This window comes from Manis pentadactyla, chromosome 9 (genome assembly GCF_030020395.1).
Source record: "Manis pentadactyla isolate mManPen7 chromosome 9, mManPen7.hap1, whole genome shotgun sequence".
In the NCBI taxonomy this organism is placed as follows: domain Eukaryota; kingdom Metazoa; phylum Chordata; class Mammalia; order Pholidota; family Manidae; genus Manis; species Manis pentadactyla.
In genome coordinates, this window is record NC_080027.1 from 75,340,664 (window position 1) to 75,811,095 (window position 470,432).

General features: G+C 43.1%; 4 protein-coding genes and 1 non-coding gene across 28 annotated transcripts; 2 read left to right on the forward strand and 3 right to left on the reverse strand.

Moving 5' to 3' along the window:
- Positions 1-530: 530 nt before the first annotated feature.
- On the forward strand, positions 531-81,682 carry CD44 (CD44 molecule (Indian blood group)). 16 transcript variants are annotated; one of them, XM_057507546.1, is made up of 19 exons: positions 558-913; positions 34,720-34,885; positions 38,408-38,541; positions 44,426-44,494; positions 45,224-45,457; positions 49,394-49,510; positions 51,570-51,701; positions 52,956-53,081; positions 55,571-55,684; positions 56,142-56,258; positions 58,938-59,066; positions 60,525-60,653; positions 63,664-63,765; positions 65,624-65,713; positions 66,550-66,756; positions 69,297-69,362; positions 73,094-73,165; positions 74,671-74,749; positions 80,742-81,682. In XM_057507546.1, the coding sequence occupies exons 1-19, from the start codon at positions 847-849 to the stop codon at positions 80,944-80,946; spliced, it is 2,355 nt and encodes a 784-aa protein (XP_057363529.1). In that variant the 5' UTR covers positions 558-846; the 3' UTR covers positions 80,947-81,682. The 16 variants fall into 16 exon arrangements, with proteins under 16 accessions (XP_036747805.1, XP_057363529.1, XP_057363530.1 ...); XM_057507545.1 differs by having other exon boundaries at positions 562-913; positions 65,624-65,722; XM_057507547.1 differs by lacking the exon at positions 65,624-65,713 and having other exon boundaries at positions 559-913.
- Positions 81,683-98,807: 17,125 nt separating this feature from the next.
- Positions 98,808-239,658, reverse strand: SLC1A2 (solute carrier family 1 member 2). 5 transcript variants are annotated; one of them, XM_036891762.2, is made up of 12 exons: positions 239,500-239,658; positions 154,187-154,323; positions 152,162-152,314; positions 150,073-150,323; positions 145,163-145,331; positions 140,769-140,895; positions 132,740-132,973; positions 127,809-128,003; positions 124,159-124,293; positions 112,000-112,231; positions 108,779-108,849; positions 98,808-108,058 (listed from the first exon to the last, which is right to left on the reverse strand). In XM_036891762.2, the coding sequence occupies exons 1-11, from the start codon at positions 239,514-239,516 to the stop codon at positions 108,814-108,816; spliced, it is 1,686 nt and encodes a 561-aa protein (XP_036747657.1). In that variant the 5' UTR covers positions 239,517-239,658; the 3' UTR covers positions 98,808-108,058; positions 108,779-108,813. The 5 variants fall into 5 exon arrangements, with proteins under 5 accessions (XP_036747657.1, XP_036747654.1, XP_057363542.1 ...); XM_036891759.2 differs by lacking the exon at positions 108,779-108,849 and having other exon boundaries at positions 239,500-239,655; XM_057507559.1 differs by lacking the exons at positions 108,779-108,849; positions 239,500-239,658 and adding an exon at positions 223,969-223,991.
- Positions 168,342-168,532, reverse strand: LOC118915782 (U2 spliceosomal RNA). The gene has a single exon (XR_005026189.1). It is a non-coding gene; the product is annotated as a U2 spliceosomal RNA (small nuclear RNA).
- A 15,145-nt stretch (positions 239,659-254,803) lies between the features above and the next one.
- Positions 254,804-412,854, reverse strand: PAMR1 (peptidase domain containing associated with muscle regeneration 1). Of its 5 annotated transcripts, none has more exons than XM_057507555.1 (11): positions 412,714-412,854; positions 313,261-313,437; positions 302,969-303,097; positions 290,873-290,987; positions 287,150-287,367; positions 283,730-283,837; positions 263,550-263,762; positions 261,721-261,787; positions 258,399-258,631; positions 257,164-257,456; positions 254,804-255,900 (listed from the first exon to the last, which is right to left on the reverse strand). In XM_057507555.1, exons 2-11 carry the CDS (start codon positions 313,388-313,390, stop codon positions 255,364-255,366), a joined length of 2,043 nt encoding a protein of 680 aa, XP_057363538.1. In that variant the 5' UTR covers positions 313,391-313,437; positions 412,714-412,854; the 3' UTR covers positions 254,804-255,363. The 5 variants fall into 5 exon arrangements, with proteins under 5 accessions (XP_057363538.1, XP_057363541.1, XP_057363540.1 ...); XM_057507558.1 differs by lacking the exon at positions 412,714-412,854 and adding an exon at positions 364,480-364,495; XM_057507557.1 differs by lacking the exon at positions 412,714-412,854 and adding an exon at positions 363,781-363,933.
- On the forward strand, positions 411,605-414,550 carry FJX1 (four-jointed box kinase 1). The gene has a single exon (XM_036891872.2). The coding sequence runs from the start codon at positions 412,460-412,462 to the stop codon at positions 413,771-413,773; it is 1,314 nt and encodes a 437-aa protein (XP_036747767.2). The 5' UTR covers positions 411,605-412,459; the 3' UTR covers positions 413,774-414,550.
- The last annotated feature ends 55,882 nt before the right edge of the window (positions 414,551-470,432 follow it).

Sequence of the window (470,432 nt, forward strand, 5' to 3'; positions counted from 1 at the left end):
GTGTGTTGATGGATGAATGGGTGGATGGATCCAGGTGCCAGGCTGGGACAGGAGGATGACACACCTGGTTAGTGGAACCAAATACCAGCCTCATAACTGGCCATCCTAAGCTTTCTCTGAGCAGTCCTGGGGAGTGAAACGCCACCTGAGCATGTGGATTTCGCTTCTAGTTCAAGGGAAGAACAGTGAGTGCTTCCTCTTTTTGCGGGGGAGAATCAGAAGCTCCTCCGCCCCCGCCCGCCCCCACCACTTCCCAGGGCAAGACCTCCCAGTATTCTAGCTCCTCTCCCGGAATATCCAGCTGCCTGTGAGTCCGGAATCATTCCCCAGACAGATTCAAAGAGAAACAGCAGAGAAGAGAGGCCAGAGGCTGAACCCAGTGGGGCAAGGAATCAGGACTGCCATCTCCCTTCCGCCCTTAGCCGCTCTCCGGGCCGGCGGGATGAGGGGCCGGAGAAGAGAGCCGGCGGGTTCCGGGGCGCACTGGCGGCCCACTGCTCTGCCTACGCCCGCGCAGGTGGCCAGGAGTTGCCATCTGGATAAAGAGCGCGGCGGGGGTGGAAGGGCCGGCACAAAGGCGGGCTGGTATGTCTTTAAACCTCTGCCGGCGGCTTAGTCACAGCCCCCTCGCTTGGGTGTGTCTTTGCTCGCTCCCTCCCTCCCTCTTAGGTCACTCTTTCAGCCCTCGAATAAAAACTGCACCCAACTTCCGAGGCGCCCTCATTGCCCAGCCGGACCCCAGCCTCTGGCAGGTTCGGGCCACCCTCCTTGCCCCGTCCTCCGCCGGCCCCCAGCGCCGGGACCCTCCAGCTCCACTCGCTTGTTCTCTCGGTTCGCTCCGACACCATGGACAAGTCTTGGTGGCGCGCAGCCTGGGGACTCTGCCTCGTGCAGCTGAGCCTGGCGCAGATCGGTGAGTGCCGCGGGAGGGAGTGGCAGGAGTACCCAGGGGAGACCCAGCAGCCGCTCAGGCTGAGTTGGCCCTGGGCACCGGAGTCAAGTGGGCAGCCAGCGGCTGGGAGTTGGTTAGGGAGAGCAGGGCTAGGATTTGCGCTAAGCTGTTGGGAGAGGGTGCTGGTGGGAAACACCGTTTTGTTGAAAGGAAAAGAGAAGAAAGTTTGCTGGGCTGGCTGCCGACGCGCAGTTTTGGGTGAGGTCGCTAGAGCCAGGGAGCACTAGGCAGAAAGGTATGGTACTCCTGGATGCGCGCAGCCAGTGTCTGGCCGAACAGGCTCCTGTGCCCAAGGCTGCTGGAAGCACCGCTGGGCTGTGGCTGGGAAGGGGAGGGCAGAGCTAAGCAGGGCAGGAGCAGGGGCAGGGCCGTTCGGGAGGTGGCCAGAGAGGTGGGCACGGTTCCGTGTGTGAGGGTGTGGTGACAAAGAGCTTTCCAAAGGGACCCTGGGTTTCCGTGGCTCCCCACGGCGCCTGGGTTCCAAAGCTCTTAGAGTTGGCTCCAGTCACTGTCTATGTCAGCACTTGTAGGAACTTGAACCGGCTCGGTGGTGAGGCTGTGGGTCTCCTGGAGGCACCAGCCTAGGGCAGGGAGTGTGAGTAGGAGAGGCAATGACTGGGCCAGCTGCTCAATCCTTGCAACCTCCTGTTTCTGCCAATCAGTTAGGGGAAATCCAGACAGTAATGTGGCTCGTATTCCCTGCCTGGCGACCTCAGAGCAGGGAGGGGAGTCTGGGCACCTCGGTCACATTAGGGACCTTGGAAGCTGGGGCTGCCAACATCCCACCCAAACAGGGTCTGTGCTTCTTGGTGGCTGTGGAGCAGGTGGCTCCCCGTGAGGTATTCTGGTGAGAAAGTAAAAGACACTGTCCCACCAGGGTGCTTTTGACTGAGGATAAATGAGGATCTAGGATTTAGATTCCTGAAATGGAAATAATGATAATAGTAGGAATGATAGTACTAGTCACCATTTTGTGCACATTTTGGCTGTGCCAGGCACTGTGCTTAATTCTTTCATGTGTTATTCCATTTTACCTTCTTGATTGACCAGTGAGAAGTATCCTGTTACTAGCCCTGCTTTACAGGAGAAACAAACTACAGCTCAGAGAGGTTAAGTGACTTGCCAGTATTCACACAGCCAGAAAGATTAGGGCTCATGTGAAACCAGGCCCATTAGCCTGTGTTTATGCTAGGCTATATATAAAGCATGGACAAACTTGGAAAGGATTTCAGGGAAGGAGGGCTGTGGTGGAGCAGAAGACTTAGAGGAGGCTTCCAGAGGGAACCAGAGCCCCAGCGAGCCCTTGAAAGGCAGAAATACTTGGGATGGGAGAGATGCGGGAAGCTTGAGTGCAGGGAGAGCCCTGGGCCTGCCTGGGAGAAGAGGGGCTGTGCCAGCTTCTCTGTTTATTTGTATTGTTACCTTCCTTCTGGAGATATCTTCTGCTCTTTTTCTGAGGATTCTGACTCCTGACTCCTTTCAGCCTGCCTGCCCGATTCTTCTAAAGGGCCCCATTCCCAAACATTTATCACTGTCTAGACCCTTGAGGTTCTCCCGGGACCAGCAGGCTCAGCCTGCTTTGCATTTCCGTGGTCCCTTTGAGTAGCGTCATTTGGAGGAAACACAAAAAGTGCCAGTAGCAATGACTGCTGGGCCCTGGCTTTCCTGTGCTTGTAAAGTTGTTTGGAAGGAACTGAGACTTGGAAAAGAGATAGGACTTAACCATAGGCTTGGGCTGGGCAGGCAGAGTAGGGAAGATGAGAGAATATGGGGGAAGAAAGCTGCTGTTGTTCCTTCAGCCTGTGCTCAGGAAGACAGTGAGGAAGCTTTGGAAAGGGGCAAGGGTTTAGGGAGCAAGAAAGGGCCCAGTTTTCATATGGGAGAGCAAAAAAGTAGAGAAATAGCTAAATGTAGTTAAGCAACATTGGCCCCCGAAACTCTAAATTGGAGAACAGACACCTTGAACTAGATGTCATGTATGGAAGAAGGCGGCCCTGGTAAGGGGGTGGGTGGGATGGGTCCCCCTGTGCACCCATCTCCTCCTCCTTTCCTCTGTGGGAGAGAGGACATTGCTAGGGCATTGTGCCCCAACTGTTGAGCAAGAGGGGTGTGTCTTAGAGCTCTGGGGCTTGGAGGTGACATGCACCATTCTGCTCCCTCTGAGCATTAGAGACCCCTCTTGCTGGGAGTTAGAGCTTTGGCTGTGTTTTTCTGGCTGAAAAACAAGGAAGCAAAACTCCATCACTGCTGAGGTTAGTATCAATTAATTCAGTTATTTCCCAGATACCCATTGGACATCTTACTTCCTACAGACATGGTGCAAGGAGGTGTGTTTGAGGCTGACGGCCAGAAAGGAAGGGGTCCACTTTCTTCCAAATTACCCCCACGCAGGAGGGGATGCTGGGCAGCATGAAATTCTTAGTTCATGACAGATCCCCTTCCATTCATTCAAGAAATATTTCTTGACTCACCGTTATAGACTCAGACATGGGGAATCCACGGATCACTTAGAAAAAGCCCTTCATTTTCCCAAGGAGGAAAGACCTGCAAAAGAGGGAGAAATAACTTTCCTTCTCTTGGACAGTGTGTTCAGCTGGACACTTTCCATACACTGGGTCTCAGGGACTGTAACAAGCCCCTCCTCTACCCCTGCAGTGGGTGGGGAGGGTGTGCCCACTGGTGAAAGGACAGTTGTCTCACTGCTTAAACACTATCTTTAACTCATCAGAATTTGTCTTTTTTATTCTGCAATACACCCAGTTTGAGTTTAATATAAGAATGATGACATATATTTCTTGCCACAAAGCAAAGTTCCTGCTTAAGGATGAGTTTCTGTTCTGGGTGGGCCTTCCAGGGCCTGGAGTGTTGCTGGATCCCTCAGTCGGGAGCGTCCAGGTTGTAGAAGCCTGATACTCTGCTACTGCACCGTGTGCTCCTGTGCAAAGTGGAGTTCCAGCTCCCCAGGAAATACCATTTACTGAGCACCAACTCCATGCTAGACATTCAGCCAGGGGGTTAGGATAGGCTGTTACATGAGCTTCACAGTAGCCTGGTATGTTTAGCATTCTCTTAACTCCATTTTCTAGACAAAGAAATGGAGACTCAGGGAGATGGCCTGACTTGCCCAAGAACACAGAGCTAGTAAGTGGTGGAGTTAGAGCCCCCATTTGCCCAACACCTGCCCCTCAACCCAACACCCAAGGTTAGACTTCAGTGCCTATGCTCTTTTGATTCATTACTTTGCTTCTGGAGGAACTTGGAGATTGTGTGTGGTTCTCCTGCCCTCCTGCCCTCCTGCCCTCCTGCCCTCTTGTCCCATCTGGCCAGCTAATGTAAAGCCTGGTATAATGGCTCTCTCTCTCCCTCTGGCAGGCTGTGGGCTCTTGGCTGCCCTTCTTTGCCCTAACCCGGCCTGACTCTCCCCAGGCTTGGTCACAGCTGTCAAGAGATGCCAAACTAGTTGTTACTAAAATAAGTCATTCCCTTATCAGAGTCCAGCCGCCCTTCTAGACATACTTCCATTTGCAGATTTGGAAAAAAGGGAGAGGCTGTTCCTTGTCTGAGACAAGTTAGGGCAATGTCCTCTGCCTGAAAGTTAAGAAAGAGACCCTCTCACGCTGACCCTGCAAGCATTTGAGATGCACTGGCCCAGAGAGCCCCCTTGTCCCACACTCATCAGAAAGCTTCAGCCTTTAGCAGGTTGTGTGTGCCACACTGAGGGGAAGTCCTGAGAACTGGGGCAGTGGGCTGACGTGGTGCCCTACACAAGCCAAGGATCTTGAACTGAAAGCTAATGTGGAGCTCCTGGTGACATGTGGCCACTCGAGTGAGATTTCAGATCAGCCTGCGATGTCACATGGTTCTGGACTGAGGTCCGCTGGCAGAAAGTGGAGGTGGTGAGAGGTAGGCTGGGCCTCCGGCGGTCTGTGCTGACTGGGGCTGGAGCTGGGCATGAGATACGGGCAGTTATGTCTCCCCAGTACCTCCATTTCAGCCAACTCCACCCAGAGCCTGAAAGGGAAGTGGCTCTTGTGAAAGAATGAGCTGAAGCAGGTGGCTCACACTACCACGCAAGCACAGTTCTCAAAGGGGATCTTTTCTGCCTCAGAGAGAAATTCTGGGGGTTTGCACAGTGAGAAGCTGGTGACTCAATTTCCTTTGTGTCTTTTGTGTGCTTGAATGGGAAGCACACAAGTGTCCTTTAGAATTATCAGGGTAAGCTGTGCCTCTTACCTTAAATTTAAATGCTGCTTTTCACTCACTTAGCAAGTTGAAATTTTTCCTAAAGAGTGTACTCCTCCAAACTGTCTAATGAGGGTGTGGGAAGCCAGCCTCAATTGCCAGTGTCAGGAAGGAGTGTTTTCTAAAGTTTGTGGTTGTGGGGTTTGGCTTGGCAGGAAGACAGTGATGAGCATTCCAGATTTTCCAGAAGAGTCAGGATTTCAAATATGCAAATATTCTACCAGTTGACATGTACTATATATTTTGACTAAATATTTATATATTTTTCTACAAATAAGTGGATGGCTTTGTGTGATTAGAAGTCCAAAACTTTCCGAGGCTTTTTGCATAAATGAATTCACATCTTTACAACCAACTCCTAGATCAGAAGAGAATCTGATCAACTTGAAGCTTGGTTCAGAAAATGTATGCTTTGGGGACAAATATTTAATATGCCTTTGCTCTCCATTTCTTGGGCGCCCCAGTATATGAAGTACCAAGGAAAGCTCCAGCTGTATATTTTATTTTTGCTTGCTAAATGTGGACATATACACATTGCAGATGAGCTTGTAAGCATATTATATGCATCTGAACACATGTATCTACACATAATGTGGGTATTGCTGGTTGGTCATCTTCTGTGGCCCACACATGCAGTGCTGGGTACTACAGGGAAATTTAAAGTGTAGATTTAGGACTTACATCGAAGAATCTCCTGGTTCTACATGCGTAATACAATGCAACTGATGGACAGCCTGACCATTTTAAACTATGAGGCTAACAGCATTGCCAAGCTTAGGCACAACAAGGAGAGCTGGAGGAATCAGTGAGGCATAGCAGGTGGTAATGTGGACAAGATAGAATTTGAATATATGAAGAAGAATGAATGAGTAAGGGTTGTGCCTATTTCTGTTACTCTGCTATGAATTTACCCACTTTGGGATAAGTTAATTAACTAGGCAATATATTTAACAAACACTTAAGCACTATCTACTCAGTGCCCCAGGTAGTTAGGTACTGAAGAGCTCATTGTCAGAAGACACAGTCCTTGCCCCTGTGTGGCTCACAGTATATATAGCACAGGGTTTCCTAGATAATGGCTGACTGTGCATCTCCGGCTTCCACATACTAGATTGTGGTAGTGCACTCCCCCTCCCAGTTCTGACAACCCAAAATGCCTCCAGACATTGCCGAATTGGTAGTGCAGGTGGGGGTCACATCACCACCAGTTGAGAATCTCCGGAATAATAGGATGGTTGTCATTCCAGGGACCTTCATCTCTGACAGTGTGGTATGTGGTCCCCATAATCCCCAATTAGCCTAAAAGCTGCGCAGTAAAATCATGCACGGGGGCCTTTTTATCTTTTGAGGCCAAGTGGTGCTAATGACTCTCACACTCCTCAAAGGGGGAAAACCCCAAACCTGACATATCTTCTCTTATCTGTTTTCTGCAATGCTGTGGCAGTCCTCGGACATCAGATCATACTGCATTCATTTTTGTGTTCCCATATCCCAGTCCTAGCCCATAGTTGTTACCAGTAACTGCAAACTGAAATGAATGTCTAGAATATAGAAATGGCTAGTCCATATATATGGAAGCATGCTGGACAATGTGCCTAAGGGGCCAATACATTTATGTGTATGTGATAACAGTGGTGATGGCTGTCTTGATCAGTATGGGGCTGAGAGGGACCCTTGGCTGGCCAGCTGCCCACCACAGGGCTCATATTTGGTCTTCCCTAGCAGCAAGGCCACTCTTCTGTTGTGGTTTTGGTGGCTGCTTGCTGTGGCTGGGGACGTCTGCTTAAGGACAGGCTTACTGCATTCTTGGGCCGAGAAGGGAGTGAGACCTAGGTAGGATGAGGACACCAGCCTCCATATTTAAGCCTCAAAATAAAATACCCGCAGCACAGCCTGCTGGAGGTCTGGTTGTTTTGGGAGATGCTGATCCAAGGCTGGACTCTGGGACACCTGTGAACGCCCTCATGCCTGCTTCCGGAAGGTGGTGGTGGCTGGGAGAGAAGCAGAAATGCTCTGTAGAAGATTCTTGCCTTCCCCATGGGTCTCCTGCAGCTACTTCAGGGGCAAGTCTCCAGGAAGCCTGACATCTGACAGGAAGCCACACTGGCCACAGCAAACTGTGCCTCCTCTCCAAAGAGCTTGCCAAGTTTAAAGTTGCCCACAACTGGTGCAGGTCCTGCCTACCCATGGGTCATCTGCTCAGTGAGACTTGGAGACAGGGCATCAAACACAGAATGAGGGGACAGGTGTTGTGGGGAATAACCTCATGAAGCCAGATGTTTCCGAGTTTGGGGTCCACTGCCTACCTGGGTGTGACCTCCTGAGGGAAATGTCCTCCCAAGTGCAAGTGTGAGCAGACAGATCCAGGAGGGTGGGAGGGGCTGAGTCACTAAGGAGGTGATTTGCAAATCTCAGCCCCCAAAATCTTGTCCTTGTCCTGAAGTTTTACGTGCCAGCCAACCCAGGGAAAGATTAGAGCTCATCAGGTTTTGTCCAGTAGAAAAAGAATCTTGGTTTCTTACACGTCTGTGTGCCTCTATGCCTCAGACATTTCCTTCCAAATCCAATTCATGTATAAACCCCCCCAAACCCTAGGTCTCACTCCCTTCTCAGCCCAAGAATACAGTAAAGGTTAATTGCAAAATTCCTAGGAGTGGGGAGAGGGATCATCCCCACAGACCAGTAACTGAGCATTTGCTATGGTGTTGCAAGTCTCCTTTGGTAGTGCCTAAAAATACATCTCTCTTTCCCACCACCTTTCTTGAAAGTTAGAGCCCTCATACCTTCTGCCCTTGTTTCTTTGTAGCTAGCTGTAGTGTTCGAGATACCATCACCACTGTTAGAATAGCTGACCTATTTATAAAGGGCCAACCACCTGCCAGCACCATTCTAATTGTTTCATAGACACTAACTTTTTAATCCATATACCAACCATATGAAGAAGTGCTATTCTTAGCCCTCTTTAACACATGAGAAAATTGAGGCATAGAGAATTTAAGTAGCTTGCCTGAGGCCACAGACCTGTTAAATGATGGAGCTGGGTTTCAAACCCAAGTGGTCTGGCTGCTAGGTTCCTGCTCTCAGTCACCGAATTACTGTTCTTCTCTTAGATATCAAGATGTCAGGGTACCCCAGAAATTTGAATGAAGGTACCTGGTAGTACTCTGATGTTTCCATAAACTCCCTTTGGGAATCAGGTTTGGGTAGGATCAGAACATCAACAGGACTAGTTTGCCTTCCCTTTTTATAATGATGCCAGTGAAGGGCCTGGAATCACAAATAAAAAGGAGAAAGAAGTTAAAACAGAAACTTCTCCCCCTTCATATTTGAAGTGGTTCATTTACTGCAATTCCTTGATAGAAGTTCTGTTTTCTTCTATCTGGGGGGAAGTTGGAGAAGGGGTAGGATTGAAAGGGATGGTGAATTGAGATGTTTGTTCATTATCTCTTCGTTAATTGTCATCTGTTGAAAGATGGAGCTTGCTGATTGGTATTTCTCGGCCATCTAGGACTTTGGCTCATGATTGGACAATGCTGGAGAAGGAGCCAATCACACAGCAGCAGAATGTTTGCCCTAGGCTTAACGGTGCTTGGTACCTGGGCCTTCTCTCTACTAGTTAGAACTGGTGAGGGAAGGAGGGAAACTCTGGGAACTGTCAGGAATCACCCTGGGAGTAAGAAATTGAGCAATGGGCCAGAAGTGGGTTGCAGCCCTTCTTCCCAGCTCTGGTGCAAACCAGATGGCCCAGTTTCTGTTTGGCTCAGCAGGTGACCTTTGCATGGGGAGATGGGGGAGGTGGGAGCATTTCCTCTGGGTGCCCTGACTGAGGAACAAGCCACCCAGGAAGGGAGGAGGCAAAGCCCCTTGGGGACATCTGACTCAGTCTGTAGGAAGGGACCTAGGTCTTTGGTCTGGGGCAGAGATTCATCACAGAATCTGCATCTATTTCAATTTCAGTGCATGTCTCTGCACTTGAGCTGATCTGCAGGACCTTCTGGAAGAACTCATATATCAGCCATGGGTCCGGGCAGCAACCTTTTGTACTTTCTTGCCCAAGGAGAAAAGCTCATGCTCTATGTACTCTTAAATACATTATATACAATATGTGTATTTTTGTATCTCTATAGCTCCCCGCTGTCAGTCACCACTATAGTAGATGCTCAATAAATAGTGGATGGTTGACTGAATGAATGAAATTTCTAGATTTAGCTAGCAAAGCCATCTTTATGATTTACCTTTGGTGATTTTTATAGGTTCTGGCTAATTCTTCTTCATCTTTTTTTTCCTTTCTGGTCAATAGAAACCTTTAAATTGCTTTTCTCTGCATTCTCTCTAATTGAAGTGCCTTTTTCCTGAAGTTTTACATGCCAGCCAACCCAGGGAAAGATTAGAGCTCATCAGGTTTTGTCCAGTAGAAAAAGAATCTTGATTTCTTATAGGTCCGTGTGCCTCTATGCCTCAGACATTTCCTTCCAAATCCGATTCATATATAAAACCCCCCAAACCCTAAGTCTCAAAACCATGCTCTCATGACATCCAGAGAAAAGGTGTTGGCTTCCGGTCACTATGTAAAAAGTAAAAAAGGGGGAGTTGTTTCTTTTAGTGGTTTAAAACCTTCTATACCAAAGGCCACCTGTGCCAAACCATGTGTTTAATGTGGTGTAATGGGAATGAGGAGGTTTGGCTTTGGAGAAGGGCTGTGTAGAAGGAGTAAGGGCTGTGAAACAAGACAGACCTCAGTTGATTCTCCTCTCTGCCACTAAAGGCAGTGTGAGCTTGGGCCCTTGCACATGGCAAGTGTCTAGAACAATGTTTAGCACATGGTGTCTAGAGCTGAGTGTCTAGCACATAGAAGGTGCCTCAAGAATAGACATGACTATTATATTTTAGTTCCCCTTTATTATTGATTCACTTCATGATGCTGAACAAAACATTTCACCAGTTTTCCATGTCTAAAATAAGAGGGTTGGATTCTATTTGGTCTGTAGAACCTTTCCAGATCTCAAGTTCCAGGCCCACACATCCAACATTCTGTGGGCCCACAAACACCAAAGCCTCATGAAACTTAATGGAAAGAATAATACAACAATAATCTAGTGCCAAAAGAAAAAAAAAAGAAAGACCAAGGGATGCCTGGTTTGTATTAAATGTCAGAAGTTAATTATTAATCCACACCCACAACAAACATATGGATTCAGTTACACTGTAAACTCTGATGGGCAAAAATGACGCCTAGGGACAAGGTGATTTGCTCAGAGGACTCCTCTTGATATTCTCAACCACTTGGGTGTGGGCAGATAAAGAAGCTTGGGCCAGAGAAGTTAGCAACATGTCTCAGCCACACAATTAAAACTACAGGAAGCTGGTCCTGGAATTACCTGCAGGATCTGAATGCAGTGCCCTCTACTGTGAACTGTACTTTAGGAAACATCGCTTCAAATAGCCAGAAAAGCCAGCCACTGAAGACAAAAGAGTGTGTCCTTTGCTCCCAAAGCTCTGTTGGGCATCTTGGAATTCTCAGCTTTCCTCAGGATACACTGCAACATGTTGGTACAAAATGGACCAAAATATTCAGTCTAAGCAGTGCTTAGAGGGTGAGGTCTAGTACCCTGTGGAAAGCAACTAGGCTGTCCCTGGGAATCTAAAGAAAATAATGCAAAATAAATGAATATATATAATACACACATATATGTATATGTATCTGTATTTATTTATTTACCAAGGCACTGGGCAAGGCAGAGCTTTGAGATGTTGAGTTGCTGCTTCCACTAAGAACCTTCAAGACTCTCCTAAGATATTTCCCTCTTTTTCATGAAACCAGAGAAGGTCTTCTTTCTCAAAAAAAAAGGAAGTCATAAAGATTGCACTACTTAGGAGTTTGCCCAAGTGAGTCAGGGAGCAAATGCCCTGTCAGAGTTCTGACCTTCTATCAGGCACCAAAAGCCCTTACTCAGATCACAGCCCATCCTGGGTATGCCCATTTCATATCCTTTGGGAATATGCCAACCAGAAGTTGATATAAAATACCAGATGGCAGTTCTGTCATATGCAATGCCCTCGATTTTTACTGAATATAGTCTGTCAACTGTATCTCCAACCAGTCCTATAGATAGAGCATCCTAGAAGTGGAAACCACATGCAGCCAGCGGAGGTTTAACATTTCTCTTCCTCCATCACAGGATGACTGTGGGCAAGATTCTTTTTTTTACTGGTTGCCCCTGTTGCACCAGGTGTAAAATGGTGATAAACTCACCAGTTCAATTCACTAAAAAGTATTGTGTGGTTACCACTGTGGAAAGAAGCAAGGGAAGTAGAAAATCTAGTTTCTGTTCTCAGAAAGCTTGCAGTTTGGTGGGAGAAAAGTTAAACAGGTGAAAGAATTACCCAAGATTATACATCATCAGGTGCCAGAAGACTGGGAAAAGCATATATCTCCAGGAGTGGCAGTTGTGTAAAAAAAACCAGGAAGGCTTCACGGAAGGAGTAGAATTTGAGTATGATATGAGTGTGGGGAATAAGATGGAAAAAGAGAGGAAAGAAGAGAGCAACCCACAGAATTGTAAAGCTTGAGTTGAAAACTTCAAGTGGAGGAAATAAGTATGGCTTGATTGGGGTCAGGAGAGGGCTCAGGCTCCCTGAATAAGAGAGGCTATGCTGATGAATGGTGAGGGATGAGGTTGGACAAATTCCAGGCAATCAAGTAGCAGCACACTGATTACAAGATCCAATTTTTGCCCTAGAGAAGTTCTTATGACACCCTCCTCAGACAGTGCTAGACAGAGTTCAGACACAGGCTAGTTCCAATATAGGTTGAGATAAAATTTTGGCAACTTTACCTGAGTTGGAGAGTGGAATTTAAGAGAATCCCAAACAAGCCCTACAACAACACTAGCAAATAGATCCCAGTCCATGTACCATTTCCCAGTGATTACTGAAGGCTGCCTGGAGGACTGTGCTAAGAAGTCAAACCCTCATTTAGCTAGATCCATTAGTGAGGTGATCCATTAGTGATGTCTGCCACAGCACAGAATGGAGGATTTGATGACAGTGTCTCACCACAATAGAGCAGCTGGCTTTTCAAGTTTGTTTCTGACAGTTGTGTGTAACTCTGGGAGTTTAGCCGCTTGAGTCTAGCCAGTTAACCATACCATAGACTCCACTTCCTTCCAGAACAGTATAAATGTAGTCACTTACCCAGAGGAGTTTATTCTCTTGAGCCGTTTCTTATGATTCATTCATACTCTGTTTTCTCATCACCCCACGTGAAGTTAGATGCTGGGAGCCAGGAATCTCCTCTGTTTTGAACCAGGGCCAGACTTCCTGGCAAAGGGCCCCTTCTCCACATCAGCTTCTCCATCGGCAAACTGAGAAGACAAAAGTGATGCCTCACCCATGGTGGTGATAGGAGGAATAACTAGCTAATGTGAGTAAAGCCTCTGAAGATGAAAGGGTTGTATGCACACGTTAATTACAACTTTTATCAGCCCTGGAGCCTCTGCATTCTCAGCTGCCTTTGGGGGAGTCTTCTGTGCCTCCCAAATGCACGATAGCAGCATTCTATAGTCTGGCCCTGGCTGAGTTCTGCTTGTAGCATCCAAGTCAAGAAGGCTGCATTCTGAACTCAGGTGGCCAGCCCACACTCTGGGACACTCAAGTTTCCCACTACTCATCCCCACCAGGGAAAAAGAAAGCTCACTACCTGGGCAGGTAAGATAAGGTGGAACCAAGGTATAAACAACAGGCTCCATCGAAAGTCTACTAGAAATAGCCCCTGGGTGAGATTAGGACACTCTGCTCTAATTCCCACCAAGTCAAAGCCTAATTGTGTGACCTTGGGCTACTGGCTTTATCTGACTAATGCTTCAATACACTGTGTGAATTACCTGGGGATAGTTATCTCTCTGCCTCTCCTAGACCTCTCCACCTTTGCCTGCTGGTGTGAAAGTATTTTTTGCTGGTAGGAAGAAGCACGTGATGTAGAATTACAAGGTCCTATTATTACCTGAAGTAACTTTCACCTTTATCTCTGTCTCCTGTTGCTGGTTGACACTGATCATTGAAATTTTATTCTTTGGAATGTTCACCCATCTCCTCTGAACTGCCATCCCCTCCTGGGCAGTGCTTATCTAGGAAGACCTGGTATGTGCTCAGACTTCTTGGTTGTGCCATTTCTTGAGGCATACAGATGCAGTCAAGCTGGCAAGGGACTGGAGTGCCCTGCCAAGTTAAGTCAAAATGCCCTTGCTGGGGTAGATCAGTAGAAGTGCTGGAGGCAGGGGTGGGAAGGTTTTCAGATGCTTTGTTAGGACTTAGAAGGTGCCGGCTGAGCTGGGCCCTTACAGAAACACCAAAGTATGGATCCAAAGAGGGAGAAGAGGAGAAAGGGAGAAAGGACCCTAAGTGAGATATTACCATGGGCTGGTGACAAAAATCCAAAGACGATGGCATGTTGGAATGGGAAGGCATGCTAGAAATTAGGTAGCCTACTTGTTTCATTGGAGAGATTAAGAGAAGGACATCTCAAAGATTGCCAAGTGATGTGCCCAAGGCCATGCAACTTGTTAGAGTCAAAACCCTGGTCTTCTGCCTCAGTCCAGTGCCCTTTCCATTTCATCCTTTGAGATGATAGAGGAAAGGGCACTAAACAAGAAGACAGTGGCTAACCAAGGCAAGAAGTCTTAGAGTGACAAAAAGAAGGTAAAAGGGTCCTGGGTCTTTGTGGCACAAAGGCTCCACTGGAGCCTTCACTGTACTTGGACCTGGTTTCCTGTGCAGTACCTTATATATCCATATTTGGTATTCATCTCTTGATACTTTTGACTTAATGAGCATTTGGGAACCAGAAGGCCCAGCACAACCTGGCCTGGCTTTTCCAAGCCTCTCAGAGCAATTCTGTGAGCTGAGTCAACAATCAGTAACTTTCAGATGATTCATTTGTATACTTGGTACATATTCATTGAACACCAATATGTGCCCAGTGCTCTGCCCGCACTAGGGATACAACTTTAAACAAGAGAGGCATAGTTCTACCCTCATGGAACTGATAGTCTATTTAATAAGAGAGAGAGTAAACAAATAATTGTGCCCTTATTGAATTATACTTGTGGTAAGTGTTATAAAGGAGAAGCACTGGATCTTTGAGAACATGTAGCAGGGAGACCTCATCTGATCTAGAGCATCATAGAAGGCCTCTTAAGACCCACAGGATGCATAGCAGTAACTATGCTTGCAGGATGCCCATAGTTCCTTAGAAGCCCTACTTGTTGAATTTCTTGGCTCTCAGGACCAAGGAACAACAGCCTGTGGTGGTGGGGTCAATGCTCCTCATAACAACTCTAGATAAGGCAGCCCCTGTTTTAACCCTTGGGTCATCTGAAGAAGAGAGCAATAAAATAAAGCTCTACTCCTCAAAATTCTTAAAGCATCTGGGCTTATCATGTCTGCCTGTGACAGACAGTGATGGGAAGAGAACCATGGAAACCTCCAAGCTGACTCAGACTTTTATAAGTACATGTTGGGGGAACAAAGAAACCCAAACTCTGGAAAACAAAATGTGTCAGATGAAATAGGAGTTATTTTAAGGCATAGGCAAGAATTCATAGTTTACTTAGAAATTTCGAGCATTAAGCCTTTGTTCTGGATCCAATCACATCCATTTCACTGGAAGTTTCTTGGTCTTGTTTTGAGCACTTTGGTGGCTGGAGCTGGGCCCAGGGTCTGACTGGGGGGTGTGCAGGGGTGTTTTGCAGGATGACTTCCAGTGGTCATGCAGGTGCATGTACTGGGTCCAGGTAGGAGGAACAGGCAGGAATGCTGGGATATTGATGTCTAATCATTTGGCTACAAGGGCCTATCTCTTCTATCTCTCCTTTGTTCCTTGCTCATAGCTGCTTGGAGATAATCAGAGTGAACTCCTATCAGGAGAGTGAGACAGATGTGGCAATAAAAGAAAACGTCACTTTAGAGGCTTTCAGATGAAAGCACAGGTAATAATACTATCTAGCAGTTGGTAGAATATAGGTACCAGCTAATCCAAATAGTCAGTTATAAACAGCTGGGTCTTGTAAACAAGAAGAGATTCAAGGTTTTCCCCCCAGTGAGGATCATATCCTTTTCCTTTTACTCAGGTGTGCTTTCCAGGGTAGAAGAGATAGGGATGGAGTTACAGCTCTCATGACTGAACATAAGTTACAACCGAGCTGTGCATCAAACTGTAACATGTCCCCTGTGTAACTGTTACGCATCCCACATTTCTTGGTATACACATATCAGTGAATGCCTGCTGAGTATCTCTGTAAGTAACAGAACAATCAGCTGTCATAAAATGACAAGAGCTAGGATGATTCTAGGAGCTCAGTGATGTTACCAAAGACCCAGTTTTCCTTTACCTCCCACTCTGCCACTCCCAGCCTCTTCCTACAGTTTAGGCCCTTTCATGCTTTCACGGTCCCAAACTGACTCCCACAGTTCTAGGCAGCCTTTGAAAAAAAAAAAAATGTGTATCGAGAAGCAAAAGAGAGAATGCTTATTCACCAGCATCTCTTCTAAAAAATAGAGGAATGTCTTTTCTAGCAGTTCTTCATTGAATCGCCTCTATTTCTCATTGGAAGAATAGGACCACATCCTGGGGAATGCCCACACCAAATGAGTCACTGGCTAGGAGGAACTCTGACCCTTGTGCTTGACTTGAACAGTCATGACTCACCCACTAGAGCTGCAACCTGGGGTCTCATCTCCCCTGAAGCACAAGTTGGGGATTGTGAATGAATTCAGGGCTCAACCAGAGAACTTTGTTGCATGGGTAACAGTGCCTGTTACAATAAGTAAGGCCTAAAGGGCATCTGCTCTTCTGGTAGAGCAGTGGTTGGCGACTACATATATAGGCTAAAGAAAGAAGGCCAAAGCTAAGTTCTTGTGTTCCTAGGCCTCACCCTCAGCCTTGTCCTGAGAAGACACACTTAATGGATAGAGTTCATGGGAGGGGCACACTACGGTTGGAGGCTTAGATGTTCTGTGCCTTATACTCAATCATAATAGGTATAACTTTATCCTTTTCTCTCCCCAAGAAAAGTATATCAGGAAATGACCTTAAATCTGTTATAATTTATAAGAAATAGTCAATCTTTTCACACTTGAACACTTCATTATTAGAAATTCATTACTGCAACCCATCTCAGCACTGCTGGAGCTGCGTCATGTATGAGGACCACTAATCTGCAGTGATCCATCTAAAAAGAGTTAGTATGACCTTGGATGAGCATCTCATCCTGTAAATTATGAGATGACCCCCCAGAGAGGCAGCTGGCTCCTTTTTCTGTAGCTATACTCCCAATGTATATGTGTGTGAGTTGCTTTTAGCTCCAGTATCTAATCCACCACTCACATTAACTTCATGGTGGGCATTATTATCCTCCTCTATAGGAGAGAAATTTAACGACATTCCCAAGGTCATACAGATGATTAGTGCAGATTCAGGATTTGAACCCTAGTTTTCCACCCCCAAGAGCTGATGTCCATGTCATCACAGTGTTGGTACTATTAGATCTGACTTGTTTTCAAGGATTCTGGAATTGACCATTGAATTTTATATTAATAATTGCTTTTTCATAAGCAGGAAAACTCCTTCCTGCTTTGAGTTTGAGTTGCTTTGAGTCTGATGTTCAAGGGTCCAACAGCTAACATTTTAATAAGCTCAAAGATGAGCAGGAGGGTTTTCTGGGCCAGTCCCCTGCCTCCATGCAGTTGGCTCATGAGTATAACAGCATGGGGGAAATTGTCAGGATTTTTTTGATGTTGTTTATTTGCTTTCCATTCCTTTTTTCACCTAAATATCTTTAAAGGATTTATGATGACTGCATCCAGGGAAAAGAAGCCCAGGGGATAGTTAATGTAGACTCAAGGATACGATGATTTCTTACACAGGGACGGGCTGCTGCTCCTTTTGCTATCAAATGGTAAGCAAGCTAGAGGAAATGGAGTCTATTAAACCAAAATGATTTATGGTTTATTTTGAGGATAAATTTCCTGACCACGAGGCTTGCAACATTAGGCTGGCCTGCTAATTCCCAGTCAGTCCTTCAGTTCTCAGCTGAAATGGTATTTCCTCAGGAAGGCATCCCTGGGGGATAGCAGAGGCCTAGGGGAGGAAGGGCTTCTCTTTAGACTAAGCACTCAGCACCTTGTACTTCTGTTACACCATTTACTGTTCTGTGTTGTTGACTTGTTTAATGTCTGTCTTCTCCCCTGGACCATAACCTCCACTGTTACAGTGACCTTGTTTACATTGTTCAGTGTCCCGGTCCCACTGTCCATCATGGTGCCCAGCACATGGGGGCCACTGAATGAAACCTCACTGAATGAATGAAGTTGGGATTGGGGTCCTCTTTTCTGAAGGCTTGGCTTGTGACTGCTTCAGTGTCAGGATTGTTTGGTGGGATTGTGGTTTATCATAGCAGATTCAGCTTGTGATTTCCAAACTCAATTCTAAAAACGAACTTTTCTAGCTATCTGTCTACATATGGTTGGATGGATATTTGTGTGTATGTATGTATCTATCTGTCATCTATCTGTCATCTTCCTATTGGAATAAGAGACAAGTGTTCAAAAAGCAAAGGACAGTCACCTGCAGGCCACTTCTTCTTTCATTCTTCTTCCTTTTTATGGCTGTGCACCACCCCAATTCCCACCCCCTTCCTTGGCTGGCATCATTTAAGAAATGGTTTCTTTCATGGTTTCCTGCAAGGGCACTGAAGAGAAGCTGCATATGTGCAATGTCTGGCTACTCAGGATGGATGTGAAAGATAAGCAGGAAATATCTTCTGTTTTGGAGAGTAAGCTTTGGATAGTCGGGACTCTTCTTGCTGGGGACAGAGGGAGGGGCTCTGGGCGGCTCCTTTCTGGGACATGTTTGGGGCCGCTCTCCCTCCTTCAAATACGCATCAGCAGCTAATTGCCAGGCTTGCTCAGGGACTGTTTCCCAGGTACAGGGAAGGTACTGTATCATCCATCTGAGCTTCCTGTTCTTTATATTAGTAGGGAAACTAAAGTGAACAGCCATTTTTGAATTCTGCATTTGTTAAAAACTTTGGAAAAAATCATTTGATTTCTTTTCCAAATGAGCTTCCCAGGCCCCCTGGAAGACATTCAGAAAGAGGCCTCATTTCAAATAGGCCAGCAGGGAATTGTCTCTCTCAGAGCCAGGTTTCCTAACTGCTTCTAAAGGCTAGATTTGAGAATGTTTACTCCAGTCCACGTGGTTCAGTCTCTGGGCCAAGCACAGGCTGTAAGGGCTGCACAAAAGGGCTTGAGTCTGGTAGTCTGGCTCTCAGGAAGCAGTGTGGGTCCTAGAGTTAGACCTGGGTTCAAGGCCTACCTCTCATTAGTTATGTGGCTTTATGCAATTTACTAAAACATCTCTGAGCCTCAATTTTCTCATCTTTAAAAAGTAGTAATACCTACTTGCAGGGATGGGTAAGGACTATACCCCTGGTTGGCATTCATCAGGAATCATTGAGAGCACTATGTTTATGAGACCTGGGACCTTCCCCATTCAGCCCTAACTTCACTCCTGCTGTACTTGAGAAATGCTTCCAGCTGCTTTTGAAAGGTTTTCAGTTCATTTCTAGGTAAAACATTAGCCAATGAAATCTCACTTAACTTGGTGAGGAGGGCACACCAGAGGGCTGACACCCACGTGTTGCTTACTGGAACAAGCGTGGCCGAGCCGCTCAAGCAGGATGGGATGTTCTGGGAACCTCGGTACTGCAGCAGCTGCGGACACCGAATGGGGAAGAGCACTCCAGGTCCTGTCATTACTTGCACAATGACAGTCAGTCTCCTAGGCTGCTTGTCTCAGCAGGATCAGCCCCTTCTTGCCCTCTATCCTGGCAGTCATGGTGGGGCTGGAGGAGGACATGGTGTTTTCCTCCTTCTCGGGGAAAAGTGTTTCTTTACTGCGCTGTTCCCTGGCCTCTGAGTAGGCAAGGGCCCTTAGGGGCAGTTTAATGCAGTAGCTTCCTTCTCAGTCTGGAAGTTTGGGAGTTTCCTGGTGCCCACTTGCTCCTCAGAAACCCAAGCTTGGAATTCCCTGCTTGTGGATGGGAGACCAGCTTCTAAGGGCATGAAGTGCCCACCCATCAATGATGGGGGTGTTCGATTCTCTCATCTCCAAAAATACCTTTAATTGCCTTTAACTGCTTAGTTCTGCTCTTCTCTGAAGAAAGGAAGACCTGGCCACTCCCAGCCACACCTCAGGGGTGACTAAGGCTGTTGCACCTTTTAATAAGAGTGTTTACACTTGTGTTGGGTTCTCACTTTGCTTTTAATTTCATGAGAGTGTGTGTGGCTGCAGACTGTTGTTTGAGCTGAAATGGAAGATTAGCAAAGCACAAATGGTTCTTCATGGTGTGAAATGATTGTAAATTAGAGCCCAGGGTTCACATGGCATCAGGGAGAGCTGCAGCCAGGTGTCTAAGGTGTTATTGTCCAGTGGGAAGAGGGAAAAGACTGAGATTTACTAAGCACCTCTTATGACCCAAACTCAGTGTTGCTGCTTGACATATATTTATTATCCAACTCTCATAAATTTCTTTTTGAGGTATGCACACAGCAAACATCCACTGAATAAGTGAATGACTGAATTTCAGCAGAGCCATTGTACAGGCTGAGAAACTGCAGTGAAGTAACTTGCCTAAGATGGCTCAGCTCTTATGCGCTGGAGCTGGAATTCAGTTCAGAGTTCCCTTCTCCCTTTACTAGTGCACCAGGAGCTCCCATTCAGCTTTCTGGGGTTCATCTTGTCCCTCCATCTCCAGAACTGGAGGCCTTGAAAATTCAAGGCATCTTCTTTTCCTAAGAATCTGGATTCTGCTGGCTCCTGGAAAATCAAAGACCTTGAAACAAGTTAGAACTGCTGAGAGTTATCTTCAGGAAAGGAGGTGGGGGGAGCTTCTCTCTTCCCACTCGTCACAGCGGCAGTGGAACCTCCAAGACCACCAAAGATCAGGGAGCCCGCTGGGGGTGAGCCGCCTGATTCACAATTGTGCAAGTGGGGGCTGCTGGGCAGCACCTCGCCTGAAGATTGTCTCACGACTGAAGAATGGTTTGATTTGGCCTGTGATGCCAAAATCCACTGCAGGGAGCACTAGGGCTGTTTGTAATAACTTAGGAGGAGTCTCTCTAAGGAAATCAGTTAATTCTGCCATGTTTCTCTTAATTGAAACCATTCTTTCCCTCCATCTTTGAGGGGGCACTTGCTAGTCTCTGTGTGTTGGAAGGTGCTTATTTGGTGTAATCTGAGCGCAGGATGCTGGTAACACTCTCTTGTTTTGTCTATTGTTCCTTTTTCTGGCCAGTCCCCCCTGCCTGACACATTCATCACACCACTGCAGCTTTGATTCCGGAGTTAGGCACCACAATCCTGCAGGCAAGAGGGAGCCCTTCAGGCTCGTGCAGTGTTTGGAGAGCAAGAGAGAAATGTGAACTTCTGGAGGCAGAGGGTTGGGCTGGCCGGGGACCTAGAGATCATCAAATCCAGCTTCTTTCTGGCGACAAACAAATTGAGGCCTAGGGAGGTAAAGTGACTTCTCCAAGGACTGAGAGCTTCTCAGTAAGAAGTCCATCACTAGACCCCAGGTTGCTCGACTCTTAACCTGAAGTTGCTCCTACTAAACCAAATAAACTTATCTTGGGCACCATACTATATATATCACACACTGGGGGTATAGAGATGAGTTAGGCATGGTCCCAGCAGAACCCACTGTGTATGGACTAGTACCACTCGAGGCAGGCTTCTTCCTAGGATGGGTGTTTTATAGATGGACTCTATCTACCAATCTGTATTTCTATCTGTCTATCTATTTATTTATCTGGATAATTAGGCTTCCAGCTCCTCATTAACTGGAGGTCTTAAGTAGCTGTTACCAAGGACACAGTGACTGGCTGACCAGTTAATCAAGAATTGAGTCAGAGTTAGAGGCACTTTATATTTAAGCTGCCTTAAATACACTTTGGTCTTTGAGATGACTGGTTAATGTTTATTGAATACAAGGCACTTTACTAGGCGTCATGTACTTTGATAAGTGTTTTGGATACATTGCCTCATTTAATCCTTTAAAACACTCCATGAGGCAGGAATCGCCTTGACTTTACTAATGAAGAAACTGAGTCTTCAAGGTTAAGAAAACGTGGCGTGCTTAACATTCCATATGAGTCTGATATGAAAGTCTGTGTGCATGGCCACTGTGCCATCTTACAATACCACAGGATAAATCACACCAGTCACTAGTTACCAGTAACTGTAAAATAAGGGATGCTGAAGATGCCAGGGAGCCAGGAGATTCTTATATGCCTGAAGAGGGCCTGTGAGTGGACATCTCATGGTTGCACCCTGATGGGATCCTCTGTCATACTGCTCAGTTTGCCCCCTTGAAGTTCAGACTAAGACCCAGAAGGGGCAGATGTACCCCGCTTTCACCAACTTGGTACCCAGCTCATGATCCAAATGGAACTCTTATCCCATGAACCAGTTCATTCAGTGGTCATAGCTTTTGCCCTCTGAAAGGAGGCAGGGACCTTGTATGTGTCCCCAGCACCCAGGGGAGATATGTCATATCTTGTGCATAACACTTGTATCTTTTAGAAGGTACTTTGAATAGATACCTTATGCCATGCCCTAGTGGGGCTAATAACAATTTGGGAGACACCTCTATATGGACCTTAGATGGCAAAGATGAATTCCAAATCTGATTGGATCTGTATATGATGGGGAGGGCATTTCCTTTTGCTGGTTATCTGATCTATCAGAAGCCCCATAATAAATATGTGAAATACATCTATAATTTTATAGAAGAGTGAGTGTCAGACCACATAGATAGCCTGACAGAGCAGCCCTCTGTCCTTCTGTATTGCCGAATTCCCTCTTATTTTCTGTGTAGCACTGTCAGTCCTTGAAACTGCTTTATTTATGCTTTAATTATTTACCTATATACTATCTGTCATCCCACACTAGAAGGTAAGCTCTCTGATGGCAGGCACCTTGTACGCCTCCCCAGCACCCAGGGTCATATCTGGTACACAACACTTGTGTCGTCTAGAGGTTTGAATTGACTCCTTGCACTGGGCTCTGGGGGACAAATGGTGATGTGGAGGCACAGACTTCATCAGAAGAGGCTCGGTTGTCCTCACCCTGTTCTAGAGCACCTTTCCAGTGTCTGCTGTGAGAGGAGTTTAGGCCTTCACCAGGTGTAACCTCTTGCCATGTTCAATGACCATTTACTTTAAAGAAAATCAAGGCCTTATTGTCTTTGGCAAACTCACAGAAGGGTCATTTGTAACTGCCTCCATTTCCCAGCCTCCTGGATCTTTGCTTGGGCTGTGTCCCTTATAAGGGGGAAGAGTTGTGTTTGGCCCACTCCAGCTGAATATGAAATGGTAAAGATTTGGGTCCAAACCCTGTGGCTCGAGTCGGATTTGAAAGCTTGTCAGAAATGAGTTCTCTGGAGCCTGGCATCTGAGACTGGCATCTGTTGTTACAGCTGAGATTTCACAGACTGAAAGCTCAGGAAGAGGTGTGAATTATAAGCTCTTAGCTCATGGGGCAATTGGAACTTTACTGATTCTGGAATCTTTTGGCCCAGATTTTAAAAAATATCCCCACAATCCAACCTCTCTCTTTGTAGGGCTTCTGCTTTGAAATGTCTGTGTTACTCTTAAGAGCATCCAAAGAATGAATAGTCTTGGACTGGGAAGGAGACCCTGCCTTTTGCATGTGCGTGTGTACACACACACACACACACACACACACACCCCTCTTTACCTTAGCACTGTATGTATGTATGTGTATACATACACACAGAGAATGAGAAAAGAGAAATTGAGTTATTAAAATGTGACCCAATGATTTCTGAGCCCTCTGAATTCAGATTCAATAGAAATCTGTAACTCTCCTTAGTCACTTGGCAATACTTATTGCAAATAAATACTTTTACAGCCACATCATTTCACTGCTGATATACCTGAAGAGGAAAGGGGAACCTAAACACGTGATTCTTTTTCTGTCTCAACCCACTTGTAGGTCAGGATTGATTGTATGTGCATTTAAGTACAGGGCTACTGGCAACTAAAAGCCAATGAATGACTTTCTTTTCTTATAAACTACAGCAAACTCAGTTCCTAGAAAAACTTACATGCTCACTCACTTGCATTTGGATATGACTTTTTTTTATTAAGGTATCATTGATATACACTCTCTCACACCACCACCTTTAATCCAGTATCCCTGGATATTATTTTTTTGAGTGACAGAGGAAGAGTCTACTGAGTATTGCAAGGCACCTGGTGCCCATCCAAGTATGACTAGCATAGTACCTCCTGTGAATTGAAGTGCTGAGGAGGAAAGAGGTTAAAAGCTATCAGCATAAGGCGTGTCTGATCCAGATGCCATCCATCATGGGAAGAGCAGAGGTAGTGACCTACTGTCACAGCGAGGCAGAAAACCAATCCACTCATCAAGCTTTTCCTCTGACTGTGGTTCTGAAATGGTAAGCCCTGTTTAGAACACAGGCTTCCCAAGTCCCAGTGCAGGACTGATTTTTCTGTGAAATTTTCCCCATCTCACTTGGCCTGTTAGTTACTCCTTGGAGGAGACAGTAGTGACCAGCTCCCATCCACCAGCTCTATTTGCATGGCACTAGCAAACATGAACCCAGTGATGCTCAAACTAAGAGGCATATCTACAGTTCACTTGGAATCTCTTTCAAGTCAAGCAAGGAGTGAGGCATTTGTGTGTAGCAGCTAAGAGAGAAGGGGTCAAGCTGACTTTCTAAAGGTACATTTTGGACAGTTTTCTAAGCTTTCTAAACCTCAACTTCTTTACTTGTAATAAGGTTTGATGCCATTAATAACACGTCTCAGGTGCTTATTGTGGGGCTTCAATGAGATAATTAGTGTTAGGCAGCTAGCGCTGACCCCTGTCTACATCAGGTGCTGTGTTAGTGTTCTTTTTGCTGGGGAACTAGGCGGAGGCTCTGCAGTGGGATCTGTAGGAGCTGTGCATGGCTCAGTGCACTTGTATTCAGCTCCCATGGTAAGAATCCTCATACTGCAAGCAGAGAGCTGTGGCTTTGGGAAACCGTCTGGCTAACTCATGGCAGAGACCAGGTATCATCCCAGGGTTTGACTCCTGGCTCTGCCACTCTTACAGTGGGATGTCAAGTCAGATGTACTCTGAACCTTGCTTCTTTGCTCTGCAAAATGGGGATGATAATTTGACCTCTTAATACTATTCTGTGGATCACATAGTGTAACATCTGTTATAGCACCTAGACTAATGTCCGACACAGAATGGCGGCTCCATAAATTCTAAAATATTTTCCTTATCACTTGAGAAGATGCTGAAAGAGAAAGGCAAGAGGAAATGGAATCAAAGATGGGGATGTCCTGGACTCTGGTCCTGCTGGCCCTGAGGAAATTGGTGGTGAACTTTGCTTCCCTCCATCTGGATGATTCCATCTTGTAGGACAACATCTCCCCTGAGTTTCTGATTCTGTACCTCCTGCCAAGTCCACTGTTCCCCAATCCCAGTCCCTAAGAATAGGATTGGAAGTTCAGACTTTGCTACCTCCTCTCCACTGGGTGAACTAGGGGCAATCTTTTAGAGAACTTTGCATTATGGTGTGTTTTTATTCTTGACACTGAGGGTACAAAATTGAAAAATAATAATCCTAAGCTTCTGTCAGTTGTAAAGCATTTTTACACATTGCATTTCATTTGGGCTGCAGCCTTTGAGCTGCAGAGCCCTGTGCTAATTACTTAATGCTCTGACCCTCTGTTTCCATAGCTATCACGTGGAGTGACTAACCCTCTTAGGGCTCCAAATGCTGTGGAGCCCCTGGCACATCTCAGGCCTTGCTAAGAGGTGATTATCATTGCTATGCTTGGCCTGTATGCCAGTGGTTTCCAGAGGGTTCCCCTGAGCCGCCTAGAGCACTTTGGAAGGTGAAAGGACCATTGGTGAGGTGGGGTGAGGGCTGGGCAAGAATGAGTAGCTGGCAGATTTAGGGCTTGGGGTTTGCCGCTCTACTTTCACTCCAGCGCCTGCTGGGGCAGCTTTGGTTTTTATCCATCCTAAATATTGTGGTTCTGCCTAAGCCACCAGGGGGCGGGGGTGGGGGAGGAAAGCCTGGAAACCTTTGAAAACCATCACTCTTTGAGTGCTGCTGCTTTTCCCCTTTGCCTGATTACAACCCACGACAGAGTGGGCAGCACCACAGGTAACGGGGACAGCCAGAAGACCTTGAAAATCTGAACTGAGGTCTGGGTTTTGTTCAAACTCTCTCAGACTTTAAGTCTCCGCATCTCTTGTTCCTTATCTGTAAAATGGGTCTGTGGTGTCCACCTGATGGGCCCTCCCAGGGCTGCTTTTGAATGTGGAAGTGCTTCGTAACTACAGAAGGACACTTCCTCTGCTGCAAGGTGACTGCAGTTTGCTTGGACTTTGATCCACCTCTTCTGCAGGGCTTGGAGTCCAAATTCACCTTAACTGATGGATTTTTGCATAGCTTTCTGAGATTTTAATACTACCCCAGGTGTGTAGATCCTCCTCCTCCTTCTGTCCCACAGGCTCCAAGCCTTTCCTAACTCCTTATTTCATCCCTTATTTCATAGGCAGGCTAGGTACAAACTGGGAGGTAGAGTGAGTTATTCAAGGTCACATAGCTTATAAGGAACAGGATTTAGGCTGGAGCCAGTTCACCTTCCTCCTGGAAGGGGCATGTCAGTGACCCACTAACCATCCCAAAGGGCGGCTAAGCTGCTACTTAGGAGTGACAGTCTTGGCCTCTGTCGTGAAATACTTCCCTCAAACTAAAGTCAGCCAGTTCTCCTCCAAGTGTGGTGGCACAGCTGAGCGAAAGCTATACACGGATGAGGTGAGGTAGCTGTAATTCTAAGTACCCTAGAAAAAATATCTAGTTGCAAAACAAAGAAGGACACCTTTTCTTTTTTCCTACTTGCAGTAGGAAAAACCCCTTATGGGCCCTCTGAGATGCTGTTTCATTTCGTTTACCACATCCTGGGTTTGTGCTAGTCAATCTGCTAAACCAAGAAGCTCCAAATAAGAAGCAAACAAAGGTAGCAAGGACAGAGTTGAGCATTTTCTGGTCGCCATGGCAGCATGCAGGTGTTTACACTGTGGTCTCTCTCCCTTAGCCAGCTTCCCAGAGACTCACCCACTAAAGACCACTTGACGTTAAAGAATTGTGTACTGAGGTGACAGCTCTGGGGCACACTCTCCTGGCCAGAAAGATCCTGTTAGATCCAGGGTCAGGAGTGGGGCCTGAACAGGCTCTCCTCGCCGTCTCCCCTCCCCTAGTTCCCATCGCCCCACTGGGAGTTGGGGGTGGGGTCTTCCCTGAGACTCTGTGAAAACAACCCAAGAGCTTCTTTGGGTTGGCCCTTTGGAGGCTTTGACTGAAAGGTCAGGGCTGTGGCTGAGAGGACCCTTCGGACTCTGACAGCGTGGCTGTGATGGGCTTCTGTTGGTTCAGCTGCCATGATAGGTTCCATGCTCCACAGACAAGGAGCCGAGAGGTCAGTGGGTATAGCCAGGCACCAAGAATTGGGGGACATTTCCTGTCTAAGTTGCAAGAAACGAATAGCTCAGTTGAAAGCAGCCAGCACCCACTCTGGAGGAACTTCTCTGGGTATGATGGTATATGAATGTTTCCTCTGCTCACTAAACCCTCACCGCCTCTGGGCAATTCCGGGAGAGACTGAGTCACTCAAGATTCATGGTCTGCACTGGGCTGCCAAAGGTGATTCGGCCACTGAGTGTGATTCTGGCCTCATTCAGAAGTAGATGCTGAACAATGGGCCCTTTCACCAAGCACCCATCACATGGGCGTCAGGGGGTGGGGGCAAGTGATGTGGGGCAGCAGGAAGGCTGCCAGCCCTCGGAACTGGCAGGCCTGGATGGCAGCAGGGGCTGTATTAGCTAGGAGGACTCCCAGATGGAAACTTGTGGGCTTTGAAGGCATCAAACAATCAAAGAAATGAAGAATAGCCTAACTTCTTCATGTCCCATTAAACAGTGGATTGTGGCTTTATTGAGAACAGCTTGCTCAGGCCTCTTACAAAAGCAGTTCAGTACTGAAAGCCCTGGACTAGGAGTCAGAAATCTTAACAATTACGGACCCCCGAGGTCTTGCTCTTCTCATAACTGCCTGGGGGAACATTCTGGATTTCTTGTTTGTCTTCTGTTGTATCTCAAGAGAATTTGGTTAGAAGCTTTCTGTTGTCCTTCCTGGCTTTAAAAACATATGATCCAATTAGCAATAATGCTTAAAAAAAATTGGCTTTTTCTCTCCCTACCTCTGATCACAATCAATTCGGTTAGGCTTGTGAGTTGCACAATCTTCTTCAGACATGAGCTCAGCAAATCAGAAGATAAAAACAGAATCCTGGCTATTTTATGATAAACACTATAAAAATAAAAACTGTGGCAAGCTCACCAGTACTCTTGGCTGCTACTGCCCTAGAAGCTTGTGTGTGATTGACTCGCGGGTGCTTCATGGAGTCAGATGCGCTCATCCTGCAGTGCCATGCTCCACTGGCCTGCTGTCTTAGTGTGGTTTGTTGAGACTTTCTGGTTGGGCAGTAGACATCTCAAAATGTCACAAGGACAGCTTGTGGTCTGCTGTCCTCAGCCCCTGAGTCCTGAGGTAGTTTCTCTCTTTTTTTGCCCAGCCTGGCCTCCGCCATAGCCCTCAAACTATCAAGGGCAGAGGAGGCCTTAGGCTCCCCTGGGGTTGGATTTTAAATTTCCAAGGGGACCATGGGACAAGCACTGGTGGAATCAGACAGAGGGAGCAGTCTACTGCTGGGGAAAGCCAGTGAACCTCAGAACCTTCAGGAGGTGGAAGTTCCACTAGACAGGGTTTTCCACCGAGGTCTCACCATGTTCTTGAGCAAAGGGTCTTTCTTGCCCTTTCAAGCTTTACAATTCAGAATCAAGGGACCTCTGATCTTAAAATAATATTCAGTACGCTCAAATTCCTCTCTCCAGAGCTTTTTTTTAATCCCCCCAGAGCTTTTTTTAATGCTCACCTCTTTGCACTTTAAACGCTCAGGGAGAATAAGTGGGTTTCTTGTGGTTTTTAGCATCTGTCCCAAACACAAGGTGCAATTTAATAGTGAAACATGATCAGTCGGACTTCCCAGCCTGAAACCTGTTCCCTAGTCACAGGTCAGATTACTCAACAAATCAGTTACCTCCTGCAGAAAATGGGGATCATAATAATGCCTATCCCATAGGATTCTTGTGAGAGTTAAATGAATTCTTAGGTGGAAAGTGTTGAAACCATCATATGGCCCAGAGTAGGCTCTGGGTGACCATGAGCTCACAGTTGTTGTTACCTTGGCTGTGGGAACTACACAAGCTATTGAGTCACAGGAACTGACCTGAGTCCCATCTTCAAGAAAAAGCAGCTTTCCCACACATGCAGCCAATTCTGGAACCAAATCAGTAGAGAAAATCTAACTCTGCCTTATGTCTCCTGAGGAGCTGACATATAGGGACCAGGCATATCTGGGTGTCTCATGGTAGAAATTAAATTAATTCATTTTGGACCATCTGGATAAGTCTGGTTGGGAGAACTGAGAGTCTGTGGATTCCATGTGATTGTAGATTGTCTTCTGATGGTCTTCACATGGGACACACTATGTCTGGCATCCTCTCTCAGGACATCTGACTTTGGAAATGGCTCAGTTTTGGGATGTGAAAAGGCCATGCCCACTGCTGAGATGGCAGCTCCCAGGTTCAGACAGACAAAGCCAATTAGAAAATGGAAAGCTGGTCTCTGAAACCTATGCTTTCAGGGAAAATGGCAGAAGTTCTCAGAAGCAAATGCTTCATGTTAAAGACATTTTAAGTGTCCAATAGGGAATTCTCAACAGGCTCAGCTGGTAGATCTTTAGACCTGATGGGGGGAATAGACCTGAGAGGTAAAATTTTTGCACCCACAAGTCTGCTTCTGGGGGAGAGAAAGAGAATATTTGCTCATTCATTCACACCTTCATTTATTCATTCATTTGTTCAGCATGTGCCTCCTCTGTGCAGTACTGTCCTGAGATACAGTCGCTGCTGTCATGAGGCCCACAGGGAAGTTCCAAAATTCCAGAATCCTGGAATTCCTAATTACTGGAGAGACCTTGGAAATAGTAATTTCTTATAATTCTTTTCCTGTTCATGTCACACTTCTTTGAGAAACTAGTGAAACCAGGGGTTGCTTGTCCCCATCAAAATACCTACACACCTACACACACACACAAGCATGCATGCACACACATAGTTTTGCATACAATGTCACAGGTTTACAGAGTCCCCTGAAGACTTGTGGATTCCAAGTTGAAAACCACCTATCACTCAGCAACATCTCTAGTCAAGTTGTGTGACCATGCCCAACCCCCCACCCCCAAATTGACCTCTCAGGAAAGTCTGGAAACATGTAGATAATGGCACATTGGGTAAAAATTACGCAGTGCTCTACTCTCAGCAGGATGTTGTGATTTCTACCACTTGGGAAATGACTTAGGCAAACCAAGAAGCTATTCTTCTCAGGCCCTACAACCTAGAGAAGGTTTTGAAACGTTCTGGGCTGATTTTATTAAAGAGCTCTATTTTCCTTGATCTGAGGCTTAGTGGCAAATACAGGTAAGGTTAATAGTGTTATGGGTCAGCTATGGTTTATCCACATAAGAATGAATGTACCCAGAACTCAGCATAACTGGAAGCATAGCACAGTGGTTGGAGCCCTGAGTCTCCCACTTGGATGATTTTGGCCAAGTTACTTACCTTCTTTGTGCCTCAGTTTCCTTGTCTCTAAAATGGACTTGGTAATAGTGCCTACTTCATAGCATTTTTGTGAGAATTACATTAGCTGAACTATATAAGCCACCAAACAAGTATGCAACACCTATTGGCTCTACTTCAGTGCCAAACTCTGTATCAAGTTTTTTATGTACCTCAGCTCACTTAATAGTCCCACAAACCCTGACAGGTTGGCATCGTCACCCTCCAAGGAGAAGATTGGCAGAGAGGTTGAGGAACTCACTAGCTGTATAACCTGGAGCAAGTGACAATGTCAGGATTTGAACTCAGTTTTGGGAGGGTCCAAACTAAGCTGAACTACCAACCCTCATTTGAACCTGGTGCCAGAGAGTGGGTGGACACTAAGGACACTGTCTTGGAGAGCTCCTTTCTCTAGTCTTCCTGACAGGTCATGGAAGACTTCTTCCTGTGTGGGCAAAGAGATCCTTTGGTGCAGTGCCCATGACCCCGTTGTCCTCCTGACAGCCCTACAGTAGGGAGCACCCTAAGGACCTGGCTGGCATTTCTCCCTGAGAGACTCCTCCCTGAATGCAAGTGGCTTCAGTTAATGTTGCCCATTGGGTCTCTGAGAGAGAGGGACATGGGACAGTTCATTTATTACATGATACAGGAGATTTATTGGAGACTAGAGGGCTCAATGGAAAACACTCTTGATTTATTTTCAGTTGGAAAGGTTTGCTTGAGAGATTCAATTGGCCATCTAATATTAGCCTTTTGATTCACAGCAGATCCTGAATAGTGGAGGTCTCTGTTTCTCAGGAGAGACATACTGACATCTGTATGTCTTCTCAGCAAGGGACTGCAGTGTGGCAAATGCCATGGCCACAGACCCTGGTGCCCTCCCTTCCAGAGATCTGTGGCCCATGGCTTCTCACGCCTCAATCTTACTCTAAACTTTCCCTAAGCCTTGGGAAAGTTCACCTATCCTTTGGGGAAGATGAGATGTGTTAAGAAGTCACTGAAATTGGGGTTAGGAGTAGTAACTTAGTGGTTAAGCCTGTGGACTTATGGTGTCAGTCTGGCTGGATTTGAATCCTGGCCCCATTATTACTAGCTCTGTGAACTGGGCATGTTTTTTCCTCTCTGTGTACCTCAGTTTCCATATCTGAAAACTGGCAATAGTAATATATCCTATCTCATACAGTTGCTTTAAGGATAAAATGAATTAGTACTTGCTTAGAATGGTGACCAGCATATACATAATAAGTACACAATATGCATTAGCTGTTACCTTGTTGTTGGTATTATTTGTATCCCTTGGAGTCATACTCTGAGTTTGCATAAGTGTTAAGGAAGCCTGTTGAAAAGTCTTGATAAATTATCAAGACTTAATGGATACACAGCTCTGAAGTTTTATTCCCTTTTAAGAACTGTTAACATTCATGCAGATAGTTGGCCTGAAATGAAGATTTTGGCACCATCTTTGCAATCTTTAGGTGGCGAATTCTATCAGGGTTGGGAGTTGGACCTTTCTCATGAGATTAAGATAAATGGAAGCTGTGAAATTCTCACTTTGCTTAAAATTTCTTCATTCATTCAACAGCTCTTTGCTGATACTACCATATGTTAGGCTCTGTTTAAGCCATGAAATCTAATAAGGCGGATGTTCAGTTTATCTGTTTCTTCCTGTTTTGGCAAACCACAGCACACACAGTCACGCATTTACTACCTGCGTGCACAAGTATACACAAACTCACACAACGCATGTGTGAATTGTCTATAAAATGATGTGGCTGCTGCAGTATGGGACTTAACGGATTTTACTCAAAAGTCTCAGTCTGAATCAGTTCCTTTTGCATTTGCATATTCTGTGCCAGGTGGCAAAGTGGAACTAATTTTAATAAGACAGAAACTGCCATTCAGCTCCCAACTACTGTCCATGCTTCAGACTTTATTTTTAACCTAGGAGTGACAGCAGCCACCTGGCCCAGCAGTGACAGGCAGCTCTCCTCTCTGGCATCTGCTCAAGTCCCCTCTCAGCCTCACCTCCCAGAAGCTGATTGGGAGGCTCTGTTTCCCTTTGTATGTGAGACAAGGGGAGCTCCCGGAAGGGCTGTCACCCAGTGTGACAGTTTTCCCTCTGCTAAGATTGGCCAACCGAGGCCGAAGCTGAAAATGTCAGCAAAAACAAACAGTATTTCAAAAGGACCCTGTGTGCTTCCCTCCCTGTGCTCCCTTGTCTCATCAGCCAAGTGTTGTGTGAGTAGCCTGAGAAGGACTCCATTAAACCCAATGAGAGTTTAATTGCACAAAAGCACATTTTCTCCATCTCACCTAGTTCTGATGCTTTCTAAAAGCAGCTACATGCTAGCAATACAAAGAGAAGAAACCCAATTGATAATTGGCTTATGTATTTTCTAAGTTCTACTTCTGTTTCTTTTTTTATTAATTTCAAAGTCAAGAAAGATAATACATAAGTTCAACAGTCCTCTTATCATTTCATTTTGCATTTGTCAGACAGTATTTGCTAGTAGTTGGAAGCTGCTGCCTCCTCAGGAAGAAGAAAGCAGTTGCTGCCTGTATATCTCAGTATTACTGACCCTGTCCTTGCCATTAGGGAACAATTGTTTAGGTGCACCTCTCCCCGATAGAGCAAAGACTTGTTTTAATGACATGAAAGGATCGTAAGGCACAGGGCAAAGTGGTTTGGAGCATAGGCTTTGGCATTAAACAGACATGAGATGGATTTCCAGCTTTGTCATTTAATAGCTGGGAGACTTTGAGAAGTCATTAAATTTTTCTGAGATTCAGTTTCCTTGTCTGTAAATAATATGCACATACATACATAAATCTCACCTCTCAGAGTTCTTGGAAGGTGATACAATACAGAACCCCAAAGGTGCAGGAACACTGCAGTAGCAGGCCTCCCCTCCCCCAGCTGTCAGCTCAGAAATGTAGAACCAGACAACTGGGATTCAAGAAGGCAACTACAGGCTCTGGACAGAGATTCTCACTTCCTTGAGCTGCTCACGTCTCCGAGCCTCAGTTTTCTTGTTGATAAGCAAAATCTGCCTGACTACCTCCAGACTTGCTCAAGTGAGAAAGTCTGAGTTAAAGCCCGTTCTGTCTGAATATAGACCTGCCTCATAACTAACACAGTGGTGCCCAGCCTGGCACGTGGGCTGCAGGTGGTCAGCCCAGAGGACAGGCCAGTAAGCTTCCTTAGAGAAGGACTGCTTTGGGGGCTCAGGGTGCTCAGGAGGAATCACACTTCACCAGGACGGTTTTACCTAACCTTTTGGTGTTGACATTTACTCACGTGCAAATGGGGAAAATACAGTTCCAGAAAAATATTGAGTTTCCAATTAAAGTCTTTTGAGATTGTTACACAGGATCCGAGAGAACCAAATGGTTTTTCAGCTCCTAATTTTCATATTAATGAAGGCAAAACTCACAGAAGTCCTTGGGTTAAATCCTTCTTGATCCACTTGATAGGCTTCATTTTGAATGCCACTAACCCTTGGGAGCAGGCAACAGGTCTTGGATCTAACTGTCAATATGTTAAAAGTATGTTTTTGAGGAAATTGCAATGAGTTATTCATTCATTTCACAAATATTTGTTGAGCATCTACTGTTTATCAGCCATTCTTGTGAGTATTAGAGAATCAGCTGTAAACAAGTTAGAGACGCTTGACATTTTGGAGATTTCATCACAAAAAGGGCAGATGGACAATAACTAAATGCACAGATAAATGAACAAGTTGCTGTGAAGACACAAGAGCAGAGTGGGGTGAGAGGGACACTGTATTTGGGTAAGGGTGTCCCGGGAAGGACTCTAGCACAAGGTGATGTGGAATTGAAAAACAAAAATATGATGGTCTGAAGACAGAACATTCCAGACAGATATATAAATGTTCTAAGGTGGGTAAGGGCTCAGAATGTCCAAAGGAACTGAAGGAGATATTTGTGCTGGAGCAGAGTGAGCTACTTAAAGGTTAAACAGGGAGATAGGAGCCAGATCCTGTAGGTCTTATCAGTCATGATAAGGAAATTTACTCTGAGTGCAGTCTGAAGCCATCGGAGGGAGCGACACCACACGATTGTGGGAAAATGCTCATAATATCAGATCAAGTGGGGAAAAAAGACTCCCAAATCTAAAACTGTATATTTAGTACTATTTTTACAATGCAAGTATATATATATATATATATATATATATATATATATATATGTTCTATGTGTCTATGTATCATATATATAACTATGCAAGCATACATATATTTTCACATTCACACACATATTCAGAAACACTGAAGAAGAGATAGCAAAATGTCTAAAATGTTCAGTAGCTTTCTTAGTGGTGGGCCTGCTTTTCCTTTGTTACTTACCTGAATTTTGTCCCTTTTCCCCAAGTTTGTATTGCTTTAATAATCAGAATAAATCACATGATGTTTTAAAACTTTGTTGTGGAGAAATCAATGGAGAGAATGTAAGCGTGCTGCAACTTTACTGTCTTATGTCAGCCTTCCAGCCTAATGTAATGGTGCTTTGGGACGCTGGAGTGAATGTTGAAGGCTCTGGCCAGTAGAGAGGGTTTTTTTTTAAAATATGAATTTTTAATGAATCTATCCTAAAGTGAACTTCTTACACTTCCCAAATTATTTATGCCAAAGAATCTAACATCTGTTTCATCCCGCAGACTTGAATATAACCTGCCGATACGCAGGTATATACCACGTGGAGAAAAATGGTCGCTACAGCATCTCACGGACGGAGGCTGCTGACCTCTGCAAAGCTTTCAATAGCACCCTGCCCACCATGGCCCAGATGGAGAAGGCTCTGAGCATCGGGTTTGAAACCTGCAGGTAGGAGACCAGCACCTGCCGGTTGCGAAAGGTGGAGGCCCAGGGCCAGGGGGCGGGGCTTCCAACTGGGCGGACTCCCCCCTGACAGCTGAAAGATCGTATGATGGCCTGAAGGGTTGGCCCCACCTATTAATTTGTCAAGTCAATCTGGAACCTGCGTGACTGCTGGAATTGAAGGCCCACTAAAGACACCTTTGTGAATCATAATGGGATTGCCCAGAGGAGGCCATTAAGGGTCAATAGTTGGAATCCTCTTGCTTAAAGTGCTGCAACAGCTACTCTCCCAGCTTTGAAGAAGCATGCAAGATCATTGTCAGAATCACAAGGAAGCAGAAACCAAGTACAAGTGTTTAAAATAAATGTGTACCTGGTGGAGTCTTGGCCCTGCACACTTGGCTCAAAGCAGATTTTGCAAACAGCTCTCTCTTCTTGTTTCTCTTCTGTGTTGCTCTGGTTTGAGAGGATAAATAAAAAACAAAAGGCCATGAAACTTATGCAGATATGTTATTACAGTGATTAGGATGCAGTTGGAGAGACTGCGGAAGGACCCATCACAATGCTCCCTGAGTCCCCCGCACGCCGTTCTGCTCCAGACAATCACAGCACACGGCAGCCTTGTTTTTCTGAATTCTGACGGCCCCGTGGTCAATGGTGCATATTAAGAGTGAGCAGTGCGGATGACCATGGTGCGGTGTTTTGATTGGGTTCGTTTTCACTAGAAGAGCTCTGGGCAGTCTGAGCAACTGCTCTGTGGTCTCCACGCCCGCCTACAGCTACCCCGTCTGTTTTTGCAGTGCAATGTCATTAGGCAGCCTTGTTCCCCTTTCTCTTCAGTGTATACACACTGCTTTTTAAAAGTCAAGCTGCAGAACTCTTTATGGAAACCGTTAAATTTAAGTTGAATATATTTATCCCCTGTCTTTGGTTACAGAGTAATGCACTCCCATTATAAGTTGGTAGCTGAGAGTCTTGCTGAAAAGGACAAGGGAAATCTTTATACTGAAATTGCACTGTCTAGTATGGTAGACACTAGCCACAGTTTACCCTTAATAAAGTGGCAGTTAACTCTTAAATAAAATTAAAACTTTGGTTCTCCAGAGGCACTAGCTGATTCAAGTGCTCAGTTGACCACAAATGGCTAGTGACTGCTGTATTGGACAACTTAGATTACAGGATATTCCACTGTTGCAGAGAGTACACTTGGAGCAGCACTAGCTCCAAGACAAAGAGCAGATGTACAGAGACATGCGTGTGGTCAGAGCTAGGTCTGGGGGAACGCAAAGGGGGCAGAGAAAGGGAGACAGCTACTGAACCTGAGCAGTAGGCTGCCATGAAGGAGGACCAATTAGTAGATCCATTTATTCTACTCCCAAGACTAATTATTTAAATACGGCCCTGACTAGGCCAGTAGCCTAAGAAAATGGATTTAGTAAAATGAATTTTGATTGTGAAATACGGACAAGGCATATTTACAAAATACAGAAATGTTCCTATATGTGGAAAGCGAGAAATGTTCTTACTATTTCCACTGGCCTGCCTTCAAGCACGTGGGTGCTGGGCGCCCTCCTGCCCACCTGCCCATGTCTGCTCACCTGGTCCTCAGACTGCACCATGGTTGATCATTATTGCTTCACTTTATGGATAAACTGACTGAGGTTTAGAGAAGTTCCGTGGCTTTACAGGGGCCACATAGCCCTTGAAAAGGAGGGGAGTCAGGATTCTGGTCTGAGCCCCTGGCAAGATTTTAATGACCAAACTCTCCTGAAGGACTGAGAGCAAAGGGAGATGGAGGTATGCCACACCGCACCGTTGGCTGAGTATTCTTACTTCCCTGTGAACAGCAACCGGCCCCCACAGTATACGCACATGTAAATTTCATTATCGCAACTCACCAGTGCGACACATAAAACTGGCAGTCGGCATGATGTGGCAAAAACTCAGGAATAACTTTAAAAGGGAATGTAGATTTGAGAACGTCCATGTTACATAGACTTGCCAAATGTGATGGGGTGGGGTGGGGAGCAGGCTCACCAAAACGTATTCTTATTTTAAAAAGGAAGGGAGAAAGAAAAGGAAACTGTGCCAAAAAAATCTATCGTTCCACCCATAGCTGGGAATAAGTGTTGCAAAACTCATTTCCATAATTTCACTCAGGTAGCTATGAATCAGGTACCGGCAATAGGACGATGACAGTCTCACAGACTGCAAGAAGACTGCGAGAAAACCTTACAGCTCCTCTCTTTTGTCTGCCCCACCCTGATTAGTAGCAATTCTGGGATAGATGGAAACTTATTAACATTTAATTGTGTCCCCTCCCCCCACCAAGCTAAGAAGTTTTTGGAAAAACCAGTCTGTCTTTTCAGAAGAGGAATTAGTCATGTGGTCTACAATTGCAACATAAGCCTAATGAGTTCTATGTGCTTAGAAATGTCAAGCTCAGAGCCATTTCCGTGGGCTTTGCAGGGCGATGCACTGTGTAGAGTTTCCCTTTGGCAGGAAAGATGAGAAGGATCTATGCTGTGCATTTAGCTAGCGATGCAGTTTCAAAAACTTGCTAGATTTGGCTTTCCCGCTCTGCCTTATCCCTGTCACCACCTTTCCTTGCAAATGTTATTTTCTCAGCCTCCCTCTCATTTTTGGAGGGATTTTATATTAGGAGAAATTGTGCAGTGAGTGAGTGCTTTAGCTACCATGGTGCAGATAGAAGGGGCCGGGTGCTATATGTTGTATTTGAAAGGGCTTCCGAGGCTCCAACATGCATCCAGAAACACCCTGGTGGGGCAGAGGGGCTTAAGAGCTTCTCTGGCTGCTGCCTCTGGGACATGCCTGACCCACACGAGGCATTGCTATCTATCTACTGACTTAATCACTGTTCCCCCATTTCAATGACAGTCTATTTACTTCCACTGGCAATGAAATGATGCCTAGGATGGTCATGAGGCAAAATGTGCTGTGCATCTGGCATATGAGCAAGGCTTCATGTTTACAGTAATGGAGTCTGGACTAAGAAAGTTTGCAGGAAAAAGACAGGCCAGGATAGAAGAGTAGGGGATGGGAAGTTTGGCAGGTTTGACATTTGTGGATGGAAATGAAGAGCCCTCTAGTCCTATCTTGTGGGAGCTGGTCATTCATTGTATTTTCTGGAAAATATGAAGTTAATGGAGAGTGGATTTCACATAGTAAAGTGGGCATTCTTCTCTCTTCCGTGGCTCAGGCTTCCCTCTGCTTGTTCAAACTGACTTGACACTGCTGCCCTTGAGTTTTATTTGAAACTAATTCTCTCTTTCATGGGTCTATTTTTTAAAACTTGCCCTTTAAGAGCTCTAAATAAAATTGCTTTGTCTCTATCAGTTTTGCTGATCCTTTTCACTCTCCCTCTGCTATTGTTATTGGATTTCACAAGCTCAGTTATTGAAAACTCTAGCGTACCTAGGGGTGGATTGAATGAAGCATTCACTGCATGAGGTGTCATTTGATGTGAAATCCCTCGTATGTGCATAACCTCTGGTTTTTCCTTTGCAGGTATGGCTTCATAGAAGGACATGTGGTGATCCCCCGGATCCACCCCAACTCCATCTGTGCAGCAAACAACACAGGGGTGTACATCCTCACATCCAACACCTCCCACTACGACACCTATTGCTTCAATGCTTCAGGTTGGTTCCAAGTGGATTGTCTTTGTGTTTCGGGTTGCTTGGTGACCCAAACTTTGGCAGCCAGGCTGATAGTAATTCATTCTTGGCTTAAGTGGGGATTCATGCAGCTCCCATTCACATAACTGATGCTCACTGAATAGCTGTTCAGCAGAGACAAGATTCCTGCCATGAGGGTGCTTACCTGCTAAGTTGGGGAGGCCAACAGTAAACAAACAAATATTAAATAGCATCTAAGAAGTCAGAGGGTGACAAGACCTATAAAAAAGAGAGTAGAGCAAGAGGCTTAAGAATACTAGGGATGCCTTTGTCTGAGAAGGTGGTCAGGGAAAGTGCCTCCTCTGGAGAGGCCATTCAGGAGAGCCATGATTGCAGTGAGGCAGAAAAGTCATGGGTAGAGGGGACAGCCAGAGCAAAGCCAGGCCTGCGGGAGCCTCGTGGCCCATTCTGAGGACAGCAGCAATGCCAGGATGATAAAGCCCAGTGATTAGAGGGGCAAATGCCAAGGAGTGAAATTAGAGAGGTCAGTAGGGGCCAGATCACGCAGGACCTTGTAGGCTGTGGCAGGGTTTGTATTTTATTCCCAGTATGATGGGAAGTCATTGCAGGGTTTTGAATAGGGGAGAGACATGAATCTAATGATAGTATTGGGGCTCAACCAAATGGTTTAACTTAGAGGTGTTTATTATATATTGGGGTAGACTGGAGAGAAGGCTGGGAGGATACATAGTAGGCCTTTGACTTTGAGTGTCTTTTCTCAACAATTAAGAGCTCCAGAGGTAGAAAATAAGAAAGCCAAGTTAACATGTGCCTACTGACCTGCTGGCCAGGTCCCCTCTCTGCCTAAGGGAGTTGTGCCCAACCACTTAGCCTAAAAACTCATGCTTACAAGTCTAATTCAGACCCCAGAAAAATTCAAGAATCCTATGCATCATTTGGTCTTTTGAAAATGGTCAGAATTATAAATATCAAATCTTTGAATCCCAGCAAGCAAATGTTGATTGACTATTTACTTTTCAAACTGGGCCTTCTGTTCCCTCTAAAGGTTTGAGATTGTGTGAAGGCAAGATTGAAGCCACAAGGTAATCTGGACAAGTTTTCCTGGAATGTCAGTTTTCCTTAAAGATGGGAAGGGGTTGTTAGTTAGAAAGTGACTTAACATTATCTGTATGAGAAAAACACAGGTATTATTAGATGATGACTTCAGGCATTGTTTTTATGAAACAAACAGATATTGTATATGATATTAGAATATATCATAGAAAATTTGCATGGATTTTTAAACTAATGTAGGAGCACCAAAGAAATTGGGAGGTTACATCAGTCGTGCTAGGCTACTCTGCCCACTTGTTGTTTTAGGAGTGGGGAGCAGAGTGGAAATTCAAGAAAGGAAATCGAGAGTTTAGGAGGAAGAGAAAATAGGAGAAAGCTTAGGAGAAAGAGAAAGGCTGATTAGTTGAAATGGAGCATGTGAAGTCACAGTGTCAAATATATAAAGCTCACTAAACCTCTGGAGGGACACTTCAAAGAAGGAGGAGAAAACTGTAGAGTGTTTTTTTCTTCCCTATTGTATGAACAAAGAAGACAAATGGAGTATGACCTGAAGGAGGAGAGTCCAACAAGGCTAAACAGGACATGGTCCATACCCGTACCCAGACTGTCCATTCTGATAGCATGATAATGAGAAGGACCACATGCAAATAAGTAGGAAATAGACACAGAGTACCATATGGTCCAGCTAGTTTATCTTAGTGTCCCAGGTCAGAAGACTTTGGGAAGACTTTGAGCATTAGATGGACGGGTTGGGCCTGTGGGAAAGGCTTCCTCTCGCCAGTCTCTGGGTATCACATTTTGCTTCTCCCACTGAGTCTTGTCAGGTGAGTGTATGCAATAAACTATGTTGTTGTGTATTCACACTGTCTCACTGTTTTACAAATTGGTATCACTTTTTGGAAAGAACCTTAACTTGAAAAACTTTTATTGCCTAGAATTGAAGCCATCTAGCAAGTTACTACTGAAACTTTCCCCTGCCCTCATTTTTGCCTATAATGTTGGGCCTATCCTGAAAGAAGGGAGTGAACAGTACTGACTGACTTTTTTTGGAGGAGCAGGGGAGGTTAGTTCAGTTGAAAAGTTGGAGAAGTCCTGGGAGTGTATTACATACCAAAACAGCTGTATTAAAGTAGTAAAGCTTGAAAGGGGTATGTTTCCTTTTCTCTTATCCAAATTGGCACAATGTGGATAGGCTGCTTTTATAAGTTTTTCTTTAAGTTTAAAAAAAGATTATTTATTGATCAACTGTATACATTCAGTACAGTGCTGGGCAGAGTTTGGTGAGAAAGTATGGAGGCTGTGTTTTTTGTCTTGGGAGTTAATCTTGTTGAAGCAACAAGAAAAAATAAAGGAGCTGGAGAATGTTTATCTAAGGATAAATAAATTCTGACTGTCTTGGTTTAGAAGATGGGGGTGTTAAGTGAGATACAGATCTTGATAACCTTCTGCTCTGTGCAAGAGCTCATTGGAAAGATCCTTGAATCCGACAGCCCAAGACATGCAAGGAGGTGGTCAGGACCCCGTGATATGACCCCTCACAAGGGGCTACAGGGACCGAAGCCAGCTCTATCTCAGCAGACAGCTTCTGGGTGCTTGTAATTTCAATAGCACTTTTATAAAACATGGCCTGTGGTTTGCAAAAGGAAAATAAGGCAGACCCTGAAAAGGCTTTGTGATTTTTATTGCCTCCTCTCTCAGTGATAAGGCTCAGCTTGAGCCTGGTGACTTCTGTGTCATCAACACAGAGAAATGACTTGAATTAGTTCATTTTTTAAGTTTGCTTTCAGTAAAATGCCCTATGCTCTTTTGAAAGAAGAGCTGAGGGGAAGAGTCTACATTCATTTGTTTATTCATTCACTCACCTATTCAACAAATACATTGGATGCCTAGATTGTATCAGGCATTGAGGAAGGTGTCTTTTTGTCACTGAGTGGTTGGCTGGCTTCAATAATTAACATTTCTCTTGGCTGTTGTGATGTGGCAGAGGCAAGATTTCTGAGGAGCAGCCCACCAGGAAGCCCACCTCAGTCTTTCCAACAAGCTCTTGGGTTCAGGAAAACCTCCCAGGCCTGATTCTCCCAGCAGTGCAGTGCTGATTAAGCAATATGAAAGGCTGCCTAATGAGGTCCCGCTACCTGGCATGGGAGCTTGATCATATTAATTGCACATTTGGGTCACCATCCATCTTAGTATGCTCGCCAGATTTCATGTTCTTTATAAATGGTGAAGTGAACTGGAGCATGAAGTGGGAGGCGGGGTGGGGGGGAACTCCATTCAAACAAATGCCCTAATCATTTACAAAACTGTCCTAGTGTCTTTAACATCATGCCCCATTCTGTAACAACTTAACTCCTAGAAGTCCCCAGTGCATTGCTGTTACCTGTAGTTGTGTTTGAATTTCAGAAGGTTGTTCCAGCCCTGCCATTAAGAACTCATAATCCAAGGCCCATTTCTGGGTCTGTGCAACATAACAATTCAGAGGCATTTCACAGGTTAGGCCAGATTTCAGTGGTGTCCCCAAAACAGGGTGACACTCCTCAGGATTTCCCATCCTGAGGTTGGCTATATTTGCCCTGATTTTCCAGTTAGGGAATCATTGGGAAAATATTTTGAAAACTATAAAAATCTAGAGAAATATTAATTATTATTGCCCCCCATGACTTTATGAATTCCTTAAAGTGGGGACAGGAACATGTTCATCTTTTTACTCCTTTTTTATTATGTGATGTGTCATGTATGTTGGGTAAATGCTTAAAATGAATAAATGGACTGATGTATCTGAAACTTCCTTTAATTATTTCTATGGTGTTGCCTTTCAGAGTTGCTTAAATGTGTCCTCATCTGTTTATATCTGCAGAAAGCTTTGGGGGTTAACATCTTAACTATGTTTACTAGAAGAATGGAACCTAGGGAAATTATATTGGTACTTTTTCCCCCCTTTTTCATGCAGTTAACAAATATTTATTGAGTGCCTTTCTGTCCCCATCACGCATAAATGTTCTGGCCCAGACAGATAAGGTTACTACTCATCTTGTAGAGCTTACATATTTCTATGGAGGTGGGTGAACAGCCATGGAAAGGCATCGGGAGATGTACTGTGAACAGCCCTCAAGTAAAATGAACCAGATAATTTTAGATAGCAGTAAGCCTGAAGAAGAAATGAAAGCAGATGACATGTGCTGATGATGGGTGTTGGGGGTGGTGAGGGGCTGGTTTCGATCAGATGGTGAAGAATGGCCTTACCAGGGCCCTGACAGTCTGAAGAGTTCCTCTTCTGAAAACTTTTTTAAATCAGACCTTGCAAGAATGACTTTTCCTAAAATCTTTTTTCCAGTGGAATGTATAAAGCTGCCAGTTAGTTTCATTCTGAGGCCAAAGAAATAGGCAGGTAAAAGGCATTCCCTTTGTCTGTAGAAAAAGCTGCTCCTAGGAACTGGGAAGCAACCAAACCCCATTTTTTTTGATGTTGTGAGTACTCAGTGATTTATGGCAGGACACTTAAAATACTTGTGATAACAGCCTTCCTAGTGATAGCAGCTTGCCTGCCTGCCTCCCTTTAACCATCCACCCAACCACCCATCCATCTATCCCTTTCTTCCTTCCTTTTTGTCAAGAAGCAACTCTGGGAGAAACCAACCTATCAAATAGGTTGTCGTTGTATATTAAAGCATGCACACACGTGCACACACACACACACACACACACACACACACACACAGTATAAAAGCTATAATGAACAAATGGATCAAGCCTTACTGTAACAACAAAGCCGATTTAAAGCTTTCTGGGGTTTTAGAGCTCAGCACAAAGTCTAGCTACTGAACACAGCATTTAGGCATGAATGCAACAGTTGATTAAAGCATTGTGCAGCCTCTTTTTAGGACACAATGGGTGGCATGCAGGGTGGAACTTTAAGTACCTGTTTGCAAAGGGCTACTAGTAATGTTGGTGGTCAGCCCACACTGCAGTCAGAAATCTTTATTCCCAAAGAAAGAGGAAAAGTAGAAGATAAATGGAGGAAAAATGAAAAGAAGCCAGAGGGGCCCATGGTGAGGCACACCAAACACTGCCTCAGAAATATTCTGGGCATCTAGCCCAAAGGTAGACAACCTCAGAAACGACATGTGGAGAGGCAGTCTATACAGTAGGTGCTTAAGGAGATTAGTTAAATTAATAAAGAAATTAATGCATTAATAAAAAGACTAGAGATTAGTTTGTTCCTAAATGTTTCTATCAAGTAAATTCTTTGATTGTTATAATCTTCAGATTCTCATGCTGTTCATGTTGATAAACACTTGATTGTATTTGTCTGCCCCAGTTTTCCATCATTTCTGTGGTTTATTGGGATTACACATGATTTTTCTCATTATAGTTCATACATTTCTTTATAGTTTTTAAATAAACAAAAACTTAAATTTTTAAATTTAAGTTAAAATTGTTTAAAATTTTTTTAAACGTTCCCATGTTGCTTTTATAATAACAAACTACAAAAATTAATTCTAATGCATGCTTCCTCAGAGAAGGACTATGTCATTTGCCATGTACCCCAGCGTTCCACAATGATTGATATAGAACATGTATCTTTGTTAATGAATGAATTCATTGGGGTGGGAAGGTAAACACTTAAGCTTCCAAATAATGTATGAAGCTAAACACAAATAAAAAAAAATGCATCACAAAGGTCAGAGACGTTCCGAGGAGACTTCAACAAGTTTCAGGAAAAGAAAATTATTCAGGGTAAATTATAATAAAACATCTTAACTAATGAAATGAACATCAGTTTTGCTCATATTTTGTAGAGTTCTCATGCCTTTTTTTCTTTTCTACCCTATAGCTCCACCTGAAGAAGATTGCACATCAGTCACAGACCTGCCCAATGCCTGGGAAGGACCAGTTACCATAAGTAGGTGCCTCTTCTAACCTTGGTTGAGTTTCCTCATTCTTGCACTTTTTGTTTTATGTTTGAATAGAATCAGTCATTTCCCTAAGGCTGGGGACACTGGCTACGATTCACTGTCTCTTCCTCTTTTCCTGTGACGGCTTGAAACTGCTCTCTGGTTTACCCTAATACACTGTTCCTCAAACTTCAGTTATTCGAAAACCACTTTCACGTATTTTTCTTTTGCATCTCTATGTACACAGCAGTATCACTTTACATTTTCCATTTCATTGACCCATTTGTTTCTCCTTAGAATACATTTATTTGGGAAAAAAATAACTACAAATGGAAAACAAGCATCCCTAGTCATAAGTAGAAAGTAACCTTAAAAATAAGTTAAATGTAGGAAAAATTAAATGATGTTCTCAAACTCTAGCTTCTAAAGCCTGAACTGAGTCTGAGCTAGGTTCTCTCGCATAAAGGAGAATTAATAAGCATTAGGATTAGAGACATTGCAGCCCCCCAAATTTTCTGTTTGGTATAGCTGGAGTATTGAAAAGTAATTACAAAGGGTATAAACTTCCTATATGTATTTAATTAGGGGTTGTTTTGCTTAATAAAAAGGAAAAATAGCTTTGAAGTCACCCTTAAATGATAAACCACAATCTTTCCCATACTCAGAAAATGTGTATTTCCTATGCTCAGGACTCGACTCAGCTGTCACGTTCTGAACGTGCCTTCTCTCTCTCCCAGCTATAGTTAACCGTGATGGCACCCGCTACACCAAGAAGGGTGAATACAGAACAAACCCTGAGGACATCAACCCTAGCAACCCTACTGATGATGACGTGAGCAGCGGGTCCCCTGGCGAGAGAAGCACATCAGGGGGTTACAGCATCTTCCACACCCTCCTTCCGACTGCACACCCGACCCACGACCAAGACAGCCCCTCCGTGTCCAGCCACCCAGAGAACACCTACACGACCAGTAAGGAGAATGGATCACTGTGCTGCCCAGTAGCCCTTCTTTTGCAAACACACCTCTGATCTTCCAAGCGAAAGGCACTCATGTGTCGGTTGTCCATTGTCTCTGGGATTTGGTGACATCCTCTGGGGAGGTGGCTGTTGTAGTATTTAGTGTCCTGTGTGCACTGACTGCTACTGCCTACAGTTTTTTTTTTTCCCCCACCTACACCTGTTTTTCTTACCTTGTGATAAGAGGTGCCATACTGGAAGTTTTTTAGAACTTCCTGTGTCCTCTTGTCCCAGGGCCATGATGACAATTGCAGCCTGCTAGAGAAGCTCTTTTCATTTTTGCACGTTTCCCTCTTATTCTTTTGTTTTCATCAAGTTGGGATCATCAGGTATGCAGACTATTTCATCCAGCTTCTTTTTTCAGCTAAACTTTATATTTTTATGTTGTAACCTGATTTACACTCATATTATTGATTGTATAATATTCAGTCTTATTCATCACCCATGGTTTCCTAAACAATTCCTTTGTGTTTGGTCTGAGGAAGCATATTGGAAGGGGTTATCTTATCAAATTAAATCTGCTTAATAGTTTTATACCTCAGCCTCTAGGGGAAGGCTCTTAATTCTTGCATGGACATGTGGGTAATTCACTACTTTCGGCCTGCAGGGGGGAAGCATGTAAACATCGTTTAAATTTCTTGTGCCTTGCTGACATTGGAGTGTTTGCATCTCCCTCTTGTCTTCCCCTTCACTTCCCTCTTTGCTTTTTTTCCTATGGTTTGTTTTAAAACAGGTTTCCAGATCCACCGCATTCCTGCTGCAGAGGATTATTCAAACTCAAATAGGGCATCTGCCTCCTGAGTAACTTGCCTAGTATGGTGTGGATTTTCTCTTTTCCTGGCTGTGGCTCTTGAGGGATGGGACTCTGATCTCCAAGGAGTGTGGCCAGAATTTACTGGCTCGTGAATGCTCAAGACAGAGCCCTTGTCACCCAGGAGCCAGGGTGACCTCCAGAACACTATGATTTAATGGGAGGTTACTTGCTCAATAGTATTTTAAATTTCTGTTTGCTTTCTGAGGGGGTGGTACCCATAGACTGGGGTTCCGGTCAGTCTCTGCAGATTCTTGGAAGCTTTTCAAAAGGCAGATATGCTTTCCCAGATGAGTGGCTCTCTGGAGACTGTCACTTCATGGTCTATGACCCTGTGGACAGCCCTTGAGAGAAGCTTCTGTACACCAGGCAGGCAGTGCTCCCAGCTGTTTGCTGCTTTTCGAGTTCCTGCCTTTGTGAAGTAGCTTGCCATCAGGGTGTGCAATTTTGTTAAATGTTGACAAACAACAATTAGTGGTCTCAGCAAGAAACAGATCAGGTCTCCCACAGAGTACCAAAATTTTCCACCAAAGAACAAAACCATGACCAAAGCTATCTTGCGGGAACTAGATAAAGTTAACATTCAAGCCAGTTATAGCCTATATAAAATGATATTTCACATGTGCTTTAGAAACAGTCACAAAGACATTTTGTGAATATTCATGGCACATCTTTTAAGGACTGAATCTTTCCTGCCTGAGTGAGTTAGTCAGCAAGTGCATTAGGAGGACCAACTATGTACCAAGTGTATTCTAATGTTTGGGACCCAGGGGTAAGCACCATTAGAAAGTAATACTGAAGAGAGGTAAGGATTAGGAAACTAGTCATTCATTTAACCAATATTTGAAGTTGATGTTGCTCTAATTACCTTCATGGAGCCTATACACTGTTCAGAAATCAAGAATATTTTTGCTTTAAGACTTAATGAAAACATAGCTCACGATTTGGGCTGAGAAAGGAGTTGTGCTTTCCTCCTTTCAGAGCACTTGGCTGAGTTTCTTTTAGTAGATTCAGAAGGGAGAGACTCGAGTCCAAAGCTAACGAGAGTGAATGAAGAGCTCTAGGATCCATTGAGGCCACTGGCAACTCTGTGTAAATCAGTTCATGCAAAGAAAGGTGTTGAAGAAAACAATCAGGTGGAAACTTGAACATAGCATATGGCATGCTAGAGCAAATTAGCACTGATAAATTCCTAAATGGCCCACATTTCCTAAGCCCCTGTGAGGAGATTCTCCAAACCTTATAACTGTTGGACTGAGACCTGGGACGTAGTGAGAGGGAGTGATTGCAAATCCTCCCTAATGCATACAGGAGGGCGGAGGTCAAGAGGAGGCCCAGCTGAGTATAAAGAAGCGCTGTCTTTGGCTTGGCTGGCTCATTCCTTCCTCGAGGTCCTCAGTGGGTGGCAATAGGGAAAACCAGTAAGAACAACCATCTGGGTAGGTTTTGACTCCCAGCAGGCTTTTTGTTATAAATGTTATATTTGGAAGAACCTTTACGGAGGCATGTTGTCTGCCTCTTTTTTATTGGTAATCCAGAATTCTTTGGAATCCAGGAACCTAAACTAATCCGGGAAGTAGATTGCTGCCTTAGAATTCTCTATTTCTTTATCTTCTGGGTGTCAGAGAAACATATATATATATATATATATATATATATGTATGTGTGTGTGTATGTATGTGTATGTATGTATACATACACACATACAGTCTGGCATGGCTTTCTTGAGTGGGGAAAAATTGGAAACTCTGCTGGCTAAGCAGTAACTTTTTCGGTTTTTCCCAAATCTCGTACAACTCCTTTCAGGAAGGCAGGACTAATGCCTATTCCTATCTTGCTCTTGTATGTGTTCTTTCTGTTGGGTCTCTTCCTTGTGGACTATAGGGTGAGAGTGGCAGCAGTTTGGCATCTTTAAAGTTTCTGAAGTAAGAATGGGGCATCTGCAGATTTTCAGGCAGATGCTCAGGTTTATCTGAAGGTGTCACTAGTGAAATTGGCTCCCATTTCTCTACTCTCTACTCTCTGTTATGTGCAAATATGTCCTTTTTTGTATAGAAATATATTGTGCAGGTTGTTGACTTTTGGTGTATATAGAGTCAAAAATTTTAATCTGGAGTTCATGGACTTCTAGTAGGTTCAGTGATTTTCTATAATGTATTCAAGAGAAACTTGGAATAACCTGCAGAATTTTGAGAAGTGTATGTGTAAGGATCATCTTTTTGAGGACAAAGCCATAATTTATATCAGACTTTCAAGGGGGTGTATGACTCAAAATGGTTTTTAAAAATCTCAACTTCTTTAGATGTTTATCCTAATGATCTTTGCCATTCTTCTTCTACAGGGGAACATTGGAACTTGAGAGTCAAATGGGAAATTGCAAATTGCAAAATTATTACTGATTACCTTTTCTTTAATTTGAATAACATCCAGAATTTCTCTGATTTGGATAGTTTTGTTTCTTTCCTAGAAATATATTCTGAATTAGAATTAAGAATGATAGAGAGTGATAGATGGATACTTGAGAAAACTTTATCTAATTTCAACAGTTTGAACACACACCCTTTGCAAAGTTCCTACTCAAATATAAGACTTAACTTAAAGTTAATGAGTATGGGTGGAGCTTTGAAATGCCAGTTGTCATCACAAGCTACCTTGGTAAAATGATGGCAGACCCAAAAGATACAAGCAAGCACCTCTAAAGCTACTCTAAAAATACATGAATGAAAACAACTTTATGAAATGTGCATCAAAGACCTTCAGTTCATGGCTGGGTCACTCAGTCATAAAATCTCTTTTCCATCACAGGTTATTAAGTTCCTACTTGATCATTCTTCGAGCCTGTATTCAAGGGTTACAATTTGAAGAATGGGTACCACTGAATTGATACCCATAGAGAATTTGCATCTCTGATGCTACCCTAAGATTTTAAGAGATTTCAGGAACCTGGAAGATAAAACTGGGCCTCAAGCTTTCTTTTCTTATCTTCGCTCTATAATAGATACAGACATTAGATACAGAGCTGAGAGTAAAGGCTTTGTAGAAAGATCTTACTAAATGATATTTTCATAATTGATCCAGTTACTTCAACTGTGCACTCAAACAGCCATACAGCAACTCAGGAGAAAAATAACTGGATATGGTCCTGGTTTGGTAATTCACAGCCTAAGACTCAGGATCAGACAACAGCGACAACAGGTAAACTGTTCTGACTTTTGCTTCTCCGTTGTCCTGATGCCCAGCCTTTCAGTATTAAGCAGAAGGACATCCATTATTATGCCGGAGTTCCCTACTGATGCTCCGTCACCATCCTTACTGAGAATAGGGTCTGGTACCGTTTCAATTATCAGAGAGGCCTGGGATATTACTGGATACCCCTAAACATCCTACTTGTTTTTCCTTTGGCTGTGTGCATATAGCATTAGAATTATTTTTCCTTCAAAGGCTTTGATTAGGAGATTCCTTCAGAAAATGTCCTCTTGGAAGAAGTCTATTAGACAATGAATGCTCCTATTTTGTGCTGATATAATTATCATAATCAATAATAATAGAGGGAAATACTGATTTATGGATGGCAAGTGTAGGCCCTGGACTTTTGTTGGACATCTAAAACTTTAACTGTAAAGTGCAAGAAGTGCCCTGTTGCTTTATATCAGCATCTAAGCCTCTAACAAGCTCCCTGGATGTTTGACTGTTAAATCTAAATCTCTATAAAGTGTTTGACTTGAAAGCTTTCGTGAGAAAAGATTCCAAGTCTATAACAATGGGATATTATGAGTGTATCTTCACTTATTAACTTAAGTTGGTGGAGGATATGGCCATATTTCAAAATAATTAGGAATTCTTTCTGCAAAAGAAAAGTAATAAAAATGGTCATCAACATTTGTTAAGTGTATATATACTTATAGTGTTATGCTATGATTGCATATCCTAGTGATTAAGATAATGCTGGAGAGAAAGGGGGGAGAAAGATTAAAGAATAAAGAATATTCTTTTTAAATGTTTACAATGTTTATCTTCATAGGACAAACATTGTGAAGAAAAGCTCTTCTCATCAGTGCTTCATGTTGAGTCATTTCTGGGCTTTCTTGAGAGCTGAAAAAACGAAATCAAACTCACCTTCCTTTTGTATTTGGGAATTTAATGATGGTTTCTGCCTCAGTTGGAAATTTTGCTGTTTTTCATCTACGGTTATCTAATATTTTTCTGATGCACATTATGGTTACAGAAATGGCAGTCTTTGGAAGTTTTTGAATCAGGACTTCTGCTTCTGGTCTTAGGAATGAGGTCACTGGGTCACTTCATCTCTGTCTCTCTTTCATTATTGATCATCCTATTTTCAAATACTGGGACTCAGCACATGCCGTCTGCTTCCCAAAATATGGTGTTGATATAAAATGTGACCATGGGCAAAGTTGCCAGAGAATCTGGACACTGAATGAAGAAAAGTGGAAAGGCATCTCCTTCAATCTTCTGCTTCATATGTTGTTCTTCCATGTGTCTGGGATGCTGGGGTTGTGTGTCTGGGATTGCTGGCAGAAATATCATACCCTAAATTCTTGGAGAATGATATTGATTAGCCAAGATAGAATGTGTAGAAGATGAAAGGCTATGGCTCTTAAGAGCTGGTTTTTAGAATCGTAGACTCTCAGATTTGGAGAGCATCTTAAATGGCATTAGTTCAATGAACACTTCTAATCATTTAATCTCTATGCAATTTTCCTGCTAAGTGATCTTTCTGATGGTGGAGAACATAATACTGTATGAACAAGCTCATTGTTGGATAGCTCAGATTATTATCTTTTCAAATCCAACATTTGGAAAAATATTCATCTCCCTGAAATTCTCACCACAGGTCCTGATTGGCTTTTGGGAACACAAACAAAAATTAAATGCCTCTTCTACATTATAGCCTTTCAAAATTCAAAGACAGCTTCTCAGGTCCTCCTTGAGATCTCTCTATTGTTTAGCCTTTTTGACTTCAGTAAAGTCGAGGTCTACCCAGCACAGTTTTCCATCTTTAAGATGAACAGCATGAACCAGATGATATTTAAGTTCCTTCCATCTCTGACATTCTATGAATTCCAGTTTGGGCCTCTGAAAGAATTGGAACTTCTGTGCTTTTTCCCTTTCTCTCTGCCATCTATATCAAGTATAGATGACTTTCTTGGGTAGTAGAAGAGTAAGAGCATATACAGTGCTATTTGTTAGGACCTGATAATTAACCTTTCAACAATCAATCCGATTATGGTTACAGCAGCTTTGCTGAGCACTAGCGGTACAACTCCCAAAACAACAACCAAGAGGCAAGGAGCCCAGGACTGGTTTTCATGGTGGTTTCAACCATCAGAGCCCAAGAATCATCCTCACACAACAACAGTAATGGCTGGTAATGAGTTCTTATTATCTCATTTGTATGCTTTCTTGGCAATCTTCAATAATTCTCATTGACCTCAGAGATAGTGTCAAAGTCTAAAAGTCCATTCTGGCTTCACAAATGTTTTTGATGACTTTAGAAGGCTCATGAGCTCAGAAATCTATATTTGATTTATAGTTCTAATAAGCAGATTTCTTCCTTCTACTCTGGAATTAATATAACCCAGTAAGAGGCTAACTAGGGAACTGTGGTAAGGGCCAGGTCTTTCTTGATGACTGAACAAAATTTTAACTCTGAAAGATATCCTAAAATAACCCTATATCGTAAAAAGTTCTTCATTTTTCATGAGAAAATAAAATAGCATAGCTAAAGCTAACAAATTATAGAAAATCTCCATCAGTGGACTTATTCGTGGGGTTGGCACTAATAGTATGCAAAGAATGGCCATTCCAAAAGATAACATGAATTTCAAAATGTAGGAAACCCTTTTTCATCAGAGAGACATCTTCTCTGGTAACCACTGAAAAGAGGTGGAGGGTATCCATCTCCTTTCCTATGATTGCATCCAAGAGTAAGAATTTCTCAAATCTTGGCTACAGTCCACTTTAGCCAACACTTTTGATTAACCAGTAAATGTCAGACATGATTTCTTTGTTAACTGACTTTTTTTTTTGCTGTATGCTGAAGTACTGTTGGGAACTGCAATGTAGATTTCATTCGCATTCAGAGCTACAGTGATCTGATACTAGAGAAGATCAAAAGCAAATTAGCAAATTGTGAATACATCTATGGGATTTTAGGAGTGATTTAGAAAGAGAAGAACTAGGGTTTTCTGATAGTGGCTTGACAAAGCAAATAGGCACAGATGAAACCTTTCCATCCTAGCTACACATCCTAGCTTCACATCCTAGCTTTAGTGGCATATGCTTAATAAGTTAATAATAAATGCATCTGAAAGCATAGGGGAGTGTTTATTGGCCTGTTTTTTCTTTTTCTTTTTCTTCTTTGGTGGGGTTATGTCTGTATTTATTCTTTTAACTTCCTTAAAGAGAATGTTCAGTTGTAAAGACCAGAGCCAGTTATTTTTAGATCTATATATTAGCATCAGAGACCAGGCTATAAGAATTCGGGGTATACAAGTCAAATGTCTCAGTTCCTTCTTACAGTCTTGGGAATTCTGTTATATATTCTGTGCCTTATTTTCTTCCTTTGTCAAATGGGTTATTTGGCATCCAGCTCAGCCACTAACACAAGTCACCACAACAGGTACGGATTCAAATATCATCTCAGCAGGCTGGGAGCCAACTGAAGAAAATGAAGATGAAAGAGACAAACACCCCAGTTATTCTGGATCAGGCATTGATGATGATGAAGATTTTATCTCCAGCACCAGTAAGAATAATCAATTATGGTAGAACCATTTATGCAAGGCTTACCAATTAATCTGAGTGATGCCCGAAAATATCTGTCTTGGGAAATAGTTAATATGAAAAATGAGCATAAGCCTATGATCACACTTTCATTATACCTTGATGAGATTATGAAGGAAACAATAGATTTTTTTATAAATGGAAGCCAGAACATATTTGGATAGTATTACAGCTCTGAAAGGAGTTAAAGGGGAAAAATACTTTTTATAAAATTCCTAATGCCTCATATTCTTTTTGTTTTGTTTATTTATGCATTCTGTGCTACAGATTCTCTTTGACTTACTGAGCCTTCTCAGAGAATGGCTTAGTAAAACATTACAACAAATACTCATTGTGTACCTGCCGGGCCAGGTGCTAGGAACAGAAAGATGAGAAAAGCCAGAGCTCTTGCCTTCAAGGAGCTCATGGTCTATTGAAGCAATGGACTGGGAGAATATGAATGCGAGGGTATTAAAAGGTATAGATGATCTTAAACTGGAGACTTACAAGGTGCTAGAAAGGTTTAAAAGATGGGAACCAGAACTCAGGAGTTGTTTTAATCAAAATCTGGTTGAGGTCAAGAGCACAAATTCAGAGCCCTAACAAATGAACTGGGCACCAATATAATGGAAATGTCTTTTGAAAAGAAGGGCAAATGTTAGCTGAGTTTTAACAAAACAATGCTAATTATGAAAAATAAATAGTGAAACCACTGCATAATGGTTTCCAAATTTACAATTATAAATGGAAATTGAGTTGAAAATATCCTTTTTAAAAAGGCGTGCAAAAATATTCTGCCAGAATGACTGAGGTTCCTCTATGTACCTGTAATAATCTAAGACACTGCTGCATAGAGAGGACAGTCCTGAACCTGGCTCTATCACAGCTCTGCTTTTGCTCAGAGAAGGTGTTCCTTTGGGGTGCTACATGAGCTCTCTCAGGTCACTGAAGTTCTGTCTGTCCTACTGACACCTGAGAGTAGCATTCCCAAATAGTAGGGTCCGAAAATCACTTAGGCCTTAAAGGCATATGAGTATATGGCACTGATACAACAAATACTCAGGATGAACTGGATGCTTTATACTGAAGCTTTGAAGTGCTGTATTCCTTAGCCTGGACCCCTCTGCAGAGCTTAGTCTGTGGAACAAGGAAACTCTTTTTAGTAATTTCAGAAGAAAACCAGAGAACCCCAAACACTGGAGCTTTACTATTAACACTGTCTCCTGGGTTCAGGATGTAGACCTGATCCTTGATGTGTGATGAACAGTACAAATATGGTCTTAACACTTATGAAGCTAAACTGTCCTGGGTGGCAATCCAAACAGATCAACCTGAAAATAAAATGCATGATCAAGCTCCAGGGGAACACTTCCTGTGGTATTTTTCATCTCTGTGGCATATTTCCCAATTTCAGCAGGATGCCTCCTTTCTTCTGTAGGGATATGATAACTGACATTTTTTCATGCCTATTGAGAATGTACCTAAGAATTCTAAAGCTGATTTTCTTGTGAAATAGAGCTGATAGTATTACAGTTCTGAAAGGAGTTTTGCATTACTTGGGTATCAAAATAAAGTTTGAAAGCATTGGGATGGATTTGCAAATAACCTTTTCTCAAAAGTTACTGATCTTGATGTTGTCATGATCCTTCTGTTGGGTGCATCTCCTATTCCAGCCCTATCATTTGGGGTGACTGTATCAAGGCTTGGGGATAGATGCCTCTTTTTTTTTTTTTCTGGGGAGCTGCTGTGATGGTGGTTGGTTACCTGCAGTGTTTCTCTACAAAACGTATGCATCTTGTTTCTCTTTCATTGGCTATGAATGGCTTGCTCATGAAATGCTTTTTATCTGAAGAGAATGCCATAGGTGCTTGATAAACACTTGGAAATGTATAGCTAAATCATATGGCTGTTAAAGGTAGATAGTCTCTTTCTTAGAATCAATCATCCACTGGGAAACTCTGGCTGTTCACGGTGTTTCTTTTCCTACCAAAACGACTAACGAAATAAAGTGATCATCATGGTATAACTTTCAGGTATCCTCTTAGGCCGAGGATCTACATGTAGCACACTTGGCGGTGATGCAAATGACTGGGGCTGTCAGGTGCAGAGGGCCGTTACAGACTGCATGGATGCGCAAAGCTCTGACATCTGTGGTTCTCCTTGGTGGAGGGCTGGTGTTTTCAAAGCTTTTCTTCCATCTGCTGCAGCTTCTTTGGCTCCTTTGTCCGGAAGATCTCATGTTCTGACCCCAGCATTTTCTATGACAGAATGCCAAGGACACTGAGGTGCTTCACAGTGTGGCTGAATCAAGCTGAAGGCCCTCTCTGCTTTCCCTTCATTTCCACTCAACCATCTATAGAACCGGGTATAGATGATTCACTGTATAGACTAAAGAAGGGAGAAATTTGCAAACAAGTGGTGAAGGCTCAAGAAATAACTTTTTCCTAATTACTTCAATCATCATTATCACAGTTTCAACTACATCATGGGTTTTTAACCACCCAATACAGAACCAGGATTGGATGCAATGGAGCACAGGCCATTCGAGTCCAGAAGTATTACCTCAGACAACTACAAGGATGACTGGTAATGGGTTATGCATACTTAAAGATTTTTGTCTTCAAAGTCTATGATGTTGCAAAGTTCAATCATTGGGACACAGTGGGAAGTTTAGGTAATGTCTCATTACAAATTCCTAGTGAACTTCCATGAGAATCTTTAGTTCGATTTAGGAGTCATTTATCAATCATACCATTTGGGCACAAGATATTTTCTGTTACTTAATTATAAAAATGAATATGTTATGGTGCTTTCCTTGACAAAGTGGTTATAGTGGAATAACAGGTACTTATTAAGCAGTTCCATGCCTGTTGGTTTTCTCTTGGGAGAGGTTAGTGAAGTCACTCAAAAGTAGTGAGAGAAGATGCTCAGAGGTACTATTTAGGCATTGAAACATTAAATAGCATGTACTTTAATGGAAGAACAGAACCATCAAAGGTTGGTTGCTAAGAAGTCACAGTATATATAACCATCATCACGACAGATGTGGACAGAAGTGGCACCAGTGATTATGGAGAAAACTGGACCCAGGACCCACACTCTCCTCTCATTCACCATGAGCATCATGAGGAAGAGGAGACCCAGCCTTCTGCAAGCACAAGTAAGAAGGATGGCAGTCAGCAGTTCTGGCTTAGATGGGTTAGTGAGGTCATTCTAAAGAAGAGGAGGGCTTATTTTAGACATTGGCACATCTTCTATTTCCGCATTGTAATTTCTTTATCCCCAGAGCATGAAAAGCTGCCATATCTGCACACAATCTTGAGAAATTGGAAGAAAAAGCCTAACTTGTTAGGCTGCACAAGAGGCCAAAATGTTTTTAAAAAGTTAAAATGTTTTAAAAAGATCTGAAGTATGGTTTTTTAATCAAAGATTCCTAGAGGTTCCATTTGGGTGATTTGTATGTTCATGGTATATGATGTATTAACATATGATGAAAAGTGTGTTCTTTTGGTTCTTGGCAGTGGGGTCTGGAAGGAAAGCTTGACAAGTGCAATAATCTTTGGAATCCTTACTTGCTGTGAAGATCCTTGACGCAGCCGTTTTTTTTTTTCACATTCTGTTCCGCACTGCATTGTAGATAAGCATCCTTTGTACTCTGGAGGAAAGCCAATAGCCCAGATGACCTGTATTTGAATTCTGTGGCTGTTCTTCCTGTTTTTAAGCCCAGGGTAAATTTAGGAAGGTTTTGTTGCTGCTATTTCTACTTACATGCAAACATCTCAGGTTTTCTAAAATGATCTCAAGTCTCACGACTGGATTATGAAGATAGGATCAAAAAAAGTAAGAAGTATATACTCCTCTTCATTCGTCTGTCTCTCAGAGAGATGACTATCATATTTGGAATAAAAGAAGCTTTAGTTTAGGATAACATCTTGTAGCATTTTTAAAACTATGGTTCAACCATCATTTGCAGAACTTTGGGTACTCCTAAAGCAAAAGTAATGTAAGAAACAGCCACTTAGAAGCCAAAGAGAGAATCTAAAGGGACTTGGGAAGCCATGGTTTGAGAGATGTCTGCAGACAAGAAAAGAAATATTTTAGACATCGGCTAGGACATATGTCAAGTCCTGGGCATTGTCCTAAATTTGATATATGCATGAATATTATGAGCTAACAAAAGAGTCTTCTCATAGAAGAAGGAAATAAAAAAGCAAAAGTCTCTTCAGAGTGTGATTCTCACAGTGTATCTTAGAATTACTGAAGACAGTTTGTACTTAAAAGTCAGAAAACTATCCAAGAAGCTCAGAATTAAAAAGCATCATTACTGAGGGGAGTCACATAGCCCATTATCACACACACTGAAAATGAAGCACCCATGAATTTGCCTAATATGAAAGATGGGATCATCACTGGTGGACAGTTGGAAACTGACATAACAGCCCCTAACAGAGGGAAAGCAGGAGCTGCCGCAGCCAGTCTCTTATCAGTACTTGCAAAGCATAGAGATTCTGGTTGGTGACCTCTGGGCTTAACCAAAAGAGCATGAAAACTGCAGAAAAGAGCCAATCTTCATATTTTACAATGGAAATCATATACTCTGTTAGCTCATCTGTTGAAAATAACAGGGAGTTTCTGGGTGTTTAAAGGATTATTGTGCTTATAAACAGATATAGAAAGTGTGTGGTGTACATGCATTTCTATTTTTATTTATCTTTTCAAAAATTTCTGAATAGGCAGCCTCTGTCTGCATTAATTTTTCTTATTTTGTAATTACACTAGGTGGTTTTTCTAGCTTCATTATGTGGTAGTGTTTTAGTCAGTGGGAGGTAAAACTTAAGATTTGAGGGTTTCCTCCCTCTGGATAACCAGTTAACCCCAGGAACATTTTGGCCACTGCAAGGGTAAAGCAAGGACAATAAGTTTTAGTTTTTAAATCTCTTTGCTATTACCAAACTACAGGTATCATTTTCTAAAATAATGACATACAATCAGTTTTACAAGTTGCAAAATACCCTTTGGCTTGGCAAGTTTGCAAGCTCTCATTTTCTTGATGAGTTAAGAATTTACTCTTAGTTGCTAGAGATGAAAATTTCAGTGGCTTTCTGATTTTTCCCAAAGGCACCCGATACAATTTTATCCCACTCATTTGTTTCTTTTACAACTGGACAATTACAACACTGAGTGGTTGAACTTCTAAGCCTGTCACACATTCCTATTATTTATATAATGCCAAACACTGGCTAGGATAGTTTTCTTCTACTGAATTAGTTTTGTGAAAAAGTTATTTTGGCAACTTTAGATGCCACATTGACATAACCTCATAATGTGTCAGTGGAACAGCATCAAAGTCATTCCCAACATCTTTCATAGTAGGCAAATCCATGGGTGCTTCATTTCCAGTGTGTGTGATTATGGGCTACATGACTACGATCAGAGAAGATCTCCTAATTGGCTTCAATTGTCACATATTTCTCTTCCTAAAATCACTGGAGCAAAGTCCATTCTTTGAACAAACAGCTCTCTCAGACAGGATATATGAATCCATAGTCTCAGTAAAATAAGAATAATACTGGGAATTCTTAGACTGTGGTCTAGTCCTAACTTTGTATTAATCTGGCTATGGGATTTTGAACACATCAAAACTTCTTTCCGTCCCAGTTTTCCCCAAAAAAGATTGGGCTCTTTGATTTCTTACATCCCTTTCCGAATATCAATGATCTCTCTCCTTGGTGCCTTTCTTTCTTATATTCCCTTTCAAGTGTATAGCCCTTAAAGTAGAAGATATGTGTTGGTAAAGAAATCAAACAATAATGGCTCACAACTGATATTCTTCTCACAGCTCAGGCAACCCCTAGTAGTGCAACAGAAGAAACAGCCACCGAGAAAGAGCAGTGGTTTGAGAACGGATGGCCTGGGGAATATCCCCAAATGCCAGAAGATGACTCTCATTCAACAGCAGGGACAGCTGGTAATGGATGGTTTAACAGGCAAATGTGGGTGGAAACTTCTTTTGGGTTAAATATTGAGCACTGAGGACACTGAACAAAAAGACCTTGAAGGAATTGTCCCGAGATGTCAAAGTTCCTTAATAAATGATGATGTGGTCAACACAGAGCCAACCCTTAAATGCTTATATCAAATCACCTAAACAGGAATGCATATGAGCACATGAAGGACACACAGAGAATAAAATACGCCCTTGCGTTGGTCACCTTCAGAACTAGTTTTGGGCAGCCCCTAGTGAGACTGTAGCCTAGACTCTGATCTCAAAATACTTCGCATGTTCAGAATGACATGGGAATGCAGCACTCTGTGATGCAAATCCAGGCTTTACAACATGGTTCTATGAAACAGTGGGCTCGTTAGAAAGCATTTGGTCAGAACCCCAATGTTTGAAGAGATGGATCCTGCCATTTTGAGAAAAATACCTATCTAATGTCATTTAGCCCTTTTTGTCAGGTCTCTTTGGAGATTTGTCCTTGAATGTACAATGATTTCTTAGGAATACAAAAAACACACCTTCTCTATTCTTAAATTGTGCAGTTGTGGAAATTAGACTCGTCATCATCTCTGTGATGCCAGATAACTTGGCTCTGCAAGCTCCTATGCATGATTCTTATGTCTGTGTGACAGATATATATATAAGGCATCTTGCCTTATAAGAGAATGTGAATTCCATATTCTCACTTGGGTATCAGTGAGGAATATTCCATGTCTCCCTTTGCAATATAGACTATAATGCATAATATCCTTCCAGTGTGTGGCAACTTCTGAATGCATACCTGGCAAAGCGATGAATTCAGTGACTGGCTATGTGGTGCAGTTATTGCTAAGGGTCTACTATTAACCTTTTCTATCTATACTTTTCCATTGGCTCAGAATGAAGCAAAAGCATGTGCTACATTCTTATATGTCAGTTATGCCATAAATCCCATTGTTAGAAGGTAATGCTTCTAATGGATTCCATTCATGCTTTTCAGATGATTGGCATTTACTTTCACATTTATCTCATGGGAAGTTGTTATCTGGTTCCTTCTCTAAATCACTACCAGCCTAATGTGCATTTCACTGGGTTTTGGTTGTCCCAGAATGATGTGTGTGTGGACAGTTCCTCCTTTAGGGGTTGGTGGCAACATGGCACGGGTCAAGAACTACTTCTTCATCTTCCCTTGATGTCTATAACTCATCCTCTATCTACTGAAGGAGGCATTAATGCTTTTGTGTCCTGATTGCTGAGACAATGAGCATTAATGAACCCATACCTGCTGAAACATTCTGTGTCTATGTGACTTCCTGGCCCTCTATACCAGGAAGACGGTTTCATTATCTTGTCTAGAGAGTCAACTCTTTTTAAAAATATCACTGTATCCCTTGCCAAGTGTCAACTAACACTTTGACAATTGCTTGAACTGCATGCTCACAACAGCCTCAGCCCATGACAGCCATCCAAATCAAAGAATGACAACACAGCATCAAGACGACAGTTCCTGGACTTACTTCTTCGACCCAATCTCACATCCAATGGGACACGGTCATCAAACAGAAAGATGGATGGGTAATAACCCCTGAGCTTTTTTATATATTGTGATTTTGAAAGCCACCAAATAACTATTTTCTTAGAAATATGCCCTTAGTTTTAGATCAGTCTACTTTCCTAAAGAATTTGAAGTTTTTGCAAAAATTAATTTTCCTGGTAGGAATGATAAGCACATTCATCTGAATATGAAACCCTGTGGGATGAGAGGGAAGAATTTGGCAGCAGTGTTAAAGAATTAGTTCTAAAATGGTGGGAATGGAAGTTGTTTTCTCTGAAGAAAGAACAGTGATTTATTTTCTTTTTATTTCTAAGTTCAGGGTTTTTAAAAGAATGAACTGATTGACTCCATTTCCATTGCAGACCATTGCAGATCACAGAAATGTAACATTCCAAAGGATATAACTTGTCTATGGTAGCCAAATCTTAGAGGCCAAAAACATGAGTTCTCAGTCCAAACGAGTAACTAAGAAGCTCAGAAAACTTTATTATTTACTCTTACTACGTTTAGAGATAAAACCCTGTGCTTAGGGTTTAGACCACTCTTAGCCCTTAATAAATATTTGCAAATTTAGGGAAAAGACAAATTTACATAGGATGGAATCCCTGTTTTCTTAAATACCATTCTTATTCACCCATAAGCAATTAAAAAAAAACAGAATTAAATGAGAGAGAGAGTAAAGAAGATTCTAGTTCTATAAGAATGGAAGATTGTGATTTTATCTGACCGATTTTTATATTTAAAAGAAATTGTTTCTTTATCAGAACAGATGACAGCTTTCCTGAGAGAATCTGCAAGAGTTGGCAGCAGGTGGTGCCCCGTTTTCTCACTCTTTACTAAGTTGAAGAATCTATGTTCCTTACTATGCCCATGAATAGAGTTACTCAAGTTGTTTGTTTGTTTGTTGACAAGATGTGTTGATCACAGAAATGTAACATTCCAAAGAGACAAGCCAAATGAGCCAATAGAGAGATATGAATTTTCAGTCATAGCATTGAATGTATTAGTTAGATCCAAATTGCCAAGGGTATGCACAACACAAAACTCACTGAAATGAGTTCCAAGAGCACAATGACGATGTCTCTTGGTATCAAATTGAACAATGTTATCTCCAAAATGAATTTCATTTCCTTAGAACACCTGAACCATTATCACACCCAAATGTTAATGATCAGAAATCCCTTAAACTACCATCGTATGAAATACCTGCTAATGTGCAATGCATTATGGAGTCATGATGTACAATTCATGATCCGTGATGTTAAATAACTTAAAAGTTAGCTAAGAAAATAAAACATTTGGCATCAAAATATACCTAACAATACAAAACAGTAAGTAATAGATGCCAAACGAATGCTGCCAATAGGAAACACAGAAGAAATTCACAGGACCTTCCAGAGAGCAGCAGAGAAAGGTGGATTGGATTTAGCTTTTGAAAATTGGGTAAAAAAACCTGGGTAGTCAGAGAAAGGAAGTCAGGGAAAGTTTTTTTTAGGAAGGAGACTCATGTAAGGAGAGGCATAAAGGGAGGAGTTCTCAGTCCAAACAAGTAACTAAGTGGTAATTATTAGAAATTACATTTATGAACATTTCAGTGAAATGTCTGTACCACTCAACACGGTACATGTTAAATCCCAAGGAATGGATTTGCCAGACAGTGTGGATCCATCTGCCACACAGGAAGATGAGTCTGAATGGCTAGGTGGTGGCCATTATGTTGAGTGGCTAACGTGCAGCATGTAGACCCAGCACACATGTTTACAAACATGGCTGCTGGCAGCTCTGCTGATATCCATGGTGAAAAACCAAGCCAGTAAAAGAACTTCAGAATCAATATTAAGTCTCCATAAAATGAACAGAAAGAGATTCCATTAAATTGATAAACACATCAAAGACAATACTGTTGGTTTCAAGTGTAGAATGGCATGGTGGCTCTTGAACGATGCTACTTCTAAAATGGAAAATGAACAAGAATTCCTAGAGACCATAAACAGGACTTTTTCTAGGGGAATACCCAGTTGGGGTTTTGATTTGGGTTAGCCTGCCTTTCCTCTTTTTTGAAACCTGGGATAATAGGGTCGACCATTTGTTACCTTACAAAGATCTTGATTCTCTTTTCTTTTTGTACGTAAGGTCTGCAGTGTAGCTGTGCCCAGTATTCCAGCATTTCCTGCTGGAGTCATCTGGAACTGCTTAAATCTCTCCAGAGGCAGCAGTGTGGGTGGACTTTGAATGGGAAAGCCAGCAATAGTGATGGTGGTTATGGATTGTTTGACTTTTTTTCACTCAGAACTTATTTCCACAGCATTGATTTGTGGTAATTATTAGAAATTACATTTATGAACATTTCAGTGAAATGTCTGTACCACTCAACACGGTACATGTTAAATCCCAAAGACACCACATACTTAGCTAAGTTTACAGGAATAATGATTCCCTGACACCACTGTTTCTTGTATCTTGCCCCTAAATATTCCCCATACCCTCTGTTGAGGTAGTTTTGAACGATGATTTTATGTTTTATTTGCATGTTGACGTAGTAAAGCCAAAGAGAGCCAAATGAGGGAAGAGATCTATAAAATAAGTTCTTTTGCCAAGTAAGAGGCTGTGGCCAAATGGTGCCCGAACCAGTGCACCTTGTCTTTTCTCTATGCGCCAGATCTTATGTGTCTGTAAAAAAGGAACTGTGCATGGATGGGACAAGTGACACTTGGATTGTGTTCCTGTCTCTCTGCAACGCTTAGGAGGCCTATCATATATGTGCTCATTTTGAATCCCTCCATTCTAAGCAAAAAAACAAAAAAAAAAGTGCCTTTCATACAACTGAGCCCTTGAATGAAAGCTGGTTATTTCTCATGATGCTCTTTTGAAGAAACAATAATCTATACCAGTTCTGGAGACATGTATCAATATGTGTTTTCTTTCCTCTTATCCAGGTTTGAATATAAAAAATAGTTTGGGTATAGACCTTAAACCACCCTGGGTCGCGGTTTAAGAAATTGAGCAATAACACTGGTTTAATTTCTTCAGATACAGACCCCAGTCATAGTACAACACCTCAGTCTTCTGCAGATCCAAACACAGATTTGGTAGAAGACTTGGACAGGACAGGACCTCTTTCGATGACAACTCGTAAGGATACGACTCTCAGTCCCTTTGTTGGCCTGTATTCCTGCTTCAGCTCTTGCTCACACTGGCCCCAAGGCACAGCTTGGTGGTGGAATGGCACAGTCGGTGTGGCTCAGCTCAGCCCAGGGTGCAGGAGCTGTCTTCATTGTCTAATATTTTCTTGGTGGGGCTCTTTACATCTGATTTTGTGTTCATTCTTGGTGTTTTCCTTGTCTAATATTTTCTTGGTGGGGCTCTTTACATCTGATTTTGTGTTCATTCTTGGTGTTTTCCAGATTCGATGACTTTATGTTAAGTAAGTAAAAAAAAGGAATGTGGAACTCCACTCAACTTGATTTTCCTTCCCTAAGTGGTCATGTTAGTGAAACCCAAGGCCACACTACAACAGTGGTTTTTCTGTTTTAACTAACTGTCTCCTTTGATTCCCATCTTTCCTCCAGCCAAGATAAAGGAGAGATAGGGCTGCTTTAATGGTTGTGAAAAGATATTTTGGGACCAAAGTATCATAGAGAACACCCCACATCAGCCCACAGAAGAGGGACAAGGCATGTTGCTGACAGCTGACAGAGGTGGAAAGGCCCAGGAACAAAAGAGGAACATTTGCTAATATCTCTTCCTGTCACTAAACATTTGGTAGAAGTAATGCTAACCTTCTAGCAGCCTTGATTTCTACTCTATGTATAGGGCTATCTTAGAGATCAGCTTAAAGTCATTCATAATTTCTTGACAGAATATGAAAGAAATCCAGAGCTGAGAGGGCCTCATTTCATTGCTCACTACACATAATGGACAGAGTCCTTTCAGGGTGAGCACTTTTAGGCAAAGGAAAGTATCAGCAAACATGGGTTGACCATCAAGAATGTAAATAGCATAGTGTTAAACATCAAAGGAGATGCAGATAAGCCTAAGAATGTGTCTCTGGCAAATGGAGGGTCTTGTATTTCCACTTCATGTCCCTGTTGACTTTTGTTCGATGTTGGGTTGGGATATAGTGCATATCTCTCTCCCAGTTGTAATGTTTACTTGGTGGTGGACATGGCTTATGGATGTGCTTTATGAAGTGCTTGCACCTGTAACTCAGAGGTCAGTACCTCTCTTAGAGGAACACCAGAGAAATCAACTCAAAACAGTCAAAGTGATTTCAAATACGGGCAATGGTTCAGCCTCAAATTGATATATGTCAGTGAGGGCCCTGTGTTTGCCCAGGCAAGCGTTTCCTGACATTTCAGTGCAGTGATGAGAATCCTCATCCACAGATAGGAGCAAAAACCTACTAAAAGATTAAGTCAGTAACTTTAATTGAATATGCTTTAGAAGGGACTTAGTTATCCTTGTATAAATTTGATCTGAGTTACTTGAGCAGCTTATTCTGTATGAGCTTCTCTTTCTTTTATGGTTACAAGTATGCTGCCTGCTATCATGATATCTATTTCCCTACAGTTACACTTTTTGCCCCACAGCTAAATGCTCTTGATTATTGTTGGAACACTGGGATTCCTTGTTTTCTGTCTCTATGTTCTCTGGTGTTCCTGAGTAACTGGGAGCACTGCTACAATTGAGGTGTATATAGGGCCAGGGTGCTCCTAGGTGAACAAAGTTTGGCTCAGGCTTCACCTTGGGGCTTTACTTTTGTTAATTGTACTGAAGAAAGGTCCTTGTAGAAGCTGATTGGTGATGAAACAGAATTCTGTTGTACGTTTCCACCAGAGGAGAATGAGATGAATCAACCTCAGTATTCCTCAGTCTACCCATCTGGTGCTCCTATCACTAGATCTTCCCTATCTGCAGGAAAGAGAGGATTCTTTCATTTGTTTCGAAGGAAGCTCCAAATTAATGCTGGATTCATCCCTCATTGAAACAGAGCAGAGTCATACTCAGATCTTCTCTACATCACATGGCGGCTTGGCAGAAGATAAAGACTATGCAGTGACTCCCACTTCAGCATCTAGCCGTGAGGACGGTAAAGCCTAGTTGGCTTCAGCTATTGATAAAAAAAAATCAATAAATTTTGGATGTTTTTGCAGTGTCTTTGGTGGAGGTACATCAGTCGGCTGTCATTATTCAATTACTTCTGATCTGAAGGTGCAGTTGGTGATGGTTCTCTGATTTTTCTGTTTTGCAGACCTCTTAGAAGCTGTTGTACATTAAGTGCAAACTCAATTTCTTAATCTTAAAGGCTGGGTTTCTTAAACTCTAGTGTTAGTGCTTGGTTTAAAGATAACAGATCACTTATACATGACTTATAATTGGCACACAGGTTTAAATTATATCACTCTCTATTTTCCTTTTATTAATAATATTTTTCCATTGATCCTCTGGACCATAAATCCATGGTGCTATGACTTTCCTTCTGGCAAAGGAAAGAATAACCCAAACCCCAGGTCTCTGAAAACTTGCATTTGCTCTTGCAATTGCAGACAGTATAATTTTGCCTTTCAATTCAATGCTGTGTTTCCTCCACTTCATTAAAGATGGGTCCAAATGAGTGAAAACTCAAGATTATCTAGTACCTGAGTTCACTTCAAGGTCACAGTTGTCATAGCATACACCTAACTTTAATAGCCCAAATGCCTCCTTTGGGTATTAGGATCACGAAAATCCCTTCCGTTGAGTGATGTCCAGTGGTGTCAATTGCAAAATATTGATTCTGTTCAATAGTGTAACTGCAGTCTTTTGCTCCATGTTCGTGAATAACAAGTGGGAAGCTTTTGCATGCTCTGAAGGTGAGCACATGATGGGTAGTGGTCTTATAAATGTGGGTTTACCCTTGATCCCACCTCCACACAGATAGGAATCATGGCAGAGGTGGAAGAAGAGGTGGAAATCTTCCTGAAGACTCAACTGCTTCAGTGGAAGGTTATACTTCTCAATCCCCAGACACAAAGGAGCTCAGCACTCTCATCCTAGTGACCCCAACTTTGACTGGGTCCCCCCGAGTTACTGAAGTTACTGTTGTTGGAGATTCCAATGTTAATCTTGACCGTTCCTTCTCAGGTAACCTAGCCACTTGTTATCTGGTTTGCTTTCTCTGTGGAAACAATACATATTTTCATATTACAGGGAACATTTCCTGTGATTAGACTGACTTGTGATATGGGAATGGCTTTCATCACAGTCATCATTCTAGTGCACGTCAACTTAGATTTGGGCTAGACAAATTATGCTTTAATTTGCCAGTGAGGTTTCCATTTATTTTTGTGACTTAGTTGTTACGGTAGAATTTCCTTGTCTTCTTCCTGATTTTGTGATATATTCAGTTGAACCATATGAAATTGATATTCTTACAGGTCAAATAAATAATAACAATTTCATTTCATTCCACTAATATATATTGTCTGTTTAGTAAGGTTTTACCCAACATGTGACTAATTTCCATATCTTAATATCTTTGTTCTGATGATCTGAAATCATTATCTTTTATTGGTGGTGAACTGGTGAATTTTACTTCTGGTGAAGGGCTCCTGGATATACCTCTTCTAGTTAGGCACACTTAAAACTTTATGATTTAATCTATTGTTAATGAAAAATCCACTAATAATGAATTTCCCTTGTAATGGCAAAGGATGACTGGAGATGATTTATTCAGTTACACTGGACATGGACCTCAGATGAGAATGAAACTTCTTTTCTCAAATAAACAGTCCTCCCTACTTCTGTTTTTCTTTGCTACTCAATTTGCATTAAGAAACTAGCATTAAAGAAAAGGGAACTGGTAAATACCCACTCTGGCTAAGAAACTCAATCGAATTCTCTTCTCCTGGTGCCAGTTATTCAAATGCTTTTTACCACTCAGTCACTAAGGCAGATTAAAGGTTAGTGATTGTACATTTATATAAAGCCAATGACAGCTATGATGCTTTGACTGACAGTGGGCTACAGAACATGAATGCCTCATGCTCAGCCTCTTTCCTCTGGGTTGCCCACCGCATGGCAGAAAACAGTTTTTTCAAGACAAAGCTACTTACACCCTTTGGCTCTTCATTCAGCGTGGTCTGCACTCTAAGTAGCATTGTCAGTGTTCTGGAGAAATTAATCTTGGAGCACTGCCTAGTTTCTCTTGGCAAAATAAGGCCTGCAATGCAGTCTAATGAATTTACATTTTAAATGGCAATTTTAAGTTATAATATCTTACTAAAGACCATTCATTAGTAAATAAAATACCTTCTACAAAACTGATATTCACATATGATTGCTTTCTTCTACATTCCTCAGTGAAACAGAGAGATTTTCCATGGTTCTCCGCGGATTAAATGATTTGTTAGTGATCCGACTGTCATCCTTGGTTTTCTTCCAAAACACTGAGATAAGGCTCCCTTCTTCCTTGCATTTTTCTCAGTCTTTATGCTTAATGTTAAGAACTGAAACATTTGGAATGGTGGTGGTGGTGGTGGTGGTGGTGATGCCAGTGGTGGTGGTGATGGTGGTGGTACTGGGGATATTGGTTCTAGCATTTCAGCAGATGCTGTTTTCAGTTACTCTAACTGTCAGCCAAGGAACAAAGCCGTCTGTCTTCTCTGTACAATTACATAAGGGATTACAGGTCACGCACCTCCACCTTCTGTAATCAAAGAAATGGTGATGCTCAGACTATTGTATATTCCTTACAGGTACCTGCATAATGGGTGACTCTAACCATTTTATGAAACCGTTGTCCTGTTTTTGTTGTTGTTGTTGTTTGTTTTTTAAGATTCTAGTATAGTGCTGGAAAATGTATGGGGAGGAGGGAGAAGAGGAGTTTCTACATTCTAATCCAAGATCTGACTTGTGAATCCAGAATTTAGCAATTCATGAATTTATCTCTATCTAAAGCCTTCTGATGATGGATGTTTGAGAAGATGGGATTGTATTAACTCTTGGTTGAAAATACAGATTTAATGTCTGAAAAATATTTTTTGAAATGTATCCTAATAATCAGAAACACATTATTCATGTTAGTTATCATCTCCCCATTTCTTTTTCACATCTTTACAGACTTTTTCTCTAAGTAGGCAGTTGAATTTTCTCTTTGAATATTTATATAATTCAACCCACAAGATCTTTTATTACACACCAAAACCTTTCCCTATTTCCTGCCTCAGAGGAATCTCTTTAAATGGCCTGCCCTAAGCCACAGAATATACCCATTCCTAATTTGTCATAATTCCCAATTTGTCAAAATTCCCACATCTGTCATAATCCAAAGTAGACACTTTTTATTCCAAGAAACAGTATCAAGTCCCCACCTCAGACCTTCAGGGACCTCATAGTATTTTTGTTAGAGTGTTATGGTTATTGGATTTCTACCAAAACCACACTTCACATGGTAATCTTTGATGGTCTGTACTGTCCCAGTTTCCTTAATTTTGATTAAAGCTATAGCCCACTTACCCAGTGGATTAGCAATGGACAGTAATTAATACCATGGACCCACTCAAGGTTACCTTTAAAAGACTGAACTTTGTGATAGGCTGAATGAAAGTACAAACATGAGGAAATGCAGATGGCGCTGTAACTGGAACACACAGTACTGAACCTTTCCTGGTTGCTTCTTACAGAAGATCAAGACTCATCCCCGGACCACAGTGGGAGGTCCCACACCACTCATGGATCAGAATCAGCTGGTGAGTTTGAGCTGCTTTGTCATTTACTATTATCATCTTTGAACCTGCTGTTTATTGATGCAGTATGTGTCAGTGCCTCTAGAAAAGTGGTTCTCAAATGTTCTTAGCGTACATCATGATCACAGCGATGGCTTATTAAATCACGTTGCCGGACACCGTCCTTAGTTTCTGACTTAGTAGGTCTGGGGTGGAGCCCGAGCATGTGTCTCTCTACTAAGTTCCCTGGTGACGCTGATACTGCTCAGGGACAGCTGAACCATCTGAATCACTGATATTTGACTATTCAATTTGATGGTTTAGGGACAGAGGCTACCCTTTGGGAACCACTGCTTTGGAGAAATGTCTTCCATCTGAAAGGATCAGGAAGAACTAAAGCACAGTTTCCGTTTAATATTGCACTACACCTGAGTGCTTAAGAACATGGGTTTTGGAATAAGAATGGCTTGGGTTTGATCTCAGCTCCTCCACATACTAACTGGGGATGTTGCTTAAAGGATCTGAGACTCAGTTTCTTAACCAATAAAATTAGGATAATAATAATTGTGGCAGGGCATTGTTTTAAAGACTAAATAAGAGAATATATGAAAAGCATTTAGCATAAACCTCAGTACATGGTTTAACAGCTACTGCTTACCTACTGTGTGCTAGTGGCATTGTTCTAAGCACCTTACATTAGGTTGAACTGTATGAAACTACCATTTCTGTAGGTCAACAGTCAAATATCAGTGATTTCGGGTGGTTCATATAATGTTTACTTAATTGTCTTATAAGCTCAGAGACCTATATAATTACTATTATTGTCCCCATATTGCAGATGAGGAAATGAAGGCTCAGAGAGAGTAAGTCACTTGGCTGAGTTGACATGACTAGTGAGTTGAGTGGCAGAACCAGGTTGCAAGTCCAGGGGCCTCATATTGCCTCTCATAAGCACAGTCTGGAGAAGGCATTCCGTAACGACCACAGTTACTGCCGAGCATGCATTACTAAATGGATTCCTGTTTGTCGTGACTCAGATCACACCCCTGGAAGTATTACTCCAGGCAGCAAAAGTTTGACATGGGTCAGGTTTACCTGTGACCCCTAACACTGGGGCTGCTGAAAGGTTCTGCCAGTGTTGTCTTCCCACGGTCTCCTGAGCATTGCCAGTCCAGGTGACCCCATGCAAACCAGGTAGTCCCTCTGAACTGTGGTCCTCCCATCCATGCTGAAGTTGGGGCTAGGCTTAAGCTACAGGCTTAAAGGCTCACACACTTAAAACAAACATGAAAATGGACATTTACATAATGGCTTCAGTGACAGCCTTTTCTATGAGAGTACAGGGATATCGATGCTCATTAGAAATGCTTCTAAAATAAAGACAGAAATCCCAAGTTCTTGGGGACCTTGGGTGTGGTATTTAGCCTTTCCCAACCTCAATTTCCTTATTAGTAGAAAGACGATCAGAACACCTGCCTTGGTTACTTCCTAGAGTTCTTGTGAAGAAGTATCAGGAACATGAAAGTATTTTGGAAATGAGAGGAACATATTACTAACTCTCTGACTTATTGTACACACACACACAGAATCTTTCCATGCTCTCTAAAATCAAGAGACCCTCCCTACTCCTTGCACCAGCTGCAGGAATATTACCTAGGAACTGGCCGGAAATGCAGAAATCCAGCCATCTCAGGCCTGCTGAATCAAGATTTGCATTTTAACCACACCAACTTCCCCACCCCACCCCCAACCCCACCATCTTCCCTCATAGGTGGTTTGCTGTGCATTAAAATCTGAAAAGCACTGTCCTAGACTGTTTTTCTCCCAGTTGAAGCCAGTTGAATTACCTCTGAGTACACATCTCAGATTGGATCTGATTTCCCAGGTGCAGCGTCAGGTGTCTTCCTTTGCAGAACTTGCATTCCCCACCAGCCCTGCTCTGGCTGCATTTGCAGACCTCTAGGGCTCAGGGTGAGGCTTGCTGTGGCTCGTCCATCCTCGGCTTTTGCTTGAAGTGAGAATCAAGTGGGCGGGAGTGGTCTCTTTTGTTTGACGCCTGTGCAGGTGTCTATTGTTCAAACAAGAGGTTTCATCTCCTACACACACCCAGATCTTTCCTCACTGGGGCAGCTTTTTTTGAAAATCAAAATAAAGAGATTATGATCCATTAATGGTCTCCCTTTCAAATATCAAAGACTACTGTGAGTCAGAGAAAGACCAGCAAGAGTCGCTGTACCGCTAATTAGATGGTTTTCAAGACCAAAGAGCTCCAGTTAGATGGCCAATATCCCATGACTTGTGCCGATGAAAACCTGCCAGTGACCAAGGACTCTTGGGAGGCAGTTAGAAAAAGCACCTTGGACATCTTCTGAGGTTTGTGAAGTAAAAGGCCACTGTCAAAATAGCACAAAGTATGTTGAAATGGCCAGACGTCTGGTTAGAATTTGTTTTGTTCCATTTTGAGTTAAATAAAAACATCAAGGTGCATAAACAGGAGCCATCCTATGCAAAATAAACCACCATGATCAAGATTTCAGTGTCCTCTGTGCACAGTCGAAAGTCTGACATTCTGAGGAAAGCTTTTCATTGGAAGCCCAGCCATCTTCATCCATTGGTTAGCCAAACAGACTGTCCTGAGTTTTGTTTTCTTGTTTTTTCTTTTCTTGGAGGCCTTTAGGATTCAGCAGTGGGTTCCCAGTTGGTAGGGAAAAGAAGCTCATTTTAGGGGGCTGTTTTCAAATTTTGTTTTGAAGCAGTGAAGGAAGAGTAAAAAACAAAAAAAAAACAACAAAGCTATCATTTGAATGAGTCTCTTCACAAGATGCCTTAGAAGTCTCTTTTGATACAGGTGCCTCCCTCGTTCTGATGGGCTCCTATTCTGGCTGTGGACCCTTTGTCTTGCATTGCTTCCTTCCTGTTTGAGGTTTTTTGTTTTTTCCCCTAGTTTGTTTTATAGCAGGAGAAAATGTTCATTCTCCTAAAAACATGTTCATTTTTCTAAAGGGGTGTTTCAGGACTATGTTAGCAGGGACTCGAGTAGGGTGATTTTTCATAGAAACGTCCATTGCCCCCACCCCGACCAAACCTTTGTTTTTGAATATTTATGTTTGTGTCTATGAAGACCCTGGATATGTTAGATTCGCTTTTTCTGGAGCATATCAGTCACCTAGGGATCTTGTTAGAAATGAAGATTCTGACTCGGTAGGTTTGGGGTGAAGCCTGAGATTCTGTATTCCTAGCAAACTCTCATGATGTGATGCCTGTGCTGCTGGTCCAGGGGCCACACTTGAATTAACAAGGTCCTAAATGAAAAATAAAATACAACAACTACAATTACCATTCCTGGGTACTTGTTTAGGCCTTGGTGAACTTATGATGAAATGGATTTTATTATTATTACCATTTTACGAATAAGAAAACTGACACTTGGAGAGGGTAACTTGACCCAGCAGATGTTGCTAGCAAGAAGACTTGAATCCAGGGGTGTCCTGCCCTAGTGCCCAAGGTCTTTACCACTGCACAGGATTCCTGGAGAGAATTCTCATATTCTTGATGAAAAATAATACTGCCAAATCTTAGTCTTAATCAAACTGAGCTTTTCTGGGGAGATATCTTTCATGTAATACCTGTGGCTTGAGTCTATAAGTAGCTTCACAGTGATGTAGAGCATGGAGGTTGGCCCTGTGTGCTGTTTGGTAAGGCACTTGTGCTTATGTGTTCCAAACGTTGATTAAGAGGTATTGTTTTCCCCTTAGGACACTCAAGTGGAAGTCAAGATGGTGGGGCAAACACAACCTCGGGTCCTATACGGAAACCTCAAATTCCAGGTAAGTTTGGAGCTGTGGAGCCAAAAACGTTGCTAAAAGCAGGTCTCTCTGAATGTCTCAGAAAGGAAGAGACCAGTTTGAAGCCTGTTCTCCTAAATGTCTCATGGTTGAACCTGATGGCTCCTCTTTGCAAGTTAAAGGATGAATGAGAGCACAGCAAACTCTCAGTGGTAGTAGGAAAGGATGCAATATGCTCTGTTTCCTGGGTCCCATACCCTGAATGAGCTCATATTCCCACCAACCCTGGCCTGTCCCAGAGAAGTGCCATGATAGTTACTAAAGCTTCCTTCCCAAGGGAATGATCACCAGGGGACTCCACATCATAGCCAGGTCCTTCCTATCCCAGTCTAGTCTTCCCTTTATTACTGTGGTCAGGGTGGAGCATATAACTTGCCTTTCACATTGCAGACAGTGAGCAGATAGAAAGGCCATGTGTGTTGAGTGCAGTGAAAACATTCTTTTGGTCCCCACGCTGTTTTCTTAAGTGATGATCTTCACTGATCCAGACAGAAGAAAGTTTCAAAATGTGTTACATGGGCAGTGAGAGGGCTGGGCCACTTGGCTCTCCTGAACATCAAGATTCAGGCATTTGAGGCCAATTCTTTATTTGACTTGGGCTCACAACTGAGCATTTGTACAAGGGGATTACACAAAAGGAAGGCTTTCCTTAGGGTTGTAAATTATCCTTTTAAGTCTCCCCTTTTCAGAGGTCTCCAAACTGATCCCCACCTTGGGGAAAGGGAAGAACGTAGGGTGCACCTACCTACCCTCTTGTTTAGTAAACTACTATTCCCAACTGGTTGACTACAGCTTTCCAATGTCATTAAATATTCATCCCCTGTATCATAGTATATAATACAATGGATATACTTTTATTTATTTAGTCACTCCCTTACTGTTGGACATTAGGTTGTTTCTAAGTTTTACTATTATAACTAGCACAGTAACGAACATTTTCATAGCTAATTCTGAGGTCCTATAAATTCTTATAAGTATAATTGCTGGACCAAAAGCATGAACATTTTGAAGGTTTCGCCAAATGACCCTCCCAGTGAATGTGCTTAAGTATAGCCCTCTACAATAGTGTCCTTTCCCCACTCACTAGGCTGTGGTCTCCAGTTTTGTTTCTTAACCAAATAGAAGATGCTCTTATTTAGGAAAGGAATGTTTTTTTTTTCAAGAGACATATACATTTCCTTTAGTCTCTTTAATAATATTGCACCAAAGGTACCTATAAGTTTCAACATGTCATTCTATGCTTTTTTAAAAATTTGTTTCTCTTGGAGGGACTTGAAAATGCTAGCTGATGATAAGAGGCCTGTAGGACAAACACCTGGAGCAAAATCATCTTCTAGTCTTACCTGCGTACTGGTGGGGCCATTCTGTCAGACTCACCAATAATGCTGACTATGGTTCTTTTGGCCAGGTCAACTTATAAAGTGAGTTTTATCTTTATAAAGTGCATTTCCCAAGCTCATGGGTGTCTTTTGGTTTACTCACACCAGAATGGCTGATCATCTTGGCCTCCCTCCTGGCTCTGGCTTTGATTCTTGCAGTTTGCATCGCTGTCAACAGTCGAAGAAGGTAAGGAGATGTGCCTTGGGCCTTCAAGTGTGAAAGGGCATCATTTAAGCCTGTGCTCCAAGTCCTTACTACTCAGAGGATAGTCTCTGGAACCAGCAGCCTCAGCATCCTGGCAGCTTACTAGAAACACAGAATCTCAGGCCCTACCCAGACCACTTTAGATCAGAGTCTGTGTCTTGAGAAGAACAGGGATTCCTGTGCACGGTACAGTTTAAACAGCCCTGTTCAGGCACATTCCTTAGAGAAAGGAACCACTGATTATTTGGACTATCACTTTTAAATAGTGGTTGACTCTTTTGTGGTTCTTCATTTTTTTTGGTGTTAAACCCGTGAGGACTCTATCTGGTGAAAGTTATAAAATATCTCAACAGGAAAGCATAAAAGTGTATACTCATTCATAGATTCATGAAACAAATATTTATTAAATGCATTCACAATGCACATAAACATTATATAAAGACTCAAGAGATTGGTCATCCCATTTAGCCTAGGCCTATGGAATCTTCTAGAACCCTTACCTAAAGTAGGCATTGTGTTTGTGCCTTTGTTTGTTGTTTGTTTCTTATAATGACACTATTTTCTATATTCTGCTTGTCTGGGAATTACTATTTTCTATATTCTGGAAACTGCAGTTTTAAGGATTCAGCTCCCTGACAGTGAGGTCTATGAAATGATGAACTTTCCTTAGGAAAGTCTCAATAAAGACAGTCAACTTCCCTAGAACTAGCATGTGGGCTGTTCTCATATCTTCATAGATTTCTCTCTCTCCCTACCACAACCAAAGGCTATCATTTTGGAAGTTATTTAACAATGCATATACCTAGCTGATCTGTAATCAGGTAGGCTCTAAAGTGAAGTGAAGGAAAATAGTAATTCTTAGCAATGCAGGAAATGAAATTTGATAGGGGTATCTAGAAGTTTAAGTCTAAATTTCCTGTTCAAGACACTTTAAAGATGCCTTATTTTTCTCTGAGCATATGCAGAGGAACACTAAACCCTTTGTAAATATCCCTTGAGATCTCTTCTTGCAAAGTAAAAGAATCTTATTTCCGAGTAGGGCCACTTTTATTGTATCTCTAGATCACCTAATAAACCAGAAAGTATCCATCCATTTATGAGAAGACCTGGAGAAACTTTTTATTGGCTTTTGGAAAGCAACAAATAGCTCATTTCATTACCATGTGCAACCCATGTAGTCTCTCTAATTATCTGAGGGAATCAAATAATGCTGTTTTACGCTGGTGCAAGTTAATGAAAGTGTTACATTAAGGTCAAATAGCCATGTTGCTATCTGTACCTTTGAGGGCATAATTTAAAAAAATTAATGATAATTTCATGATAGCTAATTGTATAAGAAAGATAAACTAGGAAAAGAAATCTGAAAGACCTCCCAGAAGGCTCCTATGACCAAATGGAAAAGACATTTTGTTTAGTTGAATGTAAATAAAGCCACGTCAGGGAGCCCTTACAAAGAGCCTTTATGCTTCCCCTCAGCCTCCTTGCTTTCGCTTAGTTTACTTTTGCTCAATTAAATATGTGTTTCCTATTGGGAAATCAGTCCTTTTGTTCCAAGCCCTAGAATGTACCACTTCTGCTCACATGCACAGTCATAACCCTTGCATATGTCCCCATGGAAACGTTGGCCCCAGACACTGCCAGCATCAGGGAGACCTCGGAGAAGCATCTCAGCTGTCCCTGAGAGCAGCTGGAGTCCGTACAGTTAGCTCGCACGTCAGTCCCCATCATGTCAGCAGCAGAACGGGCCCCTTGCTGCCCTCTCCCTCATCTCAAGACCAGCAGTCACCCTAGCAACAGGCAAACAGGGACACGTGAGATCCGGCACAGCGAGGATCTCACTGAGAAAGTAGCTGTTTGGATGCCGTAAATTACTACCTCCTGATTCAATAATCAAAAACAGATTTGCCACGCAGCTAAAGGATGGTTAATGGCTGCACAGGCCCTTTCATGGATGCTGCATCTCTAAAGCTGCCAGCCCATTTCTAATCCTCTCAAGAGGCTGGTGCTTTTCTGCTTTGAGCATTTCATTTTATAAAGATCCAGAATCCTGTTTTCATCAAACAAAGTTTGGTTGAAAACAGGGACCTACAACGGGCATTCCTTTATTCAGCAAAACTCTTTGAAGCAGCTCCTGTGACTGTCAGCACCGGAGAAAAGGAAGAGAGGATTGGAAATGAAGAGGGGACCATTCCAACCCTAAAAGACCCTTGAGGTTTATTGGCAATATTGGCTCGTTGGATTTGAGTCTGCTAATATTTATTGAGAACATTCTCTGTGCCAGGCACTATTGTATGAATTACGGTTAAAAGATACAAGTGGAAAAACGGTCACTGAAGTCGATGTTCAAAAGTTGACCACAGGCTTCCATGACAAAGGGATCCATGGGTTGCATCATGTCACAGACCCTGGTGTAGGGGTCCTATTATTACTTTAGCTTCCCCTCCCTCTTATCAACCCACATCATCTTTCCTTGCTGTTCTTCATCTCAGGCTGAGTCCTTGAATTGCAGTTTTCTGATGGAAATTGAAGCTTATTCACTATCTTTAAGAGCAAATGATTGTTTTAAGAGTCAGTTGAGTTGGTAGATACTGGATGAGGCCCCAGTGAAGTTAAGATGCCTTTCCTTTAAATAATTTATCTGATTTGTATGAAAAAGAAAAAAAATGTGAGAACCTTACCAGAGAAGGTTTCACAAAACAAGAATGATTAAAACATGTTTCTACACCCATCATGTGGAAAAGGCCTCCACCAGCGTTACTCTCACGGAAATAATCATGTTTCCTGTAAACCCAGTGGGCAGTAGTCATCCACTCTCTGCTTGGTGGGCCGCCTCCCCAAAGCTCCATGGCTTAGAAATGTCTTGCTTCCCTTAAGCTGCAGCCTAGCTCACTGTAATCTGTGCTCACGCCACCTTGTTCTGCCCTCTCTCTAGAACAGAGCTGTCCAACCAAACCTTTGGCAATGATGGAAATGTTCACGTCTGTACTGGCTACAATACAACCGCTAACCACTTATAGCTACTGAGCACCCGAAACAAGGCTAGTTTGATTTAAGGAGTGAAATTTTAACTTCACCTGATTGGTTTAAATTTAAATAGCCACATGTGGCTACCATATTGAATGGCACAGCTTAACACATTACCGAGTAAATCTGTAAATATCCATAAAGATTGTCAGGTAGAAGAAATATAAGATCAGCTGTTAAGTTGCCCCTCTAAGTCTTTCAACATAAATTCCTCCACACCTAAATGTTACATTACCTGACTTCTAAACCCTAGCCAGCCTGCCCACCCTCTCCTAATGAGGCTCCAGTCTAGTTTTTTCCACATTGTTGTCACTGTACACTTAGCTAGTGTTGATATTTAAGGGGGAAGGAGATACAGGCCAGATGCAGTTGGAGAGAGATCTCTGACCTTCAGAGCCAGAAATACAAGTTGCAGGTTCTATGTAGTTACTGCCATGACTCGTGGTGTAGTTTCAGACAATATCCTTGACTTCTTAGTCCCTGTCTCCAGTTTACAAAAGGAAGAGGTTGGGCTGGATGACCTCTGAAGTCCCTTCAGCTCTAATATTCCTTTTGAAATTCCAATAACTAAGAAGAATGGAACACTTAGAACGTGTCTTTTAAAAGTGCTTAAAAAATGCCTGAAGCACCAAATATTGGACTGAGTTATTTATGAGAATCATCCTGCCCTCTTGAAAGAACTCAGACAGGTTACAAAGACACATAAAACCCAAAGGGAAATGGGTGCAGGGCAAAACGCAAGGGCAATATTCCTAAACCGTACAGGTGGAATGTTACTCACTGGTAAAGCCAGCTTCGTTTAGGCTAAAAACATGAGTCCTCTCCTCCCCCAATGCAAAAACATTTTTGATGATTATAGATCACATGTACAAACATTTTTTATTACTATAGATCACTTTCCACAATATTTCATTCAGTTTCTCAGTCACTCATTAGGTAGGCCGATGGGAATTACTTAATAGGACACCTTTCCTCCAAAGAACGCCTGAGCCAACAGCTGAGAATTTGAAAGAATATGAGCAGCATTCCACCTTCAGCCTGTTCAGTCACCGTCATAGTAAACATAACAAGTAGGTGGAGGCAGCCAGAAGCAGCAAGCAAAACCCATTTCATGTGGCTCTGGTTATATTAGCAATTACAACCAGCACGTTTTGAACATTCGCTGCATTCCAGAATCTATTCTGGGCTTATCCAAAGCCTTGGCTTCCTCACCCTGCATAGGGGGAACAACAGATAATAGCCGAGATAGACTCATGTATCCAGTGCCAGGCTCTATTTCAAGGCCTTGCCACAGTCCTATGAGATTGGTCCTCTTAACAACTTGGTGTTATAGCAAGAAAACTGAGGCTCAGAGAGATTAAGTGAGTTGCCCAGGGTCACACAGCAGTAAGGTCTCAAAACCAGGCCTTCTAAGCCCCTGCTCTTGTCTCTGAGCTGCACCCATACTGCTAGCCCCTTGGATTGCTCCAAGATTCAAGTACCTTTCCCTCCACCCCTCATCAAGCATGCTGCCAGAAGAGACAGGATCTACCTCCTGTTGAGGAGGTATGCTTTCCATTTCACCAAATAAGAGATTAAAGTTTATGGCCTTGGCAGTACTAGAAGGAAGGGCCCAGAATCATGAATAATAGAGGCTTTGTCTCTACCACTCCAAATATCCAGCGGCAAAGTGAACAATTCCGACTTCATACTGTTTCCAAATCTTCAGATGGTTGGCAGCATGAATAGAGTTGGGCAGAGCCCAGGCTTTTGGTCATAGGGCCTAGATGTGAGCATTGACTCTGTCCATTTTACTAGCTATGCGACCTCAAGCTAGTTATTAAGCCTTCCTCAACCTCAGTTTCCACTGCTAATGGGAATAATAGCTGCTTTGTGGGTTTATTGTGAGGATGACATAAAATCATATGTAAAGTGCCTGGCCTTCAGGAGGTAGCCAGTAAATGGTAGTCCATTTCCCCTCTTTTCACCCCACTTGTAGCTGTAAGGCTCTGAGACTTTGCTCACATCAAGCATAATCTGACTTCCAGTGTGTAGCAGTGGCCATGTTACAGGAAAGAGAGAGCATTACATCAGGCTGGGGGGTGAGGTGGTGCTGTGACCCAGGGACAAGATCAAGGTCACACCCTTCCACAGAAGACCTTCTGCACTGGAATCTTAAATAATGTTCTAAGAAACCTTAGACTAACAGTGAACAATTTGCCTCATATGGTTAAACCTCCTATATCCAGGGTTATATTAAAGTTAGCCCGTGGTAGGGAAAAGTCAATAGGGCCTTATGCTTCTGTAAAAATGTTTCATTATTCTCGGTACACACAGTAAGAACCCTGACGAGGCCAATGGGTGTTGAGTGGAAGAGGAAGTAATGAGTGTATCTTGAATACACAAATCAGAATGGTTTGCGTCACCACGGCTGCAACTCATCTAAGTCTGCGGAAACTGCTGAAGTGCTTAAAAGAGGCAGATACTTCCACTGTGTAGTGCGGTGGGAGGAGAACCAGAACTTGGGAGTCAGACACACCAGGGTTTGAATCCTGACTCTTTTATTACTTGTCAAGTAATGTGGGGCAAGATACTGAATTTTCTGAGTCCCAGGGTTACCTGTAATGGGGGGATGATACAGCACTGACTTCCCAAAGTTCTGACCACTAATTCTCCACCTCAATCGTGCATCAGAAACCTCTGAGGGCATCTTAAACCACAGATCCTGGCCCGCCTTCTATAGTGTTCTGCCTCAGTATGGCTGGCATGGGGATGAGAATCTACATTTTGCTGACTGAGGCTTTTGCTGCTGGTTCAAGGGGCCTCACTCTGAGACGTGCCAGTTGTTAAGAGTCAGCAAGATGAAACATACTAAGACCATCCAAAAGCGTACTGGTAGTGATGGTGGTGACTACAATGATGAAGTTGGAGTCGTTGCACCCCTTTCTCATACGATCTTCTAAATTATTAGGTGTGGGCAGAAGAAAAAGCTGGTGATCAACAATGGCAATGGAGCCGTGGAAGAGAGAAAGCCAAGCGGACTCAATGGAGACGCCAGCAAGTCTCAGGAGATGGTGCATTTGGTGAACAAGGAATCGTCAGAGACCCCAGACCAGTTTATGACAGCTGATGAGACACGGAACCTGCAGAATGTAGACATGAAGATTGGGGTGTAACACCTGCACCACGGCCTGGGAAAGAAACAACGGTCGGAGACACAACCTTACAGGGAGCTGGGACACTTCGCAGATGCAATGTGCTACTGATTGTTTCATTGGGGATCTTTTTTAGCATAAAATTTTCTACTCCTTTTTGTTTTTTGTGTTTTGTTTTTTAAAGTCAGTTCCAATTTATAAAAACAGCATTGCTTTCTGAAATGAGGGCCCAATTCATACTTGGCAAGAATTTGGCTGTTCCAGTTCCCACCTAGGAGCCTCTCACCTGCTGAGGTGTGCTATGGATAACTTCTAACAAAAGCCACAAATACATCTTCCTGATCCCCAACCTTTCCTCCACTCCACCTCCCAGCTAATAGCCATCTGCTGAGGACATCCCCCAGGGCTGGGAGGGATTGGTCCCAGCCAAGAAATCTGAATGGGTCCGTATTGCCCCTCCCCTTCCAGCCCAGCCTAATCCCTGGGCATTTCTTTCCAGTGGGTTAGGGAATCAGGGTGTACTGGTTACACATTGCCTTCTACAGACCCCATGGAAATTTTTCACATGCTTCTGGGAAATACCCAAAGGGTGAAGCTATTTATCTGTAGTAAGCTATTTATCTGGTTTTTTTTTTTTGAAATATTAAACCCTGGAGGTCCTTTGATCAGTATGATTTTTTTTTTATGGTTACTTTGTCAGAGGCATAAGAGGGTTTAAGCTGATTCATAATAAATACCTGTACTTCTTCCACCTTAACCCTTTGTGCTGTGTTCCTTCAGTTTCTGAGTCCCAACAGCTCATCAGGAAGATGTGAGAAGGTCCTCCTTGAAAGTCTTCATCTCAGAGCCACTAAGCCCCCAGTCAGGGCATTCAACTCTCAGAGATCAAGGGAAGATAGCGTATTTTATTTCCAAGTCTCCACAAGCTTTGTGTCCTGTCCTAGAACCAGAGGTGGGGAGGAGAGGAGGAGGAGGAGCCTCAGCTGCCTTTAGTTCTTACAGTTACCTGCTCTCATCTCTGAGAGGCTATGAAAAGTCACATTGTATTTGCATGACCTACTATTTGTGGCCTCCCATTTCATAGATGATGACTCTATTAGTGATGCCCCAAAACAGTATAGAAGTGCCTCTTGACTTCTTGTAATAAAGGGAGAAGCCAGTGGAAATGAAAGAAAGCTTAGGCAGTAGCCAAATGATTGCGACTGGTTGGGGAAATGGTGGGGAGGGAGCAATGGAGATCTTGCTTGAGTATTTTTATGGCTGTATTTGTTGATACTTTAACAAGCTGGTTGTCTGTCTCCAGTGCAGCTGCTACACAGGTAAGTTAAGTACCTGGGAAATCCCCTAGAAGGCTACAGGACTTCCCACCATTGGAATCTTATCATTAGATAAGCAGGTTTATGGTCAGACAAGAGAATTAGTGGCTTTATCTCTGGCCTGGCAAGTCCTTTGTAGTTCTTATTGGTCCCTTTGGTCCTGGAACTTCCAAAGGCCACTTGTAATGAAGAAATTGAATCTATAAAATAACGGCCCCTATAAAATGGGACTTACTTCCTTAGACACCTATAAAAAGTCATCGGTTGCCTAAGCTAATATGTTTAACTGGTAGTGTTTCTCAGATCCCCCCTTCCCCATCAAGAAAAAAGAAGGAAAAAAATCTCCCATGTTGTAAAGCAGGGTTGGGCTTATACAAAGAAGTGGTTTGCAAGGATATATTTGAAGGAGGGATGCCTGCTTTCTGTACCCATTCCCTACCTCTGCTCTCCCCTATCCACCTTTAAAACCCCCTCTCCTATCATAGCTTTTGAAAGCTTCCTTTCTTTTCTGTGAACATCATTGGCTAGTTCCATATTCAGGCATCTGGCTTTCTTTTTATTGAAAGGAAATGGACATCCAGTGGTTACTGTGGACTCTGTGGTTACTGCCACTAGTGTCCAAATGCTCCCTGCGTTCCAAGAGCTTTCCTGGGTCTGCTGCAGACTCACACAGGCTCGCTCAGTCTCTTTCTGAATGCGGCAAGCCATGCTGGGGTCAGATTCAGGAGTGCTACACCAGGCTCTACCTGTCCTTCAGATTCTCTTTGGGGCCAAGGATAGAAATACAAGTCTCAAAGCGCCGGGTGGTTTTCCTTTTAGACATTCCCAACAGATAGACTGAGATAGGGGAGTAGGAGGAAGGAAACCTCTCACTTCTTTAGAAGAGTAAAATATACTTAAGATACTTAAGAATAAGCTTAATGTGGCCCATTCATCTTTATGTCATAGGAATGACTGTCAATCAGTTGCCTTGAGTTTTCAAAGAATAGCTCCTTGTTCATGCATGTACTCTGAGCATTGTTACTTCAGTTTTTTACAGCACACCCTTCCTCTGATTTTTTGTATATTTATTGATGGACCACTAATAAAGAGGAAAGTGTGAAATGTGTATTGCACAGTTGAAAGCATTTACTGGAAAATATTAAAAGGCGACTATTAAAAGGCTAAAGGAAATGGACTCAGGAGTCTTTTGTTTATGGGTGGGGTTGTGGGAGTTTGGGAGGGGCAGAGCTGGGATTATCTGGTCATCTGTGCAATTGAGAGGCACAAACTTAAAAGTACATGAGGTGGCTGAAGCTTTACACTTATTTTTTTCTAAAAGGAAAAAGTACATAGATTTCTATTCCTTGGGATTCTTCTATTGGAGAAAGTTGAATATTCTATAGCAAGCATGTGGCCCACATGTTTCAAAGTCAATGAGATACCAAAAAATATTAGTTCTTAAAAGCCAGTAACTACTCTTGGACTTCCAGGTAAAGAGAGGAGACTGGACATAATTACTTCCATTCCCTCATGAAACCTCTAAAAAATATAAGAGATATTCCAAAAAGGTAAAAACCAATGAGTCAAAGAGAATGGTAGAAAAGACAATAGCAACAAAAATTTGAAGCTGAAAAGTGATGGTTCATTGGTAACCGACTAAGCAAATTTGGGAAAGTTAAATCCTAAGCCATTAGTGGGAAAAGCAATAAGAAGCTACCAGATGTGTGTAGCAAAACCCCCCAAAAGTTTCAGGAATTGGCAGCATTAGCTACATCTGGATGTGGAGAGAGCAAGGCTCAAACCAAAAGGATAGGATTACAGCCTATCTAAGAGGCAATCGGAACCCCAGACCTCCTTTCCAGCTCCAGCGGCCGAGTGACTGTTCTTTCCCAATCCCAGAAAGTGGCTAGAAGTTTATTCTCTGATGAGGCCTGAATAGATAGTATCTATCTGAGGGGCAAGAAGGCATGCAGAGTTGACATTAGAAATACTATACTGGAAAGTGAAGCCATATACAGTAGAAATGTTGAGACTCCTTAGCCCTCTCCTTTAACTTGGCTTCCAGAGTGCCAGCCACCATCATGTACTCTCCAGGTAGAAGATGAGTCTTTCTGGGAAATCTGATAAGCCTGAGAGAAAATTCAAAAGATACTAACATATTAGTCCCATAAGGAAATGGCCAGCAAAGCAATCTACATTGAAGATCACATCTCCAACCCCACCACTCACACTGTTTTCTGTGGCTCACTGACACACATGTGAAGCAAGAGATGATATCAGAGAAGAAAACCTAACAAAAAAAAGAACAAGATCAGTAATAACCTCAGTAAGATAAGAGGAAATAGTGTGTCTATGAAACAAGAATACAGTGATAGGGTAAAAAGGAACACTAAGAGAACACCTAAAAGAAAAAAAAGGAGCTCTGTAAAATTTAAACACAAAAGTACAAATTAAAAAATAAACTTATTAGAAGGTTTGGAAAATAAAGTTGAACAAATATCCCAGAAATAGAGCAAATACAAAACAATGGAAACAGAGAAGAAAAGTAGAGCACCATTCTAGGAAATCTTAGATGCCAATAATAAAAGTTGAAAAAGGAAAAAGAGAAAATGAAGATGAAAAAATTATCCAAGAAATGTTAAGAAAATTTTCCAGAATTGAAGACGTGAATATCTAGACTTAATATTCTAGAGAGTGACCATGTGAGTGTTTAGCACAATAGATGAAAACAGAACCACACTAAAGCACATCATCTTAAACATTCATAAAAATTGGAGCAAAAAGATTATTCTATAGGCATCTAAAGAGGCAAAATTGATTATATAGAGGATTAAGAACAAAATAGAAACAGACTTCTCAACAACCACATGGAGGACCATGAAACAGTGCCTTAAGAACTATTAGGGAAATTCTAGAAATGAAAGGTAGAATGAAGATGTTTCAAATGCTGAGTGTCTCCAAAACTATTCATCCATTCTCACACAACTCCCAAAGGATGTACTCCATCGAAACAAGGGAGTTACTAAGAAAAAGCAAGGCATGAGAGTCAGAAAGCAAAGTAAAGGGAATTCCTAAGATGATGGTAAAGGGAGACCCCAGGACAGCTGTATGGCAGATGTGGGGGACCATCACTCCAAACTGGATTAATGACTAATACATGAAATAATAAATGTCTTGGCTTCACTGACCTCTAATTAAAAAGAAAATTACTTTTTGATCATATCGGTTAACTATTGATGTATTAAAAACTACTTCAAAATTAGTAGCTAAAAACAATAAACATTAATTTGCATGACTTCACCCATTTGACTGGGTGTTTCTGCTGATCTGCACAGGGCTTGTAGGAGCATGACTGGACTCACGCATGTGTCTGTTGCTGACAAACAGGGCAGCTAGGATCTACGATATCTTCATCTGGGATGGTTAGGGAGCCTGGAATCTCTTTCTTTGTGTCCTTCACAGGCCTCCTGCTGCCTAATTCAGGCCTGGCTAGGATCCAAGTAACAGTGGATGCCCACAAATCTTCTTGAGGCCCAGGCCCAGAACTGCACTATATCCCTCCATCATATACTATTGGCCAAACTAGTCATAAGAACAACTCCAATTTAAGGGATGGGAATCAGGTCCTACTTCTTAATGGGAGGAGTGGCAAAGTCTCATTGCAAAGTGTGGCTACAAGGAAGCCAATGATCAGGGCCATTTGTGCAATCAACCTCTGACAGATGTCTTGAAAGATTGCTGTGTTCAAGGGCACCTCTCATATTTATGCTTAAGATATACACACCATTTTGGCCATGTTGGCAATAACAATAATTTAGGAAACCATAAACAATGTCATGAATGTCATGTTTATTGGAAAGGAAGGCACAGGATCCTGTGTTTAAATATATGTTCCTGATATTACCTGGTACAATAGAAAAGGTGTGAGCTTCGGAATCAGACAAACCTGGGTTTTAATACTGACTCTACCACTTTATTGTGCAATCCTGCTCACGAAACATCTCCAGTACTCTGAATCTTAGTTTTCTCATCTGTAAAAGAAGGACAATAAAAATTTCATAGGGTCATATGAGGATTAAATGAGGTAATAAGTGCCTGGAATATATCAAGTCCTTAAAAATGTTAAAGCCTACCAGAATATTCATTTCTCTCTCACATGACAGTATGTACTTAATTCCTCCCTGCACCATCTCCTCCAGTTTCCAGAACTCTAACCAGCTTTTAAGCTGTTAGGTGTCTGGAACCAGTATATTTCAGAATCCAAGGCTCCTTGTGAGGGAAGCCCTTTGATTCTTAACAGAAAGGCTTTTTGCTTTTTAAAGAGCAAGGGGCCCAGGAAGCAGATTAGCTGGCATCCCTTGATGATATCTGGGCCAGTCAAGCTGTGGCTGCTGAGTAACCAGTTTGGGCTCCACCCATGGCTTTGATCATGACCTACAGGAGGTTGTCTCACTTCACTCCTTCCCAGGCTGAGCGCATTTCTCCTCTCAGCCACCTCTTTACCTTGTCTGCATGTCACTGAGGCAGACTTTCTTCTGCTTTTCATTAACTGGCCCAGGGGCCTGCTTCTTCCAGGAGACTGTGAACCTCTGGAGGGCAGGATTTGCATTTCCCACACACGACAGAAGCCAAGACCCACAGGAGCTTCAAAAGTCACCACTGACTGAGCATGTGTGGCTACATGGTTTTATCACTCAGTCTTACCTGCAAGCCATAAAGGAGAAGTTTTGTTTTTAACAGGGGAGGCACTCACAGGTGCAGAGAAGTTACTTCTGGTCTCCAAGTCACACAGGTAGAAAGTGGTGGAACCTGCAATGGAGCTTAGCTCTGACCAAAGTCTGACTTAACATGCTTTGTGGCCTGTCGGTAGAAGTCTGGTGAATCTGAATTTGTCAAAGCCAAGAAATCATCTCCAAATGCTGCAAACCAGGTCAGCATGTCCTCACTCTCTCTGTGCTGCTAGGGCCAAAGGAGGATTCCAGGAACCACAGGAAGAGTTTGGGGATGAGTAAGTGAAGATACTCTCACCATTTAGGCCACATTGGTGACAGAATTAATTTAGGACACCGTAAACAACCTCAGATTCTGTGTTTACTGGAAAGGGAAGGAGCAGGCCGTGTATAAAATACGATTTTTGTCATGATGCCCAGGTAAAGGGTCAGGGGAGCAGAAAGTCAGGCTGGGCCATCCTTCTTTCCTAATAACCACCACCTGGCCTCCAGCCCCACTCCTTCCCTGTGTTGACATCTGGTGCTCAACACCAGTAGTTTTTCCGTTAGGGCTCCCCATAACCCGCCTCCCCAATCTCACTCCCACAGGCTTCCAGACTGCTTGCCTCATCATGTGATGACTACTGCTTTCCAGAAGTCTCGTCCAAACCACTTCCTCTTTCTTCACTCCCTAAAGAGGAGTGACAAAATCTCAGGGAAGGCAGCTGAAGTTTAGTTAGAAAATGGTGGTCTTTATAAGAAGACTTAGTCCAAATCCAACCTTACCACTTACTCCCTAGATGACCTTACAGAAGTTATTGGACAGCTCTGTGCCTCAGTTTCCTCATCTGTAGAACAGGACTAGTAATCACTACCAGAAAGACTGCTGGGGGATTAAATGAGGTAATATATGTAAACTGCCTGGAATATAGTAGATGCACATAGGCTTCTTCCTTCCATCCATCCACCTTCAATGTTTATCTTGTGAGAATACACAGAAGAACCTAGACAGAATATGAACCATGATGCAGGGGAAGTCAGAGGTATTCCAAGAATTTCTGAGCCCCTCCTAAACTCTCCAAGACTTGGGGTCCTAAAAAATCCTCCCAGCCTGAGATTTCACTATTAGCCATCAGAAAGGAAAAGAGGTTCCCCCTCCTCTTTTGTGAGGAAGGGTGGGACATGCAGGCTTATTATTACAAACATCTTACTACACAAAGACCCCGCCAGAGCCAAGCTTCAGGAGGGCTCCTAGATGGGGAGGGAGAGGAGGTGGGGCTGGAATTCCCGGGGCCTGGCTCCGGAGACCCCAGCCACACACCGTGGGAACCCATCCATGCAGCAGGGGAGAGACAAAGTTTTCAGCACTCAGGGCTTAGGGCAGTTCAAACTCCAGGAAAGGTTACAGGAGGGCAGGATACCCCTCCTGGTATTATTTGAATCTCATTAAGAAATGAAGAAAGAAATGCCTGGAAAAGCTGTCAGAAAGATAAAAGTAGAGTTGGAGGAATGCAAAGAAGAGCAAGACTTGAAAACCTGTTATGAAAGAAATAAAGTTAGCACTTATGTGTTAAGGACCTTTGATGCATATAGCAGATACAGAAATCATGATAGGTATAAAATAATCCCCAAAGAGCCTCATTAAGGGTAGTCTCCCCCGCTGGTTCCCAGTGAAGTGTGTTGGCTATCCTTCCAGGGCAGGTTGGACTGTCCACGCTGGGCATCTCTTCTCTTCCGCCCTCTGAAGCCACTCCCACTGGGTCCGGACACACAGCACCTCCAGAAGCACAAGGTCTGGGCTGCGGTGCAGGGTCGCCAGCAGCGCTGGGCTCTGTCTCAGGGCCATCCCGGGCTGAGACCTCCTCAGCAGGCAGACTCCCTCATCCCCCATTTTAGATCACTTTCTCCTCTGGAAAAATTGAGAGCCTTGTGCAAAAACTAACTGAGGAAAGTCCTATGTGTTCGTTCCCCTGGCAAGCCAAGGATGAGATCAATGGGAATTTTTCCTATCTAGGTCCGTGCGTGTCCTTTCAGGATATCTTCCCTGTAATTTCCACCATTTGTTGGCCTGTTTGGTGCGACCCCTGGTGGAAGCTTCAGAACATCCCCCTGGTTCATGTGAAAATTGAGTCCTGTGCTCCGATTTCAGAACTAAAACCCTCAAAACCAGAGAGAAGGTGAAGGTGGGTGTCGTGGCACTGAAGGGTTTGTGTGGCGTGGGAATGGAACTAGGTTGCCCTACAGTGAGACAAAGGGTCAGGATACAACTGATGGTCCACATTTTCTTTTTAATCAGTATCTTGTGTTTTGAAAAGGATTCAAAGATGAGGAGGAGGAAATCTTAATTAGTTGCCATTTAATCATAATTCTGAATGCCTCCTATATTCTGGACACGTGCTGTGGATGGAGCTGCACATCTCTGAGGGACACAGACAATCGCAGCAGAGCACCTGCCCTGAGAGGGATGTATCCATGACACATGTGATAAAAGGTCTCTGTCGATGATGATTGAAACTGACTGGGTGCGCCAAACAGTTTCAAACATGCTGTATATAATAACTCAGTTAAGTTATTTATCCTCTCTGTACTTAAATGGATCATCAAGCATAGTTTAGAGACCTATCGGAAGTAAACAAATTAGTATCTTAGAGGCCTTAGAACAGTGTCTGGCACAGAGCACTACATACGTGTGTGCTGAAGTTAGAAAATTGAAATAAGTTTCCAAACAACCATGTGAGATAACATACATTATTATCTTCATTTTACAGATGGGGAAACTAAGGCACAGGGAGGATAGTCACTCAGCTAATAAGTGGCAGAGCCAGGATGCCAACGTGAACAGCCTAGAGCCAGGACCTTCTCTCTTAACCCCCGCACCATATTGCTTCTGTCTGAACATACTGATCCTTTTAACAGGAATGGTTTTCATTACAGCTCCTAATGAGGGCTGGCGTCAGCAATGACTAGCGATTAAGGGAGTTTCACAATCATCTGGAACTCTAAAACAGTTTATGCCTAGTAGTTGGTTCTAAATGCAACACACATTACTTGTCTTCTGGTGTTCGGGGAAAAATTCACTTCGGTACCAAATGTTGGCTCTCAGTTTTGGTTTAGAATTGTTCTTTTGGCCAAATGGGTGTGATAAAATAATCTAGGGCTACTCACAGAAAAGACTGGCTTATTTACTGTCTTTTATTTTTCCTTAAAAAGAATTTAACATTAAAAATACAAAATTAATGGTCCACTGCATTTCTCAAGAAAGGTAAATAGACAAATATTAACATCTCTTTTCTGGAAAATTCTTTATTCCTGGAAGTTTTATGCTGGAAATGTTTTCTGTTCCAAAAGGTATCCTCTAAGTTTATTAGCAAGTTACACAAATGAATTAAATTTCAAATAACATTCGTGAGACTGGTTGAACTGAGATTTCCTCCTACCTCCAGGTTTTAGGGAATCATGATTTGGATAAAATATTCTTTATTGACCAATAATAATAAGGTGTCTGATAAATTACCTCAGAGGTAAGGCATGTGTGAATGCTCTCTTAGCACATTAAGTCCAGGGTATTAATTCTGCTAGGAGTGTCAAGATGAGTGGAAAGAAAATCATATTAGTTATTTAGGCCAGGACAGGGGGTTTCTGGAAGAAATCAATCCAAAGGGGAAAAGATATGTTTGATTTTAGGTAATCCAGGGGAAACCCAGCCACCACCCCATGCGGCACTCTCTCGCCAAGTTTTCTTTCTAGCCTTCATTTCCCAGAGAAAAGGACTCACCAGTGGGGAATCCTGAGGACACAGAGAGAGAGAGCCAGCCATTCTCTGGGAGCCATGGTAACTTGAAGGAATGGAGAAGTAATTGATATCCAGCATGGAAATCTGGGAAAGCTGAGGGATGTAGCAAGAGCTGCAATGGGCAGAGGTTTGAGTATTTCTGTGGGAAGGGCAGGTGGGTACCAGGAGAAAAGGAGGGCTAAGGGGACAGCAGAGATAGATGGGGCTAATGGAGGAGAGATGAAGGACGGGAATTAAGAGGAGATGAAGGGTAAATCTTGTAAAGGTGCATCTCACATTGTCCCCTCCAGGAAGACACACACACACACACACACACACACACACACACACACACACACACACACACACAAATACACACATGTATGTACTCACTCACCAGCTTGTGGGGTTTCGGGATAAGGATGTTTGATCAGGTCCACAGTGCCTGGCCTGCCTCTCCCACTCCATTCTTACAATTGCGTAAGGCTTTCAAATACTCTGTAGCTGGATGTATAACCTTCATAGTAAACTTCATGTTCCCTTCAATGTCCTCTGTACCTAGAATATTGCCTGGCACATAGTAAGTGTTCAATCATTTATGTTGAATAAATACACAGGTAATACATAACAAAAGACACATCTTATGTGGCAGGAAAAAAAGGAACCTAATTCACTGGTTCCATTTTGGAGGTTTTTCCAGGGTATTTGAATGGGGACTATGATGCCTGGTTGCTTCTAATCCAAGTCATAACTGAAATTAAGCTGGGAATATATTACCCAGGCCAGTTGCTAAACAGTTAACCGAATGTCACCAAGACAGCAAAGTGGACCTAGCTAGCTAGCAGAGCAATGGTCTATATAAGAGTTTCTTATGCAGTGGTGTGCATAAGCAAGGGATGTATGGCAGGCGCTAAATATTGGCCTGGCACTGCCAGCTGGGAAGGGGCACACCATGCACTATTACTCCCATTTGAGAATGGATATTCCATCTTAGGTCTCTGGTTAAAGTCAACAGACTGAATATATGCATTTGTGTATTTTCCTTCATAAAAATTCCTCAAATGATAATAAATGTATTAGAAGAATATAGACCCTCAAATACAAAAAGAAGGGAAGAGGACACTTTAGCAGAAAAAGAGATTTTAAAAGACAGAAACTAAATGGTAGTGAGGTTAGTGGTTTAGCTGGTAGCAAGTTAGAACTCAAAGTGGGGCAGAGCAAGTATCTCTAAGAGGTCCAGCAGAACCCTGGAGATGCCTATGTCTTGAGGCACCAAGTGGACAGAAAGTGTCAGCTGGGAACACAAAAGCATGACTTAAGCTTGAGCTAGACAATCTTGGCCAAAAGGACCCTCCTGCCCGAGACTTTGAATCTTGAGCAAGTGACACACAGACAAGTGAGACATGAACAGAGATGCAGTTATAGGAATGTGGTAGCTGTGACACCAGGTGTACAGAAGCTGTGGTGCATCCTTGCAACATTTATCTGCCACCCAGCCTGCAAATATCCAAAAGAAAATTAGAGGAAAGTCTGTTGTCCTCCCTGATTATTACTTACGGAGTAGACACTATGCCTGAGCACATCATACTTAACATATTTGGGCCTCATTTTCTTCATCTGTGAGATGGGGTTAATAAAGATACCTACTCCATAGAGTTGTTGTGAGGGTATAGATAAAGCTATACATAGACCACTGTCTGGCACCTGATATATGATCAGTAAATGTGGAACAATAGCACTCTCTATGTGCTCACGAGGCAACAGGACCTTTTCTCCAGCTGGAGAATCCAGCTGGAGAAAGGGCAAAGTCCATCTTCCTGACTTCCATCTCTTTAGAGGATAGCTAGAGACCCACACCCTGAGAGGCCCACAGAAATGAAGGTATGATATTCGTTTTTGGTCATTTTTTATCAACCAATTCATTACCTTATCTTCCAATATTGCAGCTGTTTGAAAAAAAATCTCACTTCTAATTTAGAAATTGGTGCAGAACAAAATAATTTTTTTGTGATTCCAAAACCCTCTAGCATCAGTCTCAGCAAAACAACTCACATATCAGCCAAGGCTACCCTGATCTGTGCTGGATTTTTCTCTACTCTCCCTTTGGAAGCCTTCTTCTTTGGCGATTGAGTTCCACTTTCTTCAGGACTGTTAAACATGTATCATTTCCACAGGTGTCACTGGATAGTTACTGGCTCCTAAGGAGTGTTTAATTTTGCTTTCAAATGAGGTTACAACAGAGAAGAACTATCTAAGCTGAAACCCCAGTGCAAGAGATAAATTTGCCTAGCATATCAGGCGGTGGTTTGCAGTACAAACAACTGCAAATTCCCTATAACCCAAAATAACAAATGTTTATTGCTCACTCATATTATACCCCCATCACAAGACCCAGACAGGCTCTGTCATCAGAGCTATTCAGAGACCTTGACTAATGTAGTCATCATCTCAAATATTTTCATTACCTGCCAGAGGGAAAGAGAGATTCTAGAAATGTGAACACTTGCAGGCTGAAAGAGACAACCACTTCTCAACCCCAAACAATAACAGGTAAAATAGAGAGCTGTTTTATGCACTAAAAGTCAACTTAGCCTCAGAAGCAAAAGCAATTAATTACATGGTCATCAATCTACTGTTAAATCTCTGCAGAAACTAATGTGGCATCCAGCATATTCTTTCATTAAAAAAAAATGGCACAGGGAAAAATAAATCTGAGGACTTGGTTCTCTGCTTTAGGTCTAAGGGGCTCAAGGTACTGTGGGTGTGGCAACTGTCATATGAAACTGATTAAAGTCACACAGGTGAAAGCTAAACAGATGCTGAGAGTTATGATGCCAAAGAAACCAAGGGCCTCAACTAGAAAACTGTAACTGATCAAAACTTAAAGGGAGCCCTGAACTCTTTCTAGGAACAGAAAGCAGAGGATATTGTTACAGAAGAGATTACTACCAAATGCTCTTTTTATATGCTGCAAGGGAGTATAATGGAAAAGACTTCCTAGGAGGTGGAATTAAGGGCTATAGGGGCCAAGGAAGTCCTCCCAGGAAGCCAGACCAGGATCTGATCAAGAGATTTCCCTTATCCATAGCAGAGGGGACCTATAATGACAGTCCACCAGGATTTCTAACATGTTATGGCTCCGTGACTTGTAAGTCTTCCCATTTGTCCCCTTTTCAGATGGGAGTATTTATGGTGATTAAACTGTCCCTATTCTGCCATTGGAGCATGTTTATGTGGGCATGGGTGGAAGGGTGGAAGCCACAGAAAACCTATATTTCCTATTTGTTGATTTCTGGGTCAACAAAACCACACTTAGCCATATGTAGGAATTTCCATGCATCATCTTGAGATCCTGGACTTTGAGTTTGATGCCATGACTGGATGAGACCCTCAAGTGGTCTCCCTTGGGGAAGAGGTAAGTACATTTTGCATTTGGGAAACAGAATGTACCAAATACTAGATGATCAGAGAAGTGGACTGGGATCATTTTTTTTATTAAGGTATTATTGATATACACTCTTATGAAGGTTTCACATGAAAAAACAATGTGGTTACTACATGCACCCATATTATCGAGTCCCCCTCCATACCCCATTGCAGTCACTGTCCATCAGTGTTGGACTGGGATACTTTATTAACACTGTTTAACAAACATTTCTGGATCTCCTCCATTCTGAGAACATGGCTGGGTTGCATTTCATTCTTACTTGAAGCTGGGCGGGCCATGTGTTGTGTAGTTCTGGCCCATGAGTTGTGAGCTGAGGTGACATTCACCTGCTCCTCAGATAATTCTCTTCCCTAAAGCACTAGCTAAGTCAATAGGACAATGAGAGTCATCTTGAGTGTCAACTCTGATCAATTGTGAGGGAGATTCTCAGGCGCTATTTGTACTCACTAGGAAAGACAACTGATTGTCAATGACCAGAGAGGAAGAGGGAAGGGGGAATGAGGACCTTTCTAGAGCTCTTTTTCCCTCTGGCATGGCAACAGACCTGTTCAAGATAATTAGCTGGTTTCTCATCTAGTTATTATCTTATCTAGTTGTTTCTAAGTAGCTACAATGAGCAGAATGACCTGTGGTAGAACCATGTCGTGAGTCAATAATAAACTTTTCTTATTGAGGCCACTACAGTACAACTCATCCTCACTGATACAATTAAGGATAGCAGATTCTGCCAAGTACTGTGCTAACTATTTTATGGATGTTCTCTCATCAGATCCCCTACAGCACAGGCATGATTATCCCCCTTCCAGAGATGAGGGAAGTGAAGCTACATAAATAGCATATCCAACAGCCCATAGCAGGAAAAGCACAGAACCAGGATTTAACCTTGGTTTGTCACTGTTTTACCTCTAATTTATTTAAATTGGGGTATCCATTTCCTTATCTGCAAAAAGGCATGGCTAAACTTCAGATATTCGCCCTCTGAGGTCCTCTCTGGCTGTACAGTCTGGAACTATCTCTGTCCTCTTCACCAACAGAAGAAAGTTGGAGATTCAGAGGGCAAACAACTAGAGAAGAGACCTTGTGTTTCAGCTGAACTTTTCACTCAGATGAAGGCAATTTGGAATTTCCATGCCCCCCCACCCACCGCCCCTCATGAGCAGTATGCTATCCAGACCTGGAAAATATCTGAGAAGTCACAGAAGCCGTTGGAGAATTCCAGGCGAGCCAGGTCATGCAACGAAAGGAGTGTACTACAGATGACTGCAACTCTATATTTGCCTTTTTTTTCCCTTAACTGGAGATCACTAGATTTTTCCAGACAATACTTGGAAGGCTGGAATCTGATTACCTCAAATCAGGGACAAAAATAGATCTTAAGCTTTTGCATATTCATTCTGATCTGGTAAAGAGAGGGGAGTGCAAAATTATGTTTTATTTGTCTGCCTTATGGAATTCATAGGTTTAAAGGTATTGCTTTTAAATATTTGAAAGTAAGAACAGTATTTACATTGGATGGCCTTATTCTCTTTATACGAGGTCAGCAGGCATATGTGTCAGAATATATAGCTATATTTTTTTGGGGGATGAACAGCCTGGACCCAACTAACACTTCTGAATTTAAGCCTGACTCTGAGGCTCGCTTTTTCTTACAATAACCTCGGGTTAAATATGGTCTCTCACTGCCTCAGTGGAAGGACGAATTCACTGAATTATGAAACCACCAGGAAAAAATGTTTTAGGCTCAAAACATGTGCATGTTTGCCAGGGACTCCACAATCTCCTGTCCCTGCACGGTCCATGTCAGACGTGTGGGAATCTGCACCCATGCCTTCCTGTCTGGGCTGAGAGGCGACAAGTGGGGAGTGCCCCTCATGAAAGCTTCCTGGGAGGTGACTGAACTTTCTGTCACCCAAAGTTCTTTAAAGAACAGATCCAGGCTTCCTGTTTCTGTCACTGTGCCTGGAAGGAGTGGCCAGATGGTTCAGCGCCTCAGGGGGCAGCCACACAGCTCATCCTTTTCAGACACTGCACTTTGCAGTTCTACAATCCTCCCTTGTGGGGCAAGGGGTGGGTTGCTGAATGGGCCACTAGTGGTCCTTGGGGTAAGTGGAGAGAATTGTGACTTTCTGTAACTTGTCTGTCAAGCAGCTGTTGGCATCATAGCAACAGCCAGCTGAAGCCGGGTGGAGCTTGCTGGGCCTAGCACATTACTGCCCAAAAAAGAGATCAAAGTCTCAGTGGGCCTGACTAGCTACCATCAGAGCTGGGCTCAAAGGCTGTACCACAGAGGCCTAAGGAAAGAGCTTCAGCTTTAACCTTAAATTCCCCTCCTAAAAATGCTCTGTTTTCATTTTTTTATTTTATGCCTGTCTCATTAATCCCACTAGAGAGATGGACACTAGTCAGCAGTCTATGGATTATACCGTTTGGCACAGAAAAACAACTGAAAATGAGGCAAATGTCCATTACCAGGAAAATGAATGGTCCAAGTGTGGCATAGCTCACATTCTATATATTATTACACAGCGGTAAAAATGAATAAAACCACAACTACTATAACAATATGAATGAACTGAGACAATGTGAAGTAGAAAAGAGACGTGTTCAAAAAGACAACATGCAGTGTGATGCACTTTTCCTAAAGCTCAAAATTAGCGAAGCTTGTTTCAGCAGGCATACGTGTCAGGTAAAACTATTTTTTAAAAGAAAGGGGATGATAAACAAAAACGTTCCCTTGTAATGGTTTTCTCTAGGCAGTAAAACAGGTGAATGGGATAAGGAAGGAGCAAGGTCAAGGGAAATCATTGATGATGCTCTCATTCTTGCACTGGGGAATGGGTTGTGCACTTCTGTATCACGTGGCTTTATAGCTTAGATACAGGTTACATATATTCTTTCATGTGTATAAAATACTAAGACTAAAAAAATAAAAACCATCTGTAGTCATGATGACTTAACTGGCTGATAGAACTCAAATTTCAGAGTTCAAAAGTTTAGAAACTATCTAAACCAAACTCCTAATTTCATATATGCTGAAATGACTTCCCAATTGCAAAGGGACTTGGCCACGTTTAAACAACTGTTTGGTGACAGTAGGGAAATCAGAATTCCCGTCTCATAACTCCTAGTCGACAATTCCTCTTTCCATTTTCATCCCACAAATTATTATTGTTCTCCCTCCTCCCCCCTCCTCCCCCCTCTCCTCCTTTTCCTCCTCCTCCTCCTCCTCCTTCTCTGCAGTGGTAAGTAAAAGCAACATTTAACTGACCTTCATGGTGGTGATGGATGGATTAAACACCTCTGTTCCAGAAGAAAGAGTAAGAAATCAGAGAATGGGAATCAAATCCTGAGCAAGCAAAGTCACGTTTCTCTCTGGCTGTGTCCTCTTGAAGGAGTGATTGATATTGACCAAACTGTATCCATATTAAAATTTTAATTGAGAATAGTGGCTTGTGGCTCTTTGCTATCTTTGATCTATGGAAATCCTTTTCACCATCTTAAAATGATGGCTCAGAAATTTACTGATGAGCCTATTTTCTGTAAATAACATTTTAGTAACATTTTGAATATAGATGGGAAGTAGACATGACTCCAAGAAGTCAAATTCATTCTTTTCAAATGAAGTGCCCATTTTTCACCAACAATTTAAATAAATTGATGGCTTTGGTGAAAACTGTGATATGCTACATCCATGTATTTTACTTAATTAAAATAAAATATTTGCCTTTTTTCACCCCAAAAAAAAGAAAAAGAGAGAAAAAATTCAACTAACCCAAGCCATTCTATTCAATATGTGTACACCCTGGGGTCTGAAAAGAGAACCTGCTCTTCTCTGAGTGGGTCTCCGTTCCTGTATATGTACCTTAATATATATGTGGGAGAATCTTGTTTTTCTCAGTGTGGTTCTACTTTTGAAGATATGAACTTTATTTCTATCACATGACTGTTAAATGATTTCCACTTACTTCCATAGCAATGATTTTTCCAATGCTAGAGAAAAATTTATTGAAGGACTATGTTTGTACATTATCCTTTATGAATGATTTAAAGAATTTTTATGGCCTGATAGTCATTAGAGCTATTGACCAACTATTTCCCGTTTTCTTTCTGGGCATCTGGTAAAGCTGCACGTCTTGCCCCCTTGAAGTAGGTAGAACCATGTGGCTTGCTCTGGCCATTGAAATATGTGCAGAAGTGAGATATGTAACAATTTGGCGGAAGCTTTAAGAGTTAGTGTAAGATTTGCTGTGTCCCATTTTTCTGCACTTGGCAACTGCAAAAGTGTGAAGATGAACTCTCTCTCCGACTCCCTCTATGAGGAAGACAGGGAGCAGAGCCCCCCCCAGTCGACTTGTGATGGATATGTCACAGAAGTAAGAGATGCCCTTGGTTGTTTTAAACCCCCAAGATTTGGGGGATAGCCCATACTAGTATAAATCAAAAGTATAATTTTGATCATGTACTATTTTTGTCCAATTCACTAACTTTAGATCCTAAGAGGTGACTCTACCATATATCTAAGCTTCCTAGAAAATATTCATTTGGACACAGTAGTTTTCAATTCACAAATTTTTCCAAAAGGAACACTAAAGATTTTAACTATGTAAACAAAACTACTCTAAAATGGGAATTGAAGGAGAAGCAACAACCAAGAGAATTGGAATCCACATTTATTGATGAGAGATATATACAAAAATGTTAAAACACTTAGTGAAATATTGGATTCACAGATTATTTCCAGTATATAAAGAATATCCAGTTATTTTATGCATGAAATGTTACAGTAATTAGTCCACAATATAAGAAAGCTTATAAAGCTAATGGTGGGGGGAGGGAGGGAAGACCTCAACTACTCAAAATATGCTTTGCCAAAAAGGCATTTCCTAGTACCATATATAAGAAACAACCTCAAAATTCATTGAAGCTTTTATCTTTCTTTCATTTCATTAGTCTTTAAACACTATGTGCTATAGATGCTCTATGCTACATGACTTTAGACCAGTGGGGATTGTGAATGTGAGGGAAGCAATTATGCTTATCTTTCATTCTGGACACACAAGAATCTTCAAAGAGAATCCTACCCAAAGGCTAGATTTTTTTCAGTAAGTTCCACCCTGAATTTGACAGGAGTTGAAGAAGGCACATCTTCAAGGGAAAATGTGCCTGCCCACCATATATATCCCCTCACTCCAACAATTGGAGAAGCCACTGAAAATGAATGGCTTTGTGCTCTCACAGGATCTCTTAGGTTTCACTTCTCATGTGAAAAGAGAGTGGTTACTCAGCTTTCCCAAATGCACATGGCCATTCTTCTCTGTCCTTGCAGAGGAGAAAGGGGTTATAGGAACTATAGATAACACAGTGTCCCACTTAGTGATAATTAGACAGAATGTGTGTTTAAGGAGGCAAGTGTATAATTGCATTAGTTAATCTCATCTTCAATCACTCAAAACATGCACACAGAGCCTATTAGGTAGAGGTCACATTCCCTTCACATATATGGGATATGCTTCATCAGTTGCCTTTCTGCAACCCCAAAGCTGTACACTGATCCTTCCTGTGCTTCTAATACTCTATCTGTACAGACAAATGTGCAATTTGCTACCAAAACTGTGCTTCTGTGAGGTTTTGCCTGCATGGAAGTTAGTCAATGAATATCTTTCCTGTACCTTGACTCTAGAAACAAAAGAAGACAAGGCTCTTCAGAACCTTTAAGTCTTGAGTATCATGTACTTGGCAAAAAGGTCATGATGCTGACATGCACAGAAGCAGACTAACCTTTTGTTTCTCTGAGTCCAATCCACCAAAACAAAGGAAGGTTGCAGAAAAATGTCCTCATTCTAAACCTACCTAAGCCTAAATAATTAAAAGTTCCACAGTTGCATTCGCCATGAATTACACAGATGTCAGATGGCCTTTCATGAAGAATCATGACATACATCCAACCCTCTCTTGCTCTGAATTGCATATTTACAAAGATGTTGGGCACACACAGACTTTTAAACAATCATCAGTACAAAGGATTCTAGGTTTTTCACTGATACACATTCCCAAATCACATTAAGAAAGAGGTTAAATGATTCACTACCAGGTCTCTAAGATGGAAAAGAAGGGTTTCCAAAACACCAATCAACATGTCTACTGCATTTAGATGAATAGCCAAAAATAACACTTAAATTAAATTACAACACATTTATACACCATTTCACTGAAATTACACATAGATACCTACATTATAGCTACACAAAGTGCATAGGCACTGTTCTTCATGCGTGAACCAAGTGTTACTGTGTACACACAAGAACTTCATGCTTTGACAGCTATCTGTACTTGAAAATCACAAATACAGTCATTGCCAGTTGAGCGCATATCTAATGTTTGCTTAATGAGAAGCAGGTTCAAATACATACCAGTATATTTTCTATGCAATTATTTTTTTAAAAAACATGGCAAAAATACTAGCCCTACAACCATATCAGAAAGGTTTGGTGGAAGGAAGACCCTCTTGTCTTTGCTGTGGCTATTGGTTTGCCTTCTGGGGAAACTACATAGATTGTTATTCACCTGAGGACAGAATCTACCTGGGCTGCGTCTAAACAATTTCAGTGTGACTTTAAGTCCCCACTGCCAGTCCCAGTGACAGAGTATTGCTTCATAGCTGGTAGGAGTACTACTTTTTCTTAAAAATATGTGCTCAATTCACATAACAATGTGATAGTTTACTACCAATTGGCAAGAAGGAGCTGGAACAAATCCATTCTGATTTGTTTCCTAGCACTCACCCTCAATCTCTGCTATTCAAAGTTCTCCTAAGCCAATTTTCACAAAAATCATTAGGAAGGCATGGGAGGTTCTGATATAGAAGTGATACCACTATTATCACCATATTTTCCTTCTTTTTGCTAAATGCAAATTAAGAATGCTTAACTGGAAAAACAAGGCCTAGTGTCAAAAATACGGAATCAGCACCATTCCTCAAGTTAAAAAGACTAATTGTTTAAATGCACATCCTAACAAGCTAAGGGATTTAAGTGATTCCTTATTCTTTATGGTCTTTTTTTCATTGCATCATGGAGGACAGGATTCTTAAATTTTTCAAATGTGGCTTTATGTTCAGGAAACAATTGATAGCTCTAAATTGCTGTAGAAACTTCTTGTGCTCTAATCAGTTACAATTCTACATATGTGGTTATATAGAAAATACCATAAGAAAATATCTGTCTGCAAAATTACAGATACTAAGTAGATTAATTCAGTCTGCACTGAGTTCTTAAAGATTTATGAAGAATAGATACAAACCTATAACATTATTAAAGTTTAAATCAATATTAAACATGTAATATTCAGGACTATAAATACATTTTCTCATGTTTATAAATAATAGCAAAGAAGCCTAGAGATTTGTTTTAAAGAGAATGTAAGATTAGACTGGAGGAATTTATGAGTTTGGGGTGCAATACTGATCAGAGGGCAATATATTGTCCCTGGTAACAGATTCTTACCAGGAAGCCAAAATATATCTGCTGGCAGCAAGATCAGATTAGATTCACAGTTTGCCAGCTCTCCCCTCAAGCCATAGAAAACAAATAGAAAAACAATATACAAAAATCCTCACAAAAGTAGTTTTCTATATACAAATCTCTATAGTGACCAGATAACCTGATCTGTTTTGTGCAATGTGGAGATGTAATGCTGAGGTTTCCCAGAGGAGGGAGGGAGAGGGAGAGTTAAGGTGATTTATGGAAAGGTCTGTATGCCAAAGGTTGACTTCCTAGTAAGGAAAATTACTCTCCTGAAGTATTATGCAACCCGAGTGCCAGCTTTCTAATCATACATCTCCAAGAATTCACTTTACGGGGGAGAAACTTCAGAGATGTGCTACACCAACTTCCTTGGCTAGTGTGTGCATTTCTCTCCTACCAAAGGTAGCAGACCATTTCCAGGAATGCTAATGGTTGCCATGAAAAGAAACAGAGCCCAGAAGGAGCAAGGTTCCGACTGCATCATCCCCATCTCCACAGGGGGGTGATGACAAGACTAACAGTTAGCTCTTATGTTCTAACAGGTACCCAGGGACTGAGGATGTCTCCACAGCAACCAGAGCCCTGTCGCTATGCATGCTCTAGGTCCAATGCTGACTCTGCAAAGCAGCGGGGTCTGCTCCTGTAGCAGGGTGTATTTTCAGCAAGAAAGGGCTTTTTTAAATCTGAAAGACTTTTTTAAATACAAAAATGAATACTTGGTCTGAAGGTAGGGAGGTGAAGTAAGGCTGGACATAGAAAAATCTGATCAGCAGTTATTCAGGATATTATTTAGAATGAACAAAATAAGAACTTGGGGGCTTCTCTTACTTTTCTGTAGGTTCTTATATGGGTCATTTGAGAGTTAGTCTTTTTCCTGCTGCTCTTGCATCAGTTCTGCACTAAAAATTAAAAAAACAACAAGTAACTCAATCCTATTAGTCCTGCGTTTCTATCTTGCTCTCCCAAGTCTAAACCTGAAGTCTTCTCTGGCAATAAAGTTGTCACTATGCAAAAAATATCAGCCTACTCCATATTTAGCAGACGCAAAGGGCAAGGATGTAAGTGGCGGCCCATTGCAGCCATACCAGAAAGTGCAAGAAGTTGCTCAAAGGCCATGGGTTGGTAGGGTGCCCATTGCGGATGGACCATGCGTTTTACCCAGCCTAAATACTCCTCAGGCATTGAAGAGGGCAGTGATAGCCAGCACAACTCCATTCTTATAAGACAGAGCTTCTCTACCTGTGGTGTGATGCAAACCTAGAACAATGTGTGTAAATGAATGCAATGAAGTATCCCTGCATCTCTCTCCAGAGAAAGGGCTTGGCCCAGGTTCACGCATGCATGGATGTCTGTTTACAGGCAGAGAGGGAAGGTATTTACAGACAGTTTCTGCTATTGTGTAAGTCTTGCACTATATTTCATAAGAATGTTCAAGTTTATTTGCTGAAAGCTCCCAAATCCCCACACTGGGTCGGCAGTAAGGACTGTGTGGGTAACACCGTGTTGTGGGTATTCAGAGTGAGCTCTGTTGCTATAGCAGGGATGATGCAAAACCTTGAGTGGGGTTGGGGACTTATCCAGACCATCCTGGTGACTCTGGTAGCATTTTTCTCTTGAAGTTGAATTGCTACTTCTACTAGGACAGTAAGTTAGGCAAAGGGCAGTTTTATAATAGGATGTCTGTTTTTATCCCAAAACACCAAACTGTGGATTAACGTGGTTATCTTCCAAGCCTGTTGTAAAATACCAAGTGGAGAGAGGCTTGCATTTAACTTTCCCCAAAGGGGATGAGAAAAATGAAAATTGATTATTGATTACTGTGGGCCCCTCTGACTTAAAATATAGGTAAGATAATAATTTGTATTAGTAAGCATCTTATAAAAGAAGAAATTAAGCAGAGATTGTATCATGGATTCTTGGGGCTGGAAGGGGATTTTTAATCCAATCCCCTCATTTTGCATATGGAAAGGAATAAGGCTTGGCATAAAATGACTTGAATAAGTTATTCAGGTAAAAATTGGCAGGGTCTAAGTCAAATGTTTCCTTTATCCAATTGTGTTAGTTCTCATCATTTATACATCATTACCTGAATTAGCTCTGTTACACTATGAAATGAAATACTATTCAATTAAGATTCCCTGCCATCTATTCTAAGACCAACCCTTGTCCTAACTCCTATGGTTGTTTACTAAATTTTCTCTTAAGCAGCAACAATGATAAGTGGCATAAGAAGAAAGGAGGGGAAGAATATGAAGCTGGGTTTTCCTTTGGGGAAAATCAGAAGCAACTGTTGCATGAGCAGTTCTGACTTCACTTCACCCAAGGAGAACAATCTGCCTAGAGCGTAACCTGTCTGGGTTGGCCCTCAGTGGCCCTCTAGATTGTAGCCAGAATCACCACGGATACTGAGGCCATTAATCTTCTCCAATAACCAGATGTCTGACTCTCTCTTCAGAATTCCTTCAGGCCCTTTGCTTAAACTTAATCTTTTGAGGTTCCCAAGCTCTAATATTCTTATCCAAAGAGCAAGTGTTATAATAACTGAAAAATTCCATTTGGTCCTTTTCCTTGGTTTGGAATGAATTCAGTTAAGAATAAGCAAAACAAAACCAGCAACCCAGACAACTTTATGGCCCCAAGAGGGAAAGAGCAGCAGAGTGGGAAAGCCACTGGGTGTGACTGCTGAGCACTTTTAGTCATCAGACCAGGCAAGGGCTGCTGAGACTTGTTCATCAACAGTCCAAACTATGGAGAATTCTCACTGAGTGCGTGCATACATATTTACTGCTGTATTTCATGGGAAAATATAGTACAGAAAAAAAACCTTGATTCTAACAAAAGTGAAATATGATACCATAACTTTTGCTATTGCAAGCAGTGGTATTTGCAAAACCATGGCAGGATTGGGTTTACTTTTAGGGATGCAGTAGACGAGTTACCCAACTCCACAGGGCTTCTTGACTAGACATACTTGCAAAGGACATACATCTCAATGCATGAGTGGAAATGACCTGAGACCCTCTGTTCAAAGTGTCATTGGGATTCCTGAGATTATCTACCAGGAGTACATCCCTCATAAACTGAATTTCCCCTGAGCCTTTCTCAGCGTCCATGGATCTAAGTCCAGGAGGTAGGCATTTTGGCACTCTCTGTCGGCTGATCAGTAGTTGAAGTATTTGTCTCTTAAGGAACATGGTAACTTCTGTAAGCAATAAGACTGTGTTTCCACACCCAGTAGGAAGTAGAGAATTAAATCTGACATCTACTTGGTTCAGATCTCAGCACCAGAAGTCCTATATTGAGAATCTGTGTGATCTAGATGGTTGCCTTGATTCACTGATGCTCACTGCATGGGGGGCACGTCCTCAAAGATCTAAGGCAAAGTCTTGCATTGGGAGATGAACCTTTTTCTCATTGATAGGATTTGAGTAATTGGATTACAGTAGGTAATCAAATGATGATTCCACTTGGGTTTCCAAGGACAAAAATGAGAAAGGGAAGGATTAAAGTCTACTTGGTTGGTTTTCTCTTGAAATGATTCTGATTCTTAAAAAAAAGTGAATGAGGCTACAAAATGGTCTTGCCAAAGCCCTGACTTATAGATTTTACATGATGCAGTAGTGTATCCGGCCTGCTGTGTCTGTATATAAATGTGACATTTATGGATCATCAAATATTAATGAGCTTTTATAAGCATTCATATCTGTCTTGGATCTATCAATATAAATCTATGCATATAACTGACAGGTTACACATACCCTACTTAGAAAAAGGTTGTTAGAAGTATACTCAGCATCTATTTGTTCTGTTTATGGCACATATTCTGGGTGAGAAAAACCCCAATGGACATGGCATGAGAAGCATAAATGAGGCCTAAAAGAAACAGAGGACACAGTCATATGCCAGCTCTACATACATCCTGGATTTTTGGGTTAATCCTGAATTTGAGAAATTGTTTATTTTTAATATGACTTGTTGAATTTCAGAAAAATGTGATTTCCTGAGTATATTCTCCTGAAACTTCTTGCATCCAGTCTCAAACCAGAAAAACCTGCTTTGTTAAGCTGTGCACCTTGTTTCTTATGAACACTTTGTCCCCTGGTATGTTTATAGGCTAACTGAATAACTAAGAAAAAGCAAAGTCAAAGCAAGCCAGGAAGACATTTAGGCAGACTCTTGGGAAGACAATTCTGAGACCAGTCCTTGGAGAAACATGTTAGTGTGCACACATGCTAAACTGGATTTAAACAGCAAAACCCACAAGCTCCTATATGCCTTGCCTAGATCCTTCTCCTCATGAAAAAAAAGCTCTTGGGAGCACCACTTAAAGATAATCCTTAACAGTTTCACAGCTAAATCTGAAAACTTGCCCCTTGACCCACAACATCTGCTGTAAAGGATGCATTTTCCGCTATTACATTCCAGCACATCCTTGGCCATCCTGTTAATTGTCTATCTGATGAAAATGAAGACCAATGACATTTTTAAAAAAGCAAAAGTTTGCTTAATACTGCTCAATAGTAATCCTTATACAAAATATCTAGGGTTTAAAAGAAAAACAGTCAAAACCTCATGTCTCTTGTATGTTCCAAAGGTGTCTGATTTGAAAGCAGAAAGTCATCAGGAGTAGGTAATAAAGTGTATGTGATGTCCATAAAACCCTCTCTCTAGAGAATTTGGACCCAATGACTATTCATGAATATCTCAGCCTCCATCAGTTGGCCTCAGATGGCCACTGTACTCCCACGCCACGGGCTAAGATTCTGCATACTCCTTAGGGTCAAATATGCTTATTTCTCAATGATTCATGTTCAAGTCCTCAGCAAATTCCCAAAGCCAGCAATCCTAGGAAAATGCTGTGGGTTATTCAAGAGAAAATGTTAGTAGAGACATATGAAAAATTTAGCTTGTTGAAAAATTCAGGATCCGTTGGGTGCCTGCAACATACATGGCACTGTGCTATGCCGGTTCCATTATTTATTCCCTTAGACTTTCATAGCCTTGAAAAGACTCCATCTGTGATGTTGTGTAGAGCCATCCTTGTTCCCATGTCATGGCTCAAGGCTGCCCTGATTTTACCTTTATAGGGTTTTCCACCTTTATAGGGTTTTGCACTTTGTTTTCTGTTCCGTTCCACAGAGAAGACTGGGGAGGAAGATTGGCTCTGCTTCCAACTGTAGCTGCCTTTATGTGCTTTGATATAATATAACAAAAAGCTTTCTACATGTTAGATAAATGACAGTGTTTTGTTTATATCAAGAGATGACATTCAAAGAGGCACAGCCAACACAACTGTTCTCCACATATGAGGAGAATGTAATGATTAGTTTTTCTAGTTTGATGAGAATATGATTGAAATAATTTGGGGATTAAAATTGTCTTTTTCACTAGAAACCTAAACAAGAATTTTATGGGTGAAACAAAGAAAGTGAAGCATAGATCAAATAGTCTCTGTTGGTTTCACTATGTTGGGTGAATACAAACCAAACATAAAAGACTTTGTATTTGAATCTGGTTAAAATTTATGTTGACTGTGCTTCCCGACTATTGTCAGTATATACAGTGGTTATATGCAAATTACATCTTAATCCATTATCACATTTAGAGCAAATTATGAAACACACTTTGCAACTTCAATAATTTTTCCTCCATCTAGATTGGGTAGAGCAGACACTCAGTGGCTTCCATAATCAGTGGCCTTTAAGAGTATGGCTCCCAGTGCAACTCTCTTGGAAACACTGAGCTTATGGAGTAGACAGAACACAAATTGTCTAAGTTCCCTAAGACAGTTACTTGCTTTTAATCAACACATGGGCAAACTCTATAAGACATCTAAAGATAATTACTTCTAGAGGCTTCTAACAGAATCTCTTGTGCATAACAAGGCAAAGCATGGAGAACACTTGAAGGCCTAACACACTGCACATCTGCTCATCATGCCCAGGCCCTGGAGTGTACCACACTGCATTCGTCCTGTCCTCTGGGAAAAGAGCATTCACGGTTCTGCACTTTGAGAGAAAAGGGAAGCTGGCAAGAAGGTGTCTTCGATTCAAGCTGGTTCCTCCAACAGCATCCATTCAAACAATAATACAAGTGAGAAAATTACATGGTTACACAGCATTATTTGGCAAAAACAGAGCACTGTGCCTATCACTGGCTTACAACAGATCCTCTAAGCCTCAGCTAACAGATTAGGTAAATATAGAAATATATGTATTTTTTTTTCCTGTTTAAAGAAAGCTTGCTTATATCCTCTTTTACCATAAGATATGCTGGGGGCTTTATTCAAGAATTTGCTGAGAGTCAGATCCTTATTTTTCACGTTTCCAAGGTTCATCCTCAACACTGCAGTCAGCTGACTTTCCATTGGCTGCCAGAGTTACCTGAAAATAATTATCATCAACATCCAGCTTACAGGCCATGAACCAGAAAACCACCCCATGGGTTATGTGGAGGAGTAAGCACCATATCCAGGAATACCATATGACTTAAATACTAGTTTTAAATGTTGTTCCTTCCAAATTGATTCTGAGCCAGTCTTGGTTTTCAACACTAATTTATGAACATTAAAAAAATACATTATTTGCCTTGGGGAGGTATCGAGGGACTACTTAGACATACTTTGCAATTTGGGGAATAACCTCTACTATGTTTTTAGGGTTGTGAGGGCATTTAACTACCCATAGACCCATCACACAATAACGCAGTCCTTAAAAAATAGTGCCTTGTGCTACTCCACACAACCACACAGAAAGGAAATCCAGAAGTAGGCAGCTAGTTCTACTCATGCATGTGAAAGGTTCAGTTGCAGTGAGGCCAGGTGGACTTTATTCATGTCCAATTTTAAAATCAGAAATCAGGATGTTCTGGATGCCAAATAAACTATCCAGGCTTTAAAAGTTAAAAGGAAAAGGGGAGATTAAGTGCCTGAGATCACTGACGTATCTATCTAAGTTATTTCAATGCATACATTTAATAATCAAGTACATAATCACCAGACTGTCTATACTATGCTTGGGGCTATCTCTGGCGCTAAGTGAACTGAACCCTTACACAGAATGGGAGGCTTCCCCCTCCACTTCTACATAGTTTTCCTAGCTTACCTTCCATCTGTCTGTCCTCAAGGTCATGTGCAAACTTAAACCCACGACTGATATTCCACATAATGGAGAGACTGGATTTATGGAAGCATTAGGATATGGAGACATGACAAACGCAGCAATGTTTGAAAGAAATCTGACCTTCTTACCCAAGTGGAAGTGAAACGCATGCATTATGAACACACACAACATGCTAGGGACAAAAAATTGAGCGTCCTTCAAGAACCAAGCAGATGAAAATAAGAACTCTTCATTCCTCCAATCCCACTGGGCTCCCACATTGTTTCAGGAAGACCATGCAATAAGCAAAGACCATCCCACATGCAGTTTTTCTAAGTAAAACCTAAAAGCTATTGCATAACTTCAAAGTACTATTACAAGGCAAGAATTTGAAAATCAAGAGACCAATGTGACATAAAAATGCTTGAAGCCATTAAAGTTTTGACCAGAGCTGAAGCAAATTTGTTTCCCCTTCAGTGATCTGTCAGGAAGGACCGCCAGGAATAAACTGTCTGCCTGAAGAAAGCTGCCTGTTCACTCTGACTGTGATGTGCCTCTTTGGCTTTCAGTGATAAACCAGATCAATCACTGTGCAAAATCCTAAACCATGGTGTAATGCCTTTGTAACATGAGGCAGTGATCAGGGGTGGTGTTTTTGTTACTACTGCTGTTTTTGTTTAAATACCTGGGCCTGTGTTTCAAAAGTAGCAGGGCCAGCAACTTTTTGGCATTTTCTTTTCTGTCTGGGTTGAAGGAAGCCAGAACTCTACTCCCCAACCCACTCCACTCCTCTCTGCTCCAACCACCTGGGAAATGGAAATGCAAAGGAAGGGACTGGCCGTAAGCACTGATGTCTCGCATCTCAATTTTAAACAGTGAGACTGAGAATGGACTCAAAGGAAGTTGAAAGTCATGAATAAATATGACTCAGATATTCAGGGAAAGTGCGCAAATTTGTCTCCATAGTTCTGGCTGCCTCCTGTACACATCACTGTCGACTTAGTTAATTGGTCAAGAGTGAAAAGAGTCATTTGCCTCATCTAGCAAACAGTGAGGACCAACTAACCTTCAGCCTACTGAACTCAATCACCTCACTAAAAAATGCAAACAGCCAGAAGAGTTATTAAACCAATATGGCCATTTCATCATCTCCATGACCTACTCAGTTTCGCCATTTCACCGTCTAATCCACTAATGAGTTTGCAGGTGGTTGGCTAGGCTTTGCTTATAGAAAGAGACTGAGCCACTATCTCTGTGGAACTGTCCAGCAAAAAAGGTTATCCAAAATAAAGCATTGGGTCAACATGCTAAAAGATACATATAACAAATATTTAGAGCTTGTACTGCATGCTGGGTACTGCTTTAGGTGCTAGGACTAGCAGTGATAAATGGGGACACAGTGACTCTACTCTCTTCATGGGCTTATATTCAAGTGATAAGGCAGTTCACAAACATTTTCCTTTGGAGCTTGAACTGTTTTGTTTAAAAAATGTAGCAAATTTCTCCCGATGTGCTCGATGTCCTTTAAGAGAAAAAAAAATCCATGAAGTCTGAAATCTAAAGATGTTTTTCCATGCCTATGTATCTTCTTCAAATATGTTAAGATTTAACAATATTGTAAAGAAGCCTCTTGAGAATACCTAAAAGGGCCATACCAGAGGCAGGTAACTACTATATGTCACTGAAAATTTAAAAATATATGTGGTGATTTCATTTTGTTTCATACTACTATTTTTCCTTGTATGGATGTGATTTGGGATCAAGCCTTATCTCCAGTACAAAACTGGAAACTCACATTGCTGTCCTTTGCCTATTCAGGATTTGCAGATAATGGGAATGCAAACAACCCTTGGTATAGGAGGTCATAGGAAGGAGATGGGTGCTCAGCTAAACCCCACAAGGCACAAAGTAAATACTTCTTAAATGTAATAAAGTATAAAGTCTTTCCACAGGAATGAATGTTGACCCTTCTTGACCCAAACAAATATTTTGATGGGGAATCTAGAATATTCATGTAGATGTAGGAAACACTAACTTTCCAGGAGAATGGAGTATATACCCTTTAGGTACATCTGATTTTCTAGTAATTTGATCATTTTCCCTGAGTTAACTAATTCATGTAATGGTCTCTTGATGGGTGGGGTCCGTCCTTAATTTGTATCAGAGATTGTTTCACTCACGTGTGTACCTCACATGGAGGGGAGGAGCCAAAGACTGTGGCTGGTCCATTAGACTTCCAGACCTATTTTACAGTTCAGGAAGAGAATTGCTCCTGTGTCATCCTTAGTTGCCTGGCAGAAGCCATGGTATATATTTGGAATGTCACAAAAGTAATAAAGGAACAAATGAACTATTAAATAAGACCTTGTCAATAGGAACCAAAAAGGTATCAGAATCTGTGTTGAGTTCAGATTGTCCTCAGTGGCTGCCTAGAATCATTTTAGTAACCAAACCCCAGGAACTGACTGCTCACTTGCCAGGGTTTCTCCAAGTTTGCTTCACTCTGTCTTTGACAATGTCAGATTAGTTACAGTGAAGGCTAGACAGAGCCCATCACGCTTGAAGACTTAGCACCCAGCAGCTTGGAAGAGTCCAGAGCATCCATGCTTCAGGAAAGATGGTGCTGCCAGGCAGTGTGTGAAATGTAGTGATTTTTTAAAAACCTCTATGGGTAATTGTCCTGAAGTATAGTTATCCTTTACTTGAAATTGCTTCCCCATTCTTGAAGCAAAGAGACTGCAGGTAAAAACTCACCTTCTCACAAAAATAATTAAGAGAAAGACAGCTGTGTGAAATTAGGTGGGCACATTTTGACCAATATGTGATATACAGCAGGAGGGAATACTTGTACCATGTAAATCAAATGATTCTGGGTAATTTCTCTTGGTGTTTCACCTGAAGAATAGAATATCTGAAAGCCGGCAAAGTCCTAGAAACCACAAAGTCTTGGGGAAAATACTCAAGAAAGCCAACAAAATTTGTGATTGTTTTACATCACATGGACAAAACAAGCAACTGATTGGCTCTTTCATGGTTAAACCTGTTGATTTCCCGCTATGTTAGACATGGAGTTAGATGATCTGGGACTCACAGAAGCTTGGGTTACATGATTCTTTAGAAAAATAAATGTGACGATAATACATGCAGAGCTTTTGTGTTTGTGTTAAGAAATCAAGCATGCACTGTTATATACAGGTCTCGATATCCATGAATGGGAAAGGTACCTTGCACTCATCTACTATGACAGAGTTGTGGGCAGCATAGACACACTGGTTAGAGTTGCTTTCCCTATGGTTCTTCATGTCATCATAAATGGACTGAGTCTTGGTCATTTCAATATCTTCTTGCACTCGGTGCTGGGAGTCAATGGTATCCAGCTCAGACTTGGAGAGGTGATAGACAATCCCAGCCCCAAAAGAGTCACCCACAACATTGACTGATGTTCTCATCCTGTCCCTGGGGACAAAGAACAGAAAACATTTAGTGAGGAAGCAATATGGCATGGTGATTTAGCGGTTAAGGTCTAGAACCAGAGAGATATGAGGCTGAGTTCTGGCTCAACCTTTCCCTCTGCCTGCGCTGGGGCAAGTTACTTAATCTTTATGGGCTTTGATTTCCTTATTTGTCAATTGGAGATAACAATCATACTTCTATAAGCTTGTGTGAAAATTAAATGAGGCAATGTATGTAAATTGCTTAGCATAACGTCTGATGAATGATAAGCACACAATAAGCAATAGCAAAGAAAAAAGAGAAGGGAAGGAAGAATTAGAGGGAAATAATGTGTCTGGATCTCAGAATTAGTACCCAGGCTCCAGATACTCCCAAATGTAGCCAGCAATTCCTCTTCATTTAAACTGTTTTTTGAAGATCCCAGCTTACCTTCACTTATTTTATTGATTAATTCTACAGGAAAGAGTAACCACCTGTGAATTCTCCCATAATAGAAAACTCATCTTTTTGTAAGGCTCAAGATTAACACTGTCTTTTCCCCTGCACTCCAGTCTCCTCCAACCCCCCAAACACACAAATACACAGACACAGGTGTTAGGTGGGAAACTCCCACACAGTTTTCTCCCTGACCAATTTGTGTAGTGACTGTGTATCCTGGAAAAACCAAAATACTTTGCCTTGCCCTGTCATTTAACCTAAAAAAATTAGATTTTCCAGAATGCCTCTTGAACCAGGAAATGTTAATAAAAAGCTTTCCTCAAATCTTGCTTCTCAAGTTCTGATTTGAAAAAATGGGATGCTTGATCATGCTTCCTCTTAGGTCATCACCAGGAAAACAAATTAAGTTTTTAGGAGTAAGTTATCATCTCTTATTCATAAGTTCCAATCAGTGTGGAGAGACCAGTTGACCATGTTTACAAGATACCAAAAGTCTTATAGAGAAGGATGCTAAAAAAATCACACACACACACACACACACACGAAGGTATTTAGGTAAAGATACTGCTGAGATAGCTTAATCCAGAACACTCCAGCCTTCAATTACAAATATATAAAGATACTAGAATTAGTTCAAGGCAAAATGGAAACCTTAATTGGCTCTTGGAACAAAGACCCAAAATAAATTCTAGTTGCTATGATCAAATCTGTTTCTCATTAGAAAATAATAATAATGAAGCTGCACTAGGAGGAGTCTGGCTTGGCTCCCTTGCAAGAAGCTTGTAAGCCAGCTACCCTGGTTTCAAGCAGGAAGATGTTGCCCATGAAAATATAAAGATCAGAGCCTGAATTCAACTCTCAGGGGCATCTCTCCATCTGAGCATGTTCTTCTCTGCCCTTCCACTTTGGAGAATCTGCCTCAGGATGATAGAGTCTGTACATCAATGAACACTGGGTCTTGAGGTCATCCACAAAATCAGGCACTTGAAGTAGAGGTTGCTAAGAAGCCCCAAAGTAAGGGTATAAGAAGGAATCACAGTTAAGAAAAAGCATGGACTCTGGAGATAGCCTGACTTGGGTTCAAATGCCAGTTTCCCCTTATCTGTTAGAGAATCCTGATCATACTTAACATTTGCAGGCCTTAGTTGCATCATGTATAAAATGGAAATAATAAAAATGTCTACTATATAAAGGCCATTGTGAGGACTAAATAGGATAACAGTGTTTAGCATAGTTCCAGACGTTTAGTAAGAACTCACAAAACATTAATTATTACATGATGTGTACTTCTAACATTAGTATTAATCATATTACGTCAATTCAAATGTATTTTTGGCAGCTCCTAGATAGAACATCCAAACATGCCTAGTTAGGATACCTCCACCTGAAAACATTTAACCCTATTTATAGGACAATTCCTATGGCAGCACTCCCAACTAGCCAGCTGAGTTATTTAGCCATCATACATTTGTGGTCTACTTTGTTACTTCTCAACACTACTTTTGGTCCCCCCTGGTATTTGTTCTGAATCATGCACCCAATACCCCTAACCAATTATTAAATTTCAAAGAGTGGCAAAGTCTTCAAGAGACCCATTTATCTCATGGCCCAGAAGAATCTGCCTTATTGGCAAGTAGAGGGGCCAAAGGTGGTGGTGGTGGTGATGATGATGATAATGATGGTAGCTAGCATTTATATCACAGCTAATATGTGTAGGTATATACTTTGTAGATATTACCTTATTTAATCCTCCCCACAACTTTATAGGAAGTACTATTATCCATATTTAAGAGATGAAGCCATAGGCTCAGAGAGATCATGTGACTTCCCAAAGTCAAACACCCTAGTGAAGTCATAGATCCAAACTGAACACAGGCAGTGTGACTCCAGAACCCACTGTCTTGACACATGATGCAAAATCAGCTCTGATTTTGAATTGAGTTCAGCCACTTACTAACTGTGTGATCTGGGTGACTTCTTCAACCAGAATTTTTCTTATGCAGCCAAAATACCGATTAGGATTTAGAGAAGATAAAACCAATTCCTGACCCATAATTGATACTCATTATATGCTGGTTCTTTCCTCTTCTGGGGATTACCATTTCTCATAATCCACCATGGGGGCAAAAACACAAAATACTATGTTCAAAGGTTAATGACTTTTTCAGTTGGAAAAGTCCTCAAATGGGTGATACAAATTTATGAACTTCTGTTTCCTCAACATTTGACTTTCTTTGACACTAAATCTCTACTCTCCTGAGCAGCCATGGAACCAAGTTTTTGGAATAGGATTTTTGAGTGAGCTTTCCCCAGATTTGTTCATGCTCATATCTCTCCCATACTCTCAGATCTCCTTGAATTCGAAAGGAAATCTGGCCAAAGGAAGAAGCCTTCAGGACTGGAATGGAAGACAGACTTGGATAGAATGAAAGTCTACTGATATTTGATACCAAAATCAAGGAGGAAGGGGCCTGGACTTAGGGCTAGAACACTAACCCAAGAGTTGTGACTCTCATACTTCAAGCAAATTAATTCTCACCTGAGCGTGAAATATGGAATGGGGTTAACCCCAACTTCACAGGAGGATGTGAGGGTAAATGAAATGGGGAAACATTCAGTATGCCTTAAGTACTCATTAAAGATTGCAGAGCACATACATGAACATGAAAATGGCTAAGTGAAACAAGAAGAGACCAGACTCTAATCCTTGCTGAGTTCTTTGTTAGTCTATTTATTTAATCAATGGATGTGTATTGAGCACCCAGTATGTGTTGGGCACTATGCCAGGTGTCTAGGCAGCAAAGAACAAAAAGAAAGGCCTTTCCTGTGTTCCCTTCTCCCCAAGGACCTACACTCTGTCTACTCTGGTCTGTGTCCCCCAGTCAAGTGAGATAAATGTTCAAATAGGAATAAGTAGGGGTGCTATGGGGCTTTGTAGGTAGGACATTTTGTCCACACTTGGGCCCCAGGAAAGGCTTGAATAGAAGTGTCTCAAGTTGGATCCTAAAGATAAGTGAGTCAATGAGCTAAGAGAAGAGAAAAATAATATGTATGAAATCTAGAAGGAAGAAACACTCAGGAGCATCCAGGATAGCTAATGAGTCCAGTGGGGGGCAGAAAGTAAGAACTGCCGAACCCCATATGGCCTCATCAGCCACATTTGGGAGGTAGGACTTTATTCCAAGTGTAATGAGGAGCTACTGACGAGAAAGATCACACCTCTTCCATTAGGAAGAACAGACTTAAGAAGGACAAGGCTGGAAGACTTAAAGTCCACTTAGTGAAGATGTGGTGGTATGGAGAAAGATGGATTTAGGAGACAGAATTACAGGACTTGAGGACTGGTTGGTTATAGAGAAAAAAAGAGAAAAGAGTCAAGGATTCCTCTCAGGTTTCTGCTCTGGGTGGCCATATGCTACCATATGGATGGGACACACCTGGTTGGGGTAGAAGCAATTGTGGTGTCAGCTTGAACATCCTGAGTGTGAGGGCTAAGACCCAGCAAAGGGGAGATGTCCCATGAGTGGTTGGCAATACAGACTAAAGATCAGAAGAGACATCTGAGCTGCAGGTAGTAAATTAGGAGTCAACACCTAGAAGGCCATGGGCAGATGCCCCAGGTGTGTCTAGCTCATCCTTGGAGAGAAGGTGGAGTAAGAAGAGCACTCCATCCAGTCTAGAACCCTGAGGGGCACCGACATTTAATAATGGACAATGGAAGAAGAGTCGGTGAAGGTAGAAGGAAACTAAAAGTGTTTGGGGGAAGCATTCAAAAATCAGGGTATGGTGGACAATGCCAATCACTACCTAGAGGTAATATATGATAAGGAAAAGAAGTTTCTCTTGGTTTTAGCAACACAGGCAATTATTGACCTTGCAAGGATAGTTTCAGTACAGAGGTAGAGATGGAAGCTAGCTTACCATAGGTAGAAAACTGAATGAGAAGGGAGGAAGTGGAGACATTACATTTAAACTTATTCAAGAAAATTGACTGAGTAGGTGAGGAGAGGGAATGGTAGATGGAGGGAGACAGAAGATAGAAGACTTTTTGGTTTGCTTTTTAGGCCACCAGGGGAATGTCTGACCAACTCTGGGAAAGTCCAACTCTGGCCAAAAGCAGGATATGGGAGTTTGTGGTTCACACGTGGAAAATTTCTCCACAAGCAAATACTTTCATTTTCTCTCACAACCAACCCTGACCATTCGTTCTAGAAACCCTGCTGACTTCAGGAACTTTTAGGCTACTTGTTAAAAAGAATTTCAGAGTGCCTCGTGCTATCATTGGGACTGGACATGTGTCAGGACTGTGAGAAAGCAACAAAAGGGAACAAAGCAGAATCTTTAATTGAATGAGATTCTCTACAGATGGCATACGTGTGGGGGCCACCAGGAACCAAAAATGAGAGAGGGGCTGGTTCACACTGAGGCACCAGGTCTGGTTCCCTGAAAGGAAAGCAGCCGCCAAGGTGTTCACTCTCGTTTCTCTCTCTTGTCTAAAGTGTCTGACAGGAAGATGGTGGGATCGTCTGAAAGCCCTAATTCTCACAGTGGAACAGTGCCAAGGCTTCAGGGTCACCCAGAATTCATCTGATGCCTTGCATTGGGGAGAACCACAGGAAACTGCCATTTCTGTAAGTCCTGAAAGGTCAAATAGTAGCAATTTCATACGATTCAACTTAACATTCATAGAAATAAACCATCGTGTGTGTTTCTCAGAATGCAGGATGCACAGTGTGGCAGAGGGGTCCCCTGAGGCCTCAGGCCTGAGAAGGCTGGCACAGTTCTGGGCATCCAGTGGGTAAAACGACACTGGGTTGGGAAGTGAAGGAGGGCCCACCAAAGCAATGGTTAAGAGTGCAAATTTAGGGTTAGAGCCTGGATTGCAAATGGCTCCAGCAGGGTGAGTTACTTAGCTGCTCCTGCTCTGCTTTCTCCTATGTAAAATGGGGAAAGCAGCGCCCTCCTCCAGGTGTGTTGAGAAGACTGTAACTGCAACCGTACTGAGTGGCCGTCCCCTGAAGGTCCTTTGGCAAACTGCACACAAACTCAGTGCCTAGAGCTAACTGCTCATTATCTTTAGCCAAAGAAGAAGGAGGAAGATCTCTTCCTCTTCTATTCCTCCACCAAGTCTGAATACAGTCCTCTTTTTGCATCTTGCACACTCTGTTGGGATTTTTTGACCACATCTGTCCCAATTACTGGACTACAGATTCTGTTGAAAAGAAAACCACAAGCCCAAAATAGAGTCACTTCTGCTAGAGCAAGTCACCAAACCTCGCTCAACGGCTAACCTAACTGCCCTCTGAACCTTGCCCAGCAATGAGGTCTGCCATGAATTTTCTGGTCAGCACTCTTTCCACCCTGCAAAACAAAGATGAGGTCATCTGTATGACAAGACCCCCTGGGTTTCACCTTTAGGGTAGGTGACCAGGCCTAAAACAAATCTCTTTTTTCTCTTGCTAATAACTTCTTGCCCCATCCTCCTGCTTATAAAAACCTTCTCACTACTTTCTAGATGGGATGCTGCCTGATTCATGAATCCCTTAATAAACCCAATCAGATCTGCAAATTTACTTGGTTGAATTTTGTTTTTAACAGCTCTTTGAGGGCTGATACCCTGTTTCATTTGCTTATGGCACAGGCAGGGCAGGGAAGAGGGTGAGCAGGTATGTGAATGGAGTGTTGGTTTTAGAAGCACATTAACTCTAGAAAGAACTGTCTTTTGTTTAGCAAACATCTGGTTGGATGTTGTAATGTTGAAACATTAGGACATGAGACAAGATCTAGGAGGAGAAGAAGGGAGACCCAGAGAGCCCAAATTTCCTTGTGTATGAAAACAGCAGAGGAGTCCTGACAGCAGGGGGAAGATAGACATGAAAGGCAAGGAGACCTGGTCAGGGAAGGAAGCAGAGGGACTGAAGGAGGAACAGTGCAGGGAGAGACGCCAGAGGTGGAAAACACGAAAGGATCTTTTTTTTTTTTTTAAAGAAACTGGATGCCTAATATTAAATTGTTTTCTGTGCTCCCTGAACTTATTAACAGTAATTACTTCAGAGAAACAAGACAAGATTAACTTGTAGGTGAAGAGAGGTTTTCTCTTTTTCATCTTACAATTCTCCTGAGCTTTGCCCCACCCCATGTTTTGCCATGAGCAATATTTCCTTTGCAATACATTAAAAAATGATTTTGGTTTGCAGAACTATAGCCTCGCCCACACTGAGCTGCAATTACAGTGCCTTGACTTGGACACTCTGGCAGGAGAGGGAAGGACTTAGTAGAAAAGGGTCACATTCCTTGCTGAGGTTGACAAAGACTGGAGATAAGGAAAGATGTAGAAAAGAATTCAGTGGAAGTGGGACATCAAAGCAAAGGACTTAAACATAAGCCCCTAGAATCTTTAGAAGTATGGTGGATGTAGGAATAGGTTTTCTTTTCCACCAGACATTGAGTAGGGGTTAAATCATTTTTGTGTGTGTATATGCATGCATATATCTTAATAAGGGAATGAGAATCCAGACTGTGGGGCATGGAACCCCCAAAGATGAGCCAAATAGTCTCAGTTTGAATCCCAGGTGAGTCATTTCATATCCACGAACTTAGGATCCAAGTTTTTTCTCTTTGAGCCTCGGTTTCCTCAACTGTAAAATGGGGATAATACTGTTAGCTGGCTATAATCGGCTGCAACTTTTTAAAAAGTCCATGCAAAGTGTTAGGACGATGTCTAGCAATTAAGGAGTACTCACTAAGTATCAACTATTAGAATCCTGAGTCCTTCCGATCTATTTTCATTGAATTAATGCATGAACTATCAACTGGTGCTCAAAAAAGAGTAGAGGTGGTCATAGGCCCACAGACAGCATCTCCTGCTCCCCCTTCCCTATCCCTCATCCATTGTATCTGGAATTGAGGTCCCTGGATGGCATCGTCATCACCTGGGACCTGGTTAGAAGTCAATCCTCAGTTCCCACCCCAGACCTCCTGAATCTCCAGGAGATTTTGGAGTTCACTTAAGTCTGAGAATCCTTGCCCTATTCTCTCCAGACAGGGGTGCAAGTGGGGGAACCTTCAGAGACCCACCTGCAGGGTAGAGGCACTCTAAGGCCTTCCTTCTAAGGCCATCTATCTCCCAACCAGTAAATAGGTTCCCAGAAATTATCTTGCCAGGAGCCTTTTGTGATAAATGGGTCAAAGAGCCCCTTGGGTTTTATTTTATTTTGGCTTTCCTTTTTCCACCTGTGGCCAGACCCAGTTAATAATCACCTCTCCCTGATACTGGCTCCCAGTTCCCACTCTATCCTGCTTCCTTCAGAGGGAGAGGGGTGTCAGCAAGTTGTCTTCAGAACGTCTGCCAGGGATTCCTGACACAAAGGGCTTCTTCGACCCTGGAAAGGTTCTGGTCTTACCAGCCCTGCCCATCAGGGCCCCGAATCTTGGTTTTCACCATGACATTTGCAGAGCAGCTCAGCCTGCCTGTTGAAAAGCTTCCAGGGCTTGGCAGACAGTAATGAGGCTGGCTGGTCTCCAGTGGCTGGCAAGCACTAGGGCACATTAAATGTCACTGCAGGCTTTGTTTGGTTTGAAATTGAAAAATTGCTAGAGTTATGAAAGCTTACAAACCTGGCTGGGAGAGGGAAAAAAAAATCTCCCCCTTTTCTTTTTCTCTGCTTTTCCTCCACAGACTACATTACAAGGGCACACCCAGCCTCCCCCTACACCCCACCTCAGCTCATCTCCCACCCCACTCACACACTAATGGGCACCCAACAGCGACAGAGCGCACGACCAAGAGCCCAAGAGCGAGTTTCCAGAACTCCTCTTGCTGGTGAGAAAGAATGTGGCACCATTAGTAATTCAAAGCAGACCTGACCTAGCTACAGACCCCTACGCACATTTCCCAGGATCCCCCACCCTACCCTTTTCTTCTCTTCTTAAAAGGAGTGTTCATGCTTATTTATACACAAACATCCATCACCAGCAGAATCTTAGTCTGGGTCTCAAAACTAGGAGGGCACTCAAGGGCACTGGGTCTCGACTCTGTTTTCAAGCTGACAAGTTATTATCCCCACTGTAAACATGACACACTGATGTCCAGGGTGTAAGTGACTTGCCCAGAGTCCTACAGACAGTGAGTGCAGAGCTCAGACCCAGGGCTCCTGCCTCTTTGCCTCTCTTCCCTTGGCCACACGGCTCCCCCATCTGAGACCCAACCCCAGAACTAGAGAAGAGCACCTCATTTGCTCCTTTTTTTCTAGCGCCAGCCTGGGATTGAGCTTTCTCATACACACTTTCATCAATATGGTTAATCTAAATGTATCATCATGTTTTTTGTTGTTGTTCAGCCAACTCCCTTCTGCCAGCACATTTCAGCCCCGGAGTTAGGACACCCTGCTCTCCATGCAAGTATGAGCATGTGAGCGCCTCTGTGTGGTGACGGGAGAGCACCCAGCCCTCCTATTCCATTCACTGGCATTTAGGTCAGAGTTAGGCAGGATCTTGGATGTTTCATAGAATGATTCTCATCCCACAGGTCTGAGAGCAAATGACTGCCAAGAGGCCAAAGCCCGTAATGGCTGACCTCCTGAGGCAGGGGGCTTGAATCCTAAGAGTGGCTGAGACCTTCATGGAAGACCATTTGTATTCATTTTTCTTTTATTTTGTTTTAATCCTGAAAGAGGGGGGAAAAAAGAGGTCAAACAAAAAATTCTCTGGTTAGTATGTAGAACTATGATAACCCTAATAGGCCTGTCTTCCCTAACCTGTCTGACTCAGGACCTCCCCGCTCCCCCTCCCCACTGGTAGATGGCTTGGAACTAACTAAGAAGTTGTGTAGGCTGAGGGGAAGGGCTCTGATAGGGTCACACAAGCTCTGCTCTGCCTTGGGCAAGAGACTTGACCCTTCTGATTCCTGGTTTCCTCATCTGTGAAACACTATAGGGCTCTTTAGAGATTCACTATTAACAGGTGTAAAGAACACTGTGATACCCACCAAATGTCAGCTTGTTTCATCATTCCAGATAACATTCATGCATTTTTTCCTACTCAAAGGCATTTGCATTGTAATGGGGAGAGGCAGATTCTACAACAGTTATTTTTAGGTGAATCTCTAATGGTGGATTTCAGGCCTCAGAAAGAAGCCCAAGAAGAGGCTAGGCAAGGTAGTCACAGCAGGCAAGGGATGCTCAATGGCAACATAGGTCTGGATGCTCACGGGGCAAAGCAGCAGAGGACTCAGTAAGCAAAAGTCACAGGAGAAGCAGGTGGACTTTGGGCAGATTCCTCTGTCTTCTTGCATGGAAAATCCCCTGGTCATCACCCAGCAATTCTGTGGTTAACTTTAGCATGCATTTATTGAGCTCCTACTATGTGCTCATAGGGCACAGAGAACAACCCAGATAGCTCAGAGGACCCCACCAACACCAGCTGAGATTAGCAGATGGATAAGAGATTATTTCATCTGCTCTTCACCTTCCCACTAAAGGCTTTTCCAGAGCATTTCCTTGGTCATGAAAGAATCAGTCAGGAAGATCCAGGACCTTTCTGGAAGCCCTTCTGAGTCAAACAGATTATGTCAGGGGAGCCACCTCTCATTTCTAACCTAAACCTTAATAGGCAAGTTTCATGAAGAGGCCAGGCTTCCTTCAGGCCTCTCCACAGGCTCTTCCCTTCAGCCACTCACACTGTGTGGAAGGGTGAACGTGGGGGAAGAACTGCTGCCTCAGCGTGGGGGGAACGCAAGTCCGTTAGATGGGGCTTCTGGCTCTTCAATGCTCTGCCAATAAATGTCAGAGAAATTGCCACTGGTATATAGAATGGTTTAAAGAATGTATGGGCTTCTTCATCCACTTCACCTATTTAACTCAAACCCCACTCCCTCCATATGGCAATTTCCAGTTACAAAATAAATGAGCCACAGGGTTGAAAAGTACTACATAGACAATATAGTCAGTAATATTGTAATAACTTTACATGGTGTCAGATGGTAACTACAGTTATTGTGGTGAGCATTTCATAATGTATGTAACTGTCAAGTCACCATCTTGTACAAGTAAAACTAATGTAATATTGTATGTCAACTATTTTTCAATAAAAAATGTAATGAGAAAAATGTTGGCCTTGGGCCTCTGCAACAGCGTTTTTCACTCTGCACCTCTGACACTGAAGCCAACGGCATCCTCTAGCCCCTGTCATCTGGGTCCAAGACTAACAGGAAACATCAGCCTACATCCCACAGAATATCAGAGGCCAGATGCGCCCTTATCAGGGATAGAGTCCAACCACGCGAAAGAGGACTTGTCCACCTTTGTGAATGGGTGGTGTCCTAACATTGCCCTACATTAGGAAAATGCCTTCACTGGGAGCACTAACTGGGCTGGTTGTACAGTCAATTTCAAGCTTCTCTTCATGGCCTGGAGGATGTTCATCCAGCCCGACCTTTTGCCACTCCACAACTCATGGTTTGTGCCCCAACAATATGAACCCACTTGTGGGTTCCCACACTGCCGCCCCACACTGTGTGGCTGGCCTCAGACTTGACTGGAATGCCCTAGTTCCCCCTTTGCTTACATATACCTGGGTAACGTCCACCTATGAGTGACAATGCAGCTCAGCAATCACTGCCTTTGAAGTGGAACATGACCATGATTAAGAAGGTGGTGCTCCCCAAAACCTAGACCTAGAATCAAATTTCTGTTGATTCTCAAGTCTCTTTACCTTCCTAAACCTCAGTTTCTTCAACTATAAAATGCAAGTAATAACCAAACTTTCAGGGTTGTAAGAGGAAGACATAAATTGCTTGCTGTAGTGGCTGATACCTAGTGAGCACTCAGATTTAGTGGCCATTTGCAGGGTTTCCTGATTCCTCCTCTCTGCCCTTCTGTCCTAGACCGGGAACGGATGCCTCTTTCCATCACTGTCCTTTGAGGTATGTGCTATTTTGTAATCTACTTTACTGAAGTGTAATTTATGTATGATCAAATATACCCATTTTAAGTGCATGGTTTGATGAGTTTGACAAATGCAGACACCTGTGCATATGGAACATGTCTATCATTCCTAAAGATTCTCGTGCCCCTACCCAGTTCATCTTCAGGCCCCTACTGCTGGGCCTAGGCAACCACTGATCTCTTTCTATTACTAGAAATTATATTGTCTTTCCTAGTGCTTCATATAAATGGAATCATATATTTGTGTTTCATTTACTCAACATAATGTACTGAGCTCTCTTGCATGCATTAGTAGTTGATTTCTTATTGCTGTGCTCTTTTCAAATTATGGTTTATCTGATTGCCACTAGACTGTGAGGCCCTCAAGAATTCCTTTTCTTCTTTGGTTCCCAAGAAGGCATTCAGTAATTGTTAGAGGGAAGAGGGAAGGGAGGAAGAGAGGGAGTTGCCCTGGCGACTGGCTTCGATCTTGGCTGTAATCTTGCTCCTTGTACACCCCTAGGAGGCAGTCCTCACATCCCAAGCAGAACCCCTTCCACAAGCACTTACAGCAGCCAGTCCACAGCCACCAGCAGACTGATGTCCTCCGTTGGCAGGCCCACAGCCGTCAGAATGAGGAGCATGGTGACTAGGCCGGCACTGGGGATACTGGCTGCACCTACGCTCGCCAGCGTGGCCGTGAGGCTGTGAGAACAAAGAAGGCCAGGTCACAGGAAGAGAAAGAGGCCTTAGCAAAAACCATCCCTGGCTGGCAACTTCAAGCTCTAATCTTCCCAGCAGTCATAAAATCCCTCTCCTTCCAAGGAATAGAGAAATCTGGAGTACTAGACCCAGGAATTAGGGCCTGTTTGATTCCACTCAACTATGCTGGAAGCTTATAAACTCATGGATTGGAGCCTTCTCCTTATCATGACATCCAGTTAGCCTAATATATCACAGGGCTCAAATAAGGTAAGCGTGGCTCTGAAAGCAGGCAAGAAAATATTAAAGAAGAAAAACAAATCACCCTTAGTCTTCCCACAGGAACACCACTGCATTCATTTCTGATTACGCCTTTACATCTCTGTGAGCACCAGAGGCTTTTGGACTATGTGGTAAGAATCTGAGGAGGCCATTGCCAATGTTAACATGAGAACTCAGAATAGTAAATATCCAGACCCAAATGAGTGGACAGTGAGGGAACAAATCAACAGATTCAAAATGGCATTAAGCTTCAGATGCCTGGACATTTCACCATGGGCTGGAAAATGCATTATTCAAAAAGAGGGGGCCAAGAAACAATAATGAAACGATGGGAAGCTTTCTTTCTGAAGCATCTCATCATTTGCTTTCAAGCAACACCAAGGGCAAACGCAGCACCACTGTGAAGTTGTCCCTGGAAGGAGTTTTTGACACCAGGTTCGGTGGGCAGTTCATATCAGGCACAGTGCTCTCAAGCCCCTAGCCATTCTGGTCTCTGTGGTCCAGCAAAAGGCCATGACTTTTTCTCCTTTTTTCTCCATATCATTTATAAAAGCTGTCCTTTCTAAGTGCAGGGATGCTTCTGAAAATACTGATTCCCAACTTGCTTTTGTGGGTGCTGAAAAGAAAAGAGGGGTGCTTTCTTTGCATTTATACAATCCTAGTGTTTCTAGAGTAGGTTCTCCAGCTCCAAACTACGAATCAGGCTCCCAAACTGGTATAACCAAGCCCAGACTGTCAGTGTGCCCAAGCGCAGACTCCTGGGTCTTTCAGGGAGGGGCCTGGAGTTCCCTAATCTCACATCTGAGGGAAGAAAGGCCCCAGGAGGCTTTGTGTTTTGCGCTTTTTCACACCACCATCCTTGCAGATTTGGGCCTGTCACGTTACAGACACCTCCTCTAGGCAGGATCTATGGAACCCAGCTGTGCTCCTGCCCTGCCCCATCAATGTGCAACTGGTGTGAGGGCTTGGACAACTCCATTTCCCTTGGGCCCACCTGGGTCATAGGAGGCAGTAATGTGTAGTATGTGCAGTGAAGGTTCTGGAGTGAACAACCTGGATTCAAATCCCAGCTCTGCCACTCATTAACCACATGACTCTGCGAAACTTACTTAACCTCTTTGTGCTTTGATTTCTTTATCTATAAAGAAGGAGTTACTGATAGTTTCTTGCTCATGAGGTCATCGGGAGCTAATAAATAAAAGGCACCAAGAAGAGCCTGGGCACATTGCAACCCTCCAATATGTGTGAATTGTCAGTCTTATCAGGAAATCTGGACAAGGTGAGGCTGCTTTGCAATGAAAACTTCCCTAAAGCCCCAAGAGCTGGTAGGTGGGAATTCTCAGCCATTTCCTGACACAAATAGAACACCAGGAAAGGGGAACTTCCCAGGTTCCAATGATCTTGGCCTAGGCTGTTTTACTTATAACCTCAGTCGATTCTATTATGAGTCATTTCTACACATCCCTTTGCACTGTGGCCATATTGTCTAGTTTACCTTTTGGTTGTGTGAGAGACAAACTCCTATAAAAAGAATTCTTTCTGACAGTTAGTTCCCCCTCTGTTCCTCCATCCCTGTAACAGCCTCCCCCTCCCCTGGACAAAGGGTCTGTATAGTTAGAAGTCCAGCAATACCCCTGTCCTTTTGTTCTTCCTGTACTTTCACTCCCTGGCGCGCTTCTCTAGGGCTGGTTCTTAGATGCTGTACAAGGTACTACACACACATTACCACAGCAGAACCTCACAGCAACCCTGCAAGGTACATATGGTAGTAGCTGCTTCTCACATGGGGAAACATGGGTTGGAAGGATCCAGAAACTTAGAGCCACACAGCTTGAACATGGTCCACTGGGATTTGAACACTTGTCTGCTTGATTATAATACCATGGTGGCTCCTGATGTCCCTTGATCCTGCCCCACAATGAAAACTATGAATTACTGAGTCCCAACCCCTTGGTCACTGTTCCATTCTTCCATCTCTAAGTTCTCACCTAATGATGTGAACTGGGTGGGAAGTGTGGTTGCCACCAAGACCAAGAATTCAGGGACTAGAAGTCGCCTTTGCTTGGCTTCAAAAGAAGGGGCTGCATTAAGGAGCCCTGTCTGTCTTTGAGTCTTTAAACAAGGGATGTTGGCAGCCACACATGCAGTCTGTAGGGCATGATCAGAAGGCTTGATGCTCTTGCCTAAAACATGTTTTCCATTGAGTAACATCATGGCACTCACTACATTACTGTCATTTTTACCTTTCATATTCTGTAAGTATTGTATTTTATTGAGCATCAATAACAGCAATAATACTAGTAGCTATCATTTATTGAGAGGTGACTATGTATCAGGCACAATGCTCTCAAGCCCCTAGAATATTGTCCCCATTATATAGATGAGGAAACTGAAGTTCAGCTATAGTACTGCTATGAGCTGAGTTGTGCCCCACCAAAACCCATTTGTTGAAGCCCTAATCTCCAATATGGTGGTCAGCTGGGCCCTTCGGGAAGTAATTAGTGGAGCCTTCATGATGGGATTAGTGCCCTTACAAGAGGAGACGATGATAGCTCGCTCTGCCCATGCCCCAGGAAAAGGCCATGCCAGCAAACAGCAAGAAGGCGGTCATATACAGCCAGGAAGAGGACATTCACCAGGAGCTGAATCTGCTGGCACCTTGATCTTGGACTTTCCAGCCTCCAGGACTGTGTGAGAAATAAATGCCTGTTGTTTGAGCCACCCAGTCTATGATATTTTGTTATAGCAGACTAAATGGGCTAAAACATGTACATACCTCAAAGAGTGGTTACAAGGGTTAGATAAATCACATAGGTGGGATCTCTTAAGTTTATTGGAGAAGCAATGGGTTTTTAATGGCCTCCTGAGAAAGTATTCTTTCTGAATTGACACACTACCATGTCCCTTAAAGTCTGCGCTTCCACATCTGTTAAATGGGCATAGAAATAACTGCCATGTGACAGACATCACCGGATTATTAAAAATAGAATAATATCAAATTTCTGAAGGAATTTCACATGTGCAATACAAACTGAAGGCATTAGTATGAGCCTGCTTCTTTCCTGTCACAATATTTTCCCTTGGAGACTGCCAATAATTCATCATCTCTGTTATTTCCTTCATCATTCTTCTGCCAGGAGAACTGAAATTCAAGTGGCCCTTGTTAAATGGCATTAGCATGGCTGGGGAGAGGGCGAAAGGCTGTTTCTGTGCTTCACCCCGCCCGCGTCACTCACCTCACAGTCACAATCTGGCCTCCATCCAGGACAACACCGTTCATTTGGGCAATAAAGATGGCGGCCACCGCTTCGTAAAGGGCCGTCCCATCCATGTTAATGGTTGCACCGACTGGGAGGACAAATCTGGTCACACGCTTATCAATCCCCAGATTTTCTTCCAGGCAACGAAAGGTGACAGGCAAAGTTCCAGCACTGAGGGATAAAAAGAGAAAGAAAAAGACATGGATTATGTCCATTGTTCGAGAAACAGGACAGAGCACAAACCATAATACTACCACCAAGTCTTTATTCTTTTGTTCCAGCCAAGCCACGTGACATGGGAAAAAGCAGTGTCTGGGGCCAAATGGAAAATGAATAATTTGGAGATTCAGATTCAGTCTTATTAAGATGCTAATTGGCAGCAAAATATTTTTACTGGTTCTCAGCTTTGAGATCTACTCAGAGCTTCAAGTTCTTTTTCCTTTGATCACTGTTTCCATCTTGGATTAAATTTGAAGACCATCTGATTGCCCAAATTAATTGGGCTGCAAGAAAAAGAGAAAGTGTCAGAAAAAGAATCAACTGTCAACAGTGAAACAGAATGAGGAATTTCTGAATGACCATAACTTCACACTGTTTCCAACTAAATGACTACATACATTGCATCCTACCCCTGGGAACTGTCTGAAGTAGGTCTACTGATTTTGAGAAGGCTGGACAAACATGTTCAACACCATTTAGTCTGAAACTGAGCTTCTAGCAATTCACCGGGGACCCTCACGAACAGTCCAACTCCCTAATAAATGGTCATTGGCCAATTATACAATCAGTCTCTCTCTAACGACATAGGGCAGAAAAGCATGGGCCTTGTAACTCATCAAAGACCCAACACAGAGTGACTTCACCTCTACTCCTCCCAGGCGTGGGATAGAAATTCATGACCACATGACTCAGCCTGACACATTCATGTGTCCTCTAACATAGGAGACCTGCAAGGATAAGGGTTGCTGAAGGTCAGAATATTATTTCCATGTGGATAGAGGTGTGGGAAGGTAGGTGGATTTGCTTCAAAGTTTAAGAACTTGAAAACTATGGAAAGCAATACAGAGCACTCAAAATACCACGAGAGGGATTTGTGATCCATTTTTTGTTGTTTCCTTTTTTCTGTTCATTTTTTGTTTCATTTTGTTTCTATTCAAACCTTTGCAAAGTGAACATTTTTCTTTCTTGCCTTTACAGCCTCCTCCTAGTCGGAATTAGGGCTCCAGTCAAGCTGGACACAGACCCTTGCAGAAGTCTTGGTTTCTCACAAGGTGGGAGAGCACCATCAACTTTAGGGAAGCTAAACGAAATGCAGATTCCAGTACCTACTCCGAACCAATGAAGCAGAATCTCTAAAATTAGGGTCACCTAAATTTGCATCTTATCAAACCATTGACTGACAAGCTCCTAATAATAACCTTAGAGAAGCCAGAGTCATCTTACCAGAACATTCTTTGTGATTTCAGGTCAGGGGTCTGTCTCATACCTCCTCCTTGGTCTTAGATAGGGAGAAGAAATCAATGTTTGGAGACTTCTCATTACTAAAACCTCAAAGACCCAGGGAGAAAAGTTAGGATCTGAATGCCATTATACTGGCTTACTGCTCCAACCGTTTTAATGATAAGTTAGTGTCCCTTTAATCATCTCTGCTGCATGCCTCCCCATCTCTCCCTTTCCTAGAACCTTTGAAGGGTTGCCAGGGCACCATGACCAGTCTGAATGGCTACTCAACCATGGTTGGCAGCTGAGATTCTTAATGGTATGAAACTGAGGACACTTTTGAGAAGACTGGAATACAATAATTTTTATTATTGCATTCATTTTCCCAAAATGCCATCAAGGGTCTTTAGACAATTAAATCAATCGGAGGAAATAATTGGCAAGGCATGAAAATATTCTGTTTCTTTACTGGACAGGCTTTGTACCTTAAAAATCCATATAAACCCAACCAACCCAAACTGGGACCTCAGAATTTTAACTCTTTCCTGACCTTCTGACATTCTGACATTGGTTTTGTTTTGTTTTGTTTTGTTTTTTGACCCCTCAATGACCATATAACAGTCTTCAAATGTCGCTGATAGTAACTATTAGACACTTGAGATTCTTCTCTCTCTTTTTTTTCCAGATTAGTTCTAACAACATGCACTGAAGTCGGAGGGATGCAGAGGGCTGTGTCCCAGCCTCTTCCCCCACCCCCATCTGTCCTCCGGGACACCAGTCTCTGGGCTGTTGGAGAAAACAGAGCTGAGCTCCCAGCACATCCCCATTCAGTCCAAGGTCCAGGTGGGTGGGAAGGATATTTAGCTGGGAGGGGGGCTTTGTGCCTTTTCCCCTCTGGTCATAATGACAAAGTTAACTCTTAGTACACATTAACTTTTTTAAAGTTTATGTTTGTTTGTTTGTTTAAAAAAAGAAACTCCACATCCAGGCAAAGCCACATTTTAACTGAAGATTAAAACCACATTTTTTTTTTCAAATGAACTACAAAGTAAGAAGGAAAAATGGATCTAACCTTTGTGGCTTTGGCCAGATAACCCAGGCATTTGCCTGATGTAAGTATGAATTTGGGCCATCCATATGCTTTTAAGGTTTACCTTGTTTTATAAAAGTACTGGAATAATTGTCCAGTCATTCAAAGAAAAGACAATAATAATATTTTTGAACTAGCATAAACATCAAATCCATAAAGGTATTGGAAGAAAACATAAAGTAATATTTTATAATCTTCAGTGGAGATGTTCCTAAACAAAACAGAAATTTTAAATACTAAAGGAAAATATTGACAGCTTCAACAACAACATACAAATTAAAATTTTCTACTGGCAAAAAGCACTACAAATTTTTAAGACAGGTAAGGAGGGACATTAATGGCAACATGTGACACATAGTTTATATTTTTATACATGCGGAGAGTTGAAAAACAGTTAAGAAAGGATGAATACCCCAACAGGAAAAAAAGATCACCAACAATTCACAGGATGGGGCAGAGAAGGGAGAACAATCAATAAGCACACAAAGATGTTTCCTTTTGCTAGTGCTCAAAGAAATGCAAATTAAATGAGATCACTTTTCACCAAAAAGATCAGAAAGCATGAGAGGAGTGATAACACCCAGTGCTGGTGAGCAGGCGGGGAGAGGCACACTCTCACACCCAGCTAGGGGCGACATAAACAAAAGTGCTTTCTGAACAGCAAGCTGGTGATTTGTTTTAAAACTGTCAACGTGCTTACTGGACTCAGAAATGCTACTCTAGAAATTTATCCTAAGGAGATCATCAGACCACCTTACAAAGATATATTTACAATGATACTGGTCAGAGCCTTGTTTAACAGACATGCCTTAAATGCACATCACAGGGTGAGAGTGGGTTGTATTATAGTACAGACAGTGTATTATTATGCGATTTAAAAAATAGTAGGTCTGTATTAATAGATATAACTTTCATGATATGTTGACCAGTAAAAAATAGCAGTTTATAATAACTATACATAGTAAGAATTAGAAAGGTATATAATAGTGCAGATTAACTAAAAGGTCACTACCAATTATCCCTGGGTGATAGAATAACTGGTTTATTTTCTTCCTCATAATATTTTATTCACTGGCCCTTTTTCACACTAAGCAAATACCACAATAAGCTCATAGCCAGAAAACAAAAATGAAACTAAACATAATTGTTTTTATGTTTGTATAAAAAAGTTACTTTTTTCTCCAAAGACAGATGGTCTCCCTTGTTAGAGATACTTAACCATGGGAAATTTCTAGAACCAAGAAGGAAACAAGGAAATTGTGAAGTATTTCCCTTCATCTTGGGAACCTGGCAGTAGGTTCAGTTTATTTTCAAAACCCCACATTCTGTAGTAACAAGTTCCCATTGACTTGCCGGATGAACATGTAATTTGGCTTTTAGGTTGGTTGCCACTATTGGCCTGTTAGGTCACATAAAGAAATCCTGACTGTCTGTTCAATAGCCTTGGAACTGGCCCTGCAGGGCAGAGACTCTGCAACGAGGTCCTGATGACCTGTGGCTCCAGGGACAATGCTGAGCGGTGGGTTACAGAGTCCGCTTGCCTCCCTGCCACCTCCTTTATGACTTCAGTCTTACTTTGGTGACCCAAGAATATATGCACAGAAATGCGAATAACTATTGCAGGCTGAGAGGAGAAAACTCTTCCAGTCATTGAAATTCTAAATTGCCATACATTGCTTATGTATTTGTTTGTATTTGTTTGTTTTTGCTAAATTCAGTCCAAGATAATATCCCAAAATTTCTTTTTTCACTGCGTATCTCTGGAGTCCTCACTGGCCTCTGAACCACTAGGAATCGGAGCTGGGTAGTGAAGAAGGACCTGACTCTCAGTCAAGGTCCAGTCAAATCAGTGCCAGTTTGATTTTCTCAAAACCAATAGGACAGAGGTTCACACAAAGGTCAGAGACTTCTGGTTTGTTTGTAATATCTCACCTAATAAACCATTTACTGTTCAAAAGCTCATCCTACTTTTGAAAAATTATACCAATGAGTGATATTTTGTGATAGCATTTTTCAAATCACATATGGGAGAATTTCTTAAACAGAATAACATCCTGTCACATCTCTTTGGAAAATATTTAAAACTAAACTAATGCTATACATGGCATGCAGATTAATAGCATTCATTCATCTGGGAAATTTCATATGAGATCATATTGCCAACACAGTTGCAAACCAGCAAAAATATTCATCAGAAAGCTAAAAAGTTCCTAGAAGAAGCCAAAAATTTGAAGTTTGCATCTTTTTCGAAAGTATTTTAATATGTGAAGAGTGTTCTCATTGACCTTTGTGATGGGAGGGTTTTGAAAAGATGAAGTGATGAAGAGGGTAAGGGAGTGAGCAGAGAGAAAGGAAGGTGTTTTCTTGTATTCTCTACCTGGAAGCGGTACCCAGGGCAGTGATCCATGCTTGGAAAATGCCAGCAAAAAAGGAGAAAGGGTTTTTCCTGGTCACTAGAAAGTAAATCAAGGGGAGAAAGATGCCCCCATGGATGATGAGGCCCACAATCACCGTGATCATGTACATCCCCAGTTGCCTAGCAACCACTTCTAAGTCCTTGATGGCAATGATCTTCCCACAAATTAGGCAGGCAATACCCAGGGGAGAGTACCTGCAAAACATAAAAGAAAAAAAAGAAAAGGCATTGAAGAGGACTTTTTGGGATTTAGAACTTAAATCTGGGCCCTCCTCTGTACCGTACTCTGAGGAAAAACACATTTCTGCACAAAAGTTTTGCTAAAAGAGGACCATGAAATTCAATAGATGCTATGTTTTACTTCAGACTCTGCATTATCTGAAATCTGTTCTATGGATTTGGTGTCTTCTGCTCTGATGGGAAATCCAAAGGCAAACTGTGTTGCTCAAGTGATTGTTAGACAGAGCACAGACGAGCTCTACCACCCATTAGGGATGCACCAAGCTAAATGTTGAGAGACACACAGGCTATGAATTTGCGAACCTTGTTTGATTTCTCTGTTCCACAGTTCCTTCCTTGAAAATTGGGAATACATTTTGAACTTCTGAAAGTTCATCAGTTTCACCAAGCTATAAACTGGTGTTTGTAAATTGGAAGATAGGAAATACATTAAAATGAGAGAGAGGAGTCCTGCCAAAATAAGAAAACTGTCTGAGGCAAAGAGAACACTTAGAGAAATGTTTTATGACTTCTAAGTCAGAAAGTATTTCTTCCCATATTTACTCTAACAATAATGTTGGATATTTCTCATGTTTCAAGCAATACAGTGAGAGCCCCACACACATTGCCTCACTTAATTCTTACCACAACCTAACACCAAGGTATCATTATTCCTGTTTGGCAAATGAGGAAATTGAGGTTTGAAATAGTTAAATAAACAGCTCAAGACCACTAAACCAGGAAGTAGGAGGAGAACACTCTCAGATCTGTGGAACTCCATGACTGGGTTTCTTTCCCCTACCAAGCCAGACCACTTCCTTTTAATGAGCAATCGTAGCTCTTTGTAGACAAGCAGACAGTGTACCATATACCAGTTTATCCTATATAAACTTATTTTCTGTTTCTACAGTATTACTGTTTTATAGAGAGCTTGGAAACAATTTACTCTTGCCCTCGCCCTCACTTTTGAGCAAGCTCCACATATTCTCTCTCAGTGTATTTTTTTGCATATTTGGCAACATCCTCTTTTTATGGCCCAATCTGGTGTTGTTGGAGCATGAACTTGTTCAGCCTGTGATACTTTCTGACTGAAATGAAAATGTCTGTGGGAAGGTTGACACCTTATTGAGAATTATGAACATATCTGAGAGACTGTGGGGAAAATGATGTGAGCCAGCCAGGTACGGGAGTCAGGAAAGAGAACAGGACACCTCAGATGGATTTGGTACTTTTTTGTAATTGTGCCAGGAGCAAGTCCTTTCCTGGGTAAAGAAAATCTGTGAGGAGTAAGTACATGAGAGTCATTTACACAATTACCTAAGACACAGAACTTTCCAGCTACTTACCGGCTATGTGATCTTGGTTAGAACATGCATATGTACTCACTGTCAAAAATCCCTTCCCCATGCCTGTTAGCCCCATTAGTTCTCTGACTCCTGACAAAGTAAGTCATCCCTTGAATGTTCCATTTTTTCACATATGTGCATGGCTCATCACCACCCTTGCTGAATGAGTCAAACCTGAGTTAATGAGACTTTCTGAGACATCTCACAGGCTACTGCCACCCCATGGTGGATGCTCTCATGAGCAAAATATTTTCTCAAGAGGAACCTCCTCCTGAAAGAGCAGGTTTGTAACTGATAGCAGTTAATTGAGACATTAGCATAGCTGCTCTCTTCGTGATGAGCATCTATCATCTCCACTTCTCCTTTCCTGGGGTGAAGGCTGTGAAGTTTGAGGATTTCTTCTGCAGGTATTAGGAGGTCATGTTGGTAAACTGTTGGCTTTCCTGCCATTTTACATTCTCCTAGTGTGCCCACAGTCACATCTCATAGACCACCTGGCTAGTCTCAGGAGCCAGCTTTTTATTCCCTGGTATTGTAAATAACTGAGCAAAGTGCACTATCCAATAAAGCTAACAAGAATTTATCACCATAAACCAAGAAATTAATTCTTTCCCAAGCTCCAATCATCCTTTAGAGATGTCCAGAAAAATACAAATATGAGCTGCTTTGGGTGCTATTTAATTTCCTATTTTTGTGGGACAAGCAATCTGTAGAATGGAGAGAAAATGTTTTCTAGGATCTTTGCCAAGCAAGACCAGCTATGGAGCTCCTCTGGAGCACCCATTTGAGCCAGAGCTAAATGTGTTAGAGAGAGCTAGCAGGTTATCTCCGGGGCACTCAGCTCTCTGGGAGAAACTTGAGTTCCCAGTATAAACGGAAAGTGTTATTCAAAGGCCAGAAGGTAGAGCATTAGGGTAAAAAAAATATGACAGAGGTCCAGGTTAACCCAAACACCTTGGTCTCTGGAACTAGGTTAACATTAACAGAATGAGGAACGAGCCTTTATTCTATGACGTCTTTGAGGGCCATTATTTCTTTGCACTAGTTTCAAAACAAATAGTGTAACCTCTAGCTTCTGAGTTTCTGGTTTCCATATTAATGAATTATCTTACTGAAAATGACACTCCATGGAAAATAAAGGGCAGATGCCCAGGGCCCAAGGTCACCATTCGAAATTTCTAATATGAAAGAAATAATCAAAACCATAAACCTAAGAGCATAAAGAGGCTGAGGGCTCCAGTAAGCATTGTGAAGCCAAATGATGCCCAGTTACTATTGGACCAGTTTCTAAATTAGAAGGACATGACTATAGAACTAGGGGAGGGAATGGCTTCCGTGCTGCTCTTACAGACTGGTTGTAGCCTCAGCTCCGGGCATGGTTCTCAAAGCTGCTGATTCATCCAGGACTGGCTTGTCAAGTCTTTTTCTTACTGTTGCATCATCAGCTCTTGCCTCTGCCCAGGCTGTACCTCAATCCTTGTCACCCTAAGTTTCCCACAGAAGGCTCCTCCTAGGGCTGCTCTCTCCTTTACAAACACAAACTTGTACGCAGCACTTAACATACCCAGAATTCAGTCAGTGTCTCTGTGCACTGATAGACACCTTTTTCAGAACCACCTGCCTGTAATAACATGGATTCCCTGGGTCCACCACATACCTACTGAGTTAGAATTTCCTGGAGCTAGGGGCATTTGTATTTTAAACAAGTTCCCCAAGTAATTCTGGTGTGTTTGGAAGCCAGTGTTTCAAGGAATAAAATCTGATATGAAACTGATGAAATGCAGATATTAATTGGTTAGCCTTTGAAAACCATTTACTTTAGCTCCAATTTATGCAGGGCTTTTGGTCTTAATCCACTGAAGTAATTAATTTGGGACTTTCAGGCACAGTACAGATGGTGGGCCAGAAATTTGGAATGGAGGTCAGTGGAGGAAATTTCTTAGTCTTGCCATAAAGCCACTTTGGTTCTGACCCATATGTTTCCAATAGCAACACTAGTCTGTCAGTCTTGGAATGGATTCCAAGAACTCATAATTGGAAGTGCCTGTCAATTAAGAGTTAAACATACATTCAAGAGTTACCTAAAAGGTCCTATTGTACTAAGGCTCAGGAAGTAACACAAATCTCCTTTTTTTCTCAACCCACTTAGGGAGAGATACTCTGGCTATCCAAGGAGTGACTACAGCTGAGAGTTACCATATGTGAATTAGGGCTTTTCATCAGGATAGAAGGAAAAAGTTCATAGACTCCCCAGGCTTGTAACCCTCCATATCCTTCCTTTTACAAGTAAATAAAACCCCAACTCATCATGGTGGCTGGCAGAGCCCTGTGGAATCTGCTTCCTGTCCACTTCTCAAAGTTCACCATCTTCCACCTGTCTCTCACCAACCAACCACACTCCAGACACTCCAGACCTTCATTCTGACCCTCAAAACCTTTCACTTGCTGGCCCCTCTTCCTGGAAAATTCTCCTCTTGGTTCTTCACATAGCTTTCCCCCTCTCATTCTTCAGGTGTTCACCAAAAGTCACTTTCCTAGCCCACTCTGGCCCCTCCTGATGGGGTTCACACCCTACTTCCATCCCGCCTTCACTCTCTATCCCACTACCCTGTTATTGACTTTGTTGCACTGATTACTGTCTGGATCCTTAATTGCTTCCTTTTTGTCCCCTCTCTCCTTTTAATAGAATGCAAGCCCCATAAGGGCAGGAATCTTCCTCTGTCTTATTCACCATTATATCACCAGTGTCTAAAACTGTTATTGGCATAGAAGAGGTGCTCAAAAAGTATTTATGAAGCAAAAGAATGGATGGATGGATGATGGATGGATGGAAGAATAGATAAATAGATGGATGGGAAGGCAGATTAATGGACAGACGGATGGATGGATGGATGGAAGAATAGATGGAGGGATGGATGGATGGATGGATGGATGGATAGATGGAAGATGGTGGTTGTGTGTTAACTAGGAGGGAGAATTGAAAGAATGGACAGAGATTTCACTTCTCACTTTATGTTTTTATGCTAGTGAGATTATGAAAAGTTTCACTTTCTGTTTAAGGTTTTCAAATTATGAAAAACATAAAGAATTTTGCAAAAATAAGGATATGAAAATTACACCAAAATTCAGGGTTTTTCTTTCTATTTTTTTGATGAATCAGAGGGCCTTGCAGGCTTCTTAAAGAATTGATAAACACAGAGAAGCAAAGAATATGGATTGACTCTATGATAGTAATGTTAATAACAAAATTAAAATAATACTAATACTAATTCATATAAAGTGTTTACACAGGTCCCAGCTCATAGGAAATGCTCCATGACTGTTGGTCACAATTTCACTTAATTCTCATAGCAACCATGTGATGTAGAATCTATCTATGATCAGTTGATTTTTCAGATTAGGCTGTGGGATTTAGAGTGTGTCTAACTTGCCTGAAGTCACACAGCTAGTTCTAGGAAGATCCTGGTTCCAAACCACTCTGAAGTCAGACAGAAGTTGAGTTAGGTACCATTTCCCGTACAACACTGGGCAAGTTAACCTCTGTATTTAGTTTTCTTATCTGGACAGTGGGGCTAACAAAAGTACCTATTTTTGCTGGCATTATTGTGAAAAATAAATGAGTTAATGCTTATAAAGTAACTGGAATAGTATTTAGCATATAGCAGGAATCTGATAAATCTTAGTTATGATTTAATAATGACTATCATAATAATAATTATGTCCTCAAAAATAAATAGGTTCAGTACAGTAACTGAAACAGTACTGATCATATAACAAGAATTTTTAACTGTTATAATTTAATAATTATTATTAGAATAATAGTAATCTTCCCTATGTTATATTTTCCTTTTATTACTATGCTTACTAACACATGAAAAAGCCTAGGAAAAAAACTGATTATTTAAGCGTTAATGGGGTCAGAGTGGTTGACTGTTTTACCCAGAACCTTCTCACACACACCATTATCAAATGCTGACATGGCAGCTCAAGAATGAAAGAAACGTGTAAATTGGCATCTCATGTCCTATAACACCCTCCTGACGGTTTGCCTAGATGAGGTAACTGAACAGCTGTCAGAAATCATTCCACAGGTCTTATTCCTGACTTGCAAATGCTCTTCATCTCCTGAAATAGGATGCTAAGTCTTTAGGGGTTTTGGCTTCAATGAGTTAGAAACTTCTTGAACCACACCACCCTCCATCCCTGGGGAGAAGGGAGGCTACACTTTATCCCATGACTCATCTGATTGCCTTGAAGATTCCCTTTCCTTCAAGGACTCAGTGGAAATAATACTGGTATGGATAAAGGAAGGAACTTTCATAAATTGACCACATCATCGGTATCATAATACAGAAATACAAACTGGTTTTTAGAGCAAGGCTGATCACTCTGCTAGAAATTCTAGGAAACAAGGGCAGATCCTAATGTTCAATAGCTACAGGCCTATTCTGCTGTTGTTTTATCATTTATTAAATTCTCAGCATGCTTGGAAGAGCTCTAAGTTTCTAAAATATTTTTATGGTATCATATTGTGTGACTTTAAATCTTCACACAAAAGAAATATGAAGAAATCTAACATCACCTACAAGGTTGAACAACCAGTACAGTAAACAGAAAGAACACTATTTTACCAGCATCCTTTCCATGTTTAAAAGCACAATAAATCAATGATCTGAGCAAGCCAAGTCTATTAAATATGGTTCATGAAGTCATAACATCACTGGGATCTGAGACCCTGGGGTCTTCAGCTACGCCACTCATTTCTGAACTTTTAGTAAGAATTTACTACATCACTGTGTTTGGTTCTTCTGAGGTAAAAAAATAAGTCAAAAACAGGTTTTGCTCTTCTAAGATGGAAGTAGGGGCCAAGGAAAGAAAGAAGAGAGAAGGAAGGTAGAATTTCAGTGGAAGGCACCATATGGAAGTAGAAAAGGATCAGAGGAGGATTGGGGAAGAAGGTGGGTAGGACTGGAGCATGCAGAGAGAATTTGAAATCCAGAATTCCTGTGGCAAATAGATGTGGTGTAGTCTGATAATGGTTTTATTTTTCTAGACAGGCAAACAGGACCATCATAGGGGTTTAAAACAAATGCATGTAAAAACCTTTCTGTCTAATTGATATGGGGCATTGCAAGTTTCCAGTGACTGATGGTGGCACAACTCTCTTGATGAAGGAGTGGACACTCATGCTGTGCTAGGCTACCCAGATTTCAGAGCCACTGACATAAACACCCATGAAATGAAATGGAGATAATATCACTTAGATGATTCAAAGAAACAAACCTCCCCCACCCCATCCCCACCACTTACACACGAAGGATTTTGAAATCAGTATGAACTCAAGCTCTTCCTCTACCCAGCTATATAATCTTAGGTAAGTTAATTCACCTCAATGTAAATGCACCTCAAGTTTCCATTTCTGTAAAATGGGAATAATAATACTATCTTTACAGAGTTGTTGGGATTACATTTGATAGATATTAAGGGTCCATTGTGGTTCTTGGCAGATGAGAAGAAATCAATACATGGTAGCTTTTATTGTTGTAACGGTCATGATGATATTTAAGAATCAAGATGTAGTGTCTCTGGACCAGTTTTCTCCGCTGTAAAACTGGAGGATTGGATCAGATTTCCAAGCGCACGTACAGTTCTAGGTCTAGCGTATGCTTTGTGATTTCACTTTTGTTTGCATGGCCTGAGAGCTGCCTGTTTTCCTCCCGTGTAAGGCACGAGCAACCCCACTCTAAGACGCACTGCTTCTGCAGCTGCTCTTCCACACACCCTGGGTCCCGCCATGCCATGACACCCCTGGTATCTTAGGCTCATCTCAGTGGTTGCAGGTACTGCGCAGCTTCAGTATTACTAATTGGTTTTTCCCATTGGTCTCTCTTTTTTGTTGTTGTTTTTTCTTCCAGGGCAGGGATCGGCCAACTTTTTATGTAAAGGACAAAATATTAAATGTTTTAGGCTTTGCTGCTTACAGAGTATTGAGCAGAACTACTCAGCTCTTCCATTTAGCACAAAAACAACCTAGATAATGTGTGAACAAGTGGTGTGGCTGTTTCAATAAAAATTTATTTATGGGCACAGAATGAATTGCATCTAATGTTCATGTGCTGTGGAATATTATTACTCCATTGATTTTTCTTCGACAAAGTGAAAACAGAAAACCCATTCTTAACTCACAGGCCTTACAAAACAAGAGCAGGCAGGATTAGGCCACAGGCCATAGTTTTCTGACCCATTTTCTAGAGGAAGAAAGCTCCAAAAAAAGAAATTTTCATTCCATTCTTAAAGTCTTTCTGTAGAGCCCTTTGCTTGGTCCATGCCTACCCACTCTTTCCTGCTGGGGATCCATTATTCCCTGGGAACCCCAAGACCGTCTCATACCCCCACCACACTGAGGTAAGAACAAGCCCACTTACCACATGATCATGATCACTAACTTCATTACGATCTCATTCAAAATGTTGAAGAACTCCACCATCAGCTTGGCCTGCTCACCCATCTTCCCCATGGCGATGCCAAAGGCGATGAAAAACCCTATCAGACCTGTTGGCGAATCACATCACACAGGACAAGTTATCAAGTATGTGTTTCTTCTCCTGGTTCTTTACCATTCCCAACACAGGAGCCACATTCTCGCCGCATGTTACTCTGTGAGTTAGGCATTAGAAGACAACAGCACTGTACTTCACACTGAAAATCCCTTTTCCCTAGAAAAATACGGCTTTCCTTAACATGTTCCACAAGAGTAAGTTGAACTGTAGGGCAGTTCCTTGAAGAAATGAATTCATTTTTGTTCCAAACTAAAAAGTTCTCCCTTCTCTCTCCTCCTCACTTATGAAATCCTTTGTAAGCAGATTCCATTAGTACAGAGATATATGAAGGCAGGCTTGCTGGGACTTGGGGATTATCAAGCAAACTTTGGAGCCAACAGTAGATGCGCAGAAACCAATTAGCCAATAAAGCTCTGCCGGGGTTATGTTGATACTAGTTTGGTGTTATCCCGAATTAGAGCATGACTGGTATGTTTCACTCTAGGAACATCCTAACCATAAAATTATTTTTTCTCTTCCTGCATGCTTAATGTGAGAAGGAGGAAGAATGTCAAAGAATCAAATGGAAAGCAATGAGAAATCCAAAACACTTGGGAAACTCCAATTGACTAAGTTTGCTTGGGTTTAACCTGTTATTTATTAATTCATTATAATTCTTTTCATAGTCAAAACAGGTAGACTGCTTCCTTTCTTACTGTGTTTTCCCTAGTCCCTCAGTCCTCTTCTCCCTTCACTTGACATCACTTCACTTACATCTAAATCCAGCCCCACCCTAGCCTCATGGGTCAACTCTAACCCCAGGCCAGAAGGATTTGAGGAGTTCTGCCCTGAGCTGTTAACATAAGAACCAAACTGCAGATCCTGGACCATCTCCAACATGCAACCTTGAGTCTTATTTCTGTGTTGGCTTTTGCCTCATTCCCTGTGCCTGAGTATCTGTCCTGGGAACCTGTCCTATACTTTAGTTCTTCATAGAAAAGCCAGGCCTAGAGAGCTATTCTCTCCCTAGAAGATTCTCTCCCCAACCACTCCATTCCACCCTCCCCCTCACTGTCTCATTCCCAGGCCTGGAGTCTCACCCAGAACCACATGGGGACTGGGGGTCACTACATGGCCGACAGACATCACCACTACTGCCTGGGGGCTGTCTGGATTTCTGATAGCCAGATACCACATGACCCCACTCCTGTCCCATTCTTACCAATCTTAAGGCTCCAACTGCATGGACTGTAAATCAATGTTGATGACCCTTTCACAATAGGACACTGCTTGCCCATCTTACTTTTTCTCTGAACTGTATAGTATGGCCCATCCTCTCTCTCTCCCTCCTCTTCCCCACACCAACCCTGTCCCAGTTTGGCAGGCCTAATTTTCAGTCCCTCCCTATGACATCCAGTTTCCTATTGTGTCCAGTTATGCCTGCAGGTAAATTATAGCTTTGTAATTTTATTCTCTTAAAGCAGAATTCTTTCTCTCTGGCTTCTGGGTTTAGCTTTTCCCTAGTCGCCAAAATCACTCACGTCTCCACACCAAGCACATATCAGTCCAGAGTGTTCAACTACCCTTGGCTGTGTTCTCTCTCTTCAGCAAAAAGAATTCAGCACTTGAATTTGGGATTGTTAATCCTTGGTATTTAATATTTTCCCTTTTCAGCTTGGCCAGAAAGACTGACAAGTGAGTTTCAAGTGAGTTATTGGCCATAAAGACAAAGGCTTAGGGTCAGTTACAGTGACCAAGAGAGAGTCATCTAGTTTTGCCATATTGTATGAGATTAGATTCAGGCTATTCCCAAACCCATGAAGAGGAGCTTGCTAGGTGTGTGGTGAGAATTAATCTGTAAACATTCTGGCTGAGAACAACTAGATTTGCTTGGTAATTCCACTTGGATATTTCAAGAGAAAATGGAGAAAATGCACAAGGTCTCAAGGTCCCAAAGAACTAGGATGAAAAAGCTCCCTTCACAGGATCAGCAGAAACTGGCCATCTTTATGAGTCCATGAGAGACATATTTAAAGCAGCAAGCTCTCCCAGGAGTTGATTTAAGCAGTTGGGGTTAAGTGGAGCCTAGAAGTGGTCTGGAGTTTTTGAGGAGAGAAATGAACTCCTAATGAACTCCAGGGTTTTATCTTCATTCATTGCAAAGCTTGGTCCTTGGGACTTTCCAAAGTCAAAAGAAAAACTAAACTAAAAAACAAAAAAAAAAGCCATCGTCTCTGCCCCTGGAAGACCATGGAAAGAACCTTATTTCAGCCATGATTTGTAAATGGGAAGCTTCTCAACAATCTAACTTTCCTCATCTTTCCAGAGCTTCAGTCCTCACTTGGAATTGCTGTAAACACTGCCTCTTGGAACTCTTTCATTGGAACAGGGTGTTTCATTTGAACAAAGCCCTCTTAGACTTGGTCGCTGGGGTTGAAAGAGTGGTGAGTTGTGTTGAAACTCCCCTATGTAGCCAAAGGCCACGTGACTTCCCTGAATCCACTGAGATTCTGGATATGACCATGAAAATCTGAACGATTCACCCCAAAGCTTTGACCCCACTACTCATGGCCTCAGCCTCCTTCAGAGTGTGTAGAAGATTGTGGATGCACTTTGACCACAGGGTTTGGGGAACCAAGAGGAGTTGGGAAGGTCCTGGAAGGGTCACAGGTATCTAGGCAGTGGAAGAGAAGGGGTGGATGCTGAGTTTGCAAACCCTCCTCAGAGGAGCCCTTTCCCTTTCTCTCTCCTTCCTCCTCTCACCTCACACTAACTGTCCATAATGTTTACATATCTTTCATTGCCTTCCAACACAGTCAGCTTGTCTCCTCCCTCCCTCTCACTTACCCACCTGCTTCCTGCCAGGCCAAACAGAAAAGGTCCTTCACTGAAGCTTCCCCTTTTCAGTGGCAGGGCAATCCTCCCCCTCTACCTCTTTCTCTCAGCTGTTCAGGATGAGTTAGAAGTAAGGTTATCACATTTAAAACAAACATACAAGCAGTTAAAATTTGAACTTCAGATAAACAGTTAGTAAATATTTTTAGTATAAGTATGTCCCATGAAATATTTGGGACATACTTACACTAAAACATTTGGCGTTGTTTATCTGAAATCCACATCTACCTGACATCTTGTATTTTATCTGACAGCCCTACTAAAGAGACAAGTGCATTTGATCTCCTAATGGCAAAGTGGGGGGGGACCACTGAGCTCATCCCTTGCAGAACAGCTCTCACACAAATCCTTAGAAATCTTGCTACATGGAACCTACTTCTTCCTCCCATATCCCCCATTTCTCCCAGCTGATGGCCAAATACCTCTCTCTCCTCTTTAGGGGATACTATTCTAATAGTAGATTGGGATTATAGTGGGAGTGGACCCAGGGGGTAAACAGGGAGGCACCTGAGCAAACACTCACATGACAGGAGTCTCTATCCTCTGTGAGGGGGGTTTTCTGATTGAGCTCCTCAGATTCCCACCCACCAATAATAACAGGAATAACTCACATGATAAAGCACATGGCATACACTGTTGTGTTCTACATGTGTAATCTCCTTTAATCCTCATAATGATCTACAAGAGAAATGCCAATCCCATCCCCACTTTACAAATGAAGCTTGAGAAGCAGAGCAATCTGCCCATGCTCAGATAACCAGTGAATGGTCCATATGGGGTCTAGACCCAATCTGTCCAACTGCAGAGCCAAAGAACCCCTGGGATGGCATGTTAAGAAGGTTCCAGGACAGGGGAAAGGTCTCACAGGAATCCCAGAAAGCTAAACAAGAGAATCCCCAGTGCCAACACTTTACACTCCTGATAGCACAGCATTTGTTTACAGACTCTAAGAGTCAGGATGGGCCATCCTCTGTGTCTCACACAGCACTGGCACGCAAGGCAGCTCAAAAAGGAAAATGCTTAAAAAAATGAAAAAATTGGATGTGGTACTTGATGAAAAACAGCCAGAGAACGTGACTTGCCAACACCGCACGGAAGTCAGGGAATGTGCTCAGTGAATGTGAGTCCCCTCTCTTTTCCCATAATCAACCTCTAGTTGCCATATCCCCTCACAGTCTTGCCCATCTCCCTCTTCCTTAATCTCTCAGCTTCCTTAGTGAGTCTCAGCGGCCCTCAGTCAATCCCCAGAGAGAGTCTCCTGCTCCACCTAGAGGACAGCAGAGTGATTGCTTTCCTGAGAAGGAAGTGAGGGATGCCAAGGGGCTGAGATGCAGGAAAGGCTAACCATTGTGAGGAGGCAAAGGCGGCTCCCCCGGGTTGCCTACCTAAGACATTCATGCCGTCCTTGAACTCCAGGCCTTTCTTGATAACCACGTTCATTTCCTCAGGTGCCTCTGTCACAGTCTCATTCAACAGGGACATGACAACATTGGTGGCATTGCCCTCCTCGTCTGACTGAGGTTCCACCAGGACTTTCTTCGTTACAGTTTGAATCTAATGGAGTGAGGGGAAAAGACATAAAAAGAAGAGGTTTAATATAGACATTGACCAAAATCCTTGCCACTTATGTATTTTAAAGTTCCAAGTATGTTAAAAATAATTAAGAAATGCCAAAACAAGGTAATGAAAATAGGGGAATATTTTGTTTGTGTTTACCAAAGTGATGGTTTATGCCACAAACACAGTGGGAAACCACTGTTCTCATCACATGATAATTATAGGATTAATAACATTCATTTGTAATGTGGCATAAACAGTGCAATCCAGTAATGGACACAAGCTTCAAGTTGGGGGATGGATACCTACTTCTTTCATTCCCATGATTGCGGCCTATACCTCATAGATAATATCTCACATCCAACATAGGTGCTCTCCATAATTGTGAGATCCAGTTGGATGACCTTTCTGGCCCTTGTGATGGGCCCAGGATCTGGTCAAGAATAGGAGAGTGAGGGTCTTGGCAGGGGTCAAATCAGCACCTCATGATTCAGCTTTTTGCTCCTTCCTTCCTGGTTCCTATTGGAAAGAGTCTTCACAGACTATCATTTGGCCTCCTTCTAGAGCCGGGCTCTGTTGGGAATTTCCATCTGGGCGCCAGATGTGCCAGCCACCAGTAGCTGCCAGGGCAGATTGGCTGACATTTCAGATGCAAATGTAAGGTGGGAAGACACCCACTCTGCCTGAGCAGTGATGCCAACCCTTGCTCTATGTTCCTCAAGCATCTCTGTGAAAATGTCCTCCCAAGAACCTCTCATGTTGTTCCTCGATTCCTCAACACCTGTGGCAGCCATCCTAATTTTAAAGGTGCCAGGCGCACTGCATACACAATGCTGTGAAAACTCACATCAGAGCCCAGAGAAACACTACCTCCGAGGGTACTGAAATAGAACTCAGGCAGAGTCCTAGAATGTCAGACTGGTACACAGTAGGCAACAGATGGCTGAAGCCTGAATAGATATGGAAGAGGAAGCATGGAAAAGTCAAGTGACTTGTCAGACTTTGTAGAGTTATTGGCAGAGCTGCAACTTCAGCTCAGATAGCCTGACCATCACTGAGTTCTTTGCACACCTGAGACGCATGATAAATGATATGGATTGAATCCTACCATAGCTGGGCCCATGCATAAGCAATGCTGAGCTGCCCAGCTATCTGACACGGGGGAGATGGGAATGCAGGGTGCTCTCTGTTCTAGCCTAGCCATGCATGCTTTTTCAGGGAGGGAGGAAGCCCAGGCTGAGAGGAGAGAAACAGGGAGCTTATGGACCCCATGGTCTGGGCAATGTTGGCATGAAGAGAGAATGTAGGAGTGATCAGAAGAGAAGCTTCTGTGAGCAACAGGGTCGTGTTCCCAGGAAAAAAGGAGGGTTGGGCAGAAGCCAACTACATACCTGCCCTGGGAATGCTAAAGAAGCCAAGGCTTGAGTTCAAAGGAGTAATGGTCATGGACCTAAACAAATGGTGGCTTCCAGGATCACGTGGGTGGCCAGGTGTTCCATGTTTGACACCTATTATTTATTATGTCTCAAGGCTCACAGGCCTAAGTAACTAACTTGAGGGAAAATAGCTGGTTAGCACTGTAGCAGGACTGAAAATGAGTTGTTTGACTCCAGAATCCAGCTTCCAAATAGCAAAGGCCAGTGGCTTAAGTTGGAAGTGAAGAGATAGGGATACTGAAATACAGACCTGGTTCTCACGTGAGACCACATTCAAGCCTGTTTGGGTTGGACAACCCCATCTGGGTGCCAACTCCAGTCTACCTGAGTCCAAACACCATTGTTTCTCACCTTAAAACCTGCAAACACCGGTCACTGACCCTGCTACGTCTCTTCTTGTCTATGTGCAATCCCCAAATAAGTGTAGCTACCCAGAGCTCTGTCTGTATCCAAAGGTACCAGATGATTTTCTAAAATTGGAAAACTAGTCATCTCTCTGCCTTAAACTGTCTTAGAATAAGAACTTAAGTCTGACCCTGGCCTACCAGATCGGGCCTGAGCTGGGATTTACTATCTCCACTCACTCCACTTTCCACAGATAGGCCTCCCTTGTGTTCTCTGATCACAGCAAATTTCCAACCTCTGCAAGCCTGTGCCTCTACTTAGCAGGCTCTTGTCCCAGTTCTCCTCAGCCTGGCCCGTTCTGGTCCTTTATTGTCTCATCTCAGACATGTCCCCCAGTTCCTGCCCAACCCATCATCCTGCCTCCAGCCATCTGAGGACACTTGCTTAATTTTTAAATATCTTGCATGTTTACCTGACTTTTTGTTTGTTCTGGTCTATTTCCCCCCACCTACTGAATGTGAATAAGCTCTACTGGGCAGGGAGCCCCCACTGTCTCATTCCCTGTGGCATCCTGTGCCCGGCAGAGAATCTAGCACCCAGGAACTACTCACAAGTAGCAGATGAATGAGCAAACACAGATTACCAAGTCCTGAGGAAGGAAAGACCTCATGAGGTGCCTGTCACTGGGCTTGATTGAACCTAAACTGGCCACACCTGCAGCCTGTTGCTCTCGGAAACCTCAGCTTAGTTCAGAGTCAGCCCTAAGCAGTAAGCAGTAACCTCACTGCTCTCAAAGACACTGTCCTGTCACCTTGCGTAAGGCAGCCTTCACTCGCACCACCCTCTTTACATCTCTACTGGTCAGGAAGGTCCCTCCACCCGAGAAAGGCTACTTAAAATCATTTCCAGCTGTACTCAGGGCACAGAAGGCATCCCTCCAGCACCCGTCCTCTCTGGTAATGTGATGTCACCCTGCAGGAGTTCCTTTCTTTGAGCCTCCGTCAAGGCCCTTCTAAGCCCATGGGATTGCACCTAGTTTAAGATCCCTCTCCTCTGGGCTGCCTGAAGTCTGGTTTAAGAAATCTGTACCTCTTTCCCCATGAGGTAAATAAAAGTTTCTACGTAATTTTTCCTCTGATTGTCCTAACCCAAAGGGACAGTGACCCTGGGCTTTGCTTAGGGACTAAGGGCTCATTTTCTAGTGAATTTTGCCAGTGGAGGGGTAGACCCAGGGAGGAAGGTGGGGCAGGCAGTGGCTCAGGGCTCTATTCTAGTGTCACAGAGTGCCCTCATCAACCAAACAGGTCTCCAAGTGTGAGTATTGCTGACACCACAAAACTCAGCCCAAGACCAGCACAATAGCTCCAAGTGTCTGCTTGCCTCTCAGTCCTGCCTTACGGACTGAGATGAAGGGGTCTCCTTGCATGGAGCATGGTTGTGACCAGGCACAGGTAAGAGACCCAATTCTGTCCCTCCACCATCCCTCTCATGCTACCCCCACCCCATTCTTCTACCAGCCCAGCTTCCAGCAGCTGGAGTTTCAGAGAGCACTTTCCAAAATGCTAAGAATAGACTTGGCACCCAACTACGTCTATTGCCCCACCCCAAAGCAAGCAGTTTCATCTTTCTAAGCAGGTGGCTGAGGGGCAAGCACATGCTACAGAGGGAGCGCCAGTAAGAAGCCCTCCCCAGACTGTTTCTGTGCACTCCCCACCCAACTTCCCCTGCTGGGATGGTTTCCTCTTGTGCAGCTCCATGCTACACGTGTCAGGAGTGGCCTTGAAAATCAGAGAACACATCCAGCGCAGAGTGATCTGGGCTCAGCAGTGGTTGGCAACTGCATTTGGGGGGCTGCTGGGAATACAGACTTTTCCACTATGCAACCTAAGTTTATTCTTCTGTGAGTCCCTGGAAATGGCTGAAGGAGCTTCCTTGCTTCTAATTTATTTCCAACTGGACTAATGGGAACTGAGGTGTATTATAACCTAAACTGGCCTCAGGCTAGACAGCAGGCTGGGAAGTGGGGCCTAGGCAGCTATCTGATTGGTTCTACCCAGCAGAATGATCTGTTTTTAAAAATCACAAGTTTTAAAAAGTAGATATGCCTGTAAGCAATTGATAAGAATACACATTGTTACAAACTTTTGTAGGGCCATTTTTCTAACTCCCAGCAAACTGAAAATATAAAACCCTTTGGCAGAACATTTTAACTTCTAAGAATCTATCCTTTAGAAATATTCTGCAATTATGAAAAAAAAAAGAGAGAAAGAGGAGGGTACCTTAAAACTTTTCAGTGAAAAAGCAAGATACAAAACACAGTATGTGTAATGCAGTATCACTTGGGTTGAATTTTTAAAGATTATGCATGCATACCTAATATGAATATGGAAGGAAACAAAATTCTCAACACAAGTAGCTCTAGGGAAGAGAAATGGGACTTGACTTTTACTTTACGTGCATCTATACTATTTAAACTTTTTATAATCCTTGTGCATTACTTCCATAATGTGAAAATACCCAATTACTGGACCCACACTGGAGATTCTGATTCTGTAGGGCATATGTATTTTTTAAACATACAACATGTGGTTTTGCTATGCTGCCAAGATTGAGAATCACTGGGTTCTCAAGGGGCATGGGTGAGGGTGAAAAAAACTGTGCCCCTGGGTGATGCAGAGACAGGAATCAAAGAGCAAGGAAGAGCTAACATCAAAAAAGGAGAAGGGTCCCAGAGCAAAGAGATACTGAGAGGGCTGGATAAAAGGAAGGTTCAAATAAACAACAACATGACTTCAATCCCAAAATTCTGCCCCAAATCACCTCACACAAAACCCAAGAATGGAGATAATTCAGTAGTGAGAAAATTGTTTCCCAGAGCTGGTTTGTTGAAACAGTCTCTCAGTTATCTTGATAATTTACAAAGCTGGAGAGGTGAGAACATCAGAATTTGGGGTTACCTGTTGAAAACAGGCTTGGACAAGGTTTTCAGGGAAGAGATTTCGAACAAGGTCCAGGAAGGCATCCAGGCTGGACACTTCATCATTCTTCTTCCCAGGCCCCAGCTGCTTCTTGAGTTTGGGGTTCCCTGGGTGGATAGCCAAGACCAGGATGACCCCCAGCACGGCGGCAATGATGGTCGTGGACATGTAATACACCATGGCCCTGGTGCCTAAGCGCCCACTGGCTTTAGCATCCAGGCCTGACAACCCTGGATTGAAAAGAAATCCAGAAGAATTAACTCTATGTTTCTGTTAATTACCCATCTCTGCATACTTACAACTTGGCTTCATATCACTCAGAAGAACTAATGGTTAATTTAACCTCCTTCTACTGAATATTTGGTCTATCCTACAGTTACAATGCTGTTTTTAAAGGATGTTTCTAAGAGCCTAGAGAACTGGGGGAAATTGGCAATCTCTAGTTCAGAGTTAATAATCTGGTCGGTGACTGCTCTTGTTAGTCTTTTATAGTGAATTAAAGTAGAATATAGTCAATTTTTAATTCTGAGATTGTATCCTTCCCATTTATTTGGTGTTAAGATATCCATTCTTAATGGAATGGCAGTGCTAATACATGCTAGATTTTACTTATTATTGTTATTATTTTTTAATATTCTCAGTAGAGAAAATTTAAATTTGGTATGTAAAAAAGTCCTATTTATTCAAAACACTTTTCAAATGCATTACTGGCCATTAAAATCGAAAGCCTAGCAGAGAGATGTCTCACAGTCCTCTCATTCCTCCAAAGTGAAGCATGATGGAGCACACATTTCCCCACCTCATGTAGGGATTTGGGAGCACAGAGATCAGAGAAGGCAAAGGTGGGTGCTTCATCTACACCGCTTGAGGTTCTGTAATTGTTAGAGGAAATTCCAAGCAAGTCACAAAAACTCCAGCCTTCATTGGGTTTTTTCCCAGTTGTTTCTTCAGTTTTTCTACTTCCTGGTTTCATTTCCTGCTTTTACTAAACAGAGAGCTTGCCTTCCTTTCTGGGGATCAGCCTCTTTTTGCTGTAGGGAGGATGTCACTGATGCTATCTTTTCTGAATTTGACTGACCTATATATGACCTACTTCTTACAACCTGAAGTCTGATTCCAGTCAGCAGAAGCTAGGTTTCCTTATCAAGTTGACCAATGTGCAATATGTTAGACCAGCATGGAGAACATTTTCTCTGGTTTGAAAGGAGCATTTTAAGGTGAAAGCACACTTTCACTCAACCTAGGACTGAAGGAGACCTTCCTGACACCAAGTCCCAGCCCCTCTCCTCACTAGGCTTAGTGGTCCACCAGGTACAAGACTGTGGAATAATGTGGTCTAGCATCTGAATCTCTAGGAGTCACCAGAGCCTCACCTCCTTCCTGACGTGGACAGTCCAGAGGAACACCATCCTCAAAGTGACCCTGCTTATTGGCATTCAATATAAACCAAAGCCCAGCTTCTCACCTTAACTCAGAGCTTAGTCTAAAATATACTAAACATCGCTGTTCAAGCAATATTATTTGTTAAGGAGAAAAGTACCAGTATAAGCCCATTAAGGGAAAAACAAATTCTTTCAAATAAAACAATTCTTTCAAGCAAAAACAAGAAAATGTTTTTGAAGGGTACCTTTTTTCTGAAAAACTCAAAGAGTTTCATATCTAGTTTTTCAATTTATTTTCAATACCCACTTCCCTCCACACCCAATAATAAAGAGGGACATTTTCTTTTCTATTTATTACCTTTATTTATCAGTTTCTGAACAAAATACAATTTAGAAAATGAGAAAAGCATGTATCAAAAATGAACATCACCACAGATAGCATCACTTAACACACAGCTATTTCATTTTCATCTTATGTTGCTAGACAGACAGATGGACTAAACAATAGATGGCAAACTTTTTTTAGGGTTGATCATCCCCATTTTAGAGATGGGAAAAGGAAGGCTCTGAAGTGAAATGATACAATCACACTCTTTCATTCAACCAAATTGAGATTCTATTGTTAATCCAAAAGCCAGAGCAGGAGTATGACTCCCTTAGACCAGACACCAGAGAGGAGGTCTTACCTGTGATTAAACTGGAGATGATTAGAGGAAGAATGAGCATTTTTAGCATCCTCATGAGTATATCCCCTGGGAAGGCTATTAACATAACCACATCAGGGTGGATAGGAGATGCCAAGCGAAGAAGCCCTCCACATACTGCCCCCAGGATAACGCCTATAAGGAAGGGGAGAAATCTGAATTTATTTTTTGCCCTGGTCAAACACATAGCTTAAGACTTATTTCAGTGATGTTGACCTTTTTTCATACTTCTCCATTATCAGAAGATGAATAACATGCAACACAATTACCAAGATATAAGTGAAGTTGGTTTTAATTACTTGTGAGAAAATATTTTGTACTTCCAACTCCTAAAAGGCACTACTGGGAGAATCAAGGGGAGCCTTATCAGGCTTTACAGCAAGTATGACATGGTAACTTGACTCCTGCGTATTTGAGGGTATCGCCCATTTGTAGAGTCAGAGAAGATCCATAGAAATAAGCCAAAGAGCCAGATTGTTTCTCCTTCCAGCCCAGGCCTAGCCACTGGCCTGGTGTTTATAGTATTTACTCTCTTTTCAACTGATTACCAGATAAAGGGAACATTTGATGATCGAGCTGGTATGAGCTTCCGTTTTTCTTCTATCTTCTTTAGCTTCTGATAATCTCCCCATGGCTCACTCTCAGGAAGTTTTGTCCTTGACCTCCATGTCATCTTTGATATGTATTAGACTTGCTGATCTTACAGGACATCAAGGAGGGTCTCTAAAAAATATACCCTTTGGGAGGAAACAATTTGAGCAGAGATGCTGGCAGGAGCCTTTCACTTTGCATGCTCGGGGATTCCGCAAGACAAACTCCGTATCTCTCCAAACAGGGGCCAACATAAACAATCCTCGCAGAAACCACAAATCAGGTCACAGCACCACTGGCTGTAAGAGGGGAGTGGGCTCTTGGGTACATGGGTTGTGGTGTCGGCTCCAGGGAGGCGAGTGGAGTAATGTGGCCTAAAGCCCGATCTGTTTTACTTCCTACAACAGGTGAAAACATACCTCTTCAAGACCTATGATGAAAGAAGTTTGCTTACATGGAGGGTGACCCTTGGGAAACCCCACCACACCTGTGCTGTCTTTCATTAAGTGAGCTAGAGAACTGAGCTATGGTAAGCCCCCCGCTCTGACCCTGGTCCCCTGACATCCAAGAGGACTGACTGGAAGAAGCAGCTATGGAATGGAGGGTGTGGGGGTAGCAGTGGGTGGGGCTGGGGGCAGAGGGTGGGTAGATTTTGTGTGTAGCCTAAGTGACAGCTGAAGGACTGGGAGTGACCAAGAAAGGAATGGTGTGGTTGTCATGCACCAAGGAATGTGGGTGTTCTACAATTTGCCCCATTTTCATTAAACCCTGGGTGGAAGCCTAAGACCAAGGTTGTATTAACAGTCACACAAAAGGGCAACCATCGCCTGGCTGTGGCTTGAAGCAAGGGAGTAAGACTTTCCAGGTGGAGCTGGAGCAGATCAAGGCTTTGGGACAAGCCTTGGCCACCCTGACCTCATCAGCTAATGTGCTAAAGCAACCTGAGCTAATGAGGTGCTTAGGGAAGGTCAGACCTTGGGAGCCTCTTCGTGGGGTTTTCAGCAACTGTTGCCTTTCTCTTGATGCAAGTATTTCTCTAAATGTGGTTCACAGACCATCTGCTTGGGAATCACCAGAAAGGGTTGGTAAGATGCAAATTAAAGAGCCTCATTCCAGCTGGCCCAAAGCTAAGTCTCTGAGAGTAGGGCCTGGGAATCTGCATGCTAACACACTCATGAGAAATCCACAGGCACATGGAAATTTGAGAACCAGCAAAATCCCAATGAAGAAAACAAATGGCTAGGGCAGGGAGAGCAAAAACTATACCACTGAGGCAGCATGCCTGGGCAGCGGAGGCCTGAGGGCAGAGCGTGGGCTTTCTTGCCAGTGGGAGGGCTGGCTGGCCAAACTGGCTTCCCCGCAGAGCCAGGAGGGACCCAGAGAAGGGGTCCGGGTGGGGCAGTGCTGGTCACCTACCAAACACGGTCAGCGTGAGCAGCAGGTTCTTCCCCAGCTTATCACACAGGCGCAGCCCCAGATGCCGTGGCTTCGGCTCCTCGGAGCTGAGGTGGCTGTCGTGCATCCGCACTTCCACCTGCTTGGGCATGTTGGCACTAAAACAGAAATGAAGGCAGAGTTTAGAGCCTGCTGGGTGACTCCCCTGTACAATTTGAGGGGCTCAAGCAGTCAGAGGCAAAACAGGCACGGTTGGGAAACTGGGACCCTAGGAAGGAAAATAAAGACCAGAGCACCTCAGGGTACCCTTAGCCCAGCTCACCACTAAGCAGGACCTAAGGACACATGGACCACCAGCAGGCCAGGGGCTATTTGCCCCGTTATCTTGCATCACCACCGTAAAGAACAGTGCACCACAGGCAGTGGTGAGGTTCTTCCAAGTTACACATCTGTTATCTCAGCCAGTGTCCCTGCCCATTTTATAGAAGGTAACTTGCTCAGGGTCACAAGGAAGAAAGAAAGGGAGAGCCAAACCCAGATATGCCTGGCTCTAACACCCGAGCTCTTGTATTCTTCTGTCAACAGCAAAAAGGTGACTTTTGAATAATCTACGGTCAGAAGAGTCGTGGCCTACATCATGCTAAATTAAAATGTCTGTGAGCTCCAGCCTTCCCCATCCTGGTCACTGAAAAGCAGTACATGCTCGTAGTCCAAGTTTTACCTCTCTTTTGGAAAAGATGGCTTGTCTAGTTTTTAAAACATCAATCCATTGTGGTTTTTAAAGCTCACTTGCATTATCAGGACTCTTGAGCTGCCCGGGTCATGTACTCAGCGTCAAAGCAGTATGGCTTTCACAATCCTGCGATCGCCTCCCTCCACGGATGCAGCCCAGCCCTTTCCCAGATAAACCTCACGTGAACCCAAGCCGTGCTCAGTGTGCCAATGAGACCCTTGACGGGGCAATGAGAACACTACCTCTTTTTACAGCTTTGTCATTTCCCAGGCCAAAAAGATTCCAAGTTTAAGCTTGGGGATTTACATAGGGAAGCCAATTTTTTACTTTGATAACTTAGGACACCTTTTTGTTAGCTGCCATTTACAATCACCACTATATGATTTGGAAAAAAAATCTAGGTATTTGATTTTTAATACCTAGAAAATCAGGTCACAGTCTCTAAATAAATAACATTGCCTTCCAAGATAGGGGGGTGTTAGCCTTACCCAGATAGTCTCTCCACAGCCTGGAGAAACCTTCCTCTGGACCAACACCAATCTGCAAATCAGAGGTTTGGAATCACTGGTTATCATAGAAATAGAGTTGGTTTTGGACCCAGAGAACCTGGGATTCAAATTATGACTCCATCACTTAACACCTGGTGTGTAGTAAGAAGGGCTTGATACCTACCTTGCAGAAATTAAACAGTGTAATGTACACTAGAGGCCTGACATGGCACCTGGTTCCTTTCCCCAGAGAACACGGAGACACACGACACTTGTCATGTTCAAGACAAGGATAACATTTATCTCAAGGGTCCCCCCACCCCCACCACCTGCTCCAGCATTCCAACAGACACCAAGCTTAGCTTCCAGAGTCTCAGATTTAAAACCAGGGGCCCAAACACAGCTCTTTACTTTTTCATAACAGGCTGCCTAATATACTTGTTACTAAAATGTTTTAAAACTGGCAGTAACATTGCATGGTCTGGTGGAATACCCAAATGAAAATATTAAAAATATTTTAAATATTTTTTTATTAAAAATGTCAAATCTGTCAAAATGTAAGTTTCTTAGTCTTACCTGAATGGTCTAATTTTCTACTCATCTAGTTAGTTTTGGGGCAACCACCAACTATTTGACATTTGTGCTTAGTAATGGTCATTCATACTGTCTGAAAAGGAGCATAGGGTATGACCCCTCACAGCAAGAAGACAAGGGCCTTTCAGGTCAGTGAGCAACAAATGCCACTTTCTCCCAACACCAAGTGAGGCAGACAGAAAAATTCTTTTTACAACATGGCAGGGGAAATGGTCCAAACAATCTTTTTAACATAGATAGGTCATATTTTTATTTTCACATTGGGACCTTTTTATAATTTTAAACATTTCTCCAGTCAGTAACCTGAAGCTCTAAAGCAGGAAATGGCCAAAAAAGAAAAGAATGGAGGTCTAGGTATCCTGAAATGGTGAATATATTCATTAGCCATCCCTTGGCCTTACTCTGTGATCCCCTTGAAACTGTAATCCCCTGCCTTCTGCTTCATTTAAATCCCTCCTACCACAGCAGTTAGAATTGGACACATGATTGGTGTTTAAGTGAGACTAAAAAGTATTTAAACCAAACATTCTGCCAAGATCCTTGATGTAATGACAGTATTGTGCATCAAAACAGTCATGCCAAAGTGAAAACCCACAAATATTAGGTTAACATACACACCCAACCTGGTAATGTGGTTGGAGGCCTGTTGCATATGCTTCTTAGTTGCAAAAATATTGCTGCATGTTTAATGGTCTGCTTTTTAGGTCATGACAGAATGTCTCTGAAGCCCTGAATCAAAACAGCCACATCAAAGAGGCAGCATCAGAACACATGAACCCACATGTATTTATTGAGAGAATTCCTGTGACTTCTCCAGCCCTCTTAGAATTAAACAAATGTTTCAGGCTCATAGGTGTTCCAGACATCTGCATATAGAAAATAATTTTTAAAGTATATGAGGGGACATCTTGTATCTGGGGACACAGGGGGTCCCCTAAGAACTCTTCATAAAGATTCTATACTGGTCTGATTGATCTCTGCATCACCAGAACACAGAGAAGGCCTGAAATGGGTAATATTATAGAACACAGCATCTATAATATTGTATAATTATACATGAGGCTGCTTCTAAGCCTTATATATCTTCAGAATAACAGACACGGTTTTTTAAATGAGATTAGACACATACACAGCTATATAAACGCAGGTTACTGGATGTGCATAGTAACAGAGGCAACAACAAGGATAACTTGTATTTATTGAGTGCTCCACATGTCAGACACTACACTCAGTGGTAATCAAGGTGTAATTCTTGTTCTTAAGGAGCTCTTTAGGGGAAACAGGAAGCATGTCGCACAGTATCTGTCTGTTTTCCATATGGGCCATGAGAAAGCTCTGCACAGGAGGGAGGGAAATGGTGAGAGTGGCACCCAGCCTAGCTTTGAGGAAGAAGGGTGTTCAAAAAAGTCTCCCAGATGGGGCTGATTCTAGAGTTGTATCTTACAGAATGGAATTAATTTACATGTTTCCATCCTCCGTCAATCTATAAACTCTGGGAGAGCAGACTGGGGTCCTTAATACCTGGTGCCACATGCTTTGTAAATGTTTGCTCAAAGAAAACTTAAGAATTAGAAAGGAGCTACAAAGGGCACCTTGCTTTCTCCTGGGAATGAGGCCCTTCTGTGGACAGACTGGCAGCGCTCTACCTCAGCAAGGCTCATATCATCTTTGTTTTTATTCTACAAATTTCTACTGGGCACATATTAGAGGCCCCACACTATTCTAGGTGCTGAAGATGCCACTGTAAAGAAAACAGACAAAGCCCTTGTTCACATGGAATGAACATCATAGCGTGGAGAACAAATAAAGAGACAAATATATCTCACAGAGGAAGAATATATCACTAAGAGGAAGGTGACATGTGGGAAGGAGGTGTGCTATTTTGCCTCAGGTGGCAGGGAAGGCTTCTGTGATAAGGGGTCACTTGAACAGAAACCTGGAGGAAACAAGGGGTCTCCTAAATTAACTGTGCAATTTGTCTAGAGCTTAGCAATAAATGGAGGAGACACAGTTTCACAGTTTGGAAATCTGTATGTGCAAACTAGAGCCTGAAGCTCCCACCCGATGCAACTCCTGGTGTACACTTGTTGGGTTTTATCACAAGCACTGATTAGAATGAATGTCAAGTCAGTTATGCTCTGCCCTGTTCCCACCACGAATATGACAGCATTTCAACGACTGCCCTAGTTCCCAGCAAGAGAAACAGATACCAGGGAGAGTTGAGCCGGACACAGGAGGAAGGCCTGAGGTCACAACAGCTTGTAGATTCGCTTCCCTGGTAATGAACAGAAAGGGCAAGACCTGGTCTGGGCAAGTCCCCTGGACAATCACAGTAAGTGATTTCAAGTGTGCACACTTCTCCCCTTGTTAATACCCCCTTCCTACAACCTGTGGCTGTGCAGATGGAACTCAGCAGTAAGGAATTTGAAAGCCCAGGCATGGCATGGTAATACCAAATCCATCAAGCCTGGTGCCCTTCCACACTGTTGACCACCTCTACTTCTACTAGAGTGCCTTCTTGATGGAGGATTTAGCAATTCCTTAATAATTGGAAGTTTCTGTCAGCCACCTCTGCCAGATCTCTCTCCGTTGCCCACCAAAGTGAGGCCCTATGGCAAAACAGCTGTTTGGATCATTTAAAACTTTAACAATGAGCCCATCATTTCCTCCAGCCTTAACTTCTCCACTGAGCTATTTAAAACGCTATTAATTTTGAGGTTGTTGCCCTGTTCTTTTTCACGCAAATCCGCAAGTCTTGTTAAAAAGGTAAGATCCGTTTTATTGTGAAAACCTCCTCTGTGACTCAAAAGGGAACATGTAATGGGGCTGCAGCTAAGTTTTAAACTGTTCTCAGAACCTGCTTTTCATTAGCATTTGATCTTCCTCGCTCTGCCAAGAGCCTCTAATAATAGGCTCATTAGATGTGGCTGGTGTTGGATTCAGATTTCCTGCCTGCACACTTTAGTGTCATCTTACCTGGCACCCAGTTCTTTTTTCCTCTTTCACGGGTTCAATGAGGTGGCAACAGAACATTCTCCAGGGAACCTAAAAGCAACTGGTGTGTTTCTGCCTAGAGAATGTGAGGTTTGCAACAAGCATTACCCGTGCAGCCTTCTGCTGACAGTCCAAGGACCTGGGGACACAAGGTCCAGAAATTGCCCTAATAAGAGAAACTAGGTCAGACCCTCAAATACAAAAATAATGTTTGCTGAGGGGACTTTCCCCTGAGGTGGCTGGTGTGTTTGGAAAAGAATGCTGGAAATACCAGTGGTGGCAGCTCGGAGGGCTGAGCACCACGAAGTGGTGATAACAGCCGCGACGGCCCACATCTGGAATTTCCCCGGCTCACTTAAGAACACCACCCTTTGCTCTGAAAGGGACTGGAACTCTAAGACAGCTGGGCATTTACAACACCCAGTCCTTCCACCCTTGCTAGATCCTGCAAGACTGGCTTGGCCATGTGGTCAAGGATGTTCATTGACCAAGAATTTCTCCCTAACAGCCTCTGTGTCTTCAGAGATCCTGTGAACGAAACCTAGAGGTTCACAACCTCCATATCTCCTTCAGTCCCTTCTTCTGTTCATTTTTGGGCACTGTGTCCATTTCTTAGATCACAAAAATACTTTCTAGAAAGGCTCTGCCCGTGAACTACTTCAGACTTCATAAGTGACTCATCTTTTCTATAGCTTCTTCCTGAACATCCAAGAGCCTGGCTAAAGAGCACAGTTTACAATTTTCCCAAATCAGGATGGATTGGACCTCATGGATAAAATGAGACTGGGAGTCAGGAGGTCTATGTTCTCATTCCAGGGCTGCTGCTAACTGGGTGTGTCAGAAATATTACAGGGATGAAAAGGATATAAAATTCCTTAACCATACTCAACAGAAAGAAAGATGAAGTACTACGGAATGGCCAAACATGCTCTTAATGTAAAATACAATGGGGCTTAAGTGTCATTTTTGGCTGATTTTTATTTTTTACAGTGCCAAGGATCTGAATCTTTAAAATAAAAGGGTTGGATTAGAAGTTATTTAACATTCTAAAATTCTGTGATTCTCTGATTCTCCAGGGGGAGGATATTAAGAGACCTCAGTAGCCTCCATTCTAAGTACCCAGGACTGAATAAGTTTAGCATTTACCGAGAAGTGAATCATGTCACCAACCACGAGGGGCGAGGCCAACCTGTGTGTCACAACTGCCACAGGGAAAGGCAGATGGGTGACTTAGAGACAAAGACAAACCAACAATAACAACAGTAATCATTCCTTTATGTCTGTCCCTCCATTTTTTATCTTTCCTATCTCTGCTACAAAAGCATGTTTTTCTAGTGCTACCTAAGCCAAGTTAGGGTTCAAATTTGGTACACAATTTGGATATAGGCATCTTCTTAACTCCCCAACTAGACTGACAACTCTCAGTCTAGGTTTTAAGGTGAGCAGGTCAATGCCACAAGAACTGAGTCAAACAGATGAACTGGCAGAGTGACCAACTGCCAAATTCATTGCTAAATCATTGAGAGATGACCTAGACTATTCACAGTCAACTCCTGTGGATCACAGAGGCGGCCCGCATATCACCTCCCCAGCCAACAGGCCCAAATTGGCTAATGGCATGAATGGCAAATACAGAGCCAGGTAGGACCTTTGGGTGTGAGGTGTCCTCCCACAGAGGCAAGGAAGAAGTCATACAGTTGGAATTCTGAAGGGATGAAGAAAAATAGCATTCATTTTTGCCTAGAAACAGAAGTTAAAACCCCAGCCACTAATTAGAAGTGTCAAAAGGCAACTTGGTGAAATGCAATTACATGGTCATCAGATTCTTGGCTAAAATCTCTCCTTTCCAGCTGAGGCTGAGAGAAGGCATTTAACCTCCCAACCCCCTGGGTCATTATAGAGCTTCAGTGAGATAACACTTATGAAAGTGCCAACAAGGTATTCAACCTATAATTCATACTCAATTTTAGCTTACTTTCTTTGACCTAAATGCCTAAAATGGTACAAAATGACCACTAAGACAGTTTACTTACAGTTGAGTTTTAGTAAATGATTTTGGCAAAAATAATACTTGTGCTTTTTACAAAAAGAAACTCCCAGAAGGGCCAGAGTGGGTGGGGGCCTGGGAAGTTCCCACTCTATAAAATTTCACACTGTGGAATGACCAGCTACCACTCAAAAAATATCAGGAGTACAGCTTTAAGTATAAAATCTCTGGAATTTTGTGAAATCCTCCCTAGGGTACAGACTTAAAGCCAGCCTTGACTCAACAGACTTGCCCATTTCCAGAAAGGTTCACCATCCAAAACAGAAATAAGACATCAAGAACAGCAAACCTCCAGGCTGGGGTGATAGACTAGGGTGGGGTGTTTGATCTTCCCAAACTGGGAACTTTTTCTAAAAATAAAGATTATGCATGGCCCAGGAACACACTGGCCAGCCCTGTCCCCAGAGAAATGTTGAATCTGAAATAATTGCTACCCACCTCTGGTTAGGGAAAGAACAGGAAAACACATTCGAAAACTTCTCACAACTCCAATAAACTGGGGAAGATTCATGTAGCAGGCCTTCTGGATTTTGAACTATAAGGAACTTGGCCCCAGTTTCAGTTTGCCTTGAAATGAACTATGTCTGCTGGCTAAAACGTCCTCCCCACCTTGCCCTCCACCCCAGCCTTCTGAGACTAATTTCTATTTCTTCTTCAAAATTCAGTTCAAGTATGACTCTGCTTGGGAAGACTTTCTTGACTCCAAGTTTGCTTTTTAGATGCTCCTCCTGCAGCTTGCCTGTGCTGATCTCTCTCAGGACAGTTATCATCACTGTTTACTTGTCTGTTTTCCCACAAGAATATAAACTCTTTGAGAGCAAAGCCTTGTCTTTCTGGACTCTGTTTCCCCCACACCCGGCATGGTTCCTGATGTACTGCAGATGCTCAGTTTTTGAATATTGAATGAATGAATGGGTGACAAGGTAAGAACCATGTTCTATTCACAGGTTCTGTGTGACACTAGGGAGTGGTTTTCTGACAGCTCAGAAACATGGAGAAGAGAAATGAGAGCAAAAGAGGGGAACATCTGCAGTAGGAAAATCAGTAGGTGGCAGGAAGGAGCAGATGAGCCTGTATCTCGCAGGGCTGGCCCTTCCGTGATGGTGGCTTTGACACAGCTGCCCTGCCCCAGGAACAGCGGCCCCAGTGCTCACAGCAGCCAGAATCAAACCTGAGATGTCCTCTGACTTTGAGTCCAGGGCTCTCTGGGTACATGCTTTCTAGGGGCATTTGCAGTGTGACAGACACATTAAAGCATCCGTCTCCACCAAGGCACTAGTGACCTATGAGACAGCCAATCCTAGCACCTGGAGGAGGGAAACAGAGAACCGTGCTGCCAGGGGAGGGAAAGGGCAAAGTGAGCTCTGGGAAGCCATCTCCGTGTTGCCGGCGTTAGGCAGCGCATGCTCCTGGTCCCCAGCCTCAGCGGTACCATTGGGGAAGCGGCATCCACTTATCTGACTCCTCCCCCCAGGTCCCCAGAGCCACAGGGGTCACCCAGCCGGTACATGCTGATGGAAATTACCACCAGGGTTCCCTTCAACTCCCTTTCTTCACCAGGAAGGATGCCCCACCTCTGAGGGACTCAAATGTCTGGTAATTAGTAATAATAAGCATAACAATGATGCTGACAATAATTATAGCAGGTAACATTTATGCAAAGCTTACTTTGTACCAGCATTTTTCTAAGTGTTTATAGGAACTCATTTAATTCTCACAATAACTTCTTGAGGTAAATGGTATTATTAGAAACTTTTACTGAAGGGGAAACTGAGGAATTGAATGGTTAAATTATTTTCCCAAGGTCACAGGTAGCTAGCTGGTAGGAGAGTCCTGAAGCTAGGTAGTCCTGAACTTGGAAGAACAGGACAGCCCACTTTCTCTCTAGCACTAGAAAAATTGTTCTTTATATCAGGTGATTTGTGCTAGCAATAAGTATTGACACTGAGCACTTAGTCAAAACAGTGCTTTTGCCTTAGGGGAGAAAACTGCAGAGAGATCAAGGCTAATGTCTAGTCCAGACAGAGCCTGAAGTAAGAACTATACACAGTCCTCACAGAATCCTAAAATTTCATGACTGAAGAGGTTTCCAGCCCCCTCTCAACCTCAGGACAAATGATTATCTTGTCCAGAGGCCCCAAACTGTCTCTGGATCACTTGTTAAAAATGCAGATCTCCAAAACAAAAAAACCTGTGCAAGGATGTTTACAGCAGCTTGGTAAATACGAAATTATAAATTGCCAAATCTTAGAAGTAACCAAGATGTCTCCCAGTAGGTGAATGGATAACTAACTGTGGTACATCTAGACAAAGGAATATTATTCACAGCTAAAAAGAAATGACTTACCAAGCCATGAAAAGATGTGGAGGAAACTTAAATGCATACAACTCAGTAATCTGAAAGGGTGGGTACATATTGTATGACTTGAATTACATGACATTCTGGAAAAGGCAAAAAACTACAGAGGCAGTAAAAAGATCAGTGGTTAGCAGGGTTTGGGGGAGGGTGTGGTGCATAGGCAAGTACAGAGGATTTTTAGAGCACCAAAAATGCTCTGTATGATACTTTAATAGTGGCTAATGTCATTCATCTGTCCAAACCCACAGAGCGAACAACCCCAAGAGTGACCCCTGATGTGAACTGTGACTTTGGGTGATTGTGATGTTCAATACAGTTTCTTCGATTGTAAAAAAAATGTCCACTGTGGTGTAAGATGTTGATAGTGGGAGAGCTCATGTGTGTATTTGGGGACAGGGAATAATAGGAAGTCTCCGTACTTTTAAATTTTGCTGTGAATCTGAGACTGCTGTAAAAAGTGAGGTCTACTTAAAAAAAACACACAGATTTTCCAGCCCAAATATCTCCATTCAGCACAACTGGGTGGGTCCTAGACCTCTGGACATTTTCGAAAGCACCCAGGTGACTGCATTGCAGTCAGCACTCCCGCTGATTCTAGTCCACGCCTGAACCGCTGCAGTGAGGGGGGCTCATTACCTCACATGTCTCACCATCTTGCCCTGGACAGCTTTAACTATTATAAAGCTCTTCCTTTATGGTAACCCTAAATCTGTTTACCCATAGCTTCTACCCACTGGTTATTTCCTATCCTGTAGAACTTTAATAATAGTGAGAATAATTTAACAGCCGTTTAATAGTAACAGAAATAGTAACCATCAGGCAATGTACTAGGGGCTTTGTATACATTACCTCATGTACTTCTTGCAGCACTGTCATAAGGTAGATACTATTATTATTCCTTCATTACAGATGAAAAAACTGAAAGTCCCAGAGGTGAGGTCATGGCCCAGTTGCTGGTACAGGGATGAGCTGGAATGGAACGCAGGTCTACCTGAGCAAGGCTCATGCTCTTAACCGTGACACAACGCTTACAGTACATGACGTAACTCCCTCTCCACCCACCAGCCTTCCAGGCACATGTAGGCAGCTCTCTCTTTGCTCAGTGCATTCTCTTCCTCAAGCCCCTCTCATGTCCCCATACAACACACCACTGAGACTGCACACAACCCTCTAGGTGGGGTCCAACCCCATCCCTGCCCTGCTAAGCCAGTCAACAGCAGGCTTTCCCAGCTTCATCCCCCAGCACACTGGCATCTACCAGAGCCAAGGCTTCCGCCCTGCACTGGAAGAACAGAGCTGTAGGTAACTTCACACTTGAGAAAGAAGTGACCAGAGGGTACTGGTAACAAGAGAGGACCATTGATCAGCTTTTGTCCTCCCCCAAAATGCCCATGTCCTAATCCCCAGAACCCATGACTACATCAGTTACCTGGCAAATGGGAATTAAGGTTGCAAGTACAATTAAGGTTATTAATTAACCTTGTTAAGGAGAATTCATCCTGGATTATCCAGGCAGCCCCAGTGCAACCCCAAAGGTCCTTGCAAGTGGAAGAGGGTAGCAGGAGAAGAGAGAACTACAGAGATGGCCACAGGAGAGACTCAGCCCAGCACTGCTGGCTTGGAGGACAAAGGGCCATGAGCCAGGAATGTAGGGGTGACGTCCAGAAGTTGGCAGTCTTCATCAGAGCCCCCAGAAAGGAATGCAGCCCTGCTGACACTTTGGTTTCGGCCCACTGAGACCCATTTCAGACTTCTGACCTCCGGAATTACAAGAAGATAAATTTATGTTGTTTTAAAATACTCAATTTGTGGTAGTTTGTTACAGCAACAATAGAAAATTAATGAGTACAAGACCCTAGGCTAAGGGTTCTCTACATTATCTTATTTGGTGTCTATAGTAAGCTTGAGAGGCAAGGTGGCTAGGAGATGTTTCCCCTCACACCCCACACCTCATCTGCAAGAGCTCTGTCCAGAGAGGCAGCGTGCTTAGCCTCCCTCACTGGGATGGAAGCAGAATTCTTCGGCACCAGCCTTCCTCCCTTCCTGCGGCTTTGACGGCGGCACTAGAGAAACACAGGCTAATGCAGCATGTTTCTCTCCTTAGCGAATAATCTGTTTCGAAGGCTGGTCAGCATAACATCTCTAAACGGGCTCTCATCACCCAAGGAAGCATTTCAGGGCTTCCCACAGGACTTGTGCTTTCTTACTTCCGTTCCTTCTAATGAGCCACCAAACTTGTTGCTATTGATCAGCCAACTAAATACCCAGTCCCTAAGGATTCTACCAATCAACTCACTGACTAGCCAATCACTTCTTAACTAGTTTGATAGGCTCATTTTTCCAGTGAAAAACTGAGCCCCGCCCCTCCCACCCCCCTTTCACCACCGGGGGTAATTAATCCTCTCACCAGGTGAATTCCTTCTTAAGAACAGAACGTGCATTTCTCCCGTTGGTGGCGTGTTGAAGAAGGTTGGTTCACAGGGCTCTGCAGGCACACACAGTCTGCAAGAGGGCTGTACCCTCTTTCATTACCCATCCCCCCTTTCAATAGACAGATCCAGTTCATGGTGTTTGGAGATTATTTATTTCTCACATTAGAACCTGAAAATTTCATTGACTCTCTGATGCTGCTCCTTTGAGTAGTCCTTTCCTGAGCCCCCAACTTACTTTGCATGCGTCTGTGATCCTGCACTTCACATTTCATCACGCAACACATTAATTTCTTAATGTCTGCATGTCTTCCCCACTTTTAGCCCCTGTGAGGAAAGGGCCTGAATCTGGACCCGATACATAAGAGGTGCTCGATAAGAACTTATTATGAGGTAACGATTTGGAGCACTAGGGGTACCCGAGTTTGCAGGCTCTGGGAGGTGCTTGTGCAGGAAGTGGCGGGAACCAGCTTGGTCCTGGGGTAAGAGGTTCCCCCTACGGATACACTGTGGGGAGGAGCCTAAACAAGGCCCAAGGAAGGGGTGTGTGAAACTCCTTGGACTCCAAGTCTACCCAAAGCTCAAACTAACGTCCAGTGATTTTCAAAAGTAATCAGGGCTCCAAATTACCACGAATGGTCGTAACTTGACTTTTATGGACTTCCTGAAGTCACTCCAGAAGCACTTCTCAACACCCCAGGAAGGAAGCAGTCCAGTACGTTGGCCGTTGGACCATCATCACCACTTCCCTCTGTGGCAACTGAGTTGAAGGCACTTCATCCCAGGTGCCTGGGAAGAAAGGCTCAGTCTTGCTCAACTTGTAAAATCTTTCATTTATTTCTGAGGGTGGTTTCTTCTTAAGCCAGTGACTTATCTGGTTGGCTCCTAAATCATGACATCAAACCAAGGATCATGTCCTATCTTTGCCTAAATCCACTATATAATGGCATGTGGGATGCCAGGCACCTAAAGGTGTTCAGTAAAAACCAGTAAATTGAATTAAGCATGAGGAAAAAATGTCATAATAGGGGTTGGATAAGATCTACAGTGTTGCTTGAAATGAGTTTCCTGGACTCCAGTCCATCCTAGAGCTTTGCGATAACACAGAAGTGGCAGACTCTTCTGCCAAGGGCAGTCTTGCCTCCTTTCGCTACCCACCCCCTCCCCGCCTACCCAGAGGCCACATTCAGCTCACACTCAGCCCTTTGTCCCTTACTTGAGACCAAATCCAACCCCACAATCCCTATGGAGAAATCATGATTATACAGTTTGGGGATAAGGGAAACAGGTTTCATATCATGATCCACTCAGCAAACAAACACATAATACAACTTCAGTGTAAGCACCTTTGTTCTTCCTCCTCACGGTCCCCAAAGTGTCTTGCACTCTCTCTTACTTCACTTCTCACTCTCAGCTTCCTTAGCCCACTGGGCAAAAACACAGCCTGATGGATTGTCCAACAGCGGTCCAGCTCTTGTTCCTCAAGCATCCTCCTTCTAATGCGTTCCATTCCCCATGCCGCACAGCTTATCAAGTGTTCACATGAAGTCTCTTTCTTCGCTGTTAAGAAAATAGGACCTTTTCCTACTGTTACACCAAAAATAATGGAGAGAAACAGAATCCGTTTTATTTCCTTAGATAAGGATTCCTGTTCTTTTTAAGCAATACCTTTAACAATGTTAATGAAAATGGGTAAGAAATTAATTCTAAAGCCTCATTTGACTTGCAATGATAAATTCCAGTAAGTTGTTAATCATTTTAAACTTTCTGAAGTAAATATCAATGACCTTTGTTTCTACCTTGTTATTGAAAAGTACTAAAGGGGTTTGTCCACCTTTCTGCCTTGGTAAGTAGAGTCCAAGGAACATGATAAAGTGTGAATGAAACAGGCAAGCTTTCCCACTCGGAGAGTGTCGCAATAAATGCTATATACAATTTTTGAAGTATTAGTCCACAGGACCATTTTTCCACCTCAACTTCAATTTTTTCTCCAATAATTCTCTCTTTTAGTTTTATAAACTCAAGAGTAATGTGGGATTCTTGTTGTCATTGTTGTTTTTAAATTTGAATCAATTAACAACATTTAAAAGTTAGCATATTTCACATCATATCCAGGTTTCCCCCTTCTCTAAAAGTACTAGAAAATACAGATATCCTGGCACCTAGATTCCTGAGTGGCAATAATCAGCTAGAACTGAGAAGTGATTGTCCTTTAGACAGACACAGGTCTTCCTGTCTGCCAGAGTCCCTGTCAATCCCTATGGCCTCTCTGACACCAAGGCCAACTGTGAAATACCACTCGGCATCATGCTTGTGAGACAGGGACCATGGATGTAGTCAGAGTAGGGTGAGGGCCTCTGGGAAAAGCAAGGCAGGATATTTACAGTCAGAGCAATGTAACTACATACAAAGAAACCCCCTACCAAAACTGTGTGTTAAACATTAAGCTCTAGAGTCCTTCTTCAGTAATATCAGTTAATATTCCCCAGATGAAAAAGAATAGCACATTTTTTTTTCTTTATTTCCCCCTGGAGGGGGTGCACCATTCCTGGAAGTACTGCAATACCAAGTCGATGCGTGGAGTGGATGGAGCAAGCTCCTATTCCATCTCCCTGCTCCAAAAAGCCATTTAATATATTGTCCTCAGATAGAGGATGTATCGGATATTAAACTGATAAGAACAGATACTACACTTGATCTTAGCCAAAAGGCTGAGAAGCGATAGCACATGTTTTTATTATGCTAATCATCTGTAATCATGTGTAAGATTCACTTTAGCATGCTAAAGGCCCAGGCCTATGTGCTGTCTTTCCTCCTTCAGATCTGATGAGGTGATTTTGCAAACTGGGCAACTAATTTAGCATGCAGACCCAGCTGTAAACAACATAGTAAAAGGCAGGAAGGATTCCACCTTAAAGGTAAGATTGCATTTTAACACCCAGGAAGTTTAAGAAGATTTTTAATTTAATCTTTAGCAAGCAGACAGTAACTCAGCCCACCTTGGGGGCTGGGCAGGCAGTCTGTTTGATATGCTCCCAGACCAAGATGCCAGTATCCCAGGGAGAAATCAGAGCAGGAAATTCCTTATGTTAAGTTAATTCTAAATATTCAGGGACGACTTAACAAGTCCACACCCCTAAGCCTTTTTTCACGTTCCCAAAAATCCTCAACTGCCTATAAAACCCCTAGACAATGCACCATTACAGACTCTCTTGTCCCCTCCTGGTGTGAGCCAAGAGCCCTGTCCTCTCACTTTCTCTCTAAATAAAAGCATCTGTCTTGCTCTCCTACTTTGAGTGTTTGCAAAGTTCATTCTTCGGCTCCGTGAACAAGAATCCCGGCATCACTTGTACTGCTGCTTTTCTGAAAGAAGTGTTAAGAGGTGTTGAGTGTTAATCTCCTAATTTCCTTTATATACCTGCCTGGCTCCAGCTGGATTAGCAGCCCCTGTGCCATTTAGTTTTGTCCTTGTATAGATGGGAGTTTTCCCTGTGTAATTAAACAAAATCCCTCCCAAAAGAAATGAATATTTATTTGCCAGGCTGGGATGTAAGTACAGTGTGGTTTAACAGTGAATGACGTTGTTGTTACTCAAGATGTCATAATTCACAACTTCGAGCAAGTTTCCCAGGGGACAAGTGTGAAAACGTAAGAGCAAGGGACCTGCAATCTCACCTTCACTGAGAGCAGGCTGAGGCAGTGCAGGAGTGATCCATGACTGGCCTGCAGAGTACAGAGGATGGAAGAGGGTTTTCATTGATCTTCTCAGCAGGTCTCCTTGTTATCAATGCCCCAGCCCCAGGATTAGAACTCTCTAAAGTAATGGCTCAGAATGTGCTAAACTGAGAGTGACATCAGCCTTTGTTTTACAAAGTCTACAGTCAGGGCTGGGTGTGCAGATTTGGTAATTTGGACTCCAGCCCACAGAGTCAGGCTGGACAGCAATTATTTAAAGCATCTCTTAAGACAGATGTTTTGTACAATGTGAGAAGTGATTTTTAGTCATTTTACAGCTGAGGAAGCAAAATTAAGTAATTTGCCTCAAATAGCTAGGACAAGGCAGAGGTGGGGATCACACCCTGGTGTGTCTCTATAGAGTCCAATCCCTTTTCACTACAATACGGTGCCTGCCAGAACCTGGGAACTTTACAATGAGAACAATATCCTTCGATGTTCTTTTAGTAACTGCATCATAGATCTGACCTTGAATCGTCCCAGGTAGCATGTGTGTGCGTGTGCAGAAGGAAGGGCTGCTATTTTGTGTTGTTTATTTTATTCAGTCACTCTGAAATAAACTTATTCTCCAGTCTCAACAACCCACCCCACACCAACCTTGTAGCTCATAATTCTTCGGAATTATAAAATTTATAACCTATAACCTTAAAACCTGTAACACTTAGTCTTTGAAAGCTACATTCCCTCAGCACATTAGGTGGCTTCAGGCCAAATCATTTCCAACTGTGGCCAGAGCAGCAGGAGTTGCAAAATGGCAACTAAGTTGCCGGGAACTAAGTCACAGAGGTCCAGGGTTCCAGTGGCCTGTGGTCTCTCCTCACACTTGTTCTGATGGTCCCGACCCAAAGCAGGCCATCTGGTTTAGCCTTATGGCTGAAGGGTTCAGCAAAGGATTTTTAATTTGAGATTTTCCTCTGAATGATGTGAGGCCTTATTCTTCAGAGAAAGGAGGTTGGTCTGTCATGAGTTAGCACTAGGCTCTGAGAAACAGTGCAAAGCTAATCCAGTCCAGTCTCAGACTTGCTCCCCAGAAGAGGAAGGTGAAGAAAGGTTTCCTGGCACTCCCTACCTAGTTCCTTTTGAAGGTGACCAGAGAGGTCAATTCTTTAACCGTATTCTGTTGAATAGTTCCATTTACCCACTGGGTGTGGTTACCAGTAACAGTACTGATCATACTACTATCATTTAGAGAGCAGACCAGCTCTGTGCTAAGTGACTTTTTTTGCTTGTTCTACAAGTCTGTAAAGGGGACTATTGTCTCTATTTTAAAGACAAGGAAACTGAGGGAACTAACATGCCTAAAATCACCTCTAAGCAGCAGAACCACAGAGCTAAACCTGCATCTGTCCAACTCCAAAGCCTGAGTTTTTGAAGACTACATTTGGATAACTGGGCAGCCAATTCAAATACTCCAACCTGTGGTCTGCTCTTTAGAACTGACTAGAGTTTAGAGCAGGAGTTGGCAAATCACAGCCTGTCTTGTGGCCCACAAAAGCCTAAAATATTTACTCTTTGACCCTATACAGGAAAATTTGCTGCCCTTTGGCTTAAAAAATGGTAAACCAAATCCCACTGTTTCACTCTGTTTACTGAGATCTCTGTTGTAGTTGTGACCAGAGGGTTTTATGGCTTGTTTTTGATTGATGAAAAGGGTTATTATCATTGATTTCTATAAATGACTGCAAGTAATGATGGTTAAATTTGGGCAAAAAAATACTATAGAGCTATGGTTCTAAATATCCAGTTAGGGAATCACTGCAGGGTTGTTGGTTAGCCAAATCCCAGGGGGGTTACCAGTCATAAAGAATTTGGCCAATGGTTCTGTTCCACTTAGACAGACAAGCCTTTCTCTGTTGTTGGTGAAGGGAGATTTGAGAGGAAACCTTTCAACAGCATGCAACCAAATTGAAGACTCACTGTTTAGATGGCTGCCAGCAAGTTAAGCCAATGGAAATAGTGACAAAGAGGGTAGTAAGTAAGGCAATGAATAACTATTCATTTTATTCTTTGCTTTCAAACGTAGTGAGAGGTGTTTGGTAATCTTCATGTAAAACAGACATCTGAGTCATCCCAGCACCAGGGACTTCTCATGAGTCAGACAACACATGCTGGTCCAGAATCCGATCTTTCCACTAGCTCAAGAACATGCCAAGAATTTTACCAATACTAAGTCACCACATTACCTTGTTTGAATCCAAAAATCAGTGGATCTTTATGATCTGACTCCCCCTAATGCTCAAATGTACTAGGTGCATCATGTGTCTATTGGGTGGAGTCCCCTTCAAGGCTGCAGAAGGGCTAGAGGAAAGAGCTTCAAACTCCCAAACTGCCACAGTTTGCGATGCAAACTTGTAATGTATCATCTCCTATCTGAGCCTCAGATTCACCTGTAAAATAAGGTATTTGAACTGGATACCTCTACAGTGCTTTCTAGCTCTACGAGTATACGGAGTGGAAACTTCACTAACAGTGTAGAAGCAATTCTGGAATACATTGTTGACATATTACTCATATTTCATTATATCTCATCATCTAATTAGTGTTACTATATTTTCATCAAGGGTATTATTGTTACTCTTTTCTTACAGCTAAATAATAATAGCTAGCATTTGTTAAGTACTTTGATGAGGTCTCTGGAGTCGGTGGGAGAAGATTCTATGCTCTTCATGTGCTTCTGTCTTTAGACCAGGGGTCAGCAAACTACATCCATGGACCAAATCCAGCCCACTGCCTGTTTTTGTAAATAAAGTTTTATTAGAACACAGCCAGGCCCATTGTTTATGTATTATCTAGCCTTGCTTTTGTACTACAAGGGCAGAGTTGAGTAGCAGCAGAAACCCTAAAATATTTATTATTTGGCCCTTTATAGAAAACACTTGCTGACCCCTCTCATTTAGCCCCTACACTACCAATCTGCTGCACTTGCCTACCTAGTATCCACTTACTATTCTTTGGTTCTAACCTCTTGACTTTCCCCAAGGCACCTCTCCTCCCCCATTTCTGACCCTGTGGTTTGGGTGCAGCTGACCCACTGCCCATCTCAGGCCTGGCAAATCAGGATATTTCATCTCTATGACCATAAAGATTCAGGGGTAAGAATGTGAGATTTAGTCCTAAGACTCTTTGCTAGATATAGTAACAAAGAGAAACTCTTTGCTTACCTTTCTGAGCTACTAGAATGCAATTTCAGAGTTGCCACAAGCCAATACATTCTCTTGTTAATTTAAAGTACAATAAGGTAGGCTTCTATCACTTACAACTAAAACAAAACAATCCTTTGAAGTAGACATAATTATTTTCCCCACTAAGATTTACCTGCCCAAAATTACACAGCTAGTGAGTGGCAGAGGCCAGGACCCAGGTCTATACTGCGATCTACAAGACGGGAGAACCAGTGTCTAGAGCTCCCCAGAAGTTCTGGTTAGGATTGGGACAGAACCAACAGGTTATTTTTCTGTCTTTGAATAGAGAACCTTCCAAACCACATCTCTGTTCTCTAGAGGGTGGTTGTTTGGGGATCCTCCTGTTTTCTGCTTGTGACTACCCCATTGACAAGGCCCGACAGAGCACTGGCTTCTCGGTAATTTGGAGGCAGTTATAATAAAAAACTGGTGTCATAGCCATTTCTCAGGCCTTCATTCCTACCAAAATTAAATGAGAAAAACAATGCTGGAAGAACCTTGACCTCCTTCTGCTGGCGCACCCAGCTGTCCAGCAAACAAGTGGAACAGGCAGTCCGGATGCAGGGAGCATGATGCAGGTCAGGGCCCTTCTGCAGCGAGGGGTGAGACAGGGCAGCCCTTGCATGAAATCTCATCTAACTGGAACTATCCATCCCATATGGCATTGGAAGGAAACAGCACGTGCCTCCCCAAAATATGCCTCTTTGATATGAGCTGAAGGCAATTAGGAATCAGCAGAGCTTCTTACCTTCCCTTACCTGCCGAAAAGAATTTAGAAAGGGAGCCTGTACCAGGAAGAGAGCTTTACCAGAGATAACTTTTTTTAATCTGAGAGCCTTATCTGCATGGCAGGGTAAACATTTATCTATCAGACATTTGCTCTTACCATCTGCCTGTGAGTCATCTTTGTCTGTTCGGAAGCCCCAGACCCTATCCCTTTCCTTAGCTCAGGATGGAATGTAAGTCTCAATTGCCTGGCAGCCTTTGAGGGGCTCTATGTCCATATGTAGTTAAATTTGCTTTTCTCCTATTGAGCTTTTTTATTATAGGGTTATCTTAACCAAGAACCTAGAAGGGTAGAGGGAAAATTATTTTTCTTTCCTATAGCATCTTATATTCTGCTTTGAAGAGAAGGACAGACTCCAGGAGAAGTAAAGTGCAGTGTGTGGAAACACAATCTCTTGGGGAGTGCTTTGATTGGTGTGTGGCTCAAATCTATACCTTCAGCATCTGGAGGACTTTATAATGGGGACTGGGCCACAGACAGGCAGCCTGGGGGACACATGAGCCCCCCTGTGTCTTATGGGGGGTACTGGTCCCAACACACCAAACTAAGATAAGATAATGAATTAGAGGATTTCAAATGATTTTCATCCACAAGAGTTAAGTATAAGTTAGAAGGGAAGGATGGATGGATGATGATTGGATAGATAGATAGATAGATAGATAGATAGATAGATAGATAGATAGATAGATAGATAGATAGATTAACAGAGACAAAAACATATAGACTTTTGATTGTACATACAAAGACTACAACTATTATTTTGGGGAAGCTCACAGGACACTGTTAACAGTGGTGGCCTCTGAGGAGAAGAATGAGTATGTGGGCATCTCAGGCGAAAGGGAGCTTCAATGATCATTACATTCTCTTAGCACAGTTTGAATGTTTTGCCATGTATGTGTATTACTTTTTTCAATGTAAGGATTAAAAATAAGAGGGAATTAAGAAAAATATATTTAACACAAACTCCTCTTGGTTTTATCTTCCCAATGTCCCTAAAAGCTAAATGACCAGAGCCCCATTTCCTCGGGCTTCCTGGCTAAGTGTTTTTCTTGGAGGCTTTGTTATATCGGCCATTGCAGGCATTCACCCTGACATGGACACTGCTCACAGGTCACCTCCCTGAGCAGAGAAGAACCAATGGGACCCAGCTCATGCCAGGCAGACATATTATATGGGACCTTTGCTTTTGGGTCTGCTCGGTGGTAAAGGGGAAAGGGTGGCATTAGGAGTCTGAAGATCCAGCCACAAAGCCTCCAGCCCATCAGGGCAGAGCCAGGGCCAGGACAGTGTTTCCCTGGCACAGAGACCAAACAGCTGGCCTCATCTGGGCCCCCAAGGCCCTCGAAGTTCTCAGAAGGGTCTGGGCACCCTATCAAGTTTACTGCAGCCAGTGGATACAGCTTAAGACTTCAAGAGAATAGGACATGAACCAGAACTGTCCAGCATGTCTGTGAATCCCTCCATGCTGCCCATCCCAGACACATACACACACAGGAACATTCCAGAGGAAGGACCTGGGTCTGGCCTTAGAGCCCAGGGCTATCACTCTCCAGCTGTACAGTCCTCAGCAAAAGCCTCAGTTTCCTTATCCAGACAAGGAAAGAGGGTTGCAGAGAAGATTAAATGAGATGCAATAATTTCTGCTACGTGCCAGCCACATAATAACCATACTGTCCCTTCTTGTTCCCCACTACCTCTTGGCTATTTCAGAAATAAGGAAATGCTTTTTAAAGAATTCAGTTCAATTTCAAAAAGACAACATCAACATCTGTCAAAATGAACTCTCAGACTTCTTAGAAGACTCTGCAGACACTCCAGTGAGACTCAGATCTCTGGACTCTTACAAACAAGTTACATAAGAATCATCTTATTCTCCCAACATGCCCGCTTGGATTGTGATGTGCAGGCTAAGGTCAAAAGGAAATTATGCAAAGCATAATCCTGGGAAACTGGCAGCTAGAGCAGGGACCAGTTCAAGAAGCAAACCAGCAGTATGTTACCATGGTTCTCTGAGGCCAGAAACTGCTAAATGTCATCACACACACATTGAGTACATTTAGTTGAGAGGGGGAAGGGACCACCACAATATTTTGTCAGTGGTACACCAGGGGGCCAAGCAATCTGAACAGAGGCAGGGACTATAATAGAGCAGGGTCTTGAAGAGTTAATTATTTCCTCCCAGGGAAGTCAGGGTAAGGGGCCAGGTGGGTGGGGGAAAGCTAGGGAATTGAGACTTGGGACAGGACATTTGACCAACAAGTATGAAACTATTTCAGTATTTTAACTACCAGCTGTATATCAGCCCTGGAAGAGAGGCATTTCTGAAAGTCTTATTAGTGAAAATGTTTGAAAACATGTCGAAAACCTACCAACATATGGAATATCACAAGTAACATACAAAAAGATTCTCAAACACCTTAGAAATCAGGGCAAAGGAAATTAAGACAATTTTTGCACATCAAATTGACAAAACTATTAAAAAGGTTATAACATCTGTGATTAGCAAGGACATGGAAAATTTAACATGGGAGCCTAGATTGAGAAGGCAGGGGTGGAGGGAGGGTGGATCTGATAGTTTCTGTCAAAATTCAAAGTATGCAATGATCTTTGACCCTCCAAATATTTTTCTTACTGTCTGTCCTACAGAAACATGTGCATACACCAAGATGTGTAGTCTTTGCAGAATTGTTTGTAATAGTAAAAACTGAAATGTAACCTAAATTCCATCAATAAAAGGGAAGGCTGAATAAATTCTGGTACATTTTGATGCAGTGAAAGATTATGTCCTTGTCAAAAAGAATGATGTAAACCTCTATATGAACAGACAGAAAAATGTCCAACATATAGATATCTAAAAATTATGTATGTTCATGTATGATTATAATGCATGGAGAGAAAATCTGGAAGGATGAGCAAAAGACAGCTGGCAGGGGTTACTTCCGGGAATGGAAGAGGGTTTTAGAGGCAGGTGTGTCAGGGAGTTCTTTATGTTTGTTAGGTTTTAACTTTTAAAATAATGCTGTGTTCATGCATCATGCTGTATAATTAATGTTTCTTTTGAGAAGTGGTGAGTCAGTCACCTAAAATATTTTCAGGAGGGCAGTATTCTTTTTAATGGAGGAAAACATTAGCTTTTTAAAAGACAAGGCTCAAAAGCTGTCATTTGGAAAGGAGGTTGCCAGGGAGGTAAAGCAGTCTGTGTGCTCAATTTGCTTTAAGGCTCACCTGACACAGGGGGTGACAAAAGACAACCTGTCCAAAAGGTTCTGAGATTTACGCTCAAGAAACAAAACAAATAACCTATCCAGGGCTAATTTCTCTCCAAAGAAACATACCTTCCAGAAGAGTGAGGTACTTTTTATTCTCTCCCTTAAAATTATAGGAAAATGAAGGATCTCTTTTCCCAGTCTTAATTCTACTTTTTCTTAATCAGAAACAGAGGCAGTTACAACCCTTTCACACAGAAGTTCATTAATCAGGAAATGCTAGCCCTAAGCTGGTCCTGGTCACTTACATTCAACCCCAGGACATCTTCTCTAGAATGTAATAATAATGATTCCAGGGTGGTAGTGCAGTTTGCAAATGGGACTTCCATCATTGCCCTGTGCTGACACAACTGTGAGGCCTCAGATAAGTCACCAAAGCCTCCTAGACATGTTAGTAGTGTCCACACTCCATCTTCAAATGGGGATACCCCATAGTCTGTGCACCAAAATAATAACAATTAATCATAATATATGAGCAACAGGATCTGATCCCTTCAATTTTTGCACACACACAGAGATGTGGTGCATTCAAAAGATTGATAAAATTAATGATAGATGCACCAACACTGGGAAATCCCTAGAAGGCTTCTGTTTAAACATCTAATTTAGGGCCCATGTGATCATTTCACAGCTGATGAAATGTTTGGGACCGAAGGTACATGGCTGAGAAGTGGCTCCACTGAGAACTCAACCCCTTGTGTCCTATCATTAAAATATATCTTTTTTACATCTGATACCCAAATATAATGAAAGTTATTTGTTCATTCACTCATCCATTCAGTAAATAGTTACTGAGCATCTACTTAGATAGTTACTGAGCATCTACTCTAGACATGGCACTGTTCTCCATGCTACAGATAAAGCAATGGCTTACAGATACAATAGTGGCTTACATACTAAAAGAGGGAGAAAATAAGTAATTAATGTCATAAGGTCATAAGTACTGTATGAAGCAATGCAATGACAAGTGGGAGAGAGAGTGATAGGGTTCTATTGTATATAAAGTAGTCAAGAGGATGACTTTTAATCAGTGACTTGAAGAAAATAACAGTGACGCTGTGAGATCTCGGAGAAAAGTATTCTGAGAGATGGAACAGCAAATGCTGAGACTGGAAAGCAAGAGCAAGCTGGTGAATTCTAGCAATAGCAAGGAGGATCTCCTCCTCACAGGCACAGAGGCAAGTCTCTTAGTACATGCCTGACAGGATTAAAGGACTCCCCCTTGAAAGTGCACACACAGAAACACTTTCCTTTCAGCTTCAGACTCCTGAAGCCCTTTATCCATGGCCCCTGGTTAAGAACCTCTGTTCTACTCCACTGAAGATTATTGCTTCAAACATAGCACATGGCTCTAAAAGGCTGAGTTCTGCCTGCCGCCACTCGTGCAGTAGAAGAGAGACAAAGAGGAGGCCACACCCCCTTTTTAGACAATCCGCTGGTTCTGAATTTCCAAAGGAATGAGGAACCCTCCCTGAGCTTGAGGGAAGGAGAAATTACCCTGGGACAATGAAGAGCCCGATGGGTCCTGGGACCTGCTCCCTGCCCCTCTCTGTCTGGGGAAGGCTGTCTTGAGACCTGAGCACCCTGATCGGATGGGATTCCACTGTACCCAGAGTGGAAGTGACATAGAGGCACTTTCAGCCACCACAGATAGTAAGAAAATTGAACAATTCAATTAGGCTTAGCGGCTGTTTCCAACAGAAAGCAGTATGTGACAATTATTTTTGGTTTGTCTTTAAATTGAGTTTTGAATACCCTAAGAGTAAAAGATTAATAGTAGTAATTTTAAAAGGCAATAAATAGGCCAATTAAAGTAGTGTGGTAATACCAAGCAACCCATCCATGACGCTTACTTCTGTTTCCATGCCAGTTTCTCTCAGGCCCCCACAGGACTGTCAGTGTTAAGACCGTCACACCTAATAATTCTTGTTAAATACCAGGGGTCCAATTACTGCTGGACCATAAAACACTCCATAAAGCGTGTGGACTTTGCTCCTGCATTTACAGATGCAGTCTTGCCCTCCCTCCCTTCTCCCCTCGGGAGGCAGACCACCTTCCTGCTCTTGGTGCTCTCTGCCCAGTCATCAGCAACCCAGCCTCGCCAGCGACCACACTGCCAGGCGATCCCATCTTCTCTATGGAGGAACCACTGGGTGATTTCATTCCCTGGTTGCTGTGCAAGACTCTTGGGGCACTACTCATGACACCATCCAAGAAGGCTGGAGCCTCCGTTCTGAGACTGTTGGGACTGCGACAGACCAACCAGGAAAGGCAAGGGGAGGGGGAGGGCATGACGTTGATCTCACACCAATGCACCAAGAAACACACGCAGGAGGCAGGGGCAGGGGCGGGCAAGGGTAACTATGGCCCCCTTACCCACCAAACTCCTTCCTTGTCTCAAAAAAAAGAAGAATTTTATTGTATGCTTTGCTTTTCAGATTCTATAAATAACATGCACTTTGTTTACAGGGAGCTATTTTTAAAACGTTAAAATCACCAGTGAATCTCGTTGCCAGAAAAGTCTGAGTTGATGTTGCACCAAGTAATGTTTTAAGTGCTTTACACTCATTTAAACTCATTTATTCATTTAAACCTCACAACCTCACAATAGGGATAACATAATTTTAAGATCCATTTTGCAGATGAGAAATTCAAGGCACAGGGAAACTAAGTAACTTACTCAGGTCTCATAGTTATTAGGCAGAGGAGCTGGACTTCAAACCCAGACCCATGTTGTTGATGCATTTTCACCATGACTGCTCTCCATTTGAGGCATCCATTTCCACCCAGCTCCTGCTGCTCTGGTTCTAGCTTAGAGCAGGGCCATCCTCCCCGCTGAGCCTCTGTGGGTATTCTTTCTGCCAGCCTTCCACTCCTTTGTGAGCTCCCCTGAGGACCACATGCTCACCACAGTCAACTGTTAACCAGACAGGGAAAGAAGCCACTTCCCAGCCCACTCAGGAGCATCTATTACAGGCAGCGAACTGTGGGAATCCAGTGGCTGGGACGCAGCCCTTGACCACAAGGGGGTTTGTTTGGTCTAAGGGCAGAGACATGAGATATAAACATGAGCAACAACAGAAATGGACTCCCTGAAGGTAGGTTCATGTCACATCCACTGGGGATTCACAGGAGGTGTTTAATAGCTGTTCAGAGACTAAAAACATAAGATAGTGAAGCAGCCCATGGCACTTTTTCTCTTCTGAAATCATAAAAAAGTCAGGAATGACTTTCCAGGTGAAGCAACAGTTCAGCTGAGACTCAGAGGCTGGGTAAGACCTGACAAAGCAGAGAGGAGGGGCAGGGGACGTGCTGAGGCCGGGACGTGCTGAGGCCGGGGCCAGGCCTCCCCATGGTGCACTCCGCAGGACCTGGCCCCAGGCTAGAAGATGACCACAGGCTGGCAGGAGAAGCTCTGCAGGCAAGGAGCAGGAACCACAGAGGTCTGGGGAGACACGTGGGCTCAGATCCTACAGGTGCTCCGTGCCAAAGGAAGGACTTCAGACTTGGGAAAAGCACTTATCTGAAGATAACAATTTGAGACACAGCTACTTCAATTAGCTCTTCAGCTGAGAGAACAGGTATGAAAAATACCTTAAGAAGGATGGAGTTAGAATTCTGCAAAATAGCTACTTCTGTGCAAAAAGAGGAGGAAGAAGAATCCTGAGGAACTCAAGCAGAAAGGAGCCATGAGAGCAGGAGAGGCATGAAGGTGTCACAAAGAGCAAAGTTAAGGGTCCTCCCCATGGCGGTGTTACTTTCCAGTAATTCTGTTAAAGGGTCTTCTAGTTTGCCCCAGACAGACATTGTAATCTGAGACACTAGCTCTTGTGAGCCTCCTTCCCTCCATCTCAGGGGCCTTTAGACCACTTAAAGACAGGAATGGGTTACAAACTGATTTCATTCCACAGGCAAAGTCCAATACAGTAGTGGCAGCTGCACAGAGCAATGAGTTGAGAAGGATTCTGAAGCTAAATCCAGACTCAAAGTGAATGAGTTCTGTGACTATTTAGTAATATCTGCCAATGGACACAAAATTGAGGGGTGCCCCTATTTGTCATCTTTGCCTTCAGTCATTTTCATTCACTTTATCCTGCAGAAAGGGGCTCACTTAGTGCAAAGGCTGTCATATTTATCTTTGTGTCAGGCCGTGTGTCAGGCTGGCACTGGGGAAATAGAAATCACCATACTCAGCAAATGTTTATTAAGGGAATGATCAAACTCATTTGTTCCTAAGAAAACGAAGATAGAGAAGTTGGGCACTGTGAGCTTTAGGAAGGCAGGAGTGGCAGAAAGGGCCTCTCCATCTGAAGCCAGTTTTCTGTTTTGACCTTGTCTGAGGCCAGGACTGTGCCCACCTGGGTTGAGCTTAGGCAGTTCTTGTTCAGAGAAAGTACCCAGCCCACAGAGAGCCGCCAGGCCTTGCCCTTCGGGAGGCATTGTTACTAACACAGCTAATGAATTCTGGAATTGGTAAGTAGTCTTACCAGGGGCAGACCTGTCAACCCAGGCTGCCCAGTCATTTTGGGGCATCTGCTCTATAAAAAGAGATACAGTTGAAAAAACAGAGGCACGCCTGGTGTGGCCTCCCCTGGAGTTGGTGGAAGAACCGTCTAGAATTGGGTTTGACCAATGGACACTCATTTTTTTAGGGTCTCCCCTCTAGTGTTTATTGATGAGCAAACCTGATCTTCCCCTTTGCTGCCCCTCAGCTCTCAGCAGCATGCCTTCATGTAGTGGATACTCAGTAAATAAGAGAGAAATATTGTATCTGGAGAACTCCCAAGCAGGTGGGCAGGAAGGCACACAGGCGAGAAGCTGTAGGCCAAGAGGTAAAGAACACCCGAAGAGGGGAGAAGAGGAAGCTCCTGGCAAGGGCCAAAGGAACCGGCGCAGACACACATCAGCGCTACTGGGGGCATGAAGACACAGAGACCGATGAGGAGCTGGGGACAGAGTCACAGGAGAAGGGTGTGTGCTGAGTTTGAAAGACAGTAGGTATACTCTCTACAGGGAGAGAGAGAGGGGAAGAAGAAATACCAGACAGAGGAAATGGAGAACAAAGCTCGGGGGCAGGAAGTGAAAGGCAAAGGCTTGGAACACATATGGGAGGTGAGTGTGGGAGCAGCGGGGAGCAAGAAAGGACTGGAGGGTCTTGCAGGAGCCTCAGCATCCCAGGTATGGGGCCTGAGTCAAGGTGTGGACTATGCAGTTGAAGATAAAGATTAAAAACCAAGGCCACATTAACAGGAAGAATTGGGAAGGAATCAAAGATGCAAAGGGAATCAAAGGCTAATAGGCTCCCTGGAACAAGAAATAGAAGGAAATTATAAATTAAGTGGCAATTTTCCATGAGTCCTTAGAAATGTGGATTCTTTATGTGGCCAGCAGACCACCAAACCTTGTCCACAAATGCCAACGGTCTGGAAATCAAACATTCATAAGGCTTTTTTCTTACAGAATCTGTGAGCTATCACCCTCATCTCAGTTCCTCTTCCTCCCTTCCCTTTGTGGGAAAATAAAGAGGGAGGAAAGACCTTTCCCTTTTATAGTTTTAGTGCCCTTTGCTCCACACAGCTACTCAGGGACCTGAGAGGGTCCTGGTCTCTGCAGTAGTGAAGAAAAGTATCTACTGTGCTTACTCCTCCCAAAACATTTGCACTTTTAAGGAAGCCTGACCCAGATGCTTAGATTTCCAGTATATGAATCCACAGGCTCCTATTTGCCGCATGCCTGGAAGGGGATAGAGGAGGTGACACACAGTCCTTGGCCTCGGGGGGTTTACAATAGAGTAGCTGAAAAGGCCAATCTAATCTTTTCCAGTAGGGAGCAGAAGTCCTATATAGTTAGAGATGGGATGGTTATGAACTTGGGCTCTAGAGGCAGAGAGACCTGGGTACAAGTCCCAGCCCTACCACTTACCAGCTACACAACTTGGGGAGTTTCTTAATATCTCTGAACATCAGATTTTCTCCTGTACGAAATGAAAGCCCTGAATGGGATCCAACATATGAAGGGCTCTGCACAGCACCTGGCACTGGTAGACACTCAACACTTATGTGCCAAGATGTTCCAGGAAATACTGGAGGCTCACTACTAATTTTTAGGAAATACAGACTGAATCAAATGATAAAAGGACATCTCCCAGACCCTAGAGGCTGAGCAAACCTTGAGCTCTCATAACCTCTTCTTATTCTAGGTGCTTATTTACAGATGAAGAAACCAAGAGACTCTCTCCTTCTGTGTTGTTTTATCTTACAGGAGGCGGTGGGTGGAAGATAGTATCGACATTCATTGAGCATCAGCAGGGAGCCCAGCACAGTGCTAGGCACAGGACAAATGTCTACCCCAGATTAAGAGAGAAGGTAAAGAGAGACTGAGGGCATGAGACCAGCCTGAGGTCCTGGAGCTGGTGCAGAGCTGGCACTCAAACCACCTCAGCTGCCTGCCAGCTCCTAACTTGAGCTAGGCCTGAACCCCAGGTGCCTGGACATCCTTCCACAAATGTACGCCAACATAAGATTTTATCCCAGTTTGTATTTTAGAATTCTAAAAAAGCCTGGCCGAAGCCACAGACCTTTTGATGATTTATTCTAATTCTCTAAGCTGCCCTGTCAGGCTTGGCTGGGGTTGGAGCCTCTCTCTGGTCTGGACCCAGAGCTTGGGGTGTGTGACCTCCCAGCATAACCTCCCAGTTGATGGAATTATCCTCAATTTAGGGCCTGGGACATGTAATAGAAGGAGTCTAAAGAGTCCATTCTTTGGACCACCCTAAACCTTGAACCAACCACCTCTCTGGGAGAATACTCTAAAGCCCACCAACATTTGTATTTCCTTTTAGAGATTGTCTATTTTCACTTTAGAGAGAACCCACCTACCCAACTCTCCTTACGCAATGGAATCAGTCGACCCAGGCCTCATTTGAGAGATTCATCATAACATACGAATTATCACTAACATTTAGTGAGTACTTACTCTGAGTCAGGTACCATCCTCCAACAACCCAATGAAAGACATATTATCATTAGTTCCACTTTTTAGATGGGAAAATTGAGCTTTAGAGGGCTAGGTAGTCAGGTAATCAAAGTCAGGCAACTGGTTAGAGGGAGAGACAGAATACAAGTCAGAAACACTCCTTAGGAGCTCATGATCTACTCACTGTGTAACACTTTCTCCAGGAAAGCTGGGGTAGCTTCCCATTCCTTCTCTACCTCTCTGAGTGACCAGCACATCCCTGTTCTCACAAGATGGGAGTTCAGTTCCTTCTAGGACTGTGGAGTCTGTCTGAATAATGCTCCAGACCAGTGCATTGTCCTACCAACATAGACATGTATGCCAGCCATTTCACCCCATTTAACCCTGGCCACAAGGAGGTTAATGAGCTAAAAACAGTCTGGTAATATTTAATGACCTCATGAGATACACTATCCTTGTGAGTACTTTGGGTGTACCTTTAAAATGCAACAGAAAACTGCACATGATAGAAATTTTATAAAAATTGTACATTGCATCAAGATGCAAAATAAAAAGATGGTACAAGAGGTTTCCAGTTGTTGTTTGTAATGGTAGGATAATGGGTGGTTTTTTTCCTTATTGATTTCTTCCCTTTATGTTCAAACTTCCTATGATCAGCAGAAATTAACTTTTACAAAAAAAAATTAAAATGTACAAAAATAAGCTGATTAGGCCCCAGAAACGGTACCTTATTCAGAGCAAAGACAAAGAACTCCTTAATCTGTAGGTAACCTCATCGGCACATGCTCCCTCACCTTGCTGCTTACACATTGTGCCCTGGTTATGAATTTACACCTCCATCTAACACTAGTTGGTTTTCAAGGCTGTCACTGATGCTAAAGGAAGAATGTCTGTTGGGAGGGAATTACCTTAACCCGTCCATGGCCCCTTTCCAGTCCAAGCCAGAGCCTTCTGCAGAGGGAAGGTTTAATTGCTGAAAGCTCTGTGACGCAGTCAGCCTATTTATGGCTGGCAGGCGGGACAGGTCAGCTCTTTATCCACTCCTGCCGTGGCCGAGCCTCAGAGGTCACAGAGAGGAGGCATTTTCATCCTGTCCTGGTGCCAAGCCTGTCTTTCTACAAGCCACGTCAATGCTGCCTCCTGAGGAACCAGCCAAGTGGCAGCTTGCTTTTCCAAAGGAATGGCACAGTCTTTCCTCCTAATACTATCATGCACAGCTAGAAATGAAAAATGTCTTGGAGTGCACCACATAGCCCGAGTGGAGAGAGCAGCTCTTGTATTCTAATGCACCTTAATGGGCACATTTCACCAAGTGGATTAGGTGAGATGGTTGGAAGTGAGCTAATGCTGTGGCTAAACTGCACTGCAGGAGAAATAAATGGGAAGTCAGGGGATTGGGATGAGTGATCCAGGGAGAAAAAGGGAAGAGGTTGTGCAGGGAACAAGGGATTCTATTAACCAAGTGGGGAGGCCGTACAATAAAATGATGGCTGATGAAGACTGTCCCAGCTGGTAGGAGTGGCCAAGGGACCTTAAATTATAAGAACAATAATAATAATGTTGATAGTAATGATAGCTACCATTTACAAAGCATTAACTATAAGGCATCCTTCCAAGTACTTTAAACCCTCAACATCCTATGAAGTAGGTACTACTCTTATTCCCATCTGACAGGTGAAGAAACTGAGGCACCAAAAGTAGTTATCTGCCCAAAGTGACATAGTAAGTGGCAGAGCTGGGTTTTGAAAATCTCAGCCGGACTTCAGAAACTTTGCTTTTAACCACTTGACTGTACTTTCTTTCCCTAAGAACAGAAATGCCAAAAGTTGCATCATAATCCATTTGCTATTTTGTTCTGTGGGGCAAGCCACCCCGTTCCCTCCCTGCTCAGACCTTCAGTAATGTTTTCTGCATTTGCAGCATTGCCACTATGGAACTCTGCAGAATGGGGGGGTCAAACTCTTTCCAGGGAGGTGAAGCAGGGTGGAAAGCAGCCTGCCCAGGAGGTGATAGAGTAGAGAGCAAGAATATGACTGAGTGGGAGGTGCCTTGGAGAAATGCAACCTTCTAGGAATCCCTGGAAATGGAGGGAGATGCTCATTGGCCCTCTGAATGTTGAGATGGGGCTTCCAGTTGATTTCATTTAAACCATCCTATACCAAGCTGGAAGATGTGTGAAATTTCCAGACTGACACTTAAAATTTGATACTTTATTTCCTTGGTTCTAAGATTTGTCTTTTGTATAATTTCAAACTTTCTGAAATTGGGATTCATATTCTATTCAACCATATTCTATGGTGTTTCTCTTTTTACTTGAAAACTATTATGGCCTTGTTTGTGCAGCTTACCACCAAGGGTGCTTTAGAATTGAGGAAAAGCAGCTGTTGAGGACCTTCTGATAGAAGCACATGAAGCTGCACCAACCTTCTCGTTCACTTGTCTCTTTACCATTAAGGTTTCCGCTACTCCCACCATGCACACAGATGCACAGAAGCCATGCCCCCACTTCTCCCTCACCTAACAGACTCCTGCTCATCCTGCTCATCTTGGCTCAAACATGCTTCTTCCAGGAAGCCTCCCTGACCTAACAGATCACAGCTAACTCCCCTCTTGGCTGTGTGATGGGCTAATGTCCACTGTCCCCCACTACCCTGCACACTGTCTATCAGGGCAGGATTGGACCCTTTTTTTCCTTCATGTTAAATCACCAGCTAAGAGCACAATAAGAATTTCAATAACCTTTTGCTCATGAATAAATCTGAGTCTCTAATACAGAGCTAGAACACAAATGATTGATTCCCATCTCAGATGATGAAAGTTCCTTTCAATAATTCTTAGCAAATATCACCAACAAGGGTGGACTTGAGTGGCGGTATTAATTAGATGTAGTAATTCTGGAAATAGGTAACAAGTATTACAAATCTGTTTATATTCATGGACCTGGATAACCCCATTTTGGGAATATGGGGCATGAAACAATCTCCAAGAAAAATGAATTCAGTTCAGACAGAGATGGTCATATGTAGCACTATTTATAAAACAAGGAAATTGGAAACAATCCAGCTCAGTGATTGTAAAAAGGTTAAGCAAATGATGCCCAGAGATAGTATAGTATAAAAGAGTTATTAAAAGATACAGTTTCTTATCCATATTCCCATATGGCAAGTTCACGAAGCTGGGCTTAAAGAAGGTCCTATATGTGGCCTGTACAATATAAGAGTGGGCATCAAAAGGGAATTTAGAATAAGAAGTTATAGTAAAATTGCTTAAATTCCTTTTCTTAAAAACAGGAGGTTGGCAGCCTTAAAAGCAGAAAAAAGAACGAAAGATATGTAACATGATCTCAAATATGTATTGTCATATCTTATGACCAGAAGGAGATACATTTCATAGTGATTACCTCTGGCTCAAGGAATTGCAGGTGATTTCTCCCCCTTGTTTACACTTTAAAATATTGTAACAATTCTCTGCAATAAGCATATAAAAATTTTATAATCATAACGTTAATAGCCTTTTTAAAAAATTAAACTATGAGCAAATGAACTTTAAGGAATTACCTTTAAACAGTGAGGAGAAATGTGCCAAAATGTGAACAGAGTGTCATTTATATTATTGTAAAAGAAGGAAGATCATTAAATTTTTTACAACTGTGCATCATCTACAGTGCTGACCACATACAGAAAGCCCTCACTCAAAACCCAGCTGTTCCATAGTTGGTCTATTCTTTCTGATTTCCTGAATTATTGCTACCAGCAGTTTCTGCTTCATTTGACGTATTGTTTTTCTACCATCTCTTTGGGCTTCTGAAAACAAATAACCTGAAAAAGGACAGAATATTTGAATATTGTCGCAATTCTGGTAAAACCCTAAAACTGTGCCAAAAACACAGTGAACACTCAATTAAATACATATGGAAGGACTGAATGAACACCAGTCACTTTCCTTCCAATTCTGGAGGGGAGAAAGGAGAAATTTGAAGGGGATAAATAGCAAGAGGAGCAGGTGGTCTTTATAACACCTACACTCAAATGCTACAAGAAGGAAAAGAAATGCTTGACAGGGTCCCAGAGTAGCACACTGGACACAATATCTATGTATTGAGCACTGTCAGCAAATATCTTCCCAGCATGAAAACCAAGCGTGCTAGCTTTGCCACTACACCATCACCAACACTTTCATTTTTGAATCTTTGGACACGGGAGCTTTTGCAACAGGATTTACTGGCTGACAATTAATGAAGTCATTCATATACAAGCAGAAATACAGTTATCACACAATGGCTGAGCTGGGATTCATGGATTTTTATCTGGACCAAAGTCTTCAGCAGTGATTGCTGAAGACACTAACATTAGAACCTCTCAAAGGAGTCTGGGTTGAATGCAGAAGACATACTCATTAAGGAGGATGGCTCATTTTCCTCGGTGCTTAAGTTCTTCAAGGTGCAATTACAGATGATGTTTTTGTTACAAGGCACAGCTTTTCCAACCATCATCAAACATCTCACTGATGTGTGGCTTAAGCAGTTATTTCAAGGGTGGAAATTCTATATGGAAAGATAGGAATACCATTTATTCATTCATTGATTCATTCAACACATATTCATTGAGAACCATACCACATGCCCAGTTCACTGTTAAGCACTGGGGTGCGGGAACCCACCCCACACATTTATTCACCATCTGGAGATGTTTCAGTGCCAACTGTTTTTCTGGTAAACAGATTATACTTCCCAATTTTCCCTCCTTTCTCTGAGCCTTTATGTTGCTAGGGGAAGACTTGGTTCACAGGAAGAAGCTCACATCACCCCATCCCCTGGGCAATCCAAGGTTTTTTGTTTTGTTTTGTTTTGTTTCATTTCTGCCAAATATCAAAATAGGCTCCAATGAATGTTTTAGAATAACCTATTGTTCCACCTTTTCATTTCTCCTCTTTCTCCAGAAATATAAAGTGATTCTTCCTTCTCAGCACCCCTCACAGCCCACCCCCACCCCACCCAAAATTTCTGACCTGACACTCCTCCGTTTGCAGGAGCGGCTGGTCACGGAAGGCTGGGATGAGTCCTGTCTTCCATTACGGTCCTGTGTCCCTTGGAGAAAAATCTGTCCGGTGCTTTAAAGTTTACCTAGCTAGTGTTCTGATGTCAAAGAAGTCATAACAAACTGTCCTATTGACTGTTGTCTTTTGGCTGGAGAACTCAAGGTCCCGAAGTGTTTGTTTGAGCATTGTGTAATTATGGGAATTAAAGACCTCATCTTAGGCCATTTGATGTCCCATTCCTCTCCTGAAGCAAGAACCGTGGCTGTTTCCTTCCCAGGTGTTGCGGACTTCCACCAGGTTTTCCCAGCAGACGACTGGGTGCCTGGAGCCACTCTGTCAGCAGACGATCCTCCCTGGGCATTTACCTTCATTCCTCTCTCACCATTCTTACACCACCCGTGATCATTAACCAGTTTCATCCCTGGCAGCCTGAACTCTGACTTTTCACCCAGACTCATCAAAGTATTAGCAATTTAACTTCTAATTCCCAATGTAAATGAAAGAGACCCTCCCCTTTTAAGGTCAGGAGATGTCCTAGGCTTCCAACCTTTTCTCTCTGCTTAAATTCTAAATGTTCTATAGCTTACTATATATGTGGATTTTGTTGAGAGAACCTCTCTGTGTTTTCACAGAGGTCTCTCAATTTAATTAAATGTAAAATCTTATTTGATTAAATGTAAAATGAAAGGTAAGCTTATTGTCTTGAGACAGATTTGAACACTAGTCCCACTGTCACCTTCAATGGCTTCCAGTTCTCAATATGTGTCCCTTGAAACACACCCAAAATGTTCCTGGATATTAAGGTTAAGTGGCCAAATAAGATTGGAAGAGTTGCTCACCCTTGAGGCACACAATGTGTATCAGTGTGTTAAAGGCTCTGAGACATTCAGCAGGAAAGAAATGTGTTCAACCAAGCCATACCCAAGGTTATTGGAACACAGAATAAGTTCTACTTTCAGTTGGTTTTATTTTTCTTACATAAGAACTACAGACATATTATAGATTTAGTGATCCAAGCACACTCTGAGAGGCAGTGGTCTGCCATATAAAGACCAAGAGGGCCCTGAACCTATGTTACCTAGTTGGACTTATTTTTGAGGTCGGGAGGAATAATAAAAGGCTTTTGATCAGAAGATGAGTAGGATTCAGGCTGCCTTGAATTATTAATCTGACCAAAGTTTAATACAGAGAATGAACCTCAGCAGCGGAAGGGAAGGGGCCAGCAAGGTGTCTGGGTCATCAGCCACCCCAAGACTCAAGATGTTCTGCAGGTGACCTGATGTAGTGCTCCCCCTTCCCCACCCTGAAGGGCCCTTTGGAGGATCCCTGTATCCCAAATTCTTGATCCACTAGACACACCCCTCACCATATTTGCAGCTTTTTCACAAGCTGGACCTACTGTGAGCCATTTCAACCCCAATCTAAAAATTTCCCAGGAGCTATCGCATCTGGGAAAGGATTGTATTTTATTTGGTTCCTAATTACAGCCATAGATAAGTGCCCAGTATGCAGTGGACATATTTTGGTGTGCCACCTAAGATTTCAATCCTACTTTCCCCACTCAGGGGCTGTGTGATACTGGACAGATAACAACTCTGAACCTCAAATACATCATTCACAAAGAGGGATGATAACAACAATATCTCACTGGATTATTGTGAAAGTTAAATCAATCAATATTTAAGTGCCTAGAACATAGCATGCAACACATGTAACTATTATTATTATCATCATTGTTTGTTCCACATATACTTTAAACAATTTTGCTACTGAGAGTTGCCACTAGGATCCGTGGCAAATCCACAGCAAACTGGATTTTCAGGCCCCAGATCTCCTTGACTACATTCAAGTTCTTCTAGTTGCCACATCTACCTTCCCCTTTGGTAACATTTACCAATTTAGAATAGTGATGCTAGCTAACCTGTACTATGTGCCAGGCCCATTCTAAGTGCTTTACACGTGTTTGACTTGTTTAAATCTTTCAAAACCTTATGAGGTAGGCACTACTATTAGTTCCATTTGTAGAACATGGGAAGGCACAGGGAGGTTAGGTACCTGGGCCAAGGTCACACAGTAGCTCAATGGCAGAGCTGGGATTCAAACCCTCAATTCAGACTCCTGAGCCCATGCTTATGACCACTACACTACCCTCCCTGCCCCTGGAGGGGTTTGGTGTCTCTTTAGAAATGGGGTGGCATGAGACATGAATATATCTGAAATGATGGGAAGTAGAGGAGGCAGGGGTGGGCACAAGTGAGGCATGGAGAGTAAAACCATCTTTTGGGTGTCATGTAGAGAAAACAACCAGCTAATCAATTAGTCAGGCAAAGCCTAAGCAGTAATCACATTCTGCCCCAGAATGTTCTGGGGTTGGCTGCTCCAGACCCATGGATGTCTGAGTAGGAGGCAGACAGCAGGCTACTACTGCCTGGCAGCAAGGAAGGGGGCCCAGCCAGAACCTGGAACACAGCTAATAGAGCAAAGCTGCTACAGAAGCCTCCTTTCCTGGGCTGCCAAAGGTTTTTGTCATTTATAAAAGAGGGGCTCATCAGGGGGTTTCAAAACCACTGGGATAGAGAACCAGAGGGTGCCTCAAGATCCCTCTGAGATAATGGAATTCTAGGCTGCCAGGTCCCCCTAGGACATCTCCAACAGATCTGGCTCTATCTCAAAATGACAAACAGAACTAACAGCATGCTCATGAGCCAGGCACTTCAAGCTGAACTCTTTCAGGAACCCTCTGCATGGAATTCCGATTATCTCCACCTTACTGATGAGGCATAGAAAAGGAAAGCAGTTTGCCCCAGGACATGTGACTTGCAAGGACTAGAACCAGGGTCTGAGCCAAAGGTGGGAGAAACTCCCATCCACCATAGTCTGGGCACTAGGCATGTGGTGTTGGGACAGGAGTGTCCACACCTGCCATTCACTGATTCCTCCTTGTTGGAGCTGCTACAAAGGGCCCCGGACACATTGCTGCACGTGGCAGGCCATGTCCACACCCTCAATGAGTAATATTTTCTATTCTTGCAAAGAGAAGCCATCAACGATGAGAGCTTAGCAAATGACAGGGACATAGATGGAAAGAGGGCACCCTCAGACGCTGGAATGAGAGTACCTGCATGTTTCTCCTCGCCACACCCCACAAGCAGAGGCCAGAGTGAAAGCAGTTCTTGGAACAGCTTCTGCTCTAAAACCAAGAACACCATATGTCCTTGACACAAAAAGACAGAAGACAAAGTCCCCACTGTCCTGGCACTGGTGTCCAAGAGGCTGCCAAACACACACTCAGCATTTTCTCAGGAGCCTGGGGGTGGGACGTGGGTGGGGGCTTGGTGAGAGTGAAGCAACCAAAAGTTTCCCTTCATGTTGCTCTCACAGACATTTCTGGAAGGGGTCAGTTCTGGGTGATTCATCATTTACCCAAGCAGATTCACACTGAGAAGTCAGTTCAGGTCCTCTGGTTAAAAATAAATCTCTACTCACCCATCTTCTTATTAATATTCTATAAGTGTATTAAGGACCTTCAGCTAATAGTGAGAAAATGTACCCAAGAGTTGCTACACCGGCTGTAAACAATTTGGTGTGAGTAACTCTGTAAGTAAGCCTTTAATTTTCTTTTCAAAAAGTTATAGGGTAACACTAAGTGCTAAACAATCCATCCAAGTGGCGCCCTGCTTGGACAGTCTGCTGGCATTTGAGCTCCACCCACTAACTCTGCCTCAGTTTCTTCATAGGTAAAATGGATCGATCGCAGTACCTACCTTACTCATAGCTTAATATGCACATATCCTTAGGATGGTGCCCAGAGCATAACATGCACTTGGTACAAGTTAGTTATCACTATGCAAATTCAATCCAGTTTATGATATTTATGGTAATGATTAACTGTCATTTATTCCTCTTACTATGTGCCAGCCACAGGGCTGAGAGCTTATAGGCATAGCATGATTTAGTCCTTAAGACCATCCGAAAAAGTGGCTATTACACTTGTTTCAGAGACAAGAAAATGGAGAGTCAGAGAAGTCCACACCTGGTGGATGGCAGAGCAGGGCTGAAACCCACAGCCATGTAAACTCACAGCCAATGTTATGCAACCTTATGGCCTGGCAAGAGCAAGACTATGAAGCTGGCAGGAAAGAAAACCTGAGCATCCCTGTTTAACAGGTGAGGAAGATGAGGCAGAGAGGTTCAGGGATGAAAACACATCCAGTTTTTTTTTTTCTCTCAATACTATGCTATAAATTTCAAAGAGGCTGGGACAGGAAATGATACTGATGGCCCCAGAAACAACTGGCCTTCTCTCTCAACCGAATAATAAAGCAGAGGCATTTCTAGTCCCTGTGAGAGTGGGTGGTCTCCATGCCATTTTTGTACCTCCTCTATGAGCCCCAAAGCCCTTGGCCTTATTCCTCACACATGACTGAGCTCATGGTAAAGCTGATCTAACTTCAGTTCTGCAATCTGGCCTTTCTGAGTGTGAGAAAGCTCTGAGGTCATTTCCAACATCAGCTGTTATAGCATTCCTGAGTCTCCACAATCATCAGGGGTTATATTCAACATGTGGTGATCCCTCATCTGGAAAACTCCTCCTCATCTCTTCATCCTTTAAACATTACTCAATTATCTCTGCTTCTGTACAGCCTTCCCTGACCATCCCCACCTCTCAACAGAACTGATGTTCCTCCCTCCTGAACTATGTCTGTTTCCTTGACATGTTTCAAATGTTGCAACACAGGATCCTCCATAAAGCTATGAGCAACTCATCCAGGCACCTAGTTTATTTCAATTCTTTGGGAATCAGCAATACATGTATGATATGCATCAGTGGTTCTCCATAGGGGCAATAGTTTGCTCCCTACAGGACAGCTGACAACGTCTACAGACATTTCGGGTTGTCTCAGCTGGAGGTGGGGAGATGCTACTGGCATCTTGTGGGTAGAGGCCAGAGATGCTGCTAAGCACCCCGCAGTGCACAGAGACAGCCACCCCCTCAGCAAAGAATTAGCCAGCCTTGAATGTCAATGATGCTGAGGTCCAGACACCTACCTGGTAGCTCCAATCAAGCACCACCCACATGGCTGACTTAAGGGTTTACTGCACTTTATACAGAGCTCAGGGTCTACAGAAAATTGTATTTTGGCCCCCAGTTATTTGTGGCACCTCTGTGAGAGGATTATACTGCCCCATCCCTGAAGACAAGATATGCCTGGTGTCTGGCTTTGGCCAGTGGAATGAGAGCTTGTCACGGATGCTCTTGCTGCACTACCACTCTTATTTGCCTTCTCTCTCTAACACACACCAGCCAACTTCCAACTGTCCGAGTTTGAATCTCTTTGCCGGAGGGCTTTCTCAAAAGCTGGAAGGCTACTCTGCCCCCAGAAGTGCTGGGCAATTGAAACCCCCCAGGAGTAGCCCTCAGCCAATGACTGTATGTGTAAATATACCATCTCCCTTGTTCCTTGAAAGGATAATGCTGAGCATCTGATTTGTCAGGTCTCTGAGAGGTCCCCATGACAAATTGTCTACAGTGGTAGTGGGCTTAATAATCTACCCTCTCTTGGCCTCTTCCATTTTCCCACTCCCTACTGGTATTTCCTGAAACTCCCAAATAAACTTGTGCTGGAATCCTTGTTCTGGAATCTGCTTCTAGGGACCCAAACTGACACAGAGTAGAAGTAACTTATGTCCTTTCCCAGCAGAAGCATCAAGAACTTGCATGTGGCTCTGTCATTGCTGTTTTTCCCTCTGCTATAAGCTGACCCAAGAGGGCTGCTCCTCCAGCCTGGGTCCCACATGAAGGAAATACAGAGGACACCTGCAACTGGTCTGCAACCAACATGTAACAGAAACAAAGAACATGCTTTCTTGGTTGTAAGCCATGGGGACTTGGGGGTTGTTGTTACTGAAGCATAACCTGGTGAAAGCTGACTAATACAGGGCTTATTAGTCCTACGGGGACCTTTCTTACTGACTCTATTACAGAAGACCTGGGCTACCTTCCTCCAAAACGATACTTGTTGAAGGGCAAAGCCATAGAGCACAGCCTTGTCAGGGCCTTGCAGCTGAGGTTCACTTCCCTCCCTCTGTGCAGTTTTCCTGTAACTCACAGGTGCCTTGCACAGTGCTGGGAACCAGCAAGCACCTAAGCTGGCAGACTGAACCAGAACTGTCTGTGGTTTACCACAGGCCACTTCAGGCCTGTTGGGGGAAAGAGCCCAAAGATGAAAATCTTGGCCTGGAAATGGATAAAAGCATTAGTCCCACTGTAGCTAGGTGCCCTTGGGAAATCCCTTCCCCCAGCCAGAGCCTCCCATTTCTGACACAGAATCTGACCCTGAGATCTAAGTTCCATCCCTGATACTTAGCCTGCATGGTTCAAGGAAGACAAAAACCAGCTTCACCTTCTCCAACCCCTCCTTTATCTAGCAGCCTTCAGAACAAGCTAAATTCAGGTCCCAAATCTCAAGGTAAAGACTGTCTCATCCAATTTACAAATGGCTCATTTCTTTCCTTTTCCCCTATTAACAGACTGAGACTTGGTTGCAGTTCCCTTCCCTCTGCCCTTGACATTTACTGAGTATGAACCACACTGTTCCCATCAAGCTGAAACCCACCTGCAGTCTCATAGCATTTCCCACTTGAGTATGAGTCACTCCCATGGGTCATCGTTATTTCTGCGACCACCTCCACTATTACCAATTTAATAATGTTTAACACTGATGGATTCTTTGTACTTCAATAAATGTGTCCTGCAAGGAACTTTTACAGTACTACTATCAATGAAACTCGGTCTCACTTGTCATAAGCAGACAGTGGGCATGAACATGAACATGACAGAAAACATTTGGTTTGGCTCCTAGCTAGATATTGTTCACTGCAAAAGCTTTTGCAGCCTGTCCTCACTTTGTTAAAAAGGAAAGTTAGATGGTTTTAGGACAGTGGTAAAGACAGGGCAGAGCACCTAACCAAGGTTTCAACCTTGTCAAAAATCAGAAAGATTGAAAGAGATTTGAAAAGGAAATAATTTTCCCACTATGTCATGCTACATGACTTAATTGAGTGTCAGGTCACCCCCAGTCACTGCACGTGCCCCCTAAAATCACCTTTGATTTCATCAGGGCGTCCATTTCTCATTTTGAGTAAAGCTGCCTTATTTCCCTGGATCCTTACCACAGTTTGGTTTGGTGATTAACAGCTCAGACTTGACAGGCTGTCAGATTCAGGTCTGAGACCTACTCTACCAATTCCTAGCTGCACAACTTTGGCAGTCACTAAACCTCTCTGAGTTCCTGTTTGCTCATCTGCAAAATGGGGATAATCATAGCCTACACCTCCTAATATGACAACCTTAGAAAACTGTTTAACACTTAGTCATGCCCACTAAATGATGGTTATCATTATTATTTATTATTGTCAAATCTGTACAGTAGGTATTTTGATACCCATTCTACAGGTGAAGAAAGTGAGGGAAATTGAGTAATCTGGCAAGGTCACAGAGCCTTGCTTTTCCCCTCTACTAAGCAACTGCCTTAAAGAGCAGCAAGGGTTGTCATAGATATTTTAAGTCAGGTATTTTTATTCCTGTCCTATTTTGTTTTTCCTGACTTCACAGGCTTGCTTAGTTGCCTCCCATTAAAAAACAGAGGAGACTGGGGTATGGGCATAACCAGTCAATTGGAGCAGATTCAGGCCCAGTTGGTGATGTGCCTACATGTGCTTGGCCCCCAAAGTGTGCCAACTTTCCCTGGGACTTACCACTTCACGGAGGAGAGCAAGTGAGGGCAGAGACCTCCTCTAACACCACTTCGAGAGGCCTCAGTACATGCAGAGCCCTGCCACTCGTCGTGATGGGGGTGAGCGTGGATGACACTGTCATTCTTGTACCTTTTTATTTTTAGTGGTCCATTTATACATTTCTCACCTTATTTGAATTACATTCTACTTCAGATCACCATCTGCAAAGAGCACTTTAAAATTATAGAAAAGCACAAGGTTGGAAGGGAGGAAGCATATTATATATATTGCATGCTTTCCCTTCCCACATCCTCTCTGGTTTTCAAATATCAACATCAAGTTCTCCTCTGGAGTTTACAGTGTGGGGTCAGCAGAAATAACATCCCAGAATGGATTTTTCTTTCCTACTGCCTTCCCAGAGCCTGGTGGCTCTAGGTACTAAAGTAATACTGAGGGGTCTTTTGTCATGAAACTCAAAGCAATGGGAATGGGGGAGTGGGAGTTAGACACTCTTTCAGCATAAGAATGACAAGTTCCATTTCAGCACCGCCCACAGTTCTGTGTTGTAGGTTCTCCGTCCAGAGGCTTGAACCCATTTACACAGCTCAAGGCTCCTATCAGAAGCCCTGTACCTCCCTCCTACTCCCAAACTGAAGCAAAACAAATGTGCAGAGAATGAATGGAAATCCATACTGGAAGCTGGAAATAAAAAGACATGAGGCCTTGGGGATAAAGAGCTAACTTGTCCAAGGGACTGGGGAGAGGGGACCCAGGCTGCTCCTGACCCACCACAGAGTTATACCCAAGATGCACCCCAAGAGTGGGTGGCTGAGGTGTGAGCCTGTGTTGGGAGGTCCAGGACAGGAGGAACAGTCCAGAAAAGCCACTCTGCATCCCCTGTGCCTGCTGGACCCTGTTTGGCTTGGATTTGATCACTTGATTCTGAAGCAAAGGACTAGCTGGACATTCTCGGGAGGCCCCACGAGGGTCCTGGCTCGCTGGCAGCCTAAGAAGTTGAGTGCTATGGTTAAGGGTGTCCAAGGTTGCAGTGGGATGGGACATTTGTGGGAAGCAGAAGGGGGGATATTCTGGGTGAAAACTTATGTTCTCCTATGTATGACAAGAACTATGTCAAAGCTTGTCAAAGCACTGTCCCTAACATGAGATCACTCAAGCCCACCAGAGCACAGCACAGTCATATACAGGGGCCTGAAAAGACCTTGGCATTTCCACGTCAGAGTGTGATACAGTTATTCTGGATTTCCTTAGTCTGCATATTCTGCCTTCTGTGCTACCCATGCAGGCCATACAGGACTAGAGCCCGTCTTCTGAAAGCTGATAATCATAGTTGATGGCGGGAGGTGTGTGGTGAGGCAGGGGCTGGTGTAGGATGGTGTGGCAGTAACTCACACACATAATTAATGCTAATGAAGATCAGAATATGGCAAGTATCCCTAGCCAGTGAAGTAAGGACCAATCCACCAGAAATAAGGTAGTGAGCGCATCTGCTTGAAGAAATAAGCAATGGTAAGATTTTAACCTACATGTAATCCTGGGTCGGGGGCAGAAAGAGGACACTTCAGGCAGAGGGAAGAGGCTGGGCAAAAGCATGGAGGGGGAAAGTGCATGGTACCTTCAAGCAGGCTGTCCCATAGGTAGTGTCAGCCACCTAACTGCTAACTCTTACTCTTGCACTGAAACCGTGGGCTGGGCACAGAGCTTAACAGAGAGCATCTGATTCAATCTGCACAATACCTTCATGTGGAAATACTATGGTACTAGTCCTGTTTTTTAGATGAGAAAATTGAGGTTTGACCTTGCTTATGGTCAAGGAAGTAATAGCTCTAAGACCTGAGTCTCAGTCTGCATGATTCCAGAGCTCATGCTCTTCACACTGCACTAGGGCAGGTGATGAGGGAGGGAGGGGCACAGAACAGCCCACTGCCTCTTCCTACTCACCTGTTATGGTGGTCCACCTGTAGTTCATGCCAGGCTATACTTAAGAAACAAGTCAAGACTTTCTTTTGAAATGACTGCCTGAGTTACTTCAGCTTTCAAGTGAACAAGGATAATGCTGGCTTGGGGATACCTATGCCCCACCAGCCAAGAGAGAAGCATGCTGGATTCTTGACACTCAGCAGCCTGATGGATGGGATTTATGGGGTGAAAGAGAAGCCCAAAGAATGAAACATGTGTTACAAGGTATTTCTGTGGTTTAGGGGGAGGTAGAGGGACTCTCCCACGTAGAGCAAAGAGTAAAGAGATGCTCAGCAGGAGAATTAGTGCAATGGAGAGAAAGGTGGGATCTCTTTCTGCTCCAGCTCAGTGGCTGCCTCATTAGCAGCAGATGGCTGAGGGGAGAAATGCACAGGCAGGAAGAGTACCCAGGGCAGTTTCCAGTCCCAGAAAATAGGTGGCCGGCTAGAACTTCCATGACCTCCCAGGCCAAGAAAAGGATGAGCTGGAACATGGAATATGTGAAACTCTTCCCTTCCTGTTCAATAAATCAGTGAGGATGCAGAGAACCCAAAACAGTGGCACCACCCTCTCCCTTCAGCAGGGTGAGTTTGGAGCTCTTTTGAGGAGATGGAACGAGTTGACTCTGGTCCTGCACCTGTAAGCCTGGTGGCTACCCTCAGTGGGGAGGCCCTTGTTTTATCATCCTGAGCAATTTACCACCCCTGACTTAACACCGACACTTCCAATACACGTCCCATTTCCTTGCTTCCTTATTTTCATTTGCCTCCTGTTTATGGCCTCCCCTTGCCACCTGGATATGGCACTAACTCGGCCATAATTCACATTTGCTCCCTCCCTGGACAAGTATCTGCTGTGGTCCAGCTGGGCCCTCAGAATATCACCTCTCTGTTACCAGTGGATTGGTCTCATTTCCTTGCTGGCCCTCATATGATTTTGGTGGCCAATGGCTGCTGAGCTAGAGTCTACATCTGTAGAGCAAAGTAAAGCTGACTGGGCCCCTGAGAAGCTGAATTTGACCCTGTGACCTTAGTATCACCAGGTGAGGGAATTTTCCTTAGTAACATAGGTGAGGGAATATGCCAATGATACCTCAGAACCTTAGCAAAGGAAAACTCTATGACCTCCTTTAATGTCTTCAGGAGGAGACAACATTTGCAATGATGGTCAAGGCATCACTTTTATAGTTTTCATTCTTTACTGAACAGTCAGAAATGCAACTAGCTGAATGAATGTGCTTGACTTCTTGCTAATGAAAGGGCACTCACACAGCCATCATCTGGGAGACAAAAAGGCAGTCTCAGATTCCACTCTGATCTATGGAATGAGAAAATGCATTTCTAACAGAACCTTTACATGATCCTTAAACACATCAAAATTTAAGAAGCACTATTCTACCTGATCTCGAATCTCCTATGACCGGGCTACAGGTTTAAAATGTTTCTTAACATGAAAAAACAAAAACGAAACAAAACAGCAGCAGCCTGAGAGCTACGAAGCCCCTAATCCTCTTGGAAGTTTGTGGAGGAGTCTGAGAGTCTGGGGTACAATCTGGTTATCCCTCAGCCCTTGGTGCCTTTACCACTGTCTGCAGCTCCCAGAGGTGGGCATCGTGCAGGAGGGGAGAGGGGTGAGCAAAGAGGCAGCTTGGAGAGGAAGCGGAGAAGGAATGGAAAGGGAAGAGAAGGAAGTGTGCCTGGTCAAGAGTAATGACAAGGCTGTCCCCTGGTCATCCATCCCGCTGGGCAGCCACGCCTGCTCCCTGCTGTCTTTTCTCTTAGACGTGGATGCAGCTTTCATCCACTTCCAGATGAACCTAGAATCTCATCACTTCACACAGGACCCACCAACAGCTCACGCCCCCAGCTGCCGCCTGCCCTGTTACTGGCCACTCATGATCTCAGCACGTGTGTGAATCCCATCTCCCCTGCCTCAGTGGTTCTGAGCCCAGGCATGGGGCCCACGTTTAATCTCCCTGAGCTAGATGATAAACTTCTCTACTTTTTTTAGTATCTCCCAAGTACATACACCATACATCTGGCTTGGCCCCATGCCTCCCAGACTTAGAGCATGGTTAGAAATTCAGGCCTGGGTGCTGCCCAGGACCCACCAAAGCAGCTCCTGAGCTGTGTCTGGGGCATGGAGAAGGCCTCGTCTCTGAGATGGTGACCAGAACAAAGCCTGGGGGAACACCAGGGGCCTCCAGTCACAGAGGGAGGAAAAGGGCTTCTGGGACCAGGGAACAAAATGCTAACTGCTTCCTGCTCCTTGTCCCTCCTCAGCTGACCTTTTGCACTCCCTTCTCCCTGCACACCTGCTCTCAGGCCTCAGGGCACACAGCCAAGCTGCTATTTCCATAACAGGGTTGAGCCCCTTCATAAGTTGGGCAGACCCAACAGGGACTCCGGTCACGAGAACCTGCCCCAGACTCCCACACAACAGGTCCCAGGGACCAAGCATGGGGACAGGGAGCAGCTAGTTCTGGGCAGGCAGGAGGCCAGGCTGCGGGTGCGGGAAAGAAACCAAAAGCAAGGGCCAGAGAAGCAGAACCAAAGGTCAGAGGTGCAGGGTGCCTTTAAAGGGAAAAGGAGTGAAGACACCAGAAATGGAGGAGCTCAGACACAGAGGGCTGTGGCTGCGCTGTATCAAAGTGAAGAGCTATGGGTGACCCCCTCTGCTGTCTGGGGGTTGTAGGGTAATGCAGCATGGGCAGGGGTACACTAGTCTGGGAACTAGGCAAGGTGTCCGTAGCCCAAGGTACAGAATGCCGCGTCAATGATTGACAAACCCTAGAAGCTGCATCCCAGAATCAGTACACCACGAGCCAGAGGAAACAGAAATCAGATCATGAGATTAATAGCAGCTAAAGTTTACTGAGCATTAACTCCAAGTCAGGCACATTGCTAAGTGCTTTATACAGATGATCTGATTTAACCTTCACAGAAACCCTCTGAGACCCCATGGCAAAGAACATCATGAATAAGAACATGGGCTACAAAGCTAGGGTTTGAATTCTGACTCCTCTGTATCTTAGCTCTGTGATCTTGAGCAAGTTCCTGAAATTCTCTGTTTCTCAGTTTCCTTATCTGTAAAATGGGAGCATGTTAGTAGTTTATACAGTTGTGATGAGGATTAAATAAAACAATAGAGGTAACATTTAAAGTGGTATCTTACAGAGAATAAAGCCTCAACCAATTTATCATAATTACAACTATCATTACCCCCTTTTAGAGACAAAGAAATGAAGGCACAGGGATCTAAGAATCTGAAGTAATGGGGGCTGGGAATCAAACCCAGCCAGGATTTCTGGAGTTGAGTGTGTAACCATAATGCCACGCTGCCTCCCATCAATTCAGAGGAAGAAGGGGGCCAAGGTCAGAGGCACAAAAGAATGCAGACCAAAAGGAACGGAAACATACAGCAGAGAAGGGGAGCCTGGAGACTGAACTTCCATGTGGTCCTGGCAGCCAACATTCAATCCTCCAGTTGCAATAGGTTTTCTAAGGGAACAAGAGGACCATGCCCAAAAGCCGGGTCAGAAACCAAGCCTGAACTTGCAAATGTCATTTCTAAGATGAGACACCAGGCTATCACTAGGCCTGAGCTTCATGGGGGAGGGTTGCAGAGGGTGCAGTAATGGTAACTGCTATAACATACTGAGCAATCACCAGAGCAGGGCACTCTTCTAGATGCTTTGTGGCTTAACTCACTTCATCTTCACCACAACCTTAAGAGTCTGTATATATTATCCTCATTTTGTAGACAAAGACATTAAAGCACGGAGAGGTCAAGTAATGTTCACAAGGTTACACAGCAGGTAAGTCACAGAGCCAGGAACAGAACTCAGGCTCCATGCCTCCTGAGACCACACTCTTAGCATCTTAAGCTTGAGGATCTATAACGTTCAGACAGGCTAGCCTCAGAAATGAAGAGATAACTTATTAGGCCCTGAAACATCCATTTGTCACTAGATCCCTGGCCTGGGCAATAACGTAAATGGAGAGTAACCAACTAAAAAGCTAGAAATGGAGAAAAAAAATCAGATTATGCCAAACTGAGAGGCATCCCACAAAATAATTGTTACTTCAAAAGTAAAAGGTCATGAAATGCAAGGGAAGACTGAGAAACTTCCATAGACGGAAGGAGCCGGGACAGCTCAGTGCCATGTGGGATCCTGGATTGGATCAGACCCCAGAACTGAAAGAGGACCTTAGTGGAAACATGAGGGAAATCCAGATGGATCTGTGTTAACAGCCTGGAGTAAGGTTAACAGCTGCAATCAATGGTTCATAGTTACATAAGATACTACTGTTCCAGGAAGCTGAGTGTGGGTGCACGGGAACTCTTGTATAATTTTTGCAGTTCTTCCTTTAAAATTATCTAAATATCTTTAATTCAGTATTGAAATACTGAAAAAAATGAGAAAAATGCAAGTGACAAAAGCATCAAAACCACCGACGTTCTCAGTGGGTAAATAATGTGTTTATTTTTGTAATTATAATCAAATTACATTGCTTCCATCTATATGAATAAGTACTCATCTTGTTTTCACATTAAATCTGTTTTAAATTGTTCATAACAACAACAGAAAAGCTGGCAGTGATGAGATTTAGAAACCTGGATCTTCTCAGAAGAACAGATTACTGATACACACCTCAAGATATGAATCTGTCATCTGTCCCTCTTTGACTCACATCCTCAGTGCCGCTATTCCACAGATCTAGTCAACCCCTCCACACTGCTGGCTGCTGCCCAAGAGAAGCCTGGATCACTTGGAGGTTGCAGGGCCACTTTGTAGGTAGGGTGAGCTTCTAGAAATGCAGCAGGTGTGGTACCCATGGAGGAGTGGGCAAGCCCAGGAGACTGTGTCTTCATGAGGGTTAGGAAGGTAGCAGCCAGAGGGGTAAAGGAGAAACAGGGGCGTGGGTCTCACTAACTCTGTGCAGGGCACTGAGGTAAACATTCTGCTTGCATTAACTCCTTTAATTAACTCTCTACAGCCCTAGGAAGAAGGAACCATTATTATCATTCCTATTTCATAGATCAAGAAATTGAAAATCAGAGAGGTTAAAAAACTTCCCAAAGGTACACAGCAAGTTAGCAGTAGCGTTGGAATATAGTGTGAAAACTGTGTGTCTTGAGAGGCCATAGACATCTCTTTCTTTGTTGACTTCCTTTTCTCAACCAAAATTGGGCTATGGCTATCAAGTCATCCTCTGGTTGGTCTTCAGCTCAGACAGCAGGATGCAGAGTGAACAAGATGGACATCACAGAGCACACACTACATAGCAGATGTTCTACATCCATCATTCTATCTGATCATTACAAAAAGCAAGTGACTATCAACTCCATATTCAAATGAAGCAACTGAGTCTCTGAAAGGTTAAGAAACCAGACAACAAAGTGGCCGCACCAGAATTGAAGATCTTCTTAATAGCAAAGCCCATGCTCTCCCCCTTCATCCTATTTCCAAGGAAGGCTCACAACGTGAAGGAAAAAAACCCATCAAGCAAGTAGGAACAAATGAACCTCCTCTCAACAACCCCAAAAATGTAGTAGCCCTCAGAGACAAGCCCAAGTAGGAACACTCACGCAGACTTTGCCATTCCCAGCTGATGCTGCCCATCCCGTCGATCAAATCCAGATAATGCAGCTCCTAAACAACTAGAATCATTTTTGTTTGTTGGTTGGTTTGTTTTGCCTATTTTCTTTTGTTTTGGGCTTATATCAACTATTTTAGATACCATGACCAAAATTATTTAGAAAATTTCAAACACCCCTCTCCTTCATTTCCATGTGGATTTCTCTTTAAGAAAGGCAGATTCATAGTCCATTTCACTAAACAGGCATTTCTAGAAGAGAACACTTACTTACACATGGTAAATGGAACTAGCATGGCACTTAAAGTTCCTTTAGTGACTTCCACCAGAACCATAGAGCCACACTGAACCAGAAAAGCTCCCCTAAATCCAAACCCAGTCCATTGGTTTCACACTTGGAAATATAATCAGCAATACCATTGCCTCCCAGCCCAAAAGCAAAATGACAATTTAGGATTCCACATTCTGAAAGGAAAAGCAATATGCAAATGTAGGAAAGGACAGAATCCCCAGATCCTAAACTCAGGCTCAAGTAAAAGTTACCCTACACCTTCATATAACATCGCTTCAGGGACTGATTATTCTGAAGCCTTGTTTGGGTAATGATACACTCAGGGACCCTGCCTTCTGGGAAGGGAGCAATCTCAGAGCAGCTCACGGCTGCATATTATACATCTTCCACCAAAGGCAGAGAAAAGGCCTAAAAAGAATCTTAATGCTGGCTGATCTGAAGCAATTTAAAATTGTCACAAACCTGGGCTGATTTTTTTAAATCTTCTTCTCTGAAGAGCTCACCCTTTCTATTCACATCAGCAATTTGTGTCTTTATGAGCAACTCTATAAGACCAATGCCCTTCTTTTTCATGAAATTTAACTGCTCAGCATAAGAACTCTTCCAAAATGTGTTGGAACTGAGAAGGGCCAGAAGAGCAAAAATAGCTCTTTGCCTGTAACTGAATGTTTCAATCGGATTGATAAACGGTGTGCTTTGAACTTACTGCTCACAAAACCAACAAGAATGTAAAAGAAAAGATTGTGTCCATATAAACATATAACCCTTGGTTCTCTTTGATTAAACTATTAGAAGTCAAGTCTGTACAGATGCAGTGAAAAGTTGGCAATTATCTGGCCATCTTGGAATGGGTAATTTGGTTAATTTTAGCTCTGGAAGGAGAAGGAGAAGATGGAATGATAAATCTGAAACCCCAACGCCTGTGGATTATATGCATTAAAATCTGTGACACACACAACAGTGTCTGGCATGTAGGTAGTGCTACAGATATGTTAGCTTTTGCTGCTGCTATTATTGTTACTAATATTGTTATTAGGCTGCCCAGATCCACAAGGCTATTCAAATCCTTCACTACATTTAGTGAATTCAATTGAAATAAGTAATGCAGGTTGTTTTTTCTTAAGAAAGCTAACTTGACATACTGGGTGAGCAAACTCCCACCCACAAAGAGCAAGGTGCCCCTGCCTCTGACATGTTACTAGGGAGAGACCACCTAGCAATTTGGGAGTTTAAAAGCCTTTACTTGAGGCTTGAGAAGATGCCAAGGACTTTCCATGAGAACCAGCCTAGAGAGAGACATTTGATCGCATTTTTCAATGAGAAGCATATGTCCAGAGTACATAAACTTCCTCCACTCACGTATGGATGGAAACAATGCTAAGAACATTCTGTCCCAAGAACTTACTCATGCTTATGCTACAAGTCTTAACTTTTAAATTTAAATCCAAGAATCCTGCCATACACCAGATGAAAGTTTGGATGAGACAAACTCCAAATGTTGCTCTGAAAACAACTTCTGGGCAATCTATTAATCACGTGGCAATTCCCAACAGCTAAAACAAATGTTTGACGTAGACCAGGCATCCACAGAGTTGGGTAAGAGGTGTGTTGTTTTCTCCTCCCTGTGATCATCACCGGTGACATCTAAGAGAGGGCAATTAAGCACCAACAGCAAAAGCCTTTACTTGCATGTTTATACTGTGCTCAGGTTCATTATCTTGTTAAGGGGACATTTGATTCTTCCAGACAAGCTCTAAAGGTCAGATCTGTAGTGAATTACATCTTTTCATAACCCACCTGATCTTATCATTTAATCTGTTGGCGAGGTTTCAAAAAACCAAGTGCTCACTGGTTTGATAAGACAACCAGGCAGGCAGGTTCCCACACTGTCGATTAAGGACATGTGATACCAACACCCTTAGCAACTCAGTTCCATAAAATGGAACACACGCCTCCATGAAATTAGAGAACCTCAGTTCCCTGGATGCTTCGACTCCACAGAATTCCATAGGAAGGGAAGCGGTTTTTGCTTTGCCTTTGAAAAATAAGCCAGGCTGTGGCCCTGGTCATCTGTGAGCACTAACCTTCTCCGAATATGGTCCTCAGGCCTCTTCATGGATACATAGGTGAGAGTTACTCTAGGTGATCTCTTGTTAAAGAATTTTATTTTAAATCCAAGCTACTCTCTGCTGCTCCCTGGACTGCCTTGATCTCTTGACACATCTTAGTTCAGGTCTACGGCAGGCTGCAAAATGACAGTGTGAACAAGTTGGGTGTTTGTTTCTTTCCCTTTCTTCCAGTTCATTCTGTTCCATCAAAAACCCCTTTTTTTTCTCTTCTGCATAAGCAGTGGTATAGGTGGGCCAAAAATAAAAATAAAAAACAGAATAGAGCTGGGTGAGCCAATGGCTCTCTGTATCGCGACAGTACTACACCAGTTTAGAGAGCCGGGTCGTCCGGCGCCTGCGCACATAGAGTTCACTGCTTGTTTAGAGGGCCTCTGGGTATTTTTAGACTCTTTAGGGAGAAGTTAAGCTGCACAGAGTGGCTGTTATGCTACTAATGACACCCTGAGCTTAAAGAAGCAGGATTCATAGCAACTGCTGAAGCTTCAGGTGATAGAAAGCAACACTTGACTTAAAAATCACACATAGATGGGGTGGAGGTGGAAAGAGAAGAAAACCGTCCTTTAAGTATGGCTTACTTAATTACCCGACTCAGGGCTGAGTCACGTGCTTCTGAGATTTTTATGAGTTTGCAGTAAACATATTTCCTTCCTTCCTTCCTTCTTTTCTTTTCTTTTCTTTCCTTTTCCTTTCTTTTTGTCTTCCCAGCATCTCTTTGGGGAGCCCCCCCTTTCCACCTGCTCCACAGCAGTGAATGCGGTGATCCAGACCTGGCCAGCCAGAGAACCCTTTCCTGCTGGGCTGACTGGGATTGGAAGTGACTGAAGTCCAGCTGATGAGATCCTTCCCTGGGCCTTTCCCTGAAGCCGCAGAAAAGAAACACTTGTAATTGCCAGATCACTAACTGCGAGGGCGCTGTAAGCCTTGAGCTGACGGAAGCCATCATTGCCTGAAATGAAGACGGCTGGGAAAGCCCAGCCAAAAGGTGCAGAGGGAAACAGGGTCTCTGGGAAAGCATCTGTGCCTTTGGGCCTATTCTGGCTGAATCCCTAGACTTCCCAGTGGCCTTAGCCAATAGACTGCCCCCCTTCTTTCCTTCGAGTTGGGGTTCTACTGAGAGCACCCAAAAGCACCTACACACAGGGCTATCTCTAAATGTAAATTTTTCAAAACACCAGAGGAATGGAGAAGGACAAGCCATAAGCCTACCCACTCAGGCCACCCTCCTGCAGAGGATACGGCCCCCAAACAAAAGCCCACAAACTGCCCTCGGTTACCTCACAAAGCAGACAAGCAATTCCAAGCTGATTCTACCTTGTACTTAGCAAAACAAACTGTACCATGTATTTCTCATAGATGTCACCCTGCACCCTTTCATTTGATGCCTTCCCAGAAAAGCAGCACTTCCCCAATGGTTTTCATGTTCTACAGCAATGTGTGAGCCCTGACCTCTTACCGCATGTTCCCTCGCTAGGCCGTGCTAGTGCTGATGAAGCAGTAATCATGTATTGTCCTGCACAAAGCAGCCGGCAAACAGCCATTATACTGTCACTTACACAATCTGGTTAAATCCTCACAATGACTTTTTTTTAAGCAGTTACTATAATATGCCCATTTTACAGATGAAGATCCTGAGGCTCAGAAAGAATTGAAGAATGTGTGTGAGATCACACAGCAAGTAAGAAGTGGAGACGGGCCTCAAACTCAACTCCATGTAGCTACAAAGCCTGTGTTCAATCACTATGGATGGCACTCTTTCTACAGAATCACCCACTGCTTGGCAGACCGTCACTGGTCATCTATCTCACATGGTGTTTTCCCTGCTGGCTTTGTCAGTCCCTCTACCTTCCCACTGCCACAGAATTCCTGTTAAACCTGTTTTGTGACTTCCTGATCCTCTTGTGTTTGGCTCTCCATCATCCCACTGGCTGACTCTTCAAGGAGTGAGAAGGGGCAGCCAGATCTGCTAGATCTTGGTTTAGCTAACCCTTGGTAGAATCTTGAGTCCATTTCTCAGGGAGAAGCTCCCCTATATTTCCAAAAGGAACAAATCAGAAGTTTCAACATTTCTCCTAAAAAGTAGGTGACTGATTCAGACCATGACTCCAGACACTTACAGTTATTACTCTTTCCAGCTCTCCAGGAATGACAAGACCTAAAACGGTTCTTTTGAACCTAATTCTGAAGTCTGATTCTGCTTTCCTCACCTAAACACCACAAAAGTTAAAAGCCTCCAACCACCCAAGGAAAATATTAAACATATATGAAAAAAAATGTATATACAAAGACGTGCATGACAGTGTAGTTCATGACAGTTAAATGTTAGAAGTAACCTAAATGTCCAAAAAGAAGGGATTAGTTAATTGTATGGATAAAAATAATTTTTAAAAATGCAAATAAATTATGTCATTAGTTATGTTAAAGGAGAATATGGTGATTGGGAAAGCCTGACACAAACTTCAATAAAAAATGCAGACTTCAAAATGTATATTTTTACAAAAATAACCAACAGATTTAAAGAACATAAACTAAAATGATAACAGTAATGGGATTTGGGTCATTTAAGCTTTTGTTTTGTTTCATTTGCCTTGTGCCTTTTTTTGGTTGAAAGATGTTTTGCTATTTGTTTTGTGTTGAGCAACATTATTTTTCTAAAGGTTGTTACAAAAAAAAAAAAAAAGCCTTAAGCAAAAGGCTGCAAGGATTATGGAGATGAAGATACTACGGTGGTTATCAGAGGACAGGGAGGTACAAGCAGAACATGCCGGGGAGGGAGCCCAGACTCTGGAGTCAATGGCCTAGGTTTGGTTTCAGGCTCTGCTACTCACTCACTATGTAACTGAGTGAGTCATCCAACTTCTCTGCACCTCAGTTTCCCTGTCTAGAAAACAGGGATGATAATAACAGTCCTTAGCTGCTGGAGTTGTTTAGAAGGTCACATGAGCTAACATATATGAACTATTTAAAACAATGCCTGGCATAGAGGATGTTCTGGATACATGGTTGCTATCATTACAGTATACACCACTCAAGAGTAAGCACCCTACCATATTCATCTCTATTTCCAGGACCTACAGTGGGTGCTTCATTCATGGCTGTTTAATGAGTCTCTTGGTGGTGACAGTCTCAGTGCAGTACAGTTTTCCCAGCTGAATTCTAGAGGGCAGTGCTAACATTATGAGGAGGCGCCACCTGATGCTATCTCACTTATGACCTGTATTATATGACACGTCCCTTGTAGACCCAGTCTATGGAGCCTCTTCATGCTGAAGGGACAGCAATTGTTTCAGTGCCATGTTTGGAGCACTGACAGTTAACAGAATAGAGGGGACAGTTGAGAAACTGTATTGCACAACCCAGTAAAGTTTAATGATGACCTGCCAACTTCCTCCACTGTCCTAGTCATGACTTTTTTGATTGCTTGAAAGACAAATGCCCTTAGACGAAACAAAAGGGGAGAATGTAATATAGTTAGGTAGGTATAGATATCTTGTGGAATCCAAGAGCAAGAAACAAATGATAATAGAAGCTCTCTTATCAAATGCAATTTGGACCTGTGGATGGATGATTGATCAGTTAGAGCCAGGAATCATTTTTTTTGAAATGATATTGTAATAGTATAAATATTTTAACTGAAAATATATAAAAACATTCATCTGCCAAACTCTGGATGACCTCAGATCCCATATGGAGTATGGAAGATGACTGTTCTCATCCATAAGGCTTGTTCCTAGTTTTTCTGAATTCTGACCTCATCCTTAGAATCCCGTGAGTTTTAGAAAAGTAATGTACAGATAATTGAACATAACCTTCTTCCTTCTTGAATAAACAAGACCAACCCAGAGGCCACCTGCACAGCATATGGGCATAATTCAAAATGACAAGTCCATGTTGGATCCAATAATCCTAAATGAGTCTTAGAAGTGTCAGCTATAGGCCCAGGGGATCAGAGAGCACGGATTCACTGCTGAAGCTTACTCACTTGCTGAGACACCTATCCATACTTGTTAGTATATTCATCAGTGTCCCCACTTCTGAATGTTGAGAAGATTCACCAACTTTGGGTGAGGAAAATACCATTGCATAAGTTTGGCTACTTAGCAGCTTATGCAATTGGACAATTACACAAAGAACTGAGAATGTGAGCCACAGAATTTGGGGGATGTAAAAGGATTTTGGAAACCCAGTCATCAACATCATATTTTACATATGAAAAAAAAAAAGGCCTAGAGAGGTGAAGGTGATGTGCCAAGGCCAGAAAGCCCACAGTTACAGAGTCTCAGAGGAATGTAGCTTCCCCACACTGCTGTGTACCCAGGAGGTAACCACCTTCCTAAGTATGGCACAAATCTGAGAGAGGTACTTGAATTTCCCAGAAACATGTTGTTTGTACAAGGATAAACTAAAGAAATATGATAATAAAAATTTACCCACATGCTGAATGATTGACAAGATCATACTATATATGGGCCTCAGAGTGAACTAATAAGAGGGTGAAATAGATATATCCAAAATTAAAAGCTTTCCCTCTCACTCCTAAGTTATAACTTAGAACGGCCAGTAAATTTCTCATCTCAAACCATCCTTGCCCTTCTCTTCATGAATTAAGGAAATGGATAGCTTTTTCAATACACAGAAAGGGAATATCAGCTGTTGAGAGCCTATGACATGACAAGCATATCAGATTGTTTCTTACGTCATCCTCTTCACAGCCTTGTAAGGAAAATATTTCCCTTTTCTCATATGAGCAAACTGAGAATCAGACAAGTTAGGCAATTTCTCCAATGTCACACAGCTAGTCTGTTCAATTTGAAAGCCTATAGGATTCTCAGTGCTATACTTCCCATTCTTCTCAGACCAAAAACCATGCAGAGATACATGATTGGCAGTAAAATGATCTTTCTGGAATACATTAAAGATACACTGGGCCCTGGAAGTTATCTCAGAACACCCATTCCAAAACAAGCCAGGCCAGCTCATCTGCTTTCCTGACTTGATCTTTCCCCAGTGTATGTTCCTTCAAAGACATAGAGTTTACTTTCATTTCTCTCTAGTTCCCTGGATTTTCCTTAGCATTTCTAAACAAATTTATATACTCTTCTAAAAATCCTGACCCTTTAGCAATTTGTCTCATCAGAATTAGGAGAATTTAGAAAGTAGAGAGAAGCAAGGAGTAAAACCAGTCTTGAAATACTTTTTCTCTAGTCTTACCCATGCTCTTTGCTCAATTTCCTTCACACCAGTAGTTTTTGCTCTTCCATGGAATACCTAAATTCTTAGGCCCATCTGAGTCTTCTCTTATCCCTCACTCTCCTACTATATCAGAAAAGAATACGTCTAGATAGTTTCAGACATGATACCCTCAGATAGCATTCAATGAAATTCAGGGTATTAGTGTAAACCAAAACTCAACACTGAAGAAAAGACATCAGAATGTTATTACTTGGATAGCAACTTTAAGCTTTTTCTTTTGAAAAAAAGCAGAAGAAAATAACTTTTTGTTGTTGAAAATGAAAATAAAATCAGCTTTAAAAAGTTGTATGTTGAATATCATAACAGATTTTAGGAGATTTGAAGATGAGAAAAATACTGATACATAGCCAAGGGATCAACCATTTTAATAACAGTAAATCATTAAGGGTTTACTGTATGCCAGGAGCTTTGCCATACACTTTCAATGCATTTATCTGCACAACTACCCCTAAAAGATTTGGTTTTATTATTAAACCCATTTTATATATGTGGAAACTGAGGCTCAGAAAGGTTAAATTAATTGCCTTAAAATTACCCTGTCTGAGAAGCTTATCCATGGCTAACATACAGTGCTTCGTATTTTTAAATAAAAATGAGGGCAGCCATGTACATCTCAATGAGTCACAAATACACACTTTCTGATATTCTCATCTTCTAGAGGCTTCCCAATTATCTTGTAAAATTGGTACATGAATTTGTTCCTAGTCAAGCCATCACTGTAGATGGCCATCTTAATTTGTGGGAAGGATGATCTGAGTAGTAGTGGGTCAAATCTTTCTGGGAATGAAAAAAAGTGCCAGCTTAAATATCCTGCTTCTGGAGAAGTGCCTCAGAGAGGCACCCAGGTAACCCAGAATGCTGGGAACATAGGGTCTTTGGCTACTGAAGAGGATCCCATGCAAATGGCTGGCTTCCTCATGCACGGGATGAACAGACCAGCACATCCCGCTTTCCCAGTACTCTGACCGTTCTTGCTACCAGAGCCATACTACCTTTCTCTTGAGGACAATGGGTGTGTTTACTGACAATTTCCTGGACAAAGCTTATTAATAATTCACTTCTGCATAACTGATAGAAGAGTGTTCAGCTGTCACGACAACTGAAAGTCCTTATTTGTTTTTTTAAAAAAAGTGTCCAAAAACTGTGTCCCTTATTTCATGAATGTTGAATTCCTGACAGAAATTGTGTATGTGTGAGAGTGAGATGTGAAGGGGTGAAGAAAAGGTATCTTAAATATGCAGTCAGTAAGTCATTAAATATCAGGACAAGGGAAACAGAACGCATTTCTCAGCTTCACACTGCACCCTACTGGAAGGAGGAGGAAGTGAAAAAAACATTACTTCCATACTCAATTCACTATATTATTATGAAAACTCAGTCATAGGAAATATGTATATATGAAAGCATATATCCACACTTAAACTTTCCATTCTCTTAACATATATTCCCCCAACTAATCTTTACTATGACCATATGAGACCAAAATTATTACCCCTATTTCACAGGTGAGGAAGCTAGCTGAGTCTTAGAGACCATGGCTACATCTCACAGTCAACAAGTGGTACAGACAGGATTTGTACCCAAGTCAGCCTGAATGCAAATCCTGTGTTCTTTATACACACTAATCTTGGTAGAAAAGAAGAAAACTGAATCCAATTAGGGAGTGGGATTTATCTAGAATTTATTCCAGTAAAATGGACCTTAAATATTTTTTTCTGTAAAAGTTATTTAAAGTGTCTTTCACCACATAGCTAAGAAGAAGAAAAGAAAAAAAGTGAGTTTGATCAATTTTCTATTTTCATCTTTTATGGAATTTCAAACCAGATACAACAACAAGCTCTTCTCCACTTCACTCCAAATAAGCTTAGATATACTTTCACAGGAAGATAACCCACCCTCTGGGTTGTGAGCTGTTTGAGCACAGAGCCTGAATCCTCACCTGCTTTTGGGTGCTCAGGAAAATCTGTAGAAGAATCAATGGAAGAAGCAAGGAGAGAATGAAAAGTTTAAAGCAATATCTCTTTAACTTTTGTTTCATATATTCAAAAGTTCCAAGCAAAAATGACTTAGGACATTTAAATCATTGGGTGAACTGACCCAGGTTACTGTTCACATACATGTACAGGTGGAGGCCCAGCAGGTGAGGAAGCTGTTCTCCAGTGCGGTTTCCTGGATTTACTCATTCTCACCCCAAACTGCTGCTAAGGTCTGGGGTCTGGATCAAGCATCTTACCTCTCTGGGTTTCAGATGGCTATCTGTAACGTGAGGATTTTTTGAAACTCAGTATAGTGATAGTAAAGTTTAAAGTTTGGAATTTTGATCTGTACTTTTTAAATGGCCAGCATGACATTTAGTAACTGGTTTGGCTGGTTTTAGACATTCATTCATTTGATCAACAGATAGCTGACACAGCCTGAGTAAGGAAGAAGATAAACAGCACAGTTAACCTGATTTATTAAAACAAACAAAAAACCCTTGGATTTCATACATGAAACACTGAATTTCAAACATGTTTGACAACAACCCACAGGAAGAAATATATCTATCTTACATTTCTCGTCATGACCCAGCACACACTTACATGCAAATACCCTGACTCAAGCATGCACACACACAAATGTATACACAAAACTGTAGGAAACAACTCAAATCCTTTCTAAATGCAATATATTCTGATAGTTTTCATCCTCCTCTATTTCATTTTTTAAATTTGACTTTTTCTAATAAATTGATTTCTTGACCCACTGGTTAAGATCAGAAACCTGAGGAGCAGCACTGTGTTGTCCAATACAGTTATCGAGCACCTTAACTGTGACCTAGTATGAAACGAGAGGCGCCATAAGTTTAAAATAAATACACAGCAGGTTTTAAAAAATAATACCAAAAATAAAAGTACCTCACTAATTATTTTTCATATTGATTACATGTTGAAGCAATAATAGTTTGGACAAATGAAAGTAAATAAAGTGTATTACTACAACTAATTTCATCTGTTTCTCTTTACTTTTTCCTCTGGCTAGGCAAAAATATATTACATATGTGGCTCACATTATATTTCTATTGGACAGCACTCAACTACAGCAGGGTCGATAAGCTATGGGTCAAATCCATCCTGCCATCTGTTTTTGTAAATAAACTTTTATTGGAACACATCCACACTCCTTCATTTACATACTGAGTAGTTCTGACAGAGGTATATGGCCCACAAAGCCTAAAGTATTTGCTATCTGGCCCTTTGCAGAAAAATTTCACTAACTCCTAACAGAACTCCTACCAATCACTGTGCCAGGTTTTATATAAGTGATATATACAAATATATATATATCATATATACAAACTTGACCTTATACCAATGACAGCCCTGCAAGAGAAGTTTAATACCACATTTTAGAAATGAAGCTCTGAACAATTAAGTAATTGGCCCAAGGTCACTTAGCTGGGCAGCAAGTAACAGAGCTGAGATGTGAACCCATGCCAGTCTGACAGCGAGGCCTGGGCTATCTCTCTACCTAGAGTGCACTGACTGCCCCTCTCCAAACAATCCCTTCCTAGGGAGATGTGGCATTAAATCCCACCTCTGTAGCTGGGAGAACCAAACGGCCCGCCAGACTGCCAACCAGTGCAGAAGGAAATGGGGACAGGTTTGGGGAAGGTCTCTCCTCAGGACATTTAATGATTGTAACTGCTCTTTTAGTAAAAGTGGCCTGCCTTCAATCCACAATGCAAATAAATACTGCTCAGACCCCACTCTTGAAATAAGCAAAATGTTATCATCATTTTAAGCCTTTCTTCACTTCAATTAGGAATTTTCATTAAGACATCTTGTTTTTGATTTTCGATTCTAATGTCTTAGGGCTTTAAACCTCAGATTTGATGGTCCCAGATATTTAAACAAAGTCACTTTGAAAAAAACGATTGTGAGGGAAAGACTGAAAAAATTTCTGGGAAGCCTAAGTGAGAAAGCAAATAACAAAATAGTTTGCAGAGTGATCCCCTATTTTGGCAAACAAATAAAAATCACTTAGAAGGGTCCTGTTTCGTTGTATGTAAGTGCGTAAGTGTGCTGGAAACTTCTCAAGGGGTGTGTGGAATCCTTTTTCTGCAATGGATAGTTTTAAATTTTTGTTACAATGATAATGTATTGCTTGCAAATGCTTTAAGCTTTAAGAAGTTACAGAAGCAAATTTTCCATTTTGTTGTTATAGGTCACTGCCAACCGTGCATTAATCGCCACATAGGAAGGCAAAGAGAATGTGAAGTCATGCACATACTAAGGAAATCTGGGATCTTTCAAGGAGCAGTCAGGAAACCCAGGGCCGGCCTCCCTCGGTGCTTCAGGAAAAGTGGGGCTGCAGCGCCTCCCTGCGTCCATGGTGGTGAAGTCCTCAGCAGTGGGCGGAGGAAGCTGCCACCTCTCTGCTTTGGGTCAGGGCTCCAGCTGGGCAATCCCATTCTAAAGGTTAGGAATTCCCAGGGCCAAAGAGTATTTATGATTACTGAGTTTGTTATTCCTACTGTTTCTGCTTGCCAGGCCAGACATATTAGAGATCTTGAGCTCCCAAGGCCAAACTTTCAACAGCCTACATTCAAGGCTCCCAGACTTTTCTCAGTTGGTGGAGGGGCTTGGAAAAGCCACCTGTCAGGGGGATGCCCTGAGTGCCTCACAGCCTCTGGCCAGGCTTGGCATTCTCAGGATCTCCTTTTCTGGAACACTTGGTAGCAGTGAGGTGCACATGTGTGCTTGGAGGAGGAGGCCTCCTCCAAGTTTTAGGTGGTCAAAGGGATATAAGCACAACTGTACTTGAATGATAACATATTTTAAAAGAGCCACATTCATTTTTGTGCATCTATTTGTTCCAGCACTATGCAAACCACAAACGACTTTCATTACAGCCCTACAAGGTAGATGCTGTTATCTGTACTTTATAGTAGGGCTAGAAGAGGAACCTGAAGGAACCAGTAACTAGTTGGTCTTAGATTCAAGCATCTCAAGTTCTTTCTTGGTGCCACGTGTCCTGTACTAAGGTTTTTGTCAGGACTTGAGGACAGTAGTTAGCAGAAGACTAAGATATGCTACCTCCAGGGCCCCAAGCTGCTGTGCTCCCTCCCATGGGGCTGCTGCCAGATGGTGGCTATATCCAAGTGACTAGCAGAGAGCCATCCTTAACACCTAGCAGGGAGGCAGCCACTTTATAGGCATCTGTTAACTCAGTGAATTGTACCACATGTTACTGCAACTTAAGCTGGGGATCTGTGTGAAACTCCATGGAACACCCCTGATTTCTAAAGCTGTCCCATTGGAGACAGAGGCCAGCCCAGCCCCTGATCTTGTCTCTACCCCACAGCTAATTAATACAGGAGTCCTTTCCCTGGTCACTTCAAAGTCCGAACGGCTGCAGGTGACCCACTGCATCTAGAGCCTACCCTTACATTTTTTTCTGCTGCCTTACTGTTCTGAGCAGAAATGGCAAAAATAATTCCAAAATTGGTGTTCACTGCTAAGCCTTTAATCAAATTAGGATTTGATAACAGAAAGAGGCATTTAGACAAAATGTAAAGGACATTTTACAAGTTTTTAAAAAGTTACCAACCACGTTTCCTCTGAGCTTTGAATATTCCCTTCAGTGATTTGTGAGCCAAAATTAACCAAATGAAAACATTGAAAGTATGAATAAAACATGCATCTTAAAGTGGCTAATGGATATTAAAAAGCCATTATAAAGGTTTGTTTACCTAAAATGCTCTGGGTTTAAAAGATGGGAGAGAATAGAGACTCCCTTTCATCCTGTGTTTCTTTCACAGTTTCCTCTTCCTCCCATGTGGCTTTATTCCCCTGGGAATAGCTAGAGGCGGTTCCACAGCCCTTGAGACTCTTTTGCAACCATGGCTGAACACTCTCCAGTCCACTCGTGAAAGAAGACTTCTTTGTTCAATCAAGCTCTTCCTCTCTTCACAATTTGCAAGCTTCCTCCCTTTCTATCACCAATTCCTGCCCCAGTGACTGAACAAATCCCAACCTTGACCCCAGTGTTACGGGAGACAAGTCTGTGGTCTCCTTGTGAGAAAGAATTTGAGAATGGACACAGAACCATTAAGAATTTATTTGGAGATTCAGAGTTGAAAAGAAAGGAGACAGTGCGTACCTGGAGATTGGGGCCCAGGCAGACTGAGAGAGGGTTGTGCCTAGAACAATAAGGAGCCTTTCTTCTATGAAGTGAGATGTATATTCACTGAGTGAGATTAGGTTTCACAGGGAACAGGTGGAGTCTTCCTGGAGTTCTGGGCTTGCTCCGCACTCACTTCTGAGCCGAAGGGTTTTTTTACTCTGTTTGGTTCCCATCGGAACTGTCATGGCTGGGGAGGTGTGATTTTTGCCATGCTAATAATGAGAGGTGTGATTTTTAATATGATAATGCCTTTGGAGGTGAAGTTTAGGTCAATTTCTCCTCCATGTTGAAACTAGCTGGTTTGGGCCAGTGTATTATCTATATTCTCTCTCCACATCCCACAAGAACAGCTTACACGGAATTCGTAGAATGTAAGCACGTTCCTAGCCGAAGGTGCACACGGCCCAAAGTCCTCCTCCCGCGTCCCTGCTCCTGTCTGACTATCTACCTATTATGACACCCGGGTCTAACTTGTTTGGAAAGGTGAAGTCTGTCTTGTAGAAGGCCCCTAGAACATGACCCTTCCATTCTACGGGCTGCAGAGGTCTTCTGGTTTATTCATGATACTGCACTGAAGGCCTGAGATCCACACTTCGTCCCCAAATATGCCCTCAGCCAGGTGTGGAAGGCCCAGAGGAACATCAGTGGGGTCTCCAAACCCTCACCTGCTGCTCAAGTGCCACCGGCTCTGCACCTCCATGGTGGGCATGCCCTTGGCTGGGGGCTATGCAGACACAGCCTGGGCCTGCTGGAGTCAAAAGCCACTTTGTACAAATAGCTAATTCAACTCTCCTGATGAAAAATAAAAATTCCTTAACTTCAGTCAAAGGAGCATGAACTTGGTCTATAGAAAATGACTGACTTGGCAAAAAAAGTCAGAATGAGCCAAGTGGTCAGATCCCCTCTTCTCCCTGGAGAGTTCATGCCACTGCCTCACCTTCAATTCCTCTTTACCTGCTGGAAGACCACCATCCCACCAGCAAAGAATGGGATGGAATGCCTGGAAAATTCACACCTGTGGATTCTGATCTAGTCAATGGGAGTGATGGGAGCCAAACGTCCTCAGGGCTTGGAGAGGCTCAGTACTGCGTCCCACTTCTGCTGCATGGGTAAGCCTCTGGGCGTGATACAGAAGCTGCAGGACAGGAGAGGATGATGTGTAATAAAGCACAAGCTGCCCTCTGTGGTGCGCGGAGGACATAGCTGCAGGAGACTCTCCTTTGAGAAAAACAATTCTCTCTTCAGTAGGTATGGAGTGGACACTGCCCCCAGGACCACTGTCGTCCTGGGAGCCCAGGAGCCCGGTGTGGTAAGCCTGGGCCAGGGCTATGTTACCCAGGGGACTGCAAAGACCGAGGAGGAGGCGAGCTCTCACAGGGGTCAGAGAGAGTGCCTTCCCTGACGATGCTGGGCCACCCACGGGGATTACTGCCCAGTTCATGAACACCCGGTAAACACTTCTGAGCTATTCTGGAGCAGGGAGGGTGGAGGAGCTCCAAGGGCGGCACCCAGTTCCCTGTGGGCAGGAGTAGGGGTTCCAAAAGGGCGTGCAGTGTGCCCAGGAGGCTGAAAGGGGAGGTCCTCTGAGTTCGGACCTCAAGCCACCACCCAGAATAAATCTCTCAGGAGACTTCCTATCAAAAGTCATGATTTTTTTCTTAAGGACTGAGAATAGTCATTTTTACACTGGTCTCTTTTAAGTCATTTTTCCCTCCTATTATTCCCATATCTTTGATAAAGTCTCAATACTCACACGCCCTTGTATGTGAGAGGCACCAAAGCGTTAAGGTGCAAGGAAGCTAAGGGAAATTCGGCTTTCCCCACCTCTCTCCAAAAACTGCAGAGGGAGTAGCATCATGTCACGGGACAAAAACAGGATCGGGGACCCCAGAATAGCCAGAATCCTGGAAGTGGAGGCACAAGGTGAAGAGAGGAACACAGGTAAAGCCTAAAGGTGAACATGTTTTCTGAACTTCACACACTTGGCCAGACGATGGAAAGCTCAGCACATGCCTGAGCCACAGTCTTTGACATTAGGAGGAGGTAACTCATTTTCTTCTTTCTCCCAATCTGCAAAACTCTCAGAGCATATTATATGATGTAATACCTAGATTCCTGGTCCAGAAGCCAGTGGTGGGGCAAGGATCAAAACCCAGGTCTCTCCACTTGTTTTGACTATGGGACTATGTGCCTCAGGATGATGAAGGGATGGGCCCAAATGTTCTGGAACACTGAGTACATGACAACAGTTGAAAACACCTTATTATCCTTAACATGACATAGAAGCCTATTTGGCATTCATCTCCAATGCAATTTCACAGGCACTAACCACTCTCTTTCGAAGGGAATGGAACAAAAACATGGTCTGAGTTTGGCCAAGGAAATACAGCCCGAATTTTAAGTGCTACCCATGGTGAGTAGTCCAAAGGATGTGAAGCCTACAGCAACTCCACGCTGCATTAAGTAAAGCCTGCTCAAGTAGATGTTTGGTGTCCTCAGTTTGTCAGGTAATACAAAACATTGCCTGCCTCTCTCAGAGAGGTGATGTGAGTTACCAGATCTTAAGAGAGCTTAATAAAGGCCAAGACCTACCCTAAGCTGCAGAAGGCTTAGCTTCCTACAGCTCCATGGGGCTGTGGAATGCATAAGATGAGGAGAGAGCACCTTGCATTTTAGAGAGACCCCATTCAGAGCCTCCTGAAGGGCACAAAGAGCATCACACTAGCCTTGCAGAACCTGTGCTTGGCTGGGTCACACCTCATTGGAGGAGGAACTTCATTTGGGAGAGTTTATTTGCATTGGCCAACAAATTACTTACAAAATAAAAATTTCAGCCACAATCTCTTCCTGCCATCCTGGAAAGAGCAAACCCAACCACGCTGACCTTTAGCCATGTCCTTAGTACTCCCCTCTCCTTTTCCCCCTGCTCCCTGAATCACCATTCTCCCCATGTAGACCCCTTCACCCTGAAGGAACTACTCAATTTCCCTTAAAAATAATCATACAGAAAATTTTAAGTACCCCACTGCATATTATTTTGTAGGTTTTATTTGGAAGTACAGCATTCTTTTCTATAGCACACACAGGTTCCTTTTATCCCATATAACAGCTCATCTGGTAAAATTATAATGTTGGTTCATGTTTTTGGCCACCTACAGTGGGATTACCTATCCAACACCCATAGAGATGCTTTCAGGTGGTTGAAGGTGTTGGAAATCTTGAGCCACCAATTGATGGAGTTGATGAGGGTAACTTCACAGAGGAAGGAAATCACAGACCTTCTTTGTTAGAGAAAAACAACATCACCTGCCCATCCCCTCCTTCCAAGGTTAACCTGCCCTGCACCACACCCCTGCCTGGTGGCCTTCTGACCCAGGTCTGAGTACCTCTTCAATCCCCTGTCTCTCTGCCAACACCTTCTGAAACAATCTGTTCTATTTGCCTTATCTTCAGACAATTTCAGAACAGATGGGTGAATAGGGAGCAGGACATTTCTTGCTTGGTGAGACCATGATATTATAAGATAGCGACATGATAAAAAATAAATATTTGGTCTTTGTCCCTGGATCTTGGAAGGTACCAGCTCCCAAAACCATAGGACTCCCCAGGGTGATAAGAGTATCTTTTGTAGGCTAATGAGGCTGGTGGCTGGGGTCCCCATCCCTTGTAGCTTCAGGATGGGGGCTGTCACCAGAAAGATCTAGGCATTATTATTAGAGGCTTGGAATGTTCAACACTACCCTTTGACTTCTGGGAAGGGGAGGAGCTGGAGTTTCAGTTAATAACCAACAGCCAGTGATTTCCTCAATCATGCCTAAGTAATGAAACCTCATAAAAACCCCTAAACAATGGCTTCAGGAGCTTCTGAAGCTCCTGGCTAGTGAACACATTAAGGTGCTAGGATGGCGTTGTGCCCAGAGAGGACACCATGCCGCCTCCCCCATACCCTGTTCTATGCATTTCTTCCATTTGACAGTTCCTGAATTACACCTTTTATAACAAACTAGGAAACATCAATAACTTGTTTCCCTGAGTTCTCTGTTTCATTCTAGTGAATTATCAAACCTGAGGAGGGATTGTGGAAATCCTCTGAATTTATAGCCTGTCAGAAGTACAACCTAGGCTCCCAACTGGTATCTGAAGTGGGACAGTCTCATGGGACTGAGCCCTTAACTTACGGAGTCTGACACTAATTCCAGGTAGACAGTGTCAGAATTGAACTGAATTGTATAGGACACTGTGGATAAAGTGAAGGTTCCTGTGGCCAGGATTCTCACCTGGCTCTGGTTGGCTAGCTCACTACACAGGTGTGGGCAGTACGTTGCTATTGACTCTAAATAAAGAGCTCCACCCAGTGCTCTGGGTGACACGGTAGCACTGCTGCAGGGCTGCAGGAGAGCAGAGAGGAGACTGGAGTGGTGGCAGCACCGAGGACAGAGACTGAGATGGCTGCGGGGGTAGAGAGACCCCAAGGCAGAGACTGGCCTGCTGCACACACACTTGCTCTGAGTGGACAGGATTTTAGTGATTGACCTGCCATTGTGGAAATAAAGTTGGGTATAACCTTTTCACCCCAAGAACATTCTACTGTCGTGTCTTTGGTCACACTGAATCCAAAGTAAACTTGCCCGGGGCTGAAACCCACTGGCAAGACAGATACCCAGCTGGCATCAGTGAGTTGGAGACGTGGTGGGAAAAAACCACCATTTTGAGTCAGAGGTGTTGAGTAAAAATAGCTCAAGAATTAAAAGTACATAAGAGAAAAATCTCCATACAAACCTTTGCTAGTACAAATATACCACTCATAAGATCAAAGAAGTCCAGGACCTACTTTCTAATCTTATCACTTGTGGCTCTATGAGAAAGAGTTAGCAAACAGACCTGTGGGTAGGTACCCAAGTGTTAGCAACTTAATTTGCAAAATCAGAAGACTGATGGATAACTTAACCTAAGTTCAGCAGGCTGAAAATAACACAGTAATGCTATTCCAGGAAGAATAACAGTCACCTTTACAGGGTGTCCTCTATATTTTAGGTACTATGCCCTCTGCCTTACACATGTCCTGCCTTCATACTTCCAAAACACTATCAGGTGGGTGATTTTGTCCCTATTTAACAGATGAATAAAGTGAGTCTCAGAGAGGCTAGTTAACTTCCCTCAAGTTATACTGCTGTTAAGGGGTGGACTAGGAAATTTTGCTTGGGTCTTTCTGAGTATAAAACACACCTTTAACCACTGTGCAACACTGGCTCTGAGAAACTGTTTTATGCAAAATATCTCACAATTGGAATATTCTAGTACACTGCAAGAGATCAGATATTCTGAAGGTTATCCACTTCACCACTGTTAATAGTATTTCATACCGGCCTGCGTATGCCTGGTTTCCCTGTAGGACTGGCCACGTAATCTGTGGAGCCCAGCACAAAAGGAAAACACAAGGCCATTTATTATGAAGAAGGGGAGAGGATAGGGGAATGGGTGAGAAAGGCAAAGGGGATTAAGAGCCGCAATCATTAAAACAAAAATAATAAATAAAATGCTCCTGATGAGACACTAGAATCACAGCTGGATGGAGTGTGATTTTCCTCCTCCTTGAAAACATGGAGCATCTTCATCTTGCTGGCTGGCCTCAGGAGCTCAGCTCAGAGGTGAAGAGGGAAGTCCTCTTTGGACAAACATGGACACATGGGTAAGTCCCTGACTCCTAAGGGGGTGTGCCTGGTAACAAAAGTACAGCATTTTCACATCTAATTTTAATTTTGTTGTCTGCTCCGAATTGGGTTGGAACACCAGCTAGATAGACTTCTGGGTGGCTGGTTAGTCATTTTAAAAAGAGAAATACCTGTTTTCATCTTTCCACTCTTGTGTTGCTTATTCTGGAGCCTTTCCAACCCTTTCAACGTGTACTTTTCAATCCCTCCAGGGTCTTTTCTCTCCCTTTTTGAAGGCCTCCCTTCTTCCCCATGGCTGCCCCTTCACTCTCCAAAGTCTGTCAATAACCAGACAAAACCAGGTGGGACATACCCGAGCTCTGGAACCAGCAAATCTTGTTTGAACTCCGCTGATGCCTCTCAAGAAGAATCCAGGAGGATGAGGACAACGACAGGGAGCCAGGAGCCGAGTGGTAAACGGTGACTGCTGTCAACTCACTCTCAATCCCAGTGCCGCGGTCCCAGGTGCTCCCTGGGCTCCAGTGCGCTCTGGTCCCCTAGTTGATTCAACAACTGCAGATCACTTGGAATGTAAATAATCAAAGCAGTAAGGCTTCCCCTCTTAAAAACCAAGGCAACAGCTGTGACTGGCCTGGGACAGAGGCAATCTGGCCTCTTGCTTTTGCTGCAGAGCAGCAGGAAACTGACCCGGTGCCCCCTTCTGGACAAACTGGTTTGGTCTTTCTAATGCTGAAACATTATGTGTGGTTTGCGTGTGCAGATCAGGAGTTTACTTTTCTGGAAGCCCATTGAGTCTTCAGAGGGTGAGAGAAAGCAATAAGGTGAAAACACGATCTGAGCACGCTCAGCTCTCACAGCTAACAACGACTTCGATGTCAGAGGGAATGAGAAAACACCACACCTCTCTTTTGATTCCACTTTCAGCTGCAGAACAGCATTTGGAATGCACTGGCTCTGAATCTAGGAAGAATCCAGCATTTGTCATAAGGATGATGAGGGTAGTTTCAGTTGAAGACTTTCTCATAAGGCTCAGGAAGAGGGTTCCACAAACTGGCCCTTCATCCAACCACATAATTCTCACCCAGAGTCAAGAAAGAAGTTACTGGGCCAAGTCTTTATTCTCTTCTCCCACTACAATACAACAAATACCCCTCAACATGTCCTGCCACCAGAAAACTCCAGAAAAGCACTCCATATCAGGAAATAGACAAATACTGAACATTTTTATTTAGGTTACCAGAAAACACACGTACCAAACACAAGACTTTATTTCTAGACCCATGACTCTTTCTTCTGATCCCAATAGGAAGCCAAACAAGAGAATTCTATTGGGAATGATTAAATACATTCAGAATCTCTATAAAAGTTAAAAAGTATCAATTAAACAACACTGTTGTTAGCTTCTGGTAACTTTTCTTTTTCTAAATTAGTTTTACAAGCAGTTGAACTGTTGAGCCCTGGATTTTATTCACTGATGCAAGTTAAACATCATCTTTAACTTAAATTCTTCTTTGTATTTGAATATCAAATAACACACGCTTCTCCTTGTTTTTCTTCACAAGGAACAAGGAAAAGGAATAAAAAGACATCATTCTGAGAACAGGCAGGCTGTCTCGGGAAAAATGGGGGCAGGTCGAGGGAAGAGGCTCAAAACGACTCATCTGATAAACTTCATTGGATTTCAAAATAACAGCAGCTACAGGAGTCCATGATCTTTCTCAGCAAGATGGGAACATGACTGACTATGACAAATACATTTTTAGCTTCTGCCCAACTAATTATCTTGTAACCTCCCAGAACCCTATCAACCCTTAGCAGTCAAAAGTCTGGTCATTGCCTGCTGTGCAGGGAAGTTCAACTGACCACCAGAACTTTAAAAGAGAACATGTCCCAGTGAGCCAAAGGACATGTTTTCTCAACTTTGGCCCTGTTGCCCCCTTAAAACCATTTGCTTCTGTCCTCTCTATGCCCTTGCCTCTCTCGCTCCCAAGGCAGACAATTCAATTACATTACTGTGCATTGTGATAATAGGTTGGGGCACAGGGAAACTAGTATGGTCCTGATCCTCAGAGATACCAGGATTGTGAACAGAGAGACAAGAAATTACTTAGCACACTGTTATAATGAAGGTCTGAACAAAATGTAATGCAGACAAACTTGCTGGAAGAGACCCAGATCAACTGTCACCTCTTCTGAGAAGCCTTTCCTACATCCCCAGGCTGAAGTGTGTGCGTATTCAATCCATAAATGCTTACTAAGTGTCCAGCGTCAGTCTAGGGGGATGCAAGGGTGAGCCAGCACTCAGAGTGCTTATATCCCAGTGAGGGAGGTAAATACCAACAGGATGATAAATCAATAAAATATTTAAAAATTGTAACTGATGCCATGACAGAAGCAAATCAGGGAATGAGGCAAGACTACGATAGGGAAATCTGTTTTCCGTGAAGTGATGAGAAGACCTCTCTGGGAAATGACATTTAAGCTGAGAATGAAAGGGTGTTCCAGGATAAGAGGCTGCCAGGCAACTGAAGATGGTGGTAGGTGGGTGACAGGAAGTGTTCTGGACAAAGGGGATGGGTCTTAAGGTGGGCACAACCATAGGGTGTTGGAGGAACCAAAAATCAGGAGGCTGTGAAGCTTCTAGTAGAACGATGACTGTTGTCTGGGCCAGTGTGACAGCCATGGCAAAGGAGAGAAGAGGCCAGACTTAAGGTACATTTTAGAACTAAAAATGAGAAACCTTGTAGGTTGGGGCTGATGAAGGAGGAAAAATCAGGGGCAATACCTACATTTCTGGCTTTGGATATCTAGATGGATTGTATCAAGAGTTCATTGTAATGACAGCAATCTAGAGATGACTGCACAAAGGAATATGCCAAATAGGAGACAGAAGGTATAAATCTGGAGCTTGGAGAAAAGGTCTGAGCTAGAAATATACCTTTGGGAGTTATCCAAGGACTGATCCAAGGAAAAAGAATGGCTGAAAGAACAGGAATCAAGAATGAGTCCAAGGAAGGTTCACAAGCCATGCAGTTTCACAAATGAAGGGTTGGAGAGAGAAAGAGAAGTCCAGCTAGGGAGACTTAGAAAGGCTTCTGGAAGGTGAATTTTACAAATAATAACAATAACAATCACTATAAAATCCATCCAGCGCCTGCTGGCTGCCCTGTCTATCACTCTATGCACCACCAGGGTGGATTGTGAGGTTTGGCAGTCTAGGCAGTCACCTTTTCCTCCCCATCTGTTTTGAATTATCCTTCCCTACACAGGGATCCAATGGGAGGACGGCAGGAAGCTTCAGCCAAGTACTCCCAGAGCTGCTCTGCCTTCCCCTGAGGAACCTCCAAAGCAAGCAATGGGTTACCCTCAGGTTCTGCTTCTTTGCAGCATTGCTTCTTCCACAAAGGGTACCCAAGACCACCCATCACTAGTCAAACCTTTCCTTTAGCATATGACCATGCTCACATCACTAAAATTAAAACAAATAAAACAAAATGCAATCTCCTCTGTATCTACTTTCCTATTCCCACCTTCCTTTTGATTGTCACTATTAAAAAAAAATTACATTCACTTCAGTGTTAGTTCCTAAATGTACCTTAAGTCTGGCCTCTTCTCTCCTTTGCCATGGCCGTCACACTGGCCCAGACAACAGTCATCGCTCTACTAGAAGCTTCACAGCCTCCTGATTTTCAGTTCCTCCAACACCCTATGGTTGTGCCCACCTTAAGACCCATCCTCTTTGTCCAGACCACTCTCCACCCATTCTCAACTCACCCCAAAAGAGCAGCAGTAGCTACCACTTCGCTGACCCTGCTCTGGCACATGTCAGTGATGGCCTTGAAATTGATAGATCCAATGGCCACTTTCCAGCACTCATATTATTCAACTTCTCCTCTCCATAGCCTGTGGCACTGCGACCCATGCCTACGCATCCAGCTGCTCAGTCAGTACCTTCACCTGGTGTCCCAATGAAAACTAACTCAGTATGATGAACCAAATTCATTATGTTCTCCTTTAAACCTGCCATTTCTCTGAATTCCTTTTTTGCACTTTACCCCACCTCCATTTGCTCACGCCAGAAATCCTAGAGATAGCTTGATGCCTCCCTCCTACTCACCCGCTACATGTGCTTGGTCACTTGAGTCCTTCTAAATATCCCTGGAATCTGGTAATACATATGCATTCCTATGTCCTAATCTGGGCCATTACCTCCCGCCTGAATCATTGCTGACACCTGAATCATAACTGGTTTTAGGGCCTGTTTCACCCTTACACCATTCATAATCCACCCAACATTGTTATAACAAGGACTTGGAGATAACCTAAATGTCTCCCAATCAGAGGCTAGTTAAATCAGTGATTGTATGACCATACAGTGGACTATTATCAGATACATACATAACACATGCATACATACCTAGAGGTATTAAGTGAAAAGCAGATTGTAGAATAGTCTGTATAAGATGATACAATTTGCATATTAAGAACAGGATGCTTAATGGACATAGGAAAGTATGTCAAAGGACAGACCAAAAAAATGAGCATTTCTAGAGAAAAGGATTGAGGTAGGATAGCCTTTTACTTCTTTACTTGATGCCATTCTGTAATATTTGAAGTTTGGGTTGTTTTGTTTAATTTTATTTTTCAATAATCCACGTGTGGCGGGGATGGGGAGGGAGAGTGGGTCACCTGTTTGCTTTCATTTTGGGAAAAACGCCAGTGATCCAGAGGACAAAAAGTTGAACATTTTTGCTAAAATAATTCCTTTGGCAGTGGATAGTGAATCCTGCATGCCCCTTTATTTGGCTGATAGTTATAGTCTATGTACAAAATGTATTTTCTAAATGTAGATTGAATACAATCAGTGTTGTCTTTACCCAAACACTGGAAACATTCACAATCTCTACCTGTCAAGTAAATAATAGAGCTGAAAACCTTAAAATCATGGAAGGAAAGGAAATTTTAAATGTTGGCTTGTTTACCTTCTATGCCCTAAAATCAAGCCATCTGAAATAAGTTGTACTAATAAAAAAACACATAGATAATCAACATCCTGATCTCAGAAAAAAATGGGGAGTACCCCCAGAGGTATAATCTACAAGACCTTGGATTATGTACAAAAGTGTTCTTTCATCTCTGAACATAACATTTACTGAGGGAATAGAGCAGAGATATGTCGACATAGGAGACCCTTTGGCTGGAGGTTGACGGAATGCATGAGTTCTTGAGTCAACAGAGCAACACAGAAGAGGGGTTGGCCAGTTCACTGCCCACCTCTCCCAAGGTGAGAGCTCCATGGGAAATAACACAAATAGGAGTATCCAAACAGCTCTGACCACATGGAAAATACCAATAATAGCAATACTGTAGCTCCCAACACATGTATCTATTGCTCTTTCTGACCCTTTCCACTAACTGGAGTTGTTTCCCTTCCTTAGGCAGCAATTTCAGATAACCATCCTCCCATTAGAACAGATACCCTTGGAAGGACTGGCGTGAAGAGAAGCACTTCTGTTGTCTGCCTTTGGGGGCTGTGTGAGTCAGACCTAAAAACGAAGGAGGGGATACCTGCTAATTCTCCCCATCCTTGCCCACCAGAATCCACACCCCTGCCCCACTGCTCTTCCCCATCCATACATTCCTTTTAAGGTATAGCATTGTATTACGGATTACAGCTTTGTGAAGGCCTGGATATTCAGATTGAAGACTGCTCTATCCATTATGTTATTATCTCTCAAACATTTGAATTTGGAGTCAATAATGGATGCTGTGGTATACCAGCCAGGCCCCCACAGGCCCCTCTTCAGGACTGAGGATTTATTCCCCCAGCTGCTGGGAGTGTTGATATGTGAGAACATTTACTAACCATATCTCCCCTAACCCTCCATCCAGTAACTGGTTGATGCAGTAGTAGAAAGGCCAGATCTGTTTCCTTAATTCAGGACCAGAAATTCCTGTGAGAAGGGCTAAGCCCTTTGTTGTGACTGTTTCTATGTCTCCTTCTGCCCACCCTAGCTTCCCTCTCTCTTCCACAGGGATTTCTGTTGAGGGATCCCCTTAATAAACAATGCACACAAGTCTCCATCTCAGGACAAACCAGCAACAATGTCTCCAGCCCAAGGTATAAGTGCCTTGAAAAGAATCAAAATTTCAACATTCTCAGACTAGTAGGTAAACTCCTACACATGATCTCCATTTAAAATGGCAGCAGTTAGGCATGATAAAAAAATCAATAACCTCTTCTGCACTTCTGTACTATGATGGTTTTAACTAATGTCTGCTGATGGATGATTAACTCCCAGAAAAACACTAGGGAGTCTATAATTTCATTACTCTCTATTATATTTTTAGTAATTACTCCAATATTATTTTTGACACTTTTTCTAGACCATATGGTGCATCTAAATATAAGAAAATAATAGCTGAACATCACCTGGGACCATAAGTCCCTTGAGAATGTCTGAGATGAATGCTCTGTCCACTGATATCCATCCATTTCACTCCTAGACAAGTTTATTTAATTGTGCTTTGTTCATGTTGACTTCCATCCACTTTCCTAACAAAGCTAGTTATCAGATCACAACTGTCCTTTTAAGTAAAGACTGAGATAAAAACAAAATACTATTTGGTCTCCACAGTTGGCTTTGTCTGATACCTAATAGAGAAGAATGCTTCCCCCAGTTTATCTGTTTTCTTTTTCTTTATCTCCCTTCATGCACTGCAACTGCTGCTTCTACTTCAGATTCTCCTCTTTAATGTCTATAAGCTGGAAGTCTGACCATTTTTCTCAGTTGCCTAAACTTATTCCCATTTTTTTATGGTGACATTTTCTTTTGAATGTCACATATCCATTTACAGATAATTTAACTTCTTTCTGTAATGCTTTTTCTCCTTCTCGTTGTACATTGCTCCTAAGTTCTGTATAATCTCTTTTTGCAAGGACTCTTGACTACTTTGCTTCCTTTGATCAAAATGATTAGAGATACCTACTAGTGCAAAAATAAACAAAAAAACAAAGGGAAGGCTTCTGAAATTTTAAGAAAATGTTAATTAGTTGCAAAATGTGGATAGTGTGAAACACAGTAAAATTAGATTACAAAACAAAAATTACAAGATATGCAATAACAGCATAAAATCAAAATTTCTCAAAGCTTCAGTTTCTCTATCTGTAAAATAAGCATAATATTCCATAGCGAAAATACTGACAGCATTCTTCAATGAACTGGAACAAATAGTTCTAAAATTCATATGGAGCCACAAAAGACCACAAATAGCCAAAGCAATCCTGAGAAGGAAAATAGAGCAGGGGGGATCTCTCTTCCCAACTTCAAACTCTACTACAAAGCCACAGTAATCAAGATAATTTGGTACTGGCACAAGAACAGGCCCACAGACCAGTGGAACGGAATAGTGAGTCCAGATATAAACCCAAGCATATATGGTCATTAATATACAATAAAGGAGCCATGGATATACAATGGGGAAACGACAGCCTCTTCAACAGCTGGTGTTGGCAAAACTGGACAGCTACAAGTAAGAGAATGAAACTGGATTACTGTCTAACTCCATACACAAAAGTAAACTCTAAATGGATCAAAGGCCTGAATGTAAGTCATGAAACCATAGAACTCTTGGAAGAAAAATAGGCAAAACTCTCTTGAATAGAAACATGAACAACTTCTTCATGAATACATCTCCACGGGTAAGGGAAACAAAAGCAAAAATGAACAAGTGGGACTATATCAAACTAAAAAGCTTCTGTACAGCAAAGGACACCATCAGTAGAACAAAAGGGCATCCTACAGTATGGGAGAATATATTCATAAATGACAGATCCGATAAGAGGTTGACATCCAAAATATACAAAGAACTCATGCACCTCAACAAACAAAAAGCAAATAATCCAATTAAAAAATGGGCAGAGGATCTGAACAGACACTTCTCCAAAGAAGAAATTCAGATGGCCAACAGGCACATGAAAAGATGCTCCATATTGCTAATTATCAGAGAAATGCAAATTAAAACCAAAATGAGATATCACCTCACACCAGTTAGGGTGGCCACCATCCAAAAGACAAACAACAACAAATGAAATGTTGGCAAGGATGTGGAGAAAGGGGAACCCTCCTACACTGCTGGTGGGAATGTAAATTAATTCAACCATTGTGGAAAGTAGTATGGAGGTTCCTCAAAAAAATAAAAACAGAAATACCATTTGACCCAGGAATTCCACTTCTAGGAATTTACCCTAAGAAATGCAGCAGCCCAGTTTGCAAAAGACAGATGCACCCCTATGTTTAGCACAGCACTATTTACAATAGCCAAGAAATGGAAGCAACCTAAGTATCCATCAGTAGATGAATGGATAAAGAAGATGTGGTACATATACACAATGGAGTATTATTCAGCCATAAGAAGAAAACAAATCCTACCATTTTTTTTGCGACAACATGGATGGAGCTAGAGGGTATTATGCTCAGTGAAATAAGCCAGGTGGAGAAAGACAAGTATCAAATGATTTCACCCATCTGTGGAGTATAAGAACAAAGAAAAAACTGAAGGAACAAAACAGTAGCAGACTCACAGAACCCAAGAATGGACTAACAGTTACCAAAGGGAAAGGGACTGGGGAGGATGAGTGGGAAGGGAGAGAGAAGGGAAAAAAGGGGCATTACGAATAGCACACATAATGTTGGAGGGGGGCACAGGGAAGGCAGTAGAGCACAGAGAAGACAAGTAGTGATTCTATAGCATCTTACTACGCTGATGGACAGTGACTGTAATGGGGTATGTGGTGGGGAGCTGATAATGGGGGGAATCTAGTAACCACAATGTTGCTCATGTAAGTGTATATTAATGATACCAAAATTTAAAAAATTTAAAAAACTATTCCAGGTGACAAGGAGAGAGGCTGAAGTCCCTCTCCATGGAACCATATGTCCAGGGAAATGAAGGTTCCCTCTTAGCAAGCATGTTGGAGATATTTCATAGCAATGTTTTAAAATTCTGTATATAAACAAACAAAACAAAACAAAAAAAGAAATAACTAAGGGAAAGAATGTGTAGAATTAAAAATTTTACTGTAGTTTTGTAAATTAATAAACTGGCCTCTTAATCAAAAAAAAAAAAAATTCCATAGCAGTTTTCCAAGGATTTAATGAAATCATATATGTATAGTCACACAGACTTGGAATAAGTTCAAATGAATGATCCTATTTATATTTGCTTATGGTGATATTTATGAACACAGTTGATATATGACAATTGTCATATAAATACCAAATGATATATCTGGCAGAGACATGTTTTTTTAATCATAAGAGAATGGAATGCTGTGGGAATTGGGATTCCCTGAGGACCCAGGGGCTTCCAAAGGGAGTCAAACCACCAGTCTGGACAAAGTGCTGACATTTCCTGCCACCTATCGAGTGGTCAACAAACTGTGCCACTCTTAAAAATGCACAGCAATATGGGCCTGTGAAGGATTTCTTTCTCAATTTAAAAGATGTCCTTAGTCATCCTTGTCTGTGTAAGTTGCAAAAAGAAAAAACCACTACCAACATTAGCCCCACTCGTTAAAGGGCCAGGGCAGATAGCTGGTTTAAGGTAAGTTAAGTCACAACCCTATACAACCATACTTGAAAATCACATAAGAAGGATAAATTTCAGGGCCTGCTAAATGCTCAGCCACATTTGCCACTAAGAAGTGCAAGCCTGAGGCTTAATATTCCAAAGGATGGGATGCATGTGGCCATGCCCAGGGCTCTCACAGCACATCTGGGTGAGACAATGCTATCAGCATCCTGACAACCAGTAATTACAAAAGAACTCTTCCTTAAGCACAACTCAGAGCAAAGGTAAAAGAAAAAACGCAAAGGTCGTGGCTAAGGGGTTAAAAATTAAAAGGAGCTGGAATTACCTTTCATGACATAGAAATGAGATGTTGAAGAATTCTTCCAATGCACACACCAGGCAGTGGCAGAGGATGGAACCCAAGCTCTCGTTCGCTCAGTGCTGCCTTAGGGAGGCAAGGGGTCAAGCAGGTACCATGAGAGAGTGGTCTCAGAAAAGGCTGTGCCCAGTCTGGAAGGCACATGCCTTTTCTCAGGGGATAGTCACTCATCAGCCCCAGCTAGCCCCCATCCTGTGGGACTAAGCAGTGTGTACAGCAGTTAAGGCCGCAGGTTCCGGAGCCAAGTCTCCAGGGTTTAAAGTCTGACTTTGCCACTCACTTGCTGTGAAATCTTGGGCAAGCTACTCAGTCTTTCTTTGCCTTGGTTTCCATACCCATAAAATGGGGATAATAATAGTCCATGTGCATTGTTGTGGAGATTAAATAAATACATATATAGTGCTTACAACTATGTAGGGCTATAATCACTTAATAAATGGTACCAAGACCAGGCAGAATCTTTGTCATCAGATTTTCCAGTGTTTGAGAGAAGCCAGAATCAGGATCTCTTTTTTTTTTTTAGGTGAAATATTTTTAAGTATAAGCAAATAATTGAAAAGTTTTCAAAATCCTGTGTGAGCCAAAACATATACACCTTTGGCTACACCCTAGCAACAAGCACCCAACAACCTCACATCTAGTGCTGTAGGAAGAGCAGATCTTGGGAGGCAGACCAGCCTCAGACCCACTTTTAACTGTGCCGCCAGCTCTGTGATCCTGAGATCACAGTGGCTGGGAACCCAGGATAACAGAAGTACATGATGGAAGGTCCTGTGCCACATTACAAAGGGCGAGTAACAGATGGCACACCGACCACATGTAACAGAAAAAAAGTACTCTCATGATTTAAATGAAGCCTGGTTAGAAGCAACAGGGATGTGTGTGGAATAGGAAGTATCTCCCTCATTGTCCACAGGGACTTCATTCAAAGTCTTTAACATGTACCGTCATCGGTCCTAGAGAGAGCTGGGGTTGACACAGACTAAGTCCAGCAGCCAAATTTGAGTTCATTCCCTTCATTCCATTTTTATAGGACAGTCCTCACTCAATGAATCTATAATCCAGAGCAGCTGCTGAGACTGCCGGAAGCACCAGACGGCAGTTCAGCAGACAGCCATCATATCTGCTCATCTAGGTGAGAATTGAAACAAATACATCAATGAAAGGTACATAAATAAATATCAACACATTTGAAAAATGTTATCTAAAAAAAAAGCACTAAGATTACGAGTTATTCTTTTTAAAAGCTTAAAGATCTACCTTTTTCTCATTCTTCTTTAATGCTGTGGCCCATTGTCTTTCCTGCCACCGTTGGAAGCCAAACAGATTTCTAACAAGACGCTAGTCCTTTCTATTCTACTGAAAAATATGCAGCCCATCTGCCTCCAATCAATGATAGAGCACATGGAAATGGAGCCATGAGATATTTTAAAACACTCCTTTAATTCATTCATTCCAAGGACTTGACGTTTGGTGCATTGAGGGGTGAGAGAGGGGTAGAGGGAGAAGAGAACAAGCACATGAATCAAGGTAAATAAAGAGATTTGCTGTGATCTGGATTCTGAAACCCTTGCTATGAAGCATCCTGCTTGCCCCCAACAAGCGTTAAGGGCATGGAAGAGGAGAATGCAAGCAAGGCAGTATGGCATTTGTTGGATTTTTCAGACTTCCAGGACAGGTTCTTAAAATGCAAACAAAACTGAAATTTGATCTTGACAATGCCTCTTCTGCCTATTATGGCTGGAAGATTTTAAATTATCAGGGTCTTATCTTATTTGATTAAAATTATTACTGCAGGTGATTGAAATTGAGTAGATTCAGTTCGTTCCAAGAGGCAAGCCAGTCCCATGGGGGAGAAAATCAGTATGGAAAACAATTTACTTTTCCTTTAAAGAGGGGAAACCAGACATGTGGGCATTGTGTGACACAGCCATGGAGCGGTGTGAGGAGGGGAGACTTTCAATGAAATCAACCTGTGTTGAGCTTCAAACTATGAAAAAGCTTTGCAATCCTGAATCTGTAGGATTCATGGCACACTGACCCAGAAATTTCACACTTAGCTGTTATATATTGCTTGTTTCTACAGCTGAAGCACCATCTCTTACAAGACAAAGGACTTTCCCTTGTCTGACAGTTCTTTAAATCTGAAGCTAAAGGAGACAGCACCTAATCATGTTGCATAAAAGAGGAAAAGAAGTGGCCATTGATACTGATGGATGGACCATCTTTTGGTTTTTAACATTCTGGCTTTTCCACTTCACAAGTTTCATTGGATTTAAAATTTTTTTCTTGAAAATTAAGCTTTCAATCACACACAAGAGGCTGTCTTAGTGAACATGAAATGGCTTTTTCATAGTTCCACTAACACCTATTTTACCCAAGGAGGCTGATTTTTTTTATATTCCTGAAAATGAGAAATGAGAAATGAAAATTGCAGCAAAGCCTGAGGCATGCAATATGCAAACCTCTCTGGACCTCAAGCCCTACGTCCTCCACTTACTTCCCAGTAAGTCCACTCCATGGGCTCTTCCCCCAGTTGTCCTCAACCTCATTCCCAAGGGGAGGAGGGAAAAGGCAATCAGTATGTTTTGCTTTTGTTTGCTTGGAACAATGTAATAAATCCAGAGGTCTCCCTTGCCGGAGTTTTTCTGCTGCCAGCAGTTTTCTGTTTCACTTACTCTCTAACCCAAGCCCTTGTGGCTGTCTTTGCCCTGACCCCTTGGCTCCCAGGAACTGATTGCCTTGGGTCCCGGACATACGTGGTGACCTAGCCATCTCCTGACCACAGAATGTATTTTTAAAATGTCCACCTCTACAGCTTCTGGAAACTCCAATATAATTCAGTCCATAATGGACATCAGCTTGTCGCCACCAGCTACTTCTAATCTCTTTCCAATTTGGGTCAGGAACCTAAAACCATAATTCCAACCATGTCTGGGGACCCAGATAAAACAATGTTCAACTATCAAATTAGACATTGCTTTGCAAGAAAATACCTCTCAGGGCCTGCGAACTACCAAACAGTCCACTGTTGACTTCTAATGGAAACCAAAAGCTAATAATGCCAGTTCCAAATAATCAGAAGCCTCAAATAACCAGACTGCATTGGAGTATGCTTTTCAAAGGCAAAGACCAACTGCAGAGGCTGACAATAAGAATATTCCTACAGAATATTCCTAATATTGCAAGGTGTATATGCCAAAGGTTTGAGAGAAAGTCAGTAATCTTCTGCACCGAGATATGCCTAGTACATTCTTCAGTGATAACTAACATTTCCAGATGACAACCCCAAAATTCTGCCAAGTTCTGGAATCTTCCTGGAAAGATAACTACATTCTATGTAATTTTATTCTTAAAGTCCATTTTTATTGGAATGCCTACTTCACAGTTACTGGAAAAATTAAAGGTAGTGATGTACACAAATGAGCTTCAAAAGTGGTGTGCTAAACTAACATAAGATGTCTCTAGTGGCTATTAATTGGTAATTAATCTTATGGACATTAATAAATCAACACTATTACTTCTAATTCACAATCAAATATGTAGTTGACTGTAACTATATTACCAAATACATGGTGACCAGAATGGTCCGTTTACCATATTATGCCATTCTCCAAATATTCTGGATAAGAGTTGCATTGAAAAAACATATATCAGAAGCATATAACTGTATTGCCATTTTTGCTTCTTTCTCAGCAATGTATGTTTCAAGGAAACAGTTCTAACATTGTTAGAAGGCAAAGACTAACAAAGGGGACCCGCCTGGGGATTCTTAGTGAACTTCCCTTTATAAGGCACGTTAACTAAAGATATCAGAAGAGGCAAGAGGATCTCACCAAGCCACAGGAACAATTTACTAATCAAAGTCTCAGACTGGAGCTGGCCCTTTAAAAGCCAGTTATCAGGCTGTGTGTCTTTGTATCCCCCCCATAGTGCCTAGTTTGTGAGGTCTACCCAACAAGTACTCAGCAAATGCATCTGCTAGAAAAGGTGGAAGAAAAGAAGAGAGGGAAAAGCAGGTTCCTGAGAATACCACCCACTCACCAGTTACTGCTCTTACATGATAAAGGGTCATAGATTTTTTTTGTCTGTGTTTCCCAGACTTTAAATGTTTTTCAATTCTTTCATCTCCAAAATACAAGTTCCTTTGGCCAGTCTTTTCTTCACTATGCACAATGCACAAGTAGGGTGTTAACTGAATGTGAGTCTTTCAAAACACTGGAAATCACTTCTCTGTATTTAATGTCAAATCATTTGACAGCTCTCATTTAGGACAAAGGGGAGATAAACACACTAATTTGGGGACATTTGTTGTTGCCTTAACCTCTCCCTTCACTATCTGGCTATCAAAATAAGGAGTGAGTTGAATGCAGAATTTGAAAGACAGCCATCACCCATCTCTCTCCCAGATGTTTTCCAACCCAGCCTTTACAAGCAGGGGAAAGTCTATAGAAGAGCCTGAAGGCAGCCAGAAATGCCTTTATATCTTTTCTAATATGAAAGACTGTTCAATCAAACAGAGGAAGGCAATGAGGTTGAGCCATATGGGCTCTTAATATTTAACTCTAGAGCTGTGTTTTTTTTTTTTTCAATGTACACTCCTCATACACTCTTGTCTTTCTGGAGCATCTTTATGGAGAAATAATAATCGAAAAGGTACACACTGCTTAACTATTATGACAAAAAGAAAGAAGAAATCTCATGCGAAATAAGATGCCAGATCCCTTTGGAAGGACTCCAAAGGACAGAAAAGGGATGAGTTCCTTCTCCTGGACACAGAAAGACAGTGTGAGAAATATCTTCCCTTCGTTAGAGGTTGAAATCTAGAGCTCTGACTTTGGAACCAGCTCTCTTACTTGAAGATCCATTCCCTCAGAACGCCTGTAGCGGTGATAAAATTTATTAGAGAGAAACTATGCAAAGTGCCAGCACCAAGGACTCTCCACCTGTGTCCAGAGGAGCTGGTGATACTGGCTTTCCACATGTCATGGATCCAGTGATCTCTTGTAAGTGGCTAAAGTGATCTTGTGAATTAACCAAAGGGCTAAATTCCCCAACCAGTCCTTTTATTCCTACTCAGGCTTACCAAAGCCAGAGAAGTTTCCTGGGAGATAGCGCTTCAGGGTCCTTGACTGTTCTGGACCCTTCTTTGGAGATGTAAGTATTCAAGGGATCCTTTTGCCCCTTGTAGCCCCATCTCCCTCTTGCTAAAGGCAGCAGACATTTATCACTGGAAGCATTCTCCATTCAGCTGCTGCCTTGCAAGGTAGGAAAGAACTCCAGGGCCATGGGCAGAATGGAGAAGCCAGCTCTTCCCCCCGCTGGAGTCTGGGGACTCCTGTCCCTCCCCAAATTCACTTATTTTCCCGCCTCTTCTCGGGAAGCACCCAAATCTCTTCCCCTCTTCCATTAAGAGCTGGCCAGGGAGATTCCGCCATCCAAGGACAAGGAGCATCCGAGCAGGCTGGGCATCTATCCGGCGACTTTGCAAATGTGACACTCCAGGCCGCGCGCGCTGGTCCTCGCCCCGCCCCGGGCTCATTCATTCCCAGCGGTTTCTTACTTTCCAGCCTGCGCCGGGCGCGAAGCGCTGCTTCCCCGGAGAAGCTCTACAGCTCACACCATGCCCAATCCCGTAATGTTTTTAAATCCCAAAAGTCACCGCCAAGAGGTTTTTCTGGTCACACTCTTTGCCACACCTCCACTGTACCTTTTTAATTAAAAGTCATCTGTCTCTCGAATCTTCAAAGGGTTAAGCAAGTAGCTTCGCGAAAGAAAATTAATGTCCTCTCCACCATCCCACTCCCAGCCAAGCCTTCCCTCAGCCACCGTCTCCGAGGCCTGGCGCCCACGTCTGTCCGCACCTCGGTTAGGGGGCCACCACCCCGCGCGCGGCCCCCGCTCCCCAGCGGGTACCGAGAAAAGCCTCACCCTTCTGTGGACGCCATGGTCTGGGGAACGCCCCCTCCTCTTCGGCACAATCCGGCAGCGGTGGGCGAGAGTGAGCAGGCGCCGGGGTGAGCACGAGAGGGTGGCCGAGCGCGGTATTTATGGGGGAGCCTCTCCACGCCCTTCTACCCTCCTCCTGGTTAAGCCCTTTAGCGCCTCAACCCGCGCGGGAGGCTCCGGCGGACGCTAATCCGCGACTCGCTCTCCACCACTCGAGTCCCGCGCCCCCCTCCGCCGGCCTCGGTGGCGCTTGGCTAAGCGTTCGCGGCGCTCGGAGCGTGGCTTCCTGGAGAGAGCGCCGCCCCCGGGGCTGCGGGAGGGCGCGCGGGGACCACGTGCCTCCGCTACCACCTGTGCTGGCTGCGGGGCCCGCAGGCGCGGCGAGCGGCGGTGCACGGGCACGGAGGATGGTGGCAGGCGAGGACGGTGAGTGTGTGTGCAGGGCAGTGTGTGCGTGCGTGCGCGCGTGTGCGGGTGTGTGCGCGCCGGGGGAGGCGGTGGAGGCCGCTGCGCCCTGGCTCGGCGCCGGCCGGGGAGGGATTGCAAGATTTAGTCCCGCCGGAGCTGGGGATTTGCAGGCGATCCCTCTCTATTTTCGTCGAGAGCTGACATCACCGCGCCGCCGCCTCGGGAGACTCCTTTAACTGCCGCCCCATCGCCCCCCATCTCCAGACGCGGTCCCTCCTCTGCTCTCCCTCCCCCTACCCTCCTGCCATAAATTAGCCAAATAAGAAAAGAGGCCCCGCTGGTCGCCCGGGAAAGACTGGGCAGCCAGTGGCAGGAGCCCAGGATCTGAAGAGTCGCTTTTGTTTCCCCTCAGGCCGGCGTGGCCCCGAGTCACCCCGCGCCTGGCGATGCGCAGGCCACGACGCGGAGACCTGGGATGCCCCTCTTTCACCGCCTTCCTAGAGCGGCCCGGGCGCTCCTCCTCACCCCTTGGCACACTGGCTCCGGCTCACACTCACCCCCAAGCTCTCCCTCACAGGCTGCACAGTCGCCCCACCCTCCCACGTCCCGGGTACCCGGCCCAGCTGAACCCAAGCGGCCGAAACGCGCGGGTGGCTCGTTCGCACTGCAGCCCAGCTGCCTCCCTCCCCCGCCGCGGCCCAAATAAATCCCTGGCTTTCAATTATTCATCGGGATTAATATTAATGCAGCTCCCTGGGGGCGGCGGGCGGAGTGCTGGAAAGGCCGTAGATTTTTTTTTTTTTTAAGCAGAGCGAAGTCGGCCACTGGAAGCTGGCTGACAGGGCGAGAAGAGCCCACCGAGGCTGGTGGCTGGGACCGCGTCTCCACCCTCTCAGTTCCGCTGGCCTTGGGTTTCTGAGCCTCGAGGGCGGCGCACAGAGACAGATGGGCTCGGGCAAGAGAGGGTCCGAGGCTCCCCGCCAGCTTTGCACAATAATGACCAGATCTGTGCAGATTTATTATCTTTGGGACACAGCAGACACCTACAGACCCACCACCTGCCGGTGGCTTTGACCGCCGGGGAGGGAAAGACTCACTTTCCTCTTCTGGAAAATGGAATCAAAAATAACCCCTGGCAGGGCAACTGCGAGAATTAAACAGGTTCGTTTTGAGAGCATGCGAGAGAGATTTGCGAATTGTAAACATTCTCTGGAGATGTCAACGGTGTGAGCTTGCCACATGGGAACTGCCCGGCTCCCGCAGATGGGGTCTCGGACCCCCACGGCTCTGGCAGTATCGGCTCCTCACTGTCTTCCCAGTCTTCGTTCCCGCGGCAGTGCTGACCCCTGTCTGACTCCGGAAGGCGGCTGGCCACGTGCAAACTTGAGGCGCTCATCCCAGGACCGTGCCAGGGAAGCCGCAGTCCCAGCGGGGCTCATTGGTTAAATGCCAGTCGCTGGTATCCAAGAATTTGAGTTCTTAGGTGGAGTAATCTGGGGACAAATTCCTCAGCTTCTCTTCATCCCATCAGCAAAATAGGAGTAATATCACCATCCTCGAGGTGCTAAGATAACTAAATGAAATGCAAAAGATATGCAAAGCTCTTAAACTGGAGTCTGGCACTCAGTAAACCCTCAAAAATTATTCAGTTAATCTAAGGACCCTTGAAGGATAGTTTCTTGAACACAGTATCCAAGGACGAATAGGTAGATGAGAGAATTAATAAGAAAAAGAGAAAGAAAGAAAGAAAAACTAAACAGAAGTTCTAGACAGAAGTGCTCACCTCCTCCATTACTTCCCTTCCCAAACCTGAGTGCAAACATTTTTCTCCACCCATGCCTTCACTGTCTCGCCCCTTCACCCCTCTCTCCTTCCTGTCTGCCCCACTAGATTAACCAGATCTATATCTTATCATCCCAGGACCCTTCACAACTTCTCTAATTTTGCATTTTGTTTTTAAAATAGTTATTAAATGAATGTATTAATCTGTATTTAGAGCAATCTCATACACGTATTTAAAAATAATTATATAGATGAAACTACCCTCTTGCACCTTAGTGTCATGTTTGCCATTCCCTTCGCTTTAGCCCCACCAAGAGTGGATGTGTAACTCTGCATCTGAAGTTGTCAGGTGCTTTTGGAACCTTTACAGTCTCATCTTCTCTTTACAATTTAGGGGTTTTAACTTCCCTTTTTTGCTGAGGTGGCAGCTGGAGAACAAAGCCGTGGGAATTTCTCCCAGCCTAGATATTAATGATCCTGTCAGCACTACCCCAGCCCCCTTTAGCATGAGCATGGATGAACTCCTCCATCATAGTCCTTCACTATCTGCACACAGGCAGGGAGGGTTGAGCCTCACCATTCATTAGCATTCACTGCCAAGGGCAAGGTACTTGGTGGTACAGCAACAGAGTAAGTAAAAGGGAAAAGAAAAGGATTAGGGTTATTTTCACTTTTAAAACTATCGAATTAAAAAATACTGGTACGACATTGTGCTAAATGCTGTAAGTCAGAGAGACACATATTGTATATATCATTTTTATATGGAATCTTAAAAACAGGATTAGGGCCCCTACTATTCCTGGCCCAGATGTGCACTATCCCTCAGAATTTCAGCACGCCCTTCCCATTTCCTTCTAAATGTTCCCTTTATTAAACTGTGCACAATTTACTTAATTGGAATATGCTCTCTTTTTCTAGCTGGGACCTTCAGTGGTACAACGTATCTAGGTACTTTGGGCAAATTCTTAATCTCTCTTGGCCTCAGTTTTCTCCTCTGTAAAATGGGGGTAGGTCGTGATGTCAAATAAGGTGATACATATTAAGGGACTTTGGACATGCAGTTAGGACTCAGTAAGTAAGGGTAATCATTTTTATATGTAATCTAAAAAACTCTGAACTCATCAAAACAGAGTAAAATACTGGTTACCAGGAGCTGGGGGGATGGAGGAATTGGGATGATGTTATTTAAGGGTACAAACTTGCAGCCAGTAGGTAAATAAGTCCTGGAGGTCTAATGAAGAGCATAGTGATTATAAATAATACTGTATTATAAACTTCAAAGTTGCTCAGAGAATAGATATTAATTGTTCCTACCACAAATAAGATATGATAATTATGTGACATTATAAAGATGTTAACACTATGGTGGCAATCATTTTGCAATATAAATATAATTTTGCAAAATCAATATATTTATATAAATATAAAAGTATCACATCAACACATTATACACCTTAAACTTACACAATGTTAAATGTCTCATACCTCAATAAAAATAAAAACTTTGGAAAACCACTCAATTATGTTTTTAGTATTCAGAACCTGAGAGAACTCAGGTGAATCATCAAGCACAGTCAGATTGTGTGGGCATAGTGGTTCCATTTTGCTATTATCTCTAGAAGGAACCATGTTTGGGAACCCTGACATCCTGTCCTAGACTCGAGAGACATTGCATTCAGCTTCCCTTAAAGAGGAGGCCTATTAAATCACATGGGATATGCCACAGGTAATTTCAGATAATAATCATTAGCGGAAAAGAACTGATTCTCTTTCCTTATACTGGAGGCCCCCTACCAATGGTCCCACCAGTTCAATTTTTAAGCAAACTGGGGCAGGGCTTTTCAGCACTGGCTGCCCATAGGCCATACTGAGAGAGTTTTTTAGAAAACAATACTTGTGTCACCTGCCATAGACTGGTTTCTTTGGTCTAGGGTGGGGCCCCAATGTCAGTATTTTTTTTAAACTTCCCCAGGTGATTGATTCTACCATAGAGCCAGCATCAGGAATCACTGGACTAGAGGTGGTTCAACAAGATGGCATAGGGTCCCAAAACAGGACCCCCAGAAGAAGCTGGAGTACATTTGTGTGTTTAGCCCTTAGAAAAACAAAACTAAGGAAGACATGATACAAGTCTAACCCCCTCTCTTCAAAGACAGAAAATTTAAAAAATGTATCCAGGCAGACAAGTGTTCTTCTGGACAACCACTGTGAGCAGCTATAAAAGCCTAGGGCTCTCTTCTGTGGTTGTGCCCACACGGAACGCTGAGGGTAAGCCACTATACTGCACTGCCTCCGTGCTGGATCAGAATTCAGCTCTGGGTCAGGCAGACTGACCTGGCATGTATTAGACTCTGTGGCACATTAGGTTCTCAGCTTCCTCATCTAAAAACCCCAGATTGTAGTAATACCCACCTCAGAGCTGTTGTGAGATTAAATGGTATATGTGGGGAATGCTTAGTGCTGAGCCTGGCATGTCACGAGCGCTCAACAAAGGGTCATCCTAGACATGTGGCAACAGCAGTGGGCATACAATTTAATTTACCTAAAGCCGCCTGAAATATGACCTCATTAACTTCTTTTTATCCTCGCAACAAACTGCAAGTCTCCTAGCCAGCACTAAGTTGATAAGGCCTTGAGAGGAGGGAAGAACAAGTAATCCTACAAGCTAGCAGGAACACCTAAATTTTCTAGCATCTCTCTGTCTCCTCTAGGGATTCCATGTCATGGCAAAAGCAGAAGGGGTGGGGACTCTGATGTTTTCATAGAGCTCTACCTTTCTTAAGTCTAGCTCATGGGTTCTCAAACTCAGTGTGAATAACACCTACTCTGTAGGATTGAATACAAAAAGTTTTACTATACTATACACTGATAGGTGACTTAAGGGACTGGCAAAGTTAATTTTTACCATAGGGGATTTCTTTCTTTAACCTCACTGATTATTTACTTCAAGTGTAACCCAAGCTACGAGAAGCGATTTGCCACAGTTGGATTAAGGTAGTGTTTCCACTGGGACTTCATGGTGGTCATACTATTACCCTTACTTACTGAGTCCTAACTGCATGTCCAAAGTCCCTTAATATGTATCACCTTATTTGACATCACGACCTACCCCCATTTTACAGAGGAGAAAACTGAGGCCAAGAGAGATTAAGAATTTGCCCAAAGTACCTAGATATGTTGTACCACTGAAGGTCCCAGCTAGAAAAAGAGAGCATATTCCAATTAAGTAAATTGTGCACAGTTTAATAAAGGGAACATTTAGAAGGAAATGGGAAGGGCGTGCTGAAATTCTAAGGGATAGTGCACATCTGGGCCAGGAACAGTAGGAGCCCTAATCCTGAAGGGAAGTTACTGGAAACTAGAGTGGCGTGCTGTGTGGAGAGGACCACCTGATGGGAACTGAGACCTTGTTGCCACAGCGACTTGCTGGAATGGGACCTAGGAATAAATAACTGCACCCTTTTCCTCCTGTTCTCTCCTCTGGGGCACCTATCCACCAAAGCTGGAAGCTGAAGACAAGGGAGCACACTGATACAATTACATATGGTCTCTTCAGTTCAGCCTTCCTGGGGAGCACAGCAGTCTGGAGAAAGGTGGAGAATGGGTCTGCAGGGCCACCAGATAAAGGAGGGGTGAAGCTGGGGTTGGAGCACAGTCTTCCTGCAGATCCTTGCTTTTAACCTCTCGTCTATGCAACTTTTAATAATAATAATGTCATCATTATTGGAACAAATTGCCCTCATGATATGTATAGGGACCTCTCCACCTGGAGGATATTCCAGCGGAGAAGACGACTCTGTCAAGCCATTTGCTATAGATTAGAAGAGGGTGTATTTATACCATGGAAGAAGTCACCAAATGACCTCAAAGGTTCCAGTCCTAAATTCTACAACTTGCAAGGTTCTTTTCCAATCATTATAGGAGCTTAGTTAGACCAAAGAAGGGATAAAGACCCTCCTCTTCTCTTCTTGTGCTTTTCTAAGGAATGCATTCCCTGTCCTGGTTCTCCTTCAGATCGCTTGAGATTGGTTATTACATCTCCATGTAGGGAAGGGTGGGGAAACTCCTAACATAGAAAAGAGGAAAAAAAAATAGTGCTCCACTGTTTTCCCATAAAAGGCTGTTAATAAACTCATTCTGCCTCATGATGACAACAGAGGAGAAATGTTTCAATATTCAAAGTTTATCAGAAGAAAGTGACCTAAAGAGAGAAATAACAGCCAAGTGACCCAAAGGCTGCCCCCTCCAAGAGGGACTGCCGTTTGGTAATGTCTGAGAAATATGAGTTTAACATTTTCCCCCTAAATGCAGTAACCATTTCATCTGCCTTTCTCTTAAGGATTACTACTGCTCTCCAGGATTTAGGAATGAGAAAACCACACACCATCAGCTCATTAAGTGGGACATTCACACATGCAGTGCTTTGCAAAGTTAGAACCATCCACTGAACAAATTTGTCCTTTCGGGTTTCCATGCTGCTGCTCTGGTAAAGCATGTCTGGGCTTTGGAGCCAAGCAGGCCTGGGTTCATATTCCAACACATGGCATTGAGTGGGCCACTGACTCCCTTTGAGACTAAACTTCCCCATCTGTAAAATGGAAACCATTCTGTGGCTGCAAAAATTACATCTGTAAAGTGGGTATCACAGGATCTGGCACATAGAGCAAACACGTTAAATGTCCAAGGAGTCACAAGCTCTGTGTCTAGATCTGTCTTTTAAAACTTTGGCCCAATCTTTAAGACTACAAAACTAGACACCTTATGGTTTTTAAAAAATAAATAAAGCAGAAGAAATATGGGAGGTCTTTTCATTCATACCATTAATATGAGTATGCTAGTTTTTCAGAAATGTGAGCTAGTTTTAGGATGAATAAAAAATATGAATGAAAATTATTGCACAATGTTCCTGTTTTAGAGAAAGGGTGCTATTCTCCATAGCATTGGCCCCAAAGCCAAGACCATCTAAGAGAGAAACTGGAGAAGCCTGAAACTAAATTGAAAATGAAGATGTTTTAGAAAGAGAAGGGGTGTTAGAGTGGTAGCTAATGGGGGTAGAATTTTCACAGGGGCAACCCCAGATCACTGTTTTAAGAATGCTAAGGTGGTCACAGTAGGAAATGTCACATGGTCCTCAGAACAGGCTCACCTGGTGGGAACTGTGCATCTCAGCTCTGTTTGGAGCAGTGAGTTTCAAGTAGAGTTCATCTTCCCTCTTTCCACTTTGAATGACCTTGAGTAAGTCACTTAACCCTCTGGGCACCAATGGGGGTAGTAATGATCCCATCCACTGGGCTCGGATGAGAATTAAATGAGGCCATGTGGCATTATGTCCTTGGCACCATTCCTGGCACACAGCCATCGCTATTGTCACCTTTATCATGTCAGGCCCCTGGCTGCCACTGCTCTCACCATTTGAAAGTGATGGTGGTGGCACTGTTTGGGTCCAGGAATAAATACAGCCACAGTTGGACCTACCTGTAGCTCAGTGTTGCTGATTGCAGTCACAGAATGGAGAATAAAGGGAATCATCCATCTCACAAGTATGTGGAGCCTTGAGACACACGTTCAGTTCATTCACTCTTGTTAACACACATGAGTGAGAGAGAAGTAAGGGAGTTCTATTTTTACCTCCCTTTTTACGCTGATGAGAAAGAGATGTTAGTTCACAGAAATCTCAGTTCAGACAGAGAACTTAGTCTAAATATAATCCATTCTTCAGGCAGAAACGGCCTCATTAAGTAGAGAGCCCAGGAAGAATGAAACATTTGTTAGCTACACTTATTGCCTGATGAATTCTAATGGCAAGAGTGTGACTTCATTCCATTTACTTAGCATGGATAAAAGGGAAAGGAGACAATGGAAAAAGATGAATTGCAAGTTCTGGGTGTATCATTCCTATATGTCAGCATCTTCTGTGATGAGATGGCCTGAGGCTAAATGTCTGGATTGATACAGATTCTTAATGCCTACTATAAAAACCATAAAGAATTTGAATTAGACTGTCTCTTTTTTTAGTAGCTTGTTCCTGTATAAAGTGGAATACTTTTTGAGAGTGATTGCTAATGTTTTAATTTCTACCCCCAGTTTCTTCTAATCATGGCAAAGAATGCCAGTTATGCATTTTCCTCTTTCCTTTGTTCTGCTGGGACATTACAGTATTCAGTAGTTACAGCTTTATGATGGGCCAAAGAATGGAGAGAAAATTTTTATCTTCAGGGGGATTTCTCTGCTTGACACCAGCTCACTGTGGTTAAACACTAAATGATTTGGCTAAGGACTGAATCAGGGATCCAAGCCAGGTTCTTATGACCTCAGAAAATCCAAAGATGTGATTCTTGTTCTATATTCTCTATTCTCTTCTTTACAAAATTACTTGGTAACCCCGAGAGGGGCTTTGTATCAAATCCCAGAAGTCATTTTCTTATAAAGTTATTTTCCTTTGTAAGAGCATGAGGAAGATAGAAACCAGGTAATTCAGTTCTAAATTGAGATTATAGATTCCGAGATTTTTTTATATCAAAGGATGAATTATGCTGTGGGTAAGTCGGGGTTCCTATGGCCAGGATCCTCACTGAACTTAAGCCACCTGATGATGTAACTAGCCTGTTGCTAGGCTACCGCTTCCACACCTTTAGGCAATAAGCTGCTATTATGCTATATAGGGAGTTCGGCCCAGTGCTCTGGGTGGAGGCAGAGACGCTAGTGCTCGACCTACTGCCAGGAGAACAAGCCAGGTAATAAACCCTTTTGCCCCAAAGAACGTTTTGCTGTCAATTTATTTGGTCACATTGAATCCATAGCAAATTTGCCCGGGGCTGAAACCCATTGGCAAAACATATGCCTTTGCACAACAAAAGTAAATCAGAAGGATTCCAATTCACTTGGAATCTTCACTTATTAGCACCTAGATACTGTTTTATGTGTAACACCCTGTTCCCCTTTTTTAAATGAGGATTATTATCATTCTCTCTCTTCTGGTTGGAATTAGCTTTTCCTAGAAACTGTAAGTTCAGGAACACAGTACTGTTCTTTCCCTCTGAGAATCCCATTTCTAACATTATTCTTCACCTGAGATAGCTATGCCCTGATTTTATGTATTGACTTCTTTTCTTTGTTGACAAAGCTCTCCATCAGACCTAGTCCACAAACCTCTGGATGAACACTCAGTGAATTGGAATACAAATGTGAAGTGAGCCCTAAAAATATCAGCCATTGAAATGGTCTTCTTAAAATGCTGGGCCTCAACAGCATATCCAGGCAGAGCCCTGCCAGGCAAAGCAAGTCCTGCTGCCAAGAAAAGCAGAAAGAGACCACAAATTGCTACCAAACCACTCCAAAATGTTCTCATCTTTCCAACAGCCTTGAAAAGATAAACTTCCCCAAGCCCTAGGGATCCAAACGATTTCACTCAAAATGTTCACAGGATCCTAAAGGCCGAAACATAAGGCAGGCAGGAGTAAGGATGTAAGCACCTCATGGCTCTGCATCTTGCACTGGCTGTCAGCTTTCTTTTAACTCAGCTCATCTCCACTGATGAGAATTCTCTACTAGAACAATATGCAGCTGCTTCAGTGCAGCAAGATTCAAGGTCTGTATGTCCAGGTTAGAAGCAGAGCAGAAAACCCAAAGTCAAAGACCAAGGCTCTGCCTGATGAGCTAATGACCTCGCTAATAATTCCTAGTGCTCACGTTGAGATCCGTGGGGTTTTCTCTATGCAGTGTGGTCCTGCCAGGGTCCTCTCACTTAGTTCTCCCAGCTCCACAGGTGGCCGTGCACCATGGGATTCTGTTTCTAGCCTCACATTGGCACCCTCCTCCTCGTGATGTCCTCTGCAGCTTTACTGGTTTCTGGAAGTTGCTCAGATATGCCAGGAGCCCCCCTTCTCAACATCTTTTACACATGATCTTCTCTCTATCTGGAGTGCTCTGCTCCACCCCTACCCTACATCTAGTAGTCAACTCATCTCAGCCATCACTTCCTCAGGGAGGCAAACCTTTTACTCCATCTCCACCAGATTAAAGCAGTTACCCTGTTATGCAATCTTACAGCATGCTGTATTTTCCTTCCTAACACTTATCATGATTTCTCATTTCTGGGATGATGTGACTGAGGGGAAGCATCTAGCTCATTTTGTCCACCTTTCTTATTTCAGCCCTTGGCACACTGTACACACTCTATAAATTTTTGTTGGTGAATGAATGGCAGTCAGGTAGAAAAAGTAATGAACACACAACTCTTGATTGAATTCAGGATGGAAGAGATTTTATTGACTAATATTCTGATATCGATTAATATTCTCTTATACATAATGTGGGAGGTCCATTAAATTTTGAGTAGGTAATGAATTTGACAGCATAGAAATTCTTAAATTCCAGTGTACTGTCAAGATTTATTTCAAAAGAGTATTGAAAAATTCATATTCAAATAAGATTCATATGCATAATTCCTGAAAACAACTGGGATTATGCTGGAAAGGAGGGATAAAATAGCTGCAAATTTCCTACTCGCCAGCTGGTCCCTTTTAATACTTGCAGCCTTACTCCCCCTCCCCACTGCCACACACACACACATACACACATGAAGATGGGAAGTGCATTTTTTAAAAATCACTGTGAGCCCTGGACCATTGTCTCAGAAATTTACCTAGACGTCTCCCACTTCATACCATCCCACTGTTCCTCACTCTCATCCTTCCAGGTTCTTCTCACCCATGGCCCCATTTATTTCTGCTCATCCTTTCCTGTTACTAACCCCACTCTATAGATTGCCAAATTTATTTCCATATGCTTAGACCTGAACAGCATTCTAAGAGTTCTCCTCTCTCTACCCCTCATGGGGTCTGTTGTAACTGGTTTCTCCATCTCCAATCTCTCTTTCTCCTGAAAAACAGCAAAACAACCACCATAACAGTGGCCAATAGTCAGAGTGCAACTGGCTCAGACACTGTGCTATGTGCTTAACTTACGTCTGCATTATTTCACTGAATCTTCATATCTTTCATGCCCATATAGAAGAGGTAACTGTGGGGTAGACATTGAGTGTCATACTTAAGGTCACAGCATGTAAATGATAGAGCTAGAATTTAAGCTCAGACTGGGTCTTTGAACCACTGCCTCTGTCTAGCACAGCTAGCCTGATGGGCCTTTCTAGAATTCCATTTCTATCCTTTCACTTTCCTAGAGATATCAAAGTGAGCTTGATATTTGTAAATGGCAATAAGAAGCCAAGTTATTAATCCTGGCATTTGAGACACACCACCAATTGGCCTCACTTTGGCCTCGCCTTGGCTGGCCAACTGGACCCGCCATTGTAATAAAGGTTCATGTTGAGAAATGACTGGCCCTTCTCCAAGCTAGCCCCATCCATGCTTCATCTTATGGACTTCCCAAGTTCTTTCTGTACTTACAACATCCTTCTTCCCCATCATCCACCACTCCAAAGACTCAAGTGAAGTTCTAATTACCCTGTGAGTGACAGTCAATGATAACTCTGGCCTGCTTGGACTTCCGTTTCATCTCAATTCCTGTTGGAGTTTATCTAAGAGAATACAGGGTGACATGGCTACCCAGTCATTCTTGAAAGTCCTCTTGCTGTGTAAATACAGCCACTCCTAAGAAAAAGTACAAGTCTTACCTAAATTATACACTTTAAATTTTATGTATGATATAAGTGTTATCATAGAGTACACAAAATTTAAGTAAAATCTCTATGATAGCCAAGACTTTTACTTGTATACCTGTAAGTATATACCACCAGAAACACACGTAAAGTTGAACAAGTTGGATTTATTGCTCCTGGAAATGAGAGTACATATCATCAGGAACTGTGAAGTATCTTATTGAGAGTATTGGAAGGAACTCATTATAGGGTTTGGGCTTCCATTAGGTGATTTGGTAAAAGGTTTCAAGGAAGTGGTGCTTTTTCTGGATTGAATGCTATCAGTAAGTGGGGGTAATTGGCTATCTTAATAAGTCTTGTCCAGAAGGAAGAATAGATTGAGGCTAAAACAGTAATTGGTAAAAAAGCATCAGTCATTTATTAACCAGGAGAGGGGGATATTTGGTATTTTTGTGGTTTGTATAGGGATCTTGCTTTTGTCTGTTCATAGGCAAGATATAAAGTGGTTTTGTTTGTGTCTTGATCCATCACAGTCATAGAATGATCTCAAATGATATTGGCATTCTGTGAAATTATTGATCTTCAACAGGGGAATGCCACAGCCTACCTGTGAGTGTCAGGCCGGCTCCTAGGCTCCACAGCCTTGCTGAGGGTTGGGAGCTACATGTATGTAAAAACAAAACAACCACTACAAAAGAAATTTGAAACAAACTACTATGGATGAAGCAGGAGCCCACATGTGTCCTCAGTTGACAACCACTCTTCCAGCATTAATATTCCATGAGTTGTGGTGGTTTTTAACCATGTCAACTCAGGGGAAGCTGAAACTATGTTTGCAGAATTCTCTTCCTTTTGTGGTTCCAAGTTAAAGTGGGCACAAGAGAAACTTTCATGAGACTCAGAAAGGAAAATGAAGCAACAGCTCTCCTCATGCACTAAAAATTGGTAGAGTGCCTCAGGCACTGTGGCAGTTCATACATAATGTCCCTGATCTAACAGCTCACCTCGCTTGGATAAGATGGTACCTAGGCCCACAGCTCCTCCAACAACCTGCTGGAAATCCTCTTTCAGCTTCGGTGAATGTCGTTCCCATCTGCTAGCCCAGTTGATTTCAGGTCCAACACCAAACACAAAGGCAACAGCCTCCCACAGACTTCACTACTGCCCACAATTGTAAGTGGCCATTCATATCCCTTATTCTTTACGACTCTTAGAAGTTCTGATTCTCTGAAAAAACCCTGAGTGATAAGCACTCCAGATTTCCAGCTAAGAGGAGAGCTCCCATCCTTGGAGTAACGTCCTAGCATGCAAGGGCCATGTCATGAAGGGAGATGAATGATACTCCTACAGCATCAGATATGCCCAAGGGAAAGGCTCTGGTCTGACTTGGCTCCTGTCCTGTCCTGTGTTTCAGGTTAGTGTGACTGAGTGTTTGCAGCCCACGAGAGCAGAGCAGGGTAAAAAGATCTGGTGGGGGGGGGGGGGTAGCTGGCTGCCAAATGATCATGGCCTATTAACAAGCACCTTGAGGTGGTGTCACTAGGACTTGGAGCCCAAATCAGCTTCTGAGGGGATCAAAGTCTTAGCTGAGATGGCATAAATGTGAACCAAACCTGAGGACACAAGGATGGAAAATGGCAGTAAGTAGCAAGAGGATGTCAAGACAGTAGGGAACATCGTGGTCCAGATGAGGGGTCAGGATAAAGTTAGAGAGTGAGAAGAATGTGCATGGACCCCATGTGAGATGTGCCTACAGAGGTGGAGGCTTTATGGAGCTGTGCCCAGCTGGACAGCCCTGCCCCTGCCAGGAAATACAGACACCAAATGTATGCCATGTGCTACAATCTCTTACTTAGCTGTCACAGCTACCAAAAAGACAGATTTTATTATGCCAACCTAACTGTTGATGAAAGAGAGGTTAGGTGACTTGGTCTGGACCACTCAGAAAGTAAGTTGAAAGACAGGAATTTGAATTTAGATCTTGATCATACTTCCATTACACCTCTCCAGATCTGAGTCTTCTAGTCTTAAAGAAGAAAGAAAAAGGTCTTTAAGAAACCTGATCAATACCTGTCAAATCCAGTTAAGCAGTAATCAGAAGACTGTAGCCTCATGGCAACCTCAGCTCCCCAATTCCTGACCCTCTGAAACTGGGAAAAAAAATCAACATTTCTTGTTTTAACCCACTAAGCATTAGATGTCTGTTACTCAGAGCTTGATAACTAATACACTGCTCTTAGGTCAGGCCATGTGGACACAGGAGGTGGGTGAAGGAGGAGGGTGTGACTTATGGAAAGCCCCAAGAAAGCCTGACAAACAAAGAAAGTACCAGGAACTCTCTTCTGGCTCAGGGAATTATGCAAAGACGGAGCTGGGGAGGCAGGCTGGGAGGCAAATGTGTCCTGACCTCCTGTTTGGGGGCTAAAGTCCTTGAGCTCAAAGTTCTCTTGGATAGGCTGAGAAAGGGTAAAGTTTCTGTCTGAGTCTGTAGGGCCAAGTGTCTCCGAGGGTGCCCTGTACCCACCCTGGCTCTTGGCCCTCACAAAGTATGGAAAAGACCAAGAAGTTCCCACAAGCCCCTAAGGGAGAAAGAGTTGGTCCCTGAGACTTTGGCTGGGTGGCTGCCAGAGAAGGACGTCACAGTAGAATGAGACGGAGTGACCCAAACCAGGATCAATGAGGAGACCACCCCACAGCCCAGGAGTGCCAGAGCTGAGGAGGAGCCGAGTCAGCAGGGAGGGCTGGTGGCCCCTGGGAAACAGCGAGACCACGGTAGTCACAGACCCTAGCACCCACTGTCAATGTCGCAAAATGCCCAGGAGGGGAAAGAGCCACCACACACACCCACAGACCGCAGGACTCAGGAGTGCTTGGTGTAAGCCTCCCTGGCACCATCTTGGAGGGGGAATCTGGTGTGGACAGCAGGGAGAAGGAGGAAAGAGTGGGTCCCCCACAAAAGAGAACGTTACTGGAAGATCACTTCAGGGATTTGAATGGATTGAGTCATTATTTTCCTCCACTATCTGGTGGGAGCTGAGGGCACAGTTGGAAGGAAAATCACATAAGTTAGAGAAAACAGTGAAGCTATAGTTTCTTGGCATATTTCAATCTAGTGTGAGTAAATATGTGATTCTAATTCAGATGCTAAAAAAGTGTGTCATAATGATTTATGGAGGTTCAAAGCAGGGTTGTGCGCTAGATCTAGAACATAAGAACCAGAGGTGACATGAGAAATCATCTAATTCCTGGTATTTCCCTCTGTTGTTGATTTATCTGATGCCCCCCATGTCCCTCCTCCTCCAGCTCATGACTCAGCAAACTCCAAGGGTTGGTATTGAAAAGATGGTGTCAGCTTTGCCATATGCATTCTTTGGGAATTCTAACTTCAGGATCTATTTTAAGGGGCTGTCATCAAGCCACTGGCCTCTACACAAGTAGCTCAGAGAAGCAGTATACAGGAATCAGAGCCACAGCACATCTGTTCTGTAGGTCAGAAGCCAACCTTCATTTTATTAAAATGTGTACAGGGGACTGGGAAGGAAAAGGACCCCACTGTGATGTGGTAATGTACACAAAAGCCCACACCATGTTCAAACTCCACTGTCCTGGGTTGTCACACAGGTGGCTCTTTGGAACTTGGTCTGGCTAGAGCCTTGGAAGAGGCCTCTGAGGCCCAGATCTCCTGGTCAGCCTTCTCTTGACCAGAGCTGACCATGACATTCGTACCACTAAAGAGCAGGTGGGGAAGGCCACCAGGTCGGTTGAATGGGGACCTTTTCTTTGCTATTCATAAAGTCTTTTTGAAGAAACTTAGTTCTTGCAAGCAGCCCTGGTGTCTTCCAAATAGTCCGAGCAGTCAAGGAGGCAACGCCTACCAGAAAGTGAGCTCTACTCACCCTTTACCGAGTTTCTTCCCTGAAGTCAGAGCCCTGGCCCAGCCAAACTCACAGGGAGCAACACCCTTCAGGTTCACACCTCATGTAACACATGTACCGATGGATGCATGGAAAAGCATGCATTCCCAATGGGCCTCAGGCTCATTTCATGTTTCTCTCGATCCAGTCTTTAAAAGGCAGTACCTTGCTGAAGGCCGTGTACAGGCTGTGGCTGCATGTTCTGTCATAGCTCCAGCTGACCAGCCCCACCAGGTGCCAGCGTGGCTCAGGTGATGCCCGTCCCGGGAAGGACACAGCCGCAATGCCCCCCGTCTCTGCAGTGCAGATGTTGGAAGGCACTGTGGGGTCTCGGCTGGCGCAGAACATGTTGTCTGTGACACTCACTGGGATACCGTGGTCTTCATGCTGCTCCTCACACAGCAGCGAGTCCACCACTCCCACCACCCCAGAGCGCAGCGTGTCATTCTTAAAGCCGGGACTTCTCACATCTGCCAGGACGTTCCAGCCTGCCACAGTGATGCGGGACTCCTGAAAGGAGGTGCTGAGGTCCCGAGGGGCTGCAAGGCAGATGGGCTGGACATGGGTGCTGATGCGAGCCTTGTCTAGCAGCTTCAGGATGGCAATGTCCATGTCCAGCAGGATGGGGTCATAGTTGGGATGCAGAATGATCGCAGAAATCTACAAACGCAAGGAACGGACAGCAATGGTGAGCAGCAGCCCCACGGTAAGCAAAAGCAAGCAAGCCCTGGGGTTACATAATCCAGAGAAAATTTCTGAGAGACAGGTGTTCTTTTTGGAGATACTTTGTTCAAGGGACCCTAGAAAGCAATTGCTCTAGGGCAAGGGTTGCAAACTGACATGCCTTTTGGGGCGTGGCAGGTGGTGTTAAGTAAATGGAATGGACAGGTGAGGCCACAGAGAGTGAGCTGGCTTACCCCATCTAGAGTGGGCAGTTGTCCCGGCTGACCACTGCCATGTAAAAATGGGGCCACCACTCTCACTTTGCTAGAGAATAGACTCCTGATCTTTATTTGAAACCTCCTGATTGTTAAATGTTGGCAAATAACTGATTAAAAAATATGTGTTAGTGCTATCAAAACACAAACCCCTATGGGCTACCAGTTTGCAACTTCTGGCTCACTTCAAAAAATGCCATTTACCTTCAAGTCAGTAACACAGAGCTACACACAGAATGGTCCACAAGACTTTTCCACCAAGATCTTCACTGATGATCTCAATCCTTGCTGATCATTCTCTTTGAAGGGGGCCTTTTGGATCTTAAATATGCAGTACATTGAGGAACTTTGATGTACACGCCCTATTAATTCAGCTACATATGGGCTCATTTCCTCAGGACTTCTCTTGTGTTGAACTAATCACATTATACTGGTCTGTCTCTTCCACTAGCCTGTGGACCTATAGGACAAAAACCATGCCTTATTCTGCTCTGTCTCTCTCCCTGTGAATGACATACAGTGGGAGATCAACAACAGTGGATGGATGGATGGATGAATGGACAGACGGATGGGCAAAGAGAAGGATGAACAGATGGAGTGATAGTTGGCCAGGGGTGTTGAGGAAATGGAAGACAGGCAGGGAAAGAGAGAAGAATACTGTAAATTGATTAATATCTTGGATAAAACCTCTCTATGTCCTCAAAGCCTACCTTATATGCCATAAACATTATAGGTGATTAACCTTTGATGACTACAATGATGAATAATATTTGTTACTATGTTATTTTTAAAGCAATTAAGGTGAAAAAAGACCCACAGTTTCTGGATGCCTTTTTTTAGTGTCAGTCAACATGAGGTCCTGGACATCTGCTTCAGGCAGGCTGGGTACTGACGTGCTTTGGTAACAGGACAGACCGTCACTGCTCTGCTGGTGCTTCAAGTTTGCTGAGCTGAGACCCAGTTTCCAGTTACAACCCTTTCTTACCCGCAAGCTCTGGATGGTCTTCTCATCTCGGTCATCATCTCGGTAGAATTTCCCCAGGACAACTTTGAGGTCTGCCGTCTTAATCACAGTGACCTTCCCCAGGTCGGTTACACAGTGCGCAGCCACCACAACAGTGCGCTCGTTCACCAGGGCGCCGCTGCAGACCAGGAACCATGTGTCCTTGTGTAGGCTGCCCCCAGGCACCCCACTGGCCCTCCTGTAGATGGCTACCTGCCATGGCCAGCGCATCCCCTGGGTTTTTGGAGCAGTGATGTTCTCAGTTTTCCCACAGACTATGGAGAAAGCACCAGTTCAGTAAGATAAGCTCAGGCTTCGAATGTGTCATTTTACCGAGAAAGCCCAAATCTGGAAAGGTGGGTCCCATGGATGTGCTGACCACTAAGATTCTAACTATTTTTTCCCCCTTTAAATATTAATCAATCAACATGGTTGGCCTTGAAGTCTAGGGTTAAGATTGGAGACTTCTGGTCCCAGGCACTTAACTATTAGTAGGACTTTGAGTAAGCTGCCTAATCTCTTAGAGCCTCAGTCTTCCTGCCTGCCAAATGGATATAGTAAACAAAGTCATCTCATAGAGTTCTTGAAGAGACTGGATGAGATGATGCATATTTAAACAGACTGAAAATATCATGACTATCATTACAAACATGACCACAATGAATGAAGCCATACTGTTCTTTGACAGAGGAGGGAATGTAGCTTAGTACATGCAACACTCCATTCCAGACACCGCCACATATTATCTCAGTAATCATCATCATAAAGTTATGGGTAATTAATACCTCATTACCGAATTAATAACAATTGCTTACTTAATACTATTGGATGATGAGCATGGAGCTAAGACAGGATAACCAAAATGACAGAACTGGAAAGCCTTTTGCACCTTTATCCTTTTCCCCCCTTGGTGTTTAATGACCATTCTCTCCCTTTTCTCCAAGTAAATATGATAGAGTTATCCACAAGAAAGTATGCCCTTCCCCAAAAAAGTCATCTAAGATTTAATGAGTTAATTTTTTCTGAGTTATAAATTTAAGCCAAAGAAAGGACGCTCTTAACTGTGGAATTTCAGACATCACCACGCTATGGAATGCATTAGAGGACCATTAGGACAAGGAGCCTTCCCCAAAAAGCCTTCAACAGAGTTAACGGCTTTCCACAAGCAGGCATGGAAGATGTAAGCTGCTCCAGCCCCAGGACAAGCTTTGACTCACTAGGGATGCAGGACGGGGCACGTCCACTCCACTTCCCTGTCCTCAGGCACGTCCTCCGGCTGCTGCCCAGGCGGCGGTAGAAGGGCGAGATGCACTCATACTGGAGCTGGGTATGCAGATGCTGGTACCCGGCGGGCAGGTCCCCAAAGGGAAGGACTGGCTTCTTAGTAGGGGTGCTCTGCAAGTTCTGCTTGCTGAAGGATGCCGAGTACAGCTGGTGCAATGGCGTCTCCCTGCACCGGGGCACACGGGCCCAGAGAGAGCAGGGCGAGAGACAGTCATTGTGGCCTCTTTAGTATCCATGCCAATCTCCATGTAGATATGTGGTTTCAGGAGAAAAAAATGGCTATGTCATTTTCTGTCTCTTTCCCTCTCCCCATTCACCTCTCTCTCCCTCTCCCTCCTCTCTCCCTCTCTCTCTCTCTCTCTCTCTCTCTCTCTCTCTCTCTTCCATTGAACCACAAAGCACATTCTCTTGCACTCCTCACCCTTTATTCCTGTCTCCATTTCTGGCATGCTTCTAGCAGCCTAGGATTTTAACCAAACAGGGCGATATCTGCCATAATAGCTGCTATCAAAAAGTAGGCTGTAACATGCACACACACACACACACAAATTGTGAAATTAAACAGGAAATAAAGTTAATCTGAGTGAGAGAAATCCAGGCATATTGTTTTACTCTAACTCATCAAAATGGGGCAATATTAAGAACTGACTCAACTAACCGATGTTAATACAATAGCTTGATGTAGCAGTTAGCAGATGTGATTAGTACACCTCAGAGAACAGAACTTTCTCAGGGCACACTGATGAGCGGAAATATGGAGCTTTGTGTGTAAATGTGAAAAGGCTTTTTGAATGAGCTCTGAAATCAAAGCCCCCAGAGACCACCCCTGGGAGAGATGTGTGCACATTGTACAGCTTGTGCTCCTTTTATATCAGTGCATAATGCTGGGAACTGAAAAGTTAGAATTCCTTTAGGAAACAATGTTTTCATCCCTGCTTGATGAATGGAGAAAGGAAGCCCAGGGAGGTAAGGGAGTGTCTGAGGCACAGGCACACAGGAAGCCAAGACAGTGCCCAAGGCAGTGTTTAGCAGTCATGATTCCCAGCCAGTGTCTCTACCAATTTACTACCATCTTGGGAAATCTATTTCATGTGTCTGTACAGTGCTTCACTCAGAGCACATATTACATCCACACTGGTTTCATTCCACAAAGCTTTTAGCTCATGTTTAGAATGAGGCCCAGAGTTCAAGGAGCATTTGAACTTGGAAACAAGCTCATTTTTGGACTATGTGTTGAAGGTCTCTGTACTGCCTTTGGGAGTTCCCAGGCATAACCCCACTCCAGCAGCCTATCTTTCAGACAGCTCCTTAAAGCCAAGTTTGAGGCTTGCTTTCTCATCTATATGAGAAAGCGTATCTGGCACCTTGTCACCTCTTATAATTTCCCATTCCATTTGCTTTTAAAATGCAAACCGAGTGGTCTTTTCAACAGCTCAGGGTCTCTGCTACTTGGGAAGAACAGGTTTATCGTACTGAGTGGAGAGTCTAACCCCAAGTAAATCACAAAGATCAGAAAAGGGGATAGAATTTGGACTCTACTGCCACTGTTCCCAAGGAAAGGCCTTGCCTTCAGAGGGAAAGACAGAAATGGAATGAGAAAGTCAGAGGAAGGGCAAGAGATTGATGACTATCCTAATTTATGAATATTTCAGGTCTCGTGCCAGTCACTGGGATTCATTGTCCCTGTTTCTAGAAGCAATAGCGACCACTGACAGACCTTCATATGTGCAAGGCATTTTGCTAAGGCAGTTACATGGACCTTAGTTAAAGCTTAGTGCCAAAGAGAGCAGAGCCTGAGACCCTGAAGGCTCTGAAGACCCTGAATTTGCATCCGGCTTTGCCACTTTTTCTAGAAAGGTGACCCTGCGCAAATTATTTAACTTCTCTGAGCTTCAGTTTACCTCTCTGTAACAAAAATGGTGATAAAATCTATAACAAAATGGTAATAATAATAATAACAGTTACCTCAGAAGTGGTAGTGAGGATTAAATGAGCTAATACATGTAAAGCACTCACAAGAGTAACAGGCACAGAGCAAATAGTCAACAAACACTATTAGCATTGCATTTAATCCTTACAACTATCCCCAGAGACAGATGTTATTACTATGATTATCCTTATTTTTTCAAAAGAGGAAACTAAATCCTCAGCAATTTAGGAACTTGCCCAAGAACTAAAAGAGAGACAGAACCAGAATCCACTCTTGAACCCTTGTCTGTCAGCCCAGTCATTCATCCGTAAATGTTTCTGGGGTGCCTACTATGCAGGCACTGTTCTTGGCACTGGAACTTCACCATTAACCAAACAGAAAATGTTCCTGCACTTGTAACTTTTACATTTTTTGGTGGCATTTGGGGGAGACAGAAATTAAACAAACAAAAAAATGTACATAAGACAATGGGTACAGATGGATGCTAGGATGAAAACTGCAACATGGCACAGGCCTGCAGGAGCTGGACAAGGAAGTCAGCTCTTGCGCTGAGGGTGGGGTGGGGACAGTCAGGGAAGGTCTCTCTGCCAGGTAAAAACTGAGCAGAGAACTGAAGGAAGTGAGGCATTAGCCTGGTTGAAATCCAGTGGAAGCAGGTTCCAGACAGAAGGAGCCACACATGTAAAGGTGCTGATGGTGTAGTGGAAAAGCAGGGTGGTCCATGTAGCTGGAGGGGAGAGTGAGGAGAATGGTAGGAGATTAGATAAAAAGAGTAATTCCTATGAAACAAGGATAAGTAGAAATGGGCCTATGCTCTCCCTGCCGGTGGTCCCTACCTCTGTTTGCAGGAGAAAGTACCTGAGGGCTCACATCCCTCATCCGGGCAGGGTATTTATCTCTAGTTCCTGGGCTCCACCAGCCTACCTCATCCACTTGATTACTACCAAGAGCATCTCCCTAAGCCACAGGGGGCTGGATTTGGTAGGAATGCCATCTCCTAGAAGCTGCTATAATAAATACATAATAATTTTAAGAAGAATCAAGTATTAAAATCCAGTTCCTTAAAGGTCATCTTAAAGTCTTGCTTCCCATGATCCAATGAAATTTGTACATCTGCCAACAGTTGCTACCTCTTGGCTAAAGACACTTGGCTAAACAAACGTCCATCTAACAACCTCTGTTCTTTCATGACCAGTTAGCACTGAGTGTCCCCAAGAAACCCAGACTGTCTTTGGCCAAACACAAGTGGGGAAGTGGAGGGGAGAGGGGGGAGAAGAGACACATTCATTTGCCTTTAAAGCAGAGTTCAAGTATTTCCATGTCACCTTGACTGAACCTGCATTGGAAGAACTCTCCGTCTCACCAGGTCTGAGGTCTTTGGTTCTCGGCAGGCTAGAGAGAAAGAGTGAACGCTGCATAATCTTTTCCCGTATTGACCGTTCACAGCATTCAGTTCAGGTTCATCACTGACCACCCTTTCTGGACACCAGGTGCCTATTCCCCGGGGTCTCAGAGGGGTCACACGCAGCTAAGCTCGGACAGCCCCCTCAGCAGCAGGGTGCTGCCTTTCCTCTAAGTTCACAAGCCCCTCTGAAGAACCAAAGCAAACACCTCTGCAAAGTTGGGTGATTTGGAACAGTGGCAGGTAATAGAATAGGATGATCTGTTTACATGAATAATATTAGCGAACTTGATGGAAAATGGAATAGAAGTCAAAGTGAAATTTCTAAAATATAGCCTATCATAGGGAATTACAGGGCTCTCACTGAAAAGCAGACAGCAGTGTCAACCACTGACAAAGCTTGAGTAACTGATTCTTCCATATCCTTTCTCTGTAATTAAGGCTCCTAACAACCTTTTGAGGGCACCTTCAAAGCCCAGTTTAATTTTGTTGAAGTCTTTCTTCACAAGTGAAAAGGAATCCCTCCCATCTCATTTTCCCAGTCAGGCAGCCAACATTCATCTAATTAGCAAACTAGAGAACTTGGGTCATATTAATTTGTAAGAGAAGGGTTCACAAAAATCTCCAAGGATGTATGTAACAGCGTTTCCATCCTTAATGAAATCAAGAATCAGAATCTGTGCTGCTGGGGGTGAAGGTCGGTTCTGGCTAAAGTCTAAAGTGATTTATTCCTTTCACAAACCCTTCTCTTTCAAGCCTTTCCCCATGAGTTGGGCTGTTGACAGACACCCTGAAGGGAAAGTGGAAGCTTTGAGGCAATTATCTGGATAATCTAGGCCAAGGACATGTTTTTCTTCCCAGGAAACAGCCAGGTAATTGTGACCTGCCCGCAAAATAAAGGGGCTGTTGACCTGGGGCAACCAGTGAATCAATTCAGTAAGAAACTACACACACCCCACTGCCAAAGGGTAAGGCTCCACCTCCTCTCTACAACATTCCATTTTTTTCTGGTCCCAAAACACCTTTGAAAATTTACCTTCTAGTTTCCCAGTTTGCCTCACTTTGAGTTTGCCACCATTCTTGCATTTCTGCCTACATCTCTTTTTTTTTTTTTCCTTTGTCTTATGACTGGAATATTGTGCCAATTCCTCATCTCTTCTCCAAATCCTTCCCAGCTTCCCATACTGGCTCCAATCCTGCCTGCTACATGCAATTGCCCCTATTTCAGGTGATATGGTGAGTTCCTTTCTCTGAGCATACACTATTTACCTGTTCCTATAACTCTGCCTTGAATGTTCAAGGGTTTACCATCATTTTAAGGTGGTTTTAAACATGTTAACATCTTAAACCTTCCCCACTGGCAGAGATGACATGTCTATTTTGTTCCTTTATTTCCTACACTAATTTAATATTGCATAGAGGGTAGATAAATGTAGTACATAAGCACATGTTAACTGCTTGCCTTGGGCTTGCATATGTAAAACTCTGCCCTGTCATTTTTACTAAACTGCTCTGATAACTATATCAATCTTCCTGATCCCATCAGATGCTGTGATAAGCAAGTCCTTTGAAGGTCCACGAAAGAAACAAATGTTTTTAGGGATGTTTATAATCTAGAGTTATAAACAGTTCATGTGAGAACTTGAGAGAGAAAGGCATTTTTTTCAGGGGCTCACAAACATGTCTGGGAGCTACCAAAAAGCCCAGCAATTCTAGCTACTTCCATGGACTTCAGAAATATTTGCAAGTTACCTTTTATGCAGATGGGCTGTTTCCCTGACCACTCGCCGTTCTGCTGGCAAGTTCTCTTCTCATTGCCACTAAGAACATATGAGTTGTTACAAAAGAAGGACACAATGGTGCCAATTTTTGCATGGTGCCCATTGATCAGCCCAGGGCCTCCTGTTATTTTCTTGTACCCATTGACTGGGCCCCCAGGGTCTGAGCAGTTTTGTTCTTCAAGAACTAAAAGAGAAAGGAAAAGGAGGGCTATTAAAAGTCGGAAGCATTCCATTTTAGAATCAAATCTGTTCATGTTTCATTGAATCAAAAATGCAGCGGTTTGGAGCCTGCCAACAATGGCACTCAAGGGAACTACCAAGAGAAAACTCGTAATAGCAAATGCGTGTGTGAAACATGTCTTCCCCTTGCTTTAGTGATTTATTCTTGAATCAAGAAGTATTTCATTCCATATATAAATAAATTTGACACCCCAACAGGCTTGCATACGATCTTGTTCATGTTTTTCTCAAACTGTGATCGCTGGGCAGGCCTGGACAAAATAAAAACATTTCACCTAGATTTGATGACCAGTATTCAAAAGGTATTGTTTTTCACCATTTTATATTACCTTCTTCATTCCCTAAAGCTGGAGCAATTAAACTAGACTATTCAGTTTCCTATTTGGTTGCACCAGGAAAATAGAACTCATTAGACACAAGAGTACATATATGAAATGAACTTAGAGTTTATATTTCATCTCCAGGAAAATCAGTGTGTTGAAAGTTATAGTTAAAAAAATACTTAGAAGATGATAAAAATTCAGAGACACAACAATTTCTCCTTGATCTCCAAATCTAAACACTTAATACTCTTCATTACAAAGATTATTTCTATTCTCTAGCTCATGTTGGACAGCTAGTTAAAGTAGAAACGGCATTACCAGCTATTCTGAGCACTGAACAGGATATTAAATATGTCCTGGAAATATCCCACCAGATAGATAATATATTTTTCCCAGATGGGTTATGGCACAATACTGAATATTACTTGCTTAAGGGTACAGAGTAAGTCCCCTGAAGAACTCAACCTTTAATTACTGAGTCTGGGTACCTATCACTCTGTCAGCCTCCCTAGTCTCTTTTTAATCATTTCCTCTAGACACAGGCTCATCATATAAAACAGCCCCTGTGCAATGCGATTATGCATTTGACATGCTTTTCTTCCTATAAGTGACCCAATTACCTTTCAAGTGATTTATTTGCTTGCCTCCAGGCAAAAAAGAATCTCCATTCACACATTTCTAAAATATTTGAAAACAAAGTTAATCATTACCCTATGTGCAATTTGACAAGGTTGCTAATATTAAGCCAAATTACTGGTTGTCTCCTCTAAGACTGCCTATAAGCCACATGGCAGATGATCTCAGTGAGGTTCTGTATGCTTTTGGGCTCTGGCATCTGAGCAGCTTCCCTGGTGGGTGACTCGCAAACCACATTTTAAGTGTAAAAATGGGACCTCCCTGAGGGAATTTTCTATAAATGCCAAAAAAGCATAGAGAAGGCAATGCACTCTTTGAAGCTTCAGAGCAACTCAGAAAGCCCCAGTGCTTAGATTTCCAGGAATCTGTGATGGGGAAGGAAGAGGCAGAGAAAACAGTCCATGTTGTTTCAGTGATGGGGCTACCTTCTTACAGTATAGACTCACTCAGCGCTGAATAACTCATGCAGCCCAAAAACAACTGGCAGGAAGCTACAGCCTACAATTTCCTCAAAAACATGGTGCGTTACACCTGCAAGTTTTTGAAAATGGAACTCATTGGTAACATAAAAATCAGGACATTTCCCACAGACTTCTGTATTATTGGCCTCTGAAAAAATTTAGATCTGGAAACACCAGGCCTGTATTCCCACATGGCAACAATCAGCTAGCATTGAGAAGTGGCTCCCCGCTTAGAGGAGGGCTGTATTCATCACTGGGCCCTGGGCCACAGACCCGCCCCTACCCCCTGGTAGGGACTGGAATCTGTGGCCAGTTAGCCTATCAAAGGGCTCTGATTTGTGGAATACAAATGTAGTTCCTCATCCGTTCTGAGCTCTTCTTGCTAGATCTCATGGCCAGGAAAACCTGGGTGGTACTTCAGAGCAGACCTGGAATACTGAAAGAAAATGAACTACTCTCTAGCCATATCAGCCTCAGCAGAAGAAATCTCTTCTACTGAAATAAAAGTAATTACTAGCTTGATAGGTGGGTTTTCTTCTCTTGAAGTAAATACTCCCATGGTATACTAGGCTCCCACTGCATGACTTCCTATGTGCAGGATTCTCACAGATCATATTTCTATTACATTTAATGTGGGTTAAACTAGCAGAAACATTGGAAAGTTCTTGAGCCCTTGGAGGTAACAAAGCCTTGGAACAATTCAAGTTCCCTCTTTCACTGAGGAGGCTTTAAAAGAAGACTTAAAGAGAAATTGGCTCAAACTATACCAACAAGTCTATCCAAGGCTGAGAAGTTCTGCCATATTTCTATAATTCTTAGATGCCTACTCTTTTATAGTGTGATATGTCTGAAATCAGGTCTCATGTGTGCTTTCTGTGTGTTACTTATTTACTCCCAACCCCCAGAAAAGCTATAATAAAGCTAACAATGCCTCTTATACTTGACAGGATCTTAGAATGGAGAACTAGTATTTGGTTTTAAGTCATTGTTCATGGAATGCCACCACGATAGAGCCAAATGAGGCTTTAGAGTTAAGGTCGAATGGAAGGCCAGACTATACAGCTAAAATTCAAGAGTTGTACAGACAACAGAAACAGATTTATAAAGGGTCAGTTAGTGTAGTTGGCTGACACTACTTAAAATATACTATGTTCATGAAATAAAGGACAAAATTGAGAACTTCAGTAGAAAATTGCAAACCTTAAGAAATCTAGAACTGAAAACTTACAATGACAGAAATTTAAAACTCAGTTAAATTAATAGTAAATTGATTACAGCTGAAAAGTATTAATAAACTGAAAGAGAACTTGAAAGAAAAAATTCAAAATGAAGCCCAAGAGACAGAAAGGTGAAAAATGTACAGGAAAACATATGGATACAGTGTGAATGGGAAAGTTAATCAATGTAATTGGCACCCCAGAAAGGGAAGAGAGGATGGAGTAAAACCAGTATTTACAGAGATAATAGCTGAAAATTTTCTAAAACTGATCAAAGACATCAGCCCTACAGACTCACAAAGTCCCAAGTCAGATATTTATGAAGAAAACCACACATAGTGATATTACATAAAACTGTCAAAAATCAAAATCAAAGAACATTTTAAGCGGTCAAGTTGTGGAGAGGGATTGGGAAAGCATACTTTAAAGTAATTATAGTCATTATCTCTGACTCGTAACATGAGAATGATTTTTGCTTTTGATACTTTTTTCCCCAAGTTTTATAACCAGAAAATATGACTATAAGTCTGTTGTTTATTATTCTTGTCGCTGTTTGTTATTTTTATTTTTTTAAGTATTAAGCAAAATGGCTCTGGTCCTCCCAGCTAAGCCTATAAACCTAGCATTTAGGATTCCACACCTTTTTTTATGTTTCCATACTCTTTCCACCTCATGTAAATCCCTTTACCATTTTGCATAATCAGAGTAATCTGACTTTCCATGAACTCAGATTTAAATGAGTTCTGTCCCTAGACTCTGGTGGAAAGTAAACGGCTTCCAGAATCAGATAGATATAGGTTCAAACAATCGTTTGGTTCCCCAGTGTCCAGAATAAGCACACAGTATGTGTTCAATAAATCTCCACTGGTGAGTCAAAGGGACAAAGGGAGAAATTTATTCATTTTTCTACTTAATGAACTAGGGCCTGAGAAATTTGCTGAATTTCTCCAAGCCTTGCTTTTCTCATCTGTGAAACAGGATAACAACAGTTATCTGGCTGGGCTGGGTTTGAGGAGGAATTTAAATAACATACAGTCTCCTTTCCTTTGTTTGCCTTGAATTACAAAGCACCCAACTGCTTTTAAAAATCAATTCCTCAAATTCATATATCTTAAAGGAAAACACAAAGAAATCTTAAGGCCCATTATTGGGCCTATTTAAGAATAAAGCTTAGTCCACTCTAATTTCTGGCTTCTCAGTAATGTCTATACATGATGAGCTTCTACACCTGGGTCCAGTGTGTTGAGTCAGACTCTGGGTACCAAAGAAGAACATTCATCTGTTTTAATCCTGCACATTGAAGCCTTAAAATTATATTTCTATGTCGAATATCACTGGGCATTATTCTCTCTTCCCTGTCATTTATTTTCTGCACTTTCAAAGCTGTACCCGCTCCTATGATGCTTTTGAAAAGAATTCTAAGACTTCCTCCATCCATCCTTTTTTCTCCCAGTTTAGACATCTACCTGTTGGGCTCACAGATCATCTGCATCTCATCAGAACATCTCCCCAGGGTTAGATTTCAAAATAATTTCGTTTTTTCTCCCTATGGGTTCTTTTTTTAGAATCCTTTGCATCTCTGCATTCAACAGACTCCTGACTCTTTTCTATTTGATCTTTCAAGGGCTTTGTGTTTGATTTTTCCTCTGTGAGATGGAATTTTTCACACGAAGCCAAGTGAGAATTTAAAACATCTGCATCTTTGGTCTGAGGAAGCATGAGTTTCTTCATCTGCTAAGTAAAATATTCCATCATTAATAATAGCACACTGACCTGTTACTTTTGGGACTCTGTCTGTGGACATAAACATATTAAATTTAGCATGCCCTTACATGTTATTTTGTGAACAAAAACAGTCCTCAGGGGTGTGTTTCTCTGAGATACTGTTTCAGATAAACATCTACCCTTGTCTTCCTATTTTCTTTTTCAGGGCGACAGTATGAGGTGGTCTCCTGGGATACCACTTTACAGAAGGACAAAGCAATGGCATTGTGAACGCTATTGGTGCCCTACCCAGGCACCCTCATATCCCTTTAGCAGGTCAACTTGTACATGTGTGCTTTGCTGCTGAGAGCTGGCACCTGCCACCTGCCCTTGGGCATGAGCATCATCTTCTTTGTATGAAGAGCTGAAAAACGCCTAGACTTTTGTCTCCTCATGCCCACCCCAGGGCTGCCTATAGCATGTCTGATAAGTATGGAAGTACAAATGCCCACTCCTGTTCCTTGGGGTGTCACTTATACTCCTCAGCACCCTGGAGGTTCAGGCTGAGTCTGGGAGTTCCACTGAAATCACTCTTGCTTGGTTCCTTTCTTCCTCTTTCCTATCTTGCTTCCCAAACTCTCTTACTAGTTGACACTGGGAGTACTCCCTTTAATAAATGAGGTCCCATATGCATGACTCAGGGTATAGTTTGGCGAACTAACCTAAGACAGCTCTGCTGTTTTTCTTAGCCTTGGGCCTCAGGGTCCCTTACTCCCCCACCCCGCCCACCCCACGGCAGCACTGCTGGGAGGTGGCAAGACGCCAGAGACGCACTTGTCTCAGCCCTAGGCATTTGAGCCCTGCATGTCTTTCAGCACCCCTGGGAGACCTTGGGGAGGATGGCTGGCAGGGCAACTAAGGCTAGATCTTATCAGAGGGCCTCCAACCTCCACTGATACCCTCAGGCTCCAGCCCAGCCCCACAGCAACACAGCTGTTTTACCTGAAAGGATCAAGTGCTCTGAGACAGTAGGTTTCCCCAAGCTAAACAGTGTGGATCCAGAACCCACCATTCAAGGATTCTCCCTGGTTAAATGGTCATCTCTGTGTCAACAGTTCTGTCTAGCACCACAGAGGGAGCTTGAATTCCAACAAATCCCCAATAGTTATTCTTAGCAGAAGCATCTAAATTAGGACCTGGTTCCATTTCACCCAGCTTCCTACTTGCAGATTAAGAGGTTTTCTTTCAGACAACACAGCAAGGTAAGTGGTATCAATCCAGTTCATTCCCTTGTACCTGATGAAATCTTCACTGCAATTCAGAACAATCAACTGCTAGGGCTGGCTAGTATTTGCTGAGACCTAATACCCCATTCAAATTCACTTAATGCCCCCATGATTACCTTTATTCCTTGGTTAGGGTCTTAAGTTCTGATGTAGTATTTGAAGCAAAGTTAAGACAGGCCCTAGTCATTTACGATGAATTGGTGCTAATGAAAAAAAAATACATATATATGTATCTACAACAATAATAACATTGCACATATATACACAATAAGATATATAGATATCTTTATATATATATGAATATATATATATATACATATATATATATTTTGGATCAGATACTGTCTGTGTAAAGTCAGGGAGATTTTTACAGCCCTGGGGTCTAGAGGAGGCACCAACAATAACTGACTGTGAATTTTTCACAAGCATGAATTGTGTGTCTTTGAGTTGAATTTAAGTTGATTTAATGCAAGTAAAGTTATGTCTTTTTCTCCCCGGATCAGTACTCAGAGATTTTTACTCAAAATAAGGTCACTGAGATGACCAGGTCTAGGTCTCCAAGAAATGGACATGATGGTGCAGACATCAGGGGGCATATCAGGATGATGTGGAGACGTATGTAGGAAAGCAGCTCTTCAGTACACACAAATAATGCCACTTTTTCTGTGTCCTCTGTTCAGATCAATTACACTGAATATGAAAAATGGAAGCCCACACTTTCACACTTTCCATCCCTAATTTAGGGAGTGGATTCACCTCCCCATCCCCCTCATAATCACAAAACTGAGGAGGCAGATCACAGCTGTAGCAAGAAAACAGACTTCTTCCATTATATTGCTATCCATCAGTATGTCCTTGTTCACAAAAATATCTTTTTATGAATGAATCTAGAATTTCATTATGACACACACCACACACCCATGAGTATTTATCTCTCCTTTTGCTCTGGTCTCAAAGCTCTAAGTTCAATCCTGGAGACAAGATCTATAAAAAGCCCCGAGGAGCCAAAAGAACCCAATCACTGCTTTGCCTTTGCAAGCCCCGCGTGTCTCTCTATGGGGAAAGACCGGTACACTGTAGTAGGCTATTGATTTCATTAATTTTCTTGCACCACATATTTAATGAGTGCCTCCCTGTGCCCAGCAGAACAAGTCACTGGCAAATGTTTTTCTGTATCTTTAACATGGAAAAATTTTCATTTAAACCCAGAAATAAAAGTGGTATCAGTTAAGGCTTATTTTACTACAGTACTTGAGGCATCTCAAGGCTCTCCCCAGCTTCACTTAAGCACTTATTTAAAAAATGATTTGGGGACTTCTTTCTAATTAGTTTTTTCAGAGGTCAGACTTTTACCAAACAATATATATATATTGTTTATATAATATATATATATTATATATATATATATATTAATATCTATGTATCTTATTTTGTATATATGTGTGTAATGTTGTTGTTGTAGATACATATATGTGTATTTTTTTTCATTAGCACCAATTCATCCTAAATAACTAGGGCCTGTCTTAACTTTGCTTCAAATATTACATCAGAACTTAAGACCCTAACCAAGGAATAAAGGTAATCATGGGGGCATTAAGTGAATTTGAATGGGGTATTAGGTCTCAGCAAATACTAGCCAGCCCTAGCAATTGATTGTTCTGAATTGCAGTGAAGATTTCATCACGTACAAGGGAATGAACTGGATTGATACCACTTATCTTGCTGTGTTGTCTGAAAGAAAACCTCTTAATCTGCAGGTGGGAAGCTGGATGAAGGAACCAGGTCCTAATTTAGGTGCTTCTACTAAGAATAACCATAGGGGATTTGTTGGAATTCAAGCTCCCAGGTTTATCACATTTATGTTCCCTCTGTGGTGTTAGAGAGAACTGTTGACACAGAGTTACCATTTAACCAGGGCACATATTTCAGTTCATGCAATGTGACCAGTCAATCAAGGGCACAATCATGAAAGATATATCAATTCTTTGGTCTAACACTGGATCTTTTAAAGTCAACAATACAGACGATCATATTGTAAGCATCCTTCAGAAAATGTAATTTGACCATGTTATTCAACATTGGTTAAAGGTTTACCTAACATTTTAAAGAAATAACCAAATAGTGATCATCTGACCTGACCTCTAGCCCTCTACTAAGTTAGCCCTTTAAAGAAATACTTCAATGAAATGTCTTAGATTGAGTTCCCCCAGAAGCAGGGTGTGAGATAGAGATAGGAGTGCAAATAGTTTATTGAGGTAATAGTTTATTATATGATCCCAGGAAGGACTAAAATTCGTTTGGGGAAAATGAGACAGGGAAGTTCACATTGTCAAGCAAGTCACCACTGGGGCAACTGGAGCTCAATGCCATTGGGAACCTGGGAGCCAGTGTAGACCCTGCCTTAGAGTTAGCATACCCAAGGAGCAAGAGATTTGAGTTACTACCAGCTGCCATCAATCATTTGTTGAAGGAGGAGATAAGCATCAATTCCCCAACACCTACAGTCTGCCCACAAATGGGAGAGAGTGGATTCAGAGCTGGAGAAAGCCCTTGGGAAGGGCTGCTGGAGCATGGAGTTGGAAGCCCATGGGTCAGCATACAGAGCAATGGTGGAAGCATATAAAGCCCAGCTACCTTTTTTTCCCCTCAGGGGAGGTAGAAGGATCTAGTTTTCAGAAATGTTAAGTACAAGGTTAAACTTCTGTTATTTACAAAACTGAAGTGGAAAGCATTTCTGCAGCCCCCATCATTAAATAAGGAGAGGAAAACAGTAGGAGTTATAATAAAATGGACTTGTGTTCCCTTTCATTTAATATACAAGTAGAGCCATACCATGGACAGTATTTCTCATTTTGCCTTTGCTGCCAGGAATCAGAGACATGTGAGGATGATCACTTCATTTGATGCAGATGTTGAAGATCAATTTAACTCATCCCATCTAGTATTCTCCTTTGCTTGTTCTTGCCCTGCTTCTACATTACTTTGCTTCATTTTAATTACTGTTGTTCATACCCTGCTTGCCTTCAGAAATGGTTTGATATCATTTACAAAGTTGCACATTAAAAAGCACCCTTTTTTTCTCAAATTTTATATTTGTAATGAAATATTTATGGTAGCCAGAGAGCCACATGACGGGCGGGGATCGGGGGACTAAGTCAGGGTAAAATTCTGTCTCTTTAATAGGAACTAGGTTTCAGAGCTATAAGATTATCTGAGAAATTCGGCAAAGACAATGAATCCAAAGTCAGTAAAATCCATTCCTCCATTATCCAGCTGGTGGCAGGTAGTGGAAGAAGGTTAGTCTCAATTCCTAGCACAGTCTTGGAATCCACACATTCTAGCTCCTCACCAAAATCAAGGAAACAATTTGTGACAGAATTTCAGTTCTGGTTGGAAAGTCATTAACTTTCTCATTGGAGCCTTGTTCCTTCTGGAAACCTGACTTCACACAAAACCCAGAAATAACCATTGGATGAATGGGTCACCTGTGGGTCACGGTTAGGGTACGGGTGCTCATCATTCCTCAGTTTTGTCTGTCAACAGATATTTGAGTTTGGTGCCTCTGAATATGTTTTACTTTAAAAAGAGCTTCCCCAACCAGGAATAATGAATGACACCAGCGGGTGATGTAATCCCAACTAAAACCCCTTTTTATCCCTTTCCAGCCAATGGAATTCTGCCCCCCTGATGTTTTCCTGTCCTCTGCGGCTGTGAATGAGACAGTATCCATGATTGGAATACACAGACTGCTGTGCATTCATCTGACAGCAATTTGGGGGCTGAGGCTGATAATTAGCTGTTTGATCTTTTTTTTTATTTATTTTTTTATTTTGGTATCATTAATCTACAATTACAGAAAGAACATTATGTTTACTAGGTTCCCCCCTTCACCAAGTCCCCCCCACCTACCCCTTCACAGTCACTGTCCATCTGCGTAGTAAGATGCTGTAAAATCACTACTTGTCTTCTCTGTGTTGCATAGCCCTCCCCGTGTCCCCCACACACTATACATGCTAATCGTAATGCCCTCTTTCTTTTTCCCCACCCTTATCCCTCCCTTCCCACCCATCCTCCCCAGTCCCTTTCCCTTTGGTAACTATTAGTCCATTCTTGGGTTCTGTGATTCTGCTGCTGTTTTGTTCCTTCAGTTTTCCCTTGTTCTTATACTCCACATATGAGTGAAATCATTTGGTACTTGTCCTTCTCCGCTTGGCTTATTTCACTGAGCACAATACCCTCTAGCTCCTTCCATGTTGTTGCGAATGGTAGGATCCGCTTTTTTCTTATGGCTGCGTAATATTCCATTGTGTATATGTACCACATATTCTTTATCCATTCATCTACTGATGGACATTTAGGTTGCTTCCATATCTTGGCTATTGTAAACAGTGCAGCGATAAACATAGGGGTGTATCTGTCTTTTTCAAACTGGAGTGCTGCATTCTTAGGGTAAATTCCTAGGAGTGGAATTCCTGGGTCAAATGGTATTTCTATTTTGAGCATTCTGAGGAACCTCCATACTGCTTTCCACAATGGTTGAACTAATTTACATTCCCACCAGGAGTGTAGGAGGGTTCCCCTTTCTCCACAACCTCGCCAACATTTGTTGTTGTTTGTCTTTTGGATGGTAGCCATCCTTACTGGTGTGACATGATATCTCATTGTGGTTTTAATTTGCATTTCTCTGATAACAAGCGATGTGGAGCATCTTTTCATGTGCCTGTTGGCCATCTGGATTTCTTCTTTAGAGAACTGTCTATTCAGCTCCTCTGCCCATTTTTTAAATTGGATTATTTGCTTTTTGTTTGTTGAGGCGTGTGAGCTCTTTATATATTTTGGATGTCAATCCTTTATTGGATCTGTCATTTATGAATATGTTCTCCCATACTGTAGGATACCTTTTTGTTCTATTGATGGTGTCCTTTGCTGTACAGAAGCTTTTTAGCTTGATATAGTCCCACTTGTTCATTTTTGCCTTTGTTTCCCTTGCCTGGGGAGATATGTTCATGAAGAAGTCACTCATGTTTATGTCCATGAGATTTTTGCCTATGTTTTTTTCTAAGAGTTTTATGGTTTCATGACTTACATTCAGGTTTTTGATCCATTTTGAATTTACTTTTGTGTATGGGGTTAGACAGTGATCCAATTTCATTCTCTTACATGTAGCTGTCCAGTTTTGCCAGCACCATCTGTTGAAGAGACTGTCATTTCCCCATTGTATGTCCATGGCTCCTTTATCATATATTAATTGGCCATATATGTTTGGGTTAATGTTCCACTGGTCTGTGGCTCTGTTATTGTGCCAGTACCAAATTGTCTTGTTTACTGTGGCTTTGTAGTAGAACTTGAAGTTGGGGAGCGAGATGCCCCCCACTTTATTCTTCCTTCTCAGGATTGCTTTGGCTATTTGGGGTCTTTGGCGGTTCCATATGAATTTTTGAACTATTTGTTCCAGTTCATTGAAGAATGCTGTTGGTAATTTGATAGGGATTGCATCGAATCTGTATATTGCTTTGGGCAGGATGGCCATTTTGATGATATTAATTCTTCCTAGCCAAGAGCATGGGATGAGTTTCCATTTGTTAGTGACCCCTTTAATTTCTCAAGAGTGTCTTGTAGTTTTCAGGGTATAGGTCTTTCACTTCCTTGGTTAGGTTTATTCCTAGGTATTTTATTCTTTTTGATGCTATTGTGAATGGAATTGTTTTCCTGATTTCTCTTTCTATTAGTTCATTGTTAGTGTATAGGAAAGCTACAGATTTCTGTGTGTTAATTTTGTATCCTACAACTTTGCTGAATTCCAATATTAGTTCTACTAGTTTTGCAGTGGAGTCTTTAGGGTTTTTTATGTACAATATCATGTCATCTGCAAATAGTGACAGTTTGACTTCTTCTTTACCAATCTGGATTCCTTATATTTCTTTGTTTTGTCTGATTGCCGTGGCTAGGACCTCCAGTACCACGTTGAATAACAGTGGGGAGAGTGGGCATCCCTGTCTTGTTCCCGATCTCAGAGGAAAAGCTTTCAGCCTCTTGCTGTTCAGTATGATGTTAGCTGTGGGTTTAGCTATTTGATCTTTATTTGTATTGTTCTGGGCTCCTGGTACATTGTCTTTCAGAAAGCACTCTTCCTGTGTTTGGATGGCCTATTTAATTAGACAGCTGAAACTTCCTGTGCCCAAGAGACAGGTCAACTTTGAAAAATGTTCAGAAAGCCCTGGTCATTTTACTTTTATTCAAAATCAATCCGCCATATTCTCATTTCATACAATAGATGAGTAACTTCTATACCTGATAGAAACTTCACTATGCTCTACCTAGTGTATCTTCTCAGGAATAGTCTCGTTGGAACTTTCTGAGTCAGTTCCTGGGGGTAGGGATGGGAGGTGGGTCATAATGCTCAGCTACTGGGGACAATGTCCTCCAGTGGTATTCATAGTCAATTTCTCAAAATATAAGAAATGCTTACCACAAGTATGACCCAAACTGGGAAATTCTGTTCTGCCTAGTCTAGGATGAAAAAAATGACCTTGCAGAAGGGTCCTGGGCTGCTGAACACATTTGAGCCCTAAGAGATTCTGCCCATTTAGTAATTCTCATCACCACCATCACCAATACCAAAGGCCTTACTAGGGGAAGCTGTAGGCAGGAACTGTGCAGATGTGAAGTTCTCTGCACTTGGTAAAGGCCGAGATTGGAATTGATTTATGGTTTCTGCCAAACAGAAAGAAAACATAGATTGTATAGGCCTGCCATTTTTTCCCAGTGCCTGGTAACAGATACCCAGCAAAGTTCAGATGGAAGAATCTGGGCGGGGGAGGATGATCGTACCTATGCCATGGGGAGGCTGTGGCAGTTAAATGAGACAGTGTCACATGAAGCACACAGCCTGGCCTATGATGAGAACAGAGATAACAGCTACTGTTTTTGTTTTTAAAATGATGAGATGTCAGTAAGGTCTTGTATTTTGCAAAGAGGAAGATTTTATCTTCTCAAGCAGGGTGGGGGACAGGTTAGTGAATGCTCCACAAGGCCAAAGCCTTTAAGGAAAAGTAGTGGCTCTACAGCCTTTGTCAAGGGGCTGGAGTCAGTCTCTGGGTTCACGATGTCGGGGAGGTTTGTGTCCTTCAGAAGCTAATTCTGCTTTTCTATCACGTTCTTCTACCATTCGCATCCTCCTCCCTCCTCCCTTGGTGGGCATATACCCCATCCCAGCTCTACTGGATCACTGCTTACCCCAGAACAAAAGTAAAACCTGCCTCCTGCATGAAGTGCTGCCTCAGTGACCTCATCTGCCAGAATGAAAACCAAGAGGGGCCTGCCAGGTAGCAGGCAAGTGGGGGCAAATTCCTGGTGAAATGATGGTGGGTCTGGCCCTTTCTGTGCTGGCGGATGCTCTCTCCTGAGCTCTTGCAGACTTCAAAGTTGATAACGTGGCCTCACCTGTCCTCTTGTTAGCTGGCTAGACTGCTATCCATAATGAAATTAATTGTTGACTAGTAAAATCCACCCCTTATATGCCCACCGCCAAGCACCTTACCCTGAATGAGACACAGCAGTGCTTTGGATAAGAGGCCGTAGGCCCATGGAGCCCATCAGAGTGAGTGCTAAAATGTCACCTGGTCTATGCAGATTCAGGTTCACCCAACAAGGAATGGTTCAAATGAAAAGGACACTTTTCCCTTGAATTATGAAAACAAATGAATATCTTGATAACTACTCAAGGGCAGCTTCTACTGTGTTCAGTGACAGCTTTTACTTTACAGATCTTAATCCAAATGGACGACATCCCTCTAAACCTACCAAGAAGGATGTCAGGGGTTCATGTCCATGTTAGGTAGGGAGAGAAGAAGGTGGGCCGGGCATCCGGAGGTGCGTAAGAAGCTAGCAGTCTGCTAGCTGACACTCTTCCTAGGGGTCCCCAATCTCTGAAGGCTCTGGGTTGTCAAGTACTTGTGGGTGACAACTATGGATTTGCACAGACTCTTTTGCCCTATCTCTCTAATAAATGTATAAGTGACGCTGTGGAGCTCCAGGCTCCTACATGACCACCAGGGCCCACCACATGTTAAATGAGTGATGTTAAAAAAACCCATGAGAAAAAGGGGGGCTGACCAGAAAATGTGATGCTTGGGCAACCTGGGCCAGAGTATCCAAATCCAGTTCCTCCCAACGTGACCCCATTTGTCATTCCTAACAGCGCCGTATCTGGACTGTCCAGGCTACACAGGCTCCCCATCCCTCAGGCCCAAGGTGGGCTCTTCTCCTGGGATCCAGGATGCCTTTATGATAAAGGCAGTGTCTTGCCTTTTAAACCCAGGTCTTTCTTGCTTGTATGCAAGAGTAGTGGAGGCAATACTTAGTGTCTGGCCTCGATTTGGGAAGAGCAGTTCACAGAGGAAACTGAGAAAGTTGTGGAAGAAATTTCTTAAACTCTGGAGCCCTGAGAAAGGCTTGTCATAAAAGCATATAGTTTGCAGAAACTGGACTATTGCCCTAAGGCCTTATCTGGACAATCCCGATACCAATGCTGTTAACAAGGGGCCAGAAGTAGTAAGAAGAATAGTGTCTCCCATTACTCAACTCAGTGTCTTGTGTGGATTGTTTCATTCCATCCCCACAAACACTCGGAGAAGTATTTGGTGTTTGCTCATAAGAGTTTTAATGACTTGTTGAAGACTACCTGGCCAGTAAATTGCAGGCTCAGAGCCAAACCAAGGTCTTTCTGACCACAAAGGCCAAACTATTCACCCCAGGGTGCACCCCCTCACTATGGACAAAGGTGCATCTGTCTTCCATAGTTAAGGATAAGATAGGCCTTTAGAGCTGTGAAAAAGCCAGTAAACAATTCTATTTTTACAATGCCTCACCTGAGAGACCTAGAACAATCGGCATTAATCCCACCAAGCCCCAGCACATTATTTATCTGTGACAAGAGAAGAGCAAGTGTGGCCTACTGGGGGTCTCAGCACATTCTCACTGCATCAGTCTTCATGTTTCCCCAAAAACCCTAAGTTCCTAATCACTTATTCTGAGGAGAACATGGTTCGTCCCTTTGAAGTTAAAGTATAGAGTGTGCCTCTCATCTCGGACCGAGTTTCTCCCAGTCCTTGGGACAGGCTAGTGGGAAATCTTGTGATGCTCTAAAGCCCAAATGAACCCAGATTCACAGTTTTTCTTTAATTGGTGGAAGCCGACTTGTTTTGTTCAAAGGCGCGTCGGAGCCTGCAGTGTGAGCATTGTGCCCCCAGATTTAGCCTGTTTCATCAGCCTTCATTAGGATGCAGGGAGGATACCTTAGCATCGTCAATTGGGCCAGAGGAACAAAGGCAACATGGAAATTGGAGCGGGGCAATGAATCCCTCACTCTCCACTTTTTCAAAACAAGATTCCAACCATTTACTTGTGAACTTATTTTGTCCTTGGGCTCCCTACAAAGAAACAGGAAACTTCAGAGGGAAAAAGGGGCCCCAGTTTCTTACATGGTGGCCCAGGAAGGCTGGGGGTCACGGAGGGTGCTGGCAAGAGCTAGCTTAGCCCCAGAGCTGAGGCGGGGGCCACTCCCATTCCTGGGCTCTCAGAGGAGGTCCCCTGGGAACTGGGAGAAGTTGTTCCTCCTTGGGAAACAACTTAAGAGAGACCAGGGGGCAGTAGCCCTTAAAGACACTCCTGGAGGCTCTCACACCCTCCTGATGATCAGCCACACCTGCACTGACAGTTTCTTAGTCTTCAAGGGTCACCCCAGGAAGTCCCAACCTGAAATCACCCCTCAGACCCATTCATTTGCCTTGGAAAATAAATCCATTTCCAGCTTGACAAGAATAGACCTGAGATCCTGAAATGCAGGTTATAATTCTTATTTTGAGGGCTGGTGTTTATAATGGCTTCTTGCAAATTACTAAAACCTTTTAGTTACCATTTTGGCAATGGCTCTCAAACATTTAAATATCTGTATGCTTTGATCAATTCAACATCTAGGAATTTATCCTACAAAAATATTTCTGTGTGTGTGTGAACTAAGAAATAGATGTTAGGATATTCATTGCAGCTCTCTTCATAATAATGAAATATGACAAAAAGTTCATCTTAGAGTAGCAGATTAGTCAGCAATCATTTTTTCAAATGAGGTAGACCAACATGGATCACCTAGAAAGAATAGCGATGATATGGGCAGTGAAAACAGCAACTTGAAAAACTGTATGTGTACTTTAATCCACTTGTGTTTAAAATGAATTTTCTCAGTCATGGCATGACTGATATTTGGGGCAGGTAACTCTTTATGGTGGGGGCTGCCCTGTGCCCTGCAGGGTGTTGAGCAAAATCCCTGGCCTCTACCCCTAGATGCCAGTAGCACCCTCCCCCTGCAATCAGGAGAACCAGCTGTGTTTCCAGACATTGCCAAAAGTCCCCGGTGCATGGGGTCAGGGGCAAAACTGCCCCCAGTTGAGAACCACTGCTTTTAAATAATGACATGTAGACAATGTAGGTTTGCACATCATAGAACAAAGTTTGGAAGGTCACTCACCAAGTTAACAGTGATTCCACTGGGAACCAGGACTGGCCAGGGAAACAGTGTTCTCTTTTCATTTGAAACACCTCTGAACTCTAATTATTTTTACAAGTATATATTTCTTCTGTAAGTAAATAGAAAATCTATTTCTATCCCTCTTACACTTAAGCACATATATATAAAGACAAACATATATAGAAAGAAAATAAAAAGAATAGCTTATGCCAAGAGACAGCTGATCAGGATTCTCTTTGGAAATGGGAGACAGGTGGGCCTGACCTGGGAAGGACAGTCCTTTGAGAGGACTTCATGAGGTGTGATGGTATAACCAGAGCTTATCAATCAGTCATCTGGAGTCCCACCAAGCCATGTGGCAAGAGCCACATCTGAGAGATTGTGGACCACATGGGCAATGTGGAATTCAAAGCCTCTAGTTTTGAACTTGATGGAGACTAGTGTCTTAACACCCTCTGCCTCAAATCCTTTGTATACTGAAAGGAGAATGCATCTTTCCATGAAGACTTCAGGAGGGTAGATCAATAAAGTATATATGAAATGGTTTCCCATCATTAGATTTGGTACCACATAAATAAAAGATGGAATTTTCATTAATATTTGCTTTGGTGCTTTTAAAGCTATTTTGTAGAACAAGTGCCTAATCCAATTTGGGCATTTCAATGTCTGGAGATACCCAGAATGCTTGGGTTTCTTGTTAATTTTAAAGAAGTTTCCTCCAGGGAAATTTTTCCAGTTCATGCATATACTCATGAGGGAAACAATAAAGTAAATCTTCTTTTTTTTCCTTAGCTGACAGACTTCTCTGGAAAATGGTTAGGGTTTGTTCAGAAATTACAAGATAAACTGCCACAGCCAATTTTTGTGATGCTTCCCTCATTGAATTAGCTGGAACTCATGCTGAATTTCCTAGAAGGAAAAACAAACCTAAATCTTATAGAAAATAATAAAACATTTGGCCCCTCCCATTGATGCCAGCAAAGGACATATCAGATATCCCCTACCAATGTCTTCACCCAGTTACAACTATTGGGCACTAAGGGAGTTGTGATTTTTGAATGACATTGGGAAAAGTGGCTAGAAAGAATTCTCTTGTCCATCTCTGTTGGTGTTTTGAGACCAAAAGTGATTTGAGAGAGTTTGTGACTCAAGTTATAAATCAGTTCATAATGACGTATCTTACATTCTTTTCATTGTGCTTATTTGTTTTGCTCTATTTTATTCTGGATAGAATGACAGGGTGAGAAATCAATATTTTGCTCATAAGTTACTATTTAATATATTAGTCACATCCTTTGGACCAATTTCTTTTCTCTCCCTGATTGGACCCAGCTTCTTAAAGGCATTTTGGCTTATTTGGCAATATTTTCCTTCTTTCCAATATTACCTCTGTTTATCAAAACCCTTATATTGTGCAGTCAGTTCATCAAGATATCAAGTCCTCCCTTTTTTAGTTTCCTCCTCTTAATCTAAAGGGTAAAGTTTAGGATTTACCATTGTCAAGACTCTAGGACCACTCTATACACAAATTCTTAAAACAGAGAGAAAGCAACAATTCTCTTCTCTGCTTGCACACAACACAACAGGCTCAAACAAGGCAGGATCATGACACAGAACTTCTAAGTGTGCAGCATAATCACAGCCAGGTCAGCTCTGCATGGACAAAGCAAGGGATGCTTTTAGTGGAATACAATGGCACACTCAAGGACACACTACTGTGGCCACAGCTTCCGTTTATATTGATTGCAAGGAAAATCAGTGAAATTAACTGAAAAATGTATGAACTTCCTAGAGTACTAGCAGACCAGGCCCCTTCTAGGGTGACCCCAAAGTACCTGTACATGCCAGCTAGAAGTGACTGCAGCAGACGTGGGTAATGCTCCATCCTCGAGGTCTTTTCACTACTTCTTTTGGGCCCCTGTCTCCCCCTCCTCCATATTGTTGTACTCCAAAGGTCTGTGCCAGTGATGTCTTTGACTGCTCACAGGCTACTGGAACAACCTGACCCACATGCACAGGAAGTCAGGCACATTCTCCTGCTCGCCCAGGGCAGCCCTTAGCCAATGGCTGAGAGCAGTGGGGATATGAAAGCCTGACTGGCTTGCTTTAAACCAGGATATGCTCTGAGACGTAATTTACATTCCAGATTACACTGCCAGTTACCACTGAGGTTGGGATTTTGTCTGAATATCTGGCTTCCTTCCCTTCCCAGCCCAGCTTCCCCACTCCCTTCCCAGCTTCTCCTGGGAGCATATCCTTAATACATCACCTATATACCTTCCATCTCAGTATCTGCTTGTGTAAAACCTGCCTAGGCCATTATCTGTCCTGCTTTGATTGCCCCCCCAATTTTTGATCCTTATTGTTCTTCTGCACATCTAAGGCCACGCTGATAGTTACAGTCTGTGGCATTTGCTTTAGGTCTCACACTTCCTTTGGGATACATGTCTATGCAAGGTCTTGGTTACTAGAGGGACTTGATAAATGGTTTCTGGTGATGGTGTATAGTTCCTCTTTGCCAGTGGCACAGTGCTAGGCACCACATGGCTGGGCCAGACAGTCTTGGTGCCACTACACACAGTGGTCAGCATGCACTCTTCCCAAGGGCAAAGATTTCCCCTGTCAGATACATGTCTGAACTCAGCAGGTCCTAGTTCCCTCCTCTGGCAGCGCTCTGAATCTCATCACAGAGAAGAGTCACATCCTGCCTTTCAAGTACAGGAATTAGAAACTTCTGCCTGCTTGGGAGTAAGTCATCTCTTTGAGTTGGTTTCCTCATATTTCTGCTGTGTTGTTGACCCCAGGTTACTGAGGGCTACTATGGTCCTGCTTTTGACTTCCGTCTGCAAGAACTGGAGGACCTGGTGATTCACTGGGACAGGGTGTGGCTCAAGGAGGAGGTGGCCAGAATTGAGTGGTGGCAGCCCAAGAGCTTTCTTAGAGAATAATGGCTGGGGCATTCTTTCCTCTATGACTCTTCTGCACTACCACCTATGACCCCATCTCATTCCTGGCCTACTCATGAACAATTAGAAAAATGTGGAGCTTATCTCACTAATGCAGGATAAGCTCCTGCAGAAGACAACAAGGTATGTCTTTTCTGTACTGCCACAGAACCCAGTACACGGCACCCCCCCCAAAGGTTAGTTGGTTTGTCTGTGACTCACCTAATCTTGTCCCATATTTACAGAATGATCATGTAATTTATCATTCAATTTGGGATATGTTTGAGCACAAAAGAGAGTGCTATTGATAATTATGACCAGATAAATTGAGTAAGCTGGGACTGTCCCTGGGAACTGGGGCTCATGGCCACCCTACATATTAACCATCCTTAATGCAGGGCTTCAGTCTATGTAACAAAACCCTGGAGTCTATGAACAGTGCCTGGAGTTGCAACATTCGCATTGCGGGATGGACAGGGTGTTCAAATGCAGAGCCACAAGAGACTTTGTGCTAGTGGCTTTTGCTGTTGACCCTTTCTCAGTGTCTTTGAATATCATTCAAGGTGCACCTTTTTGAAAGGTATATATAGCAGGAAGCTTGGAAATGTCAGTGGGCAACCTCGGTGGTTCAAAACATCCTGATACAGAGGCAGCCCAGTTCTCCTGAGAACCATGCAATGAAAATGTCCTCATTACGCACCACCTTGGACAGACCATCATAAAAAGCCAGAAACAGCATGCCCAGCAAGACCCCAAGCTCTCTGCATGCCAGCACCCCACTCCTCCTTAGCTCCCCCTCCAGAGGCACACTCACCATTGTCACAGCGCTGCCCAGTGTAGCCTGCCAGGCAGGCACACCTGTACGACCCGGTTTGGTCAAGGACGCAAGTGCCATCGTGGAGACAAGGAGACGAGGAACACGCTGCAAGACAAAAAGGTGGTTTTCCTCAGTGTCAAGGTGCAGTGGGTTGATTTCTCCAAGCCTGGAGTCTTGGCCTTGTCTGTTAAAGAGTCTTTCTCTTATCTGTTAAAGTCTTCTTGCAATTGTTTCACTCCTTTTGTGGAATTCATGTTGCCATTATTTGTGAATGCCTAAACCAACACTCACTAACTGCCAGATGTTGCTGACATTATGTGATGTTTTTGCAGGCCCCACAAGTGTGCCCCAGACACCCACAGCCTGAGAGCCCAAGGCTCATACAAACACGTGCAGCACTTGATGAAGGCAGAAGCGGAAGCAGGCTCTCATTGCCCCCATAGGGATTCCAAGGGCAGAAGCAAACTTGGGTAGTTTTAAGTCATCTTTTTTTCAAGAAAACGCAGCACCCTGGGTATGGGGGAAGGGACTGGAAGATGACCTTCACAACACTATCAAAAGTACTCAAGAATTTCCTAACACACATTCTATAAACATTATTCCCTTGAGATGTTGATGTGTTTAGATAAGAAAGGGTTCTGGGCTGAAATATGGTAGGGAAACTCTACTGATATTTAATGATAATTAGCCAGATTTCTTTACTATGGAACTTGTCAGAATGTTCCATGCTCTAATGTACACAGCAAATTTCCAAGAATACACATAACACTCAGCCTTCCCCAAGTTTATCTGATCTACATTTTACAGATCATCTTGAGGACCACTTTTCTACAGAGAACATTTTGGGAGACAACACATCTGCTCTATCCACCAGTCTTTACCCCAGTGTGGAAATGTATCCCTTGGGTAGCTCTAAAGCCTGTATTGAGTGCTTCTCTGTGTAAGGTTTCTCCAGAGGCAGCCTTCAGGCGTGCAATTTCTCTGGGTAGTGGAGAAGGAAGCCAAGAAGGGCAGGGAGCTCTCAAATAACTCATGAATCTAGTATTTTTTTACATGTGAAAAATGCTACTGGTGATACAATTTCTAGAGACCTTTGCCTGTTTTGTGGACCTGTCCCAGTCTCCCTAGTATCAGGTGATCTTAAGGGGAGTATTCCTACCTGGAGAGAAGTTTGTGGGTAGGTACTGTCTTGTGGAGCTCTGAAGGGGAAGAAGTCAGCCCCAAAGCCCTTGGTGCCCGATGCTTTCCAAAACTATTTTATTGCAATATGTATTTATACATGTGCATGCAAGCATGTACACATACATATATGTACATATAAGCTTTATATATATGCATGTGTACTTTTTTAACCATTACTTTCAAGCTGCTAAGCAAAAAGTACTCAGGGTTTCAAAAATTGGGCACAATGCTGAAAGGGTGTTGTCTGCATTTGTGATGAGATGGATGAAGCTAAGACCATGTTTAAACTTACTCAAAATACTAAGTTCTTTTCCTTTTTTCCTCCTCCTCATTCAGGGGTCTTGCAGGATATTTTTTTAACTTTTTTTTTCAGGTTAAAGGATGCTGCATCCTTAAGCCTTCCCCCCAACTTGCTGCCTCCTTCTCCCCATGGGCTTATAAGGGAGGATGTGGGATTTCCTTGATCGACCTTTTCTACCCTTGTCCTGAAGAAGGTACGCCCTCTCTTCTTGCTTTCGTCGGGTACCAGGCCTCATTGGAGCTGACTGGGCTTCGCTGAGTGAGGGCAAGGCGTCTTTCCACTGCATGGATGAGTTCCTGAGAGCTAGCACAGAATGCTGACCTTTTCTAGACTTCTAGGTAGCCAGTGAAATCACTAAGTGGGGTTCTTCCATGACGTATTTTGTTCATATGGGTTTCACTTTTTCCAAGGATAATCCCTTATTGCCACAATGTGATTTACTTTAAATAATGACAAAAAAAATGTGTATAAATTTGTAATTAAACCCAGGCCAGATTGTTTGGCTTTTCCCAACTTGGGGCAGAGGGTGGGGGATGGAGAATTTTAAAATAACTTTTAATAAGTGAAAAAAAAAGATTGAAAGATGAACAGGAGATCCTACTTACCAGATCAGAGCTTTTTGGAGAAAAATATACAATGACTATAATCTGATGTATAATTCAGTTCGTCAGAAAAGAGGAGAAAATTCTACAGTACATTCAAAACAGGGCAAAGTCACAGCCCGTTGTAACAAGAGAAAAGGTGTTATCAGAGAAGATCTCAGTGCAGCCCCCGAAGGATGGGGTGTGATGTGCAAGTGAAGGGAGGTGGCGTTAACCCAAAGGGATAACTTCTGTGGCAGAGGATGAATGGTGGTATCTGAGGAACAGGAAGAGGGGCTGCTGTCGATCTGACAACACAGACCAGCTTTCCCAGAGTTCTCCAGGAGGATTGGAGGACCCCATTTCAGAGGAGGAAGAGATCCTCCCCTCAGTGACAGGGTCACGAGCTGGCTAGCCACTGCTCACAACAGGCTTACCTGACACCCAGCTCTTGCTGACTGCCACAGATCCACGCACGTGTATCCCAAGTGTGACCCTGCTCAGCCTTGGCTTTCAGTGTTCTAACAAGGGGTGCAGATTCAGCCACACGCTTAGCACAGCAGGGCTGTAAAGCATCGAGCACTCCCAGGCCTGCCCAGCTGCAAAGGGATGTCCAATCCAATCTCAGATGAGAGCTGGGGTGACTCCTTAGGATTGAGCATTTTGCTCATTTTGGTCAAATCCTACTTCCTAATATGAATAGGGCAAGAGTTAAAGTCAAGAGTTAAAGTTAGAGCTATTCATAAAGTAAGTGGCATGTACCACTATAGTTTAAGACTTTTACAACCTACTTTACAGATGACAAAGGGAGGCTCAGAGCACCTGGGGTTGAGCAGCTGTTAAGTACTTCCTATGTACCAGATGTGCTAAGCTCTTCATCTACTCTGTCTCCCAGAACCTCCTTAATGCAGCAAGATGGTTTGTCCTTAACTCACTGAAAGAGAACTGAGGCCCACAGGAGTAGAATAATTTGCCTTCAGTCACGTCTTAATCAGCCAGAGATCAAAGCTAATGCTCTTAACCACCAGAGGCTCCTGAGTGTGAGCTCTAGAGCCAAACTGCTTGTGTATAAATCTCTGGTTCCCCCTCCATAGCTGTGTGATCTTGGACAAATTACTAGCTTCTCTGTGCTCCCACACATGCAGAAGGAAGATAATATTTCCTAGTTCTGGTTCTGGTGAGTATTTCTGAAATGTATCTTGCCACTTCATTTTTCCTTCTCAATGTGTAGGTTGCTGAGAACCCAGTATGCTGGGTTTTAATAAGGCTAAGCAGGGAGATGGGAAGGTCCACAGAAAGGAGGTTTGCTGGAGCAGAGCCATAAAATTCCACATCTGTCTCCATAGCCTTTACCTGTGATCTCCTCAAAAATGGCATGGAAGCCATCGAAATTCTTGGAGCCATCTGACTGGAAGAGGATGTGGAGTGAGGAGTCCGTGCTCCGGATGGGACCCGGCCGCTCATTGCCACAGAAACGCTTGATGATCTGGCCACCACTGCTGTCCCCATCACGGACCTCAACGTAGTCATACTGGCACATGTAGTCAAACTCTAGGCTGAGCATGACAAACCTGTGGGCGGGAAGAGCGAGAGCAGGACACAGGTGGGCCCTGGACAGTCCTGAGACCCCCAGGCAAGTTCGGTGCCACAGGACAAACCGGTTTCAGAAGAGTGGTCTCTTGGTGGTCCCCTTAGCCTGATCCCATAGGAAAATGGTCCTGGAGAACCTGGGGTCAGATGAATTTCTTTCAATGGAGGGGTGTGTATATGTTCATTGTGTGCATCTGTGTACACAAGCCCGGGTGGAGGGGGTGCCATATGCCAGTCAGACAGTCTGCACATGCTGGCCCCTCTTTCCAGGGACATTTTTCTTCCCAGTCTGCATGGCTGGTTCCTTCCAATCCTCAGAGTCTTCCCTGACAGTTCTTCCTAAAGGAGATCGCTGTTTTCTTCAGAAGGTGCATACAAATTTTAATTTCTCCTATTTATCTTGACTTTGTGCATCTGTGTGTGTGCATGGATATGTATGCCCTTCTCCACCCGTCTGCAAATTTTTGAGGGTAGGGTAGAACATTATTAGAACATATAACTTATCACACCATTGTTTGTGTAATGCATAACTGTGTCTGGTATATAGAAATGGGAAATAAAAGTTTGTTGAATAGATAACTGAATGGATACTATATTGTAATTTTACAATTGAAAATGGAAAAAGTACATGTTGTCTTATAAAAAGTAAAGGAAAAAAATCTCTGCACACTCTTTTGTTTGAAGGAAGGATCAGAAGGCAATTATCTTCTGGATAACAAAAATTATTTCCCCAAACAGTAGAAAAAGTAGTGCTACAGCAGAATTTCAACATTGGGAGAGATCTGATAAATCTGTGATTACCTAGAGAAGTCTTGGGTCTGGAAATATTGGGAGACATCAGATCAAAAAAGCAAAAGACCACCCTGAGCTCCCAATTCCAAGAGACAAGAAAAGAGGCAGCCACACTCCAGGCCAAGAGAGGAAGAGACATTCCAGAAGATTCCCTAGGGATTGCCCAAGTACCAAGTTTACAAAATGGACACCTGTGTCTTCTCCCTCACATATTGGAGGAGAAGTCAGAATAGACAGAAAAACACAGAACTGCCACCTGAAAAGTTGGGACTTGAGTTATTTCTACCACCTTTGGATTCTGAAATCTCAACTGTTGGAGAACACAGGAACACAATGACAATAAATAAAATTTAAATGCTCTTAAATGTCTTACTTAAAGAGAAACCCAATACCTGCGTATAACCAATGTTTATTTTACCAACATTTTTTTTATCACAAAACCTTTTGTAAGGGAGTGTAAGTCCTATTAATCATACTTCGTGAAACACACTTTACATCTGTTTCTCATCCAGTCACCACCATTAACTCACTGTGGGCCTTGAGAAATCAGTTCCTTCTCTGGGCTGTGGTATCTTTGCAAAAGGGATAAGGCAGGACAAGTCCCCCCCACCCCCACCTAAAAAAGAGACCACAACTTTTTCTTAAATGGACATATAATAAGACATTGCAGCTTGTACTGAACATCCATTCATTTGTTCACCTATTTGTAGCAGGTCTCCTCCAAGTCAGATGCTGTTCTAGGTGCTGAAAGCAGAGTGGCACCCCAGGTAGACACAGTACCTCCCCTAATGGAAATGAGTTCTCATTTGGGGTACAACCAACAAGCAAAGAAACCAGAAAACAAGACGATTTTGGAGAGTATGAAGTACTATGAAGAAAAGAAACCAGGTAAGAGCATAAAGAGTGACTAGGGAGGGAAAGCCTTTTATAGTCCTTCAGTGGCAGGGGAATCTGCAAGTGTAAAGGCCCTGAGGAACTAATGAGCCTGGTCTTTGAGGAACTGAAAGAAGGCCAGGGACGCTGCAAGGTGGCGAGGAAAGGGGGAGGTGGTGTCAACTGAGGACAGTGAAGGGAGCAGAAGCCAGATCCTGCATGATGGGGGTTCAGGTTTCACTCCAAGTCTGACAGGAAGCCACAGGAAAGTTTCAACAACAGAATAATGATCTGATTTAGGATTTTAAAGGATCACTCTAGTGACCGAGGAGAAGAAATAACAGAGCTGGCAAGAGTGGGAGGCCACCAGGGAATCCAGGTGAGAGATGGTGGCAGTCTGGCACAGAATGGTGGCAGTAGAGACAGGTGTGGATGCACTTTAGATTATTTTACAGGTAAGAAGATAAATTTTGTGGTGGCCTGTTCATGGCTGATGATAGAAAGGGGCATCAGGATGACTGCTAGCTTGGGGGCTGAACACTGTACATATGTTTCAGAGCATTTCTGTTATTATCATGGCCAGCAGGTCCAGTTTGACTAGAGGGAAAGAAATCTATATATTTTCAAGGCTCCCTAGGGCCCTTTCCTAGGCAGGCGATATGCTTCTCAATCCCTCCACTGTCTTGGATTTTTGTTTTGGGGAAATTTCTTTTGTATCCTGGATCCCAGAGAAACTCTTCACAGGTCCCTGAAGGGACCATGTGGCCTGGTCCCTGACTTGCTGAAATACTAACATGCCCTTATCGTCCCTGGCAGACCCAGCCTGGAGCCCAGTTAGCAGAATAATGTGGCCACCCACTCACTCGTTGAGCCAATCTTTCTCTAGGAAAGTCCAAATAATGGGCCTCACTCCCACCCCAGGGCCAGCTTCGATGAGGATGATTGGGAAGGGGACATGTTCTGCTGGATCCTTCTAAGGCAGGGTGTATCACTGCCCCTCCTGGAGAACAGGGAGCTATTCAAGGACCCAGCCGGCAGGCGGTGACCTCCGTGTGCACTGACCCACCTAGAAAATACTTGTTGAAAGCCTGTGCCCTAGATCAGAGATTCCCATCACCACCAACCTCTCCACTGCTTAGAAGAGGGATGAGCCAAGTGGACGAAGTCCCTAGAAACCCTAGGGCTGAGAGGGCCACTCTTCCCCCCGGAGAGGAAAATGAGAGGTGTTTGCTAGGAGGCAGGAGATACATAGGAGGCTGGGAGCTACGACAAAGTAAACATCTGTGAGGACCCCAAAGCTCCATAAGAAAAAACAGCTGATCTTCCACACATGTGAGAGAATTGGTTTATTTGTTGTGGGGGTGGCTGTTGTTTTCTGAGAACATTCTGAAAACTGCTGACAAGCATAAACCTCCACGTTGGGTAGAAATTCCTGGAAGATTAGAACTGTGTCTCATATTCCTTCTCTTCCCTCCCCTAGAACCCAGACCAGTACTGGGTAAGGAGGAAGGCTTGTTAAAGATTTGTGGATGCATAGGCTCCCTCAGTATTTTGCTTTGTTCATGTTATCACTGGGTCGAAACCATCTGAGCCCCACTGTTCTAGGGCGATGAATGACAAGCATTTAATTGGTGTCAGTTTTTACCAGACTCTCCAGTGGAATCACTGAGAGGTAAAGAAAAAGGACCCAATATACATTTTCTGCTTTTAGAAATAAAGTGCTGATGATTAGCCCTTGGTCACAATGATCCAGGGCCCTCAGGCCTGTTACTATGTTTCCTTAGAACCTCAGACTCCCTAATTCTGACCCCAGCCCCTTACCTTAGCTGGATGATAAACCCAGGTGTGGCGTGAATGGTCCACTCACAGTGAGCATTTAGGGGGTAGCTCTCCAACAAAATCTGACCCTTTGGGGCTCGCAGAACCTGGCCACATCCTGAGAAGAGAAGATTGGGGCACGGAAATTGGAGTCAACAGGAAGGAGAAGACAGAAGGTCTCAAAGATCTTCTGAGCTTATCCCATGACCTTGCAAACAGGATGGAGAAGGAAATTACTCTTTCTCAAGCTCTTGGCAATGGGCAAGACAGTTTGCATAGGCTATTCATTTAATCCACCTAACAGCCTGAGAAAGGAAGTCGTATCATTCCAGTTTTCCAGCTGGTAAAATGGATAACCAAAGAGTTAAATAAATAATGTGTCTAGCTACTAAATGAAAGAACAGAGATTTAAACCTAACTGTGTCTGGATGTGAGATCCGAGCCACTCTCCAAGACTGCCGTATCACAGCCTGCTGCCTCCACTTTAAAAGGCTCAGAAAATAGACCCTCCGCACAGCTGTACATGGGACCCTGCGGCCTTTGTCTGGAGTCCACTTCTGCTTAGACTCTTTGGTCTGTGTTCCCTGCATATTCTCTACCCCAAAAATATAACCCCCAAGCAAATCTTTCCTCACCTTGCTCCATCCAGTTAGAAAATATATGTGTTAATTTGTTCTATGAGCAATTATGTAATAAATGCCTCTATGATACATGACACTGAAGGGGGACATGATCTCCAACAAGCTGAACTGGAGGAGTGGTTTTTAATTTTTTCTAGCTCCCGACACCTTTTTTTCAAACAAACTCTTAGGAAGACCACCAATTTAAAATGCATGGATCCAAGAGGGCTCCTGGTTGAAGCAGAGGCAGGGACCCAAAGCCCTCCACCCTTATCACCTTAGTCTGCTGACTTACCTCCAAGGAATCCCTAAGACCTGAAAACTGCTGGATTCAGTCATCATTAAATTAAGTCATGTTTTCTAGTATTGAGATAAGCACAGGTACAGAAGATGCATCCTAGTTTTACAAAAGAGCTTGGGGAAGATTCCTTGAATTGGTTTTATAGGGAAAAAAACCATCTGGGTCATGTAACTAAACAATATTTTCAGAGCTGGGAAACTATGATCCATGGGACAAATCTGGCTCACTGCCTATTTTTGTAAATAAATTCTGGAAGAAAGCCACGGTCATTTTTTAACACATTGTCTATGGTTTCTTTTGAACTGTAGCAGCAGAGGTGAGTAGCTGTGACAAGAGAGAGTAAGACCCACAAAAATGGAAATATTTACTATGTGCCCTTTTACAGAAAATGTTTATCTAACCCTGTTCTCTACAGAAATCCAGTTTGACATCATAAGCTCTGGATATGCAGTTATATTTAATAACCTCCCCCACAAAAGCATAAGTTCCCATTGCAAAAAAGAAAAATAGTAGTATCAGTGGATACTTCTCCATGGTGAGATGATGGCAGCAATATTTCCACAGCGTTAGGAAAAGAGCCCAAACTCTACTTTCGACAAGCTGAGTGGTCTGAGACGTTACTTTTGTGAGAACTACTGTTAGGTTACGAAATGAAGTTATGTCTTCACGAGGATTTTTACCGCTGCGGCCCTGCTCGGCCAATGGGAAGCATCACCCACCACTTTCCACTTGGGGCTCTTGTCTAGGCCTGGCCTCCATCATCTCATTCTGCAACCCCAGCTTCCGCTCTGGCCTCCTTGTACCCATCCTCGTCGCCCATCATTCAATTCTCAACACAGCAGTCAAAGCCACCTTTTAAACCAAGAAATTAGATCTTATTGCTCTTGATTCCAGAGGCTGTCCCCTGGGTAGACACCTTCCTCCAGTGTCCATAGTCCTGTCTCGCTGGCTGCCCAGTCGCCGCCACCACTCATCAGTTTGCTCGTACTGTTCCAACCACCCTGGCCTCTTTTCTGTTCCCAGTTCCAGGCCTGCACTTGCTGCTCCCTGAATCTTGCTGTGTCTCCCACATCTCCTTCCTTTGGGAATGAAGCTCAATGGCTACTTCTTCAAAGAGGCCTTCCTGGCCACTGGCCAAAATAGGCCTTCCTGTGTCTGTGGCCAGCATCACCACTCCACTTTGTTTTCTTTGTAACACACATCACAGCTGGAACTTATCTAGCTTACTCGTCTGTTGCCTTTGGTGACGCTTTTCTGGACACCTAGAATGGAACCTGCCATTTAACAGGTTCTCAATGAAGAGTTGCTGAATGAATGAATGATGATATTATTATAGGCCAGGCACTGGCTAAACAATTTAGAAATACTCTTTCACATAATCCTCACAAGCAACCTAAAAGAGCAACGTTTATCTCCCCATTTCCCAGATGTGGAACACAGAGGACAGAAGTTCGGTGACCTCCCCAAGGTCAGACAACCAGGGAGTCAGACTGTAAATTACTGTTTTAACTGCAAAGTGCTGGTAAGAATGGAGGCCTCAGAGTTCCCGCTGCCCTCAGGGGAGACTCAGCTTTACCTTCACTGGCTTTGCGGCCTCAGGCAAGTCACTTCATCGCTCAGAACCTCAGTAAATCTGAGTCCAGCAGAAATAAAACTGGCACCTACTTCATGTGAATTTGTGAGGTTTGAATCAGATTATACATGGGAAGTCCTTAACAGAAAAATCAGTGAACGTTGGCTGTGGCTGATGGGTGGCAGAGCTGGAGTTTGAACCAGGTTCTGTCTAGTGCCAATACTGAGTTTGGGTAGGTATGTTCCTCTCTTAGGGGCTTCCTGACCCAGCCCTTTCCCACTCCATTTTGAAGCAGCAGAATTTTTCCACTCCAAGAAATATACATTGAATCTCTGCCCCCCAACTCTTTGAAGTGCATGGTCCTTCTTCCTGCACACATCACACTCCTTACCACCCCCATCTGCTGCCCGGCTACAGAAATGATCCATTGGGTGTTAGAGACAAAAAAAGAAATCTTCCTGTACAGCCTCCACCCCGTAGGGGCTAGCACGTTCCCATCATGTAAGGTGTAAAAATCCCAGCTCCCCTGCAGCCAACCTCCTGTAGGTATCCCAAGTTAGAACCATCAGCAAATGCTGCCAGTTGGCTCCCCTGCATATGAAACTAGAATCAGAGCAGTGTCACCAGGCCCTTCCTCAAGTCCCGGGGGTGGGCAGTGCTCATCTTCAGTCAGGTCTCCTTGGTGAGACTGTTCGTGCTTTGGCCGGCCGCAGGGTCTCATGCAGCCTTGGAAGGGCTCAGAAACAAAACCACCCCCAGGCGCCGGCCCCTGGCCACTTGCAATGTTCACCGACTTGTTCCTGAAGGCCCTGGGACTACCTTTCAGAAGCAGCCAGGATTCCAAAACACATGCGACTTCTCAGTGCTGCACGATGCTTTCCATCTCACCCTGCAGGGAGCGCAGAGTCAGGCCCAGGATGGGGGCCAAGTTCCAACTGACCAGAGACAAAGAGGCCACCTCTTGGCAATGAGCTTGGGGGTGGGGTGGGGATTAGGCACAGGGAAGAAGAGGAAGGGGCCCACGTGCTCCCCACATCAAGGGGCTCCTTCAGCTCTGGCCCATCCTGCCTCTTCTCGGGGAGTCGCCCAGCCTGGGTGCAGAGCAGACTAACTGCATCTCTCTGTCTGGGGCAGAACAGAGGCACAGCTGAGGCCTGGCCAAGGAAGCGCTGCTCGCCAAACAAGCAGGTGGTCCTGCAATCTGAAAGAGCAGAGCCGGCAGAGGGCCCGGAGGAGGACATGATCAGATTCCCTGACAATGTCTCACTGCAAAAGAAAGGGTGTGTGTGTGTGTGTGTGTCTGTGTGTGTGTGTCTGTGTGTGTGTGTGTGTGTCTGTGTGTGTGTGTGTGTCTGTGTGTCTGTGTGTGTGTGTGTCTGTGTGTCTGTGTGTGTCTGTGTGTGTGTGTAGAGGACTTAGCCAGCAAAGCCAGACTGTCTCCTGGGCTCTCAGATCCTGGACACATCTCCAACCCTCCTTCCTTTCCCTGTTGCTATAAGCCAAAACAGGAGCGATAGCTGGATAGACCTTGCTTCTGCAGAGCTGAAAGGAAATCTTCATTAATTTCTAAACTAGCAGCAGGGATTGGAAGGTTCCCCACAAAAAATGACCATCCCCAGGAGTCAGACAAAAGTCTTAATCCTAGCATGGGGGCCTGGGGAAGGAGGATCAGGAATCTCAGTTCATCCTTTTACTCAATGTGTGACCCCAGACCAGTTCTCCAGATTTTCTAAATGCAGGCTTCCTCTTTTAGAAATGAGAATAATCATAGTACCCACTACTACATTGTTGCTGTTTCCTTATTTGTCTGTTTTAAGGAGGCAAGACAGGAGATAGATATTGTACATAAAGCATTTAGCACAGTGCCTGGTACGTAAAAATGCTCAATAGATGGCCACCAATATTATTATTTTTCTTGAGACTTGTCTGGATCTGAGACACAATTTTGGCACAAGAATCAAAGGGGACAGTCCACATTCTGACTTGCTGCTCCAGGGCTCCAAAGGGCCTCATCACATCACTGGCTAGGGCCCTAAACCCAGGAGGCCTGGGATCACAGAACCAAGGCCTGGATGATGACATGGAAATGACCCACATACCAGGCCAAGAGTCAAAAGGAAACGCACACCTTCTATGTGACTTGGTTTGTCCTACACCTTCTAGGCCCTACTAGAAGGGCCTAGACAGGCACAGGTCCTCAGACAGGCACTCAGAGTAAGGACTGCATGTCTCTCATGTGCAGAGGTAGTTTAATAAAGAGGATGAGGCATCTTGGCTTGCCACTTACAAGCTGCCTCTGTGCCTCTATCCTCACCTGTGGTAGGGCTGTGATGAGGACTAAGGAGTCAGTACAGGGAGGCACTTAGAACAATGCCTGGTTCATACCAAGTGCTAAGGATGGGTTTTATCAGGGGCTCAGGTCTTCATAAGGAACAATTAGACATCCAGGAGTGACTCCATGGCTTACTCTGTGAATTGGCTTATAATCACCATCAATTTGGTAGTTTATAATGATTGTTTATTTGTTTGCTTTCCCCACAATACAGTTGTGTGAGAGTAGGGACCTTGTCTGTCTTGTCCACACCTTGATATGCATCCAGTAGGGACGTGATCAATTTTTAACTGATTGAATGACTACCACATAAAAATCAAACATCTCCCTGACCAATCAAACCATTTTTAAAGTCCCTCCCACACTGTACCAAACAGTCTGTCCATTCAGTTGAGTTGTCCAGCAAAAACAGCATCCACCCCTTGGCTGCAGAAAGCCTGCCCCCCCACCCCATCAAGGGACCAGGGTCATCACAAAAAATGCACACTGAGGTAACCCTGCCAATCCAATTGAAAAGCAGGGTCTGGGCTAGGGTAGCACTAGGAATATAGATTGTTGAAGACTTTGCATCCTTTTTCTCTGTGCCTCAGTTAATTGATTTCTATTGAATCTTTAAGTCCCCTGCTCTGCTCCTTTCTTCTGTTGTGATCAATTCGCTGTTAATCTCTTCCAGTGATTTTTAAAAAAATTTCAGATAGTGTAATTTTCAGTTCTGCAATTACCATCTGGTTCTTTTTAACATGTCCAAACCTACCCTGAAATTTCTCATCTCTTCTTCCATTATAGTCATCTTTCCCTATAGATCTTCTAATATATTTATTATAAAATCATTTAAAAGTCCTTGTCTGAAAATTCCAATATTTGATCATGGATGGCTTATTTTTTTTTGAACAATTTACTCTTGACTGTGGGTCATATTCTCTTGCTTTTTCACAACAGGAGATACATGTTTTCTTTGGACTGGTAATATCCTTTCCTCCATTAGGCAGGTAAGATGAGTATCTGATCAGTTTTAGCCAAGCAGAAATTAAGCTGGTTTGAAGAAGGGCTGAGGCTATAATCCTTCCAGAAGGGTCTTGAAATTCAAGCAACAGGAACCTAACTAAATCTTTCTTCGGGTGTCAGCACTCCCCCAGCCCCACTCAGTTGCTTCCGCCTCTATGACTGCAAGGCTGGGAAACCTATGAGACTGTGAGACTTTGAAATTACACATTTTGGAAGCTGCAAAACTACAATACCCCCAAATCCTCTGCTTTCCAGCCTCTGCTTGCTCAGCAAAATTTCATTTAAGAGAAAATACTTGGTTGAGAGGTTTGCTCTTGCTTTGAGGTCTCCTTTAGATCTAAACTCAACAATCCAGCCCACAGGTCCATCACAAATCAGCCTGGTTCCTCCTACTTCTCTGGCAGACCCACCCTTTACCTGCCCTGCCCCAAACCTCAGTTACTGGCCCCAGGTATGGAGCACCCTGAATCACTTGTTCATCCAGGAAGAACTTGTTCTTCTGGGTTTTGTGTTCACAGATACTTGGTGACTTTAAAGGAAATTGTGAATATTCTTTGGCTTATTGAATGATTTCTTGCTGTTTGAGCAGGAAGGCAGGCCTTTTCCATGTCCCTCTACACCCTAACCAGAAGCTGAGCAATGAGTTCTTTGACAACAAAAAGCCCTCTACAAAGGCTCAAATATTAATCCCCTGGAGTCAAAGAGCTTCAGCACATAAAATGCAAAATGTATCAACCACACAATACTTGTCCAGAGGAGATGACTTCCTCATACCCAGTGTATACTCTCTTGTCCCTTACAGAAGGAATCCTGCCTTATTGTTTTTCCTCTCTGGCCCTGCATTGATTTCCTTCCCACAAAATAAAAAGTAAAATAAGAGCTTATTTCATGGCTCTGGTTTAGTAATAATAAGAATAGCAGCCACCATTTAGTCAGCTCTTAATACATACCAGACCCATATTAAGGTATTTATACATAGTACTTCATTTAATCCTCACAAAAATCTTCTGAGGAGCCACTGTTATTATCCCCATTTGGTAAATAAGGAAACAGAGATTTAAAAAGATTGGTAACTGCCCAAAGTAATGGAGAGAGTAGAGAGTCAAATCCAGATTGTACTGGTTCTAAGTCCAGCTGTTAACCATCCCCTGTGTGGACCCAACTGGGCATTGCTCCTTTCCTGGAAGCATCAGGACACAGAAGTCCAGCACCAGATGAGACAGTTTTCAGTGACTCCACTGCTCCCCAGGAGGACAGCTCCTAAACCAGTAACACACAGCTTTGCAGGCTTTTCTTTTTCTCTCTTCCACCCGTTCACCTCATTTACTCTTGATCATTCCTGGCAATGGCTTAAGGGCCAGCTTGCACAAGTCACCCTCCTCTCTGATATTCTACTCCACAAACACTCTTGGGCACAGCTTATGGCCAGTTCCTCAGCTCCTCTACCTCTATCCAAAACATGACTAAGAAGATAAAACTATTCGTTGAGACCCTATAATCTCTTTCCATCAATCCTCCCTCATCGGGGTTGATTTCCTAGCCTTCCTACTTCCCTTGGGCCCTTCAGAGCCTGAAAGGTTGGGGTCACTGCAATGCTAGCCAGCGGTACGGCATCCTGGATGGCTCTCAGCCCTCTGGTTGCTCATCTCCTTTGGCTAAGGAACTCAGTCTGAGAGCCAAGTGAAATAAACCCCACTCTGGAGGCCAGCAGAGTAGTTACACTTAAGAAGTCAACTTTCCAGTTTAGGAGCTTTGAGAGGAAGCTTGATTTTGACTTTAGATATCCATGGCTCCTGGAGCCAGCACCCAGATCCTAAATACTATTCCACCCAAACAGTACCAGGATTGGTAGAGAAACGGCTGCTTCCATCCAGGACCTAGACATAAATAGTTAAGGTGAACTGGAAACATTTAGAGAGCAAGGAATTACTTAAAGAATGATTCCATGGAGCTGACTTGAAGGTTTTTGCTGGCCAATTCTGAAAAAATTGAAACAAGTAAAAAAAATGATGGTAACATATGAAACATGGGAAAAAATTTAAATTCACGAGTCAACAGTTCAGTAAAAGAGAAAGTCAGATGTAAGAAAATGACAATTGGTGAATCCAAGTGAAGCATATATGAATGTTCTTTTCTTTCAACTTCCTGTAAATTTGAAATTTTTCAAAATGAAAAGTTGGGGAAAGAAAGAATCAACTCCTTTCCCCTAGCCTGGATAGTCTGAGCTTACCAAACCAATCTGTCCTGGGCAGAAAGAGGTAAACAAAGTCTTCTCCTGGACTTAATGACCTCAGGCCCTTCTCCTATTATCTTGGTCAATATAACCTGTCAATGGTTATGAATGAATCAATCGCATAATGGATTTTAAGACTTCCATGAGTGAGGTTAATACTAAATATCACAAACATTGTTAAGGACGGTGAGTAAATAAAAGTGCCAAGGCATCTACTCAGTGCTGAATGCTCTGTAATGTGAATATAAAATATTCTGATCCTTTCTGGCCCTTGCCTGTCATTTCTCCAACCTTCTGAGGTTCTCTGTGGGCCTCAAGAAAAAGTGCCAGAGCCCTACAGATGGTGCTCAGCCCGAAGTCCTCCTTCAGAACTGAGCTGTCCGAAAAGGTCATCTGGGCGCCATCTACTGGGAAAATGCTTGCACTGCCGTGGGCTTCAGCCCCGTGTCCAGGCCCTGAATAGGCCCCCCAAGGGAACGCTCAGCTCCTCAGCAGAGGCAGGCAGCATAGTGCCCATTACCCGACAGACATTCAACAAGCAGTGAAATGAATTACTTCCTCCTTTGAATTCCCCTCACATTTATTTAATGTCACTATGAGGTATAGGTGATAAGAACCTTAAAAACTATATACTGATGTCTTCTTATGGTCAAGCTCTGTTCCCACAGATGGATTACAAACTCATGAAGGGCTTATTGTTTTCCCTGGTGACCAGCCATGTGTTCGTAAGAAGTGCTCCATAAATGCTTGTGGCTGTGATCAGATAACATGCACTGTGTGGACTGAGGCTTTTAGAACAAGCATAATGAAACTGAGCAAGCATAACCAAATCCACACAGAATGAGATAGGAATCTGACCATTGTTCTGTTTGTTCCTTAGCAGTAACCACATTTAAATTTTTTTTTGGGGGGGGGTCTCTTCTCTCTAAATTGCAAGCTCCAAAATGGCAGGAGCCACATCTGCCTTGCTTGTCATTGTATGCCCAGCACCTAAGACATATTTTTTGAATGGAGTAGATTAATGAATGAGAGCATGTGCCTCTGCTCTGCTTGGCTAAGGGTGATGACCAGGCACCCTGAATCAGTTTTGCTGTCCTCAAGAAAACCTTGATCCTACATACTGACACCATCATGATCCAACCAGTCAGACTCCATATACCTCCAATTCTAACCCTGAAGCTAAACCCAAGACTCATACAAGTGCTGCTGGGCCAGGCACACATACGGGATTTCTCTGGGCAACTGGCATATTTCTGTCTCATCATTATTTACTTTACTAATCTATATGCAAATATTCTTCCCCTTCTCTGTCCTGTTCTCTAAATAAACCTGCTTATACAGAATGATCAGTGTATTGTTTAGGAAATATTTGTACGCCTCCCCCTTGGGATGGAGTATACTTTCCTATTTGACTGATCAGGGATGTAGACAGGTGACTACTTTGGGAATGCTGGTAAATGCAATTTGAGCAGAGACCTTAAACGTGCCTGTACATTTGGTTGGGCTCTGTGCCTCTGCAGCAGACCCTGAGAAGAGCACACCCCAGTGGCTGCTGACCCTGTGGCCTGGGCCATGGAGCCTAGGGCTCAACCCTGGCCAGCTCAGCAAGCATCAGTTGAATCAGTCAACCCACCAGCCGGTCATAAAGAAAAATGAATATTTGTCTTTCTGAGATGGTTTGTTACACAGCAAAAACTGACTAATATATATGAACACATTATCACACTACTCCTGAAAGCTTCAGTTTGGAAATTCTATTCTTTCTCTGATCACAATATCCTTCCCATCTACATGTTCCACTACTTTATTACCACTAAGCCTGCTTATTCACCTCATTGAGACCTCCAGTCCCTATTCTTTCTCTACTAGGCTCTTTCTGGTTTCACGTCCTACCTAACCTGGGCAACCATGTCTTAGCCAACTCTTGGATCAACTAAGTGGCTGGTTTTATTCACCTCAGCCACCATGCTGCTACTGGTGACCATTGTCCAACTCTCCTAACTGCATCTACACAGGTGGCCCATCTTCCACTGGGTCCTTGGTCTGGCCTGGACATGCTTGGACTTATCACTGTGCGGGTGCCTTTCCTTATTCCACAGGTGGCTGTCCCAACCCTCTGGTACTTTGGTACTTTCAAGCTATAGCCTCATTTCTGCTCTGCTCTCAGCAGATTTTGCTTCAGATTTTTCAGTGAAAATATAACTGTTAGAGGGAAACTCGCTAGTGGAGGTGGAAAAGCACTGTAGTTAAGAACAGGGGTCTGGTATCGCACAGAATTAGGCGTCTTCCTATTTGCCCACACCTGTATTAAGGCATAGCTCAATCATCACCTGCTGTCTAAAACCTCCCCTGTCCCTGACCTGCTGTGATTAACTGTTGTCTTATCTATGTTCCCAGAGCACTTTAGCCATACCCTAGTTTGCAATTTTTCCTTGGCTTCCCAGTGCACTTAGAATAACACCTAAACTCTTAACCTAATTTATGTACTATAACTATAATGCTGATCCGACTCCAATCCCATCACATACCCCTTCTCCATTCCCTCACACAGAGAAAGACCTCCCATATCCAAAGGGGAGAAAACCCCAAAGTTGTCTTACATACTCCAGAGGTCAATGTGAAATCTGAAACTGTGCATTATGTCTCAAATTACATCTTTCTTAAACTTTCATTAAAAGTAGTTTTATTTTGGACTATGTATCAGTTCAGCAATTCAGGAGTGCACAGAATAATAATGATATATTTATTGTATCAGTTGAGCTTTTACTATGTGCCAGGCAGAACACGAAGTACTTAAATGCAGTATCTCATTCAATTCTTAGAGCAGCCCTATGAGGTAGTTAGCATTATAGCCATTTTAAAGCAAAGGAAACTGAATTAGCAAGGTTAAATGACCTACCAAGGTCCCAATGTCAGTGACTGGCAAAGTCATTATTAAACCTGGGCCTGTGTCATTCCAGAGCCTATACTCTTGATCATTATGCTACACTGTCTCCAGAAAACAGCTGCCAGAGGAAAACTGGGATTAAATCCTACAGCTAATCTACCTAGAAGATGATCTTCCCAGTACTTAACTATATTTCATAGAAATCACCCAAACTAGCATTCAAGTTTTAAATCTGCAATCAAGACCAGCACTTTAAAAATTATCTGTATCTTGGATAAATTAAACCCAGGTTCATCCGAAAGTACCAATACACCCTCTCTCCTCTAGGTGCAGTTGAGTTCCTGAGCCACACACCACATACTTCACTCTTTGCCCTAGACTCTTGAAACTCATGGCATTTTGCTACTGGTTGGATCAGGCAAAGAATACCAACAGCACTCCATCCTCCATGTCTGCAAACTGGGAATATCAGACTGCTTCTGATTCAAATAGAAAGCATGTCAAATAGGCTTAGTGAAAAAAATGGCAATCTGTACATTGCTCCAGATCCAGACGCAGGATTCTCACCATCAGAGCACTGCAGAGGGGAATCTCAAACTAAGGGACAAGTTAGATTTCTATTCCATTTTCAATGGATTATTGATGTTCAGAAGAACCCTGATAAAGATCAAGTAATTCTTGGTGACCAAGTAGAACCCAGAAGAATCCCTTTCCTGGCACAAGTGACATGCTAACAATTTGATGTGGGCTCTAGAAATTTAACTCAGGATTTAAGAAGTTTACCCATAGAGATTCATATTTAAAATGTATGACAGATTTATTATTTTTGAAGGCTTACTCACTATTTGCTGACCAATGCTAATACACAGCTGCTTCTGGAATGGACACGAGGCATGCTGTGTGCAGAAATCTGTGTGCAGATTCAAGAGCAAATATAAACCTCCTGTGGCCAATTCCAAACAGATGTCCATGATCCACACCCAGCAGATGGAAACACATCTTTGTTTTTTATCGTCTTACCTAGAAAGCCCTCTGGCCACAAGCTTTCCAGAACTCAGATTCCAGCAAGATGAAAACCTTAGTCCAGTGTAAGCTGAGAAGTTAAAACAGCCCGCCCTCGAGATGGAGCTAGGTCAGGGTCTACTCACGCATGCAGTCTCCTCCATACCAGCCCGCTCGGCATTCTGCACAGTAGATCCCCTTCACGTAGAAGTCATCCAGAGTGCCGCCCCATGAGCCATTGCGGCAGGTCTTGCAGTTTTCGAAGATGGTACAACCTGAAACATTTCCAAGAGGAAGGGTATTAGATTTCACCTTCGGATCCGCAGTATGAGAGAGAAACTGCACCCCTTCTCAGGGCCTTGTCTCAACTAACAGCACCTGGGCCGAGAAAGATGTCAAAGTCCTGCTAGAGTCACAAGAATTCAGACCAAGGAGTTTAGGAGGTTGGTCTGAATCATATTCCTATTCAGTGGCTGATGTTTTAAATTAACATGAAATAACCTGTAGTAAAAGGTAGCACGTAACAACGTAGTATTTTTTTTTCTCTTTATAAAAGAATTCTATGTTTATTGTGGAATACTTAGAAAATTCATTCAAGCAAAAAGAAGGAAATTAAAACACCTAAAATCCCATCACCCAGAGAAAACTATTGGTAACACTCTATCTATACATATACAAACATATTTTAAAAATTAGATTTAAACTATATATTGCATATTCTGTTTTTACAAATAACTTTTTCATTTAACAGTACATAGTAAAAAACCTTCCTGTCCCTTAAATATTCTTCTATGTAATGTACTTCTCTAACCAAAGTACACCACTGGAAACAACCTTAATGCCTAACAATGGGCTCATGCTGGAAGGTGTTAGGCTGCTCCCTACCAGCAGGCCACACCAGAGACGGAGGAGCAGCTCCCAGTCAAGGGGCATTTATAAGACACAGTCTCTTGAGGGGTAGGGCATAGTGAGGAAAGGTGGAGATAATCCAATCCTGCTCCCTGAAATGGAGAGCTAAGTTCTGGCTCTGCCTTTGTCCAGCTATGTATCCTTGAGCAAACTGCTTAAGCCCTCAGTGCCTCATTGCTGTTATCTACAAAACTGGGGTTAAAAATTGTATAGAACTTGTAAGGTTGTTTTTAAAATTAAATTAATATATGTAAAGGGCCTGGCATATAGTAATTACCCAGCAAATAGGTGCCAGCATTATTATTCTGCATTACTGTAACTCCATTTGGCTCACCCCTGCCATGGTATATATATCATGCTCAATTTTCACTGCATATTACCTGTTTTCTTATAATAGGCTGAACTCAGGGACTGCATCTTTTTCAACATAACCCCAGAACTTAATACAATATCTGGTACATAATAAGTGCTCAATAAATATCACTGGAGTGAATTAATAAATGGATGGATAGATGAACGAAGTGCTAATCCAGGCTTGTGAGCTGACTGAGATGACCAGTGTTTCCTTGAGAGCATACTTCTTTGCTTTGGGCTGAAATTAGGTTTTCATTTGCCTGTAGTGAACGTGTGCAGTGTATGTACATGCAGTTTCTGTTGGAGAGAGACTCAAGAGCCCTCACTTTGCACACCATCCTGACTTTACTTTGCTCCCTTCTCCCAGTCCCTCCTCCTACCAGAGAATAGGACTTGCTAATATCATTTATCAAATTCCAGTAGGTCATGTGGCCCATAATTGGGTCCCAGTGGTATCACTATACTTTCTAATGACTATCTTCACCCATGTGCCACTTTTCCCTCTTTGATTCTATATCCACTGTGCCACTGAGGAGGCAAATGGAATCACTGTCAGTGGCCCTGACAACTCTCTTACTTAGCACAGCCACATCAAGGCCATTACACACAAGCCACCAAAAACCTGATGATTAACATGAATAAGGACATGTTAAAAAGACATTAAGTAGCTCGTAGAATTGCCAGAAGCGCCAGAGGACTGAGTTTAGAGCTACACAGACTAGGACCACTTGAAAATACATAGGAAACTTGGTCCACTGAAGGCCCCAGGGTGGCTGGGCTCTCCTGAAAGCTGCCACCAGGCCCCTGGACACTGATCCTCCTGCAGCCATTGCCACCAGCAAGAAAAACTTGTCCAACATAATGGTAGAAATGACAGAAAGTCTAAAGCCATGCTGAGCTCCTAGCTCTCACCTTTGAGGATGGCAAAAATCCAAAATGATACCTTCTACTACAAGGCCTTGGGGAAATAGTACCTTCATATGTGGCTGCTGTGAATGCCAAATGCGTGGAAGAAAATTTGACAAAGGCTGGAAAAATTACATTGGCAGCTCCTTTTGACTCAGCAATTCTCTTCCAGGAATCCACCCCAAAGAATACTGCAAAAATACTAAATGACTGTAGTATTATTTATCGTGGCAAAAGGCTGCAAACAACCCAAATACTTATAAACCATGGTAATCCACACAATACAGTTATATGCAGTTGTAAGAACAAATGAAAAAAAACGGCTTTATACTGTCAGGGACTGATCTCCACAGGTATAGTTAAAAGAAAAATGTAAGGTAGTTAGCACTGGTTATGGTATGCTATCTTTTGTGCAAGAAGAGAAAAGGTATATAAATGTATATACATATTTGTATTATCAAATATAGAAAACAGATGGAAACAATAAAGCTAACTATATACTAAATAAGTGGTATATCACCACAGACAAACAAACTGACTACCATTTGGCTTTAAAACACAGTATTTTTATTATACACCTAGTGGGATATATTCTAAGGTCAATAATGATCACAATCATCAGTGGTCTCATTGTTAGTACTAACAGTACTACTGTTATTTTGTACAATTATATTATTTCATAATATAAAGGAAATAAGTGATCAGCTTAATAATATTAGGAAATAGGATTTTTCACCTTGAGAGAAAAGATGTAGTGTATAAAATCAAAGAAGTTAATTAAACAAACTTGGAATATTACATTTGAACTTGAGTATCAACAGAAACTCATATTTTTCTTTTTAAAAAAAATACATATGTCCTAACTCTATCTGCTTAAAACAAAACAAAACCTAGTAACAATGACAGTCCAATAGCAAAGAACATCTCAGGTGCCCAGACTGTGGTCTCAGACCAGAGTTCCTTGGAGAAATGGCTGATTCCAGAACTGGACAGAAAACCAGAGCCTAGAACGTCCTGTCAGGGGAGGAATCAAGGAAGCCTTCAAACACTAGTGTGGCCGTGTCAGATGGACAAAGAAGTACATAGGGGCTCCCATTAAAACCTCTTTTGAGAGTCATTGTTTGTCTTCTCCGTGCTGTTTTGCCTTGCCCATGACCTACCTGCATTGTGCGTGCTAATTATACTGCCCCTTAGTCCCCTTCTCCCTGCCTCCCCTCCCCCCATCCCCACCTCATTCCCTTTGGTAATCTCTGGTCCCTTCTGGGCGTCTGTGAGTCTGCTGCTGCACTAACATCCTTTTTTTTGAAAAGAGAAATATGAGATATGGTAGAAAAATTAAATGGCAGTGAGTAATCTATAAAACTGCAAATGAACATTACAGAGGATCCACTTCTAAAACCAACCACATTCCTTAGTATTAAAATTCTGCCCCAAGAGGTAACTTTTACCCTAAAATGTAAAATACCTTCAATACTAAGGGCTCCAGGAGCAAAAATCTGCCACACACTTCTCTTCGGCAGATGAGTGTCACTTTTGAAAGTGCTGTGCCAACCCCCAGGGACAGAGAGCTCACCTCTTTCGTACTTGCCTGCTCCCTCGCTGGGTTTCACAGACCTGGTAACATTCTCACGGACATTCAGGGAGCACTGCTTGGGCCTGGGTCTGCGTTCATATATGAACACCAAGAGAGACCTGCTCTCTCCCCACACAGACCCACATGCTGTACACTGAGCAGCACTTGTTATATGCTATCACCTAAGAGCTGGGAAAGGTCGAGAGTTCAACATTTTGATGTAAACCTGTCTAGTTTCATAATGATAAGAAAAAGCACTTAAATTTTTTAAAGGGAAAATCTAAGGAATTCCACAGGAGTGGCAAAACACCTAAAGTAATGAAAGTGTAGCAATTTATTTTCTTCTTAAATTGTTCTTCTTTCCTGATATATAAGGTTTCTTAGGCGTTTTAAAGTGTGGAAGGTTACCTCTCTTCAGGAAAATGAAAATATACTGGGGTCAACTGATTCACTTAACTTTGTTTCCTATTAAAAAAGGCTAATGAACTGGAGGCTGATAAATTACTTGAAATTTTGTAACTATCATCTGTCGTCAGCCCCTAACTCCCCGTTTCCTAATATTTACCTTTTAGAAATCATGCTCCAATCATGTTTCTAGGATCCTGTAAAGCAGGGTCTAGAAACACGTTCACACAACACCCACAGGGACAAAAACACAAGGAGACAGGGAGCCTCAGACGAGGGAGATGCCCGGGCCCTGGTGGGCAGCAGTGGGCAGCCCTGAAGCAGAAGAAAATGTTAAATCAGGAGATAGGACCTCAGCCGGGATGGGTCCCAGCAGCTCTGCCCTGACTGGCCCTCATACACAGAGAGGGGCCTGGCCTGGCCCTGTGTTGTCACCCAGGCCGGCTGCAGGGCCAGGTGGGCCTAGGGTGCCAGAACTGCTGACTGGAATCGGCATTTCCCACCTGCCATGTGCCTGGACAGGTGACATCACTTTCTCCGTCAGAGCAGGTAGGGAGAGCAGTGTTCTGGAGCCCAGCTGGCCTCCCCTCCCCCACCTACCTGACCTGCCCTGTGGGTAGGGCGCCTGTTGACCTTAGCAATGGAACTCTGCACGGTTCTTTGAGGTCCCCTCTGACCAGAGACACTGGCACTTGGAGGCAGAGCAGTGGAGGCCCCGCAGCCATGGAGGGCCTGCTGCCTGCCGCCAGACACATGTGCCAGCTGATCCTGGGGCACCTGTGGGGAGCTCTCCTGGCAATTGCTGAGAGCTGGGGACACCTAACAGCACTCCTTGGAGGCCCCTGGGGGACCCTGGCATGTTGTGTGGGGCTGCTTTTCATGGTAAGCAGAGGATGGAAATCACGACACACTGAGGCTCAAGGCAGAAGCTGTTCTGCCCACCATGAAGTACCTGGAAACCATGGTGACACTGCAGAATGAACAATGCCAACCAATGACACCAACGGGCCACCTGCGGTGGAGGCCAGTCCTCCCACCCTACAGAGCCTGAGCTTGGCAGCAGTGACCACACACCTGAGGCTGTCCCTTCAGATCACTCTGGGCCTTCTGGCAGAGGCATGGGGGAGCCAGCCTCCTACACTTCCCAAGGCCACTGATGAGAAACCGACCCTCCGGGCATCACAGAAGGATGAGAAAACGCTGGATGACTAGAATGGAAACACCGCTTTTCCAGAAAGGGCAGAAGTGCCCGCTCAGGACATCACAAGATGCAGGCAGAAGCTGAAGGAAAAGGAGGAGAAGGAAGGACTGTTGGGGTCAAACACACGTGTGGAGCAGGACCTGAAAGAGGGAGTCAGCCGACTGCTGTCAGTGGCTGAGACCCTGCTCCACGCCGTCCCTGCACTTGAGCCCCTGAGACATGTCCTGGATGGCGGGAGCCTGGAAGTCAAGCAAAAGCAGGAAGTGGGGAACTGCAAACACCCTGTGCCCAGGTCAGAAGTGGCACTGAAGGCTGACGTGCACGATGCTGACTCCCCTGTGTCCCCTCAAAGCCCGGAGAGAGCCAGATCATTGAGGGAACTAAAGCAAGTGATGAAGAGCTGAGAAAACAAACAGCCGCCCTCCAGGCAGAGGAATCATCTCTGAGGTATGAAGTCCTCCAGCTGTAAAGTCAACTACTTCAGCTGAAGCTCCAAAGTCTGCTTGAACTACACCAAGAATGTACCACACGACTTGAGAGCCAAATTGCTATGGAGGAAAGGAGGTGTGCAGAAATCGAGAGGAAACTCATCAGCTTCTGCAGGAACTGGAGCTCCGAGTTTCAGATTCTCCAGCTGCACAAGATACCTGAAGACATGGGCAAAGAATTGGGGAGAACCAGGTCCATCTACCAAAGTGAGTTCCTCTTGCAGGAGAAAAAGACTCAAAAAAGCTGGAAGGCAGCCGTGCTAACTGAGAGAAACCTCATGAAGCTAAGAAGAGCAGAGAAGCCTCCTAAAGCTAAAAAGAAAAGGCAACCGCATCAGACAAATGCTGGCCGACGTCCAGGCCCACCTGCAGCCTTTCCCAAGTGGCCCTTCTGCTCCTGTTGCTCCACCTGCAGCCCATGAAGGCCACAACCTGTCTCAGGATCCCCTGAATCCTCAGGCCCACCAGGAAGGAGGAGGGTGTCACTGTGAGGGCCTCGGGGCAGGGGTGACCTTCAGGTGTGAATCAGCTGGTTCCTGACCACCTACAGCCATGGCACAGCTCTGCAGGTGTTTCTGTCTTTAAACTATTTTTGATTTATCTCTTTTAGGTTTAGTTACTGTTACTTAACTGATACTACAAGTCCCTTATCCAAGTAAGCATAGCATTATAATTTTAAGAGTATTTTTCAAATAAAGTTTCATTTAATATAATCCTTTGGGATACATTCTTTCACATCATAGGAATCTCTAAAATTAGAAGTATTGTGTTTTGATTTACATAAAAGCTCCACTGTTCTTTAACTATCATTGGAAAAAAAATAATGCAAGATGATAACTTCAAAAATTATCAAAAATCAAACAACACAGCAGGGTGAGGGTGGACACATACAGAATGACAGTCCAGCAGAGAACCGCTCCCTCATATACTGCCTGGCCTGTCACACCCAAAAGCTGGATGTGCCAATAGCAGAAACTTCTGTCCCAAAATGGACCAACCAGATTCCTTCTCCCTGGAAAGTAAAAGCATGAACAGAAAGTGACTGGAGCTGAGGCATCTTCTACCTGCACCTTGGAGAGAAGGTCCTCCTGCTTACCTTCCCGGGGCTGCTTGGTTCTGGTGCTTTCCAGTGCCCAACTTTCAGTTCTCCCACTGAGACTGGGAGCTATCCCAGTATCCTCCTTTCAAATCCCAGTTGTGCTTCTCCACTTAACCAGTAAGTTCCTGTTGCTTGCCACCAAACGCCCCTCAACTGATTTAAGGGTACTGAGTACAAATTTTACAATCACACAAAGACAGGGCTACAAAATGTCACATTCTTTATTAGTTCATATCTGATCTTAACTTTTAACTTGAGCCTCCACACACACTCATTAATACTTACACAACATACTTTCCCCAAATGCTCTATGATGGGTGAAGTAAAAATGTATTCAATAAAAGTTAAAAGTGCCTTCCTTATGCAGATACCTTCTTGACAGGAAAACCTTAGTGTGTAGCCTCCCAGACATGTTTCTATGTAGCTTTTTGTATGGTTTTTAATATTTATTGATTGCCTACTATATCCAGAAACTGTTTTGGAACTTTCTACCTCCTCTTATTTTATTTAATCCCATAATCTGATTTAATTCTTACAATTCTCCATGAGGCAAGCATTAATACCCTATTTTACAAACATGAAAAACAAGGTGAAAAGACTTCTGTATAGTCCAGCTCTTCACTGATCCTAAACAGCCATGCAGATCTGTTCTATCCTTAACTAAATGACCCCTAAGTGGGGAAAGATGACAAGGTCAAGCACCCTGCTTTGGTCTGTTGGCTTGGCTCTGTCCTCCGTGAGCAAGGATATCATTCATAGGAGCAGAGAAGCAAGAGAAACCTTTTAGTTTCTTACCATTTCCTCTTTGCCATCTCAGAATTATTTTATAATATTGGTTCCCTCCTATCTCCAAAAAAAAAAACAAACAGATGGAAACAATGAAGCTAACTGTATACTAAATACGTGGTATATCACCACAGATGAAAAAAACTGTACCAACTGGCTTTAATACACAGCATTTTTACTATATACCTATGGGATATATTCTAGGGTCAATAACAATCACAAATATCAGTGGTCTCATTGTTAGTACTAACAGTACTATTGTTATTTTGTACAATTATATTATTTCATAATATAAAGCAAATAAGTGATCAGGTTAATATTAGGAAATAGGCTTTTCACCTTGAGAGAAAAGATGCAGTATATAAAATCAAACAAGTTAATTAAACAAACTTGGAATATTACATTTGAACTTCAGTATCAGCAGAAACTCATATTTTTCTTTTAAAAAAAAATACTTATGTCCTAACTCTATCTGCTTAAAACAAAACAAAACCTAGTAACAATGACAGTCCAATAGTAAAGAACATCTCAGGTGCCGAGACTGTGGTCTCAGACTGGAGTTCCTTGGAGAAATGGCTGATTCCAGAACTGGACAGAAAACCAGAGCCTGAAATGTCCTGTCAGGGGAGACATCAAGGAAGCCTTCAAACACTAGTGTGGCCATGTCAGAACGACAGAGGAGGATATAGGGGCTCCCAATTTAATGATACCTGTATTAAAATGAATAATGACTGAAATGGATTAAATCACATAAACAAATAAAAATGCCCAAGTTACTAATCTCTCTCTCTCTCTCTCTCTCCCTCTCTGTCTCTCTCTTTCTTACTCACACACACACACACACACACACACACACACACACACACACACACACACACACAGAAACCTGTTTGATCACCAATAGGGACTGCTAGAGCATTAACTCACTAGTTGAAAATTAGTTAAGAAAAAAAAAAGAAGAAGAAGCCTTTATCTAGCCTTTCCTTCCTTTCAGGATGACTAAATGGTGGGTGTGAGATAGTATTTCACTGCTTAGATCCAAAGATCAGTCCTAGCATCCCTCAAGGTGGTGATGCCGGGTGCCTCCTAAATGATGCAGTGGGAAGGTATTGGGTGCAGGTGAGGCAGGCGTTGATTGCCTTCATCTGATGCAATAGGAGGCACAGAACACCACCTCTGAAGTTCTCTTACTTATCATATGACCCATGTCATCTCATAACACCAAAGCCCTACTCTCCACCCAACAATACTCACTAGGCTTTTGAAAAGATTGCAAATTGTTCGAACACATCAATACCACCACCAAGGACCCCTAGTTGGGAGGCCCTTGGCTTTGCTTTTAAAATTTCCTAAGAAAATTTGGAGGGGTTAGTCAACTATTTCCCTACAAATCACACTCACCATCAGAGAACTGGAGCAGTGGGTTTCTTTTCTGGATCAAATGTGAAAAGGTTTTACTGAGGTCCCTCTCATTTTAAAACTCAGCATTACCTTCTTTCAAGAAGGAAGGTGGTTTAGACATATCACTTTGTATATATGAGCCTCATTTTCTTTCCTCTTCTATAGCTTACCGTAAGAGAAAACTTCCTGGTAGTAACATGCATCATTTTCTGTGTTTGTAAAAGCAGGAGACAGGTAAAAAGAAGAGAAATTCCAAAAGCACACTTTTAACCTCCTTTCAGTCTTCAAGCTAAGGGAAGCATATTTGAAATTCTCTAGGTCCTTCTTTTGATCTGGCCTAAAAGGGAAAACAGGTAAGACTCCCCCGGGGAAAGCCAGATGTACAAGGCAGTGGGTGCAAAAGCACCAAGAAAACGTTCAGTGAGCTGCTAATCACATTGGCACCATTGTCAGTCTGAGGCTCAGTGTCCACACTGGCCTCCAGGCAAATAGGCACTCCCATGAAAAAGGACAGTCACTGTCCCCTCTATAGTGGGGACTGGGGGAGTGACAGTTCAGAAGAAGACTGTTTCAGTCTGATGTAAAGGCAAAGGAATGGGCACCTGGTCTGGGAAGGTCCCATCTCTCCCTAAGATGCTTTCATTTTATTACCTCCCAGGTGTCCAACTCCGAGCCAGAGCATCACCTTGACCTCTGCTCTTCCCTTCCCTTCCCATCCAACCAATCCCACATCACTGTCAATTCCACTCTCATTTCTCACAAATCCCTCCACCTCTCTCCATCCATAGGGCTTCCGTACAGATTAAGGTCCCCATTAATCCTCCCTTACCCCTCCGGTCCTGCCCTTCTTCCTCCTTTCTTCACACTGGAGCTAAAGAGAAATTAGCTTTTACCTCTTTACTGAAAGATCTCCAGTGTTACTAAAATATCTTCAGGAGACAACCCTGTGCTTCTCTATCAGAGCACTTACCCCACTGTATTGTCTGTTTCCTCTCCCACCGGCCCCACCAGGCTACAAGCTCTGGGAATGCAGGGAATGTCTATTTTTTTCAACACTGTATCCTCAGTGCCTGCCATGGTACATAGGAGCTGCTCAGTCGGTTAAATGAATGAGTGGATGAATTCAGATTACAAGCTTAACACTGAATAGGGAACTAACTCCTCCAATTACTCTAACTGTAGTTAGAACAAGTGAACTGTGCCACTTTTAATAATCATAGTATCACAGCTGCTGCCAGAATTTAAGTGTTCAGCCTATTCCATTCATGATCTCAGAAAACACGAAGGCAACCTGAGGTCTTCCACTCCACACTCACCTGGGTGAATCAGGCAGGAGTCACATACATTCTCCTCGTTCCTGCAGCACGGGATGGTGTAACCCACGACTTCCCTCTTCCCAGGGCAGACGCATTCAATCTGATCATATTCACAGCACTCCCGACACATGATATTCCACTCAGCTCCAGGGCAGCCTTCATTAATGACTGTGTACTCTGAAATGGAAACCAGCAGGTGAGGATGTAGGTGCTGACAGGAAGGGGTAAGACCCCTAAGTACCCTAGAGCTAAGAAGCAACTTTGCCCTACAAATGTGTTGCCCTGACTGAATCAAAGAGAAGACCATGTCTTCCTAGACCAATTCTTCCTAGACCAATGTTTCCAAAGTAGGTCGCCTACTTGGAAGGATGTTCAAAACGACCCTCTGGGGCACAGATGAAATTTGTTAGAACTATTATTCATTTTTATTTTGTAATCAAAAAAAGAAAGAAATCAAATTTTAGTAATATGTAATCTATATATATTATTTATAATATATAATCTAAGTGAGTTGACACATACATAAATAATTTATAAACAAGTATACATCTCTTAAATGTCTATGCTCATTTCTATTTTTGCTGGCATTGCATCAGACCACTGCTCACAGCTACACAGGTTGTGCACTGCACAACTCCAGAAGGAACCATCCAACTGCACAACTGTATAGCACAACCCAGGCATTTGGACCATCAAGAAAGTTTGGAGACCACTCTCTAGACTATGCTATTCAAGTGCAAGGCTGATTGCCAAGGAGAGACCATGTCATTTCCTCCAAACTTGGCTCCTCGATTTTGCAGCATGCCATTTTTATGGTATCTTCAAAGCTAAAACTAACAGAGAAGACAAAAGGTATCTTAATTAGTATGTTTAGGAGAATTTCAATGTTTTACAAGGGTGAACTCATTGGCAGAACTTCATTCAGTCCCCAGATACAACTGAGTGTTCTTTCCCATGAGAAAAAAAAAAAAGTAATCCTTTCTGGGTAGGATTTCTTTCTTCCTTTTTAAAAATATACCGTAAGTAAATGAAAAAGAAAAACCACTGGTAAGATCTGTAAGAGGAATCTGTCAGAGGCTGCCCAGAGGAACCCAGGCTAAGAAACAGAACTAGCTTTGATTTGCTCTTCTTTCTGCCCATTCTCCATTTCTAAAAATTCTGCACAAAGATGATGATTGAAGCAGAAATGGGTCAGATATTTGAGGAAGAAAGTGAATCTGGCTGTTCCCTGTGAAGCCTTCCCTAAAAACCCCAGGGAGGGATCCCAACATGCTTTGTAGGCCCACATAAACCAACCCCAGCATCTGTGTGGCTTCTAACCTTGAATTTCATAGTTTAGTTTTTTATTTTCCTCCTCTAAGTTTGGAAGTCTGACACAGATTCATCACTCTTCCCTGTAGAGCCATCTAAAGAAACTATCAGCATCTACTCTCAGCCACAGATCATAAGAACATTCTAGCATCATAGCAAACAACTACTTGCATAATAAGGGACAGTTCCTTAAATTTTTAAAATGTAGCTTTATGAAAACTTTGCTTTTTCCCCCCACAAACACTGGTGAACCAGTGAAGATCCTCAGACTGGCATTTGGGAGGGACTGGTAGAGCTCTCTATGTTACGGTCACATGGGTTTGTTTCCCCACTACTATGTTAGCCCTCCAGGACAGACACCAGAACTTACTTAACCGAGCTTCCATGTTTCTGATGTTGGCTGGATGAAGTGAATGACTTCTAAAATCTAGATAAGAAGTGAATGGTTAAATGTGAAGGAAAGCAGAAGAAAACATGGGGGCAAACCTCCATGATCTTGTAGTTGGCAGTGAAGTCTGAGACATGGCATGTAAGTGACCAGCAACAAAAGAAAAATAGATAAACTGCACTTCATCAAAACTTAAAAATCTTTGTGCAACAAAGGGCATTGTCAAGAGAGTGAAGACAACCTAGAAAATGGGAGAAAAGATTTGCAAATCATAAGTCTGATAAGATAAAGAATTCCTACCACTTGAACCCCAAAAGACAAACAACCTAATGTCTCAAATGGGAAAATAGTATGACTAGACATTTCTCCAAAGGAAATATACAAATGGTAACAAGCTCATGAAAAGATGCTTGACACAAGTTACTGAGGAAATGTACATCAAAACCATGAAGAGATACCACCTCAAGGTACTATGATGGCAATAAAAAAGGAAAATAACAAGAGCTGACAAGTGATACAGCTGCTATGGAAATCAATTTGGTGGTTCCTTCAAAAACCTAAACATAGAATTATCATATGACCAGCAGCAATTCTATTCTCACATTTATACCCAAAAAAACAAAAACAGAGACTCAAACAGATACTTATATGCCAACGTTCTTTGCAGCATTATTCACAATAGTCAAAAGATGGAAACACCCCATGTGTCCATCACTTGATGAGAGACCTGCTGAAAGGAGCAGATAATGGCCATAAAAGGCTTAACATAAGGCAATAAGCATTCAATAACTAGCAGCCTAAAAACAGTACAGAGAATCCACATTTCTCAAGTATCCTATTTTTAAATGTATATCATATCAATTTCTTGCCTACGAGGCTCATGTTGTTTCCCCCTGCATTTGGAAAAAAACCCAAATCCTCTGCCATGGCCCATAGGCCTTTGCAACCCCCTTTCTTCCTACCTTCCAACCTTTCCTTGGCCACCATTTCCCACCTTCTAACAGTTTCTCAAACCTACCAAGCTCTTGCCCACCCTAGGGCCTTCACATTTGCTTCTCCCACTGCCTCTGTCTCAACCTTTAGGCCTCAGTTAAATGACACCTGTTCAGAGAGGTTCTCACTGAAAGTCCATACTTCCGCCCATCCACTCCATGCTAACCTCTATCACAGTGTCCTGCTTGTTCCCTTTTATAGCTCCTACCATCATGTATAATCATTTGTTTTCATTTGCTTGCTTACTGTCTATCTCCCTTACATGACTATAAGCTTGCAGGAATCACATCTAAGTTGTTCACAGCTGCTAGGGAAGGGCCTGGCATGCAAGAGGCTCTCAATAAATACTGAATAAAGCAGCCTTAATTCTAGAGCTACTCTCCTTTCAGTAGTTAAATATTTCCATGCAGTGAGTCCAGCTTGGAGCTACAAGCCAGGAGAGCTGGCTTTACCCCATAACTTGCTGTTATCAGAGTCTGGGGGGCTCTCCCTCTGTGGAGAAGTGCCTAGAACAGTTGGTCTAGCTTGTCTGCCTTGGGTCCAAATTTCTTGACTCCAACCCCTGCTTTGTCTTGCCGTGTGTATTTTCCACTCTCTGAACACTAAGTATGCCTGTGGGGTGTGGTTCATGTCTTGCTCCCCCAACCCTACCATTCACTCTGGGGCAAGCACTACATCCTTACAGGTTTTCTATGAGTTTGTAGACTAATAATTCCTGAGAGGGCACTGACAGGATAAAAGTCATTTGCACCTTTTATGAGACTTTATACTTAAATGTTGAAGGCCAAGTAAGGTCTGCTGTTCTCCAAGAGAACAAACCCTGTTTGCCTCTAAGCAGCAGGCTTGTTCACCTCTGGCCCAGCCATGGTATACTGTGGGCTCCTTTTCCCCAGGAAATAACTTTCTAGAATGCCTTCATTGGCATTTCTCTTTACTTCAATGAGCAAGCCCATCTCTGCTCTCCCAAGCTCATCTTATTAACTTCACAGGTAAGGTCCACAGTATCATATCATCTTAGCCAAAGGTAATGTTCCCAGGGAAGCCCATGTACATTCTGTCTGCCAGGTCAGCCAACAGGACCCTTTTCAAAGATTCTGTGTGTGGTAGACAGAACAACGGCCCTCCCAATGTCCACATCTTAAGCCCAGAACTATGAAAATGTTACCTTACATGGCACCGAGGGATTTTGCAGATGTGACTAATTTAAGGATCTTGAGATGGGAAGAGTATACTGGATTGTTCAGGAGGCCCAGTGTAATCGCAAGGCCCCTTACAAGAACAGGAAGCCCAGAGTCAGAAAAGCAGAGATTGGAGTGATGTACTTTGAAGATCCTGGAGGAAGGGACCATAGGCCAAGGAACACAGGAGCCTCTGGAAGTTGGACGAGCCAAGGAGACACATTCTCCCTGGAGCATCCCAAAGGAATGCAGACCTGCGGACACCTTGATTTTAGCCTCGAAAGACTGATTTCAAGCTCCTGACATCCAGGACTATAAGAAAAAAACATGTGCTGTTTTAAGTTACTAGGTTTGTGGTTAATTCATTTCAACAGCCTCAGGGAACTAACACACTGTTTTCTCAAAAGAAAGGTTAACCCACAGAAGTCATCTAGACACTCTATCCTCAGTTTCCCCACTGTGCACAGTGCCAGGAGTGTGGGTGAACTTCTGAGTCCATTATTTCAGTCTACGGGTATTTAATGAGTATCCACTGTGTCCTAGAGAGGAGGTTGGGAGGTGGGACACAATGGAGAGAAAATCCCCAGCCTCGTGGAACTCAGTTTTACAGAGAAGTAAACACTGTACAAATGGCCCCACATAATAACTAATGTGATAAGGAAAACATAGGACGAGAGCCAAATGGGTGTTCATGAAGGGACATCAGCACCAAATTAACAGCACTCACAGGGCTAAGAGGGTTTAAAGAAAATCACAGGTGGAAATCTGTGTATTTGCCAAGATAATGCCACTTCCCAGGGATGTTGTGACTTGGCCTTTCCCCTCTGGTCTGGCAAGTCCGTCATCCTTCTTTCTCCCCAGCTGGAACAGAAACAAGAAAGTACCCCCAAAATATGTAATAAATAAATTAAGTGAAATATTCTGTGACAAATACTTGAATTGACCAGCTGAAGAGATTTAACAATGCAATAAGCAAACAACAGCACTCACTATACTGGGCTTTTTTTCCTCCATTTATTAGAATACATTTGCGTAAAAGGCACATTGGTCATTTGGCTTAAGCTATACAAACTTCAGGGAATTTCACTATGGTGCTAAAGGCCAGTTTGAGAAACTAGGACTTAGAAAAAACCAAGAGCAGTAGAAATTACTCAATGTTTTCATATAAACATGCTCAAGTACTTTAGTATTTGTTTAGCTAAAGTGCTTTTATAGTGTTTATGAATTAAACTTTCCAAATGACCCAGTAAGGTAGGTCATATGTTTACTTTTAAGTTAAAGTGATCTAGCCCAACCTCCTCACTTTACTAGACAGGAAAAGGGCTAAGTAGGGAAGAAGCAAAGAGAAATGCCAGAGAAGCTTTCCTAGGGAATTAACTCTTGGGGGAAAGGGAGGCCCACAGAAGTCCAGGCCTAGGGAGGAAGTAACAAAAGTGCTACTGAGGGGGAAACAGGCCAGGACAACCTCTAGCTTCCCAGCTACTGAACTTGAACAAATTTACTTTGCCTTCCACTTTTGAGAACAAAGTCTTATAAAAACTGCAAGTGAATTTTATCCTAGTAGTGCTTCCCAAGAAACAAGCACAAAGAAAGCACAAAAAACTCATAGGGCCCCACCCTGAGATAACCTGAGACACTGAAAGGTCAAGCCCATACCTATAATCACAGAGTAAAACTGAGCTTATGGAGTTCTGGGCACCACAGACATTCACACATCCCTAACTCTTCCATTGGAGAAAGTAACTTTTTCTTTATAAAACACTACACTATTTTAATATAAAAGATTCCTTGTGAAAGCTTCAAAAACTAAAATCACAAATAAAGGAATAAAAAGTATTGAGAAATAACCTTAATATTCTATTATCCTTCAAATTGTCTTCTTTCAATGCACATACATATATATACACATGTACATACTGATAGATGTACACACAGACTTCTTACCTCTCAAAACTGGTAACACATTCTGTTTTGTTGTAGCTACTGTTTTTTCTCTTTACTTAGATCATGGACATTTTCTCTTGACATTGAGTAGTCTTCAGAAGTGATTTTAAATTGTTGCATAATTATCCTATGTGTGCAAAGGCTCCCATCCCCTCTTCTTCTAGTCAGGGTGAACAAGTATAAAGAGAGTTGCAGAGTACTTTGGTACCATAAGCTTTTCCCAGCCCTTCTTCAGCTTCCATGCTTAGGAGCAGCCATCCTGGAGTGGGGAGAGTCCAGTTATACTGGTCCAGCTCTGCTTCTTCCAGAATTTGCTTAGGAAAATGTAAGACACTTAACCTGCCAGTCTTGTTTCATCGGTGGGACTACCATGTAATGACAATCAAAACTGCCCCTGGCCCAGCTTCCGTACATGTGGTGAACAAATGAATGAGTGAGTGAAAGAAAAGTGGCTGCTAACATGATCACCATTATTTTGCACAGCCCCTCACCAGCCTGACAATTTGCTTTAGGGCTATCCAGTACTCATCTTTTTCTTCTGCTGACCAGGTGGAGAACACTTAATTCCTCAAACAGCAGGAGCTTAACTCCACAGAATGGCAGGAGTAATTATGGCCCCTTAGCATAGTCTCCAAGCCACATTTTCAACACTTAGATCTTAATAAAATATGTTGACATGATGGCAGTTAAGGTCAGTCTGAAAAAACTTGGAGGATTCTTTATGAAAACAAGGGTCAGCCTGTCCCATACATGACTGAAACATCAATTGTGAGATTAAAGTTTCAGGCGGAGACCACCCCAGATGGTGGCAAAAGAAAGGCACTTTTATCATGTGCCTGCTCCTCCTTGATAGTAGAGGCCTCCTTTCTGCCCACCACAAGCCCCACAGTTCTCCCGTCTAACCACATTCAACTGTATTTTCTACTGAGCTTTTACTGTCCTGCATTGTATAAACCTTCTGAGACCAGAGGGAGAAAAAAAAGACATATGAATCAGACAGAGATACTGTTAGGCAGCTTGGATGCCTCCCTCATGCTCACTTACTCCCCCGCCTCCACTCGTGTGATCCCAGTTGCCCACGGAGATGTCTCACCAGCACACGTTCCTGGCTGCCTGCGGGTCTGGCCGCCTGCTCCACAGGGCTGATGACAGACAAGCACATCCCAGGCAGGGATGACTGTGAGTCACGGGTGACGGAATGCTTCCTGGGGCCCTGGTGACTCTCTCCCCCTGAGCCTTTGGAACCATCCCATCACCGAGTGAGCCTCAAGTCTCAGCCTAACTGATTCCCAACCTCAGCAGCCTCGGTACACCCCTTCTCACAGCTCCTCTTGTTAGGGACATAATGATAGCTGGAGAGTCAAGTCCTTCATCACCCCTTTTGGGTATCAGGAGTGATAAAACTTGCAGTGAGCCCCCTGGGTATCTGGTGTTTAGGCACTTGTATTCCAGGGAGAGGTAGAGGGGAACAATCAGTCTGTCACTGCCTTACCCCTCACCCTTTAATAAGCACACAGCTGCGTACTGTGGCTCTTCATTCATCCTCCTCATTTGACTTCCTGGGTCCCAGAACAAACAGGGAATGTACCCAAACCCTGGCACACACCAGTTCCTGAATCCTCTCAGCCACCCTTCCAAGTATTATTTTCTTCACTTAACAGATGAGGAAATTGAACAACAGAGAGGGTAAATAAAATGCCCAGGGACACAGCTTTCAGATGAAAGGAGATCAGAATCTAGCTTTTTCTGGGCCAAAGTCTTGTCTTTTAACACAACTACCTTGATTCTAGAGAGTTCACTCCTCTGACTACAGATGTCAAACACAGCACTGGTGAGGTGGGAATCAGCCCACTCAGACTTTTAACCCTGAATCTGTCCCTTTCTTATGCTGTTGAACAACTATAGACAAACATGTTACCACAGCATTTCCTTCAAAGCCTCAACTGGATGGGTGTGAACTGACAGGTTGTTGATGTCACTGCAGTTCAAGGTAACAATGAGGTGAGCATAAAGGGCTTTGGAAGAAAATCTGCATATTTGTGAAGACATTACCATTATTCTCTGCAGAATTTAAAAAAAATCGTATCTTTGACTAAAACACAGACAGCTAAGGGAGTGAAGGGCGTGAGGAATAACATCTCCTCCAGAGGCCCACACATACATGGCATTGTCAAACAGTCTGCTCATGTTTAAATCATGGTATTCTGAGTTCCTCCCCTTGCTTCTAGACTCCTAGTCTCTTTTGTTTTTAATACCCCCTCTTCAGACACCTATTTAAGTAGGACATACTTCACCTCCTGCTGTTTCTCTTCTAGAAATAGAAATTCTACATCCATAGCTAAAGGGAACAAAACCCAAATCCTGTCTTCTTGGAAGAGCCCCCAATTGCCATCATCCCCAACAACTGTGTGCTGGAAACCCTTGAAGGACAGCTGCTTCTGGGTTATTTCAAACATTGGAATATGAGCTGAATAGCTCTTACTTTTTTATTAGCATTGGCTAATAAAAAAAATTTAATAACACATCTAAAAGTACTTGGCAATAAAACTCAACAAATATTATCTCAACAAAAGCATTAGATTTGCTAATTAAAAACCATAAAACTTAAGCTATCCCCTAACAATACGATCTGGATTTCCCTGGACCCAAGAATTCTGCAGACTACCCCACTTGCCCACAGCCTTCCACCATTTTGAAACCTTCTTTCTGAGTTAGAGCATGCCAGGAGTCTCGGTCAGCCACATTGACCTCTTTGCCAATAGGTTCCAGAGTTAGTGTATTGTCTTACTATCCAGGTTCACTGATGCCAGGCAAAGACAGAGTTTCCCTTGGCCAAAGGCAGCTGGTGTTCAACAGCAGATGTCAAGTATGTTGAGAGAGGATGATGCATTGATAATAGAATGTCCGTTGGTTCACTAAGCCCTAGGCTGGCAGCAGCTTCAGGCAGGCTAGCCCTCATTATAGTAACCTCCCCCAGCTCTGCAAGCTAGAACAAGAAAAAATGGAACTGCTTTTTGCCTGAGGATTCCTGGCTGGCTCCACCCTTGAGTCACAACAGGTGGTCAAGAGCTACAGCTCAAGTCCCAGAAGCAACACCATTGACCAAGAACCACCTCCTGTGTGAGAGGCCATCCCCTCAGCTCCGGCAAGACACTACCCCTGGCCCTATTTCAGACCCAGAGAAACTAAGGCACAGCATGTGGAGGACATTCTCCCTAAGGCTATAAGGTGGATTCATGACAAAACCAAGCAGAGAAAGCAAGCCTCAAAGACAGAAACTTAAAAGGAATTTTTTTTTCTGACAGTTACAGATAATAGGATTGTTGATGGCAGTGAAGTGGGCCACAGGACGACCATGTAACACCCATCCTACTGATAGAATACCCAGTAATTCTCCTTCTCAAGTCCCTGTGAAACATGTGCTATTGGGAAAAATCATAGAAAGAAGAGTAGTAGAAGACGACTTTAATTTCATGAGTACTCCGTTTCTGCAAGGCATTATACCAAACATTTTTAATTGCTTATCTTACTTAACACCTGCAATAAACCTATGGTAGAGGTTTATTGTTATCATTATCCTCAGTTTACAGGCTGGACGATGGAAAGACCATATTAAAGAGGTTAACTTGCCCAAGAAAAACATCCATAAATGATGGGAACAGAATTCAAATCTTGGCCCATGTTTTAAACCATAATAGTCTACACCCCATGTATATTCATATTTGTATATACACACACATAAATATATACACACCCACATCTATACTTTATTCTGTGTATATGGGTATTCAAACTTGAACACATCCATACCAAGCCATCTACATCAAAGATGAATTCATAAACATATAAATGGCTAGCAAGGGCTGAATCTTTGCAAGTGTGTCATGGGTTACTGAAGCCTAACTAGGCAGGATACTCTTAAAAGGGAGAGCTGGTTTTATTCCTTACCCATTGCCACCATAGCCATCTAGACTGAAACAAGTCTGGGCAGATAGAGAAGGTAGGTAATGCTAGGGCTCGAGAAGCTGTGTTGCATGACAACAAGAGCAATTATTTAGCAAAGGCAGGAATAAAGTCGTTCCCAGGAATAGCTAAGGAGGGGTTCATGAACAGCTCAAACTCATGCTGTCTCTATGAATACAGCTCCAGTGTAAACAGCCCAGACCACTTCCGGGTGTACAAATAAGGGTCATGGTGACTCAGACTATTCCAGAACCTGCAGAAATGAGGGTAAATAACACAGGATTGGAGACAAACCTCTGTGTGTGTGTGTGTGGTAGAGGGAAAGGGAGGAGGAGACAGTAATTGGGGAACAGACTTTGGACTCAGCACCCCAGGGATGAAGAGGAGGCTCAGTCTCCTTATTTTTGAAGACAGTGTGACTGCCATCAAAGATACAATCTAGTTGGGAAGTCAAGGCACAGGTGTCATCACTCCCCAACTGCCACATCACCATATGATCATTAATCAGGTTCCAGTCTCAGTTTGTCCAATGATCCCAGACCAACAACATTCTTTTAAACAATTTCCTTGATGAACCATGCAGGTCAATGCTGGCAAGGACTTTTCTCACAGTGACGTGAACAGGATCATCTCCATTATTCTTTCAACATCTCCGCAAGTATTAAGGGACTAGTACACCAGACGTCCTGCCCATCCCTGAGCTGAAGTCTAAATAGAAGTTAATAGAAAGGGTCATAAAACACTATGACCCTTATTTGTACACCCGAAATATTGCTTTGAAATTCCCTTCTTACTTGATCCTCTATAAGGGTGACATATTCTTCAATACTTTATTCATTATGGGCAAGAAACCAGAGTTTCCCAAATTAAAATCCATGGAGCACGATTCCACTAGATATTGTGTGATAAAAGGTTCTGTGCTCAAACAACTTTGCAAAATGTTAATAACAGCTTTCTTTATTGCAGGGCTTTGCAAAATCCATAATACCTTTGTGCAGAGTTAATCTCTACATCTCTGAGAATTATTTTATCCTAACATCTTAGGTTTTGTTTGTTTATTCTTGCTGAATATCTCCCAGCACTAGAATTCCATGAAATCCACTTTGGGAAATAAATGCCAAGCAGGACTATAAACTCTCTCAATAGAACACACGGGCCTGAAGGAAAAGGACATTACCTTATTCATCATGGGATCCCCAGCACCGAAGATCATGCCTGGCTCCTAATGGGTACTTGATAAAGTTTGCTGAATACATACATGAATGTGGACATGTGAGGCATGTGTGATTCCAGAGTAAGTTTTTGTGACAAAGAGTGATGTTAGAAATGTCTCTTGCTGTGACATCTTGCAGTACCAGGAATCCACTGGGTCTGATACTGATTAATATTTTTGTTTACTGTAGCTTGTATCTCATTTCCATAAAGACTTGAGATGTTCAGCTGTTACATTCTACCAGTAGAGCCAGGGGAGCCCGGCTGAGGACCATTCAGAAACAGGCAGTCAACCACCCACGGAGAGGCAGAAAGCCAGACCAAGAGGTCCTGTAACAAAGATTCTCTACCACCAGCCAAATCCTCCCTTCTATTGCATCCAGGTAAACCAAGGACATGCTAGAAAATAAAGAACTAGATTATGTCACCAGCTTAGAAGCAAGCTCAGGCAACTTTCCCTAGGACATCTCAAGTACTCCACATGACTAAGGTGGGATCCCACCATATGGGGATTAATTGATCACCTTTAGAGGAATTCTATAAAGTCAATGAATGTGGAACTAGGTTTGAAAAACATTGACACTTTAGTTCTTCTGAGTCCTCAAATTATTCATTTGATTTGAAGCAAACCAGCCAAACATCCCCCATCCATTTTGTGGTTTTCCATTAAACTGCCCAAAAGTGTTTCTTAACGGATCATGAATTCAGGCTATGAGGACAACTGCTGTGCCTCCCCATGAGCTAAAGTTGCCTGAATGTGTTCCTCACTCTGTTCTGGCAGTTGTGGCCCTGGTTTTCCAATCACCAAACTAACTGACTAGCCTTCTATACTTGCTGCCAAACCACTAACTCAGCCCTCTGAGACAGCCAGGACCTCAGAGAGGGTGGTGGGAGGAATAAAGGCATTTCCCCGACTCCAGAGGCAGGAGAGCGACAGAAATAGGTGTCTGTTTGTTTGATGCTCAGCCAAGAGGGCCACTTCTCTTAACCACTTGACATAAAACCCAGGACCTTAGTGTCAGGTAGTGAGTAGATCCTCACTCAAGGTTGAAATGAACTAGTTAGAACCCATCTTAGTATTAACAGAAGGCAATCATGTCTCCATCACCTGCTATATCCATCGTGTTATGACAAAAAAGAGGAGGAAAAAATGCATCCCTTTATTCATTCCAGGCCTGTTCTTCCCATTCCGTGGCTTAAGGGTTTACACACTGATGATCTTGACAGAACAAATTCATAAAGGGGCAGGGTTACATAGTGTCAGGGCTGGACTTGAAACATCTCATCCTTATTCTGTCCCTCGACAAACAGACACAGATTTTAATTATAAAATTTGACCATGATACAAAGAAATTCTCACGTCCCATGTTTAATCAGACTGAGGTGCATGACCTGTAGACATGTATGCCAGAAAATGACTGGACTTTGGTCTGCTGAGCACTCGTTTCCTTTACAGAATGGCTTCTCTTGGGCTCCACGTGATTCCACAGGGGCTGTCGATGTCTCTCTCCTTTCTCGCACATCCACTCTGCCTTCACCGTGGTGAGCACATGACCGTATTTAGGCCATTCTGAGCACCTGGAATGTCTAGGGGATAACCAGATTTCTTTACAGACTCTGTGGTCTTTTATGATTTGGCCAAAATGCAGCCAGAAAAATCTACCCTAGCTGGACCCACTGCTGACCGTGACAGTGTTGTGCAGTGTTTCAGGGCAGGCATTATGGAGTCAGACTGCCTGGGTTCAAAACATGGATGATGTCCAGCTATGTGACCTGGGCAAGCACTCCCTGCCTGAGGTCCTTCGTGTGTGAACTGGGGATAATAACACTACTACTTACCTCCTAGGTTTGCCGTGAATATTAAATAAATGCATGTAAAGCATATAGAAGAGTGCCTGGTATTTACCAAAAACTCAATAAATTATTTAGGTGGCCAAATCCAGATCAGGTCCCTTAGGTATCATAGGATGGGAGCTTCTTCAAAGAGGCCTCCACCATTGGTATTTCCATCATTGAGGGCGATGAATTTGATGTTCAACCTTTAAGCACTCCACTCACAGCCTGTATGCACTAGCTCTGCATCTGTCTCACAGATAACTGCAGCCAAGGAAGGAGTAGTGGGTAGGGAGTGGTGGGAAGTCCCATTGATTAAGAGACTAGAGTATTTCCAGCTGCCTTGATTCACTGCCTTCCTCGAATGGCTTTGTTTACAGGTATGAGGTTTGGTTTTCCCTACATTTTTTACTTCTTTCTCTCCACTATAAACCTAATGCTTTGACCCAGATTTTGTGATGACTGACAACATAGAATTCCTTAAACATAGGCCAGGCTTGAAATCTGATAGACTTTCTGCCCCTGATCAAAGCTTTCAAAGCTCCAGCTGTCCTCTGGGTCCACTCCCCTAGAATTCAGGAGCTGGAAAATGTAAATGCTGTGTTTCCCTCCCCTTTAAAATAAAATAAGGGGAGCGGGAGCTGGGTTGTGACTTTCAAATATCCACAGAATGGGGATGACAGGTCCTCCCACATGTGAGGGGAGCAGGGCACAATGTCCCTCATTTATCACTGAAATGGCACATTTCCTAATTTGCTGACACCCTAAATCAATTGCAGCTTCTACAGGTGGTCTTAGGGGAGGCAGGTAGAAAAGTTTCCTCTTGCATCAGGATTAGATGCCCTTAGTGGGGCAGATGGAAATAATTTTATGACCTAAGGCCAGTCATTAGGTCCCCCAGACACAGTTATCTCAGCCATTTCTGTCTAGCCAATGTAACTCAGATGTAGATAAATGTAAGTCAAGTCCACAGTCCCTGCCAGTGATATTCCAAAGCCCTCCCTAAGACTTCTGGATATTTCTGAGGGACTTACTTACATGCTCTAGGTGACCTCTGTCATGCCCAAAGGTGCTTTATCCCCAGCTTACTGACCCAGACATAACACCCAGCCTGATCTTCAGTTTCCACCAAAAGGTCACTGTCAAGGGCATTCATAAAAGTTAAATATCTCACCAAAGAGTTGGTGGCTGTAGAGGTGAGATCATGTTCCACAAACAGACAAATTAAAATACATTTATGTTCCTTCTTTTAAAAGTCTTGTCAAGCTACTCAATCCTCACTTAGGTTTCTCCCCATTCAGCACCTAGCCTTCCACCTTCTCTTGTTCCCTCTCCCTTTCTGCCCCATCTCTCTCAGGAAAGGAGGTCAAACACTCAGATGTCAAGAGGGACTAGCAGGTAACATACATGTGGGCCGAGAAGGTGGGGTGTCGGGCCACAGAGAGGACCCAGCCTACCTCAAGGCATTCAGGTTCAAAACATTTTTAAGCATTGTGCCCTACTGACTACTTCTGCAGGCCTTTGAACCAAGGCTGCCCATTTGCTGACCTTTAGCTCTCCAGTCTCCCTCTTTGCCACAGCCACCCAAGACAGAAAAACAGAGTGCCATCAAAACTGGAATAGCAAGGACTCTCCCCTGCCATCCAAAGCCATCCCAAGTGCAAGATTACATGTGTATCAGCTTAATCAATCCATCTATTAGATGTGTGAGTTTCAGTCAGGTACCAGGTGAGCCTGAGCTCAGAAATTAGTCTGGGCTCACCCCACACTCCACTAATCTGCCTTTGTATTCTTTTTTTAAATCATTATTGAACAAAATGTATATAACAAAATTTACCATTTTAATCACTTTTCAGTGGTTTGTGCAACCATCACTATGATCCATCTCCAGAACTCTTTCAACATGCCATGCCACACTGAAACTCTATGCCCATTAAACAATAACTACCCAATCCCTCCTCCTCCCCACCCCTGGCAAACACTGCCCCACTTACTCTAGGTACCTCACATATGTGGGATAAGAGAGTATTTGTACCCTTGTGCCTGGCTGCTTTCACTCAGCATAATGTTTCCAAGGTTCATCCACGTTGTTGCATGTGTCAGAATTTCATTCCCTTTTTAAGGCTGAGTAATATTCCATTGTGTGTATACGCCACATTTTGCTCATTGATTGCCATTTTTGTTGTTTCTCCCCTTTGGCTCTTGAGAATACTACTGCAATAGACATTAGTGTACAAATATCTGTTGGAGTCCCTGCTTTCTTGGCTTTGTGTATACACTCAGAAGTGGATTTGCTACATCAAATGTTGAATTTTTCAAGGAACCATGCCTGTGAATCTTTGAACAGGTCACAGAATCTCTCTAATCATCATCCTTAGAATGAGGATCACAATAGCCCCTACCTTATTAGGGTGGTCTGAGAATTAATGCATATAAAGCATTCAACTCAAAGACGGGTCACGTCATAAATGTTCAGAGATGTTTAATTTTGTAGTTCCCTGAAATCAAGGTGCTCAAACTGCATGATCTCTAAAGTTAATCCCAGCTCCAAAAATCTATGATCCCACCATTAAATTATTTTCCTGTTGAGAAAAGCCAGGAGCTCTCAGTATATATATCAGGAGAACACCCTCTTCATGGTCCCCACAAAAATCCACCCTGCCAAGAAGGCTCAGTTTTCATAGCTCTGTCCTTGGAATTTGCTAACACATCCCATTATAAACCAACATCTAATTTTTCTTGTCATTCGTTCCCCTTGCTTTCTTTCCACATTCCCTTTCTAGGCTGGCTGCTCCTGCCTACGGAAAATCTGTGCTTTGCATTATCTTCCCTGGTTGCCTTTGTCTTCATTTCCCACAAGCTAATGTCTGTGGGAAGCAGCACTTGTGAAGTTATCCATATTAAGGTTTCATTCCCAAGTGTCACATATTTTAAATGAGTTTTTCCTCTTAGGCAGATGCTGCTGGCAGAGCTACTGCTGTTTGGTGAAGCCAGTGGAGTTGGGTTTCTCCCCTCACATGCTGTTTATGTTGGTTTATCGCTTGGCCTAATATTTGGATTCACATCCCCCAACATGTGTCCCATGCCGATGAGCAACAACAACCTCCTGCGCTATCCCAGTGGAGGTTTACATTTCATCAGATCTCTTTTTAGAAAAGTAATTAAAGTAGATCTGCTTCCAAGCTTTTCTTGACAGGGCCAGATTCAGAATTCCAGCAGGGAGTGGACTCGCTCACTACTTGGAGAAGTATTTTCCTTCTTCGCTTTATTCCTCCATCTTTCCTCTAACTGTGAACACTCACCAACTGAAAAATATCCTTGCTAGACACATGAGGTTACTCTCCAGTTCCTTCAGCAGCTTGGATGCCCGGGAACCATGCACTCTCCCTGAAGCTTTTCCACAACAAAAGGTAAAAGAGATTCTCAGGTCAGAAGTAAATGTTTTTTTCAGATCCTGGGCAAGAAAAAAGGGGCATCTGAGCTTTGCTTTTTTAACTTTTATGGCTTTGAGCCCTCTCACCTGCCACGTAATAAAAAAAAAAAAAAAAAAGAGGGGGAAGCAGGGGAGTTTAATGCCACCTTGAAGAAACTGGTCCACTGAGCCCAGGAGCTCTGGGAAGGAACCAGGCAGACTCCTCCTGAGCTGGGCTAGGGACACCATGCCTAGAGATTCAGCTCCAGAAGGTAGAGATGCAGCAGGGAGGAGTCTTAATGCAAAGTTGTCATACCCCTGAGCAAGTGTTTGGACTTAGGGATTACCAGGCCCCTCAGGGTCTCCTTCTTCCTTCACAGCTGTCTTTGGGCTGCTCCACTTGCTACTGAGGCAAAATGCAAATGAAACATCCTCTCCAGTTTGAGAGTAGGTTACTGTGGAAGTTTTCACCTGGGGCCAGCAGGCTACAGAAAGATGCAAAGTACTGACCAAAATGGGGGTCTTTTCATGCATCTCGGCTTTCTGTTCATCAGGAGGGGATGTACTTCACTGTCAAGTCCCCTTCTAGGCAGTAGGCTATTGTATTTTGCACCCTCATCCCACTTGTCTTATTTCATCCTTGGGCACTTACCAGCTGCTTGCAGCAATGGAGCACCCACCTCCAAACTAGAACAGAGGGGACAGGAAACCAGCTCAGATGGGGAACAGCAGAGGCTCACACAGTCTCTGCTCCACACAAAGTTGCCCTATTTGGCAAATCTAGGTTGGCCTGCACTTGCCTCATGAGGTCTCACCTTACCTTCTGACACCTCACCCTTCAAGCCTTATGTTCCTGAGAAGTCCCCACTTCACCTGCCTGCCAGCCAGTGATTACAAGACAAATGCACCATCCCCTTGCTTCTGCCCTCAGCTGGGGTCAAAAGGCTCCCAAGAGCTCTGAGTCTCATTTCAGCCTCACTTGCCCAGAGCGCCCGTTTGACATGGGGTTTGTGGCTCAGAAAATGACATAATGAAAAGCACAGAAGCCAGAGCTCTTCCTAAACAAACCCTGTGCATCCCCAGAAATAGCGTGCACTTTTAACCTCGGCTTCTTCTCTTTGGTTCTCATTCCCACCGGGAGGGAAGTGTTTGCTGAGTGGGTAAGTCTCCCTGGCTAGGGATCTGTCCTGAAGGGTGTGACCAAGATTTCATCAGGCAGCGCTGACCAGGAGGAATGCCCTCCCTGCAAGCCCTGCTCTCTATTTGTCTCTCTCCCTCTCGAGCACCTCTGACAGGGCTCTTTCCAGGGGAATCTTAATTTTTGCAAGTCAGAGTGGGTAAATCAGACTGGATGGATTTCCACAGGTAATTTCGTGCTTTAAAGGAATAAAATTAAAACAAGTAAATTAAACTGGTACCCAGTTTAATTCAGTCCCACAAGTTGGGATGACAAAACGGTGTCACTTTCTCAGGGAGGACAGATGCTCCAGCACCACCGGCCAATTCCTCAGGATTGGGGCTAGAGGAGCAGCCCCCACACTCCGCAGCTCCCTACCAGACCCCAGGAAATGTCCCCTCCTCGGGACCCAGAACGCTACTCACAGTACCTCTTGGCAAGGCCGAGATGAGAAAGAGCTGCAGGAATGTGAGCCCCAGCTGCGGCCACCAGCCCCGCTCCATCGTTCCGGCGGCGGTGCCGATGACTGCTGGGGAGGGGCGGAGGAGGCCAGCAGCGGGCAGGCGGCTCTTACAGGGACCTCCCCAAGCCCCAGCTGAGCGGGAGCTCGGGTTTCAGCTGGCCGGGCTCTCCCATCCTCATCCGAGGGGAACCACCGTCAGCGACGTCAGTCCGAACCTCTGCTCGGCGCAGCCTTAACCCTTGCGGGGCCCTAGGAGGTGTGGCCACGCGGGGAGCCCCGGGCCGGGGCTGGAAGCGCTGCCGCGGGGCTCAGAAGCCAGTCCCAGCAGGCTGGGCTCCCTCCGCCGGGCTCGTCGGGGGGCCGGCTGGCAGCCCCGAGGATTGGGGCAGAGGTGGGGGCGCGGTGGGAGGGGGGCGATCAGGTGAGGCCTCGGGTCCCACACTCACACCTCCCACCCACTCCGGGAGCCTGCCCGGCGAGCTCGAGCCCCTCTGCCTGCCCTGAGTGCACAGGGCCTGCTAGATTGAAAGAAGGTGCGGCTCGGGAGCCATTTCCTCCTCCCCTCCAGCCCGGCTCTCCTTCTCCCTCAGCGTTTGCTCTAGGTGTTCCCAGCATGGATACCCAGTCCTTGGCATCTGTAAGCTGCTGGAAAAATTCACCCTCCCGTGATGCCCATCACGGTAAACTCAGCAGCATAAATAGGTCCTGCACACACGCCAGGCAGGATATTAGGCTCAGGGAGAGAAAAATATACAGGACACTGCCTCCCTTGTGAGGGCGTTTGGTTTAGGTACAGATAGCAAATGACATCTTGAAGTGAGGAAGAAGGATGCCTTAGGGGATAATAGCTGATAATTTTGAAAAATTTCTCCATGCCAGGCCTCTAGGTACCTAACACATATTAACTCATTTATTCCTTCAAAAAAACATATCATCTCCAACTTACAGATAGGGAAACTGAGTCACTGAGCATTCAACAGCTCATCCAAGGTCATATAGCTTGAACTCAGGCACCTTGGGTACAAAGACTATGGTGCCAACCACCATGCTCTACTGCTTCTTATCATGCTGTGTATACAGCATTTTATTCAACCCTTATATACACCATGTACAACAGATGATATTGTCCACATAGCACAGATGCAGAAACCAAGACTCAGAGATTACGTGACTTGCTCAGTGTCCCTCAGCTGGGAGTGGCAGAGCAGGACTCCCCCACCAGGTGTGACTCAGGGAAGCACTGGGGCTTTGGGCCAGGCTTGGTCCCAGTTTGACCATCAAATAAAAAACCATACTTGGGAGAAGCCAGTGACAGATCAGGCCTAGGGCTGTGGAGAGGTTTCCCTGAGCTAGAGAAGCTTGAACCTGGGGCCTGATACAGACAGAGGTAGACTCTCAATCCGTGGAGGGCAGCTGGGAGGCCTTTCCAGGAGAAGGACTGAATTTGGCTAGTGCCACTGGAAAATAATGAGTATTTACCTGTTTCTATTATAATTGTACATGTATCCTTTTCCTCAAAGGATCCATGGTAACGTGTATCCCACTAAAATGCAGTTTAAACAGTTTCAATAAAAATATTTATTTCAGAACAAAAATCAGCTCAAGAGGATAGACAATATGTCTAGTTTGGATGTGGCAGGGAGCAGGGAAAGAGGAAGCATGAGGTCAGGATGTTTGGATTTTATTCTGTTGTTAGTGGGGGGTCTGCATTTTAGGACCAGGGGGAGCAGGATCCAAAGCAAAGTCTTAGGAAGAACAGTCACCCTGGTATCCATGCTGAGGGCTGGAGGAGGCCAAGGCTGGCACAAGGCTGGGACTATTGACAAAGGCCTGGAGTGCGGAGTAAGCTATAGGAGTGGAAGGGAAAACATGGTGGAAGAAACCTGGGGAAGGAAAATACCCAGAGCTCAGACCAGGCTGGATAGGTGGGAGCCCTGACACAGGTGCTCCTCTGGAAAAGGAATTCCTAATTCCCAGCCCTGCCTCTGGGGCCCACTGCAGCAAAGTGCCAAGGAGCAAGAACTCAACAGTCAGAGACTCGTATTCAAATCCTTGATTCACCACTTTCTGACTATGTGACTGAGAGAATATAGAAGGTACGGATTGGTCTCTGCCTCTAGTTCCTGGCACAGAGGTCCTGAAACCCTTATCATTTCCTGGACAACAGGAGTGGTTTTTGTTCTAATGAGGTGACTCTAGGTGGGCTCCTGGCTGGCTCTTTGGTCTAGAAATACCAAGCCATGATTAGAACTTGGAATTTTCAGCCTTATCCCCCATTCTCTTCAGGCAAGAAAGGGGCTGAAAATGAAGTCAGTGATCCATTATGCCTACATGATGAAGCCTTCATAAAATTCCCAACAGTCCAGGGCTCAGAGAGTTCCCAGGTTGGGGAACACAACCTATGTACCAGAAGGACAGTGCACCCCAACTCTACAGGGACAGAAGCTCGTGCATTTGGGACCATTCCAGACCTCACCCTATGTATCTCTTCATCTGGCTGTTCATCTTTACCTTTTTATCACATCCTTTTATACACTGGTAAACATAAGTAAGCATTTCCCTGAATTCTTTGAGCCACTTGAACAAATAATTGAATCTGAGGGGAGGAAACCATGAGACCCTCCAATCTGTAGGCAAGTTGGACAGAAGTTGTGGGTAAATGGGGGACCTACTACTTGTGATTGGCATCTGAAGTGGGGGGCAGTCTTGTGGAACTGAGCACTAAACCTGTGTATCTGACACTATCACCAGGTAGGTAGTATCAGAACTGAGTAAAAACATAGGACACCCAGCTGGTTTTGCAGAATTGCCTGGTGTGGGGGAAACCACACACACATATTTGGGACCAGAAGTATCAGAAGTGAGTGTGGTAGTAATGTGAGAGTAAAGAAGACACACAGGAGAAAGACACAGAAGGAAGGACTGGGGGTATTTTTCTAATCCAATAACCTACACTAAGCTAGCTAAGTTTTCTCAGTTTTCTCATCTGTAAAATAGAAATAATAATCAAACCTGCTTTGTCGACTGTTGGAAGAATTTAATGAGATTATGTACATATGGTGCTTAGTACAGTGAATAGTTCATACTAATGCTCAATAAATATTAATCTTTATCTGCATTATCTGTCTGAATCTGACCCCAAGGAAATCCTATGGTATGGGCCTTCTTCTTCGCCCTCAAACACCCTATCCAGGTGAAATTTATTTAAAGCAAATACCAACAATAGCCATAAAAAGGGGGGTTGGAGGTTGGTAAATACCAAAGGCCAGTATATCTAGGGGTGGAGAGCAGAGGTTAGAAGAGAGGAACTTCACTTTGTTGCTGGCTAAGCAGCCCTGGTCCTTTATGATGGGAGTGGGGAGGAGATGACTGAGTTTCCAAATGACAGTAGGAATAAGGGCCTCTCAGGAGTCCGTTTCTACCATCAGCTGACAGTATCCCTTCCTTCTTTCCTCATCTCCCTCAGAGTTGATACCCAGCAGCCTCAGCCTTATGGCAACTATACCCAAACAGGGTGGAGCCCCAGGTGATGGACCTGGCTGCTCCCTAAGGAGGTGCCTGGTACCAGTCTTTGCTTCTCCAGCCTTTGGGGATGGGAAACAGGCCCTCAGCCCTGCTCCTGGAATGCCCATGGTAGTAAATGATCCCTGCTAGTTTGTTGTCACTAATTTGGGTTTGCGGATTTCCGAAGGCTACAGAGTCTGGAAAGGTATTGTCAAAAAGGAGCAGGACACATTTCTCTGAGGAGCTCAGAGCAGTGGTCAGATATTACCTTGTTGAATAAACCGGTTGGTCCTGGAAAAGGGAAGAAGGAAGCTATGATGATGCTACAGAAAAGGTTAGTAGTTTGCCTGAGGCTGTGCAGCCCTACAGATTACTATTTTCCTGCACAAATTTAGCTTCCTCTTTCCATTATTGTCAAATCAATTTTTCTATATTACTAGAGTTTACTGTTATGCTTGATCAGGGGGTCTTAACCTGGGCTCCATGGGGCCTACTGGGAGGGAGTTTTTAGAGGGCCTTTGAACCTCTTGAAATTATGTGCCCAGTTCTGCCTGCATTTTTTTAGAATAAGAGGGAGCGATAGCCTTCTTCAGAGTCTCAAGGAGCTCTGCAAACTCCCAGCTCTTTTCAGAATCAGTGATCTTCATAAGCTAACACTGGAAATTTGACCAAATATTTGTTGGATTTTGGGAAAGTGGTTTTGTATATACAGTTGTTGAGTGGGAACTATAAACTGCATAATGGACACATGGAAGACCTGTCCTCCATTTTTTTCCCTATTTCTGCCTTAATGGCACTTGCTCTGGATGACGCTGCCTAGTGTTGAATCCCGCTGGACCATTTACTACCTATGTACACCTGGGCAGGTTATTTCACCTAAAATGGCCTTAGTTTCCATCTGTTAAGTGGGGAGAATAATGGTACCTGCCTCATAGGGCTGAAGAGGTCAGAACAGTGCCTAATATGGTAAGCACTCAGTAAGAACTGTTTTTTTTTTTTTTTACGGCTGTCTCCCCCTCCTGCCATATTCTTCTACAGCTACTTCTGGGAGGAATAACTCACTAGACAGGCTGGGGGTGAGGAAGGCAAAATACCATGTTTGGAAGTAGGGAATGATACCTGGAATTCAGAATTATCTACTTATAATCAGTACTCAGAAATCAACAATGGCTATGTAGATGGAGTCAGGCCACCCATTTAATTACAAGTCACAATACCCACCAATTTTCATGAAAAAGGATAAGACACTCTAACAAAACCTATGCCTTTTTCAATGCCACCAGTGAGGCGGGTTGCATGTGAATACCCAGGAAGAAACAGCAGGGAAGGCTGTCTCGTGAATGCCAATAGCTCCCCAGTCTCCAAGCTATAACTTCCACAGATCAGCAGCTGAGAAGCAACCCTACAGTGGCAAAGCAGGAGGCAAGAGCTGGGGCAGAATGATCTGCAAACCCAAGAGAGGCACCCCACACTGCTGGTAATTAAGCTGGTTTTCATCAGCTGTACCAAATACAAAGTTCAAGTCAATCACCACCAGAGATGGGGAAGGGTAGGTGTCTGGAAAAGACAAAGGGCCCTCCCACCGAGGCCCGCTATAACTTGCCCTCCATGGAAGTCTCCAGACCTAATGAATACAGGCTGTTCACCTATACAACAAGCAATAGTGTTCTGTCTGCAGGTCTGGCTCAGCTCCATTCCCTTTCCACTGGGAGCCAGGCAAGGGGGTAGGTGTGTCTGTGGTTCTTTCTGAGGCTACATTCTTCTTGCTCTATGTCATTCTTTAGGCAAATTGCTGAAAGCTAGTGAGCTTTCCCTCGTTCACAGTCAATGTGCTCCTGAATCACTTGGGGAAACCTGTTCTTGACTTCCATATGTATATTTATAAATTCCAATTTAAAAAAATGTCTGCTATGCAACTGAACTGCAAAGCTTTACAAAGAAAATTTTGACCACAGTCCAAGTAGCTAGCTCAAGAGTTACGTGGAGTTGAGCCATTTTAAGTGGGAAACAGAGCAAAACAGTAGAATGACTCCAAGAGAAGGCAACAGAGTATGTCACAAAAAGAGCACTATGGTCCCTAGACCCCAGTATGGATCAAAGCACTATGACCTACTGGCTTTGTGAACTGGGGCAGGTTCATTGGCCCCTCTGAGCCTCTGTTTCCTCATCTGTAAAAGGGAGATAACAGCTGCCTTACAACTTAAATGAGATTAAAAGGAGGCTGGCATGCATAATGGTAGCTTAATCAATGCTGACTATTATAACTATCTATGAGCATCTACTCTTAAGAGTTTTCCAAAGAATCCCTTCAGATATTTAACTGAAATTAAACTAAATAGGTACCATTTTCCACAGGTTTGGTGATATGTTATATTCTTTTTTGATTTGAAGTAAATGCACATCTGGAAAATATACATTGTACAAATAAATGTACATATACATTATAGATTTATGCTTCTAATTGCAAGTCTAGAGACAGAGTGTGCATTTGCTTGAAAATAAATTGAGATTTGTCTTGAATGGACCCTATCTGGGTGTTAAAGCAAAATTTATTCTGACACGTGTTAAAGATAGTAAAGAAGACTAGTCAAGAACACTGCAATGGTTTTGCTGTAGGGAAGAGAGATTGATCTCAACTCTAACTGTGGTAAGGAACTGGGAGTTTACAGCCAAGGAACGGAGTGGAGGTCAGAAGATAGAAAATTACCAAGAGGAAATATCAGGGGAATATCCATAGAAGGGAGTAAAGGAGAAAGCACAAATATGAGGCAAAAACCACTCACTCCCTTATTCAACTCAATTGATTGTGTGTCTACTCTATGCCAGACATCATGCACCCCCCCACTCCCATCAGCTGGGAGTCATCGTCACGCTCTGTCATCCTCCACACACGCCATCATCAGCGACTCCACCTTTCTTACCTCCTCAGTGCCTCTCATACCAACTCTTTCTCTCCATTCCATTGCAGGGTGCAGGATGCCAAGTCTGAGGCACAAATCTGATCCAGTCACTGGCCCCCAAATTGTTTTCCATTACCCTTAGAATAGAGTTCATGGTTTAAAGACCTGCCTCCATTTCTAGCCTCCTTATTACATGGTCCTCCTCATCCTTGCCCTCTCTTCTCCATTCCCTCTGTTTTCTTATCTTCACATCTCAATTAATTCACCAGTCAGGTCCCTACAGAAACCAGGTGGCAACTGCAGAATGACCGCCAACCAGCACACACTCAACCAAGAAGTAGTTCTGATGATGGCGGTCTTGCCACTGGTGGTATCTTTGCCTGACAGATTAACATCGACTTGAAAAAATGGTATGTGACTCTTTTTCTATCCCAATCACAGAAGAGAATCACAATTTACATTCATGTGGAATGGACAATAAAATGCATTTACCATAGTGCCCTGGGTCTATGTTAATTCTTCTACTGTTACAATACATTCTGAAGGAATCTGGACCATCTGGACATCCTGTAAATGTCCACATTGATCCATCACATCAGTGACAGAGCAGGGAGAGTAAGAAACGGCCAGCACATTGGGGGCCTCGGTAAAGCTACTCACTCCAGGTGGTGGGAGATAAACCCTATGAAGATTCAGAGGCCTGGCACACTCATAAAGTTTTCAGGGGTCTAGAGGTCAGGAGAATGCTGAGAAATACTGTCCAAAGTAAAAGACAAATTGGTGCATTTCTCTTTTCCTACCACCAAGAATGAAGTACAATGTCTGCCCGGGCTCTTTGGCTTGAGTTCAGGAGGCAGCACATCCCACTTAGAAGCAACACTCCTCTGGCCCATGTGCCAGCTTTGCATGGGGCCTGGAGCAAGAAAGGACATGCGGTCAGTCCAGGTCATGGTACAAGCAGCTCTACCACTTGGAGCAGATGGTCCAGTAGACGATCTGGTGTCGGATGTGTTAACAGTGGGAAAAGCTGCAGTAAGGATTTATGGCAAGCCCCAGTAGGAAAATCACAACACAGGCATCTGGGGTTTGGGGCCAAGGCCATGACATCTGCAGCAACTGCTTTTTGAGAACAGATCCTAGAGTGTTACTGGGTGCAGGGGAGCATGGGACGTTTGACTCTGGTATCCCGTGACCACGAGTATGGCACTCCCTTCACAGACTGAGTTCTATCAGACTCTTCAAGCCATAGTTACAAGGCCCATGGCAGGCCATCCTAAGATGAAAATGGTCTGTCCAGGATGAATCCCAAACAGGACTAGATGGTACAACCAAGCTTCATGAGCAGGAACTACAGACTGCCATGCCATGGCTCCCAGTGCCCCTCTCTCAGCTGGCACCTGTGGCCAGATGGCTAGGGGCATTCCCAGTACTAGATGAAGGAGAAAATCCCAAGCTTGGTTTCCCAGTGTGACATCTGAGAATGTGAGTACAAGCTGAAAATAGATGGTGGGTAAATTACAGCCGCCATGGAGTGGACTTGAACGACAGAGCTGAGGGGGATCTTTCTAATGGGTGGAGCTTTGAATGGTACACCTAGTCATTGGCTTTGTGTGCAAGGGGAAGCAGCCTGAAGTGAGAATATAGAGAGAGAAACATGGGCAGTGGCAGTGGAAAAGGACTGAATGATTGCAGACAAGCAGGTCTGGAGTAGAGGCACGTGGATAGGCTAATGGGAGTGGGCACCAAGTATGACCAGAACATGTGAGCCCAGTAGACAAGAAAACGTCTACCATGAAAGAGGCATTGAACATCCAAGTAGACAAGAATGACTCACCAGCTGACATGAGCCAGTCTTTGTCCTCACCACCCACATGTAGAGAATAGCCACAGTAGCAGAGTAAGAGGTCACACAACACAACAGCCTGGGCTGCTGATTCCAAAAGCCAATCTAAGCACTACCCCCTCTGCAGGCAACAAAACCCCATGCTGAGCCCCAGACTGGCATTATTCTGATCCAAGTAGGACTGGGACAGGGACCTGAGATTCTGCATTTCTAACGAGGACTCCAATGGTGCCCATGCTGTGGGCCAATATACTGTAGTTTGAGGAGTTAGGACTTACAGCAGCAGAAGTCACTCCCTCTAAGGTCACAGGCTGAATTGTTGATAGAGGGCAAAGTGCTTTTAATGGGCTCTATGAGGGCATCAGGAAGGGTTGGAGTGGGGACGCCCTTCTACCCTAACCAGCAGTGTCCCAGGACTGCTGGCCCTCAGAAGCCGGCACAGAGGATTTGCTCTGACTCCACTGAGCAGGTCTCAAACGATGCTCCCTGGGAATGGAGGCGTGACTCTTGCTCAGCAGGATGGCATTGAGCAGCATGAACTGCGCCGCACCTTGAGCAATTCAGGGCTTGTAACAGTCCTCTCTTGCCTCTGCATGCCAGCCTCACCATGGGCCTTGAACTTGGGTCTGGAGCTTCCATGAGCTGCTGCAGAGTTGTAATGAGGGGCAGTATGCTGCTCGGCAAAGGAGTCAGAGGGCAGAAGAGATCTGGCAGGACCACCACCCCCTCTGCATAAATCCAAGTCCAGTGCACACATGCTGTCCCTGGGCTCTGCACACCTACTTTACCCCTTCTCCTTCCCAGTGGGCCTCCCAGAACCTCAGGATAATCATATGTCAGGCAGGACCAGGGCTGCCCTGACACCGGGCTCCTGGGTGAATGTCCCTCTTGTGGACTCGGCCCATTTACCTGGGATTTGGCTCTGGCCTCTTTTTTTCTTAGCATATTTCATTGCAAAATCTGACCTCATTTAAGGTTTCTGTTTCCAATTGTGTTTTTGGCCAGGTGGCCAGTGGAATGCAGGCAGGGACATGTAAACAGTTAATGAAATCTATCAGGGCCCACACTTCCAGTGATATTTCATGCCTCCGACAAATCTGTCTCTCCGATTTCCTCCACTGTGCTCTTTCTCTGCGGTATGGCCTGGGGTCTGTTCTCCATCACCACGGCAAGCGCCTCAAGGAAACACAGGTGTCTGCAGTCATAAGAAATTCAAATCCACCTGCTGGGCCACATGCAACAAGAAGGGCAACTCGGGGTCAGCCGGAATATGATGGTTGAGAGGTGGCTGTCTGGCCATCAGCCCAGAGGGACCCATAAATCATGCTGGTTTCCAGAGGCAAGGAGCTCTAATGGGAATCAGGTGAGAGGCCCACCTGTGGCCAGACGGCTGAATGCTATTAAACAGTGGCCCCAGAAGGTCTTGAAAGTGGGCATCTGTGGTTCCTTGCACCCTGGAAGCAATTTATGGCCCAGGCCTGCTCTTTCTCTCTGGGTGTCTTTCTGTACATCTCTCCCTTCTCTGCTTTCCTCTACCCACCCTCACTCTCTCTTCTCCCTTTCTTTTGTTTTTCCCCCCTCCTTACATGCAGCCAAGCAAAGCTCAAAGATTCAAGCATGAGGCCAGGCCAGACATCACTTTTGTAGGGAAAACGGATTTTTTTTAGCAGCACATGGCTGATGTACATCAGACCATGCGAACCATGCGACACCCAGGGAATCCTGACTGAAGGGGCCATGAGAAATAGGAAGTGGTCCATTTTGTTACTGTCCTCTGCTCCTACCCTTTCCCCATTTTAACATCTGCTCACCTTGCTTGGCAGGTCATGCTCTGCCCCTCCCAGGCCTCCCCCTAGCCTGCCATCTCTGACAGTTCCTGCAGACCTTCCGGTCCCTTCTGCAACCCCTTCCCGCGCTTACTCACAGGGCACAATTCCTCATCTTTGCTAAGTACAAGCCTTCAGATCAAAGCAATGACCTTGAAGGAGGACATTCCTGAGCCCAGGGTGCCATCAGTGGTGATGTTTCAGGCATGCTGGCTTTCTTTTCTCCCTCCAGTCATATGACATGGAGGCACCCAACCTAGAGGCCTGCTTGCCTCTAGCAGCAGCCCATCCCTCCAAGCCTCAGTGGTCTTAAGGAAGTATCAGTGATATCCGTAAGTTGTCCAAACTTCCTTAGGTACCAAGAGACAGTGAGGCGAGAACCCAGACCCCCGTCTTGGCTGTCTGCCCTTGGAAAGCCTGCCTTCTCCCTGGGCTCTGCTTCCTCCTCAGCAGAGTGGAGGATTGGACTCCATGATCTCTAAGGTCTCGGCCTCTAACTTCAGTAGTTTATTCTATATTAATCTGAGTTCCTCAAGTTTCTCTGGTCTATGGCTAGTAACAGGGCACCTATTATAGCCATTCCCACATACCACTGGCTCTTTCTTCCTAGAGGACCCCCCATGAGATCTCAGCCCCTCGCATCGGGTGTCTCCTGGAGGCATCCCGCAGGTGGTCACAAACCACTCAGTTACCATAGACACCATGCAGCCAGTTGCAGCCACTGCTTTTTTTCCTTCTCCCACTATACTCACCTATGCTGCCTGCACCTATAGCCCCCCTGAGAGTACAATGTGGCCTCCAAGGTGCTCCTGAAACTAGTTTAATGCCAATTCCACACAAGGGTGCTACCTGCCACCACTCACACAGCTGCTGGGCCTCTAAGTGTTAACAGGTCCTGGGCCATTCCGAAGTAAGATGATTGCCCCATCTCCCACTCGGCATCACCCAGGGTCACTCAGACCTCCAAAAGATCCTGCTTGTGCCCCTAAGAATCAGAGTCTGTTGTACAAATAGTTCCTCATTGTTTGCCTTAGAAGCTTCCTTCCTTTCTAAGTCTGGTTTCATGGGCTCCTGTGTCCCCTTTTTCCTCCCAGTGAGGGGTGGGAGAGCCTTCCTGGAAATCACCTCCTAGTGATCCCCCACCACTCCTACGGACATGTTTGAATCCATTAGGCTTAAGTGAGGCATCCTCACTGTTGCCCACACCCAACATACACACACACACACACACACACACACACACACACACACACAAATGTATATGTATGATTCTATAATTTCCATTTACATCATCCTGGCAAATTAATCAAAGGAGTGTGTGTGTGTGTGTGTGTGTGTGTGTGTGTGTGTGTGTGTGTGTGCTGAGTGAAAGAGGAGAGGACTGAGAGCTATTCCAAGCTGCTCATCCAGCACGCCAAACCGCAATACTGGGTAAAAATAGAGTTTTCTTCTCCAACTCCTCCTCCCATGTATTCGAGAAACAAGGCTAGATCTTCAAAGAAAATCTGTGACAAACAATGATGCTGATGACTTCTAAAATGCCATACTTGCTGACACATAAGAATCAAATTGATAGGTGAATACAATAAGGTACTGTAAAGTAAACACTTTCTTGTGGTTAATGTAGGGGTCCTGGAAGCAAAAATATAGGCTAGGTGCTCAGTCTGGAAAATTAGCATGATCTTATTTTTAGAACTAATGAAAAAAGCCTTGTATAAGGACAAGTTACAATAGCAGTTATTTTTCTGCCCCTAGGAACAGGGATTTAGAAGTGGTTATGAAGAGTAAAGACCCAGGATGCTGAGTGAAGAACCTGGACTCTAAGCCTGCCTTTAGGACCTGTGCTCCCTGCTGGCTACTGAGAGAGTGCAAGTCAAACCATATACCCCCATAAGTATTAATAATGAATTAATTAATTAGTGGACAACTTAATTAGTGCCAATGTAGTGCACATGACCAGAAGACCAGACCTCATCAAGGGGATCAGGGAAGGATTCCTGGAGGTCATGTTGGCAGAGTTGAGCTTTACAGGCTCAAGAGGAATTGATGAGACAAATTGATGAGATACAACAGTGTTCCAGGTGCAGAGAACTTGCAAAGGCAGGCTGGGAAGGAACATGACACATGGAAAGAACTGGAAAAAGACCAGTGTAAACTGGAGCCCAGAGAGCAGACAAGGAAGGGAGACTGGTGTGGTACGCAGGTCCCTGTGGACCCTGTTAAAGACTTTTGTCCTTAATTCTTCTGTGGTAGCCAGTTTCCAAGATGGAGCCCAATAATCTCCACTGTTGGCAGTCACGCCTGCGGAGCCCCCTCCCACAGTGTACCCAAGCTGTTCTGTGTGGCCAATAGTACATGGAGAAGAGATGGTTCATCAATTTTGCAATTAGGTTATAAAAGACTGCTACTTCCACCTGCACTCTCTCTTGTATCACCTTCTCTGGAGGAAGTCATGTCATGAACATCCCTGTGGAAGGCTTCACATGGCAGGGAACTGAAGCCTCTTGTCAACAGCCACATAAGTGAACTTGCAGGTGGAGTCTGCAGTCCAACCAAGCCTTTGCTTGACTGCAGCCCTAGTCAACACCTTGACTCTGACCTTGTGGGAGATCCTGAGCCAGAACCATACACCTAAACTGCTCTCTGATCCCTGACCCTCAGAAAATGTGTGAGAAAATATATGGTTGTTGTCTTATGATACTATGTTTTGGGGTAATTTGTTATGCAGCAATAAATAACTAGTACATAAGAGCAGCCATAAAATTAGACTTGCTAACTGTGTGCCTTTGAACAAAGTCACTTAACTTCTCTGGGCACTAGTGTCATTCTCTGCCTGTAAAATGAGGGAAATGGATTTGGGCAGTAGAATGTTAGCACAGGAAGGGACTGAGCCATAATCAAATTAGGCCAATAAATCCCTGAAAGTAGACCAGTGGCCATAGTTAAGAACTCAGCATGATTCAGCTGGGAAGCAGCTAAGAGTGGGGTCGTGATGATCAGAGCCTACCATTTCATGGGCACAGACCCTATGCCAGGCACTGTGTATGCATTTTCTCATGTAACCCTCCCACCTAGCCTGAGTTAGGCATTAGCTTATGCCCATTTTACAGAAGAGAAAATGAGGCACAGATACATTAAGTCAATAGCAATCCCATCCTCCCATGCTCTTGAACACTGTGAGAAGTTTTTAGGTATAGAAATAACTGTTACAAAAGGCAAAGCAAAATCGCTTGTTCTTGTGCTATCACCTTGATTACCTCCCACACTACCCCTATCAGCATCTTGAAAATCATCCGAGCTAGATAATCCTCTCTAAATGACGCTACCTCCTGGGCACACATTTCAAATTTCCAACCCTACTTGCCTTGGGAGTATGGAGGTGGGGGCCAAAAAATGCTGGTGGGATTTGGCGTTGGTGGTAGAGGCCAAGCAGCAATCTTCCACGTGGTTCATTTCCCTACAACCCTGAAAATCCAGCCACTGATGGTTTCCCCAGACTCAGTGGAATTTGGGGTCTTTCTTTCTGTGTCTGGAAATACATCAACCTGCTGATTCTGGTAACAGGCTCTATAAAGATGCTCTTGGCTTTCGAAATAGTTTTTGGCACAAACACTCCTGAGGGCTTCTTTCTTTTTTAGCTTTTAAATCTCATTTTTTAGAGAAGATAAATCAACTGTAAAAGAATGTTACAAAAACCAGCTTGGCAAGCAAGGTCTCCTGGAGAAGAGCAGGGGTTGCTGTATTTTCCATTTTCTCAGTGTAAAACAAATAATTTTATCCTTTTAAGATGTTCTTATAAGGTCATCAGGATCACAGTGATTTAAATCATGGACCTGGGCCGTCTCGAGGCCAGAGCATGATCTAATCAGGCCTGGAATTCTTAAAGAAAGGAGGAAAGAAAAAAAAAAAAAACCTGGCTTAGAAATGAGGGTTTCAAAGTTATCTCAGTACAAGGAAGTTTTCCCTTTCCCCTGGAGCCTCCTGGGGATCCTCCAAAGGCAGCCTGGTTCTCTGGCATCTTTTAAAGGTTCTTTTGTTCTTGTTAACAGTGAGTGAGGTTAAGTCTGGGCAGACCTGGTGCTTTTCTTCAACCCTCTTCTGATAGGTTCCGACCTTTCTCACTCTTTCTGGCTTTGGTTTGGAATGTTAGTAGCTGAGTGACCTTGCACAAAGTATTTACCCCACCTGAGTGCCTGTTTCCCCATCCTATGGCTGCAGTCAGAATCCATCCTGAGACGTGCTTGTTTTTGTGGAAATTAAGTGAGGTGATTTATGTACAGTGATTAGCACATTGCCAGGCGCTTCCTACCTGAGTCATTTAACAGAAAAGGAGCACCATGATCCAGGGTGCCAGTGCCAGAGCTGCATTTGCTAGCATTGCTAGCTAGCTATGAGCAAATTACTTCATCTCTCCAAGCCATGGTTTTCTCATCTGCAAAAGGGGTGTGCATCTGCTGGAACAGGGTTGTTGTGGGGGTACAATAAGCTAATACTTACAATAGTGCCCAGAACATAATACATAGTAAGTCAATGGTAATTATTACTGCGACTTAAAAAATGATTACAATGATGATCAGTTAACCTCTGGTTAACTTATGAAAAAAGAAAAGAAGAAGTACTGGGTAGCCCTGAGATAGCTGACAGAATCAGTGGATAAGCTAAATGGTCAAGCTTTGGAAGGACTCAGGAAGCAGGAGCCAGGACAGCCCCCAGGCTCGGTACAGGAGATAATGATGGTTACCTTCGAGGTATTGCTGTCAGGATGAAAGTTCCACTTGTCTTGTGTGACCCTCCAAAGGAGAGAAGACACTTTGACATCCCAGCCCAGACCATATCCAATGGGAAGGGGTAATTATCCAGAGGAAAATGTAGGTACTACCAAAAGCAGGGGACTGGGATACTGGGAAAACAGAAATAAATTATGTAAACTAAAATTATGACCACTATTATTACTAACATTAATATTAATATCAGTAATAGTTGCAATAGTTACTGCTAATATTATTAGTCATTCGAGAAAGGGCAAAACCAATCAAAACAATGGTGTCAGTGCATATCTAGACCTGAACTTATAGATACCATGATTTCTAGATAATCTGATTAGCACTAGTTTTATTCCTCTTTTGAAAATATAAGTTTCTTCAAAATGCTTTTATCTTTGGAAAAAATATAAATTTCCCATGATAAAATAAAAACCATCATTTCTTGTCTGCTTATTAAATGTCTGACACTATCCTAAGCACTTGACATAGTTTATCTCACTAACTGCATTGCCAGGTTGGCTCACTAGAAACAATGAACTATTGTTAAATAAAGTTTAATGGAAACAATAAAAATTAATGTTGTGGTTATAACAATTTTTGTAATTGTTAATAATTAATACCAACCTATAAGAGCTCTTTATTTTGCAACACAGCTTCTTTATCTAGTGAACCATCATTTAGTTCTCTGCAACACACAATTAAATCCATGCAACTCTTCACCCTGGATCATGGTACGCAGAGTTGCCTGTGTGAGAAGCAATTCAATCATCAATTAATAATTGCAGTTTGGAAGGTCTGCCCCCAGGATATATTTATGGTCAAACAGAAGGAACAGATGCTCACTGGGACAACTAATGTTTGTCGAATTACAAAGTGACTCAATACATATGGCATCCAGGTGCTGTCACAGCATTTAAAAATTCTTTGCAATAATGTACTGCTGCTTAAAATAGCTTAACTTAAAGAAACCGAATTGCTGTTAGACTCTAGCTTAATCCACTTAGGGCTCATATTTGAAAGCATTGCTTGTTTTCTGTCTTAATGGAAAGCCAGTCTCTATGGAAAGGCGATGTAATATCCTTTGAGTTAGAATTCTTCTATGCCAACTGCTGTGGAGGCGTGGGCTTCTTCCATCAGCTGCCACTTGGTTCTTGCAGCCACTGGAACTCAATTTCAGCTGCTCCACAGCACCACTGCTTATCTCTTTGAGTCTTAAACCTTTTGAGAGAGATGCATCGCTCTTCTCATTATGAAGAGGGTGTTGTGAGCTATTTTTCCTGGCATGATGATAAGTCTGCAGTGACCTTTCTCTCCTCCATTGACATTTCTGCTGTGCTCAGCAAAATCTGTTGCAATATTGAGAGCAGAGCACAGAGTTCTTTGCAGAGCTACTGTGCCCCAGAGGACTCACTCTCCCCCAACCACGCTAGATGTCTTAAGCCCCTTTAACCCCACCCAAGAGAAGACAAAGGGGGCAGTGACTGAGAATCCCCCTGTAGGAAAAGATCACACGGGCCACCAAGAAGGGTGTGGTCATCTAGAGACCAATGGCACACCCTTGGACAGGAAAGCTTTATGAAGATATAAAAAACATTATTTTATAATGGCACTGAAACCACTTATTAAAGGAAACTTCCCAGAAGAATTCTCTCCCCATCCTCCTTGGGATGCATGCCTACTTAGTACTGAAAGACCTCCATTAAATCCTGTCTAAAATCCTTAGGGTGCAAGGAGAGGAAATGGGGGTGGGGGCCCCTGGAGACAAACTTTTTCTATTTAATCATATTGTAAGAATTTTAACCCTGCATCTTTCTCCTACTTAGTACATCTCCACTCCAGATACGTGTTGGAAATCTGATCATCTAACTCTCACTAAAGTAGATGGGCATAAAGAAAGAACGAGAGGAACAGGACAGTGCCTAACTTGAAGGAATAATAATAAGAAAAATAACCAGCCAGAGTTCATAGTTGGGTATTAACTATGTAACAGGCAACACAAATTCTTGACTTGGCAGGTTCATAGCCATCTTAAGAGGTAGGTACTATTAACCTCCCCATACAGAGGAGGAAGGGAATAGATGAAGCTCAGAGAGACTATGATTTGTCTAAGAAAGCCCAGCAAAAAAAAAAAAAAAAAAAAAAAAAATTGCCAGAGCTGAAGGTCCACCTAGTATCAGCTTATCTCTGAAACATGATGCTAAGAAAGCATTAGGACCACTGGCAGCTTTTAAAATCACAGGTGCCTAGTTTCCTCCCATAACAATGAAATCAATCTCTAGGGTGGGGACCCTGCTTTTTTTTTAAGGCCCCAGTAGGTAATTCTAGGCTGCAGCCAGGATTGAGAACCCCTGAAACAGAGGACCATGCTACTCATGGAGAAGCCCAGAATCAGTCCCTCTTTCCTTCTTCAAGTCTACAGCAAGGTCTTCCAGCAACCAGGGCTCCCTCATTGCCCTCCGCTGGCCTGGCCAGAATGAGGCTGCCGCCTCTGCCCTGCTGAGCCCGGGAAGATGTCAGGCCAGAGCTGGAAACTGGCTTCCTCGCCCAGAAGACAACATATTTATCTGTGTCTGCCCCAGAGGCCAAGGCAAGATCCGAGGAGAGTCAGAAGGGGAACTAAAGGGCATAGGAAGAAATAAGTGATCCGTCTGGAGGCCGTGGGGATGTTGGAAGGGACGATTACTGCAGGGGGAAGGACTGATTCTTGGAAGGGCAGGGGCTGGGGGTAGCTTTCGGTCTGGGAGCCAGGAGAACCGTGGGCCCCACAGGCCTTGGGGCCCCAGAGATTCCAGAGATCGCATTGGGAACTACTCTGGGACAGAAGGAGAGTGGCTTCCTTCTCTCCAACTGTGCCCAGGTAGTCTCAGGTGTTTAGGTTTCCTTGCATAATGGGCCAAAGTCTTTCTCAACTTCACAGCCTTGTTCAAATTCCTTCCAGGCCTCCTGTTGTTCCCAGAATAAAGGACAAATGCACAAATGTAGATTAAAAAACAAAACAAAACCCTGTAGGGTCTTTTGTTTCCCAGCCTTTCTGTTCTTCAAACTAGCTGGTTTTGACTTGCTCCAGGCTTTTGCACAGATTGTGCCTTCCACCTGAAACCTTTCCCACCTTTTACTCATCTTTCAGGACTCATGTTAGATGTCGCTTCCTCCAGGAAGCCTTCTCTGATTCCCCCCAGAGTATTGTAGTGCCTATTTTAGCTCTTATTATACTGGATTATCAATGTTGGTTTATTAGTTGGCTTCCTTTTAGTTGTAAACTTCCTTGAGGTAGGTGTAAGATTTCCAGCACTTGGCACAGTTTTTTGAGGGAAAAAAGTCCCCAGCATTGGAAAGAAGTTACTACAAAGAGTAACTTGAGAATAGCCCATTCAAATATACATCTCTTTCACTGGCAGAAAAATCTCTATGCTTTAGAACAACATTCTTTTTATTCCCCAGAGGAGGTATAATTGATGAATAAAATTATAAGATATTTAAAGTGTATAATGTGATGATTGGATTATCACATTGTAAAAGGATTACCCCCACAGAGTTAATTAACACATCCATCACCTCACATATTTATCTTTTTTGGGGGGTGAGAACATTTGATTTCTATTCTCTTAACATACTTCGATTTTATGACACAGTGTCATGAACTATAGTCACCATGTTATGTCTTAGATCTTCAGACCTTATTCAGCTTATACCTGGAAGTTTGTGTCCCTTTACCAACCCCTTTCTATTTCTCCCACACCCAGCCCCTTTCTCATGTTTCTATGAATTTGACAATTTTTTTTAAGATTCCACATTTAAGTATTATCATGCATTGTCTTTGTCTGGCTCACATCACTTAGCATGAGATCCTTCAACAAATTCATCCATGTTATTGCAAAGGACAGAATTTCCTTCTGTTCTAAGGCTGAATTATATATGAATATATCACATTATATCACATGTTCTTTATCCATTCATCCATCAACGGGCACTTACCTTGTTTCCACACCTTGACTATCAAGAACGAAGCTCCGATGAATATGGGAGTAAAGATATTTCAGTGAGAGAATGATTTCATAGAACATTCTAAAATTAGAGGTCCTGATTTGATCTGGGGACACTGAAATATCTTCAGGAAATCATAAACTCAGTTTCAGACTGGAAAAATCACAGAAGGATAAGGGAGGAGATGAGGAAATAAAAGCTCTGAGTTCGGCTGCAAGTGCCAAGCCAGATGGCAACCCCAGTCTGGCTTTCTCTGGAGGCCTAACCTCACCACCCAACAGCCTGTCCCACTGCATTGAGCCACTGGCAGGATCTCCTGGCCCTTGGTTGAGCATGTGCCCCTCTGTAAATGCAGGTATATGTCCCAGTGCCTCATGCAGGAGCAGTGTGTGCACTGAACCCTGAGCCTATTCCAGAAGCTTCTGACATCCTTCAGGCACTCACATTCCACAGCCCCTAGCTCACTGGGCTTCAGCTTGCCTGGAACTTCATCTCCTCTGGAGTTCCAATGGGGGAGCAAATCCATCCCTCACGGGAGTAGCAGCTGCATCAAAGCATGAGGATCATCCGAGCAGTAGTTGTCAAACTTGGCAGGTTCTGCCTGCTGATTCCTGAATTTCTCTTCCTTTCCTACAGTGTAACCCCACTAGATCACTCTGTTTTATGTTTAGCCAGTCTCTGGATTTAAAGTCAAAGGACTCCAATTTGAATATTGGACCTGCATGTGGAGACTGTGTAGCCTGGGAACCTCGGTCTCCTTATCTGTTGGGTGGAACTGTATCTTCCCCACAGGACTGCTGCAGGGAGGAGGATTCAATGGCCTGGAACTGCGGAAACACACAGCAAATTCCCTGGGACACAGTATATACTTGGGCAGTTGTGGACTATCCACAGATGCCCAGGATAGCAGAGGCCAGAATCACACCAAGCCATGTGCCCACAGCTGTATCCATCCAGAAGGAGCATCTTTCAGTAATTTACACAAGTGTACCCTAAAAATAGTCCTGGTAGGGCCCGGCACATGTTGGGTCTCAGTAAACATTAGTTGAATCTTAAATTCTTTGTTATCCATGCACGGAGAAAATAAGAGCTATTGTTACTGAAAGAGTAACAATCTTAGCATACTTTCCCATCGGTGGTGATACTGCAGAGTAGCTAAAAGTAAAAACTTTCGAGTTAGACCAAGGTTTAAGCCCAATTCTGCCACCAACTATGCTGAATGGTCATAAGCAACATGCGTAACCTCTCTGAGTTTCAGTTTTATCATCTGTAAAAGGGGAATAATTTGGGAGGATTAATAGTGACTATTGTAATTACTATCTCCTAAATAACTCATGTTTCAAGTGTTCTGGGACCTAGCTTTATGGGGAAGGAGACACCAGATCACCAGAGCTAATTAAACATTCATTACTGTAATTGGTATTTAGTAAAGCCTTAATGTGTTCTAGGCTCTGGAGGGCTTATACCATCTATTGAGAATTTTCTGCTTGCCAGATAATGTGCTAAACACATCATCCACATGATCTCATCTATACCCACAACCACCCTACAAGATAGATACTATGATTATTTGCTCGAAGGGAACTTACAAACTCGTTAGGAAAGTAATGAATGACTGATACCATTTGAGTAAACACTAAGCAAGTGAAGACAAATTGTATTTCAGAAGAAGCCAAGGTCAAGGCCATACTTTGGCCCAGGAGTAGGAGTGGGAGCTGATTGTTAGGGGCAACTTAGACAGACATAGCTAGACAGTTTGGTATAAATATATAATGAAATATTATACAGCAGTCAGAAATCATAATTTACATCTAGGAAGAGGGGTAGATCTCAAAAGCCATGTTAAATAGGGAAAGTAAGGAGCAGGGTGAGATTTAGAACAAGAAAACAGGATAGCATGTGCCAAATTGTGGGGCAAGTGCTGTGGCACTTTACTCATTTGAGAGGGTATACCTGCCCTGAGAGCATCCGTCATGGATATCGGGGGGTAGCCCTGGATTCACCTGTCTGTTCCAGATGCTGCCACCCAACGTCCACCAGAAACAATGGTGACTAAAACATGGACCCTGCCCTTGAGGAGCCCACAGCCCAGGGTGACATCTCTGAATGGGAAAGTTCTGCTAGAAAATTATCTCAACCACCTGGGAGAGATTATCACTGTGGTTGGTAGATTCATTTTTCTCTTCTAGATGTACCCTTACAAGTGGAGGAAATTAAGGCCTGGTTCAATTGGAGAGTGCTATCAGTTAACTGTGCTAGCCATTCTGAAGAAGCAATATGGAGAGGAACCAAAATTTAAAGCCAAGGGACACTAACATGGATTTATGTGAAAGGAGAAAGCACAAAGGGAGAGGCAAAGAGAGAGAGAGAGAGGAGATGTACTGGAATGTGGTGTGGAGGGGTACCTGGCAGAGAAGCCGCCAGAACAGAGCAGGGAGCACTCTCCTAGGATATTCTTGTCTTCTGACGTGAGTGATGAAAACTTTAAGGTCTTTGAGTATTTAGGGCAGCATAAAGACGATTGAGTTATACATGAATCCAGTGATGGGAAGACCGCCCTGGCTACACTGCAGTAGAACCATCCTTTGCTACAAACTTGGGTTTTCACAAGTTGTATTTAGATTCCTAGAAAGTCAGAGCTAGAGGAGCAAATCACCCTACCAACTCTACCCCATCTTTTCAGGCAGGAAAAGAGTCTCAGGGAGAGAAAGTAATTTGCCCCAGGTAATTGGCCTCAACATCTCTTCTATTGGAATGGGAACATTAGCCATTGGATCAGTCCTTTGATTTCACAGATGGGGAAACAGATTCTGCCCACCTCACTATCATTCTAGTTATGAATGTCTACCTGTCATTTCTCCAATTAGCCAAATTCTTCCAGGGCCCTAGCACCAAACAGCAGCCCCTGGACAGCCCCACAGGTGGTTGATGATTCAGAGGGTAAAACACTGCTTCCTCATGACATACAGGCTCGGGCTTTGAGGAAGTGGCAATGGCCAATGTGTGGAAGGGCTATCCTAGAATTACGGCTGTTAAAGATAATAACGCATTTATTTGTCTGGAAGTCCAAATGCCGCTTTTGAAGAGCAATCCCAAATGCTTATTTCCACAACCAGCCTGGGCTTTTGCCCTTCTAGCTCCCATTCTGGACATGCGTTAGAACTCCAAGCTCCAGTGCATCGTTCCCTTGCTCCTCCCTCTAACATAATTTGTCCATTATTAAGGTCATCCCTTACAAGAGTTACATTCCCAAAGCTCACCCCCAACAGTGATTCCCCAACCCTGACACTTATTTCAACTCTGCCCCAGCTCCAGCTTGGCTGGTGGGCTCCCAGCCACCCACCTCCCCATCTCCATTACCCCTGGCCCCGACCCTCACGGGGCTGCCTGCTCCTGGCTCCCTCTATCCAATCACTCCACTCAAAACTTCTGAGTCTGAGAAGCATGGGAAAACCTCCAAAAATTTTTTGGATTGAGAAATTATGTTTACTTCTTGCAAAAGAATTAAGAAGAAACTCTTGTCTCTTTGAAGAAGACTTCAGCAGGAAATCATCCTATGCATTCTTTCCAAGAGTAGGCTTGGAAAAGGCTTCCTTCAATAACGTAATGAGATCTGGAGAAGTATATTTGCTGAGCCGACAGTCTGCTCTACTTATTTGAGCAGAAACTCCTGCAGGCTCATAGCTAGACCTCATTTCTAGCCTCTCTTGACATACGATTGTGCTCTGGCCAGAGGAATACAGGGGGAGGTGATGTATGCCACTTCCAAGTCTGGCCCACAAACACCCTGTGAAAGCCTCTGTTCTCTCCTTCCTTGCCTGGCGGCTGAATGGAGACACTTCAAATATCTAGAGGAAAGCAGAGCCACAGGGTAGAAGGATCCTGGGTCCCCGAGTCACTTGGAAAAAAGCTAGCCAGGAACCCACATGTTGGACTGTTGCAAAAGTAAATAACAAACTTCCACTGAATTAAGCTACAGAAACTTGAGGATAATTTGTTATAGCAGCTATACTACTTTGACTAATATAACTCATGACTCATGACAGGGCATGTCATGGAGGTCTAAGGTCTAAGGGCTGAGTCATGGCTGCCCCTAATGTTCCCAGGGCCTCAATCAAGCTAAATAAGACATGTTCTATCATCCTTCTTTGACATATATCCTTCCATAATGCCCTGGGAAGTCAGTCAAATAGAGGGTTCTCATAACCCTTGGAGGTCACTCCTGAATGCAAGGCACAGCACGAGCCAGCCCCGCCAAGCCTCCCTTTGGCCCCCATCCCACCCCCACCCCCTTACCCAGCTCCTGCTCAGCACACACATACATGAGTTCCATTTACATTCCCAGCAGCAACACCCATTGGCCACTCCTTGGACCTCCGGATGTACACATTTGCTATGTGAATTTGAAGGTGAACCTAGGGAGTCCCACAGGGAAACCTGGGGTTCCTTCACTCAAAGTGAGGTCTGCAATGGCATCTTGAGCTCTAGATGGGAACATGCTCAGCTATCTGATTTCTCACCCAGTTGAGGAGCTACAGGTAGAAGAGGGGGAGAGTGGGGTCCTCTAAAGGGTGGGGTCCACAGTTGACATCCTTCTTGCCCAAGTCTGAAGCCAGTACTTGGCCAAAAGAATCGTATGGAAGGTGAGTGGGGCCAGGAGGAAAGCAGACCCCAGAGTGTAGCCAGGGAGAGGCCCCTAAATGGAGGAATGCTAAATTCATCAAATGGTAAAAAGGAGACTGAATTGCCTGTGGAGGGAGGGTCATCAGGTCTCTGAAGAGCTAGCATTTGGGCAGCTGCCACGCAGATTACAACCCTGCCAGTCAAATAAGACAGCACCTTTTCTTCTAATTACCTCTTCCCATGATGAAGGGGCCAAACGCCACAAAGGACATCAGGAGGCAGGACGTTTGGAAGACCATATCATATCACCACCACCCCTCCTTCCCCATCAGGTCAGCCCCAGGCTGGGGTCTGGTGTCAAGCTATGGGTGGTGGGGAAAGAAACCTTGAATTAGATGAGAGATTAAATTTATAATTTATATTGGACTGGAATTTTAATACCTGCCAGCAGCCAAAAGCTAAGAGACCATCTGAGACACCTTCAAGGGTGAGTGGGATGGCGTTAGAGTTCAGTGAAGTAAGGAATGGGGGAGGGAGGCTGTGCTGATTACTGATTACTGATTACTAAGTATCCTATCTATCGAATCTCACCCTCTCAGTAACAAACAAACCAAAAATCAACCCAGTTAGCAAGACATAGTGGTTACCTCAGAAGAGTAAGAATGAGAAGGGGGAGGGGTTATTCTGACTTTTCAATTCATGTATTCTGAGTTACTTTTGTTTAAAAAAATTTCTAGAAAGGTGTATGAGGTTTTGAATGGCATATAATTGCCTTCATTTGCCCAATGAAGCACTTGGCAAATCTCTTCAACCCAGAAGATAAAAACGTCAAGCCAAACATGAGATCTAACTTGGGTGTTACTTATTTCCCTTCCTAATGTTGCCACAAGGCCAAACTCTACGATTTTCCTAGGGGAAAAAGGAGTTGTTTATTATTCCAACTGTTGCCATAGCAGTCAGAGTTTCCATGTTATCGTCTTTTTCTCCCCAGACATTACTCCACTAATACATGTTCCAGACCTGCAATCCCAGGCATTTCAGCCAGAAGTAAATTTCCTTGCACTGCTGTAAAATCAACTGAGAAGGCTAGCCCTGCCCTGAAGTCGGAGGCAGTGTCTTCAGTCACTGTATCAGTGATGGGGGGGCAGGAGCAGTGGAGCCTGTCTCTGGAACAATAGGACAGAATTCTGGGGATTTTTAGCCAATTTCCCATTCTCCCCCACCCACACCTTTGTTCCCAGCCATCAGAAATGAGATTATCCTATTAAAACAGTGGAAAGAAGAAAATAGAAACTAAAGATCAGTTATTTGAGGGTCTGCCCCTAGTTATATTTACATCAGCATCAGGAAGTGAAGAATCAGGGCAATTCTTCAGTTCTCACTGAGACATCTGCTCTCTAGATATAACCAAGTCTCCCAGACTTGGCAGGTGGTGGATCTTTCATTCATCATTCAAATAAACAGTAAAGGAGCAGGCCGCCAGGATATATACTATTACTCAGATAGTGCCAAGGACTCTTGGAGCTGAATGTTTCTTCTGGTGACCTCTTATTCTCCCTCTGTGTTTCTGTTGAGTCATGTCTCTCCATTCTGTGACTCAGCTCCTTTGACTCTGCTCTTCTCCCTGTCCTGCCTACCACACACTGAACACTCCATTTCTTCAGTCCTTCCAAGTACCACTAAAGCTGTGTGTAGCAGACTGTCACTGAAAGTTGTAAGCAACAGAATTGCAGCACAGCAAAACAGAAGAACTGGCCTACATTTTAATCTCAAGCTTATATATATGCATAGAATATCCTGGGAGAATACATCGCACAGAAGGACCTGGAGCCAGGGGTGGTAAGGAGATGCTCATTCAATTCTGACTGAGCACATACTATGTGCCAAGCACTGTTCTAGGTATTTGGGATATGTCAGTGAACAGAAAGACAGAGACCCTGACAAAATAAAAGATCCTCATGGGTCTTTTATTTTGTCAGGAGGAGACAAAATAAACAACAAGTAAAAAAAGTAAGTAAACAATTTACTGAAAAATGATGTGCTGTGAAAAAAAGTAGAGCAGGTAAGGGAACTCAGCATGCAGGGGTGGGAGACAGTTTTATGGTTTAAAGTGGATGGACAAGAAGGCCTCATCGGGAAGGCTGCATTTGAGCAAAGGCTTGTAGGAGATGAGGGAGGGAGTCATAAGAATACATGGAGGAAGGGCATCCCAGGGACAGGGACAGCTGGATCAAAGGCCACGAGGCAGGACAATGCCCACTGTGTTAGAGAAACAGCGAGGAGGCCAGTGTGGCTGCAGCAGAGTGAACAGGCAGGAGAGGAGGACAGGGGTCAGAAAGGAGGACCTAGAAAGCCACGATCAGGACAGGGTATTCTCTGAGTAGGACAGGGGGCCACTGGAGGGTTTTAAGCAGAGAAGTGTCCTGATCTGACTTGTGTCCCAGCAGGACCCCTCAGGCTGCAAGAACAAGCATAGACTATAGTGAGACAAGGTCATAGCAAGGAGTCTAGTTAGAAGGCATGTGGTCATTCAGGGGAAAGAGTGAGATGGTTGGCTCCCACCAAGCTGGTAGCAGATTCTGGGTTTTCTTTTTTAATGGAGATTTCATTTTTAGAGCAGTTTTAGGTTCACAGCAAAACTGAGTGAAAAGTACAGAGTTCCCACAGACTGTCTGCCCTACCACCACCAGATACAACCTCCCTTTCTGTCAACATCCTGCACCCCGAGGGTACATCTGTTACAACTGATGAGTCTACACTGACCCATTATTATCCCCCAAAGTCCACAGTTCATGTTAGGGATCACTCTTGGTGTTGTACATTTAATGGATTTTGAGAAATACATAACAACATGCATCCACTGCTACACAGAATAGTTTGACTGCCCTAAAAAATCTCCTGTGCTCTGCCTGTTCATCTCTCCCTCTCTCCCTCAACTCCTGGAAGCCACTGATCTTTTTACTGTTTCCACAGTTTTGCCTTTTCTAGAATGTCTTATAGTTGGAATCTTTTCAGACTGGCTTTTCTCACTTAGTGATAAATGCTTAAGTTTCCTCTATGGCTTTTCATAGCTTAATAGCTCATAGTTTGATAGCTCATTTATTTTTAGTGAATAATGTTCCATTGTCTGGATGTACCACTGTTTATTTATCTATTCACCTACTGAAGGATATCTTGCTTGCTTCCTAGTTTTGGCGATTATGAATAAAGCTGCTATAAGCATCCATCCATGTGCTAGTTTTTGTGCAAACACAAGGTTTTATTTTCTGGGTTTATTTTGATATCAGAATTACTTAATGGATTAGTGGGGTGTAAGAAACATAGAGAAAAGGAAGACCTTGGATAGAGCAGACTGAGAGAAGAATCCAGAAGTTCAATCGTGCACATATTAATACTCTCAAGTGGAGAAATCAAAGAAGCAGTTATTAAAATAGTCTGGAGTCCAGAAGAAAATTTTTGGTGGAGACATAAAGTGGGTTCACTAGTATACAGATTCACTTACAGCAGAGTATCAGATGAGGTCACCCAGGCAGTGAGCACAGGTGGAGAAGAGGGTCAAGGACTGAGCCCTGGGACCCTCCCACATTAAGAGGATGACAGGAAGAGAGGAACCAGCCAGGAACTGAGAGGAAGCAGCCAGTGAACAGGAGAAAAAACAAGAGAATATACAGTGTGCCAGAAGCCAACTGAAGAGGTGGACTGAGGAGGAGGGAGTGGCCAGTGTTGACAAATCCTGGTGAGAGGTCTGAGAACTGACCACAGATTCGCCTCATGGAGGTCAGTGATCTGACCTGCAGTGAGAACTGTTTTGTAGTGGAGGCGAAAGAAGGACTGGAGCAGATTTAAGACATGCATTCTCAGTGTGGGTGACAGCACTCCCGCGGGAGGGAAAATCAGTTCTTGGGGGATGAAAACAATCTTGCTTTTTTTTATGTATAAAGCATAGATAAACATGCTGTAACTAACCAACTATGCTCTGTATCTGCGGTACTAAAATGTCATGGGTGGAGGAAGCGATTAAAAACATGTCCAAAAACACTCCTTTGGGGGACAGTGATGGAAAAATAAAGCTTGAGAAATACTGGTTCAAGACAGAAGGTGGGGAAAGGCATTAGAGGCAGAGAGGGTAAACACTGCTCTGATGAGTTCAGTTGCAAAGGATCAAAGACATGAAGTGGCAGCTGGTGGACAAAGTGGGGTTAAGAGAAGGGCCTCTGAAATTTTTAATAATAATAATAATATAAATATGGTGCTTATAAAGCACTTGTTAGAGGCCAAATACTGTTCCTAACCCTTTACAGCTATGAACTCTGTTACTGCCCTCAACAGCTCTGCAAGGCGGGTGAAATCACTGTCCTAATCTTGTAGTTGGGGAAATGGAAGCACAGAAATGTCAAGGACCTTTTCTGCCTAACATCATGTAGCCAAGAAGGGTTGGACTTGAAATGTAAACAAAGGGAGTCTGGCTCCTGAATCAACACTACTTAGATTCTTTCATATTGTTTGATTTTGTTCCCCATATTTCCTATAGAAAAATACATACAATCATACATTGTCAAAAATTAGTATTTGGCACTTCTCCCCTAAAATCTGGCAGTCAGTCTCTGCTGTGGGGAATTCCTCTAGAGTATATTACTGTCTCATCTTTGGGTCCTTCTCTCTGTTGGGAGACCTTCATTCTACTCCAGCTTCCCAAACCCTAATTCTTATGACTTTATCTACTGAGCAGTTTCTGCTTGCCCATCAGAATTCAGCCAGGAGGGGGTTTTATTTTTCTCAGTCCAAAAGCTCTATCAGGGTAATTTCCCTCACTCAAGAGTCACCCGCTTCTAAGGTGAAATTGAAAATAAATATAGTGAGATTAAAAACAAAGTGAATTACCTCTTCCCCTGGAAGGCAGAAATTCAGCCAGCCATTGTATTGGTTAAATTATAATTTTCCCAGCTAAACAAGAATCTTGACCACCCCTCCCTCGCTCCCTCCGGCTGCCAGTAGCATTTCCTCCCACAGACAATTAACATATTATTAACATAACCCAAAAACAGTTCGGGGAAAATTCAAGTATAAAAAAATGATCTACCTTAATTAGACGAATTTTTCAGAGAAACCTATATTTGAACCCTAAATTATTTGTATAATTGTCTTAATTCTTCACTCAATTTAACAGGTTAATACCAAGTCAGAGGCAAAATGGTTTCATTCTGGTAGATGAGCCCTAACCAGCAGTTAGGATGTATCTGTCCATGACAAATTATTTCAATTAGGGCCCAGTTTGGGAGCCAGGACATTTTTTTTCTGATCTACAGAGCCAAATGTAATGGATTCATTAAAACGTCAATGATTCTCTCAAGTGACCTGTCTTCACGGCTTTCAAGAAGTGGCATGGGCAAACACCACCATCCCCTTTCTTGCTTTCTAGTCTTCGGGTTTCTGAAGGCACCTTCTGTTACTCTCACCCATATACATCTCCAACAGTCTTTGGTACAGCCCCACCTTAGTCCAAAGAAATAGGTCTTGTTCCAGATCCATCATGCCTCTGCCAGCAATATCACCAGTCTCATTCTGGTGGGGGCTGCTGAGAGCTCCAGCAAGATTCATCTCTGCTGTCCTGCACCACAAAGCCCACAGAATATTCCAGCATGTCTTTGTTATGCCTTTGAAATTTGTCTATGAATGTTAGAGATACATCATAATTCTCCTTATTGGCCAGCTTATAACTGTTGAACACACCGACTCACATTTCCCAAGACAAGTATCAATTTCAGAGTCAGTATAGTCATCCTAAGAGAAGAAGAAATATTTTATTTTTCCCTGTAATTCTCTACTTATGAGACAATTTCTCACTGAAGGAAGGTAGTCCTTTCTCTTACTATGTGGAAGTCACTTCCTTTCCTCCCCACCACTTCTAACCCTCACCCTTTCAGATTCTGTCCCTCAGGCAGCAGCAATATGCTGCTAAACTAGTTCCCCCTCAGCTCCAGCGTAAGCTTAGAGGAACCACATGTACAGAGAAATGTTCAGTTCTTGGCCAAGGTCACTCTTATCCTGGACTGATGCTATGTTCATCTGGTTATGTAAGTTCTTTTGCTCTAATTGTACCTTTTCCCCTGTGTCAAGAATCATATATGAATAGAAAAGTATGGAAGTGATATTACTTTACAGATAATCCTCAGTAATAAAAAGTAAATCATTATTAGCACATATCAGCATTTGTTATTGATGGTAAATTACTTGTAATATACCTAGCAACTGATTGCAGGTACATGGCAATCTTTTGGCTGAGCTGTACTAAAAGAAAGACTAGACAGAGGGAAATAGACAAGTTAGAGTGGATCAGTAAGTTAAAGTTATGAATACTGGGCATGAGGCACGACGTACCATGGTTAAGAGCTAGACAGACCAGGCCTAAAACCTGTCTGTCCTTCATAACTTAACACTGTAGGCAAGTTACCTAAAAGCTTTTTTGACCCTGGGTGTTCTTTTCTAAAAGAGATAATAATAGTCTACACAGCATTACAGTGAGAATGACAAGCGATTATACTAGTAAAAGATTAAGAATGAGGCAAATCCACAAAGTGATCTGTAGTCTACACAGCCATAATCCTATGGGAGGAGAGAGGGGGCTGGGTTGAAAGTTTTACAAGATAGTTTCCATATCATTGATAAAGAAAACATTTCAGTCCATTTGCACATTGCACAGATGTTTTAATTAAAAAATATGTAGCTGATTTTGCAATAATGTGAAGTTTTTGCTTAGACTCATATTTATGTGATGGAAAACCAATGTTTGGAGACAATAAAATGGTCCATATATCATTGCATGTTATCTAGATAGACCATTTTGAAAGCATACAGCTTTGAAATCTGTCTCAGGTTCAAGTTATTTTAACTAAATGTTTTTTAGTTAAATAGTGTGAAACTTATCCAGATATCTTGGTACACAGATAAATAGGTTTCTAAAGAGTTTTAAATGTTTGGCTTAAAAATTCTTTAATTTTTAAATAGAACAAAAATGTTATGATAACATTTTGCCTAAGTGATGTGGTTTTAATAAAACAAGCTTGCACTGCCTTAAACAACTACTTACATATTATGAAAACCACATGAAATAGATCCCGATTGAAATAATTTTAAGGAAACCATTCCAAAACCAGTACTTTGAAAAACTTTCCAAGTTTAACCATTGATGACAATGACTCTCAAAATTCCAAAGAATCAGATGTATAAGTTTCATGTTTTGAAACTTTACAAAATATCTTACTTTTCCACTCCTAGTTTAGTGTAGGTGTTGGCCTAGAAGACTCAAACAGCAATGTGAGTATAGTTTAGCAACTAAAAAAACATGCAGATAAGAAATGCATCATAGCAGCAGGAAGAAAGGACCGTTTCTGAGTGAAGCCTGGGTTTGAACTCCATTTCTTTATATTATCTGTGGCATCCTGACACCAACACTACCCCATTTTGAACTGCAGGTTCTGTCTTACTCTGGGTTATCCCAGAAAGCAGAGCCTGGCCAAGGCCCTTTATGTAGGTGTTCTGGAAATGACCTAGGGAAAGGAGTACAACAGGGAAAGAGGAAAAGCCATTACAAGGGGTATTCTAGAGTAAGCCACCCTGTGGGCAGCTGAGCCCAATAGGACAGGGGCCATATGCCCAAGGGAAAAAAATGGGGAGCAGTTCTCAATAGGTTCCATCATCCACTCCTAGGTCATGCACGCATGAGGGCCAGATGGGGTCCTGCAGACCTCCCACGCAGCTGTGGCAGAGGGGTCTTGAGGCAGTGAAGAGGATCAGAATACGCCACCTTAAATAGGCCACTTTGGCCTAAGGATTCTTTTGAGCTGAAAGCAATTGAGAATCAACAGATGCAGAAAGAAGCCTTCATGGAGCTTCCATTATCTGACCAAACGCAGCAACTTCTGGGAAATGAGGCTGCCATAAATCCCCTCTCTAGAGCAGTTTCTTGGCCATAAAGAAGACAGAAAGACCATTCACACCTCCATAAAACAAACCATCATCACAAACTTTCTTATCTCCCATTTGTTTTCCTAAAAACTCATTTGTCTTTCCTAAAGAAATCTATTTGTTCTTCCCGTAGAAGCCTTTTCTCCCCCTGTCCTTACCTCTACTAAGTTAGGTATACAAACCTCTAACTTAAAACACTTAATGACCTAACTACTTTTGTTAGCTTCCATATGCAAATTTTCTCCTCTTCATCTGTCTTGTTAGTTTAATTCTTGCAGGCTCCCAGATACAGAACCTAAGCAGGCAGAATAAAAGTTTTTTTCTCCCCAACAACAGAAAGTGAGAGAAGTGAGATGCAGCCTAGCCCAGGTGTGGTCAGGTAGGTTACACCTACACCAGGCTGGTTGCTGCAGCAATGGTGAAAATAAATGGAAGGCCCAAGAGGATATGAGTGCAAGAGATGGCCAACGTAGTTCCTCATACTGTTCCACAGTCTCTCATATATACTGGGGCTCAAATACCACCATTACAGGGGCTTTGTCTGCAGAGCCTGTGCTTCAGCATATGCTATTCCTCGCCTTATCTGCCTAGTGAACAGTTCTTCATCATCAAATTCCTCATCTCTGCACTTTTTCCAGATTTAAAGTAAAGGAGGTTCTCTTCTCCTGCCTTTCTCCAGGATCCTAAGGCAGGAACTCTGTCTTTATCTCTATCCCACCCCCATCACCACAATCAGCTTTCCTGCAATAAGCACATTCCAGGCCAGAGCCCAGGGTCTCCCTTTTTAAGATCAGTCCTGAATCTGAGCAGGATGAGGCAGGGTTCACCTCCCTTGAAGATGGTGGGAGGGAAGAAGAAACAACTAACTCCAGCCTCAAGTCCAATTCACAGCCTCTCATACCATTTTCTCAACTAACAAATCTGATGCGTTGGTCCCTATATGATGCCTCAATCTATTTGGTCCCCCTATTACAATATAAGCTCTACAAGAGCAGGAATTTTTATTTTGTTCACTCATGTAAATCAAATGCCTGGATCAGAGCTTGGCACGTATGAGGGACTCAGTATTTATTTGTTTAATGACTTGATGAATGCATGGGGGGAGGGGTATGATTAGCCTTACAGAAAACCCTCAATCATCCCCTCCAGACAGAAATGGGCTCTCCTTTGTGCTCCCTTAGTATCTCCCATTACGGCATTTAACACATTGTAATTATTTGATATAAAATCTGGCTCACATGTTTGCCTTAGAATTTCCCAAGTGCAGAGATTTTATCTTTTCCTTCCCTTGTCTCCCAAAGGCCCAGCAGTGTGGGGACTGACTCCTAGAGGGTGTACAAGATGAACAGCTGAATGAATAACAAAGATAAGGAATGCAGCAACATTACATTTTAGTTGTCTTCTTTTATGTCTGATGCTGGAGATTCTTTTGTTTTAAAGTTAGAACATATGACTAATGAATGAATCACACCCAAGCATATTTCAGGACTCTGAAGAGAAGGAATGGGAAAAAAAAAAACAGGATGATCCCAATGGGATAATGTAGACAATGACTCTTGGCTCTTCTGCATCTGTTTTTGAAATCCAAGGAGCATGAGTGAGTCAAACGGAAGGACATAAAGTTCATGGAGGATTTGCTAACATTGTTATCAAAACCATAATGCCAGGAAAAAAAAAAAGAGGAATCAAGGAAACAAGAACAGCAGCTGTTAAAACTCTAGAGGTGTAGAGATGGGAAGTCTTCAGCATTTGGGGCAAATACTTCTTCCCTCAGTCCCGTTGCCTCACCCCTGCACCCTGTCACCCTTGGTAAACTAATTAGAACACTGATTTCCATGGAGGTTCAAAGCCCTTCTCAGTCAGCATGGCAGAAAAACTCTATTGGTTATCCCTGGTCGAGATGAAGGGCTCCCAACCTGGATGAGCTTCAGACTCACCTGGTGTCTGCCTCACCTCAGGCTGCCATGCCAGATACTGAAGGGCCCCCACCCATAAGATGGCGAACTTCCTGCTTATCTTCCAGGTCCTCGGTTCCCGCCGGCGCCACCTGAAGCCCAATCACCCCTCGCCCCCCTAATCCCAGCATCTGGCCAATAGCCACCAGCCCCGTAGAAGTGACACCACAATCACCCCATGCCCCTTCCTATATAACCCAGCACCTTTCCCTAATAAAGCGGAATTCTCCGGTGAATTGCTGCTGTGTGTCGCTCCCTTCCTTTCACTGGTGCCGAAACCCGGGAGACGGGACACCCCAACTGGGCCCCGTCTTCCCCCGACACCAGCAGCAGCTTGCCCTCGTCCTCTTTTTCCGGCGCTGGCTCATCACACTCACCACTCCTCTCTGGCCTTTGGGTAAGTTTTCCCCCGGGGTGGGCCACTCTTCCCCGAGCTATCACGGCACCATTGACCGTGATCGTCTGACAAGGCCCTGACGCCCGGGGACGAGGAGGGAACTCTCCCCGCCTCAGGCCTTCACGGCTGCGGCGGACCCTCAGGCCCCTCCTCCGACAGCCATAAACGAGGTGACTCCTTTGCGGATGAGAACGCTCCCTCCCCCCCCTCCTCCTTCCGTTCCTTCCGCAGAAAATTCCTTCCGCCGAAAACTCCTAGTACTAGGTTCCTCGGACCCCGGCACTCTGCCTCCTTAGAGAAGCCTGGGTGACGACCCACACTTCCTAAGAAACCGACTCGTATACGAGTTTCCGCAGACCCCCAAGGATCATCGGGGACGCCCTTTGTCTCCTGGTGGTCTGCTCCCAGTCCGAGGGTCTCCGTTCGTCTTTCCCTGTTTGTCTCCTTCTCTGTCCTTTAGCCATGGGAGCCTCCTCATCCCTCCCTGAAAGTTCACCTCTTGAATGCCTGCTCAAGCATCTAGCCACCCTCTCCCTGACGCCTGATATAAAACCAAAACTTCTCCACAAATACTGCTCCCAAGATTGGCCGACATGCCCCCTAGACAATGACAACCAATGGCCCGCAGGGGGAACTCTTGATCCTAACATCACTCGCAATCCCTTTAACTACTGCCAGCGCCTGAAAAAGTGGAAGGAGATTCCCTATATCGAGGCTTTCCTCCTCCTCCCCCCGCCTCCCCCCAAGTTCTCCTAGCCTGCAAGCCGTCTCCCCCGCAGAAGCCTCCCGTTCACTCCCTTCCCCCTCCTCTCCTACAACAGCCCCTCCCCCTTCCTCCACCACCATCTCCTCCCCCACCTCACCCCCCTGCAGATCAAGCCTGAGCCTTTCAGCCCCCCTCTAAGTCCCAGGAGCCTCCTCCGTCTTTGCCCCCATCACCTGTTTCGCCTCCACAGACTGAGCCAGAACCCTTCAGTCCCCCACCGCCGTGGGTCTCCGCTCTCGAGATATCTTCGCCTGCTGCTTAATAGCAGGTCTGAAAAAGGCAGCTCGTAAAGTAGTCAATTTTCAAAAGCTCCAAGACATAATTCAAAGGAGGGAGGAGACTCCCTCCGAGTTCTTAGACAGACTCACCCAAGCCCTATTACAGTTACCAGCCTGGACCCAGAAACGCCTGACGGGAGACATGTCCTTATGACATACTTCCTGGCTCAAAGATACCCCGACATTAAAGCTAAACTCAAAAAGTTAGAACAGGGCCCCGCTACCCCACAGACTGAGATCCTAACAGTGGCCTTTAAAGTCTTCCATAACCGGGAGGAGGAGAAGGAACGCCGTAAACAGAAGGCTGATCAGGCCAATTTCCAAATGTTGGCCCAGTTGATAAAACCACAACCTGGGCACTCCTCTACAAACAAGCCCCCCCCAGGAGCTTGTTTCAAGTGCGGACAAGAAGGACATTGGTCAAGGGCGTGCCCCTCCCCCAGATCTCCTACCACCCCATGCCCCAGATGCCACAAAAAGGGCCACTGGGGGTCTGATTGCCCAGCCACCTGAAGGGGAGGCTGGACGAACAACCCCCATCCTAAGCCCGCCGTAGTGGGGTTGGCAGAAGAAGATTGACGGGGCCCGGGGGCTTCTCACCCGACCATTTCCATCACCAAACAGGAGCCCAGGGTTACTTTAATAGTAGACGGTCGCCCCATCTCCTTCCTCCTAGATACAGGAGCCACCTTCTCAGTCTTGCGGGAATACCGGGGCCCTACCACGCCTGCCATTACTCCTATAGTTGGGGTAAGAGGTAAACAGATTTTCCCATTAAAACCTCCCCCCTTTTATGCACAATCCAAGACAATCCCATACCTTTCTCCCACTCCTTCCTGGTTATGCCCCAGTGTCCCATCCCTTTACTAGGACGGGACATCCTTTCTCTCCTCCATGTTTCCATAACTATATCCACTCCCACAGCCCCCAGTACTCCCTTTCCGATGGCCCTCATAGCCGACGACCCCCCTCTACCCAATGAAAGCTCCAGTTCCACCCTCATACACCCTGTAAATCCCAAAGTTTGGAACATTACAAGCCCCTCCGTGGCTCTATGTCCTCCTGCCTCTATCAAATTACGTGACCCCTCTCAGTATATCTGTCAGGCCCAATACCCCCTAACCACTTCAGCCCTCATAGGCCTCCAACCCATCATTCAAGATCTTTTAAACAAAAATTACCTCAGACCCACTCACTCCCCGTTTAATACCCCCATATTAGCTGTTAAAAAAACCAACGGATCTTTCTGCCTTGTCCAAGACCTTCGCCTCGTCAACATGGCCATCGTCCCTATCCATCCCTTAGTCCCAAATCCATACACCCTTTTATCGCTGCCCTGCCTTAGCCTCCCACTTCTCAGTCCTAGATCTCAAGGACGCATTTTTTTTTTCTATCCCTCTGGACCCCTCCTCCTAAGATTTTTTACAGAAAATGGCTCCTCTCTGACCTGCCCGTTCCCAAAACCAAGACAGAAATCCTTTCCTTTCTAGGCCTGGCTGGGTATTTTATAGCATGGATCCCTAACTTCTCCCTGTTGGCAAGACCCCTAGACGACCTCAGCAAGGGTCCCCCTGAAGAACCATTATCCTCCTCACCCCGACACTCCTTCATTAAGCTCCATCAAGCCCTTGTGGAAGCCCCAGCTCTCCATCTTCCTGATTTGTCGAAGCCCTTCTCATTATACATTCATGAGAGGTCCAGTCAAGCTGTAGGAGTCCTAGGCCAACATTATGGCCCATCCTTTGCCCCAGTAGCTTATCTTTCCAAGCAATTAGACTCCACAGTTCAGGGATGGGCCCCCTGCCTACGGGCATTAGCTGCTGGACAGCTCTTGCAGAAGGAAGCTCATAAACTGACATTTGGGGCGCCCCTTACCATTCTGTCCCCACATCACCTAAAGGATCTCTTAACCTACAAAAGTTTACAGACTCTCCCTCCCTCCAGACTCCTGACCTTACTGTCCTCTTTCCTCCAAAATCCCGTTCACCCCCTTTGCCATCCATACCCGAATCATGACTTTTTCCTCCTTTACTGCTCCCTCACTCTCTCTCGCTTTTTTTTCTCACTCCTATTGTCTTCCCTGCCACCCCAGCCTCCTTTGTATGGCGATTCAAAGTCAGACAGACTTACACACAGCATCAAACAAAAATTACTGCCCTCATTGCCACATCAGACTGCCCTCTGAAAGGCTGCTCCGAGCCTTTATACCTCCACTTTCCTCCCTCCACCGAAGTGTTCACTAGCTTCGGTTCACTTTATTCTCCCTACCTCTGCTTCCTCTATGATCAAAAACAAGCCTATTGCAGGTGATGGCACCTACGGGGAATGTTCCTACTGGTCTTGTGCCATTCACTACATGGGTAACTCCCAGTACCCACAGTATTACTCCTCCAACCATTTCATAAAATATCCCAACAGCTCATTCTCCTTATCAATCCCAGATCCCTGGGACTCTCGATGGGCCGCCGGAGTCACAGCCTCAGTTTACTACGGGGGGTCCTCGACCCCGCACGGTACCCTTCATATCTCTCGGGAGTATGTTCCCTCTCATTCCCAGATCTCTCAAGTTGCATCAGATATCAGACATTCCGAAAAAGTCATTATTCAAACATTTGACGGTGCCTCTTCATCTTCCTATCCCCACCCCTCTTCCAATTTCTCCTACTCTTGGTTACAGCTCATTCAAGACACCACCATCTTTCTCAACCACACCCTCAACACCGCCAATTGTTTCTTGTGCGCATCACTACAGCGCCCACTGCTGGCCGCCGTGCCCCTTAATATTTCCAACTACTCCTTCCATGCAGAAGGACAACCCCTCCGCCCCCTGGCAGACATACACCTATGGGAACCAGAATACGCAAACAATCTCACCATCCACCACTGTGTAGGCCCAACCCCTCCCCCCTCCAGCGCACTTCACTGTCTCTCTATCTACACCCCTACCTCCAGCTCTAAGACTTTTACGCAACCGGGACACTTCTTTTGGTGCAATGGTAGTGTTTTCAACTCACTGCCTCCCAACTCCAGCACATCCTGCATTCTCGTCACCCTAATCCCACAGCTTACACTTTACAGCATGGCAGAATCCCTTGAGCTCCAACCTCCCTTGCCCTTGCGCACAAGAATGGCTGCTTTCCTTCCCATTATGGTCGGTATTCCCTAGCCACCTCAGCCATTGGGGCAGGATTTTCAGGGGGAGCCTTGGGTCACTCTCTATGGGCAATTAGAGATCTCAACGCCAAACTTGAGGGAGCCCTGACATCCACTGCCGATTCCCTGGCCTCTCTCCAAAGACAGGTCACTTCGCTAGCTAAGGTCACCCTTCAAAACCGGCGGGCCTTAGATCTGCTTACAGCCGAGAAGGGCTGCACCTGCGTCTTCCTTCAGGAAGAGTGCTGCTATTACATCAACGAATCCGGCACTGTAGAAACTGACATTACCAAACTCACCGACCTTGCCTCCAGCCTCCACTCTGCTTCCAATTCCAACCCATTCTCTTCAATACTAACAAACCCCTTCCTCACTTGGCTGTGGCCCATTGCAGGCCCCATAATAATCATTCTTCTCGCCTGTCTCTTCTTGCCTTGTATAGTAAAGTTTATCAAATCCCAAGTCGGTAAAATCTCTAATCAAACTTTCAACCAGCTTTTACTCAGGAACTACCAGCTTTTAGCCACAGAAGATCCCTCACCCTCACGTAACCTCCTCACCATATGCTGAGATGGACCCCTCTCTCCGCTGGAAACTGTTCCTGGAAACAATGGCCACAGACGCCTGGTTTCTGGCACCCGCATCCTCTTGGCACCATCGGAATCAACAGGTCCTCAACCTATGGTTACAGGGAACCTTCATTGATTTCCAACCTGAAGAAATCCACATCTACTCGTCCTTACTGTGGGGAGTCCTATCAACCCTTTCCTCCCAGTCCTCAAGCCCTCACTCCCTTCTCCACCCCCGTTCAGCAAGAAGCAGTCAGAGAGAAAGCAACGTCCACAACCCCATAGAGGAGAAAGGGGGGAATGAAGGGCCCCCACCCATAAGATGGCGAACTTCCTGCTTCTCTTCCGGGTCCTCGGTTCCCGCCAGCGCCACCTAAAGCCCAATCACCTCTCTCCCCCCTCCCAATCCCAGCACCTAGCCAGTAGCCAGCAGCCCCGTAGAAGTGACACCTCAATCAGCTCATGCCCCTTCCTATATAACCCAGCACCTTTCCCTAATAAAGCGGAATTCTCCGGTGAATTGCTGCTGTGTGTCGCTCCTTTCCTTTCAGATACCATAGGCTGGGAGCTGAAACAACAGACATTTGTTTTCTCACAATCATGGAAGCTGGGGAATCAGGGTGCCAGCACAGCAGACATCATTCTGAGGCCTCTCCTCTCGGCTTGTAGCTGGCCACGATCTCACCAGCTCCCTGCTATCCCTTGTTATACAGGCACTAATCCCATCAGGAGACCTCACTCTCCTGCCCTCATCCAAACCTAATTATCACCCAAAAGCCCATTTCCAAATACCATCACACTGGGGGGTTGAGGCTTCAACATGTAAATTCAGGGGGAACTTAATTCAGTTCATAACACCTGGGGAGCTCCTGAAGCATTTAGAGGCCTGCCCCACCTCTCTGGAGGTCCTGATCTATGGCCTAGAGAGGGGCATAGGACTCTAAGTGCTTAGAAGTCTTCCTGTGAGTATTGTATCACTGGCATGGTCTAGAATTGCAGGCACATAGTGATAATAAAAAGCAGATAAACTTTCCACCAGTTTTATTATTGTTTTTAAATTCTCTCCTGACACCACATTCCCTCCTTGCAGGCACCTGCCCCACCCTTAGGACACAGCTGCAGAGCGCTCAGCTCCACTTGTAATTAACATTTTATTTGTGTAGACTGCAAGCTCCACGAAGTAAGAGGACCCGTGTATTTTTCACTCTAACCATTGTATATACCCAGCACCCAGCAGGGCTTGGCACAAGCTAGACTGTCAGTATCTGTTCAGTGAAAGAAGGAATCAACTCAGGTTGGGGCATGGCTGTTCCAGACACCATTGTGAAACTCAACCTACTCACCCCTCAGTGTTTAACTGAGAAGCACCTGTCTGTGAATTGGCACGGTCCTCCAAGACACTAACAGCAAAGGGAGGGAACAATAAGGACAAGGCAATCCATGCCTTTATTCATCTCAATTTCTTCATTCAAAAAAATTCAGAAATCACAATCATATGTGTATGTGTTTGTGTATGCGTGTATGTATGTGAGACAGTGCTCTTTCTTTACTAAATAATAGTACAGAACTGCACATAGGGCTATTGAGCAACCTGAAATGTGGCTAGTGCAAATTGAGATGAACTGTAAATGCAAAATATATACCAATTTCAAAGACAGTATAAAAAATAACATAAATGATCACATTAATATCTTTCTGTTGATTATACATTGAAATTGTAATATTTTAGACATGTTGAGTTAGTCATTAACTATTTAATAAGGATAGAGTTTCAGTTTTACAAGATGAAAATCCAGAATACATAAAGAACTCCTAAAACTCAACAACAAAATATGAACAACCTGATTCAAAATGGGCAAAGAACTTAATAGGCATTTTTTCAAAGAAAATATACAAATGGCCAACAAGCCTATGAAGAGATGCTCACCATCACTAATCATTTGGGAAAAGAAAATCAAAACCGCAACATGATACTGCCACTGGGAATGCTACTATTAAGTAAAAAATTGAAAATTATGAATGCTGGCAAGGATGTAGACTAATGAGAATCATTGTGCTCTGGTGGTGGGAATGATACAGCTGCTGTGGAAAACGGCACTGAATTTCCTCAAAAAAAATAAAACTACAATTACCATATCATCCGGCAATTCCATTTCTGGATATATGCTTGAAAGAAAAGCAGGGTCTCAGAGTCTTTTCTAGACCCATGTTCATAGCAGTATTATTCACTCTTAATTAAAATGTAGAAGTAACCCCAAACATCTACCAATGAATGAATAAATCAATAAAATCTGGTATATATATACAATGGAGTATTACTCAGCCTTAAAAAGGAAAAATATTCTGACATGTGCTACAAAATGAATAAACGTTGGGAAATTATACTAAGTGAAATATGGGAGACACAAAAAGGCAAACACTGTGTGAGTTCAGTGGAGTGAAGTACTTGAAGGAGTTGGAATCATAGAAACAGAAAGCAGAATGGTGGTGGCCAGGGCCTAGGGGAGACAGGGATGGGTCATTACTGCCTAATAAGGGTATAGTTTCAGTTTTATGGAATGAAAAGTGCTCTGAGGATGGATGGTGGCGATGGTGGCACATCATTATGAATGCATTTAATGCCACCAAACTGTGCACCTGCCAATGGTTAAAATGATCAACTTTGTTATGTGTATTTGTCCACAATAAAAAAAAAAAGTTCTGAGAACAGTTTCCTTTTAATAAATAAAGCATACTCAAGGATACTTTCTTGTTACCTCCAATGTGATTTTCTCACTTACATAGCAATATCCTTTTTTTCCTTTTCTTATATAAACTTCTTTACTTTAGAATAATTCTAGATTTACAGAAAATTGCACAGATAGTGTAGAGTGTTCCCATATGTCCCACGCTCAGGTTCCTGTTACTAACTTGTTATGCTAGTATGGTACATTTGCTACAGTTAAGGATCTAATAGTGATTTGTCCATTATTATTAACTCAAGTCCATACTTTTTTCAGCTTTCCTTGGTTTTCCCCTCATGTCCTTTTTTTTGTTTGAGGGTTCTATCCAGGATACCATATTTCTGTGGGTAATCATGTCTCTTTATGCTCTTCTTGGATGTGCAAGTTTTGATGGCCTTGATGGTTTTGAAAACTGGTCAGGTTTTCTGTAGATCAAAATTGAGATTTTTTTTATGCTTTTATCATGAGTAGACGGGAGCTACGAGTTTGGGGGAGGAAACTACAGAGGTCAAGTACCATTCTCAGCATGATACTGGAGGGGTTCCTGTATCAGCTTGTCTGATCACTGATGTTGACCTTGATCATGAGGCAGTGTTTGTTTTTTGCCCACTTTCCATTCTGTAGTCTTTGGAAAGAAGTCACTCTGCACAGTACATATTTAAGGAGTTGGGAGGCAAATATTATGAGCCCCATTTTACAGAAAAAAAAGATATATTAAAGGTTAAATCACTGTCCCAAGATTCCAAAGTTAGTCATTTCAAAGCCAGGATTTAAAAAATCCAGGCTTGAGAATCAAGTTTTTCTCATGGTCCTTGGGGAAGTCAGCAGAAATTCACATAAAGCAAAATTCAATGTGGAAATTCACCACATTTCTTCAAAAGATGGAATCCCATTATCTTAGAAAAGAGCACAGGATAAGAAGTCCAGAGATGTGGTTCTGCCTCTAAGTCCACGGTGAATGGTCATGTGGCCTTGGACACCAGAGTTCCAGCCTTGAGTTCAGTCCTTTGGGATACAAAACAACTCTGAGCTTAGGAACCAGGGCTCTGGTGTTTGAATCCCAGCCAAGCCACTTAGCTGTTTAACCTTGGGTAAATGCCTTTATATCTAGAAGATTCAGATTCCTCATCTCGTAAAGAGTGGTAGCAAGGCTAAACCTCAGTCCAGAAATTCATGTAAGGGAGAGATATAATTTTACTTCCTACAACTCAGCTTCATTTCTATCTTGAGCTCTGTCTGGATCTGAAGGGCAGATATTTACCTCCCAATGTCTTCAGTCCTCTTCCGCACCTCGGTTGTGCCAAGTTCCGAGGTGGCTATAAAGTGCGAAGCTGCAGCAGGCTTATCTTGCTTCTTATCATCTAACTACATTGAAATCTACAGAAATGTCGGTCCTTTGCTCCTTTTTCATCGTTCCAGGCAGGTAGCCACAGCAGTCAACCACACAGATCGGCCAGGGTGCAACCTTCCTCCTTGTAAGGGTCTCCTGCCACAACTTCTTGACACATTTGGGTGCCTGGAATCACTCTCCTACTTCCAAGCCACACGGGAGCCTAGGAAACTGTAAGGCTGTCTGTGAGACCCAGTGAGACCCATCACACAAAGCCTCTCTCTCTCTCGGTGTTCCCTCTCTGCCTCACTGAGAATCTGAGCACACTTGGACTGTGCCTGTGAGAGGAGCTGGATCACTGTGGTGTGCACCAGTACTCCTGTGGCTCTTTCCTATCCCGGTGCTTGGCTCTTATCTAGGGCTCCACCAACATCACTGTCTTTTCACTTCCTCTAAACCCACCTGCTAAGCCCAGGACAAGTATTCTGGGAGCAGAACTTCTCCTGGAGGAGCGATGCTTTGCATGCCCTTGTGACATTTTCTCCCCAAATCTTTTATTTCTGCCTTGAGATGTTTCAGTTCCTCTAAAGACACAGGCTTTTAAGAAAAAGAACCAGGAAAATATTCTGTTATTTAGTTAACATGCAATGGGTTTACTGTTGATGTTAAATGAATTAATTTTTAAAAGTTTAATGTTATATTATTCAGTTACAATTGCTAATATGGTAAGTATCAATAGATATAACCCATATAAACAAATAAAGTTTAAGAATATAAAGATCTCAATAAAGTTTAAGAATATAAAGAGGTCTTGAAGCCAAAAAGTTTGAGAAACACTGGTTTAGTCAACAATTATTTTTTGAACATCTACTATATGCCAAACAGTGGGTACTTTATACTCCCAGCTGGAGAATAAAGGAGAAAAGCCAGTCTTCGTCCTTAGGCTGCTCACATCAAGAGGAAGAAATATTGAATATTAGATAGTCACTGCAGACCTATTTGTCTAAACACTCAAATGAGGTGCACAAGGATGGCTCTGGGGATGCACGCCCTTAACTCAGATGAAGTGTCATTGTTCCTCTGAGACCATTCCTGACTCCCTAAAGAGAACATAAGAGGTTTCAGGGGACTCGCCCAGGGAGACAAGATAGGGAAAGACAGTCCAGGCTGAGAGAATGACAGGTTCACACAACCCGGAGCCAAGAAGAGCTGCTGTGTTCAAGCAAGAGCATGTGTATGTTTAACATGGCTGGTGTGTGGACTACACAGGACTAGTGAACAGGGAGGCTGGATGCCTTAAGAAAGCAGGAAATAATAGACATTGTAAAATCTCTCACTTTTTCCCTTATCACAGATGATAGTAGTTAACTTCTCCATGTCATAGTGGCAACAGCCATCGATGACTCAGCAGAGCTCGCCCGTGGAAAGGGTGCTGTGAGTCTTACTCATGCTCTTCAAACAAAGTCCATATAGTGCCTCGCCTTGGAAAATCAATTTTGCTCCATGGTAAATAGTTTTTACATGTTAAAAGTCAAATAAACCCATGGAGTATGGCCTAGAATACACAATTCATGTGAACTTTTGTGATAAAGCATAAAACTGAAGGAAATTTCCTGTTTGCAACTGACTGCTTTGGGACTTATGGTAAATTTATAAGCTTCAGTTTTGATTTGCACTTGGGTGGAGAAGTTTGCCTATTTGTATGCTAACCAATCACCTGTTCTCTGCACACGCCAACAGAGCCCTGTAAGGATCACACCCTTGGAAGTGCAGTTTCATCCTCTCGTTCTTCCATGTCATTTTTCCATTATGCCAAGTCAAGTTTATTTTTATTTAAGCTTAAGTGTTTTGTGTGGCAGACAGCTTCTGAAATGGCTTCCTATCATCCCCTCCTCTTGTTGTTCATGCCTTGTGCAATCCCCTCCCCTTGAGGTTGGGCTGCACCTGGTAACTTGTTTCAAAGGGATAGACTGTGGCAATAGAGATGGAATGTTACTTCCAGGATTTGGTTACAGCATGCTCTGACTTCTCTCTTGTTTGCACCATCTCTCTGCCCCCTCACTTGCTCTGTCTGATGCATCTCAGTGCCACCCATTGTGAGCTTCCCTACAGAGCAGCTCACCTGGCAAGGGACTCAGGGCCTCCAGTCAATAGCCTTCGAGGAGCTGAAGCCACAGTGCAGCCGCCCACAAGGAACCGGACCTTGCCAACAACCACATGGAAGTAAATCCTTCCTCAGTTGAGTCTCAAAATGGCAGCAGCCCGGATGATAACTTGATTATAGTCTCTGACAGATCTTGAGCCAGAGGACCAGCTAAACTGTACCAGATTCTTGATCCACAGGAACCAGCATATAAAAAAATGTCATTTTAAGCCACTACATTTCAGGTTATTTGTTACACAGCAATAGATAACATAGATTTTCTTTCGCTATGTGGCAAATAGATAAAATTGTCTTCACCTTTCATAAAAGAGGAAAGTTCTGCCTTGCCAGGCTGAGAGTGCTCCAGAGAATGTGGCAGGCTGGGACTGGGAAAGCCATACCTCAAAGAGTGTTCACATCCATTGTCTTTCTGCAAGGCATACTAGAAACTTAGTTTTTGACATGCTCTGTCCAATTACATCCCACTTCTCTAACTACACAAAGCCAACAAAACTGTATGCCAAAGTGCCTCTATTCCAAGAACTGCTACGTCCACTTGAATCCTCTAACCTTTCTTCTTTTGCCTTCAGAAATTCAATAAACATGCTACTACCTGTCAAAAGTGACATCCTTCCCCATAATGAGGAAGGCTCTGAACTCAAAGGAAATTTTTATGTCTTTGTTCTTCCTATTCAATTTCCTATCCTTCTTCTAATTATTCTTCCTGGCCAGTGCCTGTATCTAGAATATGGACTAACAAGGAGCATTTGCCTTATACCCCTGCTTGTCCATTAGGGTCTCCAGTTGTAGGCTAGATCTGGATAGGGCAGGTAAATTGGCTGGTGACTGTGAGAGCAGGCATGGGATTCAAAGTTGGATGTGCTTGGGGTTAGCCAGCCTTCCAGCCAACACAGTCTCCAGTCTCCAGGACTGTTCTTAGAGGCTCTTAGGCAATTCCTTCAGGATCGTTTAAAATCAGACTCCAACATGAGATTAAGTATGTGAGAATTTGGTAATGGGATCAGCTCTGAAAGAAAATGGGGAGGGAGTCAGACAAGGCCGGGAGAGCCCTCACCCTGCGATGTGAGTCTGGCCCTGAGTGAAGGAGAGAGGGGAGAAAGGTTGGGTGGAAGTGTCCTAACCCACAACGCAGTCCAAGGAGGATCCTTCAAAACTGTCAGGCAGTCTTCAAGCCAAAGTCAGCTGTCAGAGCAGTGCTGGGTCTCCAGGAAGAAGTCTGCTGTCACAGCCCTGCCATAGGCTGAGAGAAGGAAATGTGGAGTCTGTACACCCACAGCAATGGATTCAGAGTGCAGCAGCTGAGCCCTTGGTCAGTTATGCTCCCCTGTAGGTAGAGGTCTGTGCTTTCATGGCCATGTGACAATGAAAATCCTGGGAGCAGCAGGGCAGGGGTATTATTTTGGAATGATAGCATCTCCCTAAGAGGTAACCCTCATCGTTTTTGTCTTTATTGAAAAAAATATGATCTTTACATTGTCACCAACTATTTTATGACTTATGTAGCTCATTTTCTATATTTTCACTTTTCCTGTCTATCTATCCATCCATTCATTCATTTCTTCCTTTACTTACTCAGCAGTACTTTTGAGAGCCTTAACTGTTATGGTCACTCAAGAATCAATGGCAAACAAGTCAGCCATGGAAATATCTTGCTTTAGGGAAGACAGACAATAAAAATGTCAACAAAAAGTGAAGATGACAATTTCTGATCATGACAACAAGGAAAATAAAACAGGATGATGCAATTAAGAATGACTTAATGGGAGGAGGGGGAAGAGAACCTATTACGTTCAGTTATGCTTACTGCTACTTTCTTTTCTCATCCCTCAGAGTCTATTTTAGAACACAGAGATAAGGCATCTAAACAGACTCCAGTTTGTTTTCTTCCCTAGCATCAACATTGACTTAGACTATTCACTCTCCTTTCTGCCTTCCCCTAGCAATGTTATTGCTGGGAAGTCATATCTCTGGAATCCTGTGAGCTTCCCTGTGCCTCCCTCTATACACAGGGGATGGGGCTGGGCCTGCGGTGATGAATACACATTTCTTCTGGATTAGTAACTCCTCTAATTTGTTTTGGACTATCCCTATTTTTCCCTTTAAAAAGTAAAATCCAGACACTCTTAAGAGAAATTAAAGAGAACACTAACAAATGGAAACTCATCCCATGCTCTTGGCTAGGAAGAATTAATATCGTCAAAATGGCCATCCTGCCCAAAGCAATCTACAGATTCAATGTAATCCCTATCAAATTACCAACAGCATTCTTCAATGAACTGGAACAAATAGTTCAAAAATTCATATGGAACCACCTAAGACCCCGAATAGCCAAAGCAATCCTGAGAAGGAAGAATAAAGTGGGGGGGATCTTGCTCCCCAACCTCAAGCTCTACTACAAAGCCACAGTAATCGAGACAATTTGGTACTGGCACAAGAACAGACCCATAGGCCAGTGGAACAGAATAGAGACTCCAGACATTAGCCCAAACATACATGGTCAATTAATATACCTCAAAGGAGCCATGGACATACAATGGGGAAATGACAGCCTCTTCAACAGTTGGTGCTGGCAAAACTGGACAGCTACATGTAAGAGAATGAAACTGGATCATTGTCTAGCCCCATACACAAAAGTAAATTTGAAATGGATCAAAGACCTGAATGTAAGTCATGAAACCATTAAACTCTTAGAAAAAAACATAGGCAAAAATCTCTTGGACATAAACATGAGCAACTTCTTCATGAACATATCTCCACAGGCAAGGGAAACAAAAGCAAAAATGAACAAATGGGACTATATCAAGCTGAAAAGCTCCTGTACAGCAAAGGACACCATCAGTAGAACAAAAAGGCATCCTACAGTATGGGAGAATGTATTCATAAACGACAGATCCAATAAAGGCTTGACATTCAAAATATATAAAGAGCTCACACACCTCAACAAACAAAAAGCAAATAATCCAATTAAAAAATGGGCAGAGGAGCTGAACAGACAGTTCTCCAAAGGAATTCAGATGGCCAACAGACACATGATAAGATGCTCCACATCGTTAGTCATCAGAGAAATGCAAATTAAAACCACAATGAGATATCACCTCACACCAGTAAGGATTGCCACCATCCAAAAGACAAACAACAACAAATGTTGGCGAGGTTGTGGAGAAAGGGGAACCCTCCTACACTGCTGGTGGGAATGTAAATTAGTGCAACCATTGTGGAAAACAATATGGAGTTTCCTCAAAAAGCTCAAAATAGAAGTACCATTTGATCCAGGAATTCCACTTCTAGGAATTTACCCTAAGAATACAACAGCCCAGTTTGAAAAAGACAGATGCACCCCTATGTTTATCGCAGCACAATTTAGAATAGCCAAGAAATGGAAGCAACCCTAGTGTCCATCAGTAGATGAATGGATAAAGAAGATGTGGTACATATACACAATGGAATATTATTCAGCCATAAGAAGAAAACGAATCCTACCATTTGCAACATGGATGGAGCTAGAGGGTATTATGCTCAGTGAAATGAGCCAGGTGGAGAAAGTCAAGTACCAAATGATTTCACTCATATGTGGAGTATAAGAACAAAGAAAAAAACTGAAGGAACAAAACAGCACCAGAATCACAGAACCCAAGAATGGACTGGGGAGGATGGGTGGGAAGGGAGGGATAAGGAGGGGAAAAAAGAAAGGGGGATTACGATTAGCATGTATAATGTGGAGGGGGGCACGGGGAGGGATGTGCAACACAGAGAAGACAAGTAGTGATTTTACAGCATCTTACTACGTTGATGGACAGTGACTGAAATGGGGTTTGTGATGGGGGGACCTGGTGAAGGGGGAAGCCTAGTAAACATAATGTTCCTCATGTAATTGTAGATTAATGATACCAAAATTTAAAAAAGTAAAATTAGAAAAAAGTAAAATCCCAAACAAAGAAGGGTCAAACAAGCCAGGTGAGGGTAACACTTAGTTCTGAGAAACAGCAAGGGCCCCCCCAGCTAATCACAATGTTGGAGAATTAGCCACAATACTAGATGAGGAGGAAGTGTGCTGTGGCAAGAACACTGGGCTGGGTGTCAGCAGACCTGCACTTTGCCCCAGCTCTAGCACTAACTGTATGTGTAATCTCAGTAAGTCCCTTCCTCTCTGGTTCTTGGCACGTAATAAATACATGACATATATTGTTGAATAATGGAACAGGATCTCAGCTATCACTTTCTGTATCAGCTAGAATATACATATTAAGGGGCTGTAACATAGGAACCCCCAATTACAGTGGCTTCAACAACAGAGCAGTTTATGTCTCTCTGACATAGCAGAATAGTGGTGAGCAGGGGATACTGGCAGCTCTGCTCTAGACGTTCGCCTGGGACCCTGGTTCCTCCAACTTGCTTTCCTCTGGATCCTCTATGGGGGCTGCTGCATGGTTAGTGCTGCTTTAGCAGTATGACATCAAGCACCAGCCAGAGGGAAGGGGACGAGAGTGAAAAGCAAGCAATTCCCTTTTAGGGGAGTGATATGGAAGTCACACACTTCTGCTCCCATTCTGTTAGCAAGGCCACATGGCCACAGTGAACTCCAAGGGATCTGGGAAACGCAGCCTCTAGCTGATAAGCCAAGTACCCTGAGAGCACCTGAGGAGTGGGGGTGGCAAAGGCAGTGGGTGGAGAGAGTCTCTTACTCAAAGGCAAAAGGAAATAGTAGGCACCGTTGAACATCTAGCAGCCTCTGCCCTGCCTATGACCAGATTCATACTGGAGCCTGTGTTTCTAATGAAGCATGAATCTATTGTCATGCTATCTCTTTATCTTATTTTGTTTTTCTCCCCCAGAATTTTTCATTGATTCCAGCTTTAAACCCACTGTTGGCCTAAACCTAATGGCTCTGGACATAGGTTCTATAATATGGGATCTTGTCTCCCACACCACCCCCAGGAGGGTTTTAAATTTTTTTATGATGATTTTTTTTGGGAGGGGGTTCCTTTTGATTAGTCTTAAAAATTGAATTTTACTGTCCTCTGCATCATTCTAATGATGCCACATAATTAAATCACACCATGGGATCCCAGTGGCCTTATTTGTTCCAGTAGCACAGATTTAGACTTTACAGAAATGAAAGATTTGCCCCAAATTAAGGCCTAATAAATTAACAATGTACTTCAAAAAGGGAGTTTCCAGTGTAGTTCAAATAGAGAAAGGATGGCAGATTGGGTCATCACATGACACCCAACAGGAACCAATGAGGCAGCAGTCAATATCGTGTTCTCATTTGAGAGGTAATTTGGTTTCAGCGAAACAGCATCATCCCTGCCATTAAATTAATGTTGTTAAATTCATTCACATTGGCTTTTTAGTTCTGTTTGAATTTAACTTGTATTGAATTAAACTGCATTGAACTGAATGTAACTTGCTTGAATTTAACTTGGTTTTAGTTTTATCCATATGTCAGTACTGTAAGAGCAAGTTTGGAAGTGGCACTATAATCAAACAATTGTAGTAAACACTGGGAGAAAAGTGAAAATTGTTTCTTCTTTCAAAGGGACCCATACACTGCTGAAGTTTAAAGAGCAGAGTTATGAATAGTTCTAAAGGCTTGTAAGTGAGCCTTCCTAAGAGTGACTCTCTCCTAGTCTATGATTTTAGCAGATCCTAAAACATTTCTGCCCTGATAACACTTATTTTATTTAGATCTTGTCCTAGCTCATCACTCAACCTCCCTTCGATGCCTGTCTGTGGTTGCCAACTTTAGAAGAATAAACACAGAATTCTCAAATATTTGTGGCACTTCATGAGCCAAGGAAATTCAGTCCAAGAGGGCAAGTAGGATACTCTCTGCTGTTGAATTGCTGCTGGGTAGTTGATTTCTGCTCCCTGAAAGAGCAAGTGAAAAGTTCTTTCTTTGCCTCCTGTCTAACCCATGATTGCAGCTTTGAGGGTAACTATAGGACAAGGGCAATAAACACCCCACCCCACCCCACCCCCAAGGCATTGAAGTAGAAAATGACAGATATCAGGGCTGGGTAGCAGCACATTCATCAGTCTATCTGGTGCTTGGAGATCCTTTGGGATGAGAGGTGCTATATAACTGTAAGTTATGGAGATGCTTAATGAACTATTCTCCCACTGACTTGTGTTCTGTCCATGATTTACTGGCACCTCTATTTACCTACAGGATAATGGTCCTGGTGGAAGAGAGCATGAGGAAATAAATGACTTGGTGGGTGATTAATTGTCCTGGCACAGCACAGGGTCCAGTACTAAGATCATTATTTCTATTGTATGGCAAGAAAGAAAGAAGGAACGGTGAGGCGGTGTGCATAAATAATAGAAGAAAGATTTCCTCGCGGCTCAGGGAAGTTCTGCTGCCCCATTCTTTTCAGGCTATCTGAAGGGGCCTATAATACAGTCTAAATTCTCCTCTCTTTCCTGAGCTTTCAGATCTGATCTTTGCCAATCCATTTGGTAGGGAGCTAAGGAAGTTTAAGGGGTAGTTCCCACTCCATTCACTGCCAAGTACAAGGAGAATATGGCACTGCAATTTTGCCCTTTCTGAAACTTGACAACACATAACATCTCTTAGGAGGCAGCTCTGAAATCTGAGAATAAGAGGCAGCAGGGAAGAATATAAATTTGGTTTGAATAAAAACTATGAGAAAGGGCAGTACATATGGAGGGATGCTCAGGACACACAAGGGCATCAGCTTTTGGCATTTTAATTAATGAAATTGAGCACTTAATCAAGCTGTTCTAAACCCCAACACATATTAGAAACACTCTACTTTGGAATCTTAGAATAATACCAGAGCCCAGGACTTAATAAAGACCAAATAAAGAAGAAGCTCTGGGAGAGAGGTCTGGGCATAAGAACTTTTACAAGCCACTGATCTAATGGAAATGGGATTCCTGAGCCTTGGAGGTAACTGTTGGGAGCCTGGGGGCACTGATTTCATTAGGGGACTCATCAGCCTAAAGAGAACATCAGGGAAGAGCAAAACACAAGCTGCTGGAGGACTGTTCCAGCTCCAGCATTACCAATTCCAATAGGGGGAAATAAATCACAGAAGAAGGATGGTGCCCCATTTTAACTAGTCTGGTTTTATAGCCCATCAGCTCTGGTTTAAATGCTTTTTGATAGCACTGAGCATTTGACCTTAAGCAAAGCACTTGGATTCAACCTTGACATTTACCATAATTAAACAAAGAAGATTTTGCACATTAAATATTATTTTTGTTTCTTGGACCATGAACTGAATTGTGAATGAGATTCCATTTCAGGCAGTGCAATGGCATGACCCTCGGTTCCTCACAGCTGTTAGCAGGTATGAGCCCCAATGTGCCCTCAGCCGAAGGCAGGAAGGAGGCTGGAGTTTGCCACAGGCTCTCTTTGCTACTGTCAGCTGCAGAGAAATGTCACAGAGGGTCCCATCCCCCAAGGAAGAATAGGTGGAGTCTAGGGAGAGATTGGCAGCCTCATTCCAACTTTCATAGATAGGATCTTTACCCCCCTGGAGTCCTCACCCTCTGAGATGGGGACTGGATCATTTTTGGCAATATCAGCCAACTTCACATTGAAACCCTCAACTTCCTCCTCATCCACAGCAGTGAGCCTCTGGCAGTTATTCTGTAAGGCATTTACCTCCATCCTCTGCCGTGAATGACTGGATCAGAGTTGGGTAAATACACCCAAGTTGGGTTGACCGAAGTTCCCCCAGGAATTGGAAAGGGAATCAAGAAAAAGAGAGTCTGACTTTATTCGTATGACTGGACTTGTATGATGGGCATGTTCCAGTTGCCACAGGAAGCAAAGAAAGCACATCTCCAGGGAATAAGTAGACTGGAACAGAAAAGATCAAAGACCAGAGACTAAGGATGAGTCTGTCTGTGTTCTGGTCCCCGATCCTAGACATTCCCCAGGCCCTGTTTCTGTTTTTGGCTTCAAAAGACACTCCTGTGTCTTTATGATAAACTCTGCCTTTCACAAAGTGAGCTAAACTGGTTTTTGCTACTTATAAACCTGACATAAGTAAAGTAGGTGGGGAAACAACCCTCCCCTCTTTTCTTAATGTGGTGTCCAGGGCCCAGTTAGTCCTTTAAAATAAAATCAAATATAATCTCTAGTTCTCTGGAAACTTCACCTGCTGAGCTGGGGTTTTGGCAGTATCTTCCCAGTTCATGAAGAAACCTATTAACTCCCTTGTGATGGTTAATTTTTTGTGTCAATTGTGTCAACTTGGTTATATATTTATGCCCAGATATTTGCTTAGACATTATTCTGGATGTTTTTGTGAAAATGCTTTTTGGATGAAATTAATAATTAAATTGGTAGACTCAGAGCAAAGCTGATTACTCTTCATCCCCCCAAGCAAAAAGGAATTCTGCCACAGTCTAACTTTGGACTCAAATTTCAACTCCTGTCTGGGTCTTCAGCCTCCAAAGCTCTGCATGTACTTGAGCAAATTCTTTAATATAAAATATCTCCTTCTTTCTCCTTTCCCTCTGCCCCCTCCTATATATACATATACATATACACACACATACACATAAAATATATTCATACATGCTGTTGCTACTGTGTCTTCTGGAGAACCCTGACTAAAACATCTCTCTTCATCTATAGTGTGGGCTCTGGCTATTTGTATTACGACTTCCTCCTTGTATTTATTTGCAATGTCTTAGCATAGATATTAACTGGTGATTGGGAGGTAGTTTGGCAAAATAGAATGAACACTAGACCCAATTCAACTGATTAGCAGTGTAATCTTGAGCAAATCACTTCACTTCACTTTACCACCTACCCCCACCCCCAGATTATAGTACAAGATTCCTAAGGGTCTTTCTAGGTTCAAAATCCATAAAAGGTACAGTAAGATTTCAGTGAAGTGTGAGTCACTACCTAGTCTGTTGGCTTTCTCATGCCTTGGGACATACAGTTTTAGGCAGCAGTCCCCAACTCCCACTCTGCTGTGAGAGAGTCAGGCACAATCCTAAGGACAACCAGTTACTTTTAGCATGTCATTCATTGTCCCTAAGGAGCCATCACTATAACATGGCAGCCAGAAATAGGAGGGATGATTTTGGGGAAGATGGTCTGAGTCTCTCCCTGCTCCTGCTCCTACCATGGGTTGCAGAAAGAAGATCTGGGAAAGGCACCAGGAATCCAGTTTAAGGGTGAAAGAGGTGAACTAGGACATGTGGAGAGACGGGCTGAAGGGCTCAATGGGCAGAGGGTACCCCTGCTCCTGTGTTTGTCAGTCTGCTTACCTGCTACACTAGTATATTCTAAGAGCTGTTAGAGCTGAGGTTTTCAGAAAAGAAACGAGCCTTGCCAAATAAATAAGAAGAAAAACTGGAGGGTGGCTAGTGGGAATCAAAATGGTATCTCTGCAATGGGTATGGCACAGCTCAACAGAAGCCTGGACAGCTGACTGTCCAAGTATGGCTTGGCTTATTCCGTTGTCATCTTATTCCACTTCAACCTCTTATTCCCTTAGCCCTGTCACATTGGCCCATGATTTTTCAGACCCATCCCATTAGTTCTTTGAGAATTCTCTGAAAGTGATATGTTCATCCTAATACTGCCTCTTGCTTTGTAGGTACTAAAAATACAGTCCTTAAAATGTAGTTGCTTCTTCAACCACATCTCCACCACCCTACCTATTCCCATTCTTGCTAGCTCCACACAGATCCATGCCAGGGCTTGAATCACAATTCCTCCCACCAGTTCTGCAAATGTGATTTTCACATGGCTGCAAGTATTGCACAGCTACAATGTGCTAGGCATGGAAGCAGGCATTTTAAATGCATCTCATTTAATCCTTACGACACTCATGCAAACTGAATATTTTGAGTCCTACTTTATGGAAGAACTGGAGGTGGAAAGAGGTAAATTACTTTGCCAAGGTTTCAAAGTAAGTCATGAGCAAGTCCCTCAGTGAGAACCCCAGAGGTATCTTTAATCAAACTATGTGTTCCTTCTACTAGGATGTACTGCTTCAGATCCGTTCTAACTGCAAAGCTGCCCGTGACCACACACCACTGCTTCTTCTTCATCCTGTGGCTACTGCTAGCGAATGAGGGTTTCTATATAGCTCTCTGACTTTTCACTATCATTTTGGGGGGAACAGAATGACTTCTAGACTAAGTGCTAGCTGAAAAAGCCTCACCCATTCCTGGAGACCCTTCATTTCTTGTGTCGCATTATCACCTGTACCAACAATGGTGAAAATGTGTCTCTGTGCATGTTCAATATGTTACTCCTTGGGTTGTCTATGAAAAAAGATGAATTAGAGAGAATTGAAATGTTTGAATGCTTATATTATACTCCACTGCTGTATCAGAAGACCTGTCGAAATATCAACTCTCATGCCAAAATGACTTAACCAGTCTGTAAATGAAAAACCAGGAAATGCTTTCCCAAATTTTTCAGCATTTCTTAAAAATCCTAATTGTTGGACATTTTATAGCTGGTCCACAAGGCTTTCCACTGTGCAACCCAGTTCCTCATTTATACTGGTAGGGTTTGTAACATCTCTTTTAGAAAGGTGCCCTGGGTTTGTTCTTACTGAACTTGCCCCTGCTTATCGCTGGTTATTTCTCTATTTCCTTCACGTTTTTATTGCTAAATACCTGTGTGTGGTATTAATTAATCATGCCTTTCTTCTCTCCAAGTTCTACAGTAATTGAGAAATAAACAAAGCAGTCAGACAGAGGCCCTTATAATAGTTGTGTTGCTGGATTCCTGGATGGGTGCATCGGGATGACCCCAAGGCCTGAATAAGTTTTCTACTTCTTCCTCTCTGAATTGCACTTAGCCACCTCTTCACAATCTCAGCAGCTGCAGAACTGCAGGCCTATCCCTTCAAGGGCACAGTGTGCCCCAGTGGGCTCACTAAATGGAAGAGTCAGGAGCAGACAGAAGAATGTATACCAACGTCAGGCCACCTAGCCCAAGAAGGGAGCCACAGACAGTGTGGAAGTTTGGAAAACAGCTATAAACTCTGCCCATACCCCTGTATGCATGCACCTTTGCAATATGGCACTATCCCTGCTCTCATGAAGAAGTGGTGTCTATTCCTCTGATCTCTCCTAAATCTGGCTGTTCTTGTGACTTGCTTTGGCCAATAGAAAGTAGTGGAATGACATTATGCAATTTCTGAGCCAAGACCAATGAGATCTCTGCATTTTTTCTCTTGGACTCTAGCTGCTGAGTGAGGAAGCCCAAGCTGGCTTTGCCACTGGGAAGGCCACCTGGACGAAATCCAAAGTGTCGCAGCTGAAACTTCAGCCAACTGCGGGGCCTGTGAATGACATCATCCAGGATCGGCCAACGCCTGGCCAACATGCCAGCTGACCACAAACACTGGCAAACACAGGTAAACCCAGTAAGGACACACAGACCAGAGAAGAACTATCCAACAGTTCTGCCCAAATTCCCAGCCTACAAAATACTGAGCAGAGAAACTTACACATGAGCAGAGCATGCTCAGAAATTGCTGTTCAGCCTCTGCAATCAGATAAATGTCTCTGGGATAAGCATCTCATATGGCTTACTATGTAAACATGAGAAGTGGGATAATACCCCAGTAACGAGTTATGAATTCTGCTCTTTTCATGTATGCTGAAGTCCTCCAGAAACACAACAAAGGTACTCTTTAAACACTGACCATAATTCAAGGAGCTAGTAAAAAGTAGTGTATTTGTTTCCTATGGCTTCTGTAACAAACTAACACAAACTCGGTGCCTTACAATAGCCCAAATTAATTATCTTTTACATTTCTAGAGTGTTGGTTCACAACCTCCTTGGGAGCTTCCCAAGTGTAATCTGAAACTGGCCTACATATGCAGAAGCTAGGGAGAGACTGAAGAAAGAGGCAGGCCACTCCACTGGGTAGGTGGCAGGTTTAATAAGCAAGGGAACTTACATACGAAGCTTGTCTTAGGCGGCCACAAGATGAATAGATCTCTGTACCCAAACTCCAAATTTTCAAAGTTTACACAGAGGCTTTAGCTGAGTTCAGTCACATATACCATCCAGATGGTCTCAACTCCATATCACTATCTCAAAACTATGTCTTTAGGGCAATTTCCAGGAGTAATGAGGACAAGCAGAATGAGTGTTCCAAGAACAGGGGAGGGGGTGATGAGCCTCCAACGGCCAGGGTCTAGTTCACTGGTCAACTGGTGGTCACATCCTCTTGAGGACCTCCCCAAACATAGAGGTCAGAAGTCCAAAATGGGTCTCACTGGACTAAAATCAAGGTCAGCAGGGCTGCAATCCTTCATGATACTTGAGGGAAAAAATCCCTTCCTTGTGTTTTCTAACTGCTAGAGGCAGCCCACATTCCTTGGCTTATGACCTCCTTTCACCTTCAAAACCAGCAATGGCTAGTTGAGTCTTTCTCAATAACCTGACTCTTCCATAGTTAATTACCCCTTGATTACACTGGACTCACCAGGATAATCCAGGATACTCTCCCAATTTTAAAATCATCTGATGAGCAACCTTAATTCCTTCTGCAACCTTGATTCCCCTTTGCCATGTAACAACACATTCACAGGTTCCAGGGATTAGGACATAGACATCTTTGCAGGGTGGGGACATTATTCCATCTACCACAAAAAAAAAAAATCTGAGAAAGAGCAGCATGACATTCCTCAGCAAGAATCAGCCCTAAATTCTCTGCTTGTACCTCTCCTAACAGTTTCAAAGTGCCCTAAAAGTAGGGACAATCAGAAGCCATATTTTTATGACATGTTTAGAGTTGATCATGTAGGACAGAAATGCAACCTTGTCGAAAACAAAATACATTTTATCTCTTGCTTCATTCTAATAGTCCTGTGAAAGCCCAGTTGACAAACCGCCCAGCTTTCCTCTCAATCATGTTGCCAATAACAACATTGAAACAGTGCTCCGGGCCTTCAAGTGGGACCCTGTCAACAATACAAGCCTCACTGAGTAAAAGGCAATCTGTCTCAGTTTGTCAGATGCTACAAGATTTCTGATGGCAATGGCAGGAGTGCTCTAGACTGCCCATTTCCATCAGTCTACTGAGTGGTGGGAGAGAAGTAACACAGCGAGCTCCCTTGCCAGAAGCCAGAGAAGGAGATGCATGGATTAAAGAATGCAGAACTTTTCTGCCTGCTTGGCCATTTCCTTCTTGTAACTGAACTCTAAGAGGATGATTAAAAAGAGGACAATTTGTACCAAGTAGATGCATGAACTCATCTCATCCATTGAATGGAACAATATATGAAGGGTCGTCTTTACAAACATGGCGGGCATTCATGCACCCCATGCCCCATTAATAAGGGAAATGAGAGTGGGAAGTACCATGTAGTGCCTTTAAGGTAATATGTGCAAGGGGAAAAGGTGGGTCGGTCACGCCAGCACTGCTCTTTTGAGTGTGTGTGTGTGTGTGTGTGTGTGTTTGAGGAGGCTGTTGAAGGCAGACACACAAGACACCAGTAGAAGACCTGAGGACAGGTGACTCAACATGTAAATCAGGATAATTGACAATGGGCTCTGTAAAAAGGGCCAATGCCAAGGCAGGGAGCCAGAGACACTACACTGGTTAAGGTTTGGGCTTTGGAGTCAGATAGAGAAGAAAGTGTGAGACTCAGCTATACCTCACACTTGCCAGACAAGAGTGAGGACCTTGGGCAAGCTATTTAAGTTAGTTTCTTCACCTATAAAATGAGGATAACAACAAATACTTGCTTCATAACATCCTGTGGCAGATTGTTACATTGGGTACCCCCAATGAATCCCCTCCCCCAGTGTCCATACCCTTGAGTATGCCCCTCCCCCATTAAAGCTAGACTTTGCTATGTGATTTGCTTTGACCAATGGGACATCATCAAATGAGACATCAACAGATGATGACAAGTGTTTGTACCCTGGGGCTTGCCCTCCTGCAGGAGTGCCACCAACATCTAAGAAATCTAAAATACCTTGCTGGGAAGGCTATGTGGTGGAGAACTGAGATACCCCAGCTGGCAACCCCAGATAATCACTAGATATGTTGTGACCACCACACAGTCACCACCTTGGACCATTTCACTTTAGTTGAGCCTCATGGGCAGGAACTGCAGTCCAATAAACTGAGTCCAAGCAAAGCCAAAGAATAATACCCAGACCAAATTGCAGAATGTTATCATATTTGTAGAGATGATGCTTTGCATCTTGCACTATTTAGCAAATAGTCCATGTGCCTGCCTGGTACAAATTGTTTTCTTTTAATTCATCCATTTTGCATTCAATTACAGGAAGGAAATGGCCAAGTACACAAAAATGTTCTGTGATATTTAATCCATCCATCTCCTTCACTGGCTTCTGACAAGGGAACATACTACATTATTGGGTTTAGTACAGAATAAATAGTTGTAGCTTTAAACCACTAAGTTTTAAGATCATTAGTTATGTAGTAATAGTTAACTGATATAGGATCTCATCAAGATTAAATCATATGCTGCAAAGTACCTAGCACAATTCCTGACACAGAAAGTGCTTTATATGTGGAATGATCACCTTGCCTCAAGTCTAGGCCTACCTAAACCTATCCTTCATTTATAACCCATCCCAACTGCAACCATTTCAGTCCTTTCTCTATGCCCACCCCAAAAAATGAATAACTACTATCAAGTCATGGAAAATCATAGGTTGAATTTGCTTTTCTTTTCTTGGTGTTTTAAAAAAAATTATTTTCATGTTCTAGAGCAAAATAATTAGAAATCAGGTAGTACCAAGAATTTCAAATTGAAAAACAATAGTCCTTTGTCCTATAAATCCCACCCTCTAACTTGATCTCTCCCCATCTTAGGAGGCCAGTCTTATACTCATAACAAAACCAGGCAAACACATTATAAAAGATAAAAACCATGAACATAGATACAAAAATCCTTAACAAAATATAGCAAAGAAAACCTAGTACTATAAATAATATGTACTACATCATAACCAAGTGGGTTTTATCCCAGGAATGCAAGGTTAGCTCAACACTAGAAAATCAGGCAATGTAATTCACCATATTAAAACCAAAAGCACTCCCCTCTAAACTTCCTGTATGTAAATCCCTGTCTCAGAATCTGCTTCTGAGAAACTCAACTTGAGGAAATATGCTGTAAGTACTATTGGCTTAAGCAAGAACATGGATCTGATTCACGTTTTGGAAAGAGTTGGCAACACATACCAATATAGGGAGGAAATTAAGGGCAAGATCAGTCAGGAAACTGTTCCAGATAAGGGATGATGAGAGGATGCAGCACAGCAGGGTCAGGGAGCATAGCAAGAAGGAGGCAGACATGGGGGGCAGAAGTGACAAAACTTGGCAACTAACTGAATGGGGACAGATGTGGAGGGGAAGGAGGGACCCAGACAACCCTGAAGCTCTGCGCTGCAACGACTCTGAATGGTGACGTTCTTACCAGGATGGAAAAGCCAACAGAGAAACTCAGTTTGTAAGGGAAGCCAAGAATCCTCACCTTAGCCCTGTGCAATGTTCTCTAGCTTCACCTGACCTCTCTGAACCTTTGACTTGTCATCTGGAAGTGATTTACCCCAGAGCACATACCCAGTGCAGAGCCCAGGGCCCTCCACCACCTGGCCCTGCTCCTCTACATCTTCTCTCTCTCCTCCCTTATACCCATCCTCACTAACCCTCCTTCTGACCTCAAACCTGACTGATTTGTTCCCATCTCAGGGCCTTTGCCCTTGATGATCTTGCTGGTTGGAAAGCTTCCCCCCATGATCTTTACACTGCTGCTTCTCATTGAGGCTTTCACTTATATTGTTACATGCCCCTGAGGCCTTCTCTGACCATCCTAGCTAAAACAGGCCCTCCCACCAGGCAATCAGCCTACATCACAGTACCTGTTTTATTGTCTTGATGGCACTTAGACACACCTTAAATTATCTTGCTTGCTTTTGCTTAATTGTCTACTGCTACTGGAAGGGTGCCCCTTCAGCACAGGGACACAGCTTTGTTTACTGCTGTTTTCACAGTAATGGAGCACTGCCTGGCAAATAATAGGCCCTCAGAAAGTATATACTGACAGACTAGTAGATGGCAGATCTGGCATTGAAACCAGGGCAACCAACTGGCCCATAGATGCTGAGGGGTTTTCTAGGTTGCAGGACTTCCAGTACTAAAACTGGGAACATCCCAGGCAAACCAGCAGAGTTGGTCACACTAACTCAAACAAAGATCTCCTAACCCTCTGTACAGTCAATGTTATTCCCTCTGCTGTGAGTGCCATTGGCATCCCAGGACACATCATAAGAAGTCAAAAACCTCGGGCTTCCCATCAGTGCCTGACACAAGGGAGACAAACAAAAAATATGTCTGTAGTGAATGAATGAATGAAATTAATGACTTGCCTCCCTTAAGTAGAAGCCGAACAACATCCCCAATATTAGCTCCTTGGTTTGAACCACATGGCCTGGCTGCTCAGCAGCATCCAGTCATGGGTCAAACTAGGCCTCTCAGCATCCTATATACTATGAACTATAACCCAGGCAGCCAGCTGTTCATACCATATGCTCTCTCCACTGAGGGGCTGTTGGGTCTCAGCTGTAAACTAAAAGCCTACATTGAAGGAGGTTATGGGCTCATAAAACAGGGCAGGGGAAAACCCAAACAGAGAATCCAGAAAAGTGGCTCTGATCCTTTGAAATGTATTTTTCTCCTTGGGAATTTTTTTACTTTAGGAGAGTTTGATGACACAGCCTGCAGTCCTGCATATGGAGATGACGAAGGGAATGATGCCCAGAGGTAGGTCAGGGTGGCCTCTCTCACCTTAGACACAGTGAGGCCCCACAAAGATGGAAGGGGGCAAGTGTGCATGCTGCACCAAGTGGAATAAGTCTGGGGAACAACTGGGGGACGAGAGGGAGTAGGCAGTAAAACAGCTTGCTCTGGTAATCAGGTTCTGAGCCAAGAGGCAAGGGAAATAACCCTCCTATGTGAGACACAGACATACATGTTCAAGAACTCAGAGTCTCTGCAGCAAGAGAGGATCGGCATTAGAACCCAAATGACCCAAACCTCAGTTTGAAGCCAGCTCTGTGAATTAACATATGTATTACCTTAGGCAACTATTTAGCCCTGGAGGCCTCAGTTTCTGCCTCTGTGTATTGGATAGCAGTGAGAATTGGAGATTGTGGATCTAAAACACTTGACTAATAGGCACTGGTGAATGGCAGCTGTCATTATGATCATGACATTACAGGTTTACATCCAAGGTAAAGCTACTTGGGCTAAGGCTGGTAGGTGGTTCTGCCCCTGAGTAACAATTATTAATGCAGCCATGCTTCATGAGCTGGCTTTAGCATCCTCATGGCAAGACTGGAGTAATGAAGCTGGTGGTTTGGGATGCTCTCAACATAGACTGACTAAACCCTTCTCCGCCCTGTGGTACAAATTCCTAACTTTCATTTAGATTTAATAGACTTGGTTTTAACAAGATACCTATTATACTTTAAATAAATACTGACTGGCCAGACATGCAACATTTCCTGGGAATTAGGAACTAGAGAGGCCACCTCAGTTACATGGCTGGTGTATTTCAAGCATAGCTTTGAATAATTAATTTGCCATTTTGATAATGCACAATGACCAGCCAAGAGTCCTGCATTTATTAAATGCTAACTTAGTGACAAACAAAACCTAAGTCAGTAGTTGCCTCACCCGTTGCTAAAAGTTCCTCTCCCTGAGGCTCTGGGTGGGAGGCAGACCACATGGTTTGGGCAGAGGAATGGAGGAGCGGACAGTGGGGAAGCTGAGGAGTGTACAGGAGGCTGTTCAAAGCCTGAACCTGTTCAGGTGGGAGGGCATTACTGTGGCAGTCCAAGGTCGGCGCCAAAGAAACCACTTGGATTTCCCACCAACATTGTACCATCCCTGTAGAGGTTAACTGAAACATTTGCTTTTCATTTGAGCTTTCTAGAAGTTATTTATTGCCCAAAAAAGTTGCTTAGAGGCAGGAAGAAGTATAAAGAATGTTATGGGGTTCCCAACATTAGAATCTTTCACACAAAAAATAATGGAGAATTGAAGAATACAGCCCTGTGTGGTGGTTGACTACCCTGTACAGATGTGAACAGTATCGGTTTTGAAGAGGAAACAATTAGGCTGCTATTGATTGCACATAAAAGCAACCCCAACTCCAAACAGTTTAGACATTAAGGAAATTAATTCTCACCCAACAGGAAGTTCAGAAATATACAGGTTTCTCATGTGGGAATAGACTAAGCTTCAGATAAAAGAAAACACAAATACTGGTGGTTTTATATAAGACAGAGGTTTATATTTCTCTCTAATAAAGTAAGCCCAGAGATGAACAATCAAAGCTGGTATGGCAACTCCACAGTCAGCAGGGATCCACACATCCATACTGCCATTTTTAGCACAGGGCTTCCATCTTCAACTTAGCTTCACGGTCACACCATGGCTACTACAGCTCTAGCCATCACGTCTACATTCTAGGAAGTAGGAAGGTAAAGAGGGACAGAGCAAAGGGCCACTTAACATTTAATTAGCTGCCTGTATTGACAAGAGAGTCTGGAAAATGTGTTTTTAAATCTGTGTACATGTCTACATCCATCAATATAGATTTTCTGTTACTAAGGAAGAAAAGTAAAATGGACACTGGGAAGGCAACTAGCAGTTCCTGCAGCTGGAGGCTTCTAGGATAAGTTAGTGACTCACCCCACCATCAAGGACCCAGATTCTCTCTTGGCCCCATCCTCAGATTGGTTATGAGTGGCTGTACAGCAGTTTCAATGTCTCATGCAAATGTGATAACACCCAGCAGGAGAAGAGGGAACCTATTCCTATGGTTTTCCCTTATAAGTGAGAAAACTACTCTCAAAATCCCATCAACAGACTTCCAACGGTCAGAACGAGGTCACAAGAAAACAGCATTTCCTTTTGAGATGAGGTGAGGTCACATCACTGAAGCACATGGCTTCAAGGGAGAGGGTGGAAGATTTATCCAAATTTAGGTTCCATTAAGAATGTACTAGGGTGTATATGTGAGTGATCAGGGATGGGGGTGGATGATGGGCTCAAGGACCAGCTCTCCCATATTCTAGCTCTGGATATTGGGCAGTGGACTTAGTATCTCCAAGTTGGGCTTTCTCCTCTGTCAAATGGTGGTAACAGTGGCTACCTTGTAGAGTGTTGTAAGGATCAAATGAGATCATGTATATAAAGTATGTGTGCATGTAATTTTACATTCAGTTTATATGTGAACTATTTCATGCTTTTGCAACACAAGTGCCATAGGTCTGTATTCCTCAACTAAGCTGGATCCTGCTCAAGCTCCATACACCACATCAGAAGGAATCCCAATCAACACACTCTTGAGGAGTCCCTTCCCCAGAGTTATGAAGCACAAAATGGAAGTTCACCAGACCATCACTTTCAAGCAGGAGGGAGTCTTGAATCACTTGGTCTTCTGTTTCCACTGCTGCTATTCTTACTATCTCAAACACTTAAAAATCAGAATACCAATTATAACAACGATTGAGCATACTCTCCATGCCATGCATCCCAAGTACTCCACATAAATGAATTCATTCAGTGTCCCCGGTGCTGCTCTGGGCCCATGGCCTTCCACATGCCATCTGGTGACACTGCTCCATACTGCCGCAGGTGTCACTCACCAGCTTCCTGTTCATGCCAAAGAGCCTTTGAGTGAGGGCATCTCCTCTGCTGACTCACTCCCTCAGAGCCAAGCAAAGCCCTGGAAGCCCCTCGTCCAGCAACCCAGGCCCTTAGTTCTTCCTGCCCGGTCGTCTCAGGCTCACTCACCATCATTCTCCTCCACAGCTCCTGACCCACAGCCTCAGAGGTGCTGCTCTAGAGTGCAGCCACGCATCCACCCTGAGGAGAGCTCACGCCCACTGGCCTGCTTCTCATTTGGGGAAACCCACCACCCTCTTTTCTCTATTTCCCTCTTTCAACTCCACCCACCACACCCCCACCCATAAACATGGGCCATCCCTGCTCTATCATCCCAAACTAGAACTTGAAAGCTCCCTAATATCCCTCCTACACCTCTCCTAGTGGCCTTATGAATGGGAGGAAGGTAGGCTGACATCACCACCATCATCCTTGTAACTGTGATTGACTTTGGTAACCTAAATCAATGAGCTATTCAGCATTCTGTAGCCAAAGAGACTCAGTCAAGAATGGACATGAGACCCAATTTGAGTCAGTGAGATCAGAGGGAAAATTTTCTTCAAGGAACTTCTAGGGGGAAAACAAAAATCTCCTAGATAATGTGCAGGTAAAGCCTAGAACTTCTGCATCCATTTGCTACCATGAGGAAGCCAGGTGATGTTGTCTGAAGAACAGAATGGAAGACTTGAAAGACTGGACCAGGTGTTTGATGACATCGGTAAAACCTCAAATCAAACCAACTCAGAAGACCTTCTAATTGGCTGTGCCTTAAATCGACCTCCTTTATTACCTAAGCCACTGGGAAGTAGGTTTCTCACAGTTGGAACATAAAAGACCTAAGGGACCCAATGAGGCATCTAGAAATGGTCCAACTCTTAGAAAGGCCTCTCTGATTGGGGGAAGAATAGCTGATGTCATGGGAAGAGTATGAGAAATATCTACTTAACTTCAGGACCTAACCAGGCTTTTAAAGGAGTTTGGTCTAAAACTTAAAGCAAGGAGCCCTCTATGAGGGAACTCTTTCATTTGTCCATCCATCTACTCAGCCACCCATGCACTGAGAAATAGAATTCTACCTCCTGGAGATCCATCCACAGCTCAGCACCAATGTCTAGGCTCCATCCTCACACAAACAGTGCCACCTGCAAGGCTTAAGCAAGGTGATACCCGTGTGTATTAGCATTCTCCAGAGAAACAGAACCAAGAGGAGATATATATATATATATATATATATATGGAGATTTATTATAGGAACAAGCAGTGTGGTCATGGGGGCCAAGAAGTCCCTTGATCTGTCATCCATAAGCTGGAGAACAAGGAAAGCCCGTGGTATAATTCTGTCTGAGTCCAAAGGCCTGAGAATTAGGGGGCTGATGGCTTAAGTCCTGGTCTGAGTCTAAAGTCCCAGGACCCAGAAGCTCCAATGTCCAAGGGAAGAAGACAAATGGATGCCCACTTCAAGCAAAAAGATGAAGTTCACCCACCCATAGGGTAAGGGAAATCTTTACTCAGTCTACTGATTCAGATGCTAATCTGTTCTGGAAACACCCTCACAGACACACCCAGAGAAAATGTTTTACCAGCTATCTGGACATCTCTTAGCCAGTCAAGTTGAAACATAAAATTAACTATTACACCCTGGCTCCTGCCTTTTAATAACTCTCATCCCTTTCTTTCCATCTCGTCTGCTATGACCCAAGTGCAGATCCTTCCCATCTTAATTCCCAGCCCACTGAAGCAGCTTCTTCATGACCATCTATCTAATTTGCCTTTTGATAACCTAGTACTATGAAACATGAATCATTCACTCTAAAACACTCCCTTGATCATTCTAGTCTGGTAAAAAATGCATGCAGAGTATGATGAACTTAATCACACCAGGAATACATTTGTTTAAAATTTCAAAAGAAAAAAGGATAAAGAAGAAAGTCCTTTCTCTGCAAAATTTTTTCCCCAAGTTTGCCACTGTTGACAGGTATGTATCCTCCTGAACTCTTTCCTAGGTATACAAATATTTCACAGTTGTTTTTTTCTCAACAAAGCACAGTATGTCTTTATCAAAGTTATTATACCGCAAGAGAGGAACTGCCCTGAAATCACATTAAAAAAACCTTCCCTGCATGATTCCCTGGGGCCACATTCACTCAAAATAATGGAAATTTAAAATCAACTGCCCTGCTGGGGCAGTGTTCTGAAGCCCACAACTCCCATTTCTGTTGCTGTTGTGTTTCTGCTGTTTGGCTCTCTGCTGACTTAATTAGTGCATGGTATTGTCTGAAGCAACGTCATTTCTATTCCCGTTATGGCCAGAGGCAGTTAGCACAAAACTTGCAACATTTTTAATTCCAATAAAATGATTTAGTTTAATGGGTCTCATCCAGTAACTTCAGAGGTTAGAACACCCAGAGTCTAAGCTGCAAATAGGAGAGAAGCATTCCAAGGGTGTCTTAGAAAGAGGATTCTTTGGAAGTCTCCATGGCCAGGTCTGAACTCCTGGCAGTTCATGGGGCCTTAGCCTCTCAGCCATGCCTAGAAGAGTAGACTCAAAGGTTTGGCTTAAAATTATGCAGTTACAGTGCTGGCTTTGGGAGAAAATATTATATCATAACACCCAATTTGTTGTAGTCCAGGCTGAGACCGCTCTCGGTCAGTGACTGGCCCCAAAGCAGCCAGTGGAGGGATCGTGGGTCCTTCTGAGCTGGCCTTCCAATATGGACACGGTGTGGGAGGGCCAGGTGACATGGAGTCATGCTAGCCCAGGTTTGAATCTGGCACTTTCAACCTGAACAATCTGCTTAAGCTTTCTGAACCTTGGTTTCCTCACCTGTAAGTGGAGATTATAAAGCCCATGCAAAAGAGTTTGTGAGAACACGTGAGCTGCCTGTCATGTAGCAAGACTCAGAGAATGGTATCTGTTACTAGTCTATCACTGGTTGTTAGACAAGAAGCTGCTGCCTTCAAATAAGTCATTTCTGATGATTTCCCCTAGCAACACCCAGTCCCAGACAAAAAGAAAGAAATCACAAGGAAGGGGTAGATGGCCAGGGAGAGGATATATTGACATTGGGAAGGACCTTATAGGGCTGACAGGAGGGAAGGCAGACAAGCCAGGCCTCTTGTGATGTTGATGTTGCAGGAGGCCTCATGAGGATACGAGGCATTCCTGCTCCCGCCTGGACTGGCTCTGCTCCATGTTCCTCACTTTTTCCTGAGCCTCTGAGGCCCTGGCTGGGGCTCCTCCTTCCTGGGAAACACAGATGGTCAGCATAGGAAATGTAGTCTAGATTGGAGCTCGCCTTATACAGGACTGGTGAAATCATTCTGCCGGAGGGCAAAGAATATTCTCCCTCTCTCTCTCACACATGCACACGCACATGTACACACAGCGAATACACCCTGCATACCCTCCATGTGCTTCATATTCCTTGTTTCTCAATCACCATCAAATAACAGCTAGTGACAGAAAAAGCAGAGATGCCTGACTGCTTTTCTTTACCCTAATAAAGCTCTCAAAATTCCCTCCTAATCTGACAGACAGCATGAAACAAATCTATGGAAATTTTGGCTTGGCTAACTGTTCGAGGGCAAGAGACAAGTATTGTTATTATTGTGTGGGCTGTGTTTGCCATCATGACCAGCACTCACTCAGACCCAAGGCAGATGTGCCACTCTGTGATGTATCACTAGGCATATGAAGGATAAATCATGTTGCTTGGTTTTGATTTTTATTGGCCCCTTAGAAAATACATTCTGTTGAGATCTTACAACCTAAATCTGCTTATTTTATTAATTCCCAGAGTTTTCCCATTGTTATTTAAAAAGGAATGCAAGACTCACCCCGCTTATATTTATTTTCCTGCCTAACAGATCTAAACAGTAAGCAATCATGAAGAGTCATTCATGATTGGAAGTTCAGAGATAGTAACTCAGTGCTCACAAGTCAGTAAGGAAGCCCATCTGATCTGAGCCATTTCCCTTCTCAGGCCTCATGAACAGGTCACTTTGCCAAAATATTTCTGTGTTAGTCAATCTATCTGCTTCTTTTTTTTTAAAATTAAGATATCATAGATTTACAATCTTATGAAGGTTTCACATGAACAACATTGTGGTTTCAACGTTCACCCATATTATCGGGTCCCCCCAGGAACCCCGTTGCAGCCCCTGTCTGTCGGCATGGTGGGATGCTACATAGTCATTGCTTGTCTTCTCGGTGCTGTATTGTCTTCCACATGACCTACCTGTATTGCCTTAGTCCCCTTCTCTCCGCCTCCCCTCCCCCCATCCCCACCTCATTCCCTTTGGTAATCTCTGGTCCCTTCTGGGCATCTGTGAGTCTGCTGCTGCACTAACATCCTTTTTGAAAAGAGAAATATGAGATATGGTAGAAAAATTAAATGGTGGTGAGTGATCTATAAAACTGCAAATGAACATTACAGAGGATCCACTTTTAAAACCAACCACATTCCTTAGCATTAAAATTCTGCCCCAAGAGGTAACTTTTACCCTAAAATTTAAAACACCTTCAATACTAAGGGCTCCAGGGGCAAAAAATCTGCCACACACTTCTCTTCGGCAGATGAGTGTCACTTTTGAAAGTGCTGTGCCAACCCCACCGGACAGAGAGCTCATGTCTTTCGTACTTGCCTGCTACCTCGCTGGGTTTCACAGACCTGGTAACATTCTCATGGACATTCAGGGAGCACTGCTTGGGCCTGGGTCTGCGTTCATATATGAAAACCAAGAGACCTGCTCTCTCCCCACACAGACCCACATGCTGTACACTGAGCAGCACTTGTTATATGCTATCACCTAAGAGCTGCTGAAAGGTCGAGAGTTCAACATTTTGATGTAAACCTGTCTAGTTTCATAATGATAAGAAAAAGCACTTAAATTTTTTAAAGGGAAAAATCTAAGGAATTCCACAGGAATGGAAAAACACCTCAAGTAATGAAAGTGTAGCAATTTATTTTCTTCTTAAATTGTTCTTCTTTCCTGATATATAAGGTTTCTTAGGCACTTTAAAGTGTGGAAGGTTATCTCTTTTCAGGAAAATGAAAATATACGGGAGTCAACTGATTTGCTTAATTTTGTGTTTCCTACTAAAAAAGGCTAATGAACTAGAGGCCGCTAAGTTACATGAAATTCTGTAACTATCATCTGTCGTCAGCCCCTAACTCCCCGTTTCCTAATATTTACCTTTTAGAAATCATGCCCCAATCATGTTTCTAGGATCCTGTAAAGCAGGGTCTAGAAACACGTTCACACGACACCCACAGGGACGAAAACACAAGGAGAGAGGGAGCCTCAGACAAGGGAGATGCCCGGGCCCTGGTGGGCAGCAGTGGGCAGCCCTGAAGCAGAAGAAAATGTTAAATCAGGAGATAGGACCTCAGCCAGGATGGGTCCCAGCAGCTCTGCCCTGACTGGCCCTCATACACAGAGCGGGGCCTGGCCTGGCCCTGTGCTGTCACCCAGGTCAGCTGCAGGGCCAGGTAGGCCTAGGGTGTCAAAGCCACGGGCTGGGATCAGTCTTTCCCTCCTGCCCTGTGTGCCTATACTGGTGACATCACTTCTTCTGTCAGAGCAGGTAGGGTGAGCAGTGCTCTAGAACCTGGCTGGCCTCCCCTCCCCCACCTAACTGACCTGCCCAATAGGGCACCTGTTGCCCTAGTGACAGGACGCTGCAGGATTCTGAGCAGTCCCCTCTGCCCACAGACACTGGCACTCAAAGGCAGAGCTGTGGAGGCCCCGCAGCCATGGAGGGCCTGCTGCCTGCCGCCAGACACATGTGCCAGCTGATCCTGGGGCACCTGTGGGGGACTCTCCTGGCAATTGCTGAGAGCTGGGGATGCCTAACAGGACTCCTTGGAGGCCCCCGGGGAACCCTGGCATGTTGTGTGGGGCTGCTTTTCATGGTAAGCAGAGGATGGAATTCACGATGCACTGAGACTCAAGGCAGAAGCTGTTCTGTCCACCATGAAGTACCTGGAAACCGTGGTGACACAGCAAAATGAACCACACCAACTGATGACACCGGCGGGCCACCTGCGGTGGAAGCCAGTCCTCCCACCCTACAGAGCCTGAGCTTGGCAGCAGTGACCACACACCTGAGGCTGTCCCTTCAGATCACTCTGGGCCTTCTGGCAGAGGCATGGGGGAGCCAGCCTCCTACACTTCCCAAGGCCACTGATGAGAAACCGACCCTCCGGGCATCACAGAAGAATGAGAACAACTTGGAGAGAAAACGCTGGATGACTGGAATAGAAACACTGCTTTTCCAGAAAGGGCAGAAGTGCTCGCTCAGGACATCGCAAGATGCAGGCAGAAGCTGAAGGAAAAGGAGGAGGAGAAGGAAGGACTGTTGGGGTCAAACACACGTGCGGAGCAGGACCTGAAAGAGGGAGTCAGCTGACTGCTGTCAGTGGCTGAGACCCTGCTCCACGCCATCCCTGCACTTGAGCCCCTGAGACATGTCCTGGATGGCGGGAGCCTGGAAGTCAAGCAAAAGCAGGAAGTGGGGAACTGCAAACACCCTGTGCCCAGGTCAGAAGTGGCACTGAAGGCTGACGTGCATGATGCTGACTCCCGTGTCCCCTCAAAGCCCTGAGAGAGCCAGATCATTGAGGGAACTAAAGCAAGTGAATGAAGAGCTGTGAAAACAAACAGCCGCCCTCCAGGCAGAGGAATCATCTCTGAGGTGTGAAGTCCTCCAGCTGGAAAGTCAACTACTTGAGCTGAAGCTCCAGAGTCTGCTTGAACTACACCGAGAACGTACCACACGACTTGAGAGCCAAATTGCTAAGGAGGAAAGGAGGTGTGCAGAAATCGAGAGGAAACTCATCAACTTCTGCAGGAACTGGAGCTCCGAGTTTCAGATTCTCCAGCTGCACAAGATACCTGAAGACATGGGCAAAGAATTGGGGAGAACCAGTTCCGTCTACCAAAGGGAGTTCCTCTTGCAGGAGAAAAAGACTCAGAAAAGCTGGAAGGCAGCCGTGCTGACAGAGAGAAACCTCATGAAGCTAAGAAGAGCAGAGAAGCCTCCTGAAACTAAGAAGAGAAGGCGACCGCATCAGACAAATGCTGGCCGACGCCCAGGCCCACCTGCAGCCTTTCCTAAGTGGCCCTTCTGCTCCTGTTGCTCCACCTGCAGCCCATGAAGACCACAACCTGTCCCAGGATCCCCTGAATCCTCAGGCCCACCAGGAAGGAGGAGGGTGTCACTGTGAGGGCCTCGGGGCAGGGGTGACCTGCAGGTGTGAATCAGCTCACGGCAGCTGGTTCCTGACCACCTACAGCCATGGCACAGCTCTGCAGGTGATTCTGTCTTTAAACTAATTTTGATTTATCTCTTTTAGGTTTAGCTACTGTTATTTAACTGATAATACAAGTCCCTTATCCAAGTAAGCATAGCATTATAATTTTAAGAGTGTTTTTCAAATAAAGTTTCATTTAATATAATCCTTTGGGATACATTCTTTCACATCATAGGAATCTCTAAAATTGGAAGTATTGTGTTTTGATTTACATAAAAGCTCCACTGTTCTTTAACTATCATTAGAACAAAAAAGTAAAGCAAGATGATAACTTCAAAAATTATCAAAAATCAAACAACACAGCAGTGTGAGGGTGGACACATACAGAATGACAGTCCAGCAGAGAACCGCTCCCTCATATACTGCCTGCCCTGTCACACCCAAAAGCTGGATGTGCCAATAGCAGAAACTTCTGTCCCAAAATGGACCAACCAGATTCCTTCTCCCTGGAAAGTAAAAGCATGAACAGAAAGTGACTGGAGCTGAGGCATCTTCTACCTGCACCTTGGAGAGGTCCTCCTGCTTACATTTCCGGGGCTGCTTGGTTCTGGTGCTTTCCAGTGCCCAACTTTCAGTTCTCCCACTGAGACTGGGAGCTATCCCAGTATCCTCCTTTCAAATCCCAGTTGTGCTTCTCCACTTAACCAGTAAGTTCCTGTTGCTTGCCACCAAATGCCCCTCAACTGATTTAAGGGTACTGAGTACAAATTTTACAATCATACAAAGACGGGACTACAAAATGTCACATTCTTTATTAGTTCATATCTGATCTTAACTTTTAACTTGAGCCTCCATACACACTCATTAATACTTACACAACATACTTTCCCCAAATGCTCTATGATGGGTGAAGTAAAAATGTGTTCAATAAAAGTTAAAAGTGCCTTCCTTATGCAGATACCTTCTTGACAGGAAAACCTTAGTGTGTAGCCTCCCAGACATGTTTCTATACAGCTTGTTGTGTGATTTTTAATATTTGTTGATTGCCTACTATATCCAGAAACTGTATTGGAACTTTGTATCTCCTCTTATTTTATTTAATCCCATAATCTGATTTAATTCTTACAATTCTCCATGAGGCAAGCATCAATACCCTATTTTACAAACATGAAAAACAAGGTGAAAAGACTTCCATATAGTCCAGCTGCTTCACTGATCCTAAACAGCCATGCAGATCTGTTCTTATCTTTAACTAAATGACCCCTAAGTGGGGAAAGATGACAAGGTCAAGCACCCTGCTTTGGTCTGTTGGCTTGGCTCTGTCCTCTATGAGCAAGGATATCATTCATAGGAGCCGAGAAGCAAGAGAAACCTTTTAGTTTCTTACCATTTCCTCTTTGCCATCTCAGAATTGTTTTATAATTTTGGTTCCCCTCCACCTCTAAAAAAAATAAAGGTCATCTAGAAAATAATCAATAGTCAGTGATTACCCCTGCTTCTCTCTCTGTTTAATAACCAACAGAAACAGGCAAGCAAAGAAAAATTTTCAAAATAATCTCTTTTTCCCCCAAGCCTTCAGATCTATGTTTCCCCCCTCCTTTCTGTCATAGCTAACTAGAGAAATAGGACCGTTTAGTGGGAAAGCTTTTGAACATTCGAGCTTTTTAGGAGTTGTACCTACTTTCCTTTTTCTACCCCTCTTACTGGAGTTTTTGTGGACATTGTAACATACATGTAACGTGGACATGTAACGACACGGAAAAATAGAGGTAGTGATAGAGTCTGAAGACAGGAACTGAGCAGAGAGAATGCCATGGAAGAGCTCTGACATGGAAGTCAGGTAATGTATGTTCACATTCCAGGTCTGTCAGGAACTAGCTGTGTACCTTGGGCTCATAACACAACCCTCTGAAGCTCAGCTTTCTCCTCCATCAAATAAGAACAGCCACGAACATCTGCCCCACTATCCCTCCCTAGAAGCATGTTGTGAAAACTGGACACTCCCGAACCATGGAATAGGGATTTCGGTAAAATGAACTGGATCTTAAAGAGACAGGAAGTTTCAGTCCACACAGGGTTACACCACTGTCGTCATCACCATCTCCATCAGATGTTACTAACAGTTTGCTGACAGGAAGCTGGCTTTAGGCAATGAGACTGGGGTCCAGGAAGCTAGCACATTTTTAACCAGGGTTGTTTACTGAAGAACTTCTAGCTGGTTTTCACCTACCTCATTGTTCGAATACGGGGCTACCTCTCTGTTCACTAATCTCTGCAGCGAGGATCTGTCCGTAGTCACCCCGTGCCTTTGCATATTCTTCCAGCCCCTTTCCAGTCCAACAGCGATACCTTTTCCTGGGTAGGAAAGTCCCTCCATCTCCTACTTAGGCTGCTTGCTATTCTAACAGCACCCCTCTGTGCTGCAGTGAGCCCCCAGTTATAAATTACTTACCTGCTGGCCATCATTTTAATGGAAATGGATTTTAAAAAGCAGCAAAGGAATATATTTTCATTTGGAGTTAAAGCATCCATTTTTTATTTGAGTTTGAGTCTGGTCTAGAAGCGATGGCAGAAGAATGGCTCCGAGGCTAATATAGCTAATGATTATGATGGAGATCCCAGGAGCAGCCAATATTTTACTTGCTGCCACCTCTATCCCGGCCTCAAGGCCTGCAGTACTTTTTTCTCACAGCCACTTCCATTAACACCCACCACACATGATGGAACCATTATGATAATATCTGCTCTCAGCAGCCTCGACTGGTCTTGACACAGTATCACCCTAAGAGCTAAGCCACGTCACACTAAGTCCTATTTATAATAACCCTTGGCAGGAGCCACCAAAATAAAACCTGGCACTTATGGGCCACCTTTCCATCTGAGGAAATCAGAAAGCTTTACAAGTTTAATTAAGCTTCAACATCTATGTGACTGATGGGATGCAGGGCCAGGGGAAACAGAGGAAGAGCAGCATTGCTAACTGCACACTGGGAAGGCCCTGGGCAGTGAGGGACAAGGAATCAACAAAGCCACCGAGAGTCACCTCCTTCAGTGGGAAACATTTGCTGGGTGAATTTCTTCAGGGTGGGCTGGACCATCACAGGCAAGTGATGAAGAGGCCATGGAGATCCTCTGATCGGCCTCTTCTTAACCTAGGGAGGAAGCCTGAGATTTCTTTTTTCTTTTATCAAAAGAGGGTTAAACTAATCCAACACACTCAAGTGACTCCTGAAAAGCGTGGTAATCTGCCCATGGGCACATGGCTGCTGAGCTCACAATAATATTTCCTCTACTCACCTGAATAACTTTTCCCCTAAGCCCTGACCTGCAACCCCCACCCCACCTTCAAGACTCAGCTTAACATCCTTGTTAAAGCCTTCCTAGACTTCCCTGGTAGCATTTGTTGCTTCCGCCTCTGTGCTCTCACAAATTTTATATCTCCATAATTGTTAGAGCAATCGGTATTTATTGAGCATTTACTAAGTGCTTAATGTGCATTTTACCTACACAATAATATTATGAGGCAGGTACAGTTATCATCTCCATTTTTCAGATAAGTTAACAGGCCCAGAGAGGTTAAGTGACTTTCCCAAGATGGCATAGCTATAGCTAGTAAGTGCAAGACTCAGTCTGGCTGCAGAGCACATGCTCCAAAAGACCAACACACTGCCTCCTGGCAGCACAGTTGGGAAAGAGGAGATATATTTGTACATTTTGCCCCTCACTGGTTTGTAAGCTGCTATGTGAGAGGTATATCACTTAGGAATCTTTCAGCTGCAAACCACAAAAACCTATCAGAGTAGGTTAAACCACAAGAGAAGCCCAGAGGAAGAGCAGCTAGAGTTGATTAATTCAAGGGGTTGGTGACATCACCAAGGACCCAAGTTTCTTCCATCTTTCTGCTCTGCCATGCTCATCGTGACCCCTTAGGCCCTCTTGCAGTTATGTGATGACTACCCCAATTCTAAGCCTCAAATCTGGACCTGAACTGCAGACAAAGGGGATTATACCTTTTCTATGTTTTTTTTCTAGTAGTACAGACATCTTTTCTAGAAACTTCCCTGTGGACTTCCCCTTAAGTCTCACTGGCCAGAATGTGTCACATGCCTATGCCTAAACCAAACACTGGCAAGGGGACTGAAGGCACCATGACTGGATTAGCCCAACCAGGATTCAGCCTCCTGTCCCCACCAGGCACAGTGAGCAGGATGGGGACCAGGAGGACAGGAAGGTGGGGGGTGAAAAGAAGACAAACACCACTCCCAGAAGCAGGAGATAAGTATGAGAGAAACCAGAAGCCATCACTTACTGCTCCATTCTTTGGCCTCTAGCATGTGAACAATAAATGTCAGTTGAACTAAATTAGAGTAGAGAAAGAAACTCATATTCCCAAATAGCCAGTCCAGAATATTTACCGTCATATCCTGTAACTAAAGCTGACAATATGTGCCTGAGACATGTGTCAGCAGTTGCTCTAAAATTAACTAATTCACCAATGCTCCAACCTTTAGATTCTAGTTTCTAACACCAGTGGCTACAGGAACTTTTCAAAAGCAGGTCAAAAAGAGAGCTGCATGGAATAAAGAGGATCACAAAATTGTTAGTTTCAGCATAAATTGTGTTTGTGTCAACCCTGACTTTCTTTCCAGAAACACAGTTGTGTGCATAAAAGTGAGACTCATTCAGGCAGACTGCTTATTTGCAAAGACTATTACATTTCCTGACTTCCTTCTAGCTATCCAGTAGAATTTATCTGGAACAAGGTGTATATATACCTGCCCCTAACAGCCAGATATGTGAAGATGAGATCAGCAAAGCAATTCTTAGGAGATCCAAATTATGGTCAAACAGGGATTCCAAAAAAAGGCAAAGGCTCTCCAAGAGGAAAAATAATATACTTGGGGGAAGAAAGAGCAGGGAAGAAGGGGGTCACAAATTGAAACTGTGGCCCAGAGAGGTTGGAAAGCTGCTCAAGGTCACACAGCTAGTAATGGCTAAAGCAGGAGTCATACCCGGTTTCAAGGACTATTGTACTCCTCTCTCTGACATGGTCTTTCCCTATCTTCCTTTTTGTAGAACCATCTAGAAGGGTATATTTGGGGGCCTCTATGTTTGAGAGAAGTTATAACTCAGAAGACCTAGGAAGGACTTGGATTCAAGGAGGCAGAGTAGTAAGAGGAAGCTGTCCGTTCAAGGCTGGCAGGAGGGTCTGAGCTTTCAACAAGAGTTGTACTGGGAACCTTGGGAGGGTCCAGCTGGCCCAGCAAGATAGGGAAGGAAAAGAGCAAGTTGGTCAGGGAAGATGCCCATCTGGGGCATAAACAAGGTGTAGTGGGCAAGAACGCCACCTTACTAGGTTTCTGAAGGCCCAACTGACACTTGATGGAGGATAATAACAGGAGAAGGAGGAGACCCCCACATGGGCAATGGAACAGAGAAACAGGAAAGAAAGGGAATAACAAAAACTATAAAAATAGTGAATGTTCAGTCTTTTAAGCCTTGTGAATAAAAGGGCTAATTTAACTTCACAGTAAGCTGTCAGGTTTATTACTATTAATTACTATTAATCATCATATATTAAGTAAGTGTTATAATTAGTATTAGCAATACCAATAATACTATTATTACTGTATTTTACAGATGAGTACATGGAGGCCCAGAAAGACCAAGTCACTTTCTCATAGTAACTCACCTGGTAAATTTTAAACCCGGACAATCTGGTTGGAGCGTTCATTCCCTTAACCATTTCACTTAGTAGCAACCCCAGAGAATATTTCAAAACAAAATTTGATCTGAGTTGAGTCTACTTTGATTTAACACAATAATTTTAATGCCTGCTATTTTCCCAGTAGTTTATAATTAGTAAAGAGCTTGTCCTCCATCATTCTGGAATCTCAGCCCTACCATTTACTTGCTGTGTCACTTTAGGCCAGTCACTACTTAAGATTCAGTTTTCCCATCTGTGAAGTGGAAACAATAATATTTGTTGGGAACATTAAAGGAGAAAAGGCGTGTGCAGGGCTTAGCCTTATGCCAAGCCCACAAGAAGCACTCAGTAAGTATTTGCTGCCAATGTGGTGGTAATTATATTAATCTAGTGAGACATAACAACCTGTGAGGAAGGTAGGATTTATCCTCATTTCTCAGATGTGGAAACCAAAACTCATAGAAGGGAAATAAGTAACTAACCAGAAAGGCAATGGCCAGCAAGTGAAAATGCCAGACCTGGAAAATGCCTGGTTTCTGCTCTATGCCTCTTGTCCTGCTCCAGCCCTCCACTCCACCCCATCTCTTCCCCAGCCGGCACTGTTATATGAACATCTACGATCATTATAAGGTTATAAGATCATTCTTCAAATAGAAAATTTGAAGCAATTGGAAGTCAAGGCTCAGAAAGAGGCTCTGAGAAATATTAAGACAGTTTTCAAGGTGAGAATAGGTTACTAAGTCTGGACAGATGAGCAGCACCTTCTCTCAACCCCAGCAACTGCCAGAGGGGCAGAAGGGCCTGAGGTCACACATTGTGATGGACACGCTAGGCTGAGGAGCCACAGTGGCTTAGCCTTGGATGAGGGAGTAACAGAAGGTGGGAGTGTATTCACTTTACAGATCAACAGAGTTGTGTTTCTAAACACTGTTGAAAATAATCAGCTACCAGGTTAAAACAGCATTCCTCTTTGGCTTTGGCTTTCGGTTTTGTTTTCTCTCTTTGATTTCCTGTAATTCTGCATTTCAATGCACTTGTTCAGTTTTCTGTTAGTACATCCTGTTCTGGTACCTGGTGCATTCAGTTCTTCAGGCTACAGGCAAAGGGCTATTATAAAGTCAGTCCATCTTCCAAGGTGTGAGATCTTAGCAAACTTCTTTAAGACTCACTTTCTTTGTCAGTACCAGTAATATGATTGGGAGATTCTGGAAATTGGGGTATCTGGGTTTGAGGTCAGCCAACTCAGACTGGAAATCATGTGCTTCTCCCTACTACATTATGTGAAACCTTCACCAGTATTTTCTTCTTTTAAAATGAATGAAAATTCTCCTTTTTGTATCTTTTAGCAGTAAGGTGTTTTTAAAAAAACTCTTTGATACATGCTACTTGCAGAGCTTCATTTCAGTAACATTCCAATGATTTATTCAGTAAATCATTATTGAACACCCACTCTATGCCAGGCACTGTGATAGGCAGCCATAACAACAGAGAAGATGGACTCATAGAGTTTATAGTGATCTATCCCTTGTAATTATGCATAGCTTTGTTAACAGCTAAAAAGACAGACACCTACTTTGGATTTCCCCCCAGCTTCTAGGACATGGCATAGGCCATGGTAGCTACGAAATAGTCTCAGAATTTAGCTTGACTAATGAATCATCCTGTTAAAAATGTATTCACTTTTTTATAACTAGGTGATATTCTACTTATGCCCACGAGGTGGAGATCTTGCTTATAGTTTACCCAAGCTCAAGGTGCTGCATTCCAAAAAAAGAGAAAAATCTCAGAAATTAAAACAAAAGACAAAAAACTAAATTCAGTTTATTGAGCACCTATTTAGTGTAATAGACTATGTTGGATGGTAAGAGAAATAAAAGGTTGATAAGACACAGTCTCTGTCCTCTCAGGAAAGATAGAGGGTAAGGAGCTTGCACAGAGCAGGAAGGTAGTACCTTTTAATCAATTAATATGTTTTGATATATATGTGTGGGAGCCATAGTAATCTCACCAGATAAGATCTATAAAAAGGGATGATATAGCTGTGCTGTACAGAACAGATTCAACATAGACTCCACACTCCAGCCAACATGGAAACACTTGAAGGCATACAGGGTGAAAGCTGCAAGGACCCAGATTGGTCTTTTGATGCCTCTGGGTGTCTGCCTTATAATTCTAGAACATTCATTCTTTGGAGAATAAAATATAGTCAGTGCTAGCTGATGAGCTAATAGAGTTAAAAACCTTCACATGGTTTCCTTTTTTTTATCACCCCAATGGGAGGATAAAAAGAAAGAAACACACGTAAGAAAACAGATTTCAAATTCCTGCTTTCAGGAGGTGGGTTCCACCTCCACCTCCACCTGCCTCTTACCTGGGAATCTGGGTTTGGAACTAGGCTGCACTCTGGTGCAGAGAGAGGAGGAAGGCTGACTTTTATCCAAGAGCCTTCCTGGAGGGCTGAACCCAAAGGTGGCTGGAAAAGAATATGGTGGTGGTGTTTTGTTCTGTTTGGGGATTTTTGTCGTTCGTTGTTCGTCGTTCCTGCACCCCACCCCACCCCACCCCACAACCATTTCTTTTTCCCTTAAACCATTCAAATAAAATGCAATACAGGGATTTTTTTTTCACTTGTTGAATTGAAAATCACATTTGGGGGATAAAGTGACTGGTTAAATGAGGATGAGTAAAAAAAATAAGAATGCAGGCAACTAGAGAAAAATAAGGAACTTTCTTGATGAAGAAAATCAAGTGGTGTGCTGCCAGGAGACCAGAGTTGGAATCTCAAGTTTCTCCACTTGCTAACACTGGGATCTTGAGCAAATCCATGCTTTTTCCTTGACTCAGTTTCTTTCTGGGTAAATAGTATATCTTTAGAGGAATCATTTCTGACACCATCTTCCTCCCCGGCTCGAGGTCGTATCCTGGGTTGTGCTTTTACAGCAACCTAGAAATTGGTTGAACGTTTCCCTAGAAATAAGTTCCATGAACACGGGAAAGATATGTGGATTTTATTGCTCCCAGACTGACGCTTTGTTGAACTGATGAACCAACAAATGGAAGCTAACCTAGGTGTTCTACTTGCACAGCGAGGTTTAATACCCTGTGAGTCCCTTGGGAAAGTAGGAGCGAGCAACCTCAAAGCGCACCAGCTCACAGACACCGGTGGTGATGAGCGAGCTCGGAAACGGGGTGTCGGTTCAAAGTTGTTTGCCACATATGGTTCCACCAACCCCGCTGGTGTCACATCCTCTGTGGCTCGGAAAGATTCCCAGGGATTTATATAAGGCAGGGTGAATCACACCGTCGGAAATAGAGAAGGCAAAGGCTCACGCCCCAATCCTCGCCCGGCGGCGCCCAGAGCACCCTAGGGGTTAAGTCTGAACTTTCCAGGAGGCCAGGCGCTGCCCAGACGCAGGGACTTGGCGACCACTCCAACCCTTGAGAGGGACACGGGCGCGACCGACCCACCCAGAGCCACTCCAGCCCTGTGCCGCCCCCTACCACGCCCCCGCGCTGACGCCACCCGCCGGGCTTCCTCTGGGCCCCGAAATCCCCAGCCGAGTGTGGGGCCGCCTCTCCCGCTAGGAAGGAGCCATCGCCGCTTTAAGGGAAAGAGGAGGGGAAGGGGGCGGAGGAGTGGGGGGCGGGGAGCGGCGGTTGAGGAGGGGGAGGAGGATCCCCCTCGCTCCCACGTGGTCCGGGCGCTTGTGAATTGCGCCCGCCCGAGGGTCTCACAGCGAAATACAAAAGCAGCTGGGAAGAGGCGGCGAAGCTAGTTCCCAGCGCCGGGCAGAGCCCCGCAGCGCCCCGCAGGCGCGATGGGGCTGAGGCGCCCGGAGCTCCCTAGCCGACAAGCTGCCCGGCCCGCCTCGCCGCCGGGACGCCGGCGCCCGGGCTCGGCTTGAAGCAGCGGCGGCACCGGCACGGCCGGGGAAGCATGGGCAGGAGGATGCGGGACGCCGCCGCCACCGCGGGACTCTGGCTGCTGGCGCTGGGCTCGCTGCTGGCGCTGTGGGGCGGGCTCTTGCCGCCGCGGACAGAGCTGCCCGCCTCCCGGCCGCCCGAAGACCTACTCCCGCGGCTCCCGGCTGGGAGCGGCGGTTTGGAGCCCGCTCCTCGCTTCCCTCTCCCCCCACCCCTGGCGCGGGATGCCCCCGGCGGCTCCCTGAAAACTTTCCGGGCGCTGCTCACCTTGGCTGCCGGCGCAGACGGTCCGCCTCGGCAGTCCCCGGGCGAGCGCAGACGACACGTGCCAGCCGGAGTGCCCCGGCCGGAGGAGCGTGCCGCGGTGCGCGGGGGTATCTTCTGGAGCCGCGGCCTAGAGGAGCAGGTGCCCCGGGGTTTTTCGGAGGCCCAGGCGGCAGCGTGGCTGGAGGTGGCTCGCGGAGCCCGGGTGGTGGCCCTGGAGCATGGGAGCTGCGGGCGCAGTTCCAACCGGCTGGCCCGCTTCGCCGACGGCACACGCGCCTGCGTTCGCTACGGCATCAACCCGGAGCAGATACAGGGCGAGGCCCTGTCCTACTACCTGGCGCGCCTACTGGGCCTCCAGCGCCACGTGCCGCCTTTGGCACTGGCCCGGGTGGAGACTCGGAGCGCGCAGTGGGCGCAGGTGCAGGAGGAGCTTCGTGTCGCGCACTGGGCCGAGGGCAGCGTGGTAAGCCTGACGCGTTGGCTGCCCAACCTTACGGACGTGGTGGTGCCCGCGCCCTGGCGCTCGGAAGACGGCCATCTGCGGCCCCTCCGTGCCGCCGGGGGCGAGCTAGCCAACCGCAGCCAGGCGGAGCTGGTGGACCTGGTGCAGTGGACTGACTTGATCCTCTTTGACTACCTGACAGCCAACTTCGACCGGCTTGTTAGCAACCTCTTCAGCCTGCAGTGGGACCCGCGCGTCATGCAGCGCGCCACTAGCAACCTGCACCGCGGCCCTGGCGGGGCGCTGGTCTTTCTGGACAACGAAGCGGGCTTGGTGCACGGCTACAGGGTGGCGGGCATGTGGGACAAGTATAACGAACCGCTGCTGCAGTCAGTGTGCGTGTTCCGCGAGCGGACAGCACGGCGCGTCTTGGAGCTTCACCGGGACCGGGACGCAGCAGCCCGGCTGCTGCACCTCTACCATCACCACGAGCCTCGCTTCCCGGAGCTGGCCGCGCTCTCCGACCCCCACGCTCAGCTGCTGCAGCGCCGCCTCGATTTCCTCGCCAAGCACATTTTGCACTGTAAGGCCAAGTACGGCCGCCGCCCGGGAACTTAACTTCACCCGGAAGAAAAGAAGCGGAGACCCCTGGCTGGAGGATGGGGGAAGGGCCGTCGCCCGTGCAACTGCCTGGGACCAGCCGGGCAACGCCCAGCCAGTGGCCCCAGCGCGAAGGCGGCTAAAAACTTCAGCGTACCCCACCTGCCCCTTTTTCTCTCTCCCATGCTATTTGGTTTCAAAGTTCTGGGAAAATGAACTCATTGAGGCGAGCAGTGTAACATTCCCTCCACCCAGCCTATAAAAGGATTTTGCACTGTGCCTGCACGGAGTTTGGATCTGAAGACACAGGCCGCCGGAGTTTGGCCCCCCGGTGGCCGTCTCTGTGGGAGATGCATCCCATTCCTTGGCGCTCTCATTCCCTTTCCGAAAAAGGAAAACTTCTGTTAAGGCCGCGAAGCTGATTCTTCAATTTCCTACCAAAAGCAGTGCTGGTGGCCGGGGAGAGGGCTGTGACATTGGCTGGTGGAGCCCCCTTCCTGTGATCTCCCTTTGTTCCAGCTCGGTGATGGTGAGATCACTGTTAGGAGCGGGGAACGGCTCTGGTAGGACAAAGACAGCAGGACCTCTGGAACTGGGGGAATTCTTCAGACCCTAACCTGACAATTTATCTGACTTGTCCCTTATCGCTGGTCATTTCGTCCTGAAGCCTTTACAAATGCAGAGCCAGCTGTGTGAACTGAGTCAAATAATGAATTTCTACCCCAACCAACCGACCAAAATTTTGACAATGATGTTTTCACCAGAGGAAAAAAAAAATCCGTTTCATGCACTTTACTTTGTTTTTATTTTAATTTTTTTATTAAGAAAAACTTTTTTGACAATTTGCCTTCTGTGTATATATGTGCATAAAATTGGTGTAAATATACTAAAACTTATATTTCAATAAAAGGGAGTTTAAAATTTAGGATTTAATTCTTGTGGTTTTAATTTGCCTTCTCAGTGTATATATGTGCATTAAGTGTGGTGTAAATATATACTAAACAAGCTTATATGTCAATAAAAGGGAGTTTTAAATTCAGAATTTAATTCTTGTGGCTTTAAAGGTTTGTGGTACCTGATGCCCTACCTGCTTTTAGAATAAGCTTTAGGGTTTCCTCCTTGTGGGTGTGCTTTTAAAACAAAGGGTGCACAAATATCCCAGTTGTGACTGTGGAATTTACAGATTTGAACAAAGGCAGAACAGATACCCTGTCCTGCTCATTCAGCTGAACCCTAGTGCTAGAAATTAAAAAGTTCAGCATAGAATGTGTGGGAGAAAGAGGAAGGAAGTATTCTATTTCCTGGCAACTACAACTTTGATATAAAAGGATTTCACTGTAATACATTCCTATATTAGTCATTTGGCAAATATAGAACCAGATGTGCAGACTGAAAAATGACAAGACCCCCCTTTTTAAACTTAAAAGCAGTTGGTCACATGTTGCATATTATTTTGAGCATTGTAATTACCATGCATCATAATGTGTACTGTAATAAGCTGAGCACATACTGCAAACAGGTAGAGAAAGTCATAAATTAATTCTCTTTAATCTCCTGGCATAAATTCCATTGCATCCAGGAGATCATAATGTCCAACATCTGGACTCATCCAATCTGCTTAAGACATTGTACTGTTTTGTTTTTCCAGGTACTAATTGCATGGTCCATTCAGATCAGCCATTGTAAGACCAAGAAAATGTACAGTACTTTTTATGTGATATTTGCACCCTTATTTATTGGGGTCCTCAAACTCAGAAAATATTCTTGGATGGTCTTAAACTCATTTTTGACTGAAGAGAGGAGGAGGGTTGGTTTATTTTACAACACTCTGGTGTTATTATTATGGCATTTTATTTTATATCTGGGTCCAAATGATCTTGCCTATTCTTTTTCTTTAATGACTTTTAACTCAAAGCAAATTTTGGTTACTTTAATGTTTATTTGACTAGCATTTGTAAACCTAGGGTTTTATAGACTCACAAAGATAGTGAATCTCTGTGGGTTCCCCTTCTCACTCTGCATTACAACATAATGTGTAATTTAACTATTTAATGTCAACCTAATGTTTCAGCGCCTTATGGGAAACCATAAGAGATAAGGAGTCTGTGAACTTTGTGGTGTAAGCCAAACTTTTTCATTGTGCAGCCACAGAATGTACTGACCCTGGCAAATACATCTTTTTTTAAGACATTGTTAGTGTGAGACCTCTGCTGATTCCACCTTTCAAAAAGAAACATTTTCCATTTCTGATACTTACTATGTGAGGTTTGCTGCCTTAGTCAAAGGAGGCTGCTCCAAAATTCAGCACCTTGCATTTTTCCCCGACATGTGCATCAAGGGAAATGATGAGCAGAAATAAGTTAGATGTGTCATGAATCGTACGAGAATACATCCTGACTTCCAGATAGCCTCGGCACTGGTGAGTTCTGGGCCAGCAGCATTCTCTACATTCCTCCTATACTTCAGTTCCAAGCTGAGACTTGACCATAGTTAACCCAGAGCAAGAAACTCAGCATAATTTAAATGGCTCATCTCAGATTCTTTAGCGAACCATATCTGCCTGTTCGAGAAATAAGTTTAATTACATGGTGGAGTTGTTAAGGGAACCAAGACTTAATTACAGAGAACAGGTTTGAACTGTTGCTCTTCCTTATGGATAAGGTAGGCTCTGGCATGGAAAGATCAATTAAAGTTTTGCCATGGTCAGTGAGTACTTCTAGGACCACATCATTTTTTCAGATGAAGGAAAAAAAACTTTCAGGCTGCAGGATGATGTGGGAAGAGTAATGGGTTCTGCAGACACTATATTCTCAATTCTGTCCCTCACCTATTTACTTTCAGCAAGTCATTTAACTTCGTTCCCTCATCTATGAAATGGAGATTCAATCAGAGCTTTGTGGAATTTAAATGTTAACATATAAAACTTAAGGATACATAATAGGTATGCCACACACACAAAAACAACTCACTTCCTATTCATCTTTTAAAAAAACTTTTGCCCTTCTTACACTTCAATAAACTTCTAATTTTCATCATCAAAACCGAATCTAGCAGTTTTCCAACGTCAGGTTCAGTTTTGAAAGTGTGATAAACTAACTCAACAAAGTATTGAGGATGCTTTTCCAGCACTTTGCAAAGCACATAATGGATCATAAGGCCAAGAAAACAAGTTTGATATCCACATTGGCTTAAGTGGGTGGTTTCAGGACCCAAGCAGATGCCCTATACCAAAGCAGTTATACTACAAATATATGAAAGTGGTTTTATTTTTAAAAAGAAGAGTGAATGGCTCATTGCAAATCCATCACCACTTCTGGAAAGCATCAAAAAGTGATGAATCCTTGCGAGCACAATCCTCCTCCCATTTCCTCCTGCCAGAAGAGAGTAGGCAGTTGACCTTTTCTCCCTGGATTTGACTGTTGATTAATTCACTTTGTCAATGACATAGTTTTAAACTCTATTAAGAGTACTCACCCTCCTGTCTTTGACCAGGAAGAGAAACAAATTATTCTAACATATCTCAACGCTTTTCAGCCCTCTGCCTATGACTGCAGCTTCGAGAGTTCTCTAAGGTCTGGAGGTTGATTATGTGGATTAAATGAGTAAATATTTGTAATATTCTCAGAACAGTGCCTGGCACATAGTAAGTGCAATATAAGTGTTTGTTTATTGGTGAGTTAGACCATTTTCTCCTCTTAAGTTAAAATCAGAGGCACTTGAGTCCTAGGCAGGATCATCTTTTATAATCCTGTTACATCTCTGTAGTTAGAGAACACTTTCTACATGCTTCTTTCTATTTTGGCTCAGGAAGACCAGCCAGAGTGCATGAGTCTGGCAGAAATTACCTAAAGCCCACAGTTGTCAGCTGGTTGTCTCCTTTCTGAGAATACCCTCTGTGAGTTGTCACATGTACCCCCTCTTTTTCACAGGGAGGCTGTGATTCTCTTTCTCATGTGGCTCATCAGCTCCAGGGAGCACTGGGCTGTGGAATTCTGCACATTCTGAGCTACCCATGAATCATGGATCATCCAAACCTAGGCACTGATTATTTGGCCCTCCACATACCTGCCCCATCACACAGAACCCCTAATCCCATATGACATAAGGTTGGCAGGAGTACTGGAGGGGAGAGGGGAGTCCAGCTGATCCAGAAGCATAGGAAGGGAATGGATGTCAGCTGCCATGGTGGCATGGAAACCACAGGGCAAGAGCTGACTACCACCTCCAAGCATTCTTTGATTGTTAGAGTCAAATGTTAAGGATATTAGTGGTCAAGAGACCAAGGCTATTTCTGACTCATGTGGGACTTGGGGAAGTCATTTCCCTTCTCTGACTCCAGGTGTCTTACCTGGAACAGAAGGTGTTTGATTAGATTGATAATTTTCCAATTTTTTGGACCAGAACTCACAGTAAGACACACACTTTATATTATAAACCAGCACACCAACACACACACGTATACACACACAACTGAAACAAATGTTTCACAGAACAGCAGTGCAGCACACTTTTAATATCTCATTCCATTTTATTCTATTCCTCCTCTTCCTCTACTTCCCAATGCTACTTGTGACCCTCTAAACTGATGTCATGACTCACCAGTGAAGAACAGACTATATACTACGCAAAACACTGGATTAGATGATGGATCAGCTGCTTTCCAGCTCTAAGATACTAGGGAGATTCCATTTATAACCAGCTTACCACCTACTACAATTTTTTCCCCAAAGGAAGTATAATTAGATTTCATTTTTGCATATGCTTTAAAACTCAAAGTCTAAAGTGTCTTATTTCAAAATGTAGTTAGAAAAACTGCTCAAAATCTACATAAGGTCTTTTTATAAACACTTTCAAAATCCCTAAATGTGGGAAGTAACTTGTAGACTGTTCCAGTCACATGTGAGCAAATAATGCTGCTGTGGGGCTTTAGAGGAAAAACAAAATCTTCTACACTTCTGCTTTAACATGGCCCAAGGACGACTTGAGAGGACAGTTTCTTTTCTGTGTATTCATAAAGATCAGATGTAGGAGTCATAATTTTTTAATGTGACTGTTTTACCAATTTCTCTTTCTGTGTCCTGCTGTGGGGGAAACTGCATTAATAAACTATGTCTCAATGCTGCCTAGCTGAAATTTTTTTCTCTGCAGGACTCCACCAAATATAGCTAAAGGAATGCTCATTTTATTTATCTTTTCAACTTGCTTTCCATTTTGGATATGTCTTCTTGACACTTTTGAAATTTTTCTTATAATGGCACCCTAATTTTTTTTTTAGGAGAATAGAGAACTAATTGTTCATTAAGTAACAACAACAGAGAACTCTTTTTTCCCTTTCTTTGGTGCCATATGGTATCTTTTATGATTTTAACAGTTATTTTATACCCTATCCAGAAAAATGAAATAGCTTATAGAACTGGCATTTTTCCAGGACCAGCTCACAGATTTTACTTTGCTGAAAAATTATGGGCTAATAATAGAGATGTGTCATTTTTAATTTGATGGTCCTACATCATGCATTTGTCTCTGCCTGTTTATACCTTACCTTCAATGATTTTTTTAATATAAGACTGTCCTCACCCTACAAAAGGCCTGGAGAAGCAAGGTGACTGGGGAATAACTACAGCCATGATCTTCTTTCCTTTTTTGTTGTTGTTGCAATAAAATATACGAGACATGAAATTTGCCATTTTAACCATTTTTAAGTGTACAATTCATTTAATTCAGTGCAACTCAACTATAAACATTGTGCAACTGCATCATTCCAAAACATTTTCATCAACACAAATGAAAATTGTGTCATCTTTAAGCAGCAACTCCTTGTTTCCTCCTTCCCTCAGCCTCTGGTAACTTCTAATCTTTCTGTCTTTCTCTGTCTATTCTAGATGTTTCATATAACTGAAATCATATACTATTTGTCCTTTTGTGTCTGGCTTCTTTCACTTACACAGCCGTGATCTTAGTCCTGGAGGCAACATGATAGAACATAAGCAATATCATTCGGGAACTTGCAAAGCTGGGTTTGCATCTGATTTCCACTACTTAATAGCCCTGGACTTTCAGACCAGTTGAATGAACTCCTTATTTTTCTCATCTGGAAAAGCAGTGGGAAAACTAGATGTTCTTTAGAATCCCTTTTAACTCTAGAAAAATGCCATGTTTTTATTTCCAGCAATTGTACAAACGAATTCCATCCCTAACTTCATTTTTTTTCTCTACTTGAAGATTCAATAACTTTTTAGGTGGCTCCTAAACAGTCCCAGGTCATGTGCTAGGCACTTTGGATTTAATGGCAAGCAAGATAGGTAAGGTACCTCCCTTTAAGGAGCTTAGAGTTGACTGGAGAAGATGGAATATTACCCAGCAGCAACAATGTGTGATCAATGCTGTGAGAAAGGACAGTACTATGGGACCATGTAGCAGAACTTGGTAAGCTGGTCTGGGGAGAGGTCAAGGTAGGCTTACAAGTTGGCCTTGTGTTTATCTTTGAATTTTGCTTTTTAATTAAAGACAAGGAAGCTACAAAAAGGGATTTTCATAGTGGTGCGGAAAATGTCCTACTGATAAGACCAGAGGGAGATTTGATTGCTGAAGTTTGTCATAGAGGGTTGAGGGAGCCCCATGATAAGAGTTTATGCTTTCTTGCAGCAGGGATACATCTGCTTTCCACAACATGACATGCAGTTAAATATTAATCATCCTGAGATTGGGTTCATAGGGGGAGTCATGCTATGGGAATTCATATAGTGGGGAAATTACTTCTGTCAAAAATAGTAATAACTCCTTTTTGCTTAACACACACTAACAAGTAATCCTTGGTGTTAGGTATTTTGCAGGGTTGCTATAAAATTAGTGATGATGACTGTGGAGTATTATTTTACAGATGTGGAAACTAATACTCAACAAGGTTCAGTAAACTACCCACATGACTGGAAGATGTGGGCTATGGCTTAAAGACAGATCTATCTAGTTCCAAAGAAAAGGTTATACTTTTCCCCCCTTTTCTTCCCTTTAAAAAAAAATCAGCCTTTTCTAATTTTTAAAAAATCTTCTCTCTGTCTTTGGTGTCCTGTAATTTCATTATGATGTATTTGGATGTGAATTTATTTTTGTTTTTTTCTGATAGGAACATTATGTACTATTAAATCTAATGAACCTTTTTTTTCAGTCTAGAAAAATTCTGCCATTATCTTTTCAAATATTTTCTCTCTCTTATTGCTTCTATTCTCTCCTTCTAGAAATACTGGGCCTATTTTAGACCATCTCTTTCAATCCTCCATGGCCCTAATTCTCTTACATATTCTCTATCTCTTAACCTTTCATGCTGCAATCTGGATAATTTCCTCAGATCTGTCTTAAGTTCACTAATTCTCTCTCCAATAGCATGTAAACTGCTGTTTTATCCATCCCTGAAGCTTTCTTTTTAAATCCAATGACTTAGTTTTTATTTCCAAAAGTCCTACTTGGTTCTTTTTCTAAGGAGACTTTATTTTTTAGAGAATATTAGTTTTGTAGCAAAACTGAGCAGAAGTTACAGATTTCCCATATACCCCTGCCCACACACATGCATAGTCTCCCGTTGTCAGCATATCCGATCCACATTTTCCCACCAGAGCTGTTCATTGTTACAACAGATGAAGCTACATTAACACAGTATTACCCAAAGTCCATGTGTACATTGAGATTCACTGTTGGTGTTGTAAGTTCTATGGATTTGGACCAACATATAATGACACATATCCATTAGTACAGTATCATACAGTGTGGTTTTACTGACCTAAAAATCCCGTGTTCCACCTATTCATTCTCTCCTCTAATCCCTTGCAACCAGTGATCATTTTATTGTTTTCAGAGTTTCGCCTTTTCAGAATGTCATATAGTTGGAATCATAGAGTATATAGACTGTTCAGATAGGCTTCTTTTACTTAGTTATATGCATTTAATTTTCCTCCATGCCTCTTCATGGCTTGATAGCTCATTTCATTTTAGTTGTGAATTACATTCCATTGTCTGAATGTACCACAAAGCTTATTTATCCATTTACCTACTGAAGAACATCTTGGTTACTTCCAAGTTTTGGCAGTTATAAATAAAGCTGCTATAAACATCCATGTGCAGGTTTTTGTGTGGACACAAGTTTTTAGGTACTTTGGGTAAATACCAAGAAGTACAATGCTGAGTCATATGGTAAGAATATGTTTACTTTTGCAGAAAACTGCCAAACTGTCTCCAAAGTAGTATTTGGTTATTTGTCAAAACTTGCCATTCTTTAATATTTTCTTCTTTCCTCATATGCTCAAGATATATTCAATCATTTAATATATTTGTTTGTATACATTAAAGTATACAAAACTATAAATATTATTACTCTAGTATCTGGAGTTCTTAGATGGTCTAATCCTGCTATTTGTATGTCTCTTGACTTTTGCACATATAGGGTTGCCAGGTAAAATACAGGACACCCAGTTAACTTCACATTTTAGATAAATTACAAATATTTTTTGTGTAACTATGTTGTATGCAGTATTTGAGATATACTTGTATTAAAAAATATATTTTGTTTATCTGAAGTTCAGTTACCTGGGTGTCCTGTTTTGTTTTGTTTTCCTAAATCTGGCAACCTCACTCACAGAAGCCTTCTATTTTGTAATTTTGGATTGTAAACTCATGTTCATCCTGGCTTTTATCTGTGACACTCCCATTTTGTGTTGAAGATATGTCCTTCCCAAGAACTTTTCATCTCCTTGTGTCAGGGAATTCAGGGTTAAAGACAAAACTGGCTTGCTTTCCTATTAATTATTTTGTTTGGAAGTTGAGATCCTAGAAGGTAGTATAAATTTAAATTCTAAACATGTATGATGATAAGAGGAGCCTTGGCAGAGAATTTTATTTTCCCCAATTAGAGTTCAGGTTAAGACAAGCAATCCATTCTCCTGTCTTCATTTGCTAGAAGAATAGAATTTTCCTTTAAAGGTCCTAGCTTTATGGAGAGTCTTAGAAATGTCCAAATTCTAAATCCCCTTTCCCCCAAGCTGGGGACACATTAAACCCCATTTAAAACTCCTATTAAATCATCTGATTACAAAGATCACATGCATATACACACACACACAGTCAGTGCAGCCCCAATTTTAGTTTACACTTATTACTCTAATTTTGATTCTGTCTTCATTTTGGACCCCTGGGGATTTTCCTTACATTTTTATAAGCAAAGCTATGCATTTAAAAAGATGTTTGTTATATTTTATAAAATATTTATAGGTGTTTTATAGATGGAAGGTTTTTAGGTCATGTAGTTTGCCTTATTGCTGGAAACAAAGTCCACCTCAGCTCTTTCTAAACCCTGCTAGCAAATCCTGCTTGCAATAAGCTGGCCCTTACTTGAGGATTAGATGCCCTATTTGGTTATTCAGAGAGATTTCCCCACAGTGGAGACATTTACTTTAATAGGATTTGCCCTGAAATGATCCATGAAACAAATGAACCAGGAGTCAATAACAAATTCTGTTCTGTTTGCCACTAGCACATTTGAGATATAAGCCAAGAAAATGATTAAAAGGGAAGAAGAAAAGAAAAGATTGAGAGCAAGAGGAAAGGGGAATGAGAAAGGACTGGTAGAAGGAATCACATATAGCAGCATGGCAAAGGGGCAGCCTGTGCCTCTGGACCACCCAGCCCTCAGACTGACCTTCAGTCAGCATCAGAGCCAGCAAAAGCGGTGCCACATTGCAGGCAAAAGAGCTAGTGCCTCTGCAGGTTACATTTAGGATTAAAGAGAGGTCAGGTAACTTCAGGGAAACTTCCTTTCCATCTGTAGTCAGCTTCCTGCCACCCCCGCAGCTCCCAACTATGCGAAGTCTGGCCATTACCACTGAATGCTTGGCCCCTTGACACGTAAGACCAGACTCAGCTGACCTTGTGAAGAAAACAACGCCTTTGCCATCACACATGCATCCCAACCTTGCACTTCCAGGCACAGCCCATCATTTAGACAGACCATCTCGGGTGACCTATTAGCAACATCAAAAATGTTAATGAAGGAAAAGGTTAAGCATCTTTGATTCTCAAGGCATCAAGCTAATAAAAAACGTCAAAGAAAAAAGTTGCTACATGGTTATCTTCTCCTCCATCTGTTTGCAGCTGAGACCCATCCAACATCTCCCTAAAATAGAGCGTTCATGACCCAACTCCACATAAAGTGAATATCTTTTCTGATGCTATGATCCTGGGTGCATGGCTCCTACTATACAAATTATTGTAATGCCTCTGGATTTAGCAACTCAGAAGGTGGTGCTCCCTGTGAAATCCCTATTGGGTTATTTCCAAGTGATTACTCATGGCTCAGGTATGTACAGTACACATCAGTGAAGCTATGTTGATTTTAGGCTATTGAAATACTTCCAGCTCAGTTGATAAATCCCACTTCCCAGAGTCCACAGAGTGCCCCACCGGCTTTCCAAGCTCCCAGCCCTTCTCCTGAACAATCCCACAGCTTCTCATGATCCAGTAAATAACAGGTTAAGCCTCAGAACATCAAATAAGTTCTGATTTCTTCTTATATAATTTGCATAACATCCCCCGTGTATAAGGTATATTGGTTCAAATTCCTAAAACCTTGGAGCTTTGGTTCCCCTGCTTTACTGAAAGCCTTCATTTATTTGGCAAGAAGACACGAAGCATCTATTCATTCCACAAATATTTCCTGGCTGCTCACTTCAGGCCAGGCACTGTGTTAAGTGGTAGAGACAGGTCAGTAAACTAGAGAGGTATGGTTTCTGATCATCTGGTAGAGGAGACAGACATTAAGCAAATCATTAATGTAATAAATGGGATGACAGGAAAATGCATGGCTCTATGAGACTGTTAGTGGGGGACAACCTCACATTGGAGGTTGAGGGATGTGACATTTAAAAAGACTAGAGCAATGAGTGAAAGTCAACCAGCAAAGAGGATAAAAGAGAGAGCAGAGAGCATTTCAATCAGAAGGAATGCATGTTTGTGGCTCTGAGAGAAGGAGCTTGCTGTCCAAAAATGAAAGAAGGTCAGTGTAATTGGAGTGTGGTCCCAGAAGAATTTCAGGATCTGAGGTTGCAAAGGTAAGTAGGAATCTGCTAACTGCCAGGCTTAGAGGGCAGGAGGTGAACACCATGACCCTTGGTCTTTTGGGAGACACTATAGCATAGTGGTAAAGGGCTGGATTAGAGAGGGAGACTGTCTGGCTCCCATCCTGGTGCCTCCATTTTTTGGCTCTGTGACCTTGGGCAGTTACTCTAACCTTCAGTTCCTCACCTTAGAACAGGGATAATTATAAGACCTACCTTTTATGAGTTAACACATTAAAGCACTTAGAAAAACACCTAGGACATAGTAAGGAAACAGGAAATGTAAGAACTGACCACTAGAGCACAAGAATGAAGTAAAGGCACAGACAGATTAAGTGGCTTCTTTCTTACCCATTTCCAACCAATTCATAAGTGGCTACATAGTAAAATATTCTGTGTTTAATAATCCCTTTTAAAGACACCCAATGTTGTTAATGTCACATCAGTAATTTATAAGAAGCTTGCTTGTTGATCCCCTTCCCATGATTCAGTGTCAAAAGCAGGTTCCACATATCTTTGGGGTTGGCTATTAATTCTTCCCTGAACCAATCTCTTAGCATACTCCTCAAAGGAAAGCCACATAAACTTACTGATAAAGGGAAATCAGTGTCAAAGAAACAAGAGCATCATCCAGAGAGCTGTTTAAAAAAAAAAAAGAATGAATGAACAAAAGAGGATAAAACCACTTTTTCTGAAATTGATAGCAATGAGGAATAGAAGGAAAAAGAAATTGAAACTATATAAGGTATACCAAGGCCCAGCCGTACTTCTGACAGTTTTACAAAAGACTTCTTACTACTTAGTTGGTGTCTGTAGAAACATGAAAGGGCCTTGGAGGAAACAGCTCATCTTGGGATCCCATCCCAATATTATAGACCCCTGGGGGATCCTGTGGAGCTGTCATCAAAGCCATCATGGCATTAATCACCCAGGGCAGGTACGGGAGAAATTAGAGATGAAAAGGGCTGATTAAGTTCTTAAGTTCTTCCCCAGAGAATGCCCCAGGGAGAACACTCTGTGAAGTGCAGGCTCATGAAGTCAAGAAACTTTGGGATAATTCAAGATACAGGCAGCAAGCTCTTCCCTTGAGGTTATTTTCAGCAGTCTGGTGGGCTTTGAGGTGTCCCCCTCCACATGCTGTGAAGGACCATGCATGGGAAGTTGCAGTTGGCATGACCATCGCCTTTGCAGAAAGGGACCACAAGACATTTCCCACCAGTAGGACTAAGAAAGTAGAATGATCAATTGTCATGATTATGGTGGCCACCCAGCATCCACTTCTTCAAGACCATCTGGTTTCCTCTGGGAATTACCCAGTTGTGAGTAATTTTGCCGAGTCCTAAATCTAGATGCTCCCATACAACCAACATGTGATCACAAATGGGCATGTGCTCTAAACCTAGTCAACTTGATTCACACTCCTAAGACTTTGCTTCTTAAGCAAGGAAAAATAAAAAGCTTAAAGTCTATTTATTTCAGCCGGTGAGACAGTTGAGGGGTTCCTGCTACCAGAACTTTCTACAGCTGTCTGTTCCAAGCCACCTACTTCGAACTTCCTTTCAAGCCAGTGAGTGCACCATTTCCTACCATTAAATTCCCCTTTTGCTTATGCTTGTCAAAGTTTATTTCTGTTGCTTACAATTAAAGATCCCTGACTTAAGAGACTATTCAAAAAGTAGGAGTAGAAATGATGTCTGGAAAGATTCTCTGACAAGAGATATTTCACCTAATGCCTAATATCAGAGGGCTGAAGACACAGCAGGGTCAGTAGGGAGAATATTTGCCCTGATTGGGTCGTGGTCTTTGAATCCGACCCTGGAGCTGTGGGGAGGCTAGCTTAGTGACACAGAGGGGCCCCTTGCACCCAGGAGTGTGCTGGTAAATGTTTGACAATTGAGTTTGGGTAGGAAGAAGGGAGAGGAACTGATTTGCATTTTTTGCCAATTTCCATGGAAATACTCCCACTTTCAAGTTACCAATATACTGCCACTGAATGCTGAGTCAGGAAGAGATGGGCACCACAAGCTAGCTCCCCGAGCCTGTGTGAGCCAGCTCCACCTCCCGCTTGTGGATCCTGGCAGCTGCATAGGAAAGCTCCACACATTTACTAAACACTTTATCTCGTGTGAGATACCATTCTAGGCATGTTACAAGCATTATCTCACTCAGTTTAATCATGACCTCTGAGGTAGATATGATTCTTACCCCCATTTTGCAGAACAAGAAACTGAGATACAAAGAGAATAAGAAATTGTTCAAAGTCATAAGGCTTGTAAGTTGAAGTGCCATGATTTGATTTTTGGTAATTGACTCCAGAGGCGTATTGCTTAACCACAGCACTGTGTTGATGCGGAGAATCAGATTATGAAAGGCTCCTGGCCTCTAGAGTAGGGGAGGTAGCATCAGACTCAAAAATCTCCAGGCAGAAATGGTAGGGAAAACATCCCCAGGCACATGCAACACAAATTTCTTTTTAGTCCAAATTTTACTTCCTGTATGTATGTTCTGATTATTTGTATCTATGTCCCATCTCCCATCTCCCATCAAAGGTATGGAAGGGAACTTGAAACAGTAATATCTAACAATTACTGAGTACCTACTATAAACCTTTTACCACATCTTTACAACAAACTTTTTGAGATAAGAGTTATTCTATCCATTTTGCAGATAAGGAAGCTAAGGCTCATGGAAAGTTGATCCACTAAAGCCCATATAGCTAATAAATGGTTAAAGCAAGATAGAGTTTTAAAAATTCATTTTGTTGATGGAGAAAACAGACATGAAAAGGTTAAGTAACTTGTTCAGTGTAACATAATTAATGCAAACCCCAGCCATCTGCTGCCAAAGCCCCTGATCATCACACCATCCCAGCAGCTTCTCCCTTTGAGCAGACCCCTGATAATGCAGCCATAGGTGATTTTCCTAGAAAGCCCTGTCTGTGTGACTTAGGAAGGCAACTCTGCCAAGTGCCTATTAAAAAGCAACTGCAGTTGCATGGTTCAGAGGGCTCCTCCCTAACATGCTGCCATTTGCTCATAAACCACTAAGACAACATTTTTCTCCCTGAAAAGCTCGCCTTCCTGCTAAGATCAGCAACAGGTTAAAAGCAACACCAAAAGAATAATGAGTTTGGTTTCTGAATAGTGGTGACTTCCAATCTTCTGCAACTTCCATATGGAGACTGGACTGGATGGGTGAGGTGCAGGGTGAGTTCAGGATTCCTCTTCTGTATGATGCTAGAGTCGGCTTTTTCAGATGCATACACAACCCAACTTGACTGCCTTGACAGGTATGATATGGATGAGGTGCTCCTGTTATTGGTGATAATGAGACTTTTCAGTATCTGTCAGTTACAGAACAATTGATGTCATCAAGTGACTGTCAGTTTCTCGGCTAACGCTAGGCAGGGCTGCTGAAACATGGAATGCCTTGAGGAAGCCACTGATGCTGATACCGGAAGGGTTAACACACCCCAATGTGCCTGCCTTAGCTCTTCTAGTGGAGAGAGGAGGGCGTGGATGGGAGTGGGATGCATGTCACATTCACACATATCCATAGCAAAACAGTGGAGAAACAGTTTTAAACCATATTGTTCCCTGTTCTGGTTTGCATACTAATATCTTTGGGACCACGTTCCTCTGCTCTTGCAATCTGTCACCTGTAAGTGGGGAGGAAAGGCAGGCAACAGAGAGCCTAAATGACTGAGTAGCATGCCATTGTTTTTGTGGAGCTACCTTATAGGTCCTTGAATGAATCTTGGTACTGATGATGGGGGCAGTCCTGCAGGAACACTTGAGAATCCACCAAGGTACCTCTCAACACCTTTTCTACCCCAAATAATATATACAGAAGATACCTTGAAAAATTACACACAGAATTACCCTATGATCTAGCAATCCCAATTCTGGATATATACTCAAAAGAATTGAAAGTGGAGATTTGTACACCCATGTTCATAGCATTATTCACAATAGCCAAAAGATGGAAACAACCCGAATGTCTATTGACTAATGAATGGATAAACCAAATGTGGTATATATACCTACAATGGAGTATTGTTCAGTCTTAGAAAGGAATGAGGTTCTGACAAATGCTACAACATGGATGAACCTTAAAGACATTATGCTAAGTGAAAGGAGCCGCACAAAAGGGCAGATATCGTGTGCTTCCATTTCTATGAGGTGACTGGAACAGTCAAATTCATAGACAGAAAGTGGAATGGTGGTTGCCAGGGTCAGAGGCAAGGGAAGATGAGGAGTTACTGTTTAATGGTGTAGAGTTTTTGTTAGAAAAAATGAAGAAGTTCTAGAAATGGATGATGGCGGCAGTTGCACAAAATGTCAATGTACTTAATGCTGTTGAACTGTACACTTTACAGTGGTTAAAATGGTAAATGTTATGTTATGTGTAATTTACCACAAATTTAAAGTGAAAATACTTAGTATAGTGTAGGTTGTACATGTAGTATATGCATTTAGAGTACTTATAAAGCACAAGCCAAATGAAAGTGAGTATTCTTTGTGGTCACCTATATTGTGCCCTACCAACAGCTCAGTGTGCACACTTGCCTTACCTTAATCTTCAAGGAAGAATCATCAGTTTCTTGTAGCAGAGGAGGAAATCGAAATTCAGAGGGGTATAAACTAAGTTGTCCAGCTTTCACTGCAGTGATGAGGGAGGATTTAGACTTTAATCTGCCTGCCATCCTATACAGCACGATTCACATAAATGCCTAAAAAGAGTACCACTCTTTCAGGGTGTTGGTATGCCAGACACTCAGATGAAACCAGATTCACCTGCTCTCTAAAACGTGGGAGACCCAAACTCAGGAACACTTTAGAATCCATCAGTAGAAGAGGTCCACTTATAATTCGTAGAACTGAAATATACAGATACTCAGATAATAGCTAAGTAGAGAGACACCTGGAGAATTTCCCTAGTAAAGACAGAACTATCTGTCATGTGCAGCTTTGTTTGGCTTACAGAAAGAAAAATCACAGGATTCAAATCACTTCACTGTAATCAAGAGAGCCATGCCTGAACTGCACTGGTAATAATCACAAACCACTGGTTATTTTTCTAAACCCAGTTGGATTAGCTTACCCCTGTCAAGTCTCTCTCTCTTGTATTGAAATGGTAATGATGTGTCATTTTCCACTACATTTTTTTTTTAAGTTTGAACATCTTGATTCTATAGCATCTTACTACGCTGATGAACAGTGACTATAATGGGCTATGTCGGGGGGACTTGATAATAGGAGGAGTCTAGTAACCATAATGTTGTTCAAGTAATTGTACATTAACGATATCAAAATTAAAAAAAAGTTTGAACATCTTTCCCCAGGTATAGATGCAACCCCCAATATTTATATTAGGATGTACATTATAGTCCAAGCCAGACAGTATAACACAGTGGGTAAGATCATAAGCTCTGGGGTCTTCCTGCCAGGACACAAATCATGGCTCTATTGCTTACTGGTTATACAACCTTGGGGCAAGTTACTTCACTTCTCTGTGCCTCAGTTCCTCCTTCTGTGATAGGGATAATAACTGCACATACTTCATTGGATTATTGTGAGATTTAATTTCTTTGAATACACTGATGCATCTCAGTTCTCAAATTCCAGTGATAAAGGAAAGGTCTCAGATGGTTTATCTTTAGAAGTGGACCCATTACTATTTCAGGAGAGGGAGAGGCAGGCATTGGAAAATGAGGAAAGGTGGCTTTGAACCAAGTATAAGCATCACACACTCTCCTCTGGTACCAATTACTGTGATAAATTGAAGGTGACAAGTTATTTTATGACACAAATGCAAATCAGCATTCACTTCACTGTTATTTTCCAATGCCCTGGCACTTTAATGGTCCCCATAAGTTTGCTTCACTTGCAAGCAAGTATCAGTATGTTCACAGTCAGCCGGAGAATTTATTTTTAGGTGGGGAGTGCAATGAACTGAGCCCACCGGCTGACTTAGAAAAACGATCACATTCCCATCCACAAATTATTCACAAAGCTACTTAGCATTTGAGCCTTTGTTGGTGAAATAACACAATAAATAGAGAGATTTGTCAAAAGGACTCATTTCTACCTGCCAGACTACACTCTCTAAATATTAGGCATTCACACATTTGTGGGTGTGGGTGTCTTCATATGTGTTTATTAGAAAAACAAAAACATGTCCCAAAATGTAACACTCCCTTCAAGTGACAAGGAGTTGAGACCTCTATTCCCGGCCCAAATGCTGTGGCGAGGAGGAAGGCTTCCTGTCTCTTGGGCCACAAAGCTTCTACATACCTGAGATTCTAACACCAAATGCCAGTGAGTCAACATGAAAGGAGACAAGGAGAGAACCACACTGTTGGCTTTTCACCATTGAAGCTCATGTCTTGTCCTGCCAGTTCCACAGCCAGTCCTCCCTTCTCTTTTGATGTTGGGGAGGGGGGGGAACAAAGTTAAAAAAAAAAAAAGAAAGAAAGAAAACAAAACCAAAGAGCTAGGCAGCATTGTCACTACAAACAGGACTACACCCCCCCACCTGCGGCTGAAGGGCATGCTGGCGGTAACAGACAGTGGAAGCTGGGAAGTACACTGCCTAATTAATATAAAATACAACTTCAGAGGGACAACCCCTAATTGTTAAAAGCGCTTTTATTAGGGCATAAAGATAATCACAGAATTAAGTCATTAACAGTTGTAATAAGGAAACTGGTGCACAAGATGAAACATAATCCCCAATCTCAACGTTTCCCTGCTGAGGAGCCCATGGCTGCAGTCATTCATTCGATTATTAACCAAATATTTAGTGAGCACCTACTACCCTGCTCCTGTCACCAAAGAGTCCTACATTGTCAAGGAGGCTTTTTAATTTTTCTGCTTCATCCAGAGAATTGCTCTTTGTGTACATGAATGTGTGTGTGTGTGTGTGTATGCAGTTTACATTCTGAGATGCAATCAGCATGCAAGGGCAGGGAAGGCTGAGGGAAACGGGCAGTGAGAGGCATTTTTCATGCATGCCACAGAGCAAGGAGTCTTTCAATCAACACCTTTCTTTAAGTGCATTGCATTAGGTATTCCATCTGACAAGTTGCCCTTTGGAGACACAACCTCACCCCCTCCCCCATCCTCCAACCTGAAACCTGACATTGCTTCACATCAAATGTTTAATTTCCCATTGTTTGAAATAAAATGGTATGTAAAGCATGCGTTGCCATGGATGCAAAATCCAGTGATGCATGCAGAGTTCCTGAGCAGGTAACTTTGGCTCTGCCCAGGTTGCAAGGTACTAAATGAGGCAAAGGAAGAAGGCACCTTCCCAGAAGACATGGTCAGTGGAAATGTCTGGCTGCAGCCATGCGCTCCTTTATCTGCCAGCAATGAATTCTGCTGCCTGGAGAGGTGACTGCTCCATTCTTTCTTCATTTGCTTATCAAGAAAGTCATTTTCTTCTCCATGGAGTGATTCTAGAGTTCAAGTCCTTGGCTGGAAGCTTCTGTGAAAAAGTTCCTAAGCAGTGCTGTTGTGATTCCTGATGGGTGGAACAACAGAAGCTGGACTTGAGCACAACACTTAAGGGTGGGCAATATCTACTAAAGCCTGATATGCCTTCGCTTCCACCCCTAGCATATACCCAGTAGAAATGCATATATACCTTCACAAAAGGCAAGCACTGGAATTTTGATAGCAACACTATTCACAGTAGCCCTGAATTAGATATTGCCCCAAATTGCCCAACGTAACAGTGGAATGTCAGTACAATGGACTCCTGAACAGCAACATGCATGAACGAAACGTAACTACACACACAGGGATGAGTTTCACAAGCAATGCTTCAGCCAAACCCCAAAGAGGACCTAGTGTATGATTCTATTTCCACACAGCTTTAAAGTAGGCAGAACTGCTCTGTGGGAGAGCAGTCAGGAAGGGGACTGCCTTCAGTGAAAAAGGAAGGAGAAAATACAAAGAAGTCTCTGGGGGAACCAGCATTGCTTCATTTCCTAATTAGGAGGTGGTTTTGTCTGCCTTTTTGTTTGTGTGATATAGTTCACAAAAGTAAAAAGTGAAGAAAATAAACCCTGAATGTTGGCCTTGAGGCAAGCAAGGGTAAAGAACTCTCTTGGTTCTGTCTGATTCTGCAGTTTCCTGTTATTTTGGGGAAGCCCGAGAGGCCAATCAGGTATAGCATAGTCAAGGCAAGCCTTTCAGCTCCCACCCAGAGGCTCCTCAATCCTGACCCTGAGGCAGGCTATAGAACTGCCTCAGTTTCCCTAAGGTACACATTCTTTTGGAAAAGAAGAATTCACAACAGCCAATGGCTATTAACTTTTTTTCCACCATGTTTTAAATAAGTTCTAAGATGCAGTTTCCCCCAACACACACACATATTTTTACGTTTTTGAAATGGGCATATGCCTAACTGTTGATGACAAGAAGGTATTGTGTTGGTGTAATTGGTAGCGCCTTTCCTTTTCTCATGGTACATAAAATAATAGTGCACCTTAGATTTGATCTAGTACAGTACATCTCTTGAACTGTGAGATGTTTCGTGTTATGTTCTTTCTGGATCACAAAGGAGAAGCTAGCACTGGATTTCCTTTCCTGCATGGTTTCAGGTGCACAACGGTCAGTGAGACGCCCTTCAGGAGTCTTTTGGAAGGCAGCAGAGGAGAAGCCATTTTTTTCCTGAGATAGTTGCAAGCAAATTTGTGGGCAGATGGAGATGGGCAACTGCAGACCTTGCTCTGGGGCAGCAGGACCAGACAGTCAGAGGCTGCAAAGGGAAGGAAAAAGTTTTCCTCCATCCTCTTACGGTTCCTGGTTGGGTCTGAAAATTAAACTGACAAAGACAGGCACACACATTTTACTGAATTTTTACATGTACGTAGGAGCCTTCCAAAAGAAAGACTTGAAGAAGTGACCAAAATGGGAAGCTTTATTTTTTGTTTTTTTATTAAGGTATCATTGATACACAGTCTTCTGAAGGTTTCATATGAAAAACATTGTGGTTACTACATTCACACCCATAACCCACTGAAGTCACTGTCCATCAATGTAGTAAGATGCCACAATCACTACTTGTCTTCTCTGTGCTACACTGTCTTCCCCGTGAACCCCCTACATTATGTGTACTAATCATAATACCCCTCAATCTCCTTCTACCTCCCTCCCCACCCGCCTTCCGACCCCTCCAGTTTCATAACCCCTAGTCCCTTCTTGGAGTCTGTGAGTCTGCTGCTGTTTTGTTCCTTCAGTTTTTGCTTCGTTGTTACACTCCAAAAATGAGGGAAATCATTTGGTATTTATCTTTCTCTGCCTGGCTTATTTCACTGAGCATAATACCCTCTAGCTCCATCCATATTGTTGCAAATAGTAGGATTTGTTTTCTTCTATGGCTGAATAGTATTCCATTGTGTATATGTGCCACATCTTTATCCATTCATCTACTGATGGACACCTAGCTTGCTTCTATATCTTGGCTATTGTAACTATGTTAGCTGTGATAAACATAGGGGTGCATATGTCTTTTTGAATGTGAGAACTTTTACTCTTTGGGTAAATTCCTAGGAGTGGAATTCCCAGGTCAAATGGTATTTCTAGTTTGAGTTTTTTGAGGAACCTCCATATTGCTTTCCACAATGATTGAACTAATTTATATTCCCACCAGCAGTGTAGGAGGGTTCCCCTTTCTCCAAATCTTTGCCAGCATTTGCTGTTCCTAGTCTTTTCAATGTTGGCCATCCTAACTGGTGTGAGGTGATATCTCACTGTGATTTTAATTTGCATTTCCCTGATAATTAGTGATGTGGAGCATCTTTTCACGTGCCTGTTGGCTCTCTGAATTTCTTCTTTGGAGAAGTGTCAGTTCATATCCTCCACCTATTTTTTAATAGAGTTATTTACTTTTTGGGTGTTGAGGCATGTGAGTTCTTTATATATTTTGGATGTTAACCCCTTGTTGGATATGTCATTTACAAATATATTCTCCCATACTGTAGGATGCCTTTTTTGTTCTATTGATGGTGTACTTTGCTGTACAGATGCTTTTCAGTTTGATGTAGTCCCATTTGTTCATTTTTGCTTTTGCTTCCCTTGACTGAGGCGATGTGACTGAGGTGACGCGTTCAGGAAAAAGTTGCTTATGTTTATATTCAAGAGATTTTTGCCTATGTTTTCTTCAAAGACTTTTATGGTTTCATGACTCTACATTAGGTCTTTGTTCCATTTCAAGTTTACTTTTGTGTATGGAGTTAGACAATAATCCAGTTTCATTCTCTTACATGTAGCTGTCCAGTTCTACCAACACCAGTTGTCAAAGAGGGTGTCATTTCCCCATTATATATCCATGGCTCCTTTATCATATATCAATTGACCATATATGCTTGGGTTTATATCTGGACTCTATTCTGTTCCATTGACAATGGGTCTGTTCTCGTGCCAGTACCAAATTGTCTTGATTACTGTGGCTTTGTAGTAGAGCTTGAAGTCGGGGTGCATAATCCCCCCCCTACTTTATTCTTCCTTCTCAGGATTGCTTTGGCTATTTGGGGTCTTTTGTGGTTCCATATAGATTTTAGAACTATTTGATCTAGTTTGGTGAAGAATGCCATTGGTATTTTGATAGGGATTGCATTGAATCTGTAGATTGCTTTAGGGGTGACGACCATTTTGACAATATTAATTCTTCTTATCAATGAGCACGGGATGTATTTCCATTTATTGGTGTCTTCTTTCTTAGGTATTTTATTCTTTTTGGTGTAACTGTAAATGGACTTGTTATCCTGATTTCTCTTTCTGCTAGTTCATCATTAGTATATAGGAATGCAACAGATTTCTGTGTATTGATTTTGTATCCTGCAACTTTGCTGAATTCAGTTATTAGTTCTTGTAGTTTTGGGGTGGATACTTTAGGGTTTTTTAATGTACAATATCATGTCATCTGCAAACAGTGACTGTTTAACTTCTTCCTTCCCAATCCGAATGCCTTTTATTTCTTTGTGTTTTCTGATTGCCATGGCTAGGACCTCCAGAACTATGTTGAGTAAAAGTGGTGAGAGTGGGCATCCTTGTCTTGTTCTCCATCTTAAAGGGAAAGCTTTCAACTTCTCGCTGTTAAGTATGTTGGCTGTGGGTTTGTCATATATGGCCTTTATTATACTGAGGTACTTGCCCTCTATACCCATTTTGTTGAGGGTTTTTATCATGAATGGCTGTTGAATTTTGTCAAATGCTTTTTCAGCATCTATGGAGATGATCATGTGGTTATTGTCCTCCTTCTTGTTGACGTGGGGTATGATGTTAATAGATTTTTGAATATTGTACCATCCTTGCATCGCTGGAATACATCCCACTTGATCATGATGGATGATCTTTTTGATGTATTTTTTTATGTGATTTGCTAATATTTTGTTGAGTATTTTTGCATCTATGTTCATCAGGGTTATTGGTCTATTTTGTGTGTGTGTGTGGTGTCTTTTTCTGGTTTTGGTATTAGAGTGATGCAGGCCTCATAGAATGAGTTTGGAAATACACCCTACTCTTCTACTTTTTGGAAAAGTTTAAGGAGGATGGGTATTAGGTTTTCACTAAATGTTTGATAAAATCCAGTGTTGAAGCCATCTTGTTCTTACGCAGTTTTTGATTGCCAATTCAATTTCTTTGCTGGTAATTAGTCTATTCAGATTTTCTGTTTCTTCCTGGGTCAGCCTTGGAAGGTTGTATTTTTCTAGAAAGTTGTCCATTTCTTCTAGGTTACCCAGCTTATTAGCATATAATTTCTTTTAGTATTCCCTAATAATTCTTTGTATTTCTGTGGTGTCCGTAGTGATTTTTTCTTTCTCATTTGTGATTCTGTTTATGTGTGTAAACTCTCTTTTTTTCTTGATAAGTCTGGCTAGGGGTTTAACTATTTTGTTTATTTTCTCAAAATACCAGCTCCTCCTTTCTTTGATTCTTCCTGTCGTTTTATTCTTCTTGATTTTATATATTTCTGCTCTAATCATTATTATATCCCTCCTTCTACTGACTTTGAGCCTCATTTGTTCTTCTTTTACTTGTTTCATTAATTATGAGTTTAGACTGTTCATATGGGATTGTTCTTCTTTCCTGAAGTAAGCCTGTATTGTAATATACTTCCCTCTTAGTACCGCCTTCACTGCGTCCCACAGATTTTCTGGTGTTGAGTTATTGTTGTCATTTGTCTTTGTATATTGCTTGATCTCTCTTTTTATTTAGTCACTGATCCATTAATTATTTAGGAGCATGTTGTTAAGCCTACATGTATTTGTGGGCTTTTTGTTTTCTTTGTGTAATTTATTTCTAGTTTCATACCTTTGTGGTCTAAGAAGCTGGTTGGTACAATTTCTATCTTTTTGAATTTACTGAGGCTCTTTTTGTGGCCTAGTATATGATCTATTCTTGAAAATGTTCCATGGGCACTTGAGAAGAATGTGTATCCTGCTGCTTTTGAGTGGAGTGTTCTGTAGATGTCTGTTAGGTCCATCTGTTCTCAAATGTTGTTCAGTGCCTCCTTCTTATTTTCTGTCTGGTTGATCTGTCCTTTAGAGTGAGTGGTGTGTTCAAGTCTCCTAAAATGAATGCATTGCATTCTATTTCCCCTTTTAATTCTGTTAGCATTTGTTTCACATATATAGGTGCCCCTGTATTCTGTGCATAGATATTTATAATGGTTGTATCCTCTTATTGGACTGATCCTTTTATCTTTATGTAATGTCCTTCTTTGTCTCTTGTTACTTTTTGTTTTGAAGTCTATTTTGTTTGATACAAGTACTGCTACTCCGGCTTTTCTCTCCCTATTAGTTGCATGAAATATGTTTTTCTATCCCCTTCACGTATAGTCTGTGTATGTCTTTGGGTTGAAGTGAGTCTCTTGTAGGCAGCATATAGATGGGTCTTCTTTTTTTATCTATTCAGTCACTCTATGTATTTTGATTGGTACATTCAGACCATTTAAATTTAGGGTGATTATTGGTAAGTATGCACTTACTGCCATTGCAAGCTTTAGATTCATGGTTACCAAAGATTCAAGGGTAACTTGCTTACTATGTAACAGTCTAACTTAGCTCATTTAGTATGTTATTACAAACACAATCTAAAGGTTCTTTTTTTCTTTTGTCCTCCTTTTTCTTCCACCTCCATTCTTTATATATTGGGTATCATATTCTGTACTCTTTGCCTATCCCTTTGCTGACTTTGGGGGTAGTTGATTTGATTTTGCATCTGCTTAGTAATTAAGTGTTTACTATGGTTTTATTTCCTCTGGAGACAGCTACTTAGCCTTAGGAACACTTCCATCTACAGCAGTCCCTCCAAAATATACTGTAGAGATGGTTTGTGGGAGGTAAATTCTCTCAGCTTTTGTTTATCTAGAAGTTGTTTAATCCATGCTTCAAATTTAAATGATAATCTTGCCAGGAACAGTATTCTTGGTTCCAGGCCCTCTGCGTCATTGCATTATATATATCTTGCTATTCCCTTCTGGCTTGTAAGGTTTCTGTTGAGAAGTCTGATGATAGACTAATGGGTTTTTCCTTTGTATGTGATCCTTTTTCTCTCTCTGGCTGCTTTTAATACTCTGTCTTTATCCTAGACCTTTGTCATTTCAATTATTATATGTCTTTGTGTTGTTTTCCTTAGGTCCCTTGTGTTGGGAGATCTGTGCACCTCCATGGCCTGAAAGACTACCTGCTTCCCCAGATTGGGGAAGTTTTAAGCAATTACTTCCTCAAAGATACTCTCTATCCCTTTTCCTCTCTCTTCTTCTTCTGGTACCCCTATTATGTGAATATTTTTCCGTTTGGATTGATCACACAGTTCTCTCAATATTCTTTCATTCCTAAAGATCCTTTTTTCTCTCTGTGCCTCAGCTTCTTTGTATTCCTCTTCTCTAACTTCCATTTCATTTACTATCTCCTCTACTTCATCTAATCTGCTTTTAAATCCTTTTATTGTATGTTTCATTTCAGATACTGTATTCTTCACCATTTGTGTCTCATTCCTGAATTCCTCCCTGAGTTCTTGAATATTTTTCTGTAGCTCCATGGACATTTTTATGATTTTTATTTTGAGATCTCTTTCAGGAATATTGATGAGTTTAGTTTCATTTGGCCCTCTTTCTGGTGTTGGTGGGATTGTGGTTTAACCAGGTTCCTTTGACGTTTCATATTTGTAGGTGGTGCCCTTTAGTGCTCAGAAGCTCTACTCTCTCTGGAGCTGCTCAGCTCCTGGAGTGATGGTGGGGGGAGTGATGGTCCAGGCGAGCAGCGCTGATGCCTGTCGGGTGGAAAGAGGTCTTTGCTGCTCACAGGCTGCTGTGCCTGTCTCTACTGCCAGGGCCAGTGGGTCAAGTGTGCAGGAAGAAGCCTCTATCCTTTGCACTTGAAGCCTCTATGCTTTACACTTGTAGCTGCCACAGGCAGGGCCATCCTCTGGCTGGCCAGGCACAATGGCGGGGCAGCTGGTTTGTGAGCTGGTGCCGGCCAGGAGGAAGGCTCAGAGGCTGCATATAGCATTGTGGAGCCTTGTAGCTGTGTTGCCAGCCAGGGAAATGGAATGGCTGAAGCTTCTGATAGTTCCTAACCTGTTGGGCAGTGTGTGCCCAGACTATTTTGTCTTCCTGTCTATTCTCCTGAGCAGCAAGCTCTGTACAATCCTTGCCCCTCTAGCAGCCTCTTGCTGTTAGGAAGTCTCTTAGACTGCCTGCCTTTCCATTGCCCCAGAGCTGCCTGATGTGGATCCCTGTTTTCCACAAGTGGCTGGAATCTCAGTCTCTCCAAGTATTCCACCTGTCTTAGCTTTTCAACCCCATTAATCTCCAGAGCACCAAGTCATGTAGGTTCGTGCTCCCAGAGCAGGTCTCCAGGGATGGGTGTTCAGCAGTCCTAGGCCTCCAGCCCCTTCCTACTCCGTTTCTCTTCTTCCCTCATGTGAGCTGGGGTGAGGAAAGGGCTTGGGTGTCTCCATATCATGGCTTTGGCACTTTACCCTTTCCTTGAGGTCTGCTGGTTTCCTCAGGTGTAGACAGTCTGCCACAGCCTTCTTTCCTGTTGTTCTCTCAGGATCTGATGTATTTACTATATTTTCATATTGTATGTGGTTTTGGGAGGTTTCTGTCTCACCTCTTACATCATCTTTAAATCTCCAGAACAGGAAGCTTTTATAGTTTTTAGACAAAGAAACAACACACCTGTGAAGAACTAACAAAGCAAAGGGGTTTGTGCTCAAAAGTAAATGGTGAAAAAGTAACTAGAAACATAAAGGTGAGTTTAACAAGGCTTGTTTGTACAGATTTCTCAGCCCCCAACTCCCCATCTCTGGTGATAAGAACGTCTTCCTTCCTCCTAGTACAGGGAAGGTACTTTGCATATGGGAGTTTTATGATCTGTTTCAGGGAAGAAGGTTAGGGAGAGGTCAGGTCACCTTTCTGTTTTGCTGTTTTCTCAAATTCCTTCCACTTAGATATTCAGTGTGTCAAGGTGCCACATTTTTAGGTAGTGTGTCATGAACCCCTCAGTTGCTTCTCTGACCTTTGCTTCATCATCTTCTCTCTCCTCACCTCAGTTTTGTAAAACCCTAACTGCCTGTATTATAACCCTTCTGTCTTGGGATATATTGAGTGGCCTTTGTGTTCCTGACTGAACCCTGGTTAGGTAGGATAATAAAAAGAAACACACACACATACCTGCACACACACACACACACACACACACACACACACACACACACACAGACACACATACAGAATTCTGCCATTCTGGACTCATGTCTAGACTTTTATCAGTGCAATGAGGCTGCTGCTAATCCCTGGGCCTCACCTGAGGAACTGACTTGCACAATGGGCTACACAACCTCTATAACCCCACTTCAGGCTCTTTCTCTGACCTCACCAATCATCCCCTGCCCTCTGAGCTTCAGTCAAAATGGGTTATTTTAGCTCTCAGTTCTTTGACATGCCCCATTGTACATGGACTCTGAGACTTATAGAAGCTCTTACCCTTCCTGGGAGCCTCTTATCCTCAGTGACCTCCCCTCAATCAGCTAATATTCCTCCATAAGTCATTAACTAGTCACTTCTTCAGGGAGGCTTACAGTCTGGTGTGAGTCAGGCATCACAAACAATAGGTAAGAAAGGGGCAGGAGAGTGGGCAGTGGATGTATGTAGCATGAAGCCTACTGTATTCTGGGAATCAGAAAATGTCTCCTGGTTTTTTGCAAATGTCAAGCCCAACAAGAGTATTACTCTATCTCTAGCTCCTAGCACCCTCCCTGGGTCATGGAAGACACTCAATAAATATTTACTGGTATTTTCCCTCCCCCTTTATGGATAAATAATGGGGAAAACAATGTCCCCCAGGCAGATGGGACTCAGTTTTGCAATAGGTGGAATTGACAGGAGAGCAGAAGGGAGAATTCACATATATTGGGCACTTTCTGTGCATTGTGCATGATGCCAAGCACTTTGCCTACATTATCATCATTTAATACTTGTGAGAACGGTAAGGGATAGATGTTATTAATATTGCCATTTTACAAATGAGAGAACTGAAGCTCAGAGAGGTTCAGTAACTTGGCCAAGGTCATAGCATAGTTTCAAGTCTCAATTCCTCATCTTCTCTTTCCTCAGTAATTGTTCATGATGTCTTATGTCCCTTACACAGCTGGCAAAAATGTCTCAGATATAGCAACAGTCAATGTCCATAATAATTATGTGATGTTGTTTTGAATGTGTCCTGATATTCTATTTTGTCACTTTAGCAATGATAGGCTTGCATTTCTACATCGCTTAGCTACGGTGGCTTAGTCTTGACCTCTAACCTCCTCTGACTCTTTGAAATTGCTTCATTTCTCTCCCTTCAAAGGAAACTAGCACTGCTTCAGTTAAGAGGCCCCATAACAATTTCCTTCCAAATCCCTCTTTTCTAAGGCTGCTTTGAGATTATTGGTTCTCTAGAGACGCCCTACCCCCATCCTTAACTAGCCCCAGGGTGCCATGGCCAGCTGACAGGTGGGTGTTCAGCAGTGTAGCATCACAGTCAAGTGTATGTATGGGCTCTGGAGTCAAAATATCACTTCAAATCCTGGCTCTACCATTAATTGTGTGAACTTGGATAAGTGACTCTCTATGCCTCAGTTTCCTCCCCTGTAAAATGCAAATGATAATAGCCTCCACTGCATGGAATGTTGAAGGGACTAAATGATATAACAAATGCCTGGTGCCTAGAGCAGCATCCAGCCCATAGTAAATGCTTGATAAATGTGAGCGTTTATCATCATAGATGTTTCATGCACAAGAATTTCAGACAGAGCAGCACGGCTTTACCCTCTTTCTAAATCAAAGCCCCAGACCTCCTCTCTGTGTTTTGTTTTTCTTCTCCCAACAGACTACAGCTAAGTACCCCTGGGCTGCCTAGCAGTGAATTCAAAAAAGCCTGGCTCCTGTGGGGGAAGAAGAATATCCATGCCCTGGTGGTTTACCCATCCTTTCTTTGTTGAGTTTTCTTCACCAACAGCACTATCATCTGCTCTCATCTCTCACCACTGCTCCTGTGGCAGAAAAATTCATTCCCCTTTCTAACTGAATCACAGCTTTAATAAAGCTATTGTATTTGACCACAGGCTTAGGAAACGGTAATATAACATAACAAGAGAAGACCATTAAAGTTCTATAAAACGAGCTTTCAGCTCCTTCATTTCCAGGGTCCTGGAGCCTTAGATAAGGGATAAACATTTTGTAATCAAAATCTAAATAACAGTAAACCACACTTTTCATTTCATTTCAAGTATTTTTCCAGTTAAGTAGGTGGTGTTTTCTAATTTCCTGTGTAGATCAGATGGACTATAAAAGTTTGGTTGTTTTTGGTTTTTTGTTTTTAAGTTTTCAGGGCACTTTTCTGACTACAATTCCTTCACACGTCTTTGGTAAGGTTGTCAGAGAAATGAGCCAAGAACGATTAAAATTCTGGAGGCTGATTTGTAAGAGAACAAGAATAAATGAGTACCATGAGGTAAAAGCATTTATTGAAGGGATAACTGGGTAAGCAGCTCAGAAAGTCTAAGAAAAAGCAGACATTAATTATATGATGCAAAGGGGTATGGTCGTGGAATTTTTATAAAGGAAAATAGAGGGTATTCCCCTCCCACCCGATTTTGCTTATATGAGAAACAGCCATTAAGAGAGCCACCACTAAAGTCCCAGGCAAACACTCAAGTCTTATATCTGCCATTTGCAAGCTGGGTGGCCTTAGACAAAGATCTAAACTCCTATAAGCTTCAACTGTCTCGTCTGCAAATGGCAGTAATAAAAACCTAATTCTTCATAAGATGATCATGAGGAATCAAAAAGGATAGTGCATTTAATGCACTTAGCACAATGTCCAGTACATTAAAAACCATAAATTTTATTATTAGTTTGTGGAGATACTTCTTAAAAGTACTGTATTTTGAACAATGGAAAATTCCCAAATGAACTGTTCAAGGGGAACTTACTTGAGATATTTTAAAAATCATCTGAGTTAAAATATAAGAAACCTAAATCATGAGTAAGCCTGGGAGTGGATCAGCAAACTGGGATTTGACACTTCATTGACATCATCATTAAAAAAAATATTTTTTACTCTGCTTTATGGATTCCAGAATGCATATTTTCCCACACTTTAACCTCTCTCAGATCAGGAGGTCTTATAATCCCTAGTACTTTTTTCTTTCTTAGTGCCTTATGGAATGATGATGCATCTTCTAGTTGACAGCATTTAAGATTTGATGAAATATAGGCTTAAACATTAAGCTTTCTGGTGCGTTATTCTGAGTAAATAAGCCCAGACAGTGCTGGCTCCCAAATAATTTATAATGTGAGGTGGACAGTGTACAAAGAACACTGGAACAATTAAGTCAACACTGCATGGTAACAGGGAGAATTTGTGGTTTATTAGCAAAAAAATAAAATTAAGTTTTTAAAATTCCACTTCACTATTTACTCATCATATAAATGTGTTCAAACTACTTAATTTCTATGAGTCCTTTATTTTCTCCTCTATGAAAGGGGCCTAATAAAATTCCTTGAAAGGTTGTGGTGAGGGCTGAAGGCACCAGTGCGTGGCATATAGGAGGCGTGACCTTCATGTCTCCTGTCCTCTTCTTATAGACACCCCTTGCTACCAAGACTGGTGTCTCTTCTCCCTTAACCTCTACATTGGAGCCAGACCAGTCTAACCTCAAGACTTCCACCTTAAATGGAGCTCCAAACATCTAGTCTCAACTATTATTCCAATTAACAAGCCATATTCCACAGCTGGTTTTCCTCTTCATGGGTCTCTGTCCCACATTTCTGCCTTGTAGCTGCCTGAACTTACTTACATCTTCTAATTCTCACTGGTATATGGCATGCTTGTTATCAAACAGTATTTCACAAAGCCCTTGGTGCCACAGAATACATACTGGGTTAGCCCCATGAAGGTAGAGCTGTGGCTTCCTCATTCATTGCTGAGTTCATGAGAGCAATTGCAGGAAGATGTAGAGGAGGAGCTCGGTAGCAGGTCTCACGGGGCTACAGCCAATGTGTCAACAGGGCTGCATCCCTTTCTGGAGGCTCCAGGGGAGAATTGGTTTCCTTTTCTTTTCCAGCTTCTAGAGACTCCCACACCGCTTGGCTTATGGCCCCCTTTCTCCTTCTTCAGAGGTAGAAACAGCAGATTAAGTCCTTACATCACTCTGATTACCTCCTCTGCTTCCCTCTTCCATTTTAAGAACCTTATGATACATTAGACCCACTTGGATAATCCAGGGTAATGCTCCTGTTATAAGGTCATCGGATTGGCAAACTTAATTCAATTTCCAATTTAAATTTACCTTTTCTGTGAAACGTAACATATTCACAGGTTCTGAGGGTTGGGACATCTTTGTGGGGGCATTGCTCTGCCTATCACACTAAGCTGGGTTTTCATGAAAACTAGCATTAATGAGAGCTTCATATTTGCCATGCACTATGCTGGTTAAACACTTTGCATGTATTCCCTACTTTTATCCTCATAATAATTCTAGGAGGCAGGAACCACGATTGTCCTAATTTTAAACATGCCAATGCTAAAAAACACAGAGGTTTAAAAGATCTGCTCAAGGTCCCAGATCTAATCAGTAGTAGAACTTGGATTTGAACCCAGGGCCAGGCCTAGTTCCAAGGCTTTACTCTTAACTGCTAGTCTATATAATTAGAGGTAATGGCAAAGATGTCTATAGGAATGGATGAACTTGGATAAGGAACAGAGGTCCAAGATAACAGTTCCAGAGAGATCCCTAAAATCCCAGCAGCAGCTTAGTGGATGGTTGCATAATGAATATCCACACTTCCTCAGTTGGGAGCCTACTCCTTGCAAATGACAGATAGTCCTACCAGCGCAGCTTATTCTAAAAAGGGTGGGCCAAATAAACTGAAAAATAAAGAATTAGGGCTTCAGGTATGGCTGGATCCTGGATTTGAATGTTCTTATTAAGAATCAGTTTTCTTTTTTTTTCTTTTGAGTCTGCCTTCCTCAGAGCTGACTCTTCAAGCCAGTGAGATGGTAGCAAAATAGCCACAGCAGCCTACCTGCTGTATCCTATCAACTTGCAGGTCCAACAGGAAAAGAGTGAATGCCTCTTTCCAAGAGTTCCATGGTAAATTGCATTGCACCTCACTGGCTCTCCCAGAGTCCCTGCTCCATCTTTGAATAACCACTGTGGGCACGTGAATGTATGTGCTGATTGCTTGTTATAGGTTATGTGCTCCTTCCTGGAGTCAGGCGTGGAGGCAGCATCACTAGACCCATATAGACTCAGAGAAGTGGGAGAGGAATGCTTTTGACTGTAGATAACAGACTCACTTACTTATAAGGGTTTATAAACTCACATAACAAGAAATCCAAGGATGGGCAGTTCTGGATTGGATAAATCTGAAACTTAAAAATGTCAGGTGTTGGGGTGCTTCTCTTTGGTCCCATAGGTTTGCCCTTAATGATCATAAGGTGGCTTCCATAGCTGGTTCTACACAACAAGTTTCTAAAGCAGGAAGAAAGAGACAGGGCTTTCTTCGTACAAGTCCCTTTCTTTTGTTCAAGGGAGAAAATCTTTAGAAGCTCCCCACGAGACTTGCCATTTCATATCTCACTGGCCAGCACAGGGTCATGTGTTTAGCTCTGTAACAGTTCATGCCCAGGATGGAGGACACTGATCTCTAAATATCTGGAAAAATCAAGGTTCTGCTAGTAAGGAAGAAGGGCGGTGGGTGGCAGCTGGGTTGTAAACAGCTGTGTCTGCACCAGGTCCTTGATGGGAAATTGGGAAGTTTGGTTACCAGGAAGAGACTCAGAGGACACTGGGTGGCAAAAACAATAGACTTCCATTGAGAGCAGAGAAGGTTTCAAATTCTGGAGCACACTAGGCACTCAATGGGAAATTCACAGAGTACATAAATCAAATGGAGACATGGCATTGCCACAGAGCTTTAGATTTAAATATGGAGTGTCAGAGCCAGCATGCAACATAGGGAGTATGGTGATTACTCTGAAAAACAGTCACAACAATCCTTCCCATCCTGCCTATTCTTTTTTTTTTTTTTTTATGTAGCTGTTGATTTTTTTTTTTGGTACCATTAATTTACAATTACAGAAAGAACATTATGTTTACTAGGCTCCCCCCTTCACCAAGTCCCGCCCACATACCCTTTCACAGTCACTGTCCATCTGCATAGTAAGATACTGTAAAATGACTACTTGTCTTCTCTGTGTTGCACAGCCCTCCCTGTGCCCCCCACGCACTATACATGCTAATCGTAATGCCGTCTTTCTTTTTCCCCACCCTTATGCTTCTTTTCCCACCCATCGTCCCCAGTCCCTTTCCCTTTGATAACTATTAGTCCATTCTTGGGTTCTGTGATTCTGCTGCTGTTTTGTTCCTTCAGTTTTCCTTTGTTCTTATACTCCACAGATGAGTGAAATTATTTGGTACTTGTCCTTCTTCACCTGGCTTATTTCACTGAGCATAATACCTTTTAGTTCCATCCATGTTGCTGCAAATGGTAGGATCTGTTTTTTTCTTATGGCTGAATAATATTCCATTGTGTACATGTACCACCTCTTCTTTATCCATTCATCTACGGATGGACATTTAGGTTGCTTCCTTATCTTGGCTATTGTAAATAGTGCAGTGATAAACATAGGGGTGCATCTGTCTTTTTCAAACTGGAATGCTGCATTCATAGGGTAAATTCCTAGAAGTGGGATTCCTGGGTCAAATGGTATTTCTATTTTGAGCATTCTGAGGAACCTCCATACTGCTTTCCACAATGGTTGAACTAATTTACATTTCCACCAGGAGTGTAGGAGGGTTCCCCTTTCTCCACAACCTTGCCAACATTTGTTGTTGTTTGTCTTTTCGATGATGGCGATCCTTACTGGTGTGAGGTGATATCTCATTGTGGTTTTAATTTGCATTTCTCTAATGATTAGCGATGTGGAACATCTTTTCATGTGTCTGTTGGCCATCTGAATTTCTTCTTTAGAGAACTGTCTTTTCAGGTCCTCTGCCCATTTTTTAATTGGATTATTTGCTTTTTCTTTGTTGAGGTGTGTGAGCTCTTTATATATTTTGGATGTCAGCCCTTTATTGGATCTGTCATTTATTAATATATTCTCCCATACTGTAGGATACCTTTTTGTTCTATTGATGGTGTACCTTGCTGTACAGAAGCTTTTTAGCTTGATATAGTCCCACTTGTTCATTTTTGCTTTTGTTTCCCTTGCCAGGGGAGATATGTTCATGAAGAAGTCACTCATGTTTATGTCCATGAGATTTTTGCTTATGTTTTTTTCTAGGAGTTTTATGGTTTCATGACTTACATTCAGGTCTTTGATCCATTTCAAATTTACTTTCACATATGGGGTTAGACAGTGATCCAGTTTCATTCTCTTACATGTAGCTGTCCAGTTTTGCCAGCACCATCTGTTGAAGAGACTGTCATTTCCCTATTGTATGTCCATGGCTCCTTTATTGTATATTAATTGGCCATATATGTTTGAGTTAATGTCTGGAGTCTCTATTCTGTTCCACTGGTCTGTGGCTCTGTTCTTCTTCTTCTTGTGCCAGTACCAAATTGTCTTGATTACTGTGGCTTTGTAGTAGAGCTTGAAGTTGCGGAGTGAGTTCCCCCCAACTTTATTCTTCCTTCTCAGGATTGCTTTGGCTATTTGGGGTCTTTGGTGTTTCCATATGAATTTTTGAACTATTTGTTCCAGTTCACTGAAGAATGCTGTTCGAATTTGATAGGGATTGCATGGAATCTGTATATTGCTTTGGGCAGGATGGCCGTTTTGATGATATTAATTCTTCTTAGCCAGGAGCATGGGATGAGCTTCCATTTGTTAGTGACCTCTTTAATTTCTCTTAAGAGGGTCTTGTAGTTTTCAGGGTATAGGTCTTTCACTTCTTTGGTTAGGTTTATTCCTAGGTATTTTATTCTTTTTGATGCTATTGTGAATGGAATTGTTTTCCTGATTCCTCTTTCTATTAGTTCATTGTTAGTGTACAGGAAAGCAACAGATTTCTGTGTATTAATTTTGTATCCTGCAACTTTGCTGAATTCAGATACGTGTTCTAGTGGTTTCGGAGTGAAGTCTTTAGGGTATTTTATGTACAATATCATGTCATCTGCAAATAGCGACAGTTTAACTTCTTCTTTACCAATCTAGGATGCCTTGTATTTCTTTGTTTTGTCTGATTGCCATGGCTAGGACCTCCAGTACCACGTTGAATAACAGTGGGGAGAGTGGGCATCCCTGTCTTGTTCCCGATCTCAGAGGAAAAGGTTTCAGCCTCTCGCTGTTCAGTATGATGTTAGCTGTGGGTTTATCATATATGGCCTTTATTATGTTGAGGTACTTGCCCTCTGTGCCCATTTTGTTGAGAGTTTTTATCATGAATGGATGTTGAATTTTGTCAAATGCTTTTTCAGCATCTATGGAGATGATCATGTGGTTTTTGTCCTTCTTTTTGTTGATGTGGTGGATGATGTTGATGGATTTTCGAATGTTGTACCATCCTTGCATCCCTGGGATGAATCCCACTTGGTCATGGTGTATCATCCTCTTGATGTATTTTTGAATTAGGTTTGCTAAAATTTTGTTGAGTATTTTTGCATCTACGTTCATCAGGGATATTGGTCTGTAGTTTTCTTTTTTTGGTGGGGTCTTTGCCTGGTTTTGGTATTAGGGTGATGTTGGCTTCATAGAATGAGTTTGGGAGTGTTCCCTCCTCTTCTATTTTTTGGAAAACTTTAAGGAGAATGGGTGTTATGTCTTCTCTGTATGTCTGATAAAATTCCAAGGTAAATCCATCTGGCCCACGGGTTTTGTTCTTGGGTAGTTTTTTGATTACCGATTCAATTTCGTTGCTGGTAATTGGTCTGTTTAGATTTTCTGCTTCTTTCTGGGTCAGTCTTGGAAGGTTGTATTTTTCTAGGAAGTTGTCCATTTCTCCTAGGTTTTCCAGCTTGTTAGCATATAGGTTTTCATAGTATTCTCTAATAATTCTTTGTATTTCTGTGGGGTCCAACGTGATTTTTCCTTTCTCATTTCTGATTCTGTTGATGTGTGTTGACTCTCTTTTCCTCTTAATAAGTCTGGCTAGAGGCTTATCTATTTTGTTTATTTTCTCAACGAACCAGCTCTTGGTTTCATTGATTTTTTCTATCGTTTTATTCTTCTCAATTTTATTTATTTCTTCTCTGATCTTTATTATGTCCCTCCATCTGCTGACCTTACGCCTCATTTGTTCTTCTTTTTCCAATTTTGATAATTGTGACATTAGACTATTCATTTGGGATTGTTCCTCCTTCTTTAAATAGGCCTGGATTGCTATATACTTTCCTCTTAAGACTGCTTTTGCTGGGTCCCACAGAAGTTGGGGCTTTGTGTTATTGTTGTCATTTGTTTCCATATATTGCTGGATCTCCATTTTAATTTGGTCATTGATCCATTGATTATTTAGGAGCATGTTCTTAAGCCTCCATGTGTTTGTGAGCCTTTTTGCTTTCTTTGTACAATTTATTTCTAGTTTTATACCTTTGTGGTCTGAAAAGTTGGCTGGTAGGATTTCAATCTTTTGGAATTTACTGAGGTTCTTTTTGTGGCCTAGTATGTGGTCTATTCTGGAGAATGTTCCATGTGCACTTGAGAAGAATGTGTATCCTGTTGCTTTTGGATGTAGAGTTCTATAGATGTCTACTAGGTCCATCTGTTCTTGCGTGTTGTTCAGTGTTTCTGTGTGCTTACTTATTTTCTGTCTGGTGGATCTGTCCTTTGGAGTGAGTGGTGTGTTAATGTCTCCCAAAACGAATGCATTGCATTCTATTCCCTCTTTTAATTCTGTTAGTATTTGTTTCACATATATTGGTGCTCCTGTATTGGGTGCATATATGTTTATAATGGTTATATCCTCTTGTTGGACTGAGCCCTTTATCATTATGTAATGTCCTTCTTTATCTCTTGTTACTTTCTTTATTTTGAAGGCTATTTTGTCTGATACTAGTATTGCAACACCTGCTTTTTTCTCTCTGTTATTTGCATGAAATATCTTTCTCCATCCCTTGACTTTTAATCTGTGCATGTCTTTGGGTTTGAGGTGAGTATCTTGTAAGCAGCATATAGATGGGTCTTGCTTTTTTATCCATTCTATTACTCTGTGTCTTTTGATTGGTGCATTCAGTTCATTTACATTTAGGGTGATTATTGAAAGATATGTACTTATTGCCATTGCAGTCTTTAGATTTGTGGTTACCAAAGGTTCGAGGTTAGCTTGTTTACTACCTTACTGTCTGACCTCACTCGCTTATTGAGCTGTTATAAACACAGTCTGATGATTATTTCTTTCCCTTCTTTTTCCTCCTCCTCCCTTCTCCATATGTTGGGTGTTTTGTTCTGTGCTCTTTTTAGGAGTGCTCCCATTTAGAGCAGTCCCTCTAAGATACCCTGTAGAGGTGGTTTGTGGGAGGCAAATTCCCTCAACTTTTGCTTGTCTGGGAATTGTTTAATCCCTCCTTCATATTTAAATGATAGTCGTGCTGGATACAGTGTCCTTGGTTCAAGGCCCTTCTGTTTCATTGCATTAAATATATCATGCCATTCTTTTCTGGCCTGTAAGGTTTCTGTTGAGAAGTCTGATGATAGCCTGATGGGTTTTCCTTTGTAGGTGACCTTTTTTCTCTCTCTGGCTGCCTTTAATACCCTGTCCTTGTCCTTGATCTTTGCCATTTTAATTATTACGTGTCTTGGTGTTGCCCTCTTTGGATCCCATCTCTCGGGAGTTCTGTGTGCCTCCATAGTCTGAGCAACTAATTCCTCCCCCAATTTGGGGAAGTTCTCAGCAATTATTTCTTCAAAGACACTTTCTATCCCTTTTTCTCTCTCTTCTTCCTCTGGTACCCCTATAATGCTGATATTGTTCCTTTTGGATTGATCACACATTTCTCTTAATATTTTCATTCCTGGAGATCCTTTTGTCTCTCTCTGCATCAGCTTCTATGCGTTCCTGTTCTCTGGTTTCTATTCCATCAATGGTCTCTTGCATCTTATCCATTCTGCTTATAAATCCTTCCAGAGTTTGTTTCACTTCTGTAATCTCCCTCTAGACATCTGTAATCTCCCTCTGGACGTCTGTAATCTCCCTCCGGACTTCATCCCTTAGCTCTTGCATATTTCTCTGCAGCTCTGTCGGCATGTTTATGATTTTTATTTTTAATTCTTTTTCAGGGAGACTGGTTAGGTCTGCCTCTGCAGATCCCTTCTCAGGTGTAGCTGTCTTGGACTGGACCAGATTTTTTTGCCTTTTCATGGTGATAGCGGTGGCTGTAGGCAGGTTGCTGGTGTGTCAGCTGGGAGAAGAAAGTCCTTTCCTGCTTGCTGGATGCCTTGCCCTTCTCCACTGCCTGTGACGGTTACCCGCACTCCTGGCGCAGCCACCGGGTTAGTCCTCTAAGCTGCTGTGAGCGGGGTGCCCATCAGAGCAGCGTGGAGCCCTGCGGGGAGCGGTAGGCATGCCAGGTGCGCTCCTCCATGCTAGCAGCAACCCTGCAGGGCAACTGTGTGGCAGCAGCGCCCTTTGGGTCTGGCCCGGGCGGCTGTGCATTGGGCTGGGATTCTGGTCGGCTGCTGGGAGCACGACTGGTCCCTCTGGCTCCACTGCAGGTGCACGTGGGGTTCTTCCACACAGGCTTCTACCGGGTTCCTCTGTCTTCACTGCCGCCGGTGTGCATGAGCCGCACCCGAGCTGTTCGGTCGTGCCGCTGCAGGCTAGCACAAGCCTCTCCTGCGGTGCACGGATCTGCTCTCAGTCCCTTCCGGCGCTGCTGTCCCCAGCATGCCCTGCCACTCTCCCGCTACTGGGCCAGTATATTGGGGTCCGCGCCAGTTGGAGGAACGACTGGCAGGCTGCTTAGTGTCATGAGGGGCTTCAGAGCTACACTGCCTCCCCGGGGTTTAGGGCGCCTAAGTTTCTCCGATATTCCCAGCTGCTGGGACAACTTCGTCCAGCTATGGGGTCCCTGTCTCTTTAAGACTTGCAGAAAGCACTCGCTTTTCTTTTGTCTCAGGGGCGCCGGTTGCGGGGACCTGCCCACAGGTTTTGCTTTTCAGTTTCTCTAATATCCAGCACCCTGTGCACCTTGTGTCTGCGTTCCGGGTGCAGATTTCTAGAGCTGGTTGTTTAGCAGTCCTGGGCTTTCACTCCCTCCCTGTTCCAACTCCTTTCTTCCCGCCAGGTTTTGGGGTGGGGGAGCATGTGGGTCCCGCCTGGCCGCAGCTTGTATCTTACCCCCTTCGTGTGATGTTGAGTTCTCACAGATGTAGATGTATCCTGGCTGTTGTACTGCATCCACTGGTGTCTCTTTTAGGAATAGTTGTGTTTATTGTATTTTCATGAATATATATGTTTTGGGGAGGAGATTTCCTCTGAACTACTCATGCCACCATCTTCCCGTGATCCCTGCCTGTTCTTTTATAAGGTGACTTTGAAAGTCCTCAGAAGGTGGAGTCTTTTCCCCTCACCTGGAATCTTGGCTAGCCCCCAACTTGCTTTGACAAACATTCTACAGGGGAAGTAACACTGTATGACATCTGGTCTAGGCCTTAAGAAATGCTGAAGCTTCCATTTTTGTCCTCTGGGAAGCCTGCTGCCATGTAAAGAAGTCTCAGCTATCCTGCTGGAGGGGCCATGTAGAGAGAGAATGGTCCTGGAGGATGAGAGTTCACACAGAAGGGAATTGACACTGACAAATCAAGCTGCCAACCATGTGAGTGACACCATTCTGGATGTGTCGGTCACAGCTGAGGACACAGCTGAAAGCAGCTTGCAGAAGTCACCACAGCCAATGCCACATAGAGCAGAAGAACTGCCCAGCAGAACCCAGACAATTCACAAGATCCTGAGAAACAATGAGTCCTTATTGGTTTAAGGCACTAAGTTTTGGGATGGTGTGTAGTATAGCAATAGGTAATAGAAGCAGGAATCATTTTCAGTGCACTCATTTTGCAGGGAAGACTGAAAAACCAAAGAAGTTAAATGACCTGTTCAGAGTCACAGAGCTCAATAGTGGCAGAGGCATGGCAAGAACTCAGATTTCTGCATTCTCAATCCACTGCTCATTAAACTGATCATTAAACCTAGCATAGTCATTTTCACATAGAAAAAATGAGTGCATTTGCAACTTTCGCTGATGTGCATATAATGTAATAGCTTGGGCCAAGCCAGTGTTTATTATGGGCTTATCTCACTTAATTCTTACAATGAACCTATCAAGTAGGTCTGATGAAACCCCCCCATTTTACAAATAAGGTAACTGAGGTCAAAGAAGTTAAATAACTTGTACACCCAGCTAAATATTTGGTGGAATCAGAATTCAAATCTGTATCTGTCACGTTCTGAAGTGCTTGTTCTTTTAATTGTCATGATATATACATAGCTTCCACTGACTCACAAGGTCATTTTCCCCAACAAATCAAGTTTATCTTTTTAGCATGAGGCAGTGATTCCATTCATCCAAACTCTGCATCTGTCTTAAATGTGCCTTTGTGTCATTATGGATTTCAGGATGAAGACAGAGCAGACATGTTCAGATCATTCTAAATGTTTTTCCTTATTGCACATTTGTTCAGGGTCACTAGGACCCTTTTTAAGGAGAGAAATAAAAAAAAAGTCTTGAGTTTTTAGCCCTCACAAGAGCTATAATCAAGGCACTTGCCATCCTACCTCAACACACTATGCCCTTCACATCAACATTCATGGGCTCTTCTCACCCTTAAATTACCTTGTGAAGTGAAGGATGAAAATTGTAGCATTGTGGTTTAGCAAGTTTGTATGAAGCTTGGTAGCAAGGACAGAGAATATAAGGAAGGGAAGAGATTGGAAAAGAAGAGATAAGCAGGAAGAAATTTGGACAGATGAAAGGTCAAATATTGATCGATTATTTGGGGCTGAGAAACCGAAGGCTGCCTCCCTTGGTCACCTTATTAGTGTGACTAGAACTCATTTTATCCAGGACAGCACTGGTCCTGCCATAATTGTCAATTATGCTTCTTCTCATTCTCAAGGTGTCCCAGTTTAGATGATAGATCACATGGTATATCATGTTTCACTCTCAGCCCACCACTTCAGTTTGATGGACGAGAACTAGGTACTAGAAGCTACAAACGGTGTTGAGGATGCCAGGTCAACAGACACAGCTCCTTACCTCAAGAAGTCCACTGCACAGTAGAGGAGACACACAACAGCTTTCTGATGTATGAAGCACAGTGACAAAGCCCTGCTGGGTGAACTGGTGGGCAGCAGCTGGGGGAAGAGATGAGGCTGTGCGTTACTGGCAGAGGTAACACTTGGAAAAGGCATGAAGACATGGAAAGGCATGGTTTAGGGGACCATAGAAACCAATAGCTCCTAATGCTCCCCCAAATTATTTTTCAAAAAAGAGTCACTTTGTTTGATTTCTTCCAAAGTCTCTCATTTTCTGATGTGATCTTCTGGTTGTTTTAAATAAAATGAATTACAATTTAGGGAAGAAGATTAAATTAGTTGATAGAGGAAGATTTAAGGATTTAATTCATATTTAGTATTATTCTCCTCCTAGAATATGTCCTCAAAATTGTTAAGTGGTACATGTTATTATAAACTGGCCTTTTAAAGTCCGTTAAAAAAATAGCACATGGCTACCTTGTGGAGAATACATGTATACACCCAGAGGACACTCTTTTAAAAGTCCTATTTTTCTACAAAGGGGTACAAGTACCTGTGATTTGTGATAAAAATTCCAGTGGCAGTATCATTCACAGTTTCAAAAAGTTGTGTATTATAAACAACATATAAAGCTGTGCAGACAATATGCTTTAAAAAGCTGCATTCTGTAATTCAAATACTGGCTCTAGTGTTGATGCAGACAAACGCTGTTGTCAGAGCTGCCAATGAAGAATTAGAATATAATTATTTCATGAAATCTGAGGGACAAAGGGAACTGATATCTCTAAGTTAATATTTTATGTAGTATTTCATTTAAAATGTTTAAATTAACATGCTAAATAGTAGAAGTAGACATTAAAATATTTCGGCTATTTCTCCAAACCTTTACACATTCGAGTTAGCCATTAAAGCATTTTTAGATGGTTCTCTCATGAGATAATGGAGAGATTGCCTTACATTTGAGGTCACCTGAAGTTTAGCACATTCAGTAGTTTGTTCTATTGGGGACCAGCCTGTAGAGTGGGAGTAGGAAGAAATGAAGTTGACAAGGAAGAGCACACGGCCAAATCAGGGGAGATCTTGTGTAACATACCAAGGCTGCAGTAGGCAATGGAGATCTACCAATAAGGGTTTGTATGACCTGTATACCTTAATTAAATTTGCATTTTGGAAAAACTATTTTGGTGGCAGTGCAGAAGGGGAACAGAAATGTAAGCATGTCAACTTATATTCTAGAAATATAAGTGCACTGGCAGCAACAATCTCATCAGTCTTGTTTTGTGGTTTAATGCTCAGAGCCTAAAAGGGTGCTCCCTGGCAAACAATCAAAACTTATTGAATGAATGACTGAGTGAATAAATGAATGGCCCATTCTGAAACTACCTGTTTTCATCTCTCCCCTTATCAAAGGAGTCTACTTCAAGAGTTTTCAAGAGGGTTCCTGCCACTTTTGACTGCATCTAAGGCTCCTCTGGTTTATCTGTCTTTCCTGAAATGGAACCTCTTCTAAGCAGTTCCGCTCAGCTAGTACTCCTCATTATAGTCTGAATAAATACTGTGGCAATATATTACCATAAAACTTTTTTTAAAGATACAGCTTTTAAGGAGCATACTTAAGGGGAATAGGGACCTGTTACCTGCCCCTCACCCTCCACTCTTTGTCACTTCGTTATGGCACCTTCCATAAAACACATTTCTTCATTTAGGATATTGAGAAAGCTATCTCACTCTACAGAAAAAAATAAAGCTGAATCTTTACCTCAAACTTTAAAAAGGTAACTTCTAGATGGACCTTAATGTGAACAGTAAGACCATAAGGTAAAAGATGTTGGAGTATATATTTATGGCTTTTGGGTACAGCAGTACTTCTTAAACAGGATGGATTTGAACACATCTGTTCAAAAACAATACCATTTATAGGCAATGTGAATGGATAGGTGACAAATTGGGAAAAGATATTTTCAATGTCTAAACTGACCAGGGTTAATGTCTGGAAGGTACAAGAAAATCCTGCAAAACACTATGAAAATGGCAGAGAACTCATTCAAAAATAGGCAAAAGCTAATAATAGACTATTCACTGTTGCAATTAATTTCTAGTCCCAAGATGGAGCCACTCCCACCTGGGGTGCCATTTCAGCAAACCAAACTTTCACGTTCCTATGAATACCGTACTTGACCAGAAAACAGAGTAAACCCAATCAGCCAATCCCCAAATGCCAAGCTGACTCTGGAATCTCTACTTATTTCCTTATTCCTTGATCTTTCCCAGTAAGGTCCCGTATGCAACCCCAGCCAAATCATGCCCTGCTTATGAGATGCTGCTTCTAATGCTTTTTTTTTTTTTTTTTTTTATTAATTATTTTTTATTGAAGGGTAGTTGACACACAGTATTACATTACATGAGTTTCAAGTGTACAACACAGTGGTAGAACATTTATATACATAATTCTAGGTTCCAGCTATCACCCTACCAGGCTGTTACAATATCTTGACTATATTCCTTATGCTATACATTACATCCCGGTTACTTATTTATTTTACCATTGGAAGTCTGTCCTTTTTTTTTTTTTTTTTTTTGTGAGGGCATCTCTCATATTTATTGATCAAATGGTTGTTAACGACAATAAAATTCTGTATAGGGGAGTCAATGCTCAATGCACAATCATTATTCCACCCCAAGCCTAATTTTTGTCAGTCTCCAATCTTCTGAGGCATAACAAACAAGTTTTTACATGTAGAACAAATTCTTACATAATGAATAAGTTACATAGTGAACAGTACAAGGGCAGTCATCACAGAAACTCTCGGTTTTGCTCATGCATTATGAACTATAAACAGTCAGTTCAAATATGAATACTCATTTGGTTTTTATACTTGATTTATATGTGGATACCACATTTCTCTCTTTATTATTATTATTTTTAATAAAATGCTGAAGTGGTAGGTAGATACAAGATAAAGGTAGAAAACATAGTTTAGTGTTGTAAGAGAGCAAATGTAGATGATCAGGTGTGTGCCTGTAGACTATGTGTTAATCCAAGATAGACCAGGGCAATAAAACATCCACGTATGCAGAAGATTTCTCTCAGAACGGGGGGGTGAGGTTCTAAGCCTCACCTCTGTTGATCCCCAATTTCTCACCTGATGGCCCCCCTGCGACTGTGCCTGTCTTAGGTTGTTCCTCCCTTGAGGAATCTTACCCGTCTCTGGCTAACCAGTCATCTTCCGGGGCCATACAGGGAAATGTGAAGTTGGTAAGTGAGAGAGAAGCCTTATTGTTTGAAAAAGTTAGCTTTTTACTTCTTTGCGTATTTATGCCCTGTGGCTTCTATGCCCAGCATTTGTCTTGAGGTATCTTTACCACTTGGAAGAATTATGATACTCGGTAAATTTGATATGAGGCACGAATTCTATTTAAGGGTTGTAATTAGGAAGGAAGAAGAAAAGCTATAGAAGTAGCAGGCGGAAGAAAACATGGGAAGATTGATTATTTCTTTGATATATCTTCTTGTAGAGTAACTTCAGCATGTATAGGTTTTAAGCTACTACTTAAATTGCACACACACATTAACATAATAGGAGTATAGTTACATAACCAAAGCATATCTGTAATTACCAGCCATCTGCAGTGAAACCAAGAAAACCAGTTAGGCACCTTAGGCATTTGTGAAAACTTATCTATGATATGGTGGATATTGTCCAAATGAACTTGAACAGTCTGAGAGAAATCAGACAAATTAAAACAACCCATTCCTGGGGACTGTTCACATGCCATATGTTCTTTTAACAGTAAATAGTTTGTAGTTGTAAGACTTTGGAGCACTACAATTTGCACTTCTCAAAATTCTTGGTTGAGTTCCAACAGTATAGATCCAGTCCAATTTTGTTGTTTTACTGTATGCACAGGCCAGCTTAGATATCTCCTTCCTCATTCCCATGGCAGGTCCAGGAACTGGTGGGATGAGTGCATCTACAGCTGTAGCAGTGCGTGGATCTTTGTTGGGGTTTTTTGATGATCATCTTCTGGCATGAGTCTTCCAGAGGGTGCAGATGTTGGAAGTTCTTTTTCATATCATATCTTAGTTCATTTTCGGGGTAGCCCAATTAGGCTTTGATCCTCTGTATAAACACAAACAGACCCTTTGCCTACACTTTTATATGCCCTTTATACCCTTGTGTAGAACTCGTTGGAGGTTACCACACAGGAACTGCCCTTTTTTTTTTTTTTTTTTTTTGCTATCACTAATCTACACTTACATGACGAATATTATGTTTACTAGGCTCTCCCCTATACCAGGTCTCCCCTATAAACCCCTTTACAGTCACTGTCCATCAGCATAGCAAAATGTTGTAGAATCACTACTTGCCTTCTCTGTGTTGTGCAGCCCTCCCTTTTCTCCTACCCCCCCATGCATGTTAATCTTAATACCCCCCTACTTCTCCCCCCCTTATCCCTCCCTACCCACCCATCCTCCCCAGTCCCTTTCCCTTTGGTACCTGTTAGTCCATTGTTGAGTTCTGTGATTCTGCTGCTGTTTTGTTCCTTCAGTTTTTCCTTTGTTCTTATATTCCACAGATAAGTGAAATCATTTGGTATTTCTCTTTCTCCGCTTGGCTTGTTTCACTGAGCATAATACCCTCCAGCTCCATCCATGTTGCTGCAAATGATTGGATTTGCCCTTTTCTTATAGCTGAGTAGTATTCCATTGTGTATATGTACCACATCTTCTTTATCCATTCATCTATTGATGGACATTTAGGTTGCTTCCAATTCTTGGCTATTGTAAATAGTGCTGCAATAAACATAGGGGTGCATCTGTCTTTCTCAAACTTGATTGCTGCATTCTTAGGGTAAATTCCTAGGAGTGCAATTCCTGGGTCAAATGGTAAGTCTGTTTTGAGCATTTTGATGTACCTCCATACTGCTTTCCACAATGGTTGAACTAACTTACATTCCCACCAGCAGTGTAGGAGGGTTCCCCTTTCTCCACAGCCTCGCCAACATTTGTTGTTGTTTGTCTTTCGGATGGCAGCCATCCTTACTGGTGTGAGGTGATACCTCATTGTAGTTTTAATTTGCATTTCTCTGATAATTAGAGATGTGGAGCATCTTTTCATGTGTCTGTTGGCCATCTGTATTTCTTTTTTGGAGAACTGTCTGTTCAGTTCCTCTGCCCATTTTTTAATTGGGTTATTTGTTTTTTGTTTGTTGAGGCGTGAGAGCTCCTTATATATTCTGGACGTCAAGCCTTTATCGGATGTGTCATTTTCAAATATATTCTCCCATACTGTAGGGATCCTTCTTGTTCTATTGATGGTGTCTTTTGCTGTACAGAAGCTTTTCAGCTTCATATAGTCCCACTTACTCATTTTTGCTGTTGTTTTCCTTGCCCGGGGAGATATGTTCAAGAAGAGGTCACTCATGTTTATGTCTAAGAGGTTTTCGCCTATGTTTTCTTCCAGGAGTTTAATGGTTTCATGGCTTACATTCAGGTCTTTGATCCATTTTGAGTTTACTTTTGTATATGGGGTTAGACAATGGTCCAGTTTCATTCTCCTACATGTAGCTGTCCAGTTTTGCCAGCACCACCTGTTGAAGAGACTGTCATTTCGCCATTGTATGTCCATGGCTCCTTTATCAAATATTAATTGACCATATATGTCTGGGTTAATGTCTGGATTCTCTAGTCTGTTCCATTGGTCTGTGGCTCTGCTCTTGTGCCAGTACCAAATTGTCTTGATTACTATGGCTTTATAGTAGAGCTTGAAGTTGGGGAGTGAGATCCCCCCTACTTTATTCTTCTTTCTCAGGATTGCTTTGGCTATTCGGGGTCTTTGGTGTTTCCATATGAATTTTTGAATTATTTGTTCCAGTTCATTGAAGAATGTTGCTGGTAGTTTCATAGGGATTGCATCAAATCTGTATATTGCTTTGGGCAGGATGGCCATTTTAACGATATTAATTCTTCCTAGCCACGAGCATGGGATGAGTTTCCATCTGTTAGTGTCCCCTTTAATTTCTCTTAAGAGTGACTTGTAGTTTTCAGAGTATAAGTCTTTCACTTCTTTGGTTAGGTTTATTCCTAGGTATTTTATTTTTTTTGATGCAATTGTGAATGGAGTTGTTTTCCTGATTTCTCTCTCTGTTGGTTCATTGTTAGTATATAGGAAAGCCACAGATTTCTGTGTGTTGATTTTGTATCCTGCAACTTTGCTGTATTCCGATATCAGTTCTAGTAGTTTTGGGGTGGAGTCTTTAGGGTTTTTTATGTACAGTATCATGTCATCTGCAAATAGTGACAGTTTAACTTCTTCTTTACCAATCTGGATTCCTTGTATTTCTTTATTTTGTCTGATTGCCGTGGCTAGGACCTCCAGTACTATGTTAAATAACAGTGGAGAGAGTGGGCATCCCTGTCTAGTTCCCGATCTCAGAGGAAATGCTTTCAGCTTCTCGCTGTTCAATATAATGTTGGCTGTGGGTTTATCATAGATGGCCTTTATTATGTTGAGGTACTTGCCGTCTATTCCCATTTTGCTGAGAGTTTTTAACATGAATGGATGTTGAACTTTGTCAAATGCTTTTTCAGCATCTATGGAGATGATCATGTGGTTTTTGTCTTTCTTTTTGTTGATGTGGTGGATGATGTTGATGGACTTTCGAATGTTGTACCATCCTTGCATCCCTGGAATGAATCCCACTTGGTCATGGTGTATGATCCTTTTGATGTATTTTTGAATTCGGTTTGCTAATATTTTGTTGAGTATTTTTGCATCTACGTTCATCAGGGATATTGGTCTGTAGTTTTCTTTTTTGGTGGGGTCTTTGCCTGGTTTTGGTATTAGGGTGATGTTAGCTTCATAGAATGAGTTTGGGAGTATCCCCTCCTCCTCTATTTTTTGGAAAACTTTAAGGAGAATGGGTATTATGTCTTCCCTGTATGTCTGATAAAATTCCGAGGTAAATCCATCTGGCCCGGGGGTTTTGTTCTTTGGTAGTTTTTTGATTACCTCTTCAATTTCGTTGCTGGTAATTGGTCTGTTTAGATTTTCTGTTTCTTCCTGGGTCAATCTTGGAAGGTTATATTTTTCTAGGAAGTTGTCCATTTCTCCTAGGTTTCCCAGCTTGTTAGCATATAGGTTTTCATAGTATTCTCCAATAATTCTTTGCATTTCCGTGGGGTCCGTCGTGATTTTTCCTTTCTCGTTTCTGATACTGTTGATTTGTGTTGACTCTCTTTTCTTCTTAATAAGTCTGGCTAGAGGCTTATCTATTTTGTTTATTTTCTCGAAGAACCAGCTCTTGGTTTCATTGATTTTTGCTATTGTTTTATTCTTCTCAATTTTATTTATTTCTTCTCTGATCTTTATTATGTCCCTCCTTCTGCTGACCTTAGGCCTCATCTGTTCTTCTTTTTCCAATTTCGATAATTGTGACATTAGACCATTCATTTGGGATTGCTCTTCCTTTTTTAAATATGCTTGGATTGCTATATACTTTCCTCTTAAGACTGCTTTTGCTGTGTCCCACAGAAGTTGGGGCTTAGTGTTGTTGTTGTCATTTGTTTCCATATATTGCTGGATCTCCATTTTGATTTGGTCATTGATCCATTGATTATTTAGGAGCGTGTTGTTAAGCCTCCATGTGTTCGTGAGCCTCTTTGCTTTCTTTGTACAGTTTATTTCTAGTTTTATGCCTTTGTGGTCTGAAATGTTGGTTGGTAGGATTTCAATCTTTTGGAATTTTCTGAGGCTCTTTTTGTGGCCTAGTATGTGGTCTATTCTGGAGAATGTTCCATGTGCACTTGAGAAGAATGTATATCCCGCTGCTTTTGGATGTAGAGTTCTATAGATGTCTATTAGGTCCATCTGCTCTACTGTGTTGTTCAGTGCTTCCGTGTCCTTACTTATTTTCTCCCAGTGGATCTATCCTTTGGGGTGAGTGGTGTGTTGAAGTCTCCTAGAATGAATGCATTGCAGTCTATATCCCCCTTTAGTTCTGTTAGTATTTGTTTCACATATGCTGGTGCTCCTGTGTTGGGTGCATATATATTTAGAATGGTTATATCCTCTTGTTTGACTGAGCCCTTTATCATTATGTAGTGTCCTTCTTTATCTCTTGTTACTTTCTTTGTTTTGAAGTCTATTTTGTCTGATATTAGTACTGCAACCCCTGCTTTCTTCTCACTGTTGTTTGCTTGAAATATGTTTTTCCATCCCTTGACTTTTAGTCTGTACATGTCTTTGGGTTTGAGGTGAGTTTCTTGTAAGCAGCATATAGATGGGTCTTGCTTTTTTATCCATTCTGTTACTCTGTGTCTTTTGATTGGTGCATTCAACCCATTAACATTTAGGGTGACTATTGAAAGATATGTACTTATTGCCATTGCAGGCTTTAAATTCGTGGTTACCAAAGGTTCAAGGTTAGCCTCTTTAGTATCTTACTGCCTAACTTAGCTCGCTTATTGAGCTGTTATATACACTGTCTGGAGATTCTTTTCTTCTCTCCCTTCTTGTTCCTCCTCCTCGATTCTTCATATGTTGGGTGTTTTGTGCTGTGCTCTTTCTAGGAGTGCTCCCATCTAGAGCAGTCCCTGTAAGATGTTCTGTAGAGGTGGTTTGTGGAAAGCAAATTCCCTCAGCTTTTGTTTGTCTGGGAATTGTTTAATCCCACCGTCATATTTGAATGATAGTCGTGCTGGATACAGTATCCTTGGTTCAAGGCCCTTCTGTTTCATTGTATTAAATATATCATGCCATTCTCTTCTGGCCTGTAGGGTTTCTGTTGAGAAATCTGACGTTAGCCTGATGGGTTTCCCTTTATAGGTGACCTTTTTCTCTCTAGCTGCCTTTAACACTCTTTCCTTGTCCTTGATCTTTGCCATTTTAATTATTATGTGTCTTGGTGTTGCCCTTCTTGGATCCTTTCTGTTGGGGGTTCTGTGTATTTCCGTGGTCTGTTTGATTACTTCCTCCCCCAGTGTGGGGAAGTTTTCAGCAATTATTTCTTCTAAGATACTTTCCATCTCTTTGCCTCTCTCTTCTTCTTCTGGGACCCCTATAATACGGATATTGCTCCTTTTAGATTGGTCACACAGTTCTCTTAATATTGTTTCATTCCTGGAGATCCTTTTGTCTCTCTCTATGTCAGCTTCCATGCGTTCCTGTTCTCTGATTTCAATTCCATCAATGGCCTCTTGCATTCTATCCATTCTGCTTATAAACCCTTCCAGAGTTTGTTTCATTTCTGCGATCTCCTTTCTGGCATCTGTGATCTCTTTCCGGACTTCATCCCATTTTTCTTGCGTATTTCTCTGCATCTCTGTCAGCATGTTTATGATTCTTATTTTGAATTCTTTGTCAGGAAGACTGGTTAGGTCTGTCTCCTTCTCTGGTGTTGTCTCTGTGATCTTTGTCTGCCTGTAGCTTTGCCTTTTCATGGTGATAGGAATAGTCTGCAGAACTGGGACGAGTGACGGCTGGAAGGACTTCCTTTCTTGTTGGTTTGTGGCCCTCCTCTCCTGGGAGAACAGCGGCCTCTAGTGGCTTGTGCTGCGCAGCTGCGCGCAGACAGGGTTTCTGCTTCCTGCCCGGCTGCTATGGAGTTAATCTCCGCTGTTGCTGTGGGCGTGGCCTGGCTCGGGCAGCTACTCCAAAATGGTGGAGTCGCGTTGGAGCAGGAGCTGCTGGGAGGCTATTTATCTCCGTAAGGGGCCTCCCTGCTCCCTGCAGCCCAGGGGTTAGGGTGCCCAGAGATCCCGGATTCCCTACCTCTGGATTAAGTGGCCCGCCCTGCCCCTTTAAGACTTCCAAAAAGCACCCGCCAAAACAAAACAACGACCACAAAAAAAAACAAGAAAAAAAATTTTTTTAATTAAAAAAAAAAAAAAAATTTTTAATTAAAAAAAAAAAAGGTGGTCGTTCGTTTTTCTTTATTCTCCGGTGCCAGCCTCAGGCCTCTGCTCACCGGTCTTTCTGCCCTGTTTCCCTAATATTGGGGTCCCTGTCCCTTTAAGACTTCCAAAAAGCGCTCGCCAAAACAAAGCAGCAAAAAAGCAAAAAAAAAAAATGGTCGCGCGCTTTTCTTATGTCCTCTGTCGCCCAGCCTCCAGTGCCTGCTCACTGTTCTTGCTGCCCTGTTTTCCCAGTATCGAGGGCCCTGCACTCTGGCCCGGATGGCTGGGGCTGGGTGTTCGGCAGCCCCCGGCTCCGTCTCCCTCCCGCTCTGCCTGCTCTTCTCCCGCCGGGAGCTGGGGGGAGGGGCGCTCGGCTCCCGCGGGGCCGGGGCTTGTATCTTACCCCCTTCGCGAGGCGCTGGGTTCTCTCAGGTGTGGATGTGGTCTGGATATTGTCCTGTGTCCTCTGGTCTTTATTCTAGGGAGGGTTGTCTTTGTTATATTTTCATAGATATATGTTGTTTTGGGAGGAGATTTCCGCTGCTCTACTCACGCCGCCATCTTCCGCCCCCTCGTCTAATGCTTTTTAAAATTACGCTTCTGCCCGAAATTCCACTGTTTGAGTAGCACTGTGCTCCTCCATTCATAGACTGTTTTCTATTGAATAAAGGACACCAAACTCATCACTAAATTGTTTTAGTTGTCATTTCACATCACATAACAAGAGTATGAAGAGCTATTCATCTTTATTAGAAACCCAAGAAATGCAAACGTAATACCACAATGAGTTATCACTTAAGACCTATTAGATCGACAAAAACAAGAAACTCAGATAATACCAAATTTCAAGGAGTGGATATCCAAGATTTTAATAATCATAGTATCAGGTAAAAAAAAATGAATGAAACGGAAAACATTCTTGAGAGTCATATTCCTTTAAAGTTCAACATACATATAGAACAATAGAACACTTCTTAAAGATACATATATATTCAAGGACTTATCAAACACAGGGAGAATTTCTGCAGAAAGTTGGAGGAAGTGGGAGTGGGGTTTGGAGATAAAGGAAAAATAAAGTAAAATGAAATGAAACAAGAAAGCTGCCCTGTATGGATTAAGACAGGTTACAATCTGAGTATTATGATTAACTAGCCTATCTGCGTCTGAGTTGTAAAAAAATAAATAAATGGAGAGAACAAGGCTCACGGAGATCCTCCCTCATAATCCCTGATTTACAAGGGCGTTGCACAAGCTGCTGAAACACAAAGTCTTTAATTAGCTCCTGTCCATGCGTGACTGCTTTTCTAACCTGAGAAATGGAATGTAAATTTAGGAATTTCTCTCACTCCCAAAGAGTACTGATCTTACGATCAAGTATCTGCCCTTAGTACTTGCAGCCCATGCACTCAGATAAAAGCCAAGACTACCCCTAAAAAAGCAATTCCAGTGAGAGAAGTTTGAAAACCACCATTTTTGCCAAAAAGAATTCACTTTGGGATTAGGAAACTGGTTTGAGGACCAGGGAGGAGGTCAGAGATTAACTCACATTTGACTGGATGTCCTTTTAAATAATTCTCTTGGCATTTAGTTTCCATACTTTTAAAATGGAGGTATCCACTGTCAGGCACATTTGTAGAAAATACCTGAAGAAACTGAAACAAGTATGAAAGGAATCTTTTGAATTCCTGGGCGAGTGAAATAGTGGTTATGAAAATACGGTATTTTTATTATTTGTTGTGGTTGCAGAAAGTATTTAACACTATTTAGCAAATAACATACTAAATGAATGCAATTAAAATACCTTGATCAGAGTTTATCTGGGGTTATCTTTACATATACTTATTTTTTATGGGGTAGGTGTGTCAGAGCATTATAATATTAACAAGCAGTGAACCATTCACTTGTAAGAATGGGATGAAGTGAAAATTTCACAAGGGTGTTGGGCCAAGGAGTCATTTTGGTATTCATTTTCAATAGGCTTCTGAAGAACAGAAAGAGGCCCAGCCACGAAGTCTTCATTCTTTATATTTTGGCAGGATTGGGATTGGCTAGGGGATATTGTATTTCAGAAACTGACTTTAATAGGATAAGATGCTGGCTAATATGAATACAGCAAGAGATGAGATTTAGGTGAGGTAGAGCTTGGGAGTTAGGAGGTGGGGAATCAAATCAGTCACTAAAGTGACAGTCAAAATGCCTAAGAAGGGGATGAGCTGAGAGGGCACAAATACGTTCCTTGAAATTCTACCCTGTTATTTTTCCAACTTCAAGGGGTTTTTCTGAAATTAAATGTACTATGTTATGAATCTTGCTAAACTCAGTTCATCTTTTTGGAATAGGTAAAGGGGATAGAAATTAATTTCACAGCTGGAAGGAAAAGAGAGGTAAGGTTACTGGGAAGCCCTTAGGCAATTTGGGGGTATCACCTATTTACACTACAGGTAAATATGGTAAGATGGGGTCAGACCTGAGTTTGAATCTAGGTTTCCCCATGTGTATAGAGTTCAACTGTCCAATGATTTAAGAATAACCACCTACATAATTAGCAGACATTTATTTTAGGAACATACCATTTGTTTCTCTAAGTCCCACATGCACTCACAAAACAGTCTCACATGTAAACTGCCTTGTCTCCACATTGACTGCCTACTGAGCACCTTGGAGATGCCTTACAGCTGCTGCTAACCACAGTGAGAAGACAATACCACAGCCAAGTGTGGTAGTCAGTCCCCAAGATGATTCAAAGTTTTGTGGTAATTTATTATGCATAATAATAAAACATATATTTCATTATGAAGGGTGAGGTGCTTCCATAACAAAAAACCTCAGATGTTGGAGTGGCTTTGAAACTGGGCAGTGGGAGACTCTGGGAGGACTTGGAGGAGAGTGTTAGTGAAAGCCTAAAGAGCCTGGGTGAAACTGTTGGCAGAATCCTGATGGTTTTTGAGAGACTGTAGATGAAGGCTTAAAGGGCAATGAGGAAAATGTTATTGGAAACTGGAGGAAAAGGGTCTTTATTATGTAGTGGTAGGAAGTTTAGCAACACTGTCACCTGTAAGTAATGTGGAAAGTAGAAAATGTGCCTAATTAATTGAGTGTCCTAGCTAAGTACATTTTCAGGTAGAGTGTTGAAGGTGCTACCTGATGTCTTATTCCTGATTATAGCAAAATGTGAGAAGACAGAGATAATCTAAAGGACTTTTTAAAAAAACAACCCAGAACTTGCTAGATTTGAAAATTGCCATATTCTCTCGATGGCCAATAGTGCTAAAATGAAGAAATGGCTCCCAGTCAAAAATAAACTCTAGGCCACAGCAAGGAAAACATCATCAAATGATGAAGCTGAGCATATGGTTGTAAACCCTTTGTTCAGACCTTAGAAGGATACGTAGCAATGATTCAGAGAATCATTCAAATAGTAGGCTTTTTTCAAAGAAGCTTATGAGTGTTTCACCTCAGCAATTTCTCTCCAGAGTAGAGAGGAACTTATCTCAAAGAGATTTGTGGGTATGATTTTTGTCCAATGGAGTTGGTGTCCCAGTTAGATTCATAGGAGACTCACAAAATTTTTAAAAGAATTATATTGTCAGGAACATTGCCAGCATGAACTAAATGGGACAGAGACAGTACAAAATGAGAAGGGGCCTTTAGACCCCCTAAATTCTACTGTCAGGAAGCAGAGTGACAAATTACATAGCTGCAAACATGGGTTACTTTTCATAAAAAGGAAGGATGACTGAGAGAGTGGAATCAGGAGCCCAAAGGTTGAAGTCAAAAGCCATGGGGAGTCATTCCCAGGCAGCAGTAGCATTGAGCCTTAATGGAGGAACTTTTAATAAATGTATCCCACTGGATTTCAGGATTGCTATGGACCAGTGACTCTTCTGTGCTTCCAGTGTTTTCTTCTTTTTGAACAGGAGTGTCTGTATGACTTATCCTGAGTCCTCCAACTATTGTATGTTGGGAGTGTGAGGGGCACATGGGTATTCAGACGGAGAGGAACTACAACTTGAGGAGCTGTTTTTAAGACACTATACTTAGAAGCCTCATCCACACCCGGACCTGATTTAAGTGATAAGATTCTGGACTTTGAACTGATGATGGAATGGATTGAGACTTTTGGGGACCATGGGAGGAAGTGAATGTATTTTGCATTTAAAAGAGAGATGAATCATTGGGGACCAAGGGGCAGAATATGGTAACCAGCCTCAGACTTCCACCTCTTGGTGTTTACGTCCTTGTAAAATGAATAGGGCTGATCTCTAATAGGCTATGTTGGAAATGATGATGTGTGCTTTCTGAGCTGAAGCCATAAAAGCATTGCGTGTTCCACATTCTAGGATCACTTGCTTTGGGAGAATTCAACTGACATGCCATGAGGACTCAAGCAGCCCAACAGAAAGTGATGAGGCTTCCTGCTGACAGTCATGTGAGTGAGCTATTGTGGAAGCAAATCTTACATTTCTTGTTAAGCCTTCAAGTGACTATAGCCTCAGCCAACATCTTCATTGAAATCTCTTGAAAGATACTGAGTTAGACCACTCACCCAAGCCACTTCCATATTCCTGGATTTCATATATTGTATGAAGTAATAAATTTTGTTGTTTAAAGCTGCTATGTTTTGTGGTAATTTTTATGCAATAATAAATTAATATAATAAGGTATCTATTTCTTGATGCTCCCAAAGATTCCAATTCCTAGAGAATCATAATTCAGCCCATTCTGATTTCAGCCCATTATGAAATTTCTTTTTAACAGTTCCATCAACCTCTGCCTCTAACACCTTTCCACCACAGAAGGCTCAAGAAGGATTGTGGAGTATCAGATATGGAACTACACAGCATGATATTTTAACCTTCTGTCAGATAAAGTTAGGAACAAACAATAACAATAATAATGACAACAGGAAAATACATATACCCCCTCCCCACCAAAGACCCTGGACACAAAATGTTCTTATAAGGTTCTAAAATTGTTTTCTTTGGGAAAATATTTTCTAAGTGTGATAATGTTATATTTGTAAAAGCTAAGTTATTTCCTTTTAAGCCTGGGGAAGTGGAAATAACCAAATAAGAAACACTGTTCACTAGGTATACAAATGTTGAGTTGACATTTGTTTTTCTTTTCTCAGAATGGTCCATCAATCTTGTTTTAAATCCAGACACAGAAATAATTTCCAAAGAAATGAACTGGAGAAAAATAGAAGTGTGTATGGAATTGGAACAAAACAAAAACATTTTATAGAATTGTTTTGAGGTTAAAAAAAATAAACCTGTCAAAAGCAGCACAGAAAGTAAGCATACATTCTATGTAGACATTAAAACTATTTAAGATTATTAATAACCCCCATCTCATGGCATTAGAAGATCATCTAGAAATCCTAGCTCAAAATTATCTAAGGGAATCAATGGAAAACAGACACCATTCTCTCTCTTCTCATTCTTCTCAATCACACCTCAGCCTTTCCCTGGACCAGATCAAATGCCCTTTTCCTCCTCCCAAAGCAAAAGTTCTTCTATGAGTAGAGAGACATAGATCTGGAGTAGAGGTAGGAGGTTGCTTACACTACCAGCAGCTAGCCAAAAAACGTTCCACGTGTTAAAACCTTCTTCAAAGGATTATTATGTGCACTAAATATTATATGTGCCACAAAGAATAGTTAAAATGTAGTGAGTACTTCTACAAGGTCCACACCTTTACATTTCATCCCAAATCAGCCTCATGAGGTAGGTATTTCCATTATTTTCACTTTACATCTAATATATATTTTTAAAGTGGCAATCAGAATGATCAATTAACTTCTCCAAAGCCAGTAAATTGTAGGACCAGGATTTGGAGGCCCTTGGTCAGTGGATCTTCCAAAACTGGTTTTTAAAGAGCCGCAAAAAGATCTAGCCTGATTCTTGACACTTTAATAT

Excerpts from the sequence above, each read along its gene's own strand:
- FJX1 (XM_036891872.2), top strand. The coding sequence starts at position 412,460 with ATGGGCAGGAGGATGCGGGACGCCGCCGCCACCGCGGGACTCTGGCTG.
- SLC1A2 (XM_036891759.2), bottom strand. Across the intron at positions 150,324-152,161 it reads CATCTCCAGTTTAATCACAG|GGTTGTCAGGCCTGGATGCT; the intron begins GTAAGACCTCCT and ends TTTTCAATCCAG. Across the intron at positions 145,332-150,072 it reads TCCAAGCCTGTTTTCAACAG|ATTCAAACTGTAACGAAGAA; the intron begins GTAACCCCAAAT and ends TCACTCCATTAG.
- PAMR1 (XM_036891757.2), bottom strand. The coding sequence starts at position 315,145 with ATGAAGTGCAGTTTATCTATTTTTCTTTTGTTGCTGGTCACTTACATG. Across the intron at positions 313,438-315,057 it reads CCAACTACAAGATCATGGAG|AGTACACAGTCATTAATGAA; the intron begins GTTTGCCCCCAT and ends TTTCCATTTCAG. Across the intron at positions 255,901-257,163 it reads AGACCATCCAGAGCTTGCGG|ATTTCTGCGATCATTCTGCA; the intron begins GTAAGAAAGGGT and ends TTGCGTTTGTAG.
- CD44 (XM_057507545.1), top strand. The coding sequence starts at position 847 with ATGGACAAGTCTTGGTGGCGCGCAGCCTGGGGACTCTGCCTCGTGCAG. Across the intron at positions 63,766-65,623 it reads ACCTCTTTCGATGACAACTC|AGCAGAGTCATACTCAGATC; the intron begins GTAAGGATACGA and ends TCATTGAAACAG. Across the intron at positions 69,363-73,093 it reads TCATGGATCAGAATCAGCTG|GACACTCAAGTGGAAGTCAA; the intron begins GTGAGTTTGAGC and ends TTTTCCCCTTAG.